The sequence below is a fragment of the Schistocerca cancellata genome, unplaced genomic scaffold (assembly GCF_023864275.1).
Source record: "Schistocerca cancellata isolate TAMUIC-IGC-003103 unplaced genomic scaffold, iqSchCanc2.1 HiC_scaffold_782, whole genome shotgun sequence".
NCBI classification, from domain to species: Eukaryota; Metazoa; Arthropoda; class Insecta; order Orthoptera; family Acrididae; genus Schistocerca; species Schistocerca cancellata.
The window spans coordinates 5,106,519-5,563,867 of record NW_026046793.1 but is presented as its reverse complement, the minus strand read 5'-3'; the positions used below and the strand labels follow the sequence as shown (position 1 = coordinate 5,563,867).

Genomic DNA, 457,349 nt, shown 5'->3' with positions numbered 1-457,349 from the left:
AACTGGGCTGTCATGTTCTTTTAGAAGACCTCAAACATTGCTTGAGTGTTCAAACAAATTTCGGGCTTGCAGCTGGTCGTCGTCCAATACCTCGCACGATATTTCAGCTAGACACCTGCCAGTCATCTTCAGGTGCGCCGTCGCAAACTGGCGAAAACGTCCTCCGTTCCACAATATACATAGCGTACTGTAACTATTCTGCACATGCGCCGAAAACTTCATAGATGAACCACACTGCCCGCCGGCAGCGCCCTCCCTGGTGGAATAGTGGAACTCAGTCGCCCTCTGCATTGCTGTTTGCCACGGCCGTTGACGCACTCTGTCGTCTTCGATTTGAGCAATCGTGGAGATAATGGGATTCCGTGCGCTGTCCAACTGGTGGCCACTGTCACAGTTTAACAGATTTTCCGCCAGTTGTATTTCTACGGATTCTTTAATAATGGAGTCCCAGAAAGACGATGCTGTGAACAAAATCATTGTTTTCTCATACTCCATTGAATGTCCAATAGAAATACAACGTTCAGCAATAGCGGACTTGCTTGGCTGCAAAAGGCGGGTGTAACGATGATGTTCAGTGCAGCGTTCTTTCACGGTGTGTGTGGTTTGACCTATGTAAGCCATACCACATTGGCACGGTATCTTGTAAATTCCGGCCTTTCGTAGTAACAGACTGTCTGTAACTGATCCCACAAGGTCCGCAATTTTCGATGGTGGGCGGAAAACCACTTTTACCTGAAATTTTCGGAGGATTCTTTCTATTTTAAACGAAGTGTTGCCAACGAAAGGAAGAAAAGCTAAAGATTGTTCTGGCTTGTTCTCCTCTTTATTCACTTCCTGCTTCTTAGTTTTAACTGTTAGTGCCCTGTTAATCTGCCGGATGGGATATCCATTTTCACTGAATACTGTCTTTAGATGGGCGAGTTCTTGAGGTAAGCTATCTAGATCTGAGAGTATGAGCTCTATGAACAAGTGTTTTAAGCAAACTCATGGTTTGCGATGGGTGATGGCAACTCGATGCTTGCAGGTATAAATCAGTACGAGTGGGATTCCGGTAAACTGAATGCCCTAGAGAACCATCATTCTTCCTTCAAACCAGGGCATCCAAGAAAGGCAAACAACAATATTTCTCTATTTCCATGGTGAACCGGTTGTTGCTATAAATGGAGTTGAGGTGATGTAGAAACTCCATTAATTTATCTTCTCCATGAGGCCACACTATGAAAGTGTCATCCACATACCACCAAAATACTGTTGGTTTCAGAGTAGCTGATTCAAGGGCTCTCTTCAAAATCCTCCATAAAAAGGTTGGCCACGAAAGAGACAGGAGGCTACCCATGGCGACACCACCAGTCTGTTCAAAATAATCTTGATTAAACATAAAATAATTTGCGGAAAGAGCGTGCCTGAACAAAGCAGTGATATCAACAGGAAACATGTTACCAATCAGTGTCAAAGAATCTGCAAGAGGAACTTTTGTAAAAAGTGAGACCACATAAAAACTTACTAGAAGGTCTACACTGCTAAGACGAAGAGCCCCCAGTCTATAAATCATATGTAGGAGCTCCAATGTTGCTCACTATTGGACACAGAGGAAGACCCTCTTTATGAATCTTTGGAAGGCCATACAGTCTCGGAGGTATACAACCATGTGGTCTTAACCTCTTGATGGTCTCTTGCGGTAAGGAGGAGGAATTTAATAGTGCTGAAGTTTTCCATTGCACACGTCCTGTAGGATCGTAATCAATCCTCCTATAGGTAGAGTCACTTAGCAGACCATACATCTAGTCTTTGTACACACCACAAGGTAACAGGGCACTAACAATAAAGAATCCTCCGAAAATTTCAGGTAAAAGTGGTTTTCCGCCCACCATCGAAGATTGCGGACCTTGTGGGATCAGTTAAGGACAGTCTGTTACTACGAAAGGCCGGAATTTACAAGATACCATGCCAATGTGGTATGGCTTACATAGGTGAAACCACACGCACCGTGAAAGAATGCTGCACTGAACATCAACGTTACACCCGCCTTTTGCAGCCAAGCAAGTTCGCTATTGCTGAACATTGTATTTCTATTGGACATTCAATGGAGTATGAGAAAACAATGATTTTGTCCACAGCAACATCTTTCTGGGACTCCATTATTAAAGAATCTGTAGAAATACAACTGGTGGAAAATCTGTTAAACCGTGACAGCGGCTACCAGCTGGACAGTGCACAGTATCCCATCATCTCCACGATTTGCTCAAATCGAAGACGACAGAGTGAGTCGACGGCCGTGGCAAACGGCAACGCAGAGGGCGACTGAGTTCCACTGTTCCACCAGGGAGGACGCTGCCGGCGGGCAGTGTGGTTCATCTATCAAGTTTTCGACGTATGCGCAGAACAGTTACAGTACGCTATGTATATTGTGGAACGGAGGACATTTTCGCCAGTTTGCGACGGCTCACCTGAAGATGACCGGCAGGGGCCCAGTTGAAATATCGTGCGAAGTATTGAATGACGACCGGCTGCAAGCCCGAGATTTGATTGAACAGTCAATTCGCCAGGAAAATTTTAAAATTCACATTCCTTGAGTACTCACCTTTCTTAATCCACATATTCTGTTCTCTCCAACTGCAGTTCTTGGTGATGTCTCTCTAATCTCTTCTCACCTTTTTTCCAACATAACCAAACACTAGACTGTCTCACTAGAGGAATTCATAGTTTTGAGCACTGGGACATTTGTCTGACTAACATCTATCTAATGTTACTGTCAAGTGACAAGCTTTTGGAACTTGGGAGAGTATGAACCACAAACTGGTTATGAAGAAAGCTATGAGCGATGAAGTGGCATGTGCTAATAACTCTTACAATGCATCTGTTTCACGGAAATGAAATCAAAAGTCATCATCATCTCCATTATGGAACTGCCTGAAATAACTAATTGTGTTTCTTTATATGTCGTTGACATTGTTTTGAAATGTTACTATTGTCCTCTGTGATTCTGCTGGTTTATCACTAGAAGTTAGTGGAGAGTACATGCCCAGCAAATATGACAGAATATAAAAAACAAATATCAGTTGGTGCTACAGCAAACCAATCTTCAAATTATATGTTGACAATTTTTATGCAGTTTTTTTTTTTTTTTTTTTTTTTTTGGTTGTGGTTTTAGGGCGCAAAACTGCTATGGTCATTAGCGCCCAGCCCGTGACTTAAGACAGTAAAAAACCGAAATTGAAAACCAGCAGCAATGGAAACAAACTCATAAAATTGGAGAAACTAAAAGTAGAAAGAATGCTTAAAAATCCAGTACAGACAGGGGGTGGTTGTCCCCAAAAAAAAAAAACTTCGAATGACTGACGTCATTTCACTGTCACTAATAAACTGGAGAACGCGGTCGGCTGAGCACGTGTCATCTGCTAAAATCGACGATGGATCAGGCGATAGCTGTAGATGCGAGCGTAACTGATTAATTCAATTAAAAGGTGTCTGACCGTCCACGGCTGAGAGCAGTGGGGACATAGTGGAGGAGGATCACCGCTTAAAAGATGTCTATGGCTAAAAAGACAGTGCCCTATCCGGAGTCGAGCTAAAATTACCTCCTCCCGACGACGCGTTCGGGAGGAAGAAGTCCAAGCACAAGGAAGGGCTTTCACTTCCCGCAATTTATTACGGGGAAGTGTTGACCAATGCGCATGCCATAAATGAGCAACTTGGCGACATAAACCGCTCCATAGATTGGTGAAGGGAAGCGACTGAATAGCTGGCCGAGGAAGAGAGAATGCAGCCTTGGCCGCCATATCGGCCCCCTCATTCCCACAGATACCAGCGTGTCCCGGGAGCCAGAGGAACGCCACCGAGACGCCCCCCAGGTGGAGCAAGCGCAGACAGTCCTGAATCCGGTGGACCAGAGGGTGCACAGGGTAAAGAGCTTGGAAACTGAGGAGAGAGCTGAGAGAATCTGAGCAGATAACGTACTGAATCCGCTGATGGCGGCGGATGTAGTGGACAGCCTGGAGAACAGCGTAAAGCTCCGCAGTATAAACCGAACACTGGTCGGGAAGTCTAAAGTGATTTGGGGTGTCGCCAACAATATAGGCACTCCCTACACCTAATGATGTTTTCGAGCCGTCGGTGTAAATAAATGTGGCGTCCGTCATTTGTGCACATAGAGCAGCAAATGCCCGACGATAAACAAGTGTAGGGGTACCATCCTTGGGAAATTGACAAAGGTCACGGAGCAGGCAGATCCGGGGACGGAGCCAAGGCGGTGCTGTACCCCAAGTTGTCAACAAGGTTTTCGGAAAGCGGCAGGAAAGAGAATCGAGCAATTGACGGAAGCGGACTCCCGGGGGTAGTAGGGAGGAGGAGCGGCCTGCATACCCTACATCAAAGGAGGCGTCGAAAAGAAGGTCATGGGCTGGATTAGCAGGCATAGAAGACAGATGGCTAGCATAACGACTCAGGAGGACTGCTCGCCGATTGAACAGCGGAGGTTCAGCAGTCTCAGCATAAAGGCTTTCCACAGGGCTAGTGTAAAAAGCTCCAGACACTAAACGTAATCCACGGTGGTGGATAGAGTCGAGACGCCGAAGAATAGACGGCCGAGCAGAGGAGTAGACTATGCTTCCGTAATCCAATTTTGAGCGCACTAAGGCGCGATAGAGGCGGAGAAGGACCACTCGGTCCGCTCCCCAGGAGGTACCATTCAGGACACGGAGGGTGTTAAGCGATCGCAGACAGCGAGCCGAAAGATAGGAGACGTGGGAGGACCAGCACAGTTTTCTGTCAAACATAAGACCCAAGAATTTAGCGACGTCTGAAAATGGAAGGTTGACAGGACCTAGATGTAAGGAGGGCGGAAGAAACTCCTTACGTCGCCAAAAATTGACACAAACGGTCTTACTGGGTGAGAAACGGAAGCCGGTTTCGATGCTCCACGAGTGGAGGCGATCGAGACATCCTTGAAGACGTCGTTCAAGAAGGCTGGTCCGTTGAGAGCTGTAGTAGATCGCAAAATCGTCCACAAAGAGGGAGCCCGAGACATCAGGAAGGAGACAATCCATAATTGGATTTATGGAGATGGCAAACAGTACAACACTCAGCACGGATCCCTGGGGTACCCCGTTTTCTTGGGAGAAAGTACGGGAGAGAGTAGTGTTCACCCGCACCCTAAAAGTGCGCTCTGCCATAAATTCACGAAGAAAAAGGGGCAGCCGGCCTCGAAAGCCCCAAGAGAATAGTGTGCGAAGGATGCCTGTCCTCTAACAGGTATCGTATGCTCTCTCCAGATCAAAAAATATTGCTACCGTTTGGCGTTTCCGGAGAAAATTGTTCATGATATAAGTGGAGAGAGCAACAAGATGGTCAACTGCAGAACGATGCTTCCGGAATCCGCATTGGGCTGGTGTTAAAAGACTGCGGGAGTCCAGCCACCAAGCTAAACGGTAATTCACCATACGCTCCAAAACCTTACAGACACTACTCGTGAGAGAAATGGGGCGATAGCTAGAGGGGAGATGTTTGTCCTTTCCAGGTTTCGGAACAGGAACGACAATAGCTTCCCGCCACCGTTTGGGAAAGGTACTGTCGGTCCAAATTCGATTATAAAGGCGAAGGAGGTAACGCAGACTAGGGGTTGATAAATGCAGCAACATTTGGACATGGATACCATCCGGTCCCGGGGCGGAGGAGCGAGAAGATGAGAGGGCATGTTGGAGTTCCCGCATGGAGAAAACAGTATTGTAGCTTTCGTGATTTTGAGAGGAGAAAGCAAGCGGTCGCACTTCCGCTGCACGTTTCTTCGGGAGAAACGCTGGCGGGTAATTTGAAGAGCTCGAAATCTCAGCAAAGTGCTGACCCAACGAGTTAGAAATTGCGACGGGGTCCACTAAGGTATCATGCACGACAGTGAGCCCAGAGACCGGGGAGAAACTAGGCGCGCCTGAGAACCGTCGAAGCCGACTCCAAACTTCCGAGGAGGGAGTGAAGGTGTTAAATGAGCTAATAAAGAATTTCCAGCTTGCCTTCTTGCTATCGCGGATGACGCGACGGCATCGCGCACGGAGCTGCTTATAGCGGATACAGTTGGCCAAAGTAGGATGGTGACGGAAAATGCGAAGAGCACGTCGCCGCTCACGTATTGCATCACGGCATGCCTCGTTCCACCAAGGAACTGGGGGGCGCCGGGGCAATTCAGAGGTGCGTGGTATTGAACGTTCCGCAGCTGTAAGGATAACGTCGGTAATATGTGTGACCTCATCGTCGACGCTGGGAAAGCGACGGTCATCGAATGTCGCGAGAGACAAAAAAAGTGTCCAATCGGCTTGGGCAAACTTCCAGCGTCGCGGGCGCATATATGGCAGTTGAGGCTGCAGTCTGAGGACACATGGAAAGTGGTCACTCGAGTGTGTATCATCAAGGGCGAACCATTCGAAGTGCCGAGCTAGCGGAACAGTACCGACCGCAAGGTCCAAATGAGATAAGGTTGTCGTGGAGGCAGACAAAAATGTGGGGACCCCAGTGTTGAGGCAAACTAGATCCGCTTGGTGGAAGACGTCTAGCAATATGGAGCCACGTGGACAAGGATGTGGAGATCCCCAAAGCGGGTGGTGGGCATTGAAGTCCCCAACCAGCAAATAGGGGGGTGGAAGCTGACCAAGAAGATGGAGATCAGCTCGTGCCATTGGTGTGGACGATGGAATGTATACAGTACAAAGAGAGAGCGTGTATCCGGAAAGCGAAAGACGGACGGCGACAGCTTGGAAGGAAGTGTTTAAGGGGATTAGGTGATAATGGAGAGTATCATGGAGAAGAATCATGAGTCCTCCATGGGCTGGAGAGCCTTCAACAGAGGGAGATCATATCGGACGGACTGAAAATGAGGGAGAACAAAGCGGTCATGGGGACGCAGCTTCGTTTCCTGAAGACAGAAGATGACCGGCGAGTAGGATCTTAAGAGGATCGACAATTCATCCCTATTGGCTTGAATGCCGCGGATATTCCAGTGGATAATGGACATGGGGTGAACAGAAAATGGAGGACTGTGACCAAAGTTGCTGTCAAGTCAAAGACTGCTCGGAGCTAGCGACCGACAGCATGGAATGGCAGTCAGCCGAAGGCAGAAGATCCTGATCCATAGGTTGGTCAGGAGCAGCTCCTGCCACCAGCGATCGGCCGGTTGACCGGCCACCAGCAGTGCGCCTCGGCGACACAGAAGATGGCCGAGGGCGATTTCCGCCAGGTGGTGCTGTAGAGGGGGCACGCCTTGGCGGAGAAGGAGAGGAACTGGGTTTCTTTGTAGCCTTCTTAGAAGAATGTGGTTTAGATGAAGAAGGAACCGATGGTTGTGAAGTTGCGGTACGTAAAAACTCTTCACGAGTATGCTCTTTTTTCGAAGACTTGGCGTCCGACTTTTGGGCTCGAGATGTAGCAGAACCCGACGAAGGGTGAGCCACAGAGTGGGCAGGCGAAAGTGGTGAGGTTGAACGAGCGATCTTTGCGCTGGCCGATCTGACGACCGTGGTACTAAAGGTGAGGTCGCAAGTCTGCGTGGCCGCCTCCTTTGTTGGCCGAGGAGAAGCAAGGACAGTGCTGTATTTTCCTGTCTGAGGCACGGTGGGCTTGCGACTGGCGAATAATTTTCGAGCAGCAAAGGTCGACACCTTTTCCTTCACCCTTATTTCCTGGATGAGCTTCTCGTCCTTAAAAACGGGGCAATCTCGAGAGGAAGCAGCGTGGTCACCCATACAGTTGATGCAGCGAGGGGATGGAGGTGGACAAGCACCCTCATGGGCATCCTTGCCACACGTAACACATTTGGCTGGATTGGAACAGGACTGGCTGGTGTGATTGAACCGCTGACATCGATAGCAACGTGTAGAGTTCGGGACGTAAGGGCGAACGGAAATTATCTCATAGCCAGCTTTGATTTGCGATGGGAGTTGAACTGTGTCAAATGTCAAGAAGACAGTGCGGGTTGGAATGATGTTTGTGTCAACCCGTTTCATTACTCTATGAACTGCCGTTACGCCCTGGTCAGACAGATAGTGCTGAATTTCTTCGTCAGACAATCCATCGAGGAAGCGTGTATAAACGACTCCACGCGAGGAATTTAAGGTACGGTGCGGTTCCACCCGGACAGGGAAGGTGTGGAGCAGAGAAGTACGCAGCAATTTTTGTGCCTGGAGGGCACTGTGTGTTTCTAACAACAGGGTGCCATTCCGTAATCTGGAACAAGACTTTACAGGACCTGCAATTGCGTCGACACCTTTCTGAATAATGAAAGGGTTGACCGTGGAGAAGTCGTGACCTTCATCAGTCCGAGAAACAACAAGGAACTGTGGCAACGATGGAAGAATCGTCTGTGGCTGAGACTCAGTATACTTACGTTTGTGAGCAGACATAGTGGAAGGTGAGGAAACCATTGCGGAAGAATCCCCCATGATTACCGGCGTCTCCGATGGCGCGCTCCTCCCTTGTGGGGGCCCTCTCTGAGGGCACCCCCGCCTTAGGTGATTGTTCACACCTCAGGTCACACCTCCCGACAAACGGACGGAGGGACCAATCGGCATTTTCGGAAGGTATCAGCTCAGGTAATCACCCCTCCCTGGGCCTGGCCGTTACCAGGGGGTACGTACGTGTCCTACCTGTCTACCCGGGGCAGGGAATTACGCATTACCCCGTCACCGGCTACGCACGAAGGGCGTGGGTCGGCCTTCGGACACGCAGAGGGAGGAAGAAAGAGAAAGGGAAAGGAAAGAAGAGAGGTCTCAAACGCCGCAGCGGAGAAAAGGGAAAGAGAAGAGGTAAGGAAAAAGGGAAGGACAAAGGAAGGAAGACATAAAAGCAAGAAAGGCGAAGAATGCAGTACATTTACGAGCGTCCGTCTCCGGACGTAGGCACAAACCATACTCCCAGATGGGGAGAAAGGGAAGGAAAGAGCCAGAGGTGAGGGGAGGAGGGGCGAAGATAGGGATGGGGAAGGATGCGGAATGGGAAGGTATGCAGCCCGGAAAGGAAGGAAGGCCACATTAGCTCGGGGTCCCGTGGTCGCTACGCACGTATCCACAAAAGAGTTGTGGACCCCCTGGGGAGAATTTTTATGCAGTGTTTCATGTTTTTCACTGTCCTGAAAACTAATGTCTTGGTACGGTCCTATTAAACAACCAGCTCCATATTACTAACAGAAGACTTACAGTTACAATCAGAATAAGACACCGCTGCATCACCATTTTGTTACAAACTTCTGAATATTACTCTTTCATAGAGTGCTAAATATTTAGGCAGTGTTTGAACAATTTTATAAGCCAGTACAAATGTAAGCTTCAACTATACAGGGTGGTCCATTGATCATGACTGGGCCAAATATCTCTCGAAATAAGTATCAAACAAAAGAACTACAACGAACGAAACTTGTCTAGCTTGAAGGGGGAAACCAGATGGCGCTATGGTTGGCCCGCTAGACGGCACTACCATAGGTAAAATAGATATCAACTGCATTTTTTAAAATAGGAACCCCCACTTTTTATTACATATTTGTGTAGTACGTAAAGAAATATGAATGTTTTAGTTGGACCACTTTGTGATAGATGGTGCTGTAATAGTCACAAACATATGGCTCAATTTTAGACGAACAGTTGGTAACCGGTAGGTTTTTTTATATTAAAATACAGAACGTAGGTACATTTGAACATTTTATTTCAGTTGCTCGAATGTGATAGATGTACCTTTGTGAACTTATTTCTGAGAATGCATGCTGTTACAGCATGATTACCTGTAAATGCCACATTAATGCAATAAATGCTCAAAATCATGTCAGTCAACCTCAATGCATTTGGCAATACCTGTAACAACATTCCTCTCAACAGCAAGTAGTTCGCCTTCCGTAATGTTCGCACATGCATTGACAATGCACTGACGCATGTTGTCAGGCGTTGTCGGTGGATCACGATAGCAAATATCCTACAACTTTCCCCACAGACATAAATCCGGAGACGTCAGATCTGGTGAACGTGCGGGCCACGGTATGGTGCTCCGACGACCAATCCACCTGTCATGAAATATGCTATTCAATACCGCTTCAACCGCACGCCAGCTATGTGTCAGACATCCATCATGTTGGAAGTACATTGCCATTCTGTCATGCAGATAAACATTTTGTAGTAACATCGGTAGAACATTACGTAGGAAATCAGCATACATTGCGCCATTCAGATTGCCATCGATAAAATGGGGGCCAATTATCCTTGCTCCCATAATGCCACACCATACATTAACCCGCCAAGGTCGCTGATGTACCACTTTTCAGAGCCACTGTGGATTTTCCGTTGCCCAATAGTGCACATTATGCCGGTTTACGTTACCAATGTTGGTGAATGACGCTTCGTCGTAAAATAGAACACGTGCAAAAATCTGTCATCATCCCGTAATTTCTCTTGTGCCCAGTGGCAGAGCTGTATACGACGTTCAAAGTCGTTGCCATGTAATTCCTGGTGCACAGAAATATGGTACGGGTGCAATTGATGTTGATGTAGCATTCTCAACACAGATGTTTTTGAGATTCCCAATTCTCGCTCAATTTGTCTGCTACCCGATTCTCGCTCAATTTGTCTGCTACTGATGTGCAGATTAGCCACAACAGCAGCTAAAACACCTACTTGGGCATCATCATTTGTTGCAGGTCGTGGTTGACGTTTCACATGTGGCTGAACACTAACTGTTTCCTTAAATAAGGTAACTATCTGGCGAACGGTCTGGACACTTGGATGATTTAGTCCAGGATACTGAGCAGCATACATAGCACACGCCCATTGGGCATTTTGATCACAATAGCCATACGTCAACACGATATCAACCTTTTCCGCAATTTGTGAACAGTCCATTTTAACACAGGTAATGCATCCCGAAGCAAATACCATTCACACTGGCGGAAAGTTACGTGATACCACGTACTTATACGTTTGTGACTATTACAGCGCCATCTATTACAAAGCGAAAAAAGTGGTCCAACTAAAACATTCATATTTCTGTACATACTACATGAATATGTAATAAAAAATAGGGGTTCCTATTTAAAAAAACACAGTTGATATCTGTTTGACCTATGGCAGCGCCATCTAGCGAGCCAACCATAGTGCCGTCTGGTTTCCCCTTTCAAGCTAAACAAGTTTCGTTCTTTGTAGTTTTTTCGTTTCACGCTCATTTCATGAGATATTTGGCCTAGTCACGATCAATGGACAACCCTGTATACACCTTTTCATTCACATAATACTGAATAATTTCCTTACTTTCAAGCTGTTAGCCCATCACGCAATGTCAACCAAGAAATAGTGAAATCACAATGTGTAGATTGCCGAGTGACTGTTTTTACCTTCAAAATATGGCAGTTATAATGCTTTTACGGGATCAAAGGCTGTGTCTACGAAATTGCAGACTAGGCCAATACAAAAATGACAGATTACATTTCCTGAGGACAAGCTGACATTGTCACCTTTAATTCCCATGGCAAACAGCCATTATCTGCTGTGTCATGCTGTGGGGAAAAGGGGAGGGGGTGGGGGGTGGGGTGGAGAAAGGACTCAGCACCATAGCCAACTGTGTGATTGTCTTTGGCACTCCTCACAAAAGTGATACTGTTTGCCTCAATGACACCTTGGAGGTGGGACTTAATTGGGCATTATATTCCGCCTGTTACTCTGCCTTTTCATTTGGCATTAGTCAAGTTTTTTCAAAGCTTTCATTTCACCAGTCAAACAGTCCTGACACTTTCTTTGGCTGTGTGCACTGCATAACCTTGACAACAATGTCACTGACAAAGTGGCTACATACAGACAAGACTTCTACCAGAACTTACAGAAAGCCCATCCTTGTCATTACTTCTGAATAATCACATCTCCCTGGAGAAATGTAGGACCATATGAGGCAATATGGATCCTGCCATTTATCTTAGAAGATTGGTTAAAGAAAGGCAAATCAGTATTTATAGCATTTGTAGATTTACATAAATTCTTTTGACAAATTTGACTGGAATACACTATTTGAAATACTGAAAGTTGTATAATTAAAAAAGGGAGCAAAAGACTATTTACAACTTTTATAAAAACCAGAATGCAGCTGTGAGTCTGAGGACACGAAAGGGAAGCAGTGATCAAGAATGGAGTGAATCAGGTTTGTAGCCTATCCCCAATGCTATTCAATAGGTAGACTGAACAAGCAGTGGAGGACAACAGAAAAATTTGACAAAGGAATCAAAATGCAAGGAGAACAATTCAAAAATTTGACATTTGCAAGCAACACTAATTTTGTCACACATTAAAGGTCTCTGAAGAATGGTTGATCACAATGAATGTGTCTAAAAGGAGTTGTAAAATGAAGACAAAAAGTGAAAATGATGCATTCCTGGAGCAAAGAACTATCTAGATGTTGACATGAAATCACATCTGCTACAGTGCTGCGGATCTGAGAGCAACTGTATAACTCCTATCATCTCATCGAATTGATCACGGTAGACAAGATAGTTTAAGTATAATACACTGAAAAGGAAACATCTTTGAAATGAGTATATTTATTATGCATGTATGTTTTATTACCAATGTACTACTAGTTCCTTTATGGTTGATCACAACAAATTGTGAAATGTTAGTTACATGTTCTTTACTGATGACCTTCAGTCAGTCAGTCAGTCAGTCAGTCAGTCTCTCTCTCTCTCTCTCTCTCTCTCTCTCTCTCTCTCTCTCTCTCTCTCTCTCTCTCTCTCTCTCTCTCTCTCAACCCCCCCCCCCCTCCCCGCTCTCTCTTCAACATCATGCAACATGTGGGAATGCATAACACTGGAAATTCCTGGATGGAATAATGCATATATGTGGATGTGAAACCTTCCAAAAAGATTTTCAGATGATGTCATGTGGCTCTGCTTCTAAGAAAGATATTGGATGATTGCAAAGATGCCTATAATCTTCTGACAGAGTAGCAGCACATCATTTACACTACAGTAAAGGAAAAACTTTCTAGCAACCATCAAAGTAGTATTTAAGCAGTCTGTCCTTTTAATGGTGCCCATGTCTATATACTTTTAGCAATTCCTTTGCCTGAATTCTCAGACATTTGTCTCCAACTTTAGCACTTTCTGTAGCACACTCTCAAAAACAGTTTATGACACCATTTGAATGATCACTACTGGGACTGAATTTCAGCAGTATGGTGGTATAAATACACTCCTGGAAATGGAAAAAAGAACACATTGACACCGGTGTGTCAGACCCACCACACTTGCTCCGGACACTGCGAGAGGGCTGTACAAGCAATGATCACACGCACGGCACAACGGACACACCAGGAACCGCGGTGTTGGCCGTCGAATGGCGCTAGCTGCGCAGTATTTGTGCACCGCCGCCGTCAGTGTCAGCCAGTTTGCCGTGGCATACGGAGCTCCATCGCAGTCTTTAACACTCGTAGCACGCCGCGACAGCATGGACGTGAACCGTATGTGCAGTTGACGGACTTTGAGCGAGGGCGTATAGTGGGCATACGGGAGGCCGGGTGGACGTACCGCCGAATTGCTCAACACGTGGTGCGTGAGGTCTCTACAGTACATCGATGTTGTCGCCAGTGGTCGGCGGAAGGTGCACGTGCCCGTCGACCTGGGACAGGACCGCAGCGACGCACGGATGCACGCCAAGACCGTAGGATCCTACGCAGTGCCGTAGGGGACCGCACCGCCACTTCCCAGCAAATTAGGGACACTGTTGCTCCTGGGGTATCGGCGAGGACCATTTGCAACCGTCTCCATGAAGCTGGGCTACGGTCCCGCACACCGTTAGGCCGTCTTCCGCTCACGCCCCAACATCGTGCAGCCCGCCTCCAGTGGTGTCGCGACAGGCGTGAATGGAGGGACGAATGGAGACGTGTCGTCTTCAGCGATGAGAATCGCTTCTGCCTTGGTGCCAATGATGGTCGTATGCGTGTTTGGCGCCGTGCAGGTGAGCGCCACAATCAGGACTGCATACGACCGAGGCACACAGGGCCAACACCCGGCATCATGGTGTAGGGAGCGATCTCCTACACTGGCCGTACACCACTGGTGATCGTCGAAGGGACACTGAATAGTGCACGGTACATCCAAACCGTCATCGAACCCATCGTTCTACCATTCCTAGACCGGCAAGGGAACTTTCTGTTCCAACAGGACAATGCACGTCCGCATGTATCCCGTGCCACCCAACGTGCTCTAGAAGGTGTAAGTCAACTACCCTGGCCAGCAAGATCTCCGGATCTGTCCCCCATTGAGCATGTTTGGGACTGGATGAAGCGTCGTCTCACGCGGTCTGTACGTCCAGCACGAACGCTGGTCCAACTGAGGCGCCAGGTGGAAATGGCATGGCAAGCCGTTCCACAGGATTACATCCAGCATCTCTACGATCGTCTCCATGGGAGAATAGCAGCCTGCATTGCTGCGAAAGGTGGATATACACTGTACTAGTGCCGACATTGTGCATGCTCTGTTGCCTGTGTCTATGTGCCTGTGGTTCTGTCAGTGTGATCATGTGATGTATCTGACCCCAGGAATGTGTCAATAAAGTTTCCCCTTCCTGGGACAATGAATTCACGGTGTTCTTATTTCAATTTCCAGGAGTGTATTGAAACACTACGAGTAATAGTAATATTAACAATAATTAAAATCAACTATTGCATATTACAAGGCATTAACTAACCAACATTGGAAAAGACGTATGTTTTTCTTTGATCTCTCTTTTAAGAGATTCTATCCTCTCCTTTTGTGCTAATTCCTTTGCTTTCTTTTCCTGGACTTCCATTTTTAATGCTCTGTATTCTCTTAGCAATGCTAACCTTTCTTCTTCCTTTGACTGCAAGAAATAAAATGCAGCATTATTAATAATTAGTTGTTATTTTTGTGGGTTTGGCTTCAATGTAATGACAACTGGACTGATAGACCAGTGTCAGTCATCAGATAGCTGTTTATGGAAGACAGACATACTATATAAATATTTTCAATAAATTTAGTAAACTGTCTGTCAGTGCTGAGAAATATGGAAAACAATCAACATGCAAAAAAGCTCAAGGTGATGACTCATCATACAATTTCTGAGATTTCCAGGTTGAAATTCCAAATTTTCCAGAAGTAATTTTTTGTTGTATGTGAGAGCAAGTTTTATTTATCTAACTTCCATGGCTGCTAATTAAACACTTTTAGTTGCCACTTGATTTAATGGTGGTTATTACACATTGAGCTAGCATTGTAAACAAGTTTGCTAAGAAATATGAATACAGGGTGTACATCAAGTCCGGGAACACTTTCAATTATTTATTGCACAAGAACCAAACACTGTACAGATATCATACATATGTCATTTTGAAGAGAAACTCAAAGTCTCTCTCTCCCCCCCCCCCCCCCCCCCACATATATATACAGCCATAGCGTAGTTTGGCAATTTGCCAATAGTCAGTGCTAGCCAAAACACGGCCGTGTTACAGAAGGGGACAGCTGCTTCATGAAATGGCTTCCCCAATCGCCAAATCACACTGTGAGACTTTTTTTCTATGGGGACAAATTAATGATCTGGTGTACGTACTGCTTCTACCACTCAACGTAGAAGAGCTCCGGGAGAATACAAGAAGTGACTGCCACACTGGTACGGGCATGGCAAGAATTCTATTACCATATTGACATCTGCCGAGTCACTCACGGTTTGCATACTCAATGCTTGCAAAAAAACGCACCTTTCAGAGTTTCTCTTCAAAATGCAATATGCATGACATCTGTACAATATTTAGTTCGTGTGCAATAAATAATTTAAAGTGTTCCTGGACTTTATGTACACCCAGTATAATGTTCAATATGAATAGCATGTTCAATATTAATACTCTGTAACAACAGGAATATGTAATAATTTACTATATATTTTATTTATACTGAGGAAAGTTATTAGAACACAGTATGAAGGAAAGGTAAAGTAGCTCACAACAAATTTACTAATGAATTTTTATTGTTCTACAGTACAAAAAATACTCGCCTCAGTATTCAAAAATAGTGTCAGCCAAAACCAAAAGCATGTCACATCAACTTTAAACTGATTTGGAAGTAGTATTTGAAACAAAATGGTTGAGAATGTCACAATGAAAGACTATTGATTCAAAAGGCTCTAAGCACTATGCGACTTAACTTCTGAGGTCATCAGTCACCTAGAACTTAGAACTAATTGAACCTAACTAACCTAAGGACATCCTACACATCCATGCCCGAGACAGGATTCGAACCTGCGACTGTAGCGGTTGCCCGACTCCAGACTGTAGCGCCTAGAACCGCACGGCCACTCCGGCCGGCGAAAGACTATTCCAAGAAATATTTGAATGAAGGTAATTCAGACATAATATGGCACCACATTTGCTTACAAATTTTACTGAAGATAAATGAAATTAAAAAGTACTATGTTACTCTCAATAACCTCCCTCACTGGTCAGTGCACTTCTTAGCCTGTGTGTTCATACATCGGAAGCAATTCCCTGAAGTCATCAGTGTATTACCTCAACTACTACCACTTTCTGTAGCTCGAGCACAAGTAATTTGGCAAGTTTAGAATAGGTGCATTTCACCACTTCACTGACCCATGCACACTGGTGTGCAGTGCTACAGAGGGGGAGAAGAGAAGTGGGCAGAGGCAGATGGAGGACAGCAATTAGGGAAGATCGAGGCCTGGAGGTTATGGGAGAGTGTTCCAACTAGTGCAGCTATGATTAAAACAATTTATTACAGAATAACCATTTGACATAATAATTTACTAATATATAAGAAACTATCAGCCTTGATTGCGGTAATGAAACCAATCTTTACCTAGGTTTCAGCCCAAATAATTGACCCGTCTTCAGAATATATACCTGAATCTATAATTTGTCTAAGAGGGCATGTCTTATTTCTAGACCATGCCCTCTTAGACAAATTATAGATTCAGGTATATCTTCTGAAGAAGGCTCAAATATTTGGGCTGAAACCTAGGTAAAGGTTTGTTTCATTACCACAATCGAGGCTGATAGTTTCTTATATATTAGATTATCACAATTGCTGACTGTGCTGCTATGTTGAAAGTACATAATAATTTACATTTGATGCCGTTACTAGTTACTAGTTTTTTTTAGACCACTTATGTTAGTAAACCTCAATGTGTGCTCCCTCGGTAGCTTGGAGAATGTTGAGGTGGTATTCACGTTCCCACCAGGTGTTTCGTAACATGTATTCTGTCACGGTATCCACAGCAACTTGTATCCTAGCCTTCAGTTCATCAATGTCAGCAACTGGTGTGACGAAGACTGTCCTCGATATAGCCCCAGAAAAAAAGGTGAAGGGGCGTAATATCTGGAGAGCAGGGTGGCCAGGGTGTTGGACCGTTCTTTGCAAGCCACCGATCCGGAAATGTTTCATCCAGGAAATCACGCACCATCAAAGCCCAATGGGGGGTGCTCCATCTTGCTGGAAAAGTATCCACGGTCTATATTCTTCTAACTGTGTGGCAATGAACTGTTGCCAAACATGGAAGTAAATGTTAGCGGTAATGGATTTTTGCGTGATGAAAAACAGACCAAAAACCTTGTTATGCATGAGGCCACACCAAACATTCATTTTTTCACTGTTTCACAGTAACTGTACAGTAGCATGTAGAGACTCTGAACCCCTTGTATGGACATTATGCCTCTTTACCATTCCACTGACACGAAAGGTGGATACATCAGTAAAGAATATGCGATTTAAGTAATCATTAGCACCATCAATCCTGTTTAGAATCTCAGCTGCAAATTCAGCATGTGTCAGCAAATCATTCGGTTGCAAGGCCTGCAAGATTTGCACTTTGTAAGCACACAACCTAAGCCTTTCATGAAGAATCTTCACCACACTTGCTTGCGATATTTGAAGTTCACAAGAAGCTCGACGAGTCGATTTAGACGGACTCTGTCGAAATGATTGTCTAACACTATCAACAGTTGCATCACTTACACAAGGCCTGCCACTTCGAGGACGATCTTCAACACTGCCCGTTTCGTTAAACTTTGCATACCTCGCTTTACCGATTTAAAGTCAGGAGGGCTGCGTCCATAAGATGCCCGAAATTTACGCCGAACACCGACTGGTGATTTCGTTTTGTGAAAAGAAAGCACACACTGCTCTTTCACCTGCTCTGATGCCATTTCTCCAGCAATTAACGTGACCTAACAGACCGCATTGGTGTTGTGGAGCACTAGCACCATCTACTGGTCGCAACAACTAGTAACACTAGCCTATGTAACAGCATCAAATGTAACTTATTATGACAAATGGTTATTCTGTTATAATTTTTTATGATCAGGGCAAGACTTTGTGCTCACCCTGTATTTCTTCTGTAACCCAACATTTCTTTACAGTCACTTTCGTTGCCTTTATGTCTGTCTGCTCAACTTAAGTGACTGCCCTTTTTTGAAAAGTTCATTCCTCTTCAACTGAACTGCCTACTGTGAATTTTTTGTCACAGCATCTACAGCCTTAGATAACCTCAAACACATCTCGCCCATCCTCAGTGCTTCAGTATCCAACTCCTTCCACTTTGATTCTTCCAGAAGATTATCTTACACTTCTCTCTACTCTTCATTACTCAATCGTGATCCGAGTATCTGCATCTGGGTATGCCTTAAAACCCAATATCCGATTTTGGAATCTCTTCTTACGATCCAAGTGCATCTCCTCCTCTAATAAATCATTAACAGTATATTCGCTATTACCAGCTGAAATTTGTTGCAGACAGAGCAATTGAAATAATAGTCTGCTCACTCAGAACATGGCATACAGACTGTTATGAAAAATACCCAATCACTGAGACATGTAACATTTCACTGCCACACCGAACACTGAAGTGGAACCGAGGCTTGCAGCAGAAAGTGACTGATTACAATCTGGCAACAACCCAAGATTCTTGGATTTCCCAAATCTTAACCACACCATTATGGCTCACCTATATTACCATCGAGGGAGTACATGCAGGTTATGTAATTAACATAAGAACAATGAACAACTGGAACCAACTGAATGAAGCATTGCAGTTGTACAGACACCGACTTCATCTTCGGGAATAGTTTGCTCTGTCCTGTCGCCCAGATTTTGGCTTTTTGTCATTTTCCTAAATCACTTCAGGCAAATACCACATATGTGCGTTCAGCAAGACCACAGCTAACCAACTGTCCTAGCCTCATAAAACATTCTGTGTGCATGTGTACTGGAGCTACTTGTATTCATAGTGTTATGGTGAGACATCTTACACCATCATGACAATTTCTGGGTTAAATAAGCACATACATAAAAGAGAATAAGATAGATCTGGTCTGATGCTATCTGCTCAAGTAGTCTATGAATGATAAAGTACAGATGAAAATCACAGCTGTATCAGTAATGGTAACGCTAATGCAAAAAGAATGGATAGGAAGATCTGTTACGACTAGACCTCTAACAATATATAACAGCAAATAATCACCACAGAGACTTTTTTAAAATAGTGCAAACTTACATTTTTTTCATCAGATTCAGACTTCTTTTTCATTTCACTCAAAGCCACACGTCTCCGTATCATCTTCACCTCCTCTTCTGGACGGATGCGCATCATCATGTCTTCTATGATTGGTCGTATTTGTGGATTACACACACTGGATACTACAACATGCTATTACGATTGGTTTGCCGTGTTAAAAATAAAAGTTAATAGTCAAAGAAATAATATAAATACAAAAGTTACAAGACATCAGAAAATATCAGGGTATTTACAAATATTTAGCAAATTACACAGCACAGTAGTGTCACCTAGTGAAATGCACAGTTACCACTGTTTTAAAGTTTTTCATTTGTTACTGTTAGAAAAAACAGCTCAGAAACAGACAAACAACTAGAATGACAACAGCACAACCAGTGTTCGGCTGTAGTGAACTGTTTAAATACAAACAAATATGAACCTAGACTATACTAGATGCCAGTCTTACAACAACCTTTACTTAGCATTCGCATTCATTGCTTTCATCAACTCGACCAAGTTATCACCTTTCACCCTAAACTAGACTTCAGGCTACTGCTACAGAACTGTGTCATCACAACCAATCAACCCCACTTCAGCACGACACCAGTTGTACCATACTCATTCTAGCAGCTCACCAGAAACTGGCTAAGGTTTTTCAGCTTGCATTTAAGGAAACTTGCGAAAAATGGAAATTGTGTGTGAGAGATTTGTTATACGACTTTACAATTTTTGTAATGGCCAAAATCAACAACCGTGCCTCAAATCCTATTGTTCAACTTTTGATAATCACCTTCACAGATGGCTGTTTACAATTCATCACAAACATGATTCTGTGAGAAGTAAATTATGTTAAGATGAAATCCGAAAGGACTGGCACACGACTTATTGTGATACATCCCAAGGCACGATGAGACTGCAATGTATTTGATTTTGCATTAACATCTAGCTATGAAAAAGATCTGTTCCCAACAAATGCCACAAAACTTTAGTGTCAATTACTGTAAGGAAATGCTTAAAAAATTCTATCAACGGGAAGCAAGATGTCGATACAAAATCCTAACAGGAGACAAAACTGTCATATTCCACAAACTAAGTAACGATCACTTGTTTGTGTGTCCGAGTCAAAGTGAGACCGAAAGAGGTTTACGATAATTACTGAAGTAGAAAAAATAAATTAGAAACTAGAATGCAGATTACCATGGCAGGCTGATCATGAGAATAGAAAGGAGAAGCAAACCACTCTGTATTACATTAAAACCACCACCCTAAAAGCCGTACAGTGGAGGACACAGAGGGACAAAGGACATACCCTAAAACTCATATCAAATGATAAAACACACCCTCACAAATAGAACATAGAACTAGAGCTACTGTTGGAGCATTGTCGCCTAACACCGAAGGTAGGGTGCTGGGAAATTTAAAAGTCCGCCACAGAGCAGCAAAAAGTGGGCAGTCCAGCAAGAGGTGGACAACTGTAATTTGGAAGCCACACCGATATTGAGGTGGGTCCTCATGACGGAGGAGGTAACTAGGTGTGAGCCATGTACGGCCGATACGGAGTCGACAAAGAACAACTGATTCTATGCAAGAGGCTCGCAGGGAAGACTTCCACATATTCGCAGTCTCCTTAATGACACACAGTTTGTTGTGCATACTGTTATGTCACTCCATCTCCCAAAGCTGAAAAACCTTGCGACATAAGACAGAACGCAGGGCAGTTTCATTAGAGATATCCATCTCCAGGGGAGGTTTCCGCATAGCCTGTCTACAAGTTCGTTACCTGGGATTTCAACGTGTCCTGGGGTCCACACAAACACCACTGAACAAGTGGACCGTTCCCAGGCAGACGTGGCCTCCTGCATGTTTGCTACTAAAGGATGGTGAGGGTAGCACCGGTCGGTAGCTCGTAAGCTGCTCAGGGAGTCAGAACAGAGGAAACTGCTTACCAGAACAGGAACGAATGTACTAAAGTGGATGAGATATGGCCACCAGCTCTGCAGTAAATACACTGCAGCTGGCAGGCAAGGAATGCTGTTCAATATGGTCTCTGAACATAGGCGAAGCTAACATTACCATCAGCCATCGAGTAAACAACTTCAGAGTCCCAGTACACGTCAAGAATTGAGAGGAAGCGACAGCGGAGAGTGTCGGTGTTAAAATGGTCCTTAGGGCCGTGCAAAAGGTCCAGACAACGTTTCGGCTGAGGTATACACCATGGAGGTGTATGTGAATGGACCTCAAGCAGAGATGGTAAAGAGAAGGACTCCAGTTCAGAGAGAAGGGATCACACGCGAACCGAAATCGTGAGCCCTAATGTTGGCCGCCGATGCGGGAGGTAAACTGCTGCATGCGGGAAAAGAAGACAGTAATTCAGATGCTCAGAGGAGCTACGAATGTGTGCAACAAAACTGTCAAGCAGTTGTGCACATCAGATCCAAAATCGAGGGACTCCGGCCTCCACCAGGACACTGGTCACACGAATCTTTCTAAAAGCTCCTGTCGCTAGGCAAATGCCACAGTGGTGCACTGGGTTGACTAAACGCAATGCTGAGGGCACCACCGAGCCGTAAACCGGACTCCCATAGTGAAGGCAGGATTGAACAAGGGCTCTGTAGAGCTGCAGCAGCGTAGAGCGATCTGCACCCTAGTTGGTGTTGCTCAGGCAGCGGAGGGCACTGAGATGCTGCCAGCACTTCTGCTTACGCTGACTAAGTCAATTGAGCTTCTGGATGTCCTAAGAATCACTGTATCCCCACTACAGTGAGTGGATCATCAATAAGATAAAGTTCAGGTTCCGGACGAATGGTACGACGCTGACAGAAGTGCACGACACACGATTTTGCGGCAGAAAACTGGAAGCTGTGGGCTAGAGCCCATGACTGTGCCTTGTGAATGGCACCCTGCATGTGCTGCTCAGCAACACCAGTACTGGAGGAGCAGTACAAAACGCAGAAGCCATCTGCATACAGAGAAGGGGAGACCGACAGCCCTACAGAGTCTGCTAAGCCGTTGATTGGCACTACAAAATTGAGATACACACAATACGGAGCCCCGAGGAATGCCATTCTCCTGAATATGAGGGAGGGGGGGGGGGGGGGGGGGCGGATTATGGGAGGCACCAACCTGGACACAGCGTACGGAGCTAGAGGAAGTTTTGGATAAGTGGAGACCCCACTTATACAATGTGGCAAGGATATGATGTCAACAGGTCGTGTCAAATGCTTTACGTATGTCAAAAAAGACAGCAACCAGATGTTGGTGTCTGAAAAAGGCTGTTTGGATGGCAGACTTGAGGGACACAAGATTATCAGTGGTAGAGCGACCCTGGCAGAAACCGCCCTGACATGGAGCTAGTAGGCCATGTGACTCCATCTCCCAACCCAACAACCAACACACAATATGTTCCAGCAGCTTATAAAGAACGTCGGTAGGGCCGATGGGCCAATTACTATCCGCATCAAGGGGGTTTTTACTGGGTTTGAGCAGTGGAACGACAGTGTTCTCCCGCCTTGCGATGAAAAGAGGCCATCACACCAGATCTAGTTGAAGATGATGAGGAAATGGCACTTGTAGTCAGAAGAGAGATCATCTGAATGTGGATCCAATCCGGCCCACGAGCTGTGCCGGGTCAATGTGCAAGTGCGCTGAGGAGCTCCCACTCCATAAATGGAGCGTTAAAGGGTTCACTGTGGCGTGTAGTGAATGAGAGGACTTTACTTTCCACTCACCGTTTCAGGGTGCAAAAGGCTGGGGTGTAGTTCTCCAACGCAGAGGTTCAAACATAGTGCTCGGCATTCGCATTTGCGTCGGTACAGAGCACGCCATTGACGGTAACACCAGGGACACCTGTTGGGGTCTGGTACCCAAAAAGACATCTGATCTTTGTCCAGACATGGGAAGGTGACATATGGCACCCAATGATCGACACCTACCTCTACCAACACTCCTGTTTCCGTCGTTTTACAAGCTGGCATACACGGGTACGGACTCGCTTAAAGGCTATCAGATACTGTAAAGAGTGCCGCTCATGTCACTGTAGAGCTTGCCAACTAATTGCCTCAGTAATTTCCGGCGACCACCAAGGGACTGTTTCTCGCCGAGGGGGGGGGGGGGGGGGCACCCTAAAGAGCGAGGGATCACCTGTTCAACCGTCACATCGATGTTACCATGTCAGGGAGAGTTTAAGTTAAAGTTCCCCAATCCACCTTGTTTAAAGGCCATCTGGGCAGGCATCTGTGGGCCTGACACAGGGGCAGTGACAGGAAGATGGGGAAGTGGTCACTACCACACAGGTCGTCACGTGATCTCCAGTGGATAGATGGGAAACGTCCTGGGCTGCGAATTGATAAATCAATGGTCAAGTAACTAAGTAACCACACTCAAATATGTGGCGGGCCCAGTATTTAGGAGGCAGAGATCGAATTGCGTCAGTAAAGTTTCAACAGCTCTGCCTCGGCCAGTAACCACGGTGCCACCCCACAAGGGGTTATGGGCGTTAAAATCTCCCAAAAGTAGGAAAGGTTTAGGGAGTTTATAAATCAGTGCATCTAATACATTCAGGGGTACTGCACCATCTGGAGGGAGATATACGTTGCAGACAGTTATTTCCAGTGTCATCCATATTCTGACAGCCACAGCTTCAAGAGGGGTTTGAAGGCACACATTTTCACTACAGACCGAGTTTACGACAAATGTGAACTCCACCCGACACTATTATAATAGCTACGGTTCATGTAATATCCCTTATAGTTGCAGAGGGCAGGGGTCTGCATTGCCGGGAACCAGGTTTCCTGGAGGGCAATGCAGAAAGCAGGTGTAAAGCTTAACAGTTGCCATAGCTCAGCCAGGCGGTGCAAAAAACTGCCGCAATTCCACTGGAGGATGACATCAGCGTGCGACTGGGAAGGCTTGGAACGTTCAATGAGGCAGTTTATGCCTCAGGGTCACCTGCTGCCACCGACTTTTTGCCCGAGCAGTCTATATCCATTGTGTGTGAGGGTCCAGCAGAGCTTTTAGGAAGCAGTGGTGTGTGCGCCACCACAAGTTCCTTGTTCTTGGGGGTCTTCTTTTCTGATTTCTCGCACTGTTCCTTGGGTTTCCCTGGCTGGGAGGACTTCACTGATTTAGTCTCTGGGACTGAGGATGAGTGTGAAGCCCTACAACCAGCTGCTTTTGGGCTCTTCAGCCACTGGCAGGTGTCACCTTTCCCACTAGCAGAAACCTGGAAGAAAGTGACCAAAGGGACCCCTTCCTGGTGAGAGGAGCCGAAGAGGCCTTACGCTTCTCTGGCTCAGAAGTGGAGACTGAAATCCCTGATGGTTGGGGAGGGAGGGCGGGAGGGGGGGGGGGGGGGGGGGTTGTTGCACCCGAAGTAGGTGGTGCGGGAGCACGGGCACCTCCCGGCCGCAGCAAAGGCCACCTGGCATGATGGCCATTGCCGGGAGTCCTGATGCCCCAGGGTGAGTGGCATCTACTCCTTGGCACACGTGGGGAGTTAACAGTGGAGGCATCAACCGACAGGGTACATGGCAGCCCCACCACAACGGACATGCTACAGTGCTGGATATGAGGTGCAAAGAATTCCATGGTCATCATCGGTGCAGGAAACTACACTGCATAGTGGGTGGAGGAAAACAATCACAAAGGTGTCCTCACCCAAGAGATGGAGGATGAGTGGGACTGCAATGCCAGAAGAAGGAAGTTGGCTATATATCTCGATGCACGATGGACACGAAGCACCATGTAAGGTGCCCTTACCCAACTGGCTTGCTCGTCAGGAAAATTTTGAAAAATGGATGTCAAATCCTACAGAGGACCATCACAAAGGCCAAAAAGCACGAGACTCCTTTTAGTCGCCTCTTATGACAGGCAGTAATACTTTTGACCTATTCTAGCCCCCGGACCTGCAAGGGGGCACACACTATTCATAATAAATTATTCTTATGTTATACCATTTTCTGCTGTTGTTGGTATTACCATATACTCATATGACCAAAAATCTTTGTCTTTTTTATTTCCCTTCACTCACCACTACTACTATATTTAGATTGAGCCTCTGCATTTCCCTTTTCAGTATTTTCTAGCTTCCATGCCACATTTGAACTTCTGAAATTCAATGGCCAAACTCTTAGAATGTTATCCTTTCATTGATTATTGAAGCTTTTTCTCAAGGTCACCTTCCCCTACGGCAATCCCCTCCCAGAGATCTGAACAGGGGACTAGTCCAGAATCTTTTGGCAATGGAGAGGTCATCATGACACACTCACTTACAGGCCACATGTCCTGAGGATACAAGTTATGTGCCTCTAATGCAGTGGTTTCCTTTGCCTTCTGCATCCTCATGCTGTTTATCATTGCTGATTTTTCTGCCTTTAAGGGCAGTTACCCACCCCAGTTGCTCTGAACCTCTGTCCACTCCTCATCCTTTTGAGAAGGCCGACCATTGAAAGAATGAGGGTGGCTTGTTATGCCGGAAGTCTTTGGCTGACAATCACGATTATTAATCAAATTTAAGTGGTGGCATGTTTCGAACCTGGGACCACGTACAGTTTGATTAGTACTCACAGGTACTACCCCTAGACCATAAGTGCACCACATATGTCCCATCATTAAGCAGACATGCCATCTTGCTATTGCAATGACAAATGATTACATGTATTGTCATGTTAAAGCTTCAACATAGAGATTCTCATGCAACAATCTGGAAGTGACAATACAGGAAATAAATTTCCTGTACAAGTCCATGATCATTGTAAATATTCCACAAATAAAAACATCAGCATCACTTAATATGTTTACTTATAATGCCATTTCAGCTAATGCCATCATAAAAACTAACTCAAATTAAAAGAACAGAATTGCATGTCCATCACAAAAAATGGTAGAAAGTAGTTGAAGGTTTCGTGACAGACTGCTGGCACACAGACTACTGCTGGCACACAAACAGACTACTGCTGGCACACAGACTGCTGGGTTTGGTGTAGTTATTTCCGGTGCAGTTCTCTCATTACTATCTGCAACAGTCATTCACTGCTGCAAGGGAATCCAGGGTCTGTTCACCTTTAAGCTTTCTTCTTTCTTGTTGAAGCTAGTGTCATGTTGCGTATTTCTATGGCGTCTCTGAACAAGGTGGTGTGATAGCTGATCTCTACACAAGTAACTTCTGTGTCAGCAAATTTTACTATGTGGCTGGTCTCATGCTCTGCCATGACAAATTTCTGCACCTGCCCCAACCTGCAATGCCGCTTATTTTACGTGGTCCTGGTATTCATTGATCATCCTGTCATTCCAATACAAACTTTTCCACATAGTACGCATTGTGTGTGACTGAGCACAGTAAAATTCATCAAAATGGATGTTACTGCTGTAGACAAAAGCTATCACACCTGCTTCATCAGAGCAGCTACAGAAATACACAAACACGGCACTAACAAGAATGAAAAACACCTCAAGGTGAATGGATCCTGAATTCCCATGCTGCAGAACGACTGCTGCACATAGCAAGCTAAGAACCACACCGGAATTGACTATGGAAAGAGGCCCTTGGACATCAGCACACAAGGTACATAAAATCTACGGCTGCGAGCTCGACTCCACTACACTCCTCCACCAGCAATGGAGGATGAAGCTTTGACAATGCCAGCCACTTTTACTGGTAAAACATCAGAAAAATTATGAATCCTACATCAGCTGACCCCCCATGAACCATGGACCTTGCCGTTGGTCGGGAGGCTTGCGTGCCTCAGCGATACAGATAGCCGTACCGTAGGTACAACCACAACGGAGGGGTATCTGTTGAGAGGCCAGACAAACGTGTGGTTCCTGAAGAGGGGCAGCAGCCTTTTCAGTAGTTGCAGGGGCAACAGTCTGGATTATTGACTGATCTGGCCTTGTAACAATAACCAAAACGGCCTTGCTGTGCTGGTACTGCGAACGGCTGAAAGCAAGGGGAAACTACGGCCGTAATTTTTCCCGAGGGCATGCAGCTTTACTTTATGATTAAATGATGATGGCGTCCTCTTGGGTAAAATATTCCGGAGGTAAAATAGTCCCCCATTCGGATCTCCGGGCGGGGACTACTCAAGAGGATGTCGTTATCAGGAGAAAGAAGGATGTCGTTATCAGGAGAAAGAAAACTGGCGTTCTACGGATCGGAGCGTGGAATGTCAGATCCCTTAATCGGGCAGGTAGGTTAGAAAATTTAAAAAGGGAAATGGATAGGTTGAAGTTAGATATAGTGGGAATTAGTGAAGTTCGGTGGCAGGAGGAACAAGACTTCTGGTCAGGTGACTACAGGGTTATAAACACAAAATCAAATAGGGGTAATGCAGGAGTAGGTTTAATAATGAATAGGAAAATAGGAATGCGGGTAAGCTACTACAAACAGCATAGTGAACGCATTATTGTGGCCAAGATAGATACGAAGCCCACACCTACTACAGTAGTACAAGTTTATATGCCAACTAGCTCTGCAGATGACGAAGAAATTGAAGAAATGTATGATGAAATAAAAGAAATTATTCAGATTGTGAAGGGAGACGAAAATTTAATAGTCATGGGTGACTGGAATTCGAGTGTAGGAAAAGGGAGAGAAGGAAACATAGTAGGTGAATATGGATTGGGGGACAGAAATGAAAGAGGAAGCCGCCTGGTAGAATTTTGCACAGAGCACAACATAATCATAACTAACACTTGGTTTAAGAATCATGAAAGAAGGTTGTGTACATGGAAGAACCCTGGAGATACTAAAAGGTATCAGATAGATTATATAATGGTAAGACAGAACTAGGAACCAGGTTTTAAATTTTAAGACATTTCCAGGGGCAGATGTGGACTCTGACCACAATCTATTGGTTATGACTTGTAGATTAAAACTGAAGAAACTGCAAAAAGGTGGGAATTTAAGGAGATGGGACCTGGATAAACTGAAAGAACCAGAGATTGTACAGAGATTCAAGGAGAGCATAAGGGAGCAATTGACAGGAATGGGGGAAATAAATACAGTAGAATAAGAATGGGTAGCTTTGAGGGATGAAGTAGTGAAGGCAGCAGAGGATCAAGTAGGTAAAAAGATGAGGGCTAGTAGAAATCCTTGGGTAACAGAAGAAATATTGAATTTAATTGATGATAGGAGAAAATATAAAAATGCAGTAAGTGAAACAGGCAAAAAGGAATACAAACGTCTCAAAAATGAGATCGACAGGAAGTGCAAAATGGCTAAGCAGGGTTGGCTAGAGGACAAATGTAAGGATGTAGAGGCTTATCTCACTAGGGGTAAGATAGATACCGCCTACAGGAAAATTAAAGAGACCTTTGGAGATAAGAGAACGACTTGTATGAATATCAAGAGCTCAGATGGAAACCCAGTTCTAAGCAAAGAAGGGAAAGCAGAAAGGTGGAAGGAGTATATAGAGGGTCTATACAAGGGCGATGTACTTGAGGACAATATTATGGAAATGGAAGAGGATGTAGATGAAGATGAAATGGGAGATATGATACTGCGTGAAGAGTTTGACAGAGCAATGAAAGACCTGAGTCGAAACAAGGCCCCCGGAGTAGACAATATTCCATTGGAACTACTGACGGCCGTGGGAGAGCCAGTCCTGACAAAACTCTACCATCTGGTGAGCAAGATGTATGAAACAGGCGAAATACCCTCAGATTTCAAGAAGAATGTAATAATTCCAATCCCAAAGAAAGCAGGTGTTGACAGATGTGAAAATTACCGAACTATCAGTTTAATAAGTCACAGCTGCAAAATACTAACACAAATTCTTTACAGACGAATGGAAAAACTAGTAGAAGCCAACCTCGGGGAAGATCAGTTTGGATTCTGTAGAAACACTGGAACACGTGAGGCAATACTGACCTTACGACTTATCTTAGAAGAAAGATTAAGGAAAGGCAAACCTACATTTCTAGCATTTGTAGACTTAGAGAAAGCTTTTGACAATGTTGACTGGAATACTCTCTTTCAAATTCTAAAGGTGGCAGGGGTAAAATACAGGGAGCGAAAGGCTATTTACAATTTGTACAGAAACCAGATGGCAGTTATAAGAGTCGAGGGACATGAAAGGGAAGCAGTGGTTGGGAAGGGAGTAAGACAGGGTTGTAGCCTCTCTCCGATGTTGTTCAATCTGTATATTGAGCAAGCAGTAAAGGAAACAAAAGAAAAATTCGGAGTAGGTATTAAAATTCAGGGAGAAGAAATAAAAACTTTGAGGTTCGCCGATGACATTGTAATTCTGTCAGAGACAGCAAAGGACTTGGAAGAGCAGTTGAATGGAATGGACAGTGTCTTGAAAGGAGGATCTAAGATGAACATCAACAAAAGCAAAACAAGGATAATGGAATGTAGTGTAATTAAGTCGGGTGATGCTGAGGGAATTAGATTAGGAAATGAGGCACTTAAAGTAGTAAAGGAGTTTTGCTATTTGGGGAGCAAAATAACTGATGATGGTCGAAGTAGAGAGGATATAAAATGTAGGCTGGCAATGGCAAGGAAAGCGTTTCTGAAGAAGAGAAATTTGTTAACATCCAGTATTGATTTAAGTGTCAGGAAGTCATTTCTGAAAGTATTCGTATGGAGTGTAGCCATGTATGGAAGTGAAACATGGACGATAAATAGTTTGGACAAGAAGAGAATAGAAGCTTTCGAAATGTGGTGCTACAGAAGAATGCTGAAGATTAGATGGGTAGATCACATAACTAATGAAGAAGTATTGAATAGGATTGGGGAGAAGAGAAGTTTGTGGCACAACTTGACCAGAAGAAGGGATCGGTTGGTAGGACATGTTCTGAGGCATCAAGGGATCACCAATTTAGTATTGGAGGGCAGCGTGGAGGGTAAAAATCGTAGAGGGAGACCAAGAGATGAATACACTAAGCAGATTCAGAAGGATGTAGGTTGCAGTAGGTACTGGGAGATGAAAAAGCTTGCACAGGATAGAGTAGCATGGAGAGCTGCATCAAACCAGTCTCAGGACTGAAGACCTCAACAACGACAACATCAGCTGAAGAACCAAAAACAAAAGCCAGACAGACAGCACGTCATAAAATATCATGCTACAAGGATGATATATTAGATGTTACAAATTTTTACACTACTGGCCATTAAAATTGTTACACCAAGACGAAATGCAGATGATAAACAGGTATTCATTGGACAGATATATTATACTACAACTGACATGTGATTACATTTTCAAGCAGTTTGGGTGCATAGATTCTGAGAAATCAGTACCCAGAACAACCACCTCAGGCCACAATAACAGCCTTGATACACCTGGGCATTGAGTCAAACAGAGCTTGAAAGGGGTGTACTGGTACAGCTGCCCATGCAGCTTCAACATGATACCATAGTTCATCAAGAGTAGTGACTGGCGTATTGTGAAGAGCCAGTTGCTCGGCCACCATTGACCAGACGTTTTCAGTTGGCGAGAGATCTGGAGAATGTGCTGGCCAGGGCAGCAGTTGAACATTTTCTGTATCCAGAAAGGTCCGTACAGAACCTGCAACATGTGGTCATGCATTATCCTGCTGAAATGTAGGGTTTCACAGGGATCGAATGAAGGGTAGAGCCACAGGTCGTAACACATCTGAAATGTACCTTCCACTGTTCAAAGTGCCGTCAATGCGCACAAGAGGTGACCAAGACGTGTAACCAATGGCACCCCATACAATCACACCAGGTGATATGCCAGTATGGCAATGACAAATGTGCGTTCACCGCGATGTCGCCAAACACGGATGCGACCATCATGATGCTGTAAACAGAATCTGGATTCAACCGAAAAAATAACGTTTTGCCATTCGTGCACAAAGGTTCGTCGTCGAGTACACCAACGCAGGCACTCCTGTCTGTGATGCAGCGTCAAGGGTAACCGCAGCCACGGTCTCCTCGCTGGTAGTCCGTGCTGCTGCAAACGTTGTCTAACTCGTGCAGATGGTCATTGTCTTGCAAACGTCTTCATCTGTTAACTGAGGGATCGAGATGTGGCTGTACGATCCATTACAGCCATGCGGATAAAATGCGTGTCATCTCGGCTGCTAGTGATACGAGGCCGATGGGATCCAGCACGGCGTTCCGTATTACCCTCCTGAACTCACCGATTCCATATTCTGTCAACAGTCATTTGATCTCGACAAACACGAGCAGCAATGTCGCGCTACGATAAACTGCAATCGCGATAGCCTACAATCCGACCTTTATCAAAGTCGGAAACGTGATGGTACACATCTCCCCTCTTTACACGAGGCATCACAACAACGTTTCATCAGGCAACGCCGGTCAACTGTTGTGTGTGAGAAATCAGTTGGAAACTTTCCTCATGTCAGCACGTTGTAGGTGTCACCACTGGCAACAAACTTGTGTGAATGCTCTGAGAAGCTAATCATTTGCATATCACAGCATCTTCTTCCTCCCCCAATGAACCATGGACCTTGCCGTTGGTGGGGAGGCTTGCGCGCCTCAGAGATACAGATAGCCGTACCGTAGGTGCAACCACAACGGAGGGGCATCTGTTGAGAGGCCAGACAAATGTGTGGTTCTGGAAGAGAGTCAGCAGCCTTTTCAGTAGCTGCAAGGGCAATAGTCTGGATGATTGACTGATCTGGCCTTTTAACACTAACCAAAACAGCCTTGCTGTGCTGGACTGCGAACGGCTGAAAGCAAGAGGAAACTACATCCGTAATTTTTCCCGAGGGCATGCAGCTTTACTGTATGGTTACATGATGATGACGTCCTCTTGGGTAAAATATTCCACAGGTAAAATAGTCCCCCATTGGGATCTCCGGCTTGGGACTACTCAGGACGACTTAGTTATCAGGAGAAAGAAAACTGGCATTCTACAGATCGGGGCGTAGAATGTCAGATCCCTTAATCGGGCAGGTAGGTTAGAAAATTTAAAAAGGGAAATGGATAGGTTAAAGTTAGATAGTGGGAATTAGTGAAGTTCGGTGTCAGGAGGAACAAGACTTTTGGTCAGGCGAATACAGGGTTATGAATACAAAATCAAATAGGGGCAATGCAGGAGTAGGATCAATAATGAATAAAAAAATAGGAATGCGGGTAAGCTACTACAAACAGCATAGTGAACGCATTATTGTGGCCGAGATAGACACGAAGCCCACGCCTAGTACAGTAATACAAGTTTATATGCCTACTAGCTCTGCAGATGACTAAGAAATGGAAGAAATGTATGACAAAATAAAAGAAATTATTCAGATAGTTAAGGGAGACGAAAATTTAATAGTCATGGGAGACTGGAATTCGTCAGTAGGAAAAGGGAGAGAAGGAAACTTAGTACGTGAATATGGACTGGGGGTAAGAAATGAAAGAGGAAGCCGCCTGGTAGAATTTTGCACAGAGCACAACTTAATCATAGCTAACACTTGGTTCAAGAATCATAAACGAAGATTGTATACATGGAAAAAGCCTGGAGATACTGACAGGTTTCAGATAGATTTATAATGGTAAGACAGAGATTTAGGAACGAAGTTTTAAATTTTAAGACATTTGCAGGGGCAGATGTGGACTCTGACCACAATCTCTTGGTTATGAACTGTAGATTGAAACTGAAGAAACTGCAAAAAGGCGGGAATTTAAGGAGATGGGACCTGGATAAACTGAAAGAACCAGAGGTTGTACAGAGTTTCAGGGAGAGTGTAAGGGAGCAACTGACAGGAATGGGGGAAAGAAATACAGTAGAAGAAGAATGGGTAGCTTTGAGGGATGAAGTAGTGAAGGCAGCAGAGGATCAAGCAAGTAAAAAGACGAGGGCTAGTAGAAATCCTTGGGTAACAGAAGAAATATTGAATTTAATTGATGAAAGGAGAATATAAAAACACAGTAAATGAAGCAAGCAAAAGGGAGTACAAACGTCTAAAAAATGAGATCGACAGGAAGTGCAAAATGGCTAAGCGGGGATAGCTAGTGGACAAATGTAAGGATGTAGAGGCTTATCTCACTAGGGGTAAGCTAGATACTGCCTACAGGAAAATTAAAGAGACCTTTGGAGAAAAGAGAGCCACTTGTATGAATATCAAGAGCTCAGATGGGAACCCAGTTGTAAGCAAAGAAGGGAAAGCAGAAAGGTGGAAGGAGTATATAGAGTGTCTATACAAGGGTGATATTTTTGAGGACAATATTATAGAAATGGAAGAAGATGAAGATGAAATGGGAGATACGATACTGCGTGAAGAGTTTGACAGAGCACTGAAAGACCTGAGTCGCAACAAAGCTCCGGGAGTAGACAACATTCCATTAGAACTATTGCCAGCCTTGGGAGAACCAGTCCTGACAAAACTCTACCATCTGGTGAGCAAGATGTATGAGACAGGCGAAACACCCTCAAACTTCAAGAAGAATATAATAATTCCAATCCCAAAGAAAGCAGGTGTTGACAGATGTGAAAATTACCGAACTATTAGTTTAATAAGTCACGGCTGCAAAATACTAACGCAAATTCTTTACAGACGAATGGAAAAACTAGTAGAAGCCGACCTCGGGGAAGATCTGTTTGGATTCTGTAGAAATATTGGAACACATGAGGCAATACTGACCCTACAACTTATCTTAGAAGCTAGATTAAGGAAAGGCAAACCTACGTTTCTAGCATTTGTAGACTTAGAGAATGCTATGGATAATGTTGATTGGAATACTCTCTTTCAAATTCTGAAGGTGGCAGAGGTAAAATATAGGGAGCAAAAGGCTATTTACAATTTGTATAGAAACCAAATGGCAGATATAAGAGTTGAGGGGCACGAAAGGGAAGCAGTGGTTGGGAAGGGAGTGAGACAAGGTAGTAGCCTATCCCCGATGTTATTCAGTCTGTATATTGAGCAAGCGTACTTATGCAGTACACCTAAGCTTTATTGCACAATCAACTAAGTTATAGAAAAAATTACTTTTTTAATTAGGAAAAAATTATAAAAATTAAAATGTGATATGTGATTTTTTTTTATCCTTGTAATATACATAGGTCTAGTACCTCAGCCATCATGTTACTAAAAGCATTTTACTTTCTGTGGGGTTTTAAAATTGCAATTTTATTTTTGTCACCATGTTTCATTTGAGTATCTGTCATTCCACACGTGAACACCGCAGGTTCTCGTTTAGTATCGTTTATTTGCATTCAAATATTCACCGTATGCACAAATTCTAAAGTTTTCAAGGAATCCTAATAAAACTGGTTTAATTTACACATGAGACTGCAAAGAATGTGTCGTGACACAGTCTTTAATATAGGGCGCTTTCCGCAGTTATATTTACATTCTAGCAAATATCCGTATATTCATACTGCGGTCCAATACGAAGTTTTTGGTTCGAACGCGTTAATAGGCATACATATCCAAAAACCTCTAATCCTTCACTTGTTCCCAAACTAAAAACCGGAGCTATTTACCCAACAATACACTTAAAAGGCGTTAGCTCATTCCCTCTTGACTGCAATTACGTATCACGAGCCTCTCTTACAAAACACGTACAACCCAACAAAATACACAATCACAAACCAACGCTATGCAATTATCTTTCAAACTTACGAAGCAGCTGTAATGTCCAAATTCGCGCTGACTGAAAACATATCACTTCCGATCAATCATACGAAATGGGAAGCCTAACAGACACAATCAGCATTCATATGGTGACAGAGGTCCCGCGAAAATCATACGAAGCGTTCAAAGATCTACCTACAAGCAGCTACGTCTCATTGGCTCTTACCGCCAACCAATGAGATATCGGTGCCAGTTGAAATAGCTACCTATAATGCCTCGTGGATTTACAGCCCAAGACAATAAAGGAAAAAAAAACAGCCCAAGATTATACAACTGGCCCATAAAACATCAAAACGGGATGCCACCTTCATACGGCGGGCACTTGCTTACCTCGTTTCACTTTCAACTGCGATGAATTCAAGGTAAACGAGTCTACAACCTCAGTTAACTTTAATCGCGATTAATTCCCTCATTTAACTTAAAACGAGGGGGTGTATTACAATTTTTGAAAGGCCTATTTTTTCGGTTAACTTTTAATCGACCTTGATGTAATCGACAACAAGTGTCGATAATCGAATTGTACACTGTTGACGTTTGAAAGAGTGCGCGACTGCGCGAGTTGAAAGGGGAAATCGGCGTGACATCCAGTGAGCTAGTGACAACAGAGTTGGATAGAAGATGGAAGAATTTAAATTAAAAGTCGTCAATTGGAGAGCAGGGCTTGGTCTTCCTCCACCAGATGATGAAACATTGCGAAGGTTTGAGCTATTCAATTAAATCCGCTTTTCCTGACAGCCACCTGTAACCATAGTGCTATTTTTTCGTTTTCTCGCTGGATTACTGCTGAATACTTCATTTCATTATTGTAACGAAAACCTAATGTAATATAATAATTATCACGTTTGGGACCTACTTGACCACGCCATGTACAACTAGGGGCATTTTATGGTTTAGTTTTACCTTTTCTTATGGTTTGTATTACGTTGTCTTACAGAATAGCTCCTTTTTGCGCTCATAGGATCAAACTGTAATGGTCTCATTGGATTTTTGTGCCAGGAAGAGTACCTGAAGCGCAATTTCTGCCCGTTCAATTTCTATGTACAGTATTTTCATTCCTAAATGCGATTTCAAACTGAAAATGTTATTTTCGTTTTTCACATTGGATTTCTTCAGTCCCATATAGACAGACTTGTTTTGTGGCTGTATTGTCGTGCCTCAGTTTTGTGTATTTTGATATGCATTTTTTTTGTCACGGATGTCACTTGTTAGCCAGAAAGCTGTCTCTGAATAGTTTAACATATATATTTGGGTTGAGAATCACTCTTGAATTTGATTGGTTCATCAATTTTAAACTGTAATTTCAGTTTTCGCCACTTTCGGATTAATTTTTCTAATAAGCTTTCTTAAAATCTATAAAGATACTTTCTTATTATAAATGTTTTGATGTGAGAATTAGTTTCATAGCTAAAATTTCTTTCAGGCAAGATCCGTTTGGACTGGAATTTTCCTGATGTTCACCGAATTTGAATTCAGGTTGTTTTGTGGTGTGGGAGCTTTTAGGACTAATGCAACGGTTCTGTCCTAACAAAATGCTTATTTTTAACCTCTTGTTCAGCAATTTCCCCTTCATTTGATGCTTGTGAATCTGAATTGGTTTTTAGAATTTCTGTTAGAAATCTTTCTTTGGGTTTAGGGCAGTTTGGAAGTTTTTTAAATTATCTATTTCTTGGTTATGTGCCAAGTGTGCACTTTCTTTCATGAAACAGTTTTTGGGGCTGGTATCCATTTAGATTTGTTTTAAGTGTTTCATATAAGAATCCTTGTTTTTTATAAGCCTGAAGATGACTTCTCATAATGTCTTTTTGTTCAATTTTCAAGCTGCTTGGAGTTGCTTGGCACTTTTTTTTTTTTTCAATTTATTATTTGATGATTTGAATGCTCTTTGTCTAGACTTTACTGCTTGCGCAGTCTGTTCCACCATGGATGTCTCTTTCCATCTTTGTAGAGGAATTTGAGTTTATGTAGTTTCGATAAGTTTCTGTTGAGATTTCTTTGGAGTTTTGTGCTTGTGTTTTGAGTTCATTTGCTAATAGCATTGCTTGGAGTTAATCAGTATCATGTTCGGTATTACCTGTATCTGTTTGCTGAACTTTTGAGGCTTTAAATTTAGTTTCACTGTGGTTAGGTAGTGATCTGTAAATATTTGGATATTTGTGTACTTCTACATATTTAAAATCCCCTTGTGATGTGGCTATGAGATTGTGATATGATCAGTACGGATTTCGCCTAAATTCTTGTCAGGTGTTTTTTGTTTTGTTTGAAATGTGTTGACAGTTTTGTGGTTACAATTTCTACACAGTTAGACAAGTATCCATTTTGCTTGTTCCATTTGTGCGCAAGGAAGTCACAAATTATTTCCTTGCATTTTCTCTTGCACTAACTGATCATTAAAATACTGTCAAAATTTTCCCATGATTTTGTGGAATTTTAGAGATTAATTTTTCTATCACCCCCCATCGCATGTTTACTTTTCTGTTCCCCCTCCCCTTGGCCGATTAACATTAATTACCTACTGTTTAAATTTTATTTGCACATTCAAAGTAAATTGTCATTAATTTTGTTCTTCACTTTGATTATGGATCTCTGAATGTCTTATGAAACTGTTCATACAATCTACCACATGGGGTATATTTATTGGTGTTATTTTGCCTTTTTTGCTTTTTGAATAGTCTGTAATTTCCAAAATCTGTGCTACATGGTGGCATTCTCATTTTGCAATCTTGTTTCTAGCATGGTTAAAATTTGACTTTTCTTAACTATTTCTCCTAATTTGTAGAGCTTTCTTGGATTTAGGAGTGAAGTAATGTTGACTGTACCAAACAAAGTTTTGAATTTGGACTGAGCAGACCCGAGAATTCAGATGTCTTCTGATTTGGGAACCTGATGGTTGACTATTCTAGACTACTGTATATTTATCCACGTGTAGACAATGTAAGTTGTATGTATGTCACAAATATGTGCCCAAGTACACACAGTTACATAAATAGGTCTGAAATATTTGCTCTGTTACATGTTTGTACAGCATTTTCACTATTCAATTGAATGTATTGCAAAAGCCCCTCAGTTATAGTAGTTATAATAGTACAGTTGTCTATATAATTTACATATTTCAGGTAATCCAGAAGTTTCAAAACTGCTATTTAATGAATAATTTTGAGTGTACAGTATTACTGGAGGTGTATATTTCATGTTTGTCTTCGATCACTTAATTGCATAACTCTATTTTGTTATACAGCACAAGATTTTATTTTCTTTCCTGCTGAGGTGTAACTGGTGGCTGCATCTGTTTCCATGTTCATGTAAAGACTTATTTCTTTGGTGCTTGTCCATCTCTTTATGTAGGACATTGTTTGCAAACTATTCACTTGGAACAGTAAAGATTCCTTAGTGTATAAACAATTCAGTACAGTGAGTCCTCTTCCCACTTTGTTGTAATGTCTATAGCCTCTTACTGCAGCAATGATATTAATCACATTACAGCTTCAGCCCTTCGTTTCTGATTTCAGTGATCATCAGCTTGAAAACGTTCCATCCGATTTGTTTCAACTGTCAATAAAATTCACTTATTTTATCAAAAATTTTAATTTTGCGTGGAAAAATTGTTTTGTGTGTGTAGACTGTAGCGACTTGTTAGGTGTCACTTAATACCTTGGATTCTATTTGCTCCAGTCGGAAATCTCAGCAAAATATGCGAACTGTCTGTTGAAATGCACCACAGCTAAACGTCAGTTCACTTGCCGTTTTTGTACAGTGCTATGTACGCAATTAACGTGCAATTCTAGCCAGTTTAATTTTGCATTTCTGCCAAACTTACGAGCAAAACACGATGTAGAACGAAAACGAGTTGCTAAGTCGAAATGAGTTTATTAAATGCCGAAATTCAGATATCCTTGATATGCAAACTGCCAAATAACATCTCCCGGTGGCATATACACACAAATAACAACTCAAAATTCCACAGGAGACGCTTCACAAATAATACGTAAACCACTTATAGTACAATAAAAAGAGTCTTTTATTTAGTTGCATTAGACGAATCACATCCCAAGAACCTTAAAATGACTTGCTGGTACCATAAACATACCTTAGGATCATACAGTAAGTTAAACCCTGTGTGTGAAATTCGTTGGCATTTAGCTAGATAGCAAAATTAGTCAAAACAGATTAAATAACAAAGCTCAGATCACTGTTTTTGTACCTACCTAATTTCTGACTGTTCACTTGAAGACAGAGTGCTGGCTTATTTACATAGTTTCAGCCACTTTTACCCTAAACAGTTATCCTTTAACGCAGTGCAGCTACAAAAACGAATTAAGTATTCGTTCAGTTATTTACTACATTGTGTAGATCCCATCAAGAACCAACTTTGTGGATGCTGGAGTGAGACATTGTGTACATTAACAGAAGATAAGCAAATAATAGAAAAATCTGTATGACATATTAACAATAAATTAGTGCAAACGGTGAAAAATCCAGGTTGAAATGTAACGATATTGTGAAAAGGATAGTTCTTAATCACTATACAGCAGAGGTTCCAAGTCACAGATAGGCACAACAAAAAGAAAACAAGCTTTTGGCCAACAAAGCCTTTGTCAAAAAAAGACACATGAACACAACCACAGTCCCTCACAGCTGAAGCCAGTAGTCTGACTTCAGCTGTCAGAGACAAAGTCCTTGTTGGCCAGAAGCTCATTTTGGGACAGCCTTTTTGTTGTGCCTATCTGTAACTCAACATCTCCGCTATATGGTGAATTGTAACTAACCTTTTCACAATACTGTTACAATAAATTAGTGCCACTCACACTTAACTACTGAATGGAAAACTGTGCCCAGTAGCTGAGAAAAGCACTGATCACGCAGGGTAGCAGAATGATCCACCAAACTACTGTTCAGTAGCCTTGACATCCTTTTGTTGTAGAATCTTGGAACATATTGTGAGCTCAAATATAAAATGTAATAAGAGATCTCAAACAGAATGACACACTCCATGCCAACCAGCATGAACTCCAAAAACATCAAACTTGTGAAACCCAGCTCACACTTTCCTTACATGACGTCCTGAAAGCCATAGATCGAGGCAGTCATGGAGATGCAGTATTTTTTGATTTACAGAAAGTATTTCACTGAATACAACACCTGTGCGTATTATCAGAACTATGATTGTGTGGAATATTGAGAGAAATTTGTGAATGGGTAGTGGATTTCTTTACCTTGGATGGAGAGTCCTTGATGCAGAAGTAATTTCAGATGAGCTCCAGGGAAGTGTGTGGGATCTTTGCTGTTGATCTTGTGTATTAATGATCTTGCAGACAATATTAATAGCAACCTCAGAATCTTTTCAGATGATGCTGTTACCTATAATGAAGTACTGTCTGAAAATAATTAAATACAAATATTCAGTCATATCTTGATAAGGTTTCAAAGTGATGCAAAGATTAGCAACTTGCTTGAAGTCTTCAGAAAAGTAAAATTGTCCACTTTCACAAAATGAAAGAACCATGGTATCAAACGGTCTCAGTTGGAATCTGTCAACTTGACATTTACTTGGCTGCAGGCCAACTCTTTGTAGGAATGTGTAATGGATCACTTTGGTTCAGCTGTAGGCAAAGCTGGTGGCAGACTGTGGTTCGCTGATGGAATATTAGGGAGATGTGGCCAGTCTACAAGAGCGATTCCTTAAAAATCACTCATCTGACCTATGCGAGACTATTGCTCAAGTTAGTGTGATGCATGCAAAATAGGACTAATGGGGGACATTGAACATATTCAGAAGAGGACAGCATGAATGGTCAGAGGTTTGTTCGACTTCTCAGTGTGTCACAGAGATACCGAAGAAACTGAACTGGCAGACACTTGAAGATATATGTAGATTGTCCCTAGAAAACTTACTACAAAATTTCAAGAACCAGCTCTAAATGATGGGTCTAGGAATATACAGCATCTCCTGTAGGGATTGTGAGGGTAAGATTAGAGTAATTACAGTCTGCACAGACACATTTCAACAGAATTTTTTTCTGCATCTCTATATGTAAGTGGAATGGGAAGGAGCCCTAATAAAATGATGGGTGCAGTGGGACATTCCCTACCACGCTGTTCAGTGGTTTGCAGAGTATGGTTGTAAGTAGCAGCTAAATCGAACCAAGTAAGGAATAAAGCTGCTACTTGGAAAAACTTTTTATCAAACAGCTTTCATACACAACATAATATTTCAACAATGGGAAATCTAGGATGGAAAAATTAGAGTATCATGAAAAGGATGGATTGCTGGTGTTGAGTTGTAGACAGACAAACAATTAGACTGGTTTCTTTTTTAAGAGAAAATGGTTTCCTACATGTGTAAATATTCAGCCATGGTTGCAGTTGTCACGAAGCCTCACAACACGCTGCTACTTGCCATATAGCTAACATACCTTTTAAATCTTTGAGTCTAGATATTCAGTTAATTTGTAGAAAGAATGACTAATGAGATAGGTTTTAAGTTTTCTTCTGAACTGGTTGTGATTACCCATTTTTTGCTTTGTCTGATGGGAAGTAGAATACTTTTGCACCAGGTAGAATACATTTGCATGGGGGGGAGGAGGAGAAAAAACAGTTCAGCTTCAATTTATTTTTGTCAGCAACATTGTAAATATATTAAGAAGTAAATGCAAGAATTTAGGTTTTTAAAAAGGCATCTGCAAGATGAGCAGTTTTCTACTTAACATGCCATTCTTACTGGTCACTTCTTCTGGTCATTTCTTTAGGTACACACTCCAGAAGATAATTCCAGAAGGCAATGAGGAGTGAAAACATGTGAAACAAACCACCACAATGAGAGATGCTCCTAGCAAAACATGCAGAACTGACCATTTAGATTTATCAATATGTTGTCTCCAGTTTAACTTGTTTTCCAACAGGACTCGAAGGCATTTCACACAGGGAATTGAATGAAGGAAAAAAGTTATAAATTTTATAAACTCCCTCTTGATTGTCAAGTCTTAAGGAGTCCAGTTAGAAGCCCAAAGCCACTGAACTTGAAGTGCCTTAGCAAATGATGTTTTGAAACTGACAGATCTAGGCTAGTTATCTGTTTGGCCCCAACAATACGGGAATATTAAGATGATAGTTGTTCTTACGTGTAAGGGGAATAGATAGGCACCAAGTATTTATTGAATCATGCTGATATGGAGGCTCTTTGATGATAGATTCCTCTTTCATTGAAGAGGCATTCATCCATGGTAAGGTATACTGTGTAGATGTGGTCATTACCAAATCAGTTGGCATAAAATAATGCATTGTCCATCTTATGGCTGGCTGTTCCAGAATGAACAACATAAAAGGAAACCATTTTGGAGGTTGACGATCACATGATCATCTTCCCTTCACACTTCTCACAGGATATCTACTATTCTATGTTGATTACATTATAGCTATGTCTAGTTGGCTCATTGTCATATTATCAGGCAAGGGGACCCATCGTATTGCCATTGTGAAGCCCCTTGTTGGTGCCCCACATTATGCTAGTGCCCCCAACTTCACTGCCCTGTGATGAACACTGGTGCTTCACAATTCTGGTCTCGGTAGGTGATGTCCAAGCTGTGGACATGGTTTTTAAACTTTAGAGAGAGTTATTGTATTCATTTGAAGTGTCACCATGGTCTCATCTTATTTTCCCCATTCTGTGATGCGAGCATTCTGCCACTATTCTGCAATGAATAAAGAGCTGTTATCAGATGAGGAAGTTGACATTCAGCTACAAACTAGGTGCGTGAGAGGAGGAGGGGAGGTGGAGCAGTTGTGACTCTGGCTGCCTCAGATCGCCTACATCTCCTATTTCATTGCAGTTCCTTACTTTTTGATGTTTATTTTCCTCCTGTTTTTCACCTGGCTCCCTGTCTCAGGTGACGCCACAAAGAAAAGAGTAAATTGGCAGTCTCTACTTTCCTTCTTCCAGAAAGTTTTTGGCGTAGATTATTAAAGAAATTAATGGGAGGTGATGACCTCAATGTTTAGTCCCTTTCAAACTCCTCAAAAATTCGACAATACTATGGGAAGGATAGATTGCTACTCACCATATAAAAGAGATGTCGAATGGCAGACGTGTGACAAAAAGACTGCTGCACATGTGAACTTGCAGCCAAAAGGCCTCCATTTAATCTAGCGAACATACGTGCATTCGTGCAAGTGCAACTAACACACAAGTGACCACTGTCTCTGGCCACTGAGTTTAGTCTTAGTCATAGCTTTGCCCTCGTGCCAAGAGTTGTCATGTGCTCAGTTATTGGCTGTGCAAACCAACTGTGTGCTCGAATACATTGTCAGGTGCTTATCTACGTGGGTTCAAAAGTTGTGCTTCCTATAGTTCAATTCGCATGAGTAATTTGTTCCACTCACGGGATTCTGTTACCCAGTTGTTACAAAGTCATCATTGGTGTTTGTAGTACCTGTAATGACCGTGTGGAGTAGCGGTGTTGTCATGCCTGCTGCAAATACTAAAACCTTCAAGAGGGATTCTGATTCAACAACATTGCAGCCAGAGATGGGTAATAGGTGTGTGGATACAATGTGAAAACAGCATGGACAATGTGTTGGAAGCATTCTTCCCAATTACTGAAAACACGTATGCCATGTGAAATAGAAAATTATAATGATATTGTGTCAGGTCAGTTCTGTAGTGCTAAAAATAAATGGTGACGAGAAACACAATGTGCATAAAGTGTAAATGTGTCTACCCAGATTATAGTGGAACAAAAAGGACTACAAGATGGTGACCAATTTCTATGTCTCAACAACCGGAAATACGGAAGCGTCCGATCCCACCTGTCTGCTTTGACTGATGACGTCACAAATCTGGCGGAAACGACCATAAACGACAATTCCAATATGGTGCATATAAAGTCGTTACATACACATTATGAAGATGAAAATGCATCGAAACACATACACACACATGTTCCACAAGAAGCCTAATGACACTAATGGTACAAATGCGGGAAATTGGGGGTTTTTGGGTGGGGTCAAACTAAATATAAACAAATTTAGACACTCACTCCCATACAAAACCACGCAAAACGACGAAAAAAATCGACGTCACAAAACTCCCCAAATACCAATAAACACAATACCATCTGGAATCGGATACTTCCCTAGACGTATGTAGCTCAAAAGCAGCTCCCAACCCCATAAGTTAGGATCGAACACTTCTCTTTACCTTGTTGTTGTTGTGGTCTTCAGTCCTGAGACTGGTTTGATGCAGCTCTCCTTGCTACCCTATCCTGTGCAAGCTTCTTCATCTCCCAGTACTTACTGCAACCCACATCCTTGTTAATCTGCTTAGTGTATTCATCTCTTGGTCTCCCTCTGATTTTTACCCTCCACGCTGCCCTCCAATGCTAAATTGGTGATCCCTTGATGCCTCAGAACATGTCCTACTAACTGGTCTCTTCTTTTTGTCAAGTTGTGCCACATACTCCTCTTCTCCCCAATTCTATTCAATACCTCCTCATTAGTTATGTGATCTACCCATCTAATCTTCAGCATTCTTCTGTAGCACCACATTTCGAAAGCTTCTATTCTCTTCTTGTCCAAACTATTCATCATCCATGTTTCACTTACATACAAGGCTACATTCCATACAAATACTTTCAGAAGCGACTTCCTGACACTTAAATCTATACTCGATGTTAACAAATTTCTCTTCTTCAGAAACGCTTTCCTTGCCGTTGCCAGCCTACATTTTATATCTTCTCTACTTCGACCATCATCAGTTATTTTGCTCCCCAAATAGGAAAACTCCTTTACTACTTTAATTGTCTCATTTCCTAATCTAATTCCCTCAGCATCACCCGACTTAATTAGACTACATTCCATTATTCTCGTTTCGCTTTTGTTGATGTTCATCTTATACCCTCCTTTCAAGACACTGTGCATTCCGTTCAACTGCTCTTCCAAATCCTTTGCTGTTTCTGATAGAATTACAATGTCATCGGCGAACCTCAAAGTTTTTATTTCTTCTCCATGGATTTTAATACCTACTCCAATTTTTCTTTTGTTTCCTTTACTGCTTGCTCAATATACAGATTGAACAACATCAGGGAGAGGCTACAACCCTGTCTCACTCCCTTCCCAACCACTGCTTCCCTTTCATGCCCCTCGACTCTTATAACTGCCATCTGGTTTCTGTACAAATTGTAAATAGCCTTTCGCTCCCTGTATTTTACCCCTGCCACCTTTAGAATTTGAAAGAGAGTATTCCAGTCAACATTGTCAAAAGCTTTCTCTAAGTCTACAAATGCTTGAAACGTAGGTTTACCTTTCCTTAATCTTTCTTCTAAGATAAGTCGTAAGGTCAGTATTGCCTCACGTTTTCAATATTTCTGCGGAATCCAAACTGATCTTCCCCAAGGTCGACTTCTACCAGTTTTTCCATTCGTCTGTAAAGAATTCGCGTTAGTATTTTGCAGCTGTGACTTACTAAACTGTTAGTTCGGTAATTTTCACATCTGTCAACACCTGCTTTCTTCGGGATTGGAGTTATTATATTCTTCTTTAAGTCTGAGGGTATTTCACCTGTCTCATACATCTTGCTCACCAGATGGTAGAGTTTTGTCAGGACTGCCTCTCCCAAGGCCATCAGTAGTTCTAATGGAATGTTGTCTACTCCCGAGGCCTTGTTTTGACTCAGGTCTTTCAGTGCTCTGTCAGACTCTTCACGCAGTATTGTATCTCCCATTTCATCTTCATCTACATCCTCTTCCATAACATTGTCCCCAAGTACATCGCCCTTGTATAGACCCACTATATACTCCTTCCACCTTTCTGCTTTCCCTTCTTTGCTTAGAACTGGATTTCCATCTGAGCTCTTGATATTCATACAAGTGGTTCTCTTTTCTCCAAAGGTCTCTTTAATTTTCCTGTAGGCAGTATCTATCTTACCCCTAGTGAGATAAGCCTGTACATCCTCACATTTGTCCTCTAGCCGTCCCTGCTTAGCCATTTTGAGACGTCTGTATTCCTTTTTGCCTGCTTCATTTACTGCATTTTTATGTTTTCTCCTTTCATCAATTAAGTTCAATATTTCTTCTGTTACCCAAGGAGTTCTACTAGCCCTCGTCTTTTTACCTACTTGATCTTCTGCTGCCTTCACTACTTCATCCCTCAGAGCTGCCCATTCTTCTTCTACTGTATTTCTTTCCCCCATTCCTGTCAATTGTTCCCTTATGCTCTCCCTGAAACTCTGGACAACCTCTGGTTCTTTCAGTTTATCCAGGTCCCATCTCCTTAAATGCCCACCTTTTTGCAGTTTCTTCAATTTTAATCTCCAGTTCATTACCAATAGATTGCGTTCAGAGTCCACATCTGCCCCTGGAAATGTCTTACAATTTAAAACCTGGGTCCTAAATCGCTGTCTTACCATTATATAATCTATCTGATACCTTCTAGTATCTCCAGGATTCTTCCATGTATGCAACCTTCTTTCATGATTCTTGAACCAAGTGTTAGCTATAATTAAGTTATGCTCTGTGCAAAACTCTACCAGGCGGCTTCCTCTTTGATTTCTTATCCCCAATCCGTATTCACCTACTATGTTTCCTTCTCTACATTTTCCTACTCTCGAATTCCAGTCACCCATGACTATTAAATTTTCGTCTCCCTTCACTACCTGAATAATTTCTTTTATTTCATCATACATTTCTTCAATTTCTTCATCATCTGTAGAGCTAGTTGGCTTATAAACTTGTACTACCGTAGTATGCATGGGCTTCGTATCTATCTTGGCCACAATAATGTGTTCACTGTGCTGTTTGTAGTAGCTTACCCGCACTCCTATTTTTTTTTATTCATTATTAAACCTACTCCTGCACTACCCCTATTTGATTTTGTGTTTACAACCCTGTATTCACCTGACCAAAACTCTTGTTCCTCCTGCCACCGAACTTCACTAAATCCCACTATATGTAACTTTAACCTATCCATTTCCCTTTTTAAATTTTCTAATCTACCTGCCCGGTTAAGGGATCTGACATTCCATGCTCCGATCCGTAGAACTCCAGTTTTCTTTTTCCTGATAACGACGTCCTCCTGAGTAGTCTCCGCCCAGAGATCCGAATGGGGGACTATTTTACCTGTGGAATATTTTACCCAAGAGGACGCCATCATCATTTATCCATACAGTAAAGCTGCATGCCCTCGGGAAAAATTATGACAGTAGTTTCCCCTTGCTTTCAGCCGGTCGCAGCCCCAGCACAGCAAGGCCGTTTTGGTTCATGTTGCAAGGCCAGGTCAGTCAATCATCCAGAGTGTTGCCCCTGCAACTACTGAAAAGGCTGCTGCCCCTCTTCAGGAACCACACGTTTGTCTGGCCTCTCAACAGATACCCCTCCATTGTGGTTGCACCTACGGTACGGCCATCTGTATCGCTGAGGCACGGAAGCCTCCCCACCAAAGGCAAGTTCCATGGTTCTCTCTCTCTCTCTCTCTCTCTCTCTCTCTCTCTCTCTCTCTCTCTCTCTCTCTCTCACACACACACACCAACGAAAAAATACTCAACCAAAAGAAAAACCCGACCCACCCACACCTCAACCCCCTCCAACCAACCCAACCTCCCCCCTCAACCCAAAATAAAAATCTCACAAACAAAAACCAAATGCAACATAAAAAAATCTCAATCACACACTACAACTCAACAAAAACTTCAGCAAAATAGATCCTCCACAACTAAAACACGAACACACACACTCTTCCCCCCCCCCCCCCCACCCTCGCAAACACTCTAACACAAAATAAACCACCCACCCCACCCTGAGCTGCAGCCAGCCAGTCACCCACCCACCCACCCACCCACCTACCTACCCAGACCACCCTAACCAACTACTTTCGGCCTATACATTTTACTCACAGCCCTTAAGAAAACCCGAACAACACAATAGCCCTCAGGGATACTCTTCTGCCAACAGTACTCATCTAAATGAGACTGAAGGTTAGAACAGCGCCTCTTCCCCCTCCCAAGAACTGCCTTAACCACCCCCCACATCCCCTCTATTGTATTGGTAGAAGCCCCCATCTCATAATTCTTGAACTCTAAGCTATGATTCACTACTAAATGATGAAATCCCCTCTCACCCAACCCCCTATATGAAGAAAAAGCATCAGAAACTACTGTGGACCCTGGCTCTATATATTCCTCAATTAACCCTACTAATTCAGCCTTAGACCTCCCTTCCACAACCCTAAAAACACATTCGGAACACCCACCCCCTGGAACAACAGCCCCCACACCCAGAGACCAGCCACAGACTTACCCCTCCCATACTTCCTTTTCCTAAACTGCGACTCGTCCACCTCCACAACAACCCCATGCCCCCCCCTCTCCCCCCCCCCCCCCAGCTTACCCCTGTACTTAGTAAACTCTGAACACACTTCACAACAAAAAGAAAACCAATCAAGCACACTCCTCTCACTCACACCAGTCTCATGCATGCAAAAACTGTGTGGGGATCTATAACAAAAGTAATAAGTAACCAGTACTATCTCGCACATGCCCAACCTAGACTTCTCGAACCAGGTACCGCGCCGTATGGAACGCCAAATGTCGTCTTTCCTACAGCGCCACATATAACCGACCCTGGTCTGAGAGGCCGGAACTTTAGCCAACTTCATTTCTTCACGGCAAACACTGCATTTGACCACCTTGGCAATTAAGCCAAAAAGCTGCAGAAACTTAATGAGCTCTAAAGGGGTGTTCCCCATCATAGCCCTCAAACGGGAACTATTAATCTTATCTGTCATATCCATTCCTGATCAAAAAACCACAACCGATTAAATTTAATAAAAATACCACACGACGTACAGCGATCACCACTAAATTAATCTTCACACAAAACCACAAAATCATTAACCACTGAAACGAATTCCACTTCAAACACACTCGAACAATACTTGACACTGAGCAACAGCTAACTGAGCCCAAAACACCAAACAAATGAAAACCCTGAACATACCACCAGAGGGCACAACAAACCACAACACGATGACATCTACAAACACGCCACACCAAACTCTGTGCCGTCATGACATCACACACCATAACACCCTTATGTCACGGGTCAAAACCGACGCGTGGGATCGGACGGTTCTGTTGACCCCAACAACCTTATCTGTAATAATGGGGACATAGATGTGGACAACAGCAGCAGAATTGGGAGAGCTTCTACAATCTTCCAACATATATTCAAAGGGTGTGTCCACAAAGCTTTGGTCGTACTATTATCATCCTTCCGATGGCCATATATGCATGTTAGATGTGGAAAATATCAGTAAAATTGATACACAAGCTCAATGTTTTATACCAACAATTCTTCAGGAAAGTTCTGAAGGTCAGTTATCACCACCACATTTCAAATGAAGAAGTGCTGAGAAGTGGTCTATCCAGCCTGCACAAAGTCATTGCTGAAAGAAGGCTGAAGCTTGTGGGGCATGTTCTCTGCATGAAAGATGGAACAACCCCAAATCAACATTTCTGTTGAAATAAACAGATGGATACAGCAAGATCTTGTAGCACAAAGAAATAAACTTCTGCAAAGGATCATCAGTGCATGGACATGACCTGGGAGGAAGCTGAAAACCTGGCAGCTGATGGTTCACTGGAGGATTCTTGCTGCCTTATTTGGTACTGAGCATTGGAGGAACTAACTGTAAGTCAGTGGGTGTTACCTATAACAGCTACTAAATGAAAAGGCACTAAAAGGTTAAGAAGTAACAAGCTAGTAGTCAAGTAATTCTGCACAGTTTTTGTGAGGTATTTCAGGGCAAGAGCCCAGGTCAGTGGAAGACAAGTTGCATCGCTATGATGCCCATCTGATCACAACTGAACCGTTTGTCCGAAAATTAAATTTCAGTTGTTTGCCAGTCTTCCTCTCCAGACATCATGTATTGTGACTTATTGCTGTTTTTTAAATGAAGATGCCTTTGAAAAAACCCATTTTGAAAGGAGAGTAGACAAAGTGCAATATGATGATTGATAGCAGTAGATCATAATAGAAGAAATTTCTTTGAGGTGTTTTAAGCATTGGAAGGTTTGATGGGTCAATGCTTTGATGTGATAGGATTCTACTCTTAGGATTGCAACCCCATCACATACACCATATATTTTTCCTACCCAAAATATTAGGTTGGAAGCATGGATTCTGAAAACATGATAATGTGAAACCCAACTAGCACTTTTCTCACATGACATACGGGAAGCTATATATCAAGGCAGTCAGGTGGACGCATTATTTCTTGATTTCCGGAAAGCATTTGACTCGGTACAATACCTTTGCTTATCATCAAAAGTTCGATCATATGTGTTATTGAGTGAAATTTGTGACTGGATTGAAGACTTGTTGATAGTAAGGACACAGTAGTTTATCTTGGATGGAGTCATTGTCAGATGTGGAAGTAACTTAAGGTGTGCCCCAGGCAAGTGTGTCAAGACCCTTTCTGTTCATGTTGTATGTTAATGACCTTCCAATATTACATTTTAAGCACTGTTCTCCTTTGTAATTTCATGCATAAATGCAATGTTTGATTATAAACTTATTAATGAGAAAATTATTTTTTAAAAATTACTTGACACATTATTTCTTTACTTTGTTTCTCGTGGAATACAATATATAGAAGTAGTATAAGTATTGTGTGTGAGTGTGAGTGTTTTGTATCTCAGGAGAAGGCCATTTTGCGTAAAGCTTGTGTGTCTAGCAGTCTTTATGTTGTGTCTGTCTGTGACTCAATGTCTCCTCCAAGTGGCGAGTAGCAATCTATTCTTTTCATAATTTATATAAAATCTTTGAAATGCTAATGAAACAAACATATAGTGGAAGCATTGGCATATCAACTGTTTGTATTTTTCAGAATTATTCTCCTTGACTCTGTAGATAATTTCCAAAACCCACAGTCCTGTAAAATGTACTATGAAAGTGCACATACTTCACTCTGTCTTTCTGTTTGTGTGTCAGCTTCATAATGGTTGAAAAATAAAAGTGCAATCTTTATTTTATCCAGCATTTGTAACACCATATTCAGTTACACATCGTGTTCAATAAATTGCATCCTGCAAATGAGTATTTAGGGATATGGAGTGAGTCAAGTTGTGTATTAGCGAGCAAAAGAGTCATTGCAGGCAACTTCTGTGAAATATACTAACCACAAATTACAACTGTCACATTGTTAGTTATGGGAATTGCTTCTAGATTATTTTGTAATGTGTTACAAATAATGGTATTATGTATGTAAAGTTGTCCTCGAACTGAAGGTTGGTTTGGACACTACAGTAGTTCAGTAGCAGGGTTCTTTGTTTGAGCTTAGAACTGATTTACCAACCAATTATAGGAGAGACATACGTTTTAATGTTGACTCAGAATCATTACACAGCTTGTAATTTTTCACATGAACTGATGATCACTTGGTAATTTACAGAAAAGTATTAGGGCCACTGTAGTGCTGAACCCCAGACCTTTGGATTTGTAGCCAGAGAGCCGCCAAGTCAGCTAATCGCTGTGTCTTAGAAGACACTTTACCTTTCATTATTTCTCACATCAGGGTGTCTCTATTGATTTCAGATAGCGATACTGGCTGTCTGTATACTGAAAAGTTGAAATCTTGTTAGGCATGTACTGAAACTTAGACTGTTGAATCTTAATACTCAGTAAGCGATAAGATGCTCTTGTATTTAATTTTTGAAAAGCTAGAGATTTCAAATCTCCTCTCTGGTTTTTACTGGCAGCCTGTTACTTTTGCACAAGAATATAAAACTACATTCTGAAACTGTAACATTTTCAATTTTAGTACTGTGGTTTTAAATTTCACTGTTCATCTTAAGTTTGATGTTCATTTCTCATCAGACTAATGTTTTTGTAACAATTGTAAATGATTATTACCTTCATCTCAGACTTGGTCATGCTTAGCCCACAGTTTTCTTGTTAGAGCAATGAGAATGCATATATAGAAACCACAGTCTGAAAATTCAGGTGTGCCGTGTTTTAATTATAGGTTATGACTGGCTGTATTGCAAGGTGGGGTAGTGCAATATGTCTATAATCCTGCCAAAACAATGAGACTGGAAGTAATCTGCCCAAATAGTTAAGAAACGTATTCAGTCTCTCAGTAATATGAAGAAGAGAGAAGGCTGCCCACCACATGTAGGAGACATTGAGTCAGTCTCTCTCTCTCTCTCTCTCTCTCTCTCTCTCTCTCTCTCTCTCACACACACACACACACACACACACACACACACACACACACACACACACACACACACACACACACACACACAAAATGGAAAACAGCTAAGCTTTCAGTAAAACTACAATGAAATTTTTGCTAAAAGATAAGCAGTCTTTTCATTGTGTCTGTCTGCAACTCAATGCCTCCTCCTATTCGATGAGTAGCAATCTATCATTTTTCATATTGTTGTTGTTCTGTACTGAACTTGCATTATTTCTTCCTGTGTCACCAAAAGACTATTTCCATATGCTTTCCTAATGTCCCGTTATTTCCTGCCCCCTTATTGTCCTGTATGTCTCTCCCCTCCCAGCAGGGCCAGTCCTTCACTATTCTACACACACACACACACACACACACACACACACACACACACACACACACACACACACACCTTCCAAGGCATCCACTTTGTACCAAAAAACACCAAGATTTCTCAAACTAAAAACAAAAAAAAATATTTCTTTTTATTCCACACATTTTCAGTATCGGTACTCCACCTATGGAAAGTCTGTTTGATTAAGGCAGTGCTTGACATCAACACACAGAAAAAAAGCAAATAATGGAATCTTACTTATTGTGCATGTACAATGAAGTGACAAGTCATGGGATAACAATGTGCACATATATAGATGGTGGTAGTATTGTGTACACAAGGTATGAGAGGGCAGTGCATTGGCGGGGCTGTAATTTGTACTCAGGTGAGTCATGTGAAAAAGTTTCCAGCATGGTTGTGGCTGCACAGTGGGAATTAAGTCTCTGAATGTGGAGTGGTAGTTGAAGCTAGACTAATGTGACATTCCATTTAAGAAATCATTAGGGAATTCAATATTCCGTGATCTTCAGTGTCAAGTGTGCCGAAAATAGCAAATTTCAGGCATTACTTCTCACCATGAGTGAAGTGGTGGCCAGTGACCTTCACTTGATGACTGAGAGAGGTGGCATTTGTGTAGAGTTGTCAGTGTTAACAGACAAGCAACAGTGGATGCAATGACCATAGAATTCGATGTGGAACATATGATGAACGTATCCATTAGGACAGTCCAACGAAATTTGTGTTAATGAGCTATGGCAGCAGATAACTGTTGCAAGTGCCTCTGCTAACAGCATAACATCATCTGCAGTAATTCTCCTGGCTTGTGACCATATTGCATGGACACTAGATGACTTGGAAACTATGGCCTGTTCAGATGAGTTTAGATTTCAGATAATGTGGGCTTTGTTTACATGAAATGGACCAGGTTCTGTGGTCCAACCGTACCAATCATTGACAGGAAAGGGTTATGTTCAGCAGCTTGGAGACCATTTGCAGCCATTCATGGATTTCAACTTCCCAAACAATTGTGGAAGGTCACAGTTCTTTGCTGTTGGTTTGAAGAACATTCTGGACAATTTGCATGAATTATTGGGCCACCAGATTCCCCGACATAAATCCCATCAAACATTTATAGGACATAAATGAGAGGTTAGTTTGTGCACAAAATCCTGCACCAGTAACACTATTTGCAGTTATGGATGGCTATAGAGACACCATGGCTCAATATTTCTGCACGGGACATCCATTGAGTCCATGCCACATAGTTTCTGCACTACGCCAAGCAGAAGAAAGTCCAACATGATAGTAGGAGGTATCCCAAGACTTCTGTCACCTCACTATGCTGTATAGTAAGAAGAATACACAATTTTGTTTGTATGTGGTTGTGGAGTATACAGGATGTGAAACGTACACAAAGCTGCCAACTGTAGCCGCAACAATGGCTCCAACCAGGCTGAGCATTGGGTTGAACTGAGATTTGACTTTAGGTATGGGTAATTCGTTCTATTCTAAAACCGTGTACCGGATCAAGACATGAACTGAGGACCTTTGATTTTTCCGTGGCAAGTGCTGTACTGACTGAGCTACCCAAAAATACGCCTCTGTGAAGTTTGGAAGGTAGAAGACCAGATAATTATGGAAGTAAGACTTTGAGGGCTGTTCACGAGTCGTGCTTGGCGACCTCAGCCGGTAGAGTATGGGCCCAAAGAAGGCAAAGGTCCACACTTCAACTTTTGATCCAGCACACACATTTAGTATGTCAGGTAGTTTCATATCAGTCCACACTCCACCACAAAGCGAAAATTTCATTCTGGCATTCTATTCTGCTTCAGCCTTATGGCAGAGTTCATCAGTCATAGCAGCTGTTGGTTGTTGGCGTGCCAGTCTCTCAGCAAATGGGCAGGTGTTTTCAGTTGGTCGAAGTTCTGGAAAACATATTGGCCAGAGCAGTAGCAGAACAATCACTGTATCTAGGTGGGTAGGTCAGGACAGCAATGGTGACATGTGATATTAAGTTGCCTTGTTCACAGATTGTCACAGTGACTTCGGAGACTCATCTCGGCTAAGCCACTTGCCAGAAATGCAAATTATGCTGTCTGTATTAATATCTGTTGGAACCAGAAGTGATTGTGTTGAGGTGTTATATCATGTTTTATGTAATGTAATATACCCGTGTATAAATTTCTGTTTGCCATTATAGAATTATTCATACCTAGATCGGACTAGCTGTGCAGTCTTCGTTACTGTGGACTTTATTTCCTTCTGCAACTTCTGTGCTGGAAGTTGAACAGATCTCTTACAAATCTCAAATTTCCAATAAATAATGTAGAAACGTTCTTTGTTAATATGAATACATTGATCTATTAATTACAACAGTCAAACATGTCATACATTCCTTTATGACCAAGGAGCAGTATCATTAGATTTGCTCAATACAATTACGTATGATAGTAATTGACCTTTATTCTCTCTTGGATGACAGCTAACTGAACGATCTCAAAGACTCTCCAGATATTGGGGACATCATCACGACTGTCACAGACGTCCTCCTCCTGTGGATTGTACCATATCTCCAAGGTAGGAGCAGACAATGCAAAACCAACAGGTACTATGAAGCTTAGATTCCTGTTGTCATCCTGACTAGCAGATATGCTGTGTCCATTCAACTTAAACACACAGAAAGAAAACAAATTTCCAAACAGCATGCTATACTAACTCATTACTTAAATTTTTGTTGTTGCAATCATCATTCGTTGGTTTGGTAAATGTTGTGCAACACCTCTGCTTGTTAAAGTGATATGTTACCTTAGAACTTGTGAACTTGGTAGTGCCCCCATATCATCACACTAGGTGCTGGGCTCATATGACAATGTTTATACTCAGAGCTACCCCACATGATTACATCCATCACAATAGTGTATGCAGAGCTGGGACTCATCTAAACAGAATTTGTCTTGTCAGTATTAAATACAATGTTTTTGTTGCGCACACCGCTGTGGTTGTGCCTCTTTCCACCGGTGTTCTTCTCACTGCCACTGTATTAGTGTATGTCACCACAGTGACAAACATACTGACAGTAGATAGTGCTCCAGACTTCGTCCCACTGACCATGTGGATACTCGTGTTACTGCAAAGTAGCCAGTTTCTTGCCATCTCTCAGGTTTTATCGGTGTGACAGATTGTGTTCTTCCAGTTATTTTGCTGAGTTGTTTCCATTTTATGTACAACATGTTGATTACTAGCCCAACTGTCTTCCTAAAGTGCTGCAAAGTTTGCTGCTGTGTGTACTCGATGCATGCACTCCGAAAGACTTGACTTATTATTGGTGTCATGCTGCTATTTCTAGCTGAGTTGGATTCCAGACACCTACTTTGCCCTTTGATGTGCTTGTTTTTCAGAGCTCAAGCTGAAATTCCATGAAATGCAAATTCTGTGTCCCAGCTCTGGTGAATATAATGGCCAGAGAGAAAAAAAAATGAGTGCAGGGCCTCAAGCCTCGTTGAAAATCAAGCCTTTGTCCTTGTTTGTTAGGTTTTCTAACATACTTATTGCAGTTGGCTCCTTAATTATGCTGTCCCAGAAACCTGATATTTCCACTACAAGGCTGTTCACATTATATTTCATTTCATAATTATATTCGAGGCAGTACTTAGCGATAGCTGGTTTGCCTGGTTGTTACAGTCGGATGTGTCACTGATGTGCTTTCACCTCTCCTCGAATGTCCCAATAGTCTGCCCCCACGTAAGACGGGCTATGTTCTAATGGCATTTGATATACGCCAGACTTTTGGAGACATAATTTGTAAACAGTTATAGTGAATGTTACATAGTGCAGGTCTTCACAGTGGAGATAGTGGTGAAACCACAAAAAATGACAAACTGTGAAAAAAACAATTATAATAAGAAATACAAAAACATGGGAAAACGATAGCATTTTGTAACAAGGACAAAAATAAAGCCCCACTGATGATGTTGGAACTTCAGTGAAACATGTCTGGAAGATAGAGGAAACAATAAAATTGTGTTTTGCTCGAGGTGGACCCTCTCCAAAATCAAATCTATTTGTAAGCAAAGGTGGACAGAAGAGCTTCAACCTCAAGGTGACATATTGTCTTTAACACTGTAAAGACTACTTTTTATCTTAGTTGAAAGGAGTGAAATGCACTGTGTGCCATATTTCTATAGGAGTCTACTGATCTTTTTGAATATTTGGCCAGCATTAGATATGTAAGCAGTTGTTTGCTTCTCTTCTTCCTTCTCAGACTTAATCTTTTTCTCATTCATTCTTGATTTTGACAATCTGAGTACCCACTCCTTTGGAGCATTGCTTGTAATTCTTCAATGATGCTCTCCTTGTCTGAAAGTATTGACCAGATTTTGTAGCAACAAATTTTTGTTAGCTGATGATGACTTGAGGCATGGAGATAGGTCAGTGCATATAGGTTTGCCTTATGCATTGTGACAAAGGTGTCAACGTGTTCTCATATCATGTCAAGGAAAGGTAGCTAGTTCTCTTTTCAAAGTTGCATCATGGGTTTTATGTTACAAAGAGTTTACGTGTTCCAGGAGCTCAAGTTTTTCTGCTTGATGTGACCAAAAGACAAGTGCCGTCCATGTGCCAATAGAAACATGTTTCAGCTTGGAGGATTTTAGTACCTTTGTTTAATTGGGTTCCATGAATAGGTTTGCCATCAGGGGTTTGGTCATCATATTTTCCTTTGAATAGGAAATAAGTTGACTTCAGAAAACACACAAAACTTTCTGTGATACAATCTTCAATGTTTTCCATGATTAGTTCCAAGGTGTCAAAGTGGAACCTGGTCAAGAGGGCAATACCACTGAAACTGACCATAATATCAATATTCCGCTTCCGCAGTTGCCTTGGGGGGGGGGGGGGGGGAGGAGGACTCAGCACAACACACCATTAACCAACCACACTTGGAAAGCCTGAGAGATCACCTCACTTCATTCAACAGGGAGTAAACATTTCACAATGCATATCAGTTGGAGAAGCTGTGCCAGGTGAAAGGTAGACTTCTCAGTACACAGATCTATTCGACAAGGTGTCAGGATGAAAAAGCCGTACCTACATCTGCATACATCGAACATCACATTAACACACCAGCCTTGCAAACTTGGCCCTAGTAAGAGAGAGAATTCATGAAATCCGAAGAATGCCAGAGATCACTTAAAAAAATTCTTCATCTCCATCTTTACATGTCAGCTACACACTCTGGAATTCTTGGGAATGCGGTGACAATATGGCCTTGTCACAAACAGAATCAGTGCAGTTGAAAATTACTTCGCACCAGAAAACAAAATTCAATCATTAGCACAAAAAGCCAAGACAAGGTACAGGGAAACATACTGTCATTAATCTCACCGACAATCATGTAGATGAGAATACAGTGAAGATCCTTGCTAAAGGGCTCGATTTCATACACGCTCCAAAAATTATACCAGTAGTAGATTACATCAGCTCCATGGAATATGTTGCAGCTTCTCTACCACCGGAAGCAGAAGAGGTGGTTTGTTGTAAAACCTTTAGAGCACTTATCACAGTGCCTATACTAAGATCCAGCATCTCCAAGGAAGAGCAAGCAACACTGAGAAATCTGCAAGGGGACAAGGAAATTATAGTCCTACCTGCCAATAAGGCGATCCTACAATCCTAATGTCACAAGGACTACAATAAGATTTTTCACCTTTTCAATTATGTAGCATACAGACAAATAAATGTCGACCCTACAAGTAAAATCAAAAGGAAGTCTGACCCTTCTCAATGACTCAAGGCTTGTCATGCAACATGATTAAGGCTCTCAGAATACGCTGAAGCCAGACAGTTGTTTCACAGACGTTTTTATGCACATTGTGACATCAGTTTATCTCCTGTTCTTCGGTAACTATTATGAACAAACTAATGATGTGGTAGTGGGTAGTCCATTATTCAGTACCAGCCTATGCAAAGACCCTAATTTCGCTAATTTGTTTCTGTTGGTATATGATACATTTATGGGGTGTTAGCACTTGGAACAGAAGAGCTGAAGAGTTACTGGAACATTTAAACTCTGTCCATCATAATACAAAATTTGTGATGGAACTGAGAGAGAGATCAAGCTACCTTTCATTGATGTGTTAGTTATGAGAAGAATCACAATGGATCTCTAGGTCACACCAAGCGAGGTGGCACAGTGGCTAGCACACTGGACTCGCATTCGGGAGGACGACAGTTCAATCCCGCGTCCGGCCATCCTGATTTAGGTTTTCTGTGATTTCCCTAAATCACTCCAGGCAAATGCCGGGATGGTTCCATTGAAAGGGCACGGCCGACTTCCTTCTCCGTCCTTCCCTAATCCGATGAGACCGATGACCTTGCTGTTTGGTCTCTTCCCCTAAACCAACCAACCAACCCTAGGTCACAGTGTACGTAGAAAGTCTACGTATACTGACATATATCTCCAAGAATAAAGCCATTGCCATCCATCACAAAGGAATTTGATGCTAAAGAATGGTTCATGTGTAGTGGTTCCGTCTGCTTTGTTTCTTCATTTGTTGTCCTCGGTGATGACGTACTGCATTGCTACACTGGCTGAAAAATGAGTTGTGGATTCCGACACTGACTACTGTAAACAATGTAGCCGACAGGTGCACAGTTGCGCTTCACAGTACTTTAATTTCACTGTTCACAACCCGCTAATAATACAGTTATTTGCCCAGTGCACAGTCTTTTTAATAGTTTGCAGGCAGAACTTCAAATACTGCTACAATAGTTTACTGTTGAACATCTACGAGCAGTAAAAACCTAACCACAAAGTTCACAGTTCTTGAAGAATAGCAAGGTACATATGGAGCAGACACTGTCATTGGTTTGACACGTGGCCTAATTGTTTAACACTTATTCCACAGTTAAGTTGAAGTATTGTTGTTGTTGTTCTAACCAACACAGATTTCTCATCTGAAATTCGGACGTGGACTGACTGACTGACTCATGACCAAAAAGTGGGCCGTTGTATATCATCAGAATAGTAGGCCCTGAAACTACACATTGTTCAATGTTTAATCTACAGAAATTACAATTAAAACTTAACTCATTAAATTAACTGAATACATCAAAAAATTGGTTCTTTTTAACAGTTTCTTCTACTACAAGATGTAGGCCGAATTATTTGTTTAAATCATGAAATTAACAAATATAAGTACACAAACAATACTTTGGACAAAACTGTTAATTACTTTGAAATTAAAGGCTGGCTTTGCTAACATGTTTTTGAATAGAGCCAAATGGATACTTTAAGATTACTAGTATTTTATCTTCCAAATCTTTACAATTATTACAGAATTTATATTTGTTTATATGTCAACAGTAGAATTTAAGTTAAGAAACAATTACTGATTTCACCCTATAATGAAAGATACTAACTAATAATAGTCAAAATAAATTAGAAAGTCAATTACACATATAAAACTAAGCACAAAATTAGATCTGGTGTTATATTCTTTAAAACTGAGGGCCACCCTTTCTGTATTATGAAAATACAGATTATACTCATGTATGTTATTGGTAATTAGTTCAAAAATGAAAAAAACAAATTTAAGTAGACAGATGGCAAAATAAGAGGGGAATTAAAAATATCCCATCTCGCTTTGTTACACTTGGAGCTCAAACACTTTCAGACAAGAAGACCCTTGCTGAAAAATTTAAAACACTTATGAATAATGTTCTGAAGGAATGGGTACTCATTATCATATGAAATCAAAATAAAGAATATGTGAGATAGAGGTTGAGACTGAGAAAGAAGAACAGGAACTAAGAATTGCTTGTCTGGCTTACGCTGACCAAATATCTGGAAAGATTGGTGGAGTCCAGTGAGAACATGGTATCTGTTGTATTTCACTCCTTTCAACTAAGATAGAAAGCACTTTTGTAATATTAAAGATGATTTAGGCCTCTGTAAGTCTGTTGTGTACCACAAGGCTGACTATCATAACAATCAAAGAGAGATGTGAGTAACATCAGTGATATACTAGACCAACACAACCAAGCGAACTGATGTTGCCAAGTATAGCAGAACCCCACTATCCACATCCTACAGGACCAGAAGCATGGTCACACCACAAAAAGGCTGGATTATCAGAACAACACTTTTATTGACCCACATCATCATAATACAGTACAGCACAACTTCAATGTTCAACTGGAAATACTATATGAAATATTGTTCCATATTAAAACAGTAACAAAATGAAAACATTCACACAATCAAAAATCTTACAAAAAAGTGTAATGTTTAGTGGTGCGTGTATTGTAAAATATGTCTGTATCGTACAGTAATATATTGTCTCTGTGAATGGCAGCTGAACATCGGTTCATACCTTTTTACAGTACTGCATTAACATGCAATTGATTTACACTTAACTCTTCAAAATACGAGAAATCTACAATTACATCTACACCTATACCTGTACTCTGCAAACCATCATGAAGTGCTTATTAGGATTTCTTCCCATTTCATTCACGTATGGTGTGTGGAAGGAATGATTGTTTGAATGCCTCTTTGCACACTGTAATTTTTTTAATCTCACCCTCACAATCCATATGTGTGTGATACATAGCGAATTGAAGTTTATTCCTAGAGTAATAATTAAAGCTGGTTCTTGAAACTTTGTTAGTAGATTTTCTCAGAATAGTTCACATTTATCTTCAGCAATCTGCTAGTTCAATTTCTTCAGCAACACTGTAGCACTCTCCCACACTGGTGCTCATTCTTGCTGCCTTACTCTGTATGTGTTCAATATCCCCTGTTAGTCCTCTTTAGTACAGGTCCTACACACTTGTGCAATACTCCAGAACTGGTCACACGAGTCATTTGTAAACAATATCCTTTATAGACTGATTGCACTTCCCCAGTATTCTACCAACAAACCGAAATCTGTTTTACCCTCAACTGAGACCTTGTGAGCATTCCATTTCATATCACCACAAAGTGTTACATCTAGGTATTTGTATGAGTTGGCTGATTCCAACAGTGACTCATTGATACTACAGTTGTAGGATACTATGTTTGTTTTTTCTTCTTGTAAAGTGCACAATTTTTTGTTTCTGAGCATTGAGAGCAAGTTGCCAATCTTTGCACCACTTTGAAATCTTATGAAGATTCGACTGAATATCTATGCAGCTTCATTCAGCACAGATAATTGCGTCATCTATAAAAAGTCTTAATATTGTGTGAAAGTTCATTGATAGACATCATGAACAGCAAGAGTCCCAGCAACTTCCCTGGGGCATGTCTGATGATGTTTCTACATCTGATAATGACTCTCTGTGCAAGGTAGCATGCTGTGTCTTCCCTGCCTAAATGTTCCAGTCCAGCCACAAATTTCACTTAATACCTCGTATGATCGTACTTTTGACAGTAAGTGTAGGTATGGTACTGAGTTAAACACTTACCAGAAATCAAGAAATAATGCATCTACCTGACAGTCTGATCCAAATCTTTCAGTATGTTATGTGAGAAAAGTGCAAGTTGGGCTTCACATGATTGACTCTTTGGACTCCATACTGGTTGGCATTGAGGAGGTTATTCTGTTAAAGATACCTCGTTATGTTGGAGCTCAGAATAAGTTCTAAGATTCTACAACAAATTGATGTTGAGGATATTGGACGGTAGTTTTGTGGATCACTTCTTCTAGCCTCATTGTAGATGGGTTTGACCTGTGCTTTTCTCCCTGAACTGGGCAAGGTTTTTTGTTTGAAGGGTCTACAAGAGAGTATAGTTGAAAGAGGGGCTATGTTGGCCACAAATTCAGTATAGAACCTGACAGATTCCATCGGGTCCTACAGTTTTGTTCAATTTTAAGGATTTCTTCCCTTTCTCAACACCACTGACACTACCACTGAACACTGACTTCATTTATCTTTCCAATGGTAAGAGGATTAAAAACAGGGCAATTCTCCTGGGTTTTCCTTCGTAAAGGAACATTTGAAAATAGAGTTAGGCATTTCAGCTTTTGCTTTGCTACTCTGAATTTCAGTTCCTGTTTCATTCATTAGGGTTTGGACACTAACTTTGGGGCCACTAACAGCCTTTACATAGGACCGTAATTTCTTAGGGTTTTATGAAAAATCGTTTGACACAGGTCAGCTATGGTAGTCATTGAAGACTTAAACCATTGTCCTCTTGACAGCCAAACCTGCTTCATTCAGCAGCTCTGTATCTATAAACCCAATGCTGTTTTTGTGGGGGAACGCTGGGCGATGCCTAACCCTAAACTTTTTCGTCAACAAAGTAATTTTTTTACGATATTGAGAACTTGGAAGAGTGCCAAAGATTTATTTCACAGGCGTAAATTTTTTATTTAATTTTTTCGTGTTGGTAATTGCAATAGGAATGATACCAGTGCAGTTTTTGGTGGGAAAAGCGATGCCATTGACTGTTTCAATCAGAAAACTAACAAACTATTTTACTTGTTCTGCGTCTAAAAAACCAAAAACTGTCAATAATTCGTGTGCGAGTGAAAAGCTAGGAAGTTCATCAGTGGATGACGAAAGTGAAACTGTAAACCTGAGCATTGAACCTACGTGGAAAATGCAGTGAACGAACTAGTGCATGATAGAAAATTAAATGATCGTCCAGAGTGTTGGACTTTGGAACAAGTCAGATACCATTTTTTTGTAGTTCGACATGTTGATGACATCACGGCTAAAAGCAGACGAGTGGTATCCCATGCTTCAGTTACAAGTAATTTTTGCTGCATTATATCCAATGTCGGAGTACCCTCAAACTTTTTTTTTAGAAAAAAAGCACTGTATAAACCTATGCTTTGTTTTTACAGCTATTATTCAGTTATCTCTGTTTCTTTAGAAGTTTCTTTAGAATGACTGACAAGGGAACCTCCCCATCGCACGCCCCCTCAGATTTAGTTATAAGTTGGCACAGTGGATAGGCCTTGAAAAACTGAACACAGATCAATCGAGGAAACAGGAAGAAGTTGTATGGAACTATGAAAAAATAAGCAAAATATACAAACTGAGTAGTCCATGTCCAAGATAGGCAACATCAAGGATAGTGTGAGCTCAGGAGTCCCGTGGTCCTGTGGTTAACGTGAGCAGCTGCGGATAGAGAGGTCCTCGGTTCAAGTCTTCCCTCGAGTGAAAAGTTTACTTTCTATATTTTCGCAAAGTTATGATCTGTCCGTTCATTCATTGACGTCTATGTTCACTGTAATAAGTTTAGTGTCTGTGTTTTGCGACCGCACCGCAAAACCATTTTCGCAAAGTTATGATCTGTCCGTTCATTCATTGACATCTCTGTTCACTGTAATAAGTTCGCACTGCAAAACTGTGCGATTAGTAGACGAAAGGACGTGCGTCTCCAATGGGAACCCGATATTTTCTATACGACACTTGTGACGGCATGTGCGTCACATGACAGGAATATGTTATCGACCCACCTAACTTGTACACTTGGCGAATGGGTAAAAAGATTCTTCTACCTTGCCCAATTTAGGTTTTTTTGTGGATGTGATAATCGCTCTCAAAAAAAGTGATGAAAACATAAGAGTTTGTCACATAAACTGAAAATAAAAAATTAAACTTTCAATTCAATGGAAGACTTGAACCGAGGACCTCTCGTTCCGCAGCTGCTCGTGCTAACCACGGGACCAGGGCGCTCCTGAGCTCACACTGTCCTAAATGTTGCCTATCTTGCGCACGGACTACTGTTTGTATATTTAACTTATTTTTTTCATAGTTCCACACAACTTCTCCCTGTTTTCTCAATTGATCTGTGTTCAGTTTTTCAAGGCCTATCCACTGTGCCAACTTATAACTAAATCTGAGGGGGGTGCAATTGGGAGGTTCCCTTTTGAGTACCAAGGAGAGTCTCTCTCATTATGAAATGTTCTACTAGGTACATATCTAACCAGTCCACGGTCAGTTATTCTTTTTAAACTTGAGCCACGCTCATGCCCTGTGCTGAAAGTTTCAAGTTCCTCACTAAGATATGATACTACTGATTTCTTATCTATTTTATTGAACACACATATATCTTTCCTTTTTTTAGTAGTCCTTTGTACCTAGGTAATCATTGTTGCCACAACTGTGTCACGGTCACCGACACTGGTTTCCATGTGGGCATCCTCGAAGAGGTCAGGTCTATTTGTTACCAATATTTCTAATATATTTACAACGTGAGTAGAGTTCTGAACTATCTGTTCTAGGCAGGTTTCAGTAATGTTTCACAGGATGTTTTATCACACAGATCACTAACAAAACTGTAATTTTCCCAATCGATTAGCGGGTTATTAAGGTCTCCACCAACGATTACATTATGGCCGAGGAACTTACGTGCAAATGAACTGAGGTTCTCTCCAAAGTTTTCAGTTACATCAGGAGATGAGTCAGTTGGATGATAGAAGGCTCAAATTGTCATTTTATGCCCACACCTGATACTGAGTCTTGCCCAAACAGTGTCAGATGCAGCTTCAATTTCTATCTCAGTGGATTTGAGTTTCTTGTCTGCTGCAACAAATTGCATTTGCCTTTCCTTTTGATATACACTTAGATTTTCCACAAAAATCTCACTACTATCAATTTCAGGTTTCGAGCAGATTTCTGTACGTAGTGTTACGAGAGCTTCACTGATTTTCGTAAGCAATTTGAACTCTGCCACTTTTTAGTGAATGCTTCAGCAGTTAACCGTTAGGATTTTAATGCTCTCATCTGTGAGAGGCCTTTCTTTCAACCTTACACTGATACTTCTGAGTCTTGTACAGCTATTGTTATCTGGATTGGATGGAGAGTCACTTAATCTAAAAAAAAAACCTTGTGTACACCCCACACAGTCAGCTACCAGGGTAGCAGCATCTGATGTGGAGGCCTAGTGCACACCTTAGACCTGCTGACATGTTTAGAGGGACCCTGCAGTTCTCTAAGGCACAAGTCCAGGGAGTTGCAGCCTAGCTTGCCACAGTATCTTTGAAGTTGCTGGTTCAGTCCTTCCATTCAGCTCAGAACCAAAGTGCCACGATCAGTTTTTGGGACAATGCTGCAAATTTTGAGCTTTATTGAAATTCCTTGCGCATAGCTGGTCTTCTCAACTTTCTCTGCCAGTCACTCGATTGACCCGAGTATGACCTCGGACACCAGATAACGGCTATCATTTATTTGAACGTGTACCACATTCTGCAATTGTTTGCACTCAGTTTCCTTAATGGCTACCAGAATAGCCTCTTCAACATGTTGAATGATGCCCTTAGATGTACCAGAATGAGTGCATGTGGTGTTCTTTCCTGCCTACTGTTGCCATTTCCCTAAGGGTTACCACAATTCGTCTTATGTATGGACTGCTGATGATAATATATCTCTACCTTTTTGCATTTGCTTCCTTTTGGCACTGTACAAAACTGATGAAACGTGTTCCACTGGCTCATGCTCAGTTTCACTTTCAGTAAAAGACAGCACCTCAGACTTGTCGGCTAGGGGGATCAATACAACACCCTGAGTCCTCCCTCACCATCCACCTTGTACAGGGTGCCTAGCTCTACCATTGAAATGCCACTCGCAGTCAAGTGGATGAGTAATACTTCTTGCAGAGTACACAGGATCCACAGAAGTGGATATTACTTCAGGTAGCTTTGGTACTGGTACCACAGATACACAACTCTCAAGAGATCTTCCAGCACAATGACTCACAGCAGCTGTTAATTGTTTGACTGTAATCATGGACATAACCAGCTGCTAATGAATGTCAACCAGTTCATTCTTTGAGAGCAGCACTCAAAGTGGGGCTGCATTTTAGCTGGTGAGATGTGTTACAGGACAGTGAACAAATAAACACTGTAAAAACAGTTGTTCTGGTCTAAAGAAGGACAAAAAAGCCTGTAATGTCCGTTTGCTTAGGAGATGACAGCTTTGATTTTGCTGCTATATTCTACCATTTCCTAATCCACAAAATGTCTGTTGTGGTAGACCTAGAACTTTGTTCGGTGTATTAAAGGGCCATATCAAATGCATTTGTAGCAATGATACCCAAGCCATAGGTTCATTGTCTTCATCATTATCACTGGTTGTTCAAGTTACAGTGTCAGAGTTGGTAGTCAGTTAATTCTGCTTCTGTTGCGCAGTCAGCATCAGCTATACTGATAGTCACTTACGACACTGGGCCCAATGTTTGCTTGTTAAGATAGCAACACATGTTTACATTTAGTTGGTGCCATAATTTAGTTTTACACACTTTAATATGAAAGAAGTATATTATCACTGATTTATAAAAAATGTGTGGACAGTAACTAGCTAGAAAAAAGTTAATTCATACTAAAAGTGTTGGAACTATCGCACATAGCAGCTGTCAACTGTCTATAGATCCATATTGCAGACAATTAGCCATCACCAAGTCCAGTACTGACTGTAGCAGTGGCCTGTGTAGGTGAACAAACACTGGAAATGGGATAGTCAGACTAAGTGGTTAGTTGGACCATCCGAGATTAGATTAACGAGATTCTACTGTACCACCAAGAATATAATCATGAAATGAAATGCTATAAGACTAGTCTTGTGGTGGGTTTCTGAGACTGCATAATTAAAGAGTCTATTGAAATGGCATCAGGAAACCTAATATATAGGGATGGAGGTTTCAGCCTGCTACGTAGTCAACATGTTAAATAAGGCTTGGGGTCTGACACTCGGTTAAAGATCTTGCTGGCCATCACATCCACCAGAGCTGGGAAACACAGAGAATTTATTTTACAGAATGTAACTGTTGTCTGAAAACCAAGGGCATCACACGTCATAGTTTATATTGGGAATCGTACTTGTCTATAAAGAGCAGCATGAGACCAACAATAGTTCAGTCTGGTTAGGATCCAGGCAGTAAGTATACATGTCAGCAAAATTGCAGGCTTGTTCAGTTGTCAGAAAATTGTGCAGAAAATGTTAACAACTTACAGAATAACTGGTAGCATGCCATTAAGTCTATTTCTCAATGCAATGAATGTGATGTGGTTATAAAATACTGTCCGATGAACAGTATGTGTCCTCTTGGATGTTAGTTATGTGGTACTCTTGGTATGGTGCTCCTTGGTGAATATGGTCCTCAAGAACCCACTGATTGCAATTGTAGGAGTCATGGGATCCCAGGCAGTATGAGTAGCAAAATCTTTGGATGATAAACAATAGTCACAGTAGGCCACAGTCATGTTGCTTTGGTGAATTTTGTTTTATGTGTGTTAGTTGTGATCTATGGCTTACTTGCCTAGTATTTCATCTCCATTGCTGTGAACATCAACAGAGGCTATAAAGAATCAGGTGGCAGCTTAAAACTAGAACAAGATCAGCAAGCCCAACTGTTTATACATATCTGTGCAGTGGTTGGATTGAGACATCAACAGACTGCTGCCTCAGATTGTGAATCCACGTATGTTTTGGAGCTTTTAGTTGGGAAAAGTTGGCACGAGGAACCCTAGTGATTGTCATCTGGGAAATAAGGCTACATCAGCAGATCCAGATTACTCACTGGGGCGAGGCAACCACCAAATTCATTTCTCTAATATTGTGGATTTGTCAAGACCCAGTCATTACTACGTAGGAATTTACAGAGGCCATCAAAATTCTAAATCACAAAAATAACTCGAATAGATAAGGAATATTGGATTTAGACCAGTTGTACCCCTTACTGCTAAACTCTTCCCCATTACAATTTCCACAACCCAGCTCGGCATGAATTCACAATCTCAGGTAATACTTTTCACAAACTGACAGTTACATGGATAAATATAAACATTTTGGTTTACAGAACTTATTTAAGTTTGAAACAGCTGTCCAAGCCTTTATTGCTTCTGATATGCCTCCAACTTCAGGAGGTGAAACATTACTCGGGTGTATGCTTTAAATCACAGCCTAATGTGCATAAAATAAAATTCACCAAAGACATAAACACCAGCCTTGAAATCCTTCCTTGTATCATCCTGTTGCTTTTAAATTAAGGCACATGCTGGTAAACATTTCTCTTTCTTATAGAGATATAACACCATCTTTCAGGAAACAGTCAACATCCAAATGAATGAGAAATCCTCAGCATAAAAGATCAGCAATGTAGTTGTTGTACCCGTCTAAAAATAAACAATAAAATCCACAATTCCACAATTAATGAGCATAGTTTTCATGCAGTACTGTATGTGCATGCACAAAGGTATGCACAAACACCTGACATAAGTTTAGAGACTGCATTGACTATCCTTATCAAGAGCTCACTTAAAACAACAAAGCAGGATTCTCATGTTGTTTCCAATACTGATTTATGATAGGCTTTGCAATTTGGTAAACCATAATTCACATACTTTTATGTAAGATTCTAATGCTTGCACTTGTAACCTCTGGAACTACTGTTAAAACTGTCTATAATTTGAGACAGTTAGTGTGCTTTTCTGCTTGGTTACTTTCTCTGTGAGGCTGCTGTCATCATTATTGCTAACAATTATAACTTTTATTATTTCATGGCATTATAATAAAACTGTATTTTTTCCTCTGTGTATCTGTATATTAAAACAGTTAACTTGGTTTACAATCTGTTACAGTACGAGTGCTAAGGAGTGTGATTCATTCAAGGTTCTGAAGGAGTGTGCACGGAATATAGACTAAAAAATAGTACACTTAGAGAGAGCGCTGCTTTGCCCTAACCTCTTTGGAGATCCCCTGAAGGCTACAGCATCAGAGGAATTTGTAGACCAGTGCATTGAGGAGGTTATTGATATCAAGGTATCATTTTAACAGTTACAAAGTTACAAATATAGTGTTGCTTATGTCATTCTTTCACAACTGTGTATGCAGTTAAAAATAATGAACAGTAAGCTGATAGAAATCATGGATATTTGTTTTAAGAGGCTGGGATGAAAATAATACATGAGATACATACATCCCAGGTTTCAGTGCTAGTGATGTGTCAGGTAATGAGTCATTTTAGAAGTTGTTTTATTCCTCACATTGTGAATGTGGTTGTTATTCTTGAGTGACCATAAACATGAGCAAGACTTGGATGCCCTTAAGAAGTACTGAAGATTTAAGAGAAACAGTCAACTACAGCTGACAATTTTCCAAGACTATGTAGGCATATCACCACAGTTTGCTATCAGTGCTGGTGGTATACGTAACATGTCGGCTGCCACAAGGCCGCTGGTGACCTCAACAGAGTCTTAGGCCTTTGGGTGCCTGTAGCAAAGCCTAATGCCCGAGGCTATGGCCCTGGCCTGGCTTGGCCTGGTGATGAAACATCCAACAATATGAATGTGACAGTCAGTATTAACACTTGCCTTGGTATGGCTCATATAAATGAAATGAACTGGTATGCTAGTAATGAGATTTGCAACAATTATATGTCAAGGAAAGGGTTGAAAAAACAGTAAATTATTTCCTATATTGTCTGCATCACCGCAGTTTCTGTGATTCGTGAACACGGGAACCCGAATCCCTGTGGTAAATCTTTTTTATGTACTTAAGAGTCTAGCACTGGCTATCCTCTCCTTGGGAGCTTACAACTCTTGGGGGTATGTGTGTGGGGAGCACACAGGAAAGGAAGGAAAATGCCCTTCATCTTTGACTTGATACATAGGATGGCTTCCAAACTGACAACCTGGGTTTTCTCTGATTGATGCTACTTACAGAAACTTCCCAACACTTTATCAGCTAATGTGCTAGGAGCCCAAAACCTGGCATGGTAACCATTCCACTGTAGGGGAACTGTGAGGAACCTGTACAGTTTTAGCCCCATAATGATGAAGGGAAAGCATTTTTGGTGCCCAAGCTACAAACTCCTCATGTAAGCCAAGGAGTATGTGCCTGCTTGTTTACTTTAGGGTGCAGGGACACCAAGCAATGGTTTCCTTGCAGGGTAGTAGCTGCAGTGGTGAAAAACTGTGATGAAATCCCCATTACAGTCACCTTTCATAAGAACAACATGATCCAGAATGTCATAAAGACCTCATGTAATGTGTAGTAACCAAGTAGCACACAAAACTGATCCAAGAAATAAGAATATGGCTTTTATTCATAAACCTCTGGACAATAATGGAAATAAGCCTCTCATGACTTCACATGTAACAAGACAAAAGAATTATACAGAGGTGCAACACGAGTGATACACAGAACAACTGATGCAAACGGTACAAACTAAAAGAACGTAGTGAGAGTGAGTCAGCATTGTTCCGAATGTATATAAATGTGAGTTGCCAGTAGGTGGTGTGGCAGAGACCGTGCCGTATGCACACTTCCTACAGGTAGCCTCTAGTGCCCAGCCTGCACTGATACAGTTGCCAATTTATTTAAGTACACGTGTGCAGCGACACTACAGTTGGCGCACTCGTGTGATCACGTGCAATAGTAGCAGGATAAGCACACCTCCGCCTCGTGTGAAGTGGGCACCTAGGTGACAGAGGAGATGCCCTCGACTTGACGAGAGACACGTGCATCGAATGCAGAGCGGCAGTAGCTGATGGCAGAAGTGGGATGACGTGCCAGGTGGGGCCCGGTGCACAGGGTCGGAATATGCGGAGACGCGAGCGTGTCTGAGGATGGTAGGCCTGTGTGTCACACGACAACAGCACCGGGCTGGAGAGTGCCATTGCCATCTTTGCATTGTCATCGGGAGGCATGTCCCAGTGCAGAGAAGATGGGGCTGGACTCACCAGTGATTATGGCTGAGGTGGTGATGACGAGGGGGCTGGTGGAGGCGGCCCGACTGGAACAGCAGGCTATGACGATGGACCCGAGACCAGTGATTGACCAGCACCCAGTGCTGCACGTGGAGAAGGATAGGGGTACCTGCACAAGAGGCAATGATGGGCTCGAGGCAGAGAGTGGCACAATTAGCTGTGGTGATGAGTGCCCCACCTGCGAATCAGTAGCATCTGGTGGCGAGCTGAGGCGCAACTGGTCAAAGCAGTGCATCACCAGCATGTTGGTCGTGCGGATGTCACGAAGGTAGTATCCCTGGTGGCAGTCAGCTGTGGCTGGTATCAACTTGGGCTGGCGATCGCAGCACGAAATGGCCAGACGAACGTGACCTTGGCAGCTGCAGTGCTGGTCGCAGAAGGTGGAGGAGTGTCTGAGGCTGCCAGTCATGAAGCAACTCTGCTGGGTCGTTCCCCCTCCCCCCCCCCCCCCTCACTCTCGCACCATGGCTCCAGTGGTGGGAAGCGATAGATACTAGATGCTCATAAAACAGAGAATGGCATTGTCTGGTGAAGAATTGACAACGACCATTTTCATTTTGGACTTGAATGTATGCACTAGTCATTCTGCCTCCTCTACTGATTGGGGGTGGTATGGCGGAGCCATAACATGATGAGTACCGTGAAGGAAACAAAACAGTTGAAAGGTGTGAGAAGTGAATTGGGGCTCATTATGGGAAACTAAGATACAAGGCAACCCATCAGTAGAAAAAGGCCTCAAAAGCATACGGGTTGTGACATCAGCCAATGTCGACACACACCAGAGAATGTAAAGAAACTGGGAAAATGCATCCACAACCGAGAGCCTATAGGAATTGAAGAAGGGATGTGCAAAGTGTACGTGAATGCACTCCTGTAGCTGGCACAATGTGGGCCAGGGGGACAGAGATGCCCTGGGGTTGTCTTGTCAGGCACACTGCTCACAAGCCACAACAAAACAGACAATTTTGCTTTCAATCCCTGACCAAGAAACATGCCTCCTAGCTAACAGATTAGTACACAAAACTCCCCACTGGCCCTGGTGGAGAAGGGGTAGAACCTCTCATCACAATGCGGCAGAATGACTGCTCTGGGAGAGATGTTTCCCATGGACAACAGCAAAACACCGCCAAAAACAGAGAGGCAGTACTGTAAGGAAAAATAGTTGCACAGGGGGTCCAAAGACTGGTAGTTCAGCCCTGTCGAACAAACCGAACCACCTGGCAGAGAATGGGGTTGACGGTAACACCGATTGATATGCACGAGCTTGTATTTGGGAAACCCTCGACCGCAGCCTACGTTTCAGTATCGAGATGGAAGCAAAGCAATTACTCGAGATGGTCAGGTTCGGAAGCCACAGGAAGGTGGGATAAGGCATTCACATTGGCACGTCTAGACTCGGTCGAAAATGGATTTAGTAATTGAGACAAGAACATTGCCCAGAATTGTAGATGGTGTGCTGCCTTGTCAGGCAAGGAAGTGTGATGGTTAAACAAGAAAACCCAGGGGTTATGGTATGCAGTAAGGTGAAACTTGAAGCCATACAAAAAACATAAAATGTCTGGGGAGCATAGACCACGGCAAGAGCCTCTTTTTCCATCTGAGAGTAATGCCGCTGGGCTGGAGTGAGAGATTTGGAGGTGAAAGGAACAGGTTGTTCAGGGCTTGTTGGCATATGGGTGCACTGGGACTGTGCCGAGGCCTTACTGTGAGGCATCAGTCACCGAGACCGTGTTTTGGTCCGGCGAGTACCCGCAGTGAAACAAAAATTATTAGAAGGCAAAATGGACTTGGCAGTAATTCCAGGCGGAATGACGTCAATTCTGCAACAACTTGATGTCTATTTGAGAAAACCATTTAAGGACAAACTTAAATGCATGCACACGGACTGGCTTTTGAAAAATGACATACAAGTGACACCAGCAGGATGTATAAAACGTGCAGGTTTTGTTGTAAGTGTGCCGTTGGAGTGGTGATGCGTGAAATGTGTTCCAAATCGGTCGCTTAAAAAATGTTCGATATCAAATGCACTAGGTGTTATGGAGTATTATGCTCTTTACAAAGAACTGAGCAGCAAGCACTCAAGTGAAAGTGGTTCAGAATTATCTAATTGATATTTTAAACGTTTCATAAAGTTTTTATTATAAATCTAAAAAAATTTTATTTTATATTTCCACTTTTAATTTCTAAGTAATTTTCATTCTTATTTTGTAACTTTTGCTTTTCATACATTTGAAGTCCTCACGAAAATTGTGCTATGAAAAGCCGATTGGTAAGCCTGTGTTAAGTTTTTGTCAATGTGGCCAACGCTATGTCTCGGATGTTTTCCTACCAGTGACAAGAGACGGTTCCTGTGAATCCTGAATCGGTATGCTCTTTGTCGTAATATGAATGAATGTAAACAGTGCACCGTGCATACTTTCAAGTTAGCTCTTACCTCATTTAAATCCTGTTTGCCTAACAAACTCGAGTGAGGCAACAGCAAAGAATGTGCATCTCATGTATTGTGTACATTCATACTCTTATGCTGAATAGTAAGACAGACAGAAATGAAGCATAGCTTGTTGCATTGTATCTATAGTTTTCACCCAGCAACCACAGTGCACTGTTCATTCTGATCATGTTATTATCACACAATACTTTGGGGCATGGCAAACTTTGCTCAAATGTCTGCATCTGACAATTACCTCTCAGTCTTCAGTGTACTTAAGACAGGTAGGGGATAAGAACCTGGCCTTCACTGCTAAAGGTAAAGCAGGAGATAGGCCTCAGCTCTTGGGTAAGGTAATGAAGAAACTTCAGTCAGTCCACAAAAAGAGACTGCTTAACAAAACACTTCTGTGTCCTACAGAATATTGCTGGAGTGTGTGGGGTCCATAACAAATGGAACTACCAGGGGATACTGAACATCCATTAAAAAGGGCAGGTTTGTTTTACTCATAGGAAAGTATCACAGAAATAATGAATAATCTGAACTAGCAGATGTTTAAAGATGTACATTAGTTATCACACAAAACCATACTTACAAAGTTTCGAGAACCAGTATTACCGTAAGTGAAAAATCTAGAAATATTCTTCGGCCCCATACACAGCAGTTCCTCAAAGGCAAGCTTACACCAATTACAGTGCACACACAGGCATTTAAGCAGTCATTTTTCCTGTGTGCCATACACAACTGGAGCAATAAGGAACTCTAACATGTCCCACAATGTTAAGTATCCGCTGCCATACATTTCACAATGGTGTACAAGAAGACTTGAAATGATTTTCTTTTGTGTCTATATGATAATCTATTGTAACCATAATCTTTGAACAGTATACCTCTCAGAGCTAGTCAATTTCATTCTGTTGTCTGTGTTAGTATTTGTTCATTACAATGTGAAAGTTCGAGGATGTCCAATTAAGGTAGTTGTCATTCCTTGTTGATATACCATGATATAGTCTTTATTTGGAACTCTGTACTTCTGTTTAAAGCTGTGAGGATACGTACTGTATAGTTAGTGAAAATTGGAATGGATTTGCATAATTTCTAATTCTTGGATGTACCTCAAAATTTTCCCAGTTTTCAGTAGCTGATGATGTTATAACTAATTTACAAGTCCTTTCTTTTAAGGAAAACCTCAAAAAAATGATTGAAGAAACAAAAAATAGCCTAGAAGCTCAGAAAAAATTCAATGAATGGTTGTCTGCAACAAAGAATTCACTGATCCAGCAAGTAGAGGAGATAGAAAGCCACTTACAGAAATATGGCTATAAACCTTCACAAAAGAACTCCAGAGATTTGTATCCTTTTGACACTCCAAAGATATGTGAGTATTTATATGTGTGGTTCTGAAATATCAACATATAAGTACAACACCAAGTGAATATGGGTAGCTAGTATAAAACTTGTTGTTGGTTAGCATCATTACCTTAATGTTTAGATTACCCTGTAGTTTATTCTTGTTTTATTCATTCTCTTACAGTTATTTTATACATTAACCATTTTCATACTGGTCATCTTCTAAAAAAACTTAATGTGAAAATATTGTGACAGCATTTTACTGGCAATGCTAGGAATTGTCCTCAAATGCTACTCAAAAGTGACATAGTATTTCATCTGGATACCATATTAAAGCCAAAATAGTGTAACATCTTACTGGTTTAAGTTTGGTTATTATTAAGAATAACTTGGTTTTATTAAAATTCATTGTAAATTTGTCATGATAATTTGTGATTAATTTATATGCAAACAGTGCATGTTTTAAAGCATTTTTCATTACTTAATTGAACAGAATATGGAAATTAACCACCAACAGAATATTTTGTCATGCAGAATAGTCCAAAGTGCCTGTAGTTTTTCCATTCCATGCCTGCAAATATCTACTGGTTTGATGTTACAGATGTTGTAAAGCAAAGTATGAAATCCAGAATGAGATTTTCACTCTGCAGCAGAGTGTGCGCTGATACGAAACTTCCTGGCAGATTAAAACTGTGTGCCCGACTGAGACTCGAGCTCGGGACCTTTGCCTTTCGCGCGCAAGTGCTCTACCATCTGAGCTACCGAAGCACGACTCAAGCCCGGTACTCACAGCTTTACTTCTGCCAGTACCTCGTCTCCTACCTTCCAAAGCTGTGAGTACTGGGCGTGAGTCGTGCTTCGGTAGCTCAGATGGTAGAGCACTTGCGCGCGAAAGGCAAAGGTCCCGAGCTCGAGTCTCGGTCGGGCACACAGTTTTAATCTGCCAGGAAGTTTCATATCAGCACACACTCCGCTGCAGAGTGAAAATCTCATTCTGGAAACATCCCCTAGGCTGTGGCTAAGCCATGTCTCCGCAATATCCTTTCTTTCAGGAGTGCTAGTTCTGCAAGGTTCGCAGGAGAGCTTCTGTAAAGTTTGGAAGGTAGGAGACGAGGTACTGGTAGCAGTAAAGCTGTGAGTACCGGGCGTGAGTCGTGCTTCGGTAGCTCAGTTGGTAGAGCACTTGCCCGCGAAAGGCAAAGGTCCCGAGTTGGAGTCTCGGTCGGGCACACAGTTTTAATCTGCCAGGAAGTTTCATATCAGCGCACACTCCGCTGCGGAGTGAAAATCTCATTCTGGAAACAAGGGAATTTTTATGGACAGCAATGCACCATGTTTCTGGGTACAATTGTTCACGATTGTTTTGAAGAACATTCTCGATAGTTCAAGCAAATGATTTGGCCACCCACCAAACATTTATGGGACACTATCAAGACATCAGTTCGTGTACAAAATCCTGCACCAACAACACTTCCACAATTATGGGAATCTGTAGAGGCAGCATGACTCAGTATTTCTGCAGGGGCTTCCAATGAGTGGTTGAGTCTATGCCAAGTCAAGTTGCTGCACTATGCCAGGCAAAAGATGGTCTGACACAATATTAGATGGTATGCCATGACTTGTCATCTCAGGGTATACAGTCCCTGCTGGTTACATGCCCAAAGGTATAGCTGCTGCCTCTGTTACTGCTACAATGGGAGCCAAGGTGCAAGTTAGTAGCCAGAGACATCCAGTGAAGACATCCTGTAAAGAAAATTGGAATACAGAAAAGTGTCAACAGTTGCTCTTATTGTGAGCTAACACCGTTAAGTTTTCTCCAAAATGAGTTTAACTTACTTTGTTGTTGTGGTCTTCAGTCCTGAAACTGGTTTGATGCAGCTCTCCATGCCACTCTATCCTGTGCAAGCTTCATCATCTCCCAGTACCTACTACAACATACATCCTTCTGAATCTGTTTAGTGTATTCATCTCTTGGTCTCCCCTATGATTATTACCCTCCACGCTGCCCTCCAATACTAAATTGGTGATCCCTTGATGCCTCAGAACGTGTCCTACCAACTGATCCCTTTTTCTAGTCAAGTTGTGCCACAAATTTCTCTACTCCCCAATCCTATTCAATACCTCCTCATTAGTTATATGATCTACCCATCTAATCTTCATCATTCTTCTGTAGCACCACATTTCGAAAGCTTCTATCAAATACTTTAAGAAACGACTTCCTCTCACTTAAATCTATACTTGATGTTAACAAATTTCTCTTCCTCAGAAACGCTTTCCTTGCCATTGCCAGTCTACATTTTATATCCTCTCTACTTTGACCATCATCAGGTATTTTGCTCCCCAAATAGCAAAACTCCTTTACTGCTTTAAGTGTCTCATTTCCTAATCTAATTCCCTCTCACATCTTGCTCACAAGATGGTAGAGTTTTGTCAGGACTGGCTCTCCCAAGGCGTCAGTAGTTCTAATGGAATGTAGCCTACTCCCAGGCCTTATTTCGACTCTGGTCTTTTAGTGCTCTGTCAAACTCTTCACGCAGTATCGTATCTCCCATTTCATCTTCATCTACATCCTCTTCCATTTCCATAATATTGTCCTCAAGTACATTGTCCTTGTATAGACCCTCTGTATACTCCTTCCACTTTCTGCTTTCCCTTCTTTGCTTAGAACTGGGTTTCCATCTGAGCTCTTGATATTTATACAAGTGGTTCTCTTTTCTCCAAAGGTCTCTTTAATTTTCCTGTAGGCAGTATCTATGTTATCCCTAGTGAGATAACCCTCTACATCCTTACATTTGTCCTCTAGCCATCGATGCTTAGCCATTTGCACTTCCTGTTGATCTCATTTTTGAGACGTTTGTATTCCTTTTCGCCTCCTTCATTTACTTCATTTTTATATTTTCTCCTTTCATCAATTAAATTCAATATTTCTTCTGTTACCCAAGGATTTCTACTAGCCCTCGTCTTTTTACCTACTAGATCCTCTGCTGCCTTCACTACTTCATCTCTCAAAGCTACCCATTCTTCATCTACTGTATTTATTTCCCCAATTCTTGTCAATTGTTCCCTTATGCTCTCCCTGAAACTCTGTACAACCTCTGGCTTAGTCAGTTCATCCAGGTCCCATCTCCTTAAATTCCCACCTTTTTGCTGTTTCTTCAGTTTTAATCTACAGGTCATAACCCATAGATTGTGGTCAGAATCCACATCTGCCTCTGGAAATATCTTACAATTTAAAACCTGGTTCCTAAATCTCTGTCTTACCATTATATAATCTATCTGATACCTGTCAGTATCTCCAGGATTCTTTCATGTATACAACCTTCTCTCATGATTCTTGAACCAAGTGTTAGCTATGATTAAGTTATGCTCTGTGCAAAATTCTACCAGGCGGCTTCCTCTTTCATTTCTTATCTCCAACCCATATTCACCTACTACGTTTCCTTCTCTCCCTTTTCCTACACTCGAATTCCAGTCACCCATGACTATTAAATTTTCGTCTCCCTTCACTATCTGAATAATTTCTTTTATTTCATCATACATTTCTTCAATTTCTTCATCTGCAAAGCTAGTTGGCATATAAACTTGTACTACTGTAGTAGGCATGGGCTTTGTGTCTATCTTGGCCACAATAATGCGTTCACTATGCTGTTTGTAGTAGCTTACCCGCACTCCTATATTTTTATTCATTATTAAACCTACTCCTGCATTACCCCTATTTGATTTTGTATTTATAACCCTGTATTCGCCTGACCAAAAGTCTTGTTCCTCCTGCCAGTGAATTTCACCAATTCCTACTATATCTAACTTTAACCTATCGATTTCCCTTTTTAAATTTTCTAACCTACCTGCTCGATTAAGGGATCTGACATTCCACACTCCGATCCGTAGAACTTATGTATGAAGTATGAAATGTGCAGGCAGCAGCAGCCGGCAGAGGTAGACGCAGGAACAGGGAAGTAATCGATTTTGTGAGTGAGTTCCTAAACAGAAACAAATTGTATAATTACATGTGTTTGCTTTTATAACAATACAATCAATTATTGACAAAATTATTTAATTGGATGTATAAAAATTCCACTCACCAAGCGGTGGCAGAACACACACATGAAAGACGGTTGTAATTGGCAAGCTTTCGTAGCCAGTGACTCCTTCTTCAGGCAGAATGGTTGAAGGGGAAGGAAGTCTTTCCTTCTCATCCTGTACAGTAAATCTCTCCTGACTCACGGTTGTAGTTGACTTTTCTGAAATCTACCCCTTTTCCTAAACCTCTCCAGTCCTTTTCCTTTACCCCTCTTCCTTCCCCTTCAACCCCTCTGCCTGAAGGAGGAGCCACTGGCTCTGAAGGCTTGCCAGTTACAACCGTCTTTTATGTGTGTGTTCTGCCGCCACTTGGTGGGTAGATTTTTTATGTATCAAATTAAATAATATTTGTGTGCTTTGATAGTTTAGTGTCTTGAGTTTCTGCATGTTCATTTAATATCTAATAGGTACAGTTATTGCATTTTCGTTCGCATCGTAAAGTAAACCAATCTTGTGAAATGTTACAGGTCCCATATAAGGAGCGAATTATTTAGTCTCACTTGAGTGCTTCACTAGTTCGGTTTTTAATCTCTGCATATTAATCTATTTTATTGCACACAGTTCTTGCTTTGTTGTCAGGGTCTACAGTAGAGTTCTGCAGCACATGTCAATAGTCAATTTGTCTGGGTAGTGTAGTTTTCCACAGTCCTTCATATGGATACGTTGTGTGTGGATGTGAGCCGAGTTGGTGACACTTGGCTCTCAGCTTCAGGCTGTAATGGATTTAGTTACACAGCTTGAAGATGCAATGGATGGCATCACTGTTGTGGGCCGGCCTTGAGGCTCCAATGGATATTCAGCACATCCGCGTCCTCCAACCGATAGTCTCCGGTGGCCAGCCTTTACTGCTCACACTGAGGTTGACCCCTCCGACCCCTCATCCATGGTCGAGTGGGAGGTCTCTTTGGGGTGTGACAGGCAGCGAAAGACTTCCAGGGGGCTGCACATAGGCCCTCCCTGGTTAGTCTGACAAGCTGGTTCCATTTGCTGTCTGTGGCTGACACAGGAAGAACGTAGATACAGGAGCCATCGGTATTGTGTTGGCAAGGTACCAGAGCTTCAAGTGCTAGTAGAAAGCACTGATGCTCAAATCGTTATAGGCACTGAAAGTTGGCTAAAGCCATAGGTAAGTTCAGCCAAAATTTTTGTGAAGAACCTAATGGTGTTCTAAAAGGATAGGCTTAACACAGTTGGCGGTGACATGGTTGTTGCTGTTAGAAGTAACTTAGCTTATCGCAAAATTGAAGTAGATAGTTCCTGTGAGTAAATATGAGCAGAGGTTATTCTTGCAAGCGGAATAAAATAATAATTGGATCCTTTTACTGATCTCCCAATTCGGATGATGCAATTGCTGAAAGGTTCAAAGAAAACTTGAGTTTTATTTCAAACAAGTACGAAACTCGTACAGTTATAGTTCATCATGTCTTTAATTTACCCCCACTATATTGGCGAAAATGTGTGTTTAATTCCCGTGGTACACATAAAACATCACCAGAAATTGTGCTAAATTCATTCTCTGAAAATTATTTCAAGCAGTTAGTACATGAGCCCATGCGAACCATAAACAGTTGTGAAAACACACTTGACCTCTTAGCAACGAATAATCCTGATCTAAAACGAGCATCAGAACAGGTACTGGGATTAGTGAACACAGGGTTGTCTTAGCGAGATTGAATATTGTAAGCTGCGATTCCTCCAAAAATAAATGAAAAATATACCTATTCACAAAAGCAGATAAAAATTCACTTGACGCCTTCCTGGGAGACAATCTCCACTCCTTCCAAATTAACAATGTAAGTGCAGAACAGATGTGGCATGAATTCAAAGAAATAGTATCGGCAGCAGTTGAAAGATTTATGCGAAATAAAGTAACAAACAATGGAGCTAACCCTCCTTGGTACACAAAACCAGTTAGAATTGTTGTAGAAACAATGGGGAAAAAAACATGACAAATTTAAATGGAACGTTGTCTCGAAACCTGGCAGAAAATCCAAAGAGGTTCTGCTTGTATGCGAAGTATGCTTGCTGCAGGACACAAGCAATGCCTTCTCTACGCGATAGTAATGGAAATACTTTTGATGACAGTGCTGCTTGGATGGAACGTATAGGAAATGTTGTGGAGAAGGCTAACCAAAGATTGTGTTTTATGGCAGGACACTTAGCAAATGTAACAGACCTCTAAAGAAACTGCCTACACTACACTTGTCCACTCTTTTAGAATAGTGCTGTGTGGTGTGAGATCCTTACCAGATAGGACTGACGGAATGCATCTAGGAAGTTCAAAGAAGGGCAGCACGTTTTGTATTATTGCAAAATAGGGGAGAGAGAGTCACAGACATGATACAGAATTTTGGGTGGACATCATTAAAACAAAGGTGATATCTTCTCACGAAATTTCAGTCACCAACTTTATCCTCTGAATGCTAAAATATTTTGTTGACACCCACCTACATAGGAAGAAATGATCGCCAAAATAAAATAAGCGAAATCAGAGCTCTCACTGATAGATACAGATGTTCATTTTCTTCTGCGCACTGTACGAGATTGGACTAATACAGAATTATTGTAGAGGTGCTTCAATGAACCCTCTGCCAGCCAGTTAATTGTGATTTGCAGAGTATCGATGTCGATGTTTTATAAGAGTTGGCTTAAAAGTGTAACCAGCAACAATCAGATTGTCTCAGGGAAACAGTCAAAACCAATGCCAAAGGTAACTGGCTTCAAACATCTAAATATGATGTCACAATGTGCCATGCAATTACATACGAAAATGTATGCTCCCGTAAAACTTTCAGTACTGTCCAAATTATGCACCTTTTCTCTTTGGACACACAAGTACGATCAGCTCAACATACGGTATACTAAAAATAACTTTGTGGCTGACATTTCTGCATGTTGAGTGTTAGCACGAAGTGACAGCCAGTTACAGTTCTTTGTCAAGTTCCATTTGCTCAATCTGTTGCCTTTTCTGTAGATTCATGCAGAGTCTTGTTGTCAGTGTGGCTCTCAGCACATAGCTAACACTGACCTCTCCCATCCTGTCTTGTCTCAACTCATTGCCTCCCCTCGCCCCTGCTCTCTGCTCACCTCCACTGCCCTCTGCTCGCCTCCACTGCCCTCTGCTCGCCTCCACTGCCCTCTGCTCGCCTCCACTGCCCTCTGCTCGCCTCCACTGCCCTCTGCTCGCCTCCACTGCCCTCTGCTCGCCTCCACTGCCCTCTGCTCGCCTCCACTGCCCTCTGCTCGCCTCCACTGCCCTCTGCTCGCCTCCACTGCCCTCTGCTCGCCTCCACTGCCCTGCCCTCTGCTCGCCTCCACTGCCCTGCCCTCTGCTCGCCTCCACTGCCCTGCCCTCTGCTCGCCTCCACTGCCCTGCCCTCTGCTCGCCTCCACTGCCCTGCCCTCTGCTCGCCTCCACTGCCCTGCCCTCTGCTCGCCTCCACTGCCCTGCCCTCTGCTCGCCTCCACTGCCCTGCCCTCTGCTCGCCTCCACTGCCCTGCCCTCTGCTCGCCTCCACTGCCCTGCCCTCTGCTCGCCTCCACTGCCCTGCCCTCTGCTCGCCTCCACTGCCCTGCCCTCTGCTCGCCTCCACTGCCCTGCCCTCTGCTCGCCTCCACTGCCCTGCCCTCTGCTCGCCTCCACTGCCCTGCCCTCTGCTCGCCTCCACTGCCCTGCCCTCTGCTCGCCTCCACTGCCCTGCCCTCTGCTCGCCTCCACTGCCCTGCCCTCTGCTCGCCTCCACTGCCCTGCCCTCTGCTCGCCTCCACTGCCCTGCCCTCTGCTCGCCTCCACTGCCCTGCCCTCTGCTCGCCTCCACTGCCCTGCCCTCTGCTCGCCTCCACTGCCCTGCCCTCTGCTCGCCTCCACTGCCCTGCCCTCTGCTCGCCTCCACTGCCCTGCCCTCTGCTCGCCTCCACTGCCCTGCCCTCTGCTCGCCTCCACTGCCCTGCCCTCTGCTCGCCTCCACTGCCCTGCCCTCTGCTCGCCTCCACTGCCCTGCCCTCTGCTCGCCTCCACTGCCCTGCCCTCTGCTCGCCTCCACTGCCCTGCCCTCTGCTCGCCTCCACTGCCCTGCCCTCTGCTCGCCTCCACTGCCCTGCCCTCTGCTCGCCTCCACTGCCCTGCCCTCTGCTCGCCTCCACTGCCCTGCCCTCTGCTCGCCTCCACTGCCCTGCCCTCTGCTCGCCTCCACTGCCCTGCCCTCTGCTCGCCTCCACTGCCCTGCCCTCTGCTCGCCTCCACTGCCCTGCCCTCTGCTCGCCTCCACTGCCCTGCCCTCTGCTCGCCTCCACTGCCCTGCCCTCTGCTCGCCTCCACTGCCCTGCCCTCTGCTCGCCTCCACTGCCCTGCCCTCTGCTCGCCTCCACTGCCCTGCCCTCTGCTCGCCTCCACTGCCCTGCCCTCTGCTCGCCTCCACTGCCCTGCCCTCTGCTCGCCTCCACTGCCCTGCCCTCTGCTCGCCTCCACTGCCCTGCCCTCTGCTCGCCTCCACTGCCCTGCCCTCTGCTCGCCTCCACTGCCCTGCCCTCTGCTCGCCTCCACTGCCCTGCCCTCTGCTCGCCTCCACTGCCCTGCCCTCTGCTCGCCTCCACTGCCCTGCCCTCTGCTCGCCTCCACTGCCCTGCCCTCTGCTCGCCTCCACTGCCCTGCCCTCTGCTCGCCTCCACTGCCCTGCCCTCTGCTCGCCTCCACTGCCCTGCCCTCTGCTCGCCTCCACTGCCCTGCCCTCTGCTCGCCTCCACTGCCCTGCCCTCTGCTCGCCTCCACTGCCCTGCCCTCTGCTCGCCTCCACTGCCCTGCCCTCTGCTCGCCTCCACTGCCCTGCCCTCTGCTCGCCTCCACTGCCCTGCCCTCTGCTCGCCTCCACTGCCCTGCCCTCTGCTCGCCTCCACTGCCCTGCCCTCTGCTCGCCTCCACTGCCCTGCCCTCTGCTCGCCTCCACTGCCCTGCCCTCTGCTCGCCTCCACTGCCCTGCCCTCTGCTCGCCTCCACTGCCCTGCCCTCTGCTCGCCTCCACTGCCCTGCCCTCTGCTCGCCTCCACTGCCCTGCCCTCTGCTCGCCTCCACTGCCCTGCCCTCTGCTCGCCTCCACTGCCCTGCCCTCTGCTCGCCTCCACTGCCCTGCCCTCTGCTCGCCTCCACTGCCCTGCCCTCTGCTCGCCTCCACTGCCCTGCCCTCTGCTCGCCTCCACTGCCCTGCCCTCTGCTCGCCTCCACTGCCCTGCCCTCTGCTCGCCTCCACTGCCCTGCCCTCTGCTCGCCTCCACTGCCCTGCCCTCTGCTCGCCTCCACTGCCCTGCCCTCTGCTCGCCTCCACTGCCCTGCCCTCTGCTCGCCTCCACTGCCCTGCCCTCTGCTCGCCTCCACTGCCCTGCCCTCTGCTCGCCTCCACTGCCTCTCAGTTCACACTGTGGTCTCACTGCAATCTCCATCTTCCCGTGTTCTATCCCTTGCCTCCGAAATCAGTACACTGTGTGACACAAGCAACTTCCCCTGTGCCAAAGCAGGCTTACCAGTGCCACATTCGTATCTTTTTTTTTTGTTTATACCCCCTCCCTCCCAGCCAAGAGCTGCCCTTCCCTCCTTCCCTTCATTCCTCTCACCCACTCAAACTGACACACCTCATAATCACGATTACACTGTAGCACTAGGATAATATCGTGATGCGTGTATATATGTGTGTTTTTATTGGTTGCTTAGGGATATGAGGGATATTTCTGAAGGATTAACAACAATTTCAGTCTTATTTAATGAAAAGGCCACTCCAATTGCTTTGTAGAACCTTACTTAGTCCACTAGCATTTGCAGTTTTTTTCTTTAGTCGTTCTCAAGTGGATCTGAAACTACAACACACATACAGATGTTTACATACATAGGGTTGAAGATGGAAAAAACAAGGCTTGTGGAGAAATGCTCTCCAAGAGATACAAGTCTGGTAGATTGAAAATCTTGACTATCTAATGATGTCATGAGAATACAGTCATCTAAAGATTGTTTAATTTATTACATTATAATTCTATCTTTTGCTTAAAGTGGAGTTCAAATTATTCACGCTGTACTCAATCAATATTTGATAATCAGAGCACTTGGTGACTTTAAACATAATATCAAACCATTTTTAAACTTTTTTTCTCTTATGTACTTAATGTCAAATATGTAACACATTAACACATTTGTAAAGTAATCAAATGTTTGAAGGCATTTAATATAGGGGCATTCAATTCTTTAAAGAAGCGAGGGGGGGGGGGGGGGGGGGGGATACTTACTAATACTGTAGTAATCAGTGTGTAGGTGCAAGTGGGCACACGCCGTTAGACGTGATCTATTGCGTCCTCCAGTGGCAGTCTGCAAATTATTTGCCCTAACTAAAATGTATGTGGAACAAGTGTGTTCAGAGGGCCGCTTCATTTCCAAAATAAATTTTGCGCTCTGCAGGAGAATAGAAGTAGGTGGGAGAAGTTCTGTGTTTGAGTCTCGGACCTGAACAGTTTTAATGTGCCATAAATTTTTAAAACAGCTTGTTAATTTGTATTACCTCTCACAGAATGATATTGTTGTTTTATTAATCTGTCAAGATATTTGCTGTCAGTTTGGGAGGTATATGTTTTGCAGTTAATTTTCAGATTTTTTTGTGAACAATGGTCACAGTTGGACATGTTCGTAGAGTGAAATAGATGACAGATGAGAGAGTAGTACAGTAATTTAGTGGTGAATTGTAGATTGATGGTAATCTACTGTGAGGTAAATGCTGGCATACGAATTGGGAATTAGATGAAGAGGGTATTGTCGTTGTGGTCTTCAGTCCCGAGACTGGTTTGATGCAGCTCTCCATGCTACTCTATCCTGTGCAAGCTTCTTCATCTCCCAGTACCTACTGCAACCTACATCCTTCTGAATCTGCTTAATGTATTCATCTCTCGGCCTCCCCCTACGATTTTTACCCTCCACGCTGTCCTCCATTACTAAATTGGTGATCCCTTGATGCCTCAGAACATATCCTACCAACCGATCCCTTCTTCTGGTCAAGTTGTGCCACAAACTTCTCTTCTCCCCAATCCTATTCAAAACTTCTTCATTAGTTATGTGATCTACCCATCTAATCTTCAGTGTTCTTCTGTAGCACCACATTTCGAAAGCTTCTATTCTCTTCTTGTCCAAGCTATTTACCGTCCATGTTTCACTTCCATACATGGCTACACTCCATACAAATACTTTCAGAAATGACTTCCTGACACTTAAATCTATACTCGATGTTAACAAATTTCTCTTCAGAAACGCTTTCCTTTCCATTGCCAGTCTACATTTTACATCCTCTCTGCTTCGACCATCCTCAGTTATTTTGCTCCCCAAATAGCAAAACTCCTTTACTACTTTAAATGTCTCATTTCGTAATCTAATTCCCTCAGCATCACCCGACTTAATTCGACTACATTCCATTATCCTTGTTTTGCTTTTGTTGATGTTGATCATATATCCTCCCTTCAAGACACCATCAATTCCGTTCAACTGCTCTTCCAAGTCCTTGCTCTGTCTGACAGAATTACAATGTCATCGGCGAACCTCAAAGTTTTTATTTCTTCTCCATGTCCAGATGTCATAATCAGCAATGTTTCGAGAGGACTTGTAGTTTGCAATTGTCAGAACCAAGAATGAGTTCGTCAGGGAAGCGTAACTTCCATGCTGTGCAAAATTGACGGAGGACCACTATCACGGCCAGATGAATTTGACAAACTTTGAGAAGGTGTGAGAAAAGATGTGCTGTACACTGTAGTTTGTGAGAATAAGCCACCTGAGAAGTCGTATGTTCTGGACTTGGCTGAAAGCAAGGACACAGTGTCATACAGTCACACCTTATAATCACAGTCTAAACACAATAGAATTGTTTAGATTATAAGAGCAAACAATTCAATGCTCAAAAGCAACAACAATATGTGAAATGATATTCCCATCAAAGCTATTACCTCACTGAGGAATACAGAGCCGAGTACTCTACTAGCCCTGCATCATAGGGCGCACAGAAAAACACGTGTGCACAACATATCTAATACATGATCACACTATAAAAGACTGCTTCCTCGACTATGAAGTTACGGAACTGGTTAGTACACACAAATGACAAAGTGTAAGTCACTCAAAAAGTGAGATATATTTAATATTAACAGCAACATTATTGTATGGCAAATACTTGTGAATGAGAAAAGAACACACTTTAATCTGTATGTCAACAATCTTCATAACACAACAGTATCACAACCTGTTGGTAGATCATGTGCATTTGTCTGTCCACCTACTTAAAATGTGTATATCTAAACGGGACATTACTTTAATCACTCTTGAATTACATGAAAGATATTTAATCACCTCTTCACAAAGTTTCTACATAGCCCCAAAAGTCAAATGAGTTTCATCATATTGAGCAAATGTAGTATGTGCACGACTGTTCTTCCCAAATTGTGGTTGCAATTGAATGGTTGTCTCTTCCAAAACATGTGTTTCACAGACTCCATGGCATGATGAATAATAATCATGATAATACATGATAATAGTAAAAGATGGTGCTACACGCTATAGTGAATGCTTTCTTAACTCATCTGAACATCACTGTAAATCAAAATCAGAAGAAATGTTATTCCATTAAAGGATACAGCCCTGAGGTGCACTACCTTTATAATTCCAGCGCACTCCAGTTATGTCCTTGTACAGCTGGTATTTGAGCCTGTGAACAAATAATTGCAAGCAAGTGATCTAGGCTAATTACCTCAAGAAAATTTCAGTTAGTTATTAATTTCCATTTAAGTTATTCTGAGAGAGATACTGTGTGTTAATTGTATGCAGGCTGATTGCAGAGGGTGTTGCAGGGAGTGGAGAAAGTGCACCCATCCCCACAGATTGTCGCAGGGTAAGAAGCCAAGAGGAAGAGGGGGTGAGGGGGCAGCCTTGCCTACCTCCAGTACTTCACACTTTCGCAAAAGCCAAAAGCACGCATGGAGGTAAAGATGACTTAAATTTTTTTCACAGTCGAAGCTGAAATCACCTTCTGTATTGACATATTCAATAAAGATCCTAACTGCAACAGTTATATACACTTATACAACAGAAAGAGAATGAATCACTTCCATTAGATGTAGTTATACTTACGATTTCATTGATGGCAGATGTGGCTGTATTATGATGATTTCATCGACAGCAATTTCGATGACACAAAGTGCCAATTATTTTTTGACTTTATCGGTGCTGAACAGTGGAACCTATTATTCTTCCTCTACTTCTGCCCTTTACTCCAAAATGCTGTTAACATTAAGACTTGACCCTGGTGGTTGTGATTTTACCCAAGTCAGTGTATTCATAGTAAATTTGTCTCATGGTGGGCAACTGAGAGCTCAATGCTCAGCATCAGAATAGAAATTTCTCATGTGTCTGATCATCACCAAATGTACAGAAATCTCCTGTGATTTCCACTTGGACTGCAAATACAAGGGGTAATGGCACCATGGTTGCATACCTAGTTGAAGTATTGCTGTGTGCGAAGTACTGCATTGTTCTGGAAACAACGAGCAACAATTTGTTGTTATTAATGTTCTACATTAGATCGATATTATGCAGCAAAATTTCTTTCACATTTCCAACAATCTGTAGGAGAAGTGTAGTCAGTAGTGATAAATTTTCATGTTTTGAAAATTAGATTTGTTACTGTGGTGCATTGAAGGCCTCCCTGCAGTGGAAACAAAAAATAATTTTTTTGTAAACACTTGTTGCCGGTTTTGTAAAGACCTCAATGCTATTGTTGTGGAGGCTGAGTTGACACTGTCGTTACGGAAGGCAGAGTTCGTGAGTTTGTGAAATGGCTTCGGGTGCAGTACACTGCTAAGACAATTTTTTTCTGCCACTATTACACAGCTATGGCGTATGGTCACGTAACAGGATAGGACAACAAAGTTTCTACAACACTCCAACAGTTTGTAACAGTCACACAAGTGAGTTATGAAGGTTTACTTATCTTTGTGACTTGTTGAATTACAGGTTGTAAATGTTGACAGACCAGAATAACTCAAAAAATAAGCTTCACACGAAAAATTATGTAGAATCCAAAGTTAAATATTTTCGAGGGGGACACCTGCTGCTGCTGCTGCTGCTAAAATTAGCCCGCCAGCCCAGTACCCCCCCCCCCCCTTTTTTTTTTAATTGCATAAATCTACATAAAAAATTAAATGTCTTAAACATTTGTTTTGATTCTTGGTATTTGGCGCTGTAATTCAAGAAAATCCATCTTCTCATTTTTGCGTGGAAACTGGTTACAGATAAACAAAAAATAGTTATTTACTTCGTAAATTTTTATTCGCTAGAACTAAACTCGCCTCTCTCCCCATAGGGTGAGGTTTGAGGGAGTGGAGTTAATGTTACAAATGTTGACCCAAATATTAATTTTTTTTTTCTGCTGATTCGGATAAGTTTTGTTTATTTCGTGGTCATGAGGTCGCACAACTTGTAATTACAGTATCAAACAAATCATCTGACCAGCAAACTAACTAACTAAACATCATACTTACTAATGAGTGAACTCATTAACTCGCAGAGTAAACAAAGTAAAAGACTAACTGAGAAAAGACTAACCCACTCGCTAACTAAAGATGAGCGTATTCTTGTTTAAGATTTGGTGGTCCTGAAAAGGAAAAATTGCTTTTGTTTTATTGTTGATTATTTGCAAATACTTGCAAGTAAATGATACATGTATCTTTTCATCATTACTAACTTTTCTACAGGAGCGGGTATACAATGTAAATGGCATATTACTATCAACATCCTAGAGCTACTTCGGGTCTTCAGATCTATTCCACAATGCCAGGTCTTGTAAGCGATGACATCTCAGTCGGCGGATGATTTCAGTCCAGGAAGGGAGGCATTTTCACAACGAACAATGGCTAGGGTAAACCAAACACTATCAGAATTTCCAGTAGCAACGTCCAGAGTGAAATTAACTCTGCAGCCTCGGAAGAATATAGGTCCATTTAAAATTACTGCTTGAGTTGTTCCATTTCCTCCAAGTTTATTCTCGAGGCTAATAATATGTTTGTAGACAGGCGTGCGGTGGCGGCGTTGACGATACACACGTCGACTAGGCATAGTGCTTTGATGCTGTAGCAGATAGAGCTCACAGCGGGATTGTGCTGCTGGCGTGCAGTGCCCGCTTATATACAGAGCGAGTGACCTTGATTACGTAACACGCTGCTTGTTTCCAGTGAGTCCCCTTGCACCTCGTTTTCGGCCTGCTTGTTGTCCGTAAATCGCTGGCATCTCACCATTTTATGAAATCAAATGTTCAAAGTGATTACCTCCAACTTCGATGCATTTATTGACTCGTGCTGTGAATCCCCAGACTCGTATTGATAACACGTCAGGTGTAATTGCAGTGCAACCATCTCTTTTCTTTGCATCATCTTTTTGGGACTGGTAGGCATTTCGTGATAAATGCCGCATCTGCTGCCTGAACAAACCAGTTTTGTGCTTATGATGAATGTCCTGAACTTTGCTTTTACCCTTACCTTTTACAATCGCTATAAGTCAGTGAAACATCTTGCCTGTGACTAGTGGCATCAATGGAGGTATCCCTTCGTCCAATCCTTTTATCTGCCCTGCGTTACCATGTGTGTCCTTCAATGTCCTATGCATAATCTCCATATGCATTTTGGTGTTGAGATCGGCATACACTCTATGACAGTAGGCCCAACACTCCACATTTCCCTCATTGTGTGTCTTGAAGTATGAAGCAAATTCTGATGTGTAAGGGTCACTACAGAGCTTCTGCAGTGATTCCTGAAACATATTTATCACTGTTAACACTGATTTAATGAGCTGGTATGCCTCATTTCTTTTATCCAGATCTGCAGTTTTGATATTCGCTTTCCGCACTCTATCCACATCCCAGGTACAATACCTTAGGAGCTCCCACTGTCCTAGTCCATGTTCCATGCAATATTGTATGACTCTGCCTAATCAGACATGAATACATTAGGTCAAATTAGTCCAGCCTGTAAGTTTAGGTTCCTTAAAAATGTACTTCAAACATTATCGTTCATCTGGTTTGAAATTAGAAAGGCGCTTGGAAACTCTTCCCTTAGATCATACAGTACTAACAGAGTGGTCTCTTCAAAATCGTACCTGTGAAGGCAATAGGTTCCATCAATACAGATAAAGTCCTGCCCATATTTTGATAACATTCAGTGTTGTGCACTGTTTGTTATCACTATTACGAAATCTTCACTCGTCAAGTCTCGATGTTCACTTGTTGATTCTTGTGGTTTATAGAACAACACACATGGATTCTCACTTTTGTTCATTCCTTTTACACATGCATCAACACTGATAGCATCATTTTGATGACTTGCCAACTTGGAGGAGAGATTATAACTGGCTGGAATGTAGCCACTATGTTAAATTTTTCTTCGCCTCTTTTGAAATAAGAGGCATGTCCATAAAGTAAATTCTGTTTGGTTATGTAAAACAAACGTGTACCAATACAGGATAAGTATGTATTGTACAATAAACTACAACTGTTAGACTACTTTTCTACATAGCTTTTGAAATTTTGTAGGCACTTGTCAGTATGGCACAAGTTTTTGTATAACTCTTTCATAGAAGGTTGCTGCCTATGTATTCAACCATGTGAAAACACGTTCTTTCAGCTCATCATCATCGTTGAAGCGTTGACCACTAAGGACAGATTTTTAGGTGTGAGAAGAGATGGAAGTCACTAGGAGCGAGGTCCGGGCTGGATGGAGGATGATCAAACGCGTCCCAGTGAAATTCCCGTGATAGCTGTTTCCTCACATTTGCTGTGTGAGATCGGGCGTTATCGTGGAAAACACCACCACCATTTGACAGTAATCCTTGGCACTTGTTTTGCATTGCATGGTGTAATTTCTTAATGGTCTGGCAGTAACCATGTGCATTGAGTTATTGGGCTTGTGGTAAGAAATCAATCGGCAAAATGTGTTTTCTGTCCCAAAAACGGTGCACATGACTTTTCGAGGTATCAAAAATTGCTTAGGCTTAACCTTCGTTGGGGGGGGTGAAGTGTGCCTCCATTCCATTGATTGCCGTTTTGTTTCAGAGATGTCGAACGATACCCAAGTTTCGTCCTCCGTGACTATCCAAGAAAGAAAACCATCACCTTCTTCATTGTAGCATGTCTTCAGTTGTGTGGACCAGTTCGTCAGTAACCACAGACAGGTGTCCATTTCGTTCGTCATCGTGCACTTGATCACGTCTTTCATTGAACAGTCTGACCCATCTTCTAACCATTGAATCGCTCGTAGCATTTTGTCCAACGTAGTTTTTGGAACACTGTATTCCTCAGCTATGATCCTTAAGCTTCTGCTACTTCTCCCGTACTCTGAAATAGCACTTTGCATCTCATTTTCATCATATTTAAAGAGTCCACCACTCCCTGCAGCTTTTTTATAGTTTCAAACCATGTCCCACTTCACCCCTGACAATGGCAATTATTTAAACTAATTAGTCTCAAGAGTACATTAATGACAATAACATCACGACAATTTGTATACAACATAACCTCAATACTAGTTCTGTGACTATAGGTTAAGCTCAGCATTACATTAATATTCTTTTGAGTGCTGGAAGAGGTTTGTAAGGATATTTTATAATTTAACCTTTTTGGCACGGCAAAAAACCAAAATCTATCTGAGAAGCACTTACCAGCAAAATATGCTTCAAACACTATGTATCTGCTTTGTTAAACTTTGATGAATGAAAGTAAGTAGAGATTACTTTCAGAGAGAGCCACTTGATGTCAGCACCAACAAAATACCAATGATAATATAACTTCCCATTTCACCCTACATGTCCCACTACACCCCGTTCTACAGTATGTGTTTATTCACGATTGACAATTATACATAGCATTATCACCCTAAAAGATCGCTTGCTCCATTTTTTAATCGGTAGAGCAGCAGTGCAGTATTTGGAAAATAGCTGCATCTTATATCCCTCAAACTCTGCATGTATATCCTGCAGTGTTATCGGTGCATTGCAATAGTCTGGTATTCCATCAGTAAATTTAATTCCAACATTTTCCACACTTATTCGACGATAGCACGAGACTTTGGCACTGCACTTATACAGTGATCTATATCTTCTATGTGAATGCTGGATGTGCGAAGCCAGTTCACGATATCAATGTATACAGCTTGAACATAAGGGAGCCATCTATTTAGTCTTTCCATTGTAGTAGTTATCGCTGAGTGCAGATTGAACAAGTTATCATCTGTTGAGTGTTGCATTGAAATACTCTGCCCATCGGCATTTTTAACTCGTAGTGGAGCATCATCATACTTTGATAATATACTTACAGTTAGGCCTCCTCGGTAGGTGTCCTGGTAGAATTGGGATGGAACATATTCCATAGTCTTATACCTCTCGACGTAAGATTTTGCGTGACAGACTTCATCCTACTCGCAGTCTGAAAGACGCACTTTAGTATTTTTTGGCACATTTTCGAGCACTAACACCGCTGACACATCACCGTCTCGTGAAACTTCAATTCCTAGATGAAGACGTCTTGAACTGCTAATTGTTAAGGTATAGATAGCATGAGGCGGAAAGTAAAGGTGGCGATGCACTGGGGGTGGGTACCTTCTCATCCACAAGATCCACACCAGTGCGGTTAGCCATCTGTTCTTGCACTGATGCTGGAATGTCTCTTGTGCTCGGCTCAGTGGACGGTGCGTACAGTGGAGTCCAGTACGGTGTTGCACCCTCGACAATATCGAGCGGCACAGACAATAGTGTCTCATTATCCTGATCCAGCGTGCTGTGAAGCTGTGTCAGAGATTCCTCCACGGCTGAGACCGCAACCACCGATGCCCCGGGTGCAGATCCCTGCAGGTTGGAACCTTTCGGGGATGGCAGGCTGGAGCTTGCCACCCCAATGGGAGTGGTTCCCGATGGGCTGGAACTCGCCGGTCCCGGCACGTTGGATCTTGCCGACTTGTGTGCTGATCCCAACAAGCTGGAGAGAGAACAGCAACCATCAGCATCATATGTTGCTGCTACAGAAATAATAATAATAATAATAATAATAATAATAATAATAATAATAATAATAATAATAATAATAATAATAATAATAATAATAATAATAATAATAATAATAATAATAATAAAGCAAAGTTTATACTTTCGTGCTGCTTCCTCCTCATGTGTTGGGCTGACTGTTGCTTCATCATCCTGCCTCACTGACTGTCACTGATAGATTTTCAGCAGCTGCTGTGCTCTCCTTATATGCACCATACCTATGTCACGATACGGTGCTACTATTGGCTGAACTGCACGATCACATGACCTATCGCGGCACCCTCCAGCGGTGAACTCCCAAACTAGCTCAGTTCTTTGGCCTGCTGGATCAGAGGCAGTTGTCTCATGTGGGGTGACAGCTTAGGTGTAGGTTTTAGAAATGACAGACAGTTCCAGCAGAGACAGATGTTTCCATGTGTTGTGTAATGCATCTTTAATGCGTCTTCTAAGCGAAGCATGGGAGGCTATGCGTGCAGTGCTTGGCTGTATGCTTACAAAACATGGCTGTTAATCTCCCGGTCAGACATCAATAGCTGTTCGATAGAACACATTCCACACAGCCGTGTGGATGGATTGTTGGAGGGGAACTGGATGGGAATGAGCAGTTGCTCTTCAGTGGTATATATTGCGTATACGAATATTTTTCCACTGAAGCAAATTGATGTCAACTGCCCGCCTCTTCCGTTTGGGGAGAGTGGGTACTTCATGTGGAATATCTTGATAGTTTGCTCGTGCGCATGAGTGTGTATTGGTTAAGACGTGCATCTTGGCTCCGTCCCTCTGCATTGTCGCAATCTGCTGAACTGAATTCTTCTGCTTCTTTCTCCTACACTCTTCCATTGTCAGTCTCTTCCATACTTCATGTAGTGAACTGTGGGGTAAAGTCCTCCTCTGTTTGTGTACATGTAATGCAGCTATTGAAAGCTACTCTTTCCTTCACGTTCATCTCAATGATTGAACACATCACGATGGTTCCACGACAACAGCTCAGAAAAGACTGAACGTATGCCACCAATTCTGGTCGTGTGAGTGGAGAAAAAAATTCCCTCCCACATTCATATTTCCCACCAATTCCCAGGTTTGGGTAGTCTTCCTAAAATTTCTCTGTAGTAATATTGGTTAACTGTTTGTCCAGGAGGCACCCACTCTTTATGAAAAATTCCCCTGGAATCAAAGAAGCACACAAGCACGCATTTCACTTTTGACTGTGACGTGAGCTGTTTTTGGTCTGGGTGATCCCTTTGAGCACCACTGCGGACTTTGGCGTTTTGTCTCTGGATCGTACTGAAAAAACTAGCGACAGTATGGTGGGTGTTCGCAACACTGACAGGGGACGCGCAACACTGAACACTCACTTAAAACAGCACTATACAGGCGACACGGTGGCTAATGGGGTGGGGGGGAAGGACCCAGACCGATGAGGGGGCAAAAGGGGGGAAGGAGAGGAAAGGAAAGGAAAAGAGGGAATAGCCAATGGAGTGAGCGGACATAGAAAAGGGGGGGGGGGGGGGGGGGGTGCTGAGAAGAAGCGAGAAGTGGGAAAGGCAGTGGAGTGGAGAGCAAAAAGGACTTGGAGGAGAGAAAGGAGGCAGAGAGAGGGTAGGCGGGAAAAAAACAGGGTGTAGGGAGCCCAAGAAAAGGACACAAAAAGGAAGGGGGAGGGGAGGATCAGGATAGGAGGGATAAATGGAGGGAGAGAGGGCATCATCCGTGAGGGGGAGTTGTGCCGTCCCCTCTCCCCTTTTCTTGTCGCTGTTGATGTTGAGCCGCTACTGCTACAGCTCGGTTGGTGGAATGGAGACATGACGCGCAGTGATGGTTGTCCCCATCGGATAACGTGGAACAGCACCTGAAAATCTATAAAGAAAATTGTTCCTCGCGTAATGTATGAAAGTCCGTTTGCGAGTCCACACAGTCTTCTCAGCGATGCGAACTGCTGATTTTAATTGTCTGTTATGGTTTTATGATGATTTGCTATGCCCGGTTAGTTAGTTATTGCAGTATTGAGTGAATCATTCATCACCGGCATCGTTTCACACCACTGAAGCGAGGAAAACTTCATTTGCGGCTCAGTATCAGTAGTTGTTGTTACGTTGCTAGGTAGAATTGTTCGCTACGGGATGACGCAAATCCAGAGATAATCTATACTGTTATCTTGCATTCGTGCGTCGTAATATTATTTCGGCAAAGCACTCCTTTCAATGCTCAATGTTCATCAAGTTACTCTTTCAATTAAAATGTTCACAGTTAATTATTTCTGATCATCAACTATCACACAGTTCCATTAATGATAGAGCCAACACGTGAGATTTCCATTACTGACGAACAATTATTATTGTTCCTTCTTAGCAGTTAGTTTATAATCACATCACACCACATGCACACCGATGGATCAGATCAATTACGATTCTTTTCAGTTTGGTGATCGTGACAATTACAACTTTTACAATTGGCGCATTTGTATTATCTTCGTGTGGTCATATTAACGTTTACTACTCAAGGCTAATCAGGTATTGCAGTCATCGATACTATGTCCATTCTACGTTGTAACTGCTCACTTTGATGAAGGTTGAGTCCAACAATAATATCTCCAATAATTAAAGTTCATTAATTCCTCGTACACTATCAGAATATCACTTCAGTTCAAGTTCTCAAGTCAGAATAACTGAGAACAAAGTCCGTGCATCTCTATCACGCAATAGTACTTCTTTTTTTAATAGAAACAATCTCGTAGCGTTCCATTTGTAGTACTATAACAAACGGTGCTCTCTCACTACTTGATAGCAAGCAAGCTAGCAAGCGACTAACATTTCCATGATCGAGCATTGTAGACGCATTTAATTACCTTTTCGCCGTGTTCACAACTCTCTTTCACAATAAATGTTTTCTCTGTCAGACATATTACTTTGGATTTAACTTTCGTCGTACTGATTTGCAGTTGTTACTGAGATGTTTGATAGCTAATTAAAAATAACCTTTCTTTTTTTCTACCTTTATATCATGACATACTCAGTAATTCTTGAAATTGGTGTTCATCAAAACTTTAAGGTTCGAGGAAAAGGAGTCGATGGGGGTAAGGAATAAGGATGTACAGAATCTGCGTAGGGGACGGGAGGTGTATACGGAAGGCGAGGTGAAGTGCATGGCGCTCGAGGATCTGGAAGGAATTACAGAATTTGTGGGGTGGCTGGCCGCGGTGGTCTAGCGGTTCTAGGCGCTCAGTCCGGAACCGCGCATCTGCTACGGTCGCAGGTTCGAATCCTGCCTAGGGCATGGATGTGCGTGTTGTCCTTAGGTTAGTTAGGTTTAAGTAGTTCTAAGTTCTAGGGGACTGATGACCACAGATGTTAAGTCCCATAGTGCTCAGAGCCATTTGAACCATTTTTTTTTTTTGTGGGTGGGGGAGGGGGTGTGGGTGGATATCCAGGTGGGACTGGCATAACAGAGGATGGGAGGGATTAAGGATTCGTAGGTGTGGAGGATGGCAGAGGGGTTCAACCCCCGCGCAAAGGGCAAGGGTGTCTTTCGTCATTTTCTTTTTTCTTTATTGTATTTCAATTCCCCATCGGGGCGGGCTGGCAGCAGCATATGCGCTGCTCTTCAGCCAAAAGACATAGAACAAACAATAGAAGACATTTAAAAATAACAAAGGACAGAATATGGTGAACATAGATACAAAAAAGGGGGAACATCATGGAAGGCAATAGACAAAAAACGGGGTGATCGTAAAATGGAGATAAAAAAACTGTTAAAACTGTTTAAAAGTAGCTCACACAAAAGGCCACACACTGCGACAATTAAAAGAACACAAGGCACAGTATGACTGGAGCATAAACGGTATCGACAGATGGCGTAGCACATAACAAACACTGACAGCGAACCTCAAGGCAGTACACGATTAAAATCACACCTCTTGATGCACAGGAGAAACAGCACTAAACACAACACTGATTATGATCAAAACAGAGGATCTGCCAGGTGCAAGGAGATGAGGGAGACTGGAAGAAGGGACAGAGGGGAAGAGATGGGTGAGATGAGCGGGGGGGGGGGGGGGGGGGGGGGGCGTGCTGAAGAGGACCAGGTAGGGAGGGATGTGGGAAGGAAAGAGGCAAATATGGGGTGCAGGGTCTCAGGGGAGGGGGAGGGAAGGAGGAAAATCCGCTCTGGGAGGAGGAGGAAAGAGGAAAAAGGGGTCCCAGGGGAGGGGGGGGGAGGAACAAGGCCAGGTTATAGTTGGAAGGAAGGGTAGATGTCACGGCGAAGTTCGTCATCCGGGAGGGGGAGGCGTTTGAAATTGCCCTGATGAAGGAGACGGAGGGTGTGGAGGTGGAGAGAGGAAGGGATACAGCAATAGAGGTGCGGCAACGGGCGGGGGGGTGGAGAGGAAGGAGGAAACCAGAGGGTGGGGGGGATAGAGCCTGTGGACAATGTAAAGGATGCGGAGATGTTGGAGGAACAGGAGGAGGTGGGGGAAGGGGATCAGTTCATACAGGAGCCGTGTGGGGGAAGGAAGGCGGATACGGAAGGCAAGGCGGAGCGCATGGCGTTCGAGGATTTGGAGGGCCTCGTAAAAGCGGGTGGGGGCGGAGATCCAGGCAACGCTGGCATAACAGAGGATAGGACGGATGAGTGATTTGTAGGTGTGGAGGATGGTAGAAGGATGCAATCGCCATGTCCGTCCAGACAGGAGTTTCAGAAGGCGGAGGGGGGAATGGGCTTTCTGCTGGACGGTCTGGAGATGAGGGGTCCAGATGAGGTGTCGGTCAAGGGTGAGGCCAAGGTATTTCAGGGTGGGGGTGAGCTGGATGGGACGACCATAAAGGGTGAGGTAGAAATCATGGAGGTGAAAGGAGCAACTGGTGCGGCCTATGATGATTGCCTGGGTTTTGGAGGGGTTGAGACGGAGGAACCACTGGTTACACCAAGTGGTGAACTGGTTAAGGTGGGTTTGGAGGGTACATTGAGGCCATTGAAGGGTAGGATAGAGTGTCAGCAGACTGGTGAAGGTGGACTGGTGGGGGTGGCTTGGGCATATCAGCTCTATACAAGAGATAAAGGAAAGGGGAGAGGAGAGGACAGAACCCTGGGGGACGCCAGCCGTGGGATAAAATATACGGGAGTTGTTGTGGAGGTCTTTCGTCATGTTTTATGTTTAAATGTATATTTGTTTCTGTGATTGTGATTTCGAGATTACAGTTACAAACACTATGGATAGAATACCTGACTGAAGGACGCAATGTTGTGTGCATTTAGTTGTGATACTTTCTATGATTTAGCAGGACTTGTGTTACTTGTATTATGTTGGAAGGAAATTAATATTCCTTTGCCGGCAGGTATGTTCGGTGGTTAAATGTGAGTGAGTCTGTGGACAGTGCTGCCCTCTCTGGAGGTACGAGAGCTATCCACAAAGTACATTACGTTTTCGTTTGTGTCCGTTAGGGCCGGGGCTAGCGCGGCCATCTCGGTGTCGTGGCATTCCGCCACTCAGTCGGCATCCTGCCGTGCTAGTGAGAGGTTCGTGCTGTACTTCATTGAGTTACTGTGGCAGTTTGAAATGTCAGCGTCAATTGAAAATGCCGCGAAGTGTGAAGTGCGTGCTGTAATAAGGTTCCTGACTGCAAAAAACTGTACACCGATAGAAATCTATCGGCAGCTTTGAAAGTGTATGGAGACAACATAATCACTGAAGGTGGAGTGCGTCAATGGGTCATAAAATTTAAAAATGGCCGAATTAACGTTCACGACGAAGAGCGAAGTGGAAGACCCAGGATAGTGACTGCCGAACTTGTGGAAAAAGTCGATGCCGCAGTCCGTGAAAACCGTAATTTCACAATAACGGAACTCTCTATGAGTTTTCCACAAATTTCAGGAAGTTTGTTGCACGAAATCGTTGCCGAAACGCTCGGTTACCACAAGTTTTGTGCAAGATGGATACCAAAAATCTTGACAGAGATTCACAACAATCTGCGAATGGCTGCAGTGTTAACGTTTTTGGACGCTTACGAGAAAGATGGCGACTCATTACTCGATCGCATCGTTACTGGTGACGAAACATGGGTTAAGCATGTGAACTGCGAGACAAAATTGCAGTCAATGCAGTGGGGGCACGCAAATTCCCCCCAAAAACCCAAGAAATGCATGCAGACAATGTCGGCAAGGAAGGTGATGGCGACTGTCTTTTGGGACAGAAAAGGTGTGATTTTTGTGGATTTCCTGGAAAGAGGCACTACAATAAACTCTCAAAGGTATTGCCAAACTCTGCAAAACCTCAGAAGAGCAATACAAAACAAGCGCAGGTGAAAGTTGGGCTCAAAGATCTTGCTGATTCACGACAACGCCCGGGCCCACACGGCAAATGCCACTCGTGAAGTTCTCAAATCTTTTAAGTGGGAGTTGTTTCGTCATCCGCCGTACAGTCCCGACCTGGCACCGAGCGACTTCCACTTATTCCCAGCGATGAAGAAGTCGTTCACTATGCAGCGTTTTGATGACGCACAGCTTCAAGAAGAGGTAACCACGTGGTTGAAGGCGCAGGCGGCCTAATTTTACGACGAAGGAATTTCCAAGCTCGTCCATCGCTATTATAAGTGCCTTAATTTAAATGGCAACTATGTAGAAAAGTAGTATTTGTGGCTTTCATCTGTATATAATAAAAAATTTTTAATTCCAAAACGTAATGTACTTTGTGGATAGCCCTCGTATTTGTACATTGGGCCACCTCTCCAAGAGCACCTAACGGCGAGGGAGAGATGTGCAGTGCTGAATGGATCTCAGTCGCACGGCTGTCGGACGTCGGGGCATGCGCGCCTCGTATGCTAAAGGCTAATATGTATATTTTCTTTGTGTGTGATTGTTGTCAATAATAGTCCGCAGCTCGTGGTCGTACGGTAGCGTTCTCGCTTCCCACGCACGGGTTCGATTCCCGGCGGGGTCAGGGATTTTCTCTGCCTCGTGATGACTGGGTGTTGGGTGATGTCCTTAGGTTAGTTAGGTTTAAGTCGTTCTAAGTTCTAGGGGACTGATGACCATAGATGTTAAGTCCCATAGTGCTCAGAGCCATTTTTGTTGTCAATAATAAGTGTTTCTCTACACACGTTGTCATTCATTGCAATCCGACTTGATCGGAATCATTATACAGTCCTTTAAATTCCTGGTCGTCCAGTAAAATTGATGATTCAAATTTCCGTCTGCGGACGCTAACGTCATGAATATGTATGTAAAACTGACTAGTCCACTGAAGTTCAGGGTAGTAATATCCTTCAAATTACATTTCACATGTGTGATTTTTCTTCGCCACATACAGCGGCCATACCACTTTATGTGGAAGTTCTGTGACGCTCTAACATAGATGCGAAAAAAAAAACCACTGCATTCTACTACAACACACCAAAACAATAAAACCATTAAACGTGCATAAATAAATTACGTAAAAACGAACTGCAAGACAAATAACGAATAATAGTGGACGATTAACAAAGACAATACAAGAAAACAAACAAAGAACAACGTGAAAATATAAATATCCATGTACGTATCTGTATTTGTCAAAATTTTAAATAAGTTTATATACAATACCAAAAAAATTCCAGGTGGCATCAAATTTTTAGACAAAGGTGCATGTCCTACGAGCATTTACACCTAGCGTAGAATACATAAAACTTACGATACTGGTGATCATAAATCGCATTTTGTTTCGGCCACTTTTTTTCCATTTTTCTTTTTCTCCGTGCAATTCGAACACCTACATTATTTAAATACAAAATTCATCAAAAATATATGCTATTCAACACATCTAATTGTAATTTTTATAAAAAATGCACATCTTCACTTTTCTAATTACAAATTGCTCGCAAAAATTCTTAATTACCGATCTTTTATAAACGAATGTTAATCAAGACTGTATAATTTAAAAAATTACAAATTAATTTTTATTTATCTTTTTGTGTTTTAGAGTTCACCTAAATGTTCACAGAACTTGCACATGTTTACAAATTTTATTCCGCCAGGATTTTTTAAAGGGCTAACTGAGGTTGAACACATCGGTTTCCGTTTTTTTCTGTTCAACCAAGTTAAGGAATCACACCGAGGCGGAACATTAGTTTAAACAGGGGGGAATGAAACGAGACAATGTTGTTGTTGTTGTTGTTGTTGTTGTTGTTGTTGTCTTCAGTCCTGAGACTGGTTTGATGCAGCTCTCCATGCTACTCTATCCTGTGCAAGCTTCTTCATCTCCCAGTACCTATTGCAACCTACATCCTTCTGAATCTGCTTAGTGTATTCATCTCTTGGTCTCCCTCTACGATTTTTACCCTCAACGCTGCCCTCCAATGCTAAAATTTGTGATCCCTTGATGACTCAGAACATGTCGTACTAACCGGTCCCTTCTTCTCATCAAGTTGTGCCACAAACTCCTCTTCTCCCAAATTCTATTCAATACCTCCTCATTAGTTATGTGATCTACCCATCTAATCTTCAGCATTCTTCTGTAGCACCACATTTCGAAAGCTTCTATTCTCTTCCTATCCACTTCCATACATGGCTACACTCCATACAAATACTTTCAGAAACGACTTCCTGACACTTAAATCTATACTCGATGTTAACAAATTTCTCTTCTTCAGAAACGCTTTCCTTGCCATTGCCAAACAGAAAAAGAGCTAATATGTGAGGAATTTAGCAAATTGGAAAAACTGTAGCCTTTTTGCACATTTTTAATGAAAAAGCTAATCAAAGAATAAATGATTTCTTGTTCGTTTCCATTTTACTCTCCTTCTTTCCTTCGAACTCATGCCGCCCCCCCCCCCCTCCCCACACACACACACACACACACACACACACACACACACACACACACACACACACACACACTCTCTCCAGGCGAGCAGTTTACCACATAGCCACACCGATTATCGAAAGTTAAGCATAGCATATTAAAAATGGTCGAAAAACTTTGAAGTCGAATTCCTCGAATATTTTTCTCAGTTACATCGAACTAACGGGCGGGTGTAATTAAAGTGTAGTTACTCATGCAGGTCCAATGTGCGCTGTAGTTGTTGCAAGGCAGCGAAACTTGGTTAGATATACTAATGCGTTAAAACGGAACCAGTATATGTTAGAAGAAATAAGTCCTCGGTCACAAATATTAAGTTAAAATTGACCAGGTTTCGACGCTACTATGAGCGTCGTCTTCAGAATTAAAATAACTGTTCTAAAACATATTAGGTATATAATACATTAACAAAATTAAAGTTTGTACTGACTGGAAAGAAATGCAGTACTTACAAGTCAGATTTTAAAAAATCTAAACTGGAAGGGCGACGTCATGAATAATTGCAAATAAGATGGCGAGCCGCTAAGGGCTGCTCGTACTTAAGTGAACAAGGGTTGCAACAAGAACCAGTATACGGTGGAATTAAATTAGTTCCAATTTTGGCCACCAGGTGCAAATCTGTACAGTATCTCGTCAACGTTTCTGGCACTGATATTGAGCAAATTGTGTAACTGACAGTTAATAATAAAACCAACATTATGCTTTACTCACTGGTTTGACCTTTTCTGCCCATGTGCCATTCTTAATGCATTACATACGGAAACATTTCTATACGTCTTCCTTGCATTCACAGCGCCATATTTGCACCTGGTGACCAAAGTTGCAGTTAACTTTTTTCCACCGTAAAGCGATTCCGCATTAGAATATCTACCAAGTTTTGCTGCCATACGATAATTAAGTGCTCCCTGGACCTCTGTGAGTAACATTGATTATAACGACTAGATACTTTGGAAGAGGTATATTTTAGTTCTGAACTAAACATACCATAAACATAAAAAATTACAAAAATCTGATCGTCGTGTCGTCCCCTTATGAGACTGCTCGTCTGCAGTTGGTGCTCTGCTTAGCAGTTTCTCCCTCAGTCGTCGTAAGCAGCAGCGAAAATTGTCCATCGACATACGCGTAAAATTTTGAAATAGGTCTAATGAAGGCCGGGTTTGTAATTCAGTGACTGGTGCCCATCCACTGCGTGTTTGATGCTTCTGCAAAAATTCAGACACCCATACTTTTTTTTCTTTGGCTGCTTGGCATAACCAACAGCACAACTGCCACACACAAAAATCCCGTCCTGGTATCACTGTTTTTATCGCGACTGTTTCTCTACGGTGGCGCTCAATCGGGCGAAATCTGTGTGTTGTCTTTTACTGTGTGAACGCTTGCTCGGAAGTCAAAGCGTGTGGTAATGAGCGATTTCTCTGCGGAATGCCCATGCGCTTCTATTGGGAGCTGTGTGGGCACATTACCCGCTGCAAGCCTTTCGACATAACGCTACTTTAGTGACCTTACGCGGCAATCTCGGTGTTTAAACTTCCAAGCAGCTTTCTAGATGCCCTCAAAAGGCTCAGTGGGCGACTCTGCGTACGTTTCCACAGAAAAAAAATTTAGGGAGTGATGGGGTTTCGAACCCGGGACCTCTGAAGTAGTAGCCAAAAACGATTGCCATTACACCACAGAGTTATGATGATACTAATTCTATTGTTTCTGAAGTCTAGGTGAGGAACAAGAAAATAGAATATAACAGAATCTGATGGCAAACTAACAGTCGGCATTATCATCTGCGATTGAAGCAGCGGTGGGGGCGTCTCTCGATTTTGATTTGTCTGCTAAGATTTTACATGATTAATAAAAATGTTTCTTGAAATGTTGCACACTTCAAATCGGGACCAACATTCCTAACTACCACCATAGTACCAGAATTTTCAGTAAATGCGACCTGTGCTACAATTCTAAACGTTGAAACAGTTTATGCCATTTCAGCTGCTAATATTTTGCGCAGCTGATCTGAATTAACGTCTTGTACTTACACAGAGCCGAATCCTTGCCCCCCGCACCAAGAATAAAAAATTATCTGCTCCCCTGTTGTCCGGATATCACTGTTGTTAACGCAGTTATTTCACTATGATAGTGTTCTTTTGGATGAAATCTATATATATGATTTTAGCGCCAAGAACTCAGCATTCGCTTGTGTTCACAAGGTCAATCTTAGTTCGGCAGTGTTCTCTTTCGCTCGTCTACTATAAACGCATGTTCGCAAGTACAAGCGAATGTTAGTGAACACTGACTAGTAGTTTCCGGAGTGCACGTTCACTTACGTTCGCTTCGGTGTGCAGGCACACTGCCCATTGCAAGCCTTTCAACGTAACACTAGTTAGAGGACCTGCGCGGCAATTTCTCTAGCAGCTTTTCTGATGCCCTCCAAACGTCTCTACCAGAAAAAATTTGAAGTAGATGACGGGTTTCGAACCTGCCCTCTCAGTAGTACCAGTCACTGACAGTAACCAATTGTTTTTTCTTTATTTTGATTGGTAATGCTTTTGACACGTGGTCTTTACTGTTGTATTTCTTGGATGGATTCTTCAATTGTTGTGACATCTTTTTCCAGGAGAGACTGGACGTGTTTTCTGCAGCTCCTTTCATCAAGTATGATACTTTGTTAACTTATGTTGTATGTGGAGACATAATGTGGCATAGGAACAAAACATTGTCTGTAGGTTGGGGCTGTTTCCCCATGACACCCAGTCCTGTTTTTCAGCTGGTGCTCCACTAAGCAGATTTGCTGCTGGTTGCCTTTTCAGGGTGATGCGCAAGTGTTGTAATGCAAACGGCACATACATTCTAAACAATCTACTGTAGTGGTTCTGCTTCAACTTTTTCTCAGTAGCATGTTCAGTCCTTTCTTAGAAGAAGGCAGCTAACTCTGAGAAAGATTTAATTGTGGTGACTTTTTCATTGCTACTGTAGATCAGAAAAAATTTACCTTGTATACCTATAAATTCTTTTTATACCTGCCACTATTATTAATGGTATTGTCATAATTATTAATAATATCACTATTAGTGTCAACAGCTGCAGTAGTCCAAGTACTGGCAGCATTAACTTTATCAGTTCATAGTCAGTATCATTTACTGACATTGCCACTTCATTCAGATCATTTTAATACTATTTGTCATATTAAAGGAAACTGTGATGTAAAAGAATTAATTTGTGTCTGAAATCGTGGTCTGATGTAAGAGAGAACCTCGTAGCCCTAATCAGATCAGGTTAAATAAATAATAGTAGTAAAGATATTTCTGCTGATGTTAATCTGTTGTGGTAAAATTGTTGTTCCATTTTCTTATGGAGCTAGCTAATAAGTATAATTCCTTTTCTTAATAATGTCTTCAAAGGAATCCAGAAAAACAGAAATACCAATTATTGTTTTTCTAAACAAAAAACCAACACTTACGCAGTGGTAAGCAGAGTTATTCTCTCAACATCTTTGCCCTTCACAGCAGGCGCAACAATGGCAAACCCTAGTCTGCTGCAGCATTTGCTCACCTCACATGAAATATTATAATAATAATAATAATAATAATAATAATAATAATAATAATAATAATAATAATAATAATAATAATAATAATTGGGGAGAAGAGAAGTTTGTGGCACAACTTGACCAGAAGAAGGGATCGGTTGGTAGGACATGTTCTGAGGCATCAAGGGATCACCAATTTAGTATTGGAGGGCAGCGTGGAGGGTAAAAATTGTAGGTGGATACCAAGAGATACCTGGCTGACTGTCTTCTTATCTGCATGCTCCTTTAGGTGTTTCCCCTCAAAAATAACTCTTCCACTGCAGCTATGAAACAGATTTACTGGGCGTAGGAACTGACTTAACTAGGAAAACATGTTGTGTAAACCACTATATACATTCTGAATCTACAGTGTCTGAAAGTGCCCCTGATCTGACAATAAGTGCCAATGATATTAATAAAACTACTGGATATTCTGAAACATCCTATGCACTAGAGAGAAAGTTTAAAATGTATAAATCTCTGAAAGTACGTGAATCGCCATTTTAAAATGTTACAATGTTTTTAGAATTAAAGTGTTTTTCAGTTTGTTGTTTACACTAATCTGTAAATTAAAATTACTGGCAGAAAGCACTGGCTGACTGTCTTCTTATCTGCATGCTCCTTTAGGTGTTTCCCCTCAATAATAACTCTTCCACTGCATCCTAACCTCTTTGGAGATCCCCTGAAGGCTACAGCATCAGAGGAATTTGTAGACCAGCGCATTGAGGAGGTTATTGATATCAAGGAAAACCTCAAAAAAATGATTGAAGAAACAAAAAATAGCCTAGAAGCTCAGAAAAAATTCAATGAATGGTTGTCTGCAACAAAGAATTCACTGATCCAGCAAGTAGAGGAGATAGAAAGCCACTTACAGAAATATGGCTATAAACCTTCACAAAAGAACTCCAGAGATTTACTACCTTATGGAGAAGGAGAAGAAGAATCCTGTGATGGAAGCAAGAAAATCACTGATGATAGTTGTATATCTCATGAGGATGAGGGAACGAAGGACTTTGAAGAACTGAATCTAAGCTATAAGGATTCGAACCTGCGACTGCTGCTGCAGCAGCAGCAGCAGCACGGCTCCGGACTGGGGAGAAGAGAAGTTCGTGGCACAACTTGACCAGAAGAAGGGATCGGTTGGTAGGACATGTTCTGAGGCATCAAGGGATCACCAATTTAGTATTGGAGGGCAGCGTGGAGGGTAAAAATTGTAGGGGGATACCAAGAGATACCTGGCTGACTGTCTTCTTATCTGCATGCTCCTTTAGGTGTTTCCCCTCAAAAATAACTCTTCCACTGCAGCTATGAAACAGATTTACTGGGCGTAGGAACTGACTATTAACTAGGAAAACATGTGTAAACCACTATATACATTCTGAAACTAACTCTTGAAAAAATACATGGTGCTCAAGTCTTTTACCACAATTATTTGTGAAATAATCCAAAGATTTACCCTTCACTGTTGTCATCCAGAGCCCACACTCACAATAACACTGTATTCTAATGGGGCATGCGGTTCTAGGCCCTCCAGTCCGGAGCCGTGCTGCTGCTGCTGCAGCAGTCGCAGGTTCGAATCCTTATAGCTTAGATTCAGTTCTTCAAAGTCCTTCGTTCCCTCATCCTCATGAGATATACAACTATCATCAGTGATTTTCTTGCTTCCATCACAGGATTCTTCTTCTCCTTCTCCATAAGGTAGTAAATCTCTGGAGTTCTTTTGTGAAGGTTTATAGCCATATTTCTGTAAGTGGCTTTCTATCTCCTCTACTTGCTGGATCAGTGAATTCTTTGTTGCAGACAACCATTCATTGAATTTTTTCTGAGCTTCTAGGCTATTTTTTGTTTCTTCAGTCATTTTTTTGAGGTTTTCCTTGATATCAATAACCTCCTCAATGTGCTGGTCTACAAATTCCTCTGATGCTGTAGCCTTCAGGGGATCTCCAAAGAGGTTAGGATGCAGTGGAAGAGTTATTTTTGAGGGGAAACACCTAAAGGAGAATGCAGATAAGAAGACAGTCAGCCAGTGCTTTCTGCCAGTAATTTTAATTTACAGATTAGTGTAAACAACAAACTGAAAAACACTTTAATTCTAAAAACATTGTAACATTTTAAAATGGCGATTCACATACTTTCAGAGATTTATACATTTTAAACTTTCTCTCTAGTGCATAGGATGTTTCAGAATATCCAGTAGTTTCATTAATATCATTGGCACTTATTGTCAGATTAGTGTAAACAACAAACTGAAAAACACTTTAATTCTAAAAACATTGTAACATTTTAAAATGGCGATTCACGTACTTTCAGAGATTTATACATTTTAAACTTTCTCTCTAGTGCATAGGATGTTTCAGAATATCCAGTAGTTTCATTAATATCATTGGCACTTATTGTCAGATCAGGGGCACTTTCAGACACTGTAGATTCAGAATGTATATAGTGGTTTACACAACATGTTTTCCTAGTTAAGTCAGTTCCTACTCCCAGTAAATCTGTTTCATAGCTGCAGTGGAAGAGTTATTTTTGAGGGGAAACACCTAAAGGAGCATGCAGATAAGAAGACAGTCAGCCAGGTATCTCTTGGTATCCCCCTACAATTTTTACCCTCCACGCTGACCTCCAATACTAAATTGGTGATCCCTTGATGCCTCAGAACATGTCCTACCAACCGATCCCTTCTTCTGGTCAAGTTGTGCCACAAACTTCTCTTCGCCCCAATCCTATTCAATACTTCCTCATTAGTTATGTGATGTACCCATCTAATCTTCAGCATTCTTCTGTAGCACCACATTTCGAAAACTTCTATTCTCTTCTTGTCTAAACTATTTACTGTCCATGTTTTACTTCCATACATGGCTACACTCCATACAAATACTTTCAGAAATGACTTCCTGACACTTGAATCTATACTCGATGTTAACAAATTTCTCTTCTTCAGAAACGCTTTCCTTGCCATTGCCAGTCTACATTTTATATCCTCTCTACTTCGACCATCATCAGTTATTTTGCTCCCCAAATACCAAAACTCCTTTACTACTTTAAGTGTCTCACTTCCTAATCTAATACACTCAACATCACCCGACTTAATTAGACTACATTCAATTATCCTCATTTTGCTTTTGTTGATGTTCATCTTATATCCTCCCTTCAAGACACCATCCATTCCATTCAACTGCTCTTCCAAGTCCTTTGCTGTCTCTGACAGAATTACAATGTCATCGGCGAACCTCAACGTTTTTATTTCTTCTCCATGGATTTTAATACCTACTCCGAATTTTTCTTTTGTTTCCTTTACTGCTTGCTCAATATACAGATTGAATAACATTGGGGAGAGGCTACAACCCTGTCTTACTCCCTTCTTAACCACTGCTTCCCTTTCATGTCCCTCGACTCTAACTGCCATCTGGTTTCTGTACAAATTGTAAATAGCCTTTTGCTCCCTGTATTTTACCCCTGCCACCTTTAGAATTTGAAAGAGAGTATTCCAGTCAACATTGTCAAAAGCTTTCTCTAAGTCTACAAATGCTAGAAAAGTAGGTTTGCCTTTCCTTAATCTTTCTTCTAAGATAAGTCGTAAGGTCAGTATTGCCTCACGTGTTCAAACATTTCTACGGAATCCAAACTGATCTTCCCCGAGGTCGGCTTCTACCAGTTTTTCCATTCGTCCGTAAAGAATTCGTGTTAGTATTTTGCAGCTGTGGCTTATTAAACTGATTGTTCGGTAATTTTCACATCTGTCAACACCTGCTTTCTTCGGGATTGGAATTATTATATTCTTCTTGAAGTCTGAGGGTATTTCGCCTGTTTCATACATCTTGCTCACCAGATGGTAGTTTTGTCAGGACTGGCTCTCCCAAGGCCGTCAGTAGTTCCAATGGCATGTTGTCTACTCCGGGGGCCTTGTTTAGATTCAGGTCTTTCAGTGCTCTGTCAGACTCTTCACGCAGTATCGTATCTCCCATTTGATCTTCATCTACATCCTCTTCCATTTCCATAATATTGTCCTCAAGTTCATTGCCCTTGTATAGGCCCTCTATATACTCCTTCCACCTTTCTGTTTTCCCTTCTTTGCTTAGAACTGGGTTTCCATCTGAGCTCTTGATATTCATACAAGTGGTTCTCTTATCTCCAAAGGTCTCTTTAATTTTCCTGTAGGCAGTATCTATCTTACCCCTAGTGAGATAAGCCTCTACATCCTTACATTTGTCCTCTAGCCATCCCTGCTTAGCCATTTTGCACTTCCTGTCGATCTCATTTTTGAGACGTTTGTATTCCTTTTTGCCTGCTTCACTTACTGCATTTTTATATTTTCTTCTTTCATCAATTAAATTCAATATTTCTTCTGTTACCCAAGGATTTCTACTAGCCCTCATCTTTTTACCTACTTGATCCTCTGCTGCCTTCACTACTTAATCCCTCAAAGCTACCCATTCTTCTTCTACTGTATTTCTTTCCCCCATTCCTTTCAATTATTCCCTTATGCTCTCCCTGAAACTCTGTACAACCTCTGGTTCTTTCAGTTTATCCAGGTCCCATCTCCTTAAATTCTCACCTTTTTGCAGTTTCTCCAGTTTTAATCTACAGGTCATAACCAATAGATTGTGGTCAGAGTCCACATCTGCTCCTGGAAATGTCTTACTATTTATAACCTGGTTCCTTAATCTCTGTCTCACCATTATATAATCTATCTGATACCTTTTAGTATCTCCAGGGTTCTTCCATGTATACAACCTTCTATCATGATTCTTAAACCAAGTGTTTGCTATGATTAACTTGTGCTCTGTGGAAAATTCTACCAGGCGGCTTCCTCTTTCATTTCTTAGCCCCAATCCATATTCACCTGCTACGTTTCCTTCTCTCCCTTTTCCTACACTCGAATTCCAGTCACCCACGACTATTAAATTTTCGTCTCCCTTCACTATCTGAATAATTTCTTTTATTTCATCATACATTTCTTCAATTTCTTCATCGTCTGCAGAGCTAGTTGGCATATAAACTTGTACTACTGTAGTAGGTGTGGGCTTCGAATCTATCTTGGCCACAATAATGTGTTCACCATGCTGTTTGTAGTAGCTTACCCGCATTCCTATTTTCCTATTGATTATTAAAGCTACTCCTGCATTACCCCTATTTGGAAAAGGATTTAAATCCGAATAGAGGTGTTTTGCAGGATATGCTTCCTGCAACCACCCTAGAAGGAAAACAAAGACAGAGGATGAGATGGTCAGATGAAGTTAACCAACACCTCATGTTCTGTTATTACCAAGCAACAAACCTAGGAACCAACACAACTGGATACAGATCACAAGTATACACAACATTTATTACCAGATACCCGGAATTAAAATTTTTTAACAGAACAACGACTAGCTGATCAGATCCGTGTAATAATAAAAAATAACAGGATACCCCAGTCAGAATTAGAAAACATCAAACAACAAGTACAACAAATACTGGAACTAAATAATGTGCAATCAGAAGAAGAAGAAAATACAGTAATGGACTCACATCCCAGTAAAGGACTCAAACATCCCAGAGCAAACAAACAAAGACCAACACGCATCAATTAAACAATCAGAGGAAAACGAAATCTTAAGACAGCCACCAGAACAAGCACAAATAGAACACGAAGAGAGACATGTGTTAGATATAGAAGAGAAATTTCAGCTGACATATATAGAATACAAAGACACAAATACAGACATTAGACCATTCTTGCATAGACCGCCAAATAACCCACAAGTCGAAACAACAATAAAAACTATCAACACAATCATACACAACAAAATAAATGAAAACACAACTATGGAAGAGTTACAACTACTGGTTTATATAGGAGCACTCACTACACTAAATATACACACTAGGCAGAAATCAGAACAAACCAACACACAGAAGAAACCCACAAAACCAGCATGGCAACACAGGTTACAGATCAGAATAGAAAAACTGAGAAAAGACATCGGACAGCTAACACAATTTATAAGAAATGAAATATCAGACAAAAAACGAAAAAGGTTAGGTAAAATCTCACAACAAGAAGCAATAGAGCAATTAGATGAAAAAAAGCAGAAATTGCAAGCATTGGCCAAACGACTTAGAAGATACGAAAAAGTGAAAATAGAAGGAAACAAAACCAAACATTCAACACAAACCAAAAGAGATTTTACCAAACAAAAATAGACAATCCACCAAACATAAGACATGGAACACTTCTGGAGCAACATATGGTCAAACCCGGTACAACATAACAGGCATGCACGGTGGATACAAGCAGAAACACACACATACAAGATGATACCACAAATGCCTGAAGTGATAATTTTGCAACATGAAGTCACCCGAGCAATTAATTCTACACACAATTGGAAAGCCCCTGGAAATGATAAAATAGCAAATTACTGGCTAAAGAAGTTCACCTCAACACATTCACATCTAACTAAATTATTTAACAGTTACATTGCAGACCCATACACATTCCCTGATACACTTGCACATGGAATAACCTATCTGAAACCTAAAGATCAAGCAGACACAGCAAACCCATCTAAATATCGCCCCATAACATGCCTACCAACAATATACAAAATATTAACTTCAGTCATCACACAGAAATTAATGACACATAAAACACAGAACAAAATTATAAATGAAGAACAAAAAGGCTGCTGCAAAGGTGCACGAGGATGTAAAGAGCAACTGATAATAGATACAGAGGTAACATATCAAGCTAAAACTAAACAAAGGTCTCTACACTACGCATACATTGATTACCAAAAAGCCTTTGATAGTGTACCCCACTCATGGTTACTACAGATATTGGAAATATACAAAGTAGATCCTAAATTGATACAGTTTCTAAACACAGTAATGAAAAACTGGAAAACCACACTTAATATCCAAACAAATTCAGATAACATCACATCACAGCCAATACAGATTAAGCGTGGAATATATCAAGGAGACTCATTAAGTCCTTTCTGGTTCTGTCTTGCTCTGAACCCACTATCCAACATGCTAAATAATACAAATTATGGATACAATATTACTGGAACATACCCACACAAAATCACACATTTGCTATACATGGATGATCTAAAACTACTGGCAGCAACAAATCAACAACTCAACCAATTACTAAAGATAACAGAAGTATTCAGCAATGATATAAATATGGCTTTTGGAACAGACAAATGTAAGAAAAATAGCATAGTCAAGGGCAAACACACTAAACAAGAAGATTACATATTGGATAACCACAGCGACTGCATAGAAGCGATGGAAAAAACAGATGCCTATAAATACCTAGGATACAGACAAAAAATAGGAATAGATAATACAAATATTAAAGAACTAAAAGAAAAATATAGACAGACTAACAAAAATACTGAAAACAGAATTGACAGCAAGAAACAAGACAAAAGCTATAAATACTTATGCTATACGAATATTGACTTACTCATTTGGAGTAGTGAAATGGAGTAACACAGACCTAGAAGCACTCAATACACTTACACGATCACAATGCCACAAATATAGAATACATCACATACATTCAGCAACAGATAGATTCACATTAAGCAGAAAGGAAGGTGGAAGGGGATTTATAGATATAAAAAACCTACATTATGGACAGGTAGACAATTTAAGAAAATTCTTTCTAGAACGAGCAGAAACTAGCAAAATACACAAAGCAATCACTCATATAAATACATCAGCTACACCATTGCAATTTCATAACCACTTCTACAACCCTTTAGATCACATAACATAAACAGATACAAAGAAAGTAAATTGGAAAAAGAAAACACTACACGGCAAGCACCCGTATCATCTAACACAGCCACACATAGATCAAGACGCATCCAACACATGGCTAAGAAACGGCAATATATACAGTGAGACGGAAGGATTCATGATCGCAATATAGGATCAAACAATAAACACCAGATATTACAGCAAGCATATTATTAAAGATCCCAATACCACAACAGATAAATGCCGACTTTGCAAACAACAAATAGAAACAGTAGATCACATCACAAGCGGATGTACAATACTAGCAAATACAGAATACCCCAGAAGACATGACAATGTAGCAAAAATAATACATCAACAACTTGCCATAAAACAGAAACTAATAAAACAACACGTTCCCACATAAAAGTACACACCACAAAATGTACTGGAGAATGATGAATACAAATTATACTGGAACAGAACGATTATAACAGATAAAACACCACCACATAACAAACCTGACATCATACTCACCAATAAAAAGAAGAAATTAACACAACTAATCGAAATATCCATACCCAATACAACAAACATACAGAAGAAAACAGGAGAAAAAATTGAAAAATACACCCAACTGGCTGAGGAAGTGAAGGACATGTGGCATCAGGATAAAGTCGACATTATCCCAATTATACTATCAACTACAGGAGTCATACCTCACAATATCCACCAGTACATCAATGCAATACAGCTACATCCAAACATATATATATATATACAACTACAAAAATCTGTAATTATTGATACATGTTCAATTACCCGAAAGTTCCTAAATGCAATATAACATATACCATACAGTTACAAGGAAGTCACGCTTGACCGAGGTCCGTGTCACGTTCCATTTTTAACCAGACTTAAGTCTGAGGAAAAAAAAGTCAATAATAATAATAATAATAATAATAATAATAATAATAATAATAATAAATGAAATCCTGGTGAAAGAAAAAAATCAGAAAGGTAAATAATAATCCATTAAAACAAAGTGCAGCGAAATTAGAGATTAACAGTGATTGTGCCAGCAATAGAAATACAAATACTAGTGCCAACAATTTTGTGTGGTTTGATTCCGTGGGAAAGCACTTGAGCCAAGCGGCTCTGCCTATTTCACTAGTAAAGGGTCCAACAGTCCGTTAGAGATAATATTTATGGCATGTCCAGATTTAGGTCACAGTCCTTCACCACTGAAGATGACCACACAGTGATTGAAATTTGGATATGTAATAAACATTATCTTTGAGCCCTTTACTACTTGGAACAATTTTGTGACACTACACCACTGTGGCAAACCACCTCTTCCCAATACTACAGTAACTTACAGCCTCAGACATGTGATTTACATGTAATGTTTGTTTTACAGTGCAGATATTGTACAGGGTGATTCAAAATGAAATAACATATTTCAGTTGTTTATTACAGACAAACTACGAAAGATAGAAACACATTGCACGTGTCACTGCATAGAGAATAGTTCAGAGGTTTGCCACAGCTGTGGTGTTGTTTATTTGTAGCAACAAGGTGACTACATCATAAAAGAATTTTGTCTGTCAGAATTTGTATGAAGTCAACCCTTAGTTAAAGTGCAGCGTGTATTCCACTGCTGATTCTGCAAAAGGTTGTTGCTGCACAAGCAGGCTTAAGACTGGCATACAAAATTCTTGGAAGCTGATTGCATATGCAAGGGGAACAGCACTTGTCAGCCATGCACATCTGATGAAAACGTTGAATGTATCCGTGATGCATTCACACGGTGCCCTTGGAAGTCCACAATATGAGCAGGCCAGAAACTTTAACTTCCTCAAACGACGGTGTGGCATGTTCTGAAATGAGGCCTGCATATGAGGCTTTACAAGCTGCAGTTACTGTAGCAATCACATCTACAACTACATCTACATCCACATCCATACTCCACAAGCCACCTGACGATGTGTGGCGGAGGGTACTTTGAGTACCTCTATCGGTTCTCCCTTCTATTCCAGTCTTGTATCATTCGTGGAAAAAAGATTGTCGGTATGCCTCTGTGTGGGCTCTAATCTCTCTGATTTTATCCTCACGGTCTCTTTGCGAGATATACATAGAAGGGAGCAATATACTATTTTCTTCATGAAGAATCTAATGATTTAATTTCTGTACATGGCACCCCACCTCATTTTCACCTTGAGGTGCGATGTCATCTTAACAACACCATCCCATAATGTTGGATTGCAAGAGGTGGACAACAAGATCTTATGGATTGCTTTTGGCCTCCCAGGTCACAAGACTCCACACATTGCATTTTTTTTCTTATGTTATGTTATGTGGTTTATTCATCTCATTACATACAATTTTCAAATCATTTGATTTGATGTACAGGAGACATGTCAAGGTTTACAAAAGAAACTTTTTTCACTTTTTTAAAGAGAAATACAAAAGTTTACATTATATTTTACATTTCTAAGTTTCAGCTACACATGTACATAAAATAATAAATGTATTACAATCCCTGTGTTCAGATTGTGAAGCTGTCCTCAATGAATTCATCGACAGAATAACAACACTTTTCCACCAGTAGAGTAAAGAGCAATCTTTTCAGTGAACCAATCTCCATTTTAAATATATTACTGCCTTTTATTTTATTGAAAATTTTTAACCCCATATACTCTGGTGTTTGGGCATAAAGTTTTAAACGATGTGTTGGAAGTTTGAAGTTATCTCTGTGGCGAGTGCTGTAGTTGTGGTCAAAATGGAAATTGTCTAGTGTATGTTGATTTCTATATAGGAACACCACCATCTCATATATGTAAAGTGAGGGGATAGATAGTACTTTTAAATTTAACAGTGGTCGACAGGATTCCCGTTTTTTTGCAACACACATGTTTCTAATTACTTTCTTTTGTAATACTAGGAGCCTAGTGACATTTGCTGAATTTCCCCAGAAGATTATGCCATAACGAATAACTGACTCAAAGTAGCAGTGATAACCTATCTTTCTGGTATCCATGTTTGTGGCACCTGACAAAATACACATTGCAAATGCTAAGTTGTTCAGTTTATTTGCTAAGTAATCTATGTGTACCTTCCAATTTAAATTTTTGTCAAGATTTAGGCCTAAGAACTTCACGTGGTTTGCTTCTGTTATATCCTGATCATTGCAAGTTATCTTTATTTCACTCCTTTCTACTGATTTAGCTTCAAATTGCATCATTTTGGTTTTAGTTACATTTAGTTTTAGTCCATTTTGACAGAACCAAGATTCAAGTTTTTCTAAAGTATTTTTGGCTTTTTCTGGAATATTTTCAGATGCCTCATTTTCAATTAGAACTGATGTATCATCAGCAAATAAGACTGAATGAACATCAATAGCAAGTGGTAGGTCATTTACGTAAAAAAGAAACAGATAGGGACCCAATATCGAACCTTGTGGGACTCCTTGGGGGAACTGTTTTCCAGTCTGATGAATAATTGGTTCCATTTGAAGTTAGAATTACTCTTTGTTTCCTACCTGACAGGTAAGAGCTAAACCATTTTAAAGCAGTGTCTCTGATTCCATACATCTGTAATTTGTGGAGGAGTAATGCATGGTTCACTGAATCAAAAGCTTTAGTCAGATCACAGAATATACCTGTGACCTTTCTACCTTTATCTAACGTGGAGCATATTTTTTGGATAAACTCATTTATAGCATTCGCAGTGCTTTTACCCTGTTGGAATCCGAACTGGTTTTTAAAAATTATATCATTTACAGTAAGAAAGTTATTAATTTGTTTTGCTGCAATCTTTTCAAACACTTTAGAGAAGACCGGCAAGAGAGAGATAGGGCGGTAATTCCCCATATCTTCTGTCGATCCTTTCTTGAATAGAGGTTTGATCTCACCATATTTCAATACCTCTGGAAAGCATCCCTGTTCATAAGATTGATTTATAATAGTTGACAGTGGTTGGGAAATAATATCGTACACATACTTGATTACAGATGTTGTTATTTCATCCCACCCATGTGAGGTTCTGTTTTTTAGAGACAATATTTCCTTTTCCACATCCCTTTGGGTTATTTTTTTTTCAAATTGTTTAAAAGATGTGTTCTGGCTGTTTTCCAAATTTGTGATGCCCTGATAGAATGTCATATCCACATCCGATCTTACTACGTTTAGGAAGAATTCATTGAAACAACTTGACATCTGAACAGGGTTTACTATAATTTCATTTTCATGTCTAATTTTCAAAATCTCATGAATTTTTACTTTGGCTCCTAGTTCAGACTGAACAACTGACCACACTGCTTTTGTCTTATTTCTGTGTTCTCGTATGAATTTATTATTTGCCATTTTTTTAGCTGCCGCCACAACTTTCCTAAATACAGCTTTACATTGTTTGACATAAATAACAAAATCTGGATTTCTGTTTGATTTTAACTCATTGTGGAGCTCTCTCTTTCTGGCACTAGAGATCTTTATTCCTGTTGTAATCCATTTGAGTTTACCATTAACTTTCTTTTGCTTATATCTACGAGGAAATGATTCATTAAATACCTCTAAGAAACAATTTAAGAATTTGTCATAGTTTATCGAGCTTGAACTATTGTAGTCTACAGGCCAGCTTATTATACTTAATTTACTGCGGTTACATAAGGTTACATAAGACAGTCTTTCCCCCACCTACGTTAGCTACTCCTAAAGAGCTGAGAAACTGAACTGTTCGAGCTCTTGGTTCAATAAACAGGGGACTGTTGGTTTGTGTGGAATCAAATGGACTAGTGTTTCAAAGTTTTATGAGGAATGTGTTCTGCTCATGTTGAGTGTGTGGTGTAGTGTCTATGCGAATGTAAAACTTTGACCTCTCTCTGTCCATTGACATGCACAATTTGTTTCTATCTTTCTCGATTTGTCTGTTATAAACAACTGAATAACTGAAATCTTTTATTTCTTTGAATCATCCTGTATCTTTCACATTTCTCGAAACAGCAAAGATCTCAACTATCTGGCATTACACAAAAAATGTGTGTGATATGCAAAATATTATGACAGTTTGGACGTACCTGGCGTCATAAACAGGTTAGTTCCAGCATAAATTTATGTAAGAACAGTTGTAGCACATTTAGGAAAAATTAAAATATATGTTACTAGGTCACAGTAAGTCTGTGGTTAGTGTGTTTGGTCTATGTCCAGTTCCATCAGTGGTAATTGTTAGGCTGTTGAGTACTGCTGGCATTTTTTCTGTTGCAATAAGGAATTCCTTTCCAGAGTTTTGATTGTGAGGTTCCATGTTTGATTCATTTCTGTGAAAAGCCCAAGAAACATTTGCAGGAACTGTTAGCTAATTCCAGCTTCCCATTTACATTGTATTGACGTGAAGTAGTGTGTAAATGTATATTCTAGTTATTTTAGAAGTTCCATTTTCTGCCATATGTTGGGTATGTGTATTATTATTAAGTTATCTTTCACGTTTGAAACAGTGTGTCCAAGCAGTCTTGTTTGTCTTTTTGTCAAAGACCACCTGTTATGACCATTGTATTAGTTAAAGAAATTGTAACTGCTGAAATAATGTCAACTGAAATGCTTAAATGGAATTTCTGTATATTATTTATTTAAGGTATACTGAAAATAACATGTCACGATTTAAGTTCTGTGCATAGTAAACATAATTATTGAGGCAATTACAGAGTTAAGTAAATTTTTGAGTCTAAAAGTATCCATGTGTTGACAGTATTTTAAATTAAAGTTTCTGTCAGTCTGACAAATATAAAAGCTTGGGAAACTGTCACAACCACTCTTGTATATTCTAGATTTTCAAAGTCCCAGGCTGGTGGGTGTGGCTTTGTGTACTATGTTACGTTGCAAAGTGGTAATATTTATTTTTTAAAGTCAAAATTGTTGTCATGGCAGTAATGCACAGAAAATATAGTTAGGAAAAGGATACTTGCTACTCACCATATTGTCATTATTCCACCCTCAATTTTCCATTGTTTGAAAATATCAGTTGTTTATTCATCCATAGATAATTTATGAAACGGTATCAGGCAAGTAATGTTATCTCATGTAGGTCTAGTTCAACATCATGTATTGTTAATTTTGATATGGTTTGTATAGTGTTTTTACACATATTTGAAAACAAGTTTACAATTAATGTAAAAAAAATACTTTAACTCTATTAATTTGTTCCACTAACTGATCTCAGCCTACACTCACTCGCTTTTGGCTGACGTCAGGATGTCGATAATTCTGCCATTCTATTGAATTCTTTGTGTTGTCCTGTTGGTCTGCCTGAAAAACCAGTCAGAACCTCACCACAATGAAGGAGATGTTGAACTGAAGAAAATGGAAATAAGATAGAATTATTCATCACAGATACTGGCCTTACGATTTTACATTAAGATTCATTAAACTATGACAATTTGCTGTAAAATGACAACTTTTTATTGTTAAGCAACATTAATTTTTTACCATTCTTTACTCTGTCACCTATTTGTCCCTGTCCTTTTTTTGTATATAAAGCATTTAAGATGTATGTTTTTACTATCTCTTTAAATATTTATATTTTAGATGTTTCTTTAGTCTCCTGGATAATTTATTGTACAATTTTATTCCTTGCTATTTATGATATAATTACTGATGTTCTATGTAATCTGTTAAAAATTGAGAATTAACTGGATATTACATAACTGCCGAAACTGTGTGATTGATGATGGTATTATTTGGAAAGAGAACTAATAAAGATTAGTACACTGGTGCCCAAACAATAGGGGAACCTGAACGTCTTGCAGGAAGTGATATGAAGTCTACATGACATGCAGGTTTATTTAGAATTTCTACTGTTCAATAAGCTGATGATTTAGAGTTGTCTCGTGTTGGTCTTTTTGTCAAAGATTACCTGTTATGAACTCTGTATTATTTAAAGAAATTGCACAAAAACTATTTTTAAAGAAATACTGCCCTTTCTCACTGTACACTGACTTTTTTCAGTTGGATATTTCTTATAGGCACATTAAAATGTGAACATACCATAGTGGTACTTGATGCTGTAATGCAGTAACTGTTACCTTCATCTTGTCTTGTTATATTAGTGTGTATAATACAGGACAAATCAAATTAAAACAATACAGATTTGTGTAAAATGGAAGAGTTCTTAATACCTATGTTAACAATAGCAGCAGCACTAAATGACGTTATAAATTATAACCGGTACATTACAACCAAATGGCATTATATAGCTACGGGGCATTTTTGGGGTTATCATCTCAGTGATGGTAGGCTCGAGGTTGATGATGTAACCTCCTTCATGACTTTAGAGCTCCTTATTAAGCTATGTTCAGTTTGTGTGCTTCAGTTTTCTAATAATATTTCTGCAGTGGTAGAGATGTGTGTTTTTCTACTTGTTTCCAGCATGATACAATCTGCTAGTGATCATATTGTTTCTACATATGTGTAAGTGTAGGGAAGTTGAAGATGTGTGTCTAAGCAATTTCTGTGTGAAAATTTACTTTCTCACTGCTTTAGTAGCAAATGGGTGTAATTCATGTTGTTCCAGTTCAATTAATTTTTTGAAACACAACTGTTGCTAACAGTGCTGTACAGTTAATGTTCTTACATGAAGACTAATTTATGGGGAGAAAAACAAATGGGTTGGACAAAGAAGCTGAGCTCTATTGTCAGCAAGTATAGTAACATCAGTCAATGTGAGCAGTTATATGCTCCATCTGGAGTGCCTATAATGTGCCTTTAACTGCTGGTGCTAACGAAAGTATGTATTCTATGAGTAAGTGTATGTCTATGAGAAAGTGTGTGTGACTGTAACACTGACGGAGTTAACAGAAGTGGCAGCGAGAACTGTGTATCAAAACTGAAGTGTGCCGATGAGACGTATCGGTGAGCCTCGCACATCAGACAGCTGGTGTGATGGTCAGGGCCTGGAATACACCATACAGGAGGTGTGCTGCCACACTTCCATGAGAAGTCATCACCAAACGATGTAGTGGGCAGGTGGAAAACACTTCATGCTGTCATCACTACATGAATATTTTGCAGTACCACTGAACCAGCTTTTCTTGGGTGACCAATGATGACAGTGGGAATAAAATGGACGAATGTGTTAGCCGTTAGTATCACTTAACAATTTATAGGGCCATCAAGGATCTGTGCTGATCATCATCCTGTGGACACCAAAAGTAATTCATTTTCCATGATTATGCTGGGTGTGACAACAGGTCTGGTGCAACAATGGAAACAGTCTTCTGTGGGTGAGAATCGCTACCCTTGTGTTTATCAGATTTTCTTCTCTTTGGTGTGCAGCCACCAGCCGGACACTGTTCTTAGATGTACTGAACATTCCAGGTTTGTTAAGTTCCTGCATTGAATCTTTTCATCGTGATGCCATTGGCCCACTGTAATTGGGGGACAGTGGGTGCTTGACATTAGAGATCACCTCAGCTTCCTTACTAAAAGGAAATTGATGCCTGGTGGATGCATACCTGATCACAGCCCTAAGGTCAGCAGCTGCTGTTCTTCAGTTTTGCTTTGACATCAGATTTATTCAGAAAAAACATCATGAGTTACATCTTGAGACTTGGTAACTGAAGGACATGAAGCCTGAATGTGCCTTAAAACCTTTCTCCTGTGGCAGTTGTTTTGGCTGTTCTGTGGACTGTGACTTTGACAGATGCTGCTCCTAAACTAATGGTGGTGTGACATCTGTCAGCACTTCCAGAATAATTAAGTGCGCAGCAAGAAACGGTGTTGTCAGCCATCTCTTACTGGAGGGAGAATCATTGTTCTGCACTCTTGATTCACTAGATCTGCAGTACTGTGTGACTGTGGAGTGAGCATTGCTATTACACTGGACAATGAAATGAACGACCCTTTAGTACATGGAGTGACATTTCCATGACTGCTAAACTACTTTTCTGTATGCACCAGCAGCTGTGTAGGCACAACAGTTCAGTTCTCTATTTATGCTTTTGGTATGCCTTTGTATTTTTATGTTCTCATTGTTGTGCTTGTAAAAATCAGTAATTTTTTATTACTTAATGAGTTTTCTGTTCCAAATGTTTGGAGAGAAAAATCATGTTTTCTGTAATTACCTCAACATTTTTTTTGTACATGTTTTTACACTTCTTCGGTTAATCGCTCTGTCTGTCCATTTATTTTACCTCTAATTTCTTAGGACTTCTGTAATACTGCGTCATAGTGGAACATGAAATTGCATTATGTGAGCAATGATTGAGTGCCATGACATTAATCATATCAATAACATCAACAATAATATTAGTCTAGTGAATGGATAGTACATTGGGAACTATTTCTTAATTACATAAGACAAGTTACTTGTTAATTAATGTAGTGCTATCTGTGTCTTGCTTACCATTTGACCAATTTCAAATGAACAAGATAATTGTATTAAAGAGTTAAGTTCTGCTGTAAAAATTTGTTACTGCAGCGGTATTTCTATATTTCCACAACTAAATAAAATAAAATTACATAATCTAATTGTCTGACAAAATTGTATATTCATTTGGGTGTACACCAGCATATCATTTATTTAATATTGTGTTTGAATATTTGTTATAAAACAGTTTTTGTGTCAGCTTTGCTCTCACTGTTGTCTAACTTGTTTGTAATTTGGTCTCGAAAAGAGTACTGGTAAAGAATTCACAGGTTATTTGTATTTAATATATTGTTTAAATGTTAGTATAGCCCGGGCATCAATAATCTTGTATTTCCAATCCCGTTTCTCACTTCTCCAAATTTGTACTCTGTCTTGGATTGCAGTATTTGGTTTGTGTTTGTAATACATGTGTATTGATATGCACCTCTATATCCCTGTTACTCATTACTTTGTCAGTGATCTCTTACAAAACATTGAGTGTGTATACTTATTGTATATATTATTTTTACATTTGTATTTTCTATTTCTGAAACATAAGCATCCTTGTGGGTGCTCACAATGTTATCCAGTGATGGCAGGATTAGCTATACCATCATTCAGAATGAAATAAAGTACTGTTTGATGTTTGACGTGCAGAGCTGTTTTAATTTGTGTACCTGCGAGTGAAAAGTGTGTAAAATGTCCAACTATAGGCACAAAGATCAGTTTTCGTATCTTGCAATATTTATTAATGTGATAAGATAATCTGGAAATAAACCTCAATGTGCAAACCAAACCCTTATAGTATTTTTGTCCATAACATGTAGTGGAGTAATGTTTTAAAAGAAAGGTATTTTTGGTACACAATAATTTATTTTCTATAATAATTATTTCAGTTTCAAAGTTTAACAATGATTTATTTCCCTTTATATCAGCCATTTTGGTTGATGCGTTTTTGTAGATGCTGTGGCAGTATTACAGTGCCCATCATACCAGCTTGCCACAATGTCCTTCAGGAAGTGTTGAACGTCACCTTTCACCTTGTTACCAGAGCAGAATTGCCATCCAGACAAATGTTCCTTCAACTTACGACACAGGTGCTAGGTGCTTGATGCAAAGACTGAGCTGTAAGGTGGGCTAGTGTTGACATTCCAGCCGAAGTTCCCCCCCCCCCCCCCCCCCCCCCTGCAATTTCACTTTTAAGGGGTAAAGCAAACCTCGAAAGGTAATTTGGCATATTATATTTGCAGGAAATATCTCCAAAATGATGCTTGTAGAAAAATGTCTCCTATAAATGTTGGTATGTAATTAACGTTCTTGAAAACTGTATAACTAAAATGTTGCAAAAGACCCACCACCATAAACTAATTTTGAATATTGGAAACATTTCTCACAACATAAAATAAAGCTTTCAAGCTACATATATCAATGCATAATAAAGCTGGTTTCTGAAATAGAATTTTTGGGAAATAGTGTGCTGTTGGAGTATTTTCAACCTACCTAATTAAAATATCTGAACATTCGTTATTAGTCGAGTTACTGATTTTACTCATATTTGTTCTGTTTTAAATTGTTATTTTACATTTTTTATTTTTACTATTTCACTTATATGTAGGTAACAGAAGAGACACTGAATTTAATTGATGAAAGGAGAAAATATGAAAATGGAATAAATGAAGCAGGCAAAAAGGAATACAAACATTTCAAAAATAAAATAAACAGGAAGTGCAAAATGGTTAAGCAGCAATGGTTAGAAGACAAATGTAAGGATGTAGAGGCAAGTCACAAGGGGTAAGAGACATACTGCCTACAACAAAATTAGAGAGATCTTTGAAGAAAAGAGAACCACCGATATGTATATCAGGAGCTGAGATGGAAAACCAGTCCTAAGCAAAGAAGGAAAAGCAGAAAGGTGGAAGGAGTATATAGAGGGTCTATACAAGGGCAATGTACTTGAGGGCAATATCCCAGATGTGGAAGAAGACTTAGATAAAGATGAAATGGGAGACATGATACTTCGTGTCGAATTTTTCAGAGCACTGAAAGACCTAAGTCAAATAAGGTGGTGAGCAAGATGTATGAGAGAGGCAAATACCCTCAGACTTCAAGAAGAATACAATAATTTAAATCCCAAAGAAAGCAGGTGTTGACAGATGTGAAAATTACCGAATTGTCAGTTTTAAAAGCCACAGGTGCAAGATACTAACATGAATTCTCTACAGGTGAATGGAAAAACTGGTAAAAGCCGGCCTCGGGGAAGATCAGTTTGGATTCCGTAGAAATGTTGGAACACGTGAGTACAATTTGTACAGAAATCAAATGGCCCTCATAAGAGTTGAGGGACATGAAAGGGAAGCAGTTGTTGAGAAGGGAGTGAGACGGTTGCAGCCTACCCCAATGTCATTCAGTCTATATATTGAGCAGCAGTAAAGGAAACAAAAGAATTTGGAGTAGGAATTAAAATCCAGTGAGAAGAAATAAAAACTTTGAGGTTTGCTGATGACATTGTAATTCTGTCAGAGAGAGAGAGAGAGAGAGAGAGAGAGAGAGAGCAAGCAAAGGACCTGGAAGAGCAGTTGAATTGAATGGACGGTGTCTTGAAATGAGGATATAAGATGAACATCAACAAAAGCAAAACAAGAACAATGGAATATAGTCTAACTAAATCAGGTGACGCTGACAGAATTAGGTTATGAAATGAGACACTTAAAGTAGTAGATGAGTTTTGCTATTTTGGGAGAAAAATAACTCATGATGGTCAAACTAGAGAGGATATAAAACGTAGACTGGCAATGGCAAGGAAAGCGTTTCTGAAGAAGAGAAATTTGCTAACATTCAGTGTAGATTTAAGTGTTGGGAAGTCTCTTCTGGAAGTATTTGTATGGAGTGTAGCCACATATTGAACTTAAACATGGATGATAAATAGTTTAGATAAGAAGAGAGTAGAAGCTTTCGAAATGTGGTGCTACAGAAGAATGCTGAAGATTAGGTGAGTAGATCATGTAACTAATGAGGAGGTACTGAATAGAATTTGGGAGAAGAGGAATTTGTGGCATGACTTGACAAGACGTCAGTTGGTAGGACACATTCTGAGGCATCAAGGGATCACGAATTAAGTATTGGAGGGAAGTGTGGAGGGTAAAAACTGTAGAGGGAGACCAAGAGTTGAATACAGTTAGCGGATTTAGAAGGATGTAGGTTGCAGTAGGTACTGGGAGATGAAGCTTGCACAGGATAGAGCCGCATGGAGAGCTGCATCAAACCAGTCTCTGGTCTGAAGACGACAATAACAACAAATATAACCTGTCCGTACATGCTTAAAATTAAACGATTCTTTATCATAATATTGAGTTACCTATTACTTGTAATTAACAAAATACACCTGCCTATGGTAAACTAAAAAACAAAAATGGTTTGATGCAGCTCTCCACGCTACTCTATCCTGTGCAAGCTTCATCTCCCAGTACCTACTGCAGCCTACATCCTTGTGAATGTGCTTAGTGTATTCATCTCTTGGTCTCCCTCTACGATTTTTACCCTCCACGCTGCCCTCCAGTACTAAATTGGTGATCCCTTGATGCCTCAGAACATGTCCTACCAACTGGTCCCTTCTTCTAGTCAAGTTGTGCCACAAACTCCTCTTCTCCCCAATTCTATTCAATACCTCCTCATTAGTGATGTGATATACCCATCTAATCTTCAGCATTCTTCTGTAGCACGGCATTAAAGAGGCCCAAAATCCTTGTAAAGCTGCCTGGAATCTTGTAAATGAGAACAGAAAGAAGACTACCTCCTGCTTAAATTCATGTAGCCCTGATGACTTCAATGAATATTTTGTCAGAATAGTGGAAAAGACAGTGAGTGAAATTTCACCTTCTGACCTAGATCTGACTGCAAACATAAGAAATGCAGACAGTTGCAGTATTCAAAACTGGAAGGAAGTACACCCTGAAGACATGATAAAAAATTGTGAACTACTACAAACACTCAGAAAGTGTAGACACCCATGGCATGTCCTGCACACTGCTAGAGAAAATTATTGCAGCATTAGCTCAGTCACTAGCCATAGTAATATACAAATGTCTATCTTCTGGTGTCTTCCCAGACTTCCTTAAACTGGCACACACAGTACCAATGTATAAGAAGGGGGATCCGTGCGATGTGTCCAGCTTCAGACCAATCTCAGTGGTACCAGTACTAGCCAGAGTTACTGAGTCTGTGATGCACTGCCAAGTACTAAATTACTTTGAGGAAAACCACTTATTCCAAAACACACAGCACGGATTCCGCAAAGCGAGATCGACAGTGACAGCCACACTGGACTCGTTAAAAACGATTCGACAGTTTTGAAGAGAGAGTGTGGCACTGACACATAGTGACCTCAGCAAAGCCTTTGACTGCATCTCACACACAACACTAATAGCCAAGTTAAGATGCTATGGTGTTGGAGGTGTTGTTCTATCAACACTCCAATCTTATTTGGAAAACAGAAAGCAGGTAGTATCAGTGCACGGAGCAACTTCTCTTGAACAAAAACTGGAACATGGAGTGCCCCAAGGATCAGTCTTAGGACCTCTCCTATTCCTCATATATGTCAATGATATGAGCTGTAATAGTCAAATGTTGCAGATGACACTACCCTTATTGCCAAAGGACATACAGCTGCAGAAGCTCTCGGTGTATGAAATTTGATGTTTGAAGAAATAAAAGAATGGTTCATAATAAACAAAATGAAGATCAATGAAGAAAAACCCAACATTTGATATGCAGTTTAACCAACATTGAAGACCAAGAAAATATGGAGACTGTCAGACTACTGGGCTTCAAGATTGACAGCAAACTCTCCACGAATGACCACACTGCATATGTATGCACCAAACTTTCTCGTGTGATATACCTCCTGAGGAAGCTGAATAACTGACCAGTTTCTCACAATAGTCTTCCATGCACTCTTCCACAGCCACATTAGCTATGGACTGTTGTTGTGGGGACACTCCTCAGGCAGCAAAGATGTGTTGCTATTACAAAAAAAAAGCCATCAGGATCATATCATCTAGCAAAAGACTGGACCACTGTAAGCCTATTTTCACCAGGCATAATGACTGCTTTTAGCCAGTATGTGTTTTTCTGCCTCATTTATATGTAAGAGGAACATTGAAGTGCCAAGGTGTCGCCTATCATGAACACAAGACAGGTTTCCAACAGTCGCCCTAAAAATGCCTCCAGAAGTGAAATCCCTGCCACCTGAATTTTTTTCAGAAAAAAATCGCTCAGGACTTGAAACAACATCCACTATATTCCTTGGAAGAGTTTTTCAACAGTGGTTCTAGTGAATGGACAAAATAATAAATATTGTTATGTTTTATATATAATTTTGCCGAAATTTAATCTTCTTTTTATGTTCTCAGTTAACTGCACATTTAATTTTGTGTTTTACTTAAAGTACATATTGTGCCACAATGCAACTTTGTGTGTGTGATCTACATGGTCTTGTAAACATTTTGCTTTGTGGTATTTTCATTTGCTGCTATGAAGTTTTACTTTCCTGTTTAGTTATATTTCATTTTCTCTATGTTCTATGTGTTTTTGTGCACTGCATAAATATTTTCTTTTATTTGTAATATAAATTTTGTACACAGTGTTGTATAAATGTTAGTTGATAAACATTGTATTTGTGATGCAGTCTGTCCAGCCATGGCTGGTAAACGACGAAGATATAGTAATAAAGTAATAATTTCGAAACCTTCTATTTATCGTCCATGTTTCACTTCCATACATGGCTACACTCCATACAAATACTTTCAGAAACGAATTCCTGACACTTAAATCTATACTCAATGTTAACAAATTTCTCTTCTTCGGAAACGCTTTCCTTGCCATTGCCAGTCTACATTTTATATCCTCTCTACTTCAACCATCATCAGTTATTTTGCTCCCCAAATAGCAAAATTCCTTTACTACTTTAAGTGTCTCATTTCCTAACATTTTAAAACATAAATATAAGTAAAATAAATAACTAGACTAATGTCTGGTCACATGCTTTAATTATATATGTTGAAAATACTCTGACAGAACATCACATACAGCTTATTTTCCAAAAATGGTATTTCAGAAACCAGCTGTATCACACATGGATGTTTGTAGCTTGAAAGCTTCTTTAATTCATGTTGTAACAAAAGTTCTCTTTTTCAGATATTAATTAATGGTGGTGGGATATTTCACAAAATTTCAAATTATTGCAAAATTTGATTATACAGTTTTCAAGAATGTTAATTACATACCTACTTTCATATGAGAAACATTTTGTACAAATCATAATTTCAGATACACTCCCTCCAAATGTAAAATGCCAAATTACATCTCGAAGTGTGTTTTACCCCTTGAAAGTGAAATTGGACACAAACAAAACAATATGTATTGCATTATTTTGCCCACTTTTCATGCCTGCCAAGTTTCAAGGTCATTTACTGACACTTGGCAGTGTTCCATTGTGAAATTCAGACTGCAAATAACACAGCTTGAAAGGCTAGAACATTTTATTCAGTTATGCTGCCATGAAAGACTCTGGACACACAACTATCCTTACATAAAAACATTCAAATCATTGCTCACACTTGTCAATGGATACGAGAAACCAGTCGGACTGGCAATCGTCGAAACAGAGGTATTTTTTTGCTGTGTCAAGATCTCTTCACGAAATTATAATTGTCAACTTTCTCCTTTGAAAGCTGAAATACACTGCTGGAAATAAATCGGTACACATGGAAAGATGACATCGATTTTGATCCGATGATGGTGTATGTCATCTGTGGAATAGTAGATGTACTGATAAGTTTCAATGTTTTGCACACAACTGATAGTGTAGTGGCACAGCTACCATAGTGCCATCTGTGTCTACCCTTTAATATGGAATGCTTTAAAGCCAGAAGGCTCAGTGTGCTGCAAATATATGAAGCAATGATGCAATCAAGAATAATAAAAGAAGGTTGTATACATGGAAGAACCCTGGAGATACTAAAAGGTATCAGATAGATTATACAATGGTGAGACAGAGATTTAGGAACCAGATTTTAAATTGTAAGACATTTCTAGGGGCAGATGTGGATGCTGACCAAAATCTATTGGTTATGAACTGTAGATTAAAACTGAAGAAACTGCAGAAAACGTGGCAATTTAAAGAGATGGGACCTGGATAAACTGACTAAACCAGAGGTTGTAGAGAGTTTCAGGGAGGGCATTAGGGAACGATCTACAAGAATGGAGGAAAGAAATACAGTAGGAGAAGAATGGGTAGCTTTGAGAGATGAAATAGTCAAGGCCGCAGAGGATCAAGTAGGTAAAAAGACGAGGGCTAATAGAAATCCTTGGGTAACAGAAGAGATATCGAATTCAATTGATGAAAGGAGGAAATACAAAAATGCAGTAAATGAAGCAGGTAAAAAGGAATACAAATGTCTCAAAAATGAGATCGACAGGAAGTGCAAAATGGCTAAGCAGGGATGGCTAGAGGACAAATGTAAGAATATAGAAGCATGTATCACTAGGGGTAAGATAGATACTGCCTGCAGGAAAATTAGAGAGACCTTTGGAGAAAAGAGAGCCACTTGTATGAATATCAAGAGCTCAGATGGAAACCCAGTTCTAAGCAAAGAAGGGAAAGCAGAAAGGTGGAAGGAGTATATAGAGGGTCAGAACTACTGATGGCCTTGGGAGAGCCAGTCCTGACAAAACTCTACCATCTGGTGAGCAAGATGTATGAGACAGGCGAAATACCCTCAGACTTCAAGAAGAATATAATAATTCCAATCCCAAAGAAAGCAGGTGTTGACAGATGTGAAAATTACCGAACTATCAGTTTAATAAGTCACAGCTGCAAAATACTAACAAGAATTCTTTACAGACAAAATGGAAAAACTGGTAGAAGCCAACCTTGGGGAAGATCAGTTTTGATTCTTTAGATATGCTGGAACACATGAGGTAATACTGACCCTACGACTTATCTTAGAGAATAGATTAAGGAAAGGCAAGCCTACATTTCTAGCATTTGTAGACTTAGAGAAAGCTTTTGACAATGTTGATTGGAATACTCTTTCATATTCTTAAGGTGGCAGGGTTAAAATACAGGGAGCGAAAGGCTACTTACAATTTGTACAGAAACCAGATGACAGTTATAAGAGTTGAGGGGCATGAAAGGGAAACTGTGGTCGGGAAGGGAGTGAGACAAGGTAGTAGCCTATCCCCGATGTTATTCAGTCTGTATATTGATCAAGTGTACTTATGCAGTACACCTAAGCTTTATTGCACAATCAACCAAGTTATAGAAAAAATTACTTTTTTAATTAGGAAAAAATTATAAAAATTAAAATGTGATATGTGATTTTTTTTTATCCTTGTAATATACATAGGTCTAGTACCTCAGCCATCATGTCATGCATATGTGGTAAAAATTAGGTTTCCTTCAAATAAATAACATTGGATTAAATGGTACCTCAATTTGACAAAGCATTTTGGAAAAAAAAATTGTATCAATTTCTTTGTAATTTTTTTAGTAACCCTAAGCAGGTTCAAAAATATTCAGAATACTTCTAATTTGTTTAGAAAGTGTGTTGCATTACCCAAAATCAACAAAAAATCTTTAAAACATGTACATAAACAGTGCCTCAAAGAAATAAGTTATTGATTTTTACATAATATTGAGCCGGGAAAGTACCCTGTATCCTTAAGGGGCCGTTGATTTGCCTCGGACGAAGCAGTGAAAGAAGCAGTGCATTCCGGGCCAGCAGCTCAACCGAGAATCTTCTTTTATGAGGGCATCAGGAAGCTTATACAATGACGGACCAAGTGCATTGAAACGCAAGGAGACTATGTCGAAAAATGTTGTTCTTGTAAGTTTCCTATTTGATTACAATAACATTTTTTTAACTGCTTTGGAAATAATAATTGACTTACCCTCGTATATAAATGATACGCCCTCTAGTATTACGGGTAACACTAAAATATTTCTGTTTGCTGATGACACTAACTTGGTAGTAAAGGATGTTGTTCAACATTGTCTCGGTTTCAAATAGTGCAGTTCATGACATAAGTTCATGGCTTGTAGAAAATAAACTACCACTAAATCACAGTAAGGCTCAGTTTTTCTAACACACAATTCAACAAAACCTGACATTTTAGTTTCACTGAATGGGCATATTATTAATGAAACTGAACAGTTCAAATTTCTGGGTGTTCAGGTAGATATAAATTGTAGTGGAAAGCCCATGTTCAGGATCTTGTTCAAAGACTTAACGCTGCCATTTTTACTATTCAAACAGTATCTGAAGTGAGTGACCGGTCGACACAAAAATTAGTGTACTTTGCTTATTTTCAATCGCTTATGTCACATGGTATTTATATTTTGGGGTAACTCTCGGCTCAGAAATGGGCGGTTCAGGCAATAAGTGGTGTAAGTTCACGAACCTCTTGTTGACCACTGTTCATGAGTCTGGGTATTTTTACATTGGCCTCGCAATGTATATATTCCGTACTGTCATCATTATTAGCTTATTCCCAAGAATAAACAGTTTTCACTCAATTAATGCTTGGCACAAATCAAACCTGCATTTGGATCAGACTTCCTTAACTCTTGTGCAGAAAGGTGTGCAGTATACTGCTGCATCCATTTTCAATAAGCTACCGCTCGAGTTCAGATATCTTATCAGTAATCCACGCGTTTTCAAATGGAAACTGAAGAGTTTTCTTATGAGTCACTCCTTCTGTTTTGTCGAGGAGTTTCTTGAAAAATTAAGCTGATTCTTGTTGCGTTGTTGATTGTGTTTATTTAAACTTACATTTTATTCATATCTGTTATTACTTTTATGTTGTGATTTCATGTACTGACACGTTCCATGACCTTGGAGATTTGGTCCTAAGGAACTTGACGTGTAAATAAAAGAAAATGATAAAGACGGGCCTGCAGGATTAATTTTTTTTATGCATCATAGTTACGGGTCATCATTCTGCCTGGGAGGCTGCCTGGCTGACACGCGAGTTACCCACGCTAGTTTCAAAAGCATGATGGTTGAGAGGAGGAGAGTCAATATGTTTGTGATCGTTCCACAGAGAAAGGGTGGTGGGGAGAGCTGTGGTTGTCACGGAAACTGTTAGCAAGATTTATCTGCAAAGGAGTCCACAGATTTCCTCTGGTAGTGTGTAGCTGTCTGGGAGCTACAACTGGTTTGCCTAGGTGTTACGTAGAGGAATTATGAAGAGGCAGGTAGGGGAGTGCGTGGCACTTAAATTGCTAGTAATGTTTATGTGCAAAGGCGTCGGCGAGTTACAACTGGCTTTGCTGTGTCGGGGTACCCTCTCCCTACATGATTGAGCACCATTTGTGCCAGTTACCATATCAGAGGTGATTACACATATATTGTGCAACTTTCTCTACCATGACTGGTGTAGTGCTAGGAAGGCCTGTGGAACACCCCCATTCGCGACCTGGTAGGCATGATCGTACGTGGAGTTCCGTACCCTACAGGCTTTATCCAGTGAATACAGGGGAAGAGTTCCTCATTATCTAGGAATGTTTTTGTAGCAGTCTTTGATATTTTCTCCTATGTCTTGAGAACTGTTTGCCATTATTATAGCAAGCAGGAGATCTCTCATCCAGAACTGATACAGCAGCAATGTCATTCAGCAGGCCAGAGTGGATTGTACCGAACTATTCTCGGTAACTGTGGTAACTGCTAGACACTGTGTTTGCGATCATATTCCAAGCACCAGCGTTCGTGGCTACTCACCAACACATCAGAATATGAGGGTGATCTAACCTACAGGTGACCTGGTTTGCACTGCTCACCTCCCTAGAGGAGTATACACAAACAGCATCTTCTGTTGGAAGCATCAGAATTTTACTATGATGTCACACAACCTAGTAATGTAGTTTGGTATTATAGAATATCTTTGGTTAGAAATTGGTAGTGCTTGTAAAATTCTCTATGATATGATGTACTATTTCTACCAATATCTGCATTTGCAACAAACACTGTGACATTACACACACACACTAGTAATGGAGTGGTGGCTTAACAACACCACATAAATTGGGACACAACATCTTGACACAACATTGCAACACAACACGACATGATATTGATGTATATTTCACATAATTTGGTAACATTGTGGAAAAATGAAAGTACTTACATATTTGTCTGGGTGTGACATCTGCTGGAGCCTCAAAATAAGAATTTCTTACTAACAAATGGTCCTTGTGTAATGTAATTTGTTACTAACAAATAGACGAGGGCTACAACTTATCCCACTTGGGTAACCCAATGATACAGGATCGAGCTGGAGCAATGTCCCTCAGTATCAGTGATATATGATTCAGCCACATACTGCATTGTGATTGCCTGAGAGCATCATGATTTGACACAATGTAACAAACAGTCTTGTGTAAATGGTGAAAATACATAAAACTGTGGGAAACCTGGTAAGAAAATGAAAACGAGTGAGAAATACATAAAATTGAGCTAAATATGGAAGGTATATAAAATGAGAGTACCTACACATCTGTAATTCTTCAGTCCTCCATGTGATATGTTGACATTTTGTAAAATTGGGTCTTCTGCCGGATTTTCATGTCATACTCACACAGTATTTCAACAGCACGACTCGCTGTTTTCTTCAGGTGCTCCCTGAGACTGGTCCTTAGACAGAACTGGTGACTGGGTCCAACATTTATGGTGCTAATTGCTCTGTTTTCAGTCTATGCCGCTTACGGCACTCCGATTGTGGCCCACACTTCCACGGGTGGCTCTAGTTGTCCTCTCTTGTCGCTGGCACTCCAACTGCCATCCGCACCTGACCTAGCTGTCCTCTGGTGTTGTGCCCATTGTCTGATGCTATGTTTCACAACCGCACAGTGCCAGGCATTCTATCCTCTGACTGCTGCTGCCTTGGCCATCATCCGGTTGTTTTGGATGTTGTGTCTGAAGTCCTTGCCTGTTAGGGCAGGCCTCTGATTTGGTATTTCTCATCAGGTGCACCAGGCGTTCCATCTCCTCTGTGGGAACAGTCAGGTGTTTGGTCCTACATCCCTTACTGTTGGGACTGTCTACTGTCGTGTCACTTCCGATCTGTAATGTTTGGTGCTCTGCCCAATTGTTGTTTTCTCAGTCTCCATTCCCATTTCTGTTTCATAATCTCAATGTTGTCTCTGTTGTGTTTTCAGATGATTGAGAGCTGGATCCAGGTGGTACTGAGCTGGTATCCAGTGTCACAGTTGATGAGATTCTCTGTGATCTTCATCTCAACAGATTTTGGGACAGTGTCATAAAAGAATTGCAGTGTTATGTGGCTTTATGCTTAATTACAGACTCACTGTTTCATCAGTTGATTTGTTTTCACCACGTAATGCACGCGGTTTACGTCCTTCTTCATTGCTGAGTGATGTATCACTTTTAGTTCTGACGCCGCAACTCTTCTTTTCCTATATCTTTACTACTTTTTATCTATATAAATGATGAAGTATTGGTTTTGTCGTTTAACACCTTTTTAATAACTGTGGAAATATTACAGGCATCGGGTCCCACCTAATGTGTCACCCGCCTACACATTTTACATGAACCTTTTAAGACTCGATCGACCTATTTACAAAGAGAGAGCAGAATATTGCTTCCTTTGACTTTGTCCAACAACGACCTAGGAAGCTCGACACCCTCACAGCCCAGGCTCTTTCGTGGCTCGCGGTAGTTTGCAGCATTCGTTTTATTCCTTGCCCACTTGCCGCTACGCCGAACTTTCGTGGTGACTGTTGGGCAACGTCTTCCACGTTATCTGCAACATAAATTAACTTTCTTCCCACAGTATTTCTGAAAACCCAAAAAACAAACTTAAAGAACATAATAATACCAACTGTTCTTACAATTCTTCGTATAAGGCTTGGTCGATTTGATGAGGGGTGGGACAGGCATAAGCCTTGTGACACCACAGAATCCATCAAGATCAAGGTCATAGAGAGTCTCATCAACCGTAACACTGGACACCAGCTCAGCACTACTTGGAATCCAGCACTGATGCGTCTGTAAACACAGTGAAGACAACATAGAGACTCAAAGAGAAACAGAAATGGGAATGGAGACTGAGAAAATAGCAACTGCACAGAGCTTCAGACACTACAGACTCGATGTGACACATCACTAGACGGGCCCGACAGTAGCAAATGTAAGAACGAACACCTGATGTTCCCACAGACGAGACGGAACACCTGGAGCACACTGGCGGCCTGCCCCAACAGGCAAGGATTTCACACACAACGCCCAAGACAACCTGAGGATGGCCGAGGCAGCAGCAATCGGCGGAAGAACGCCAGGCGAGGCTCGGATGAGAAACAGAGTATCAGATGATGGCCATGATACCAGAGGACAGCCGAGCCAGTTGCAGACGACAGTCGAAACACCAGTGGCAAGAGAGGACAACTAGAGCCACTATCCGTGGACACATACCGTAGACAGTGCACCTGACATGGCCCAAACTGGAAATGGAGTGCCCGAGGAGCGGCTCCTAAGGACAGCATCTGTGACAGCAACAACATCTTCCACCGTACCTGCGACGGTGACGAGACACGGCAGAAGGATGATCTCGAGAGCACTGTGCAGAATGCCAAGCGACCAGAGGCACCAACAGTCCCTGTCTCTCTCTATGTCCAGCACCAGGGTGAGAATTTGGTGGTGTTCCTTCCCACACTGGAGGGAACTACATCTGCGATAAAGGCATAAACTGCTTAAACAAAGATTCTCTTCTCGAGGTGTAAGTCGAATCCTGGAGCAACTACGAGGTCCTCTTGCCTCTTCTTGACAAATACATTGTTCCTGCATTGGAACACTTGCCACAGAAAAGGAAGACAACAGAAGCCGAGGTATTCTTCGGAAGGCTACCATGGATATACAATGAAGACTCGGTCCACAAAGGATTTGGGTTGTTTGGGGAAGGAGACCAGACAGCAAGGTCCTCGATCTCATCGGATTAGAGAAGAACGGGGATGGAAGTCGGCTGTGCCCTTTGAAAGGAACCATCCCAGCATTTGCCTGGAGCAATTTAGGGAAATCACAGAAAACCTAAATCAGGATGGCCGGATGCGGCATTGAACCGTCGTCCTCCCGTCCAGTGTCTAACAACTGTGCCACCTCGCTCGGTACAAAGGACCTCTGCATGCTGGATTCAGAGGTGTGGCAGACTGGCTGCACAGCAATACAAATGAATGGAAACTGCTGCTGTTCATTGTAGTGATGGACATAGCAGAGAACCAGAGATGCAGGAAGGCAGTAGATGCCATCTTCAAGGTGCACAAGCTGGCTTGGCTTTCAGGTGCAAGTTGAACCTCTTCCAGTGGGACTTGACAGCAAGCCACAAATCTGTAGGTGCCAAGGATGGACACATGACAAAATATAGCTGCAATCAGCCAAAATGTGTAAAGCGTGCTGACAAACATGCCAGCCGCAATTGCACATTGCAGAAGAAAGATCAGGTAACATGTCTCATTGTGGCAGGCCTCATGTATCAAATGGGGGTGGGTAAAGATTCTACAGGCCCTAGCAAAGTCACGAGTAAAATGCACAGTGCCATCCACGCAAAATCGGCAGAAGCAGGTCGAACCAATAGAAAACGCTACTGAAGGTGAAGAAGGCGCAGTAAATCTGCAGCTTTGGCCACGGAGCTGTAATAACTGAGCAGAGGTCACATCTCCCACGTGCCCAGCAGCCCCTTCCACTAGTGAGAGAGGAAGCTGGAGGCCCAGCACAGAGTGGAGGCAGTCAGCACGGGCACACCGTGAGGGTCAGAATGTTGCAGTGGTGCAACAACCACTGGCAAAAAAGAAGACTGCTGGACAGTGTTAATGCCACTCTAGAAGAGGCCTAATCCCACTTCAGGATGGCACCCCATTCAAAGATGCAGGCTGTGTGACTCTTATTCAGAGAAGTGTACCACTGTCGTGTGCAAATGGAGTCGTGTGTGTACCAAACCAGTGCTCAACAGCTTGTCTCGTCTTCCTCCCAAACGGAGGGCCACCACAGAGAGATATAAACATCAGACCAAAGATGAGCACAGCAGTGCAGACGTTTGAGGTGTTCAACTGATTTAGCATCCTGACGAGGCCTCGAGAGCTGGAAGAATTTAACTGAAAGGAAGCGAGATAGCTGTCACAGTAGGAGCCAGACCTGGCATAATACTTAAGATGTCAACACTGTTTGCTTTATCCAGGGTTTTTGGAGATTTCCCCTCAGCTGTAAGGCGGATGCCAGAGCTGTTCCCCAAATGCTGTTCACAACATTGCTAATTAGGAGACATGCTAACTCAGGCTAATTGCCACAAACACATGACAAAAAGAAACCCAAAATACAAAGATAGAACAATTGCCACAAAGAGTCTGCACACTCTCAATTGACTCTCCCAAACCCCACAAGAGGCAGGGAATGGAAGGTTAAAAAAATCAAGGATCTCCTGCCTCCTGCTGAGAGAGGTCTACGATTGTCAGCCACAAGTGGTGTTGCGAGAGTCACAGATTGGCGCACCAACAGGCACCACAATGGTCTCCCAGACGGAGGCTGCCCACTACAACACCGAGAGATGCAGACTCCACTCCCAGATGACCATGAGGTTCAGCTCAGGAAGACAAACAGCAAGAAGATGGCAGTGAGCAACTGTGCAACAGAAAAGACAGTGTCTCAGGCACCCAAATGGAGAGAACCAACCAATCAGTGTTGTTCTTGTGGTCTTCAGTCCAGAGACTGGTTTGATGCAGCTCTCCATGCTACTCTATCCTGTGCAAGCTTCTTCATGTCCCAGTACCTACTGCAACCTACATCTTTCTGAATTGGTTTAGTGTATTCATCTCTTGGGTCTCCCTCTGCGATTTTTACCCTCCACGCTGCCCTCCAACACGAAATTGGTGATCCCTTGATGCCTCAGAATATGCCCTACCAACTGATCCCTTCTTCTAGTCAAGGTATGCCACAAATTTCTCTTCTCTCCGATTCTATTCAATACCTCCTCATTAGTTATGTGATCTACCCACATCTATCTTCAGCATTCTTCTGTAGCATCACATTTCGAAAGCTTCTGTTCTCTTCTTGTCTAAACTATTTATTGTCCATGTTTCACTTCCATACATGGCTACACTCCATACAAATACCTTAAGAAATGACTTCCTGACACAAATTTATACTCAATGTTAACAAATTTCTCTTCTTCAGAAACGCTTTCCTTGCCATTGCCAGTCTACATTTTATATCCTCTCTACTTCGACAATCATCAGTTATTTTGTTCCCCAAATAGCAAAACTCCTTTACTACTTTAAGTGTCTCATTTCCTAATCTAATTCCCTCAGCATCACCCAACTTAATTCGACTACATTCCATTTTCCTTGTTTTGCTTGTATTGATGTTCATCTTATACCCTCCTTTCAAGACACTGTCCATTCCGTTCAACTGCTCTTCCAAGTCCTTTGCTGTCTCTGACAGAATTACAATGTCATCAGCAAACCTCAAAGTTTTTATTTCTTCTCCATGGATTTTAATACCTACTCCGAACTTTTCATTTGTTTCCTTTACTGCTTGCTCATTATACAGATTGAATAGCTTCGGGGAGAGACTACAACCCTGTCTCACTCCCTTCCCAACTGCTGCTTCCCTTTCATGTCCCTAACCGCTGCTTCCCTTTCATGTCCCTCAACTCTTATAACTGCCATCTGGTTTCTGTACGAATTGTAAATAGCCTTTTGCTCCCTGTATTTGACCCCTGCCACCTTCAGAATTTGAAAGAGAGTGTTCCAGTCAACATTGTCAAAAGTTTTCTCTAAGTATACAAATACTAGACACGTAGGTTTGCCTTGCCTTAATCTATTTTCTAAGATAAGTTGTAGGGCCCGTTTGCCTCATGTGTTCCAACATTTCTACGGAATCCAAACTGATATTCTCTAAAGTCAGCTTCTACCAGTTTTTCCATTTGTGTGTAAAGAATTCTTGTTAGTATTTTGCAGCAGTGGGTTATTAAACCGATGGTTCGGTAGTTTTCACATCTGTCAACACCTGCTTTCTTTGGGATTGGAATCAGTGTAAACCGCTGAATTCATCAACAGCCATAACTGTGTAATTAACACAGAATGGCTGGAAGATTCGATCTCAAATGAAGAAGAACAGGACCACAAATGGCAACGTAACTGGATGCTCTACCACAACTGCAAGGAGAAGGGCAACACCCAACAGTATAAATCCACAGCAAGAAGGAGACTTCACTGATGGAAGCAGACGAATCTTGAAAAAAGGAACACAACACAACAAGGTGAAATACCACAGTACCCCAACAGCTGGAAACCCAACACTCCTCACCAGGGTTTCAGAGGTTTCCCTGCAGCTGTAAGCTGAGCCTCTTGCAACTCCTCCTACACTCCCAGTTGAAATACAGTAAATATCACCCCCCACTCCACCCAAGATGCAAGTGGAACTGGACGTTAGCCAAGCATGTGCAAAAATGTGTGCACTAGTAAGACTCACCTTCCCCTGTGAGAGAAAGGAATTAAATGTGCCGGGAAAAAAAGAAAAAACACCCAAGGACCAGTATCAGGGAGCTCCTGAAGGAGACAGTGAGTCATGCCATCAAAATATCATGTGAGAACAATGCGAACAACTGGCAGAGGCCTTGATTATTCGACATGTCTACCTATATTTCTGGCCATTGTGGTCCCTGCAGGTGCCACGTAATGCTAAATTGTTATTAACAAGTACAACTCACATGACTTATTTGTTGTGGACATACAGACTCTGCCTACAACCTCACCCTATGCTATCTACCTACAGAGCGATTCCCAATTATAAAACAAGAAAATTGTGGGAAAAATAAAAACGTGTGAAAAATACATAAAATTGGGGAAACAATGAAAATGTACAAAAATACATAAAAATGAATGTACTTTCATACCTGCTTACTTGATGGTCTCAGAACTGCAGTGATGTGACTTAACAAAATGTGTTATTAACAAATATAACAAAAGTGACACAATTTGTTATAAAAAAGAGACACAATCTCTTCATATACTGTCCATCTCTTGAGTAACCTCTCCACCTCAAGTGACCCAGTTATGGAAGATGAAGATACAGAGGGAGTGCCTAATCCTCATTGATCCAGAGTGGGGGGAAGGGGAGGAGGAGGGGGATTTGCCACCATTTTTATGTCACATAACGACTATAGAGTTACGCCATGACTGTGCAATCGCTTGGGTGACCTCGATCAATGCTCGGTGCTCCATCGGAAGAGAAGTGAGTGCACCAAGGAGCCCAAGTGGGTAACCTGACACCGAATGTCATTATCTTATATGGCGAAAAAAAATCTTTTATAACCTGTCTCAACTCAAATGTTTCCTGCACACTCGAAAAAAATAATTTCCGATTGCTGTTCACTGATGGTATATTTCTCATTATAAGATGAACATGATGAGCACAACTATGTATGTACTCTGTGTTAAGACAGAATTTTTTTCACAGTAGCTCCTACCCCACCAGAGGAACCAGCCATAACAAATACCCTAATGTAGGTCTGTGCAATTAATTTCTAGGCAGTTTCATTTACTTTTAGCTTGTCTAACTTTTCCAGGAAACTCACAGCTAATGCCCATGTACCATGTTTGGAAGGAGATCAGAAAATGCAGAACATTTCTATTCATATACTTCTTAATATGTTAACAGTATACAACAGCCATCTGAAATACATTTGATATATCACTAATTTCATCTGCTATATCAGCTAAAAATCCTGTTCCATTATTTTTCATGAAATTTCTTCTTGGCAGATCTCCAACATAATTTGCAAAAACTCCTTTTGAACTATTTTGGATGTTCCTCTGAAAACAATTGCCTTACAGTATTGCAATTCTGCAATTATTCATTCCTTTGAAAACACTGGGATTTGATGATGAGTCAATTTTGTCATGAAACCTTAAGGTCAATTGAAAGCAATCACAGAAACGAATATGGTAAGACACACTTATTATGCCTAGCTTTTTCATTATATTCCACAAATTTCCATCTGTACCTACCATCCAGTTGTTTAACAATGCTGACAGCTCCTAAAAGTGATAGTATTAAAAAATGGTGTTGATGAACAGCTGAAGATTCATGCTTCTTTGCTTTGGTACTCAGATGACTTATGCCTGTAACTTCCACTTTCGTTGACAAGGGACCCTTGTCAAACAACAGGCATGGGAAGCAGAATAATGCATTTTTAACTTCACAGCCACATAACCAATTACCGGTTTTATAAGTATACATTCAATATGCTCTCCTATAGTGCCAATTTTCAGTATTAATATTTTGCATAATATTTAAAGCTGGTAATGGCCATCCTAGTTCCTTTATAGCAAGCATCTTCTTATTAGAAGTGTGAGAATAGTCTGTACCCTGTAAATTTTTTATGCTATTTTTTTTCACTCACACTTGACCACCTACAAACTATGTAACCAGCTTGTTCTCTCTACCCAGAATGTATCAGATACAGAAATGCATAGCAAACTGCAGTATCAAGGATCAAAGAACCAAAACACTAAATCACCTCAAAAAATCAGAATTTCTACACACTGTGTTCTCAGAAATAATGTAAATACACACGATAAAAATTACGGCAGCAGTAACATCACAAATCACAATACTCTAGCCACTTTACAAAAGTTCACAATGTTAGCTTCAATTACTGTTGACAAAAACATAAAAGGGTATTATGCTGATTAAAAAACATTTCACATCCACATGTATGTGATTACTCTGAAATTCGCATTCAAGTGCCTAGTAGAGGGTCATCGAACCACCATTAAGCTACTTATTTGCTATTCCACTCTTTAACAGCGCATGTGGACAATGAACGTTTAAATTTCCTCTGTGCAAGCTCTGATTTCATTATGATGACCATCTCTACATGTATAGATTGGCACCAACAAAATATTTTCACACTATAAGGAGAAAGTCGGTGATTGAAATATTGTGAGAATGCCCTGCGACACCAGAAAATGACTTTGTTTTAATGACTGCCACTGAGCAAGGTGGTGCAGTGGTTAGCACACTGTACTCACATTTAGGAGGATGATGGTTCAAACCCACATCCAACCATCAAGATTTAAATTTTCCACTATTTCCCTAGATCACTCCAGGAAATTGCCAGGATGGTTCTTTCGAAAGGGCACTGCCAGTTCCCTTCCCGGTCTATGACACAATGCTAGCTTGTGCTTCATCTCTAATGACCTTGATGTTGATGGCACATTAAACCCAATCTTTTCTTCCTTTCTTTTAATGATTGCCACCCTAATTCACCGTGGCACACATTCCCTTATTTTGCAGCAATACAAAACGTCCTCCTCCATCAATCCTATCTAATGCAGACCCTATGCTGCACAGCAGTACTCCAGAAGAGGGTGGACAAGTGTACTGTAAGCAGTCTCTTTAGCAAATCTGTTACATTTTCTAAGTGTTCTGCCAATAAATTGCAGTCTTTGGCTTGCTTTCCCCGCAACATTATCTGCATGATCCTTCCAGTTTAAGTTATTCATAACTGTAACCCCTAAATATGTAGCTGACTTTACACCCTTTAGATTTATGTAATTTGTCCTGTGGCTAAATTTAACAGATTCTTTTCAGTGCTCATGTGGCTGACTTCACAGTTTTTCATGATTTAGAGTCAATTGCCACTCTTTGCACCAGACAGATTTATTGTTTTAAATTTTGAAATTTATTTTGATCACCTCATTACTTTACATGATGGTAACTGACATCATCATGTGCAAACAGTATAAGAGGGCTGCTCAGATTGTCTCTATATTGTTTATGTAGATCAGGGAGGGTCTATATCACTTCCTTGGGGAACTCCAGATACCACTTCTGTTTTACTCGATGACTTTCTGTCAGTTATTATGAACTGTGACCATTCTGACAGAAACTGATAAATCCAGTCACACAACTAAGATGGCACTCCATAGGCACACAGTTTTATTAGAAGTTGGTTGTGAGAACAGTTTCAAAAGCCTGCTGGAAATCCAGAAACATGGAATCAATTTGATGTCCCCTGTCGATAGCACTCATTACTTCAAGAGAATAAAGAGCTAGTTGTTCCTCACAAGAACAGCAGTTTCTGAATGTGTGTTGGCTTTTGTCAATAAATTTTTCTTCGAAGTGATTAAAAATGTTTGAGCACAGTATATGTTCAATATTTTACTGTAAATCGACATTAGTGTTATGGACCTGTAATACAGCGGATTACTCCTGTTTCCTTTCTGAGGTATTGGTGTGACTGGTGCAACTTTTCAGTCTTTGCATACGGGTGTTTCTAAGAGTGAGGGGTCGTATATGATTCCTAAGTATGGAGCTACTGTATCAGCATATTCTGAAAGGACCTTGACTGGCATACAGTCTGGGCAGGAAGCCTTGCCTTTCATAACTGTTTTAAGCTGCTTCGCTATACTGAGGATATTTACTTCTAAGTTGTTCGTGTTGGCAGTTGTTCTTGATTCCTCTGGATATCTACCCTCAAAACAGGTTTATTATGATTGATGTTGAAATATTGATATTTATAGAACTGTGGGTGGCAGAATATGGTACCCTAGCAGCTTGAGTAACAAATTAATGTTGGTGGAGGAGAGAAAGCTTGGAGAAGTGTCTTCCGTAGAGTGGTGCATTCGGAACTGTTTCTGGTCATGGAGTTCGTACACCGGTTGCAACACCCCATGATGTCACTTGCGATCATGGTACATAGTGCTACAGAAAGGCTTCGTCTCATCCCTGCTTGAAGTATGATGGGACACGTACACTGCCAGGGAGTTGTTGTAGGAGTGCAACACCCCCCCCCCCCCCCCCTCCGAGTTTGCTTCAACCCAGGGCAGCATGTTTGGTGGGTCCTTTATGAGGCAAATTGGATGATTTTTTATCATCCAGTTTGGCATGTCTGTATTTCTGAAACTACACTAAAGTGCCAAAGAAACTGATATTGGCATGCGTATTCAAATACAGAGATAGGTAAGCAGGCAGAATATGGTGCTGCAGTTGGCAACACCTATGTAAGACAACAAGTGTCTGGCACAGTTGTCTGATTCGTTACTGCTACTACAATGGCAGGTTATCAAGATTTAAGTGATTTTGAATGTGGTGTTATAGTCAACGCACAGGCGATGGAGCACGCACTTCCGAGGCAGCGACGAAGTGGGAATTTTCCCGTATGACCATTTCATGAGTGTAGCGTGAAAATCAGGACTCTAGCAAAACATCAAATCTCTGACATTACTGCAGCAAGAAAAAGATCCTGCAAGAACAGGACCAATGATGACTGAAGAGAATTGTTCAACATGACAGAAGTAAATCCCTTCTGCAAATTGCTGCAGGTATCAATGCTGGGCCATCAACAAGTATCAGTGTACGAACCATTCAATGAAACATCATTGATGTTCAGAGCCAAAGGCACACTCGTGTGCCCTTTACGACTGCACAACACAAAGCTTTACACCTCACCTAGGCCTGTCAATACCGAGGTCGGACTGTTGATGACTGAACATGTTGCCCGGTCAGACATGTCTTGTTTCAAATTGTATTGAGCGGATGGGTGTGTAGAGGTAGGGAGATCTCAGGAATCCGTGGACCCTGCATGTCAGCAGAGGACTGTTCAAGGTGGTGGAGTCTCTGTAATGATGTGGGGTGTGTGCGGCTGGAGTGATGTGGGATCCCTGATACGTCTAGATACAACTTTGACAGGTAACACATATGTAAGCATTCTGTCTGACCACTTGCATCCATTCATATCCATTGTGCATTTCAACGGACTTGGGCAATTCCAGCAGGACAATGCGGACCCTTCTTGTCAGCAGGGGAGTGTTCAAGCTGGTGGAGGCTCTGTAATGGTGTGGGGCACGTGCAGTTGGAGTGATACGGAACCCCCGATATGTCTAGATAGAGGTGAAATGCATGTAAGCACCATGTCTGATCACCGGCATACATTCGTGCCCATTGTGCATTTCAATGGACTCGAACTATTACAGCAGTACAATGCAACACCCATACATCTAGAATTGCTACAGAGTGGCTCCAGTAGCTCCCTTCTGAGTTTAAACACTTCCGCTGGCAACCAAATCCCACAGGCATGATCATTATGGAGCATATCTGGGATGCCTTGCAGAGTGCTGTTCAGAAGAGATCTCCATCCCATCATACTCTTAGATTTATGGACAGCTCTGCAGTGTTCGTGTTGTTAGCTCCCTCAGCACTACTTCAGGCATTAGTCGAGCACATGCCGTGTCGTGTTGTTGGCACTTCTGTGTGCTCGTGGGGGCCCTACGTGATATTAAATAGGTGTACCTTATTCTTTGGCTCTTCAGTGTAATAAACATATACAGTGAAATTTGGTGTTTGACAAATGGGAAACTCAAAAAGTTTTTTTTTTTTTCATTCCTTTTCATAGATGTTCAATATGCCCCCCTTCAGATGCATGGCATATGTCAATGTGGTATTCAAATTGTTCCCACACTGCAGTGAGCACGTGTTGAGTTACAGCTTCCACAGTTACTGTTATGCGATGTGTCAGTTCATTCATTGTTGTCGGTAATGGAGGCACACAAACAGAGTCTTTTATAAACCCCCACAAGATTTAATCACATACAGTCAGGTCTGTCGACTTCGGAGGCCGATAATGTAAGGCTGAATCGTTTGGTCCAGTGCGACAAATCTATCATTTGGTAATCGATCCTTCGATTAAAATATTCCCGCACTTCTAGATGCCAGTGTGACGGTGCCCAATCTTGTTGGTAAATGAAGTCATTCAAATCAGTCTCCAACTGTGGGAAAAGAAAGTTCTCAAGTATATTGAGATATGTGCTTCCTGTAACAGCGTTCTCAGCAAAGAAAAACGGACCGTACACCTTTTCCCATGAAACTGCACAAAACATTAAATTTGGGAGAGTCCTTCTCATGTTATACAACTTCATGTGGTTGTTCTGTACCCCATATTCTCACATTATGATGGTTCACCTTTCCATTTAAATGGAATGTTGCCTGGTCACTAAACACTAAGCATGAAAGAAAACTGTCATCCTCCATCTTGCCAAGAACGAAATTACAGAACTCCACATGTTGTCGATTATCACCTTCACGAAGAGCTCGCAGTAGCTGAATTTTGTACGGTTTCACGTGTTAACATTGACGCAACATGCTAGACAGACATCAGGGCATGTTGAGCTGTCGAACTGCACGGAAAATGGATTTCTGTCAACTGCTTGTGAAACTATGGCGGATGTGTTTGACGTACGTGTGAGACACTCGAGAATGGTCTGGCGATTTGCATTTACACAAACAACCTGTTTTGCAGAATTGTTCATTCCATCATCTAATGCTCTGTGCTGTAGGATGATACACAGCATACCTAGTACAAAAGTTGCACTAAACAGTTATTACTGACCTACACTGCACAAAACATAGAGCACAAAAACATTTCTACTAGAACGGAAGTGGGCGCGTGCTGCTGTTACCTAGTGGGAACCGTGTAAAACTTGAGAGTTTGCTCTTTCCAGCAGTATGTTGTACATGCACATCTCAAATAACATAATAGTTACAAATTTTTTAAACCGGATTATTCTTTTTTGATACACCCTGTATACAACAGACTATCCAATTCAAAATTGTGCATCTTGAAGTGAAAACTAAGTTTTTTTTCCTCCTGAAAACTTCTCAGAATGAAGTTCTTCCTTTGATACAGAGGTCCATCATGGGCACAATTTCATACTGATGTCTGATCAAGAATTCACATGAGAAGCTATGCAGTTAAGAATGCTATAAAATGTGATGACCTAATTAAATCATATGTGGGAAGAAAACACAGTCTTAACTGTACCCCGTTGACCGTGAGTGCAAGAGACTGCACACAACTGCCTTGCAATCCAAATATTAACATAACCTGAGTGCAAAGCCCTCTGTTGACGCCAAACGTGAACCGACTGAATATAGAGAACAAAAGAGGTGCGATGGCATCAAACTTATAATTTCCGGAGGCCATTAAATCCAATAATGTTGCAATTCTGTGTAGTTAATGCTGTGACCACTGTCTGAATGCTGCACCATTTGCAATGAACTCAGAAACCGAGGGATTTCCAGTTTATGTTTCTGTGTGTGCTCTTTGGGACAGCTGGGTAATACACACCGAAACATCTTTGTTCAAATTCATTTACGTGACGGTAATACCGTTCTGTGCATTGTATGAGCATGTTTAGCTGGAATACTTTATTAGACAATATTTTTTGTAATTCAACCGTACATCCTCATCAACATCTCAATATGCATTGCACACTTAAAAATTACAGCATAATACTTTCTTCAGTCAGATCACTTTTTTTAATTTTTGCACCTCCTCTTTTCACTGTTTGCCTTGCAACTGTTGATAACCCTGTGTGAGGAAGATACAGCAATGTCATTGTAAATTGAATTTTTTCATTGTGTACAAAGTTTTGAAGCACTCTATGTATATCAGGAGACACTGAATACCTTGAACATATCGGCATCCTGCACTAACGTCTTGTAAATTGATAACGGTGTGTCTGACCTCTGCTTTGAAGTTCCTAACTGGACCATCAGGCTACTTTTAATTGATTTAAAAAAAGCTGCTCTCCACTTTAAGCACTGTGCTATAAATATATTTGCTCACTTCTACAACTATGCAGATCATAACTGTGGTCATTCCTCTGAAGGCAGCACACTGATAGTATGATGGCGGTGATAGATAAAGAAACAGGAGTCAACAGAGCAGATAGGGGATCCAGCATTATAGTCAAAATTTAAAAGAGCTATGAATGTCTTAAATAGGGCAGAAGAGATAGGCAACATTCCATGGAATTTCTAAAATCATTGAGGAACGTGGCAACAAAGCAACCTTCCATGTGGTGTTTAGAATACGTGAGACTGGTGATATACCATCAGACTTTTGGAAAAACACTATCCACACAATTTCGAAGGTAGCAAAAGCCAACAAGAGCGAGAATTATTGAACCGTCAATTTAACAGCTCATGCTTCCAAGTTGCTGATAAAAATAATATACAGATGAATGGAAAACAATTGAGGATTAGTTTTGCTTTTAGGAGAGGTAAAGGCAACAGCAAGACAGTCTTGACACTGAGAAAAATCAGGACACATTCACAGAATTTGCCGACACAGAAAAAGTGCTCCACTATGTAAAACGGTGCAAGACTTTCAAAATTCTGAGAAAAATGGAGTAAGCAATAGGGAAAGGAAGGTAATATACAATATGTACAAGAACTAAGAGGGAAAAATAAGCATGGAACATAAAGAACAAAGTGCTCAGATTAAAAAGGGTGTAAGACAGAGACATAGTCTGTTACCCCCACTGTTGAAACTATACACTGAAACAGCAATGACAGAAATAAATGAAAGGCTCAAAATTGGGATTAAAATTAAGGGTGATTCAAATGGCTCTGAGCACTATGGGACTTAACATCTATGGTCATCAGTCCCCTAGAACTTAGAACTACTTAAACCTAACTAACTTAAGAACAGCACACAACACCCAGCCACCCACGAGGCAGAGAAAATCCCTGATCCCGCCGGGAATCGAACCAAGAATATCAGTGATAAGATTTGCTGATGATGTAGCTATCCTTAGTGAAAATGAATGATTACAGGAAAATGTATTGGGAGTAAATGGAAGAAAGATGAAAGTAATGGAAGTAGCTGAAATGAGAAACTTAACATGAGAATTGGTAAATATGAAGTAGATGAACTTAAGGAATTCTGCTACCTTGGCAGCAAAATAACCCATTATGAGTGGAACAAGGAGGATATAGAAAGCAGACAAGCACTGGTTAATAGGGCATTCCTGGATAAGTGAAGTCTACTAATATCAAACATAGACATTAACTTGAGTATGAAATTTCTGAAAATGTACGTTTGGAGCACAGCGTTGTATGGTGGTGAAGCACAGATTGTGTGTAAACCAGAACAGGAAGGAATCAAAGCATTTGAGTTGTGGTGCTACAGAAGAATGTTGAAAGTTAGGTGGACTGTTAACATAAGCAGTGAGAGGGTTCTCAACAGAGTCAGTGAGGAAAGGAATATATGTTAAACACTGACAAGAAGAAGGGACATAATGGTAGGATGTGCCGAGGCATCAGATAACAACATCTGTGGTACTAGAGGGAGCTGTACAGGGTAAAAACTGTAGAGGAAGAAAGGTTTGACTACATATAACAAATAATTCACGATGTAGGTTGCAAGAGCTACTCTCTGGTGAAAAGGTTGGCACAGCAGGAGGATTTGTGGTGGGCAGCATCAAACAAATCAGAAGGGTGATAATTATGATTGGATAAAAAATGTTTGAGTCTGAGATGTAGGACCCCCGCCAATAAATTATTGTTATTATTATTATTATTATTGTTATCATTGTTGTTATTAATACTACTGCCAACTGATTCGCACATTTCTTTATTATAATTGAGAATCGTGTTCAGGAAAATAATTTACTTTTGATTTTACACATAAATAGTGTAAACTGCTGGATTTAAGAACATTCTGCACTAAGCTGTTGCATTATACCTCACAATCTTGTGTTGACATACCTCATTTTTTGTCTCTTATAACAAAACAATACCTGGCAGAAAATAGACCTTTTGAGTCAACCGGATTTTATTTCTTTGTTTGTTGATTGTTGTCCTCAGTGTTGACGTACTGCATTGCTACACTGGCTGGAAAAATGGGTTGTGGATTCCGATGCTGACTACTGCAAATTATGTAGCCGACAGGTGCACAGTTGTGTTTCATAGTACTTTAATTTTCACTTTGCACAACCCCCAATATTACACAGTTATATGGCCAGTGCACCATTACGTAACCTTCGATAAGCCTCATTAATAGTTAGCAGGCGATACTCCACATACTGCTACAACAGTTTCTTGTTGAACATCTATGAGCAGTAAAACCTAACCACAAAGTTCACAGTTGTTGAAGAATAATCAGATACGTATGGAAACAGTCACTGTCACTGGTTTTTACACATGGCCTAATTTGGCTACGAAGTCTTTCGCGACGTATTTCCTGAATAAAAACTTCTCGGTGTACATGCCGCGTCAAATCAGGATAAATCTCCGAGCTTTCGACCACTACCTCCATGGTCGTCGTCAGGGCTAAAACTGACTGTCGTGAACTAGCGAGGTTCCCACTTTTATATGCACATGACGGCTTCTTATTGGCTGGAATACGTCAACGATATGGCGCGTAGCAAAGTGGTGCCCTCTACTTCCATAGATGTAGTTGCTATCCCGCGTTGCTTGCAGCGCCATTCCTTAAATCTGGAGGTAAAGTGCGAGAAGTTTTTCTCTGCGATTTTTCTTTATCCAGTGCACTCTTCCAAGTGTTGCTGAGTGCATAGCCGTTGTCTCTATTAAAGTTATTATCGCTAAGTCTAATTTCGACTGCTTCCCGGATCACAGAGTCCCAGTAATTCGATGTGTGGGCTATTACTCTGGTTTCTTCAAATAAAATCTTATGCTTGTTAAGCAGGCTATGTTCAGCCACCGCTGATTTTTCCAAATACCTGTATTTCAGGTGGCGTTGGTGCTCGATGCAGTGGTCGGCAACGGTTCTTACAGACTGGCCCACGTAATTCTTGCCGCATTCGCAAGGAATAGTATAAATTCCCGGCACTCTTAAGCCGAGACTATCTTTGACTGGTCTCAACATTTCCTTAATTTTCCTAGGTGGTCGGAAAACCTCCACCCATCATGCTTCTACTTGTATCGTCGACGTATCTGTAGAAGCATGATGGGTGGAGGTTTTCCGACCAACTAGGAAAATTAAGGAAATGTTGAGACCAGTCAAAGATAGTCTCGGCTTAAGAGTGCCGGGAATTTATACTATTCCTTGCGAATGCGGCAAGAATTACGTGGGCCAGTCTGTAAGAACCGTTGCCGACCGCTGCATCGAGCACCAACGCCACCTGAAATACAGGTATTTGGAAAAATCAGCGGTGGCTGAACATAGCCTGCTTAACAAGCATAAGATTTTATTTGAAGAAACCAGAGTAATAGCCCACACATCGAATTACTGGGACTCTGTGATCCGGGAAGCAGTCGAAATTAGACTTAGCGATAATAACTTTAATAGAGACAACGGCTATGCACTCAGCAACACTTGGAAGAGTGCACTGGATAAAGAAAAATCGCAGAGAAAAACTTCTCGCAATTTACCTCCTGATTTAAGGGATGGCGCTGCAAGCAACGCGGGATAGCAACTACATCTATGGAAGTAGAGGGCACCACTTCGCTACGCGCCATATCGCTGACGTATTCCAGCCAATAAGAAGCCGTCATGTGCATATAAAAGTGGGAACCTCGCTAGTTCACGACAGTCACTTTTAGCCCTGACGACGACCATGGAGGTAGTGGTCGAAAGCTCGGAGATTTATCCTGATTTGACGCGGCATGTACACCGAGAAGTTTTTATACATGGCCTAATTGTTTAACACTTATTTCGCAGTTAATTTGAAGCATTGTTGTTGTTCTAACCAGCACAGGATACTCGTCTGAAACTCGGCGGTGGACTGAGTGTCTTGTGACCAAAAATCGGGCCCTTATATGTCATCACAATAATAGGTGCTGAAACTACACATTGTTCGAAGTTAAATTTAAAGAAATTACAATTAAAAATTAACTCATTCGATTAACTGAATACATCAAAAAATTGCGTCTTTTTAACAGTTTCTTCTACTTTCTTTAAATCATGAAATTAACAAATAAAGTTACGCAAACAATACTTTTGACAAAACTGTTAATTACTTTGGAATTACTGAAGGGCTGTTTTTGCTACCATGTTTTTGAATAGAACTAAATAGATACTTTAATATTATAGTACTTTGTCTTCCAAATGTTTACAATTATTACAGAATTTATACTTGTTTATATGTCAACAATAGAATTTATGTTACAAAACAATTATTGATTTCACCCTATAATGAAAGACACTAACTAGGCATAATCGAAATAAATTAGAAAATCAATTACATACACAAAACTAAGCTCAAAATTAGATCTGCTGATGTATTCATTAAAACTGAGGGGCAACCTTTCTCTTATATGAAAATGCAGATTATATTCATGTATAATGGCAAATAGTTAAAAGTAACAAAACAAATTTAAAGGAGGCAGATGGCAAAACATGAGGGGAATTAAAATTATCCCTACTTGCTTTGTCACAAAGTGATAACAGAGTTTAATTTTCATTACTTTGTTATAACGAAATGTGTCACTATAGTGCAAGAGAAAATGCTAGGTACATTACAACAAAAGTTTTAATTTTGTACTTCACAATACTACAACAATGAATGTGGCATGTTTGTGATTTTTGACTTGTTATTGACTGTATTACACCAGTCAGTGAGTGACAGTGCCACAGTTGCGCTTTTGATGCTCCACTAAATCCCCCAGTTCATCATACAAGTATGGCTGAGCTATATTTATTATATGCCCTGACTATTTTGTTAAAATGTGAGACAGAATTGCCTCCTGGTGTTTAAATTCAGGAGGAAAAAAATCAGTGCTGCAAATAGTCACATATAAATGTACACAAAACTATTCTAACTTTTGGAACCACTCACAATGTGTCATAGAAGATTCCTGTAAAGCAGTTCATTGGGCAATGGATCTGTGTGTCATGTGTTGTCTGAAACAGGCAAAGAAGAAAGTGTATACAAAGTAGATTTTTGTTTACTGTTGAACTGATGAATGAAAATGGTTCAAATGGATGTGAGCACTATGGGACTTAACATCTGAGGTCATCTGTCCCCTAGAAATTAGAACTACATAAACCTAACTAACCTAAGGACATCACACACATTCGTGCCTGAGGCAGGATTCGAACCTGTGACCGTAGGTGGTCGCGCAGTTCCAGACTGAAGCGTCTAGAACCGGCAACTGATGAATGAATCTCTGTTTGTTGCCTTTCTTCACTTTTCTTTCAAAATACACATTTTGAAGCTATAAAATTGAAACTTGCATCCAGGATGTTTTATTTATCCCCAGCACTCATGTGAAAAATCCAACAAATCTTTCTAATAGCAGAACTGTGAATATTAAATGGTCATCAACATCATATCCTAATATTTGTAAGTGTGGGGAGAATAAATGATGCAATAAAATAGTTCTCTGTAAAATACGCCATCGGTTGTATGTCAAAACCAGAGAAATGCACATCCATTGATTTGGAATAAATGGAACTATATAATCTACGCATTTGTGATTTGATTCATTGTAACAATTTCACTATCAGGAAGAGACTGAAGGCAACCTTAACAATGGGGGTTAAACCCTAATACTCCTTGCTGTTTACCAACCTTAAGCCCTTACAGCTAAGCAATGCAGTGCACAAAAAAGATATTAGGTTCCTCTTGTTCTGTTTCCAATAGCCACACACAGAATGATATTACATGTGCTGAAATATTCAGAAGTAGAATGTCATTTTTATCTGGCAGAAAATCACATCCTACACAAATGTGATAATTAGCATAGCCTAAACAGAAGTACCCTTACGCAGGCCACGCCGCTTCTGAATTGTGCCGTTTGTTGAGAACTGCTACTTTCAATGATTATATAAAGTACAATCACCCACAATGCGACAATCTTCCAAAGAAGAAGGACCACTAGCCTTCACCCATAAGTGAATAATGCAGTCGGAATTTATCTTACAACGTCTACGACAAGACAAAGACAAACTCCCGTGCGGAAGAAGGTAAGAACCCTCATTAGCAATCACAATCACAAATCCTAAGTCATAGCCAATCATATCAAAATGGTAAGAAACTTCTCAGATAATATCTTTTACATCCACTTTTCTCTTTGGGTTTCAGGCTAAAACCAGTCTGTCAATTTTTATTTCACCACATGGGAGCTGCTTGTAATGATCTTTGATATTTAACAATTACATTGAAAACACATCTGCAGTGTTAGTTCAGTCAGCCAGCTCCAGACAATGATTATGTAGGAAGTTGCTGGAAGCTCAAGTTCTCTGTGTCCTGGCACGAGGAATCTGAGAAAACTTTATTCCAGAACTTACTGACAAATTCTGCTTAAATACAGCATACAACCATACACGTACAACTGTTTCAGAGCTGTATATTTGATAACACTAAGTACCACAGACTTTATCCTCCAACATTTTAAGGACAAAGATACTGCAAGATTTTGTTTCATGTCTCAAGGTTGCTTCCTGATTACCACATCACCACACATCACTGACAAAGCTAAAACAAGTGGTGAGTGACAGACATTCACAAGCGCATGAGTTAAAACACTCTACATACATAACATAACATAAAACAGCTCTACATACATATCTACATATCCAACTTTCTTTTAGAAAAGTAATTTTACTGAATCAGAAATACACTATGTGATCAAAACTATCTGGACACCTGGCTGAAAATGACTTACAAATTTGTGGCGCCCTCCATCAGTAATACTGGAATTCAATATGGTGTTGACCCTCCCTTAGCGCTGATAACAGCTTCCACTTTCGCAGGCGTACGTTCAATCAGGTGCTGGAAAGTTTCTTGGGGAATGGCAGCCCATTCTTCACAGAGTGCTGCTCTGAGGAGAGGTATTGATGTCGGTCAGTGAGGCCTGGCACAAAGTCGGCGTTCCAAAACATTCCAAAGGTGTTCTATAGGATTCAGGTCAGGATTCTGTGCAGGCCAGTCCATTACACAGATGTTATTATTGTGTAACCACTCTGCCACAGGCCATGCATTATGAACAGGTGCTCGATCATGTTGAAAGATGCAATCGCCATCCTGGAATTACTTTTCAACCGTGGGAAGCATGAAGGTGCTTAAAACGTCAATGTAGGCCAGTGCTGTGATAGTACCATGCAAAACAACAATGGGTGCAAGCCCCCTCCATGAAAACATGACCACACCATAACACCACCACCACCAAATTTTACTGTTGGCACTACACACTCTGGCAGATCGTTCACAGGGCATTCTCCATATCCACACCCTGGCATCAGATCACCACATTGTGTACTGTGATTCGTCACTCCACACAATGTTTTTCCACTGTTCAATCGTCTGATGTTTATGCTCCTTACACCAAGCGAGGCGTCGTTTGGCATTCACCTGCATGATGTGTGGCTTATGAGCAGCTGCTCAACCATGAAATCCAAGCTTTTTGGATTTTCTTACCTTCCACCTAACTGTCATAGTACTTGCCATGGGTTGTGATGCAGTTTGGAACTCCTGTGAGATGGTCTGGATGACTCTCTTCAACTTTTGGCAGTCTCTGTCAGTCAATAGACAAGGTCAGCCTGTATGTTTTTGTGCTACATGTCCCTTCACGTTTCCACTTCACTATCCCATAGAAAAAATGGACCTAGGGATGTTTAAGAGTGTGGAAATCTTGCATACAGACGTATGACACAAGTGACACCCAATCACCTGACGACGTTTGAAGTCCACGAGTTCTGCAGAGCACCCCATTCTGCTCTCCCACGATGTCTAATGACTACCGAGGTTGCTGATATGGACTACCTGGCAGTACGTGGCAGCACAGTGCACCTAATATGAAAAACATATATTTCTGGGGGTGTCCAGATACTTTTGATCACATAGTGTACTGCCATTTCAACAAAATACTAAAAACATGCAATCTTTAATTTCTTTACCAGTACCATCATTCATAACTGAATTAGAAAAAGATGTTAGACAATGCTGAATTCAGATTCAAGATATATTGTTCAGTTAACAAATACTAAAATGAGGTATTGGAGAAGTGATATATTGGTGTGCGTAACTTCCAAAGGAACATACTTTTCTATCAAATGGTTTATTCATTTTTTGAAATATATACTGTTGCAGCAGCAAGAATGTATGCCAAAAATTAACTGTTCAATAAAGTTTTCTTCTTCATCGAGACTTGTCTCAATGGTAAGGAAGACAGTGCTACAAGCACACTGATTGACATATTGTATGATCTGATAAGGAAATCATTATCAATTACTGGTCATTGACTAGACCATCATTGTTATTCTTATTAATTATGTTTCATATTACAATGGTCCTAAAAATAACAGGCAAAATAAATAAATACATACATAAGGTCACTGAGCAAACGTTTCACAAATACAGAAACTGTTTTGCGAGCATTACAGAAAATTTGAAATTTTTACCTAAAGTTTTTAAAACAGAATAGTAGCTTCTTGAAGGGTGCTGTTTTTCCCCAAACAGTTGAAGCCACATCAGAAACTGAATAACTAGCTGCTGACACTCAGGCCTGTGGTCATGATTCATCTGCCTGGAACCACTTTCCTCTTAGCAAGCAAGCTAAGTGTCTTATTTAGAGCCAAATATCCACTGCACTGCAATGAGACGTATGCAGGTTATAGTTTGGTCCAGCAACATTGAGATGAAAAAGATCAATCCAGGTGTCCAAAACATCTGTAGTCTCAAGTAAACCTAGAAGAACAGTGGCAGCCTGGTTGCTGCATAACAAACAGAGATATTCTGACAGGAATACTCAAGAGTAGCTTGCACTTTGGTATTCCTCATTCACATAAAACTGCTTTCATCATTGCACCAATTCCATTGTCACGTCAAACATACTCTCGAAAAATGAAAGAAATTACTTTTCTGGTGTCCACAGAATGTCATCATCACAGGTCCTTGATGGCTCTAGAGGTTGTGAAGTGATGCTGGGAGATACCTCTTCATCCATTCTGTTCCCACTGCAATTACTGCAGACCCATCGCAGTCTAGTCGCCGTTCAGCTGTCTCTATCATTATGGGGTGGTCTTGCAGTAATGGCAGTGTAGTGTTTCTACTAAGACGACCACATCTTTAACTGATGACATCCTCACAGAAATGTGACAGCACAGCTCCTGTACGAAGCATCTTGTATCAACCCACTTCAGTTTTGATGCAAACAGTTTCTGTTGACACTTCTGGAATAGGCTCTGGTGTTACTCCCATGTATATTCACTCAGACTCCTTTCAGTAGCACTAGCAGTAGGATACGGAGGCGCTCTAGATTAGAGATGGGCAAACTTGTTCATCCTTGGGAACTAGTTCACTGGTGATCACTCTTTTTTGGGAACCATTCAGTTTTACTCATTCATCATTCATTTGTGCTTGGTATATGGTTCTTATGAAAAATTGAAAATTAGTAGCATAGGTGACTGAAGATGGAGTACAGAGTTTTTATTCGTAACAGATTTCTCACACAATTGTAATTTTCATGATTCTGTGAAACCTCTCGTTTACCAATGTAGCATTATGTGACTGATCACAGTGAAATAATATAAGGTGGAGCACGAAAAACTGGCCCCGAGTACAGACTGCTCGCCAATTACATACGATTTGTTGACTGCTACGAGCAGAATAGATAAGCATGTAATAATTAGGCAGTGAAGAAATAACAAATAAGCTAGCACAAACAACAACTTCGAAACAATAGACGATGATTGGTAGGCGACAATGGGCAGTCTAATACTCAGGGCCGATTTTTTGTGCACCACTCTCTACCACTGAAATAATATTGCAGAATTTATCACATTCTCTTTACAAAATGTGACACCATGCATTCTATTACAGAACGTGGACTTCATTCAGTTGTTAAGTCAGTCTGCCTTCCATAATAGTGAACATGATCTTTTACCTTGGACCAAAAAAAAGACGAAAAATGGCCACTCATGTGTGCTGTGACGACTTCCTTTGCATGTGTAATAAAAAAATCTTGCCTTTTTACAAGTATTTCTACTGCCGTTTATCGAAATAGTGAAGTAAGCTGATATGATGTTTTGTTACCTGAAAAGATGTATGTTTTACATACTACATAATTTTATGTAATTTACTTAATTATAAAATACCTTTTAATTACCAGTCATGGACACTGAATAGAATACTAAAAGAACCAGAAGTTCAGAGTTCAAACAAGATTTGAAACGGATCTAGAATGGGCGTGAGCAGCAAACTAAAGAAAAACAACTCAATACTGAATTAACTAGGAGCAGTCAGCAGTGGAACTGCGACGAGTGACCACGTGAAGAAGGAGGAGTCTAGCTGAGGGAGACCAAGACCGACGGGAACGGGACCGAGGCTGGAATGGACGGGCCGACGTGTCATTGCAGGAATGAGACCGACCATTTCCCATTCCCAGGAGCTATAAGTAGAAAACTGTGACCAAGACCGATAGGAACGAGACTGATGCTGGAATGGGACTGATCGTTTCTCGTTCCCAGGAACTATAAGTAGAAAACCGTGACCGAAGTGAACTATGAAAGACCGTTCCTTAGAATTCATTCATCACTCGTTCCTTTCATGTTGATGCACCATTCCTTTGGACCCTTTAGATTGCAAATGATCGATCTCTACTCTAGATGGAATGTGGATAGTGCAGATCACTGGTCAAATCAGCTGATACAACTACATTTGCTGATGAGATGGATAAATGTAACAGTTTTCAGCTTCTTCGCCCATTCCACTGGCTTCTCTCCACATACAACTGTCTTTATGTATGCAGGGGGAACTGCAAGAAAATTAATAGCAAAGTATCAACAACATCCAACAATAGTATTATAGTTCCAAAAATCATCTTAAATGGAAACAATACATATTTTGGTTAAGAGACAGGAATACTATGTAAACATCACAATTCACAAAAAAAACTGCTTATATAGACACTATCTCCAACTTCCATGAGAAATTTGCAGGACAATGATATGATAACCAGTAACCATAGACTGTTCAGTTCAAAGCTAATTTTTTTAGCTGAAAAAAGTCAGTATTTACTCAATGAATTTTAAAGTTATAAATAGTAAGAACACATAAATATATTACAACAATGTGTGTACAAGTTAGACACATCATATTTCAAGTATTTTTATAAATAAGAGTTTCATAAAAATTGGGACATATGCTATGTGGTAATCTAATATCCCTTGCAATACAAATGTATGTAAAGACTGTACTGAATTTCAATACATATTATTAATTGTTGTAATTACTACTTTTAACATTAAATATGTCTAACTGCCTTGTCCAAATGTCACCTTTATGACTCAGTGAAAAATAAATAAATAAGTTTGGTTCAAACAGAAACAAACATCTAATTCCACAATGCCAGAAATACCATTAGCAACTACTCATAGGTTAAGAATGAGCGCAAAGTCATGAGCGACATTGCAACAAACTCTGCCATTGATCAACAGACCATCAGATGCTAATCACAGAAATATCCAAGGACTTACTGAGGTGAAAATGAACATGACATCATTAAGGGTTATGCAATAAATAAGTATTATACAACTCTTCAGGCTTTCCCGGTGATCTAATGACATCTTGGGTTGTCGGGTGTTCTGCCGGATATCAGCGTTGTACTTGCACGATATTTCTGTCATGTAGCTCGAGACCTTCATCAGGTGCGACCTGAGACTGCTCCTCGAGTGGACCTGGTCCAGTATTTATGCCTATGGCCTTCCCCCTCCACCAACGGCTGCAGGCGCTTCCTCTGTGTTCCACGCCCATTCCCTGCGACCTGCTGGAGTGTTGCCACTCCGTTTTTCATCCGCTGCGACTCTGGATGTTCCCTCAGCAGTCCGCGCCCACCAGTCCCACTTCTGGGTGTTGCACCTTCGGTCTGGTGCGCCTGGCAGTCCGTCAGGGGCTCGTTTACCATCTCCATGTCTCTGGTTCTTCTGTTTGTATAGTGTTGCAGCTGGCCCCGTTGATTCTTTAACAATTCCAGAGACGGAGCCCAGGCTCTGCTTAGCTGGTACCCTGTGTCACGATTCATAAGATCGTCAGCCATTTTAATCTCTATCGATTCTCTTATAACACTGTCCCAAAATCTGTGTGTTTGTGCTAGAATCTTGGAATCCTCATACTTCATGGCATGTTCTAGTTCTAGACAGTGTTCAGCAATGGCTGACTTAGTCACCTGTCTTAATCTAGTGTGCCTCTGATGTGCTTTGCACCTGATCTCCACAGTTCTTGTCGTCTGGCCAGTGTAGGACATGCCACATTGACAAGGTATATTGTAAATCCCTCGTTTTCTTAACCCCAGGTCATCTTTGACACTCCCCAGCAGTCCCCTGATCTTGTCGGATGGACAGAAAACACACTTGATATTGTGTTTACGGAGGATCCTACTGATTCTGGCAGAAACAGAGCCAGCATAGGTCAGATATGCCACCTTCTTTGCTTCATCTTGGTCTTCTTCAGGAACCTGTGGTATAGTGGCTGGTCGGAATGCCCTCTCAATTTGTCTGTCCGTGTATCCATTCTTGGAGAAAACTGTTTTGAGACGTTCTATCTCTATGGGTAGATTCTCTTGGTCTGACAGGGCATGTGCTCTGTGGACAAAAGTCTTCAGAACCCCATTCTTCTGTGCAGGGTGGTGACAACTGCTGGCCTGCAGATATAAATCAGTGTGTGTCGGTTTTTGGTACACACTGTGGCCAATTGATCCATCTGCTTTCCTCTGGACTAGTACATCCAGAAATGGCAGCTGGCCATTCTTCTCCAGTTCCACGGTGAACTTGATATTAGGGTGGCAGGCAGGGGCAGCTAAGCAGAGCCTGGGATCCGGCTCTGGAATTAAAGAATCAACGGGGCCAGCTGCAACACTACACAAACAGAAGAACCAGAGACATGGAGATGGTAAACGAACCCCTGACGGACTGCCAGGCGCACCAGACCGAAGGTGGAACACCCAGAAGTGGGACTGGTGGGCGCGGACTGCTGAGGGAACATCCAGAGCCGCAGCGGACGAAAAACGGAGCGGCAACGCTCCAACAGGTCGTGGTGAGCGGGCGCAGACCGCAGGGGGAACGCTCGGTACCCCCGACCGTAGACGAAACCCCCAGGAGCGGGTTTGGTGGGCGCGGACCGCAGAGGGAACACCTAGAACCGCAGCGGACGGAAAATGGAGCAGCAACGCTCCAGCAGGTCGCAGGGAATGGGCGCGGACCACAGAGGAAGCGCCTGCAGCCGTTGGTGGAGGGGGAAGGCCATAGGCATAAATACTGGACCAGGTCCACTCGAGGAGCAGTCTCAGGTCGCACCTGATGATGGTCACGAGCTACGTGACCGAAATATCGTGCAAGTACGACGCTGATATCCGGCAGAACACCCGACAACCCAAGATGTCAAGTATTATACATTTAAACTGACAAATAATGCAATTTTTTCATAATGTGAATAAAATTTCTAAACACATTCAGTATTGATACTGTCATTAACATTTTTTTACACAAGAAATGTATTATATTGCATGGTATTGATTAGTCTCATTTTATACATATGCATACAATGTAACGAAATGAGACTGCACTTAAAGATAACAGTTACGATATTGAGTACCACCGAGGCACCATTAAGCGTAAAAAGACCTTTTGTCCAGTTTTGGAACAAAATACATCACTGATTCTGTGTATAAGGAATCCAACAGCTTGTTGGCAGGTTTGTGGAGGTACGTGGCACTAGATGTCTATGCATAGGTCATGTAATTTGGGTAAATAATGGGCCGCTGATTAGTGTACAATGTGTTAGAACCCTATAGCGGCCCAGATGAGTTCCATAGCATTCATATTGGGCAAATTTTGTAGCCGAACCATCATCATGAGTTCACTATAACTCTGTTCAAACTGCTGTGACATGATTATACTGCTGAAAGATGACATAGCCATTGGAGAAGACATCAAGCATGAAGGGATGCAGGTGGTTTGCAGCAGTCAGTGTGTCTTCAATTAAAACCATAGGTTTCACACAAGCACAGGAGACTGTCTCTCATAGCATAATGCTCCCACCAGCCTGCAAGTTTCAAACCCTGTTCACCTCGATGATGGCATTTTTGGAGACGGCTATTGACCTAATGTATCAAAAATGTGATTCGTCTGAAGAGCCGACAATTATTCCATTGATCAACAGTCGAATCCCGATGGTCCCGTGCCCACTGCGAACTTACTTGATGGTGTCGTTGGGCCAACATGTGAACAGGCAGTGGTTGTGTGCTGCAGAGCTCTATGTTCAACAATGCATGATGAACAATGTGCTCCAATACACTTGTGAGTGCACCAGCATTGTACTCTTTCAGCAAAGATGCCACGGATTCCCATCTATCCGCCTTTGTAGAGCTGACAAGCCTCCAAACACCACGTCCAACCATTTAGTGTGTATTGGTAGTTTCCCTGTCCTTCTACCTCTTTTCATAGATGCTCACAACACCAGCACATGAACATGTGATAAAGTGACTGATAACCCAGCTGTTTAGTCCCTTTACTTGCCAAACCAACCAACCAACCAACATTCAACCACCTTTGCCGTTTTTGAGATATTCGTTACCTTTGTCAAAGGTGATTATCTCAATGCAATTCCCCATATCTTCACTGGGGTGATCAACCGTCTGTGTCTGCTCTGCTTGTGTGCTTTTGTTACCATGTTGCATGCCCACAATGCCACCAGACACCACGGCAGGCAGTGATTATAATGTTTTGGGTGAGTAGTGTATATCTGCATAAATCAGTACACAGCAAGGGAGGTGAGAGTGTTTTAATCATTAATATTTCTGTTATAAATTTGCAATTTTAGAAAAGTTTTTCTGATACACAATACAAAAAGCACTTTAAACACTGAGCCGAACAACTATGTCCTGGGAGTTCTATTGACCGAGACTTAATTTTATGACTAACAATAAACTAAAAGAAATCTGCTAAATTTTGATTATGCGAAAAGTCACACAAATCTGAAGGCTGTAAATTCAACTAAATACTTAGGGATTACAATTACAAATAACCTAAATTGGAAGGATCACATATATAATGTTGTGGGTAGAGCAAACCAAAGGCTGTGATTCATTGACAGAACACTTAGAAGGTGCAACAGATCTACTAAAGAGACTGCTTACACCACACTTGTCCGCCCTGTTCTGGAGTATTCCAGTGCAGTGTGGGATCCGCGTTAGGTGGGAGTGACACATGACATCGAAAAAGTTCATAGAAGGACAGCTTGTTTTGTATTATCACGAAATAGGGAAGATAGTGCCACAGACATTATACATGAATTGGAGTGGCAATCATTAAAGCAAAGGCGTTTTTCATTGTGACGGGATCTTCTCATGAAATTTCTATCACCAGTTTTCTCCTCTGATTGCGAAAACATTCTGTTGGCACCCACCTACATAAGAAGAAATGATCATCACAATAAAATAAGAGAAATCAGGGCTTGCACAGAAAAATTTAAGTGCTCATTTTTCCTGTGTGCCATTCGAGAGTGGAACTGTAGAGAGACAGCATGAAGGTGGTTCATTGAACCACCTTCCAGGCATTTAACTGTGAACAGCAGAGGAATCATTTGGATGTAGATGTTGAAACATTTATATAACAAAATAAATAAACATTTTATCATAAAACAAGAATAAACCACTTACCTTACCAGAAGACTATTACCAAAAAAATTTATATCAACAAGTCATCATAATTTTAAACAATTTTTACAACTAATATGACTAGATTTGTATAACGATGGCTACTATATGTAAAACATGAACCATAAGAGGTTATTTAGAGTTTATGATAAATCATCAATTTTCTATAGCTGATAAGCACATGAAATGAGCAGTGCACAATTTCTTTAAATTATTAAGTTTGAAAGAAGGTGTTGATGGCAAAAAGACAAACACAGTACATCTGCAGCCTACCAGTCTATTGTACAGTGGAAATTCTGATGACCACAAGTTCATTAATAGTTGAGCAGTCTAATTAAATCTACACATAATTTCCTGCAAGCCATACATCTTCAACTACTGTTTGTATAGCAGTGTGACACATAGTTTGAGGACTTACATAATACCATATTAAATTCCAGCTTCTTTTTATAACAACAAAAGTAAATCATTGTTTGGCAATATAATGTAAATGGATAGATAAATCTGCTAACCAAGTGGCAGGAGGAGAAAACACACACACACACACACACACACACACACACACACACCTATAATAAAAGGTTTTACATAGGAAATTTTTCAGAGACAGTGGCTCCTTCTGGCAGAAGGGCTGAAGGGGAAGGAAGACGGGTGAAGGGGAAAAACTGGAAAGGTTAAGAAAAAGGGGTAGAGTTTGGAAAAGTCACCCAGAACCCAGCTCAGAGGTGACCTACCGTTTTGGGGTTCTGTGTAACTTTTCTGAACTCTACCCCTTTTGCTAAGCCTCTTCAGTCCTTTTCCTTGACATCCTTCCTTCCCCTTTGACCCTTCTGCCAGAAGGGCCCACTGCCTCCAAAATCTTGGACCTTTCCGTAAGTTTTGTGTGTGTTTTCTACTGTCACTAATTGGCAAGTAGATTTTTGTACCTGTCCAATTATACTTCCTTCACATAAGGTAGTTGAGATCTTCGTTTGTTGGAGGATGAGTGATGCCTTTGCTTAGTGGTTAGTTTTTGCATTGTAATCAACAAGAGTACATGTAAATCACATGTCTGAGGTTGCAACTGACATGATGAATATTACAAAGTGTGTTCAACATGTAACACAATGGTTTGTTTACAAAGTATGTACTGTTTACATTTTAACACTTTGTGCATCACTTGAAAAGGTGTAAGAACCAGAACAAAACAGAATATCATCCACTACAACAAACTTCAGTGTGTATAATTCTTTCACTTTGTATCTTATCAAATGCAAGCACTTAAGCATGTTTCTTGCTATCCACACAATGTAATAAATGTCAATAAATACTGAAAGATTTTTATTCAGTGCAGAGCAGAAGGGATGTTGCTGACAAATACATTACTGTAATTAAAAAGTCAGTCACCTGAAGGTGAGTATGAGAGCCCAATTATGGTAACAGCATTACAATAAAGCTTTGTGAAAGTATTTGCGGTTGGATGCATTCTTTAACAGAAATCCTTAACATTTAGTTTACAACTGGTTTCACAGTGAAACTATCTTCTATTTAAAGTCTCAAGAGCCACTCAATGGCTGTTCTGTAATACCACTGATTCACTTCATGCTGCTAACCTCTTGTCAAGAATTACAACTTACCATGTGCTTTGACATTATGTGAGTGCGAAGGCAACAAAGACATTTAGGTGCAGAGAATGGTGGGATATCAGCTACTTTATCTTTCACACTGGTGCTGATCTGGTAAGCTACCAAAGGTTGTGTGTTGTAAAGTAGAGTAATATTTTAATTTCATCCAGTTCTTTATATTTGTGACGTAAACACAAAAATTATGTTTGCTTTTACTACAGAACTGCTGTGACGCATTAGTTAGTGAGAGATTCTGTTTCTTTTAGGAACAGAGCATTTGACCATGGTCTCCAAACGAAAATTCAGAATACAAAAAAGTTGTGTGTCCTCCTCATCTGAAAGATTTTTTAACCACAGGCATGAGAAAGAAGAAACCACCAAAATAGGTAATAACCCAAACAACTTCTCCATTTTTCATCAAAACATAAGGGGAATAAGAAGCAAACTAGATCAATTAGGAGTTAACATAAATGTCAAAAACTTCATGAACAATGCTCAGCTCTTATGTTTCTTAGAACACCATATTACAGAAGGAATTGGAATGTTATGTTTAGACAGTTATAGCCTTGCCACCTACTACTGTAGAGATAGCATGGGAAAAGGTGGAGTAGCTATTTTCATTAAAAATAACTTAACTTTTAAATCTATCTAAAAAGAAAGATGATGAGACTTACCAAACAAAAGCGCTGGCAGGTCGATAGACTCACAAACAAACACAAACATACACACAAAATTCTAGCTTTTGCAACCAACGGTTGCCTCGTCAGGAAAGAGGGAAGGAGAGGGAAAGATGAAAGGATTTGGGTTTTAAGGGAGAGGGTAAGGAGTCATTCCAATCCTGGGAGCGGAAAGACTTACCTTAGGGGGAAAAAAGGACAGGTATACACTCGCACGCACACACATATCCATCCGCATATACACAGGCACAAGCAGACATTACTTACTTACTTTTACTTACTTTTAAATCTGTAGATGTAAGCAAATATTGCATTGACCAACAGTTTGAAGTATGTGCAGTAGAAGTGACATTAAACAGTTCAAAATTAATAGTGGTTAAAGTCTGCAGGGCACCAGGAACCAATTTCACAGTCTTTATGGTGCAGTTAGAATTGTTACCATCAACCCTATTTTCAAAAAATAATGACATTATCTTACTTGGGGACTTTAATGTTAACTTTGCAACCGAATGCAACAACAAAGTAGACCTCCAGAATTTGCTGAGTTCCTACAGTCTTATATTGGTAGTTGACTTTCCTACTAGGATTACACCTGACTGTCAATCTCTGATAGACAATATATTTTTTGATGTAAGTTTATACCAGAACTTCACTGTCACCCCAATCTTAAATGGCATATCAGACCATGATGGGCAGCACTTCACTCTACATGACTACAGACCTCTCAGGAAAACAGCCCCATCCTGGAAGGCAATCAGACATATGAACAAAGAGTCCCTGGAAATTTTTAACCATAAGCTGCAGCATGAAGACTGGAATTCAGTGCACAGAGTAAATGATGTTGATACAAATTTTAACATATTCATAAATGAATTCCTATCCTGCTTTGAAGAAGATTTTTCTAAAAAGTTTGTTAGGAACAATATTTCCTCATCCTTAAAGAAGCCATGGATCACAAAGCCTATTAGAGTGTCATGTAAATGTAAGAGGGAACTTTATATTGCAACCAGAGGGTCCAGGGACAGAGAATTAATCGTTGTTGTTGTGGTCTTCAGTCCTGAGACTGGTTTGATGCAGCTCTCCATGCTACTCTATCCTGTGCAAGCTTCTTCATCTCCCAGTACCTACTGCAACCTACATCCTTCAGAATCTGCTTAGTGTATTCATCTCTTGGTCTCCCCCGACGATTTTTACCCTCCACGCTGCCCTCCAATACTAAATTGGTGATCCCTTGATGCCTCAGAACATGTCCTACCAACCGATCCCTTCTTCTTGTCAAGTTGTGCCACAAACTTCTCTTCTCCCCAATCCTATTCAATACTTCCTCATTAGTTATGTGATCTACCCATCTAATCTTCAGCATTCTTCTGTAGCACCACTTTTCAAAAGCTTCTATTCTCTTCTTGTCCAAACTATTTACCGTCCATGTTTCACTTCCATACATGGCTACACTCCATACAAATACTTTCAGAAATGACTTCCTGACACTTAAATCTATAGTCGATGTTAACAAATTTCTCTTCTTCAGAAACGCTTTCCTTGCCATTGCCAGTCTACATTTTATATCCTCTCTACTTCGACCATCATCAGTTATTTTGCTCCCCAAATAGCAAAACTCCTTTACTACTTTAAGTGTCTCATTTCCTAATCTAATTCCCTCAGCATCACCCGACTTAATTCGACTACATTCCATTATCCTCATTTTGCTTTTGTTGATGTTCATCTTATATCCTCCCTTCAAGATACCATCCATTCCGTTCAACTGCTCTTCCAAGTCCTTTGCTGTCTCTGACAGAATTACAATGTCATCGGCGAACCTCAAAGTTTTTATTTCTTCTCCATGGATTTTAATACCTACTCCAAATATTTCTTTTGTTTCCTTTACTGCTTGCTCAATATACAGATTGAATAACATCAGGGAGAGGCTACAACCCTGTCTTACTCCCTTCCCAACCGCTGCTTCCCTTTCATGTCCCTCGACTCTTATAACTGCCATCTGGTTTCTGTACAAATTGTAAATAGCCTTTCGCTCCCTGTATTTTACCCCTGCCACCTTTAGAATTTGAAAGAGAGTATTCCAGTCAACATTGTCAAAAGCTTTCTCTAAGTCTACAAATGCTAGAAACGTAGGTTTGCCTTTCCTTAATCTTTCTTCTGAGTTAAGTCGTAAGGTCAGTATTGCCTCACATGTTCCCATTTTTCTACGGAATCCAAACTGATCTTCCCCGAGGTCGGCTTCTACTAGTTTTTCCATTCGTCTGTAAAGAATTCATGTTAGTATTTTGCAGCTGTGGCTTATTAAACTGATTGTTCGGTAATTTTCACATCTGTCAGCACCTGCTTTCTTTGGGAGTGGAATTATTATATTCTTCTTGAAGTCTGAGGGTATTTCACCTGTTTCATACATCTTGCTCACCAGATGGTAGAGTTTTGTCAGGACTGGCTCTCCCAAGGCCGTCAGTAGTTCCAATGGAATGTTGTCTACTCCGGGGGCCTTGTTTCGACTCAGGTCTTTCAGTGCTCTGTCAAACTCGTCACGCAGTATCGTATCTCCCATTTCATCTTCATCTACATCCTCTTCCATTTCCATAATATTGTCCTCAAGTACATCGCCCTTGTATAGACCCTCTATATACTCCCTCCACCTTTCTGCTTTCCCTTCTTTGCTTAGAACTGGGTTTCTATCTGAGGTCTTGATGTTCATACAAGTGGTTCTCTTATCTCCAAAGGTCTCTTTAATTTTCCTGTAGGCAGTATCTATCTTACCCCTAGTGAGACAAGCCTCTACTTCCTTACATTTGTCCTCTAGCCATCCCTGCTTAGCCATTTTGCACTTCCTGTCGATCTCATTTTTGAGACGTTTGTATTCCTTTTTGCCTGCTTCATTTACTGCATTTTTATATTTTCTCCTTTCATCAAGTAAATTCAATATTTCTTCTGTTACCCAAGGATTTCTACTAGCCCTCGTCTTTTTACCTACTTGATCCTCTGCTGCCTTCACTACTTCATCCCTCAAAGCATTCCTCTTCTACTGTATTTCTTTCCCCCATTCCTGTCAATTGTTCCCTTATGCTCTCCCTGAAACTCTGTACAACCTCTGGTTCTTTCAGTTTATCCAGGTCCCATCTCCCTAACTTCCCACCTTTTTGCAGTTTCTTCAGTTTTAATCTACAGGTCATAACCAATAGATTGTGGTCAGAGTCCACATCTGCCCCTGGAAATGTCTTACAATTTAAAACCTGGTTCCTAAATCTCTGTCTTACCATTATATAATCTAACTGATACCTTTTAGTATCTCCAGGGTTCTTCCATGTATACAACCTTCTATCATGATTCTTAAACCAAGTGTTAGCTATGATTAAGTTGTGCTCTGTGCAAAATTCTACCAGGCGGCTTCCTCTTTCATTTCTTAGCCCCAATCCATATTCACCTACTACGTTTCCATCTCTCCCTTTTCCTACACTCGAATTCCAGTCACCCATGACTATTAAATTTTCGTCTCCCTTCACTATCTGAATAATTTCTTTTATTTCATCATACATTTCTTCAATTTCTTCGTCATCTGCAGAGCTAGTTGGCATATAAACTTGTACTACTGTAGTAGGTGTGGGCTTCGTATCTATCTTGGCCACAATAATGCGTTCACTATGCTGTTTGTAGTAGCTTACCCGCATTCCTATTTTCCTATTCATTATTAAACCTACTCCTGCATTACCCCTATTTGACTTTGTGTTTATAACCCTGTAGTCACCTGACCAGAAGTCTTGAACCTCCTGCCACCGAACTTCACTAATTCCCACTATATCTAACTTTAACCTATCCATTTCCCTTCTTAAATTTTCTAACCTACCTGCCCGATTAAGGGATCTGACATTCCACGCTCCGATCCGTAGAACGCCAGTTTTCTTTCTCCTGATAACGACATCCTCTCGAGTAGTCCCCGCCCGGAGATCCGAATGGGGGACTATTTTACCTCCGGAATATTTTACCCAAGAGGACGCCATCATCATTTAATCATACAGTAAAGCTGCATGCCCTCGGGAAAAATTACGGCCGTAGTTTCCCCTTGCTTTCAGCCGTTCGCAGTACCAGCACAGCAAGGCCGTTTTGGTTATCGTTACAAGGCCAGATCAGTCAATCATCCAGACTGTTGCCCTTGCAACTACTGAAAAGGCTGCTGCCCCTCTTCAGGAACCACACGTTTGTCTGGCCTCTCAACAGATACCCCTCCATTGTGGTTGTACCTACGGTACGGCTATCTGTATCGCTGAGGCACGCAAGCCTCCCCACCAACGGCAAGGTCCATGGTTCATGGGGGGGGGGGGAGAGAATTAATCAGCCATTATAAAATGTATTGTAAAATCCTAAAGAAAGTTATTCAGACATCAAAAGCACTGTATTATGTAAACGAAATTGATAAATCCAATAATAAAATGAAGACTGTCTGGCAAATACTTAGCAAGGAGACAGGGAACAATAAAAAAAGACTTGTAGAAAACTTCAAAATCAAACACGAAGGAAATCTTGTGCAAAATCCTGAGATCATAGCTGAAATTTTGTATAAACACTTCCTGTCAGTGTCTGAGCAAATATGCTGCAAGGGTTCTGTGAATGATGCCTTGACCTTTTTGCAAAATACTGTCCCTAACAAAATCATTCAAATGCATATTAGACCTATTACAGTGTCAGGGATTGAAAGAACAATTGCCTCCATGAAAACCAAGACCTCCTGTGGAGTAGACAATATTTCTAGCAAATTCTTAAAACAGTGTTGTATTTCTGTAAGCAGTATACTGTATAATATTTTCAATGCCTCTATACAACAAGGAATTGTTCCTGATAGACTAAAGTATGCTATCTTTAAGCTTCTCTTTAAGAAAGGGGAGAAAACTGATGGTACAAATTTCAGACCAATATCTCTCCTGACTGTTTTCAAAGGTACTAGGAAAACTTTTGTATTCTAGAATTTTTGGACACCTACATAAATTCAATATTCTTAGCAAACATCAGTTTGGTTTCCAGAAAGGAATATCGACTGAACAAGTGATCTATGCCTTAATAGATAAGGTTTTGGAATCTCTAAATGAGAAAATGGTGACAACAAGGTTATTTTCTGATTTATCTAAAGCCTTTGACACTGTGAACCACCAAATACTATTACTGAAGGCAGACCATCAAGGAATAAATTGTGTAGCAAATAAATGGCTCCAGTCATACCTGACAGATAGGAAACAGAAAGTAGTCTTAGATAAGTCACATAATTTGTGTGGTGGAATGATTTCATCAGAATGGAGAGACATAAATTGCGGAGTGCCACAGGGCTCTATTCTTCGTCCTTTACTGTTCCTGTTATTTATAAATGATTTACCTTATTCTACCTTTATACAGTGTAATTTTACCATCGTTGCAAATGACACGAACATAATGGCTAATGGTCATACATGGGAAAATGTTCAAGAGTCTGTTAATATTATTCTTATAGATTTAATGAAATGGTTTACTGCAAATCGTCTTTCACTAAACCTTAGTAAGACTAATTATATTCAGTTCATACCAACTGCCAAAACTGAGGAAGAAATGACTGTTAAATATGCCACACAGGTCTTACAAAGAGTGGAAGTAACAAAATTGCTAGGCATGAAGATTGACTGTAGAGTAAACTGGTCTCGCCACATTTTAGATCTTTACAAGAGACTCAACTCTTCAATTTTTGCAATGTGAATCATCTCTGACAGTGCAAACTTAAGCATTAAAAAACGAGCATACTATGGTTATTTCCATTCTTTGATGGGATATGGATTTATTTTCTGGGGAAATCAACCACTCGCAAAGAAAATATTCGTTGCTCAGAAGCATGTTGTAAGATTGATGTGTGGTGTAGACTCTATACGCATTTGCAGAAGCCTATTCCGGAATCTGGGAATTCTTACAACTACTTCTCAATACATATATTCACTTATGTGTTTCATAAGTAAAAACACTCATTTATACAAATGTAACAGTGAATACCATAAGTACAACACAAGGAGGAAACATGATTTCCACAGTGAAGGTAAAAATTTGAAGGTTGTGCAGAATGGTGTACAGTACTCTGTATAATGATATTTAAAGCTCTTCCTCCAGAAATCAAATGAGAAATAGCCAACAAATCTACATTTAAGGAGCTTCTGAGGCAATTTCTTTTAGCCATATCATTTTACAATTTGGAAGAGTTTATGAAACACAGTGAGAAACTGCCTTGAAATAACATAAGATGTATTATCATATAAATTGAACATTAACCTGTACATTCTTGTCACATATGTAACTCTTTTAGTGTTAACTTCTTATATACAACTCCCTGGGTTATATGACCTTTTCATATTTAATTTACTATGTTTTATACTTTGATATCTGTAAGCCTAAGATAGTTATGTAATAGTTATGTAGCTTTCTAATCTTTACTTGTAAACATAGTGTATAAGTAAAAATTGACAAGCACTACAAGCATGCAAAATTCTCACAGTTGGATCCATGGTGTAAGAAATAATTCAGTGATGAAGCTGTAAGTGAAAGCGATCCTTCAAGTGAAGAGCAAAATGTGCTGGAAACAATAGCTGACGATGAAGTTATATGGGAGAAGTTTCCAATATACAAATGTTTAAAAGAGTTTTGTGATGATACGGCAATGGCCTTGCCGCAGTGGATATACCGGTTCCTATGCGATCACCAAAGATAAGCACTGTTGGGCATGGCTGGCACTTGGACGGGTGACCATCCAGCCGCCATGCCCTGTTGCCGTTTTTCGGGGTGCACTCAGCTTCATGATGCCAATTGAGAAGCTATTCGACCGATTAGTAGCGGCTCCAGTCAATAATACCATCATAACGACCAGGAGAGCGGTGTGCTGCCCCCACGCCCCTCCTATCCACATCCTCCTCTGAGGATGACATGGCGGTTGGGTGGTCTCGGTAGGTCTGAAGACGGAGTGTGTGACACTGAAGGGAAACTACCTTTTCGAAAAAAATAATTGTAGATATGAAGGATGACTATAGGACACACAATATCTTTCAGAAGTATATATGTATCAAGAAAGGCTAGTCTCTCTCTCTGACCCCCTGCCTCCCCCCAAAACTTACTTTAGGAGCCAGAAGTATTCTTTCACAGAATATTGGCTTTCACACCTGGTGTTTACTTTACTAAAAATGTCTGGGTTGGGAGGTGATGGCCAAAATATTTGTCTCCAACTGCAGGAGACGAGAAATGTTTGGAGGTTGACATTTCTCCCCCAAAGATGTTTTCCACAGTCTAAAAGTAAGAGATGAGATGTCAGAGATTGTATGTAAGTTCTCTAATCATACTATAATTGATGGCAGAGACTTTAATCATCCAAAAATTAATTGGAAAAATTACAGTTTTGTTAGTGGTGAGCGTGATAAGACATCCTGTGAAAAATTACCAGATGCCTTCTCTGAAAACTATATAGAACAGATAGTTTGGAAACTCCCTCATGATGGAAATATATTGGATCTAATGGCAACAAATAGACTTGTCCTGTGTGATTGAAACTGGTATCAGTGACCGTGATGCAGTTGTGAAAAGAATGATTATCGAAGGACAACTATATCATGAAGAAAGATGTATGTGTTCAGTAAACTAAATAAAAAATCAGTAGAGTCAGAGCTAAATGAGGAACTCGAAATGTTCAGCACACGGCAGGAGCATGAAGAGGAACTCTGGCTCAAGATTAAAAGACTAGTTGACCAGGTACTGGATAGACATGTACCCAGTAGAACAGTTTGTAATGGAGGGGGTCCCTCCATAGTATACAGTCACTGTAAAGAAAATTCCAAACAAACAGAGATTACTGCATAATAGGTGTAAAACAAAGGATAGGGCTACAGGTACAGAGATACTGAATTAACTGTGTTTGGCTGTCAAGAGCAGTATGTAATGCCTTCAATGACTATCATAGCAGAATATTATCAAATGATCTTTCACAGAACACGAAGAAATTCTGGTCATTTGTGAAGGCTGAAGTGGCACCACAGTTAGTTTCCAGTCTCTAGTGAATGAGACAGGAACTGAAACTGACAGTAGCAAAGCACCATTTTTGAATGTTCCTTTACATAGGGAAAGCCAGGAGAGTTGTCCCAATTTAATCGTTGCACCATTCTAAAGATGAGTGTGATCAGCATTAGTGTCAAGTGAAGTTGAGAAACAGCTGAAATCGTTAAAACTGAACAAAACTCCAGGCTCGGATGGAGTCGCTATCAGGTTTTACACTGATTTGGCAGCTCAGTTACCTCCTCTTCTAACTATAATCTATCATGGATCCCTTGGACAAAGAGCTGTGTCCATTTCTTGTAAAAAAGCAAAGGTCACATATGTCTACAAGAAGGGTAGTAGAAGTGATCCACAAAACTATTGCCCATTATCCTTGAAATCAATTTGTTGTAGAATCTTAGAACATAATCTGAGCTAAAACACAATGAGGTATCTTGAACAGAATGACCTTGTCAATGCCAACCAGCATGGATTTTGGAAACATTGATCACATGAAAACCAACTTACACGTTTCTCACATCACAAGCTAAAAGCGTTGGAAGGAGGAGCACCCAGGTAGAAGCTGTATTTCTTGATTTCTGAAAAGCAAAAGTGCTATCATATGGGATATCAAGTGAAATTTGTAATTGGGTTGAGGATTTTTTGGTGTGGAGTACACAGCATGTTACTTGGATGGAGAGTCATTGTCAGATGTAGAAGTAACTTTAGTTATGCCTCAGGGATGTGTGTTTGAACCTATGTTGTTCATGTTATACAATAGTGATCTTGCAGTTCTTAATTGTAAAATCAGACTTTTTGCAGATGATGCAGTTATCTATGATGAAGAACTATCTGAAAGAAGCTGCATAAATATTCAGTCAGATCTCAGTAAGATTTCAAAGTGGTGCAAAGACTGGCAACTTGCTTTAAAAGTTCAGAATTGTAAAATTGTGCACTTCACAAAACGAAAAAGTGTACTATTTTATGACTATAATATCTTGGAGTCGCTGTTGGAATTGGCCAACTCATACAAATACCTGAGTGTAACACTTTGTAAGGATATGAATTGGAATGATCACATAGGCTCAGTCATGAGTAAAGCAAATGGTAGACTTTAGTTTATTGGTAGAATACTGCGGAAGTGCAGTCAGTCTACAAAGGAGATTGCTTAAGAATCACTCATGTGATCAGTTCTAGAATATTGCTCAAGTTTGTGGGACTCTTACCAGACAGGATGAACAACAGATATTGCACGTATGCAGCCAAGGACAGCACGAATGGTGACGGGGTTGTTTGACTCATGGTAGTGTGTTACAGTGATGCTGAAGAGATTGAACTGACAGACTATTTAACATAGACATAAACCATATTGAGAAAGTCTATTAACAAAGTTTCAAGAACCAGCATTAAATAATGTATCTAGTAATATACTAAAATCTCCTATGTATCAGTCACATAGGAACCAAGTTTTGAGCCTTGTGCTACAATATGCTTTACTACTTCAAAATCAGAGTAAAAAGTTTCCATTGTATTCTTTACCTTTTATCTTAATTCTACACTTTTTTCTCTGTTTTCCACGAATGGTTTTATTAGAGTGTCTACCTTCCCCCGATACTATATTTATGCAATGACATACACAGACAAAGGATTTTGAGGGAATTAGGAATACTCAATTAAATTTCTTCTTTTCTTCCAAAGGTCTGATTATGTGTGTCATGAAGCTTGCTAATGCTATCTTTGTACAGTTTCCTTTCATGAATCCATGTTTCACTTCATCCAGGATATCCTTTTTCTAATAATTTCGTAGCTGTTCCTACAGTTTTTTGATAAGGTAGGTGTAAGTCTTATACATCTGTTCAACAATGGAAAATCCAGGATGGAATGTAACAATATTATGAAAAGGGTAGTTGCTACTCACCACAAAGTGGAGATGCTCAGTCGCAGATAGACACAAAAAAAGGACTGTTAGAAAATGAGCTTTCAGCCAACAAAGTCTTCGTCGGAGATGAATAACACACACTGGCCAAGAGCTCATTTTATAACAGTCCTTTCGTTGTGCCTATCTTGACTCAGCATCTCTGCTATATGGCGAATAGCATCCTTTTCATAATATTGTTATATGTCTATATTTTCAGGATTCCCCTTGTCACTGACTTTATAAATTAGACCACCTTAGTCTTTCCCAGACACGTTGGAAACAAACCTCTTTCTGTTACCTTTGCTAGATACTGTGAGCTGTATTTGCTTACTATTGCAGATATTCTATCTATGCTCTCTTTATCTCCGTTTATTAGTAATCTCATAATATTTTTAACTTGTTTGATCTGTTACAAATAGGAATAGGCATTCTGTTATTTCTGGTTAAGCTATACTCCTTTTAGTCAATGCTTCATTTCATTTCATTAGCTTTTACATCTATAGCTATAGTATGCTAACCGCTGTGAAGTGAGTGGTGGAGGGTACATTCCATTGGACCAGTTATAAGGCGTTTTCCTATTCCGTTCAGGTATGGAGTGTGGAAAGAATGATTGTTTCACAGAGTTTGTGTATGCTGTAATTAATCTGCTCTTGTCCTCAAGACCGCTTTGGAAGCGATATGTAGTGGGTTGTAGTATATTCCTAGAGTCATCATTCGAAGTTGGTTCTTGAAACTTTGTTAGTAGATTTTCTCAAGACGGTTTTTGTCTATCTTCAAGAGTCTCCCAGCTTCTAAACTATATTTACATAATACTTATTTAAAGTTAAACACGCTTCACATGGGTCAGTCAGTTTGTTCCCTTGTGCTGTAAGTACTATGTCCCCACTTTCTGTCTTATTTAATTTTATTTTATTTATTTATTTATTTATTTATTTCGTATTCCATTAATCCGTATTGTGATAAATCACAAGGATGTGGAATGAGTCATGATTACATACAACAGATATAATACACATATATAAAATGACAAAAATGTACCATAAGATTATGAATAAGTTTGTAGGTTAAAATCAAATCAAAGGTATAGCTCAAGTAATATAAAACAATACCTAAAAAGGAAATATAGTACATTTTCCAAATTAAACAAATAATACACATATATAAAATGACAAAAATGTACCATAAGATTATGAATAAGTTTGTAGGTTAAAATCAAATCAAAGGTATAGCTCAAGTAATATAAAACAATACCTAAAAAGGAAATATAGTACATTTTCCAAATTAAACAGTTAATGTGATCTATAGCAAACAAATTTTTATCAGTATAAAAAATCATTGCTTATCTGTAGATACTCATCAAGAGAATAGAAGGAATTTACCATTAGGTATTTTCTCAATTTACATTTAAAAGTAGGTAAGACATTAATGTGATCTTTAATACCTGATGGAAGGGAGTTGAAAATTTTTGTGGCTGAATAATGAACACCTTTCTGAACAAGACTTAAATGTTTCAGATCCCTGTGTAGATCATTTTTAGACCTAGTATTATGATCATGACATTCACTATTAGTTTTAAAAAGAGATAGGTTGTTAGAAACAAAAATCATCAAAGAAAATATGAATTGAGAGGTAAGTGTTAATATTTGTAACTTATGAAACAGCCTTCTGCAAGAATATCTTGGATGAACACCACTCATGATTCTAACAGCTCTCTTCTGTGCAGTAAATATTTTTTTGGCTAAAGGCTTGTTGCCCCAAAATATTATGCCATACGACATGCTAGAATGAAAATAACCAAAGTAGGCAGCTTTAGTAGCGTCCTCATCACCAATGGGGGTGATTACACGCAGAGCATAAGTTGCCACACTGAGCCTTCTATGTAGGTCTAAGATATGCTCAGACCAGTTCAGCTTGCCATCAATTAGAATGCCCAAGAACTTAGATGATTCACAGTGTAGTATATTTTGGTTACCACAGTTTAAGTGGCATACTTCATTTTCTTGTTGAGATGTGTGAAATTGCATATACTGAGTTTTCTGAATGTTTAGAGTTAGTCCGTTGCACTTAAACCAGTGTAGGATGTCAACGAGTACAGCATTACATTTATTTTCTAGGTCACTGTTAGTTCGACTTTCAAGCAGAATAGTGGTGTCATCGGCAAAAAGAGTAAATTTACACTCGGTGTCTGTGCAAAGTGGGAGATCATTGATGAAGATAAGGAAAAGCAAAGGTACTAGGATGGACCCCTGAGGCACACCACACTTTAATGTGCCCCAATCAGAAGAAATGGGACTATCATTGGCACCATTAATTATCACCTTCTGTTTTATGTTTTGCAGATATGATTCTATCCATCTACCAATGCTACCTCGCAAGCCATAAAAATTAGCCTTATGTAAGAGAATGTTGTGGTCCACACAGTCAAAGGCCTTAGACAAGTCACAAAAAATTCCAATAGGTGACATTTTATTATTTATTGACTCTAAAATTTCATTTGTGAGAGAAAAAATAGCCTGCTCAGTTGATCTACCTTTTTGGAAACCAAACTGGTTTCTGTTGAGTATGTTGTGGCTGTTAAGATGTTCTACAATTCTTGTATACATTAGTTTCTCTAATACTTTTGAGAAACTACTTAGTAGTGATATTGGACGGTAGTTAGATAAATTAGTTTTGTCACCCTTCTTGAAAAGTGGTTTCACAACGGCAAGCTTTAATCTCTCTGGGACAACACCTTGCTGGATAGACTCATTAAAAATGTGACACAGGACTTGACATATGTGGTCACTACAATGCTTCAGTATTTTTGGTGAAATGTTGTCAATACCAGTGGAATTTTTATTTTTTAAGGCCTTGATGGTATTTTTAACTTCAGTAATAGTAACTGGGGCAATACAAATTGGGTCATACGTGTTAGGGTTAGCTCTGTGTAATAAATGCGTAGCAGCATTTAAGGGACCGTTACAACCTACTTGTTCTGCTGCAGTTATGAAGTGATTGTTGAATATGTTGGAAACTGTTACAGGATTATGAATAACCTCATCCTTATAGCTTATCTCTGTGGTAATAACATTCTTGTTACTCTTGCCACACTCTCTCTTTATAACATTCCAAACTGCTTTTATTTTGTTCTCAGATTTATCAATTTCAGACTTAATATACAGGCTCTTGGATTTGTTTATCACCCTTTTTAAAATTTTACAATATAACTTAAAATGAGACCTTTCAAGGGGATCATTTGATACTCTTAGTGAGGCATGTAACTCCCTCTTATTCCTGCAAGAAATTTTTATACCTCCAGTAATCCATGGTTTACTGGAAGAAACCTCATTGTTCTTTCTGACAGTTTTTTTTTGGAAAGCCATTTCAAATACAGATATAAATTCATTTAAAAAAAGGTTAAATTTATCATTAACATCTGATGTGCTGTACACTGGCTCCCAATCTATCTGTGACAAATAGTCGTTAAAGGCAGACACAGTTTCAGTGTTTATACATCTATAGGACCTATAGGTGTGGGAGATTTTATTGCACAAACTGATGTTATTTACTTTCAGAAGTTGTCCATCATGGTCAGACAGGCCATAAATTACTTTGCTCACACTAGCACTGTTGACTCTATTCTTGTCAATGAAAATATTATCTAGAAGGCTCTTGCAATTTTCTGTAACTCTAGTGGGCCAGGTAACCATCGCAGCCAAGTTGTAAGAATTCATTAAGTGGTCCAGGTCAGTTTTGAGGTTGTTATCAGTTAAGAAGTTGACATTAAAGTCACCTACAATTATTAAATTTCTAGTTTTAGAGAACAATTTGGTCAAAAGAGATTCTAACTTATTCATAAAGATGCAAAACTTCCCTGCTGGAGCTCTGTAAATTGCAAGCACAGTAAGTAACATGTCCTTTGCAGAAGTGTCAGTCCCGCAAACTTCAAAATGTTGATCTACACAATACTTACTTAGATCTAAAGATTTATAAATGATTTTACTGTCTATATAAATTACAGCACCACCTTTCTCCTTACTTGTTCTGCAGTAATGAGTAGCTAGATCATACCCATCAAGCTGCAGCCCATCAATTCCAACTGTTACACGATGCTCAGTAAGGCATAAAACATGAGGACGGTCAACAGTGTCCATGTCCCCTAAATTTACAGATAAAAACTCTAATTTACTTTTGAGACTTCTGATATTTTGATGAAGAATAATAAGATTCTTATAGCTACCTCTACTGTCCTTCTGCTGGTCTGCTTGTCCATTAACACCGTTAGTCCCCGTTGCACTCAAAACTGTGTTGGATACATTAAGACCTATGTCGCAGCTGGAGATTTGTTCACTAGATGTCGTTGGTGAGGTCGGGTGGGTGCTGGCCATAAAAAATCACTGTTTCTTTTTGGAATTCTTCTTTCTCTCGTAGAAAATCGGGGATTACCTTTTATCCTTGGAGATACTGCATCGGAATTATTTTCCAGTCCTTGAGGTTCTTTGGGTGGAACTTCATCATATGGTATTAATATGTCATTGGCAGTGACAGGGTGAGACACAGCTATACATCTGTTTCTTGTATTCACATTGGTTCCCTGTCTACCTTGGCATGAATTGGTTTCTACAGTACCGGTACAAAATCTGACCTTTCTTGCAGAGCTGGTTGTAAGTGTTTTTACTACATCACACCGTTTCCATGGGTTTGATACTGATGAAGCAATGTTCCTGCACAGTCTGAGCTTTCCTGTTTTGTTCAGGTGTAGTCCATGATTAGTGTAATCAGGCCTTTGCAAGAATAAATTGACATCAATTACTTTCACATTAACAAAATTAGATGACAAATTCGTTATATATTCATTAAATCTGTACACTGTTTCGTTGACTTCTGGCTTGTCATAACAGTAGGGAACGGTACATAACAATAGCTTTGTATGATCAAGTGCTGCAGTCAACTTTTCTAAGTCTGGAATAAAGTTGTTTTTCTTACGAATGTCATTTATTCCTGCAAGGATAATAACTGCATCGTCCAAATTGAAATCACTAGTAAGATCTGATGCCCCTTCAACTACACCACTGAGGCATGCATTTGGTTTAACAACAGATGATGTGTAGTACTTGGGTTTCAAAAATTCATTTAGCAATGATGCACAGTTTCGCCCATGACTGTCCGATAGTAATAAAATTTTATTCGTTGGCTGACTCTCAATTGGTCTTTTTGTCGAATTTTTAGGAACATTGTCTCGTCCTACCACCTGAGTAGATTTCTCTGTTTCATCAATTTTATCACTTAAGGCACTAAAACGGTTGCTTGTATTCAGATGAGTAGATTTCTCTGTTTCATCAATTTTATCACTTAAGGCACTAAAACGGTTGCTTGTATTCAGATGATATAACTTCATTCCTCTTTGTATTTATGCATATGGAACATATAACTAACTAACCATCTTGTTTAAGAAATATTTTATGAGGTTCCAGCTTCTGATAACGATATTTTCTTGTCTTATCACCCTGCTATATTCTTTTTTTCTTGTATCTGTACATTTCACAGTCTGCTTGAGTATTAAACATTCCACACCTTTCGTTCAAATCTAGCATTCATGATTTCTCTGTTGATCCATTTCTTGCTGTGTCTTACATTTATGTTTCAGCGGACCTTTCGAAAAGCTTTGTTTATGAGGTGACTTAAGACTGAGATGAAAGGTTTGCACCTTTTTTCCACATAATCGCTGCATGAGGTCTTCTGATCTGAGTAACATTCCCAAAATTACAATGTCGGAAAAATATCTATATATGGCGACTTTTATCCATTTTCGACATTTGCGAGCTGCTAATACGGCTTTACTACAATTAGGTAACGTTCAACTCAGATCTATGTCTTCATATATAATATTGATAATAAAAATAATATTTTTTAAACGAAAAACATGTCACGGCCAGTTACGAAAACTTTCCTCCAAAATTTGTCCACAAATGATAATGTAAACCATGTATTAGCATTTTTTTTATTGAACCATACTACGAAACAGGCAAAATGGCAAGAGAGGAAGAGTTTATTTGTAACATTTATGTGTGAGGCTTTTTAATTGGGCGCCATCGCGTTTATTTTGTTTCCGATAGACGCTTTATCTGTGGTCGTTCCCGTGAGCTGATAGGTCGCTGCTCAGTGGTCGCAGTATGGCCTATGGAATATATGGCGGTGTTTACGTATTAAATGATGAACGCTGACACATTCGCGCTGTACAGTAGTCTGTAGGTAAGTTTCATAATTACAACACATATACAACAGATTTTATTTTCAGGTTATCTAGTATTTGCATTTAGCACGACTGTGAGTAGTTCGAAAGATTCCTTCGTTGTATCATTTCTGGATGGTGTCAGACCCGAAAAACTAGACTTACAGGCTTAGTGCCAAATAATGGAAAAATACCTATGGTTTAAGAAGTTTTCAGAAAGAAACTAATAAATCTAGTCCTATGACATACAGATTTTAGCCCCGACGATATCCCAGATGACAGTGCTAAAACTTCACGATATAAAGAAAGAAATGTTATTCCTTGAAATAAACATGCATTGGAAAAATTCTGTCTTCTGAACTTGCGCATTGAAATTCTGGATACGCACATTTTATTGAAATTAACTGTGCATTATACCTCGTTTATTGTGTTCACATTCACTATATAATAAATTTGCATATGACCACCTTCGCTCACCTTTATACGTTGCTGGCTGCAGAGGAACTCACTCGGCGTGAAAAGTGAAATGAAAGTATTTCTGATAATGACATTTAATGTTCTGGTCGTATCACTATAGTCCTTCGAATAAATTAAAATTACCTACTCGAACGTAAGTGGGAGTTTGTGCATTATTAACTGACCAATAACAAATCTAAATGTTTGTGTTCTGAGAGGGAACCCGTTTTGAAAGAAGTTTTCGAATAACATGCTACAGTTCGTTGGGATTCAAAATTACGTCGGTTTTGTGCTGGCAGAGTGTAGGGCAGTTTGTGTGTGTTAACTGTTCATATATTAAGACTGAATACAGTGCAGTCATACTATTTTAAGACATTGTAAGGCTTAAGGTCTATATAATACCAAGCTAAAAATATAAGAAAGGAAAGAAATTGGGTAAATAAGTCTCTCAAATTAAGCGGCTAGATTGTGGAAATGAGTCTACTTGATGTAAATTCTTTCCCATGAAGAACTTGGATCTTTTTCATAATAAATTAACCTTATAAAATGTTGTTAATGAAGTTTATCTGTAAAGAAATATCAGAAATAGCTTGAGAGACTGGTGTTGGTCTCACCTTCATAAATGACACCTTTGGTTAAATTAGGATCACTTAGCTATGTAGACTTGCAAAGAGGAGCTCCTTGAGGATGACAAAAATTTTGAAATGTTATCTCTGTGTATTAGAGGACTGACTTAGTCACCACTATTTCAGCATTCAGGTTTTATTTGCATTTCTGCCCGTTTGCTTTCTTTTTACTGCCAGTAAGACTTCAATTTTCATTTATGATCTTTTCATGGAAGTAAGTGAAGTTCTTGTGCACTGTAAAAGATGGGGAGTTGACATTCATTAGTGGGTTACATAAAAAAAAAAAAGTTTGGATATTTCTTTTCATTATTTCACTGATTAAATGATCATGTATGTTGGGAGGGGGGGTATATTATAGAGAGAAAACCTAATTTAACATTTACTCTTAGAGATACAGCTGAAACACATTTAGTGCATGTTGTCATTGTTATTACCTATAATCTGGATATTTTTCAATTTTTTCCAAATTATTTGATCAGGACATTCATGGCTACATTTAGAACATGTTCAATCACCTGAGGACCATTGTCTTAATAGTTTGAGTTGGTTATGTTTGTAGATCTTATCTTGTTGTGTTTGATTGCTCCCCCCTCCCCCCTCTCTCTCTGTCTCTCTCTCTCTCTCTCTCTCTGTCTGTCTGTCTCTGTGTGTGTGTGTGTGTGTGTGTGTGTGTGTGTGTGTGTGTGTGTGTTTTTTATTTACATAGGGAAGTTTTAATTTTTGAGGCGTTATGGTTTTGTTTTTTGCAGCGGTAGGTGTTGGTTTTTCCATATCAGTAGTTATGGTTGACCTATATAGGTCAAGGGAAATGACAGATTCTGATTTTCGTATTTTTATATGTAGGTGTAGGTGGGTACCGAAAGCTGTGGTCAAGGGAAATGTCAAATTCCAATTTCCGTAGTTTTTGCTGTAGGCGTTGGTGTTTTGGTATTGTCAGCTGCCATTGACCTATATAGGTCAAGGGAAGTGTCAGATTCCTGCAGATTTTGTAATTTTTTTTTTTTGTTCATCATGTGTGTGTTAGGATCGTGGTGGTTTTTTTACTGTTACATTTAGCTTGTCCCCTCCCTAAAACCCCAAATTACCTGCAGTTGTCCCATTAGTTTGATTGTATTTTTGGAAGGAGATGTTACTATCTAATTTATACGTATTTTTGTGTTTGTTGCCATGTGTATGTAGTGATATCATAGGTGCCATATTGTTGACGCTTAGAATAGCCATTTCCACTATATTGATATCATGGGTAAAAGCAGACGGGTGGAATATGACACTTCCATATTCGCCTCTTGATCATATATAAGGATGTCTGTTGTCAAGTGAGATACCAGTTTTCATAGGAAGTTCATATCAGTATGCTTAAAATTAAATGCAGTCCACAAAGTATTACACACAGTCAAAGAATTCCTGTAAAGAATAGAAACAGCTGTGCAAAAGAAAAATTTTAATCAGACCACCAGTGACTGATTTTATGTGAACAAGTTTATTGTATGTATACCTGTATGATTGAATAATGTACTGTTTTTTGTCCTATGCTGAGAGTTTTGTATCTTCGTGAAGATCATTTACTACTTGCATTGCGATATTTATTTTGTAAATTAAACTATTCTTGTTGACCAAGCACATAAGTGAAAAAATGTACTGGCATTCATGACGAGCTGCTTGAATAAATTTGTGCAAGAGTGTCTAGGGTCGATTCTACTCATAAACCTGATTACCTCCATTGGTGCCATCAAGACATTGGAAAAAAAAGACATTTTTAAATCTTTAAATTAAAAGCTTTGGTGCCAAACATTTAAAGTCTTTTCTTCAACATTTGAGTGCTGCAAGATGTGCCATACTGAAGAATTTGTTTACATGTGACTGATTTCACTTGAATATAACGTCATACGTCATAAATATCCAAGGTATGCAGCTTTGATTGTTTGCAAATCACAGAATTGTAACTGAACAAACAGCATCTGGTGTCGAATTGTCTTTTTCATAGGTTGAGGATGTGGACTTACTTTCAGAGCTGATTATTAGTGTGTAATACCAGGAATTTTGAAGGCTTAACTGTCGATTTATTTCAGCATCTTCCTGTTTTTTGTGTGCAGTTGAAACTGAATGAACTGAGTCTTGTGAACACTGAAAGACAAATGATTTGAAGTGAACCAGCCTAGAGCTGCATTGAATATTGTGGGTGAAGTGTTCTCTAAACTGCAGTTGGTTGCTTTGTCAACCATAATGGTTGTGCTGTCTGCAAATAGGATAAAGTGTGCTTTTTGGCTCACACACAATGGCAGCTCATTGATAAAGATTAAGAATATGAACTCTACAATATTCGACATCTCACTGCGCCCAAGTCAGAACAGGCAGTAGCTATTGCAGAATTATTTGACACTACCTTCTGCTTTCTGCCCTCTTGTTTCATGCCACATCCCTGCTGTTCCATTTAGACCATAGTAGAATTTTACTATGGATACTGCATTTAGATGGTCCATAATCCTCTTGTACATAAACTTATCCATTATTTGTGGATGACTTGGAAGCCTCAGCTTTATCACCTTTTTTGAAGAATAGTTCGACAATTGCACATTTGAATCCAATAGGAAGAGCACCTTGATTTAAAGGTTCATTAAATATTTGACAAAACTCTTAAAAATAAATTAATAGCACTGCTGTATTACTTTAATTGGGAAATACGGAAGCGTCCGATCCCACCCGTCTGCTTTGACCCGTGACATCACAAATATGGCGGAAATGACCATAAACCACGATTCCAATACAGCACATATAAAGTCGTTACATACACATTATGAGGATGAAAATACATCGAAAAACAAACACACACACACTTTCCACAAAAAGCCTAACGGGACGTGTGTGGAAAATGGGGTGTTTTTCGGTGGGGGGCAAACTAAATATAAACAAATTTAGGCACCCACACACATACAAAACCACACAAAATGACGAAAAAAACCGACATCACAAAATTCCCCAAATACCACTGAACACAATATCTTCTGGAATCGGACACTTCCCTTGACCTATATAGCTCATCAGCAGCTTCCGATCCCATAAATTAGGATCACACTTCCCTTGGCTTATATAGCTCAAAAACATCTCCCAATACCAATACCAACACCAACATACACAGCCACACTTTGGGATTGAACACTTCCCTTGACCTGCGCAGTGTTAATTTTATCTGTCTTATCCATTCCTGAACAAAAACAACAACCGATTAATTTTACTAAAATTACCACACGACGTACAGCAAACAACACTAAATTAACCTTCACACAAAATCGTTAACTCACTGAAACGAATTCCACTACAAACACAGCCAACACGCGAACAATTCTTGATAAAGAGCAAAAGCAAACTGAGCCCATTACACCACACAAACGGAAACCCTGAACATACCACCAGAGAGCACAACAAACCACAACACGATGACATCTACAAACACGCCACACTCACAAACCAAACTCCACGCTGTCATGACATCACACACGACAACACCCTTACGTCACGGGTCAAAGCCGACACGTGGGATCGGACGCTTCTGTCAACCCCTTTGATTGATACATTGTCCACACCAGTGCTATTTTTGTCTTTCATTTGTGTTATCACCTTCCCAACCTCATAGTGGGATAGCCCTACATGCATCTGGCTGATTTTGTTCTCTGCAGATTTTTGTAGAAAGTTCACGGCATCAACCACAAACCCTCTACTACCAATTTCATGAGTTATTGTCCAAAAATTGTTGTTGAAAATATTGCTAACTATTTCATCATCTACCATGCTGCCATGATAACGCACTTCAGTAGTGCCTGTATCGCCTGCACTTTACCTGTCCTCCCTTTTCGCCGTCATCCAAATTGTAGCATTTAAAATTGGTCTTACATCACTCTTGTGAGAAAGTCAATAACTGTCCTCAGATTAAAAGAGCTCATTAAACTCTCAGAATGTGTCCTATCATTATTGCAGGTAAGAAAATTTACATTAAAATCACCAGGCCTGTTTATTTCCTTGATTTTTGAGAACAATAGTTAAGTGATTCTGCCTGCTTGAAAAATATACTCAGATTGACCATTCATTTGATACAAATGCTACTTTACGGATTTCTCCTGGAATATTACTGTTTCCTTTGAGAGTAACTATCGTACTGATCATTTTACATGTTTCTAACTGCCTTTTAATAAACATTTTTCTCTGCCAACTGTTTCAGTGCTGGTGTCTTGCATTTGAAAAATCAGTGTGTCTTTCAAGAGAATTTAAATTATTTTTCCACTTTATTGTAAGATTTATGCAGTGCATTCTTCAACGTACAAAATTGTTCATAATATGCATAGTAATATACATTGGAGATTTGTCTATTGTACTGGGTGGTTGTAATTAAATTTCCCTATTTAACACACTATATTGCGGAAACTAATTACCATATGAGTACCACTTGGTGGCCTTAATGTCCAGAGTTTGGGGTGCATGATTTCCATGTGTAACAGTGCCACCGTGCAGTCCAACTATGGCCACCACGTGCCATTATCTGTCATTGTGATTCATAGTCTTGCAATCCTGACCATCCACAGTGCACTTGATGTGTCAACATGAGCTTGGAAAAAAGGAGTAGGGCATTATTGGTGAAGCACTATTATCAAAACAACGGTAATGCTGCAGCTGCACTTCGAGAATATCGCGGGCTGAAAGGATTGCGGAATGGTTCTGTTTCTGTGCCTGCTGTGCGGAATGTGATGAAATAATTCGAATCGACTGGAGAACTGGGCGTCTCTCTGGGAAGAGGCCGACGATCGCTTGCACCACAGATAGTTGATGAAATTACTGTTGCTGTGGCAGACAACACTGCATGCAATTGCTGATTATCAGGTGATGTGCATGCTGTTTAAAATAGTTTAACATCCTGTGGTCCACTGTTCAGAAGGTGCTTTGAACCATTCTCAAATTGTATCTGTGTAAGGTCCATATAATGAAGCAGCTTGCACCACAGGACACACAACGGGTTGTTGACTTTGCTCTTCTTTCTCACAAGGGTTGAAGTTGACAAGGGCTGGTCCTGGACCATCGTACGGACAGACGAAGCTCATTTTTCTTTAACGTATGAGGTGAACACACAGAATTGCCGGTGTGGGGATCTTCACCTCCAGTCACTGTGCCTGAAATTCCTCTGTATGGTGAATATGTTACCATATGGTGTGGGTTCACAGCTTTGTTCATCATTGGCTCATACATTTTTGAAAAGGCTGGCGCTCAAGGGCCAAAGACGTGCAGTGTCACTGGCCAGCATTACTGCAATATGCTTCCCCAGCGTCCCCCCTGCACATCGCTTGTGAAGTTCATCTGCTTCTCAGAAATACATTCGGAAATGATCAAATTATCAACCGATTGTTTCCAAATGCTTGGCCGGCACGATCACTTGATCTCACTCCCTGTGATTTCTGGTTGTGGGGCTACTTGAAACACAGGATTCACCAAGGAAACATCCACACACATGCTGATCTGAAGTGCAGCATATCAAGAGAGGTAGCCAGCATACCTATGGACATACTTCGTCTGTTGCGGAGAATGCAATCCTGTTCTTGCAAACTTATCTGGTCGGTGATGTGCACCATAGTGAGGCTCTTCTGTAGCGATATCGGTACCAGTATGTAATGGTATAATGTACTGTAGCAGCTCATTAAAAGTGGTTCAGTTGCATTGATTCAGCATTATTTCTCTCACCATCTCCTTGACATTAATGCTACCAAGTTTGATACCCCCCCCCCCCCCCCCCCTGCGGGTCCGGGGATTAGAATAGGCCCGAGGTATTCCTGCCTGTCGTAAGAGGTGACTAAAAGGAGTACATCCCCCTCAAGGGGGTAGTTAGCGCCTTAGCGGAGACGGACGATTCCACGACCTATATTTGTGGTCTTTTTGGTTTTTCACTTCTCGTTTCTTCCTTCCTTTGGTTGGTTCCTTTCTTTGTTCTTCTCCATCTCAGTGTCTTCCTTACTCTTCTCCTTGCCTTCTCTGGTCTCCGCCTCGGCGTTTGAGACAGTCTGTCCTCTCTCTCTTCCTTTTCCTCTTCTTCCTTCCTCCCTGTGCACGCCTGAAGGCCGACCCACGCGTTCGCACGCGTAGCCGGTGACGGGGTAACGCATAATTCCCCGCCCTGGGTAGACAAGTAAGGCACGCACGTACTCCCTGGTAAAGGCCAGGCCCAGGGAGGGGTGATTGCCTGAGCTGATACCTTCTGACCATGCCGATTGGTCCCTCCGTCTGTTTCTTGGGAGGTGTGACCTGAGGTGTAAACATTCACCTAAGGCGGGAGTGCCCTCTGAGAGGGTCCCCACAAGGAAGGAGCGCGCCATCGGAGACGCTGGCAATCGTGGGGGATTCCTCCGCAATGGATTTCTCTTCTTCTCTCTCGACTTCTGCCCACAAATGGAAACATGGCCAGCCACCAGTGACAAAAGTACTACCGCCTGCCCCACAGTTCCTCGTCGTTTCTTGATCTGAGGACGGAAAGGATTTTTCCTCTGTCAACCCTTTCGTTATCCAGAAGGGTGTCGATGCCATAGCCGGTACTGTTAAGTCTTGTACAAGGTTGCGTAATGGTACCTTGCTACTAGAAACTGAGGGCGCCTTTCAGGCACAGAAACTGCTTCGAGCCACACTCCTGTACACATTCCCTGTCCGGGTGAAGGCTCACCGAACTTTGAATTCGTCTCGTGGTGTGGTCTATACTAGATCTCTCGACGGATTGACTGACGAGGAGAATCAGTCTTTCCTCGCTGAGCAGGGCATGACGGCTGTCCATAGGGTCATGAAAAAGGTCAACAATGACCTTGTACCGACCCGGACACTTTTCTTGACCTTTGATAGTGTTCAGCTGCCATCGCGCATCAAAGCGGGCTACGAGGTTATTTCTGTTCGCCCCTATGTCCCGACACCTACGCGCTGCTACCAGTGTCAGCGTTTTAATCACACTCGCCAGTCTTGTTCCAATGCGGCTAAATGTGTCACTTGTGGCAGGGATGCCCATGAGGGTGACTGTCCACCTCCGTCTCCTCGTTGTGTGAACTGTCAGGGTGACCATGCGGCATCCTCCCGCGACTGTCCCATCTATAAGGAAGAACGCTGTATCCAAGAAATTCGGGTCAAAGAGAAAGTGTCCACCTCGGCTGCTCGCAAGCTATTTGCTAGTAGGAAGCCCACGCTGCTCCCAGCGGGGAAATACAGTACTGTCCTCGCCTCTCCTCGGACTACCAGGGAGGTGGCAACCCAGACATGCGATCTGACCTTCAGCACCACGGTCGTCCATTTGGTCAGTGCTAAGATCACGCGGTCGACGTCTCCTCTTCCTCCCATCACCCCCAGACACAAGCCCCTTCATCAGCTTCTGCTAAGACGAAGACCCAGAAGTCAGATGCAAGGGCCTTCAAGAAGGAACCGTCCCTTGCAGACTTCCTACATACCTCGACCTCCCAGCCATCGACCAGTACTTCCACCAAACGACCTTCCAAGAAGGCTCATAGGAAGCACAGTTCTCCTCCTCCGCCACGGCGCATTTCTTCTCCTGCGCCACCCAGTGGTTGCCGCCCCAGGCCGTCATCCGTTTCGCCTGGCCGCACCGCTGGTAGCCGAACATCTGGCCGTTCACCGGCGGAGGAAGCTCCCCCTCCCGGCCATCTTACCAAGATGGCCGATGAACATATAGAACCAATGGACGATGACTGTCTGCCTACTGATAGCGGCGGCAGTGCTCGCACGAAGCCAGGCCCTCAGTGACCTTTGAGGTGACCCCTTCTTTCATCTTCCTTTTCTTCTTACGATGGCACTTATTCACTGGAATATTCGTACCATTCGCTCCAACCGAGAGGACTTGAAGTTGCTGCTCCACTTGCACCGTCCGCTCGTCGTAGCCCTCCAGGAAACGAAGCTACGCCCATGCGATCAAATTGCCTTGGCAGACTACACCTCTGTGCATTTTGACCTACCCCCTGTGGTAGGTATTCCGGCTTATGGAGGGGTTATGTTGCTGGTCCGGGATGATATTTACTACGATCCCATCACATTGCACATCGGCCTGCAGGCAGTTGCCATCCGAATTACTCTCCCCACTTTTACATTTTCCATTTGTACCATTTACACTCCATCGTTGTCTGCCGTTACCAGGGCAGACATGATGCAAATTATTGCTCAGCTACCTGCACCATTTTTGTTAACTGGAGACTTCAATGCCCACTATCCCCTTTGGGGCTCTCCAGCATCCTGCCCGAGGGGCTCCCTGTTGGCAGACCTTTTCAACCAGCTCAATCTTGTCTGCCTCAATACTGGCGCCCCTACTTTTCTTTCGGAGACATCTCACACCTATTCCCATTTAGACCTCTCTATATGTACTACCCAACTTGCATGCCGGTTTGAGTGGTACGCACTTTCTGATACATATTCGAGCGACCACTTCCCGTGTGTTATCCATCTCCTGCAGCATACCCCCTCTCCGTGCTCATCTACTTGGAACATCTCCAAAGCAGACTGAGGGCTCTTCTCTTCCAGGGCGATCTTTCAGGATCAAATCTTCACAAGCTGCAATCGTCAGGTCGCACACCTCACGGGATGCTGAATATTCCAACCCTCACCCTACTTCTTCTCCACATCGCGTACCGGTCCCCTGGTGGACCGCAGCATGTAGAGACGCTTTACGTGCTCGTCGCTGTGCTTTACACACCTGTATACGCCACCCTACAGTGGCGAATTGTATCAATTATAAACGATTATGTGCACAGTGTCGTCGTATTATTAAATAAAGCAAGAAAGCCAGCTGGGCTGCTTTCACAAGCACCTTCAATAGTTTTACTCCTTCTTCTGTTGTCTGGGGTAGCCTGCGCTGGCTATCTGGCACTAAGGTCCACTCACCAGTTTCTGGCTTGACGGTCGCGAATGACGTCCTTGTGGCCCCTGAGGATCTGAGGATGTCACCAATGCCTTCGGCCGCTTTTTCGCAGAGGTTTCGAGCTCCGCTCATTACCACCCTGCCTTCCTCCCCCGAAAACAGGCAGAGGAGGCTAGGCCACCTAACTTCCGCTCCTCTAATCGTGAAAGTTATAATGCCCCATTCACCATGCGGGAACTCGAAAACGCACTTGGCCGATCACGGTCCTCTGCTCCCGGGCCTGATTCTATTCATATTCAGATGCTGAAGAACCTTTCTCCTGCTGGTAAAGGTTTCCTTCTCCATACTTATAATCGCATCTGGATTGAGGGACATGTTCCCGCATGCTGGAGCGAGTCTATTGTTGTCCCGATTCCTAAGCCGGGGAAGGACAAGCACTTGCCTTCCAGTTATCGACCCATCTCGCTTACCAGCTGTGTCTGTAAAGTGATGGAGCGAATGTTTAACTCTCGTTTGGTTTGGCTGCTCGAGTCTCGACGCCTACTTACCAATGTACAATGTGGATTTCGTAGGCGCCGCTCTGCTGTTGACCATCTGGTTACTTTGTCGACCTTCATTATGAATAACTTCTTGCGGAAGCGCCGGACCGCAGCTGTGTTCTTTGATTTGGAGAAGGCTTTCGACACCTGTTGGAGGGCGGGCATTCTCCGCACCATGCATACATGGGGCCTTCGCGGTCCCCTCACTCTTTTTATTCGTTACTTTTTAATGGATCGACAGTTCAGGGCACGTGTAGGTTCTGTCCTGTCAGACACCTTTCGCCAGGAGAATGGGGTGCCACAGGGCTCAGGTTTGAGCGTCGCTCTCTTCGCCATAGCGATCAATCCAATAATAGATTGACTCCCAGCTGATGTATCAGGCTCCCTTTTCGTGGACGATTTTACTATCTATTGCAGCGTGCAGCGTACATGTTTCCTGGAGCGCTGTCTTCAGCATTCTCTTGACCGTCTTCACTCCTGGAGTGTCGCCAATGGCTTCCGTTTTTCTGCCGAGAAGATGATCTGTATTAACTTCTGGCACTACATAGAGTTTCTCCCACCGTCCTTACGACTCGGTCCCGTTGCTCTCCCATTCGTGGAGACAACAAAATTTTTAGGTCTTACATTTGACAGGAAACTTATCTGGTCTCCACATGTGTCATATTTGGCTGCCCGTTGTACCCGTTCTCTAAATGTCCTCCGTGTTGTCAGTGGTACGTCGTGGGGAGCGGATCGAACCATCCTACTTTGTCTATATCGGTCGATCGTCCGCTCCAAGCTGGATTATGGGAGCTTCGTATACTCCTCTGCACGGCCATCCATCTTACGCCGCCTCAACTCCATACAACATCGGGGTTTACGTCTTGCGATTGGAGCGTTTTATACTAGTCCCATCAAGAGTCTTCATGCTGACGCTGGTGAATCGCCACTCACCTACCGGCGCGATATACTGCTTCGTCGGTATGCCTGTCGGCTACTGTCAATGCCCGACCACCCATCTTATCGTTCCTTTTTTGATGACTCGACCATCAATACGGGTTGTATGTCTCTGCCCTGCTACCCCCTGGAGTTTGCTTTCGTCGCCTCCTTCAACACCTTAATTTTTCACTCCCTGCAACCTTTCGAGTGGGTGAGAGCCACACGCCATCTTGGCTCCAGGCTCAGGTTCGCGTTCACCTTGACCTCACCTCGCTCCCAAAGGAGGTTACCCCCGGTTCGGTCTACCACTCCTGTTTTCTCGAACTTCGTTCGAAGTTCATTAATATGACCTTCATTTATACAGATGGCTCTAAGACCAATGACGGGGTCGGGTGTTCTTTTATTGTCGGGGCACAAAGTTTCAAATACCGGCTCCATGGCCATTGTTCAGTCTTCACAGTTGAGCTCTTTGCCCTCTACCAGGCTGTTCTTTACATCTGCCGCCACCGACATTCTGCTTATGTCATCTGCTCAGATTCCCTGAGCGCCATCCAGAGCCTCAGTGATCCGTACCCGGTTCACCCTTTCGTGCACCGGATCCAACGCTCTCTTCAGCAGCTGGTGGACGTCGGTTCTCCGGTTAGCTTTATGTGGGTTCCTGGCCATGTCGGTATCCCTGGGAACGAAGCTGCAGATGCTGTGGCCAAGGCTGCGGTCCTCCAGCCTTGGACGGCTTCTTGTTGTGTCCCTTCGTCAGATTGTAGCAGGGTCATTTGTCGGCGCATTTTATCGCTGTGACATGCCGATTGGGCTGCACTTACGGACAACAAGCTTCGGTCCTTGAAACCTCCTCCTGCGGCTTGGACGTCCTCCTCCCGCCCTTCCCCCCTGCGGGTCCGGGGATTAGAATAGGCCCGAGGTATTCCTGCCTGTCGTAAGAGGCGACTAAAAGGAGTCCATCCCCCTCACGGGGGTAGTTAGCGCCTGCGTCCGGAGACGGACGATCTTCACGACCTATAATCGTGGTCTTTTTGGTTTTAAACTTCTCGTTTCTTCCTTCCTTTTGTTGGTCCCTTTCTTTGCTCTTCTCCACCTCACTGTCTTCCTTACTCTTTCCCTTGACTTCTCCTTGCCTTCTCATTGCCTTTTTCTCCTTGCCTTCTCATTGCCTTTTTCTCCTTGCCTTCTCATTGCCTTTTTCTCCTTGCCTTCTCATTGCCTTTTTCTCCTTGCCTTCTCATTGCCTTTTTCTCCTTGCCTTCTCATTGCCTTTTTCTCCTTGCCTTCTCCTTGCCTTCTCATTGCCTTCTTCTCCTTGCCTTCTCTGGTCTCCGCCTCGGCGTTTGAGACAGTCTGTCCTCTTTCTCCCTCTCTCTCTTCTTTTTCCTCTTCTTCCTTCCTCCCTGTGCGTGTCTGAAGGCCGACCCACGCGTTCGCACGCGTAGCCGGTGACGGGGTAACGCGTAAGTCCCCGCCCTGGGTAGACATGTAAGGCACGCGCGTACCCCCTGGTAAAGGCCAGGCCCGGGGAGGGGTGATTGCCTGAGCTGATACCTTCTGACCATGCCGATTGGTCCCTCCGTCTGTTTCTCGGGAGGTGTGACCTGAGGTGTAAACATTCACCTAAGGCGGGAGTGCCCTCTGAGAGGGTCCCCACAAGGAAGGAGCGCGCCATCGGAGACGCTGGCAATCATGGGGGATTCCTCCGCAATGGATTCTACTCCATCGCTTTCGACTTCGACCCAAAAACGGAAACGTGACCAGCCAACAGTGACAAAAGTACTACCGCCTGCCCCACAGTTCCTCGTAGTTTCTCGCACTGAGGACGGAAAGGATTTTTCCTCTGTCAACCCTTTTGTTATTCAGAAGGGCGTTGATGCCATAGCCGGATCTGTCAAATCTTGTACCAGGTTGCGTAACGGCACCTTATTACTAGAAACTGAGAATGCCTTTCAGGCACAAAAACTGCTTCGGGCCACCCTCCTGTACACGTTCCCTGTCCGGGTGGAGGCCCACCGAACTTTGAATTCGTCTCGTGGTGTAGTGTATACCAGCTCCCTCGACGGATTGACTGACGAGGAGCTTCAATCTTTCCTCGCTGAGCAGGGCGTGACGGCTGTCCATCGGGTCATGAAAAAGGTCAACAACGACCTTGTACCGACCCGGACACTCTTCTTGACCTTCGATAGTGTTAAGCTGCCATCGCGCATCAAGGCGGGCTACGAGGTTATTTCTGTTCGCCCCTATGTCCCGACACCTACGCGCTGCTACCAGTGTCAGCGTTTCAATCACACTCGACAGTCTTGTTCCAATGCGGCTAAATGTGTCACTTGTGGCAGGGATGCCCATGAGGGTGACTGTCCACCTCCGTCTCCTCATTGTGTGAACTGTCAGGGTGACCATGCCGCATCCTCCCGCGACTGTCCTGTCTATAAGGACGAACGTTGCATCCAAGAAATTCGTGTCAAAGAGAAAGTGTCAACCTCGGCTGCTCGCAAGCTATTGGCTAGTAGGAAGCCCACGCTGCTCCCAGCGGGGAAATATAGTACTGTCCTCGCCTCTCCTCGGACTACCCGGGAGGTCGCAACCCAGACATGCGATCTGACCTTCAGCACCACGGTCGTCCGTTCGGCCAGTGCTAAGATCGCGCGGTCGACGTCTCCTCTTCCTCCCATCACACCACAGACACCAGCCACTTCCTCAGCTTCTGCTAGGTCGAAGACGCCGAAGTCAGAAGCACGGTCCTTCAAGAAGGAACCATCCCGTGCAGACTTCCTCCGTCCCTCGACCTCCCAGCCTTCGACCGATACTTCCACCAAACGTCCTTCCAAAAAGGCGCATAGGAAGCACAGTTCTCCTTCCCCGCCACGGCGCATCTCTTCTCCTGCGCCACCCAGCGGTTGCCGCCCCAGGCCGTCATCCGTTTCGCCTGGCCGCACCGCCGGTAGCCGTACATCTGGCCGTTCACCGGCGGAGGAAGCTCCCCCTCCCGGCCATCCTCCCGAGATGGCCGATGACCCTATAGACCCCATGGACGATGACTGTCCGCCTACTGATAGCGGCGGCAGTGCTCGCTCGAAGCCAGGCCCTAAGCGGCCTTCGAGGTGACCCCTTCTCTCATCTTCCTTTTCTTACGATGGCACTTATTCACTGGAATATTCGCAGCATTCGCTCCAACCGAGAGGACTTGAAGTTGCTGCTCCGCTTGCATCGTCCGCTCGTCGTAGCCCTCCAGGAAACGAAGCTACGCCCATGCGATCACATTGCCTTGGCACACTACACCTCTGTGCGTTTTGACCTACCCCCTATGGTAGGTATCCCAGCTCATGGAGGGGTTATGTTGCTGGTCCGGGACGATATTTACTACGATCCCATCACGTTGCACACCGGCCTGCAGGCAGTTGCCATCCGCATTACTCTCCCCACTTTTACGTTTTCCTTTTGTACCGTTTACACTCCATCGTCATCTGCCGTTACCAGGGCAGACATGATGCAACTTATTGCTCAGCTACCTGCACCGTTTTTGTTAACTGGAGACTTCAATGCCCACCATCCCCTTTGGGGTTCTCCAGCCTCCTGCCCGAGGGGCTCCTTGTTAGCAGACCTTTTCAACCAGCTCAATCTTGTCTGCCTTAATACTGGCGCCCCTACTTTTCTTTCGGACACATCTCATACCTATTCCCATTTAGACCTCTCTATATGTACTCCCCAACTTGCACGCCGGTTTGAGTGGTATGCACTTGCTGATACATATTCGAGCGACCACTTCCCGTGTGTTATCCATCTCCTGCAGCATACTCCCTCTCCGTGCTCCTCTAGTTGGGCCATCTCCAAGGCAGACTGGGGGCTCTTTTCTTCCAGGGCGACCTTTCAGGATCAAACCTTCACAAGCTGCGATCGTCAGGTCGCACACCTCACGGAAGTCATTCTCGCTGCTGCTGAATATTCCATCCCTCACCCTACTTCTTCTCCACGTCGTGTACCGGTCCCCTGGTGGACTGCAGCATGTAGAGACGCTTTACGTGCTCGTCGACGTGCTTTACGCACCTTTAAACGCCACCCTACAGTGGCGAATTGTATTAATTATAAACGATTACGTGCTCAGTGTCGTCGTATTATTAACGAAAGCAAGAAAGCCAGCTGGGCTGCTTTCACAAGCACCTTCAACAGTTTTACTCCTTCTTCTGTTGTCTGGGGTAGCCTGCGCCGGCTATCTGGCACTAAGGTCCACTCCCCAGTTTCTGGCTTGAAGGTCGCGAATGAAGTCCTTGTGGCCCCTGAGGCTGTCTCCAATGCCTTCGGCCGCTTTTTCGCCGAGGTTTCGAGCTCCGCTCATTACCACCCTGCCTTCCTCCCCCGCAAACAGGCAGAGGAGGCTAGGCCACCTGACTTTTGCTCCTCGAATTGTGAAAGTTATAATGCCCCATTCACCATGCGGGAACTCGAAACCGCACTTGGCCGATCACGGTCCTCCGCTCCAGGGCCTGATTCTATTCATATTCAGATGCTGAAGAACCTTTCTCCTGCGGGTAAAGGTTTTCTTCTTCGTACATACAATCGCATCTGGATTGAGGGACATGTTCCCGCATGCTGGCGCGAGTCTATTGTTGTCCCGATTCCTAAGCCGGGGAAGGACAAGCACTTGCCTTCCAGTTATCGACCTATCTCACTTACCAGCTGTGTCTGTAAAGTGATGGAGCGAATGGTTAACTCTCGATTGGTTTGGCTGCTTGAGTCTCGACGCCTACTTACAAATGTACAATGTGGATTTCGTAGGCGCCGCTCTGCTGTTGACCATCTGGTTACCTTGTCGACCTTCATTATGAATAACTTCTTGCGGAAGCGCCCGACCGCGGCTGTGTTCTTTGATTTGGAGAAGGCTTACGACACCTGTTGGAGGGCGGGCATTCTCCGCACCATGCATACATGGGGCCTTCGCGGTCGCCTCCCTCTTTTTATTCGTTCCTTTTTAATGGATCGACAGTTCAGGGTACGTGTGGGTTCTGTCCTGTCCGACACCTTTCGCCAGGAGAATGGGGTGCCACAGGGCTCAGTTTTGAGCGTCGCTCTGTTCGCCATCGCGATCAATCCAATAATGGATTGCCTCCCAGCTGATGTATCAGGCTCCCTTTTTGTGGACGATTTTACCATCTATTGCAGCGCGCAGCGTACACGTGTCCTGGAGCGCTGTCTTCAGCGTTCTCTTGACCGTCTTTACTCCTGGAGTGTCGCCAATGGCTTCCGTTTTTCTGCCGAGAAGACGGTCTGTATTAACTTCTGGCGCTACAAAGAGTTTCTCCCACCGTCCTTACGACTTGGTCCCGTTGCTCTCCCAATCGTGGAGACAACCAAATTTTTAGGCCTTACCTTTGACAGGAAACTTAGCTGGTCTCCACATGTGTCATATTTGGCCGCCCGTTGTACCCGTTCTTTAAATGTCCTCCGTGTTCTCAGTGGTATGTCGTGGGGAGCGGATCGAACCGTCCTACTTCGTCTATATCGGTCGATCGTCCGCTCCAAGCTGGATTATGGGAGCTTTGTATACTCCTCTGCACGGCCATCCATCTTACGCCGCCTCAACTCCATACAACATCGGGGTTTACGACTTGCGATCGGAGCATTTTATACCAGTCCCGTAGAGAGTCTTCATGCTGACGCTGGCGAATTGCCGCTCACTTACCGGCGCGATATACTGCTTTGTCGGTATGCCTGTCGGCTACTGTCAATGCCCGACCATCCGTCTTATCGTTCCTTTTTTGACGACTCTCTCGACCGTCAATACGGGTTGTATGTCTCTGCCCTGCTACCCCCTGGAGTTCGCTTTCGTCGCATCCTTCAACACCTTCATTTTTCACTCCCTGCAACCTTTCGAGTGGGCGAGAGCCACACGCCACCTTGGCTCCAGGCTCAGGTCCGCGTTCACCTTGACCTCAGCTCGCTCCCAAAAGAGGTCACCCCCAGTTCGGTCTACCACTCCCGTTTTTTGGAACTTCGTTCGAAGTTCATCACCATGACTTTCATTTATACAGATGGCTCTAAGACCAATGAGGGGATTGGGTGTTCCTTTATAGTCGGGGCACAAAGTTTCCAATACCGGCTCCATGACCATTGTTCGGTCTTCACAGCTGAGCTCTTTGCCCTCTACCAGGCTGTTCTTTACATCTGCCGCCACCGACATTCTGCTTATGTCATCTGCTCAGATTCCCTGAGCGCCATCCAGAGCCTCAGTGATCCGTACCCGGTTCACCCTTTCGTACACCGGATCCAACGCTCTCTTCAGCGGCTGGCGGACGTCGGTCCGCCGGTTAGCTTTATGTGGGTTCCCGGCCATGTCGGTATCCCTGGGAACGAAGCTGCAGATGCCGCGGCCAAGGCTGCGGTCCTCCAGCCTCGGACAGCTTCTTGTTGTGTCCCTTCGTCCGATCTTAGCAGGGTCATTTGTCGGCGCGTTGTGTCGCTGTGGCATGCCGATTGGGCTGCACTTACCGACAACAAGCTTCGGGCCTTAAAACCTCTTCCCGTGGCTTGGACGTCCTCCTCACGCCCTTCTCGGCGGGAGGAGGTCGTTTTGGCCCGGTTACGAATTGGACACTGCTGGTTCAGCCACCGCCATCTGCTGACGGCTGCGCCGGTGCCGTTCTGCCCATGTGGGCAATTGCTGACGGTCCGCCACATTTTAACGTCCTGTCCAGATTTTAACACACTGCGTCTTGATCTTGGCCTGCCATGTACTCTAGATGCCATTTTAGCGGATGACCCACGAGCAGCTGCTCGCGTTCTTCGTTTTATCAACTTGACAAACCTCTCTAAGGACATTTGATTATGCTGTTTTTTTAATCCTATGCCTGTCAGTCTGTCTTTTATCGTGTTTTCCCTTTTAGTTGTTGTTTTTAAACTTGGGCCTCGCGGTGCATTCTTAACGTCGTCAGGGCACTAATGACCATTGAAGTTGTGCGCCCTAAAACCACCAACAAAAAAAAAAAAAAAAAAAACAGTGGTGTGCAGTTGGCAACTGGAACCCCCCATATGATTCCTGTAGACACCCTCCTGGTGGAAGCTGGTGTCCCACAAGGGAGTGATGGTAAAACGCCAGCAATTCTTGGTGACTATGCAGTCACAATCTGTCAGATGCCCTTCCATCAGTGGTACTTAACTGTTTCATAACCAGCAGTTCTGACTGCTTACAAATTGCACAAAATTGGTTAGACCAGCTGGGATACGACTGGAGGCTCCAGGCGAGGACATCAAACTGCTGCTCTTGTCTGTGTGCATGGAGTTCCCTCTCAATATCCCCTGTGGTGTGTACCCAGTCCTCTGTTTCAGATGATCCTCTTCTGTGTCCCCTAAGAAAATTGTTGACCCCTCCTTCCTCAGACACCTATTCTATTCTGTTCGGTTCTCTGCAGTTACCCAAATTCGACATCCATCTATGCAAATGGATGAAAAGTTAGTGACAGTTTTGGTTGTGCATTTGCATATGCAAGGTGACATGAGACGCATTTTCTGCCACATTCATGCAGTGTACACATGGGCTCTGCAGTACAATACAATAAAACTCTCTCTGCAAAGGACATCCTGATTTGAAGAGAGTCCGTGAGCATGGCATAACTCAATGCTACCACAGAAGCGTTTTGGTCACTAAGGTCCAAGACTAACTAGTTAACCTTCACAGTTCCGGAACTGGACTCTGCCCCAAGTGGGGTATTCTGAGAAATGAACATGCTGACAAATTAGCTAAATAAGCAACCACAGAAGACATGAGCCCACAGTACCCAGACATACGAATACATCATCAAATTTTGGAAATCTGGGATAAGGGATGTCAGGCAACCACAACCCTCTACAAGCTGAGAACAAACGAGGTGACCACCAGGGCCTGGTATACTTCACTGCAAGCCTCTCAGAAATCTACTTCCAGGTACTCCATGTCAGTGACCTCAGTAGTCATTGGACATTGTGAGAGAGCAAGTTGAGGCACTCCGCAGAACTCTGGGACTTTGAACGTGGTCAGGTGATTGGGCGTCACTTGTTATACGACTGTACACGAGATTTCCAGGCTCCTAAACATCCCTAGGTCCACTGTCTTCCGATATGATAGTGAAATGGAAACGTGAAGGGACACGTACAGCACAAAAGTGTACAGACCGACTTTGTCTGTTTACCGACAGAGACCGTCGACGATTGAAGGAGGTCATAATGTATAATAGGCAAACATCTAACCAGACTATCACACAGGAATTCCAAACTCATCAGGATCTGCTGCAAGTACTAGGACAGTTAAGTGGGAGGTGAGAAAACTAGGATTTCATGGTAGAGTGGCTGCTCATAATCCACACATCACACCAGTAAATGCCAAGCGACGTCTTACTTCGTGTATGGAGCGTAAACATTGGACGATTGAACAGTGGAAAAACATTGTGTAGAGTGACGAATCATGGTACACAATGTGGCAATCTGATGGCAAGGTGTGGGTATGGCGAATGCCCAGTTAACTATCGTCTGCCAGCATGTGTAGTGCAAACAGTAAAATTCGGAGGCGGTGGTGTTAGGGTGTGGTCGTGTTTTTCACGTTGTGCCCCTTGTTTTGCGTGGCACTATCACAGCACAGGCCTACATTGATGTTTTAAGCACCTTCTCGCTTCCCACTGTTGAAGAGCAATTCGGGGATGGCAATTGCATCTTTCAACACGATCGGGCACCTGTCCGTAATGCACAGCCTGTGGCAGAGTGATTTCACAACAACAACAACATTCCTGTAATGGACTGGCCTGCACAGCGTCCTGACCTGAATCCTGCAGAATACCTTTGTGATGTTTTGGAACGCCGACTTTGTGGCATGCCTCACTGACATACGTCAATACCTCTCCTCAGTGCAGCACTCTGTGAAGAATGGGCTGCCATTCCCCAAGAAACCTTCGAGCAACTGATGTCTGCAAGAGTGGAAAGTGGAAGCTGTCAAAAAGGCGAAGGGTGGGGCAACACCATATTGAATTCCAGCATTACCGATGGAGGGTGCCATGAGCTTGTAAGGCATTTTCAGCCAGGTGTCCGGATACTTTTGATCACACAGTATATCCTAGTAATTCTGACTACAGTGACCCTTGTTATGAGTATCCTTCAGTGACTGGCTACAGTTTTTAGCGATCACAGGCCCTGGAGCTGCCAGTTCTAGATGTTCTGCTTGTTTCCAGCACCATTTGGATGAAGATGACTCTCACGTTTTCATTTGCTTTCTTGCGTGCAAACACTAGCAGCATGTGAATTCTTACTCACCTTAACAGACCCACTACATCGAAATTGGTGAGAGAACTCGCATGTAGCCTGTGAGTGTGTGTTCGCTGTTAGCTGAAATGGGCATGAAAACATCTGTCACTATCATTCACTTTGTTTCTAAGAATAGTAATGAAACCTTTGCCTTCTGTGCAGTTGTCGGCCTTCCTCTGTCAGTCACCATTAGAAGTTAACGCCATGGACTTACGATGTTGCATGCGCAATTTCAAAACTGATAACTCATTCACATAGCTTTTGTTGTTCCAGCCTTAAATTGGAAGATATGTCTTATGCGGCTGTCCACAGTAGTGTATTCTGTGCACTCTTTTCATATTTGCATAATTATTGCATCTACATTCACTGTAGTCTATTCTTGGTCTCTCACTACAATTTGTAGCCCCACACTTCTCTGTTATGTAATTGACTGTACCTTGATAGCACAGGATGTTTCATATCTACTGATCACTTCTTTTAGTCAAGCAGTGCCACAAATTTCTTTTCTCTCCAATCTGATTCGGGTCCTCTTCTTTAGTTCCATGATCTACCCATCTAATCTTCAGTGTTTTTCTGCTCCACCACATTTTAAAATCTTCTGTTATCATGTTGTTTCTACTGTTTATTTTCTGTTATTTACTTCTGCATAAGGCTACACTCAAGACAGCTGCTTTTGAACAACACTTCCTAACATTTCATTTATTATTATTATTATTATTATTATTATTATTATTATTATTATTTGTGGATAAGTGCATTAGATTACTTAGATGTGGGCATTTCTCTTCCTCTGTGCCCCTGTTTCTTTCATTCTCTCCTGTGTGCCTGCTTTCTCACTTCAGAGCATGTTATTCCAGTCTTCTTCTTTGGTTTTTTCTTGTGGTCAACTTGCCGTTTGTGAAATTTGGACCTGAAGACTTGGCATTTGTGAATATTTCCTGGAGTAACTTCTGCCAATTTCATGTCAGTTTTGATCTCGGCAACCCATTTCATTGTGTCCGTTTTGGCTTTGCTCGTGTTGTCATAAAATCAGACAATTTGTTTTGTAAGTTTGTCTAGGTTCATTCTTCTAGTGTGTCTATAGAATTTTAACCTCTGTTTCCTAATTTCATTATGGGTATTTGTGTATTGTTGGATTTTCTGATTGCTTCTGAGTTGGTATTGTTCATGCGCAAGTTTTGGGCATAGAATTTTTCTTATGATTTTGCATTCCTTTTTCTCAGTGTTTTGATTGCATTGTTTTCTCATTCCAAATTAGTGTTTCTAATCCAAAGAGGTATTGTGGTTTAATTACCATATTGTAATGTCTTAGTTTTGTGCGCTTGGAGAATTATTTCTTGTTATAGATATTTTGGGTGAGTCAGTGTGCAGTTCCATCTGTCGGCATCTAATTTTGTTCACTTTTGTTTTGATTCCATTTTCCTGAATGGTTTCACCAAGATATTTAAATGGTGGAACTCGTTTAATTTTTCCATATTTTGTCTCCGTGAATAATGGGACTTGTTGTTTCAAAATATATCTGCCGACCGACTTTTTGTGCAGTTTCTTTCTGCATCAAGATCTTCATCTACACTATACCTACATACAAACTCTGCAAGCCACTATATGGCGCTTGGCGGAGGGTATGTTGTACCACTACTAGTCATTCCTTTTCTCTTTCACATGCAAGTAGAACAAAGGAAAGCAACTGTCTCTATGCCTCCATATGAGTCCCAATTTCCCTCATCTTATCTTCGTGGACCTTTCGAAAAATGTATGTTGGCGGCAGTAGAATTATTTTGCAGTCAACTGCAAATGCCAGTTCTCTAAATTTTCTCAATAGTGTTCCTCAAAAAGAATGTAGCCTTCCCTCCAGGATTTCCTATTTCAATTCCCCAAGCATCTTCATAAAATGCAGTCTTCTTTACAGATGAACCACACTTACCTAAAACTGTCTAAACAGAATCCGACAATCCGGCTTTCCTACTACAATCCTTACATGCTCATTCTATTTCATATCACTTTGCAACACTATGCTTAGATATTTGAACAATGTAACTGTCTGAAGCCTCACACTTCTAATGCTGTTTTTGAACATTATCGACGTGTTTTTCCTACTAATCTGCATAAACTTACATTTTTCTCCTTTTAGAGCTAGTTGCCATTCACCCCATCAACTAGAAATATTGTCCAACTCATCTTGTATCCTCCTAGAGTTCTCAATGACGACACCTTCCTGAATGCACATGACATAATAATCCTCATAGAAGCTCTGACAGCTATATCCTTAGAGATAAACAGATTTTACTCACAACGTATACCAGCAACACTAGGACCAAGAGGACAGCAAAACGAGGAATTTCCTCCTTCTTCAAGCCAAAATTGGGAAAATTACTAAGCACACACCAGGATCAAGACAAACTCGTGATGAATTTCGAAAACCTCTCTGTAATAGCCATGTGCGTAGAACCAGTAACGCCAATTGAAGACATAATAGCAGCCATTATGACTACCTCAAGACACGTGATGCCGGGACGAAACATCAACGTAGCTGGAGATGTCAACTGCAGATTAGACGTCATTAGTCATAGAACAAACGAGCTGCTAGACATGATGACAAGAAAGGAATCACCAAGGTCAACAAGGCGGACGAACAAACATACTTTGCACACTCAGGATGTAGCACCATTGACTTAATATTCTTCAAAGGATCAAACGTGACACTAAATAATTATAAAGTAAGTTAATCAGCAGATGAAACACCTCTAAAGAAGCAGTGCCCAGTTGTGGCCAGCTTTTGCTTCCCAAAAGTGAAGAGCAGAGTAAAAGCCACAGCAATTAACACCTCATGGCAGCTAAATAGCCATGTTCTAAGTCAGTAGACAGAAGAATGAAAAGAATTTGAGAACCACTTAAAGGGAAACAACATTGAATCGGCTGCCATAACCCTGGCAAAAATAATTCAGTCTGCCCTAATGTGCAAACCCAAAAGGAGAGTGCAGAAATGGTTTGACAAAGAATCTTATGGAAAAAGAAAGATCACCCTCCATATAGCAAAATCCAGCCAGAGCCTAGAGGATGTAAGATCCTACAGCCAAATCAGAAAAGAAAACAAAAATCTTCAGAAGACTAAACGAAAGGGATGCATGTAACAGGAAATGATCAATATGTTGGTGGAAGTCATAAAGGACCCATACTTAACATTGAGGCTACGAAAAGAGCAGTGGACAAATAGATACAGTTGGGGAAGAAAATTTTAGAAATATTCTCAACATAGATCAAACCAGCACTGCATATGAAATGATCAATATGGAGACAGACCTACCAGAAACTAACCCCTTCATGATGGAAGAGGTACATCAGATAACATAGTCTCTAAAACACAATAAGCCTCCAGGCCCCGACAGAATATGTAATGAACATACCAAAAGTTCAACTAGCCTACTGCTCCAACCAGGTATATGAAACATATGTCTACAAGAGGGCAACATACCAGAAATATGGAGGTTGTTGACACTTAAGATGCTATTTAAGGGGAAAGGCAACAAAATGGATCAGAACTCCTACAGGGAATTGTCCTGGAAAAATGCATGTTGAAGATACTAACAAACATTATCACAAAAGCAAATTTTTGAAGAAGTAGACCAGAAGATTCCGGAAGAACAATGGAGATTCCGGAAAGGCAGGAACATGCTACACACTATTAGCAACCTAAAAGACGACGTAGAGGAGGCATTAAGACATCGCCAAGGAAAATTCCATGCAGTCTTTGTAGATTATACCAAGGCCTTCAATAAACAAACAGGTGCATACTAATCTCAAAACTAGAATTAATAACAGGGAAAGATAAACTTAGTGTTGATCCATAATATGCTGATCGCTAACTTCATTCAGATCACAGGTGACGTAAGTACGTCGAAAACAATAACACAAACCAACGGCGTATTGCAGGGGGACCCACTAAACCCTGTACTTTTCAGTATTGCCACATATGATGATGTACAGATGATAAGACAAGAAATGGAGGACATCAAAATCTACGTATATGCGGATGACATGGTCATTGGTTCAAACTCCAGACTCAACCTGCAAAGAGCAACCAACCAACTCGAGACGTGGGTGCAGGAGATCAATATGGAAATTGACACGGGTAAAATCGTAAAGATGTCATTCTGCAACGGAGGTCGAGAAGCTGTGGAGGACAGAATATTTCTTGGGATGGAACCTCTTATGACAGTCGATAGCTTCAAATATCTGGGGCTGAATCTCTAACCACTGCCAGGTCATTCCCAATACATGTAAAATCTTGAGCAGCAGCTGCCACAAAAGTCATGTTTCACATCAAGGCTGTCACTGAAAACAGCCATGGCCTTGTTCACTACAAAAATAGTTCCCATCACAACCTATGGGATAGATAAAATTTGGGAAAAGTTGAGTCTGAAAGACCTAAGGACTCTGGAAGCAGTTAAGTCATGCTTCTTGAGAGCACAGAGTTTCAATACACACAGTCTATGCCAGTGTATAAACTCACCAGGGAACCCTTTTTCATAGAGGAACTGCGTATGAGGCTCCCATCGTCCGACAACTCGAATAAACTCCTACATGAAAGAGAGAAGAAAAGGGAAATTTGCCTGGACTTTTATACAACAGGAGCCATGACAAACATATCCTGGACCAACACAAATCAAGAACTCCTCACCTGGTGAACTCAATAGCAGTGCATGGATATGACCAAAAAATATGCCAGAACAAGTGTTTCCACGATCCCGGCAGCAACTGTGTGTGTGAATTGTGCAACCAACCCTGTGACGGTTACCATGTGACCAGCTGTAAAAAAAAAGAGTACAATCACTGGTAGAAGTCTGTAAATAGTAAACAATGTGAACACAGAAATGTGAGGAACAAGATGATATCACAAAGCTATGTAACTTATGCACAACCTGTGCACATTTATTCTAATTATAATTCTTATAATAATATGAACTAAATAATATATGTGTAATGGATGATAAAAAAATCAGGCATTTATAATGTGTGTACACTATGCTTTGGTAATTATAAAATATAAGGGGCTGTCAAATAAAAATGAGACAGATTAAAAAATTTAAGTAAATTGTTTATAATTTCAAAAATAATTACACTGGGTGATGAGACAGTCAGTGCCAGCATGGAAAAATACCTAAGGAACCATTATACACTCATGCGCCTCTTTGTCTGAAGCAAATCAACAGCCAAGAGTATCTTCTTTCAGGGTTCCAAAAAATATGGATAATAAGTGATTCAAAGGGTAATGATTCACTGAAGTCCCACAGCAATGCTCACACTAGTATCAGTTGCACGTAAATGCCTTTAAGATACCTTTTAATTTCTTGCAACACCAGCTGTTTTTCAGATTCGTAGTAAATTTCTAACAGATTCTCCTGTGCTACAGCCAGAGCATCATTAGAAGTTTAAAGCATTAATTTTGTTTCAGCAATTTGGAAAAATTGTAAACTTCACTTCTAGTACCCCTATTATGTAGGTGGCATAGATACCAAAATTTGTTTCATGTAGAATAATTGCATCTAACAGACAACTGATTATCTTTCAACAGTTCTTAAGTTCCTCGCAGTGTTTTACGAAAAGCGTAAAAATTCTGAACCCGCTCATCAAAAATTGCCATAAGCTGGTAATTGATAATAGATACCTATGTTTATACTCAGATTTATGGGCCTTCAAATTTCAAACTGCCTTTTCTTTACTGAACTTATTTTGACCTTGTTTGAGATTTTATTAAAATTTATCTGATCATTGGGGGGGGGGGGGGGGGGGGGGTGGTTATGAGGTCTTCAAGATTTGGAAGTACCCCACGACCAGAGGCCTGGGGCAGAGTGCACACGACCACGCCCCTTCCCATGTCGCTAGCCCAGCACTGCCTCGGCTCCATTGGACAGACTCAGTACTGACTGTAATGCACTGGTTTGCTGGATTTCATTTTCTTCTTTGAGCCTTGCTTCAGCCTGGATTAGAATGATGGCCGAGTATGACACTGAAAGGAGGTGAACACTTTGCATCGGTGCACTTTGCATTATCCATAATAATACTGTATGGACCATGATATCACAGAGTAGCTTGTTACTAGTATGTCGCAGGGTAGTGGTTATAAGTGCCATGAGCAATTTTTTGCGTGCACCCAAACTGTGGATTCCGTGATAACTAATTGCCACAGCAGTGAAGTTAACGAACTTGAAATTTAGTTAATGAATGATGATGACTTGTACATACTATTCTGCATATGTTTTGGCTTGATCAATTTTGTTCTGTATCTGTTGAAGCTGATAAGAAACCGGACAATAAACTTGCCATTTAGCCAGTTTAGGGGCCAGAAAAAAAATCATTTCGTGGAATGTTTGTGTTTCTGATATTTCGCGATATCTTGCCTAAATTAGAAATAATTTTGAACTGCAAATACAGTTAACTACCTCTAAAATGTGCAGTACTTCATATATCAAAACATTTGTTTTGTCAACATCGATATATATTTGTCATACATTTTACATAATACCATGGATAGCAATAATTTATTTCTAACACAATGTTGGCATATAATTTGAAGCAGAAATTTCTGATATTGCAATCTGTTTAGTTGTCACCTCTTTATGTGTAAAATTTCCTCTTTGTATTTTATAACAGCTGCACTGTCTCAATATGGCTACGACTGAAGTGAATGGATCTGCAGATTGCTCCGAAAAGTGACAGAGCCTCATTGCTCGTTCTTTCGAAATACATGAACAGTTTTCAGAAAAAGAGGCAAATTTGATGAAGAAGCTCAAAGGTATTTATTAACTAGTTTATTCTTTTGTGAAGTGAAAGCTTTTAATATTGCTGTTTTCAAAAACATTTCTAATTCACACTGCAAAACATGATATAAACTAATGAAATTCTGACAGTTTATCAGCAAAGGAACAGCATTGTGTTGAGCCATTATTTCCAGTAGTTTCCTATGTGCTGTGTACGGGTGAAGTTCTAGGTTCCTGTACCAATCAGTATTTTACGGACTCTGGACTCCACTGAAAAGCATGCATCTGGAAGAGTGCTGTCCAACTTTAAGGATTTAGGTTTTTTCATAGTTTCCCTAAATTGCTTTAGGAAAATGCGTGGATTGTTTCTTTTAAAAGGATGCAACCTATTTGCTTCCCTGATACGTGATTATGCTCTGCCTCTAATCACATCAACAACAGTCTGTACACCCTAATATTTCTCCATTTCTGTGCATCTAGTATTGAGGTTGGAATGTTACCCTAAATTTGCACTTGGCCGTAAATACCATAGAGTAAGAGTGTGGATCAGTGGGGAATGTAGTAAAGGTGATGGCTATTACAGTGTCATCCCATGCAAAGTGAAGTTTTAATTATGTCTGTAACACTTCCTGACCCTTTGTTTGGTGGCAAATCAGCACAGATCATATCATCAAACCCTTGCTGTTTGTTGTTCATATTCAGACCTATCTGTGTTCTATGTTCACTCTAATATTTCGTTGTTAATTGTACAGATGTTACATCAATAACCACGGAATGACCTTTCACCATACTTGCAGCGTGATGAAGGAGGCTTAGGCCTTTAATATATCTTTTTTTGTTGCAGCTGAGATTGCCAAAAGAAACCTTTCCCTTGCTTTGTTGGATGTGCTCTGTTTCTTAGTCCTTCTTGCATAAATATAAAATGATTCAATGGATTAATGAGTAATAGATTCCACTCCATCATATTTTGAGACTCGGAGTTTATTTTAGCTTTCTGCTACAAAAGCTGTTTTAAATAGCCAAAAATTGAATTTATGTGAATACTAAGGTGAAATAATAAAAACCTTCAGTCAGATCTCTCTACCTAATATACTTGAATACAATAGTAGCAATTATTTTCGTTTATCTTCAGAAAAAAATAGCCATATTGCAAATCTTTATGCATTTGCATGTATGTTACATAATTAATTGGTATAAAACTTGAGTGTTGGAATTTTTTTTTCTTTTTTTTTTCTTTCCCTGGTGGGTTTCTAAGAGTGACCTCCAGCATCTTCTTCATCTGAGCATTTGCCACTATTAGATCCTTGGGAAAGACCTGAGAAAAACCTAAGCAGATGACATCAGTTTTTCCAAAATGTTTTCTAATGAGTGGGTTTAGGATATGATGGGTGTTCTCTTCCAGCCAGTTACTCCACCTTGGATCTGTGTCATCAGAAATGCTACAGTTGTACAAGTGTATGAATATTCTATGTAACTATGAAGTACTTCTGCTTCCTGAAAGTAACAACTGCCATTGATACCTATTTTAGCACATACACACTCCCTTGTGAAATATTCTGTAAGAGAAAACATTTTGTTAGCTTCAGTTCAGTATTATTACTTAAAATTTTACATAAATTAAATTCCTAATATTGTGCATTAATTATTCGTCTATGAGAGAATGCAACAGTCATCAGATTTCATGTGCAAAGCATAACATATTAGTCATTTTTTATAAAAAGCTTCCATAACATAAACACAGTTCCATGCCAACCTGATATGAAACATATGAATCATTTAGAATTAGTATACATGAAACAGTTTGGATTCAATCACTTGTTCTTAGACATAAGCAACTCATAAGATTCATATGTCACAAAATTTTTAACATGTGCAGCATCAGTGTAGAAGGTGCTATGGATGTCTGATGCTTCTTGTCCATGTTCAGCAATCAATCTGGAATGTTTTACAGTTTAGTTCATTTCTTATTCACAGTATACAATGTATTCTACATCATTCAGCCCAGGATACTACCATCTCTTACTTGTGATCATATTACCGATCATATGAACAGTGGAAATTCCAGGATGCCATAATACAGAATATAAAGGAAAATATAACTGATTGATGTGTGGTGCTTAGAAACATGTAAACAGAAAACGGTATCCACAATAGCTTTCGAGCTCTTGCTCTTTCTCTAGCAAATGTGCAGCCATTCATATACACAACCCCACAAGCATGCAAGTGCACAGATCGGTATCTTTGTGATTTTTGTGGTGTGTGTGTGTGTGTGTGTGTGTGTGTGTGTGTGTGTGTGTGTGTGTGTGTGTGTGTGTGTGAGCGTGAGCAAGAGCTCAAAAGCTAGTGTGAATACGGTTTTCTGTTGCCTGTTTCTATGTGCCACATGTCGGTCAGCTATGGGTTTTATTTTATGTATTATTCACCACTCACAGAATTATACCTCAGGACATTGATCTCTACGCTTCCTGTCTTCTGCCGGCCGTTGGTGGCCGCCACTGCTACCCCCCTGCTTCCTCACCCCCACCCCCTCCGCTCTTTTTAAACTCACATTAGTTTACTATTACATAGTGTTCAATTGTCCTGCAGGGACTGGATGTTAAAAGTGCTTAGCAAATGCTCGTGTGTCACAGATAGTGTGTGTGTTTTTTTTTTTTTTTTTTTTCCCCCTCATGGATTTCAAATTCGGTATCTTACTTAATATTATCTACTAAATAATATTCGAAAGAAAACATTATTAATGACTGTCCCTGATTTTAACACATTCATATATTCACTGCTACACTTTGTCATTGATACTAGGTCTCTTCACATCACACAGTTCTCATGAATGGAAGTCTCAGTTAAAAGTTCCTTTATCATATTACCAAAATACTCACTTTAACCACAGCATAATATCGCTTTTTTTTGTACTTACTTGTAAGTCCCTCGCGCATAAATACACCACCTTCTATGGGGGATTTGAATCTTAGTAAATCTTAATCCATAGGAACGTAAACACAACAATACATGCGTGTGTGCGCGCGAGCCCCCCCCCCCCCCCCTCCCACACACACACACACACAAATGACTAACAAGAAAAAAAACATAAATAAAATTCACATATGTCTATATTCAATAATTTGTGTGTGCTGGTTCATTCTTGTTCTCTCCTTGTATAGCTGTAAAAATACTTTAAATCATGGTATGCATGTAGCCTTTCTATGTGTCCTGAAGTTGGATAACATACCAAACACGTTTCTTCATGAGGAATGGAAACAGTTCCATGTAGTTTAGTATATAACACTTTGCATTTCTCTACATCTTTAGCTGACAGTGACAACAGGATGATTTGGCATGAGGACTAAATCTCACACCTTATACTCCCATTTGTGAGCTATTTTTCTGTCAGATACTCTTTTATTCTTTTGCTTAGTTTAGCATGGTAATTACTGCTTGCCACACTTTCTATTCTTGTCCAATGTTTGTGCATTTGTGCTGAAGTATACAGTGTGAACTTTCATTTCGTTCTTTGTTCCTAAATATTAGTTCCTGTGACCTAAGGTCAGTAGATGAGTATGATTTCCTAAAACTGATATTGATAATCAAATCACCTTCCTTGTCTTTTAGAGCAATGTAGTCTCATAAATCAGTTCAGTTAATGAAGAATTCGTTCTGTTAGGCTGGTTTTCATTTAGTATTTTGATGTAAGTATTTGCTTAGTCCCAGAAGTTGCTAAGAAGTTACGCCATTGATCACAAGTAAACTGACTTCTGTTATCTGATACTATCTCTGGTTTGCCAACCATCGCAAAGTAATCATGAATTCTCATAATAAATAATGTTTTGATTATGTTTTGTCTCACATAAAATTTCAGATATTTTGTGAACATACCATACAAGGCAATGCTATATTTCACACCTCCTCGTCCTTTGGGCAAAGCGCCACAAATAACAGCAGCAACTATTTATAATGGCTGAGTGGGGATAATCGGATGTAACTCTCCTTTTGTGAATTTATTACTTGCTTTGGTTTTTGACAAAGTAAACAAGATCTCAAAATAATCTGTACTTTCCTTCTTGCATTTGGAAGTAACAGTACTCATTTAAATTATTAACTCATTTTGTGACACCCTAGTGCGTTTATGCCAAATCGCTCTGTTTTCAGTCTCCAAAGGAATACGAACTAACCAGTGATCCATGTTGGGCCTTCTCCTGTAAAATAATACTTCTGGTTAGGGTATAATGAGTGATAAGCTTGCTGTTTGGGTCTATTTTCAGAGTTCCTCTTACTTTCAACCAGGTAAGATATGCATCTTGGATCTGACTTTTTTACACAGGCTCAGAAAGTATTTGACATGTTCCGTCTTTCACAAGTAAAACTTCTATATCTCAGATCTCTTCCTTATATGTAGACAATTCTTCTAATCCTCCTGATGATGATGATGATGATGATGATGCATCTGTGACTGTTCCATTCTCATTTAATGGTAATTATTTCAAAACTGTATTCCCATAGGGATAATACCTGGAGTACTAATCATGCATTCAGTTGTGTACAATTGAATAGGCAACTTACAGCTGTTCTTTTCTCCTTGATGTTAAGTGTTTCAAATCTGTATTGCAGTAGGGGTGGTGCCAAAGTAACTGCACTTGCAGAAATGTAAAACAGAGTAGCAGACATAGAGCTTTATGATCACTGTGTATTTTGGTACAGGGACCTGTTAAATAAAAATGAAACCCCTCGAATGCCAGTACTATGGCCAAAGATTAAATTTCAGTTTTGGACTAAGACTTCCCACAACCTATTAACACTCTGCTTCTACATCCAATAGTGCGAAAAATTTGTTCTTCATTAATAGTTTGAATCTGAAACAAAAAAGCTTGCATGTCAACAAATGAATCATCAGTTGCTACCTTGAAATCATAGTTTAAATTGAGTGGTATAACATGTTAACTTGACTCAGCCCTTGTTCAGTTATACCAAAGGCTTATTGACGTACTGCTGTCCATTCCCATGTCATAGGTTTCTTTAACTCTGGGTTTATACTTTGTACAGTCTGGATGCACTACACACCGGCAACCCTTCTCACAGCAGTGATGTATCAGCAGCCTAACATCAAAGGAAACTCTAGCTATGAATATCAACAGTGCAGGAAAAGATAAGATCGCTACTTACCGTAAAGAAGACAGGTTAAGTTGCAGACAGGCACAATTAAGACATTTATATAGAGCTTCCAGCTACAGCCATCATCAGCAAAACACACACGCAGGCGCGCGCGCACGCACGCACCATTCATACAGACAAGCAAGCGCACCTCATGCACAAATGACTGCCACCTCAAGCGTTCCAGGTTGGAATGCAACTGTCATTTGGGGTGCAAGCAGCGATCAGGAGGTGTAACGAAGGGAAAGGGGTGGTGGTGGAGGGTGAGGAGAGAGGCAAAGACAGTCGCAGCTTCAGAGGTTATGTGGCAGGGAGGTGGGGCAAAAAGGAGCGAAGAAGGAGAGGAGTGGGGAAAGAGTGGCAGGAGCCTTGTCTGAGAGCAGCAAACAAAGATGGCGGGAGACAAGAATGGGGAAGAGATGATAGCACAGAGGGGCTGTAAACTGTTGGTTGGGGGGTGTGGGGACAGTATGTTACCATAGGTTGTGGCAGAGATAACTGCAGGAGCACAGAGTGTATTGTAAGGATAACTCCCATCTGCGCAGTTCAGAAACTGTGGTGGTGGTGGTGGTGGTGGTGGTGGAGGGGAGGAACTGCTGCTCAGGTAGTGAAGCAGCCATTGAAATCAAGCATGTTCAGCTTGCATGTTGTGCCACTGGGTGATCTACTTTGCTCTTGGTCACAGTTTGGCTGTGGCTGTTCATCTTGGAGGACAGCTGGTTGGTAGTCATCCCAATATAAAAGGCTGTGCAATGATTGTGGCAGAGTTGGTAAATGATATGGCTGCTTTTGTAAGTAGCTCGGCCCATGATGGGGTGGGATAAACCGGTGACAGAAATGGAACAGGAAGTGCTGGGTGGGTAGATAGGGCAGATCTTGCACTTGGATCTTCCACAGAGATATGATCCTTGTGGTAAGGGGCTGGGATTGAGAGTGGCATAGGTATAGACTAGGATGTTTTGGAGTTTGGGAGGGCGACTGAACACCACTTTCGGAGGGGAGGGAAGTATCTTGAGTAGGATGTCCCTAATTTCAGGGCATGATGATAGGTAATCAAAGTCCTGACAAAGGATATGGTTCAGTTGCTAAAGTCCGTGGTGGTTCTTGGGGATGGTAAGATGGTTTTGTGTGTGTGTGTGGGGGGGGGGGGGGATGAGTGGAAATGGCATGGGAAATCTGTTTGTGGACTAGGTCTAGGGGATAGCACCTTTCTGTGAAGGCCTTGGTGAGACCCTCAGTACACTGAGCATGGGAGTTCTTGTCGCTGCAGACACTCCATGCTCAGGTGGCTAGGCTTTATGGGAGGGATTTTTTGGTGTGAAAGGGATGACATCTGTCAAAATTCAGCTACTGTTGGTGGTTGGTGGGTTTAATGTTGACAATGTGCAGATCGAGCCATCAGAGAGGTGGTCAATGGGGTAGGTAGGTGATACACTGAAGCGGATAGGAGAGGTGATGACAAGGTTGAGAAGGATTGAAGGTAGGGTGTCTTGGCCTTGCGTCCAGATCATATCATCAATGAACCTGAACGAGACTAGCAGTACAGCATTCTGGGAGGCTAGGAAGGTTTCCTCAGATGGCCCATTATTGGTTGACATAGGAGGATGACATGCAGGTGCCCACGGTTGTGGCACTGATTTGTTTCTATACCTTCCCATCAAAGGAGCAGTAATTGTGGGTTAGGATGAAGTTAGTAACGTGTATCAGGAATGGGATTAGAGTCTGAAGGACGTTGGGAAAGGTAGTGTTCAATGGTGGTACAATCGTTGGCATGAGGAATGTTGGTGTATAGGATATAGCGAGTGATGAGTAGGGATCCAGGAGATAAGAAGTGGGGATAGTGGAGAGTCAGTGAAGGAAATGGTTGGTGTGTTTGATGTAGGAGGCTAGATTACTGGCAATTGGTTGGATGTGTTGGCCAATGAGGACCGAAATTCTTTCAGTGGGGCCACAATAACCAGACACAGTGGGGTGTCCAGGATTGTTGGGCATGTGGATTTTTCAAAGCATGTAGAAGATGGATGTATGGAGTGTCATAGGGGTGAGGAGTGAAATGGGGGGAGGTTCTGGGAAGAGTGTAAGGCTTTAAGCAGGGATTGGAGGTTGTTTTGGACTTCTGGGATGGGATCACCCTGCAGAGTTTATAGGTAGAGGAGTCAGATAATTGGTGGAGGCCATCTGTCATCTAGTCACTGCAGTTTATAACAACAGTAGGACCTTTGCAGGCAGGGAGATTAGGCAGGATTTGTTTTGTGATTGTGTGGCTATTCTTTCTTGTTCTGAAAGGTTGATAGTCTGAGGAAGGGACCTGGCAAAGGATGGTGATGCTAAGTTGGAGGTAAGAAATTCCTGGAAGGTGACCAGTGGTGTTTAGGTGGGATAAAGAGAGAGGGGGGAGGGGTGTATCACAGTTGGATGGTGGTATGGACTGGAAGAGGCAGGGTTCAATGTTGTAATTAGGGTGCTTTTGGTTGGAGGGATTAGCGGCGAAGAAGTGCTTCAATTGCAGGGTGCAGGAGGAGGAGAGTAAAATTTGAGGCCTTTGGATAGGACTGAAGCTTCTTTGAAGCTGAGTTTCAGTGGAAAGGTTAACAGTAATGTTGAGTTTGTTTGGCTGGGGGATGCGACAAGTTGAAAAGGTCAGCTAGGCAGAGTTTAAGTGTTGTGAGGGTGGAGGAGGAGGAACACTGTGGGTAGGATAGCGGTGCCCAGAGGTGCCAATAGGATGTCCACAGGGTGGATAACATATGGTATGGTGTCTCACATGCTCCTCTAGGTGTTGGAGAGCAAAGGATTCATTTACAGAGATGCAATTTATGGACTAGGGATTGCACACTTGTTTGCTGCCACTCTCTCCAAACAAAACCACCCAGATTCTAACATTGAACCCTGCCTCCTCTAGTTCATACCACCAACCAACCATGATACTCCCCCCCCCCCCTCCGCCACACACACACACACACACACACACACACACACACACACACACACACACACCTAAACACTACTCCCCCCAGGGGGTTCACAACTCTTTCGTGGATACGTGCGTGGCAAGCACGGGGCCCTGAGCCATTGCAGCCTTCTTTCTCTCCAGGGCTGCATTTCCTTTCCCTTCCCCTCCTTGCTCCTTTCCCCTCACCCTCTCCTCTCCCTGTCTTGGTGTCCTTGCTTATGTTGGCCCCGCTATCCTCCTGGTTCTGTTGGTTTTCTAATTCGGCTTTGTTGCATAATCATCTCCTCCTTTTGGCATTCCTTGGTCCCCCTCTGGGGTTTGACCTCCATTACAAAATTTCTCCTCCGTAGTGTGAGCCATTTGGGGAAGAGCACCTTACCTAGTGTCTCCGACGTGCGCCCTCCTAGTACATTCCATCTTTTCTTTCACGTCGTTGTCTGATGCTAGGGTGCATAGCCAGCACGGTAGCCAGCCCGTGTGGGGGGGTCGCTATGTACCCTTTTGGTTGAGCCCCCTGAACACACAGGGATCACACTTCTGATACCTGAGCTGTGACCTCCTCATGCATGCCTTGGAGTGGTCGCTCGTCGTCCTGGAGCATCGGAACTCCCGGCAATGGCCGCCGTGCCAGACGGCCCTTGCTGTGGCTGGGTGGCGCCCGTGAGGAGAGCCCCTGATCGGAGTGGGTGGTATCAGGGCGGACGCTATGCAAATGAAACGCATACGGGTCCAGAACTCTGGCCGTTCTTCTGCGGCCGTCTCTCTGTGTGGAACTGATTCCTCCAGTGCTGCTTCTCTTGCCCCTTCGGCCTTCCCTTCCGTGGCTACCCCGTCGGAAGAGGGTCAGGCCCGTCGGCTAGGGGCAAAACCTTTCCCCCGTTACCTAGTTTGCACCAGGACTGATGGAGATACTTTCACCAATACCAAACCTTTATTCTTTGTGGAACACATTGAAGACAAGTTTGGCGAAGTGGACTCCCTGAGCAAGATGCGGTCGGGTTCGTTGCTGATAAAAACTGCTTCAGCTGCCCAATCTGCGGCCCTTCGTGCCTGTACCCATCTTGGCACAATACCTGTGTCCATTACCCTCCACCAGTCTCTAAATATGGTACAAGGTGTGATTTTTCACAGGGACCTCATCCTTCAAACTGATGAGGAACTTCGGGACAATCTCGGACGGCGGGGTGTTCACTTTGTTTGGCGTGTTCAGAAGGGTCCTGAAGACAATCGTATTGATACTGGTGCCTTTATCCTGGCCTTTGAAGGGGATACCCTCCCTGAGAAAGTTAAGATTATGGTCTATCGTTGTGATGTGAAGCCGTACATCCCACCTCCTATGAGGTGTTTTAAGTGCTTGCGTTTTGGACACATGTCTTCCCGCTGTTCACAGACCCCTCTCTGTGGTGACTGTGGACGTCCACTCCATGAGGGGAGTCCCTGTGCTCCCCCTCCTGTCTGTGAAATTGTCATGGTTGTCATTCTCCACATTCACCAGATTGCCCAGTATATAAGAAGGAAAAAAAGATACAGGAGTATAAGTCCCTCAATCGTTTAACCTACACAGAGGCCCGTAAGAAATATGCAAGACTCCACCCCGTGTCCAGGACATCTAGTTACGCCTTGGTTACATCTTCACCCCTTCCTCTCCCTTCCTTACCCCCATCCCGGACCCCTCTCCTCCCCCCCATCCCTGCGGCTCCCACACCTTCTCCTCTGGGCGCTGCTCCCCCTCCTCAGCCGGAGAAGTGTCCCACTCCTTCGGCGTCTGCCGGTCGAGGGCGCCTCGCCCGGGATGCCCCTTCCCGGCACCTTCCGGGCCAAAGGTCTGCTGCCGCGCGACGACCGCAAGAGCCGCGGTCTCTCGGCCCCCAGGTCGCCCGGTCTCTTTCTGTTCCTGATCTTGCTGCAGCTGGCTCCTTCATGCCACACAGCCCTCCTCGATCGCAGCCTGAACGGAAGAAGAAACATAAGTCCCGGGACAAAGAGCCTCTGGTGTCACTGGAGGTCATTTCCCCGACTTCACAACCGGATTCTGACCTGTCGTTCATGGATGTCGCCCCCTCCTTGTCGGTGACGGGTGGGGACCCGGCGGTATGACTGGATTTAAAGTGTTCAGCCCCCATTTAAACCCTCGTTCTGTGGTTCTCCGATGGAATTGTAATAGATACTATCGCCACCTTCCGGAATTGAAATCCTACTCCGCAGCTTGTGTGGTTCTCCAGGAATCTCATTTTACTGATGCTCACTCACCGACCCTCCGTGATTTCCGTGTTTTCTGTCGAAATCTGGTCGGACCCCTGCGGGCTTCTGGTGGCGTTTGTACATTGGTCCATACAGACATTGCTAGCACGTGGATTCCTCTTCAAACTACATTGGAAGCGGTTGCTGTTAGGGTCCACTTCGACTCTGCAGTCACAGTTTGCAATCTTTATCTCCCTCCTGACAGGACTCTTACACCTGCTACCTTAACTGCCCTTCTTCAGCAACTCCCTCCTCCCTTCCTCCTCCTCAGGGATTTTAATGCTCATCATCCTTTGTGGGGCAGTGCCTTTCCATCTAGACGAGGTCTTCTTATAGACCAATTTATTGCAGACCACGACCTGTGCCTTCTTAATGATGGCTCCCCTACTCATTTCAGTGCCGGTCATGGTACCTTTTCTGCCATTGATCTTTCTCTTTCTTCTCCCTCTCTCCTCCCTTCATTACACTGGTCGCCACACGACGACCTTTGTGACAGTGACCATTTCCTGTTGATTATCACGCTCCCTTCCCGCTCCCCGATGGACAGGTTGCCTCGTTGGTCTTTCCAACGCGCCAATTGGCCTCTATACACTGCACAGGTCGCGTTTTCTCCCTCTTTGTCGGGTTGTATTGATGACGTCCTACGTGACACGTCTGACGCGATTGTTCACACTGCTAGCCTTGCTGTCCCACGCTCATCTGGACTATTTCGTCACCGGCAAGTCCCGTGGTGGAGTACGGCTATTGCCATTGCCATCCGTGATCGCTGTCGAGCTTTGCAACACTTCAAGAGGAACCCATCCGTAGCTAGCCTTACTACCTTTAAACGTCTTCGCACTAAAGCCCGTTATTTAATCAAACAGAGCAAGCGGATATGTTGGGAACGATTCGTTTCTTCCCTTGGTTCTACTGTCCCTCTGTCACAGGTATGGGCTACACTTCGCTCTCTCCAAGGTTGCCATCGGCAGTCCACCCTCGCAGGCCTTCACCTCCCGGATGGCATTTGTACGGACCCATCAGTTCTTGCAGAACATCTAGCGACCCATTTTGCAGTGGCATCAGCGTCAGCCTCCTATCCAGCTGCTTTCCTTCATCAAAAACAGCGGGCTGAAGCTTCCACCTTATGTTTCACTCTTTGTGAGTCAGAATCTTACAACGAACCTTTTACTGAATGGGAATTTCTTTCTGCTCTATCTTCTTCTCATGATACGGCTCCTGGCCCATATTCCATTCATAACCAACTGCTTCAACATCTCAGTGCTCCACAACGGCAACATCTTCTTCGAGTGTTTAACCGTATCTGGCTCCAGGGTGACTTCCCTTCTCAGTGGAGGGATAGCATTGTGGTTCCTGTCCTTAAGCCTGGTAAGAACCCCCTATCTGTTGACAGCTATTGGCCAATTAGTTTGACCAATGTTGTTTGTAAGTTACTTGAACGGATGGTAGCCCGTCGGCTCAATTGGGTCCTCGAATCTCGGGATCTATTGTCCCCTTACCAGTGTGGCTTTCGAGAGGGACGGTCTCCAATCGATCATTTACTCCGCTTGGAATCTGCAGTCCGGCAAGCTTTTTCCCAGCGCCGCCATCTGGTTGCAGTGTTTTTTGACCTTCGCAAGGCCTATGACACGGCCTGGCGCCATCACATCTTACTTACCCTTCATCAGTGGGGTCTTCGGGGCCCACTCCAGATTTTTATCTGCCAGTTCCTGATCCATCGGTCATTCAGAGTACGAGTTGGTACTGCTTTTAGTTCTCCACGGACCCAGGAGACAGGCATCCCACAGGGTTCTGTCTTCAGTGTCCTTCTTTTCCTCACTGCTATTGATGGACTTGTGGCTTCTGTCGGTCCCTTGGTCGCCCCTGCCCTGTATGTGGATGATTTCTGAATTTGGGTTAGTTCCTCCTCGATGGCATCTGCAGAACGGCAGCTCCAGGTAGCTATAAGGCGTGCCTCTGCATGGACCCTCTCACACGGGTTTCAATTCTCTCCTTTAAAATCGCGAGTGGTCCACTTCTGTCGCCGTACTACGATCCACCCTGATCCAGAGCTCTATCTCGCTGCACAAAGATTGCCTGTGGTCCCACAGTTTCGTTTCTTGTGTCTTCTTTTTGACAACAAGCTCACTTGGCTGCCCCATATCAGACTCCTGAAGGTAGGATGTTTCCATAAACTCAATGTCCTTCGCTTCCTTGCCCACTCCTCTTGGGGTGCGGACCGTTCCCTCCTCCTCCGTCTTTATCGTGCTCTAGTTCTGTCTCGCTTGGACTATGGTTGTCAAGTTTATGGTTCAGCTGCTCCTTCCACACTGCACATGCTGGATCCAGTCCACCATCGTGGTATCCGTTTGGCCATCGGTGCCTTCCCTACTAGCCCTGTTGATAGTCTCCTGGTTGAAGCTGGGATCCCCCCCCCCCCCCCCCCCCCTTTCTGTTCGGCGGTCCCAGCTTCTGGTGTCTTATGCATTCAGTATCCGTTCCTCTCCCACTCATCCTTCCTATTCTATCCTGTTCCCAGACCATGGACGTCGCCCACCCGACTCCCGCCCTCGGGCGGGTTTATCGGTTGGGCTGCACCTTGCGTCTCTTTGCCGTGATTTTCAGCTTCCTTCTTTGTCCTGTCTTCCTCGCTCCCTCCCCTCTACCCCTCCTTGGTTAGTTCCTTAGCCTCGAATTCGGATGGATCTCCGGCGAGGTCCGAAAGATTCCATCCCCCTGGTGGTGTTCCGTTCCTTTTTCCACCAAATTTTATGGGAGTTTCGGGATGCTGTTGTTTTCTACACTGATGGCTCTAAATCTGCTGATCATGTGGGGTATGCCTTCACGTCCTCTGTCGGAATGGAAAATCATCTGCTGCCACCTACATGGGGGGTGTTTACTGCGGAATTGATGGCAATTTCCCAGACCCTTACCTTTATTAAACAGTCCCAACACAACCGCGTTTTGTTATGTACGGACTCAATGAGTGGCCTTCTTGCTATTGACTGGTGTTTTTCGCGCCATCCCTCGGTCTCTACCATCCGTGACCATCTTGCTGATATTCACCGTGCTGCTTGTTCCATTGACTTCCTTTGGGTCCCTGGCTATGTGGGTATCCCGGGTAATGAGCTCGCTGATCGTTTGGCTGGGGGAGCAGTCACTTACCCCCCGTTTTCTGTAACCCCCTCCTGCAGCGGATTTACGGCTTCACATCAAATCCCACTTCGCACAGTCATGGGCCACTTCTTGGGAGGCTACTCCCCTGTCTAATAAACTTCGTGCAATTAAGGTGACACCGGGCCCGTGGCGTTCTTCCTTTTGCCTCTCCCGAAAGGACTCGACCACACTGTGTCGTCTCCGCATTGGCCATAGCAGGCTGACCCAAGGTTTTCTTTTGCGTGATGAGCCACCCCCACTATGTGGTTGTGGAGCCTTCCAGTCAGTAGCCCACATTTTGGTTGAATGCCCCCTTCTTTTGGCTCTGCGTGCTAAGTATAGGCTCTCCAACACTTTACCTTTGATGTTGGCTGACGATTCCCGGATGGTGTCTCTGGTTCTCGGTTTCCTCCGGGAAAGTGGTTTTTATTCTCAGTTTTAAGGTTTTTAATCTCTCTTTGGTGTTGGGGCAGGGCGGTGAGTGTTTGGGTGTCTCCCACTGTAAGCAGTGTTCGGAGATTCCCGATTCCCCTCCCTGACCGAAATCCTCTTTTCTTCCCCTTTTACTCTGTTTTTACCCTTTTTTTTAAGGCTTGGTTAGTCTTTCTATTCCCGTACATACGTTCTAGATTCTAGCAGTTGTACCTTTTACGTCACAGGTGCTCCTGCCTATGCTGCTTCAGCATAGTGTTGGATTCGTTCTCTTGCCGACTTCGCTCATTTTGTTTTTTACCAATGACAACATGACTGCCCTTTTACGTTTTTACCTTTTTCCGTTTTATTTTTCTGACTTTACTGCGAAGTCCCATTAGCGGAATGGAGCCTATTTGAAACAAGGGACTGATGACCTTGCTGTTTGGTCCCTTAAACCTCAAACAACCAACCAACCTAAACACTACTAGTCACCTCCAACTTAGCATCAACATCCTTCCCTAGGTCCTCCTCAGAACATCAACCCTTCAGAAGAAGAAAGAATAGCCACACACAATCTCAAAACAAATCCTGCCTAATCTCCCTGCCTGCAGACAAAGGTTCCACCACTGTTGTTATAAACTGCAGTGACTAGCTGACAGATGACCTCTGCCAATTGTGACTCTTCCACCTATAAACTCTGCCAGAGTGATCCCATCACAGAAGTCCAATACAACCTCCAATCCCTGCTTAAAGCCTTACACTCTTCCCAGGGCCTCTCCCCTGAATCAATTTCCCTCCTCACCCCTACGACACCACGCACATCCATCTTCTGCATGCTTCGAAAAATCCACAAACCCAACAATCCTGGACACCCCATTGTGTCTTGTTATTGTTCCCCCACTGAAAGAATTTCGGTCCTCATTGGCCAACACATCCAACAAATTGCCCGTAATCTAGCCTGCTACGTCAAAGACACCAACCACTTCCTTCACCGACTCTCCATTATCCCCACCCCTTTTATCTCCTGGATACCTACTCGTCTCTACCTATACCCTATACACCAACATCTCTCATGCCAGCTGTTGTACCACGATTGAACACTAGCTTTCCCAACGTCCTTCAGACTCTAAACCCATTCCTGATACACCCTACTAATTCCATCCTAACCCACAATTACTTCTCCTTTGAAGGGATGGTATAGAAACAAATCCATGCCACAACCAGAGGCACCTGCATGTCATCCTCCTATGTCAACCTGTTTACAGGCCATCTGAGGAAACCTTCGTAGCCTCCCAAAATGCCAAACCCCTACTCTGGTTCAGGCTCATTGATGATATCTTCATGATCTGGACTCATGTCGGAGACTCCCTATCTTCATTGCTTCACTACCCCAACACCTTTTTTTCCCATCCAATTCACATGGTCCTCTTCAACCCAGCTCACCACCTATCTAGATGTTGACCATCCTCCTCTGCGATGGTTCAGCCACACATCTGTCAACATTGTACACAACAGTACCTGTATTTTGACAGCTGTCATCCCCTTTCACACAAAAATATCCCTCCCATAAAGCCTGGCCACCTGACGAGGCGTGTGTGCCATGACAGGAGCTCTCTCGCTCAGTATGGTGAGGGTGTTACCGAGGCCTTCACAGGCAGGTGCTATCCCCCAGCCCTAGTCTGCAAACAGACCTCCTATGCCATTTCTCCTCACACCCTAAATTGCCCCACCACCCCGAAGAACCGGCCACAAAGGAGTGCTCCTTTGTCAACCAGCACCACCCTGGACTGGAACTACTGAACCGTATTCTTTGTTACGGCTTTGATTAGTTATCATCATGCTCTGAAATGAGTGACATCTTACCTGAGATACCGCCCCCCTCAAAGTGGTCTTCTGTCGCCCACCCGATCTCCAGATCATCCTAGTCCATCCCTGTGCGCCTTCCAATTTCCAACCCTTGCGACAAGGATCGTACCCCTGAGGAAGACTCAAGTGCGAGACCTGCCAAATACACTCGCCCAACACTTCCTATTCCAGTCCTGCCACAGGTATTTCCTACCGCATCAGGGACAAGGCCACCTCTGTAAGCAACCATGTCATTTATGTCATTTATCAGCTTTGCTCCAATAATGGAACAGCTTTTTATATTGGTATGACTACCAACCAGCTGTCCAACAGGTTGAATGACCACTGCCAAACTGTGTCCAAGAGTACAGTAGACCACCTCTTGGCACAACATGCAGCTGAACGTAACACGCCTGAGTTCAGTGGCAGCTTCACTACCTGAGCCATCTAGATTCTCCCCGCCACCTCCAACTTTTCTGAACTATGCCGGTCAGAGTTATGCTTAAAACATATTCCTGGCCTCAACCTATGGTAACATACAGTCCCCATACCCTCCACCCAATAGTTTCCACCCCTTCTCATCTCCCATCCTTTTTGTTTGCCACCCTCTCCCAATGCACCTGCTTATCTTTCCTCGCTCCTCTCCTTTTTCACTTCTTTTCCCTCCACCTCCCTGCTCCCACAACTTCCTGACACTGCTTCTGTTGGCATTCTAGTTCCTGCACACTCCGGCAGACAGCGTTCGTCTCTCTCCCGCCCGTACACTATAGTCACTTCCCCTTCCCCACTCCGTCCAGATAGCTGCTTACATCCCACGTAATAGTTGCTTTGCGGCCTGAGATGCGGGAGGTGGTGGTCATGTGTATATGAGGTGTGCTTGCTTGCGTGTATGAATGGTGTATGCTTCTCCTTTGCTGATGAAGGCTGTGGCCGGAAGCTGTAAGTAAGTTTCTTTCAATTGTGTCAGTCTGCAGCTTTACACATCTTCTTTACAGTAAGTAGCGATCTAGCTTTTCCTACATTGTTGATTAACCACAAAGAGGTTACAGCAGCAGATGGCAGAGCTTCAATTGTGCACGCTGCGTAGTCCAGCTAGTGGCGGAACAAATGCTGCCAGAGGTCGCTGGCCCTGTGGACCTGTTTGCCTCCGTGAGCCACATGATCACAAATAGCTCCTCTAGTGTCTCTGTGCAGCCTGGGTACTTAGCGCAGTGCAAAGCCACTTCAGGTCACCTTCCGTTAAGCTCTGGGCCAGTTGCCAGCTGCATCCACGGATCTTAAGAGTCCTGACTGGAACCTTCACTGCGTACGATGGTGTGCCACACCCGCCATTGCCAGTCAAGGGAACTGCCAGTGTCTTTCACGATCATCTGGACTTGGCTTCTGCATCAGAGATGATCGGGAACTGGGTATCGGCTGTCGACCTTAACTGTGTTGTTTCATTCTACTTTTGAGTTAATATTAGAATTTGACTGTTTCATCATTATAACGTTCTGTGGATGTATGTAAATTTAGTGCGAATCGCGAACTTTGCAATCTGTTGTAGTGAGTAACTTTTTTCCCAAAGGAGGAGTGTTTTGGTTTATGTACTTTTCGGTAAAACTGCTGTGCATTGAAACTTCCTGGCAGATTAAAACTGTGTGGCGGACCAAGACTCGAACTCGGGACCTTTGCCTTTTGCGGGCAAGTGCTCTACCAAATGAGCTACCCAAGCACGACTCATGCCACGTCCTCACAGATTTACTTCTGCCAGTACCTCGTCTCCTACCTTCCGAACTTAACAGAAGGTCCCTAGTTCGAGTCTGTCCGGCACAAAGTTTTAATCTGCCAGGAAGTTTCATATCAGCGCACACTCTGCTGTAAAGTGAAAATTTCATGCTGTGCATTGTTTGCCTGGGCTCTGTTTTCATTGCACCTCAATCAGTGCAAGATTTACCAAGTGATAATGAGAAGATGGTCTGTAAATCAATATTTTCACTTGTGTTTTGTGCCCCAGGTATACAGTGTCGGTATGCATACAAATCCTATGTTGTGAAGACCATGGTAGTAAATTTTTGCTCCACCATGCCTAACCCTTCCAGTGTTGCTACCCATATGTTGCTCCTACTCCAGGGCATGCAACAAGCTGTGCACACTACGCTGGACAAGATAGTGACCATCATCACAACCACATCCAAACACTGTGATGTCCAGCTGGTTGTCCTGCATCAATTCTCTGTGAAAAGATTCAGAGGGGAATTGTTGTCATTCCAAGTGTCGACCGGAAGATGAGCTCTGGGAAGCTATGTGGTCAGAATGGAGCAACCGTTCCTGGCCCATGGTATTACAGCTGACACCCAGTAGTATGCATTACTTTTAGCCTATGCAGGTCTGGAAATTTATGTGGTTTTTTCAGGAATTCAACCATGAAGTGGAGCCCAATGCCCTTCCATACAAATGCTTAAATACTTTTTACTAGAATATTTCAATGTTAAAGTGCATGTTGAGGTGCCCCGCAATGTTTTTAGCAGCCACAAGCTTTCAACAGGACCGTGCCTACTCGCGATCACTGATTTTGTTCAGATTTATATTCTCTAGTCTTGTGTTCTGCATCTTCGTTCAGTGCTTGTGGTTACACCAGAACCTTCCTTGCCCCCTCCTCCCAAAAGCGACAGACTGTTGTCGTGTGGGAAGTGGGCCCAGTGTCAGGCTGGAAGCTGATTGCTGCAGCTGTACCCTGCCATCCAGCCTGCGCTCTGGTGAAAACGACCCCTGGAAAACGACCAGAAGGGTACGCATCCACCTCCTGGTGCCATGAACCAGATGAAGGCGGAGACTGCTGCGGTGTGGGTGGGTCCAGTTCTGTCGGTAGGACAAGGAGAGGTGAAGGCTCCTTCTCTGTGGGGTCGTCCCGTGTTGTTGTGATGACAACCTTTGGTGGCTGCAGTGGCCTGCTCTCCTCTGGACCCGTTAATCTGGGAGAAGAGAGACTGAAAAATCATTGGGTACATGCCAAAGATGGTGATTTTGATGGTGGCGCTGCAAGCTATCTGGACCTAAAAGAAGATACATACAAGTCGACAGACGACAGACAATCTTGGTTCTCGCCCATGGTCTGTTGTCGCTAAAAACCCTGTAAAAAAAAAAAAAAAAAAAAAACGCAGCGCGAAGCGATACTTGAGGCTTTCCTTTGGCACCGGATGCTGAGGAGGGTGGAGCAGTGTCCAATGGCCGTGGCCGTGAAGCAATTCTGCCGGCGATGGCCCATCTCGTGGGTGCGAATGATGTGAGGTGAGAAACAGTTGCAATGCTTGATCCCTGGTGTGTGTGGAGCAAAGTTTGGTCTTCTGCTGTTGAAGGTTGTGACAGAACATTTCTCTCTGCTGTTTGACTGTGGATGGAACAGTGCACTAGTTACATGCAGTATTCCAATGAGTTCACAGAATGTTTGAAAATTTGTTCTCAGAGTTTGACATCGGGTACAATGTACACGATCACATCACGCAACATAACATAGCACCACAAGCACATTTGAGAGTGCCGTGTGGCTAGGGCCTCTCGTCGGGTAGACCGTTCGCCTGGTGCAAGTCTTTAGTGTTGACACCACTTCGGTGACTTGCGTGTCGACGGGGTTGAAACGATGATGATAAGGACAACACACCACGTAGTCCCTGAGTGGAGAAAATCGCCAACCCAGCCAGGAATCGAACCCGATCCGTTAGATATGACTTTCTGTCCCACTGACTACTCAGCTAACAGGGGCGAACTGCATTTCCTTGTCACACCCTGTAAATCTGTTACCCACTCGCGATAAGTGTGTTCTGACTGTTTTTCGCAATTGAAGAATTGATACCTAGCTGCTACCACATTCCCTTGTTGTTCATAATAGTTTGTTAGTGAGTCTACCACTGCTTGGTAAGCAAGTTCACATGGAGTGGCATTAGGAAAGAGTTTGTGAATTAATCTGAACACTGCACTTCCTACCGTGGATAAGAGATAGGTATGTTTCACAGAACCTGCAACATTGTGAGCTAGTAAATGTGCCTCAAAATGTGATAACCACTTGAGCTATTCCTCTTCTTGGTCACTAAAAAAAGGTGGTATAGCAGCTGTAGTAGGTGGTGCTTGTTCCGTCGGGCGCACAGCATTGGCGAGTAGCTGCTGCATCGTGTTGAGTAGTGCTGCGATCTGCTGCGTCTGGAACTGAAACACGTGCATTAGCTGTGTTGCAGTGCGGAGCCTGAGCAGGGGGGCGGGACAGGATTTGTGGGCATGTGGGAAGATACAAATGCAAAAAATATACAAGGCAGGCAATCTAAATAATGACAGAATCAAAGAAATATTCTGCAACACCCACCTGAAAACACTGATTAGCAAAACTGACAGGAAACTGTTAAAGCAATGAAGCGCTCCTGCAAAGTAAAGACAGAGAATTTAGGAGCCAGCACAATATAAATGAAATTCTGTGGCCACTGGGCAGTGGGTTCGGATGAGACTCGTCGCCAGTTGTTGGGTCATGCCCACTCGTCTCGTGTAGGGTGTCTAAGGGATGCTGCGTTCTCGGAATGCTATGCAGCAATTCGAGCAAATAACATTAGTAGTTTCATTTCTATAAATCATATCTACAATACCATGTTGTGGTGCGGTCCTCATCGGCGCACAATTGGCCGATGTCATTTCATTGCCTTCTCCAGTCTTGTGTTCTTTGTCTTCATTCCGGTGCTTGTGATTATGCCAGAACAGTTCGGGACTCTTCCCAGTGTGTCAACCACTGCCTGGGAACTACACTAGTATAAATAGTTCTTGCCTTGCCTGACCCATGCCAAAAATGCTACTTTTCTAAATGTTTACCCGTGTACATACACGAAAAATTTGGATGAAATCGATGATGACGAGTAGGCATGGTGATCCCCTTGTGAATGGACCATCTTACAGGGAGAGAATAGACAAGTTGTGGGGTTTATCCCATGACTATCTGTTCTAGTGCACTAAATGTAAACAGTCGTACAAAACTTCCCTTGTCAAAGAAATGGTTACTTTACATTCACCAGGTGGAAGACTTCGTAATGACCACCTCAAGCATGAGGATCCCCCATTAGACTTACCTCCCCATAATTAGGGCTTTTGAACAGTCTGTACGGTCATCAGCAGCATTACATGACACTTCGCAAGTGCATGAGTTGGGAGACTTATCACCTTTTGAGCTCACCCACACTACAGAAATTCTCATGACACATGCATAGCTACAGCAACGATACTATCAAAGTGAAAGGACAGTTTTTGGCTTGCACTCAGTATCATTCCACTGTTTTCATGCCAAACATCTTGCTGGTAAGCATTTAAGGAACCACAAACATCCTTGGTTTGAACCTTTTTAATACTTTGGACTCGGAAGTACATGACTCCACCAAACGCATTCAGCTGCCAGAGGCTAGCTCATACTTTAGCAACTTCATTCAAAGTACAATTCAGTCATGTCACCCTCCTGCCAACAGCCACTTCCTGTTTCTTCAAAGTGTGGAATGTTCTATTCGTTCTCTGGGATGAGCTATAGTCAGAACTACAGTGCATCTAAGAGAAAGTTAGTCTCAATCCAGTCCCCAGCAGTCGGAGTGGTATTTTGGAAAAGCCAATTCACGGTCAACGTACAATCCGCTACAAACACCTATCCAATTCCAAAAGTGGATGACACTATGGCATGTCTTGCAGGAGGCAAGATTTATTAGCAGGATGCTTTCTTTCAGCTCCCTCTGAAAGAAGCATTATAGAGCATTCTGCTCATTGACATTCCTTTTGGACTATTCCACTATAACAGGCTTTCTTTTGGTGTTTCCAGTGCTCTGGCTATTTTTCAGTGGTACTTTCAACAGTTGATGTCCAGTGTACCCGGCATAGCAAACTATCTGGATGAATTCTAGTCATTACGTTGATGTCCTTTAACAAGTGTAACATTTTTTGTCCCTCAGGTGTCGTATCTTGATCATGTTCACAATGCTTAAGGAATACAATCCACATCATACTACATTTAAACAGTCCAGTAACTTTGAGGACATTAAGTAATTACAATTTGTGCTTGGCCAACTTAATTATTATTGCAAGTTTGTCCCGCATACCGTGGTCATATCGGAACCACTCCATCAGTTATGTAAAAATGTAAAATTGTGGTCTTTGATCCAGCAAAACCTTTAATTCTAGCAACTGATGGTTCTGATTACGGCTTCGGTGCATTGTTATCTCGTATAATATATGGTGTGGAACATCCTGTTGCATTCATATCCAAAACTCTAACACAGGCACAATGCAACTACAGCCAAATAGAAAAGGAGGCCGTGGTTGCTGTGTTTGCACTAAAGAATTCCACAATTATGGCTGATGTTTCATGTTATTGACTGAACATAAACGTCTTTTACCATTATTGAAAGCAGACTCCAATATTCCTACCACACTGGCGTGTCTCCTCCGGAGGTGGGCATTGTTTTTCTTAGCTACTCGTACGACATCAGATATCGCTCGACAGCTCAGCATGCCGACACTGACATTCTCTCCATATTGCCAAATGGACACGACACACTTTTTGATTTGAAACCAGAGGTCTGTTGCCAGACGGACAAAGAAGCTGAAGGAGGTGTAGCCACCCTTCCTTAAGGTGCATTGCCCATCACTGACTGGAGGACCCAGTTATCTATCTTCACCAGTGGGGCCCTGGCAGTGGTCACCCATTTATTAGGACAGAATGTGGTGGAAATATGATTAAACAATGGCTCTGTGTGTCACAAGCATCTGGTACACTGAGGATGGCTAACAGATGGGAAAGAGTTGGATCATCCAGAAGTCCAAGCATTCTGGCACAGGTGCCACAAGTTCTCTATCCTCATTAGAGCCCTCTTGCTGCAAGGGGAAAGTGGTCAAACCTGCACTGTGATTCAGTTTGCCTTGTGGCACAGTATACCATCCCTGAACATCAGAGACACTGGGGAATAGTGCTCATGAAGAGGCTGGCCCCTCAATATGAGTATTGGCAACAGATTGATGCAGATATTGCCAACATGGCGGTGGTATGTGAGACCTGCCAAAGAAAACGGGCAACACTCTTTCACAGGATGCTTCGTGCCCCGATCTCGACTCCATTTAGACTTTGCAGGCCTTCCTGGGCTAATTGTGGTGGTTGTGGTTGGCACAGTAACCGGATTCTACTACTTAAACATCCTCGGCACATGCTCTCCAGACTCTGGTACGGATCTTCTCCACAGGACGACTCCCAGAAACCATGGCTACTGTTAAAGGGCATCAATTCACATCTTCTGAATTTACCACTTTTTGTGCTTCTGACAACATTGCCGTAGTGTGCAAAGTGCCTTTCATTCCACATCCACTGGATTAGCAGAACATTTCGTATGTGCATTGGAGTCACAGTTATCAAAGCTGCATCCCCTTCATGATTTAGATGAAGCCCTCACTTTGTTTTTGGTATCGTATTGTGCCACAGGTCAGTACGGCATCAGCCCCCCAAAAATTTCCACGGATGATTGTATCGGTCCAAACTCTCCGACCGTCAACATACAGGACCTCCGTTTCTCCATTCGTCGTCTCGATTCCAACTTTATTCTGTCAAAGATGATGTATGGGTATTGGTTTTCTCCAAAAATCTTCACCAGTGGGGCCCTAGCAGTGGTCACCCATTTATAAGGACAGAATGTGGTGGAAATATGACTAAAAATAGCTCTGTGTGTCACAAGCATGTCAACCAGGTGTGCTCACAGAAGACAGTGACAACTCCTAGCGTTGGATTGTTACGCCCTTTGGTTCCAGAGTTGGACAACAGCATTTCTCAGATAATAATGCCCCTATTGCCATGTGTCATGGCTTAAGGTGTATGTGTACGTGCAGTGTGCAAAGTTTGCCCTCATCTAGTCTATAAGGTAGTTTCTCACTGTCGTCGCCATAAATCCGTTGTATCGCATAATGGACCAACCCTGGTCTGGAAATATTTTTACGAAGTGACGTAGCAGTAATAGACAGTGTTTCATTTGCTTTGAAAGTTTAAAGATTTGTATACCTCTTCTGAGACAGTAGAAGAGGAAGGAAATTAAAAACTTAACAACTCATTCATAATATACAATAAAAATAGAAAACAGCTGTCTGTGATCTGCTTGTAGCCCATGAAAAGGGACAAATTAACATGAAAAAAAAGTTCTGCAAGCCCAGTTTTCACCCTTTAGCACTGACTATTCACAATGCCCAGTGCGCGATCCTCAATTACATAATTCTTGAGGAGGATTTCAAAAATTAGAATCAGTATGAGAATACTGGTGATTTTTTTGTAGTATTCAACCACTTACCACTCTTTGAGAAAATACTGAATGACAGACGGACTCAGTTTTCTTTTATTTGCTTATTTAATTTAATATTTTGATCATATGTACCTTGAAACTGAGGGAGTGAGAAGTTTCCAGGATTCCTTAGAGTTCAGTGTTTATTACAGAAAATTACAGGAATAAAAAAACCGAAAATAGGTTATTTCAGAAACAGGTTATTTTGAGCACTTGTAACAGTCAGGTTAAACTGGCGTGGAAAATATAACTGAAAACTGGTTGTTTCAGCGATAACCACAATTGCTAGGAGTTGCGTCGCAATGGATACGTATAGCACTGACTAGCAGTACCAATTGCATTGCTGTTTCCAGCATCTAAGTTTGCCAGAATGCCTTCCTGTGCCCCTACCTAAGCCAAAGCTTGTTCTGCTAACACAAAGGGATGGTGGCATTGTTTGTGTTAGATTAGCTAAGTCCAGACCTCGGAGCATCTGACGGATCAGCCCTCAACCTGAGTAGGAGTGGATTTTTAGTCCTGGGTACATGAACATGGGCTAGTAGGGGGCAAAGTTGAGAGGAGCACCCACTTCTTTGGAGTGTGGGGCACTGTTGCTGGTGAGGATTGGATGAAATCATTGTCACTGAAGTGGACCAGTGAGCTCGCAATGGTGCAGCGAACCGTGCAGCTCAGAAGTGTCCGTGGTCTCGGGGGCAAAACTGATGGGTGGACTGTACTGTATTAACGGCACAAGACTACAACGTAAAGGAATTTTTGGTGGTACTCGATAGCACTGACACGTTAGAGGCAGATCGGAGAGATGTAATAGGACACAATTTTACGATAAGGAATGGCAGAAGAAACTATGGAAACAACTGAATCCTTAACAACTCCCCCTGTGCCGTGCACCAGGATTTTTTATGCAAGTCAAAGATGTTGCACCTCAGTTCTTTAGACAATGGATGTAGTCCAGCCTGAGTGGCAACGCAAGAAGGCAGAGAGGTTTTGTGTAATAGCATCCTTCCGCAGAAGTGACTTGTTATCCCCTCCCCCACTGTACGTACTCAAAGCAAACCTTTGATGAAAAATCGTGCACACAGCACCGTCCGAGGCCAGTACAAAGTGTGGCACTGATGGTGACCAGAATGGACTTTGCCTGCCAGAACACGAGAACAGAAGGCAAAGTCAACTCATTTTGAAGGGTTACACCCACCCACTCAATCACTCTGCAGGACAGAGCAGTGATGTCTAGAGCTCCACAGACCGTGTGGGTGGCAACCATTGTTGCAGCTTTACCTGATATTGCAGCAGAGAGGGGCTTGCTAACAGTGGGTCGCCCAACAATGACACTGGACATGGAAGTGGCACCGTGTTGTCTTTTCAGGCGAGTCCTGTTTCTGTGTACAGCAATATCCACTTCTGGATCTTCCGAGGAGGATGGGTTTTGCTGAATTGCATTCGTCGTCCTTATGCAGGACAGGCACCTGGCGCGACTGGTGAGGAGACTCATTGAGTATACAACACGAAAACCTCTGGTTTTCGTACCTGATAACTTGCACAACAGCCCTTACATTTCTGATTTTTTAAGGTCAGTGCATGTGTCCTGTCTTCAGGGACTCCATTATCTTTGAACAAGATAATGCAAGACTGCATGTTGTCTGTGCTGTCATGTTCTCCAGACCTTACCCATTGAAAACATCTGGTCATAAGTTATAGAGAAACTGGAACTTCACCATTTGCCCCTTTGTTTGAAGAACTCTGGAATAGAGCTGTAGCAGTGTGGAATGATGTAACTGTATCTGTCATCCATGCTTAGTTTTACTTGTTGCCCAGCTGTGGTAGAGCCATGGCTGCTGCCAGAGGACCAGGTCTGTGTACTTAATTTCACACCCTCTACCTCTCCAGAATTCCTACGAATGTTATGTTTTCTTTCAACAATACTGTGTGTGCGCAAGAGGACAAATTCTGTTTTATAAAAAGATAACTATTTATCAAACATGACTGTTTCATGTATGAAAAGGTTTTTCAGAGGCCACTACTCGTCGCAGAATTTGACTACTTAAATTATTTGATGAATCACGTAAACCTCATCTTCAGATTACAGTAGCGATACAAAAACATTTTTTTATACTAACAAGCAAAGCTGTTACAAGTATTCCAAGCATACAGAAACATTAAATTGAAAATATAAAACACTTTTAATATCTATGTGTACTTTTGTTAAATGTTTTTGCATTGCCATTGTAGGCTGAAGATTAAATTTATACTTCCTCTGTCAGAAAACTTTGATGACTTTAATTTATTTCTGAGTTTGCAATACTAGAAAGGAACAAATGTTGCTTTTATGCTACCTGGTATGTATGCGTCCTTAAAATGACCTCGGTCATGTTTCTGTGCAAACTCAGTAGGTAGCAGGGCTGTGCTTAGCAAGACACTGTTTGGGTTCTCGAGTTAAGGTGACGCAACGGATGCTGATCGTAAGCAAAGAGGGAATATCAAGTTTTGTACTAGGCTCGGAAAAACTCTTAGTGAAACATGAAAAGTGATTAAGATTAAGCAAGCGTATGCAGGCGAGGCACTTTTGAGAAGTGGTGTTTTAAAGTGGCACACAAGTTTTTTTGTGAAGGCAGAGATTCAATGCAAGATTATTCCAGAGTTGGTCGCTCGTCTACAGCACATTCCGATGCAAACATAGTGTGTAAGGCAGTTATTGCAAGAAGACTGCCATGAAACTGTGCGTGCAATATGAGAAGAGCTAAATTTGAATCACGATATGTGTCATAAAATTTTATGCGAAGATTTAGGGAAACGGAAACTTAATGCAAAACTCGTCCCTCACACACTAACAGATGAACGAAAAGAGAAAAGATGAAGAATTTCTGCTGAACTACTGGATAGAGACAGATTTGATCCCACATTTCTGTCAGTGATTATTGCTCAGGATGAAAGTTGGTGCTACCAGTATGACCCTCATGCGAAGTGTCAAAATGCTGAATGGAGGAATCTCGGATCACCAGGAACCTTTGAGAACATAGACAATGTTTATAGCATTCTTTGATAGTAAAGGATTAGTTCACCGTATGTTCCTCCAGGTCGAGCAGTGAACCAAACTCTTTACATCAAAGTTTTGAAATGTTTGCGACAAGCAGTTCAATATCGCTACCCAGATGTGTTGCATTTTCAGGACTGGTTCTTGCTGCAATACAATGCGAGACCCCCTACGGCTTTATCTGTTACTGAGTGTCTGGCCAGACATTCTGTTTTTGCCATCCTACATCTGCCATATTCACCCGACCCCTCACTTTTTGATTCTTTCTTGTTTCTGTGAGTGAAAAGGTGGCTGAAAGGAAAGCTTCATCAAGATATCACAAACATCCAACGGCCTGTGACAAATGAGCCTAGAAGCATTTAATTTCAAAATCTCCCTGCTTGCTTCCAAGACCTCCAGAAACATTGGCAACTGTGTAGCCTATAGATAGCCAAGGAAACTACTTTGATAGGATCTGGGCTCATCACTTGGTGAGTGCAATTTTCTATTTTTTTAAAAAAAGGTCCTGGAACTTTTCTGAGAAAGGAAGTGTTTTGAAATATGTGGCTTCATTAAATAATTTAAATAGCCAATACATCTAGTGACTGGTAGTCATCTATCAAAAACCTTTTTGTAAGATTTTGTTATTTTCAATCTTTCCTGATGCAGAAATTGTGATACCCAGCAGCGTATATGAATAAATGCAACCATACTAATATTGTTTACTTCCCCTTTACACCTGCATTGACTGAATCCTTTTGCATCACACCTTCCCTGTTTACTGCTCTCACTTCCTCCTCCTCCTCCTCCTCCTCCTCCTCAACCCATCGCGCCTATCCCATGGATAAAGTGTTTTTAATTCATCTTAGTGTAATATGTAATATGAATAACTGGTTTAACAGAGCTGGAAATGAAGGTAAAGGAACAAAAGGATAAACTCGAGGAGCTATGTGAATATCAGAAAGAGATGGAAATGAAAGAGAGAGAGGAGGATGCTGCAACAGATTCTTTAAAGCATGAAATGGTGAGTTTTTAATTTGATTTGTACCACATATTAAACAATGTTACTCCCTGTTCTTGTACTGATAATGGGTCATTTCAAGACAGTGTGGTGAGTTCTGTAGTTGTAATTGAATTTTTATTTAATTTTAACTTCTAAGCCATTTATGTGATTGTGAATAGACACAAATGAAACATTTCAATACATAATCCACACTACAGCGTGTACAAAATTACTTCAGGATGCACGGCTATGATGGTGAGGCCCTTGCTGGATGCACAGCACACATTTCACTAATCCCACGAGATCTTTAGCCACACCAAACGCACACAGTTGCCAAACATCACCCAACCCCCCTACCACCACAACACTTCCCACTTACTATATACTTCAATTTTAAGCAGTTTGCTGTCCTGTGTGATATTTCGTTGCACACTGGGATTTTGTTTGTGTTTGGGTTTATGCTCACAGGAATTATTATTTTATTTATTACTGGCTGTTACCTGCTGTTTTGCTCACTTATCAGTAGTTTTTTTCTGACGAGTGTTGGTGAGTAAGAAAGCTAGTAATTTCACAAAATTTCTGTGTTTGTAGCGGTGTAGAGACATATGTGTAAAAAACGTACCCGTTATGTGGGTACATAATGAATGTATTTATATTATTTTACTGCATATCAAATCTGAAAGCATGCATTGTATTTTCTAATTATATTAAAACAGTGACTCGATTCATCACATTCCTACAGAAGTATAAATTTTAGGGTTTTCTCTGGCCCGCCTAGTACTGGACCGACCATTCTTTCAAGTAGATTAGAAGCTGTAAGAGGTGCGTGACACTCAATGTCTAAAATGCGACGGACTTGTGACAGTTCTAATGTCTCTGTAGCGGAGTGAGTTACTTTCACAATTAATAAAACTGGTATTAATACTAAAGTGTAGATTGAACATGCTCAGAATTAAATAAGCATTGTATTGATTACATTGAATCATGTTCAAACAAATTTCAGGCATGTAGCTGGTCATAGTTTTAATTCATTGCACAATATTTTGCCTGGGCACCTGCCAGTACCTTGAGGTGAGCCACGGAAGACTGATAAAGACTTGCTCTGTTCCACCCTATAAAATCTGATGAACTGTGATGGTGGCTACCAGTTGGTCACTGCGTGGAGCTCCATCTCCACGATTTGTTCCAGTCAAAGACGACAGTGTGTGTCAGTGCCTGCGGCGAGCCGTAACACGGAGGACAGGTGAGTTTTGCGGTTCCTCCAGCGAAGTGTGGTCTGTCTGTCAACTTCGTCAATCTTAGATTGCTCACCTGAAGGTAACTGGCAGGTGCTCAGTTGAAATATCCCACAATGAATTAAAGTATGACTGGCTGCAAGCCCGAAATTTGTTTGAACACGGTTCAATGTAGCCAATACAATTGTTATTCAATTCTCAACATGTTTAATCCATACTTAAATATGAACACCAGTATTATTAATTGCAAAAGTGACTCACGCTGATACATTTTCGTGTCTTAACCGTTAACCTATTCCGATGGTATTTGGTGTGGAGATAGGCTGATTTAAGAAGTATTGCTCCGGTTTGGAAATATTGTAGATCTGAGCTGATGCACAGAGCAGTCTGAGTTGTAGTGGGGGGGTGGGTAGTCTCCACGTGACCCGTGTTTATGTATAGTGACTTTACTGTTTCCTCTTTGTCCACTGCTCTCACATCAAATGAAAACAAAATGAATTCTGTGACCGGGAGCTATCGAGTGAATGAAAATACGTTCACATAATTACGGAAGGCTAAAACTAGTCATTGGTTTCAGACTATATTATTTCCACCTTTCTGGCAGTTGAGCATCAATGGCCTTGCATAACAATGAAGTTATTTTTGTCAGTTTGCTAAAGAAATTTGGCTTTTATAAGTCTTTTCCTCTGAGGAAGACAATTTATTTGAAACGAAGTGTGTAATTCCACATTATTGACTAGTTTTAACTGTTCACTGAACTTCAAGTGCACGTTTTCATTCTCTAGCATGTTTGGCATTATGCCATAATACGAGGAGCATTCAAGTTCTAAGGCCTCCGATTTTTTTTCTAATTAACTACTCACCCGAAATCGACGAAACTGGCGTTACCTCTCGACGTAATCGCCCTGCAGATGTACACATTTTTCACAACGCTGACGCCATGATTCCATGACAGCGGCGAAGGCTTCTTAAGAGTCTGTTGTGACCACTGGAAAATCGCTGAGGCAATAGCAGCACGGCTGGTGAATGTGCGGCCACGGAGAGTGTCTTTCATTGTTGGAAAAAGCCAAAAGTCACTAGGAGCCAGGTCAGGTGAGTAGGGAGCATGAGGAATCACTTCAAAGTTGTTATCACGAAGAAACTGTTGCGTAACGTTAGCTCGATGTGCGAGTGCGTTGTCTTGGTGAAACAGCGCACGCGCAGCCCTTCCCGGACGTTTTTGTTGCAGTGCAGGAAGGAATTTGTTCTTCACAACATTTTCGTAGGATGCACCTGTTACCGTAGTGCCCTTTGGAATGCAATGAGTAAGGATTACGCCCTCGCTGTCCCAGAACGTGAACACCATCATTTTTTCAGCACTGGCGGTTACCCGAAATTTTTTTGGTGGCAGTGAATCTGTGTGCTTCCATTGAGCTGACTGGCGCTTTGTTTCTGGATTAAAAAATGGCATCCACGTCTCATCCATTGTCACAACTGACGAAAAGAAAGTCCCATTCATGCTGTCGTTGCACGTAAACATTGCTTGGCAACATGCCACACGGGCAACCGTGTGGTCGTCCGTCAGCATTCGTGGCACCCAACTGGATGACACTTTTCGCATTTTCCGGTCGTCATGCAGGATTGTGTGCACAGAACCCACAGAAATGCCAACTCTGGAGGCGATCTGTTCGACAGTCATTCGGCGATCCCCCAAAACAATTCTCTCCACTTTCTCGATCGTGTCGTCAGACCGGCTTGTGCGAGCCCGAGGTTGCTTCGGTTTGTTGTCACACGATGTTCTGCCTTCATTAAACTGTCGCACCCACGAACGCACTTTCGACACATCCATAACTCCATCACCACATGTCTCCTTCAACTGTCGATGAATTTCAATTGGTTTCACACCGCGCAAGTTCAGAAAACGAATGATTGCACGGTGTTCAAGTAAGGAAAACATCGTCATTTTAAGTATTTAAAACAGTTCTCATTCTTGCCGCTGGCGGTAAAATTCCATCTGCCGTACGGTGCTGCCATCTCTGGGACGTATTGACAATGAGCGCGGCCTCATTTTAAAACAATGCACTTGTTTCTATCTCTTTCCAGTCCGGAGAAAAAAAATCGGAGGCCTTAGAACTTGAATGCACCTCGTAAAGAGCCAAACATGAGATAATACAGTATTGGTACTCCAAGAAAATTTACATCCGTATCAGGACATGTGAATGTGCACTTTAAGCCAAATTATGCATTTTAGTATGGTTCATGAAATTCCAATGTTCTTGGAGTATCCTCTAATGTCTTGTTCCTTTTATGACATAATGTAAGATCTTTTAATGTTTTACACATACGAACTTCCGGGCTTCCTGAGTCATCGTAGCTGCACAAACGTGGTGACGCCAGTTGTCGGGTGCTCTCTGGCAACTGCTAAAATGAACCTATTTCTAACAGGTCACAGAAAATATTGCGAGTGATTGTTTGAAAAGCGTTATTTTCAAAATAAATTTCCTTTTACGCAAGATGGTCTATGTGTGAGAATGTACAGTGAATTTCTGAAATCACAAACCGTTGAGCTCTCATTTAAAAAGTAAACTCTTTGAGAACGACCATTTAGAATAATTTTGAGCCCAGAAGATGAGACATTTTTCTCATTGTTAAAAAATTTACTGGCACATTTGTGTAATGTATCTTAAAGTATAACATGCACAAAAAAGATCAACATTATATGTGAAAGCTTTTTAAACCATTAATGTTTCCTATTTGTGTGTTCGCTCTACTTAACAGTGATGTTCCTATTGGTTTACTACATCACGTGTCCTGTGCTCTGAATGTCCACTGTCATCGGCTGGCGAGATCACGTGACGTGAGCTGTGACTGGCTTACAAGAGCACATCACAATCTAGATTTCAATGCTTCAGAAAGTAACATGCGATGTTCGCTGGAATTCAAATTTCTACTTTTATAACACAAATGTATACAGTGTTCATGTTGCTGCACATCAGACATCTTTCCAAAACGTGTTTTTTCCCCCTGAATTTCGTTTCCTAAAGTGCCAGGAAATACTACGCCGGTGTATAAAACCATATCATTCCTTTATTTGGTTAAGCTTTACAGTTTCGAGGAAAAGTATACTGTCACTTAACGTGGAAAAAGTGTATTTTCACCTGGGAGAAAGTTTATTTTTTACTGGGAAAAATCCGGGAATTTTCTTCCTTGTCCATATATACATCCTGCCATTTCTATCACATATGGAGCGCAGCAAAAATGACTGTTTAAGACACCTCTTTGCCCACTTTAATCAATCCAATCTTGACCTTGTGATCCCTACGGAGCAGTACGTAAGTGCTGCAGTTCACTGCCCCACAAAAAAAGTGAAACATATGGAAGGCGTGGTCAGATGTTGTATATAAGGGGCATTCAAAAAGAAATGAGCTGGAGGCATAATTACAGAAACCAGTACCGGTATGTTTGAAGTATTTACCCTGGCTGTTCAAACCAAAGTTTGCCGGCTGCTTTACCTACAACTGAGCCTATGTGACTGTTCCATTCCATACCTCTACAAAGTGTTACATACAAGTATTTGCACGTATTAACCAATTTGAATACTGAATCATTGATATTGTGGGCATATTGTACTACTTTTCTGTGTGAAGTGCACAATTTTACGCTTCTGAACATTTAAAGCAACTTCCCGTTCTTTGCGCTTCTTTGAAATCTTATCAACACATGACTGAAGGTTTGTGCAGATTTTTTCAGACAGTATTTCATTACAGGCAACCACATCATCTGCAATAACTCTGAGGTTACTATTAACATGGTTTTTGAGGTTACTAACATAAACTACAAACAGAAAGGGTCCTAAAACACTTCCCTACTGTACACTTTGCTTCCTCAGATAACCTCTCCACTCAAGATAGCATACTGTGACCTCCCTACCAAGGAATCCTCAAACCAGTCACAAATTTTGTTTTATACTCCACGCAATCATTCTTTCGATAATAAATGTATGTGTGGTACATCATCAAATACCACTCGGAAATAGAGAAATAATGCATCTACCTAATTGCCTGGATCCCTGGATTTCAGTATGTCGTGTGAGGAAAGTGCAAGTTGGGTGTCACATGATCAATGTTTTGGGAATCCGTACTGGTTGGTGTGGAGGTGGTGACTCTGTTCACAATACCTCAGTACTTTTGAGCTCGGAGTATGTTCTAAGATTCTACAACAAATAGATGTCACGGATAAAGGACAAAAGTTTTACAAACCAATTCTTCTACCCTTCCGTTTGCAGCCCTTGTCTTCTCCCATCCATCCAGCAGAGTCCACGATGACCTGTGTGGTAGTGTCCACTTCCCGATCTTCCTGTCCCTCCCTCAGCATCACTCCCCTGGACACTTGCCCAGATGGACTCTCAACAGTGCTAAAAGAATACAACTACAGACATTCTTTCAGCAGCTGAGCTAGCAATCCCCTGTTCCTTAGTCCACCCTGATGGAAGACAGTACCTTGGTGGTCATAAGAAACCTGAGGCCATTAGAGATCATAGGCGGACTCTCCAACATCATAAGCGGCACCCATCAACGGAGCACATCATTGCCTTTAAGCAGCTCCATACCTGGGTCCGCCACCTAATAAAACAACAGAAGCAAGAATGTTGGGAATGATACATTTCAGTTATCAGACCATATACCTCTCCTTCACAGGTTTGGACTGAGATCTGACATCTCTGCAGGTACTGAAACCTACGGGTGTAGCTTGTATTACCTCGAATTGCACTATCTACACTGACCTAGATGCTGTCGCCAAACATTTTGCTCTGTATTATGCTCGAGCCTCAGCACCTGAGAACTATCAGCCTGCCTTTTGCGTTCTAAAACACCAGGTGGAGTGAAAGCAATTATCATTTACTACTACCCACTTTCAGCCATATAATGCATCATTCAGTCAGTGGGAATTCGGAATTAGTCACTGTCATAGCTTACTGCCCTGATATAGCCCCAGGGCTATGATCAGGAACTGTCAGTGGATTGTCAGCATCATATCCTTCCCATTTTTAATTGCATCTGGATTGAGGGCAAATCTCCATCACAGTGGTGAGAAAGAATTATTGTCCCAGTGCTGAAACCAGGTGAACACCCTCTAAAGATGGAAAGTTATCACCCAATAAGTCTCACCAATGTTTTCTGTAAGTTGCTTCAGTGCATGGTGAGCTGGTTACTGTGTTGGCTCCTTGGGTCTCGGAGTATTCAGGCTCCATCCCGAGGTGGTTTTTCACCACAGCCATTCCACTACTGATAATCTGGTTTACCTGGAGCCTGCCATCTGAGCAGCTTTTGCCCAACGTCAACACCTTATAGCCGTCATTGTCGACCTGCCAAAGGCTTATGACACCACCTGGCGACACCACATCCTTGCTACCTTAAACAAGTGGGGTTGAGCCCTGATGACCACGCTGTTTAGTGCCCGTAAACCTCAAAAACACACACACACACGTAAGTGAGGTCTCTGAGGTCTGCTCCCAATTTTTATACAGAACTTCCTGTCATGCTGTATGTTCTGGGTTTGAGTTGGTGCTTCCGACATTACCTCCAATATCCAAGAGAAACTGGGTCCTGCAGGGTTCTGTATTGCGTCTCTCTCTCTCTCTCTCTCTCTCTCTCTCTCTCTCTCTAGTAGCCATCAATGGACTAGCAACAGCTGTGGGGTCCTCTGTGTCACCACCCTTGTATGCTGACAACTTTGGCCTCTACTATTGCTCCTCTAGTGTGCGTGTCGCCAAGCGTTGACTGCCAGGTGCCATATGAGAGGCACAGGCATGGGTCCTCTCACATGGTTTTTGGTTTTCAACTGCCAAGAGCCACATCATGCACTTCTGTCTATGTTGTACCATTCACCCATAACCAGAACTTTGCTTGCATACCTGCTACTCAATGCGGTGGAGACTTATCACTTTTAGGAGTGGTCTTTGATTCTTGGTTGACGAAATTCTCCATCTTTTCCAACTTAAGGCAAAGTGCTGGCTGCACCTTAATACATTTCGCTGCCTGAATAATAGCAGCTGGGGTGCAAATTGCACTACCGTTCTGCAGCTTTACAAAGCTGTGATACAGTCCCGTCTTGATTATGGGAGTCTGGCATATTGTTCACATCACTCTCAGCATTGCGGATACTGGATCTGATACACCACTGTATGGTTTGACCTGCACAGGAGCCTTTGGGACTAGTCCTGATAACAGGTCCTGCCATTGTGGATTATGCGCGAACAACAGTTTGTTATGAAACTTCCTCACAGATTAAAACTGTGTGCTGGACGGAGACTCTAACTCGGGACCTTTGCCTTTAGTGGGTGTGGTGTGCGTACTGTAAGACCTTCGGTACACACACCATCAGATTATTTCACTTGTCGCTCTAACGAAGTAGGCGAGTGTGAGCAATATGTCTGGTGGTCTTATCGTGGCGTGTTTATATTCTGCCGTTAGGTCAGACGATAGAAATGCCACTTGCACGCTTAGAGTAGCAGATTGACGGTGACCAACTTTAAACAGAACTTTATAATTTTCACACACATTTATTAAAATAATAAAAAGCATAGACATTATGTAGCTTGATTCTGGATGCTGTTTACAATTGACAATCTGAAGTTCCTTTGGTCATGGTACGTTAATCTTATTCTCACATATCTCTGATACTTGACAAAGTGTCTAGTCATTTATCTTCATGGCTATGTACAGGAATATGGTAATCTTATTAGGCGCAGACTGAAACTTGACTATAGACTGGTGCAGACTGGTCACTGTTATAATACCTCGAGCGTTCATGTATTACTGTGTGAGTGTGATCTGCGAAGAGAAAAGATTCTACGTTAGCAGCAATCTCATTGGCTGCATTACATATTAATACGTGGATCAGCGCAAGCGGAATTTGGTCCGTCTCTAAGACAGCGCCATCTCTTAGTGCAGAGACGGACGAGCGTGCTGACTACGCGGAACTATGTACACAACAGTGGGCAAGTGCTCCACCAACTGAGCCACCCAAGCAATACTCACGCCCCGTCCTCACAGCTTCACTTCTGTCAGTTCCTTGTCTCCTACCTTCCAAACTTCACAGAAGCTCCCCTGCAAGACTTGCAGAACCAGCACTCCTGGTAGAAAAAATATTGCAGAGACATGGCTTTGCTACAGCGTGGTGGATGTTCCCAGAATGAAATTTTTACTCTGCAGTGGAGTGTGCGCTGATATGAAACTTCCTGGCAGATAAAAACTGTGTGTTGGACCGAGACTCGAACTCTTGACCGGTCCGGTCCTCACCCTACCTGCTCATTTACTGTTCTTCCCCCCTTCTCGCATGGTCTGTTAGACTTGTTTCTCTTTTGTGTCTCTGCACTTCTCTTGCCCTGTTTGTGTTCTTAGTATTTCCTAAGCAATTGTTTAGTGGGGTACATGTGGTAAGTAGTGGGTGTTGGGAGCTGTACATTCCCTCATTACAATCTGCTTTTGGGGCTTCCAGCTGCTTCTTAGGTGGGACATCTTGCCTGCCTCTTCCCCTGTGTCTCCCTTTCTTTCTTTTGTCCCTTATCTCGCCCTTGTTGATGTTTCGTGGACATCGGGTTTTTCTTCCCTCGGGTTTTGTGTGGTAGACTATATATGATCTACAGCATAGAGACCCATCTGTCGAGGATAAGGGGACTGATGATCTTGCAGTTTGGTCCCTTTAATCCTCCAGCCAGCCAGTCAACCAACCAATCAACCAGTTGGTGCCCATATAGGTTATACTTAAAGTAATGACTGCCAATTAAGTGTCAGAAGTTCCTTTACTCAATTCGATTCAGAGAACCTAATGCATAATGATTTTTTTTTTTTTTTTTTTTTTTTTTTCACTGTCTTGTATTTAACTCCATACGCAACATGAAGCAAAGTTACTAGCATCATACGACAAAATGAAAATTTGCTCAAAATTTGGATTTGCCAAGAGAGGCAAATGTGTAAGAATTTTTTAATTTTAAAATTATACTCTCCAACTTTGCTGCCCAGACAAAGTGAGTTCTCTTCACTAGTAATTTTGTGAGATTTTTCATGGTGACTGTATAGTTCTCCATGAAATTTCAGTGGTAATAGGCTACACCAAGAAACAATTGCAGTTTTTTAACATTTTTTGTGCTGGAAAATCATTTGCCGTGTATGTTAATTGTGGGTCTAGTTGTATACCATCTGACTCAGTTATGTTCCCTAGACAGCACGCTTGCAATTGTGAGACTACCATTTTTTGAAATCAACTTTAGATTACCAGTACTTATACAAGTTAGGAAGTTTCTTAGTCACACTGTATGCTCTGTCATTGTACTCAAAAAGACTATTCTATCACCAGGTACTACAATACACATTGTCGGGTTTAACCTTGTAAAAGTAAATCATTGAAACACGACATGAGCATTTTGGAGGACAAAGAACATCCTTATGTATTCATAGACCCCGAAGGGCACAACAAAGGCTGTTTACTACCAATATTTCATAGCTATTGTTAGGTGACGGTAACCAGATTGCTTACCTAAGCTGATGAATAATTTGCTTTTGCCGAGCTTATCCAGAGTGTCATTGGGGATAGGGTTTGTGTCGTGAACTCATTGACTGCTCTCGTGTCTACACAGATGTGACAAGACTTTCCCCACTACAGATTTTTGTAGGGGCTCTCTCTGAAAATGAAGCTCAGAGATTGAAGGAAAGTTGACTTAATTTTGCTCCTAGAAAACCTGAAATATTTTACTCTACTGAAGACTTCAAGTGATAAGTTATTTAATATGGTGATGGTGCTGTAGGTTGGCATAGCATCACCTGCAGGAATCTCACGGTATGTTGAGGAGGTTCGTGGAAATCATTTCTTCAGGGGAAGTCGCAAATTTGGCTAGAACAGGGTATGATATGTACTGATGTGCTGTACACAGGTTTTAAAATTTCTTTGCATTTCTCTTTTCACAGGTAACATAAATGCAGAGGAAGACTGCACTGTACTTCCTTCTCTAGATTGTCACATAGATGATAAAATGGTAGATATCGAAATAGACGACAGAGGGATAGAGAAACAATTAAAACAGCTCTAAAGAGGAAAGGCTGTTGGACCTGATGGGATACCAGTTTGATTTTACACAGAGTACGTGAAGGAACTTGCCTCCCTTCTTGCAGCGGTGTACCGTAGGTCTCTAGAAGAGCGTAGCATTCCAAAGGGTTGGAAAAGGGCACAGATAATCCCCGTTTTCAAGAAGAGACGTCGAACAGATGTGCAGAACTATAGAACTATATCTCTAACGTCGATCAGTTGTAGAATTTTGGAACACATATTATGTTCGAGGATAATGACTTTTCTGGAAACTAGAAATCTACTCTGTAGGAATCAGCATGGGTTTCGAAAAAGACGGTCGTGTGAAACCCAGCTCGCGCTATTCGTCCATGAGACTCAGAGGACCATAGACCACGGGTTCCCAGGTAGATGCCGTGTTTCTTGACTTCTGCAAGGCGTTCGATACAGTTCCCCACAGTCGTTTAATGAACAAAGTAAGAGCATATGGACTATCAGACCAATTGTGTGTTGGATTGAAGAGTTCCTAGATAACAGAACGCAGAACGTCATTCTCAATGGAGAGAAGTCTTCCGAAGTAAGAGTGATTTCAGGTGTGCCGCAGGGGAGTGTCATAGGACCGTTGCTATTCACAATATACATAAATGACCTTGTGGATGACATCGGAAGTTCACTGAGGCTTTTTGCAGATGATGCTGTGGTGTATCTAGAGGTTGTAACAATGGAAAATTGTACTGAAATGCAGGAGGATCTGCAGCGAATTGACGCATGGTGCAGGGAATGGCAATTGAATCTCAATGTAGACAAGTGTAATGTGCTGCGAATACACAGAAAGATAGATCCTTTATCATTTAGCTACAAAATAGCAGGTAAGCAGCTGGAAGCAGTTAATACCATAAATTATCTGGGAGTAGGCATTAGGAGTTATTTAAAATGGAATGACATTATAAAATTAATCACTGGTAAAGCAGATGCCAGACTGAGATTCATTGGAAGAATCCTAAGGAAATGCAATCCGAAAACAAAGGAAGTAGGTTACAGTACACTTGTTCGCCCACTGCTTGAATACTGCTCAGCAGTGTGGGATCCGTACCAGATAGGGTTGATAAAAGAGATAGAGAAGATCCAACGGAGAGCAGCGCGCTTCGTTACAGGATCATTTAGTAATCGCGAAAGCGTTATGGAGATGATAGATAAACTCCAGTGGAAGACTCTGCAGGAGAGACACTCAGTAGCTCGGTACGGGCTTTTGTGTAAGTTTCGAGAACATACCTTCACCGAAGACTCGAGCAGTATATTGCTCCCTTTTACGTATATCTCGCGAAGAGACCATCAGGATAAAATCGGAGAGATGAGAGCCCACACAGTGGCATACCGACTATCCTTCTTTCCACGAACAATAAGAGACTGGAATAGAAGGGAGAACCGATAGAGGTACTCGAGGTACCCTCCGCCACACAGTCAGGTGGCTTGCGGAGTATGGATGTAGATGTAGAACTAAAATTTGCATAAAAGTTCTTTCAGGCTGTTCATTTTAATAGCATGTTGTTATATTATCAATATTTAGTTCATGTTCTTTGGAGAATCTAGTACATGGAGAATTTCAGTCTCTCCGCTTCCAAAATTACACAGATCTGCAAGTAAAAAACTGCATACTTTTGCAGCTGTCGTGCTCTTATTTTTTGTCACAATCCTCTTCAATGATTGTCTGCCATAATAACCAATTCTCATTTTTGTATGCATTATAACCTTGTGGATGACGTTTATCCATTTCACCTGTATGTGGTATAGATCTTTGATATGGTGCCTCTTCAGTCAGCAAACACTTGAGCTACATCTACATCTACATCCATACTCCGCAAGCCACCTGACGGTGTGTGGCGGAGGGTACCTCGAGTACCTCTATCGGTTCTCCCTTCTATTCCAGTCTCGTATTGTTCGTGGAAAGAAGGATAGTCGGTATGCCTCTGTGTGGGCTCTAATCTCTCTGATTTTATCCTCACGGTCTCTTCGCGAGATATACGTAGGAGAGAGCAAAATACTGCTTGACTCTTCGGTGAAGGTATGTTCTTTGACAAAAGCCCTTACCGAGCTACTGAGCGTCTCTCCTGCAGAGTCTTCCACTGGAGTTTATCTATCATCTCCGTAACGCTTTCGCGATTACTAAATGATCCTGTAACAAAGCGCGCTGCTCTCCGTTGGATTTTCTCTATATCTTCTATCAACCCTATCTGGTACGGATCCCAGACTGCTGAGCAGTATTCGAGCAGTGGGCGAACAAGCGTACTGTAACCTACTTCCTTTGTTTTCGGATTGCATTTCCTTAGGATTCTTCCAATGAATCTGTCTGGCATCTGCTTTACCGACGATCAACATTATATGATCATTCCATTTTAAATCACTCCTAATGCGTACTCCCAGATAATTTATGGTATTAACTGCTTCCAGTTGCTGACCTGCTATTTCGTAGCTAAATGATAAAGGATCTATCTTTCTGTGTATTCGCAGCACATTACACTTGTCTACCTTGAGATTCAATTGCCATTCCCTGCACCATGCGTCAATTCGCTGCAGATCCTCCTGCATTTCAGTACAATTTTCCATTGTTACAACCTCTCGATACACCACAGAATCATCTGCAAAAAGCCTCAGTGAACTTCCGATGTCATCCACAAGGTCATTTATGTATATTGTGAATAGCAACGGTCCTATGACATTCCCCTGCGGCACACCTGAAATCACTCGTACTTCAGAAGACTTCTCTCCATTGAGAATGACATGTTCATGGAAGCACCCACCATACGAGCACCATCTGCCCACATCCTAAGTCACTTACCTCCAGCATAACGCTGTCACAACTACGCAGAACACTGTTTTGACCATAACTGGCACTTGCAGCATATTTAGGATATTGAACAGGTGCCATTCACAACAGCACAACCAGCATGCTTGGCTGGCATCTGCATTTATGTTCAAGGATGCATTTCTGGCAGTGTTTCCATATTTGTAAGTGGTAATATAATGTTTGTCATGTGGCAGTATAATGTTTGTCATGTGGCAGTATAATGTTTGTCAAATCAGTGGTTGTTAAATCATACATATCTAGAAATACCATAATGTTGTTCTTTGCAGAAACTTTTAAAAGACAAGAATCACGAACTTGAAAATAAGAGAGAGATGCTGAAGAACAAAATAGAAGCGTTAAAAAATTTTCAGCCATCGGCTGAGGACGCTGCCAATTTACAGTTATGTCGGTAAGTTTTCAAGGTGAAGTTAAAAACTTTTTTTTAGGCTATCTAAATGCTCTGAGAATTCAGTCATGTATGTCTTTATTTATTTATTTTTATTCTTACTTTCAAATTCAGTTACATCCTTCAGGAGATCTCTTGGTTTTTCAAAACAAATATCGGACAGTTGCTACCATTACATTAATGGCAAACAGTGGCAGATAATTTTACAACAGTAATAGACTTGAACAGTGATACAAATTATTGAATGAGTAAAGTAACCACCCACATAAGACTGAAATTATTAGTGTCTCTGTGTGATCCACAACAGTTTGTTGAATTAATGAAAAGGAGACTCCAATTGCTTTGTAGAACTTTATTCAGTCCAGAACCACTTTCAGCTTTCTTACTAAGCCATTCTCAAGTGGGTCTGAAACTGCTATACATATGATAGAAGTATACATGTATATGATTGAAGATGAAAAAACAAAGCTTACATTTGTTCATGTAATGCACACTTAAAATTACTCTGCAAATTTGTAGCTGTATCAAAATGGTATCCAGACGTTTGTAAATATGCCCTGTAAGCAGCCCACAACACTTTCAAGCTATACCAAAAAACACTTTAGTTCCCTGTAGGTCAACTTTTGTCACAGTAGGACTATAATTCTTTACTTGACCTGGATACTGGAACAGTATTGCATTTCTGTTAAAAAAATGTTTTTACCCTCTTACTTCTACTGCCTGCAAATTTGAATATGTCCAAATATAAAGCCGTCTCTCACTGTATGATCACAGAATATACCAGTAACCTGTAATTTATTGTCAAACAAATTAATTACATCCTTTCTGTTTAAGTAAATAACCTTCTCAGTGTTGGAACTCTTCAGAAACAAAGACTGTGACTTTCACAATACATTATTTCTGGTTAGGTGGATAAGAAACCAACTTTTCTTACATTTTTGAGACTGCTAGCAAACGTTAAACTGCACATAAGTTTGATGGTATTTCCTTATCTCCTTTGTTATACAGATGGTAAACTTAAGCATATCTCATCCAATCAGTAAATTTTCTGGTGGTAGACAAGTAGTTACACAAATAACTTAGTATGTCACTAAACTTGGAACACTAATTAACTCTGCTGGTATTTTATCATAACCACTAGACATTTTTTATTTCAAAAATTTTATACTGGTTATTACTTCTTCTAGTGTAGAGAGAGCCACATTGATGTTACTAGAGTTATTAGTAATGGCTAGTGTGAGATGTTCAATGGCAGCATCTATTGAATGTGAAAACCTTATCTTATCAGCAATAGTTTATTAAATGTTTGTTAAAAAGTTGTGCGACTAGCAGTGGAGTGTGTACTGAAAGGAAATTGTCAGATGATAAGAATTTTCCTGCCAGATTAAAACTGCGTGCTGGACCAAGACACGGATTCAGGACCTAGCCTTTCATAGGCAAGTGTTGTACTGCCTGAGCTACCCAAGCATGACTCGTGACTTGTCCTTGCAGCTTAAAGTCTACCAGTACCTCAGTCTTGAGTTTGAGTCTTGGTCTGGTACACAGTTTTAATCTGCCAGGAAGTGTCAGTTTTGCAACTCTCCACACATTTGCTACCAATATTTCATTTACTCTTAATACTATAAACTATTTCACTCTCCAAAATATTGGGTTCAGGACACAGATTTATATAAAAAGACAGTGCAAGACACCAACATGGCAATATATGCCATTACATATTTGATCCGTATCATAATTTATATCCAGTGTACTTGAAAATAACTTTCGGCAACATTTTTGTAATCATACTGAGAACAAAATAAGAATAGACAGTTGCTGGCAGTTATGGAGTCATTCCATTAAATCTTAGTTTACTATCTTCTACTAGCTGTCAGTTCCTAGTCCACCGCTCATTTTTGGCTTTCTCATTCACTCACAACATACCTCTTTGTTTAAGTGCATAACATCAGTACTTTAGTAAATTTGAAGTTTACTCTGTGAAGAGCAGCATTCAATAAAAATAATTTACACAGCATGAAGGACCAGCAGTGATACGTATGAGTGTGTTGAAAAGTAATGCCTCCAAAAATTTTTTGTTCTGTTCTCAAAATCAGTGGATGTATTACCTGCCATTCATATTACTCAGTCGCTGATGCAAGTTGTGTATCTCTGCTGCTAGAGGGCTATAAATTGTAGTGTGCTGGTATGTAATTTAACTATATCACGCAACTATCAGACCCTCAGAAAACTGAAAGCACGAATTCGAAGAGTTTGTCCACACGTGAAGCATCCTCTCCTTCAGTATGACAATGCTGCAACAGTCTGAAGCCTTGGATTCACTGTCATTGATAATCTTCTGTACAGTCCTGACTTGGCCCTATCTGATTTTCATCTATTTCTAAAGCTTAAAGATCACCTTCGAGGATTTTACGTTGATAGGGATGAAGTGGTGCAATCAGAGGTGTGGTTGTGGCTGTCAACAAAATCAAACACTGTACCGTGTCAGTGTCAACCAACTGATCTTTTGTTGGAAGAAAAGTGTTCCTTGCGAAGGTGACTGTGTTGGGACATAAATGTGTAAACGTGAAGATTAAGCCCAAATTGCCTAATATAATGTTGGAAATTGGGAAAAAGTAAAGGAATGAGTTACGGTAATCTCACAGTATAGCGGAGGTACTGAGCAATCAACAAGGGCATACAAACGATTAAAACTCTTGTTAAGAGTCCTGATAATGTCTTTCAACAGAGTAAAATGGTTCAAATGGCTCTGAGCACTATGGGACTCAACATCTATGGTCATCAGTCCCCATCAGAGTAAAGTGATCCACCCCTGTCGTAAGGCCTCTCAGTTCACACTGTGGTCTCACTGCAATCTCCATCTTCCCGTGTTCTATCCCTTGCCTCCGAAATCAGTACACTGTGTGACACAAGCAACTTCCCCTGTGCCAAAGCAGGCTTACCAGTGCCACATTCGTATCTTTTTTTTTGTTTATACCCCCTCCCTCCCAGCCAAGAGCTGCCCTTCCCTCCTTCCCTTCCTACCCTTCATTCCTCTCACCCACTCAAACTGACACACCTCATAATCATGATTACACTGTAGCACTAGGATAATATCGTGATGCGTGTATATATGTGTGTTTTTATTGGTTGCTTAGGGATATGAGGGATATTTCTGAAGGATTAACAACAATTTCAGTCTTATTTAATGAAAAGGCCACTCCAATTGCTTTGTAGAACCTTACTTAGTCCACTAGCATTTGCAGTTTTTTTGTTTAGTCATTCTCAAGTGGATCTGAAACTACAACACACATACAGATGTTTACATACATAGGGTTGAAGATGGAGAAAACAAGGCTTGTGGAGAAATGCTCTCCAAGAGATACAAGTCTGGTAGATTGAAAATCTTGACTATCTAATGATGTCATGAGAATACAGTCATCTAAAGATTGTTTAATTTATTACATTATAATTCTATCTTTTGCTTAAAGTGGAGTTCAAATTATTCACGCTGTACTCAATCAATATTTGATAATCAGAGCACTTGGTGACTTTAAACATAATATCGAACCATTTTTAAACTTTTTTTTCTCTTATGTACTTAATGTCAAATATGTAACACATTAACACATTTGTAAAGTAATCAAATGTTTGAAGGCATTTAATATAGGGGCATTCAATTCTTTAAAGAAGCGAGGGGGGGGGGGGGGGGGATACTTACTAATACTGTAGTAATCAGTGTGTAGGTGCAAGTGGGCACACGCCGTTAGACGTGATCTATTGCGTCCTCCAGTGACAGTCTGCAAATTATTTTCCCTAACTAAAATGTATGTGAAACAAGTGTGTTCAGAGGGCCACTTCATTTCCAAAATAAATTTTGCGCTCTGCAGGAGAAGAGAAGTAGGTGGGAGAAGTTCTGTGTTTGAGTCTCGGACCTGAACAGTTTTAATGTGCCATAAATTTTTAAAACAGCTTGTTAATTTGTATTACCTCTCACAGAATGATATTGTTGTTTTATTAATCTGTCAAGATATTTGCTGTCAGTTTGGGAGGTATATGTTTTGCAGTTAATTTTCAGATTTTTTTGTGAACAATGGTCACAGTTGGACATGTGTTCGTAGAGTGAAATAGATGACAGATGAGAGAGTAGTACAGTAATTTAGTGGTGAATTGTAGATTGATGGTAATCTACTGTGAGGTAAATGCTGGCATACGAATTGGGAATTAGATGAAGAGGGTATTGTCGTTGTGGTCTTCAGTCCCGAGACTGGTTTGATGCAGCTCTCCATGCTACTCTATCCTGTGCAAGCTTCTTCATCTCCCAGTACCTACTGCAACCTACATCCTTCTGAATCTGCTTAATGTATTCATCTCTCGGCCTCCCCCTACGATTTTTACCCTCCACGCTGTCCTCCATTACTAAATTGGTGATCCCTTGATGCCTCAGAACATATCCTACCAACCGATCCCTTCTTCTGGTCAAGTTGTGCCACAAACTTCTCTTCTCCCCAATCCTATTCAACACTTCTTCATTAGTTATGTGATCTACCCATCTAATCTTCAGTGTTCTTCTGTAGCACCACATTTCGAAAGCTTCTATTCTCTTCTTGTCCAAACTATTTACCGTCCATGTTTCACTTCCATACATGGCTACACTCCATACAAATACTTTCAGAAATGACTTCCTGACACTTAAATCTATACTCGATGTTAACAAATTTCTCTTCAGAAACGCTTTCCTTTCCATTGCCAGTCTACATTTTACATCCTCTCTGCTTCGACCATCCTCAGTTATTTTGCTCCCCAAATAGCAAAACTCCTTTACTACTTTAAGTGTCTCATTTCGTAATCTAATTCCCTCAGCATCACCCGACTTAATTCAACTACATTCCATTATCCTTGTTTTGCTTTTGTTGATGTTCATCATATATCCTCCCTTCAAGACACCATCGATTCCGTTCAACTGCTCTTCCAAGTCCTTGCTCTGTCTGACAGAATTACAATGTCATCGGCGAACCTCAAAGTTTTTATTTCTTCTCCATGTCCAGATGTCATAATCAGCAATGTTTCGAGAGGACTTGTAGTTTGCAATTGTCAGAACCAAGAATGAGTTCGTCAGGGAAGCGTAACTTCCATGCTGCGCAAAATTGACGGAGGACCACTATCACGGCCAGATGAATTTGACAAACTTTGAGAAGGTGTGAGAAAAGATGTGCTGTACACTGTAGTTTGTGAGAATAAGCCACCTGAGAAGTCGTATGTTCTGGACTTGGCTGAAAGCAAGGACACAGTGTCATACAGTCACACCTTATAATCACAGTCTAAACACAATAGAATTGTTTAGATTATAAGAGCAAACAATTCAATGTTCAAAAGCAGCAACAATATGTGAAGGGATATTCCCATCAAAGCTATTACCTCACTGAGGAATACAGAGCCGAGTACTCTACTAGCCCTGCATCATAGGGCGCACAGAAAAACATGTGTGCACAACATATCTAATACATGCTCACACTATAAAAGACTGCTTCCTCGACTATGAAGTTACGGAACTGGTTAGTACACACAAATGACAAAGTGTAAGTCACTCAAAAAGTGAGAGAGATTTAATATTAATAGCAACATTATTGTATGGCAAATACTTGTGAATGAGAAAAGAACACACTTTAATCTGTATGTCAACAATCTTCATAACACAACAGTATCACAACCTGTTGGTAGATCATGTGCATTTGTCTGTCCACCTACTTAAAATGTGTATATCTAAACAGGACATTACTTTAATCACTCTTGAATTACATGAAAGATATTTAATCACCTCTTCACAAAGTTTCTACATAGCCCCAAAAGTCAAATGAGTTTCATCATATTGAGCAAATGTAGTATGTGCACGACTGTTCTTCACAAATTGTGGTTGCAATTGAACGGTTGTCTCTTCCAAAACATGTGTTTCACAGACTCCACGGCATGATGAATAATAATCATGATAATACATGATAATAGTAAAAGATGGTGCTACATGCTATAGTGAATGCTTTCTTAACTCATCTGAACATCACTGTAAATCAAAATCAGAAGAAATATGTTATTCTATTAAAGGATACAGCCCTGAGGTGCATTACCTTTATAATTCCAGCGCACTCCAGTTATGTCCTTGTACAGCTGGTATTTGAGCCTATGAACAAATAATTGCAAGCAAGTGATCTAGGCTAATTACCTCAAGAAAATTTCAGTTACAGTTATTAATTTCCATTTAAGTTATTCTGAGAGAGATACTGTGTGTTAATTGTATGCAGGCTGATTGCAGAGGGTGTTGCAGGGAGTGGAGAAAGCGCACCCATCCCCACATAGATTGTCGCAGGGTAAGAAGCCAAGAGGGGGGAGGGGGTGAGGGGGCAGCCTTGCCTATCTCCAGTACTTCACACTTTCGCAAAAGCCAAAAGCACGCATGGAGGTAAAGATGACTTAAATTTTTTTCACAGTCGAAGCTGAAATCACCTTATGTATTGACATATTCAATAAAGATCCTAACTGCAACAGTTATATACACTTATACAACAGAAAGAGAATGAATCACTTCCATTAGATGTAGTTATACTTACGATTTCATTGATGGCAGATGTGGCTGTATTATGATGATTTCATCGACAGCAATTTCGATGACACCAAGTGCCAATTATTTTTTGACTTTATCGGTGCTGAACAGCGGAACCTATTATTCTTCCTCTACTTCTGCCCTTTACTCCAAAATGCTGTTAACATTAAGACTTGACCCTGGTGGTTGTGATTTTACCCAAGTCAGTGTATTCATAGTAAATTTGTCTCATGGTGGGCAACTGAGAGCTCAATGCTCAGCATCAGAATAGAAATTTCTCATGTGTCTGATCATCACCAAATGTACAGAAATCTCGTGTGATTTCCACTTGGACTGCAAATACAAGGGGTAATGGCACCATGGTTGCATACCTAGTTGAAGTATTGCTGTGTGCGAAGTACTGCATTGTTCTAGAAACAACGAGCAACAATTTGTTATTAATGTTTTACATTAGATCGATATTACGCAGCAAAATTTCTTTCACATTTCCAACAATCTGTAGAAGTGTAGTCAGTAGTGATAAATTTTCATGTTTTGAAAATAAGATTTGTTACTGTGGTGCATTGAAGGCCTCCCTGCAGTGGAAACAAAAAATAATTTTTTTGTAAACACTTATTGCCGGTTTTGTAAAGACCTCAATGCTATTGTTGTGGAGGCCGAGTTGACACTGTCATTACGGAAGGCCGAGTTCGTGAGTTTGTGAAATGGCTTCTGGTGCAGTACACTGCTAAGACAATTTTTTTCTGCCACTATTACACAGCTATGGCGTATGGTCACGTAACAGGATAGGACAACGAAGTTTCTACAACACTCCAACAGTTTGTAACAGTCACACAAGTGAGTTATGAAGGTTTACTTATCTTTGTGACTTGTTGAATTACAGGTTGTAAATGTTGACAGACCAGAATAACTCAAAAAATAAGCTTCACACGAAAAATTATGTAGAATCCAAAGTTAAATATTTTCGAGGGGGACACCTGCTGCTGCTGCTGCTGCTGCTGCTGCTGCTAAAATTAGCCCGCCAGCCCAGTACCCCCCACCCCCCCCTTTTTTTTAATTGCATAAATCTACATAAAAAATTAAATGTCTTAAACATTTGCTTTGATTCTTGGTATTTGGCGCTGTCATTCAAGAAAATCCATCTTCTCATTTTTGCGTGGAAACTGGTTACAGATAAACAAAATTTTTATTCGCTAGAACTAAACTCTCCTCTCTCACCATAGGGTGAGGTTTGAGGGAGTGGAGTTAATGTTACAAATGTTGACCCAAATATTAATTTTTTTTTTTCTGCTGATTTGGATAAGTTTTGTTTATTTCGTGGTCATGAGGTCGCACATCTTGTAATTACAGTATCAAACAAATCATCTGACCACCAAACTAACTAACTAAACATCATACTTACTAATGAGTGAACTCATTAACTCGCAGAGTAAACAAAGTAAAAGACTAACTGAGAAAAGACTAACCCACTCGCTAACTAAAGATGAGCGTATTCTTGTTTAAGATTTGGTGGTCCTGAAAAGGAAAAATTGCTTTGGTTTTATTGTTGATTATTTGCAAATACTTGCAAGTAAATGATACATGTATCTTTTCATCATTACTAACTTTTCTACAGGAGCGGGTATACAATGTAAATGGCATGCTGGCACGTGCAAGAGTCCTATAAAAATTACGCCAACATCCTGTATTACATTACAAACTGATCGGCAGTGTCCTATCGAGTGAAGGTGATGTGTCTTGTCAGATGCAAATCTTAAAATCGGTAATATCATTGGAGCTATTCAATTACAGTAGGCTATATGCTGAGCCCTGGTTTCATCTTCTCCTTTCCCTTCATCCATGTCAATACAAACACAACATTACTCTCTACAAGCACTTCTCACAGTTGCCAACACAACACTGATATACACGTCTTAACAGGTTGGAGGAAGACAGCTACAAAACACTTCCACTAGGATCTCACCGAGCGAGGTGGCGCGGTGGTTAGCACTCTTGACTTGCATTCGGGAGAATGACAGTTCACTTAAGGGAAATGCTGCGATGGTTCCTGTGAAATGGCACGGCTGACTTCCTTCCCCATCCTTCCCTAATCTGAGGGGACTGATGACATCGCTGTTTGGTCCCCTCCAGCGAATCGACCATCATCTGCTAGGATCTTGTCCAAGATGATGATGAATGATTCCCGCATCTGCCCCCAACACTCATTTCACAAGTTAGGGATTGACTTTTTAAGTGATGTTCACATTCTGTAATTTATTTGTTGAGCTGTTTGAATATAAAAATGCTGATACCTGTATTGACTCTTCACTTTGACATTGGTATGATATAAAACTCAATTTTTCTGCCTTAAGTCGCCTGCTTTGAGAATTCAGTATGCTGCGATTATAGCCTTTAAACATATTGGGAAAAAATCAGAGCATTTATATGTGTGTATCATAAACTGATTTAATGAGCTCTTGTAGGTATTTCGGTAAACTATTGTTAGATATTGCATATGTAAGTTAAAACTCTTGCATGCTTTGTAGTGAATGTTTTCCTTAATTTTGCTTCAGATGTTGTGAATAAGAAGACTCACTATGTGAAACCATTTTCACACAAATCTCCCAATGAAGATAAGTTGTGGGAGGAAATTGCAAAAGCCAGCACTGCAGACTGGAGTGCTTTTTCTTGTGAATGAATCATGAAACACCTTGAAAAATACTTACACTTTTATATTTCCATGACATTAAATATATTTTAGCTATTCGTGTGTAAAGTTGTATACAGCCCACTGAATAAACTTTAACAACAGCTGAATTAACTATGTTAAGCATTGCTGTTATCATTATCATCCAGCATTTTGTGCTGTTGCCCTAGACTGTTGCCCTTGGGGTGACTATTTAGTCAGTTATTGGCACACTGGGGTCCTTTCCTGATTTAGCATATTGTTCTTGGAGGCACAGTACATCTAACTGCCACTCTTTTAACCTCACGCAATATGCTGCCACTTCTCATGGCATTAAACTGTCCCCAAATAGCAAAACTCGTTTACTACTTTGTGTCTCATTTCCTAATCTAATTCCCTCAGCATCACCTGCATTAAATTGGCTACATTCCATTATCCTCGTTTTGGTTTTGTTGATGTTCATCTTATATCCTCCTTTCAAGACACTGTCCATTCCATTCAACTGCTCTTCCAAGTCCTTTGCTGTCTGACAGAATTAAAATGTCATCGGCGAACCTCAAAGGTTTTATTTCTTCTCTATCTATTTTAATGCGTACTCTGATTCTTCTTTTGTTTCCTTTACTGCTTGCTCAATATACACGTTGAATAACATTGGAGAGAGGCTACAACCCTGTGTCATTCCCTTCCCAGCCACTGCTTCCCTTTCATGCCCCTCGAGTCTTATAACTGCCATCTGGTTTCTGTACAAATTGTAAATAGCCTTTCGCTCCCTGTATTTTACCCCTGCCACCTTCAGAATTTGAAAGAGAGTATTCCAGTCAACATTGTCAAAAGCTTTCTCTAAGTCTAAAACTGCTAGAAACGTAGGTTTGCCTTTCCTTAATCTTTCTTCTACAATAAGTCGTAAGGTCAGTATTGCCTCACATGTTCCAACATCTACGGATTCCTAACTGATCTTCCCCGAGGTCGGCTTGTACCAGTTTTTCCATTTGTCTGTAAAGAATTCGCAGCTGTGACTTGTTAATCTGATAGTTCGGTAATTTTCACATCTGTCAACACCTGCTTTCTTTGGGATTGGAATTATTATATTCCTCTTGAAGTCTGAGGGTATTTCGCCTGTCTCGTACGTCTTGCTCACCAGATGGCCAAGGCCGTCGGTAGTTCTAATGGAATGTTGTCTACTCCCGGGGCCTTGTTTTGACTCGGGTCTTTCAGTTCTCTGTCGAACTCTTCATGTAGTATCGTATCTCCCATTTCATCTTCATCTACATCCTCTTCCATTTCAATAATATTGTCCTCAAGTACATCGCCCTTGTATAGACCCTCTATATACTCCTTCCACCTTTCTGCTTTCCCTTCTTTGCTTGGAACTGGGTTTCCATCTGAGCTCTTCATGTTCATACAAGTGGCTCTCCTTTCTCCAAAGGTCTCTTTAATTTTCCTGTAGGCAGTATCTATCTTACCCCTAGTGAGATAAGCCTCTACATCCTTGTATTTGTCCTCTAGCCATCTCTGCTTAGCCATTTTGCACTTCCTGTCGATCTCATTTTTGAGACATTTGTATTCTTTTTTGCCTGCTTCATTTACTGAATTTTTATATTTTCTCCTTTCATCAATTAAATTCAATATTTCTTCCATTACCCAAGGATTTCTATTAGCCCTCGTCTTTTTACCTACTAGATCCTCTGCTGCCTTCACTACTTCATCCCTCAGAGGTACCCATTCTTCTTCTACTGTATTTCTTTCCCCCATTCCTGTCCATCGTTCCCTTATGCTCTCCCTGAAACTCTGTACAACCTCTGGTTTAGTCAGTTTATCCAGGTCCCATCTCCTTAAATTCTCAGATTTTTGCAGTTTCTTCAGTTTTAATCTACAGTCCATAACCAATAGATTGTGGTCAGTCTACATCTGCCCCTGGAATGTCTTATAGTTTAAAACCTGGTTCCTAAATCTGTCTTACCATTATATAATCTATCTGATACCTTCTAGTATCTCCAGGACTCTTCCATGTATACAACCTTCTTTTATGATTCTTGAACCAAGTGTTGGCTATGATTAAGTTATGCTCTGTGCAGAATTCTACCAGGCGGCGGCTTCCTCTTTAATTTCTTACCCTCAATCCATATTCACCTACTATGTTTCCATCTCTCCCTTTTCCTACTCTCGAATTCCGGTCATTCATGACTATTAAATTTTCATCTCCCTTCACTACCTGAACATTTTTTTTTTATCTCATCATACATTTCATCAATTTCTTTATCTGCAGAGCTAGTTGGAATACAAACTTGTACTACTGTAGTAGACATGGGCTTTGTGTCTATCTCGGCCACAACAATGCGTTCACTATGCTGTTTCTAGTTGCTTACCCACACTCCTATTTTTTTATTCATTATTAAACCTATTCCTGCATTTCCCCTATTTGATTTTGTATTTATAACCTTGTATTCACCTGACCAAAAGTCTTGTTCCTCCTGCCACCAAACTTCACTAATTCCCACTATATCTAACTTCAACCTATCGATTTCCCTTTGTAAATTTTCTAACCTACCTGCCCAATTAAGGGATCTGACATTCCACGCTCCGATCCGTAGAACGCCAGTTTTCGTTCTCCTGATAACGATGTCCTCTTGGGTAGTCCCCACCCAGAGATCCGAATGGGGGACTATTTTACCTCCGGAATATTTTACCCAAGAGAACGCTATCATCATTTAACCATACAGTAAAGCTGCATGCCCTCGGGAAAAATTACTGCTGTAGTTTCCCCTTGCTTTCAGCTGTTCGCATTACCAGCACAGCAAGGCCATTTTGGTTAGTGTTACAAGGCCAGATCAGTCAATCATCTAGACTGTTGCCCCTGAAACTACTGAAAAGGCTGCTGCCTCTCTTCAGGAACCACACATTTGTCTGGCCTCTCAATAGATACCCCTCCGTTGTTTGCACCCACGGTACGGCCATCTGTATCGCTGAGGCACGCAAGGTCCATGGTTCATGGGGGGGGGGGGGGGGGGGGGGGGGATTTAGTTACAGAATACATTCAGATGCTGCTGTTCCATGAGCACAAAAAGGTTTTCTGTGATTCAGTCACATGCTATTAGCGATGAATTAATTAATTACCGTAAAGTTCTTAGCTTATTGGTGATTTTGTACAATTAGTGATAAAGGTATTTATTGCTTTAGACCCCATTTGACTGCATTTACCATGGAAAACTTGTTAACACTTTTACTTTCATGTAGTACATTTCTCCCAAAACAAACTACATAGTGCATGAACGGGTCAGGTTTGAAAGCATACACAACATATTTTTTAGGTCATTATTCATTGCTTATTTACATGCATCGTATTTTAGAGGTCGTCATCAACAGTGTTGTTGTTGTCACTTTCCAAATTAAAAACTATGGCGTCTAGTATGTATTCAATAATCCTGTCCTTAACCTGTTACTCTCTTTCAAGTTTCTCTACGTGGAGGCAGTATGTATTTCAATAATCTTCAGTTATTGTTTCAAACCCTGTAACAATTGACAAGTGTTTGTATGTGCTTGTTTCTCGGTTATTGGAAAAATTTAGTTTGGAATAAAAAACGGAAATTCAGAAAATTGCTGCATACCCTCTTTCACAAACTGCAGTAACGTCTTCACGCAAATATCTCGAAGAATGTCTTCCGCTGACGAAATTTTTGAGTTTTGCCCACGCCAGTTCAATTGGATTTATGTCACAGTTGTATGGTGGAAGTTGCAGCAGAATGTCTCCATGAGGTTCATGTAGTTTATTAACTTCAAGTACTTTGTCTTCAGGCTTCTCTTGTTTATTTAAATCAAATAATTTTATTTTTCTCAGTGAAAAATCAGCTTCCATATTTTTTAACAACCACTGAATCATTTCCGTTTTATTCAAGGGCCTAGTTGGATCTTTGTCGTGCATATTGTTGTGATATGAAGTGTCGTCCATAACAATAACACAGTTCGGTGGCAGACTTGCAATTACTTTAGTCGATATCCAATTTGGAAAATTTCCATAACAGCCAAAGTCAACCAGGTACTACCTCCGAAGACAGCATTCACTTCACAAGTGAACTGCAGCATCAGCCCTCGAAACACATTTGGACCTCCAATAAGCTGCTGCTTATTGAATTGCCCAGCCAAGTCAATGTCTGTGGCTTTCAAAGCCTTGTACTCAGGCATCATGCGCAGGCAACGGCGATGATAATAACATTGCCTAGGCATTGCAGAGGTACGTTAACACGAGTGAACGTTGCAAGCCAATGCCCAGTGCAACCCAAGCCGATAATACAAGTATGTACATTGGTAACTGATATTGCAAATTGCATATGTTGTGAGCTGTTCTGTGGAACTTCCCTGTAAGATGACAATGATCTCTGTGGGGAGTTACAGCTTTTCTAACAGCAGCCCACAGATATGACAGTTTACCACATCACTGTATAATTATTTATCCTCCAGATGGAAGTTACGACTCCTGATCATTATTGTCGATGCATACCCCTGGTTCGCATCCTCTTCTTGCTCCATAGTAACATCTACAAAAATGGAGATTATATGCCTCACACAACTGTATACAATGGAAAAAAAGTCTAACGGCAATATATTATAAACTTACTTACGTATGTTCTGCATTTCGGCTTCCCGGTGGTAGCACAACCTCTGCGGCTTGCTGGCTTCCAGCTGCTGCTGCTGTTAATTTTAAAACAACAGTAGAAATGTTATGAGCAGTTGTTAAGATTTCAATATCTTAAGAGATATTTACTGAATATGTAAACTACCACACACAGACTTTTGAGGCGAGACCTTTTTTTTACGTGATAATAGCACAACATTTTTGGCTTGCTGGTGACTTTCAGCTTCCAGCTGACGTTCTAATTAGGCCAACATTTTGGGAATGAATGCTGCAATAGAAAGAAAAAGAACTTTTATAACCACTTGTTATGAAAATGTATCGCAGTTTCAAAAAATTAGAATATTTTGCTACAAAATTTTATAACTTGCAATTTGAACTAATGATTTTTTTCCCTTACACTTACATGGCAATTGCCCCCAAGTTTGCCTGTATTCCACCACCACTGCCTGGCCATTTCATATCGCAAGAATCACACACACACAACTAGGCCCTGGGAAACACTGATGATTGTTGGTGGGGGGGGGGGGGGGGGTGTGGCTTTATATACCATTAAACTCCACCCTCTATTTTTGCAGATTACCAACAGGAACTCGGAATGCTGTACCAGCTAGGTATAATGTGCCGTCTTTTGTTCAAGCAGGCTCGGTGCAGGTGGCTGAGAAATGGAACACTGCTGTGAAGGAGAAGAAAATTCTGGGATAAACAGACAGAGGGGACTTTGGGAAAGATCCTTTGTTTGCTGTCAAATGACTGCATGTGGTTGGAAAATTAGATGCAGCTACTCTCTTTAGAAAAATGCCCATTGTTCATTCTGGGACAAACAGATAGCCTGGCATTTGACGTCTGCTGTATACCTGGAAATACATGTGGTTGTTTGTTAGAGCACAGCTGTGGGAGGAGGAAGCTTACCTTTGAAAATCTGTTGTTTGTGGTAGACGTCTTCTGCCACGCACCTCGGGAATGGTGGTTCAAATTACAATTGTGTGCCGATTGCCTTCGACAGGTGTTCAGCTGCCAAACATCTGCAGACCCAGACCCCATGCAGCACCTGCTAACCTGTGAAAACAAATCTACGAGGTGCGGCTAGAAAAAAACCGGACTGATGTTGGAAAAAACATTTATTTACAATTATTTACAATTTCATGTTATCTCCTTCAATGTACTCTCCTCCTCGGTCTCTACACCGCTCCATACGAATTTTCCAGTGTTCATAGCAATGCTGCAGATCATTTTCGGTAAGTCCATACATTACTTCCGTCGCTTTTTCTTTTACTGCTTCAACAGTCTCAAATCTAGTTCCTTTCAAAGCTGACTTGACTTTAGGGAAAAGAAAAAAGTCACAGGGGGCCAAATCAGGTGAGTAGGGTGGATGATCTAGGATGGGAATGTTGTTTTGCCAAAAAGTCTTCACTGACAACGCACTGTGAGCTGGGGCATTGTCTCGGTGAAGGATCCGTGACTTTTTTCTCCACAAATCGTTCAGTTTTCTCCGTACTCGCTCACGTAGGGTAGCCAGGACGCTAATGTAGTAATGCTGATTCACTGTTTGTCCCTCAGGTACCCAATCAATGTGCACAATCCCTTTGATGTCAAAAAAAACAATCATCATTGCCTTGAATTTCGATTTTGACATTCGTGCTTTTTTTTTTTTTGTCGTGGAGAACCAGGAGTTTTCCAATGCATCGATTGGCGTTTAGTTTCAGGATCGTAAGTAAAAAACCACGATTCATCACAAGTAATAACATTTTGTAAGAAGGTGGGATCACTTTCAATGTTTTCCAGGATGTCAGAACAAATCATTCTTCGGCGTTCCTTCTGTTCAATTGTGAGACACTTTTGAACCATTTTTGAACACACTTTGTTCATGTTGAAACTTTCATGAAGAATCTGCCTAACACTTTCCTTGTCAACTCCTGTTAACTCAGACACTGCTCAGATTGTTAAACGGCGATCTTGTTGAACAAGTTTACCGATTTTTTTTTTTTTTTCAATGTTTGCATCAGTTTTTGCTGACAATGGTCTGCCAGTGCGAGTGTCATCACTGGTGTCTTCGCGGCCATCTTTAAATCATTTAAACCACTCTAACGCTTGTGTTCGCGATAAACAATCATTGCCGTACACTTGTTGTAACATTACAAACGTTTCACTTGCAGATTTTCCTAGTTTGAAACAAAATTTGATGTTAACACGCTGTTCTTTCTGTACACTCAACATTTTCCGACGCACAGACAAAACGTCAACTACTTAAAACAGACGCCACGGGCAGACTGAGTGCAGGAGGCAGATGAAACTCGAGCAGTAGGCGGAGCGAGAGTCACGTGACAGGCCACGCGACTTTCAGCATTATTGCATTCATTTACTTGTTTCACCAGTACTAGTCTGGTTTTTTTCCAGCCACACCTCGTATTGCTCACGGTAGACGCACAGCGCAGCACACCTTGGGGACGGTGGCTTACATTACAGTCTTCTGTAATGTTTCCATAAGGAGAGGTTCAACAGCCATAAATTATTTTATAAAATGCATTTTAACCATCAGCCGTTCGTTCGTCCCGTTAGTAATCTTCCGGTTTTGGTTAATAACCATCATCCAGGATGTAGGGTACAACACTTTAGCTAAAAGCATCTCATATTCCTCTGAAGCTGAACAATATCGAAGCTATCCAGTGAAGTTTTACAACAATTTGCTTTAGAATACTGACAGTCATATCTTTTGTCAGACGGACAGACATCACTGGAGAAACAAGACGAACAATACATTGCCGCAGGAGGACACCCCTCGCCTGACAGCCAAGACCACGCTGCACATTAAATACGCTGTTACCAGCACTGGGTGCAGCACCTGGTGAAGCGACCACAGTATATGAGGCTATAGGAAGATAAGTATGGGCATCTCTGTCCTGTCTAATGTAAATTATGTCTTCTGCAATGCATAATTCCCCAATTTCTTGTCCTCTAAATTTTTCAGTTTCTGCTACCTATCCCTGTGTTATTAACAGTTTCTGTTAATATTATGTCCTCTGAATTGACAATTGAGTTTTACAGCAAAAATTTGATTTACTGCATTAATTCAGAATTCCTACCGAAACTCGAAATTCGAAATTCTCGCCAATAGCGTAGGAGGGGGGAGGAGGCCAGGGACTCGTGTGCTGGCTGGGGAAGACACGTGATGTCCTACAAGGGTGGGGAGTAATTAATGAATTGATTAATTTAGTTAATTTGCATATCAATTTGATATCCCAGATTTACCAGGAGCTCCAACTCCCTACTGATACCACTCAACTACAGGGGCGGACATTTCTAGCTAGTGAACTGTGCTGGAGGTGTCATTGCCACAATTGAGCAAAAATTGCTCCGTCAGCGGGAGTCGGAATCGTGCCGTTTCACTGCCCCACCCTGTATATATTTCCCAGAGAAATTAATGACCACAAGTGGACATGACCTGTATGATTTGAGATGAAATCAACCTGATGCTGCTGTGGTGCATGAATCCACTACCAAGATCTAGATCTAAGATAAATAGATCTAAGATAAAAAATACATTTTTTGGTATGTAAATCATTGGTGACGGTCGTGAAGTCATCATCATCATCGTCATCATCATCATCATTTAAGATTGATTATGCCTTTCAGCGTTCAGTCTGGAGCATAGTCCCCATTATAAAATTACTCCTTGATCCCCTATTCAGTGCTAACGTTGGTGCCTCTTCTGATGTTAAGCCTATTCCTTCAAAATCATTCTTAACTGAATCCAGGTACCTTCTCCTTGGTCTACCCCAACTCCTCCTACCCACTACTGCTGAACCCATGTGTCTCTTGGGTAACCTTGCTTCTCCCATGCGTGTAACATGACCCCACCATCTATGCCTGTTTGCCCTGACTGCTACATCTATAGAGTTCATTTCCAGTTTTTCTTTGATTTCCTCATTGTGGACACCCTCCTGCCATTGTTCCCATCTACTAGTACCTGCAATCATCCTAGCTACTTTCATGTCTGTAACCTCAACCTTATTGATAAGGTAACCTGAATCCACGCAGCTTTCACTCCCATACAACAAAGTTGGTCGAAAGATTGAACGGTGCACAGATAACTTAGTCTTGGTACTTACTTCCTTCTTGCAGAAGAGAGTAGATTGTAGCTGAGCGCTCACTGCATTAGCTTTGCTACACCTCGCTTCCAGTTCTTTCACTATGTTGCCATCCTGTGAGAATATGCATCCTACGTACTTGAAACCGTCCACCTGTTCTAACTTTGTTCCTCCTATTTGGCACTCGATCCATTTATCTCTCTTTCCCACTGACATTAATTTCGTTTTGGAGATGCTAATTTTCATACCATAGTCCTTACATTTCTGATCTAGCTCTGAAATATTACTTTGCAAACTTTCAATCGAATCTCGTGAAGAAAAAATAAATTCTGATGGCACTGTCATTCATATTTAAAAATATATGTTTTCAACTTTTGAAGCCACAGACATGGTCCTCTGCATTTATGACACCTGTTTTTGAAAATATCCATTCACATGGTACAGAAGTGGCCACATTGTTAAATTATTCCTTTGTCACTTTTGAAGTATTTGGGAAAACATATTTATTTTCATGCCAGCATGCAAGTGGATCCTAACTTCTGTTAATTACTGAGCTGTCCAGATATCTTTCCACTTCCACAATAGCATCTAACTGAGGATAGTCCTGGGCCTGTGTGGATTTTACCGTTGCATCATAAACACTCTATACTGACAAGGGATCAGTGGTAGTCGAAGCTGACACAGATTCATGGCTATGGAATGTTTGTCAGTTTTTTCACCCAGCTTGTGCTCTACCATGTCAACAAGCAGCTTCTTTGCATTTTCTGCTCCTACTTAATTTTCAGAGTTTTGAAACGTGGATCAAGTAGGGTAGCTACTGCTGTAGACTTGCTCACCTCCACATTATGGAGGTGGTCCTTCAGGCCTTTTAAGAACTGTTCAGCAACAGTCTTTGAAACACTGTTACACGGCCTCATCAGAAGTTCAGCACACACTGGTGACAATCCTTTTTGAGAACAATAACTTGAAAATTGGAATAAGTTCAGTATAACACAAATAGTAAAATATCTAAGAAAAGAATGACATAAATATAAATGATTTATTGCAGCAAAATAGCCATTATAGTTATACATTAGATTACAATCATTTGAGAGTGAATTACAAGGATGTATTGAGTGTCTGCATAATTCTTATCAGTAGATTACATTCAGTGCAGGTATTATAACAGATTATTATTTGAACCATTTATTGCATAGTCTCTAATTGATCTGGTCCTCTTGTTGCATATTTCTATACCGTATCTCTCACAAGACTGTCCACATAGTGTACACTTGCAAAGGTTTGACGGTTCGTGGTATGTTGTATTTGCACAAATTTCATGGTGGAATCCGTGCACTGTGAGTCTTGTAAGTACATTTCTCATCGCAAAATTTGCTGCTGTCAAAGTGCGGTCGATCATGGCTCTGGCTCCATAGAATTCCGTTGGTACTTCCTCTCTTCTTGAGTAGTGATCTTAGTAGGTTCTCCGATGCTGATGTGTTGGGAAGTAAGAACCTCGTCCTTAGATCCTTGCTACCCCTAATGCTCTTTTGATATAGAATGACATAAAACCATAGCTAACATATTAGCAAGGAAAAAGCTGCTGAACTTCCTTGGCTGCCAGCAGCATAGGACTCAGCAGTAAGTTGTGTCGAAAACTGCTCAAATGGTGTCAACACAGAACAGAATTCCGAGCAGATGAACCACTCATCTGTTGCCAGTTGTTTCAGATCCACACTACTTAGTAAAATACATATCTACACTGCGTCTTTCACTTCAACTGTTTGCTTTGACATACACAGAGTAGAATTCCACCCCATTGGCACACCCTGAAGCAGTTTCCTAAAATTAGTTACACCATGGTTTCTATGGTATGTCAACAGTTTTTAGTTGCCTGGCAGTTTCTCTAAGAATGCTACAGTAGCTTTTACCTTCTGCTGAACTGGAAGAAAACATTTTAGTGCATCCTGCACAATAAGGTTCAGTGTATGCGTATATCCCGAAATGTTTCCATTGTAAAACAAATACTGCACTTTTAATATTTGATGTGTTATCAGCCACAACTGTCAAAACTTTGTCAGTCTGAACTTAACTACGAGGCATCTAAGGGATGCTGACTGATTGGAAGCAGTATGTGGACCAGAGACTTGGGCATGTTGTAGCATCACAGACTGCAAAGTGAAGCCTTCAGTAACAAAATACTTTGTCACCTCTATAATAGCTTTCATTTGGGGCTGATTTCCAGCAATCCGTGGTCGGACAAACTGTCTTCACAGCTAACAGTTTGTCTCCCACTTTCACATTTGATGCTATTTATGCTGCTGGTAGCACTAAATCTTAAAAGTGTTTCTTTCTTGGGATTTAATAAGCAGAATTAAGAGCCCACACAAAACTATGAAGCCTCAAATCTTCAACAACTGAAAAAGGTTGGAAGCCTTCAAGCTTTCAACGATAGCCTCCATAGTCATTGTCAGGAGCAACTGACTGTCTTCACTGCTGCTGTGGTGGCCATTATACAGGTTGTAAATGTTGACAGACCAGAATAACTCAAAAAATAAGCTTCACACGAAAAATTATGTAGAATCCAAAGTTAATTATTTTCGAGGGGGACACCTGCTGCTGCTAAAATTAGCCCGCCAGCCCAGTCCCCCCCCCCCCCCCTCCCCCCCCCCAAACATGTTTTTTTTTTTTTTTTTAAATTGCATAAATCTACATAAAAAATTAAATGTCTTAAACATTTGTTTTGATTCTTGGTATTTGGCGCTGTAATTCAAGAAAATCCATCTTCTCATTTTTGCGTGGAAACTGGTTACAGATAAACAAAAAATAGTTATTTACTTCGTAAATTTTTATTCGCTAGAACTAAACTCGCCTCTCTCCCCATAGGGTGAGGTTTGAGGGAGTGGAGTTAATGTTACAAATGTTGACCCAAATATTAATTTTTTTTTTCTGCTGATTCGGATAAGTTTTGTTTATTTCGTGGTCATGAGGTCGCACAACTTGTAATTACAGTATCAAACAAATCATCTGACCAGCAAACTAACTAACTAAACATCATACTTACTAATGAGTGAACTCATTAACTCGCAGAGTAAACAAAGTAAAAGACTAACTGAGAAAAGACTAACCCACTCGCTAACTAAAGATGAGCGTATTCTTGTTTAAGATTTGGTGGTCCTGAAAAGGAAAAATTGCTTTTGTTTTATTGTTGATTATTTGCAAATACTTGCAAGTAAATGATACATGTATCTTTTCATCATTACTAACTTTTCTACAGGAGCGGGTATACAATGTAAATGGCATATTACTATCAACATCCTAGAGCTACTTCGGGTCTTCAGATCTATTCCACAATGCCAGGTCTTGTAAGCGATGACATCTCAGTCGGCGGATGATTTCAGTCCAGGAAGGGAGGCATTTTCACAACGAACAATGGCTAGGGTAAACCAAACACTATCAGAATTTCCAGTAGCAACGTCCAGAGTGAAATTAACTCTGCAGCCTCGGAAGAATATAGGTCCATTTAAAATTACTGCTTGAGTTGTTCCATTTCCTCCAAGTTTATTCTCGAGGCTAATAATATGTTTGTAGACAGGCGTGCGGTGGCGGCGTTGACGATACACACGTCGACTAGGCATAGTGCTTTGATGCTGTAGCAGATAGAGCTCACAGCGGGATTGTGCTGCTGGCGTGCAGTGCCCGCTTATATACAGAGCGAGTGACCTTGATTACGTAACACGCTGCTTGTTTCCAGTGAGTCCCCTTGCACCTCGTTTTCGGCCTGCTTGTTGTCCGTAAATCGCTGGCATCTCACCATTTTATGAAATCAAATGTTCAAAGTGATTACCTCCAACTTCGATGCATTTATTGACTCGTGCTGTGAATCCCCAGACTCGTATTGATAACACGTCAGGTGTAATTGCAGTGCAACCATCTCTTTTCTTTGCATCATCTTTTTGGGACTGGTAGGCATTTCGTGATAAATGCCGCATCTGCTGCCTGAACAAACCAGTTTTGTGCTTATGATGAATGTCCTGAACTTTGCTTTTACCCTTACCTTTTACAATCGCTATAAGTCAGTGAAACATCTTGCCTGTGACTAGTGGCATCAATGGAGGTATCCCTTCGTCCAATCCTTTTATCTGCCCTGCGTTACCATGTGTGTCCTTCAATGTCCTATGCATAATCTCCATATGCATTTTGGTGTTGAGATCGGCATACACTCTATGACAGTAGGCCCAACACTCCACATTTCCCTCATTGTGTGTCTTGAAGTATGAAGCAAATTCTGATGTGTAAGGGTCACTACAGAGCTTCTGCAGTGATTCCTGAAACATATTTATCACTGTTAACACTGATTTAATGAGCTGGTATGCCTCATTTCTTTTATCCAGATCTGCAGTTTTGATATTCGCTTTCCGCACTCTATCCACATCCCAGGTACAATACCTTAGGAGCTCCCACTGTCCTAGTCCATGTTCCATGCAATATTGTATGACTCTGCCTAATCAGACATGAATACATTAGGTCAAATTAGTCCAGCCTGTAAGTTTAGGTTCCTTAAAAATGTACTTCAAACATTATCGTTCATCTGGTTTGAAATTAGAAAGGCGCTTGGAAACTCTTCCCTTAGATCATACAGTACTAACAGAGTGGTCTCTTCAAAATCGTACCTGTGAAGGCAATAGGTTCCATCAATACAGATAAAGTCCTGCCCATATTTTGATAACATTCAGTGTTGTGCACTGTTTGTTATCACTATTACGAAATCTTCACTCGTCAAGTCTCGATGTTCACTTGTTGATTCTTGTGGTTTATAGAACAACACACATGGATTCTCACTTTTGTTCATTCCTTTTACACATGCATCAACACTGATAGCATCATTTTGATGACTTGCCAACTTGGAGGAGAGATTATAACTGGCTGGAATGTAGCCACTATGTTAAATTTTTCTTCGCCTCTTTTGAAATAAGAGGCATGTCCATAAAGTAAATTCTGTTTGGTTATGTAAAACAAACGTGTACCAATACAGGATAAGTATGTATTGTACAATAAACTACAACTGTTAGACTACTTTTCTACATAGCTTTTGAAATTTTGTAGGCACTTGTCAGTATGGCACAAGTTTTTGTATAACTCTTTCATAGAAGGTTGCTGCCTATGTATTCAACCATGTGAAAACACGTTCTTTCAGCTCATCATCATCGTTGAAGCGTTGACCACTAAGGACAGATTTTTAGGTGTGAGAAGAGATGGAAGTCACTAGGAGCGAGGTCCGGGCTGGATGGAGGATGATCAAACGCGTCCCAGTGAAATTCCCGTGATAGCTGTTTCCTCACATTTGCTGTGTGAGATCGGGCGTTATCGTGGAAAACACCACCACCATTTGACAGTAATCCTTGGCACTTGTTTTGCATTGCATGGTGTAATTTCTTAATGGTCTGGCAGTAACCATGTGCATTGAGTTATTGGGCTTGTGGTAAGAAATCAATCGGCAAAATGTGTTTTCTGTCCCAAAAACGGTGCACATGACTTTTCGAGGTATCAAAAATTGCTTAGGCTTAACCTTCGTTGGGGGGGGTGAAGTGTGCCTCCATTCCATTGATTGCCGTTTTGTTTCAGAGATGTCGAACGATACCCAAGTTTCGTCCTCCGTGACTATCCAAGAAAGAAAACCATCACCTTCTTCATTGTAGCATGTCTTCAGTTGTGTGGACCAGTTCGTCAGTAACCACAGACAGGTGTCCATTTCGTTCGTCATCGTGCACTTGATCACGTCTTTCATTGAACAGTCTGACCCATCTTCTAACCATTGAATCGCTCGTAGCATTTTGTCCAACGTAGTTTTTGGAACACTGTATTCCTCAGCTATGATCCTTAAGCTTCTGCTACTTCTCCCGTACTCTGAAATAGCACTTTGCATCTCATTTTCATCATATTTAAAGAGTCCACCACTCCCTGCAGCTTTTTTATAGTTTCAAACCATGTCCCACTTCACCCCTGACAATGGCAATTATTTAAACTAATTAGTCTCAAGAGTACATTAATGACAATAACATCACGACAATTTGTATACAACATAACCTCAATACTAGTTCTGTGACTATAGGTTAAGCTCAGCATTACATTAATATTCTTTTGAGTGCTGGAAGAGGTTTGTAAGGATATTTTATAATTTAACCTTTTTGGCACGGCAAAAAACCAAAATCTATCTGAGAAGCACTTACCAGCAAAATATGCTTCAAACACTATGTATCTGCTTTGTTAAACTTTGATGAATGAAAGTAAGTAGAGATTACTTTCAGAGAGAGCCACTTGATGTCAGCACCAACAAAATACCAATGATAATATAACTTCCCATTTCACCCTACATGTCCCACTACACCCCGTTCTACAGTATGTGTTTATTCACGATTGACAATTATACATAGCATTATCACCCTAAAAGATCGCTTGCTCCATTTTTTAATCGGTAGAGCAGCAGTGCAGTATTTGGAAAATAGCTGCATCTTATATCCCTCAAACTCTGCATGTATATCCTGCAGTGTTATCGGTGCATTGCAATAGTCTGGTATTCCATCAGTAAATTTAATTCCAACATTTTCCACACTTATTCGACGATAGCACGAGACTTTGGCACTGCACTTATACAGTGATCTATATCTTCTATGTGAATGCTGGATGTGCGAAGCCAGTTCACGATATCAATGTATACAGCTTGAACATAAGGGAGCCATCTATTTAGTCTTTCCATTGTAGTAGTTATCGCTGAGTGCAGATTGAACAAGTTATCATCTGTTGAGTGTTGCATTGAAATACTCTGCCCATCGGCATTTTTAACTCGTAGTGGAGCATCATCATACTTTGATAATATACTTACAGTTAGGCCTCCTCGGTAGGTGTCCTGGTAGAATTGGGATGGAACATATTCCATAGTCTTATACCTCTCGACGTAAGATTTTGCGTGACAGACTTCATCCTACTCGCAGTCTGAAAGACGCACTTTAGTATTTTTTGGCACATTTTCGAGCACTAACACCGCTGACACATCACCGTCTCGTGAAACTTCAATTCCTAGATGAAGACGTCTTGAACTGCTAATTGTTAAGGTATAGATAGCATGAGGCGGAAAGTAAAGGTGGCGATGCACTGGGGGTGGGTACCTTCTCATCCACAAGATCCACACCAGTGCGGTTAGCCATCTGTTCTTGCACTGATGCTGGAATGTCTCTTGTGCTCGGCTCAGTGGACGGTGCGTACAGTGGAGTCCAGTACGGTGTTGCACCCTCGACAATATCGAGCGGCACAGACAATAGTGTCTCATTATCCTGATCCAGCGTGCTGTGAAGCTGTGTCAGAGATTCCTCCACGGCTGAGACCGCAACCACCGATGCCCCGGGTGCAGATCCCTGCAGGTTGGAACCTTTCGGGGATGGCAGGCTGGAGCTTGCCACCCCAATGGGAGTGGTTCCCGATGGGCTGGAACTCGCCGGTCCCGGCACGTTGGATCTTGCCGACTTGTGTGCTGATCCCAACAAGCTGGAGAGAGAACAGCAACCATCAGCATCATATGTTGCTGCTACAGAAATAATAATAATAATAATAATAATAATAATAATAATAATAATAAAGCAAAGTTTATACTTTCGTGCTGCTTCCTCCTCATGTGTTGGGCTGACTGTTGCTTCATCATCCTGCCTCACTGACTGTCACTGATAGATTTTCAGCAGCTGCTGTGCTCTCCTTATATGCACCATACCTATGTCACGATACGGTGCTACTATTGGCTGAACTGCACGATCACATGACCTATCGCGGCACCCTCCAGCGGTGAACTCCCAAACTAGCTCAGTTCTTTGGCCTGCTGGATCAGAGGCAGTTGTCTCATGTGGGGTGACAGCTTAGGTGTAGGTTTTAGAAATGACAGACAGTTCCAGCAGAGACAGATGTTTCCATGTGTTGTGTAATGCATCTTTAATGCGTCTTCTAAGCGAAGCATGGGAGGCTATGCGTGCAGTGCTTGGCTGTATGCTTACAAAACATGGCTGTTAATCTCCCGGTCAGACATCAATAGCTGTTCGATAGAACACATTCCACACAGCCGTGTGGATGGATTGTTGGAGGGGAACTGGATGGGAATGAGCAGTTGCTCTTCAGTGGTATATATTGCGTATACGAATATTTTTCCACTGAAGCAAATTGATGTCAACTGCCCGCCTCTTCCGTTTGGGGAGAGTGGGTACTTCATGTGGAATATCTTGATAGTTTGCTCGTGCGCATGAGTGTGTATTGGTTAAGACGTGCATCTTGGCTCCGTCCCTCTGCATTGTCGCAATCTGCTGAACTGAATTCTTCTGCTTCTTTCTCCTACACTCTTCCATTGTCAGTCTCTTCCATACTTCATGTAGTGAACTGTGGGGTAAAGTCCTCCTCTGTTTGTGTACATGTAATGCAGCTATTGAAAGCTACTCTTTCCTTCACGTTCATCTCAATGATTGAACACATCACGATGGTTCCACGACAACAGCTCAGAAAAGACTGAACGTATGCCACCAATTCTGGTCGTGTGAGTGGAGAAAAAAATTCCCTCCCACATTCATATTTCCCACCAATTCCCAGGTTTGGGTAGTCTTCCTAAAATTTCTCTGTAGTAATATTGGTTAACTGTTTGTCCAGGAGGCACCCACTCTTTATGAAAAATTCCCCTGGAATCAAAGAAGCACACAAGCACGCATTTCACTTTTGACTGTGACGTGAGCTGTTTTTGGTCTGGGTGATCCCTTTGAGCACCACTGCGGACTTTGGCGTTTTGTCTCTGGATCGTACTGAAAAAAACTAGCGACAGTATGGTGGGTGTTCGCAACACTGACAGGGGACGCGCAACACTGAACACTCACTTAAAACAGCACTATACAGGCGACACGGTGGCTAATGGGGTGGGGGGGAAGGACCCAGACCGATGAGGGGGCAAAAGGGGGGAAGGAGAGGAAAGGAAAGGAAAAGAGGGAATAGCCAATGGAGTGAGCGGACATAGAAAAGGGGGGGGGGGGGTGCTGAGAAGAAGTGGGAAAGGCAGTGGAGTGGAGAGCAAAAAGGACTTGGAGGAGAGAAAGGAGGCAGAGAGAGGGTAGGCGGGAAAAAAACAGGGTGTAGGGAGCCCAAGAAAAGGACACAAAAAGGAAGGGGGAGGGGAGGATCAGGATAGGAGGGATAAATGGAGGGAGAGAGGGCATCATCCGTGAGGGGGAGTTGTGCCGTCCCCTCTCCCCTTTTCTTGTCGCTGTTGATGTTGAGCCGTTACTGCTACAGCTCGGTTGGTGGAATGGAGACATGACGCGCAGTGATGGTTGTCCCCATCGGATAACGTGGAACAGCACCTGAAAATCTATAAAGAAAATTGTTCCTCGCGTAATGTATGAAAGTCCGTTTGCGAGTCCACACAGTCTTCTCAGCGATGCGAACTGCTGATTTTAATTGTCTGTTATGGTTTTATGATGATTTGCTATGCCCGGTTAGTTAGTTATTGCAGTATTGAGTGAATCATTCATCACCGGCATCGTTTCACACCACTGAAGCGAGGAAAACTTCATTTGCGGCTCAGTATCAGTAGTTGTTGTTACGTTGCTAGGTAGAATTGTTCGCTACGGGATGACGCAAATCCAGAGATAATCTATACTGTTATCTTGCATTCGTGCGTCGTAATATTATTTCGGCAAAGCACTCCTTTCAATGCTCAATGTTCATCAAGTTACTCTTTCAATTAAAATGTTCACAGTTAATTATTTCTGATCATCAACTATCACACAGTTCCATTAATGATAGAGCCAACACGTGAGATTTCCATTACTGACGAACAATTATTATTGTTCCTTCTTAGCAGTTAGTTTATAATCACATCACACCACATGCACACCGATGGATCAGATCAATTACGATTCTTTTCAGTTTGGTGATCGTGACAATTACAACTTTTACAATTGGCGCATTTGTATTATCTTCGTGTGGTCATATTAACGTTTACTACTCAAGGCTAATCAGGTATTGCAGTCATCGATACTATGTCCATTCTACGTTGTAACTGCTCACTTTGATGAAGGTTGAGTCCAACAATAATATCTCCAATAATTAAAGTTCATTAATTCCTCGTACACTATCAGAATATCACTTCAGTTCAAGTTCTCAAGTCAGAATAACTGAGAACAAAGTCCGTGCATCTCTATCACGCAATAGTACTTCTTTTTTTAATAGAAACAATCTCGTAGCGTTCCATTTGTAGTACTATAACAAACGGTGCTCTCTCACTACTTGATAGCAAGCAAGCTAGCAAGCGACTAACATTTCCATGATCGAGCATTGTAGACGCATTTAATTACCTTTTCGCCGTGTTCACAACTCTCTTTCACAATAAATGTTTTCTCTGTCAGACATATTACTTTGGATTTAACTTTCGTCGTACTGATTTGCAGTTGTTACTGAGATGTTTGATAGCTAATTAAAAATAACCTTTCTTTTTTTCTACCTTTATATCATGACATACTCAGTAATTCTTGAAATTGGTGTTCATCAAAACTTTAAGGTTCGAGGAAAAGGAGTCGATGGGGGTAAGGAATAAGGATGTACAGAATCTGCGTAGGGGACGGGAGGTGTATACGGAAGGCGAGGTGAAGTGCATGGCGCTCGAGGATCTGGAAGGAATTACAGAATTTGTGGGGTGGCTGGCCGCGGTGGTCTAGCGGTTCTAGGCGCTCAGTCCGGAACCGCGCATCTGCTACGGTCGCAGGTTCGAATCCTGCCTAGGGCATGGATGTGCGTGTTGTCCTTAGGTTAGTTAGGTTTAAGTAGTTCTAAGTTCTAGGGGACTGATGACCACAGATGTTAAGTCCCATAGTGCTCAGAGCCATTTGAACCATTTTTTTTTTTTGTGGGTGGGGGAGGGGGTGTGGGTGGATATCCAGGTGGGACTGGCATAACAGAGGATGGGAGGGATTAAGGATTCGTAGGTGTGGAGGATGGCAGAGGGGTTCAACCCCCGCGCAAAGGGCAAGGGTGTCTTTCGTCATTTTCTTTTTTCTTTATTGTATTTCAATTCCCCATCGGGGCGGGCTGGCAGCAGCATATGCGCTGCTCTTCAGCCAAAAGACATAGAACAAACAATAGAAGACATTTAAAAATAACAAAGGACAGAATATGGTGAACATAGATACAAAAAAGGGGGAACATCATGGAAGGCAATAGACAAAAAACGGGGTGATCGTAAAATGGAGATAAAAAAACTGTTAAAACTGTTTAAAAGTAGCTCACACAAAAGGCCACACACTGCGACAATTAAAAGAACACAAGGCACAGTATGACTGGAGCATAAACGGTATCGACAGATGGCGTAGCACATAACAAACACTGACAGCGAACCTCAAGGCAGTACACGATTAAAATCACACCTCTTGATGCACAGGAGAAACAGCACTAAACACAACACTGATGTGGCACACTGATTATGATCAAAACAGAGGATCTGCCAGGTGCAAGGAGATGAGGGAGACTGGAAGAAGGGACAGAGGGGAAGAGATGGGTGAGATGAGCGGGGGGGGGGGGGGGGGGCGTGCTGAAGAGGGCCAGGTAGGGAGGGATGTGGGAAGGAAAGAGGCAAATATGGGGTGCAGGGTCTCAGGGGAGGGGGAGGGAAGGAGGAAAATCCGCTCTGGGAGGAGGAGGAAAGAGGAAAAAGGGGTCCCAGGGGAGGGGGGGGGAGGAACAAGGCCAGGTTATAGTTGGAAGGAAGGGTAGATGTCACGGCGAAGTTCGTCATCCGGGAGGGGGAGGCGTTTGAAATTGCCCTGATGAAGGAGACGGAGGGTGTGGAGGTGGAGAGAGGAAGGGATACAGCAATAGAGGTGCGGCAACGGGCGGGGGGGTGGAGAGGAAGGAGGAAACCAGAGGGTGGGGGGGATCGAGCCTGTGGACAATGTAAAGGATGCGGAGATGTTGGAGGAACAGGAGGAGGTGGGGGAAGGGGATCAGTTCATACAGGAGCCGTGTGGGGGAAGGAAGGCGGATACGGAAGGCACGGCGGAGCGCATGGCGTTCGAGGATTTGGAGGGCCTCGTAAAAGCGGGTGGGGGCGGAGATCCAGGCAACGCTGGCATAACAGAGGATAGGACGGATGAGTGATTTGTAGGTGTGGAGGATGGTAGAAGGATGCAATCGCCATGTCCGTCCAGACAGGAGTTTCAGAAGGCGGAGGGGGGAATGGGCTTTCTGCTGGACGGTCTGGAGATGAGGGGTCCAGATGAGGTGTCGGTCAAGGGTGAGGCCAAGGTATTTCAGGGTGGGGGTGAGCTGGATGGGACGACCATAAAGGGTGAGGTAGAAATCATGGAGGTGAAAGGAGCAACTGGTGCGGCCTATGATGATTGCCTGGGTTTTGGAGGGGTTGAGACGGAGGAACCACTGGTTACACCAAGTGGTGAACTGGTTAAGGTGGGTTTGGAGGGTACATTGAGGCCATTGAAGGGTAGGATAGAGTGTCAGCAGACTGGTGAAGGTGGACTGGTGGGGGTGGCTTGGGCATATCAGCTCTATACAAGAGATAAAGGAAAGGGGAGAGGAGAGGACAGAACCCTGGGGGACGCCAGCCGTGGGATAAAATATACGGGAGTTGTTGTGGAGGTCTTTCGTCATGTTTTATGTTTAAATGTATATTTGTTTCTGTGATTGTGATTTCGAGATTACAGTTACAAACACTATGGATAGAATACCTGACTGAAGGACGCAATGTTGTGTGCATTTAGTTGTGATACTTTCTATGATTTAGCAGGACTTGTGTTACTTGTATTATGTTGGAAGGAAATTAATATTCCTTTGCCGGCAGGTATGTTCGGTGGTTAAATGTGAGTGAGTCTGTGGACAGTGCTGCCCTCTCTGGAGGTACGAGAGCTATCCACAAAGTACATTACGTTTTCGTTTGTGTCCGTTAGGGCCGGGGCTAGCGCGGCCATCTCGGTGTCGTGGCATTCCGCCACTCAGTCGGCATCCTGCCGTGCTAGTGAGAGGTTCGTGCTGTACTTCATTGAGTTACTGTGGCAGTTTGAAATGTCAGCGTCAATTGAAAATGCCGCGAAGTGTGAAGTGCGTGCTGTAATAAGGTTCCTGACTGCAAAAAACTGTACACCGATAGAAATCTATCGGCAGCTTTGAAAGTGTATGGAGACAACATAATCACTGAAGGTGGAGTGCGTCAATGGGTCATAAAATTTAAAAATGGCCGAATTAACGTTCACGACGAAGAGCGAAGTGGAAGACCCAGGATAGTGACTGCCGAACTTGTGGAAAAAGTCGATGCCGCAGTCCGTGAAAACCGTAATTTCACAATAACGGAACTCTCTATGAGTTTTCCACAAATTTCAGGAAGTTTGTTGCACGAAATCGTTGCCGAAACGCTCGGTTACCACAAGTTTTGTGCAAGATGGATACCAAAAATCTTGACAGAGATTCACAACAATCTGCGAATGGCTGCAGTGTTAACGTTTTTGGACGCTTACGAGAAAGATGGCGACTCATTACTCGATCGCATCGTTACTGGTGACGAAACATGGGTTAAGCATGTGAACTGCGAGACAAAATTGCAGTCAATGCAGTGGGGGCACGCAAATTCCCCCCAAAAACCCAAGAAATGCATGCAGACAATGTCGGCAAGGAAGGTGATGGCGACTGTCTTTTGGGACAGAAAAGGTGTGATTTTTGTGGATTTCCTGGAAAGAGGCACTACAATAAACTCTCAAAGGTATTGCCAAACTCTGCAAAACCTCAGAAGAGCAATACAAAACAAGCGCAGGTGAAAGTTGGGCTCAAAGATCTTGCTGATTCACGACAACGCCCGGGCCCACACGGCAAATGCCACTCGTGAAGTTCTCAAATCTTTTAAGTGGGAGTTGTTTCGTCATCCGCCGTACAGTCCCGACCTGGCACCGAGCGACTTCCACTTATTCCCAGCGATGAAGAAGTCGTTCACTATGCAGCGTTTTGATGACGCACAGCTTCAAGAAGAGGTAACCACGTGGTTGAAGGCGCAGGCGGCCTAATTTTACGACGAAGGAATTTCCAAGCTCGTCCATCGCTATTATAAGTGCCTTAATTTAAATGGCAACTATGTAGAAAAGTAGTATTTGTGGCTTTCATCTGTATATAATAAAAAATTTTTAATTCCAAAACGTAATGTACTTTGTGGATAGCCCTCGTATTTGTACATTGGGCCACCTCTCCAAGAGCACCTAACGGCGAGGGAGAGATGTGCAGTGCTGAATGGATCTCAGTCGCACGGCTGTCGGACGTCGGGGCATGCGCGCCTCGTATGCTAAAGGCTAATATGTATATTTTCTTTGTGTGTGATTGTTGTCAATAATAGTCCGCAGCTCGTGGTCGTACGGTAGCGTTCTCGCTTCCCACGCACGGGTTCGATTCCCGGCGGGGTCAGGGATTTTCTCTGCCTCGTGATGACTGGGTGTTGGGTGATGTCCTTAGGTTAGTTAGGTTTAAGTCGTTCTAAGTTCTAGGGGACTGATGACCATAGATGTTAAGTCCCATAGTGCTCAGAGCCATTTTTGTTGTCAATAATAAGTGTTTCTCTACACACGTTGTCATTCATTGCAATCCGACTTGATCGGAATCATTATACAGTCCTTTAAATTCCTGGTCGTCCAGTAAAATTGATGATTCAAATTTCCGTCTGCGGACGCTAACGTCATGAATATGTATGTAAAACTGACTAGTCCACTGAAGTTCAGGGTAGTAATATCCTTCAAATTACATTTCACATGTGTGATTTTTCTTCGCCACATACAGCGGCCATACCACTTTATGTGGAAGTTCTGTGACGCTCTAACATAGATGCGAAAAAAAAAAAACCACTGCATTCTACTACAACACACCAAAACAATAAAACCATTAAACGTGCATAAATAAATTACGTAAAAACGAACTGCAAGACAAATAACGAATAATAGTGGACGATTAACAAAGACAATACAAGAAAACAAACAAAGAACAACGTGAAAATATAAATATCCATGTACGTATCTGTATTTGTCAAAATTTTAAATAAGTTTATATACAATACCAAAAAAATTCCAGGTGGCATCAAATTTTTAGACAAAGGTGCATGTCCTACGAGCATTTACACCTAGCGTAGAATACATAAAACTTACGATACTGGTGATCATAAATCGCATTTTGTTTCGGCCACTTTTTTTCCATTTTTCTTTTTCTCCGTGCAATTCGAACACCTACATTATTTAAATACAAAATTCATCAAAAATATATGCTATTCAACACATCTAATTGTAATTTTTATAAAAAATGCACATCTTCACTTTTCTAATTACAAATTGCTCGCAAAAATTCTTAATTACCGATCTTTTATAAACGAATGTTAATCAAGACTGTATAATTTAAAAAATTACAAATTAATTTTTATTTATCTTTTTGTATTTTAGAGTTCACCTAAATGTTCACAGAACTTGCACATGTTTACAAATTTTATTCCGCCAGGATTTTTTAAAGGGCTAACTGAGGTTGAACACATCGGTTTCCGTTTTTTTCTGTTCAACCAAGTTAAGGAATCACACCGAGGCGGAACATTAGTTTAAACAGGGGGGAATGAAACGAGACAATGTTGTTGTTGTTGTTGTTGTTGTTGTTGTTGTTGTTGTCTTCAGTCCTGAGACTGGTTTGATGCAGCTCTCCATGCTACTCTATCCTGTGCAAGCTTCTTCATCTCCCAGTACCTATTGCAACCTACATCCTTCTGAATCTGCTTAGTGTATTCATCTCTTGGTCTCCCTCTACGATTTTTACCCTCAACGCTGCCCTCCAATGCTAAAATTTGTGATCCCTTGATGACTCAGAACATGTCGTACTAACCGGTCCCTTCTTCTCATCAAGTTGTGCCACAAACTCCTCTTCTCCCAAATTCTATTCAATACCTCCTCATTAGTTATGTGATCTACCCATCTAATCTTCAGCATTCTTCTGTAGCACCACATTTCGAAAGCTTCTATTCTCTTCCTATCCACTTCCATACATGGCTACACTCCATACAAATACTTTCAGAAACGACTTCCTGACACTTAAATCTATACTCGATGTTAACAAATTTCTCTTCTTCAGAAACGCTTTCCTTGCCATTGCCAAACAGAAAAAGAGCTAATATGTGAGGAATTTAGCAAATTGGAAAAACTGTAGCCTTTTTGCACATTTTTAATGAAAAAGCTAATCAAAGAATAAATGATTTCTTGTTCGTTTCCATTTTACTCTCCTTCTTTCCTTCGAACTCATGCCGCCCCCCCCCCCCCTCCCCACACACACACACACACACACACACACACACACACACACACACACACACACACTCTCTCCAGGCGAGCAGTTTACCACATAGCCACACCGATTATCGAAAGTTAAGCATAGCATATTAAAAATGGTCGAAAAACTTTGAAGTCGAATTCCTCGAATATTTTTCTCAGTTACATCGAACTAACGGGCGGGTGTAATTAAAGTGTAGTTACTCATGCAGGTCCAATGTGCGCTGTAGTTGTTGCAAGGCAGCGAAACTTGGTTAGATATACTAATGCGTTAAAACGGAACCAGTATATGTTAGAAGAAATAAGTCCTCGGTCACAAATATTAAGTTAAAATTGACCAGGTTTCGACGCTACTATGAGCGTCGTCTTCAGAATTAAAATAACTGTTCTAAAACATATTAGGTATATAATACATTAACAAAATTAAAGTTTGTACTGACTGGAAAGAAATGCAGTACTTACAAGTCAGATTTTAAAAAATCTAAACTGGAAGGGCGACGTCATGAATAATTGCAAATAAGATGGCGAGCCGCTAAGGGCTGCTCGTACTTAAGTGAACAAGGGTTGCAACAAGAACCAGTATACGGTGGAATTAAATTAGTTCCAATTTTGGCCACCAGGTGCAAATCTGTACAGTATCTCGTCAACGTTTCTGGCACTGATATTGAGCAAATTGTGTAACTGACAGTTAATAATAAAACCAACATTATGCTTTACTCACTGGTTTGACCTTTTCTGCCCATGTGCTATTCTTAATGCATTACATACGGAAACATTTCTATACGTCTTCCTTGCATTCACAGCGCCATATTTGCACCTGGTGACCAAAGTTGCAGTTAACTTTTTTCCACCGTAAAGCGATTCCGCATTAGAATATCTACCAAGTTTTGCTGCCATACGATAATTAAGTGCTCCCTGGACCTCTGTGAGTAACATTGATTATAACGACTAGATACTTTGGAAGAGGTATATTTTAGTTCTGAACTAAACATACCATAAACATAAAAAATTACAAAAATCTGATCGTCGTGTCGTCCCCTTATGAGACTGCTCGTCTGCAGTTGGTGCTCTGCTTAGCAGTTTCTCCCTCAGTCGTCGTAAGCAGCAGCGAAAATTGTCCATCGACATACGCGTAAAATTTTGAAATAGGTCTAATGAAGGCCGGGTTTGTAATTCAGTGACTGGTGCCCATCCACTGCGTGTTTGATGCTTCTGCAAAAATTCAGACACCCATACTTTTTTTTCTTTGGCTGCTTGGCATAACCAACAGCACAACTGCCACACACAAAAATCCCGTCCTGGTATCACTGTTTTTATCGCGACTGTTTCTCTACGGTGGCGCTCAATCGGGCGAAATCTGTGTGTTGTCTTTTACTGTGTGAACGCTTGCTCGGAAGTCAAAGCGTGTGGTAATGAGCGATTTCTCTGCGGAATGCCCATGCGCTTCTATTGGGAGCTGTGTGGGCACATTACCCGCTGCAAGCCTTTCGACATAACGCTACTTTAGTGACCTTACGCGGCAATCTCGGTGTTTAAACTTCCAAGCAGCTTTCTAGATGCCCTCAAAAGGCTCAGTGGGCGACTCTGCGTACGTTTCCACAGAAAAAAAATTTAGGGAGTGATGGGGTTTCGAACCCGGGACCTCTGAAGTAGTAGCCAAAAACGATTGCCATTACACCACAGAGTTATGATGATACTAATTCTATTGTTTCTGAAGTCTAGGTGAGGAACAAGAAAATAGAATATAACAGAATCTGATGGCAAACTAACAGTCGGCATTATCATCTGCGATTGAAGCAGCGGTGGGGGCGTCTCTCGATTTTGATTTGTCTGCTAAGATTTTACATGATTAATAAAAATGTTTCTTGAAATGTTGCACACTTCAAATCGGGACCAACATTCCTAACTACCACCATAGTACCAGAATTTTCAGTAAATGCGACCTGTGCTACAATTCTAAACGTTGAAACAGTTTATGCCATTTCAGCTGCTAATATTTTGCGCAGCTGATCTGAATTAACGTCTTGTACTTACACAGAGCCGAATCCTTGCCCCCCGCACCAAGAATAAAAAATTATCTGCTCCCCTGTTGTCCGGATATCACTGTTGTTAACGCAGTTATTTCACTATGATAGTGTTCTTTTGGATGAAATCTATATATATGATTTTAGCGCCAAGAACTCAGCATTCGCTTGTGTTCACAAGGTCAATCTTAGTTCGGCAGTGTTCTCTTTCGCTCGTCTACTATAAACGCATGTTCGCAAGTACAAGCGAATGTTAGTGAACACTGACTAGTAGTTTCCGGAGTGCACGTTCACTTACGTTCGCTTCGGTGTGCAGGCACACTGCCCATTGCAAGCCTTTCAACGTAACACTAGTTAGAGGACCTGCGCGGCAATTTCTCTAGCAGCTTTTCTGATGCCCTCCAAACGTCTCTACCAGAAAAAATTTGAAGTAGATGACGGGTTTCGAACCTGCCCTCTCAGTAGTACCAGTCACTGACAGTAACCAATTGTTTTTTCTTTATTTTGATTGGTAATGCTTTTGACACGTGGTCTTTACTGTTGTATTTCTTGGATGGATTCTTCAATTGTTGTGACATCTTTTTCCAGGAGAGACTGGACGTGTTTTCTGCAGCTCCTTTCATCAAGTATGATACTTTGTTAACTTATGTTGTATGTGGAGACATAATGTGGCATAGGAACAAAACATTGTCTGTAGGTTGGGGCTGTTTCCCCATGACACCCAGTCCTGTTTTTCAGCTGGTGCTCCACTAAGCAGATTTGCTGCTGGTTGCCTTTTCAGGGTGATGCGCAAGTGTTGTAATGCAAACGGCACATACATTCTAAACAATCTACTGTAGTGGTTCTGCTTCAACTTTTTCTCAGTAGCATGTTCAGTCCTTTCTTAGAAGAAGGCAGCTAACTCTGAGAAAGATTTAATTGTGGTGACTTTTTCATTGCTACTGTAGATCAGAAAAAATTTACCTTGTATACCTATAAATTCTTTTTATACCTGCCACTATTATTAATGGTATTGTCATAATTATTAATAATATCACTATTAGTGTCAACAGCTGCAGTAGTCCAAGTACTGGCAGCATTAACTTTATCAGTTCATAGTCAGTATCATTTACTGACATTGCCACTTCATTCAGATCATTTTAATACTATTTGTCATATTAAAGGAAACTGTGATGTAAAAGAATTAATTTGTGTCTGAAATCGTGGTCTGATGTAAGAGAGAACCTCGTAGCCCTAATCAGATCAGGTTAAATAAATAATAGTAGTAAAGATATTTCTGCTGATGTTAATCTGTTGTGGTAAAATTGTTGTTCCATTTTCTTATGGAGCTAGCTAATAAGTATAATTCCTTTTCTTAATAATGTCTTCAAAGGAATCCAGAAAAACAGAAATACCAATTATTGTTTTTCTAAACAAAAAACCAACACTTACGCAGTGGTAAGCAGAGTTATTCTCTCAACATCTTTGCCCTTCACAGCAGGCGCAACAATGGCAAACCCTAGTCTGCTGCAGCATTTGCTCACCTCACATGAAATATTATAATAATAATAATAATAATAATAATAATAATAATAATAATAATAATAATAATAATAATAATAATAATAATAATTGGGGAGAAGAGAAGTTTGTGGCACAACTTGACCAGAAGAAGGGATCGGTTGGTAGGACATGTTCTGAGGCATCAAGGGATCACCAATTTAGTATTGGAGGGCAGCGTGGAGGGTAAAAATTGTAGGTGGATACCAAGAGATACCTGGCTGACTGTCTTCTTATCTGCATGCTCCTTTAGGTGTTTCCCCTCAAAAATAACTCTTCCACTGCAGCTATGAAACAGATTTACTGGGCGTAGGAACTGACTTAACTAGGAAAACATGTTGTGTAAACCACTATATACATTCTGAATCTACAGTGTCTGAAAGTGCCCCTGATCTGACAATAAGTGCCAATGATATTAATAAAACTACTGGATATTCTGAAACATCCTATGCACTAGAGAGAAAGTTTAAAATGTATAAATCTCTGAAAGTACGTGAATCGCCATTTTAAAATGTTACAATGTTTTTAGAATTAAAGTGTTTTTCAGTTTGTTGTTTACACTAATCTGTAAATTAAAATTACTGGCAGAAAGCACTGGCTGACTGTCTTCTTATCTGCATGCTCCTTTAGGTGTTTCCCCTCAATAATAACTCTTCCACTGCATCCTAACCTCTTTGGAGATCCCCTGAAGGCTACAGCATCAGAGGAATTTGTAGACCAGCGCATTGAGGAGGTTATTGATATCAAGGAAAACCTCAAAAAAATGATTGAAGAAACAAAAAATAGCCTAGAAGCTCAGAAAAAATTCAATGAATGGTTGTCTGCAACAAAGAATTCACTGATCCAGCAAGTAGAGGAGATAGAAAGCCACTTACAGAAATATGGCTATAAACCTTCACAAAAGAACTCCAGAGATTTACTACCTTATGGAGAAGGAGAAGAAGAATCCTGTGATGGAAGCAAGAAAATCACTGATGATAGTTGTATATCTCATGAGGATGAGGGAACGAAGGACTTTGAAGAACTGAATCTAAGCTATAAGGATTCAAACCTGCGACTGCTGCTGCAGCAGCAGCAGCAGCACGGCTCCGGACTGGGGAGAAGAGAAGTTCGTGGCACAACTTGACCAGAAGAAGGGATCGGTTGGTAGGACATGTTCTGAGGCATCAAGGGATCACCAATTTAGTATTGGAGGGCAGCGTGGAGGGTAAAAATTGTAGGGGGATACCAAGAGATACCTGGCTGACTGTCTTCTTATCTGCATGCTCCTTTAGGTGTTTCCCCTCAAAAATAACTCTTCCACTGCAGCTATGAAACAGATTTACTGGGCGTAGGAACTGACTATTAACTAGGAAAACATGTGTAAACCACTATATACATTCTGAAACTAACTCTTGAAAAAATACATGGTGCTCAAGTCTTTTACCACAATTATTTGTGAAATAATCCAAAGATTTACCCTTCACTGTTGTCATCCAGAGCCCACACTCACAATAACACTGTATTCTAATGGGGCATGCGGTTCTAGGCCCTCCAGTCCGGAGCCGTGCTGCTGCTGCTGCAGCAGTCGCAGGTTCGAATCCTTATAGCTTAGATTCAGTTCTTCAAAGTCCTTCGTTCCCTCATCCTCATGAGATATACAACTATCATCAGTGATTTTCTTGCTTCCATCACAGGATTCTTCTTCTCCTTCTCCATAAGGTAGTAAATCTCTGGAGTTCTTTTGTGAAGGTTTATAGCCATATTTCTGTAAGTGGCTTTCTATCTCCTCTACTTGCTGGATCAGTGAATTCTTTGTTGCAGACAACCATTCATTGAATTTTTTCTGAGCTTCTAGGCTATTTTTTGTTTCTTCAGTCATTTTTTTGAGGTTTTCCTTGATATCAATAACCTCCTCAATGCGCTGGTCTACAAATTCCTCTGATGCTGTAGCCTTCAGGGGATCTCCAAAGAGGTTAGGATGCAGTGGAAGAGTTCTTTTTGAGGGGAAACACCTAAAGGAGCATGCAGATAAGAAGACAGTCAGCCAGTGCTTTCTGCCAGTAATTTTAATTTACAGATTAGTGTAAACAACAAACTGAAAAACACTTTAATTCTAAAAACATTGTAACATTTTAAAATGGCGATTCACGTACTTTCAGAGATTTATACATTTTAAACTTTCTCTCTAGTGCATAGGATGTTTCAGAATATCCAGTAGTTTCATTAATATCATTGGCACTTATTGTCAGATCAGGGGCACTTTCAGACACTGTAGATTCAGAATGTATATAGTGGTTTACACAACATGTTTTCCTAGTTAAGTCAGTTCCTACTCCCAGTAAATCTGTTTCATAGCTGCAGTGGAAGAGTTATTTTTGAGGGGAAACACCTAAAGGAGCATGCAGATAAGAAGACAGTCAGCCAGGTATCTCTTGGTATCCCCCTACAATTTTTACCCTCCACGCTGACCTCCAATACTAAATTGGTGATCCCTTGATGCCTCAGAACATGTCCTACCAACCGATCCCTTCTTCTGGTCAAGTTGTGCCACAAACTTCTCTTCGCCCCAATCCTATTCAATACTTCCTCATTAGTTATGTGATGTACCCATCTAATCTTCAGCATTCTTCTGTAGCACCACATTTCGAAAACTTCTATTCTCTTCTTGTCTAAACTATTTACTGTCCATGTTTTACTTCCATACATGGCTACACTCCATACAAATACTTTCAGAAATGACTTCCTGACACTTGAATCTATACTCGATGTTAACAAATTTCTCTTCTTCAGAAACGCTTTCCTTGCCATTGCCAGTCTACATTTTATATCCTCTCTACTTCGACCATCATCAGTTATTTTGCTCCCCAAATACCAAAACTCCTTTACTACTTTAAGTGTCTCACTTCCTAATCTAATACACTCAACATCACCCGACTTAATTAGACTACATTCAATTATCCTCGTTTTGCTTTTGTTGATGTTCATCTTATATCCTCCCTTCAAGACACCATCCATTCCATTCAACTGCTCTTCCAAGTCCTTTGCTGTCTCTGACAGAATTACAATGTCATCGGCGAACCTCAACGTTTTTATTTCTTCTCCATGGATTTTAATACCTACTCCGAATTTTTCTTTTGTTTCCTTTACTGCTTGCTCAATATACAGATTGAATAACATTGGGGAGAGGCTACAACCCTGTCTTACTCCCTTCTTAACCACTGCTTCCCTTTCATGTCCCTCGACTCTAACTGCCATCTGGTTTCTGTACAAATTGTAAATAGCCTTTTGCTCCCTGTATTTTACCCCTGCCACCTTTAGAATTTGAAAGAGAGTATTCCAGTCAACATTGTCAAAAGCTTTCTCTAAGTCTACAAATGCTAGAAAAGTAGGTTTGCCTTTCCTTAATCTTTCTTCTAAGATAAGTCGTAAGGTCAGTATTGCCTCACGTGTTCAAACATTTCTACGGAATCCAAACTGATCTTCCCCGAGGTCGGCTTCTACCAGTTTTTCCATTCGTCCGTAAAGAATTCGTGTTAGTATTTTGCAGCTGTGGCTTATTAAACTGATTGTTCGGTAATTTTCACATCTGTCAACACCTGCTTTCTTCGGGATTGGAATTATTATATTCTTCTTGAAGTCTGAGGGTATTTCGCCTGTTTCATACATCTTGCTCACCAGATGGTAGTTTTGTCAGGACTGGCTCTCCCAAGGCCGTCAGTAGTTCCAATGGCATGTTGTCTACTCCGGGGGCCTTGTTTAGATTCAGGTCTTTCAGTGCTCTGTCAGACTCTTCACGCAGTATCGTATCTCCCATTTGATCTTCATCTACATCCTCTTCCATTTCCATAATATTGTCCTCAAGTTCATTGCCCTTGTATAGGCCCTCTATATACTCCTTCCACCTTTCTGTTTTCCCTTCTTTGCTTAGAACTGGGTTTCCATCTGAGCTCTTGATATTCATACAAGTGGTTCTCTTATCTCCAAAGGTCTCTTTAATTTTCCTGTAGGCAGTATCTATCTTACCCCTAGTGAGATAAGCCTCTACATCCTTACATTTGTCCTCTAGCCATCCCTGCTTAGCCATTTTGCACTTCCTGTCGATCTCATTTTTGAGACGTTTGTATTCCTTTTTGCCTGCTTCACTTACTGCATTTTTATATTTTCTTCTTTCATCAATTAAATTCAATATTTCTTCTGTTACCCAAGGATTTCTACTAGCCCTCATCTTTTTACCTACTTGATCCTCTGCTGCCTTCACTACTTAATCCCTCAAAGCTACCCATTCTTCTTCTACTGTATTTCTTTCCCCCATTCCTTTCAATTATTCCCTTATGCTCTCCCTGAAACTCTGTACAACCTCTGGTTCTTTCAGTTTATCCAGGTCCCATCTCCTTAAATTCTCACCTTTTTGCAGTTTCTCCAGTTTTAATCTACAGGTCATAACCAATAGATTGTGGTCAGAGTCCACATCTGCTCCTGGAAATGTCTTACTATTTATAACCTGGTTCCTTAATCTCTGTCTCACCATTATATAATCTATCTGATACCTTTTAGTATCTCCAGGGTTCTTCCATGTATACAACCTTCTATCATGATTCTTAAACCAAGTGTTTGCTATGATTAACTTGTGCTCTGTGGAAAATTCTACCAGGCGGCTTCCTCTTTCATTTCTTAGCCCCAATCCATATTCACCTGCTACGTTTCCTTCTCTCCCTTTTCCTACACTCGAATTCCAGTCACCCACGACTATTAAATTTTCGTCTCCCTTCACTATCTGAATAATTTCTTTTATTTCATCATACATTTCTTCAATTTCTTCATCGTCTGCAGAGCTAGTTGGCATATAAACTTGTACTACTGTAGTAGGTGTGGGCTTCGAATCTATCTTGGCCACAATAATGTGTTCACCATGCTGTTTGTAGTAGCTTACCCGCATTCCTATTTTCCTATTGATTATTAAAGCTACTCCTGCATTACCCCTATTTGGAAAAGGATTTAAATCCGAATAGAGGTGTTTTGCAGGATATGCTTCCTGCAACCACCCTAGAAGGAAAACAAAGACAGAGGATGAGATGGTCAGATGAAGTTAACCAACACCTCATGTTCTGTTATTACCAAGCAACAAACCTAGGAACCAACACAACTGGATACAGATCACAAGTATACACAACATTTATTACCAGATACCCGGAATTAAAATTTTTTAACAGAACAACGACTAGCTGATCAGATCCGTGTAATAATAAAAAATAACAGGATACCCCAGTCAGAATTAGAAAACATCAAACAACAAGTACAACAAATACTGGAACTAAATAATGTGCAATCAGAAGAAGAAGAAAATACAGTAATGGACTCACATCCCAGTAAAGGACTCAAACATCCCAGAGCAAACAAACAAAGACCAACACGCATCAATTAAACAATCAGAGGAAAACGAAATCTTAAGACAGCCACCAGAACAAGCACAAATAGAACACGAAGAGAGACATGTGTTAGATATAGAAGAGAAATTTCAGCTGACATATATAGAATACAAAGACACAAATACAGACATTAGACCATTCTTGCATAGACCGCCAAATAACCCACAAGTCGAAACAACAATAAAAACTATCAACACAATCATACACAACAAAATAAATGAAAACACAACTATGGAAGAGTTACAACTACTGGTTTATATAGGAGCACTCACTACACTAAATATACACACTAGGCAGAAATCAGAACAAACCAACACACAGAAGAAACCCACAAAACCAGCATGGCAACACAGGTTACAGATCAGAATAGAAAAACTGAGAAAAGACATCGGACAGCTAACACAATTTATAAGAAATGAAATATCAGACAAAAAACGAAAAAGGTTAGGTAAAATCTCACAACAAGAAGCAATAGAGCAATTAGATGAAAAAAAGCAGAAATTGCAAGCATTGGCCAAACGACTTAGAAGATACAAAAAAGTGAAAATAGAAGGAAACAAAACGAAACATTCAACACAAACCAAAAGAGATTTTACCAAACAAAAATAGACAATCCACCAAACATAAGACATGGAACACTTCTGGAGCAACATATGGTCAAACCCGGTACAACATAACAGGCATGCACGGTGGATACAAGCAGAAACAGACACATACAAGATGATACCACAAATGCCTGAAGTGATAATTTTGCAACATGAAGTCACCCGAGCAATTAATTCTACACACAATTGGAAAGCCCCTGGAAATGATAAAATAGCAAATTACTGGCTAAAGAAGTTCACCTCAACACATTCACATCTAACTAAATTATTTAACAGTTACATTGCAGACCCATACACATTCCCTGATACACTTGCACATGGAATAACCTATCTGAAACCTAAAGATCAAGCAGACACAGCAAACCCAGCTAAATATCGCCCCATAACATGCCTACCAACAATATACAAAATATTAACTTCAGTCATCACACAGAAATTAATGACACATAAAACACAGAACAAAATTATAAATGAAGAACAAAAAGGCTGCTGCAAAGGTGCACGAGGATGTAAAGAGCAACTGATAATAGATACAGAGGTAACATATCAAGCTAAAACTAAACAAAGGTCTCTACACTACGCATACATTGATTACCAAAAAGCCTTTGATAGTGTACCCCACTCATGGTTACTACAGATATTGGAAATATACAAAGTAGATCCTAAATTGATACAGTTTCTAAACACAGTAATGAAAAACTGGAAAACCACACTTAATATCCAAACAAATTCAGATAACATCACATCACAGCCAATACAGATTAAGCGTGGAATATATCAAGGAGACTCATTAAGTCCTTTCTGGTTCTGTCTTGCTCTGAACCCACTATCCAACATGCTAAATAATACAAATTATGGATACAATATTACTGGAACATACCCACACAAAATCACACATTTGCTATACATGGATGATCTAAAACTACTGGCAGCAACAAATCAACAACTCAACCAATTACTAAAGATAACAGAAGTATTCAGCAATGATATAAATATGGCTTTTGGAACAGACAAATGTAAGAAAAATAGCATAGTCAAGGGCAAACACACTAAACAAGAAGATTACATATTGGATAACCACAGCGACTGCATAGAAGCGATGGAAAAAACAGATGCCTATAAATACCTAGGATACAGACAAAAAATAGGAATAGATAATACAAATATTAAAGAACTAAAAGAAAAATATAGACAGACTAACAAAAATACTGAAAACAGAATTGACAGCAAGAAACAAGACAAAAGCTATAAATACTTATGCTATACGAATATTGACTTACTCATTTGGAGTAGTGAAATGGAGTAACACAGACCTAGAAGCACTCAATACACTTACACGATCACAATGCCACAAATATAGAATACATCACATACATTCAGCAACAGATAGATTCACATTAAGCAGAAAGGAAGGTGGAAGGGGATTTATAGATATAAAAAACCTACATTATGGACAGGTAGACAATTTAAGAAAATTCTTTCTAGAACGAGCAGAAACTAGCAAAATACACAAAGCAATCACTCATATAAATACATCAGCTACACCATTGCAATTTCATAACCACTTCTACAACCCTTTAGATCACATAACATAAACAGATACAAAGAAAGTAAATTGGAAAAAGAAAACACTACACGGCAAGCACCCGTATCATCTAACACAGCCACACATAGATCAAGACGCATCCAACACATGGCTAAGAAACGGCAATATATACAGTGAGACGGAAGGATTCATGATCGCAATATAGGATCAAACAATAAACACCAGATATTACAGCAAGCATATTATTAAAGATCCCAATACCACAACAGATAAATGCCGACTTTGCAAACAACAAATAGAAACAGTAGATCACATCACAAGCGGATGTACAATACTAGCAAATACAGAATACCCCAGAAGACATGACAATGTAGCAAAAATAATACATCAACAACTTGCCATAAAACAGAAACTAATAAAACAACACGTTCCCACATAAAAGTACACACCACAAAATGTACTGGAGAATGATGAATACAAATTATACTGGAACAGAACGATTATAACAGATAAAACACCACCACATAACAAACCTGACATCATACTCACCAATAAAAAGAAGAAATTAACACAACTAATCGAAATATCCATACCCAATACAACATACAGAAGAAAACAGGAGAAAAAATTGAAAAATACACCCAACTGGCTGAGGAAGTGAAGGACATGTGGCATCAGGATAAAGTCGACATTATCCCAATTATACTATCAACTACAGGAGTCATACCTCACAATATCCACCAGTACATCAATGCAATACAGCTACATCCAAACATATATATATATACAACTACAAAAATCTGTAATTATTGATACATGTTCAATTACCCGAAAGTTCCTAAATGCAATATAACATATACCATACAGTTACAAGGAAGTCACGCTTGACCGAGGTCCGTGTCACGTTCCATTTTTAACCAGACTTAAGTCTGAGGAAAAAAAAGTCAATAATAATAATAATAATAATAATAATAATAATAATAATAATAATAATAATAATAAATGAAATCCTGGTGAAAGAAAAAAATCAGAAAGGTAAATAATAATCCATTAAAACAAAGTGCAGCGAAATTAGAGATTAACAGTGATTGTGCCAGCAATAGAAATACAAATACTAGTGCCAACAATTTTGTGTGGTTTGATTCCGTGGGAAAGCACTTGAGCCAAGCGGCTCTGCCTATTTCACTAGTAAAGGGTCCAACAGTCCGTTAGAGATAATATTTATGGCATGTCCAGATTTAGGTCACAGTCCTTCACCACTGAAGATGACCACACAGTGATTGAAATTTGGATATGTAATAAACATTATCTTTGAGCCCTTTACTACTTGGAACAATTTTGTGACACTACACCACTGTGGCAAACCACCTCTTCCCAATACTACAGTAACTTACAGCCTCAGACATGTGATTTACATGTAATGTTTGTTTTACAGTGCAGATATTGTACAGGGTGATTCAAAATGAAATAACATATTTCAGTTGTTTATTACAGACAAACTACGAAAGATAGAAACACATTGCACGTGTCACTGCATAGAGAATAGTTCAGAGGTTTGCCACAGCTGTGGTGTTGTTTATTTGTAGCAACAAGGTGACTACATCATAAAAGAATTTTGTCTGTCAGAATTTGTATGAAGTCAACCCTTAGTTAAAGTGCAGCGTGTATTCCACTGCTGATTCTGCAAAAGGTTGTTGCTGCACAAGCAGGCTTAAGACTGGCATACAAAATTCTTGGAAGCTGATTGCATATGCAAGGGGAACAGCACTTGTCAGCCATGCACATCTGATGAAAACGTTGAATGTATCCGTGATGCATTCACACGGTGCCCTTGGAAGTCCACAATATGAGCAGGCCAGAAACTTTAACTTCCTCAAACGACGGTGTGGCATGTTCTGAAATGAGGCCTGCATATGAGGCTTTACAAGCTGCAGTTACTGTAGCAATCACATCTACAACTACATCTACATCCACATCCATACTCCACAAGCCACCTGACGATGTGTGGCGGAGGGTACTTTGAGTACCTCTATCGGTTCTCCCTTCTATTCCAGTCTTGTATCATTCGTGGAAAAAAGATTGTCGGTATGCCTCTGTGTGGGCTCTAATCTCTCTGATTTTATCCTCACGGTCTCTTTGCGAGATATACATAGAAGGGAGCAATATACTATTTTCTTCATGAAGAATCTAATGATTTAATTTCTGTACATGGCACCCCACCTCATTTTCACCTTGAGGTGCGATGTCATCTTAACAACACCATCCCATAATGTTGGATTGCAAGAGGTGGACAACAAGATCTTATGGATTGCTTTTGGCCTCCCAGGTCACAAGACTCCACACATTGCATTTTTTTTCTTATGTTATGTTATGTGGTTTATTCATCTCATTACATACAATTTTCAAATCATTTGATTTGATGTACAGGAGACATGTCAAGGTTTACAAAAGAAACTTTTTTCACTTTTTTAAAGAGAAATACAAAAGTTTACATTATATTTTACATTTCTAAGTTTCAGCTACACATGTACATAAAATAATAAATGTATTACAATCCCTGTGTTCAGATTGTGAAGCTGTCCTCAATGAATTCATCGACAGAATAACAACACTTTTCCACCAGTAGAGTAAAGAGCAATCTTTTCAGTGAACCAATCTCCATTTTAAATATATTACTGCCTTTTATTTTATTGAAAATTTTTAACCCCATATACTCTGGTGTTTGGGCATAAAGTTTTAAACGATGTGTTGGAAGTTTGAAGTTATCTCTGTGGCGAGTGCTGTAGTTGTGGTCAAAATGGAAATTGTCTAGTGTATGTTGATTTCTATATAGGAACACCACCATCTCATATATGTAAAGTGAGGGGATAGATAGTACTTTTAAATTTAACAGTGGTCGACAGGATTCCCGTTTTTTTGCAACACACATGTTTCTAATTACTTTCTTTTGTAATACTAGGAGCCTAGTGACATTTGCTGAATTTCCCCAGAAGATTATGCCATAACGAATAACTGACTCAAAGTAGCAGTGATAACCTATCTTTCTGGTATCCATGTTTGTGGCACCTGACAAAATACACATTGCAAATGCTAAGTTGTTCAGTTTATTTGCTAAGTAATCTATGTGTACCTTCCAATTTAAATTTTTGTCAAGATTTAGGCCTAAGAACTTCACGTGGTTTGCTTCTGTTATATCCTGATCATTGCAAGTTATCTTTATTTCACTCCTTTCTACTGATTTAGCTTCAAATTGCATCATTTTGGTTTTAGTTACATTTAGTTTTAGTCCATTTTGACAGAACCAAGATTCAAGTTTTTCTAAAGTATTTTTGGCTTTTTCTGGAATATTTTCAGATGCCTCATTTTCAATTAGAACTGATGTATCATCAGCAAATAAGACTGAATGAACATCAATAGCAAGTGGTAGGTCATTTACGTAAAAAAGAAACAGATAGGGACCCAATATCGAACCTTGTGGGACTCCTTGGGGGAACTGTTTTCCAGTCTGATGAATAATTGGTTCCATTTGAAGTTAGAATTACTCTTTGTTTCCTACCTGACAGGTAAGAGCTAAACCATTTTAAAGCAGTGTCTCTGATTCCATACATCTGTAATTTGTGGAGGAGTAATGCATGGTTCACTGAATCAAAAGCTTTAGTCAGATCACAGAATATACCTGTGACCTTTCTACCTTTATCTAACGTGGAGCATATTTTTTGGATAAACTCATTTATAGCATTCGCAGTGCTTTTACCCTGTTGGAATCCGAACTGGTTTTTAAAAATTATATCATTTACAGTAAGAAAGTTATTAATTTGTTTTGCTGCAATCTTTTCAAACACTTTAGAGAAGACCGGCAAGAGAGAGATAGGGCGGTAATTCCCCATATCTTCTGTCGATCCTTTCTTGAATAGAGGTTTGATCTCACCATATTTCAATACCTCTGGAAAGCATCCCTGTTCATAAGATTGATTTATAATAGTTGACAGTGGTTGGGAAATAATATCGTACACATACTTGATTACAGATGTTGTTATTTCATCCCACCCATGTGAGGTTCTGTTTTTTAGAGACAATATTTCCTTTTCCACATCCCTTTGGGTTATTTTTTTTTCAAATTGTTTAAAAGATGTGTTCTGGCTGTTTTCCAAATTTGTGATGCCCTGATAGAATGTCATATCCACATCCGATCTTACTACGTTTAGGAAGAATTCATTGAAACAACTTGACATCTGAACAGGGTTTACTATAATTTCATTTTCATGTCTAATTTTCAAAATCTCATGAATTTTTACTTTGGCTCCTAGTTCAGACTGAACAACTGACCACACTGCTTTTGTCTTATTTCTGTGTTCTCGTATGAATTTATTATTTGCCATTTTTTTAGCTGCCGCCACAACTTTCCTAAATACAGCTTTACATTGTTTGACATAAATAACAAAATCTGGATTTCTGTTTGATTTTAACTCATTGTGGAGCTCTCTCTTTCTGGCACTAGAGATCTTTATTCCTGTTGTAATCCATTTGAGTTTACCATTAACTTTCTTTTGCTTATATCTACGAGGAAATGATTCATTAAATACCTCTAAGAAACAATTTAAGAATTTGTCATAGTTTATCGAGCTTGAACTATTGTAGTCTACAGGCCAGCTTATTATACTTAATTTACTGCGGTTACATAAGGTTACATAAGACAGTCTTTCCCCCACCTACGTTAGCTACTCCTAAAGAGCTGAGAAACTGAACTGTTCGAGCTCTTGGTTCAATAAACAGGGGACTGTTGGTTTGTGTGGAATCAAATGGACTAGTGTTTCAAAGTTTTATGAGGAATGTGTTCTGCTCATGTTGAGTGTGTGGTGTAGTGTCTATGCGAATGTAAAACTTTGACCTCTCTCTGTCCATTGACATGCACAATTTGTTTCTATCTTTCTCGATTTGTCTGTTATAAACAACTGAATAACTGAAATCTTTTATTTCTTTGAATCATCCTGTATCTTTCACATTTCTCGAAACAGCAAAGATCTCAACTATCTGGCATTACACAAAAAATGTGTGTGATATGCAAAATATTATGACAGTTTGGACGTACCTGGCGTCATAAACAGGTTAGTTCCAGCATAAATTTATGTAAGAACAGTTGTAGCACATTTAGGAAAAATTAAAATATATGTTACTAGGTCACAGTAAGTCTGTGGTTAGTGTGTTTGGTCTATGTCCAGTTCCATCAGTGGTAATTGTTAGGCTGTTGAGTACTGCTGGCATTTTTTCTGTTGCAATAAGGAATTCCTTTCCAGAGTTTTGATTGTGAGGTTCCATGTTTGATTCATTTCTGTGAAAAGCCCAAGAAACATTTGCAGGAACTGTTAGCTAATTCCAGCTTCCCATTTACATTGTATTGACGTGAAGTAGTGTGTAAATGTATATTCTAGTTATTTTAGAAGTTCCATTTTCTGCCATATGTTGGGTATGTGTATTATTATTAAGTTATCTTTCACGTTTGAAACAGTGTGTCCAAGCAGTCTTGTTTGTCTTTTTGTCAAAGACCACCTGTTATGACCATTGTATTAGTTAAAGAAATTGTAACTGCTGAAATAATGTCAACTGAAATGCTTAAATGGAATTTCTGTATATTATTTATTTAAGGTATACTGAAAATAACATGTCACGATTTAAGTTCTGTGCATAGTAAACATAATTATTGAGGCAATTACAGAGTTAAGTAAATTTTTGAGTCTAAAAGTATCCATGTGTTGACAGTATTTTAAATTAAAGTTTCTGTCAGTCTGACAAATATAAAAGCTTGGGAAACTGTCACAACCACTCTTGTATATTCTAGATTTTCAAAGTCCCAGGCTGGTGGGTGTGGCTTTGTGTACTATGTTACGTTGCAAAGTGGTAATATTTATTTTTAAAGTCAAAATTGTTGTCATGGCAGTAATGCACAGAAAATATAGTTAGGAAAAGGATACTTGCTACTCACCATATTGTCATTATTCCACCCTCAATTTTCCATTGTTTGAAAATATCAGTTGTTTATTCATCCATAGATAATTTATGAAACGGTATCAGGCAAGTAATGTTATCTCATGTAGGTCTAGTTCAACATCATGTATTGTTAATTTTGATATGGTTTGTATAGTGTTTTTACACATATTTGAAAACAAGTTTACAATTAATGTAAAAAAAATACTTTAACTCTATTAATTTGTTCCACTAACTGATCTCAGCCTACACTCACTCGCTTTTGGCTGACGTCAGGATGTCGATAATTCTGCCATTCTATTGAATTCTTTGTGTTGTCCTGTTGGTCTGCCTGAAAAACCAGTCAGAACCTCACCACAATGAAGGAGATGTTAAACTGAAGAAAATGGAAATAAGATAGAATTATTCATCACAGATACTGGCCTTACGATTTTACATTAAGATTCATTAAACTATGACAATTTGCTGTAAAATGACAACTTTTTATTGTTAAGCAACATTAATTTTTTACCATTCTTTACTCTGTCACCTATTTGTCCCTGTCCTTTTTTTGTATATAAAGCATTTAAGATGTATGTTTTTACTATCTCTTTAAATATTTATATTTTAGATGTTTCTTTAGTCTCCTGGATAATTTATTGTACAATTTTATTCCTTGCTATTTATGATATAATTACTGATGTTCTATGTAATCTGTTAAAAATTGAGAATTAACTGGATATTACATAACTGCCGAAACTGTGTGATTGATGATGGTATTATTTGGAAAGAGAACTAATAAAGATTAGTACACTGGTGCCCAAACAATAGGGGAACCTGAACGTCTTGCAGGAAGTGATATGAAGTCTACATGACATGCAGGTTTATTTAGAATTTCTACTGTTCAATAAGCTGATGATTTAGAGTTGTCTCGTGTTGGTCTTTTTGTCAAAGATTACCTGTTATGAACTCTGTATTATTTAAAGAAATTGCACAAAAACTATTTTTAAAGAAATACTGCCCTTTCTCACTGTACACTGACTTTTTTCAGTTGGATATTTCTTATAGGCACATTAAAATGTGAACATACCATAGTGGTACTTGATGCTGTAATGCAGTAACTGTTACCTTCATCTTGTCTTGTTATATTAGTGTGTATAATACAGGACAAATCAAATTAAAACAATACAGATTTGTGTAAAATGGAAGAGTTCTTAATACCTATGTTAACAATAGCAGCAGCACTAAATGACGTTATAAATTATAACCGGTACATTACAACCAAATGGCATTATATAGCTACGGGGCATTTTTGGGGTTATCATCTCAGTGATGGTAGGCTCGAGGTTGATGATGTAACCTCCTTCATGACTTTAGAGCTCCTTATTAAGCTATGTTCAGTTTGTGTGCTTCAGTTTTCTAATAATATTTCTGCAGTGGTAGAGATGTGTGTTTTTCTACTTGTTTCCAGCATGATACAATCTGCTAGTGATCATATTGTTTCTACATATGTGTAAGTGTAGGGAAGTTGAAGATGTGTGTCTAAGCAATTTCTGTGTGAAAATTTACTTTCTCACTGCTTTAGTAGCAAATGGGTGTAATTCATGTTGTTCCAGTTCAATTAATTTTTTGAAACACAACTGTTGCTAACAGTGCTGTACAGTTAATGTTCTTACATGAAGACTAATTTATGGGGAGAAAAACAAATGGGTTGGACAAAGAAGCTGAGCTCTATTGTCAGCAAGTATAGTAACATCAGTCAATGTGAGCAGTTATATGCTCCATCTGGAGTGCCTATAATGTGCCTTTAACTGCTGGTGCTAACGAAAGTATGTATTCTATGAGTAAGTGTATGTCTATGAGAAAGTGTGTGTGACTGTAACACTGACGGAGTTAACAGAAGTGGCAGCGAGAACTGTGTATCAAAACTGAAGTGTGCCGATGAGACGTATCGGTGAGCCTCGCACATCAGACAGCTGGTGTGATGGTCAGGGCCTGGAATACACCATACAGGAGGTGTGCTGCCACACTTCCATGAGAAGTCATCACCAAACGATGTAGTGGGCAGGTGGAAAACACTTCATGCTGTCATCACTACATGAATATTTTGCAGTACCACTGAACCAGCTTTTCTTGGGTGACCAATGATGACAGTGGGAATAAAATGGACGAATGTGTTAGCCGTTAGTATCACTTAACAATTTATAGGGCCATCAAGGATCTGTGCTGATCATCATCCTGTGGACACCAAAAGTAATTCATTTTCCATGATTATGCTGGGTGTGACAACAGGTCTGGTGCAACAATGGAAACAGTCTTCTGTGGGTGAGAATCGCTACCCTTGTGTTTATCAGATTTTCTTCTCTTTGGTGTGCAGCCACCAGCCGGACACTGTTCTTAGATGTACTGAACATTCCAGGTTTGTTAAGTTCCTGCATTGAATCTTTTCATCGTGATGCCATTGGCCCACTGTAATTGGGGGACAGTGGGTGCTTGACATTAGAGATCACCTCAGCTTCCTTACTAAAAGGAAATTGATGCCTGGTGGATGCATACCTGATCACAGCCCTAAGGTCAGCAGCTGCTGTTCTTCAGTTTTGCTTTGACATCAGATTTATTCAGAAAAAACATCATGAGTTACATCTTGAGACTTGGTAACTGAAGGACATGAAGCCTGAATGTGCCTTAAAACCTTTCTCCTGTGGCAGTTGTTTTGGCTGTTCTGTGGACTGTGACTTTGACAGATGCTGCTCCTAAACTAATGGTGGTGTGACATCTGTCAGCACTTCCAGAATAATTAAGTGCGCAGCAAGAAACGGTGTTGTCAGCCATCTCTTACTGGAGGGAGAATCATTGTTCTGCACTCTTGATTCACTAGATCTGCAGTACTGTGTGACTGTGGAGTGAGCATTGCTATTACACTGGACAATGAAATGAACGACCCTTTAGTACATGGAGTGACATTTCCATGACTGCTAAACTACTTTTCTGTATGCACCAGCAGCTGTGTAGGCACAACAGTTCAGTTCTCTATTTATGCTTTTGGTATGCCTTTGTATTTTTATGTTCTCATTGTTGTGCTTGTAAAAATCAGTAATTTTTTATTACTTAATGAGTTTTCTGTTCCAAATGTTTGGAGAGAAAAATCATGTTTTCTGTAATTACCTCAACATTTTTTTTGTACATGTTTTTACACTTCTTCGGTTAATCGCTCTGTCTGTCCATTTATTTTACCTCTAATTTCTTAGGACTTCTGTAATACTGCGTCATAGTGGAACATGAAATTGCATTATGTGAGCAATGATTGAGTGCCATGACATTAATCATATCAATAACATCAACAATAATATTAGTCTAGTGAATGGATAGTACATTGGGAACTATTTCTTAATTACATAAGACAAGTTACTTGTTAATTAATGTAGTGCTATCTGTGTCTTGCTTACCATTTGACCAATTTCAAATGAACAAGATAATTGTATTAAAGAGTTAAGTTCTGCTGTAAAAATTTGTTACTGCAGCGGTATTTCTATATTTCCACAACTAAATAAAATAAAATTACATAATCTAATTGTCTGACAAAATTGTATATTCATTTGGGTGTACACCAGCATATCATTTATTTAATATTGTGTTTGAATATTTGTTATAAAACAGTTTTTGTGTCAGCTTTGCTCTCACTGTTGTCTAACTTGTTTGTAATTTGGTCTCGAAAAGAGTACTGGTAAAGAATTCACAGGTTATTTGTATTTAATATATTGTTTAAATGTTAGTATAGCCCGGGCATCAATAATCTTGTATTTCCAATCCCGTTTCTCACTTCTCCAAATTTGTACTCTGTCTTGGATTGCAGTATTTGGTTTGTGTTTGTAATACATGTGTATTGATATGCACCTCTATATCCCTGTTACTCATTACTTTGTCAGTGATCTCTTACAAAACATTGAGTGTGTATACTTATTGTATATATTATTTTTACATTTGTATTTTCTATTTCTGAAACATAAGCATCCTTGTGGGTGCTCACAATGTTATCCAGTGATGGCAGGATTAGCTATACCATCATTCAGAATGAAATAAAGTACTGTTTGATGTTTGACGTGCAGAGCTGTTTTAATTTGTGTACCTGCGAGTGAAAAGTGTGTAAAATGTCCAACTATAGGCACAAAGATCAGTTTTCGTATCTTGCAATATTTATTAATGTGATAAGATAATCTGGAAATAAACCTCAATGTGCAAACCAAACCCTTATAGTATTTTTGTCCATAACATGTAGTGGAGTAATGTTTTAAAAGAAAGGTATTTTTGGTACACAATAATTTATTTTCTATAATAATTATTTCAGTTTCAAAGTTTAACAATGATTTATTTCCCTTTATATCAGCCATTTTGGTTGATGCGTTTTTGTAGATGCTGTGGCAGTATTACAGTGCCCATCATACCAGCTTGCCACAATGTCCTTCAGGAAGTGTTGAACGTCACCTTTCACCTTGTTACCAGAGCAGAATTGCCATCCAGACAAATGTTCCTTCAACTTACGACACAGGTGCTAGGTGCTTGATGCAAAGACTGAGCTGTAAGGTGGGCTAGTGTTGACATTCCAGCCGAAGTTCCCCCCCCCCCCCCCCCCCCCCCTGCAATTTCACTTTTAAGGGGTAAAGCAAACCTCGAAAGGTAATTTGGCATATTATATTTGCAGGAAATATCTCCAAAATGATGCTTGTAGAAAAATGTCTCCTATAAATGTTGGTATGTAATTAACGTTCTTGAAAACTGTATAACTAAAATGTTGCAAAAGACCCACCACCATAAACTAATTTTGAATATTGGAAACATTTCTCACAACATAAAATAAAGCTTTCAAGCTACATATATCAATGCATAATAAAGCTGGTTTCTGAAATAGAATTTTTGGGAAATAGTGTGCTGTTGGAGTATTTTCAACCTACCTAATTAAAATATCTGAACATTCGTTATTAGTCGAGTTACTGATTTTACTCATATTTGTTCTGTTTTAAATTGTTATTTTACATTTTTTATTTTTACTATTTCACTTATATGTAGGTAACAGAAGAGACACTGAATTTAATTGATGAAAGGAGAAAATATGAAAATGGAATAAATGAAGCAGGCAAAAAGGAATACAAACATTTCAAAAATAAAATAAACAGGAAGTGCAAAATGGTTAAGCAGCAATGGTTAGAAGACAAATGTAAGGATGTAGAGGCAAGTCACAAGGGGTAAGAGACATACTGCCTACAACAAAATTAGAGAGATCTTTGAAGAAAAGAGAACCACCGATATGTATATCAGGAGCTGAGATGGAAAACCAGTCCTAAGCAAAGAAGGAAAAGCAGAAAGGTGGAAGGAGTATATAGAGGGTCTATACAAGGGCAATGTACTTGAGGGCAATATCCCAGATGTGGAAGAAGACTTAGATAAAGATGAAATGGGAGACATGATACTTCGTGTCGAATTTTTCAGAGCACTGAAAGACCTAAGTCAAATAAGGTGGTGAGCAAGATGTATGAGAGAGGCAAATACCCTCAGACTTCAAGAAGAATACAATAATTTAAATCCCAAAGAAAGCAGGTGTTGACAGATGTGAAAATTACCGAATTGTCAGTTTTAAAAGCCACAGGTGCAAGATACTAACATGAATTCTCTACAGGTGAATGGAAAAACTGGTAAAAGCCGGCCTCGGGGAAGATCAGTTTGGATTCCGTAGAAATGTTGGAACACGTGAGTACAATTTGTACAGAAATCAAATGGCCCTCATAAGAGTTGAGGGACATGAAAGGGAAGCAGTTGTTGAGAAGGGAGTGAGACGGTTGCAGCCTACCCCAATGTCATTCAGTCTATATATTGAGCAGCAGTAAAGGAAACAAAAGAATTTGGAGTAGGAATTAAAATCCAGTGAGAAGAAATAAAAACTTTGAGGTTTGCTGATGACATTGTAATTCTGTCAGAGAGAGAGAGAGAGAGAGAGAGAGAGAGAGAGCAAGCAAAGGACCTGGAAGAGCAGTTGAATTGAATGGACGGTGTCTTGAAATGAGGATATAAGATGAACATCAACAAAAGCAAAACAAGAACAATGGAATATAGTCTAACTAAATCAGGTGACGCTGACAGAATTAGGTTATGAAATGAGACACTTAAAGTAGTAGATGAGTTTTGCTATTTTGGGAGAAAAATAACTCATGATGGTCAAACTAGAGAGGATATAAAACGTAGACTGGCAATGGCAAGGAAAGCGTTTCTGAAGAAGAGAAATTTGCTAACATTCAGTGTAGATTTAAGTGTTGGGAAGTCTCTTCTGGAAGTATTTGTATGGAGTGTAGCCACATATTGAACTTAAACATGGATGATAAATAGTTTAGATAAGAAGAGAGTAGAAGCTTTCGAAATGTGGTGCTACAGAAGAATGCTGAAGATTAGGTGAGTAGATCATGTAACTAATGAGGAGGTACTGAATAGAATTTGGGAGAAGAGGAATTTGTGGCATGACTTGACAAGACGTCAGTTGGTAGGACACATTCTGAGGCATCAAGGGATCACGAATTAAGTATTGGAGGGAAGTGTGGAGGGTAAAAACTGTAGAGGGAGACCAAGAGTTGAATACAGTTAGCGGATTTAGAAGGATGTAGGTTGCAGTAGGTACTGGGAGATGAAGCTTGCACAGGATAGAGCCGCATGGAGAGCTGCATCAAACCAGTCTCTGGTCTGAAGACGACAATAACAACAAATATAACCTGTCCGTACATGCTTAAAATTAAACGATTCTTTATCATAATATTGAGTTACCTATTACTTGTAATTAACAAAATACACCTGCCTATGGTAAACTAAAAAACAAAAATGGTTTGATGCAGCTCTCCACGCTACTCTATCCTGTGCAAGCTTCATCTCCCAGTACCTACTGCAGCCTACATCCTTGTGAATGTGCTTAGTGTATTCATCTCTTGGTCTCCCTCTACGATTTTTACCCTCCACGCTGCCCTCCAGTACTAAATTGGTGATCCCTTGATGCCTCAGAACATGTCCTACCAACTGGTCCCTTCTTCTAGTCAAGTTGTGCCACAAACTCCTCTTCTCCCCAATTCTATTCAATACCTCCTCATTAGTGATGTGATATACCCATCTAATCTTCAGCATTCTTCTGTAGCACGGCATTAAAGAGGCCCAAAATCCTTGTAAAGCTGCCTGGAATCTTGTAAATGAGAACAGAAAGAAGACTACCTCCTGCTTAAATTCATGTAGCCCTGATGACTTCAATGAATATTTTGTCAGAATAGTGGAAAAGACAGTGAGTGAAATTTCACCTTCTGACCTAGATCTGACTGCAAACATAAGAAATGCAGACAGTTGCAGTATTCAAAACTGGAAGGAAGTACACCCTGAAGACATGATAAAAAATTGTGAACTACTACAAACACTCAGAAAGTGTAGACACCCATGGCATGTCCTGCACACTGCTAGAGAAAATTATTGCAGCATTAGCTCAGTCACTAGCCATAGTAATATACAAATGTCTATCTTCTGGTGTCTTCCCAGACTTCCTTAAACTGGCACACACAGTACCAATGTATAAGAAGGGGGATCCGTGCGATGTGTCCAGCTTCAGACCAATCTCAGTGGTACCAGTACTAGCCAGAGTTACTGAGTCTGTGATGCACTGCCAAGTACTAAATTACTTTGAGGAAAACCACTTATTCCAAAACACACAGCACGGATTCCGCAAAGCGAGATCGACAGTGACAGCCACACTGGACTCGTTAAAAACGATTCGACAGTTTTGAAGAGAGAGTGTGGCACTGACACATAGTGACCTCAGCAAAGCCTTTGACTGCATCTCACACACAACACTAATAGCCAAGTTAAGATGCTATGGTGTTGGAGGTGTTGTTCTATCAACACTCCAATCTTATTTGGAAAACAGAAAGCAGGTAGTATCAGTGCACGGAGCAACTTCTCTTGAACAAAAACTGGAACATGGAGTGCCCCAAGGATCAGTCTTAGGACCTCTCCTATTCCTCATATATGTCAATGATATGAGCTGTAATAGTCAAATGTTGCAGATGACACTACCCTTATTGCCAAAGGACATACAGCTGCAGAAGCTCTCGGTGTATGAAATTTGATGTTTGAAGAAATAAAAGAATGGTTCATAATAAACAAAATGAAGATCAATGAAGAAAAACCCAACATTTGATATGCAGTTTAACCAACATTGAAGACCAAGAAAATATGGAGACTGTCAGACTACTGGGCTTCAAGATTGACAGCAAACTCTCCACGAATGACCACACTGCATATGTATGCACCAAACTTTCTCGTGTGATATACCTCCTGAGGAAGCTGAATAACTGACCAGTTTCTCACAATAGTCTTCCATGCACTCTTCCACAGCCACATTAGCTATGGACTGTTGTTGTGGGGACACTCCTCAGGCAGCAAAGATGTGTTGCTATTACAAAAAAAAAGCCATCAGGATCATATCATCTAGCAAAAGACTGGACCACTGTAAGCCTATTTTCACCAGGCATAATGACTGCTTTTAGCCAGTATGTGTTTTTCTGCCTCATTTATATGTAAGAGGAACATTGAAGTGCCAAGGTGTCGCCTATCATGAACACAAGACAGGTTTCCAACAGTCGCCCTAAAAATGCCTCCAGAAGTGAAATCCCTGCCACCTGAATTTTTTTCAGAAAAAAATCGCTCAGGACTTGAAACAACATCCACTATATTCCTTGGAAGAGTTTTTCAACAGTGGTTCTAGTGAATGGACAAAATAATAAATATTGTTATGTTTTATATATAATTTTGCCGAAATTTAATCTTCTTTTTATGTTCTCAGTTAACTGCACATTTAATTTTGTGTTTTACTTAAAGTACATATTGTGCCACAATGCAACTTTGTGTGTGTGATCTACATGGTCTTGTAAACATTTTGCTTTGTGGTATTTTCATTTGCTGCTATGAAGTTTTACTTTCCTGTTTAGTTATATTTCATTTTCTCTATGTTCTATGTGTTTTTGTGCACTGCATAAATATTTTCTTTTATTTGTAATATAAATTTTGTACACAGTGTTGTATAAATGTTAGTTGATAAACATTGTATTTGTGATGCAGTCTGTCCAGCCATGGCTGGTAAACGACGAAGATATAGTAATAAAGTAATAATTTCGAAACCTTCTATTTATCGTCCATGTTTCACTTCCATACATGGCTACACTCCATACAAATACTTTCAGAAACGAATTCCTGACACTTAAATCTATACTCAATGTTAACAAATTTCTCTTCTTCAGAAACGCTTTCCTTGCCATTGCCAGTCTACATTTTATATCCTCTCTACTTCAACCATCATCAGTTATTTTGCTCCCCAAATAGCAAAATTCCTTTACTACTTTAAGTGTCTCATTTCCTAACATTTTAAAACATAAATATAAGTAAAATAAATAACTAGACTAATGTCTGGTCACATGCTTTAATTATATATGTTGAAAATACTCTGACAGAACATCACATACAGCTTATTTTCCAAAAATGGTATTTCAGAAACCAGCTGTATCACACATGGATGTTTGTAGCTTGAAAGCTTCTTTAATTCATGTTGTAACAAAAGTTCTCTTTTTCAGATATTAATTAATGGTGGTGGGATATTTCACAAAATTTCAAATTATTGCAAAATTTGATTATACAGTTTTCAAGAATGTTAATTACATACCTACTTTCATATGAGAAACATTTTGTACAAATCATAATTTCAGATACACTCCCTCCAAATGTAAAATGCCAAATTACATCTCGAAGTGTGTTTTACCCCTTGAAAGTGAAATTGGACACAAACAAAACAATATGTATTGCATTATTTTGCCCACTTTTCATGCCTGCCAAGTTTCAAGGTCATTTACTGACACTTGGCAGTGTTCCATTGTGAAATTCAGACTGCAAATAACACAGCTTGAAAGGCTAGAACATTTTATTCAGTTATGCTGCCATGAAAGACTCTGGACACACAACTATCCTTACATAAAAACATTCAAATCATTGCCCACACTTGTCAATGGATACGAGAAACCAGTCGGACTGGCAATCGTCGAAACAGAGGTATTTTTTTGCTGTGTCAAGATCTCTTCACGAAATTATAATTGTCAACTTTCTCCTTTGAAAGCTGAAATACACTGCTGGAAATAAATCGGTACACATGGAAAGATGACATCGATTTTGATCCGATGATGGTGTATGTCATCTGTGGAATAGTAGATGTACTGATAAGTTTCAATGTTTTGCACACAACTGATAGTGTAGTGGCACAGCTACCATAGTGCCATCTGTGTCTACCCTTTAATATGGAATGCTTTAAAGCCAGAAGGCTCAGTGTGCTGCAAATATATGAAGCAATGATGCAATCAAGAATAATAAAAGAAGGTTGTATACATGGAAGAACCCTGGAGATACTAAAAGGTATCAGATAGATTATACAATGGTGAGACAGAGATTTAGGAACCAGATTTTAAATTGTAAGACATTTCTAGGGGCAGATGTGGATGCTGACCAAAATCTATTGGTTATGAACTGTAGATTAAAACTGAAGAAACTGCAGAAAACGTGGCAATTTAAAGAGATGGGACCTGGATAAACTGACTAAACCAGAGGTTGTAGAGAGTTTCAGGGAGGGCATTAGGGAACGATCTACAAGAATGGAGGAAAGAAATACAGTAGGAGAAGAATGGGTAACTTTGAGAGATGAAATAGTCAAGGCCGCAGAGGATCAAGTAGGTAAAAAGACGAGGGCTAATAGAAATCCTTGGGTAACAGAAGAGATATCGAATTCAATTGATGAAAGGAGGAAATACAAAAATGCAGTAAATGAAGCAGGTAAAAAGGAATACAAATGTCTCAAAAATGAGATCGACAGGAAGTGCAAAATGGCTAAGCAGGGATGGCTAGAGGACAAATGTAAGAATATAGAAGCATGTATCACTAGGGGTAAATAGATACTGCCTGCAGGAAAATTAGAGAGACCTTTGGAGAAAAGAGAGCCACTTGTATGAATATCAAGAGCTCAGATGGAAACCCAGTTCTAAGCAAAGAAGGGAAAGCAGAAAGGTGGAAGGAGTATATAGAGGGTCAGAACTACTGATGGCCTTGGGAGAGCCAGTCCTGACAAAACTCTACCATCTGGTGAGCAAGATGTATGAGACAGGTGAAATACCCTCAGACTTCAAGAAGAATATAATAATTCCAATCCCAAAGAAAGCAGGTGTTGACAGATGTGAAAATTACCGAACTATCAGTTTAATAAGTCACAGCTGCAAAATACTAACAAGAATTCTTTACAGACAAAATGGAAAAACTGGTAGAAGCCAACCTTGGGGAAGATCAGTTTTGATTCTTTAGATATGCTGGAACACATGAGGTAATACTGACCCTACGACTTATCTTAGAGAATAGATTAAGGAAAGGCAAGCCTACATTTCTAGCATTTGTAGACTTAGAGAAAGCTTTTGACAATGTTGATTGGAATACTCTTTCATATTCTTAAGGTGGCAGGGTTAAAATACAGGGAGCGAAAGGCTACTTACAATTTGTACAGAAACCAGATGACAGTTATAAGAGTTGAGGGGCATGAAAGGGAAACTGTGGTCGGGAAGGGAGTGAGACAAGGTAGTAGCCTATCCCCGATGTTATTCAGTCTGTATATTGAGCAAGCGTACTTATGCAGTACACCTAAGCTTTATTGCACAATCAACCAAGTTATAGAAAAAATACTTTTTTAATTAGGAAAAAATTATAAAAATTAAAATGTGATATGTGATTTTTTTTTATCCTTGTAATATACATAGGTCTAGTACCTCAGCCATCATGTCATGCATATGTGGTAAAAATTAGGTTTCCTTCAAATAAATAACATTGGATTAAATGGTACCTCAATTTGACAAAGCATTTTGGAAAAAAAAATTGTATCAATTTCTTTGTAATTTTTTTAGTAACCCTAAGCAGGTTCAAAAATATTCAGAATACTTCTAATTTGTTTAGAAAGTGTGTTGCATTACCCAAAATCAACAAAAAATCTTTAAAACATGTACATAAACAGTGCCTCAAAGAAATAAGTTATTGATTTTTACATAATATTGAGCCGGGAAAGTACCCTGTATCCTTAAGGGGCCGTTGATTTGCCTCGGACGAAGCAGTGAAAGAAGCAGTGCATTCCGGGCCAGCAGCTCAACCGAGAATCTTCTTTTATGAGGGCATCAGGAAGCTTATACAATGACGGACCAAGTGCATTGAAACGCAAGGAGACTATGTCGAAAAATGTTGTTCTTGTAAGTTTCCTATTTGATTACAATAACATTTTTTTAACTGCTTTGGAAATAATAATTGACTTACCCTCGTATATAAATGATACGCCCTCTAGTATTACGGGTAACACTAAAATATTTCTGTTTGCTGATGACACTAACTTGGTAGTAAAGGATGTTGTTCAACATTGTCTCGGTTTCAAATAGTGCAGTTCATGACATAAGTTCATGGCTTGTAGAAAATAAACTACCACTAAATCACAGTAAGGCTCAGTTTTTCTAACACACAATTCAACAAAACCTGACATTTTAGTTTCACTGAATGGGCATATTATTAATGAAACTGAACAGTTCAAATTTCTGGGTGTTCAGGTAGATATAAATTGTAGTGGAAAGCCCATGTTCAGGATCTTGTTCAAAGACTTCACGCTGCCATTTTTACTATTCAAACAGTATCTGAAGTGAGTGACCGGTCGACACAAAAATTAGTGTACTTTGCTTATTTTCAATCGCTTATGTCACATGGTATTTATATTTTGGGGTAACTCTCGGCTCAGAAATGGGCGGTTCAGGCAATAAGTGGTGTAAGTTCACGAACCTCTTGTTGACCACTGTTCATGAGTCTGGGTATTTTTACATTGGCCTCGCAATGTATATATTCCGTACTGTCATCATTATTAGCTTATTCCCAAGAATAAACAGTTTTCACTCAATTAATGCTTGGCACAAATCAAACCTGCATTTGGATCAGACTTCCTTAACTCTTGTGCAGAAAGGTGTGCAGTATACTGCTGCATCCATTTTCAATAAGCTACCGCTCGAGTTCAGATATCTTATCAGTAATCCACGCGTTTTCAAATGGAAACTGAAGAGTTTTCTTATGAGTCACTCCTTCTGTTCTGTCGAGGAGTTTCTTGAAAAATTAAGCTGATTCTTGTTGCGTTGTTGATTGTGTTTATTTAAACTTACATTTTATTCATATCTGTTATTACTTTTATGTTGTGATTTCATGTACTGACACGTTCCATGACCTTGGAGATTTGGTCCTAAGGAACTTGACGTGTAAATAAAAGAAAATGATAAAGACGGGCCTGCAGGATTAATTTTTTTTATGCATCATAGTTACGGGTCATCATTCTGCCTGGGAGGCTGCCTGGCTGACACGCGAGTTACCCACGCTAGTTTCAAAAGCATGATGGTTGAGAGGAGGAGAGTCAATATGTTTGTGATCGTTCCACAGAGAAAGGGTGGTGGGGAGAGCTGTGGTTGTCACGGAAACTGTTAGCAAGATTTATCTGCAAAGGAGTCCACAGATTTCCTCTGGTAGTGTGTAGCTGTCTGGGAGCTACAACTGGTTTGCCTAGGTGTTACGTAGAGGAATTATGAAGAGGCAGGTAGGGGAGTGCGTGGCACTTAAATTGCTAGTAATGTTTATGTGCAAAGGCGTCGGCGAGTTACAACTGGCTTTGCTGTGTCGGGGTACCCTCTCCCTACATGATTGAGCACCATTTGTGCCAGTTACCATATCAGAGGTGATTACACATATATTGTGCAACTTTCTCTACCATGACTGGTGTAGTGCTAGGAAGGCCTGTGGAACACCCCCATTCGCGACCTGGTAGGCATGATCGTACGTGGAGTTCCGTACCCTACAGGCTTTATCCAGTGAATACAGGGGAAGAGTTCCTCATTATCTAGGAATGTTTTTGTAGCAGTCTTTGATATTTTCTCCTATGTCTTGAGAACTGTTTGCCATTATTATAGCAAGCAGGAGATCTCTCATCCAGAACTGATACAGCAGCAATGTCATTCAGCAGGCCAGAGTGGATTGTACCGAACTATTCTCGGTAACTGTGGTAACTGCTAGACACTGTGTTTGCGATCATATTCCAAGCACCAGCGTTCGTGGCTACTCACCAACACATCAGAATATGAGGGTGATCTAACCTACAGGTGACCTGGTTTGCACTGCTCACCTCCCTAGAGGAGTATACACAAACAGCATCTTCTGTTGGAAGCATCAGAATTTTACTATGATGTCACACAACCTAGTAATGTAGTTTGGTATTATAGAATATCTTTGGTTAGAAATTGGTAGTGCTTGTAAAATTCTCTATGACATGATGTACTATTTCTACCAATATCTGCATTTGCAACAAACACTGTGACATTACACACACACACTAGTAATGGAGTGGTGGCTTAACAACACCACATAAATTGGGACACAACATCTTGACACAACATTGCAACACAACACGACATGATATTGATGTATATTTCACATAATTTGGTAACATTGTGGAAAAATGAAAGTACTTACATATTTGTCTGGGTGTGACATCTGCTGGAGCCTCAAAATAAGAATTTCTTACTAACAAATGGTCCTTGTGTAATGTAATTTGTTACTAACAAATAGACGAGGGCTACAACTTATCCCACTTGGGTATCCCAATGATACAGGATCGAGCTGGAGCAATGTCCCTCAGTATCAGTGATATATGATTCAGCCACATACTGCATTGTGATTGCCTGAGAGCATCATGATTTGACACAATGTAACAAACAGTCTTGTGTAAATGGTGAAAATACATAAAACTGTGGGAAACCTGGTAAGAAAACGAAAACGAGTGAGAAATACATAAAATTGAGCTAAATATGGAAGGTATATAAAATGAGAGTACCTACACATCTGTAATTCTTCAGTCCTCCATGTGATATGTTGACATTTTGTAAAATTGGGTCTTCTGCCGGATTTTCATGTCATACTCGCACAGTATTTCAACAGCACGACTCGCTGTTTTCTTCAGGTGCTCCCTGAGACTGGTCCTTAGACAGAACTGGTGACTGGGTCCAACATTTATGGTGCTAATTGCTCTGTTTTCAGTCTATGCCGCTTACGGCACTCCGATTGTGGCCCACACTTCCACGGGTGGCTCTAGTTGTCCTCTCTTGTCGCTGGCACTCCAACTGCCATCCGCACCTGACCTAGCTGTCCTCTGGTGTTGTGCCCATTGTCTGATGCTATGTTTCACAACCGCACAGTGCCAGGCATTCTATCCTCTGACTGCTGCTGCCTTGGCCATCATCCGGTTGTTTTGGATGTTGTGTCTGAAGTCCTTGCCTGTTAGGGCAGGCCTCTGATTTGGTATTTCTCATCAGGTGCACCAGGCGTTCCATCTCCTCTGTGGGAACAGTCAGGTGTTTGGTCCTACATCCCTTACTGTTGGGACTGTCTACTGTCGTGTCACTTCCGATCTGTAATGTTTGGTGCTCTGCCCAATTGTTGTTTTCTCAGTCTCCATTCCCATTTCTGTTTCATAATCTCAATGTTGTCTCTGTTGTGTTTTCAGATGATTGAGAGCTGGATCCAGGTGGTACTGAGCTGGTATCCAGTGTCACAGTTGATGAGATTCTCTGTGATCTTCATCTCAACAGATTTTGGGACAGTGTCATAAAAGAATTGCAGTGTTATGTGGCTTTATGCTTAATTACAGACTCACTGTTTCATCAGTTGATTTGTTTTCACCACGTAATGCACGCGGTTTACGTCCTTCTTCATTGCTGAGTGATGTATCACTTTTAGTTCTGACGCCGCAACTCTTCTTTTCCTATATCTTTACTACTTTTTATCTATATAAATGATGAAGTATTGGTTTTGTCGTTTAACACCTTTTTAATAACTGTGGAAATATTACAGGCATCGGGTCCCACCTAATGTGTCACCCGCCTACACATTTTACATGAACCTTTTAAGACTCGATCGACCTGTTTACAAAGAGAGAGCAGAATATTGCTTCCTTTGACTTTGTCCAACAACGACCTAGGAAGCTCGACACCCTCACAGCCCAGGCTCTTTCGTGGCTCGCGGTAGTTTGCAGCATTCGTTTTATTCCTTGCCCACTTGCCGCTACGCCGAACTTTCGTGGTGACTGTTGGGCAACGTCTTCCACGTTATCTGCAACATAAATTAACTTTCTTCCCACAGTATTTCTGAAAACCCAAAAAACAAACTTAAAGAACATAATAATACCAACTGTTCTTACAATTCTTCGTATAAGGCTTGGTCGATTTAATGAGGGGTGGGACAGGCATAAGCCTTGTGACACCACAGAATCCATCAAGATCAAGGTCATAGAGAGTCTCATCAACCGTAACACTGGACACCAGCTCAGCACTACTTGGAATCCAGCACTGATGTGTCTGTAAACACAGTGAAGACAACATAGAGACTCAAAGAGAAACAGAAATGGGAATGGAGACTGAGAAAATAGCAACTGCACAGAGCTTCAGACACTACAGACTCGATGTGACACATCACTAGACGGGCCCGACAGTAGCAAATGTAAGAACGAACACCTGATGTTCCCACAGACGAGACGGAACACCTGGAGCACACTGGCGGCCTGCCCCAACAGGCAAGGATTTCACACACAACGCCCAAGACAACCTGAGGATGGCCGAGGCAGCAGCAATCGGCGGAAGAACGCCAGGCGAGGCTCGGATGAGAAACAGAGTATCAGATGATGGCCATGATACCAGAGGACAGCCGAGCCAGTTGCAGACGACAGTCGAAACACCAGTGGCAAGAGAGGACAACTAGAGCCACTATCCGTGGACACATACCGTAGACAGTGCACCTGACATGGCCCAAACTGGAAATGGAGTGCCCGAGGAGTGGCTCCTAAGGACAGCATCTGTGACAGCAACAACATCTTCCACCGTACCTGCGACGGTGACGAGACACGGCAGAAGGATGATCTCGAGATCACTGTGCACAATGCCAAGCGACCAGAGGCACCAACAGTCCCTGTCTCTCTCTATGTCCAGTACCAGGGTGAGAATTTGGTGGTGTTCCTTCCCACACTGGAGGGAACTACATCTGCGATAAAGGCATAAACTGCTTAAACAAAGATTCTCTTCTCGAGGTGTAAGTCGAATCCTGGAGCAACTACGAGGTCCTCTTGCCTCTTCTTGACAAATACATTGTTCCTGCATTGGAACACTTGCCACAGAAAAGGAAGACAACAGAAGCCAAGGTATTCTTCGGAAGGCTACCATGGATATACAATGAAGACTCGGTCCACAAAGGATTTGGGTTGTTTGGGGAAGGAGACCAGACAGCAAGGTCCTCGATCTCATCGGATTAGAGAAGAACGGGGATGGAAGTCGGCTGTGCCCTTTGAAAGGAACCATCCCAGCATTTGCCTGGAGCAATTTAGGGAAATCACAGAAAACCTAAATCAGGATGGCCGGACGCGGCATTGAACCGTCGTCCTCCCGAATGGGAGTCCAGTGTCTAACAACTGTGCCACCTCGCTCGGTACAAAGGACCTCTGCATGCTGGATTCAGAGGTGTGGCAGACTGGCTGCACAGCAATACAAATGAATGGAAACTGCTGCTGTTCATTGTAGTGATGGACATAGCAGAGAACCAGAGATGCAGGAAGGCAGTAGATGCCATCTTCAAGGTGCACAAGCTGGCTTGGCTTTCAGGTGCAAGTTGAACCTCTTCCAGTGGGACTTGACAGCAAGCCACAAATCTGTAGGTGCCAAGGATGGACACATGACAAAATATAGCTGCAATCAGCCAAAATGTGTAAAGCGTGCTGACAAACATGCCAGCCGCAATTGCACATTGCAGAAGAAAGATCAGGTAACATGTCTCATTGTGGCAGGCCTCATGTATCAAATGGGGGTGGGTAAAGATTCTACAGGCCCTAGCAAAGTCACGAGTAAAATGCACAGTGCCATCCACGCAAAATCGGCAGAAGCAGGTCGAGCCAATAGAAAACGCTACTGAAGGTGAAGAAGGCGCAGTAAATCTGCAGCTTTGGCCACGGAGCTGTAATAACTGAGCAGAGGTCACATCTCCCACGTGCCCAGCAGCCCCTTCCACTAGTGAGAGAGGAAGCTGGAGGCCCAGCACAGAGTGGAGGCAGTCAGCACGGGCACACCGTGAGGGTCAGAATGTTGCAGTGGTGCAACAACCACTGGCAAAAAAGAAGACTGCTGGACAGTGTTAATGCCACTCTAGAAGAGGCCTAATCCCACTTCAGGATGGCACTCCATTCAAAGATGCAGGCTGTGTGACTCTTATTCAGAGAAGTGTACCACTGTCGTGTGCAAATGGAGTCGTGTGTGTACCAAACCAGTGCTCAACAGCTTGTCTCGTCTTCCTCCCAAACGGAGGGCCACCACAGAGAGATATAAACATCAGACCAAAGATGAGCACAGCAGCGCAGACGTTTGAGGTGTTCAACTGATTTAGCATCCTGACGAGGCCTCGAGAGCTGGAAGAATTTAACTGAAAGGAAGCGAGATAGCTGTCACAGTAGGAGCCAGACCTGGCATAATACTTAAGATGTCAACACTGTTTGCTTTATCCAGGGTTTTTGGAGATTTCCCCTCAGCTGTAAGGCGGATGCCAGAGCTGTTCCCCAAATGCTGTTCACAACATTGCTAATTAGGAGACATGCTAACTCAGGCTAATTGCCACAAACACATGACAAAAAGAAACCCAAAATACAAAGATAGAACAATTGCCACAAAGAGTCTGCACACTCTCAATTGACTCTCCCAAACCCCACAAGAGGCAGGGATTGGAAGGTTAAAAAAAATCAAGGATCTCCTGCCTCCTGCTGAGAGAGGTCTACGATTGTCAGCCACAAGTGGTGTTGCGAGAGTCACAGATTGGCGCACCAACAGGCACCACAATGGTCTCCCAGATGGAGGCTGCCCACTACAACACCGAGAGATGCAGACTCCACTCCCAGATGACCATGAGGTTCAGCTCAGGAAGACAAACAGCAAGAAGATGGCAGTGAGCAACTGTGCAACAGAAAAGACAGTGTCTCAGGCACCCAAATGGAGAGAACCAACCAATCAGTGTTGTTCTTGTGGTCTTCAGTCCAGAGACTGGTTTGATGCAGCTCTCCATGCTACTCTATCCTGTGCAAGCTTCTTCATGTCCCAGTACCTACTGCAACCTACATCTTTCTGAATTGGTTTAGTGTATTCATCTCTTGGTCTCCCTCTGCGATTTTTACCCTCCACGCTGCCCTCCAACACGAAATTGGTGATCCCTTGATGCCTCAGAATATGCCCTACCAACTGATCCCTTCTTCTAGTCAAGGTATGCCACAAATTTCTCTTCTCTCCGATTCTATTCAATACCTCCTCATTAGTTATGTGATCTACCCACATCTATCTTCAGCATTCTTCTGTAGCATCACATTTCGAAAGCTTCTGTTCTCTTCTTGTCTAAACTATTTATTGTCCATGTTTCACTTCCATACATGGCTACACTCCATACAAATACCTTAAGAAATGACTTCCTGACACAAATTTATACTCAATGTTAACAAATTTCTCTTCTTCAGAAACGCTTTCCTTGCCATTGCCAGTCTACATTTTATATCCTCTCTACTTCGACAATCATCAGTTATTTTGTTCCCCAAATAGCAAAACTCCTTTACTACTTTAAGTGTCTCATTTCCTAATCTAATTCCCTCAGCATCACCCAACTTAATTCGACTACATTCCATTTTCCTTGTTTTGCTTTTATTGATGTTCATCTTATACCCTCCTTTCAAGACACTGTCCATTCCATTCAACTGCTCTTCCAAGTCCTTTGCTGTCTCTGACAGAATTACAATGTCATCAGCAAACCTCAAAGTTTTTATTTCTTCTCCATGGATTTTAATACCTACTCCGAACTTTTCATTTGTTTCCTTTACTGCTTGCTCATTATACAGATTGAATAGCTTCGGGGAGAGACTACAACCCTGTCTCACTCCCTTCCCAACTGCTGCTTCCCTTTCATGTCCCTAACCGCTGCTTCCCTTTCATGTCCCTCAACTCTTGTAACTGCCATCTGGTTTCTGTACGAATTGTAAATAGTCTTTTGCTCCCTGTATTTGACCCCTGCCACCTTCAGAATTTGAAAGAGAGTGTTCCAGTCAACATTGTCAAAAGTTTTCTCTAAGTATACAAATACTAGACACGTAGGTTTGCCTTGCCTTAATCTATTTTCTAAGATAAGTTGTAGGGCCAGTTTGCCTCATGTGTTCCAACATTTCTACGGAATCCAAACTGATCTTCTCTAAAGTCAGCTTCTACCAGTTTTTCCATTTGTGTGTAAAGAATTCTTGTTAGTATTTTGCAGCAGTGGGTTATTAAACTGATGGTTCGGTAATTTTCACATCTGTCAACACCTGCTTTCTTTGGGATTGGAATCAGTGTAAACCGCTGAATTCATCAACAGCCATAACTGTGTAATTAACACAGAATGGCTGGAAGATTCGATCTCAAATGAAGAAGAACAGGACCACAAATGGCAACGTAACTGGATGCTCTACCACAACTGCAAGGAGAAGGGCAACACCCAACAGTATAAATCCACAGCAAGAAGGAGACTTCACTGATGGAAGCAGACGAATCTTGAAAACAGGAACACAACACAACAAGGTGAAATACCACAGTACCCCAACAGCTGGAAACCCAACACTCCTCACCAGGGTTTCAGAGGTTTCCCTGCAGCTGTAAGCTGAGCCTCTTGCAACTCCTCCTACACTCCCAGTTGAAATACAGTAAATATCACCCCCCACTCCACCCAAGATGCAAGTGGAACTGGACGTTAGCCAAGCATGTGCAAAAATGTGTGCACTAGTAAGACTCACCTTCCCCTGTGAGAGAAAGGAATTAAATGTGCCGGGAAAAAAAGAAAAAACACCCAAGGACCAGTATCAGGGAGCTCCTGAAGGAGACAGTGAGTCATGCCATCAAAATATCATGTGAGAACAATGCGAACAACTGGCAGAGGCCTTGATTATTCGACATGTCTACCTATATTTCTGGCCATTGTGGTCCCTGCAGGTGCCACGTAATGCTAAATTGTTATTAACAAGTACAACTCACGTGACTTATTTGTTGTGGACATACAGACTCTGCCTACAACCTCACCCTATGCTATCTACCTACAGAGTGATTCCCAGTTATAAAACAAGAAAATTGTGGGAAAAATAAAAACGTGTGAAAAATACATAAAATTGGGGAAACAATGAAAATGTACAAAAATACATAAAAATGAATGTACTTTCATACCTGCTTACTTGATGCACTGCTGGCACCTTGAATGATATGATATATGAAATTGGTCTCAGAACTGCAGTGATGTGACTTAACAAAATGTGTTATTAACAAATATAACAAAAGTGACACAATTTGTTATAAAAAAGAGACACAATCTCTTCATATACTGTCCATCTCTTGAGTAACCTCTCCACCTCAAGTGACCCAGTTATGGAAGACGAAGATACAGAGGGAGTGCCTAATCCTCATTGATCCAGAGTGGGGGGAAGGGGAGGAGGAGGGGGATTTGCCACCATTTTTATGTCACATAACGACTATAGAGTTACGCCATGACTGTGCAATCGCTTGGGTGACCTCGATCAATGCTCGGTGCTCCATCGGAAGAGAAGTGAGTGCACCAAGGAGCCCAAGTGGGTAACCTGACACCGAATGTCATTATCTTATATGGCGAAAAAAAATCTTTTATAACCTGTCTCAACTCAAATGTTTCCTGCACACTCGAAAAAAATAATTTCCGATTGCTGTTCACTGATGGTATATTTCTCATTATAAGATGAACATGATGAGCACAACTATGTATGTACTCTGTGTTAAGACAGAATTTTTTTCACAGTAGCTCCTACCCCACCAGAGGAACCAGCCATAACAAATACCCTAATGTAGGTCTGTGCAATTAATTTCTAGGCAGTTTCATTTACTTTTAGCTTGTCTAACTTTTCCAGGAAACTCACAGCTAATGCCCATGTACCATGTTTGGAAGGAGATCAGAAAATGCAGAACATTTCTATTCATATACTTCTTAATATGTTAACAGTATACAACAGCCATCTGAAATACATTTGATATATCACTAATTTCATCTGCTATATCAGCTAAAAATCCTGTTCCATTATTTTTCATGAAATTTCTTCTTGGCAGATCTCCAACATAATTTTCAAAAACTCCTTTTGAACTATTTTGGATGTTCCTCTGAAAACAATTGCCTTACGGTATTGCAATTCTGCAATTATTCATTCCTTTGAAAACACTGGGATTTGATGACGAGTCAATTTTGTCATGAAACCTTAAGGTCAATTGAAAGCAATCACAGAAACGAATATGGTAAGACACACCTATTATGCCTAGCTTTTTCATTATATTCCACAAATTTCCATCTGTACCTACCATCCAGTTGTTTAACTACGTTGACAGCTCCTAAAAGTGATAGTCTTAAAAAATGGTGTTGATGAACAGCTGAAGATTCATGCTTCTTTGCTTTGGTACTCAGATGACTTATGCCTGTAACTTCCACTTTCGTTGACAAGGGACCCTTGTCAAACAACAGGCATGGGAAGCAGAATAATGCATTTTTAACTTCACAGCCACATAACCAATTACCGGTTTTATAAGTATACATTCAATATGCTCTCCTATAGTGCCAATTTTCAGTATTAATATTTTGCATAATATTTAAAGCTGGTAATGGCCATCCTAGTTCCTTTATAGCAAGCATCTTCTTATTAGAAGTGTGAGAATAGTCTGTACCCTGTAAATTTTTTATGCTATTTTTTTTCACTCACACTTGACCACCTACAAACTATGTAACCAGCTTGTTCTCTCTACCCAGAATGTATCAGATACAGAAATGCATAGCAAACTGCAGTATCAAGGATCAAAGAACCAAAACACTAAATCACCTCAAAAAATCAGAATTTCTACACACTGTGTTCTCAGAAATAATGTAAATACACACGATAAAAATTACGGCAGCAGTAACATCACAAATCACAATACTCTAGCCACTTTACAAAAGTTCACAATGTTAGCTTCAATTACTGTTGACAAAAACATAAAAGGGTATTATGCTGATTAAAAAACATTTCACATCCACATGTATGTGATTACTCTGAAATTCGCATTCAAGTGCCTAGTAGAGGGTCATCGAACCACCATTAAGCTACTTATTTGCTATTCCACTCTTTAACAGCACATGTGGACAATGAACGTTTAAATTTCCTCTGTGCAAGCTCTGATTTCATTATGATGACCATCTCTACATGTATAGATTGGCACCAACAAAATATTTTCACACTATAAGGAGAAAGTCGGTGATTGAAATATTGTGAGAATGCCCTGCGACACCAGAAAATGACTTTGTTTTAATGACTGCCACTGAGCAAGGTGGTGCAGTGGTTAGCACACTGTACTCACATTTAGGAGGATGATGGTTCAAACCCACATCCAACCATCAAGATTTAAATTTTCCACTATTTCCCTAGATCACTCCAGGAAATTGCCAGGATGGTTCTTTCGAAAGGGCACTGCCAGTTCCCTTCCCGGTCTATGACACAATGCTAGCTTGTGCTTCATCTCTAATGACCTTGATGTTGATGGCACATTAAACCCAATCTTTTCTTCCTTTCTTTTAATGATTGCCACCCTAATTCACCGTGGCACACATTCCCTTATTTTGCAGCAATACAAAACGTCCTCCTCCATCAATCCTATCTAATGCAGACCCTATGCTGCACAGCAGTACTCCAGAAGAGGGTGGACAAGTGTACTGTAAGCAGTCTCTTTAGCAAATCTGTTACATTTTCTAAGTGTTCTGCCAATAAATTGCAGTCTTTGGCTTGCTTTCCCCGCAACATTATCTGCATGATCCTTCCAGTTTAAGTTATTCATAACTGTAACCCCTAAATATGTAGCTGACTTTACACCCTTTAGATTTATGTAATTTGTCCTGTGGCTAAATTTAACAGATTCTTTTCAGTGCTCATGTGGCTGACTTCACAGTTTTTCATGATTTAGAGTCAATTGCCACTCTTTGCACCAGACAGATTTATTGTTTTAAATTTTGAAATTTATTTTGATCACCTCATTACTTTACATGATGGTAACTGACATCATCATGTGCAAACAGTATAAGAGGGCTGCTCAGATTGTCTCTATATTGTTTATGTAGATCAGGGAGGGTCTATATCACTTCCTTGGGGAACTCCAGATACCACTTCTGTTTTACTCGATGACTTTCTGTCAGTTATTATGAACTGTGACCATTCTGACAGAAACTGATAAATCCAGTCACACAACTAAGATGGCACTCCATAGGCACACAGTTTTATTAGAAGTTGGTTGTGAGAACAGTTTCAAAAGCCTGCTGGAAATCCAGAAACATGGAATCAATTTGATGTCCCCTGTCGATAGCACTCATTACTTCAAGAGAATAAAGAGCTAGTTGTTCCTCACAAGAACAGCAGTTTCTGAATGTGTGTTGGCTTTTGTCAATAAATTTTTCTTCGAAGTGATTAAAAATGTTTGAGCACAGTATATGTTCAATATTTTACTGTAAATCGACATTAGTGTTATGGACCTGTAATACAGCGGATTACTCCTGTTTCCTTTCTGAGGTATTGGTGTGACTGGTGCAACTTTTCAGTCTTTGCATACGGGTGTTTCTAAGAGTGAGGGGTCGTATATGATTCCTAAGTATGGAGCTACTGTATCAGCATATTCTGAAAGGACCTTGACTGGCATACAGTCTGGGCAGGAAGCCTTGCCTTTCATAACTGTTTTAAGCTGCTTCGCTATACTGAGGATATTTACTTCTAAGTTGTTCGTGTTGGCAGTTGTTCTTGATTCCTCTGGATATCTACCCTCAAAACAGGTTTATTATGATTGATGTTGAAATATTGATATTTATAGAACTGTGGGTGGCAGAATATGGTACCCTAGCAGCTTGAGTAACAAATTAATGTTGGTGGAGGAGAGAAAGCTTGGAGAAGTGTCTTCCGTAGAGTGGTGCATTCGGAACTGTTTCTGGTCATGGAGTTCGTACACCGGTTGCAACACCCCATGATGTCACTTGCGATCATGGTACATAGTGCTACAGAAAGGCTTCGTCTCATCCCTGCTTGAAGTATGATGGGACACGTACACTGCCAGGGAGTTGTTGTAGGAGTGCAACACCCCCCCCCCCCCCCCCCTCCGAGTTTGCTTCAACCCAGGGCAGCATGTTTGGTGGGTCCTTTATGAGGCAAATTGGATGATTTTTTATCATCCAGTTTGGCATGTCTGTATTTCTGAAACTACACTAAAGTGCCAAAGAAACTGATATTGGCATGCGTATTCAAATACAGAGATAGGTAAGCAGGCAGAATATGGTGCTGCAGTTGGCAACACCTATGTAAGACAACAAGTGTCTGGCACAGTTGTCTGATTCGTTACTGCTACTACAATGGCAGGTTATCAAGATTTAAGTGATTTTGAATGTGGTGTTATAGTCAACGCACAGGCGATGGAGCACGCACTTCCGAGGCAGCGACGAAGTGGGAATTTTCCCGTATGACCATTTCATGAGTGTAGCGTGAAAATCAGGACTCTAGCAAAACATCAAATCTCTGACATTACTGCAGCAAGAAAAAGATCCTGCAAGAACAGGACCAATGATGACTGAAGAGAATTGTTCAACATGACAGAAGTAAATCCCTTCTGCAAATTGCTGCAGGTATCAATGCTGGGCCATCAACAAGTATCAGTGTACGAACCATTCAATGAAACATCATTGATGTTCAGAGCCAAAGGCACACTCGTGTGCCCTTTACGACTGCACAACACAAAGCTTTACACCTCACCTAGGCCTGTCAATACCGAGGTCGGACTGTTGATGACTGAACATGTTGCCCGGTCAGACATGTCTTGTTTCAAATTGTATTGAGCGGATGGGTGTGTAGAGGTAGGGAGATCTCAGGAATCCGTGGACCCTGCATGTCAGCAGAGGACTGTTCAAGGTGGTGGAGTCTCTGTAATGATGTGGGGTGTGTGCGGCTGGAGTGATGTGGGATCCCTGATACGTCTAGATACAACTTTGACAGGTAACACATATGTAAGCATTCTGTCTGACCACTTGCATCCATTCATATCCATTGTGCATTTCAACGGACTTGGGCAATTCCAGCAGGACAATGCGGACCCTTCTTGTCAGCAGGGGAGTGTTCAAGCTGGTGGAGGCTCTGTAATGGTGTGGGGCACGTGCAGTTGGAGTGATACGGAACCCCCGATATGTCTAGATAGAGGTGAAATGCAAGTAAGCACCATGTCTGATCACCGGCATACATTCGTGCCCATTGTGCATTTCAATGGACTCGAACTATTACAGTAGTACAATGCAACACCCATACATCTAGAATTGCTACAGAGTGGCTCCAGTAGCTCCCTTCTGAGTTTAAACACTTCCGCTGGCAACCAAATCCCACAGGCATGATCATTATGGAGCATATCTGGGATGCCTTGCAGAGTGCTGTTCAGAAGAGATCTCCATCCCATCATACTCTTAGATTTATGGACAGCTCTGCAGTGTTCGTGTTGTTAGCTCCCTCAGCACTACTTCAGGCATTAGTCGAGCACATGCCGTGTCGTGTTGTTGGCACTTCTGTGTGCTCGTGGGGGCCCTACGTGATATTAAATAGGTGTACCTTATTCTTTGGCTCTTCAGTGTAATAAACATATACAGTGAAATTTGGTGTTTGACAAATGGGGAAACTCAAAAAGTTTTTTTTTTTTTTCATTCCTTTTCATAGATGTTCAATATGCCCCCCTTCAGATGCATGGCATATGTCAATGTGGTATTCAAATTGTTCCCACACTGCAGTGAGCACATGTTGAGTTACAGCTTCCACAGTTACTGTTATGCGATGTGTCAGTTCATTCATTGTTGTCGGTAATGGAGGCACACAAACAGAGTCTTTTATAAACCCCCACAAGATTTAATCACATACAGTCAGGTCTGTCGACTTCGGAGGCCGATAATGTAAGGCTGAATCGTTTGGTCCAGTGCGACAAATCTATCATTTGGTAATCGATCCTTCGATTAAAATATTCCCGCACTTCTAGATGCCAGTGTGACGGTGCCCAATCTTGTTGGTAAATGAAGTCATTCAAATCAGTCTCCAACTGTGGGAAAAGAAAGTTCTCAAGTATATTGAGATATGTGCTTCCTGTAACAGCGTTCTCAGCAAAGAAAAACGGACCGTACACCTTTTCCCATGAAACTGCACAAAACATTAAATTTGGGAGAGTCCTTCTCATGTTATACAACTTCATGTGGTTGTTCTGTACCCCATATTCTCACATTATGATGGTTCACCTTTCCATTTAAATGGAATGTTGCCTGGTCACTAAACACTAAGCATGAAAGAAAACTGTCATCCTCCATCTTGCCAAGAACGAAATTACAGAACTCCACATGTTGTCGATTATCACCTTCACGAAGAGCTCGCAGTAGCTGAATTTTGTACGGTTTCACGTGTTAACATTGACGCAACATGCTAGACAGACATCAGGGCATGTTGAGCTGTCGAACTGCACGGAAAATGGATTTCTGTCAACTGCTTGTGAAACTATGGCGGACGTGTTTGACGTACGTGTGAGACACTCGAGAATGGTCTGGCGATTTGCATTTACACAAACAACCTGTTTTGCAGAATTGTTCATTCCATCATCTAATGCTCTGTGCTGTAGGATGATCCACAGCATACCTAGTACAAAAGTTGCACTAAACAGTTATTACTGACCTACACTGCACAAAACATAGAGCACAAAAACATTTCTACTAGAACGGAAGTGGGCGCGTGCTGCTGTTACCTAGTGGGAACCGTGTAAAACTTGAGAGTTTGCTCTTTCCAGCAGTATGTTGTTCATGCACATCTCAAATAACATAATAGTTACAAATTTTTTAAACCGGATTATTCTTTTTTGATACACCCTGTATACAACAGACTATCCAATTCAAAATTGTGCATCTTGAAGTGAAAACTAAGTTTTTTTTCCTCCTGAAAACTTCTCAGAATGAAGTTCTTCCTTTGATACAGAGGTCCATCATGGGCACAATTTCATACTGATGTCTGATCAAGAATTCACATGAGAAGCTATGCAGTTAAGAATGCTATAAAATGTGATGACCTAATTAAATCATATGTGGGAAGAAAACACAGTCTTAACTGTACCCCGTTGACCGTGAGTGCAAGAGACTGCACACAACTGCCTTGCAATCCAAATATTAACATAACCTGAGTGCAAAGCCCTCTGTTGACGCCAAACGTGAACCGATTGAATATAGAGAACAAAAGAGGTGCGATGGCATCAAACTTATAATTTCCGGAGGCCATTAAATCCAATAATGTTGCAATTCTGTGTAGTTAATGCTGTGACCACTGTCTGAATGCTGCACCATTTGCAATGAACTCAGAAACTGAGGGATTTCCAGTTTATGTTTCTGTGTGTGCTCTTTGGGACAGCTGGGTAATACACACCGAAACATCTTTGTTCAAATTCATTTACGTGACGGTAATACCGTTCTGTGCATTGTATGAGCATGTTTAGCTGGAATACTTTATTAGACAATATTTTTTGTAATTCAACCGTACATCCTCATCAACATCTCAATATGCATTGCACACTTAAAAATTACAGCATAATACTTTCTTCAGTCAGATCACTTTTTTTAATTTTTGCACCTCCTCTTTTCACTGTTTGCCTTGCAACTGTTGATAACCCTGTGTGAGGAAGATATAGCAATGTCATTGTAAATTGAATTTTTTCATTGTGTACAAAGTTTTGAAGCACTCTATGTATATCAGGAGACACTTAATACCTTGAACATATCGGCATCCTGCACTAACGTCTTGTAAATTGATAACGGTGTGTCTGACCTCTGCTTTGAAGTTCCTAACTGGACCATCAGGCTACTTTTCATTGATTTAAAAAAAGCTGCTCTCCACTTTAAGCACTGTGCTATAAATATATTTGCTCACTTCTACAACTATGCAGATCATAACTGTGGTCATTCCTCTGAAGGCAGCACACTGATAGTATGATGGCGGTGATAGATAAAGAAACAGGAGTCAACAGAGCAGATAGGGGATCCAGCATTATAGTCAAAATTTAAAAGAGCTATGAATGTCTTAAATAGGGCAGAAGAGATAGGCAACATTCCATGGAATTTCTAAAATCATTGAGGAACGTGGCAACAAAGCAACCTTCCATGTGGTGTTTAGAATACGTGAGACTGGTGATATACCATCAGACTTTTGGAAAAACACTATCCACACAATTTCGAAGGTAGCAAAAGCCAACAAGTGCGAGAATTATTGAACCGTCAATTTAACAGCTCATGCTTCCAAGTTGCTGATAAAAATAATATACAGATGAATGGAAAACAATTGAGGATTAGTTTTGCTTTTAGGAGAGGTAAAGGCAACAGCAAGACAGTCTTGACACTGAGAAAAATCAGGACACATTCACAGAATTTGCCGACACAGAAAAAGTGCTCCACTATGTAAAACGGTGCAAGACTTTCGAAATTCTGAGAAAAATGGAGTAAGCAATAGGGAAAGGAAGGTAATATACAATATGTACAAGAACTAAGAGGGAAAAATAAGCATGGAACATAAAGAACAAAGTGCTCAGATTAAAAAGGGTGTAAGACAGAGACATAGTCTGTTACCCCCACTGTTGAAACTATACACTGAAACAGCAATGACAGAAATAAATGAAAGGCTCAAAATTGGGATTAAAATTAAGGGTGATTCAAATGGCTCTGAGCACTATGGGACTTAACATCTATGGTCATCAGTCCCCTAGAACTTAGAACTACTTAAACCTAACTAACTTAAGAACAGCACACAACACCCAGCCACCCACGAGGCAGAGAAAATCCCTGATCCCGCCGGGAATCGAACCAAGAATATCAGTGATAAGATTTGCTGATGATGTAGCTATCCTTAGTGAAAATGAATGATTACAGGAAAATGTATTGGGAGTAAATGGAAGAAAGATGAAAGTAATGGAAGTAGCTGAAATGAGAAACTTAACATGAGAATTGGTAAATATGAAGTAGATGAACTTAAGGAATTCTGCTACCTTGGCAGCAAAATAACCCATTATGAGTGGAACAAGGAGGATATAGAAAGCAGACAAGCACTGGTTATTAGGGCATTCCTGGATAAGTGAAGTCTACTAATATCAAACATAGACATTAACTTGAGTATGAAATTTCTGAAAATGTACGTTTGGAGCACAGCGTTGTATGGTGGTGAAGCACAGATTGTGTGTAAACCAGAACAGGAAAGAATCAAAGCATTTGAGTTGTGGTGCTACAGAAGAATGTTGAAAGTTAGGTGGACTGATAACATAAGCAGTGAGAGGGTTCTCAACAGAGTCAGTGAGGAAAGGAATATATGTTAAACACTGACAAGAAGAAGGGACATAATGGTAGGATGTGCCGAGGCATCAGATAACAACATCTGTGGTACTAGAGGGAGCTGTACAGGGTAAAAACTGTAGAGGAAGAAATGTTTGACTACATATAACAAATAATTCACGATGTAGGTTGCAAGAGCTACTCTCTGGTGAAAAGGTTGGCACAGCAGGAGGATTTGTGGTGGACAGCATCAAACAAATCAGAAGGGTGATAATTATGATTGGATAAAAAATGTTTGAGTCTGAGATGTAGGACCCCCGCCAATAAATTATTGTTATTATTATTATTATTATTATTGTTATCATTGTTGTTATTAATACTACTGCCAACTGATTCGCACATTTCTTTATTATAATTGAGAATCGTGTTCAGGAAAATAATTTACTTTTGATTTTACACATAAATAGTGTAAACTGCTGGATTTCAGAACATTCTGCACTAAGCTGTTGCATTATACCTCACAATCTTGTGTTGACATACCTCATTTTTGTCTCTTATAACAAAACAATACCTGGCAGAAAATAGATCTTTTGAGTCAACCGGATTTTATTTCTTTGTTTGTTGATTGTTGTCCTCAGTGTTGACGTACTGCATTGCTACACTGGCTGGAAAAATGGGTTGTGGATTCCGATGCTGACTACTGCAAATTATGTAGCCGACAGGTGCACAGTTGTGTTTCATAGTACTTTAATTTTCACTTTGCACAACCCCCAATATTACACAGTTATATGGCCAGTGCACCATTACGTAACCTTCGATAAGCCTCATTAATAGTTAGCAGGCGATACTCCACATACTGCTACAATAGTTTCTTGTTGAACATCTATGAGCAGTAAAACCTAACCACAAAGTTCACAGTTGTTGAAGAATAATCAGATACATATGGAAACAGTCACTGTCACTGGTTTTTACACATAGCCTAATTGTTTAACACTTATTTCGCAGTTAATTTGAAGCATTGTTGTTGTTCTAACCAGCACAGGATACTCGTCTGAAACTCGGCGGTGGACTGAGTGTCTTGTGACCAAAAATCGGGCCCTTATATGTCATCACAATAATAGGTGCTGAAACTACACATTGTTCGAAGTTAAATTTAAAGAAATTACAATTAAAAATTAACTCATTCGATTAACTGAATACATCAAAAAATTGCGTCTTTTTAACAGTTTCTTCTACTTTCTTTAAATCATGAAATTAACAAATAAAGTTACGCAAACAATACTTTTGACAAAACTGTTAATTACTTTGGAATTACTGAAGGGCTGTTTTTGCTACCATGTTTTTGAATAGAACTAAATAGATACTTTAATATTATAGTACTTTGTCTTCCAAATGTTTACAATTATTACAGAATTTATACTTGTTTATATGTCAACAATAGAATTTATGTTACAAAACAATTATTGATTTCACCCTATAATGAAAGACACTAACTAGGCATAATCGAAATAAATTAGAAAATCAATTACATACACAAAACTAAGCTCAAAATTAGATCTGCTGATGTATTCATTAAAACTGAGGGGCAACCTTTCTCTTATATGAAAATGCAGATTATATTCATGTATAATGGTAAATAGTTAAAAGTAACAAAACAAATTTAAAGGAGGCAGATGGCAAAACATGAGGGGAATTAAAATTATCCCTACTTGCTTTGTCACAAAGTGATAACAGAGTTTAATTTTCATTACTTTGTTATAACGAAATGTGTCACTATAGTGCAAGAGAAAATGCTAGGTACATTACAACAAAAGTTTTAATTTTGTACTTCACAATACTACAACAATGAATGTGGCATGTTTGTGATTTTTGACTTGTTATTGACTGTATTACACCAGTCAGTGAGTGACAGTGCCACAGTTGCGCTTTTGATGCTCCACTAAATCCCCCAGTTCATCATACAAGTATGGCTGAGCTATATTTATTATATGCCCTGACTATTTTGTTAAAATGTGAGACAGAATTGCCTCCTGGTGTTTAAATTCAGGAGGAAAAAAATCAGTGCTGCAAATAGTCACATATAAATGTACACAAAACTATTCTAACTTTTGGAACCACTCACAATGTGCCATAGAAGATTCCTGTAAAGCAGTTCATTGGGCAATGGATCTGTGTGTCATGTGTTGTCTGAAACAGGCAAAGAAGAAAGTGTATACAAAGTAGATTTTTGTTTACTGTTGAACTGATGAATGAAAATGGTTCAAATGGATGTGAGCACTATGGGACTTAACATCTGAGGTCATCTGTCCCCTAGAAATTAGAACTACGTAAACCTAACTAACCTAAGGACATCACTCACATTCGTGCCTGAGGCAGGATTCGAACCTGTGACCGTAGGTGGTCACGCAGTTCCAGACTGAAGCGTCTAGAACCGGCAACTGATGAATGAATCTCTGTTTGTTGCCTTTCTTCACTTTTCTTTCTAAAATACACATTTTGAAGCTATAAAATTGAAACTTGCATCCAGGATGTTTTATTTATCCCCAGCACTCATGTGAAAAATCCAACAAATCTTTCTAATAGCAGAACTGTGAATATTAAATGGTCATCAACATCATATCCTAATATTTGTAAGTGTGGGGAGAATAAATGATGCAATAAAATAGTTCTCTGTAAAATACGCCATAGGTTGTATGTCAAAACCAGAGAAATGCACATCCATTGATTTGGAATAAATGGAACTATATAATCTACGCATTTGTGATTTGATTCATTGTAACAATTTCACTATCAGGAAGAGACTGAAGGCAACCTTAACAATGGGGGTTAAACCCTAATACTCCTTGCTGTTTACCAACCTTAAGCCCTTACAGCTAAGCAATGCAGTGCACAAAAAAGATATTAGGTTCCTCTTGTTCTGTTTCCAATAGCCACACACAGAATGATATTACATGTGCTGAAATATTCAAAAGTAGAATGTCATTTTTATCTGGCAGAAAATCACATCCTACACAAATGTGGTAATTAGCATAGCCTAAACAGAAGTACCCTTACGCAGGCCACGCAGCTTCTGAATTGTGCCGTTTGTTGAGAACTGCTACTTTCAATGATTATATAAAGTACAATCACCCACAATGCGACAATCTTCCAAAGAAGAAGGACCACTAGCCTTCACCCATAAGTGAATAATGCAGTCGGAATTTATCTTAAAACGTCTACGACAAGACAAAGACAAACTCCCGTGCGGAAGAAGGTAAGAACCCTCATTAGCAATCATAATCGCAAATCCTAAGTCATAGCCAATCATATCAAAATGGTAAGAAACTTCTCAGATAATATCTTTTACATCCACTTTTCTCTTTGGGTTTCAGGCTAAAACCAGTCTGTCAATTTTTATTTCACCACTAGGAGCTGCTTGTAATGATCTTTGATATTTAACAATTACATTGAAAACACATCTGCAGTGTTAGTTCAGTCAGCCAGCTCCAGACAATGATTATGTAGGAAGTTGCTGGAAGCTCAAGTTCTCTGTGTCCTGGCACGAGGAATCTGAGAAAACTTTATTCCAGAACTTACTGACAAATTCTGCTTAAATACAGCATACAACCATACACGTACAACTGTTTCAGAGCTGTATATTTGATAACACTAAGTACCACAGACTTTATCCTCCAACATTTTAAGGACAAAGATACTGCAAGATTTTGTTTCATGTCTCAAGGTTGCTTCCTGATTACCACATCACCACACATCACTGACAAAGCTAAAACAAGTGGTGAGTGACAGACATTCACAAGCGCATGAGTTAAAACACTCTACATACATAACATAACATAAAACAGCTCTACATACATATCTACATATCCAACTTTCTTTTAGAAAAGTAATTTTACTGAATCAGAAATACACTATGTGATCAAAACTATCTGGACACCTGGCTGAAAATGACTTACAAATTTGTGGCGCCCTCCATCAGTAATACTGGAATTCAATATGGTGTTGACCCTCCCTTAGCGCTGATAACAGCTTCCACTTTCGCAGGCGTACGTTCAATCAGGTGCTGGAAAGTTTCTTGGGGAATGGCAGCCCATTCTTCACAGAGTGCTGCTCTGAGGAGAGGTATTGATGTCGGTCAGTGAGGCCTGGCACAAAGTCGGCGTTCCAAAACATTCCAAAGGTGTTCTATAGGATTCAGGTCAGGATTCTGTGCAGGCCAGTCCATTACACAGATGTTATTATTGTGTAACCACTCTGCCACAGGCCATGCATTATGAACAGGTGCTCGATCATGTTGAAAGATGCAATCGCCATCCTGGAATTACTTTTCAACCGTGGGAAGCATGAAGGTGCTTAAAACGTCAATGTAGGCCAGTGCTGTGATAGTACCATGCAAAACAACAATGGGTGCAAGCCCCCTCCATGAAAACATGACCACACCATAACACCACCACCACCAAATTTTACTGTTGGCACTACACACTCTGGCAGATCGTTCACAGGGCATTCTCCATATCCACACCCTGGCATCAGATCACCACATTGTGTACTGTGATTCGTCACTCCACACAATGTTTTTCCACTGTTCAATCGTCTGATGTTTATGCTCCTTACACCAAGCGAGGCGTCGTTTGGCATTCACCTGCATGATGTGTGGCTTATGAGCAGCTGCTCAACCATGAAATCCAAGCTTTTTGGATTTTCTTACCTTCCACCTAACTGTCATAGTACTTGCCATGGGTTGTGATGCAGTTTGGAACTCCTGTGAGATGGTCTGGATGACTCTCTTCAACTTTTGGCAGTCTCTGTCAGTCAATAGACAAGGTCAGCCTGTATGTTTTTGTGCTACATGTCCCTTCACGTTTCCACTTCACTATCCCATAGAAAAAATGGACCTAGGGATGTTTAAGAGTGTGGAAATCTTGCATACAGACGTATGACACAAGTGACACCCAATCACCTGACGACGTTTGAAGTCCACGAGTTCTGCAGAGCACCCCATTCTGCTCTCCCACGATGTCTAATGACTACCGAGGTTGCTGATATGGACTACCTGGCAGTACGTGGCAGCACAGTGCACCTAATATGAAAAACATATATTTCTGGGGGTGTCCAGATACTTTTGATCACATAGTGTACTGCCATTTCAACAAAATACTAAAAACATGCAATCTTTAATTTCTTTACCAGTACCATCATTCATAACTGAATTAGAAAAAGATGTTAGACAATGCTGAATTCAGATTCAAGATATATTGTTCAGTTAACAAATACTAAAATGAGGTATTGGAGAAGTGATATATTGGTGTGCGTAACTTCCAAAGGAACATACTTTTCTATCAAATGGTTTATTCATTTTTTGAAATATATACTGTTGCAGCAGCAAGAGTGTATGCCAAAAATTAACTGTTCAATAAAGTTTTCTTCTTCATCGAGACTTGTCTCAATGGTAAGGAAGACAGTGCTACAAGCACACTGATTGACATATTGTATGATCTGATAAGGAAATCATTATCAATTACTGGTCATTGACTAGACCATCATTGTTATTCTTATTAATTATGTTTCATATTACAATGGTCCTAAAAATAACAGGCAAAATAAATAAATACATACATAAGGTCACTGAGCAAACATTTCACAAATACAGAAACTGTTTTGCGAGCATTACAGAAAATTTGAAATTTTTACCTAAAGTTTTTAAAACAGAATAGTAGCTTCTTGAAGGGTGCTGTTTTTCCCCAAACAGTTGAAGCCACATCAGAAACTGAATAACTAGCTGCTGACACTCAGGCCTGTGGTCATGATTCATCTGCCTGGAACCACTTTCCTCTTAGCAAGCAAGCTAAGTGTCTTATTTAGAGCCAAATATCCACTGCACTGCAATGAGACGTATGCAGGTTATAGTTTGGTCCAGCAACATTGAGATGAAAAAGATCAATCCAGGTGTCCAAAACATCTGTAGTCTCAAGTAAACCTAGAAGAACAGTGGCAGCCTGGTTGCTGTATAACAAACAGAGATATTCTGACAGGAATACTCAAGAGTAGCTTGCACTTTGGTATTCCTCATTCACATAAAACTGCTTTCATCATTGCACCAATTCCATTGTCACGTCAAACATACTCTCGAAAAATGAAAGAAATTACTTTTCTGGTGTCCACAGAATGCCATCATCACAGGTCCTTGATGGCTCTAGAGGTTGTGAAGTGATGCTGGGAGATACCTCTTCATCCATTCTGTTCCCACTGCAATTACTGCAGACCCATCGCAGTCTAGTCGCCTTCAGCTGTCTCTATCATTATGGGGTGGTCTTGCAGTAATGGCAGTGTAGTGTTTCTACTAAGACGACCACATCTTTAACTGATGACATCCTCACAGAAATGTGACAGCACAGCTCCTGTACGAAGCATCTTGTATCGACCCACTTCAGTTTTGATGCAAACAGTTTCTGTTGACACTTCTGGAATAGGCTCTGGTGTTACTCCCATGTATATTCACTCAGACTCCTTTCAGTAGCACTAGCAGTAGGATACGGAGGCGCTCTAGATTAGAGATGGGCAAACTTGTTCATCCTTGGGAACTAGTTCACTGGTGATCACTCTTTTTTGGGAACCATTCAGTTTTACTCATTCATCATTCATTTGTGCTTGGTATATGGTTCTTATGAAAAATTGAAAATTAGTAGCATAGGTGACTGAAGATGGAGTACAGAGTTTTTATTCGTAACAGAATTCTCACACAATTGTAATTTTCATGATTCTGTGAAACCTCTCGTTTACCAATGTAGCATTATGTGACTGATCACAGTGAAATAATATAAGGTGGAGCACGAAAAACTGGCCCCGAGTACAGACTGCTCGCCAATTACATACGATTTGTTGACTGCAACGAGCAGAATAGATAAGCATGTAATAATTAGGCAGTGAAGAAATAACAAATAAGCTAGCACAAACAACAACTTTGAAACAATAGACGATGATTGGTAGGCGACAATGGGCAGTCTAATACTCAGGGCCGATTTTTTGTGCACCACTCTCTACCACTGAAATAATATTGCAGAATTTATCACATTCTCTTTACAAAATGTGACACCATGCATTCTATTACGGAACGTGGACTTCATTCAGTTGTTAAGTCAGTCTGTCTTCCATAATAGTGAACATGATCTTTTACCTTGGACCAAAAAAAAGACGAAAAATGGCCACTCATGTGTGCTGTGACGACTTCCTTTGCATGTGTAATAAAAAAATCTTGCCTTTTTACAAGTATTTCTACTGCTGTTTATCGAAATAGTGAAGTAAGCTGATATGATGTTTTGTTACCTGAAAAGATGTATGTTTTACATACCACATAATTTTATGTAATTTACTTAATTATAAAATACCTTTTAATTACCAGTCATGGACACTGAATAGAATACTAAAAGAGCCAGAAGTTCAGAGTTCAAACAAGATTTGAAACGGATCTAGAATGGGCGTGAGCAGCAAACTAAAGAAAAACAACTCAATACTGAATTAACTAGGAGCAGTCAGCAGTGGAACTGCGACGAGTGACCACGTGAAGAAGGAGGAGTCTAGCTGAGGGAGACCGAGACCGACGGGAACGGGACCGAGGCTGGAATGGATGGGCCGACGTGTCATTGCAGGAATGAGACCGACCATTTCCCATTCCCAGGAGCTATCAGTAGAAAACTGTGACCAAGACCGATAGGAACGAGACTGATGCTGGAATGGGACTGATCGTTTCTCGTTCCCAGGAACTATAAGTAGAAAACCGTGACCGAAGTGAACTATGAAAGACCGTTCCTTAGAATTCGTTCATCACTCATTCCTTTCATGTTGATGCACCATTCCTTTGGACCCTTTAGATTGCAAATGATCGATCTCTACTCTAGATGGAATGTGGATAGTGCAGATCACTGGTCAAATCAGCTGATACAACTACATTTGCTGATGAGATGGATAAATGTAACAGTTTTCAGCTTCTTCGCCCATTCCACTGGCTTCTCTCCACATACAACTGTCTTTATGTATGCAGGGGGAACTGCAAGAAAATTAATAGCAAAGTATTAACAACATCCAACAATAGTATTATAGTTCCAAAAATCATCTTAAATGGAAACAATACGTAGTTTGGTTAAGAGACAGGAATACTATGCAAACATCACAATTCACAAAAAAAAACTGCTTATACAGACACTATCTCCAACTTCCATGAGAAATCTGCAGGACAATGATATGATAACCAGTAACCATAGACTGTTCAGTTCAAAGCTAATTTTTTTAGCTGAAAAAAGTCAGTATTCACTCAATGAATTTTAAAGTTATAAATAGTAAGAACACATAAATATATTACAACAATGTGTGTACAAGTTAGACACATCATATTTCAAGTATTTTTATAAATAAGAGTTTCATAAAAATTGGGACATATGCTATGTGGTAATCTAATATCCCTTGCAATACAAATGTATGTAAAGACTGTACTGAATTTCAATACATATTATTAATTGTTGTAATTACTACTTTTAACATTAAATATGTCTAACTGCCTTGTCCAAATGTCACCTTTATGACTCAGTGAAAAATAAATAAATAAGTTTGGTTCAAACAGAAACAAACATCTAATTCCACAATGCCAGAAATACGATTAGCAACTACTCATAGGTTAAGAATGAGCGCAAAGTCATGAGCGACATTGCAACAAACTCTGCCATTGATCAACAGACCATGAGATGCTAATCACAGAAATATCCAAGGACTTACTGAGGTGAAAATGAACATGACATCATTAAGGGTTATGCAATAAATAAGTATTATACAACTCTTCAGGCTTTCCCGGTGATCTAATGACATCTCGGGTTGTCGGGTGTTCTGCCGGATATCAGCGTCATACTTGCACGATATTTCTGTCATGTAGCTCAAGACCTTCATCAGGTGCGACCTGAGACTGCTCCTCGAGTGGACCTGGTCCAGTATTTATGCCTATGGCCTTCCCCCTCCACCAACGGCTGCAGGCGCTTCCTCTGTGGTCCGCGCCCATTCCCTGCGACCTGCTGGAGCGTTGCTGCTCCGTTTTCCGTCCGCTGCGGTTCTAGGTGTTCCCTCTGCGGTCCGCGCCCACCAAACCCGCTCCTGGGGGTTTCATCTACGGTCGGGGGTACCGAGCGTTCCCCCTGCAGTCCGCGCCCGCTCACCACGACCTGTTGGAGCTTTGCCGTTCCGTTTTTCGTCCGCTGCGACTCTGGATGTTCCCTCAGCAGTCCGTGCCCACCAGTCCCACTTCTGGGTGTTGCACCTTTGGTCTGGTGCGCCTGGCAGTCCGTCAGGGGCTCGTTTACCATCTCCATGTCTCTGGTTCTTCTGTTTGTATAGTGTTGCAGCTGGCCCCGTTGATTCTTTAACAATTCCAGAGACGGAGCCCAGGCTCTGCTTAGCTGGTACCCTGTGTCACGATTCATAAGATCGTCAGCCATTTTAATCTCTATCGATTCTCTTATAACACTGTCCCAAAATCTGTGTGTTTGTGCTAGAATCTTGGAATCCTCATACTTCATGGCATGTTCTAGTTCTAGACAGTGTTCAGCAATGGCTGACTTAGTCACCTGTCTTAATCTAGTGTGCCTCTGATGTTCTTTGCACCTGATCTCCACAGTTCTTGTCGTCTGGCCAATGTAGGACATGCCACATTGACAAGGTATATTGTAAATCCCTCGTTTTCTTAACCCCAGGTCATCTTTGACACTCCCCAGCAGTCCCCCGATCTTGTTGGATGGACAGAAAACACACTTGATATTGTGTTTACGGAGGATCCTACTGATTCTGGCAGAAATAGAGCCAGCATAGGTCAGATATGCCACCTTCTTTGCTTCATCTTGGTCTTCTTCAGGAACCTGTGGTATAGTGGCTGGTCGGAATGCCCTCTCAATTTGTCTGTCCTTGTATCCATTCTTGGAGAAAACTGTTTTGAGACGTTCTATCTCTATGGGTAGATTCTCTTGGTCTGACAGGGCATGTGCTCTGTGGACCAAAGTCTTCAGAACCCCATTCTTCTGTGCAGGGTGGTGACAACTGCTGGCCTGCAGATATAAATCAGTGTGTGTTGGTTTTCGGTACACACTGTGGCCAATTGATCCATCTGCTTTCCTCTGGACTAGTACATCCAGAAATGGCAGCTGGCCATTCTTCTCCTGTTTCATGGTGAACTTGATATTAGGGTGGCATGCAGGGGCAGCTAAGCAGAGCCTGGGATCCGGCTCTGGAATTGTTAAAGAATCAACGGGGCCAGCTGCAACACTAGACAAACAGAAGAACCAGAGACACGGAGATGGTAAACGAGCCCCTGACGGACTGCCAGGCGCCCCAGACCGAAGGTGGAACACCCAGAAGTGGGACTGGTGGGCGCGGACTGCTGAGGGAACATCCAGAGCCGCAGCGGACGAAAAACGGAGCGGTAACACTCCAACAGGTCGTCGTGAGTGGGCGCGGACCACAGGGGGAACGCTCGGTACCCCCGACCGTAGATGAAACCCCCAGGAGCGGGTTTGGTGGGCGCGGACCGCAGAGGGAACACCTAGAACCGCAGCGGACGGAAAACGGAGCAGCAACGCTCCAGCAGGTCGCAGGGAATGGGCGCGGACCACAGAGGAAGCGCCTGCAGCCGTTGGTGGAGGGGGAAGGCCATAGGCATAAATACTGGACCAGGTCCACTCGAGGAGCAGTCTCAGGTCGCACCTGATGAAGGTCACGAGCTACGTGACCGAAATATCGTGCAAGTACGACGCTGATATCTGGCAGAACACCCGACAACCCAAGATGTCAAGTATTATACATTTAAACTGACAAATAATGCAATTTTTTCATAATGTGAATAAAATTTCTAAACACATTCAGTATTGATACTGTCATTAACATTTTTTTACACAAGAAATGTATTATATTGCATGGTATTGATTAGTCTCATTTTATACATATGCATATAATGTAACAAAATGAGACTACACTTAAAGATAACAGTTACGATATCGAGTACCACCGAGGCACCATTAAGCTTAAAAAGACCTTTTGTCCAGTTTTGGAACAAAATACATCACTGATTCTGTGTATAAGGAATCCAACAGCTTGTTGGCAGGTTTGTGGAGGTACGTGGCACTAGATGTCTATGCATAGGTCATGTAATTTGGGTAAATAATGGGCCACTGATTAGTGTACAATGTGTTGGAACCTTATAGCGGCCCGGATGAGTTCCATAGCATTCATATCGGGCAAATTTTGTAGCCGAACCATCATCATGAGATCACTATAACTCTGTTCAAACTGCTGTGACATGATTATGGCTCGAAGGCATGGACAATTATACTGCTGAAAGATGAGATAGCCATTGGAGAAGACATCAAGCATGAAGGGATGCAGGTGGTTTGCAGCAGTCAGTGTGTCTTCAATTAAAACCATAGGTTTCACACAAGCACAGGAGACTGTCTCTCATAGCATAATGCTCCCACCAGCCTGCAAGTTTCAAACCCTGTTCACCTCGATGATGGCATTTTTGGAGACGGCTATTGACCTAATGTATCAAAAATGTGATTCGTCTGAAGAGCCGACAATTATTCCATTGATCAACAGTCGAATCCCGATGGTCCCGTGCCCACTGCGAACTTAATTGATGGTGTCGTTGGGCCAACATGTGAACAGGCAGTGGTTGTGTGCTGCAGAGCTCTATGTTCAACAATGCATGATGAACAATGTGCTCCAATACACTTGTGAGTGCACCAGCATTGTACTCTTTCAGCAAAGATGCCACGGATTCCCATCTATCCACCTTTGTAGAGCTGACAAGCCTCCAAACACCACGTCCAACCATTTAGTGTGTATTGGTAGTTTCCCTGTCCTTCTACCTCTTTTCATAGATGCTCACAACACCAGCACATGAACATGTGATAAAGTGACTGATAACCCAGCTGTTTAGTCCCTTTACTTGCCAAACCAACCAACCAACCAACCAACATTCAACCACCTTTGCCGTTTTTGAGATATTCGTTACCTTTGTCAAAGGTGATTATCTCAATGCAATTCCCCATATCTTCACTGGGGTGATCAACCATCTGTGTCTGCTCTGCTTGTGTGCTTTTGTTACCATGTTGCATGCCCACAATGCCACCAGACACCACGACAGGCAGTGATTATAATGTTTTGGGTGAGTAGTGTATATCTGCATAAATCAGTACACAGCAAGGGAGGCAAGAGTGTTTTAATCATTAATTTTTCTGTTATAAATTTGCAATTTTAGAAAAGCTTTTCTGATACACAATACAAAAAGTACTTTAAACACTGAGCCGAACAACTATGTCCTGGGAGTTCTATTGACCGAGACATAATTTTATGACTAACAATAAACTAAAAGAAATCTGCTAAATTTCGATTATGCGAAAAGTCACACAAATCTGAAGGCTGTAAATTCAACTAAATACTTAGGGATTACAATTACAAATAACCTAAATTGGAAGGATCACATATATAATGTTGTGGGTAGAGCAAACCAAAGGCTGTGATTCATTGACAGAACACTTAGAAGGTGCAACAGTTCTACTAAAGAGACTGCTTACACCACACTTGTCCGCCCTGTTCTGGAGTATTCCAGTGCAGTGTGGGATCCGTGTTAGGTGGGAGTGACAGATGACATCGAAAAAGTTCATAGAAGGACAGCTTGTTTTGTATTATCACAAAATAGGGAAGATAGTGCCACAGACATTATACATGAATTGGAGTGGCAATCATTAAAGCAAAGGCGTTTTTCATTGTGACGGGATCTTCTCATGAAATTTCTATCACCAGTTTTCTCCTCTGATTGCGAAAACATTCTGTTGGCACCCACCTACATAAGAAGAAATGATAATCACAATAAAATAAGAGAAATCAGGGCTCGCACAGAAAAATTTAAGTGCTCATTTTTCCTGTGTGCCATTCGAGAGTGGAACTGTAGAGAGACAGCATGAAGGTGGTTCATTGAACCACCTTCCAGGCATTTAACTGTGAACAGCAGAGGAATCATTTGGATGTAGATGTAGAAACATTTATATAACAAATTAAATAAACATTTTATCATAAAACAAGAATAAACCACTTACCTTACCAGAAGACTATTACCAAAAAAATTTATATCAACAAGTCATCATAATTTTAAACAATTTTTACAACTAATATGACTAGATTTGTATAACAATGGCTACTATATGTAAAACGTGAACCATAAGAGGTTATTTAGAGTTTATGATAAATCATCAATTTTCTATAGCTGATAAGCATAAGAAATGAGCAGCGCACAATTTCTTTAAATTATTAAGTTTGAAAGAAGGTGTTGATGGCAAGAAGACAAACACAGTACATCTGCAGCTTACCAGTCTATTGTACAGTGGAAATTCTGATGACCACAAGTTCATTAATAGTTGAGCAGTCTAATTAAATCTACACATAATTTCCTGCAAGCCATACATCTTCAACTACTGTTTGTATAGCAGTGTGACACATAGTTTGAGGACTTACATAATACCATATTAAATTCCAGCTTCTTTTTATAACAACAAAAGTAAATTATTGTTTGGCAATATAATGTAAATGGATAGATAAATCTCCTAACCAAGTGGCAGGAGGAGAAAAAAAAAAAAAAAACACACACACACACACACACCTATAATAAAAGGTTTTGTTGCTATGTTCTAAATAAATAATATGTACAAAAGTGCTAGAATTGTATGTGTTATATCTAAATATCAACTGTGTATTCCATGTAAAAAGTCTTTCTCATACATCAATGTAAATAATCAAAGTTGTACATGCTATTTCAATGTGGTCTGATGTAGTCTACTATGCACATCTGTATTTTGTATAGTATTGTTCACCCTATATATGTGTATATATATACTATGTATTTTTTTGACGAAATCCATGCAATGTAAATTGTCTCTGGATGAATAAACTACTACTACTACTACTACTACTACTACTACTACTACTACATAGGCAATTTTTCAGAGACAGTGGCTCCTTCTGGCAGAAGGGCTGAAGGGGAAGGAAGACGGGTGAAGGGAAAAAACTGGAAAGGTTAAGAAAAAGGGGTAGAGTTTGGAAAAGTCACCCAGAACCCCAGCTCAGAGGTGACCTACCGTTTTGGGGTTCTGTGTAACTTTTATGAACTCTACCCCTTTTGCTAAGCCTCTTCAGTCCTTTTCCTTGACCTCCTTCCTTCCCCTTTGACCCTTCTGCCAGAGGGGGCCACTGGCTCCAAAATCTTGGACCTTTCCGTAAGTTTTGTGTGTGTTTTCTACTGCCACTAATTGGCAAGTAGATTTTTGTACCTGTCCAATTATACTTCCTTCACATAAGGTAGTTGAGATCTTCGCTTGTTGGAGGATGGGTGATGCCTTTGCTTAGTGGTTAGTTTTTGCATTGTAATCAACAAGAGTACATGTAAATCACATGTCTGAGGTTGCAACTGACATGATGAATATTACAAAGTGTGTTCAACATGTAACACAATGGTTTGTTTACAAAGTATGTACTGTTTACATTTTAACACTTTGTGCATCACTTGAAAAGGTGTAAGAACCAGAACAAAACAGAATATCATCCACTACAACAAACTTCAGTGTGTATAATTCTTTCACTTTATATCTTATCAAATGCAAGCACTTAAGCATGTTTCTTGCTATCCACACAATGTAATAAATGTCAATAAATACTGAAAGATTTTTATTCAGTGCAGAGCAGAAGGGATGTTGCTGACAAATACATTACTGTAATTAAAAAGTCAGTCACCTGAAGGTGAGTATGAGAGCCCAATTATGGTAACAGCATTACAATAAAGCTTTGTGAAAGTATTTGCGGTTGGATGCATTCTTTAACAGAAATCCTTAACATTTAGTTTACAACTGGTTTCACAGTGAAACTATCTTCTATTTAAAGTCTCAAGAGCCACTCAATGGCTGTTCTGTAATACCACTGATTCACTTCATGCTGCTAACCTCTTGTCAAGAATTACAACTTACCATGTGCTTTGACATTATGTGAGTGCGAAGGCAACAAAGACATTTAGTTGCAGAGAATGGTGGGATATCAGCTACTTTATCTTTCACACTGGTGCTGATCTGCTAAGCTACCAAAGGTTGTGTGTTGTAAAGTAGAGTAATATTTTAATTTCATCCAGTTCTTTATATTTGTGACGTAAACACAAAAATTATGTTTGCTTTTACTACAGAACTGCTGTGACGCATTAATTAGTGAGAGATTCTGTTTCTTTTAGGAACAGAGCATTTGACCATGGCCTCCAAACGAAAATTCAGAATACAAAAAAGTTGTGTCTCCTCCTCATCTGAAAGATTTTTTAACCACAGGCATGAGAAAGAAGAAACCACCAAAATAGGTAATAACCCAAACAACTTCTCCATTTTTCATCAAAACATAAGGGGAATAAGAAGCAAACTAGATCAATTAGGAGTTAACATAAATGTCAAAAACTTTATGAACAATGCTCAGCTCTTATTTTTCTTAGAACACCATATTGCAGAAGGAATTGAAATGTTATGTTTAGACAGTTATAGCCTTGCCACCTACTACTGTAGAGATAGCATGGGAAAAGGTGGAGTAGCTATTTTCATTAAAAATAACTTAACTTTTAAATCTATCTAAAAAGAAAGATGATGAGACTTACCAAACAAAAGTGCTGGCAGGTCGATAGACACACAAACAAACACAAACATACACACAAAATTCTAGCTTTTGCAACCAACAGTTGCCTCGTCAGGAAAGAGGGAAGGAGAGGGAAAGATGAAAGGATTTGGGTTTTAAGGGAGAGGGTAAGGAGTCATTCCAGTCCCGGGAGCAGAAAGACTTACCTTAGGGGGAAAAAAGGACAGGTATACACTCGCACACACACACATATCCATCCGCATATACACAGACACAAGCAGACATTACTTACTTACTTTTACTTACTTTTAAATCTGTAGATGTAAGCAAATATTGCATTGACCAACAGTTTGAAGTATGTGCAGTAGAAGTGACATTAAACAGTTCAAAATTAATAGTGGTTACAGTCTACAGGCCACCAGGAACCAATTTCACAGTCTTTATGGTGCAGTTAGAATTGTTACCATCAACCCTATTTTCAAAAAATAATGACATTATCTTACTTGGGGACTTTAATGTTAACTTCACAACCGAATGCAACAACAAAGTAGACCTCCAGAATTTGCTGAGTTCCTACAGTCTTATATTGGTAGTTGACTTTCCTACTAGGATCACACCTGACTGTCAATCTCTGATAGACAATATATTTTTTTATGTAAGTTTATACCAGAACTTCACTGTCACCCCAATCTTAAATGGCATATCGGACCATGATGGGCAGCACTTCACTCTACATGACTACAGACCTCTCAGGAAAACAGCCCCATCCTGGAAGGCAATCGGACATATGAACAAAGAGTCCCTGGAAATTTTTAACCATAAGCTGCAGCATGAAGACTGGAATTCAGTGCATTGAGTAAATGATGTTGATACAAATTTTAACATATTCATAAATGAATTCCTATCCTGCTTTGAATAAGATTTTTCTAAAAAGTTTGTTAGGAACAATATTTCCTCATCCTTAAAGAAGCCATGGATCACAAAGGCTATTAGAGTGTCATGTAAATGTAAGAGGGAACTTTATATTGCAACCAGAGGGTCCAGGGACAGAGAATTAATCAGCCATTATAAAATGTATTGTAAAATCCTAAAGAAAGTTATTCAGACATCAAAAGCACTGTATTATGTAAACGAAATTGATAAATCCAATAATAAAATGAAGACTGTCTGGCAAATAGTTAGCAAGGAGACAGGGAACAATAAAAAAAGACCTGTAGAAAACTTCAAAATCAAACACGAAGGAAATCTTGTGCAAAATCCTGAGATCATAGCTGAAATCTTGTATAAACACTTCCTGTCAGTGTCTGAGCAAATATGCTGCAAGGGTTCTGTGAATGATGCCTTGACCTTTTTGCAAAATACTGTCCCTAACAAAATCATTCAAATGCATATTAGACCTATTACAGTGTCAGGAATTGAAAGAACAATTGCCTCCATGAAAACCAAGACCTCCTGTGGAGTAGACAATATTTCTAGCAAATTCTTAAAACAGTGTTGTACTTCTGTAAGCAGTATACTGTATAATATTTTCAATGCCTCTATGCAACAAGGAATTGTTCCTGATATGCTATCTTTAAGCTTCTCTTTAAGAAAGGGGAGAAAACTGATGTTACAAATTTCAGACCAATATCTCTCCTGACTGTTTTCAAAGGTACTAGGAAAACTTTTGTATTCTAGAATTTTAGAACACCTACATAAATTCAATATTCTTAGCAAACATCAGTTTGGTTTCCAGAAAGGAATATCGACTGAACAAGTGATCTATGCCTTAATAGATAAGGTTTTGGAATCTCTAAATGAGAAAATGGTGACAACAAGGTTATTTTCTGATTTATCTAAAGCCTTTGACACTGTGAACCACCAAATACTATTACTGAAGGCAGACCATCAAGGAATAAATGGTGTAGCAAATAAATGGCTCCAGTCATACCTGACAGATAGGAAACAGAAAGTAGTCTTAGATAAGTCACATAATTTGTGTGGTGGAATGATTTCATCAGAATGGAGAGACATAAATTGTGGAGTGCCACAGGGCTCTATTCTTGGTCCTTTACTGTTCCTGTTATTTATAAATGATTTACATTATTCTACCATGATACAGTGTAATTTTACCATCTTTGCAGATGACACGAACATAATGGTTAATGGTCATAAATGGGAAAATGTTCAAGAGTCTGTTAATATTATTCTTATAGATTTAATGAAATGGTTTACTGCAAATGGTCTTCCACTAAACCTTAGTAAGACTAATTATATTCAGTTCATACCAACTGCCAAAACTGAGGAAGAAATGACTGTTAAATATGCCACACAGGTCTTAGAAAAAGTGGAAGTAACAAAATTGCTAGGCATGAAGATTGACTGTAGAGTGAACTGGTCTCACCACATTTTAGATCTTTACAAGAGACTCAGCTCTTCAATTTTTGCAATGTGAATCATCTCTGACAGTGCAAATGTAAGCATTAAAAAACGAGCATACTATGGTTACTTCCATTCTTTGATTGCATATGGATTTATTTTCTGGGGAGTATAAGTAAAAATTGACAAGCACTACAAGCATGCAAAATTCTCACAGTTGGATCCATGGTGTAAGAAATAATTCAGTGATGAAGCTGTAAGTGAAAGCGATCCTTCAAGTGAAGAGCAAAATGTGCTGGAAACAATAGCTGATGATGAAGTTATATGGGAGAAGTTTCCAATATACAAATGTTTAAAAGAGTTTTGTGATGATACGGCAACAGCCTTGCCACAGTGGATATACCGGTTCCTATGCGATCACCAAAGATAAGCACTGTTGGGCATGGCTGGCACTTGGATGGGTGACCATCCAGCCGCCATGCGCTGTTGCCGTTTTTCGGGGTGCACTCAGCTTCGTGATGCCAATTGAGAAGCTATTCGACCGACTAGTAGCGGCTCCAGTCAATAATACCATCATAACGAGCGGGAGAGCGGTGTGCTGACCCCACGCCCCTCCTGTCCACATCCTCCTCTGAGGATGACATGGCGGTTGGGTGACCTCGGTAGGCCTGAAGACGGAGTGTGTGACACTGAAGGGAAACTACCTTTTCGAAAAAATAATTGTAGATATGAAGGATGACTATAGGACACACAATATCTTTCAGAAATATATATGTATCAAGAAAGGCTAGTCTCTCTCTCTGACCCCCCGCCTCCCACCAAAACTTACTTGAGGAGCCAGAAGTATTCTTTCACAGAATATTGGCTTTCACACCTGGTGTTTACTTTACTAAAAATGTCTGGGTTGGGAGGTCATGGCCAAAATATTTGTCTCCAACTGCAGGAGACGAGAAATCTTCGGAGGTTGACGTTTCTCCCCCAAAGATGTTTTCCACAGTCTAAAAGTAAGAGATGAGATGTCAGAGATTGTATGTAAGTTCTCTAATCATACTATAATTGATGGCAGAGACTTTAATCATCCAAAAATTAATTGGAAAAATTACAGTTTTGTTAGTGGTGAGCGTGATAAGACATCCTGTGAAAAATTACCAAATGCGTTCTCTGAAAACTATATAGAACAGATAGTTTGGAAACGACCTCATGATGGAAATATATTGGATCTAATGGCAACAAATAGACTTGACCTGTGTGACGGAAACTGGTATCAGTGACCGTGATGCAGTTGTGAAAAGAATGATTATCAAAGTACTAAGGACAACTATATCATGAAGAAAGATGTATGTGTTCAGTAAACAAAATAAAAATAAAGTAGATTCAGAGCTAAATGAGGAACTTGAAATGTTCAGCACACGGCAGGAGCATGAAGAGGAACTCTGGCTCAAGATTAAAAGACTAGTTGACCAGGCACTGGATAGATATGTACCCAGTAGAACAGTTTGTAATGGAGGGGGTCCATACAGTCACTGTAAAGAAAATTCAAAAGAAACAGAGATTACTGCATAATAGGTGTAAAACAAAGGATACGGCTATAGATAGAGAGATACTGAATTCACTGTGTTTGGCTGTCAAGAACAGTATGTAATGCCTGCAATGACTATCGTAGCAGAATATTATCAACTGATCTTTCACAGAACATGAAGAAATTCTGGTTGTTTGTGAAGCCTGTAAGTGGCACCAAAGTTACTTTCCAGTGTCTAGTGAATGAGACAGGAACTGAAACTGACAGTAGCAAAGCAAAAGCTGAAATGCTTAACTCCATTTTTGAATGTTCCTTTACATAGGAATATTCAGGAGAGTTGTCCCAGTCTAATCCTTGTACCATTGTAAAGACAAGTGTGATCAGCATTGGTGTCAGTGATGTTGAGAAACAGCTGAAATCGTTAAAACTGAAGAAAACTCCAGGCTCGGATGGAATTGCTATCAGGTTTTACACTGAATTGGCAGCTCAGTTAGCCCCTCTTCTAATTATAATCTATCATAGATCCCTTGGAAAAAGAGCTGGTCCATTTCTTGTAAAAAAATGAAGGTCACATATGTCTACAAGAAGGGTGGCAGAAGTGATCCACAAAACTATTGCCCATTATCCTTGACATCAATTTGTTGTAGAATGTTAGAACATAATCTGAGCTAAAACACAATGAGGTATCTTGAACAGAATGACCTTGTCAATGCCAACCAGCATGGATTTTGGAAACATTGATCACATGAAAACCAACTTTCACATTTCTCACATCACAAGCTAAAAGCGTTGGAAGGAGGAGCACCCAGGTAGAAGCTGTATTTCTTGATTTCTGAAAAGCATTTGACTCAGTACTTCACCTACACTTATTGTCAAAAGTGCTATCATATGGGATATCAAGTGAAATTTGTAATTGGGTTGAGGATTATTTGGTGTGGAGTACACAGCATGTTACTTGGATGGAGAGTCATTGTCAGATGTAGAAGTAACTTTAGTTATGCCTCAGGGAAGTGTGTTTGAACCTATGCTGTTCATGTTATACAATAGTGATCTTGCAGATCTTAATTGTAAAATCAGACTTTTTGCAGATGATGCAGTTATCTATGATGAAGAACTATCTGAAAGAAGCTGCATAAATATTCAGTCAGATCTCAATAAGATTTCAAAGTGGTGCAAAGACTGGCAACTTGCTTTAAAAGTTCAGAATTGTAAAATTGTGCACTTCACAAAGTGAAAAAGTGTACTATTTTATGACTATAATATCTTGGAGTCGCTGTTGGAATTGGCCAACTCATACAAATACCTGAGTGTAACACTTTGTAAGGATATGAATTGGAATGACCACATAGGCTCAGTCATGGGTAAAGCAAATGGTAGACTTTGGTTTATTGGTAGAATACTGCGGAAGTGCAGTCAGTCTACAAAGGAGATTGCTTACGAATCACTCATGTGATCAGTTCTAGAATATTGCTCAAGTTTGTGGGACTCTTACCAGACAGGATGAACAACAGATATTGCACGTATGCAGCCAAGGACAGCACGAATGGTGACAGGGTTGTTTGACTCATGGTAGTGTGTTACAGTGATGCTGAAGAGATTGAACTGACAGACTATTTAACATAGACATAAACCATCTTGAGAAAGTCTATTAACAAAGTTTCAAGAACCAGCATTAAATAATGTCTCTAGTAATATACTAAAATCTCCTATGTATCAGTCACATAGGAACCAAGTTTTGAGCCTTGTGCTACAACATGCTTTACTACTTCAAAATCAGAGTAAAAAGTTTCCATTGTATTCTTTACCTTTTATCTTAATTCTACACTTTTTTCTCTGTTTTCCACAAATGGTTTTATTAGAGTGTCTACCTTCCCCCGATACTATATTTATGCAATGACATACACAGACAAAGGATTTTGAGGGAATTAGGAATACTGAATTAAATTTCTTCTTTTTTTCCAAAGGTCTGATTATGTGTGTCATGAAGCTTGCTACTGCTATCTTTGTACAGTTTCCTTTCATGAATCCATGTTGCACTTCATCCAGGATATCCTTTTTCTAATAATTTTGTAGCTATTCCTACAGTTTTTTGATAAGGTAGGTGTAAGTCTTATACATCTGTTCAACAATGGAAAATCCAGGATGGAATGTAACAATATTATGAAAAGGGTAGTTGCTACTCACCACAAAGTGGAGATGCTCAGTCGCAGATAGACACAAAAAAAGGACTGTTAGAAAATGAGCTTTCAGCCAACAAAGTCTTCGTCGGAGATGAAAAACACACACTGGCCAAGAGCTCATTTTATAACAGTCCTTTCGTTGTGCCTATCTTGACTCAGCATCTCTGCTATATGGCGAATAGCATCCTTTTCATAATATTGTTATATGTCTATATTTTCAGGATTCCCCTTGTCACTGACTTTATAAATCAGACCACCTTAATCTTTCCCAGACATGTTGGAAACAAACCTCTTTCTGTTACCTTTGCTAGATACTGTGAGCAGTATTTGCTTACTATTGCAGATATTATATCTATGATCTCTTTATCTCCGTTTATTAGTAATCTCATAATATTTTTAACTTGTTTGATCTGTTACAAATAGGAATAGGCATTCTGTTATTTCTGGTTAAGCTATACTCCTTTTAGTCAATGCTTCATTTCATTTCATTAGCTTTTACATCTATAGCTATAGTATGCTAACAGCTGTGAAGTGAGTGGTGGAGGGTACATTCCATTGGACCAGTTATAAGGCGTTTTCCTATTCCGTTCAGGTATGGAGTGTGGAAAGAATGATTGTCTCACAGAGTTTGTGTATGCTGTAAGTAATCTGCTCTTGTCCTCAAGACCGCTTTGGAAGCGATATGTAGTGGGTTGTAGTATATTCCTAGAGTCATCATTCGAAGTTGGTTCTTGAAACTTTGTTAGTATATTTCTCAAGACGGTTTGTGTCTATCTTCAAGAGTCTCCCAGCTTCTAAACTATATTTACATAATACTTATTTAAAGTTAAACACGCTTCACATGGGTCAGTCAGTTTGTTCCCTTGTGCTGTAAGTACTATGTCCCCACTTTCTGTCTTATTTAATTCATTCCTTTTTGTATTTATGCATATGGAACATATAACTAGCTAACCAGCCTGTTTAAGAAATATTTTATGAGGTTCCAGCTTGTGATAACGATATTTTCTTGTCTTATCACCCTGCTATATTCTTTTTTTCTTATATCTGTACATTTCACAGTCTGCTTGAGTATTAAACATTCCACACCTTTCGTTCAAATCTAGCATTCATGATTTCTCTGTTGATCCATTTCTAGCTGTGTCTTACATTTATGTTTCAGCGGACCTTTCGAAAAGCTCTGTTTATGAGGTGACTTAAGGCTGAGATGAAAGATGTGCACCTTTTTTCCACATAATCGCTGCATGAGGTCTTCTGATCTGAGTAACATTCCCAAAATTACAATGTCGGAAAAATATCTATATATGGCGACTTTTATCCATTTTTGACATTTGCGAGCTGCTAATACGGCTTTACTACAATTAGGTAATGTTCAACTCAGATCTATGTCTTCATATATAATATTGATAATAAAAATAATATTTTTTAAACGAAAAACATGTCACGAACAGTTACGAAAACTTTCCTCCAAAATTTGTCCACAAATGATAATGTAAACCATGTATTAGGAATTTTTTTTATTGAACCATACTACGAAACAGGCAAAATGGCAAGAGAGGAAGAGTTTATTTGTAACATTTATGTGTGAGGCTTTTTAATTTGGCGTCATCGCGTTTATTTTGTTTCCGATAGACGCTTTATCTGTGGTCGTTCCCGTGAGCTGATAGGTCGCTGCTCAGTGGTCGCAGTATGGCCTATGGAATATATGGCGGTATTTACGTATTAAATGATGAACGCTGACACATTCGCGCTGTACAGTAGTCTGTAGGTAAGTTTCATAATTATAACACATATACAACAGATTTTATTTTCAGGTTATCTAGTATTTGCATTTAGCACGACTGTGAGTAGTTCGAAAGATTCCTTCGTTGTATCATTTCTGGATGGTGTCAGACCCGAAAAACTAGACTTACAGGCTTAGTGCCAAATAATGGAAAAATACCTATGGTTTAAGAAGTTTTCAGAAAGAAACTAATAAATCTAGTCCTATGACATACAGATTTTAGCCCCGACGATATCCCAGATGACAGTGCTAAAACTTCACGATATAAAGAAAGAAATGTTATTCCTTGAAATAAACATGCATTGGAAAAATTCTGTCTTCTGAACTTGCGCATTGAAATTCTGGATACGCACATTTTATTGAAATTAACTGTGCATTATACCTCGTTTATTGTGTTCACATTCACTATATAATAAATTTGCATATGACCACCTTCGCTCACCTTTATACGTTGTTGGCTGCAGAGGAGCTCACTCGGCGTGAAAAGTGAAATGAAAGTATTTCTGATAATGACCTTTAATGTTCTGGTCGTATCACTATAGTCCTTCGAATAAATTAAAATTACCTACTCGAACGTAAGTGGGAGTTTGTGCATTATTAACTGACCAATAACAAATCTAAATGTTTGTGTTCTGAGAGGGAACCCGTTTTCATTTTCAGTAAAAGAAGTTTTCGAATAACATGCTACAGTTCGTTGGGATTCAAAATTACGTCGGTTTTGTGCTGGCAGAGTGTAGGGCAGTTTGTGTGTGTTAACTGTTCATATATTAAGACTGAATACAGTGCAGTCATACTATTTTAAGACATTGTAAGGCTTAAGGTCTATATAATACCAAGCTAAAAATATAAGAAAGGAAAGAAATTGGGTAAATAAGTCTCTCAAATTAAGCGGCTAGATTGTGGAAATGAGTCTACTTGATGTAAATTCTTTCCCATGAAGAACTTGGATCTTTTTCATAATAAATTAACCTTATAAAATGTTGTTAATGAAGTTTATCTGTAAAGAAATATCAGAAATAGCTTGAGAGACTGGTGTTGGTCTCACCTTCATAAATGACACCTTTGGTTAAATTAGGATCACTTAGCTATGTAGACTTGCAAAGAGGAGCTCCTTGAGGATGACAAAAATTTTGAAATGTTATCTCTGTGTATTAGAGGACTGACTTAGTCACCACTATTTCAGCATTCAGGTTTTATTTGCATTTCTGCCCGTTTGCTTTCTTTTTACTGCCAGTAAGACTTCAATTTTCATTTATGATCTTTTCATGGAAGTAAGTGAAGTTCTTGTGCACTGTAAAAGATGGGGAGTTGACATTCATTAGTGGGTTACATAAAAAAAAAAAGTTTGGATATTTCTTTGCATTATTTCACTGATTAAATGATCATGTATGTTGGGAGGGGGGGGGAGTATATTATAGAGAGAAAACCTAATTTAACATTTACTCTTAGAGATACAGCTGAAACACATTTAGTGCATGTTGTCATTGTTATTACCTATAATCTGGATATTTTTAAATTTTTTTCCAAATTATTTGATCAGGACATTGATGGCTACTTTTAGAACATGTTCAATCACCTGAGGACCATTGTCTTAATAGTTTGAGTTGGTTATGTTTGTAGATCTTGTCTTGTTGTGTTTGATGGCTCCCCCCCCACCGCCCCCCCCCCCCCCTCCACTCTCTCTCTCTCTCTCTCTCTCTCTCTCTCTCTCTCTCTGTCTGTCTCTGTGTGTGTGTGTGTGTGTGTGTGTGTGTGTGTGTGTTTTATTTACATAGGGAAGTTTTAATTTTTGAGGCGTTGTGGTTTTGTTTTTCGCAGCGGTAGGTGTTGGTTTTTCCATATCAGTAGTTATGGTTGACCTATATAGGTCAAGGGAAATGACAGATTCTGATTTTTGTATTTTTATATGTAGGTGTAGGTGGGTACCGAAAGCTGTGGTCAAGGGAAATGTCAAATTCCAATTTCCGTAGTTTTTGCTGTAGGCGTTGGTGTTTTGGTATTGTCAGCTGCCATTGACCTATATAGGTCAAGGGAAGTGTCAGATTCCTGCAGATTTTGTAATTTTTTTTTTTTTTGTTCATCTTGTGTGTGTTAGGATCGTGGTGTTTTTTTACTGTTACATTTAGCTTGTCCCCTCCCTAAAACCCCAAATTACCTGCAGTTGTCCCATTAGTTTGATTGTATTTTTGGAAGGAGATGTTACTATCTAATTTATACATATTTTTGTGTTTGTTGCCATGTGTATGTAGTGATATCGTAGGTGCCGTATTGTTGACGCTTAGAATAGCCATTTCCACTATATTGATATCATGGGTAAAAGCAGACGGGTGGAATATGACACTTCCATATTCGCCTCTTAATCATATATACGGATGTCTGTTGTCAAGTGAGATACCAGTTTTCATAGGAAGTTCATATCAGTATGCTTAAAATTAAACGCAGTCCACAAAGTATTACACACAGTCAAAGAATTCCTGTAAAGAATAGAAACAGCTGTGCAAAAGAAAAATTTTAATCAGACCACCAGTGACTGATTTTATGTGAACAAGTTTATTGTATGTATACCTGTATGATTGAATAATGTACTGTTTTTTGTCCTATGCTGAGAGTTTTGTATCTTTGTGAAGATCATTTACTACTTGCATTGCGATATTTATTTTGTAAATTAAACTATTCTTGTTGACCAAGCACATAAGTGAAAAAATGTACTGGCATTCATGACGAGCTGTTTGAATAAATTTGTGCAAGAGTGTCTAGGGTCGATTCTACTCATAAACCTGATCACCTCCATCGGTGCCATCAAGACATTGGAAAAAAAGACATTTTTAAATCTTGAATGTAAAAGCTTTGGTGCCAAACATTTAAAGTCTTTTCTTCAACATTTGAGTGCTGCAAGATGCGCCATACTGAAGACTTTGTTTACATGTGACTGATTTCACTTGAATATAACGTCATACGTCATAAATATCCAAGGTATGCAGCTTTGATTGTTTGCAAATCACAGAATTGTAACTGAACAAACAGCATCTGGTGTCGAATTAGTCTTTTTCATAGGTTGAGGATGTGGACTTACTTTCAGAGCTGATTATTAGTGTGTAATACCAGGAATTTTGAAGGCTTAACTGTCAATTTATTTCAGCATCTTCCTGTTTTTTGTGTGCAGTTGCAACTGAATGAACTGAGTCTTGTTAACACTGAAAGACAAATGATTTGAAGTGAACCAGCCTAGAGCTCCATTGAATATTGTGGGTGAAGTGTTCTCTAGACTGCTGTTGGTTGCTTTGTCAACCATAATGGTTGTGCTGTCTGCAAATAGGATAAAGTGTGCTTTTTGGCTCACACACAATGGCAGCTCATTGATAAAGATTAAGAATATGAACTCTACAATATTCGACATCTCACTGTGCCCAAGTCGGAACAGGCAGTAGCTATTGCAGAATTATTTGACACTACCTTCTGCTTTCTGCCCTCTTGTTTCATGCCACATCCCTGCTGTGCCATTTAAGCCATAGTAGAATTTTACTATGGATACTGCATTTAGATGGTACATAATCCTCTTGTACATAAACTTATCCATTATTTGTGGATGACTTGGAAGCCTCAGCTTTATCACCTTTTTTGAAGAATAGTTCGACAATTGCACATTTGAATCCAATAGGAAGAACACCTTGATTTAAAGGTTCATTAAATATTTGACAAAACTCTTAAAAATAAATTAATAGCACTGCTGTAGTACTTTAATTGGGAAATACGGAAGCGTCCGATCCCACCCGTCTGCTTTGACCCGTGACATCACAAATATGGCGGAAATGACCATAAACCATGATTCCAATACAGCACATATAAAGTCGTTACATACACATTATGAGGATGAAAATACAGCGAAAAACACACACACACACACACACACACACACACACACACACACACACACACACACACACTTTCCACAAAAAGCCTAATGACACTAACGAGACGTGTGTGGAAAATGGGGTGTTTTTCGGTGGGGGGCAAACTAAATATAAACAAATTTAGACACCTACACACATACAAAACCACACAAAATGACGAAAAAAACAGACATCACAAAATTCCCCAAATACCACTGAACACAATATCTTCTGGAATTGGACACTTCCCTTGACCTATATAGCTCATCAGCAGCTTCCGATCCCATAAATTAGGATCACACTTCCCTTGGCTTATATAGCTCAAAAACATCTCCCAATACCAACACCAACATACACAGCCACACTTTGGGATCGAACACTTCCCTTGACCTGCGCAGTGTTAATTTTATCTGTCTTATCCATTCCTGAACAAAAACAACAACCGATTAATTTTACTAAAATTACCACACGGCATACAGCAAACAACACTAAATTAACCTTCACACAAAATCGTTAACTCACTGAAACGAATTCTACTACAAACACAGCCGACACGCGAACAATTCTTGATAAAGAGCAAAAGCAAACTGAGCCCATTACACCACACAAACGGAAACCCTGAACATACCACCAGAGAGCACAACAAACCACAACACGATGACATCTACAAACACGCCACATTCACAAACCAAACTCCACGCTGTCATGACGTCACACGAGACAACACCCTTACGTCACTGGTCAAAGCCAACACGTGGGATCGGACGCTTCTGTCGACCCCTTTAATTGATACATTGTCCACACCAGTGCTATTTTTGTCTTTCATTTGTGTTATCACCTTCCCAACCTCATATGTTGTGATGTGGGGTAGCCCTACATGCATCTGGCTGATTTTGTTCTCTGCAGATTTTTGTAGAAAGTTCACGGCATCAACCACAAACCCTCTACTACCAATTTCATGAGTTATTGTCCAAAAATTGTGGTTGAAAATATTGCTAACTATTTCATCATCTACCATGCTGCCATGATAACGCACTTCAGTAGTGCCTGTATTGCCTGCACTTTACCTGTCCTCCCATTTCGCCGTCATCCAAATTGTAGCATTTAAAATTGGCCTTACATCACTCTTGTGAGAAAGTCAATAACTGTCCTCAGATTAAAAGAGCTCATTAAACTCTCAGAATGTGTCCTATCATTATTGCAGGTAAGAACATTTACATTAAAATCACCAGGTCTGTTTATTTCCTTGATTTTTGAGAACAATAGTTAAGTGATTCTGCCTGCTTGAAAAATATACTCAGATTGACCATTCATTTGATATAAATGCTACTTTACGGATTTCTCCTGGAATATTACTGTTTCCTTTGAGAGTAACTATCGTACTGATCATTTTACATGTTTCTAACTGCCTTTTAATAAACATTTTTCTCTGCCAACTGTTTCAGTGCTGGTGTCTTGCATTTGAAAAATCAGTGTGTCTTTCAAGAGAATTTAAATTATTTTTCCACTTTATTGTAAGATTTATGCAGTGCATTCTTCAACGTACAAAATTCTTCATAATATGCATAGTAATATACATTGGAGATTTGTCTATTGTACTGGGTGGTTGTAATTAAATTTCCCTATTTAACACACTATATTGCGGAAACTAATTACCATATGAGTACCATTTGGTGGCCTTAATGTCCAGAGTTTGGGGTGCATGATTTCCATGTGTAACAGTGCCACCGTGCAGTCCAACTATGGCCACCACGTGCCATTATCCGTCATTGTGATGCATAGTCTTGCAATCCTGACCATCCACAGTGCACTTGTTGATGTGTCAACATGAGCTTGGAATAAAGGAGTAGGGCATTATTGGTGAAGTGCTATTATCAAAACAACGGTAATGCTGCAGCTGCACTTCGAGAATATCGCGGGCTGAAAGGATTGCGGAATGGTTCTGTTTCTGTGCCTGCTGTGCGGAATGTGATGAAATAGTTCGAATCGACTGGAGAACTGGGCGTCTCTCTGGGAAGAGGCCGACGATCGCTTGCACCACAGATAGTTGATGAAATTACTGTTGCTGTGGCAGACAACACTGCATGCAATTGCTGATTATCAGGTGATGTGCATGCTGTTTAAAATAGTTTAACATCCTGTGGTCCACTGTTCAGAAGGTGCTTTGAACCATTCTCAAATTGTATCTGTGTAAGGTCCATATAATGAAGCAGCTTGCACCACAGGACACACAACGGGTTGTTGACTTTGCTCTTCTTTCTCACAAGGGTTGGAGTTGACAAGGGCTGGTCCTGGACCATCCTACGGACAGACGAAGCTCATTTTTCTTTAACGTATGAGGTGAACACACAGAATTGCCGGTGTGGGGATCTTCACCTCCAGTCACTGTGCCTGAAATTCCTCTGTATGGTGAATATGTTACCATATGGTGTGGGTTCACAGCTTTGTTCATCATTGGCTCATACATTTTTGAAAAGGCTGGCGCTCAAGGGCCAAAGACGTGCAGTGTCACTGGCCAGCATTACTGCAATATGCTTCACCAGCGTCCCCCCTGCACATCGCTTGTGAAGTTCATCTGCTTCTCAGAAATACATTCAGAAATGATCAAATTGTCAACCGATTGTTTCCAAATGCTTGGCCGGCACGATCACTTGATCTCACTCCCTGTGATTTCTGGTTGTGGGGCTACTTGAAAGACAGGATTCACCAAGGAAACATCCACACACATGCTGATCTGAAGTGCAGCATATCAAGAGAGGTAGCCAGCATACCTATGGACATACTTCGTCTGTTGCGGAGAATGCAATCCTGTTCTTGCAAACTTATCTGGTCGGTGATGTGCACCATAGTGAGGCTCTTCTGTAGCGATATCGGTACCAGTATGTAATGGTATAATGTACTGTAGCATCTCATTAAAGTGTTTCAGTTGCGTTGATTCAGCATTATTTCTCTCACCATCTCCTTGACATTAATGCTACCAAGTTTGATACCCCCCCCCCCCCTGCGGGTCCGGGGATTAGAATAGGCCCGAGGTATTCCTGCCTGTCGTAAGAGGCGACTAAAAGGAGTACATCCCCCTCAAGGGGGTAGTTAGCGCCTGCGTCCGGAGACGGACGATTCCACGACCTATATTTGTGGTCTTTTTGGTTTTTCACTTCTCGTTTCTTCCTTCCTTTGGTTGGTTCCTTTCTTTGTTCTTCTCCATCTCAGTGTCTTCCTTACTCTTCTCCTTGCCTTCTTCTCCTTGCCTTCTTCTCCTTGCCTTCTTCTCCTTGCCTTCTCTGGTCTCCGCCTCGGCGTTTGAGACAGTCTGTCCTCTCTCTCTTCCTTTTCCTCTTCTTCCTTCCTCCCTGTGCACGCCTGAAGGCCGACCCACGCGTTCGCACGCGTAGCCGGTGACGGGGTAACGCGTAATTCCCCGCCCTGGGTAGACAAGTAAGGCACGCACGTACTCCCTGGTAAAGGCCAGGCCCAGGGAGGGGTGATTGCCTGAGCTGATACCTTCTGACCATGCTGATTGGTCCCTCCGTCTGTTTCTCGGGAGGTGTGACCTGAGGTGTAAACATTCACCTAAGGCGGGAGTGCCCTCTGAGAGGGTCCCCCTAAGGAAGGAGCGCGCCATTGGAGACGCTGGCAATCGTGGGGGATTCCTCCGCAATGGATTTCTCTTCTTCTCTCTCGACTTCTGCCCACAAACGGAAACATGGCCAGCCACCAGTGACAAAAGTACTCCCGCCTGCCCCACAGTTCCTCGTCGTTTCTTGATCTGAGGACAGAAAGGATTTTTCCTCTGTCAACCCTTTCGTTATCCAGAAGGGCGTCGATGCCATAGCCGGTACTGTTAAGTCTTGTACAAGGTTGCGTAATGGTACCTTGCTACTAGAAACTGAGGGCGCCTTTCAGGCACAGAAACTGCTTCGAGCCACACTCCTGTACACGTTCCCTGTCCGGGTGAAGGCTCACCAAACTTTGAATTCGTCTCGTGGTGTGGTCTATACTAGATCTCTCGACGGATTGACTGACGAGGAGAATCAGTCTTTCCTCGCTGAGCAGGGCATGACGGCTGTCCATAGGGTCATGAAAAAGGTCAACAATGACCTTGTACCGACCCGGACACTTTTCTTGACCTTTGATAGTGTTCAGCTGCCATCGCGCATCAAAGCGGGCTACGAGGTTATTTCTGTTCGCCCCTATGTCCCGACACCTACGCGCTGCTACCAGTGTCAGCGTTTTAATCACACTTGACAGTCTTGTTCCAATGCGGCTAAATGTGTCACTTGTGGCAGGGATGCCCATGAGGGTGACTGTCCACCTCCGTCTCCTCGTTGTGTGAACTGTCAGGGTGACCATGCGGCATCCTCCCGCGACTGTCCCATCTATAAGGAAGAACGCTGTATCCAAGAAATTCGGGTCAAAGAGAAAGTGTCCACGTCGGCTGCTCGCAAGCTATTTGCTAGTAGGAAGCCCACGCTGCTCCCAGTGGGGAAATACAGTACTGTCCTCGCCTCTCCTCGGACTACCAGGGAGGTGGCAACCCAGACATGCGATCTGACCTTCAGCACCACGGTCGTCCATTCGGTCAGTGCTAAGATCACGCGGTCGACGTCTCCTCTTCCTCCCATCACCCACAGACACAAGCCCCTTCATCAGCTTCTGCTAAGACGAAGACCCAGAAGTCAGATGCAAGGGCCTTCAAGAAGGAACCGTCCCGTGCAGACTTCCTACATACCTCGACCTCCCAGCCATCGACCAGTACTTCCACCAAACGACCTTCCAAGAAGGCTCATAGGAAGCACAGTTCTCCTCCTCCGCCACGGCGCATTTCTTCTGTGCCACCCAGTGGTTGCCGCCCCAGGCCGTCATCCATTTCGCCTGGCCGCACCGCTGGTAGCCGAACATCTGGCCGTTCACCGGCGGAGGAAGCTCCCCCTCCCGGCCATCTTACCAAGATGGCCGATGAACCTATAGAACCAATGGACGATGACTGTCTGCCTACTGATAGCGGCGGCAGTGCTCGCACGAAGCCAGGCCCTCAGCGGCCTTTGAGGTGACCCCTTCTTTCATCTTCCTTTTCTTCTTACGATGGCACTTATTCACTGGAATATTCGTACCATTCGCTCCAACCGAGAGGACTTGGAAGTTGCTGCTCCGCTTGCACCGTCCGCTCGTCGTAGCCCTCCAGGAAACGAAGCTACGCCCATGCGATCAAATTGCCTTGGCAGACTACACCTCTGTGCATTTTGACCTACCCCCTGTGGTAGGTATTCCGGCTCATGGAGGGGTTATGTTGCTGGTCCGGGATGATATTTACTACGATCCCATCACATTGCACATCGGCGTGCAGGCAGTTTCCATCTGAATTACTCTCCCCACTTTTACATTTTCCATTTGTACCGTTTACACTCCATCGTTGTCTGCCGTTAACAGGGCAGACATGATGCAAATTATTGCTCAGCTACCTGCACCATTTTTGTTAACTGGAGACTTCAATGCCCACTATCCCCTTTGGGGCTCTCCAGCATCCTGCCCGAGGGGCTCCCTGTTGGCAGACCTTTTCAACCAGCTCAATCTTGTCTGCCTCAATACTGGCGCCCCTACTTTTCTTTCGGACACATCTCACACCTATTCCCATTTAGACCTCTCTATATGTACTACCCAACTTGCATGCCGGTTTGAGTGGTACGCACTTTCTGATACATATTCGAGCGACCACTTCCCATGTGTTATCCATCTCCTGCAGCATACCCCCTCTCCGTGCTCATCTACTTGGAACATCTCCAAAGCAGACTGAGGGCTCTTCTCTTCCAGGGCGATCTTTCAGGATCAAATCTTCACAAGCTGCAATCGTCAGGTCGCACACCTCACGGGATGCTGAATATTCCATCCCTCACCCTACTTCTTCTCCACATCGCGTACCGGTCCCCTGGTGGACCGCAGCATGTAGAGACGCTTTACATGCTCGTCGATGTGCTTTACACACCTTTAAACGGCACCCTACAGTGGCGAATTGTATCAATTATAAACGATTATGTGCACAGTGTCGTCGTATTATCAAAGAAAGCAAGAAAGCCAGCTGGGCTGCTTTCACAAGCACCTTCAATAGTTTTACTCCTTCTTCTGTTGTCTGGGGTAGCCTGCGCTGGCTATCTGGCACTAAGGTCCACTCACCAGTTTCTGGCTTGACGGTTGCGAATGACGTCCTTGTGGCCCCTGAGGATGTCACCAATGCCTTCAGCCGCTTTTTCGCAGAGGTTTTGAGCTCCGCTCATTACCACCCTGCCTTCCTCCCCCGCAAACAGGCAGAGGAGGCTAGGCCACCTAACTTCCGCTCCTCGAATTGTGAAAGTTATAATGCCCCATTCACCATGCGGGAACTCGAAAACGCACTTGGCCGATCACGGTCCTCTGCTCCCGGGCCTGATTCTATTCATATTCAGATGCTGAAGAACCTTTCTCCTGCTGGTAAAGGTTTCCTTCTCCATACTTATAATCGCATCTGGATTGAGGGACATGTTCCCGCATGCTGGAGCGAGTCTATTGTTGTCCCGATTCCTAAGCCGGGGAAGGACAAGCACTTGCCTTCCAGTTATCGACCCATCTCGCTTACCAGCTGTGTCTGTAAAGTGATGGAGCGAATGTTTAACTCTCGTTTGGTTTGGCTGCTCGAGTCTCGACGCCTACTTACCAATGTACAATGTGGATTTCGTAGGCGCCGCTCTGCTGTTGACCATCTGGTTACCTTGTCGACCTTCATTATGAATAACTTCTTGCAGAAGCATCGGACCGCAGCTGTGTTCTTTGATTTGGAGAAGGCTTTCGACACCTGTTGGAGGGCGGGCATTCTCCGCACCATGCATACATAGGGCCTTCGCGGTCGCCTCACTCTTTTTATTCGTTACTTTTTAATGGATCGACAGTTCAGGGAACGTGTAGGTTCTGTCCTGTCGGACACCTTTCGCCAGGAGAATGGGGTGCCACAGGGCTCAGGTTTGAGCGTCGCTCTCTTCGCCATAGCGATCAATCCAATAATGGATTGACTCCCAGCTGATGTACCAGGCTCCCTTTTCGTGGACGATTTTACTATCTATTGCAGCGCGCAGCGTACATGTTTCCTGGAGCGCTGTCTCCAGCCTTCTCTTGACCGTCTTTACTCCTGGAGTGTCGCCAATGGCTTCCGTTTTTCTGCCGAGAAGACGGTCTGTATTAACTTCTGGCACTACAGAGTTTCTCCCACCGTCCTTACGACTTGGTCCCGTTGCTCTCCCATTCGTGGAGACAACAAAATTTTTAGGTCTTACATTTGACAGGAAACTTAGCTGGTCTCCACATGTGTCATATTTGGCTGCCCGTTGTACCCATTCTCTAAATGTCCTCCGTGTTGTCAGTGATATGTCGTGGGGAGCGGATCGAACCATCCTACTTCGTCTATATCGGTCGATCGTCCGCTCCAAGCTGGATTATGGGAGCTTCGTATACTCCTCTGCACGGCCATCCATCTTACGCCGCCTCAACTCCATACAACATCGGGGTTTACGTCTTGCGATTGGAGCGTTTTATACTAGTCCCATCAAGAGTCTTCATGCTGACGCTGGCGAATTGCCACTCACCTACCGGCGCGATATACTGCTTTGTCGGTATGCCTGTCGGCTACTGTCAATGCCCGACCATCCGTCTTATCGTTCCTTTTTTGACGACTCTCGACCGTCAATACGGGTTGTATGTCTCTGCCCTGCTACCCCCTGGAGTTTGCTTTCGTCGCCTCCTTCAACACCTTAATTTTTCACTCCCTGCAACGTTTCGAGTGGGTGAGAGCCACACGCCACCTTGGCTCCAGGCTCAGGTTCGCGTTCACCTTGACCTCACCTCGCTCCCAAAGGAGGTTACCCCCGGTTCGGTCTACCACTCCTGTTTTGTCGAACTTCGTTCGAAGTTCATTAATATGACCTTCATTTATACAGATGGCTCTAAGACCAATGACGGGGTCGGGTGTTCTTTTATTGTCGGGGCACAAAGTTTCAAATACCGGCTCCATGGCCATTGTTCAGTCTTCACAGCTGAGCTCTTTGCCCTCTACCAGGCTGTTCTTTACATCTGCCGCCACCGACATTCTGCTTATGTCATCTGCTCAGATTCCCTGAGCGCCATCCAGAGCCTCAGTGATCCGTACCCGGTTCACCCTTTCGTGCACCGGATCCGACGCTCTCTTCAGCAGCTGGTGGACGTCGGTTCTCCGGTTAGCTTTATGTGGGTTCCTGGCCATGTCGGTATCCCTGGGAACGAAGCTGCAGATGCTGCGGCCAAGGCTGCGGTCCTCCAGCCTTGGACAGCTTCTTGTTGTGTCCCTTCGTCAGATTGTAGCAGGGTCATTTGTCGGCGCATTTTATCGCTGTGGCATGCCGATTGGGCTGCACTTACGGACAACAAGCTTCGGTCCTTGAAACCTCCTCCTGCGGCTTGGACGTTGTCCTCCCGCCCTTCTTGGCGGGAGGAGGTCGTTTTGGCCCGGTTACGAATTGGACACTGCCGGTTCAGCCACCGCCATCTGCTGACGGCTGCACCGGTGCCGTTCTGCCCATGTGGGCAATTGCTGACGGTCCGCCACATTTTAACGTCCTGTCCAGATTTTAACACACTGCGTCTTGATCTTGGCCTGCCATGTACTCTAGATGCCATTTTAGCAGATGACCCACGAGCAGCTGCTCGCGTTCTTCGTTTTATCAACTTGACAAACCTCTCTAAGGACATTTGATTATGCTGTTTTTTTTAATCCTATGCCTGTCAGTCTGTCTTTTATCGTGTTTTCCCTTTTAGTTGTTGTTTTAAACTTGTGCCTCGCGGTGCATTCTTAACGTCGTCAGGGCGCTAATGACCATTGAAGTTGTGCGCCCTAAAACCACAAAAAAAAAACAGTGGTGTGCAGTTGGCAACTGGAACCCCCCATATGAGTCCTGTAGACACCCTCCTGGTGGAAGCTGGTGTCCCACAAGGGAGTGATGGTAAAACGCCAGCAATTCTTGGTGACTATGCAGTCACAATCTGTCAGATGCCCTTCCATCAGTGGTACTTAACTGTTTCATAAACAGCAGTTCTGACTGCTTACATATTGCGCAAAATTGGTTAGACCAGCTGGGATACGACTGGAGGCTCCAGGCGAGGACATCAAACTGCTGCTCTTGTCTGTGTGCATGGAGTTCCCTCTCAACATCCCCTGTGGTGTGTACCCAGTCCTCTGTTTCAGATGATCCTCTTCTGTGTCCCCTAAGAAAATTGTTGACCCCACCTTCCTCAGACACCTATTCTATTCTGTTCGGTTCTCTGCAGTTACCCAAATTCGACATCCATCTATGCAAATGGATGAAAAGTTAGTGACAGTTTTGGTTGTGCATTTGCATATGCAAGGTGACATGAGACGCATTTTCTGCCACATTCATGCAGTGTACACATGGGCTCTGCAGTACAATACAATAAAACTCTCTCTGCAAAGGACATCCTGATTTGAAGAGAGTCCGTGAGCATGGCATAACTCAATGCTACCACAGAAGCGTTTTGGTCACTAAGGTCCAAGACTAACTAGTTAACCTTCACAGTTCCGGAACTGGACTCTGCCCCAAGTGGGGTATTCTGAGAAATGAACATGCTGACAAATTAGCTAAATAAGCAACCACAAAAGACATGAGCCCACAGTACCCAGACATACGAATACATCATCAAATTTTGGAAATCTGGGATAAGGGATGTCAGGCAACCACAACCCTCTACAAGCTGAGAACAAACGAGGTGACCACCAGGGCCTGGTATACTTCACTGCAAGCCTCTCAGAAATCTACTTCCAGGTACTCCATGTCAGTGACCTCAGTAGTCATTGGACATTGTGAGAGAGCAAGTTGGGGCACTCCGCAGAACTCTGGGACTTTGAACGTGGTCAGGTGATTGGGCGTCACTTGTTATACGACTGTACATGAGATTTCCAGGCTCCTAAACATCCCTAGGTCCATTGTCTCCGATATGATAGTGAAATGGAAACGTGAAGGGACACGTACAGCACAAAAGTGTACAGGCCGACTTTGTTTACCGACAGAGACCGTCGACGATTGAAGGAGGTCATAATGTATAATAGGCAAACATCTAACCAGACTATCACACAGGAATTCCAAACTCATCAGGATCTGCTGCAAGTACTAGGACAGTTAAGTGGGAGGTGAGAAAACTAGGATTTCATGGTAGAGTGGCTGCTCATAATCCACACATCACACCAGTAAATGCCAAGCGACGTCTTACTTCGTGTATGGAGCGTAAACATTGGACGATTGAACAGTGGAAAAACATTGTGTAGAGTGACGAATCATGGTACACAATGTGGCAATCTGATGGCAAGGTGTGGGTATGGCGAATGCCCAGTTAACTATCGTCTGCCAGCATGTGTAGTGCCAACAGTAAAATTCGGAGGCGGTGGTGTTAGGGTGTGGTCGTGTTTTTCACGTTGTGCCCCTTGTTTTGCATGGCACTATCACAGCACAGGCCTACATTGATGTTTTAAGCACCTTCTCGCTTCCCACTGTTGAAGAGCAATTCGGGGATGGCAATTGCATCTTTCAACACGATCGGGCACCTGTCCGTAATGCACAGCCTGTGGCAGAGTGATTCCACAACAACAACAACAACATACTTGTAATGGACTGGCCTGCACAGCGTCCTGACCTGAATCCTGCAGAATACCTTTGTGATGTTTTGGAACGCCGACTTTGTGGCATGCCTCACTGACATACATCAATACCTCTCCTCAGTGCAGCACTCTGTGAAGAATGGGCTGCCATTCCCCAAGAAACCTTCGAGCAACTGATGTCTGCAAGAGTGGAAAGTGGAAGTTGTCAAAAAGGCGAAGGGCGGGGCAACACCATATTGAATTCCAGCATTACCGATGGAGGGTGCCATGAGCTTGTAAGGCATTTTCAGCCAGGTGTCCGGATACTTTTGATCACACAGTATATCCTAGTAATTCTGACTACAGTGACCCTTGTTATGAGTATCCTTCAGTGACTGGCTACAGTTTTTAGCAATCACAGGCCCTGGAGCTGCCAGTTCTAGATGTTCTGCTTGTTTCCAGCACCATTTGGATGAAGATGACTCTCACGTTTTCATTTGCTTTCTTGCGTGCAAACACTAGCAGCATGTGAATTCTTACTCACCTTAACAGACCCACTACATCGAAATTGGTGAGAGAACTCGCATGTAGCCTGTGAGTGTGTGTTCGCTGTTAGCTGAAATGGGCATGAAAACATCTGTCACTATCATTCACTTTGTTTCTAAGAATAGTAATGAAACCTTTGCCTTCTGTGCAGTTGTCGGCCTTCCTCTGTCAGTCACCATTAGAAGTTAACGCCATGGACTTACGATGTTGCATGCGCAATTTCAAAACTGATAACTCATTCACATAGCTTTTGTTGTTCCAGCCTTAAATTGGAAGATATGTCTTATGCGGCTGTCCACAGTAGTGTATTCTGTGCACTCTTTTCATATTTGCATAATTATTGCATCTACATTCACTGTAGTCTATTCTTGGTCTCTCACTACAATTTGTAGCCCCACACTTCTCTGTTATGTAATTGACTGTACCTTGATAGCACAGGATGTTTCATATCTACTGATCACTTCTTTTAGTCAAGCAGTGCCACAAATTTCTTTTCTCTCCAATCTGATTCGGGTCCTCTTCTTTAGTTCCATGATCTACCCATCTAATCTTCAGTGTTTTTCTGCTCCACCACATTTTAAAATCTTCTGTTATCATGTTGTTTCTACTGTTTATTTTCTGTTATTTACTTCTGCATAAGGCTACACTCAAGACAGCTGCTTTTGAACAACACTTCCTAACATTTCATTTATTATTATTATTATTATTATTATTATTATTATTATTATTATTATTTGTGGATAAGTGCATTAGATTACTTAGATGTGGGCATTTCTCTTCCTCTGTGCCCCTGTTTCTTTCATTCTCTCCTGTGTGCCTGCTTTCTCACTTCAGAGCATGTTATTCCAGTCTTCTTCTTTGGTTTTTTCTTGTGGTCAACTTGCCGTTTGTGAAATTTGGACCTGAAGACTTGGCATTTGTGAATATTTCCTGGAGTAACTTCTGCCAATTTCATGTCAGTTTTGATCTCGGCAACCCATTTCATTGTGTCCGTTTTGGCTTTGCTCGTGTTGTCATAAAATCAGACAATTTGTTTTGTAAGTTTGTCTAGGTTCATTCTTCTAGTGTGTCTATAGAATTTTAACCTCTGTTTCCTAATTTCATTATGGGTATTTGTGTATTGTTGGATTTTCTGATTGCTTCTGAGTTGGTATTGTTCATGCGCAAGTTTTGGGCATAGAATTTTTCTTATGATTTTGCATTCCTTTTTCTCAGTGTTTTGATTGCATTGTTTTCTCATTCCAAATTAGTGTTTCTAATCCAAAGAGGCATTGTGGTTTAATTACCATATTGTAATGTCTTAGTTTTGTGTGCTTGGAGAATTATTTCTTGTTATAGATATTTTGGGTGAGTCAGTGTGCAGTTCCATCTGTCGGCATCCAATTTTGTTCACTTTTGTTTTGATTCCATTTTCCTGAATGGTTTCACCAAGATATTTAAATGGTGGAACTCGTTTAATTTTTCCATATTTTGTCTCCGTGAATAATGGGACTTGTTGTTTCAAAATATATCTGCCGACCAACTTTTTGTGCAGTTTCTTTCTGCATCAAGGTCTTCATCTACACTATACCTACATACAAACTCTGCAAGCCACTATATGGCGCTTGGCGGAGGGTATGTTGTACCACTACTAGTCATTCCTTTTCTCTTTCACATGCAAGTAGAACAAAGGAAAGCAACTGTCTCTATGCCTCCATATGAGTCCCAGTTTCCCTCATCTTATCTTCGTGGACCTTTCGAAAAATGTATGTTGGCGGCAGTAGAATTATTTTGCAGTCAACTGCAAATGCCAGTTCTCTAAATTTTCTCAATAGTGTTCCTCAAAAAGAATGTAGCCTTCCCTCCAGGATTTCCTATTTCAATTCCCCAAGCATCTTCATAAAATGCAGTCTTCTTTACAGATGAACCACACTTACCTAAAACTGTCTAAACAGAATCTGACAATCCGGCTTTCCTACTACAATCCTTACATGCTCATTCTATTTCATATCACTTTGCAACACTATGCTTAGATATTTGAACAATGTAACTGTCTGAAGCCTCACACTTCTAATGCTGTTTTTGAACATTATCGACGTGTTTTTCCTACTAATCTGCATAAACTTACATTTTTCTCCTTTTAGAGCTAGTTGCCATTCACCCCATCAACTAGAAATATTGTCCAACTCATCTTGTATCCTCCTAGAGTTCTCAATGACGACACCTTCCTGAATGCACATGACATAATAATCCTCATAGAAGCTCTGACAGCTATATCCTTAGAGATAAACAGATTTTACTCACAACGTATACCAGCAACACTAGGACCAAGAGGACAGCAAAACGAGGAATTTCCTCCTTCTTCAAGCCAAAATTGGGAAAATTACTAAGCACACACCAAGATCAAGACAAACTCGTGATGAATTTCGAAAACCTCTCTGTAATAGCCATGTGCGTAGAACCAGTAACGCCAATTGAAGACATAATAGCAGCCATTATGACTACCTCAAGACACGTGATGCTGGGACGAAACATCAACGTAGCTGGAGATGTCAACTGCAGATTAGACGTCATTAGTCATAGAACAAACGAGCTGCTAGACATGATGACAAGAAAGGAATCACCAAGGTCAACAAGGCGGACGAACAAACATACTTTGCACACTCAGGATGTAGCACCATTGACTTAATATTCTTCAAAGGATCAAACGTGACACTAAATAATTATAAAGTAAGTTAATCAGCAGATGAAACACCTCTAAAGAAGCAGTGCCCAGTTGTGGCCAGCTTTTGCTTCCCAAAAGTGAAGAGCAGAGTAAAAGCCACAGCAATTAACACCTCATGGCAGCTAAATAGCCATGTTCTAAGTCAGTAGACAGAAGAATGAAAAGAATTTGAGAACCACTTAAAGGGAAACAACATTGAATCGGCTGCCATAACCCTGGCAAAAATAATTCAGTCTGCCCTAATGTGCAAACCCAAAAGGAGAGTGCAGAAATGGTTTGACAAAGAATCTTATGGAAAAAGAAAGATCACCCTCCATATAGCAAAATCCAGCCAGAGCCTAGAGGATGTAAGATCCTACAGCCAAATCAGAAAAGAAAACAAAAATCTTCAGAAGACTAAACGAAAGGGATGCATGTAACAGGAAATGATCAATATGTTGGTGGAAGTCATAAAGGACCCATACTTAACATTGAGGCTACGAAAAGAGCAGTGGACAAATAGATACAGTTGGGGAAGAAAATTTTAGAAATATTCTCAACATAGATCAAACCAGCACCGCATATGAAATGATCAATATGGAGACAGACCTAGCAGAAACTAACCCCTTCATGATGGAAGAGGTACATGAGATACCATAGTCTCTAAAACACAATAAGCCTCCAGGCCCCGACAGAATATGTAATGAACATACCAAAAGTTCAACTAGCCTACTGCTCCAACCAGGTATATGAAACATATGTCTACAAGAGGGCAACATACCAGAAATATGGAGGTTGTTGACAATTAAGATGCTATTTAAGGGGAAAGGCAACAAAATGGATCAGAACTCCTACAGGGAATTGTCCTGGAAAAATGCATGTTGAAGATACTAACAAACATTATCACAAAAGCAAATTTTTGAAGAAGTAGACCAGAAGATTCCGGAAGAACAATGGAGATTCCGGAAAGGCAGGAACATGCTACACACTATTAGCAACCTAAAAGACGACGTAGAGGAGGCATTAAGACATCGCCAAGGAAAATTCCATGCAGTCTTTGTAGATTATACCAAGGCCTTCAATAAACAAACAGGTGCATACTAATCTCAAAACTAGAATTAATAACAGGGAAAGATAAACTTAGTGTTGATCCATAATATGCTGATCACTAACTTCATGCAGATCAGATGATGTAAGCACGTCGAAAACAATAACACAAACCAACGGTGTATTGCAAGGGGACCCACTAAACCCTGTACTTTTCAGTATTGCCACATATGATGATGTACAGATGATAAGACAAGAAATGGAGGACATCAAAATCTACATATATGCGGATGACATGGTCATTGGTTCAAACTCCAGACTCAACCTGCAAAGAGCAACCAACCAACTCGAGACGTGGGTGCAGGAGATCAATATGGAAATTGACACGGGTAAAATCGTAAAGATGTCATTCTGCAACGGAGGTCGAGAAGCTGTGGAGGACAGAATATTTCTTGGGATGGAACCTTTTATGACAGTCGATAGCTTCAAATATCTGGGGCTGAATCTCTAACCACTGCCAGGTCATTCCCAATACATGTAAAATCTTGAGCAGCAGCTGCCACAAAAGTCATGTTTCACATCAAGGCTGTCACTGAAAACAGCCATGGCCTTGTTCACTACAAAAATAGTTCCCATCACAACCTATGGGATAGATAAAATTTGGGAAAAGTTGAGTCTGAAAGACCTAAGGACTCTGGAAGCAGTTAAGTCATGCTTCTTGAGAGCACAGAGTTTCAATACACACAGTCTATGCCAGTGTATAAACTCACCAGGGAACCCTTTTTCATAGAGGAACTGCGTATGAGGCTCCCATCGTCCGACAACTCGAATAAACTCCTACATGAAAGAGAGAAGAAAAGGGAAATTTGCCTGGACTTTTATACAACAGGAGCCATGACAAACATATCCTGGACCAACACAAATCAAGAACTCCTCACCTGGTGAACTCAATAGCAGTGCATGGATATGACCAAAAAAATATGCCAGAACAAGTGTTTCCACGATCCCGGCAGCAACTGTGTGTGTGAACTGTGCAACCAACCCTGTGACGGTTACCATGTGACCAGCTGTAAAAAAACGAGTACAATCACTGGTAGAAGTCTGTAAATAGTAAACAATGTGAACACAGAAATGTGAGGAACAAGATGATATCACAAAGCTATGTAACTTATGCACAACCTGTGCACATTTATTCTAATTATAATTCTTATAATAATATGAACTAAATAATATATGTGTAATGGATGATAAAAAAATCAGGCATTTATAATGTGTGTACACTATGCTTTGGTAATTATAAAATATAAGGGGCTGTCAAATAAAAATGAGACAGATTAAAAAATTTAAGTAAATTGTTTATAATTTCAAAAATAATTACACTGGGTGATGAGACAGTCAGTGCCAGCATGGAAAAATACCTAAGGAACCATTATACATTCATGCGCCTCTTTGTCTGAAGCAAATCAACAGCCAAGAGTATCTTCTTTCAGGGTTCCAAAAAATATGGATCATAAGTGATTCAAAGGGTAATGATTCACTGAAGTCCCACAGCAATGCTCACACTAGTATCAGTTGCACGTAAATGCCTTTAAGATACCTTTTAATTTCTTGCAACACCAGCTGTTTTTCAGATTCGTAGTAAATTTCTAACAGATTCTCCTGTGCTACAGCCAGAGCATCATTAGAAGTTTAAAGCATTAATTTTGTTTCAGCAATTTGGAAAAATTGTAAACTTCACTTCTAGTACCCCTATTATGTAGGTGGCATAGATACCAAAATTTGTTTCATGTAGAATAATTGCATCTAACAGACAACTGATTATCTTTCAACAGTTCTTAAGTTCCTCGCAGTGTTTTACGAAAAGCGTAAAAATTCTGAACCCGCTCATCAAAAATTGCCATAAGCTGGTAATTGATAATAGATACCTATGTTTATACTCAGATTTATGGGCCTTCAAATTTCAAACTGCCTTTTCTTTACTGAACTTATTTTGACCTTGTTTGAGATTTTATTAAAATTTATCTGATCATTGGGGGGGGGGGGGGGGGGGGGGGGTGGTTATGAGGTCTTCAAGATTTGGAAGTACCCCACGACCAGAGGCCTGGGGCAGAGTGCACACGACCACGCCCCTTCCCATGTCGCTAGCCCAGCACTGCCTCGGCTCCATTGGACAGACTCAGTACTGACTGTAATGCACTGGTTTGCTGGATTTCATTTTCTTCTTTGAGCCTTGCTTCAGCCTGGATTAGAATGATGGCCGAGTATGACACTGAAAGGAGGTGAACACTTTGCATCGGTGCACTTTGCATTATCCATAATAATACTGTATGGACCATGATATCACAGAGTAGCTTGTTACTAGTATGTCGCAGGGTAGTGGTTATAAGTGCCATGAGCAATTTTTTGCGTGCACCCAAACTGTGGATTCCGTGATAACTAATTGCCACAGCAGTGAAGTTAACGAACTTGAAATTTAGTTAATGAATGATGATGACTTGTACATACTATTCTGCATATGTTTTGGCTTGATCAATTTTGTTCTGTATCTGTTGAAGCTGATAAGAAACCGGACAATAAACTTGCCATTTAGCCAGTTTAGGGGCCAGAAAAAAAATCATTTCGTGGAATGTTTGTGTTTCTGATATTTCGCGATATCTTGCCTAAATTAGAAATAATTTTGAACTGCAAATACAGTTAACTACCTCTAAAATGTGCAGTACTTCATATATCAAAACATTTGTTTTGTCAACATCGATATATATTTGTCATACATTTTACATAATACCATGGATAGCAATAATTTATTTCTAACACAATGTTGGCATATAATTTGAAGCAGAAATTTCTGATATTGCAATCTGTTTAGTTGTCACCTCTTTATGTGTAAAATTTCCTCTTTGTATTTTATAACAGCTGCACTGTCTCAATATGGCTACGACTGAAGTGAATGGATCTGCAGATTGCTCCGAAAAGTGACAGAGCCTCATTGCTCGTTCTTTCGAAATACATGAACAGTTTTCAGAAAAAGAGGCAAATTTGATGAAGAAGCTCAAAGGTATTTATTAACTAGTTTATTCTTTTGTGAAGTGAAAGCTTTTAATATTGCTGTTTTCAAAAACATTTCTAATTCACACTGCAAAACATGATATAAACTAATGAAATTCTGACAGTTTATCAGCAAAGGAACAGCATTGTGTTGAGCCATTATTTCCAGTAGTTTCCTATGTGCTGTGTACGGGTGAAGTTCTAGGTTCCTGTACCAATCAGTATTTTACGGACTCTGGACTCCACTGAAAAGCATGCATCTGGAAGAGTGCTGTCCAACTTTAAGGATTTAGGTTTTTTCATAGTTTCCCTAAATTGCTTTAGGAAAATGCGTGGATTGTTTCTTTTAAAAGGATGCAACCTATTTGCTTCCCTGATACGTGATTATGCTCTGCCTCTAATCACATCAACAACAGTCTGTACACCCTAATATTTCTCCATTTCTGTGCATCTAGTATTGAGATTGGAATGTTACCCTAAATTTGCACTTGGCCGTAAATACCATAGAGTAAGAGTGTGGATCAGTGGGGAATGTAGTAAAGGTGATGGCTATTACAGTGTCATCCCATGCAAAGTGAAGTTTTAATTATGTCTGTAACACTTCCTGACCCTTTGTTTGGTGGCAAATCAGCACAGATCATATCATCAAACCCTTGCTGTTTGTTGTTCATATTCAGACCTATCTGTGTTCTATGTTCACTCTAATATTTCGTTGTTAATTGTACAGATGTTACATCAATAACCACGGAATGACCTTTCACCATACTTGCAGCGTGATGAAGGAGGCTTAGGCCTTTAATATATCTTTTTTTGTTGCAGCTGAGATTGCCAAAAGAAACCTTTCCCTTGCTTTGTTGGATGTGCTCTGTTTCTTAGTCCTTCTTGCATAAATATAAAATGATTCAATGGATTAATGAGTAATAGATTCCACTCCATCATATTTTGAGACTCGGAGTTTATTTTAGCTTTCTGCTACAAAAGCTGTTTTAAATAGCCAAAAATTGAATTTATGTGAATACTAAGGTGAAATAATAAAAACCTTCAGTCAGATCTCTCTACCTAATATACTTGAATACAATAGTAGCAATTATTTTCGTTTATCTTCAGAAAAAAATAGCCATATTGCAAATCTTTATGCATTTGCATGTATGTTACATAATTAATTGGTATAAAACTTGAGTGTTGGAATTTTTTTTTCTTTTTTTTTTCTTTCCCTGGTGGGTTTCTAAGAGTGACCTCCAGCATCTTCTTCATCTGAGCATTTGCCACTGTTAGATCCTTGGGAAAGACCTGAGAAAAACCTAAGCAGATGACATCAGTTTTTCCAAAATGTTTTCTAATGAGTGGGTTTAGGATATGATGGGTGTTCTCTTCCAGCCAGTTACTCCACCTTGGATCTGTGTCATCAGAAATGCTACAGTTGTACAAGTGTATGAATATTCTATGTAACTATGAAGTACTTCTGCTTCCTGAAAGTAACAACTGCCATTGATACGTATTTTAGCACATACACACTCCCTTGTGAAATATTCTGTAAGAGAAAACATTTTGTTAGCTTCAGTTCAGTATTATTACTTAAAATTTTACATAAATTAAATTCCTAATATTGTGCATTAATTATTCGTCTATGAGAGAATGCAACAGTCATCAGATTTCATGTGCAAAGCATAACATATTAGTCATTTTTTATAAAAAGCTTCCATAACATAAACACAGTTCCATGCCAACCTGATATGAAACATATGAATCATTTAGAATTAGTATACATGAAACAGTTTGGATTCAATCACTTGTTCTTAGACATAAGCAACTCATAAGATTCATATGTCACAAAATTTTTAACATGTGCAGCATCAGTGTAGAAGGTGCTATGGATGTCTGATGCTTCTTGTCCATGTTCAGCAATCAATCTGGAATGTTTTACAGTTTAGTTCATTTCTTATTCACAGTATACAATGTATTCTACATCATTCAGCCCAGGATACTACCATCTCTTACTTGTGATCATATTACCGATCATATGAACAGTGGAAATTCCAGGATGCCATAATACAGAATATAAAGGAAAATATAACTGATTGATGTGTGGTGCTTAGAAACATGTAAACAGAAAACGGTATCCACAATAGCTTTCGAGCTCTTGCTCTTTCTCTAGCAAATGTGCAGCCATTCATATACACAACCCCACAAGCATGCAAGTGCACAGATCGGTATCTTTGTGATTTTTGTGGTGTGTGTGTGTGTGTGTGTGTGTGTGTGTGTGTGTGTGTGTCTTTTTACTAGAGAAAGAGCAAGAGCTCAAAAGCTAGTGTGAATACGGTTTTCTGTTGCCTGTTTCTATGTGCCACATGTCGGTCAGCTATGGGTTTTATTTTATGTATTATTCACCACTCACAGAATTATACCTCAGGACATTGATCTCTACGCTTCCTGTCTTCTGCCGGCCGTTGGTGGCCGCCACTGCTACCCCCCTGCTTCCTCACCCCCACCCCCTCCGCTCTTTTTAAACTCACATTAGTTTACTATTACATAGTGTTCAATTGTCCTGCAGGGACTGGATGTTAAAAGTGCTTAGCAAATGCTCGTGTGTCACAGATAGTGTGTGTGTTTTTTTTTTTTTTTTTTCCCCCTCATGGATTTCAAATTCGGTATCTTACTTAATATTATCTACTAAATAATATTCGAAAGCAAACATTATTAATGACTGTCCCTGATTTTAACACATTCATATATTCACTGCTACACTTTGTCATTGATACTAGGTCTCTTCACATCACACAGTTCTCATGAATGGAAGTCTCAGTTAAAAGTTCCTTTATCATATTACCAAAATACTCACTTTAACCACAGCATAATATCGCTTTTTTTTGTACTTACTTGTAAGTCCCTCGCGCATAAATACACCACCTTCTATGGGGGATTTGAATCTTAGTAAATCTTAATCCATAGGAACGTAAACACAACAATACATGCGTGTGTGCGCGCGAGCCGCCCCCCCCCCTCCCCACCCACCCACACACACACACACACACACACACACACACACACACACACAATGACTAACAAGAAAAAACATAAATAAAATTCACATATGTCTATATTCAATAATTTGTGTGTGCTGGTTCATTCTTGTTCTCTCCTTGTATAGCTGTAAAAATACTTTAAATCATGGTATGCATGTAGCCTTTCTATGTGTCCTGAAGTTGGATAACATACCAAACACGTTTCTTCATGAGGAATGGAAACAGTTCCATGTAGTTTAGTATATAACACTTTGCATTTCTCTACATCTTTAGCTGACAGTGACAACAGGATGATTTGGCATGAGGACTAAATCTCACACCTTATACTCCCATTTGTGAGCTATTTTTCTGTCAGATACTCTTTTATTCTTTTGCTTAGTTTAGCATGGTAATTACTGCTTGCCACACTTTCTATTCTTGTCCAATGTTTGTGCATTTGTGCTGAAGTATACAGTGTGAACTTTCATTTCGTTCTTTGTTCCTAAATATTAGTTCCTGTGACCTAAGGTCAGTAGATGAGTATGATTTCCTAAAACTGATATTGATAATCAAATCACCTTCCTTGTCTTTTAGAGCAATGTAGTCTCATAAATCAGTTCAGTTAATGAAGAATTCGTTCTGTTAGGCTGGTTTTCATTTAGTATTTTGATGTAAGTATTTGCTTAGTCCCAGAAGTTGCTAAGAAGTTACGCCATTGATCACAAGTAAACTGACTTCTGTTATCTGATATTATCTCTGGTTTGCCAACCATCGCAAAGTAATCATGAATTCTCATAATAAATAATGTTTTGATTATGTTTTGTCTCACATAAAATTTCAGATATTTTGTGAACATACCATACAAGACAATGCTATATTTCACACCTCCTCGTCCTTTGGGCAAAGCGCCACAAATAACAGCAGCAACTATTTATAATGGCTGAGTGGGGATAATTGGATGTAACTCTCCTTCTGTGCATTTATTACTTGCTTTGGTTTTTGACAAAGTAAACAAGATCTCAAAATAATCTGTACTTTCCTTCTTGCATTTGGAAGTAACAGTACTCATTTAAATTATTAACTCATTTTGTGACACCCTAGTGCGTTTATGCCAAATCGCTCTGTTTTCAGTCTCCAAAGGAATACGAACTAACCAGTGATCCATGTTGGGCCTTCTCCTGTAAAATAATACTTCTGGTTAGGGTATAATGAGTGATAAGCTTGCTGTTTGGGTCTATTTTCAGAGTTCCTCTTACTTTCAACCAGGTAAGATATGCATCTTGGATCTGACTTTTTTACACAGGCTCAGAAAGTATTTGACATGTTCCGTCTTTCACAAGTAAAACCTCTATATCTCAGATCTCTTCCTTATATGTAGACAATTCTTCTAATCCTCCTGATGATGATGATGATGATGATGATGATGATGATGATGATGCATCTGTGACTGTTCCATTCTCATTTAATGGTAATTATTTCAAAACTGTATTCCCATAGGGATAATACCTGGAGTACTAATCATGCATTCAGTTGTGTACAATTGAATAGGCAACTTACAGCTGTTCTTTTCTCCTTGATGTTAAGTGTTTCAAATCTATATTGCAGTAGGGGTGGTGCCAAAGTAACTGCACTTGCAGAAATGTAAAACAGAGTAGCAGACATAGAGCTTTATGATCACTGTGTATTTTGGTACAGGGACCTGTTAAATAAAAATGAAACCCCTCGAATGCCAGTACTATGGCCAAAGATTAAATTTCAGTTTTGGACTAAGACTTCCCACAACCTATTAACACTCTGCTTCTACATCCAATAGTGCGAAAAATTTGTTCTTCATTAATAGTTTGAATCTGAAACAAAAAAGCTTGCATGTCAACAAATGAATCATCAGTTGCTACCTTGAAATCATAGTTTAAATTGAGTGGTATAACATGTTAACTTGACTCAGCCCTTGTTCAGTTATACCAAAGGCTTATTGACGTACTGCTGTCCATTCCCATGTCATATGTTTCTTTAACTCTGGGTTTATACTTTGTACAGTCTGGATGCACTACACACCGGCAACCCTTCTCACAGCAGTGATGTATCAGCAGCCTAACATCAAAGGAAACTCTAGCTATGAATATCAACAGTGCAGGAAAAGATAAGATCGCTACTTACCGTAAAGAAGACAGGTTAAGTTGCAGACAGGCACAATTAAGACATTTATATAGAGCTTCCAGCTACAGCCATCATCAGCAAAACACACACGCAGGCACGCGCGCACGCATGCACCATTCATACAGACAAGCAAGCGCACCTCATGCACAAATGACTGCCACCTCAAGCGTTCCAGGTTGGAATGCAACTGTCATTTGGGGTGCAAGCAGCGATCAGGAGGTGTAACGAAGGGAAAGGGGTGGTGGTGGTGGAGGGTGAGGAGAGAGGCAAAGACAGTCGCAGCTTCAGAGGTTATGTGGCAGGGAGGTGGGGCAAAAAGGAGCGAAGAAGGAGAGGAGTGGGGAAAGAGTGGCAGGAGCCTTGTCTGAGAGCAGCAAACAAAGATGGTGGGAGACAAGAATGGGGAAGAGATGATAGCACAGAGGGGCTGTAAACTGTTGGTTGGGGGGTGTGGGGACAGTATGTTACCATAGGTTGTGGCAGAGATAACTGCAGGAGCACAGAGTGTATTGTAAGGATAACTCCCATCTGTGCAGTTCAGAAACGCTGGTGGTGGTGGAGGGGAGGAACAGCTGCTCAGGTAGTGAAGCAGCCATTGAAATCAAGCAGGTTCAACTTGCATGTTGTGCCACTGGGTGATCTACTTTGCTCTTGGTCACAGTTTGGCTGTGGCTGTTAATCTTGGAGGACAGCTGGTTGGTAGTCATCCCAATATAAAAGGCTGTGCAATGATTGTGGCAGAGTTGGTAAATGATACGGCTGCTTTTGTAAGTAGCTCGGCCCATGATGGGGTGGGATAAACCGGTGACAGGAATGGAACAGGAAGTGCTGGGTGGGTAGATTGGGCAGATCTTGCACTTGGATCTTCCACAGAGATATGATCCTTGTGGTAAGGGGCTGGGATTGAGAGTGGCATAGGTATAGACTAGGATGTTTTGGAGTTTGGGAGGGCGACTGAACACCACTTTCGGAGGGGAGGGAAGTATCTTGAGTAGGATGTCCCTAATTTCAGGGCATGATGATAGGTAATCAAAGTCCTGACAAAGGATATGGTTCAGTTGCTAAAGTCCGTGGTGGTTCTTGGGGATGGTAAGATGGTTTTTTGTGTGTGTGTGTGGGGGGGGGGGGGGGGGTGGTGAGTGGAAATGGCATGGGAAATCTGTTTGTGGACTAGGTCTAGGGGATAGCACCTTTCTGTGAAGGCCTTGGTGAGACCCTCAGTACACTGAGCATGGGAGTTCTTGTCGCTGCAGACACTCCATGCTCAGGTGGCTAGGCTTTATGGGAGGGATTTTTTGGTGTGAAAGGGATGACATCTGTCAAAATTCAGCTACTGTTGGTGGTTGGTGGGTTTAATGTTGACAGATGTGCAGATCGAGCCATCAGAGAGATGGTCAATGGGGTAGGTAGGTGATACACTGAAGCGGATAGGAGAGGTGATGACAAGGTTGAGAAGGATTGAAGGTAGGGTGTCTTGGCCCTGCGTCCAGATCATATCATCAATGAACCTGAACGAGACTAGCAGTACAGCATTCTGGGAGGCTAGGAAGGTTTCCTCAGATGGCCCATTATTGGTTGACATAGGAGGATGACATGCAGGTGCCCACGGTTGTGGCACTGATTTGTTTCTATACCTTCCCATCAAAGGAGAAGTAATTGTGGGTTAGGATGAAGTTAGTAACGTGTATCAGGAATGGGATTAGAGTCTGAAGGACGTTGGGAAAGGTAGTGTTCAATGGTGGTACAATCGTTGGCATGAGGAATGTTGGTGTATAGGATATAGCGAGTGATGAGTAGGGATCCAGGAGATAAAGAGTGGGGATAGTGGAGAGTCAGTGAAGGAAATGGTTGGTGTGTTTGATGTAGAAGGCTAGATTACTGGCAATTGGTTGGATGTGTTGGCCAATGAGGACCGAAATTCTTTCAGTGGGGCCACAATAACCAGACACAGTGGGGTGTCCAGGATTGTTGGGCATGTGGATTTTTCAAAGCATGTAGAAGATGGATGTATGGAGTGTCATAGGGGTGAGGAGTGAAATGGGGGGGGGAGGTTCTGGGAAGAGTGTAAGGCTTTAAGCAGGGATTGGAGGTTGTTTTGGACTTCTGGGATGGGATCACCCTGCAGAGTTTATAGGTAGAGGAGTCAGATAATTGGTGGAGGCCATCTGTCATCTAGTCACTGCAGTTTATAACAACAGTAGGACCTTTGTCTGCAGGCAGGGAGATTAGGCAGGATTTGTTTTGTGATTGTGTGGCTATTCTTTCTTGTTCTGAAAGGTTGATAGTCTGAGGAAGGGACCTGGGAAAGGATGGTGATGCTAAGTTGGAGGTAAGAAATTCCTGGAAGGTGACCAGTGGTGTTTAGGTGGGATAAAGAGAGAGGGGGGAGGGGTGTATCACAGTTGGATGGTGGTATGGACTGGAAGAGGCAGGGTTCAATGTTGTAATTAGGGTGCTTTTGGTTGGAGGGATTAGCGGCGAAGAAGTGCTTCAATTGCAGGGTGCAGGAGGAGGAGAGTAAAATTTGAGGCCTTTGGATAGGACTGAAACTTCTTTGAAGCTGAGTTTCAGTGGAAAGGTTAACAGTAATGTTGAGTTTGTTTGGCTCTGGATTTGGTGAAGAGTTGGTAGGCAATTATGGGGGATGCGACAAGTTGAAAAGGTCAGCTAGGCAGAGTTTAAGTGTTGTGAGGGTGGAGGAGGAGGAACACTGTGGGTAGGATAGCGGTGCCCAGAGGTGCCAATAGGATGTCCACAGGGTGGATAACATATGGTATGGTGTCTGAGATGCTCCTCTAGGTGTTGGAGAGCAAAGGATTCATTTACAGAGATGCAATTTATGGACTAGGGATTGCACACTTGTTTGCTGCCACTCTCTCCAAACAAAACCACCCAGATTCTAGCATTGAACCCTGCCTCCTCTAGTTCATACCACCAACCAACCATGATACTCCCCCCCCCCCCTCCGCCACACACACACACACACACACACACACACACACACACACACACACACACACACACACACACACACCTAAACACTACTCCCCCCAGGGGGTTCACAACTCTTTCGTGGATACGTGCGTGGCGAGCACGGGGCCCTGAGCCATTGCAGCCTTCTTTCTCTCCAGGGCTGCATTTCCTTTCCCTTCCCCTCCTTGCTCCTTTCCCCTCACCCTCTCCTCTCCCTGTCTTGGTGTCCTTGCTTATGTTGGCCCCGCTATCCTCCTGGTTCTGTTGGTTTTCTAATTCGGCTTTGTTGCATAATCATCTCCTCCTTTTGGCATTCCTTGGTCCCCCTCTGGGGTTTGACCTCCATTACAAAATTTCTCCTCCGTAGTGTGAGCCATTTGGGGAAGAGCACCTTACCTAGTGTCTCCGACGTGCGCCCTCCTAGTACATTCCATCTTTTCTTTCACATCGTTGTCTGATGGTAGGGTGCATAGCCAGCATGGTAGCCAGCCCGTGTGGGGGGGGTCGCTATGTACCCTTTTGGTTGAGCCCCCTGAACACACAGGGATCACACTTCTGATACCTGAGCTGTGACCTCCTCATGCATGCCTCGGAGTGGTCGCTCGTCATCCTGGAGCATCGGAACTCCCGGCAATGGCCGCCGTGCCAGACGGCCCTTGCTGTGGCTGGGTGGCGCCCGTGAGGAGAGCCCCTGATTGGAGTGGGTGGTATCAGGGTGGACACTATGCAAATGAAACGCATACGAGTCCAGAACTCTGGCCGTTCTTCTGCGGCCGTCTCTCTGTGTGGAACTGATTCCTCCAGTGCTGCTTCTCTTGCCCCTTCGGCCTTCCCTTCCATGGCTACCCCGTGGGAAGAGGGTCAGGCCCGTCGGCTAGGGGCAAAACCTTTCCCCCGTTACCTAGTTTGCACCAGGACTGATGGAGATACTTTCACCAATACCAAACCTTTATTCTTTGTGGAACACATTGAAGACAAGTTTGGCGAAGTGGACTCCCTGAGCAAGATGCGGTCGGGTTCGTTGCTGATAAAAACTGCTTCAGCTGCCCAATCTGCGGCCCTTCGTGCCTGTACCCATCTTGGCACAATACCTGTGTCCATTACCCCCCACCAGTCTCTAAATATGGTACAAGGTGTGATTTTTCACAGGGACCTCATCCTTCAAACTGATGAGGAACTTCGGGACAATCTCGGACGGCGGGGTGTTCACTTTGTTCGGCGTGTTCAGAAGGGTCCTAAAGACAATCGTATTGATACTGGTGCCTTTATCCTGGCCTTTGAAGGGGATACCCTCCCTGAGAAAGTTAAGATTATGGTCTATCGTTGTGATGTGAAGCCGTACATCCCGCCTCCTATGAGGTGTTTTAAGTGCTTGCGTTTTGGACACATGTCTTCCCGCTGTTCACTGGCCCCTCTCTCTGGTGACTGTGGACGTCCACTCCATGAGGGGAGTCCCTGTGCTCCCCCTCCTGTCTGTGTAAATTGTCATGGTAGTCATTCTCCACATTCACCAGATTGCCCAGTATATAAGAAGGAAAAAAAGATACAGGAGTATAAGTCCCTCAATCGTTAAACCTACACAGAGGCCCGTAAGAAATATGCAAGACTCCACCCTGTGTCCAGGACATCTAGTTACGCCTTGGTTACATCTTCACCCCTTCCTCTCCCTTCCTTACCCCCATCCCAGACCCCTCTCCTCCCCCCCACCCCTGCGGCTCCCACACCTTCTCCTCTGGGCGCTGCTCCCCCTCCTCAGCCGGAGAAGTGTCCCACTCCTTCGGCGTCTGCCGGTCGAGGGCGCCTCGCCCGGGATGCCCCTTCCCGGCACCTTCCGGGCCAAAGGTCTGCTGCCGCGCGACGACCGCAAGAGCCGCGGTCTCTCGGCCCCCAGGTCGCCCGGTCTCTTTCTGTTCCTGATCTTGCTGCAGCTGGCTCCTTCATGCCACATAGCCCTCCTCGATCGCAGCCTGAACGGAAGAAGAACCATAAGTCCCGGGACAAAGAGCCTCTGGTGTCACTGGAGGTCATTTCCCCGACTTCACAACCGGATTCTGACCTGTCGTTCATGGATGTCGCCCCCTCCTTGTCGGTGACGGGTGGGGACCCGGCTGTATGACTGGATTTAAAGTGTTCAGCCCCCATTTAAACCCTCGTTCTGTGGTTCTCCGATGGAATTGTAATAGATACTATCGCCACCTTCCGGAATTGAAATCCTACTCCGCAGCTTGTGTGGTTCTCCAGGAATCTCATTTTACTGATGCTCACTCACCGACCCTCCGTGATTTCCGTGTTTTCTGTCGAAATCGGGTCGGACCCCTGCGGGCTTCTGGTGGCGTTTGTACATTGGTCCATACAGACATTGCTAGCACGTGGATTCCTCTTCAAACTACATTGGAAGCGGTTGCTGTTAGGGTCCACTTCGACTCTGCAGTCACAGTTTGCAATCTTTATCTCCCTCCTGACAGGACTCTTACACCTGCTACCTTAACTGCCCTTCTTCAGCAACTCCCTCCTCCCTTCCTCCTCCTCGGGGATTTTAATGCTCATCATCCTTTGTGGGGCAGTGCCTTTCCATCTAGACGAGGTCTTCTTATAGACCAATTTATTGCAGACCACGACCTGTGCCTTCTTAATGATGGCTCCCCTACTCATTTCAGTGCCGCTCATGGTACCTTTTCTGCCATTGATCTTTCTCTTTCTTCTCCCTCTCTCCTCCCTTCATTACACTGGTCGCCACACGACGACCTTTGTGATAGTGACCATTTCCCGTTGATTATCACGCTCCCTTCCTGCTCCCCGATGGACAGGTTGCCTCGTTGGTCTTTCCAACGCGCCAATTGGCCTCTATACACTACACAGGTCGCGTTTTCTCCCTCTTTGTCGGGTTGTATTGATGACGTCCTACGTGACATGTCTGACGCGATTGTTCGCACTGCTAGCCTTGCTGTCCCGCGCTCATCTGGACTATTTCGTCACCGGCAAGTCCCGTGGTGGAGTATGGCTATTGCCATTGCCATCCGTGATCGCCGTCGAGCTTTGCAACACTTCAAGAGGCACCCATCCGTAGCTAGCCTTACTACCTTTAAACGCCTTCGCGCTAAAGCCCGTTATTTAATCAAACAGAGCAAGCGTATATGTTGGGAACGATTCGTTTCTTCCCTTGGTTCTACTGTCCCTCTGTCACGGATATGGGCTACACTTCGCTCTCTCCAAGGTTGCCATCGGCAGTCCACCCTCGCAGGCCTTCACCTCCCGGATGGCATTTGTACGGACCCATCAGTTCTTGCAGAACATCTAGCGACCCATTTTGCAGTGGCATCAGCGTCAGCCTCCTATCCAGCTGCTTTCCTTCATCAAAAACAGCGGGCTGAAGCTTCCACCTTATGTTTCACTCCTTGTGAGTCAGAATCTTACAACGAACCTTTTACTGAATGGGAATTTCTTTCTGCTCTATCTTCTTCTCATGATACGGCTCCTGGCCCATATTCCATTCATAACCAACTGCTTCAACATCTCAGTGCTCCACAACGGCAACATCTTCTTCGGGTGTTTAACCGTATCTGGCTCCAGGGTGACTTCCCTTCTCAGTGGAGGGATAGCATTGTGGTTCCTGTCCTTAAGCCTGGTAAGAACCCCCTATCTGTTGACAGCTATCGGCCAATTAGTTTGACCAATGTTGTTTGTAAGTTACTTGAACGGATGGTAGACCGTCGGCTCAATTGGGTCCTCGAATCTCGGGATCTATTGTCCCCTTACCAGTGTGGCTTTCGAGAGGGACGGTCTCCAATTGATCATTTACTCCGCTTGGAATCTGCAGTCCGGCAGGCTTTTTCCCAGCGCCGCCATCTGGTTGCAGTGTTTTTTGACCTTCGCAAGGCCTATGACACGGCCTGGCGCCATCACATCTTACTTACCCTTCATCAGTGGGGTCTTCGGGGCCCACTCCCGATTTTTATCTGCCAGTTCCTGATCCGTCGGTCATTCAGAGTACGAGTTGGTACTGCTTTTAGTTCTCCACGGACCCAGGAGACAGGCATCCCACAGGGTTCTGTCTTGAGTGTCCTTCTTTTCCTCATTGCTATCGATGTAGTTGTGGCTTCTGTCGGTCCCTTGGTTGCCCCTGCCCTGTATGTGGATGATTTCTGAATTTGGGTTAGTTCCTCCTCGATGGCATCTGCAGAACGGCAGCTCCAGGTAGCTATAAGGCATGCCTCTGCATGGACCCTCTCACACGGGTTTCAATTCTCTCCTTTAAAATCGCGAGTAGTCCACTTCTGTCGCCGTACTACGATCCACCATGATCCAGAGCTCTATCTCGCTGCACAAAGATTGCCTGTGGTCCCACAGTTTCGTTTCTTGTGTCTTCTTTTCGACAACAAGCTCACTTGGCTGCCCCATATCAGACTCCTGAAGGTAGGATGTTTCCATAAACTCAATGTCCTTCGCTTCCTTGCCCACTCCTCTTGGGGTGCGGACCGTTCCCTCCTCCTCCGTCTTTATCGTGCTCTAGTTCTGTCTCGCTTGGACTATGGTTGTCAAGTTTATGGTTCAGCTGCTCCTTCCACACTGGACATGCTGGATCCAGTCCACCATCGTGGTATCCGTTTGGCCATCGGTGCCTTCCCTACTAGCCCTGTTGATAGTCTCCTGGTTGAAGCTGGGATCCCCCCCCTTTCTGTTCGGCGGTCCCAGCTTCTGGTGTCTTATGCATTCAGTATCCGTTCCTCTCCCACTCATCCTTCCTATTCTATCCTGTTCCCAGACCATGGACGTCGCCCACCCGACTCCCGCCCTCGGGCGGGTTTATCGGTTGGGCTGCACCTTGCGTCTCTTTGCCGTGATTTTCAGCTTCCTTCTTTGTCCTGTCTTCCTCGCTCCCTCCCCTCTACCCCTCCTTGGTTAGTTCCTTGGCCTCGAATTCGGATGGATCTCCGGCGAGGTCCGAAAGATTCCATCCCCCTGGTGGTGTTCCGTTCCTTTTTCCACCAAATTTTATGGGAGTCTCGGGATGCTGTTGTTTTCTACACTGATGGCTCTAAATCTGCTGATCATGTGGGGTATGCCTTCACGTCCTCTGTCGGAATGGAAAATCATCTGCTGCCACCTACATGTGGGGTGTTTACTGCAGAATTGATGGCAATTTCCCAGGCCCTTACCTTTATTAAACAGTCCCAACACAACGGCGTTTTGTTATGTACGGACTCGATGAGTGGCCTTCTTGCTATTGACTGGTGTTTTTCGCGCCATCCCTCGGTCTCTACCATCCGTGACCATCTTGCTGATATTCACCGTGCTGCTTGTTCCATTGACTTCCTTTGGGTCCCTGGCTATGTGGGTATCCCGGGTAATGAGCTCGCTGATCGTTTGGCTGGGGGAGCAGTCACTTACCCCCCATTTGCTGTAACCCCTCCTGCAGCGGATTTACGGCTTCACATCAAATCCCACTTCGCACAGTCATGGGCCACTTCTTGGGAGGCTACTCCCCTGTCTAATAAACTTCGTGCAATTAAGGTGACACCGGGCCCGTGGCGTTCTTCCTTTTGCCTCTCCCGAAAGGACTCGACCACACTGTGTCGTCTCCGCATTGGCCATAGCAGGCTGACCCAAGGTTTTCTTTTGCGTGATGAGCCACCCCCACTATGTGGTTGTGGAGCCTTCCAGTCAGTAGCCCACATTTTGGTTGAATGCCCCCTTCTTTTGGCTCTGCGTGCTAAGTATAGGCTCCCCAACACTTTACCTTTGATGTTGGCTGACGATTCCCGGATGGTGTCTCTGGTTCTCGGTTTCCTCCGGGAAAGCGGTTTTTATTCTCAGTTTTAAGGTTTTTAATCTCTCTTTGGTGTTGGGGCAGGGCGGTGAGTGTTTGGGTGTCTCCCACTGTAAGCAGTGTTTGGAGATTCCAGATTCCCCTCCCTGACCGAAATCCTCTTTTCTTCCCCTTTTACTCTGTTTTTACCCTTTTTTTTTTTAAGGCTTGGTTAGTCTTTCTATTCCCATACGTACGTTCTAGATTCTAGCAGTTGTACCTTTTACGTCACAGGTGCTCCTGCCTATGCTGCTTCAGCATAGTGTTGGGTTCGTTCTCTTGCCGACTTCCCTCATTCTGTTTTTTACCAATGACAACATGACTGCCCTTTTACGTTTTTACCTTTTTCCGTTTTATTTTTCTGACTTTACTGCGAAGTCCCATTAGCGGAATGGAGCCTATTTGAAACAAGGGACTGATGACCTTGCTGTTTGGTCCCTTAAACCTCAAACAACCAACCAACCTAAACACTACTAGTCACCTCCAACTTAGCATCAACATCCTTCCCTAGGTCCTCCTCAGAACATCAACCCTTCAGAAGAAGAAAGAATAGCCACACACAATCTCAAAACAAATCCTGCCTAATCTCCCTGCCTGCAGACAAAGGTTCCCCCACTGTTGTTATAAACTGCAGTGACTAGCTGACAGATGGCCTCTGCCAATTGTGGCTCTTCCACCTATAAACTCTGCCAGAGTGATCCCATCACAGAAGTCCAATACAAACTCCAATCCCTGCTTAAAGCCTTACACTCTTCCCAGGGCCTCTCCCCTGAATCAATTTCCCTCCTCACCCCTACGACACCACGCACATCCATCTTCTGCATGCTTTGAAAAATCCACAAACCCAACAATCCTGGACACCCCATTGTGTCTTGTTATTGTTCCCCCACTGAAAGAATTTCGGTCCTCATTGGCCAACACATCCAACCAATTGCCCGTAATCTAGCCTGCTACGTCAAAGACACCAACCACTTCCTTCACCGACTCTCCACTATCCCCACCCCTTTTATCTCCTGGATACCTACTCGTCTCTACCTATACCCTATACACCAACATCTCTCATGCCAGCTGTTGTACCACCATTGAACACTAGCTTTCCCAATGTCCTTCAGACTCTAAACCCATTCCTGATACACCTTACTAATTTCATTCTAACCCACAATTACTTCTCCTTTGAAGGGAAGGTATAGAAACAAATCCATGCCACAACCATAGGCACCTGCATGTCATCCTCCTATGTCAACCTGTTTACGGGCCATCTGAGGAAACCTTCGTAGCCTCCCAAAATGCCAAACCCCTACTCTGGTTCAGGCTCATTGATGATATCTTCATGATCTGGACTCATGTCGGAGACTCCCTATCTTCATTGCTTCACTACCCCAACACCTTTTTTTCCCATCCAATTCACATGGTCCTCTTCAACCCAGCTCACCACCTATCTAGATGTTGACCATCCTCCTCTGCGATGGTTCAGCCACACATCTGTCAACATTGTACACAACAGTACCTGTATTTTGACAGCTGTCATCCCCTTTCACACAAAAATATCCCTCCCATAAAGCCTGGCCACCTGACGAGGCGTGTGTGCCATGACAGGAGCTCTCTCGCTCAGTATGGTGAGGGTGTTACCGAGGCCTTCACAGGCAGGTGCTATCCCCCAGCCCTAGTCTGCAAACAGACCTCCTATGCCATTTCTCCTCACACCCTAAATTGCCCCACCACCCCGAAGAACCGGCCACAAAGGAGTGCTCCTTTGTCAACCAGCACCACCCTGGACTGGAACTACTGAACCGTATTCTTTGTTACGGCTTTGATTAGTTATCATCATGCTCTGAAATGAGTGACATCTTACCCGAGATACCTCCCCCCCCCCCCCCCCCGCCCCCCTCAAAGTGGTCTTCTGTCGCCCACCCGATCTCCAGAACATCCTAGTCCATCCCTGTGCGCCTTCCAATTTCCAACCCTTGCCACAAGGATCGTACCCCTGAGGAAGACTCAAGTGCGAGACCTGCCAAATACACTCGCCCAACACTTCCTATTCCAGTCCTGCCACAGGTATTTCCTACCGCATCAGGGACAAGGCCACCTCTGAAAGCAACCATGTCATTTATGTCATTTATCAGCTTTGCTCCAATAATGGAACAGCTTTTTATATTGGTATGACTACCAACCAGCTGTCCAACAGGTTGAATGACCACTGCCAAACTGTGTCCAAGAGTACAGTAGACCACCTCTTGGCACAACATGCAGCTGAACGTAACACGCCTGAGTTCAGTGGCAGCTTCACTACCTGAGCCATCTAGATTCTCCCCGCCACCTCCAACTTTTCTGAACTATGCCGGTCAGAGTTATGCTTAAAACATATTCCTGGCCTCAACCTATGGTAACATACAGTCCCCATACCCTCCACCCAATAGTTTCCACCCCTTCTCATCTCCCATCCTTTTTGTTTGCCACCCTCTCCCAATGCACCTGCTCATCTTTCCTCGCTCCTCTCCTTTTTCACTTCTTTTCCCCCCACCTCCCTGCTCCCACAACTTCCTGACACTGCTTCTGTTGGCATTCTAGTTCCTGCACACTCCGGCAGACAGCGTTCGTCTCTCTCCCGCCCGTACACTATAGTCACTTCCCCTTCCCCACTCCGTCCAGATAGCTGCTTACATCCCACGTAATAGTTGCTTTGCAGCCTGAGATGCGGGAGGTGGTGGTCATGTGTATATGAGGTGTGCTTGCTTGCGTGTATGAATGGTGTATGCTTCTCCTTTGCTGATGAAGGCTGTGGCCGGAAGCTGTAAGTAAGTTTCTTTCAATTGTGTCAGTCTGCAGCTTTACACATCTTTTTTACAGTAAGTAGTGATCTAGCTTTTCCTACATTGTTGATTAACCACAAAGAGGTTACAGCAGCAGATGGCAGAGCTTCAATTGTGCACGCTGCGTAGTCCAGCTAGTGGCGGAACAAATGCTGCCAGAGGTCGCTGGCCCTGTGGACCTGTTTGCCTCCGTGAGCCACATGATCACAAATAGCTCCTCTAGTGTCTCTGTGCAGCCTGGGTACTTAGCGCAGTGCAAAGCCACTTCAGGTCACCTTCCGTTAAGCTCTGGGCCAGGTGCCAGCTGCATCCACGGATCTTAAGAGTCCTGACTGAAACCTTCACTGCGTACGATGGTGTGCCACACCCGCCATTGCCAGTCAAGGGAACTGCCAGTGTCTTTCACGGTCATCTGGACTTGGCTTCTGCATCAGAGATGATCGGAAACTGGGTATCGGCTGTCGACCTTAACTGTGTTGTTTCATTCTACTTTTGAGTTAATACTAGAATTTGACTGTTTCATCATTATAACGTTCTGTGGATGCATGTAAATTTAGTGTGAATCACGAACTTTGCAATCTGTTGTGAGTAACTTTTTTCCCCAAAGGAGGAGTGTTTTGGTTTATGTACTTTTCGGTCAAACTGCTGTGCATTGAAACTTCCTGGCAGATAAAAACTGTGTGGCGGACCAAGACTCGAACTCGGGACCTTTGCCTTTCGTGGGCAAGTGCTCTACCAAATGAGCTACCCAAGCACGACTCATGCCACGTCCTCACAGATTTACTTCTGCCAGTACCTCGTCTCCTACCTTCCAAACTTAACAGAAGGTCCCGAGTTCGAGTCTCAGTCCGGCACACAGTTTTAATCTGCCAGGAAGTTTCATATCAGCGCACACTCTGCTGTAAAGTGAAAATTTCATGCTGTGCATTGTTTGCCTGGGCTCTGTTTTCATTGCACCTCAATCAGTGCAAGATTTACCAAGTGATAATGAGAAGATGGTCTGTAAATCAATATTTTCACTTGTGTTTTATGCCCCAGGTATGGATACAAATCCTATGTTGTGAAGACCATGGTAGTAAATTTTTGCTCCACCATGCCTAACCCTTCCAGTGTTGCTGCCCATATGTTGCTCCTACTCCAGGGCATGCAACAAGCTGTGCACACTATGCTGGACAAGATAGTGACCATCATCACAACCACATCCAAACACTGTGATGTCCAGCTGGTTGTCCTGCATCAATTCACTGTGAAAAGATTCAGAGGGGAATTGTTGTCATTCCAAGTGTCGACCGGAAGATGAGCTCTGGGAAGCTATGTGGTCAGAATGGAGCAACCGTTCCTGGCCCATGGTATTACAGCTGACACCCAGTAGTATGCATTACTTTTAGCCTATGCAGGTCCGGAAATTTGTGTTTTTTCAGGAATTGAACCATGAAGTGGAGCCCAATGCCCTCCCATACAATTGCTTAAATACTTTTTACTAGAATACTTCAATGTTAAAGTGCATGTTGAGGTGCCCCGCAATGTTTTTAGCAGCCACAGGCTTTCAACAGAACCGTGCCTACTCGCGATCACTGATTTTGTTCAGATTTATATTCTCTAGTCTTGTGTTCTGCATCTTCGTTCAGTGCTTGTGGTTACACCAGAACCTTCCTTGCCCCCTCCTCCCAAAAGCGACAGACTGTTGTCGTGTGGGAAGTGGGCCCAGTGTCAGGCTGGAAGCTGATTGCTGCAGCTGTACCCTGCCATCCAGCCTGCGCTCTGGTGAAAACGACCAGAAGGGTACGCATCCACCTCCTGGTGCCATGAACCAGATGAAGGCAGCGACTGCTGTGGTGTGGGTGGGTCCAGTTCTGTCGGTAGGACAAGGAGAGGTGAAGGCTCCTTCTCCGTGGGGTCGTCCCGTGTTGTTGTGATGACACCCTTTGGTGGCTGCAGTGGCCTGCTCTCCTCTGGACCCATTAATCTGGGAGAAGAGAGACTGAAAAATCATTGGGTACATGCCAAAGATGGTGATTTTGATGGTGGCGCTGCAAGCTATCTGGACCTAAAAGAAGATACATACAAGTCGACAGACGACAGACAATCTTGGTTCTCGCCCATGGTCTGTTGCGCTAAAAACCCTGTAAAAAAAAAAAAAAAAAAAAAAACGCAGCGCGAAGCGATACTTGAGGCTTTCCTTTGGCACCGGATGCTGAAGAGGGTGGAGCAGTGTCCAATGGCCGTGGCCGTGAAGCAATTCTGCCGGCGATGGCCCATCTCGTGGGTGCGAATGATGTGAGGTGAGAAACAGTTGCAATGCTTGATCCCTGGTGTGTGTGGAGCAAAGTTTGGCCTTCTGCTGTTGAAGGTTGTGACAGAACATTTCTCTCTGCTGTTTGACTGTGGATGGAACAGTGCACTAGTTACATGCAGTATTCCAATGAGTTCACAGAATGTTTGAAAATTTGTTCTCAGAGTTTGACATCGGGTACAATGTACACGATCACATCACGCAACATAACATAGCACCACAAGCACATTTGAGAGTGCCGTGTGGCTAGGGCCTCTCGTCGGGTAGACCGTTCGCCTGGTGCAAGTCTTTAGTGTTGACACCACTTCGGTGACTTGCGTGTCGACGGGGTTGAAACGATGATGATAAGGACAACACACCACGTAGTCCCTGAGTGGAGAAAATCGCCAACCCAGCCAGGAATCGAACCCGATCCGTTAGATACGACTTTGTGTCCCACTGACTACTCAGCTAACAGGGGCGAACTGCATTTCCTTGTCATACCCTGTAAATCTGTTACCCACTCGCGATAAGTGTGTTCTGACTGTTTTTCGCAATTGAAGAATTGATACCTAGCTGCTACCACATTCCCTTGTTGTTCATAATAGTTTGTTAGTGAGTCTACCACTGCATCGTAAGCAAGTTCACACGGAGTGGCATTAGGAAAGAGTTTTTGAATTAATGTGAACACTGCACTTCCTACCGTGGATAAGAGATAGGTATGTTTCACAGAACCTGCAACATTGTGAGCTAGTAAATGTGCCTCAAACTGTGATAACCACTTGAGCTATTCCTCTTCTTGGTCACTAAAAAAAGGTGGTATAGCAGCTGTAGTAGGTGGTGCTTGTTCCGTCGGGCGCACAGCATTGGCGAGTAGCTGCTGCATCGTGTTGAGTAGTGCTGCGATCTGCTGCGTCTGGAACTGAAACACGTGCATTAGCTGTGTTGCAGTGCGGAGCCTGAGCAGGGGGGCGGGACAGGATTTGTGGGCATGTGGGAAGATACAAATGCAAAAAATATACAAGGCAGGCAATCTAAATAATGACAGAATCAAAGAAATATTCTGCAACACCCACCTGAAAACACTGATTAGCAAAACTGACAGGAAACTGTTAAAGCAATGAAGCGCTCCTGCAAAGTAAAGACAGAGAATTTAGGAGCCAGCACAATATAAATGAAATTCTGTGGCCACTGGGCAGTGGGTTCGGATGAGACTCGTCGCCAGTTGTTGGGTCATGCCCACTCGTCTCGTGTAGGGTGTCTAAGGGATGCTGCGTTCTCGGAATGCTATGCAGCAATTCGAGCAAATAACATTAGTAGTTTCATTTCTATAAATCATATCTACAATACCATGTTGTGGTGCGGTCCTCATCGGCGCACAATTGGCCGATGTCATTTCATTGCCTTCTCCAGTCTTGTGTTCTTTGTCTTCATTCCGGTGCTTGTGATTATGCCAGAACAGTTCGGGACTCTTCCCAGTGTGTCAACCACTGCCTGGGAACTACACTAGTATAAATAGTTCTTGCCTTGCCTGACCCATGCCAAAAATGCTACTTTTCTAAATGTTTACCCGTGTACATACACGAAAAATTTGGATGAAATCGATGATGACGAGTAGGCATGGTGATCCCCTTGTGAATGGACCATCTTACAGGGAGAGAATAGACAAGTTGTGGGGTTTATCCCATGACTATCTGTTCTAGTGCACTAAATGTAAACAGTCGTACAAAACTTCCCTTGTCAAAGAAATGGTTACTTTACATTCACCAGGTGGAAGACTTCGTAATGACCACCTCAAGCATGAGGATCCCCCATTAGACTTACCTCCCCATAATTAGGGCTTTTGAACAGTCTGTACGGTCATCAGCAGCATTACATGACACTTCGCAAGTGCATGAGTTGGGAGACTTATCACCTTTTGAGCTCACCCACACTACAGAAATTCTCATGACACATGCATAGCTACAGCAACGATACTATCAAAGTGAAAGGACAGTTTTTGGCTTGCACTCAGTATCATTCCACTGTTTTCATGCCAAACATCTTGCTGGTAAGCATTTAAGGAACCACAAACATCCTTGGTTTGAACCTTTTTAATACTTTGGACTCGGAAGTACATGACTCCACCAAACGCATTCAGCTGCCAGAGGCTAGCTCATACTTTAGCAACTTCATTCAAAGTACAATTCAGTCATGTCACCCTCCTGCCAACAGCCACTTCCTGTTTCTTCAAAGTGTGGAATGTTCTATTCGTTCTCTGGGATGAGCTATAGTCAGAACTACAGTGCATCTAAGAGAAAGTTAGTCTCAATCCAGTCCCCAGCAGTCGGAGTGGTATTTTGGAAAAGCCAATTCACGGTCAACGTACAATCCGCCACAAACACCTATCCAATTCCAAAAGTGGATGACACTATGGCATGTCTTGCAGGAGGCAAGATTTATTAGCAGGATGCTTTCTTTCAGCTCCCTCTGAAAGAAGATTATAGAGCATTCTGCTCATTGACATTCCTTTTGGACTATTCCACTATAACAGGCTTTCTTTTGGTGTTTCCAGTGCTCTGGCTATTTTTCAGTGGTACTTTCAACAGTTGATGTCCAGTGTACCCGGCATAGCAAACTATCTGGATGAATTCTAGTCATTACGTTGATGTCCTTTAACAAGTGTAACATTTTTTGTCCCTCAGGTGTCGTATCTTGATCATGTTCACAATGCTTAAGGAATACAATCCACATCATACTACATTTAAACAGTCCAGTAACTTTGAGGACATTAAGTAATTACAATTCGTGCTTGGCCAACTTAATTATTATTGCAAGTTTGTCCCGCATACCGTGGTCATATCGGAACCACTCCATCAGTTATGTAAAAATGTAAAATTGTGGTCTTTGATCCAGCAAAACCTTTAATTGTAGCAACTGATGGTTCTGATTACGGCTTCGGTGCATTGTTATCTCGTATAATATGTGGTGTGGAACATCCTATTGCATTCATATCCAAAACTCTAACACAGGCACAATGCAACTACAGCCAAATAGAAAAGGAGGCCGTGGTTGCTGTGTTTGCACTAAAGAATTCCACAATTATGGCTGATGTTTCATGTTATTGACTGAACATAAATGTCTTTTACCATTATTGAAAGCAGACTCCAATATTCCTACCACACTGGCGTGTCTCCTCCGGAGGTGGGCATTGTTTTTCTTAGCTACTCGTACGACATCAGATATCGCTCGACAGCTCAGCATGCCGACACTGACATTCTCTCCATATTGCCAAATGGACACGACACACTTTTTGATTTGAAACCAGAGGTCTGTTGCCAGATGGACAAAGAAGCTGAAGGAGGTGTAGCCACCCTTCCTTAAGGTGCATTGCCCATCACTGACTGGAGGACCCAGTTATCTATCTTCACCAGTGGGGCCCTGGCAGTGGTCACCCATTTATTAGGACAGAATGTGGTGGAAATATGATTAAACAATGGCTCTGTGTGTCACAAGCATCTGGTACACTGAGGATGGCTAACAGATGGGAAAGAGTTGGATCATCCAGAAGTCCAAGCATTCTGGCACAGGTGCCACAAGTTCTCTATCCTCATTAGAGCCCTCTTGCTGCAAGGGGAAAGTGGTCAAACCTGCACTGTGATTCAGTTTGCCTTGTGGCACAGTATACCATCCCTGAACATCAGAGACACTGGGGAATAGTGCTCATGAAGAGGCTGGCCCCTCAATATGAGTATTGGCAACAGATTGATGCAGATATTGCCAACATGGCGGTGGTATGTGAGACCTGCCAAAGAAAACGGGCAACACTCTTTCACAGGATGCTTCGTGCCCCAATCTTGACTCCATTTAGACTTTGCAGGCCTTCCTAGGCTAATTGTGGTGGTTGTGGTTGGCACAGTAACCGGATTCTACTACTTAAACATCCTCGGCACATGCTCTCCAGACTCTGGTACGGATCTTCTCCACAGGACGACTCCCAGAAACCATGGCTACTGTTAAAGGGCATCAATTCACATCTTCTGAATTTACCACTTTTTGTGCTTCTGACAACATTGCCGTAGTGTGCAAAGTGCCTTTCATTCCACATCCATTGGATTAGCAGAACATTTCGTATGTGCATTGGAGTCACAGTTATCAAAGCTGCATCCCCTTCATGATTTAGATGAAGCCCTCACTTTGTTTTTGGTATCGTATTGTGCCACAGGTCAGTACGGCATCAGCCCCCCAAAAATTTCCACGGATGATTGTATCGGTCCAAACTCTCCGACCGTCAACATACAGGACCTCCGTTTCTCCATTCGTCGTCTCGATTCCAACTTTATTCTGTCAAAGATGATGTATGGGTATTGGTTTTCTCCAAAAATCTTCACCAGTGGGGCCCTAGCAGTGGTCACCCATTTATAAGGACAGAATGTGGTGGAAATATGACTAAAAATAGCTCTGTGTGTCACAAGCATGTCAACCAGGTGTGCTCACAGAAGACAGTGACAACTCCTAGCGTTGGATTGTTACGCCCTTTGGTTCCAGAGTTGGACAACAGCATTTCTCAAATAATAATGCCCCTATTGCCATGTGTCATGGCTTAAGGTGTATGTGTATGTGCAGTGTGCAAAGTTTGCCCTCATCTAGTCTATAAGGTAGTTTCTCACTGTCGTCGCCATAAATCCGTTGTATCGCATAATGGACCAACCCCGCTCTGGAAATATTTTTACGAAGTGACTTAGCAGTAATAGTGTTTCATTTGCTTTGAAAGATTAAAGATTTGTATACCATTTCTCTGAGAAAGTAGAAGAGGAAGGAAATCAAAAACTTAACAACAACTCATTCATAGTATACAATAAAAATAGAGAACAGCTGTCTGTGATCTGCTTGTAGCCCATGAAAAGGGACAAATTAACATGAAAAAAAGTTCTGCAACCCCAATTTTCACCCTTTAGCACTGACTATTCACAATGCCCAGTGCGCGATCCTCAATTACATAATTCTTGAGGAGGATTTCAAAAATTAGAATCAGTATGAGAATACTGGTGAATTTTTTGTAGTATTCAACCACTTACCACTCTTTGAGAAAATACTGAATGACAGAAAGGAACAAATGTTGCTTTTATGCTACCTGGTATGTATGCGTCCTTAAAATGACCTCGGTCATGTTTCTGTGCAAACTCAGTAGGTAGCAGGGCTGTGCTTAGCAAGACACTGTTTGGGTTCTCGAGTTAAGGTGACGCAACGGATGCTGATCGTAAGCAAAGAGGGAATATCAAGTTCTGTACTAGGCTCGGAAAAACTCTTAGTGAAACATGAAAAGTGATTAAGATTAAGCAAGCGTATGCAGGCGAGGCACTTTCGAGAAGTGGTGTTTTAAAGTGGCACACAAGTTTTTTTTGTGAAGGCAGAGATTCAATGCAAGATTATTCCAGAGTTGGTCGCTCGTCTACAGCACATTCCGATGCAAACATAGAGCGTGTAAGGCAGTTATTGCAAGAAGACTGCCATGAAACTGTGCGTGCAATATGAGAAGAGCTAAATTTGAATCACGATGTGTGTCATAAAATTTTATGCGAAGATTTAGGGAAACGGAAACTTAATGCAAAACTCGTCCCTCACACACTAACAGGTGAACGAAAAGAGAAAAGATGAAGAATTTCTGCTGAACTACTGGATAGAGACAGATTTGATCCCACATTTCTGTCAGTGATTATTGCTCAGGATGAAAGTTGGTGCTACCAGTATGACCCTCATGCGAAGTGTCAAAATGCTGAATGGAGGAATCTCGGATCACCAGGAACCTTCGAGAACATAGACAATGTTTATAGCATTCTTTGGTAGTAAAGGATTAGTTCACCGTATGTTCCTCCAGGTCGAGCAGTGAACCAAACTCTTTACATCAAAGTTTTGAAATGTTTGCGACAAGCAGTTAAATATCGCTACCCAGATGTGTTGCATTTTCAGGACTGGTTCTTGCTGCAATACAATGCGAGACCCCCTACGGCTTTATCTGTTACTGAGTGTCTGGCCAGACATTCTGCTTTTGCCATCCTACATCTGCCATATTCACCCGACCCCTCACTTTTTGATTCTTTCTTGTTTCTGTGAGTGAAAAGGTGGCTGAAAGGAAAGCTTCGTCAAGATATCACAAACATCCAACGGCCTGTGACAAATGAGCCTAGAAGCATTTCATTTCAAAATCTCCCTGCTTGCTTCCAAGACCTCCAGAAACATTGGCAACTGTGTAGCCTATAGATAGCCAAGGGAACTACTTTGATAGGATCTGGGCTCATCACTTGGTGAGTGCAATTTTCTATTTTTTTTAAAAAAAATTCCTGGAACTTTTCTGAGAAAGGAAGTGTTTTGAAATATGTGGCTTCGTTAAATAATTTAAATAGCCAATACATCTAGTGACTGGTAGTCATCTATCAAAAACCTTTTTGTAAGATTTTGTTATTTTCAATCTTTCCTGATGCAGAAATAGTGATACCCAGCAGCGTATATGAATAAATGCAACCATACTGATATTGTTTACTTCCCATTTACACCTGCATTGACTGTATCCTTTTGCATCACACCTTCACTGTTTACTGCTCTCACTTCCTCCTCCTCCTCCTCCTCCTCCTCCTCCTCAACCCATCGCGCCTATCCCATGGATAAAGTGTTGTTAATTCATCTTAGTGTAATATGTAATATGAATAACTGGTTTAACAGAGCTGGAAATGAAGGTAAAGGAACAAAAGAATAAACTCGAGGAGCTATGTGAATATCAGAAAGAGATGGAAATGAAAGAGAGAGAGGAGGATGCTGCAACAGATTCTTTAAAGCATGAAATGGTGAGTTTTTAATTTGATTTGTACCACATATTAAACAATGTTACTCCCTGTTCTTGTACTGATAATGGGTCATTTCAAGACAGTGTGGTGAGTTCTGTAGTTGTAATTGAATTTTTATTTAATGTTAACTTCTAAGCCATTTATGCGATTGTGAATTGACACAAATGAAACATTTCAATACATAATCCACACTACAGCGTGTACAAAATTACTTCAGGATGCACGGCTATGATGGTGAGGCCCTTGCTGGAGGCACAGCACACATTTCACTAATCCCACGAGATCTTTAGCCACACCAAACGCACACAGTTGCCAAACATCACCCCACCCCCCTACCACCACAACACTTCCCACTTACTATATACTTTAATTTTAAGCAGTATGCTGTCCTGTGTGATCTTTCATTGCACACTGGGATTTTGTTTGTGTTTGGGTTTATGCTCACAGGAATTATTATTTTATTTATTACTGGCTGTTACCTGCTGTTTTGCTCACTTATCAGTAGTTTTTTTCTGACGAGTGTTGGTGAGTAAGCAAGCTAGTAATTTCACAAAATTTCTGTGTTAGTAGCGGCGTAGAGACATACATGTAAAAAATGTACCCGTTATGTGGGTACATAATGAATGTATTTATATTATTTTACTGCATATCAAATCTGAAAGCATGCATTGTATTTTCTAATTATATTAAAACAGTGACTCGATTCATCACATTCCTGCAGAAGTATAAATTTTAGGGTTTTCTCTGGCCCGCCTAGTACTGGACCGACCATTCTTTCAAGTAGATTAGAAGCTGTAAGAGGTGCGTGACACTCAATGTCTAAAATGCGACGGACTTGTGACAGTTCTAATGTCTCTGTAGCGGAGTGAGTTACTTTCACAATTAATAAAACTGGTATTAATACTAAAGTGTAGATTGAACATGTTCAGAATTAAATAAGCATTGTATTCATTACATTGAATCATGTTCAAACAAATTTCAGGCATGTAGCTGGTCGTAGTTTTAATTCATTGCACAATATTTTTCCTGGGCACCTGCCAGTACCTTGAGGTGAGCCACGGAAGACTAATAAAGACTTGCTATGTTCCACCCTATAAAATCTGATGAACTATGATGGTGGCTACCAGTTGGTCAGTGCGTGGAGCTCCATCTCCACGATTTGTTCCAGTCAGACGACAGTGTGTGTCAGTGCCTGCGGCGAGCCGTAACACGGATGACAGGTGAGTTTTGCGGTTCCTCCAGCGAAGTGTGGTCTGTCTGTCAACTTCGTCAATCTTAGATTGCTCACCTGAAGGTAACTGGCAGGTGCTCAGTTGAAATATCCCACAATGAATTAAAGTATGACTGGCTGCAAGCCCGAAATTTGTTTGAACACGGTTCAATGTAGCCAATACAATTGTTATTCAATTCTCAACATGTTTAATCCATACTTAAATATGAACACCGGTATTATTAATTGCAAAAGTGACTCATGCTGATACATTTTCGTGTCTTAACCATTTAACCTATTCCGATGGTATTTGGTGTGGAGATAGGCTGATTTAAGAAGTATTGCTCCGGTTTGGAAATATTGTAGATCTGAGCTGATGCACAGAACAGTCAGTCGTAGTGGGGAGGTGGGTAGTCTCCGGGCGACCCGTGTTTATGTCTAGTGACTTTGCTGTTTCCTCTTTCTCCATTGCTCTCACATCAAATGAAAACAAAATGAATTCTGTGACCAGGAGCTATCAAGTGAATTAAAATACGTTCACATAATTACGGAAGGCTAAAATTTGTTATTTGTTTGACTATATTATTTCCACCTTTCTGGCAGTTGAGCATCAATGGCCTTGCATAACAATGAAGTTATTTTTGTCAGTTTGCTAAAGAAATTTGGCTTTTATAAGTCTTTTCCTCTGAGGAAGACAATTTATTTGAAACGAAGTGTGTAATTCCACATTATTGACTAGTTTTAACTGTTCACTGAACTTCAAGTGCATGTTTTCATTCTCTAGCATGTTTGGCATTATGCCCTAATACGAGGAGCATTCAAGTTCTAAGGCCTCCGATTTTTTTTCTAATTAACTACTCACCCAAAATCGATGAAACTGGCGTTACCTCTCGACGTAATCGCCCTGCAGACGTACGCATTTTTCACAACGCTGACGCCATGATTCCATGACAGCGGCGAAGGCTTCTTAAGAGTCTGTTGTGACCACTGGAAAATTGCTGAGGCAATAGCAGCACGGCTGGTGAATGTGCGGCCACGGAGAGTGTCTTTCATTGTTGGAAAAAGCCAAAAGTCACTAAGAGCCAGGTCAGGTGAGTAGGGAGCATGAGGAATCACTTCAAAGTTGTTATCACGAAGAAACTGTTGCGTAACGTTAGCTCGATGTGCGAGTGCGTTGTCTTGGTGAAACAGCGCACGCGCAGCCCTTCCCGGACGTTTTTGTTGCAGTGCAGGAAGGAATTTGTTCTTCACAACATTTTCGTAGGATGCACCTGTTACCGTAGTGCCCTTTGGAATGCAATGAGTAAGGATTACGCCCTCGCTGTCCCAGAACGTGGACACCATCATTTTTTCAGCACTGGCGGTTACCCGAAATTTTTTTGGTGGCAGTGAATCTGTGTGCTTCCATTGAGCTGACTGGCGCTTTGTTTCTGGATTAAAAAATGGCATCCATGTCTCATCCATTGTCACAACCGACGAAAAGAAAGTCCCATTCATGCTGTCGTTGCACGTCAACATTGCTTGGCAACATGCCACACGGGCAGCCGTGTGGTCGTCCGTCAGCATTCGTGGCACCCAACTGGATGACACTTTTCGCATTTTCCGGTCGTCATGCAGGATTGTGTGCACAGAACCCACAGAAATGCCAACTCTGGAGGCGATCTGTTCGACAGTCATTCGGCGATCCTCCAAAACAATTCTCTCCACTTTCTCGATAGTGTCGTCAGACCGGCTTGTGCGAGCCCGAGGTTGCTTCGGTTTGTTGTCACGCGATGTTCTGCCTTCATTAAACTGTCGCACCCACGAACGCACGTTCGACACATCCATAACTCCATCACCACATGTCTCCTTCAACTGTCGATGAATTTCAATTGGTTTCACACCACGCAAGTCCCCCCTGCGGGTCCGGGGATTAGAATAGGCCCGAGGTATTCCTGCCTGTCGTAAGAGGCGACTAAAAGGGGTCCATCCCCCTCACGGGGGTAGTTAGCGCATGCGTCCGGAGACGGACGGTTCCACGACCTATAATCGTGGTCTTTTTGGTTTTTCACTTCTCGTTTCTTCCTTCCTTTTGTTGGTTCCTTTCTTTGCTCTTCTCCACCTCACTGTCTTCCTTACTCTTTCCCTTGACTTCTCCTTGCCTTTTTCTCCTTGCCTTCTCATTGCCTTTTTCTCCTTGCCTTCTCATTGCCTTTTTCTCCTTGCCTTCTCATTGCCTTTTTCTCCTTGCCTTCTCATTGCCTTTTTCTCCTTGCCTTCTCATTGCCTTTTTCTCCTTGCCTTCTCATTGCCTTTTTCTCCTTGCCTTCTCATTGCCTTTTTCTCCTTGCCTTCTCATTGCCTTTTTCTCCTTGCCTTCTCATTGCCTTTTTCTCCTTGCCTTCTCATTGCCTTTTTCTCCTTGCCTTCTCATTGCCTTCTTCTCCTTGCCTTCTCTAGTCTCCGCCTTGGCGTTTGAGACAGTCTGTCCTCTTTCTCCCTCTCTCTCTTCTTTTTCCTCTTCTTCCTTCCTCCCTGTGCGTGCCTGAAGGCCGACCCACGCGTTCACACGCGTAGCCAGTGACGGGGTAACGCGTAAGTCCCCGCCCTGGGTAGACATGTAAGGCACACGCGTACCCCCTGGTAAAGGCCAGGCCCGGGGAGGGGTGATTGCCTGAGCTGATACCTTCTGACCATGCCGATTGGTCCCTCCGTCTGTTTCTCGGGAGGTGTGACCTGAGGTGTAAACATTCACCTAAGGCGGGAGTGCCCTCTGAGAGGGTCCCCACAAGGAAGGAGCGCGCCATCGGAGACGCTGGCAATCATGGGGGATTCCTCCGCAATGGATTCTACTCCATCTCTCTCGACTTCTGCCCAAAAACGGAAACGTGACCAGCCAACAGTGACAAAAGTACTACCGCCTGCCCCACAGTTCCTCGCAGTTTCTCGATCTAAGGACGGAAAGGATTTTTCCTCTTTCAACCCTTTCGTTATTCAGAAGGGCTTAGATGCCATAGCCGGATCTGTCAAATCTTGTACCAGGTTGCGTAACGGCACCTTATTACTAGAAACTGAGAGTGCCTTTCAGGCACAAAAACTGCTTCGGGCCACCCTCCTGTACACGTTCCCTGTCCGGGTGGAGACCCACCGAACTTTGAATTCGTCTCGTGGTGTAGTCTATACTAGCTCCCTCGACGGATTGACTGACGAGGAGCTTCAATCTTTCCTCGCTGAGCAGGGCGTGACGGCTGTCCATCGGGTCATGAAAAAGGTCAACAATGTCCTTGTACTGACCCGGACACTTTTCTTGACCTTAGATAGTGTTAAGCTGCCATCGCGCATCAAGGCGGGCTACGAGGTTATTTCCGTTCGCCCCTATGTCCCAACACCTACGCGCTGCTACCAGTGTCAGCGTTTCAATCACACTCGACAGTCTTGTTCCAATGCGGCTAAATGTGTCACTTGTGGCAGGGATGCCCATGAGGGTGACTGTCCACCTCCGTCTCCTCGTTGTGTGAACTGTCAGGGTGACCATGCCGCATCCTCCCGCGACTGTCCTGTCTATAAGGAAGAACGCTGTATCCAAGAAATTCGGGTCAAAGAGAAAGTGTCCACCTCGGCTGCTCGCAAGCTATTGGCTAGTAGGAAGCCCACGCTGCTCCCAGCGGGGAAATACAGTACTGTCCTCGCCTCTCCTCGGACTACCCGGGAGGTAGCAACCCAGACATGCGATCTGACCTTCAGCACCACGGTCGTCCATTCGGCCAGTGCTAAGATCGCGCGGTCGACGTCTCCTCTTCCTCCCATCACCCCACAGACACCAGCCCCTTCCTCAGCTTCTGCTAAGTCGAAGACCCCGAAGTCAGATGCACGGGCCTTCAAGAAGGAACCATCCCGTGCAGACTTCCTCCGTCCCTCAACCTCCCAGCCTTCGACCGGTACTTCCACCAAATGTCCTTCCAAAAAGGCGCATAGGAAGCAGTTCTCCTTCTCCGCCACAGCGCATTTCTTCTCCTGCGCCACCCAGCGGTTGCCACCCCAGGCCGTCATCCGATCGCCTGGCCGCACCGCTGGTAGCCGTACATCTGGCCGTTCACCGGCGGAGGAAGCTCCCCCTCCCGGGCATCCTCCCGAGATGGCCGATGACCCTATAGACCCCATGGACGATGACTGTCCGCCTACTGATAGCGGCGGCAGTGCTCGCTCGAAGCCAGGCCCTAAGCGGCCTTCGAGGTGACCCCTTCTCTCATCTTCCTTTTCTTACGATGGCACTTATTCACTGGAATATTCGCAGCATTCGCTCCAACCAAGAGGACTTGAAGTTGCTGCTCCGCTTGCTTCGTCCGCTCGTCGTAGCCCTCCAGGAAACGAAGCTACGCCCATGCGATCAAATTGCCTTGGCGCACTACACCTCTGTGCGTTTTGACCTACCTCGTGTGGTAGGTATCCCAGCTTATGGAGTGGTTATGTTGCTGGTCCGGGATGATATTTACTACGATCCCATCACGTTGCACACCGGCCTGCAGGCAGTTGCCATCCGCATTACTCTCCCCACTTTTACGTTTTCCTTTTGTACCGTTTACACTCCATCGTCATCTGCCGTTACCAGGGCAGACATGATGCAACTTATTGCTCAGCTACCTGCACCATTTTTGTTAACTGGAGACTTCAATGCCCACCATCCCCTTTGGGGCTCTCCAGCATCCTGCCCGAGGGGCTCCTTGTTAGACCTTTTCAACCAGCTCAATCTTGTCTGCCTCAATACTGGCGCCCCTACTTTTCTTTCGGACACATCTCACACCTATTCCCATTTAGACCTCTCTATATGTACTCCCCAACTTGCACGCCGGTTTGAGTGGTATGCACTTGCTGATACATATTCGAGCGACCCCTTCCCGTGTGTTATCCATCTCCTGCAGCATACTCCCTCTCCGTGCTCCTCTAGTTGGACCATCTCCAAGGCAGACTGGGGGCTCTTCTCTTCCAGGGCGACCTTTCAGGATCAAACCTTCACCAGCTGCGATCGTCAGGACGCACACCTCACGGAAGTCATTCTCGCTGCTGCTGAATATTCCATCCCTCACCCTACTTCTTCTCCACGTCGCGTACCGGTCCCCTGGTGGACCGCAGCATGTAGAGACGCTTTACGTGCTCGTCGACGTGCTTTACGCACCTTTAAACGCCACCCTACAGTGGCGAATTGTATTAATTATAAACGATTACGTGCTCAGTGTCGTCGTATTATTAAAGAAAGAAAGCCAGCTGGGCTGCTTTCACAAGCACCTTCAACAGTTTTACTCCTTCTTCTGTTGTCTGGGGTAGCCTGCGCCGGCTATCTGGCACTAAGGTCCACTCCCCAGTTTCTGGCTTGAAGATCGCGAATGAAGTCCTTGTGGCCCCTGAGGCTGTCTCCAATGCCTTCGGCCGCTTTTTCGCAGAGGTTTCGAGCTCCGCTCATTACCACCCTGCCTTCCTCCCCCGCAAACAGGCAGAGGAGGCTAGGCCACCTGACTTCCGCTCCTCGAATTGTGAAAGTTATAATGCCCCATTCACCATGCGGGAACTCGAAACCGCACTTGGCCGATCACGGTCCTCCGCTCCAGGGCCTGATTCTATTCATATTCAGATGCTGAAGAACCTTTCTCCTGCGGGTAAAGGTTTTCTTCTTCGTACATACAATCGCATCTGGATTGAGGGACATGTTCCCGCATGCTGGCGCGAGTCTATTGTTGTCCCGATTCCTAAGCCGGGGAAGGACAAGCACTTGCCTTCCAGTTATCGACCTATCTCGCTTACCAGCTGTGTCTGTAAAGTGATGGAGCGAATGGTTAACTCTCGATTGGTTTGGCTGCTCGAGTCTCGACGCCTACTTACCAATGTACAATGTGGATTTCGTAGGCGCCGCTCTGCTGTTGACCATCTGGTTACCTTGTCGACCTTCATTATGAATAACTTCTTGCGGAAGCGCCCGACCGCGGCTGTGTTCTTTGATTTGGAGAAGGCTTACGACACCTGTTGGAGGGCGGGCATTCTCGGCACCATGCATACATGGGGCCTTCGCGGTCGCCTCCCTCTTTTTATTCGTTCCTTTTTAATGGATCGACAGTTCAGGGTACGTGTGGGTTCTGTCCTGTCTGACACCTTTCGCCAGGAGAATGGGGTGCCACAGGGCTCAGTTTTGAGCGTCGCTCTCTTCGCCATAGCGATCAATCCATTAATGGATAGCCTCCCAGCTGATGTATCAGGCTCCCTTTTTGTAGACGATTTTACCATCTATTGCAGCGCGCAGTGTACACGTGTCCTGGAGCGCTGTCTTCAGCGTTCTCTTGACCGTCTTTACTCCTGGAGTGTCGCCAATGGCTTCCGTTTTTCTGCCGAGAAGACGGTCTGTATTAACTTCTGGCGCTACAAAGAGTTTCTCCCACCGTCCTTACGACTCAGTCCCGTTGCTGTCCCAATCGTGGAGACAACCAAATTTTTAGGCCTTACCTTTGACAGGAAACTTAGCTGGTCTCCACATGTGTCATATTTGGCCGCCCGTTGTACCCGTTCTTTAAATGTCCTCCGTGTTCTCAGTGGTATGTCGTGGGGAGCGGATCGAACCGTCCTCCTTCGTCTATATCAGTCGATCATCCGCTCCAAGCTGGATTATGGGAGCTTCGTATACTCCTCTGCACGGCCATCCATCTTACGCCGCCTCAACTCCATACAACATCGGGGTTTACGACTTGCGATCGGAGCATTTTATACCAGTCCCGTAGAGAGTCTTCATGCTGACGCTGGCGAATTGCCACTCACCTACCGGCGCGATATACTGCTTTGTCGGTATGCCTGTCGGCTACTGTCAATGCCCGACCATCCGTCTTATCGTTCCTTTTTTGACGACTCTCTTGACCGTCAATACGGGTTGTATGTCTTTGCCCTGCTACCCCCTGGCGTTCGCTTTCGTCGCCTCCTTCAACACCTTAATTTTTCACTCCCTGCAACCTTTCGAGTGGGCGAGAGCCGCACGCCACCTTGGCTCCAGGCTCAGGTCCGCGTTCACCTTGACCTCAGCTCGCTCCCAAAAGAGGTCACCCCCGGTTCGGTCTACCACTCCCGTTTTTTGGAACTTCGTTCGAAGTTCATCAACATGACTTTCATTTATACAGATGGCTCTTAAGACCAATGATGGGGTCGGGTGTTCCTTTATTGTCGGGGCACAAAGTTTCAAATACCTTCTCCATGGCCATTGTTCGGTCTTCACAGCTGAGCTCTTTGCCCTCTACCAGGCTGTTCTTTACATCTGCCGCCACCGACATTCTGCTTATGTCATCTGCTCAGATTCCCTGAGCGCCATCTAGAGCCTCAGTGATCCGTACCCGGTTCACCCTTTCGTACACCAGATCCAACGCTCTCTTCAGCAGCTGGTGGACGTCGGTACTCCGGTTAGCTTTATGTGGGTTCCTGGCCATGTCGGTATCCCTGGGAACGAAGCTGCAGATGCCGCGGCCAAGGCTGCGGTCCTCCAGCCTCGGACAGCTTCTTGTTGTGTCCCTTCGTCCGATTTTAGCAGGGTCATTTGTCGGCGCATCTTATCGCTGTGGCATGCCGATTGGGCTGCACTTACCGACAACAAGCTTCGGGCCTTAAAACCTCTTCCCGTGGCTTGGACGTCCTCCTCACGCCCTGCTCGGCGGGAGGAGATCGTTTTAGCCCGGTTAAGAATTGGACACTGCCGGTTCAGCCATCGCCATCTGCTGACGGCTGCGCCGGCGCTGTTCTGCACATGTGGGCACTTGCTGACGGTTAGACACATTTTAATGTCCTGTCCAGATCTTAACACACTGCGCCTCGATCTTAACCTGCCTAATACTTTCGATGCCATTTTAGCGGATGACCCACGAGCAGCTGCTCGTGTTCTTTGTTTTATCAATTTGACAAACCTCGCTAAGGACATTTGATGATGTTGTTTTTTAATCCTATGCTTCCCAGTCTGTCTTTTATCGTGTTTTCCCTTTTAGTTGTTTTTGTTAACTTGTGCCTCGCGGTGCATTCTTAGAGTAGTCAGGGCGCTAATGACCATTGATGTTGTGCGCCCTAAATTAACAAAAAAAAAAAAAAAAAAAAAAAAAACGCACGTTCAGAAAACGAATGATTGCACGCTGTTCAAGTAAGGAAAACATCGTCATTTTAAGTATTTAAAACAGTTCTCATTCTTGCCGCTGGCGGTAAAATTCCATCTGCCGTACGGTGCTGCCATCTCTGGGACGTATTGACAATGAGCGCGGCCTCATTTTAGAACAATGCACTTGTTTCTATCTCTTTCCAGTCCGGAGAAAAAAAATTGGAGGCCTTAGAACTTGAATGCACCTCGTAAAGAGCCAAACATGAGATAATACAGTATTGGTACTCCAAGAAAATTTACATCCATATCAGGACATGTGAATGTGCACTTTAAGCCAAATTATGCATTTTAGTATGGTTCATGAAATTCCAATGTTCTTGGAGTATCCTCTAATGTCTTGTTCCTTTTATGACATAATGTAAGATCTTTTAATGTTTTACACATAAGAACTTTTGGGCTTCCTGAGTCATCGTAGCTGCACAAACGCGGTGACGCCAGTTGTCGGGTGCTCTCTGGCAACTGCTAAAATGAACCTATTCCTAACAGGTCACAGAAAATATTGCGAGTGATTGTTTGAAAAGCGTTATTTTCAAAATAAATTTCCTTTTACGCAAGATGGTCTATGTGTGAGAATGTACAGTGAATTTCTGAAATCACAAACTGTTGAGCTCTCATTTAAAAAGTAAACTCTTTGAGAACGACCATTTAGAATAATTTTGAGCCCAGAAGATGAGACATTTTTCTCATTGTTAAAAAAATTTACTGGCACATTTGTGTAATGTATCTTAAAGTATAACATGCACAAAAAAAGATCAACATTATATGTGAAAGCTTAGCTTCTCGTGCAGCTTTTTAATCTTTGAGACTAATATGTGAAAGCTTTAATTTTCTTGTATTAACACTATGTATATTAATTTAAACCATTAATGTTTCCTATTTGTGTGTTTGCACTACTTAACAGTGATGTTCCTATTGGTTTACTACATCACGTGTCCTGTTCTCTGAATGTCCGCTGTCATCGGCTGGCGAGATCACGTGACGTGAGCTGTGACTGGCTTAAAAGAGCACATCACAATCTAGATTTCAATGCTTCAGAAAGTAACATGCAATGTTCGCTGGAATTCAAATTTATACTTTTATAACACAAATGTATACAGTGTTCATGTTGCTGCACATCAGACATCTTTCCAAAACGTGTTTTTTCCCCTGAATTTCGTTTCCTAAAGTGCCAGGAAATACTATGCTGGTGTATAAAACCATATCATTCCTTTATTTGGTTAAGCTTTACAGTTTCGAGGAAAAGTATACTGTCACTTAACGTGGAAAAAGTGTATTTTCACCTGGGAGAAAGTCTATTTTTTACCGGGAAAAATCCGGGAATTTTCTTCCTTGTGCATGTATACATCCTGCCATTCCTATCACATATGGAGCGCAGCAAAAATGACTGTTTAAGACACCTCTTTGCCCGCTTTAATCAATCCAATCTTGACCTTGTGATCCCTACGGAGCAGTACGTAAGTGCTGCAGTTCACTGCCCCACAAAAAAAAGTGAAACATATGGAAGGCGTGGTCAGATGTTGTATATAAGGGGCATTCAAAAAGAAATGAGCTGGAGGCATAATTACAGAAACCAGTACCTGTATGTTTGAAGTATTTACCCTGGCTGTTCAAACCAAAGTTTGCCGGCTGCTTTACCTACAACTGAGCCTATGTGACTGTTCCATTCCATACCTCTACAAAGTGTTACATACAAGTATTTGCATGTATTAACCAATTTGAATACTGAATCATTGATATTGTGGGCATATTGTACTACTTTCCTGTGTGAAGTGCACAATTTTACGCTTCTGAACATTTAAAGCAACTTCCCGTTCTTTGCGCTTCTTTGAAATCTTATCAACACATGACTGAAGGTTTGTGCAGATTTTTTCAGACAGTATTTCATTACAGGCAACCACATCATCTGCAATAACTCTGAGGTTACTATTAACATGGTTTTTGAGGTTACTAACATAAACTACAAACAGAAAGGGTCCTAAAACAGTTCCCTACTGTACACTTTGCTTCCTCAGATAACCTCTCCACTCAAGATAGCATACTGTGACCTCCCTACCAAGGAATCCTCAAACCAGTCACAAATTTTGTTTTATACTCCACGCAATCATTCTTTCGATAATAAATGTATGTGTGGTACATCATCAAATACCACTCGGAAATAGAGAAATAATGCATCTACCTAATTGCCTGGATCCCTGGATTTCAGTATGTCGTGTGAGGAAAGTGCAAGTTGGGTGTCACATGATCAATGTTTTGGGAATCCGTACTGGTTGGTGTGGAGGTGGTGACTCTGTTCACAATACCTCAGTACTTTTGAGCTCGGAGTATGTTCTAAGATTCTACAACAAATAGATGTCACGGATAAAGGACAAAAGTTTTACAAACCAATTCTTCTACCCTTCCGTTTGCAGCCCTTGTCTTCTCCCATCCATCCAGCAGAGTCCACGATGACCTGTGTGGTAGTGTCCACTTCCCGATCTTCCTGTCCCTCCCTCAGCATCACTCCCCTGGACACTTGCCCAGATGGACTCTCAACAGTGCTAAAAGAATACAACTACAGACATTCTTTCAGCAGCTGAGCTAGCAATCCCCTGTTCCTTAGTCCACCCTGATGGAAGACAGTACCTTGGTGGTCATAAGAAACCTGAGGCCATTAGAGATCATAGGCGGACTCTCCAACATCATAAGCGGCACCCATCAACGGAGCACATCATTGCCTTTAAGCAGCTCCATACCTAGGTCCGCCACCTAATAAAACAACAGAAGCAAGAATGTTGGGAATGATACATTTCAGTTATCAGACCATATACCTCTCCTTCACAGGTTTGGACTGAGATCTGACATCTCTGCAGGTACTGAAACCTACGGGTGTAGCTTGTATTACCTCGAATTGCACTATCTACACTGACCTAGATGCTGTCGCCAAACATTTTGCTCTGTATTATGCTGGAGCCTCAGCACCTGAGAAAAATCAGCCTGCCTTTTGCGTTCTAAAACACCAGGTGGAGTGAAAGCAATTATCATTTACTACTACCCACTTTCAGCCATATAATGCATCATCCAGTCAGTGGGAATTCGGAATTAGTCACTGTCATAGCTTACTGCCCTGATATAGCCCCAGGGCTATGATCAGGAACTGTCAGTGGATTGTCAGCATCATATCCTTCCCATTTTTAATTGCATCTGGATTGAGGGCAAATCTCCATGACAGTGGTGAGAAAGCATTATTGTCTCAGTGCTGAAACCAGGTGAACACCCTCTAAAGATGGAAAGTTATCACCCAATAAGTCTCACCAATGTTTTCTGTAAGTTGCTTCAGTGCATGGTGAGCTGGTTACTGTGTTGGCTCCTTGGGTCTCGGGGTATTCGTGCTCCATCCCGAGGTGGTTTTTCACCACGGCCATTCCACTACTGATAATCTGGTTTACCTGGAGCCTGCCATCTGAGCAGCTTTTGCCCAACGTCAACACCTTATAGCCGTCATTGTCGACCTGCCAAAGGCTTATGACACCACCTGGCGACACCACATCCTTGCTACCTTAAACAAGTGGGGTTGAGCCCTGATGACCACGCTGTTTAGTGCCCGTAAACCTAAAAAAAAAAAAACACACACACACACACACACACACACACACACACACACACACACACACACGTAAGTGAGGTCTCTGAGGTCTGCTCCCAATTTTTATACAGAACTTCCTGTCATGCTGTATGTTCTGGGTTTGAGTTGGTGCTTCCGACATTACCCCCAATATCCAAGAGAAACTGGGTCCTGCAGGGTTCTGTATTGCGTGTCTCTCTCTCTCTCTCTCTCTCTCTCTAGTAGTCATCAATGGACTAGCAACAGCTGTGGGGTCCTCTGTGTCACCACCCTTGTATGCTGACAACTTTGGCCTCTACTATTGCTCCTCTAGTGTGCGTGTCGCCAAGCGTTGTCTGCCAGGTGCCATATGAGAGGCACAGGCATGGGTCCTCTCACATGGTTTTTGGTTTTCAACTGCCAAGAGCCACATCATGCACTTCTGTCTATGTTGTACCATTCACCCATAACCAGAACTTTGCTTGCAGACCTGCTACTCAATGCGGTGGAGACTTATCACTTTTAGGGGTGGTCTTCGATTCTTGGTTGACGAAATTCTCCATCTTTTCCAACTTAAGGCAAAGTGCTGGCTGCACCTTAATACACTTTGCTGCCTGAATAATAGCAGCTGGGGTGCAAATTGCACTACCGTTCTGCAGCTTTACAAAGCTGTGATACAGTCCCGTCTTGATTATGGGAGTCTGGCATATTGTTCACATCACTCTCAGCATTGCGGATACTGGATCTGATACACCACTGTATGGTTTGACCTGCACAGGAGCCTTTGGAACTAGTCCTGATAACAGGTCCTGCCATTGTGGATTATGCGCGAACAACAGCTTGTTATGAAACTTCCTCACAGATTAAAACTGTGTGCTGGACGGAGACTCGAACTCGGGACCTTTGCCTTTAGTGGGTGTGGTGTGCGTACTGTAAGACCTTCGGTACACACACCATCAGATTATTTCACTTGTCGCTCTAACGAAGTAGGCGAGTGTGAGCAATATGTCTGGTGGTCTTATCGTGGCGTGTTTATATTCTGCCGTTAGGTCAGACGATAGAAATGCCACTTGCACGCTTAGAGTAGCAGATTGACGGTGACCAACTTTAAACAGAACTTGATTAATTTTCACACACATTTATTAAAATAATAAAAAGCATAGACATTACGTAGCTTGATTCTGGATGCTGTTTACAATTGACAATCTGAAGTTCCTTTGGTCATGGTACGTTAATCTTATTCTCACATATCTCTGATACTTGACAAAGTGTCTAGTCATTTATCTTCATGGCTATGTACAGGAATATGGTAATCTTATTAGGCGCAGACTGAAACTTGACTATAGACTGGTGCAGACTGGTCACCGTTATAATACCTCGAGCGTTCATGTATTACTGTGTGAGTGTGATCTGCGAGGAGAAAAGATTCTACGTTAGCAGCAATCTCATTGGCTGCTGCATTACATATTAATACGTGGATCAGCGCAAGCAGAATTTGGTCCGTCTCTAAGACAGCGCCATCTCTTAGTGCAGAGACGGACGAGCGTGCTGACTACACGGAACTATGTACACAACAGTGGGCAAGTGCTCCACCAACTGAGCCACCCAAGCAATACTCACGCCCCGTCCTCACAGCTTCACTTCTGTCAGTACCTCGTCTCCTACCTTCCAAACTTCACAGAAGCTCCCCTGCAAGACTTGCAGAACCAGCACTCCTGGTAGAAAAAATATTGCAGAGACATGGCTTTGCCACAGCGTGGTGGATGTTCCCAGAATGAAATTTTTACTCTGCAGTGGAGTGTGCGCTGATGTGAAACTTCCTGGCAGATAAAAACTGTGTGTCGGACCGAGACTCGAACTCTTGACCGGTCCGGTCCTCACCCTACCTGCTCATTTACTGTTCTTCCCCCCTTCTCGCATGGTCTGTTAGACTTGTTTCTCTTTTGTGTCTCTGCACTTCTCTAGCCCTGTTTGTGTTCTTAGTATTTCCTAAGCAATTGTTTAGTGGGGTACATGTGGTAAGTAGTGGGTGTTGGGAGCTGTACATTCCCTCATTACAATCTGCTTTGGGGCTTCCAGCTGCTTCTTAGGTGGGACATCTTGCCTGCCTCTTTCCCTGTGTCTCCCTTTCTTTCTTTTGTCCCTTATCTCGCCCTTGTTGATGTTTCGTGGACATCGGGCTTTTCTTCCCTCGGGTTTTGTGTGGTAGACTATATATGATCTACAGCATAGAGACCCATCTGTCGAGGATAAGGGAACTGATGATCTTGCAGTTTGGTCCCTTTAATCCTCCAGCCAGCCAGTCAACCAACCAATCAACCAGTTGGTGCCCATATAGGTTATACTTAAAGTAATGACTGCCAAAACAAGTGTCAGAAGTTCCTTTACTCAATTCGATTCAGAGAACCTAATGCATAATGAATTTTTTTTTTTTCGCCGTCTTGTATTTAACTCCATACGCAACATGAAGCAAAGTTACTAGCATCATACGACAAAATGAAAATTTGCTCAAAATTTGGATTTGCCAAGAGAGGCAAATGTGTAAGAATTTTTTAATTTTAAAATTATACTCTCCAACTTTGCTGCCCAGACAAAGTGAGTTCTCTTCACTAGTAATTTTGTGAGATTTTTCATGGTGACTCTATAGTTCTCCATGAAATTTCAGTGGTAATAGGCTACACCAAGAAACAATTGCAGTTTTTTAACATTTTTCAGTGCTGGAAAATCATTTGCTGTGTATGTTAATTGTGGGTCTAGTTGTATACCATCTGACACAGTTATGTTCCCTAGACAGCACGCTTGCAATTGTGAGACTACCATTCTTTGAAATCAACTTTAGATTACCAGTACTTATACAAGTTAGGAAGTTTCTTAGTCACACTGCATGCTCTGTCATTGTACTCAAAAAGACTATTATATCACTAGGTACTACAATAGACACATTGTCGGGTTTAACCTTGTAAAAGTAAATCATTAAAACACGACATGAACATTTTGGGGGCCAAAGGACATCCTTATGTATTCATAGTCCCCGAAGGGCACAACAAAGGCTGTTCACTACCAATATTTCATAGCTTTTGTTAGCTGACGGTAAACAGATTGCTTACCTAAGCTGGTGAATAATTTGCTTTTGTCGAGCTTATCCAGAGTGTCATTGATTGTTAATAGGGGATAGGGTTTCAGTGTTGTGAACTCATTGACTGCTCTCGTGTCTACACAGATGTGACAAGACTTTCCCGATTACAGATTTTTGTAGGGGCTCTCTCTGAAGATGAAGCTCAGAGATTGAAAGAAAGTTGACTTAATTTTGCTTCTAGAAAACCTGAAATATTTTACTCTATTAAAGACTTCAAGTGATAAGTTATTTAATATGGTGATTGTGCTGTAGGTTGGCATAGCATCACCTGCAGGAATCTCACGGTATGTTGAGGAGGTTCGTGGAAATCATTTCTTCAGGGGAAGCTGTTGATATACTTTCCGGGATGTGAGGTCGTGGTCCAAGAACTTTTCTGCTCCTTACGTTTCGTCCAGGACTGCGCTGGACTTACTCAGCGGAGCAGCGCCTCTGAGGAAGTCCAGCGCAGTCCTGGACGAAACGTATGGAGCAGAAAAGTTCTTGGACCACGACCTCACATCCCGGAAAGTACATCAACAGCCATGTCAACCGGTCGTGAAAGCCTTCATTCTACAATCTTCAGGGGAAGTCGCAAATTTGGCTAGAACAGGGTATGACATGTACTGATCTGCTGTACACAGGTTTTAAAATTTCTTTACATTTCTCTTTTCACAGGTAACATAAGTGCAGATGAAGACTGCACTGTAGTTCCTTCTGTAGATTGTCACACAGGTGACAAAATGGTAGATATCGAAATAGACGACAGAGGGATAGAGAAACAATTAAAACCGCTCTAAAGAGGAAAGGCCGCTGGACCTGATGGGATACCAGTTTGATTTTACACAGAGTACGTGAAGGAACTTGCCTCCCTTCTTGCAGCGGTGTACCGTAGGTCTCTAGAAGACCGTAGCGTTCCAGAGGATTGCAAAAGGGCACAGGTCATCCCCGTTTTCAAGAAGGGACGTCGAACAGATGTGCAGAACTATAGACCTATATCTCTAACGTCTATCAGTTGTAGAATTTTGGAACACATATTATGTTCGAGGATAATGACTTTTCTGGAGACTAGAAATCTACTCTGTAGGAATCGGCATGGTTTTTGAAAAAGATGATTGTGTGAAACCCAGCTCGCACTATTCGTCCATGAGACTCAGAGGACCATAGACCACGGGTTTCCAGGTAGATGCCGTGTTTCTTGACTTCTGCAAGGCGTTCGATACAGTTCCCCACAGTCGTTTAATGAACAAAGTAAGAGCATATGGACTATCAGACCAATTGTGTGTTGGATTGAAGAGTTCTTAGATAACAGAACGCAGAGCGTCATTCTCAATGGAGAGAAGTCTTCCGAAGTAAAGAGTGATTTCAGTTGTGCCGCAGGGGAGTGTCATAGGACCGTTGCTATTCACAATATACATAAATGACCTTGTGGATGACATCGGAAGTTCACTGAGGCTTTTTGCAGATGATGCTGTGGTGTATCTAGAGGTTGTAACAATGGAAAATTGTACTGAAATGCAGGAGGATCTGCAGCGAATTGACGCATGGTGCAGGGAATGGCAATTGAATCTCAATGTAGACAAGTGTAATGTGCTGTGAATACACAGAAAGATAGATCCTTTATCATTTAGCTACAAAATAGCAGGTCAGCAGCTGGGAGCAGTTAATACCATAAATTATCTGGTAGTAGGCATTAGGAGTTATTTAAAATGGAATGACCATATAAAATTAATCACTGGTAAAGCAGATGCCAGACTGAGATTCATTGGAAGAATCCTAAGGAAATGCAATCCGAAAACAAAGGAAGTAGGTTACAGTACGCTTGTTCGCCCACTGCTTGAATACTGCTCAGCAGTGTGGGATCCGTACCAGATAGGGTTGATAGAAGAGATAGAGAAGATCCAACGGAGAGCAGCGTGCTTTGTTACAGGATCATTTAGTAATCGCGAAAGCATTATGGAGATGATAGATAAACTCCAGTGGAAGACTCTGCAGGAGAGACACTCAGTAGCTCGGTACGGGCTTTTGTGGAAGTTTCGAGAACATACCTTCACCGAAGACTCGAGCAGTATATTGCTCCCTTTTACGTATATCTCGCGAAGAGACCATCAGGATAAAATCTGAGAGATGAGCCCACACAGAGGCATACCGACTATCCTTCTTTTCACGAACAATAAGAGACGGGAATAGAAGGGAGAACCGATAGAGGTACTCGAGGTACCCTCCGCCACACAGTCAGGTGGCTTGCGGAGTATGGATGTAGATGTAGAACTAAAATTTGCATAAAAGTTCTTTCAGGCTGTTCATTTTAATAGCATGTTGTTATATTATCAATATTTAGTTCATGTTCTTTGGTGAATCTAGTACATGGAGAATTTCAGTCTCTCCACTTCCAAAATTACACAGGTCTGCAAGTAAAAAACTACATACTTTTGCAGCTGTCGTGCTCTTATTTTTTGTCACAATCCTCTTCAATGATGGTCTGCCATAATAACCAATTCTCATTTTTGTATGCATTATAACCTTGTGGATGACGTTTATCCATTTCACCTGTATGTGGTATAGATCTTTGATATGGTGCCTCTTCAGTCAGCAAACACTTGAGCTACATCTACATCTACATCCATCCCCCCAGGGGGTCCACAACTCTTTTGTGGATACGTGCGTAGCGAGCACGGGACCCCGAGCTAATGTGGCCTTCCTTCCTTTCCGGGCTGCATACCTTCCCATTCCGCATCCTTCCCCATCCCTATCTTCGCCCCTCCTCCCCTCACCTCTGGCTCTTTCCTTCCCTTTCTCCCCATCTGGGAGTATGGTTTGTGCCTACGTCCGGAGACGGACGCTCGTAAATGTACTGCATTCTTCGCCTTTCTTGCTTTTATGTCTTCTTCCTTCCTTTGTCCTTCCCTTTTTCCTTACCTCTTCTCTTTCCCTTTTCTCCACTGCGGCGTTTGAGACCTCTCTTCTTTCCTTTCCCTTTCCCTTTCTCTTTCTTCCTCCCTGTGCGTGTCTGAAGGCCGACCCACGCCCTTCGTGCGTAGCCGGTGACGGGGTAACGCGTAATTCCCCGCCCCGGGTAGACAGGTAGGACACGTACGTACCCCCTGGTAACGGCCAGGCCCAGGGAGGGGTGATTACCCGAGCTGATACCTTCCGAAAATGCCGATTGGTCCCTCCGTCCGTTTGTCGGGAGGTGTGACCTGAGGTGTGAACAATCACCTAAGGCGGGAGTGCCCTCAGAGAGGGCCCCCACAAGGGAGGAGCGCGCCATCGGAGACGCCGGTAATCATGGGGGATTCTTCCGCAATGGTTTCCTCACCTTCCACTATGTCTGCTCACAAACGTAAGTATACTGAGTCTCAGCCACAGACGATTCTTCCATCGTTGCCACAGTTCCTTGTTGTTTCTCGGACTGATGAAGGTCACGACTTCTCCACGGTCAACCCTTTCATTATTCAGAAAGGTGTCGACGCAATTGCAGGTCCTGTAAAGTCTTGTTCCAGATTACGGAATGGCACCCTGTTGTTAGAAACACACAGTGCCCTCCAGGCACAAAAATTGCTGCGTACTTCTCTGCTCCACACCTTTCCTGTCCGGGTGGAACCGCACCGAACCTTAAATTCCTCGCATGAAGTCGTTTATACACGCTCCCTCGATGGATTGTCTGACGAAGAAATTCAGCACTATCTGTCTGACCAGGGCGTAACGGCAGTTCATAGAGTAATGAAACGGGTTGACACGAACATCATTCCAACCCGCACTGTCTTCTTGACATTTGACACAGTTCAACTCCCATCGAAAATCAAAGCTGGCTATGAGATAATTTCCGTTCGCCCTTACGTCCCAAACCCTACGCGTTGCTATCGATGTCAGCGGTTCAATCACACCAGCCAGTCCTGTTCCAATCCAGCCAAATGTGTTACGTGTGGCAAGGATGCCCATGAGGGTGCTTGTCCACCTCCATCCCCTCGCTGCATCAACTGTATGGGTGACCACGCTGCTTCCTCTCGAGATTGCCCCGTTTTTAAGGACGAGAAGCTCATCCAGGAAATAAGAGTGAAGGAAAAGGTGTCGACCTTTGCTGCTCGAAAATTATTCACCAGTCGCAAGCCCACCGTGCCTCAGACAGGAAAATATAGCACTGTCCTTGCTTCTCCTCGGCCAACAAAGGAGGCGGCCACGCAGACTTGCGACCTCACCTTTAGTGCCACGGTCGTCAGATCGGCCAGTGCAAAGATCGCTCGTTCAACCTCACCAATTTCGCCTGCCCACTCTATGGCTCACCCTTCGTTGGGTTCTGCTAAATCTCGAGCCCAAAAGTCGGACGCCAAGTCTTCGAAAAAAGAGCATACTCGTGAAGAGTTTTTACGTACCGCAACATCCCAACCATCGGTTCCTCCATCTAAACATCATTCTTCCAAGAAGGCTACAAAGAAACCCGCCAAGGCGTGTCCCATCTACAGCACCACCTGGCGGAAATCGCCCTCGGCCGTCTTGTGTCGCCGAGGCGCACTGCTGGTGGCCGGTCAACCGGCCGATCGCTGGTGGCAGGAGCTGCTCCTGACCAACCTATGGATCAGGATCTTCTGCCTTCGGCTGACTGCCATTCCATGCTGTCGGTCGCTAGCTCCGAGCAGTCTTTGACTTGACAGCAACTTTGGTCACAGTCCTCCATTTTCTGTTCACCCCATGTCCATTATCCACTGGAATATCCGCGGCATTCGAGCCAATAGGGATGAATTGTCGATCCTCTTAAGATCCTACTCGCCGGTCATCTTCTGTCTTCAGGAAACGAAGCTGCGTCCTCGTGACCGCTTTGTTCTCCCTCATTTTCAGTCCGTCCGATATGATCTCCCCTCTGTTGAAGGCTCTCCAGCCCATGGAGGACTCATGATTCTTCTCCATGATACTCTCCATTATCACCTAATCCCCTTAAACACTTCCTTCCAAGCTGTCGCCGTCCGTCTTTCCCTTTCTGGATACACGTTCTCTCTTTGTACTGTATACATTCCATCGTCCACACCAATGGCACGAGCTGATCTCCTTAATCTTCTTGGTCAGCTTCCACCCCCCTATTTGCTGGTTGGGGACTTCAATGCCCACCACCCGCTGTGGGGATCTCCACATCCTTGTCCACGTGGCTCCATATTGCTAGACGTCTTCCACCAAGCGGATCTAGTTTGCCTCAACACTGGGGTCCCCACGTTTTTGTCTGCCTCCACGACAACCTTATCTCATTTGGACCTTGCGGTCGGTACTGTTCCGCTAGCTCGGCGCTTCGAATGGTTCGCCCTTGATGATACACACTCGAGTGACCACTTTCCATGTGTCCTCAGACTGCAGCCTCAACTGCCATATATGCGCCCGCGACGCTGGAAGTTTGCCCAAGCCGATTGGACACTTTTTTCGTCTCTCGTGACATTCAATGACCGTCGCTTTCCCAGCGTCGACGATGAGGTCACACATATTACCGACGTTATCCTTACAGCTGCGGAACGTTCAATACCACGCACCTCCGAATTGCCCCGGTGCCCCCCAGTTCCTTGGTGGAACGAGGCATGCCGTGATGCAATACGTGAGCGGCGACGTGCTCTTCGCATTTTCCGTCACCATCCTACTTTGGCCAACTGTATCCGCTATAAGCAGCTCCGTGCGCGATGCCGTCGCGTCATCCGCGATAGCAAGAAGGCAAGCTGGAAATTCTTTATTAGCTCATTTAACACCTTCACTCCCTCCTCGGAAGTTTGGAGTCGGCTTCGACGGTTCTCAGGCGCGCCTAGTTTCTCCCCGGTCTCTGGGCTCACTGTCGCGCATGATACCTTAGTGGACCCCGTCGCAATTTCTAACTCGTTGGGTCAGCACTTTGCTGAGATTTCGAGCTCTTCAAATTACCCGCCAGCGTTTCTCCCGAAGAAACGTGCAGCAGCAGTGCGACCTCTTTCTTTCTCCTCTCAAAATCACGAAAGCTACAATACTGTTTTCTCCATGCGGGAACTCCAACATGCTCTCTCATCTTCTCGCTCCTCCGCCCCGGGACCGGATGGTATCCATGTCCAAATGTTGCTGCATTTATCAACCCCTAGTCTGCGTTACCTCCTTCGCCTTTATAATCGAATTTGGACCGACAGTACCTTTCCCAAACGGTGGCGGGAAGCTATTGTCGTTCCTGTTCCGAAACCTGGAAAGGACAAACATCTCCCCTCTAGCTATCGCCCCATTTCTCTCACGAGTAGTGCCTGTAAGGTTTTGGAGCGTATGGTGAATTACCGTTTAGCTTGGTGGCTGGAATCCCGCAGTCTTTTAACACCAGCCCAATGCGGATTCCGGAAGCATCGTTCTGCAGTTGACCATCTTGTTGCTCTCTCCACTTATATCATGAACAATTTTCTCCGGAAACGCCAAACGGTAGCAATATTTTTCGATCTGGAGAGAGCATACGATACCTGTTGGAGGACAGGCATCCTCCGCACACTGTTCTCTTGGGGCTTTCGAGGCCGGCTGCCCCTTTTTCTTCGCGAATTTATGGCAGAGCGCACTTTTAGGGTGCGGGTGAACACTACTCTCTCCCATACTTTCTCCCAAGAAAACGGGGTACCCCAGGGATCCGTGCTGAGTGTTGTACTGTTTGCCATCGCCATAAATCCAATTATGGATTGTCTCCTTCCTGATGTCTCGGGCTCCCTCTTTGTGGACGATTTTGCGATCTACTACAGCTCTCAACGGACCAGCCTTCTTGAACGACGTCTTCAAGGATGTCTCGATCGCCTCCACTCGTGGAGCATCGAAACTGGCTTCCGTTTCTCACCCAGTAAGACCGTTTGTGTCAATTTTTGGCGACGTAAGGAGTTTCTTCCGCCCTCCTTACATCTAGGTCCTGTCAACCTTCCGTTTTCAGACGTCGCTAAATTCTTGGGTCTTATGTTTGACAGAAAACTGTGCTGGTCATCCCACGTCTCCTATCTTTCGTCTCGCTGTCTGCGATCGCTTAACACCCTCCGTGTCCTGAATGGTACCTCGTGGGGAGCGGACCGAGTGGTCCTTCTCCGCCTCTATCGCGCCTTAGTGCGCTCAAAATTGGATTACGGAAGCATAGTCTACTCCTCTGCTCGGCCGTCTATTCTTCGGCGTCTCGACTCTATCCACCACCGTGGATTACGTTTAGTGTCTGGAGCTTTTTACACTAGCCCTGTGGAAAGCCTTTATGCTGAGACTGCTGAACCTCCGCTGTCCAATCGGCGAGCAGTCCTCCTGAGTCGTTATGCTAGCCATCTGTCTTCCATGCCTGCTAATCCAGCCCATGACCTTTTTTTCGACGCCTCCTTTGATGTAGGGTATGCAGGCCGCTCCTCCTCCCTACTACCCCCGGGAGTCCGCTTCCGTCAATTGCTCGATTCTCTTTCCTGCCGCTTTCCGAAAACCTTTTTGACAACTTGGGGTACAGCACCGCCTTGGCTCTGTCCCCGGATCTGCCTGCTCCGTGACCTTTGTCAATTTCCCAAGGATGGTACCCCTACACTTGTTTATCGTTGGGCATTTGCTGCTCTATGTGCACAAATGACGGACGCCACGTTTATTTACACCGATGGCTCGAAAACATCATTAGGTGTAGGGAGTGCCTATATTGTTGGCGACACCCCAAATCGCTTTCGACTTCCCGACCAGTGTTCGGTTTATACTGCGGAGCTTTACGCTGTTCTCCAGGCTGTCCACTACATCCGCCGCCATCAGCGGATACAGTACGTTATCTGCTCAGATTCTCTCAGCTCTCTCCTCAGTCTCCAAGCTCTTTACCCTGTGCACCCTCTGGTCCACCGGATTCAGGACTGTCTGCGCTTGCTCCACCTGGGGGGCGTCTCGGTGGCGTTCCTCTGGCTCCCGGGACACGCTGGTATCTGTGGGAATGAGGCGGCCGATATGGCGGCCAAGGCTGCAGTCTCTCTTCCTCGGCCAGCTATTCAGTCGCTTCCCTTCACCGATCTACGGAGCGGTTTATGTCGCCAAGTTGCTCATTTATGGCATGCGCATTGGTCAACACTTCCCCGTAATAAATTGCGGGAAGTGAAAGCCCTTCCTTGCGCTTGGACTTCTTCCTCCTGAACGCGTCGTCGGGAGGAGGTAATTTTAGCTCGACTCCGGATAGGGCACTGTCTTTTTAGCCATAAGACATCTTTTAAGCGGTGATCCTCCTCCACTCTGTCCCCACTGCTCTCAGCCGTGGACGGTCAGACACCTTTTAATTGAATGCCCCCTATTTTAATCCGTTACGCTCCCGTCTACAGCTATCGCCTGATCTATCGTCGATTTTAGCAGATGACACGCGCTCAGCCGACCGCGTTCTCCAGTTTATTAGTGACAGTGAAATGACGTCAGTCATTTGAAGTTTTTTTTTTGGGGACAACCACCCCCTGTCTGTACTGGATTTTTAAGCATTCTTTCTACTTTTAGTTTCTCCAATTTTATGAGTTTGTTTCCATTGCTGCTGGTTTTCAATTTCGGTTTTTTACTGTCTTAAGTCACGGGCTGGGCGCTAATAACCGTAGCAGTTTTGCGCCCTAAAACCACAAAAAAAAAAAAAAAAAAAAAAAAATCTACATCCATACTCCGCAAGCCACCTGACGGTGTGTGGCGGAGGGTACCTCGAGTACCTCTATCGGTTCTCCCTTCTATTCCAGTCTCGTATTGTTCGTGGAAAGAAGGATAGTCGGTATGCCTCTGTGTGGGCTCTAATCTCTCTGATTTTATCCTCACGGTCTCTTCGCGAGATATACGTAGGAGAGAGCAAGATACTGCTTGACTCTTCGGTGAAGGTATGTTTTTTGACAAAAGCCCGTACCGAGCTACTGAGCGTCTCTCCTGCAGAGTCTTCCACTGGAGTTTATCTATAATCTCCGTAACGCTTTCGCGATTACTAAATGATCCTGTAACAAAGCGCGCTGCTCTCCGTTGGATTTTCTCTATATCTTCTATCAACCCTATCTGGTACGGATCCCAGACTGCTGAGCAGTATTCGAGCAGTGGGCGAACAAGCGTACTGTAACCTACTTCCTTTGTTTTCGGATTGCATTTCCTTAGGATTCTTCCAATGAATCTGTCTGGCATCCGCTTTACCGACGATCAACATTATATGATCATTCCATTTTAAATCACTCCTAATGCGTACTCCCAGATAATTTATGGTATTAACTGCTTCCAGTTGCTGACCTGCTATTTTGTAGCTAAATGATAAAGGATCTATCTTTCTGTGTATTCGCAGCACATTACACTTGTCTACATAGAGATTCAATTGCCATTCCCTGCACCATGCGTCAATTCGCTGCAGATCCTCCTGCATTTCAGTACAATTTTCCATTGTTACAACCTCTAGATACACCACAGCATCATATGCAAAAAGCCTCAGTGAACTTCCGATGTCATCCACCAGGTCATTTATGTATATTGTGAATAGCAACGGTCCTATGACATTCCCCTGCGGCACACCTGAAATCACTCATACTTCAGAAGACTTCTCTCCATTGAGAATGACATGTTCATGGAAGCACCCACCATACGAGCACCAACATCTGCCCACATCCTAAGTCACTTACCTCCAGCATAACGCTGTCACAACTACACAGAACACTGTTTTGACCATAACTGGCACTTGCAGCATATTTAGGATATTGAACAGGTGCCATTCACAACAGCACAACCAGCATGCTTGGCTGGCGTCTGCATTTATGTTCAAGGATGCATTTCTGGCAGTGTTTCAATATTTGTGAGTGGTAATATAATGTTTGTCATGTGGCAGTATAATGTTTGTCATGTGGCAGTATAATGTTTGTCATGTGGCAGTATAATGTTTGTCAAATCAGTGGTTGTTAAATCATACATATCTAGAAATACCATAATGTTGTTCTTTGCAGAAACTTTTAAGACAAGAATCACGAACTTGAAAATAAGAGAGAGATGCTGAAGAACAAAATAGAAGCGTTAAAAAATTTTCAGCCATCGGCTGAGGACGCTGCCAATTTACAGTTATGTCGGTAAGTTTTCAAGGTGAAGTTAAAAACTTTTTTTTAGGCTATCTAAATGCTCTGAGAATTCAGTCATGTATGTCTTTATTTATTTATTTTTATTCTTACTTTCAAATTCAGTTACATCCTTCAGGAGATCTCTTGGTTTTTCGAAACAAATATCGGACAGTTGCTACCGTTACATTAATGGCAAACAGTGGCAGATAATTTTACAACAGTAATAGACTTGAACAGTGATACAAATTATTGAATGAGTAAAGTAACCACCCACATAAGACTGAAATTATTAGTGTCTCTGTGTGATCCACAACAGTTTGTTGAATTAATGAAAAGGAGACTCCAATTGCTTTGTAGAACTTTATTCAGTCCAGAACCACTTTCAGCTTTCTTACTAAGCCATTCTCAAGTGGGTCTGAAACTGCTATACATATGATAGAAGTATACATGTATATGATTGAAGATGAAAAAACAAAGCTTACATTTGTTCATGTAATGCACACTTAAAATTACTCTACAAATTTGTAGCTGTATCAAAATGTTATCTAGACGTTTGTAAATATGCCCTGTAAGCAGCCCACAACACTTCCAAGCTATACCAAAAAACACTTTAGTTCCCTGTAGGTCAACTTTTGTCACAGTAGGACTATAATTCTTTACTTGACCTGGATACTGGAACAGTATTGCATTTCTGTTAAAAAAATGTTTTTACCCTCTTACTTCTACTGCCTGCAAATTTGAATATGTCCAAATATAAAGCCGTCTCTCACTGTATGATCACAGAATATACCAGTAACCTGTAATTTATTGTCAAACAAATTAATTACATCCTTTCTGTTTAAGTAAATAACCTTCTCAGTGTTGGAACTCTTCAGAAACAAAGACTGTGACTTTCACAATACATTATTTCTGGTTAGGTGGATAAGAAACCAACTTTTCTTACATTTTTGAGACTGCTAGCAAACGTTAAACTGCACATAAGTTTGATGGTATTTCCTTATCTCCTTTGTTATACAGATGGTAAACTTAAGCATATCTCATCCAATCAGTAAATTTTCTGGTGGTAGACAAGTAGTTACACAAATAACTTAGTATGTCACTAAACTTGGAACACTAATTAACTCTGCTGATATTTTATCATAACCACTACACATTTTTTATTTCAAAAATTTTATACTGGTTATTACTTCTTCTAGTGTAGAGAGAGCCACATTGATGTTACTAGAGTTATTAGTAATGGCTAGTGTGAGATGTTCAATGGCAGCATCTATTGAATGTGAAAACCTTATCTTATCAGCAATAGTTTATTAAATGTTTGTTAAAAACTTGTGCGACTAGCAGTGGAGTGTGCACTGAAAGGAAATTGTCCGATGATAAGAATTTTCCTGCCAGATTAAAACTGCGTGCTGGACCAAGACACGGATTCAGGACCTAGCCTTTCATAGGCAAGTGTTGTACTGCCTGAGCTACCCAAGCATGACTCGTGACTTGTCCTTGCAGCTTAAAGTCTACCAGTACCTCAGTCTTGAGTTTGAGTCTTGGTCTGGTACACAGTTTTAATCTGCCAGGAAGTGTCAGTTTTGCAACTCTCCACACATTTGCTACCAATATTTCATTTACTCTTAATACTATAAACTATTTCACTCTCCAAAATGTTGGGTTCAGGACACAGATTTATATAAAAAGACAGTGCAAGACACCAACATGGCAATATATGCCATCACATATTTGATCTGTATCATAATTTATATCCAGTGTACTTGAAAATAACTTTCGGCAACATTTTTGTAATCATACTGAGAACAAAATAAGAATACGACAGTTGCTGGCAGTTATGGAGTCATTCCATTAAATCTTAGTTAACTATCTTCTACTAGCTGTCAGTTCCTAGTCCACTGCTCATTTCTGGCTTTCTCATTCACTCACAACATACCTCTTTGTATAAGTGCATAACATCAGTACTTTAGTAAATTTGAAGTTTACTCTGTGAAGAGCAGCATTCAATAAAAATAATTTACACAGCATGAAGGACCAGCAGTGATACGTATGAGTGTGTTGAAAAGTATTGCCTCCAAAAATTTTTTGTTCTGTTCTCAAAATCAGTGGATGTATTACCTGCCATTCATATTACTCAGTTGCTGATGCAAGTTGCAAATCTCTGCTGCTAGAGGGCTATAAATTGTAGTGTGTTGGTATGTAATTTAACTATATCACGCAACTATCAGACCCTCAGAAAACTGAAAGCACGAGTTTGTCCACACGTGAAGCATCCTCTCCTTCAGTATGACAATGCTGCAACAGTCTGAAGCCTTGGATTCACTGTCATTGATAATCTTCTGTACAGTCCTGACTTGACCCTATCTGATTTTCATCTATTTCTAAAGCTTAAAGATCACCTTCGAGGATTTTACGTTGATAGGGATGAAGTGGTGCAATCAGAGGCGTGGTTGTGGCTGTCAACAAAATCAAACACTGTACCGTGTCAGTGTCAACCAACTGATCTTTTGTTGGAAGAAAAGTGTTCCTTGTGAAGGTGACTGTGTTGGGACATAAATGTGTAAACGTGAAGATTAAGCCCAAATTGCCTAATATAATGTTGGAAATTGGGAAAAAGTAATGGAATGAGTTACGGTAATCTCACAGTATAGCGGAGGTACTGAGCAATCAACAAGGGCATACAAAAGATTAAAACTCTTGTTAAGAGTCCTGATAATGTCTTACAACAGGGTAAAATGGTTCAAATGGCTCTGAGCACTATAACATCTATGGTCATCAGTCCCCATCAGAGTAAAGTGATCCACCCCTGTCGTAAGGCCTCTCAGTTCACACTGTGGTCTCACTGCAATCTCCATCTTCCCGTGTTCTATCCCTTGCCTCCGAAATCAGTACACTGTGTGACACAAGCGACTTCCCCTGTGCCAAAGCAGGCTTACCAGTGCCACATTCGTATCTTTTTTTTTTGTTTATACCCCCTCCCTCCCAGCCAAGAGCCGCCCTTCCCTCCTTCCCTTCCTACCCTTCATTCCTCTCACCCACTCAAACTGACACACCTCATAATCATGATTACACTGTAGCACTAGGATAATATTGTGATGCGTGTATATATGTGTGTTTTTATTGGTTGCTTAGGGATATGAGGGATATTTCTGAAGGATTAACAACAATTTAAGTCTTATTTAATGAAAAGGCCACTCCAATTGCTTTGTAGAACCTTACTTAGTCCACTAGCATTTGCAGTTTTTTTCTTTAGTCATTCTCAAGTGGATCTGAAACTACAACACACATACAGATGTTTACATACATAGGGTTGAAGATGGAAAAAACAAGGCTTGTGGAGAAATGCTCTCCAAAAGATAAAAGTCTGGTAGATTGAAAATCTTGACTATCTAGTGATGTCATGAGAATAGTCATCTAAAGATTGTTTAATTAATTACATTATAATTCTATCTTTTGCTTAAAGTGGAGTTCAAATTATTCACGCTATACTCAATCAATATTTGATAATCAGAGCACTTGGTGACTTTAAACATAATATCAAACCATTTTTAAACTTTTTTTCTCTTATGTACTTAATGTCAAATATGTAACACATTAACACATTTGTAAAGTAACCAAATGTTTGAAGGCATTTAATATAGGGGCATTCAATTCTTTAAAGAAGCGAGGGGGGGGGGGGGGGGAGATACTTACTAATACTGTAGTAATCAGTGTGTAGGTGCAAGTGGGCACACGCCGTTAGACGTGATCTATTGCGTCCTCCAGTGACAGTCTGCAAATTATTTTCCCTAACTAAAATGTATGTGAAACAAGTGTGTTCAGAGGGCTACTTCATTTCCAAAATAAATTTTGCGCTCTGCAGGAGAATAGAAGTAGGTGGGAGAAGTTCTGTGTTTGAGTCTCGGACCTGAACAGTTTTAATGTGCCATAAAGTTTCAAAACAGCTTGTTAATTTGTATTACCTCTCACAGAATGATATTGTTGTTTTATTAATCTGTCAAGATATTTGCTGTCAGTTTGGGAGGTATATGTTTTGCAGTTAATTTTCAGATTTTTTTGTGAACAATGGTCACAGTTGGACATGTGTTCGTAGAGTGAAATAGATGACAGATGAGAGAGTAGTACAGTAATTTAGTGGTGAATTGTAGATTGATGGTAATCTACTGTGAGGTAAATGCTGGCATACGAATTGGGAATTAGATGAAGAGGGTATTGTCGTTGTGGTCTTCAGTCCCGAGACTGGTTTGATGCAGCTCTCCATGCTACTCTATCCTGTGCAAGCTTCTTCATCTCCCAGTACCTACTGCAACCTACATCCTTCTGAATCTGCTTAATGTATTCATCTCTTGGCCTCCCCCTACGATTTTTACCCTCCACGCTGCCCTCCAATACTAAATTGGTGATCCCTTGATGCCTCAGAACATGTCCTACCAACCGATCCCTTCTTCTGGTCAAGTTGTGCCACAAACTTCTCTTCTCCCCAATCCTATTCAACACTTCTTCATTAGTTATGTGATCTACCCATCTAATCTTCAGCGTTCTTCTGTAGCACCACATTTCGAAAGCTTCTATTCTCTTCTTGTCCAAACTATTTACCGTCCATGTTTCACTTCCATACATGGCTACACTCCATACAAATACTTTCAGAAATGACTTCCTGACACTTAAATCTATACTCGATGTTAACAAATTTCTCTTCAGAAACGCTTTCCTTTCCATTGCCAGTCTACATTTTACATCCTCTCTGCTTCGACCATCCTCAGTTATTTTGCTCCCCAAATAGCAAAACTCCTTTACTACTTTAAGTGTCTCATTTCGTAATCTAATTCCCTCAGCATCACCCGACTTAATTCGACTACATTCCATTATCCTTGTTTTGCTTTTGTTGATGTTCATCATATATCCTCCCTTCAAGACACCATCGATTCCGTTCAACTGCTCTTCCAAGTCCTTGCTCTGTCTGACAGAATTACAATGTCATCGGCGAACCTCAAAGTTTTTATTTCTTCTCCATGTCCAGATGTCATAATCAGCAATGTTTCGAGAGGACTTGTAGTTTGCAATTGTCAGAACCAAGAATGAGTTCGTCAGGGAAGCGTAACTTCCATGCTGCGCAAAATTGACGGAAGACCACTTATCACGGCCAGATGAATTTGACAAACTTTGAGAAGGTGTGAGAAAAGATGTGCTGTACACTATAGTTTGTGAGAATAAGCCACCTGAGAAGTCGTATGTTATGGACTAGGCTGAAAGCAAGGACATAGTGTCATACAGTCACACTTTATAATCACAGTCTAAACACAATAGAATTGGTATAGGAAAATATTGAAAGGCATATTGGGGGCACAACACATCAGGGGATTTGAGGGCTCTTAAGAAAAGTTCCTTCCAGTTAGTTACTGCCAAGGGTCGAGAAGGATTTTGGAGTAAAGGGCAGAAGTAGAGGAAGAATAATAGGTTCCGCTGTTCAGCACCGATAAAGTCAAAAAATAATTGGCACTTGGTGTCATCGAAATTGCTGTCGATGAAATCATCATAATATGGCCACATCTGCCATCAATGAAATCATAAGCATAACTACATCTAATGTAAGTGATTCATTCTCTTTCTGTTGTATAAGTGTATATAACTATTGCAGTTAGGATCTTTATGAATATGTCAATACATAAGGTGATTTCAGCTTCGGCTGTGAAAAAAATTTAAGTCATCTTTACCTCTATGCGTGCTTTTGGCTTTTGCGAAAGTGTGAAGTACTGGAGATAAGCAAGGCTGCCCCCCCCCCCCCCCCCCCCTCTTGCCTTCTTACCTTCTTACCCTGCGACAATCTATGTGGGGATGGGTGCGCTTTCTCCACTCCCTGCAACACCCTCTGCAATCAGCCTGCATACAATTAACACACAGTATCTCTCTCAGAATAACTTAAATGGAAATTAATAACTGTAACTGAAATTTTCTTGAGGTAATTAGCCTAGATCACTTGCTTGCAATTCTTTGTTTGTTCACAGGCTCAAATACCAGCTCTACAAAGACATAACTGGAGTGCGCTGGGATTATAAAGCTAAGGCACCTCGGGGCTGTATCCTTTAATAGAATAACATATTTCTTCTGATTTTGATTTACAGTGATGTTCAGATGTGTTAAGAAAGCATTCACACCCCCCTGCGGGTCCGGGGATTAGAATAGGCCCGAGGTATTCCTGCCTGTCGTAAGAGGCGACTAAAAGGAGTCCATCCCCCTCACGGGGGTAGTTAGCGCCTGCGTCCGGAGACGGACGGTTCCACAACCTATAATCGTGGTCTTTTTGGTTTTTCACTTCTCGTTTCTTCCTTCCTTTTGTTGGTTCCTTTCTTTGCTCTTCTCCACCTCACTGTCTTCCTTACTCTTTCCCTTGACTTCTCCTTGCCTTCTCATTGCCTTTTTCTCCTTGCCTTCTCATTGCCTTTTTCTCATTGCCTTTTTCTCCTTGCCTTCTCATTGCCTTTTTCTCCTTGCCTTCTCATTGCCTTTTTCTCATGGCCTTTTTCTCCTTGCCTTCTCATTGCCTTTTTCTCCTTGCCTTCTCATTGCCTTTTTCTCCTTGCCTTCTCATTGCCTTCTTCTCCTTGCCTTCTCATTGCCTTCTTCTCCTTGCCTTCTCATTGCCTTCTTCTCCTTGCCTTCTCTGGTCTCCGCCTTGGTGTTTGAGACAGTCTGTCCTCTTTCTCCCTCTCTCTTCTTTTTCCTCTTCTTCCTTCCTCCCTGTGCGTGCCTGAAGGCCGACCCACGTGTTCGCACGCGTAGCCGGTGACGGGGTAACGCGTAAGTCCCCGCCCTGGGTAGACATGTAAGGCACGCGCTTACCCCCTGGTAAAGGCCAGGCCCGGGGAGGGGCTATTGCCTGAGCTGATACCTTCTGACCATGCCGATTGGTCCCTCCGTCTGTTCCTCGGGAGGTGTGACCTGAGGTGTAAACATTCACCTAAGGCAAGTGCCCTCTGAGAGGGTCCCCACAAGGAAGGAGCGCGCCATCGGAGACGCTGGCAATCGTGGGGGATTCCTCCGCAATGGATTCTACTCCATCTCTCTCGACTTCCGCCCAAAAACGGAAACGTGACCAGCCAACAGTGACAAAAGTACTACCGCCTGCCCCACAGTTCCTCGTAGTTTCTCGATCTGAGGACGGAAAGGATTTTTCCTCTGTCAACCCTTTCGTTATTCAGAAGGGCGTAGATGCCATAGCCGGATCTGTCAAATCTTGTACCAGATTGCGTAACGGCACCTTATTACTAGAAACTGAGAGTGCCTTTCGGGCACAAAAACTGCTTCGGGCCACCCTCCTGTACACGTTCCCTGTCCGGGTGGAGGCCCACCGAACTTTGAATTCGTCTCGTGGTGTAGTCTATACTAGCTCCCTCGACCGATTGACTGACGAGGAGCTTCAATCTTTCCTCGCTGAGCAGGGCGTGACGGCTGTCCATCGGGTCATGAAAAAGGTCAACAATGTCCTTGTACCGACCCGGACACTTTTCTTGACCTTCGATAGTGTTAAGCTGCCATCGCGCATCAAGGCGGGCTACGAGGTTATTTCTGTTCGCCCCTATGTCCCGACACCTACGCGCTGCTACCAGTGTCAGCGTTTCAATCACACTCGACAGTCTTGTTCCAATGCGGCTAAATGTGTCACTTGTGGCAGGGATGCCCATGAGGGTGACTGTCCACCTCCGTCTCCTCGTTGTGTGAACTGTCAGGGTGACCATGCCGCATCCTCCCGCGACTGTCCTGTCTATAAGGAAGAACGCTGTATCCAAGAAATTCGGGTCAAAGAGAAAGTGTCCACCTCGGCTGCTCGCAAGCTATTGGCTAGTAGGAAGCCCACGCTGCTCCCAGCGGGGAAATACAGTACTGTCCTCGCCTCTCCTCGGACTACCCGGGAGGTAGCAACCCAGACATGCGATCTGACCTTCAGCACCACGGTCGTCCGTTCGGCCAGTGCTAAGATCGCGCGTTCGACGTCTCCTCTTCCTCCCATCACCCCACAGACACCAGCCCCTTCCTCAGCTTCTGCTAAGTCGAAGACCCCGAAGTCAGATGCACGGGCCTTCAAGAAGGAACCATCCCGTGCAGACTTCCTCCGTCCCTCGACCTCCCAGCCTTCGACCGGTACTTCCACCAAACGTCCTTCCAAAAAGGCGCATAGGAAGCACAGTTCTCCTTCTCCGCCACGGCGCATTTCTTCTCCTGCGCCACCCAGCGGTTGCCGCCCCAGGCCGTCATCCGTTTCGCCTGGCCGCACCGCTGGTAGCCGTACATCTGGCCGTTCACCGGCGGAGGAAGCTCCCCCTCCCGGCCATCCTCCCGAGATGGCCGATGACTCTATAGACCCCATGGACGATGACTGTCCACCTACTGATAGCGGCGGCAGTGCTCGCTCGAAGCCAGGCCCTAAGCGGCCTTCGCGGTGACCCCTTCTCTCATCCTCCTTTTCTTACGATGGCACTTATTCACTGGAATATTCGCAGCATTCGCTCCAACCAAGAGGACTTGAAGTTGCTGCTCCGCTTGCATCGTCCGCTCATCGTAGCCCTCCAGGAAATGAAGCTACGCCCATGCGATCAGATTGCCTTGGCACACTACACCTCTGTGCATTTTGACCTACCCCCTGTGGTAGGTATCCCAGCTCATGGAGGGGTTATGTTGCTGGTCCGGGATGATATTTACTACGATCCCATCACGTTGCACACCGGCCTGCAGGCAGTTGCCATCCGCATTACTCTCCCCACTTTTACGTTTTCCTTTTGTACCGTTTACACTCCATCGTCATCTGCCGTTACCAGGGCAGACATGATGCAACTTATTGCTCAGCTACCTGCACCATTTTTGTTAACTGGAGACTTCAATGCCCACCATCCCCTTTGGGGCTCTCCAGCATCCTGCCCGAGGGGCTCCTTGTTAGCAGACCTTTTCAACCAGCTCAATCTTGTCTGCCTCAATACTGGCGCCCCTACTTTTCTTTCGGACACATCTCACACATATTCCCATTTAGACCTCTCTATATGTACTCCCCAACTTGCACGCCGGTTTGAGTGGTATGCACTTGCTGATACATATTCGAGCGACCACTTCCCGTGTGTTATCCATCTCCTGCAGCATACTCCCTCTCCGTGCTCCTCTAGTTGGACCATCTCCAAGGCAGACTGGGGGCTCTTCTCTTCCAGGGCGACCTTTCAGGATCAAACCTTCACAAGCTGCGATCGTCAGGTCGCACACCTCACGGAAGTCATTCTCGCTGCTGCTGAATATTCCATCCCTCACCCTACTTCTTCTCCACGTCGCGTACCGGTCCCCTGGTGGACCGCAGCATGTAGAGACGCTTTACGTGCTCGTCGACGTGCTTTACACACCTTTAAACGCCACCCTACAGTGGCGAATTGTATTAATTATAAACGATTACGTGCTCAGTGTCGTCGTATTATTAAAGAAAGCAAGAAAGCCAGCTGGGCTGCTTTCACAAGCACCTTCAACAGTTTTACTCCTTCTTCTGTTGTCTGGGGTAGCCTGCGCCGGCTATCTGGCACTAAGGTCCACTCCCCAGTTTCTGGCTTGAAGGTCGCGAATGAAGTCCTTGTGGCCCCTGAGGCTGTCTCCAATGCCTTCGGCCGCTTTTTTGCAGAGGTTTCGAGCTCCGCTCATTACCACCCTGCCTTCCTCCCCCGCAAACAGGCAGAGGAGGCTAGGCCACCTGACTTCCGCTCCTCGAATTGTGAAAGTTATAATGCCCCATTCACCATGCGGGAAATCGAAACCGCACTTGGCCGATCACGGTCCTCCGCTCCAGGGCCTGATTATATTCATATTCAGATGCTGAAGAACCTTTCTCCTGCGGGTAAAGGTTTTCTTCTTCGTACATACAATCGCATCTGGATTGAGGGACATGTTCCCGCATGCTGGCGTGAGTCTATTGTTGTCCCGATTCCTAAGCCGGGGAAGGACAAGCACTTGCCTTCCAGTTATCGACCCATCTCGCTTACCAGCTGTGTCTGTAAAGTGATGGAGCGAATGGTTAACTCTCGATTGGTTTGGCTGCTCGAGTCTCGACGCCTACTTACCAATGTACAATGTGGATTTCGTAGGCGCCGCTCTGCTGTTGACCATCTGGTTACCTTGTCGACCTTCATTATGAATAACTTCTTGCGGAAGCGCCCGACCGCGGCTGTGTTCTTTGATTTGGAGAAGGCTTACGACACCTGTTGGAGGGCAGGCATTCTCCGCACCATGCATACATGGGGCCTTCGCGGTCGCCTCCCTCTTTTTATTTGTTCCTTTTTAATGGATCGACAGTTCAGGGTACGTGTGGGTTCTGTCCTGTCCGACACCTTTCGCCAGGAGAATGGGGTGCCACAGGGCTCAGTTTTGATCGTCGCTCTCTTCGCCTTCGCGATCAATCCAATAATGGATTGCCTCCCAGCTGATGTATCAGGCTCCCTTTTTGTGGACGATTTTACCATCTATTGCAGCGCGCAGTGTACACGTGTCCTGGAGCGCTGTCTTCAGCGTTCTCTTGACCGTCTTTACTCCTGGAGTGTCACCAATGGCTTCCGTTTTTCTGCCGAGAAGACGGTCTGTATTAACTTCTGGCGTTACAAAGAGTTTCTCCCATCGTCCTTACGACTCGGTCCCGTTGCTCTCCCAATCGTGGAGACAACCAAATTTTTAGGCCTTACCTTTGACAGGAAACTTAGCTGGTCTCCACATGTGTCATATTTGGCCGCCCGTTGTACCCGTTCTTTAAATGTCCTCCGTGTTCTCAGTGGTATGTCGTGGGGAGCGGATCGAACCGTCCTCCTTCGTCTATATCGGTCGATCGTCCGCTCCAAGCTGGATTATGGGAGCTTCGTATACTCCTCTGCACGGCCATCCATCTTACGCCGCCTCAACTCCATACAACATCGGGGTTTACGACTTGCGATCGGAGCATTTTATACCAGTCCCGTAGAGAGTCTTCATGCTGACGCTGGCGAATTGCCACTCACCTACCGGCGCGATATACTGCTTTGTCGGTATGCCTGTCGGCTACTGTCAATGCCCGACCATCCGTCTTATCGTTCCTTTTTTGACGACACTCCTGACCGTCAATACGGGTTGTATGTCTCTGCCCTGCTACCCCCTGGAGTTCGCTTTCGTCGCCTCCTTCAACACCTTAATTTTTCACTCCCTGCAACCTTTCGAGTGGGCGAGAGCCGCACGCCACCTTGGCTCCAGGCTCAGGTCCGCGTTCACCTTGACCTCAGCTCGCTCCCAAAAGAGGTCACCCCCGGTTCGGTCTACCACTCCCGTTTTTTGGAACTTCGTTCGAAGTTCATCAACATGACTTTCATTTATACAGATGGCCCTAAGACCAATGACGGGGTCGGGTGTTCCTTTATTGTTGGGGCACACAGTTTCAAATACCGGCTCCATGGCCATTGTTCGGTCTTCACAGCTGAGCTCTTTGCCCTCTACCAGGCTGTTCTTTACATCTGCCGCCACCGACATTCTGCTTATGTCATCTACTCAGATTCCCTGAGCGCCATCCAGAGCCTCAGTGATCTGTACGCGGTTCACCCTTTTGTACACCGGATCCAACGCTCTCTTCAGCAGCTGGTGGACGTCGGTTCTCCGGTTAGCTTTATGTGGGTTCCTGGCCATGTCGGTATCCCTGGGAACGAAGCTGCAGATGCCGCGGCCAAGGCTGCGGTCCTCCAGCCTCGGACAGCTTCTTGTTGTGTCCCTTCGTCCGATTTTAGCAGGGTCATTTGTCGGCGCATTGTGTCGCTGTGGCATGCCGATTGGGCTGCACTTACCGACAACAAGCTTCGGGCCTTAAAACCACTTCCCGTGGCTTGGACGTCCTCCTCACGCCCTTCTCGGCGGGAGGAGGTCGTTTTAGCCCGGTTAAGAATTGGACACTCCCGGTTCAGCCATCGCCATCTGCTGACGGCTGCGCCGGCGCTGTTCTGCCCATGTGGGCACTTGCTGACAGTTAGACACATTTTAATGTCTTGTCCAGATCTTAACACACTGCGCCTCGATCTTAACCTGCCTAATACTTTCGATGCCATTTTAGCGGATGACCCACGAGCAGCTGCTCGTGTTCTTTGTTTTATCAATTTGACAAACCTCGCTAAGGACATTTGATGATGTTGTTTTTTAATCCTATGCCCGTCCGTCTGTCTTTTATCGTGTTTTCCCTTTTAGTTGTTGTTGTCAACTTGTGCCTCGCGGTGCATTCTTAGAGTAGTCAGGGCGCTAATGACCATTGAAGTTGTGCGCCCTAAAACCACAAAAAAAAAAAAAAGAAAAAAAGAAAAAAAAGAAAGCATTCACTATAGCATGTAGCACCATCTTTTACTATTATCATGTATTATCATGATTATTATTCATCATGCCGTGGAGTCTGTGAAACACATGTTTTGGAAGAGACAGCCGTTCAACTGCAACCACAATTTGTGAAGAACAGTCGTGCACATACTACATTTGCTCAATATGATGAAACTCATTTGACTTTTGGGGCTATGTAGAAACTTTGTGAAGAGGTGATTAAATCTCTTTCATGTAATGCAAGAGTGATTAAAGTAATGTCCTGTTTAGATATACACATTTTAAGTAGGTGGACAGACAAATGCACATGATCTACCAGCAGGTTGTGATACTGTTGTGTTATGAAGATTGTTGACATACAGATTAAAGTGTGTTCTTTTCTCATTCACAAGTATTTGCCATACAATAATGTTGCTATTAATATTAAATATATCTCACTTTTTGAGTGACTTACACTTTGTCATTTGTGTGTACTAACCAGTTCCGTAACTTCATAGTCGAGGAAGCAGTCTTTTATGGTGTGAGCATGTATTAGATATGTTGTGCACACATGTTTTTCTGTGCGCCCTATGATGCAGGGCTAGTAGAGTACTCGGCTCTGTATTCCTCAGTGAGGTAATCGCTTTGATGGGAATATCATTGCACATATTGTTGTTGCTTTTGAACATTGAATTGTTTGCTCTTATAATCTAAACTAGGCTATTGCTGTCAGGCGATGCTGTTAACATTAAGACTTGACCCTGGTGGTTGTGATTTTACCCAAGTCAGTGTATTCATAGTAAATTTGTCTCATGGTGGGCAACTGAGAGCTCAATGCTCAGCATCAGAATAGAAATTTCTCATGTGTCTGATCATCACCAAATGTACAGAAATCTCGTGTGATTTCCACTTGGACTGCAAATACAAGGGGTAATGGCACCATGGTTGCATACCTAGTTGAAGTATTGCTGTTGTTGGGATAAGGCTGATACCTCTAATTCAGTTACCCATCAGTATACTTTTTGTCCCAATATTTTAATAAACATGTTTTAGGCAGTACATGACATTTCTACACACTCGGTATGCAATAAATTTGTGTCTCAAAAACAAGTCAATTGTGAGTGTCATACTCATTTTGTGAAGTATCATTTCTTTCTTCCTTTATATTTCAATAAATACATTGCTGTTGTTATTGTTACTTCACTTTGATCAGTTACCTCATTTCTGACTTTTGACGTGCTACTACAAAACTTCCCTTCATGCATAACACATGCAGTAGAAAACAATTATTTCATTAAGCCCCTTACGTAATTTACAGTGGCCAATATGACAAAAAAAGTATTGCATGGTTGCAGTTGTTGCAAGATTTTATGTATGTAATTGTTTTAAAGTTATGCGAGAAAGGAAGTAACGTCACTGTTTGTTTGTTACTTTAGAAGCCATTGGAGGCAGAGTAACAGTGCTAACAATATTATTAAAACGATTGTTGCTACTAACCATATAGCGGAGATCGTGAGTCGTAGGTAGGCACAGTGAGCAGACTGTCACAAAATAAGCTTTTGTCCAACAAGCCCTTTGTCAAAGATAGACAAAACACACACACACACACACACACACACACACACACACACACACCTAAAACACACAACTACTACACAGTACTGACTTAGTCAGGTATGATACTGAATTAAAGTGGGTCTGCCTTCTTGCAAGAACACAATTTTTGTTTTGGTTTGTTTAGTTGCAGGAAGGAGATTCATTATTATTTTCTGCAAGCAGGGAACAGTGCTTCAAATTTGATTGTAATAATAGTCGGATATGGATAGGTGAAGTTGATTGTGGCCTTGCTTAACAAACCATCCTAGCATTCACATGACCTGCACATCATGGTAGAATAACAGTCTACCGCGGAGAACTTCTGATTTATGTTTAATTGGGTTTAGTTTTAATAGTGTGTAACATCATGGCAATTCTCATATATAGTAAAACCTGCTTTCAAGAAATTCCTGAACATAGGAAAATTTAGCTTTTAAGTATATCAAACCATTTTTAAATTCGGACCTATTTTTGACAAAATTTCTAAAATTTGTTTGTGGCTATTTTTTATTTTTTCAAATGTCACACTATAATTGTAACAGTGAGTGCCACAGTTCACAGCTGATTCTTACTGTCAACATCTTAGTGTTTTGGTCGATAATTTTGTGCCTCATTTTCCTAGTAATTGTGAGTTTACTGTTAATTCATAGTCTACAGTGAACGCATTGCGTTATGTTAAATAGTTCCCTGACCGTCAGGATATGAAGTGTGTACTTGATTTTAGTCTTAAAGTACACTACTTTCATTGTAGAATATAGATGATATTTCAAGAAAACAATCAAAAACTGGCATTATTTCTTTTCTACAGAGAAATTTCTAAATTTGGAAACATAGTACTAAGTTAAGATGATCAATCAGAAAGCAAGAATATATGCAGCAATTTCCACTCAGATGTGCTTGCTGGACTGTAACATAAGTCACATTACATAGTGTTACAAATGTTGGCATACAGACTAGTTTTGCAATAGCACTAAACTCTTTAACTGCATCCTTATAAAGTGAATGTTTAAACTTAAGACTGTAAAAACAATTGTTTTAGTATTTGTGTCAATAGAGTTGCTGCTGCAAGTTACAATTCTTTGTCTAATTTGTTTTGCACATGACACATTTTGGGTGAAGTTTACTGTTGTCAAGTGTGTGTTTTCTATTACATTTTTATGAGTTAAATGTTATGCTTGCTGTGTGTGAAGTACTGCATTGTTCTAGAAACAACGAGCAACAATTTGTTGTTATTAATGTTCTACATTAGATCGATATTACGCAGCAAAATTTCTTTTACATTTCCAACAATCTGTAGGGGAAGCATAGTCAGTAGCGATAAATTTTCAAGTTTTGAAAATTAGATTTGTTACTGTGGTGCATTGAAAGGCCTCCCTGCAGTGGAAACAAAAAATAATTTTTTTGTAAACACTTGTTGCCGGTTTTGTAAAGACCTCAATGCTACTGTTGTGGAGGCAGAGTTGACACTGTCGTTACGGAAGGCCGAGTTCGTGAGTTTGTGAAATGGCTTCTGGTGCAGTACACTGCTAAGACAATTTTTTTCTGCCACTATTACACAGCTATGGCGTACGGTCACGTAACAGGATAGGACAACGAAGTTTCTACAACACTCCAACAGTTTGTAACAGTCACACAAGTGAGTTATAAAGGTTTACTTATCTTTGTGACTTGTTGAATAATAGAGTCTGCAACACTGCTTGTAATATAACAAAAAAGGCCCTCAATGGCTAAGTGCAAATAATAGTAAGTAAACTTCACAGTACATAGCAAATGCAATTTACAATAATTGTCTGTTGACTTCTAAGAGTCCACTAGACAGCGTTCCCTGTCTAAGTCAGCTCTGGACGAGGATCTATAACCGTGTAGGCGAGAACTGCTTTTCTATCTTCCGAGTGGCCTTCCGTCTGTTGTCGTCCAGTCAGTGGCGGATTGTACTCGGCTGGCAATTGGCTGAGGCGAATTTGATGTCTTCGTCTTCAGTGCCGCCTGTGGTGCTGGTGAAACTCTCACAAGTGGCGAGTGTCTCTGGCACTTGTACCAGCTCGCATCATTGTGCCTGTGGTGCTTTTCCCTGGCTGTGTCTTGTTCAGAAGACACAGCACTCCTCCTCCCCAAACCACCACACCATTGTCACGTACGGCTGAGCACCATATCGACAGTGAGGAGGAGGCACAGGTGTCGGAACCGTTGTCGGAGCGGCGACCGTCGCTGTAGCCGATGCAGAGTCGCTGCTCGCACCCTGACTACCGTCTCGAGATCGCGAGGGAACACCGGCCGAAAAACGATGCAGAAGGTGTGTCCCAGCATCTGTTGTGAGGGCATCTTCTTGATGGCGTGAATCCGCAACGGCATCTTTCTAACTGGAGGCCCCTCGGTAGGCCTCGGCACGGTGCTGACCCGGCAGTGGTAACGTGGCAGGTGCTGCCGGACATCTGCTAGTGGGCAAATGCGGTGTCAGATTGATGCCCGTCGGCTCGAGGTCCGAAAACAGCATTGCGTGACCCCACTGTGAAGGGTGGTGCTTGGGTTGTGTCGACCAGGAAGCCGAGGAAGCTGTGAACATACAAGAAGTGGCAGAACTTTGCAAGCGACAGAGGCGAATTTAATTTAGGTGCCGCTTCTGCAATTCATCGGGACCTCGAATCTGAAATGTGTGTGAACCAATTGAAGTAGTAATGATGCCGCACTCCCGTGACTTCTTTCTGCCATAGATTCTGTGAACACATGTTGGCTAATCTGGTATGTCGGCTGACTAGAATCTGCAGGTTCCAGCTGCAGCAGGGGTTGGAGCAAATGCGAGAGTGTGCGGTGGCATCGCCCGTGTAGCAAATCTGCCAACGAAGGCCTGTTGTGGCGCTGAGAGTGAGAAGTGGACAAGAAGTGAAGCAAGGCTTGTTGGCATCGATGATGCGAGCAAAGTTCGTCCATTCACTTTTTGAACATGCGAACAAAACGTTCAGCCTCACCATTCGTTAGGGATGAACCGAATGTAGTAATTGAGACTTCCCTAAGCCAGATTGCAATTCTTTTACATTCTGACATGGTTAGAGAGCATGTATTGCTTGCAAATGTGCCTGTGTCGGATGAACAACTCGAGAATTGCAGCCAGCAACTACAATATTGTCCCTGTAATTTGTACATGAAGGCACAGAAGTAGTTAGCTGTTCTAAGTAGTGTTGAAAAATGGCATGTGCTGATGTGCTACTGAAAGGCAAACAAAGGGACTTGAAAAGTCCTAAATGTGTGTTGAAGACACAGGTAGGTATTGCGAAGGTCAGTTTTTGAAAAATAGCGACCTGTGCCTAAGTGATCCACGAGTCTGTCACATCGAGGTAATGCATAACTGCCTGAGGACTGACAGTGGCTTTGAAGTCAGTACAAATCCTAATTTTTCCTGATTATTTGTGAATATAAACTACTCGGGAAGACCACTGACTTGCAGAGATGGTACGATTATGCCATTATTTTGCCAGTGAGCCAGTTCTTTCGCAACCTGTTCACAAAGTGCTACAGGCACTGCACATACTGTGAAAAAGCGCGGCTGGGTGTTGTCTTTAAGCATGATGTGCGCTACAAAGTTATTGGCTTTACGTACGCCAGAAGCAAACAGTTTTTGAAATTCGTCACAGAGCTTAGCAATACTGTCACTTGAATTGAAATGAGACATAGCTATCACATAGGCGACAGTGTTTAGTTCAAACAAGTAGAGACCAAAAATATTAACTGATTGTCTACTTCGTAGAACTTGAAAGGAAACTGTATCTGCAGATTGCGATACGTGGCTACAATGTTCAGTGTTCCTATCACTGGAATGTTCTGACCATTGTATGCTGTAAGCATATTTGTAGACTGACACAGTTGTGGTTTGCCTAACAGTTCATAAGTTTCATAGCTTAACAAGGACACTGATGCACCTGTATCTAATTGAAGTTTGACCATATGGCTTGGAATCACTAAAGGTACATACAACTTAGTAGAGAGATGTTGTACAGGGGAACTATTCCAGAATGAGATTTTCACTCTGCAGTGGAGTGTGCGCCGATATAAAACTTCCTGGCAGATTAAAACTGTGTGCCGGACCGAGACTCGAAGGTAGGAGGCGAGATACTGGTGGTAATAAAGCTGTGAGGACGGGGCGTGAGTCTTGCTTGGGTAGCTCAGTTGGTAGAGCACTTGACCGCGAAAGACAGAGGTCCTGAGTTCGAGTCTCAGTCTGGCACACAGTTTTAATCTGCCAGGAAGTTTCAGGGGAACTATTGATTGTTCTGTGGGAGCAACGTGTTCTGAATTTACAACATGCACTTGCGTAGCAGGGAGCAAGTGTTTCACATTGTGACCCGAGGACTTTGTCTTTTTATGGAAACACTTTGTACATGTCCAGTTCGGTGGCAGGAGTAGCAAGTGGCTTGGCATGACAGGCAATCTTCACGTTTATGTGCTGAATAGCATTGTGGGCAAGATTTTGCACCACACTGTTGGTGAGCGAAGCACTGCTTGCACTTAAGCTGTTGACATGTTACGATGTTCTGTCCGTGAGGCTGTTTGTGTGCTGTTAAGTGTGGCTGTTTACGGGACCACGTAGCACTGGAGCTATTTGCACCTTTCCGTTCTACAGCACAAATGTTACCAGAGTGCTGAAAACTGTCTACAGCAAAATCACAAGAGCCTTGGTAATTAGTGATCTGCAATACCTGCTCAAGAGTAGGATTGGAATATTTCACAATCTATTCTCTGATCCTATTGTCTGTCACATTCTGTGTGATTGTGTCCCTGATAATATACTCACTGTAATATTGTCCACATTTACAACAGGCATTTTTATCACAGTGTAAGTGATAAAAGATTTTGTTGAAGCATTGTGCCTCCCTGTTTGTGCTAAGGACAACCTTAATGTTGTATAATGAATGTCATTTTTTCCTTCTGGTACTGTAATTTTGAACTATAGTGGATTATTTACAAAAAACTTAATGAGGGAATAAATATACTGTGAAGCCATAGCCAGACTGACCAATTCCTTAAATAGGTGGCTAAAGGACGATTGTGGGTGAATACCACGTATTATTCTTATGGCACTTTTTGCACAATGAAGACTTTCTTAAAGATCAGTTACCCCACAACATTATACCGTATGACATTATTGAACGAACCATTTCTTCTGTTTCTGTTTGTATGCTTGGATTGATTACAGTACTAGTGCCATCTGCAAAAAGAACTAATTGTTCTTTTATACTAGATGGAAGAACCTTTACATATATGAGGAACAGTACTGGACCTAAGACTGAACGTTGTGGAACCCCATACATCATTTCTCCTCAGTCAGAATCATGTCCTTGGACTATATTGACTTGCTAAGTACAACTTTCTGTATTCTTTTAGTTAGATATGGGATCATCCAGTGGTTGGCTATACAATCAATCTCATAAAATGTCTACCTAGGAGAGTACTGTGATTCACTGAGTAAAGTGCTTTTTGGAGGTTGCAGACAATACCAACCTGCACTGTTTTATTATTTAATGCTTGTAAAATATGGTGAGTGAACTTGTAAATAGCATTCTCAGTAGAGCAACCCTTCTGAAACCCAGACTATGATTTTCCAAGGATACTGTTGTTGCTAATATTATTCTAGAAAACACCAGCTTCTCAAAAATTTTGGAGAATATTGTCAGCACTGAAACAGATGAGTAGTTATTGATATCTCTCTTAGCATCTTTCATTAAGAGGGGTTTAACAGCACCATATTTCAGTCTCTGTGGAAAAATGCCTTGAGTTAGGGATACATTGCATATTTCAGGTAGGACTGGTTTTATTACAGGGGAACAGATTTTTAGTACTCTACTGGAAACACCATTAAAACCAGATGAGCTTAGATTTTTGAGAGAATATATGTTTATTAATTTCAGAAGAAGTTCTTGATACACTCACATGATTGAATTTTATGGAAGTTACATTTTCGACACACTGCATTGATTTTGCTTCAGAACTGTTTGTCCCTATGCTTTCTGCCACATTTCAGAAATGGTTATTAAATACGTGTGCTACAAGTGACTCATCATTTACAGCTCTTCTCTTGTCTTGTTCTGTGGCTGGTTGTCCTGTCTCTCATTTCACTCCATACCACATAGCTTTAAGTCTGTTCGAAGTACTGATTTCTGATGTTATGTGCATGTTCTTTGATTTTTTAATAACCTCTCGTAGTAGTTTTGAGTAGGTTTTTTTAGTGTGCAACTACTGCATGATCTACTTGTTCTTGCCAAAAGACACATTACCATTAAATGAATTTGCAATTGTCAATGAAGACAACCATCAGCTGTAGAATGAAAATTTGTGCCGGACCGGGACTCTAACCCAGATTTCTCACTTATTGCTAGTAGTCAACTTTCCATTTGGCTATCTGTGCACGACTCACGGCCAAACCCGGACTCCCGTATGTCGTCAACCGTGCGACTGTAACCTGTACTCGTACATCCATTATATATATATTCCCATACAGGTCAGACATTGTACTTGAAAGTGGCTTGCCTGGTATCAGCAGGTAAATACAACATTGCAGTGCCTGTGTTGTTCTGATTATGATGCAAAGGAACTTTGCATCATAATCAGAATAACACAGGTACTTCAATATCATAGATGCATTTCCCTTTTCCTTTCACAGGCTACTTTAATTCCTCTAGTGATCGATGGTTTTTTGCAGGACTGTTAAGTGTCTTTTCTGATTAGCTTATGTGGGAAGCTATTTTCAAAGAATGATATGAATATATCATGGAACAGATTAAATTTTATGTAAGCATTTGGTTCATTACAAATTACCCCCATGTCATCTCATCCAAACTATTCTTTAAAACATTTATCAGCAACCAAATAAATAAAAATACTAAAAGAATGTACAGAAAGGATTGGCCTGCAAATCTCTTTCCAGCAGTCTGCATTCTTCTGCTCAAAATTACACACAATGTGCCAAGATAAATGGAGTTACATATTTCAGATAGCTAGGTGACATCCTTAAACCTGCAGAAGTAGGAAAGGTCGTACAGAAGACTCTACTATAAAAAATGAAGAGAGCTAATAGCAAAACTCAAAATGTATATTATAAGAAATGCATATCCTTTCAGCCCAAAGTCAGGCACTACAACATAGTGATCAAGTCTGAATTCTGTATGCAAGTGTGACATTAACACTGCATACAGAAAGCAAGATGGAAAACATACTGAAGGAAGAATGCAAAATCGTGAGAGAAATTCTTGGTTTAAAGTTGACCTAGCAGCAGGTGTCAGAAAAAGGTTAAAATTTTACACACACAACAACATACTCACCAACAGAATTGTGACATACAGACAAGGGATCAAGTCAACAATTCCATGGACCACACTAGTCAAACTTGACTTAGAAAATCACAAATCGATCCAACAGAAATTGAAGACAGAAACATTATACAGAGACAAAATATACAAGTTGAATGTTAGGTCAGAAAATGCACTCCAGAAGAAACCAGGAACAAAGTGCACTGAAGGTAGAAAGACTCCACGGAGAAAAAAATGAGAGAATTATGGAAAATCAGGCAGAATTCTTTGAATGAGCCAACAGGAGCTCTATGCAAGTAAGACGTGGAATCTTCTTCCAGGATTGATATGCTGTGTCAAATTTTGCCTCTTACATTTGACAAATATCTTTAACTTTTATATTTATAATGCATTTCTTTGGCTACTTTGAAGTTAATGCAATAGATCATTGAAGACAATATCATGATTGACATAGGACAGGCAGTGTGATTGCTGTGGCCGAAGCGGCACACGTGAATGTACTTTGATGTTGATATCTATATTTCTAGACTGCATTTGACAGTCGCATTTGTATTAATATTTACATTTTCTGTGGATACCATTAGCAGTCCACATAGGCACTGGGCATCAGTATTCCTTGTTGCTCGTTACCTAGTATCAATGCTGCTTACCCCCCAATAGCAGTCCATCTCAGTTAAAATTGTTGGGACCTACTGTCATCTCCAGATCTTCTTGGACTTTCCTCTGGAGCATGTGCATCTCTTTAACAAGTATAGAACTACTTTCAAAGTTGATTACCTGACCAAATTCCTTACCATATTTGGCAATTGTGAGTTGTAATGGATGATTTAAGCCTTTGTGACATGGTAATTTGTGTTGTGGAACCTTACTTCATCTGTATAAGTATCATTAAAGATAAAAACCAACAGCTCTGTGTTGTTTTCCTGTATTATATTGAAACAAGTTAATTTTTTATCTTCTGAATGCTTGAAAATACGGCTGAACTTCTTTCTTTCTGAGTTTCCTGCCATATTCAGTAATGCAACTGGTGCAGGGCAGAATTGCAATTTGGTGTCGTGTCCTCGACCTGCTTTGATGTTGATCAAATTTCTACTGATTGCAATGTAACATATCCATTAGCCATTAGTGTCTTCCTCAAGAACCAAAGTTCCTGTCCTATATGTTCAACATCACTGATGTGATACTCATCTGGGCCATGTCCCAAGGACAGCCAAATTTTCTGCAAGATGGTGAGTTGAGACCACATGCAGATATGTTGATGTTGTTGTCGCCGTCGTCGTCTTCAGTCCAGAGACTGGTTTGATGCAGCTCTCCATGCTACTCTATCCTGTGAAAGGTTCTTCATCTCCCAGTACCTACTGCAACCTACATCCTTCTTGCCTCAAAAAGTTGAGGTTCTGAAAGCTGTACTACATTACATTTTCTACTAATATCTTGCAAACAAGGACATCTAGAGCTGCAACGTCAGTGTCAGTATCGAACAAGATGGACTCAAGTTTGGAAGGACTGGTGTTCAAATTTCTGTTCAACCATGAGATGTAGATTGTGTGTGGTTTTCCTAAATTTTTAAAGTGAATGCCAGGCTGGTTCCTTTGAAAAGGCCACAGCCAACTTCCCTACCAACATTCCCAAACTCAAACTTGCACTCTCTTTAATGACCCCATTGTGGACAGGCAATTAAATCCTGATCTTCCTTTTAATATTGTCAGTCTCCTCAATTCTTAAGGTTACATTGAGGTGACTGCCATTTACATGCTTGTCGTACCCTTCATGCTATTCCTTTCCGTATTCCAGATCGTGAGGGTGTTATGTACCAGATGGCTGGCACTTACTCAAGAACACACAAAGGAACACTTTGGAAACACAAACATTCTTGCTGCAGAAGATAAGGGAATCTCATGCAGTGCCTCAATAATTTTGTTTTCCTACTGGCTACTAGGGACTCTGATACTTGGCACTGATGTGTGTTGTTGATCGCTACTTAGAAAATGTAAATCTCAACATAAGCAAGAACCCAAGTTTACCAGTTGCCCCTCAATTACCACAGTGGCAGTTAGTCACGATGCAGCTACATTTTCGTATACCATCAGCAATTAACAGCCAGTGAAATGCAGTCTAACATAAACAAGTGGGGTTTGTGTCTAATATGAGGGAAGTAGTTACCAAGAGTACAGCAGTGCAGCTTAATTAGCCATAGAAGAAGACTCCAACATCAACATTGAAACATTGGCCATCTTACTGTGTTAGGCATGTTTTTCTTTAGTTCATAATACAAAAGGTTTGGATAATGATTTATCTGTTCCTGTATTTTAAAATGGATTTAAAAAAGTCTTGACTGCAATAAAATATTTATTTGGAATGCTCAGTTGAGCAGCAGACGTTTGTGGGTCAACGACACCTTCTCCATTCACTGCCACCACTTACCATCATGGTATAAATTATCTGAAGATGGCCACATTCTGACTGAAACCAGTTACTGTTATACATAAGTATTTTACTGCAACCAAGACTGTTTTTTATCCATATTAAAATATTTTAACTAGGCTGCTGATTTTCTCTAAGAGAAATGTTCTAAAAATTAAATTACTCATTCCTGTATTACAAAACTGTTCAGCTGTTTCCTGTTCTGTTGATGGTAATAGAGCTTTGTAAGCTATCAGTTATCAACTACCAATATCATCTTTTTTGTGTAGTTTCATTTTCTCTCTCTAATTTTGTACTTGTTTGGTGTAGAGCTTAAACTACCTCTGCAGTTAAGGTCACTAACACATACACGTGTGATTGCACTTGACTCGAGAGGCTGATACTTTCAAGACCTAGTGGTATAAGAATTTTCCAGTGGCTCTGTTTGGCTGGCACATGCACGAGTCCTATAAAAATTACGCCAACATCCTGTGTTACATTACAAACCAATCGGCAGTGTTCTATGGAGTGAAGGTGATGTGTCTGATTTGCATCTGACATCTTCTCCTTCCCTTTCATCCATATCAATACAAACACAACATTACTCTCTACAAGCACTTCTCACAGTTGCCAACACAACACTGATATACACGTCTTAACAGGTTGGAGGAAGACAGCTACAAAACACTTCCACTAGGATCTCACCGAGCGAGGTGGCGCGGTGGTTAGCACTCTTGACTTGCATTCGGGAGAATGACAGTTCACTTAAGGGAAATGCTGCGATGGTTCCTGTGAAATGGCACGGCTGACTTCCTTCCCCATCCTTCCCTAATCTGAGGGGACTGATGACATCGCTGTTTGGTCCCCTCCAGCGAATCGACCATCATCTGCTAGGATCTTGTCCAAGATGACGATGAATGATTCCCGCATCTGCCCCCAACACTCATTTCACAAGTTAGGATTGACTTTTTAAGTGATGTTCACATTCTGTAATTTATTTGTTGAGCTGTTTGAATATAAAAATGCTGATACCTGTATTGACTCTTCACTTTGACATTGGTATGATATAAAACTCAATTTTTCTGCATTAAGTCGCCTGCTTTGGGAATTCAGTATGCTGCGACTATAGCCTTTAAACATATTGGGAAAAAATCAGAGCGTTTATATGTGTGTATCATACACTGATTTAATGAGCTCTTGTAGGTATTTCGGTAAACTATTGTTAGATATTGTATATGTAAGTTAAAACTCTTGCATGCTTTGTAGTGAATGTTTTCCTTAATTTTGCTTCAGATGTTGTGAATAAGAAGACTCACTATGTGAAACCATTTTCACACGAATCTCCCAATGAAGATAAGTTGTGGGAGGAAATTGCAAAAGCCAGCACTGCAGACTGGAGTGCTTTTTCTTGTGAATGAATCATGAAACACCTTGAAAAATACTTACACTTTTATATTTCCATGACATTAAATATATTTTAGCTATTCATGTGTAAAGTTTTATATGTCTGTCAGAACAAGAATGTTGCACATATCTTCAGTGTGAAGAAGCAGTAGCATTAAATAAGTATAAAATCACTATTTTTCACAACCTGTCCTTTACTACCCTGCACTGCTACCACAAGTTATCACTTTAAAATATGTCACCAACTTAAGCTCAGCAACTCTCCTTCCCACCATAAAAAAAACTCTGCATTCAATTTTATCTATCTCATTGAGGACTTAAGCTTCACACTGAAATATTTTTCTCATTTTGTACAAAAAACATGTTTCTGTAAGAGAGGGTGGTTAACCTCATGTAAATATTATTGTA

The 457,349-nt window shown here is 42.0% G+C and overlaps 1 protein-coding gene and 1 long non-coding RNA gene across 3 annotated transcripts; both read left to right on the top strand.

Annotated features, from left to right (window-relative positions):
• The first annotated feature begins 35,618 nt into the window (after nucleotides 1–35,618).
• On the top strand, nucleotides 35,619–107,706 carry LOC126143149 (uncharacterized). 2 transcript variants are annotated; one of them, XR_007529647.1, is made up of 3 exons: nucleotides 35,619–35,773; nucleotides 69,201–69,381; nucleotides 107,408–107,706. It is a non-coding gene; the product is annotated as an uncharacterized LOC126143149 (long non-coding RNA). The 2 variants fall into 2 exon arrangements; XR_007529648.1 differs by lacking the exon at nucleotides 107,408–107,706 and adding an exon at nucleotides 74,941–75,101.
• A 75,916-nt stretch (nucleotides 107,707–183,622) lies between these two features.
• On the top strand, nucleotides 183,623–457,114 carry LOC126143140 (uncharacterized). The gene is made up of 6 exons (XM_049915350.1): nucleotides 183,623–183,721; nucleotides 211,031–211,172; nucleotides 239,083–239,204; nucleotides 252,593–252,714; nucleotides 437,931–438,001; nucleotides 456,831–457,114. Exons 2-6 carry the CDS (start codon nucleotides 211,157–211,159, stop codon nucleotides 456,953–456,955), a joined length of 456 nt encoding a protein of 151 aa, XP_049771307.1. The 5' UTR covers nucleotides 183,623–183,721; nucleotides 211,031–211,156; the 3' UTR covers nucleotides 456,956–457,114.
• The last annotated feature ends 235 nt before the right edge of the window (nucleotides 457,115–457,349 follow it).

Excerpts from the sequence above, each read along its gene's own strand:
- LOC126143140 (XM_049915350.1), top strand. Across the intron at positions 239,205-252,592 it reads ATTCTTTAAAGCATGAAATG|AAACTTTTAAAAGACAAGAA; the intron begins GTGAGTTTTTAA and ends TGTTCTTTGCAG. Across the intron at positions 438,002-456,830 it reads AGCTAAGGCACCTCGGGGCT|ATGTTGTGAATAAGAAGACT; the intron begins GTATCCTTTAAT and ends ATTTTGCTTCAG.